We start from the raw sequence: 576,716 nt of genomic DNA, 5'->3' as shown, positions 1-576,716 counted from the left end.
ATCACCATTATCCTGGCTAATAACCACCTTGCAAAGCCACTGGGGAGCAAATGAGCTAATGTGAAAGCCCTTCGGAACCCCTGAGGCAGCCTGTTGACCTCGAAAGGCAGGGCCATCCTCTGCATTCTTGGAGCTCTTGTGGGTAAGAGGGATGCACAAGGGGCTGGGGTGGGGAGGAAGAGTCCAGAGGAAAGTCCTCCCAAGGCCCCTGCCCAGCAGCCCTTGTGTTCCCTGACCACCCTCTCCGAGCAAGCCTTCTCCTGTCTGTCTGTGCTGTAGACAGTCCCAGGCCATTCCCACTCACATCTGGTTCTCTGTCCAAGCTCTGTCCAAAGTCAGCATGGAAAAGCACAGCCCCAATTTCCTCAGTTTGCTTGTGCCTTAAGTGAGGGTAATTGGCACTCACATTGCAAGACGGTCCAGCCCTTCCTTCAGTGATGATTTACTGCGCATCCACTGTATGTCAACAAGGCACCAGGAAAAACTGAGGCAGCCGCTCTCCTCTTTCAGGCTGTAGTGGGGACAGACATCACACCAATATAGACAGAGAATTACCAACAGCATGAGAGTGTCTGTCTAACAGAGGCCCTGCTCCAACCCAGAATGGAGGCAAGGCCCACAGAGGGAGCTAGGAATAGGATCCCCTCACTGGTGGCCTGCAGTGTGGACAGAAGCGCTGGGGTAGGCAGGAGGACAGAGGCTTTGAAGCCTGGGCCGGGCTGTTCTGTTGTCACCTTAGGAAGTTGGGATCTTAATTTCCCAGAACCCCCTTCCCTGAGTTCTGGGTGAGAATCCCCCAAAAGAGGAACCACCATGAGATATGGGGGCCAGAAGTGAAGTAGCAGCCATTCATCTCTGAAGCATCCCTGATGGACAGGTGCTGCAGGGCCCACAGATTCCCAGTGCTTCCTCCCAACTGCTCATACTGCTGACCAGCAAGGCCTTGGTCCTGTCACCACACACAGGGAAGCCAAAGCTCCCCATCAGCCTCTACCAGCTGCATCTTGGCAGTCCCCTTCCCACTAGCCTTCACGACTTTCCACCTTGCTTCCTGCACTTCAGCCATGGCACTCCCCGTGCTGTCGTTGCTTGAACAAGTCAGCCTGCTCTGCCTCAGGATCTTTGCACTGGGTATTCCCTCTGCCTGCTATACTCTTCCCCCCAAATATTCACAAGGCTGACTGTGTTTACTGTTTATCATCAGCATCCCCCTGCCAGAAATATAAGTGCCATGAAAGCAAGTGTTGTTTGTATTACTCACATGCTCGATCTACTGAATACATGTCTGTACATCATAGGTGCCGAACATCCATTAGGTCCCTCCCCAAGCACGAAAAGGAGATTGAGGGGCAGATATGCCCCTGTGGGGCTAGAGGAATGCTATTCCCCAAGATTGGAGCTTCATGTTTGGAATCAGGCCAACCTGGGTTCTCACTGTAGTTTTGATGAGGAATCACCATTATCCTGGCTAATAACCACCTTGCAAAGCCACTGGGGAGCAAATGAGCTAATGTGAAAGCCCTTCGTAAAGTGAAGCCCACCATCCACCCTTCATGGGTCGTGTTTTAGGGAAACTGAAGGGTTGGAAGGGGTGGCAACTTACTCAGCACTTCCAGGGCAGGCACAGTTCCCGCCTTCTTGAACCTTCTCGGGAAGGATGGCCCAAGAGGTACGTAGTGGAGCTTGTCTCCACTTTAGGGCTCCAGTATCCCAGCCATTCCTGGGTTACTAGGGCCCACGAGGAGACACGCAAGATGCTTCAGATGCTCGGTGGCCCTCAACCCGTATCTCTCAACAGTGCTCAGTGACACCCAACATTGCCTGCTGACCCAGTCCATGGAGAGAGGGATCATGCCCCAGCAGCTGGAGCTGGTGAGGCCTCCAGGATGGGGTGTGGAGGGAGGATATCTGGGGGAATATCCCAAGTGGTCTGTCGGGGGTCCGGTCCCCAGTCCCTTGAGAGCCCTTTATCAGCACTCACTCACAGAGGGGCATTCCCTGGCTCTGACTTCTGAGTGCCCAGGCCTGTGCAACCTCTGCCGGGTGGGCCCTCTGCTGGGTGGGTCACATTCACTCACATGTGGGTTTATTGATTATGCTGAATCCATACCTTGTGCCACCAGGCCCTCTGCTGGGGCTGAGAATACAAAGTGAAAGAGGTTCCAGCCCTCACAGTCTGGTTAAGGGACGATGCAAACCAGTGACAACAAAGAGTGCCTGCTTTAGCTCAAACAGCTATGGGGTGGCTTTGGCAGCTGTGAGGACACCAACTACAGGGTTCAGGGGCATTTCCCAGGGGGTGACCCCTCCATGCAGTTCATGAATTCATGGATGAAAAGATGGGGGAGTGGGGGGCAGAACCCAGGCAAACAGCACAGGCAGAGGCTGGGAGCTACTAGGGAGTGTTGGAAACCAATGACTCCAGCCAGCGTGCGAAGAGCAGTGTTGGGGGTACACTATTTCGCCAAGCCTCAGCTGTAGTGGGAGATGGGGGAGCACTGGCCCCAGGCTCCCACCCTCAGGGTGGGTTCCACTGACGCAGGACCCGGGAGACCTGCCTGTTCATTCTGGGTGGTTCCTTGCAGGTGGCGAGCATCTTAGAGCCAAACTTTAATCAGATGGAGGAAACCACCTTTTCTCTCCCACTAGAAGTCCTCTCATCCCTGCAGAGTGAGGATGCAGCCCTCGCCCGGAGCCTGGTGGAGAGCTGTGGCCTGGAGCTGCAGGGGCCTAGCCAGCAACTCATGTGGGACCCTGACCTGGTGCCACAGCTGTCTGCACTCTATGGGTCGCTCGCAGGGCTGCAGATGCTGGCTGCACCCAGCCCTGTAGCCCTCTAAGCCAATGGCTGAGAAAGGTGCCACAGCCTCCCCTAGGGCTCCAGTCCTCCTGCCTCCAGGGACCTGCTGGCCCAGGCCGCCATGGGTGATTACGGGCTCCACCAGGACTGGCGCACACGCTTTCCTCCACCCCTTTCAGGACTGGTCTCCAGACATTAGTCACCCATCCAGCTGCGAGGGGGCGGGGGCACCCACTAGTGTAGGGTCTCGCCTTGGATCAGAATTCTCCCTGGAGGGGTAGTAGAAGCTGGTTCCAGGAGAGCCGGGGCTCCCTCCACCGCCCCACCGCCGACAGCCGTGTAGCTCTGTCTGTAGCAAGTTACTCCCCTCTCCTGCAACATTAACGCCCTATGAAATGGGGCTAAGAATCCCCAGCTCACAGGACCGCAGCGAAGACTTGAAAGTTGTACATAAAGTGCTCGGCTGTCAGCTATCACTGCGTGACGTGGCTATTACTGGTCGTCTGGCTACTCTGGAGGAAGCTGCAGGACCTTTCTCCAGCGGCGCAGAGGACCTGACGGTCTCCCCTTAACACCTGCCGCGCGCCGCTCAGCCTGGCCTGCTTTCCGGGCGCAGGATGAGGGAGATGGGGGGAAGTTCCACTTGGCCTGCGCGGGCCTGCGGGCCGGGACTCCTGGGCCCGGCCCTCCGCAGAGCCTTGTCTGGTGGTGGGAATTTGCCAGCGACGCGGCACAGCGCAAAACCGGAGTCCTTTCACGGTAGGAAGCACCTCCGGCAGAGCTCGCACGACCCGACAGGGCCGTGACGTGGAGGAGCTGTGAAGGAGTGCGCGTGCGCGTGCGCCCGTGCGCATGCGTCCGTGCGTGTGCGTGCCTTGCGCGCGCAGGGCGTGGGAAAGGAGGAGGCTGCGGACTCGTGTCGGTTGCAGGTCTTGCAGCTCCTGCTCGGTTCTCTTGACTTGGCGGAGCCCTCCGTAGCCGAAACAAAACCCCGGACAGAGCCCCTGCTTTTGCCCAGGCCCGGCAAAATGTTCGTTTCCACGGATAAAACTTAGCTAACAAACAATGGCCTTTGTAAAAAAAAATTTACAAAGGTCTCAGAAATGGGGGCGCCTGGGTGGCTCAGTCGGTTAGGCGACTGCCTTCGGCTCAGGTCATGATCCTGGAGTCCCGGGATCGAGTCCCGCGTCGGGCTCCCTGCTCGGCGGGGAGTCTGCTTCTCCCTCTGACCCTCCCCCCTCTCATGTGCTCTCTCTCATTCTCTCTCAAATAAATAAATAAAATCTTAAAAAAAAAAAAAAAAGTGCAGGGCCCCAGGGTGGCTCAGTTGGTTAAGCGACTGCCTTCGGCTCAGGTCGTGATCCTGGAGTCCCGGGATCGAGTCCCGCATCGGGCTCCCTGCTCGGCGGGGAGTCTGCTTCTCCCTCTGACCCTCCCCCCTCTCATGTGCTCTCTCTCATTCTCTCTCTCTCAAATAAATAAATAAAATCTTAAAAAAACAAAACAAAGGTCTCAGAAATGTATGAAGAACACTTGAATCTCCGTAACTCCACTACCCAGATACAAGCAGTATTGACATTTTGGTAACATTTGCCCATCAGTGTTATTCCCATGCATTCATACAAATCATCTTGCAGGTAGCTGTGTGAACTTAGGCTAAGTTTCTTAACCTTTCTGAACTTCTGTTTCCTCTCCTGTAAAGCAGGGGTAAAAATATCTCCATGTTAGAGAATATCATCAAAAAGACGAGACTGCCAATTGACCTGTGAGCTGGACCCAGGCACTCCCAGGCTCCTCACCCCCTACTCTGTCCTTGGAATGAGGGTTGCAAGTGCAACCTTGCCTTTCCTGCTCTGTCCTTGGAATGAGGGTTGGAAGTGCAACCTTGCCTTTCCTGCTCTGTCCTTGGAATGAGGGTTGCAAGTGCAACCTTGCCTTTCCTGCTCTGTCCTTGGAATGAGGGTTGCAAGTGCAACCTTGCCTTTCCTGCTCTGTCCTTGGAATGAGGGTTGCAAGTGCAACCTTGCCTTTCCTGCTCTGTCCTTGGAATGAGGGTTGCAAGTGCAACCTTGCCTTTCCTGCTCTGTCCTTGGAATGAGGGTTGCAAGTGCAACCTTGCCTTTCCTGCTCTGTCCTTGGAATGAGGGTTGCAAGTGCAACCTTGCCTTTCCTGCTCTCAGAGGCTGCCTCAAGGACATAGCCTTGAGGTGGTGATGTGATGTTGAAAACACCTACATGGTGTATAAATGAACATAGCGCCTCTTTATAAACTTTGAAGATTTGGAGGGCAGGTGCAGGGATCCATTCATCTTGTTGCCACCCAACACAAGACCTGTATGTAAGTTCCCTTCACTGATATTAAAACTAACCCCTTGGAGTGGCCTGCCGCTTTCTGAGGTCTCTCTCCCTGCCCTCTCACTACAGGGGTCAGTTTCAGATCATACCCAGGAAGCTGAAGCTCCCAAGAGGGTTGTGAACCAGCACTCCATGTGTTTGTACCCCTTCAATAACATGCTCACATACAGTGGCCGCTCAAAACTATTTTCCTCCCTTTGTAGGACCCTCTAGAGAGCCCACCCTAACAGTACTCACAGGAAGGCCCTTGTCTAAAATCCCCTTTCAGGGCGCCTGGGTGGCTCAGATGGTTAAGCGTCTGCCTTCGGCTCAGGTCATGATCCCAGGGTCCTGGGATCGAGTCCCACATCGGGCTCCCGGCTCAGCGGGGAGCCTGCTTCTCCCTCTGACCCTCTCCCCTATCATGCTGTTTCTCTCTCGCTCGCTCTCTAAAAAATAAATAAAATCTTTAAAAATAAAATAAAATAAAATCCCCTTTCAGCAGCTAAGTCAGAGTCTCCAGGCGCTGTGAGCTTGTGACCAGCAGAGGAGGCAGGATAGTTGAGCTGCCTTGTAGCCATGGGGGTCTGAAAGAAGAAGCATCTCTCTGCCCTTGACCATCCCTGTGCAGCTCTCCTCTTTCTTTGGACCTCCCAAAAGCACATAGGGCACAGCCTGGAGGCCAGTGTTGCCTGAGCAGCTTTTCCAGGTCTGAGGTGAGACCTTGGAAATAGGGAGAATGGGTCATAAAGCCACTGACAGGCAGAAGGGGGACCAGAACCCATACAGTGGTCTTTTCCCTACCCAAACCATTCTGGTGTCCACCTTCCATGCCCCTCCCATCTCTCAGCCTCTCGCCACCCAATGCTCCAAGAAATACTCCCGCACTGGGCCAATGGGGGCCGGAATCTCAGGGCAAAAGCCCTCAACTAGTGAAAAATGCTAGTGCTTACTGAGCCAGAGATAATCTCCCTGCTCCTGCAAAATATGCTCCACTCACCTCCTTCCCACTTCCTTCCCACCCCATACCTCCTTCCAGGTGTTCAAGCCCCAAACTTGGATCATTCTTGACTCCGATCTGCTGGGGACACCTGTGGCTCTCCCTCAAAATATATACTGGATCTCATTCCTTCTCACTACACCCAGTGCAATGATCTGCCTTTATTTTTTGCCTCGATTGATTAATTGCCTCTTGCAATTCCTTAATTGGTCTCCTTGCTTCTGTCTTGCCTCATCTCAGTCTGTTCTTGGCAGTCAGAGGGTTAGAGTTAAACCTTATCAAAGATATCAGTTTATATCAGTCCTTGCTCAGAGCCCTCTGATGACTCAGAGCAAAGGCCAAAGTCTTCTGGTTGGCTGCTATGGCCTTATGTGATGCGATGCCATTACCCCTCTGACCGCACCTCCCTCCCTGGCTCCCCCTGCTCCTCAGGCACTGTCTTGCTTTGAGGGATCTGCAGTTGCTCTCAGCTGTCTGCCCAGGACCCCTTTCCGCAGACACCCTCACTGCTAACTGCCTTCCCTCCTTCAGTCCCGGCTCACATGCTACCTTCCTTAAGACACCTACCCTTGTCCACCCTACTAAATTGCTAACTGGTCCTCTGCCCAGCACTCCCAGTCTACCTTAATTTTCCCATAGGCCTTAGTATCTTCAACTGTACTGTATAATGATTGAAATCGGTCCAGTAATTAATTACATCTAGACACTGGGAATACAGCAGTACAGGGAACAGACCTGGCCCTGCTCTAATGGAACCGACCATCTGGGGCGTGACACACAGGCACTAAACAAAAGTTCCACAATCACTTTGCTAATTCCTGCCATAATGATGATATGCAGGAGACTGCCGACCTGGTTAGGGGAATCTAGGGCCTCCTCAGAGCTGAACATGCCCTAGGATTCCACTTTGATCAAGCACACTGATCAACAGCATGACTTTCCCAGGTGTCACTGACAAATGTGCTACTTTGGGAGATATGTCTGAGGGCAGAGGGAGAAGGATAAAGAAGGGTGGCAAGAACAGCAGGGGTCAGGCCTCCTATTGTAACCTTAGACCAACCGCAGATGGGCGCTGGTGGATGAATACTACCCTCGTCTGCATCCAGAAGGACAGATCCAAGCGGCTTTCTACAAAGCTCCCCAGAAGGGCCAGGAGCACAGAGTCCCAACATGAGAACCCAGCCTTGTATTGACTTTCCCTCCTGGCCTGTTTCACTCTGCCCAGCCCCTGGTTCTGCTCACTGGGACCTCCTCCAAAAATTACCCACAGCACACAGCCCTTGCTCATGCTCTGCTTCCCATGGACACCCCAGGCTAGAACAGGTTCAGTGATAAGTGAAGCGGAGACAAAAACAGAGTAAGGGTAGTGCGGAGTGTCTGGGAGTTTGTCATTTTCAACAGCAGGGGTCAAGGTATGCCTCCCTGGTAGGTAACATCTGCACAAAGACAGAGGGCATGACCCACCCACAATCCCAGTAGGGGGACCTGCCACTGCAAAGGACTTGGGAGAGGGGAGTGACCACCCTGTGCTCAAGGAACAGCAAGCTTAGCCTGGCCAGGGGTGATGGATGCGAAGCGAAGGAGACACATGATACTTGCACACATGCACGAAGGCTCCTCCTCACACCACTGTTGACAATAGTCTGGAAAGAGCCGGAGTCCATCAAACAGAGGGATGGTTAAGTAAGTTATAGTACATCCATATAATGGAATACTACACAGCATTCAAGAAGAATGAAAACACTCTTTATATAAAAATATGGAACAATTTCCAATTCATATTAAATGAATAAAGCAAAATGTGGAATGGTGCATATAGGAAGTTGCATTTGGGTAAAGGCATGGAAGAATAAACATGAATGACATAAAATTTGAACCCAGTCTATTGCACTTACAAAAGCCATACAAATTATTTCTCCTACAACCACACATTATTGAGGAATTTCTCAAAAAAAAAAAAAAAATCTTGAATGCTCCTGGTGTTATGTGTAAACCCAATATTCAGACCACACCATGGAGAATATACACCCAATATTTGCTTTTACTGTGGCTTCTTCTATCCGAATACCCTCTCTGAACACCCAGAACATGCTGCCCTCCTCCATTCGGGCCCCGCCCGGAACCCATCATTAGAGTCCTAAGACACAGTCTAAGTGGGCTCTGGAGAGGTACTTACTAAATGTTGACGGACATAAAGATGTGCTTGTGAACACACTGACTGAAGCAATGTATCCGTACACTGGAGTTTGATGCTTAAAAATCATTGTGTTGCTAATTTTCATTTCAAAAGGCAGTTCATCGCCTCTCCATTTAGAAAACTGGAACAACCACACAGTGTTTATTAGTTATAGGATCTTTAAAGGGTTCATTAAAATTGAGCAGCTTTGCCTAGCACCTTCACTGAGGGAAGTAGAACTGGTACTGTTGACTACTCTAGAATAAATGGAAAATAATACACGTTAATGGACAGGACACTTGGAATAGACTGCGTTGTTGTTTTTAATACAGTTAAATGTCATGATGGACATAATGAGACTGACAGCGAGCACTTTTGATACGTACAGGACATTATGGGCATTATCTGGCATAATCCTCAGGGCCACTGTAGAGGGGTAGGTATCTCGAGTATTACCCATTTTGTAAATGAGGACGTGGACTCACCAAAGTCACACTGAGTTAAACTCCAGTCCACCAACTCCAAAGTCTGTGTTTTAACTGTTCACATTCCTACTGCCTTTTGCAGATAGTATATACAAGACATGTAGTATATGATGTGGAATCAAACATTAGAGATTTTGTTTCAATTCTCTCATTTTACCGATGAGGCAGAGTTCCAAAGAAGTGATGTGGCTTGGGTTTCCTGACTCTTCATGCACAGATCCTTCTATGCATTCTTCTATGCATCACACTGTACAGAGCCTGAAATATGCTCGGTAAGGGATTATTTCATAAGAATTTATGGGATGGAGTTGACTGCAATCTCAAATGGAACCAGAATGGCATTTTTAACTCAAAAGACCTAGATTTGAGTAAAAATGCTAACTATCTTTATGACAAGTCTAAAATATTTTGAGCAATCTTAAAATAGCCGAGTGCTTTTTAATCCCAATCTGTAAAGGGAAAATAGCTGATTGAAATGTTCTAGTCATCCATATTGAGGGCTGTAGAAATGGGGCAGTGGTGAAGAGAGTCATGATGCAATGGGTACTTTGTATCAGGAGGGAAGAGGCACAGGCACTGGACTGAGAGGAGCAGAGATACTGAGCAGAACCGTGTTTTAGAGGGGAGAGGGGGCTAGAGGAGGCCGGGTTTCGAGTGTCGTTAAGATTTACCGACGTGGAGCAGGGTCCCACCTCCCTCCAGTTCGCAGGGCAGACCCTGCCAACTCACCTTGGCCCTCTTTCTTGATGAGCCCATGGTCAGTCCCATTATCCTTCACTCTAGGACGGATGTTACGAATAAGAAATCAGACTTGGTAGGTGGGAAGTTGACGATTTGTTCTCTTTGGCCATCTGAACCGCAACTATTAGACCCGAAATTAAATCCGTGGCAGCAGGGATGGCTCCTTTTATCACACTGCAGCACTGCACTTCCCCCCAGTTCTCAAATAAACCTGCTCTTGTAACTAGCAGAGGGGTCAGCAAACTCTTTCTGTAAAGGGCCAGATAGTAAATATTTTAGCCTCTGAGGGCCATATGGCTTCTGTCACAAGAATTCCATTCTGCTGTTGTAGTGCAAAAATAGCCAAAAATAATATGTAAACAAGTGAGTGAGGCTGTGTTCCAATAAAATTTTATTTATGGACACTGGAATTTGAATTTCATATACTTTACATATGCCATGAAATATTCTTTTGATTTTTCTCAACCTTGTAAAAATGTAAAAAACTATTCTTAGTTCACAGGCTGTACAAAAATAGGAGGTGGGCAGATTGGCCCGCAGACCAGTTTGCTAGCCCTCAGTCTGTAGTAGATTTCTCTACTTCTCCAATATGCGGAGCGTGAGCTCTGCTGACTGCAAAGGCCAGTCTCTCTTCCAGCTGCCTCATTATTTTTTACTTGTGTTCATTCACCCCATTCGAGCATTCGCTTGGCCCCTACTCCAGTCTGGGTACTGCACAAGATCCTTGGGGCACTGAGGGAAAAATCAGACATGGCTCTTATCCGAGTTCTCACAGGGTCAGAAAAGGCACCCACAAGTGCAGTCAAGTATCAGAGGTGTTGGAACAAGACACCAGTGTTGGATTCCCAGGGCTGCCATAGCAAATTACTACAAATGTGGTAGAAATGTGTCCTCTCATGGTCCTGGAGACTGGAAGTCTGAAGTCAAGGTGGCGGCGGCAGGGTTGGTTCCTTCTGGAGACTCCCTTCTTCTGGAGTGAGAAATCTGTCCCATGACTCTCTTCCAGCTTCGGGTGATTGCCAGCCATTCTTGGTTCCGTGGCTTGTCGATATGCGCTGCTCCTATCTGCCTCTACCTTCCCATGGCCTTTTGCTCTGTCTGTTTCCCTTTCTTTTCTCTTACAAGGATTTGTCATTGGATTTAGGGCCTACTCTAATTCAGGATGGTCTCACCTCCAGATCCTTGATTTTACCTGCAAATACCCTTGTTCCAAGTAAGGTTGTATTTTCAGGTTCCAGGTAGACGTATCTTTTAAAGGGCCACTATTTAACCCATTACAATACTCTTAGAAGACTGGGGTAATGTTATCCTGAAGGCTTCATGGAGAAGGTCTTAAAAAATGAGAGCTGCTGGTCAACGGATAGACGTGAGGGAGGAAGGAAAGTGCAGGCTTGGGGACCAGCCAGAGTTGGTGTGGGGGGTGTGACGCCACACGCAACTTAGAAACTGCAGGCAGCTGAGCCTGGCTGAAGAAGAGCAGGGTATGCACCGGGAGCACATGAGACCAAGGCCAAGGAGGTCAGCAGGGAGTCCACGGTGGCGATGTGGGCATCATGATCCAGCACCATTAAGCCAGAAGGATTTGGTGGAAGCCTCTGGGACTCCTTCCACTTGAAATGCACCAGAGCTCAGACACTCAAGACACTCATCCAACCCCAGCACAGTGGGACTAGACAAGCTTTAAGCTGTTTCTCCCAATCAGGACATTTCGATCTCATGATTAAGGTTTTATGATCTTTAAATAACACACACGCGGGTTTTCTACGAGTGTCAAGGCTTATGGCTTCAAGCCCCTCTGACACACACGCTCCTCCCAATGCTGAGAGCTGCTCTTCCTGCCACCCTCTTCGCCTCCTGTGACCACCCTCTCACCCCTGGGGACTGTGAGTCAGGCAAGTGCAGTTTTCTTCCTATTACTACAACCATACAAGAGTCAATCAAGAGTAAGAGGCAGTTAATGACAAGATCAATGGTCTTACTGCATTTAGCAAGATTTTAAAAGCAATCAAAACTAAGACAATAATGAAAAATACTATTACAAAGAAGGGGAAATATTTGATGTGTGTACGCACTCCACTAAAATAACACGGGGAAGACTTTACAAGCTTAAAAACAAAACGCCAGTAAACCAAGCCACACTTAGAAAAATGAAAGCTGATTTTTATTTTATCATCAACAGCCATTCTTTAAACATGAACATGCATACGTAATATTCTACGCACACATCACAGTTTTTAACGTTAGTTAATAAAGGTTAAACACACAACATACATCCTTACAAAAAAAGTCAAATGCAAACTTAAAACTTTAAACAAAAGTCTTACTAATTTAAAAAAAGTTTGTGTTGGGTACCATTTGTACAACACAAGTTAATTTAAACATTTTCATTTTGGCTGCACATGAAAAAAGCGGCAGTAGAAAATAAAGTCATTGAGGGTTTTTAAATAGCAGAATAGGCAGTTTTGCCATGCAGGAGAAGCAATATTAAATATTAGTTTTCAAAAAAAATCCACATTTAAAAATATTTAGTTCAAGTCACAATTTTTCTCAGTAGAGACCCCAATGCAATGCATAATTAGCTGCCTTAGATGGCCCGTTTGAAAGGACAATATCCCTTCAGAGTATAACTTTACTGATTTTGGCACAGAAAAGAAGTCTTAAGAACGAGAACATGATTAAAAAAGAGGGAAGAGGAACAGAGGCAAGAAATAAAAAGCAAGAGTACATGAGATAGTAATTGTAATCACTAAAAACTGAGCATTCCCAGTCACTGCAGAATACTGTCTTCCATCCACAGCAGGTGCGCACTCCACGGCTGTTACTGCAGCATGGACTTGATTTGCTTGGAGGTAGTCTCATCATTCAAATGTTTTGTTGTGTACCTAAAAGTAAACAAACAAAAACAGCAATTTTAGGGAATTTAAAAAAAATCATTATCTGTACTCACTGGTTTCTAGTATTACAAGATGAGCAAATAGGCCAATCTTCCCTCACAGAATCATGCCCTTGATTTCCAGCTTCAACTGGATTCAGGTTGTCTTGCTTAGCCTCCCTACCAGCTTTTAAACAGAAGATCCAAGAACTTTGTAACTGCGTCACAACTGGTTAAAGTCTAAAGGAAACACTCAAGCTGCACCTCTCACTCAGATGAAAACAGTCCTTGCTCCATCTCAGGGATTGACAAATTACAGCCGGTGGCCCAATCTAACTCACTACCTATTTTTGTATGGGCTGTGAGTGAAGTACATTTTTATAATTTTAAATTAATGGGGAAAGAAATCAAAAGAATAATATTTCATGTTAACATGGAAATTATATGAATGCAAATTTCAGTGTTTTTATAAAAAGTTTGTTTTTTTTTAAGATTTTATTTATTTATTTGAGAGAGAGAGAGAGAGAGAATGAGAGACCGAGAGCATGAGAGGGGCGAGGGTCAGAGGGAGAAGCAGACTCCGTGCTCAGCAGGGAGCCTGATGCGGGACTCGATCCCGGGACTCCAGGATCATGACCTGAGCCGAAGGCAGTCGCTTAACCAACTGAGCCACCCAGGCGCCCCTATAAAAAGTTTTAATGGAAGACCGCCATACTGATTTACTTCAGTATTACCTATGGTTACCTTCTTGCTACAGTGGCAAAGTAGATGTGACAGAAACCATGTGGCCCCAAACCCTAAAATGTCTGTTTACCCTCTAGCCCTTTACAGAGAAATATGCTGAGCTCCGTTCTAGTCCCAAACTATCACATCCCAAAATGTCTCAATACTCTTAAGTGCCTTGTTTCCAGCTAGATGTGTTTTGCTATAGGCATGTAAACACAAGAACATAAAGAGTGATCACTGGTTTATGAGAAGATTCACCACAGGAGCCCTTTAATAGCCCAAACTCAGTGAGTAAGCCTACGTGTCCGACTCTGTTCCAGGAACTTACAATCTGGCAGGGCAGACAGATGGTAATATACTCATACCAGGGGCAAAGGAGGAAAATACCAAGTGGGGCCTTAGAGACAGGTTATTCCAAGTGCAGTGAAAGCAGTGGAGGATATTAGGTGGGATTTCATTTAGGTTCTGGAAGGACTGCTCTGGCTGCTGAGGAAGAAGTGTAGGGAGCAGAGGAACAGCACAGGGACCAAGCAGGGCGCTGTTCCAGGGGCCTCAGGGAGGGATGACCAAGGCCTGGACCAGATGAGAAGCAATGGATACAGATGTTCAGTGCTTGAATGTGGACAGTTCAGACAGAACTTAATGCTGTATCAGTTAATTTGGCTTCTAAGAATTTCACATATAATCTTTAAGGAATATATCTTTTTTTTTTTTTTTTTTTATTTGACAGAGAGAGAGAGAGAGAGAGAGGGAACACAAGCAGGGGGAGTAGGAGAGGGAGAAGCAGGCTTTCCGCTGAGCAGGGAGCCCGATGCGGGGCTTGATCCCAGGACGCTGGGATCATGACCTGAGCTGAAGGCAGACGCTTAACCGCCTGAGCCACCCAGGCGCCCCAGGAATATATCATTTTAAGCAAGTACACACAGATGGTCTTTGTGTCTTCAAGAAATTTAAACCCAATTCTTGTTAGTTTCATTTCAAATCAATTTAAAAATTGAAGAAAGCACCTGAATGCAAAGCCTTGGAGAGGTAAGGACACAAACATGTACTTATTAAGTACCTGATAAATTCTCAACAGTTTTACTTGTAAGTCATTTCCAAACTGTTCACATATTACTAAAGAGACACCAGAGCACCTGGCATGTGATAGGTGCTCAATTAATTGGTACTTGTGGAAGGAGACAAGAAAATATGCAGCCAGGCTGGAAAAACAATCCATAAAGGAATATTTACATTAAGTGGCAGGCGATGTAGCCAACACTAAAGCCTTGTTTTCTTTTCCAAGTGCAGATAAAGTATATTTAGCTGCACACAATCCTACTGATGTCAGGAAATAAAAATGTTTAACATCCTTCTCTTCATTTCTGTTTTTTCCCTTTTCCTTTATGCGCCTGAATAGGGGACAGGGCCACACAAGTGGCACACCAACATTTCTACACAGATTTAAGTTTTAAGTACCACTACTCAGCAATGTTCTGGGACATTCCAGGAGTTCTGAGTGCTTTCCTCTCTACCAGACACAAGTTCTTGCTGCTTCTGCGGGATGTGATCATGCACTTCCAGCAGTTCTCAGATCCTTGCCCTGAACGGTGCTGACTGGGAGGCAGGCCTATCACATCACCACATTCTTCTCAAGAAATGGCCAGGAATTAGGGCACCTGGATGGTTCAGTTGGTTAAGCGTCCAACTCTTTGATTTCAGCTCAGGTCATGATCTTGGGGCTGTGGGATCGAGCCCCGTGTTGGACTCTGTACTGGGCGTGGAGCCTGCTTGGAATTCTCCCTCTCCCTCTGCCCCTCCCTCTCTAAACAAACAAACAAAAACAAAACAAAACAAGAAAGAAAGGAGGGAAGGAAAGAAGGAAGGACAGAGGGAGGGAGAGAGGGAGGCAGGAAAGAAAGAAAGAAAGGGCAGAAAGGGCAGGAACACCTAACATGTATGAAAATAATATATGGACACGTATGGCATTATTTCACTTTGTGTATAACACCAAAGTTCCTCTGAGTGCTATGACTTTTCTACCGAAGAAAATCAACCATTATTTACCTTTACTCTGAAATTTAATAAAGAATGCAGTTATCTAGCACTGAATCTTAACTCCCAGCTCTAGGTTGCTCTCTCATGGTCAAGGCACTTGGTTCCATTTTTCCAACCTGTAAAATTTAGGCATGACTTGCTGCTTTTCTGTAATCACATACTATAAGTTGGAGGCACTATATATAATAGCTACGGAGAAGCATTCAAAATAAACAGCATATATATGTGTATGCAATTAAAATTGAAAATTTTTTTAGTTATTGGGGTGCCTGGGTGGCTCAGTCAATTAAGCGTCTGCCTTTGGCTCAGGTCATGATCCCAGAGTCCTGGGATCGAGACCCGCATCAGGCTCCCTGCTCAGCTGGAAGCCTGCTTCTCCTTCTTCCTCTGCCTGCCGCTCCCCCTGCCTGTGCGCGCAGTCTCTCTCTCTCTCTGTCAAACAAATAAAATCTTAAAAAAAATAAAAATAAAAATAAAATTTTTTAATTATTAACTGTCGGCTCTGAGGCAAATGATGGAGTGAGCATCTCTAGTAAAGCAGCTACTCAGAAAGTAATTCCACAAAAGTATCTCCCATTCTGTAGAGGTGTAAATAACAACAATTGCACAGCACTTTTGGGATTATGAAATGCTTTTTAAATAGTATCTCCTTTGCTCTTAGAGTGAAGAACATTAAGGGCTACAGTGATTTAGTTTGAGCAGTGTTTCTCAAAGTGCCAGCATTACATCAGCTAGGGTGTTTGCTTATAAAATGAGATGCCCGAGCCCCACCCCAGACCTGAGAGAGAGACTCTCTGGGGGATGGTGACCTGGGGATCTGCATTTTCACCTCCTTCCTAGTTATTCCAAAGCACTTCAGAGTTCAGTCATGTAGGAAACCTAAGGCTCAATGATATAGCATCAAGCACATGGGATTTTTATTTTTTTATTTTTTTATTTTTCATTCTTATGTTAATCCCCATACATTACATCATTAGTTCTAGATGAAGTGTTCCATGATTCATTGTCTAAGCACATGGGATTTTAAGAATGAAATCCTGACTGTGAAAACAGATTCCGACATTTATTAGCTATATGATCTGTGAGTCTCTCAGACATCCCCAGCACCTCCTATCCATCACCTACCTCACAGAGCTGTGGTGTGGATTAAATAAAGTCCTACATATGACATTGTTTGTGAACGTACAGTGATATAAAAATGTTACTAATTGTAACCACTACCATAAAGTATCAAGTGTACCAATGAACCTTACAAAACTTCCCAGGTGAAAAAGTAAGAACCTGACACATAACACGTAAAAGCAGTTCAAGAGTTATCTCTGCAACAAAACCTTCATTTTCTACTTTCCATTAGATACGTGGAACAAAAACTGAAAACTGACAGGTGGCTCTTGCCTCAATGGTGCTTTACTTCCCCTTTCCCTCAAACACAGACTGTTGCATGCGAGACTTCAATCCCACCTCTCAGCCCCGTTGCCTGCTGCCGCTCTAAACAAGAGGCCCAATTACCTTTAAATTCTGAAAAACAAAAGCAAACTCTGAGTTTTTAATGTGTGGGGCACTGTCCCTTCAAGGTAAAGAAATACAACACCAGGCCCAGGGCGCCTGGGTGGCTCAGTCAGTTAAATGACTGCCTTCGGCTCAGGTCATGATCTCAGGGTCCTGGGATCGAGCCCCACATCAGGGTCCCTGCTCAGCCAGGAGCCTGCTTCTCTCTCTCCCTCTGCCGTGCCCCCCCGCTTGTGCTCTAAGTATAAAACTCTTTTTAAAAAATTTAAAAAACATAAAAAATAAAAAGAAATAACACCAGGCCCTCCTAGACTTTGATTCCCTCTTCCTTTTCAAAGCAGGTTTCCTGTCACTGGCTGGCTTCACAGTGTCTCACCAGTAAGAAAGAAGGGTCTTGGGAGAAAACCCAGGCTGACTGGGACCCAGGGAGTCTTCAGAAAGGGATCAAGTGGTAAAGATTCACAATACCATGAAATGGATAAAACCAATGAGGTTTATGTTGTAAAAACCTCCAGAGTAAAAAATTCCCGAAAGTTATGGTTTCTGTAGGCTTATGGTTGAAATAGTTCGACATTATGAGGCTTTTTATTGTTATATTATGATCCTGAATCTTTCTTATATTTGTTTAGAATTGACCTCCTTTACTCATGTAGTCACTGCTTACAGAATACTTTTCATAATCCTAATAAAATCATTTGATGGTTCCATTCAACTGAGATGATACAGCATAGAATTCTGCTTTATGATGCACCAAGTGTGACTAAGCATTCAAGAGGAATAACAACCTATTTTGCTCATTAAAGGTGAGAAATTTAATACTGAACTGGCAATCATTTTTGTGTATCATGTGAACTACAGTGCACTACAGTGAAAAGCAAAGATGGCCCATGACCTCAAGAAGTCTCCATAGAAATATTCTGTGCCCGTGTAATTTTGTGTTTAAACACAAAATAATCAAGCAATGAGCAAATTATCTTTTATGTTAGGGAAGTTATACTATAAATTAAATCTCTGTGAGTCCAAGATGTTATAGTACGCTGAAATTTGCATTTAAAAATATTCCAGCAGGAGCGCCTGGGTGGCTCAGTCATTAGGCGTCTGCCTTCAGTTCAGGTCATAATCCCAGGGTCCTGGGATCGGGCCCTGCATCAGGCTCCCTGCTCTGCGGGACCCCTGCTTCTCCCTCTCCCACTCCCCCTGCTTGTGTTCTCTCTCTCGCTGTGTCTCTGTCAAATAAATAAATAAAATCTTATAAATAATAAATAAATAAATAAATTAATTAATTAATTAATTTAATTAAATTCCAGCCTTCAAGAGGTGCTGGCCGCTCAGTCAGCAGAACACGTGACTCTTGATCTCGGGGTCGTGAGTTCAAGCCCCGTGCTGTGCCTAGAGCTTACTTAAAAAAAATAAAAAGCCTGTCTTTAAAAAAAAAAAAAAAAATTCCAGCATTCTTAGGAGCTACAGTAACATCAAGTAGGTCTAAGCTGAGAAAAGACAGCAAATAACTGCTTTATTTTCATTATAAGAAATACTGTAAGAAATATACAAAAGTAATAAAGATATCTGTGAAACTAGAAATGTAATCACACTATATTAAGGGAAAAGAGCTAGTTTTCGTAGAAGTGTTTTTATGGTATTATATTTGTAAAAAGATAAGTATCACAGAACTGTGACTATCTACAAGTGTAAAGAAAAAGCTTTGCAAGACTATATATCAAAGTGTTAATAGTGGTTTATTTCAAAAATAGTGAGATCATGTGATTTCCTTATTTTGCTTTACATTTTCCTGTGTTTGCTGAATTTTATTTACTGTGAGCATGTTGTACATTCATTAAAAAAATTAAAAAGTAAACATCCCAAGACAATAAAAAAATGAAAGCCAAGATCTTTGGCAAAGAAATAAAGCTGCTATTTTCATGTGACTGCACCCCCCTGACACGCACGCTCTCTTTATTGTAAAAATACTGTAACCAGTATTTGAAAGCAAGATTGCCAGTAAGCAAAATGAGATCTTCCCATTTCTAATATGAAATATATATTTTCTTTGTACTATTCACATTTTGAAACATTTTCTTACAGATATTTTTTCTATACATATGCACATGTACATATACACACCTGAGAGCATTTAGAAGACCTTCTACACTATTTGGAGGTTGGTCCTTAAGAACTTTGATACAACCTTTCATCTAAGGAGAAAAGGAAACAGAAAAGGTAAAAATGTTTGTTTTCCCATATAACATTCATTATCTCAAAACAGTAGTACTTAAATTAGCACAACTATGGAACTCATGAGAAATTACATTCTTAAAATGTCAAAATCATTTTTCTTAAAAGAAGGAAAAAAATCTACCCAAATGTTATTTTCAGTTTCTCTGTGAAACAAAACTTTTTAAGAACCGATTCGGTCAAACAAAAGCACCATGCACACGAATGAGAAAACGAAGGGTCGGCTAAGGGACGACTTCCCGGAACAGGTGCGGAGCAGCTTTTGAGAAGACGGAATGGACACGCTGCCAAAGAACAGAGAAGCCTTTCCAGGTAGACAAACACCTTGACAAAAATAATAAAGCTCATCACACGCAGAGGACCGAATTTTGCAAGGCTGAAATGACTAGCATAGGGGAGTTTACAGAGGGCCTCACAAGCCAAGGAACACTCAGTTGTAACTAATGGGGTAGGGACTTGTTACAGGCTATAAAAAGGGAACAACTTAGCAAAGGTGGTATGTGAGGACGATGAGCCTGACGATCGTGAAAACGTAGAGTGTAGTAGAAACAGCACAGGCTTGGAGCGCCTGGGTGGCTCAGTCAGTTGAGTGTCCTCCTCTTGATTTTGGTTCAGGTCATGGTCTTGGGATCCTGGAATCAAGCCCTGCATTGGGCTCTGTGCTCAGTGTGGAGTCTGCTTGGGATTCTCTCTCCCTCTACCCAATCCCCTTCTAGAGCGCACGCTCTCTCTAAATAAATAAAATCAAAAGAAAGAAAGAAAAAAAAGTAGAAAAGGCGAGCACAGGCTTTGGAAGCCATGGAGATGTGGGTTCAAAATCCCGCTCCACAATTCACTAGAGATTATACTATGTAATTTCCCTAAATTTTAGATTCTCTCTTAGTACAGAGGAAATAACATCTACATCTTAGGAGTATTTTCAGAGGTAAGTGGGGAAACAAGCATAAAATTCCTGAGACACAGTAATCAATAAATGTTAACTCATTTCTCTTCACAGAGGATGGACATGAATAAAGAAAGGTAGGGAGGCTGGTTAGCAATCAGTAATCTAGACACGAAATGCTGACAGCCTGAGCTAGCTATGAAAAGGAAACTAACTGGAAGACAATTCTCACCAAATACTGGTTCTAATTCTGATGAACAGGGTCAGGAAAGAAATTACAAAACAGAGAAACCAGGAACCTGCTTTATTCCTAATATGAACTTCTATAGAGACAAGCAAAGTGGGAACCCAGACTAGAGCCACAAATTATTATGATTACGAAGGGGGAGAAAATCTGTATTATATAGTCTTTTTTTACTAGGAGCACCTCTACTGACTTTCTATATACATCTGGAAATAAATCTTTTGTTTGAACTGGCCTTTGGTCAAAGAACGAAAGGAAATTTCTTATGTCTAATCATTTATTTATATTGCCAAATATGCAGGACTGCTGAGGAGCAAGAGGGACAAGGAGGCATGCTAGAAGACTGAGGCTGTCCTCAGGTCATTCTACTCCACCGTGTATGGCTGTAAAAAACCCAACACAAGACAAAAGGCAACAGAAGCCCACCATTATCGGAAACTATAAAACTGAGGTCTGTGACAGAGTGCAACCTGCAGCTCTTTTAAATAAACGCCTACGAGGGGCGCCTGGGTGGCTCAGTCGGTTAAGCAGCTGCCTTCGGCTCATGTCATGATCCCAGGGTGCTGGGATCGAGCCCCATGTTGGGCCCCCTGCTCAGCGGGGAGCCTGCTTCTCCCTCTGCCTGCCACTCTGCCTACTTCTGCTCTCTCTCTGTCAAAATAATAATAATAATACTAATAAAAACCTTAAAAAAATAAACGCCTATGAGTTCCACTTATGGAAATGGTTTGGAATTAAATAAAGCAATATAACTTACATCAATCTTTGAAGTTTTGGCAAATGCTCCCACTGGATGTACGTGGTCATAGAGTATTATGACACCCACCATTACCCTCAAGCAGAATGACACCGTCTCTTCATTTGTAAATCTGCTTCTGTATTCCCTGGAGGGTAGAAAACATATGGATGGATGAGGCACATCACTACTTAATGAGCTGATTCAACATTCAGTTGATGCCGAAGGATGTATCCTATTGATCTCTAAAAGGAATGCTAACATTATGTACCCCCTTTCTCCATGGTGAGATTCCCAGAGAACTGAGGTGGGTGCAGCAGTTATTACGTACGTATTCTGATCTCTATATGCACCCTCCTTGGCGTATCACCCCTTCTGTTTGGCAGGGATGAGGCAAACTTAGAGAAATCAAGTAACCCCCAAAATAATGGTTTCAGGACAGGTGCTTTGTAAAGGTTGTTCCCACCAATATGATGAAAAAAGCCACTAGCTTAACAGAGCAATATGCTTGCTATTTAGAAGCTAACTTAATCTAAGCATTTACATTATTATATTACTGGATTCTAATTCTACTAAAATTCACTCATATTCTTCTCTCATTTGGGAAAAAGGGAAATAGAACTTTCATCTATATATAAGGCAGCATGGCATAGCAGAAAGCATCCAGAACCAGGATAGGGCATCCAGGACATGTGTGGCTGACTGGCCACTGGGCATTAAAGTCCCTTCACTTCCCAGGACCTCACTCCCCTAAATGACAACGATAATGAATAGTTGCCCTCCTACTTCGTAAGGTTTTCCAGTAAGATGATGTGTAAATACTGCTTTGGAAAATGAAAAGCTCCACAAAAACAAAAGTTATCTAATAAAACCATGTTATTTAGGAATCCAGGAGAGATTCTTTCTGCCTGCTGATAAGAAATCCAGCCAGACAATACTGTGGTATATATGATAAATGGCTTGAAAGTGAAGGGAAACCCAGCAGAGAATTCAGATTAGTGTTGGAAAAATTAACTAACTAAATAAGTAAATAAATGAATGAATAAAGACTGAACTAATACTGAGAGAAAGGGATAAGTAGAAGAGTAACTCTCGTCCTCTAGCAAAAAGGCAAGGTTCTTACTGGAAAGGAGAGAGAATGCTGATGAGAAGCATAACCAAAACAGCAAAGCTCTTCCCTATCTCCATAAGAGCACCACAAAATTCCGCATTCTGAAGAGTCTAATAAGGGAGTCTGACTGGCCTTAGGGACCTGAAAACCCACTGTACTTTCTACTTAACCAGAAGTTACATTAAGCTCCAGATTATTTTAATATTGTTCATATATGTAACATTGGATACTTCAGATATACTTATTTTCTGCCTTCCAAATAAGACCTGTTCATTTCTAGACAACTATTTCAAGAGGATTGTTAAAGTGAAAAAGAATCAGCTAATACTCACGGTGTTTCGAGCATGACTCTGCATACACTAGCCATGGTGCTTAGACAATCTGTGGTATTTTCTATTGGTAAATTTTTATTCTGTAAAAGTGTATGGAGGAAAAAAAGTGAAAGTAATAGTTATTACTTAAGTATAATTTAAAACTTAACAATGTGAAAACTGACAACTTTAAATGTTGGTTCCTACTCCTAATTTTGTAAAAAAATGGACTAGATTCTAGATATTGTTCTAAGCTCTAGGGATATGGCTATGAGCAAGAGAAGCAAGATCCTGCTCTCCTGAGAGTCATTTACACTGTAGCTGAGTAGAAACAACCATTACATGCAGACAGGGCCTCACAGGCCATGAGGTAGGGGGATTTTATCCTAAGGAGACTGGAAAGTCACTGGAAACATTTTAAACAGAGAAAGAAGGGCATGTGGTTTTTAAAAAGAAGATTACTTGGCTGCTCTTTGGAGAAAGGACTATAGCGGGGCAAGAGCAGAAGTAGTAAGACCAGTAGGAACACGAATGTCATAATCCAGGTATGAGGTGAGAGGGCGGTGGGCTGATCTGGAGAGGTAGAGCAAGAGAGGAGCTAAGTTTTCAGATTCAGGGTCTATTGTGGAGGGAGAGTCAATAATACTGTCTCACAGAGGAGATATAAGAAGTTAGATAAAGAAAGGAATTCAGGATGATAACCCCTAAGTTACTTGCCTTTACAGTGGTACTATTAAGACAGAAAAGACTGGAGAAAGGGCAGGGTTGGGAGAAAACACCCAAGACTTTGGTTCGGCCACGATACCATTGAGGTGTTGACTATACATCCAAAGGGAAGCGGCCGATAGGCAGGTGGATAGATGTGTGCCTGTGGGCCTTGGGGAAGGGACAGGACGCAGCGCGTATGCGCTCAGAGATGGCAACGTCACAGGGCCTGCGGAGGTCACCATGGCTGTAGATAGGAAGAATAACACGAAGAGTAACCAGCTATCTAGGCAACACTTACTCACCTCTGATACAAATTTTGTCGTGGCATCACTTAAGGTTTTCAGCATTGGGGTTGCCTCAGCATAAAACAAAGACATTCGATTTGCCAATTCATTATTTACTTCATTTTCTCCTTCTGCCTATGTGGAAAATAAGAGCATGAGATATCAGTTCATAAACTGTTAAATATGATAACATTTATAAAAGAAGGGCCTAGGCAGAGTGCCTGCTTCACTAATGCTTGTTACTCTATTAAATACTCTTAAATTATATTTTAGACCCTTAGGTACACATAATACTTAAATATTCTTTAAAAACAGGTTAAAAATGGTATTAAGCTATTTTTCAGAAAGATTAACCTCTTTTAAAATACGGTAAATAATATTAAGCAATTGAGTAAAACCTGAATGGGCTGCCTACTGTAACAAGGGATTGCTCTAAATGCTATGGAAGACAGGAAGATGACGAGGACGCTGCCTCAGCCTCCGTTTCAGGAACACACAGGTACCCACAACATGCTAAGAGGCGATGACCAAAAAAGGAGGTGAGAGGAAGACTACACTAGACTGGAAGAAACTAAAATGGACTCTGAAGACTTAGCCTTTGCAGGTGATAATGGGCAGGTACGCATGGCATTCCAACCAGTCAGGGGAGAAGAGCATGTTTTCAAGTGGCCTAGAGTGTAATCCAGTGTGTTCAGTGTAACAAGGGGCAACGGCCAGCGGACAGCAAGGTTGGGAAGGAAGGCTGGGGTCAAACTGCAGAGTGTCTTAGCTGCTAGCTTAAGTTCTTATTTTTCTTCTGCATGTGACAGGGGGCCCCTGAGCATGTTAGAAGAAAGGAACAACAATTAAGTCAATTTTCTAAAGCAAACTGACTGATGGTGTCAGGCAGAGTGTGCCAAAAAGGAAAGAGACCATAGGTCAAAAAATGAATTCTCCTACAGAATGCCTGCCAAAGAGAGTGAGAATGAGGCTCTCAACTGGAATAGAAGAACTGAGATGAAAAGGGGGGTGAGGAAGAGATGTGAAAGGTATTTCACTTGACAACAGTTGGATGTACCTGTGATTACTGAGGGTGAAAGATAGGGCAAAGGGGATTTTATGGTCTTTGGCCTTGAGTGGTAGCAGGATGGCTATACTGGAGGACTGACTGGGTGTTACATGTTTTGATTTGATTTGATTTGATTTTACATGGTGGGTATGAAAAAGACAAATGATAAGGTCAATCTCACAACAGGAACTGGTCTATGCAAAACCAAAGTAATGTAAAATAACAGATGCTTCATGGAAGAGAAATCCTTTTCCTACCAAGGCCTGTCTTACAACAGCCACTTCAGGAAATACTGATTCAATGAAAAAAGAAAAAAAAAAAGACCAGTCGCTCCTTTGGCATTTTCTTTAACCTCTTATGCCACTTACCACTCCTTACACATTTATGTAGTCTTTATTAAACTATCTAGTTGAGGCTATAAGGCTGATCCTAGAAATTTCCCCATTTTTCACACCAATTAGCACAATGTAGGTCCTCAAAATCCGTGAAGAAAAAGAGAGTATTTTCTTTCTATTTAAGGTTTTACTTATGGTATTGGACTCCCTGGAGGTAGAAAAGGGTAAAGACAAGGAGAAATCAAGGGAAATCAAGCCTAAGTAAACCAGAAGAGCAATTCTGTAGCCAAGGAACAGGCACAGGAGTGCTCACGGCCCATGACCTTGCTCTCCCCTCTTGCCAACATTAGTATCCTCTCATTCCAGGTCAACTTCTCTCCAGGATTCCTCCATTCTAAGACTATGGGGTCAAAAAACTCACAAGCATGAATTCACAAAGTTTTTGTGCAATTTAAATGAGAATACACATGGGGCACCTGACCAGCTTGGTCAGGAGAGCGTGCGACTCTTGATGTCAGGGTTGTGAAGATGAGCCCCATGTGGGGTGTACAAATTACTTAAAAATAAAATCTTTTAAAAAAATTTAAAAAATATGGGGCGCCTGGGTGGCTCAGTCGTTATGCGTCTGCCTTCAGCTCAGGTCATGGTCCCAGGGTCCTGGGATCGAGCCCCGCATCGGGCTCCCTGCTCGGCGGGAAGCCTGCTTCTCCCTCTCCCGCTCCCCCTGCTTGTGTTCCCTCTCTCACTATGTCTCTCTGTCATATAAATAAATAAAATCTTTAAAAAAAAAAAAAAATTTAAAAAATAAAACACACAGAAATTTTGTAAGTATCAATGTTGTATGGACAGATAGCAATTTTACTGAAGGAAGGAGTCATGGGGACTAAAGGGACTCAGTGGAAGGGCAGGCCAGCATTGCGTGTGGTCTGCAGCATCCCGCCGTTTCTTCTCACAGCTACAGCCCGCAGTGGGGTACCAACTTTATCATCAGCTTTAACTTCACTTGAATGGACGAGCACACGAACAAGCAAATTAACGGCCATCATTACTATACCCCTGATTCAAAGCTTTAACTTACTGGAACGTTATTAATCCTCATACGACTCAACGTTCTTCTGTAATAGCTGAAATCATTCTGTATGGCGGGATTTGTCATCTAAAGAAGACATTATAAAAGAAAAGTGTATTATGCACGTTAAATGATAGTGTAAAAATTAAGTGAAAAATCTCCTAAATACAGTTTTAACTAGTTAAGTGACACTCCCTAATTTGTAATACCAATATAAGAACTAAAACTGGCATCACCCAAGATAGCTTTTGTACCTAAATCACGTAACATTGTACTTAGTCCTTCTGAACATAGTAGATGAACCACGTAGACTGTTTCATAGAACTAAAACTGGCATCACCCAAGATAGCTTTTTGTACCTAAATCACATAACATTGTACTTAGTCCTTCTGAACATAGTAGATGAACCACGTAGACTGTTTCATAGTCATGATCCGTATACTTCCCTTCTTCTTTTCAATAATTTTAGGTTAATATACTAAAAGGTTGTTTCCCAAAAACCAGTATTACCAAATAAACAAAAACAAGAAATATGTAGGGACTTGTTTTGAATTATTACAATAAAAGTATGTGTATATGGTCAATAGGGCAATCCTCAGACTAAAATTTATATACAAATCCTTTCTGCTCAAAGTATTAATAAAAGAGAATAATTTCTGGGCGCCTGGGTGACTCGGTTGGTTAAGCAACTGCCTTCGGCTCAGGTCATGATCCTGGAGTCTCAGGATCGAGTTCCGCACTGGGCTCCCTGCTCAGTGGGGAGTCCGCTTCTCCCTCTGACCTTCTCCACTCTCATGCTCTCTCTCTCTTGCATTCTCTCTCTCAAATAAATAAAAATCTTAAAAAAAGAGAGAGAGAATAGTTTCCTATTATGCAATCATAAAAGGCTGTAATTAGGAATCCACCTCTTCCATTTATCAGATAAGGTCCCCAAGGTCTTGGAAAGTTGAAGGACCTGCCTCACACCTGGTTACTGTGACAGAGCCTCAAGTGGATCAGGTCTCCTCACATGAAAGTTACTACTTGTTTCTTTACACTCAGTCCTTCCAACAATGGGGCGGGGGGGGCAGATGCAGGGAAACAGGAAGATAGATAGACAGACAGAGAGATGAGGAAGAAGGCAGGCAGGCAGGAAGAAAGGAAGGAAATATCTTAACGTCTTTATATGAAGGGATGTTGAAAATTAGGGATGAGCAGAAAAGAAAAAATAATATTAGAAAAGGTCAATATTGGGCGCCTGGGTGGCTCAGTTGGTTGCGCGACTGCCTTCGGCTCAGGTCATGATCCTGGAGTCCCTGGATCGAGTCTCCCTCTGACCCTCCCCCCTCTCACGTGCTCTCATTCTGTCTCAAATAAATAAATAAAATCTTTTTTTTAAAAAAAAGGTCAATATTGTTCCAGAGATATTTTAAAAATGAAAGTAAATGAAGACTGAGTGTTGAGTAATTTGCTATCTGCTACACGTGTAATACATCAAAAGACCTGCCATAACTTTTAAATCTAGTTTTCCACGTTTCGCTAAGGACCAACAGATACCACGTAAACACACTGTGACAAAGTCTCCAGGGATTTCCTCCTGTGCTCACTGAAAGGCTCACAACATCCATGCACCTCAGGGCCAGCACAAAGTCCTACCTTGAGCTCATCGAATCGGAGTGTGAAATGAAGAATCTCTGCAAACTGTTTGGCAAGAGCCTGCTCTCGCTCTAGATGCTGCGTGGGAGAGTATGGGGTACTTGTCAAGGCTCCCAGAAGACCTCTTAGTGCTGCTTCTAAAGAAAGGAAGATTAAAATATTAAGCTGTAGTTCACTGATTTTTATTTAAAAATGAGCAATTTATGTTATGATTTTAGTTCCCATAAAAATAAGGTCTCTTCAAAAGCCAGATTATCTAAATATAATCACTAAAACTGAATAGTGTTTAACAGAATAAAAACCTTAAAGGGACCAATTCAGTTTTATAATTCCATAAACCCAAATTCAAAATAACGCCGAATATGAATCTGAATTAAACACTGATCATCAAACAGCAAATTTTATATTATTTTCACCATTCTACACAGTGTTGATTTTTATGAACCGGTAAGGGTTACCTACAGCTGAGTAACTTTTTCAGTGGCATCATGTCCACACAGTCAAATCTCTACATGGCTGGGAATAAATTACCAACTTCTCATACTTTGAATATGTTGCTTATTTATAAACACAAATTGCTTTCTTTCAGATACTAAAGGAAACAAAGTATTTGGTTTAATAATTAGCTTCCTGAGTGTCTTAGAGCTTGGCATCTTAGAATCACAGTATAAATACTCTAATTCATTACGTAAGTAAATGGTCCCTTCGAAATAAGTGCTCTCTTTGGAATGCTAGACTAATATATACTGTGTTTAAAAATGGGAATATTGATATTTCACTTCAAAAAAAAAATCAAAGAAATCAAACTAATTCATTCACAGATTTCAGAATCAGAAAAAAATGCCAGACTCTATTCAAAGAAAACAGGAGCTTATGGTAGTAGATGGTGATCTGACATTAATGAAAAAAATGTCAGATTATTAAGTAAATATTTATTAATAATAAATTTGTCAGATCAACCCTTAACTTAAAAAAATACCAGCTCTACTACTTATGAAGACCCTACTATGAACTAACATCCCTACTATGCACGTGACTTAGTCTCTTATTTAACTTTCACCATCAACTAGGACATGAGCATTGATGGGTACACACTGAGTTCCAAAGATTTTAGACCCCCAAGGGTACAGCTAGTAAATGCCAGATGTTTCTAACTCTATAGCCCTATTCTTTCCACCTTAATACATAATAAACTGCCTCTCAAATAAAGCAACATTCTACCTAGCTTTCTGTAACCTTATAAAAACATGAATCTATGGATTACTACATAGTAGGTACTTCTTACATGTCTAATATGTGCTGGTACTGAGCTAGACACTACACAGACGTTATTTGTCACCTACCAGTAACTCCACAAACGATAGTTCTTATCTTTTTTTTTTTATAGCAAGTCAGAAAATGTCTTGATTGTCTACCCTGTGCCAGGCACTGGGGTAACACAGATGAAAGCAGACATGCTCCCTATGCCCACATGGAGCATGATTATACAGAGAAGAAAGACAAATTATTAGTTGTGATATGTGTTAAGAAGTACATGATACAATGAAAAAACATAAAAATAGAACCTCACCTAGTTGAAGGCTCAGGAAAAGACCTCTCTGAGTAAGTGACATTTGGGCTGAGGCTGAAGTGTGCACTAAGGATGAGCAAGAGTTTGCAAGCAGGGCAGTGAGCCAGATCCTGAACTGAGAAGAGCATGACATAGCAGAGGAATGGCAAGAAGACCAACACAGGTAGAAAAGAGAGCACAAGGAAGAGAGTAACCCAAGACTAGAACAATACGCATATAATTTATGTGCCATATCCAGTATTCCTGTCTTGTCATCCTTAATGTCCCTGAAGAAACTACTTGAGCAGGGTAGTGATATCATTAGATTAACACTTATAAAAACTCCATGTTATCTGCTATGTGTAGGATGGATTGCAGGAGGGGCGCCTGGGTGGCTCAGTTGGTTAAGCGACTGCTTTCGGCTCAGGTCATGATCCTGGAGTCCCTGGATCCAGTCCCGCATCGGGCTCCCTGCTCGGCAGGGAGCCTGCTTCTTCTCCCTCTGACCCTCCCCCCTCTCATGTGCTCTCTCTGTCTCAAATAAATAAATAAAATCTTAAAAAAAAAAAAAAAAGAATGGATTGCAGGAGTATGGATAGCTTACAGAAGTGCAAGAGTGGATGTGAAGGTCAATTAAGAGGAAAAACACGTTTTAGCTCTTTTGCAAAATGGTTTACTCATCTCCCAAGATTCATTCCATCTGTCAGTATTAATATAAGTGGAAAGCAAAGTTTGAGAGACATGAGAACAGTAAAAACTGTTAAAACACACACACCAATACTGTTACAGGCTGCTAAAGAAAAAAAAGAAATCTGCATTTCCTAAATCAAGTCTCAGGGTAAATTTAACATTCAAGGTGCTCTACCATTTTGAGAGATGGCAGGCCCTCCCCACCCCCACCCCCACCCCTCGCCCCCGCCCAAGGAGTGCAGTCCAGTCACTTGGCTGAGTTGGGATGGCCAGTAACCATGTTGGAGAACTTCTGTTCTGGCTGAAGCCCTCAAGGGCAAATCTGTGAAAAAAGGGGATCTCAAGACAATGGCACTGCTTATCTGCCTTTGGGGCACCTAGACCAGCCTCTCATCTTGGGAGCCTCTGTGGATACAAAACAGTCCTACTAGTCTATAATGCCCTGTGTCAAGAAAGAAATCAGAGACAGAAGATCCCAGAAGATGGCTCAGGTCTCTGGCTGAGTTGGAAAGAAAGGGAGGTCAAGGACGAGATGATGTAGGGATTGGTCTTCCTGATGGAGCTCCTAAAACAAAACCATATGATTAGGATTCTTAGAAAAGGTGATAAGAAGAAATTAACAGTCTATTAAGCCCTAAATTCTAGAAGAAATTAGCTGGTAGATCAGTGCACAAGGTTACAAGGAAGAGACCAACTGGGAGAAATAATAAAGACAGATTAGTCCACAAAGTAGAACAATAAGGGGAAACCAGTGGATGCCTAGTTTAAGAGGAGGCCCCTGTGGAAAGTTCCCCTTTAGAGACAAGCATTTATCAACACTGCCATCCACACCTAAATCAAAGACTCATATCGGAACTTAAATCCTCAGAAGAAAACACAAAAGATGTGGACTGTGGGTGACTTAACATAGCCAAGAAACATGACCACACTCACTGTGGGCAATCTAGCCCACTGAAAACAAGCCAACATGATAGACAGACCTACCCATTATGACCCCAGGGGATGATCCCTATTAATAAGCCCCTGCAACAGGAAGAAGGCTGAGGAAAGACAAAGGAGTCTGTTTATGGTCTGATCATACAACCTTCACTGAGGTACCTCGACGAGGAAGGCCTTGGACTGAAACAAGCAAGTACAGGATATTTCCCAGGCCAACAACATTAACCTTGTCAACAAAGATCAGTATATCTTCCAAATTAGTCAAGTGATCCCTTCCCTGCATCTCTGTAAGTTTGCAAACTGGCAAGGGATCAGGGTCCCTCTTCTGGAGCACACACCACAGTGTATCCGTGGTGCTGAGGCCAAGCACCCTCTCCTTGGGATTGCAAGATTCTGAGGGACCACACGTATCTTAACAGTTAGGTGGTTCTTTGTGGGCTATTTGTAATGTTTATCCTCACCTGTAGCTCAAGTAGGAAGAAAAGAGACAAAAGGTTTAGCGGATATAAACCAGATGGCTCACCAGACTCCGAAGTCCAGATAGGTACTGAAACTCAGAGAATTTAAGTCATATGGTCAAGACCACACAACTAATACATGGTAAACATCAGATTTCAAATAGGAAGCTATGCCTCCAAAGCCTAAAATCCATTATTATTGCTTCTCCTAAATACCCAATACATATCTGATACATCAGATGTGTGTATTAATTTTTTTTAAAGATTTTATTTATTTGACAGAGAGAGGGAGAGAAAGAGAGAGAGAGATCACAAGCAGGGGGAGAAGCAGAGGGAGAGGGAGAAGCAGACTCCTTACTGAGCAGGGAGCCTGACATGGGGCTCAATCCCAGGACCCTGGGATCACGACCTGAGCTGAAGGCAGATGCTTAACCGGCTGAGCCACCCAGGCGACTCCAGATGTGTGTATTCATTAATTCATCCCTCATTCACTCAAGAAACAGTGAGTTCCTAGCATACATAAACAAGGATATGTTACTGTCAACATGGAAACTGGAAACATTACTAACCAGGTTACGGGCGAAGAGATGAGGAGTAAACTGTCCTATATTAAATTTGTACTTTGCTCATAACTTTACAGAAGTCCCCAGAGTAATCAAAGTTCCAGGCTCCCACATGACGGTATGAAAAACGATAGCTTCTTGCTATTACCTATGTTATACCACTCTGCTGAAATGGAACACACACCACTAGCCTGATTTAATTGATAGTTAAAACAGAAGAAAACATGTAAGCGTGACTGGTTTGGCCTATTTTATAATTATTCTTTTTTATTTAAGTGGCAAATGCGAAGAGACCAAGATGAGTCTGAGTAGGCCTGAGCACCAACTAAAGCAATGTAACTTCAAATGTCCAGCTAGGAACTAGCAGCACATGAAGGAATCAAGATAACCATGATTAAAAGACTTCAGTTCAATGAGGTTACAAAACTACAAACTACAGAGTACTTGATCAAAAGGTCAGCAGCGTGAAAGAACTTGACTGTCCCTATTGAGAAAGTAAGTTACAATTCTTATTTCTAGTAAGAAAAGGATAATTTATACCAACACTTCTATCTCAACAATCTGTACCTTTAACAGTCCTTCATCTAAGGAAAAACAGCAGTTCTCTTAGTTTTTAAAAAATTGAACTTCAGCTTTCAAGTAGGTTGCAGACCCAAGTGGCCTAGTAGCTAATATGAAGGTATGGAGAGCCAGATAGGAAAAACTAGGAAGTGACAGGGACCTACTGCAAACTGGAAAGCACAAGCCCTACACCAATGGACACAGAGATGCTTTGCAGAGATCACTCCAGCCAACTGAGATGTAGATTGACCAATCAACTACCTAAGCTATTGATTTTTCCCAAGGCATCTGGAGACTTAAAAACAACAAAACACAGAACCCAAATAATTACCAATTTTTAAAACCTGGCCAACTTATGTCTTTCAAATTACTCCAACAGCTAACTGCCTAAATCTTACCTGCTCTGCCTCCTCCTCCTTCAAAATAAAAGGAATTCCAATTTTGCTGACTCACTGTATGGAAGGTATAATTCTGATCTTTGAGTAATTATTCCCATGCCAGGAAAAAAGCTAATGGTTTTGAATGCTTTTTGTTTTAATAACTCCCTAGATAACTTTGGGCACATCATCAACTTGCTATTTTCTCATCTTGTACCACTTTAGATACATGAACTGATGATAATCAGCAATGATTTTTAAGAACACAAAAATCTAAATAACCCAAAGTCCTGACAATTAGTTCCCACATATGGGACAGGATTTGCTGTATAGCTGGAGAGAAGCTCTACCAAGTGTTTCTCATACTAGGACCCTTTAGGCTACCAAAAAAAAAAAAAAAAAATTCAGACATTTCCTTGTGGAAGTTATAATTTATTGGGGAAATGGTCTAAATAAATTAAAGACCTGGGTTGATAAGGATGATAATCTTACAGTCTAACAAGAGTGCTGTATCTATGTAGCATACAAATTTAGCAAGGTGAACATAAGATACTCTACATTAATTCCTTATCAATAAATGTCTTTTTCACTAGGGAAGTCATAATTACAAAACTTTCAACTTACCTAACCTCTGAGAAAATTCATAAAATGTCTTTAATTTGCCTACTAGTGGGACAACTGCACCCCAAGCCTTCTCTTGCAACTTCTCATCTGCTGGATGCTGGATTGCCTTCAAAATCCAAAGAATAAAAATAGTTAGAGTTTTAAAAATCAAAACAGTATTATTTTTACATTAAAATATAGGTTTCAGCAAACATAGGAAACCCTGGTATACTCAATAAAATATGACCAGTCTTTCAAACCATTAGGCAATCTTTTGTGAATATAGAGGGTCACTCCCAATGAAAGGTATTTTCTTGCTTTCATCTTTCTTTTGCTTCTCTTAATCTTTTATGGAACTTAATGCTTTTTTTTTCAACAATCTGGTTTGTTTTCTCTAACATCTTCAAACAAGCTAAACATGCTATCTGAAAGTTGAAACTCATAACCAAGATGGGGGAGTGTATGGGGGTTCTTCTTATAAACATTATCAGGAAGTATTGACATGTTTAGATTTTCCAAAGGCACTAGTACTCTGACTCCATCCACACTAAACTGAAAAACAAGAAAGCAAAATAAAACTGAAACCAGACAGATTTAGGGAATGCTCTGAATAAATAAGATACAAATTAAACAAATGGGCTATATATTATTTATACAATGTGCCTTATAAGCTTGCCACTACATGCAAATTTTCTTGATTTTTTAATATAAAACTTTTTTTTTAAAGATTGTATTCATTTATTTGCGAGAGAGAGACAAATAAGAGCATGAGCAGGGGGAGGGGCAGAGGGAGAAGGACAAGCAGTCACCCCACTCAGCAGGGAGCCCAACGGCAGGGCTCGATCCCAGGACCCCAAGACCACGACCTGAGCCTAAGTCAAAAGCTCATCCAACTGAGCCACCCAGGCGCCCCAAACGATATTCAAACACAGTAGGATCTGAAGTGAATCCCACTTAAGTGACTACCTCAAATTTTAATATTAAAGAAAATCTTACATTACATATAACAATCCTTCTTTCACATTAATACCAATACTTCAAAGGGACTGTGATACTATCCTGACAAATACGAAAAAGTTCTTTTAGTCTCAAGCCCCATCTCAGCAATGTTTTATATCAAGTGGTAAAAATCTGTTAATTATTCAGGAAATAAGCAAACAGATAAAAATTAAAATTTTCTCTTCTTTTCCTGAGAAGCATATCCAACTTTTCTTGCAAGATCTAAAAACTATTTTCCAAGTAAGAGCTCATTCCCATAGTATCAAAATGGTCTGGCAAACATTACCCACTTTCACAACTGAGTGAGTTAACTACTTCCCTGACCCTGCCCTGCCTGGATTTAGAACCGGGACACTGGCTGCTCTTTTATGACAACATGTTATGGTTCTCACTGTAATTCTGATTCCTTCTCCTTTCACATCAGTGTCACTGTGTTAGGCGACATTTTTGGTACAGCACCCAGACAGCCCAACACGCAAAGGACGCTTAGTACAGGTCAGCGGTGAGACTGTCATGGAGCAGACATGGCAACTGTCAGTTTCAGAAGTGTTACAACTGGTATAGATCTATCAAAACAGTAGTGGAGAGCTCTTACTTCCCTCACCAGTGGTTTATCCTAGAGAATAAGCTTTGTTTAAGAGATTCTGTATTAAATCAAATTTTATTCTATTTCAGTCACGTTTAATAAAATGCCATTTAAACAAAAATGTAAGTAATTCCACATCCTCAGCATAGGTTTTTACGTTTACCTTGCTCTTGAATGATACTCTGTAAGAGAGTATCTTCTAAAATGTAATCTGGTACAGAAGTACAAACAATTTTACAGATCTCATTTTACAACTGGCCAAACTGACCTCCAAAAATGGCAACCATTTTATATTAGCATTTGTATTAAAACTACCTGTTCCTTCATAAACCAATATTGAGCATTAACAATTTATCATATATAGTAAAACTGCTTGACAGTGATAAGCATTTATTAGTAAATCTGAACATTTTTTTTCTATTGTCGGTGCTTTTTCATAGGTAGAATGGTTGTTCTACCAAGTTTAAGTCTTCCTATTGACAGTTACCGTAGTTATATCTGTTCTCTATATATTTGTATGTAATCAGCTTTTATTTGTACCTTCCTTTCTTAAATTGTTTTCCTACTTTTCAGAAACATTTTGTGCTTATAGAGTTAAACCCAAACATCAATATGCGTTCCTCAGTGAAAATTTCTTCAAATGCTTGAATAGTTACACACTTACCTTAATCTACAGATTTAAATGCTGTTTTAAGTCTTCTAGCTTACATATTTTTTATCTATTTTATTTACCTATTTCTCTGTCCTTAATTCCTTTACCAAAGAATTAATGAAGGTACCTTTATAGTAAGTCTCAAAGCATGGTAAGGTGAATCTCTTACTATCTCATGTGATTCTCCCCTTTCCTTTTAGTGTAATTTTTCTATGCAAACTTTAACTTTGTGACATTTATTTACTGTAATGCCACGAGTGCACTGAATGTGCCCACAGCACTAAACTGGGTGACCACAGGGGTCCTACAGTGAACTCCAACCTTTGGTCACTGCATCTAAAGTTCCTGGTTTTGCAGGAACTTTTACAAGTCCTCTTTGAAATGGCTCCTAAGTAAGGTTTCTATCATTTTACTGTCTTTTAGAAGATGACAACTACATTCAATAAAGTCAATATAAAGACTGTAGTGAGCCTTCCCACAAAACAGAGAGAGTAACCCTTCACTTGGTTAAGTTTTTTTTTTAAATCCTAAGGGCAATAGGTAAAAGTTTATATCTCTATAGTTTTTTCTTTATTGTTTATGGGAGACAACTGTAACCAGCTGATCAGAATTCAGCTGTAAAACAAATTTTAAAGATTTTAATGATATAATACTGAACAATTAAAATAATTTGTAGCACTGATAATCAATATGAAGACACTAAAACATTTTAGAACAAATTGTGAATTGTTGTGACCTACAGGAAAAGAATTTGTCAATTAGTTAATTAAGATCCTGCTTAATCATTTAAATCTTCCATTTCCACAAATGTTTGATTTTTCAAAATTCGTTTAAATTTCACTGGAATCTTAAGGTTTCACTTAAGCTAATGATATTGGCAAGATTCATCTAAGCTCTTGTATTTATTTCTTCAACAGTTACTGCTTCCTAAGCACTGTTTTAGGTGCTGATGACACACAAATCAGTAAGAAACCAGGTTTACCCTCCTCCTCAAGCTGGAGGTGGTGGGGGAGTTATCAACATTAAATTTCAATAAAAGAAATGTGTGCAAAGCACTGGGGCAGCCGAGTAAGGGGGAAGTAATTACTGGGATGTGGAGGAAAGAAAAGTGTACATGTGCAAGACTTTCAAGGAACAAACAGTCCAGGCCAGGAGAGGTAAAAAATGGAATTCACCTTATCTCTAATTTCCCTAAGCTAATGATATCACCAATGGCTAATCTAAACCAGAAACCCCAGAATCATTTAACTCCCCTTCTCCCTTATATTAAACATCCAGTCAATCACCAAAACCTGTGCCCCTTAGTCCAAAACTAAAACATCTTGAATCATCTTCTGATGCCTACACTTAATTCTGCCTTCACTAATACTCCAAATGTCATTAGAGGAATGGAGCCGGATAAGGACCGTAAAACCAACAGACTGCCCCTTGACAACCTCTGCACTGTTAGTTACGAGAAGCAGAAGGGTAGGAAAAAAAATGAAGAAGCAGGGCAATGCCCTTAAGAAATGCAGTAATGAGAAAGAGATAGGTCCAGAGGCTAGGGTGTTTCTTTGGGTGGTAGAGGACACCTGAGTATGTGTATATTCTGAGGGGAAGAAGTCAACAAAAGAAAAAACATAGAAGATGTAATTAAGAGAAGGAATAATTAAAATAGTAAAGTTCCAGAGGAAGATGCAGAACAAAGGTAGAGACATTAGTCTTGGTAACAAGTAGAGACACAGTTTTTTCTGAAAAATAGAAGAAGTGGAATAAGAGATAGATAGAAACCTGGATGAGTTCAGAGGCTCGGGAGAAGAAAATCGAGGAGACCACACCAAAGACTGGCTCCATGGTGTAAAGTCATCGGACAGAGTTGGGGGAGTCTAGACCGCAAGGATGACAGCAGCCTTTTCCCATGAGGTATGGGAGGAATGGAAAAAATAAGACTAGCAGGACCAAAGGCCGCAGAAAGTTATGTTCTCTCCTCCTCTCCAAAAGTATAAATAAGTATAAAAAGTATAAGTAGTCCCACGCCATGGATACTGTAAATTTCAGGTGTGAGAGCAACCAAAAAATAAATAAAATTTTCTTTAACATACATAAATTACATATTCACAGAACACTGTTCTCCTTTTACCCTTGTATCACTACAACCACTTTTAAAATAATGCAAGTGATCGTTCTTTAAATATAATGCTTAATATGCAATAGAGAATTCAAAAGTATGTACAAAAGAGAGATTAAGAAGAGGAGGGACGTAGTAAATTTTAGTTTATTGGAAAATGTTTAAACGTGCTTTACCTCTCGTATTTCATGGCCAGCTCCTCTATATGATTGCAAATCCTCCAAGATACCTTCTGCATCTTTTAATACTACATTCACCTGATTATAAATTTCCTTCTCAGACTCTGTAGGCTGGGCATCTAAATAGCAGGAAAGCAAAAAAAAATTTACAGTCACATGATTTTTTTAGTACATGTATAACTCTAAGCAATGAACAATCTCAATTTCTAAAGATGGCTCACATTTTATTCAATGCTAACTTTGCACTTCTTAGAAAAGACTGATAATTTTTCCATACTTCTACATTTGAATAGCTAGGCCTCAAGTTTGTAAATACCACAAAGGAGCAAGGGACCATCAAACATTACTATTTATCTTAAGTTACAAACCATGACTTGGTATATTAAATGAACTTGAGAACTGTAATTCAAAATTTAAATTGGGATAGTGTTAATAATCACTTTTACTACTGTAGTAATCACTACCAGTAATGACTGTAAATGCATGAATCATGATTTATTTTAATGCAACAGAAATGGAAAGCCTACTAATATATCTTGTTCATCTATAGCTTAAGACTGAAACTACCTTATTTTCCTATAAAGTTCATTTTAATGACTTGAGTTTCATAAAAAATAAAAACTATTTTAAAAGAATAGTTGTTAGTTGTTTCCCTTTTCTAGGGACCACTTTAAATTCTGTGCCAATGAACTTCTCTGCTGATGAGCACAAGGTCAAAACTCCTGTGCAGAGGAGTTCAAATTATGACACCATTTCAGAATGGCTAGGCTGCTGAAAACCAGATACTTGCAGCTATGATACTGTCACTGAAGTTTTGAAATACTAAAGCAAAAACGGGCTCCCCACAAACTTGGGACTGAGTGAGAGAAAAATGAAGGGAGAATTTTAGTCATAAAAAGCACAATCAGGAACACAAACATATGGGCATTTCCACCACCTGTGGTGTTAGCCACAGAGCATATGCTAATAGATGACTAAATCTGGATTTCTCTCTCCTAAATTTGAGGTAGCAGAAACCCTGTTTTTAATAACTTGGTCATTTGTTTCTTTTTTGTTTAATACAATTTTTTTTGAGAAAAATGGGCAATCTGTGTGAAATGGAGTTTTTCATAAATCTTTCCAATTAGACCACATTTGATGCTACAGATAAGGCATAAAGCACTAAAAATGATAAACATTATGATCATCATCATGTTTTAGAGAGGAACTGTGTTGGCTGAATTCCTCCACACAAATATTTTTCTTACAGGGATAGGGGAGGCAGACCAAACTGATAGTATGAATTGAGAACATTTCTGATAAATCCCTTTGTCTACCCAATCATATAAAAACTAGTACTTAGACTTTTCTTCCCCCACTTCACCTTCCCACAAATATACACTATATTTATTTCTTTCCTTTGAAAATTTAAACTTAGTTCACACATGAAACTAGGAGTCCAGATGCCTAAGAACTGTAACTTTATTTCGCACATAGGGCAAGTCATAATTCAATTCCACCTATTAAAGCTGCAAACTAGTAAAAAATATACCAGTTTTTAAAAAATCAACAGAGTACCAAATTTTAACTTCAACATACTTAAACAGTACTGTGGAAACAACAGATAACATTCATGTGCAAAGCCAACTTAAGAATTTGTGTTCTTGTATCTGTTCCCTTATTTTCCAAATCTCCTTTCAGAAATCTATTTTTTTAATAAAAATACTCTAGACAAAATAATTACACAAGAGGAGCCAAATTAAAAATACTCTGTGTCCAAAGCCATAAAGGTATTACTAGAAGCAAATATTGATACTGAAGCTAAATGATTTTTTAAAAATCAGGGTTTGTCATTTAGCAGTAATAATTTCTCACATTTAGCCAGACCATATTCTCCAAACTAAAAGACACACACTAAAAAAAAGTACACCTCATAACTTTTATACTTACACCAGATGCAATAGAGAAAAGTACTTTTTTAACATGCAAAACAGCAGTTTTATACTTTTTCATATGGAATTGTGAAACTACAGACATAACATCAATAGTAGACACATATCATAGTTTTAATTTATGAAGTGGGAATTCATGACAAAGGACAATATTTTGACTGTTATTTATCAAAAGATACTTGTGAAGTTTGAAAATACTAAACTGTATTTTTGGTATGGTGACCTAGCTGTTAACAGAAAAATGTGACACTGAGACTTACATACAGAAGAAACATTATCAAGTAGCTTTAAGTAGACCTTGGAAGTGGTTAATAATTATTAAAAGTTTAGTAAGTACCAAGAAATTTAAAAATAAAGGAGAAGATTCCAGTTCCCCTAAGGGTGGAAAAAATACCCAGCACCACACTGATTAAACATTTTTAGACTGTCACAGGAAAGTCACATTTATAATTTTGAAAGCTGCTGAAGACTGCTGTAGAAATGAAGACAAACAGAAAGTAGCAGACAGGTAATAAGCACTACTTTACTGAGAGCAAGTCATGCAAAGGGGTGAAATACTAGGGAGGGAGAAAAGATTATAAAATAAAGCATTTTTTTTCAAAAAATGGTATCATATAATACAACCAAGACTTGTCACTGTGATTTTTCATGGCAAAGAATGAAAAATTTTATTACTTGGAGAAAAAACTATCACTTAACCAGGTGACAAAAGGACATTCATTTGAATGCAAAATAAAGTAACTACTACTTAGAACAAGTGTAGTGATTACTCATCAAGATTAGTTTTAATAGCTGTTCAAGGGAAATTAAGGCATGTTTCAGTTGCTCTTATTATTTGAAGGTAAAATTAAATAATTGCAATTTCATACTGGTTTTCTATTAAAGAGTCACTGAAAGTAATTGCTAAATTTCAATCTGAATTTCACACAATTTTATAAAAAATAGAAAAGGGGGCAAAGATCAGCTACAAAAAAAATAACAAAAAGAAAGTCACACAAAAACTGCAATTGTGATAAGGGGCCATTATGCTTTAGTCTTGCACTCACTCATTCGGTAAATATTTACTATCTATCTCCCTAAGTTTCATCAAGGCAGGGACCTCAGTGTATAGCACATACACTGTACAGGATATAAACTCGTCCCAAGTAGATTTTCTATAACAAGTGTTTGGTGAATGAATGAGAAGACAGAGATATAAATGCGCCTCCAGCATGAGTTAAAGGAAACTATTATGCATTTTTATCTCTGTATGACTATAATCCTCCATCATTTTAGAAAAATAAATACAAGAAAATGCCACCAGAATAAAGATATTTCAAAGTACAAGGCAAAAGCAACTGAAAATATGCAAGAAGTAAAATGGGAAAATAAAGTTAGACTAAAAGAGTGGATCTCAATAGTTTTACAAGATTGCGGGGGACAAGTCACACAAAAGACACAAGAATTAGAGGGAATGTATGACTAAATGGAAAGGCACTTTAACAAAGAATCAGAGAAAGTAAGACTCCATTCCTCATTTACAAACGACCACCTTTATTTACTCTCCTATTCTGGTCTACCTGGAGATAAGTTAACTAACAGATACTGAACTTCTATCATTTACAAAGCACTGCGCAGGTTGGAAATGGACATAAAAATAAATAGAAGTGCCTCTTCTCCTAAGAACCACAATTTAATGGACTAATAGATACAGTAGTTATTCAGGCTAAATATGTGCCATTAGAATGAGCTATAAATGTCATTATCAAATAAGAAATTCCAGAAAGTAGAGGAGGCTATACTGCCCCCAATTCAGTGCTTTTTATATGCTGCTATTAGCATAACTGCTGTCAAATTTTATGGGGCAATTCTGGGTTTATATCTTAGTTGAACCATTATTCTTAAAATAAAATCTTATCATATAGGTACAATTTAAGAAAAAGGCCCTTTTTCTAGTACACCTCAAGAGTAGATAACAGTATTTTCATTGAACATAGAATGTCATTTCATGCCTTAAGGGCTTTGTAGATGCTGTTCCTTCCTTCTAACAATGTCCTTCACTAACTTACCCTGAAACATTCTAACTCACCCTCCACAACCCAACTCCAAGGTTACCATCAGAAAGTCTTCCATGATATCCCATCTACTAACTGCTAGGTATAGTTAATCCCCTGTGATCCACACTTTGAATGGTAAAGGATGTGTTTGTGTTTCTATCTTACTATATTGAGAACTCCCAAAAGGAAGGTGTTGTATCTTCGTTATCTCTGAATCCTCAGCATCTACTGGTTGGCATACAGGAGGCAAGCCATAAATGTCTGTTGAACTGAACTGAAAAACCATGTATGTACAGGCATGTAAACTAAAGGAGTCATGATTTAAAGACATCTTCATTCTGTAAACTACAGGATTCCATTAGATCACGTTTTATATGCATAAAAATACTTAATACAAAATGCCAGTATATCTATCTGTATGAAATTATTTCTCTAGCTGCCCAATCATGGAGATACAATGAGCTAGATTTAACCACTAAGAATAATGAAATAGGAGAGCCTGAGTGGCTCAGTCATTAAACGGTTGCCTTTGGCTCAGGTCATGATCCCAGGGTCCTGGGATTGAGCCCCACACGTCGGGCTCCCTGCTCAGCGGGAGCCTGCTTCTCCCTCTCCTCCCTGCTTGTGTTCTCTCTCGTTATCTCTGTCACTATCTCGCTCTCTCAAATAAATAAATAAAAAATTTTCAAAAAAAAAAAAAGAGGAATGAAGGAATGGTAAAGCCAAATTACTCTGGTAACCATTTGAATATTATTCTTCAACCAGAAACAAACAATGTAGTATTAAATATGCTACTTAATAAAAGAATGTGGCTTTATTCTCAGTAATCACAAGGAACTGGCAAATCAACTATATTGACAATTCAGCTGTTGAAGACAGGACCCATGCTTGGGCTAAAGTCACTGAGGTAGTCTAATGATAAGATAAACTTTTACAAATGCATATTTCCAAAAAGAAGGAAATATGCAATAGATGAAACATAAAAACTGATTAAGAGAACTCTAATGTTGGAATCAAAAGAAAACATTTAAAAACCTAGGTAAGAAGTAACAACGGGCAAACTCTGGCCAGTGTCAAACTGAAAGTTCTACATTGGCTGATAAGGCCAACAAATATCACCTTTACTTTACATCGGCCTTCAATAAGTTAACACTTCATGTATAGTTCTTCATTATTGGTTGTTATTGGCAATTTTAACCTATTCCTGCCACTAAATTAGCTATTTAAATTTTAAGGATAATGGTTCAAACCCCCAAAGACTGGAAAGCCAAGACCAAAGAATATTTAAAATACTACAGTAAATTCATGCTTCTCACTTGACCACAACATAATGCTAGGTTTATAAAAAGATCAAGTGCCAAGTCTTGAACAAGATCTTGACTGTATCAAAGCCAAGATTCTGCAAATGTAAGGAATTTGAGACAGAATAAAAAGGAGACAGAATAGCAGAAAAATATACAAGACCAGTTTGAAACAGATGCAAATAAACTAAAATACAGCTCTAATGTAAGTTGCCTCATCTGAAAGAAGAATCTTCAAGTCAGCAATCTGCTTAACATCCCCAAGCTGATTAAAATTCATGCTGAACATGCACTTAAAATGGCACTGTTAAATTGTTGAGAAGGGTCAAGAAAACTAATATTCATTTAATAACATCTTCCCCTAAAAACCCAACAATTTAATATGGTCCTGATATTCACATTACTCTTCTTTGCTAGCCTGTACACAGGACCCAAACTGTAATAGACCATTTTAGGAATGTAATAAATTAAAAAAAAATCAGAGACCACAAATTATTCCATAAAATGGAGATAAGCTACAAACAGATTCATATGAACTGTCCTGGTTTAAAGAAAAAATATAGAAATTATTCATAAAATAGAATGAATTGTATAATATCACATAAACTGAAGTTGATGGAAAATGCAATGACTCACTGGGGATAGATTTTAAGGGATTTGTTTATTTTGTTTCTAAAACCAGAAAAGGTCTTAAATTTTAAGAATTTAAAAATCTGTTCAAATGTTTTAATCTCAGATAAAAATGCACGGGATCACACAACTTATAAACTTCTATCTCTTCACCCTTTCCTAACAATTTTCTAATAATGATCAGTTAAAATAGCAACATTCACAGTGAAACAACCAATTTAATATCATTGTTCTCAATTTGACAACCAGATAAGCTAAAGCAATACAGAGAGCCAAAAAGCAAAAGCTTTCCAACATGCACAGGGGTCAATGACACTTACCTGCCACTCTTAGACCATATTACAATAGGTCATGCAACATAAAACAAACAGAAGGCAAATTACTTAAAGGTCTGTGAACCCATTATTTTTCTTTTTATTTAGAGTTAGAAAAAAAAAAAGGATTCCTGAAATACATACATAATAATGAATTTAACTTTTCAAATTATCTGTAAAGATTAAATAATTAAGGTTCACACTTACCTTTTAATATTATGCCCAAATTACTGAGCTTTGAATGGCCTTCATGAACAGATTTGTATTTAAAATACTTCAAGATACAGAGTAACATCTAGTCAATTTTTCTCAACTGCAATAAATTTTCCCCCAAATATTGCTTCTATTAACAAATCCCAAAGTAGCATTTGTCTTTTCCACCAAAATTTTTTCATAAAAATGTTTTCACTAGAGTATCTCCAATTATAAAATAACGTCCAACTAGGAGATAAGACTCTCTTACAAAAATTCAAGTAAAAACATTTTATCACAATTTAATCTATAAAATCTTGACTTCCAGTTCTAGAAGGCACCAGAAATTTTACTCAAACAATTCATAGCTCAGTCATGCAAAGCAGTTAAAAAGATGGCAAAGTGGAAACATTCATTTAGTGCAAGACAAACGCAGTCTACTGCAGGCAAAGAGAAATAGATATAAAATCATCTTCTCACTTTCAAAATCAAGGAAAAAATTTGGCCCCTGCTCAAGGTCTGTGCATGTCAAAACTTTAAGAAGATTCCCCATGTTAAGGTACCTGTCAAGACAAGAATAAGAAAAGAGAAAATATCCCTTTATAAAAAAGAACATCTGAAATTTATTTTTTTAAAAAATAGTAACAGGGAAAATGTTCATTAGGCCATGAATTCGTCCTTCAGGTTACCCAGACTGTGCTCTGGCAGACAGCAAACCGGGTTCTCAAGGTGTTGGTATGTAGGACCTAGAGGTGAAATGTGGTTTTCCTGTACACAATGGCACAACTGTTGCTCTAATTCTTCTCAAAATTCTCCCAAGACAAGTTTCATTAATGGCCTTATAATGAAAAATTCTTTAAGTATTCCAATAGTGCTAGTATTCTGAAAAAGAAATTTCTTATCAAGAATTATTCACATGTCATCTTGCTTAATATTGCACTGAAACAAAAATTTATTTCAAAGCCAAATATTAAGAGTTTTGGCCACAGCTCACCTTTGCATTTCATCTTAACATAGCAGAATATTTAACTTACTTCCTGTATGCCATTCAATAAAGCATATATTTCTAACCAAATTTGGATTATTAATATATTTGTGGAAGTTGTTTAAAGTATTGATTCTGGATATGCAGCACCATACTGATTTTCTGTAAGATTATCATAGGATTGTGAGCAAACACATTGCTGGGCGCAGTCACCAAGGCATACTATTAGAATGTTCATCATAAGGCTGCTTGCTTCATGGACTAATGAAAGGACAGCACTGGCTACAGACTCAACATGATTTTAGCAAATGAAAAACTAAAGAATTATACATATGATGGTGATGTTTGCCTATGATTAAGAAAAAAATCATGCAAACTTTGTTTGATCCCCATATTTTATTAACAAATATTCGGGCCAGCCTTCACTGTGGTGTGACCATCTTTCACCTTTACCATTATGCACCAGCTGTGAAGGGCTAAAGAGACTTACTTTCAAAGTCCAAGAAAAAATGTGCTGCATTGTGGTCTATGTCCCTGGTTAGCACCTTAATGAGATTACCCATGCCAGCAAACCTAAAAATAAAAATGGCAACATCATTTAGTTCCAGTAAAAAAAATTTTAAGCAGAGGCCTGGGATTCGGCAAAGGCTGGCTTGCTCATAATTACCAACAGGTGCAGGTTTATATACTTCTGGCATTGAAAATTTGGAACAACAAAAGCACATTTGGCTCTGAGTTTAGAGCCCTTTCCCTCTTTTCCACATATCAAAAAAGTTAGATAAAGCAAGATTGAAAAAAAGATTATATTTTTACATATAACTTGCAATATTTACATTTGATTAATATCTATGCTAGTGTTACTCCTTTAAAATGTTTGAGGCATATATTCTCAACTTAAATTAACATCAAAAATAGATCTCTCAAATAAGTAAAAACTGAAACTATTATTTTTAAGTAATAGGGATATTTTCCTCCTTGCAGAATCAAACCCTATTGGGAACACTAGGAAGACAGTATTCAAACCACATTTAACCATTAAAGACTGAAGGGAATTATCAATTGATGACCCGTTTAAAAAGTTTTACCACACATAAACCAGTGTTTCTTACATCTTCTATACTCCTAAAATTAATCAGATTTTTCATTATTTAAGTCAAAGACTGATAAATTCAACAATATCAACTATATACAAACATACAAAATCTATAACTTGGAAGTTAACACAGCAAACAAGCAAAAGGGAGCCAGCAATCACCATAACTTAGTAAGTTTGCAGAGGAAAAACAGTAAAAATTAAGGCATTGGCATAAATCTTGCCCCCAAATTTGCCATGAATCAGTGAGGATGAAGGTGGAAGGAGGTGTCAGGAACATCCAGGAAACCAGGCTCAAACTGTGAAGTGGCAGTAACTATAGGGAAGGCAGACTATGAGAGCACAGGTACATCACACCTTCCCCTCTCCCAGTTTCAATTGTTTTCTCCAAATATGGAACTGATAAGCAAATATAAATGAAACAAAACATAAAAGTAAAAACATTTTTTATCAGTGAAAGAAGACACCTTATTACTCACCCCCATTACAGACAATCTGAAAAGAGTTAGGACTTCTGGCCATCTGTGCTGTCCATTCCCCTCCCTTCTTCCACCTACGCCCTGGACAGTGGCATACGTTATCTAACTTTGAGCTTCCCAAAGAGGAAGTAATAGTATATGCATAACAGTTATTTACTTTATAGGTCAAAGTGTGGCGGACTGACACACATACTTCTTAGAAAATGTTAAAATTTATTCACAAATGCTAAATTCACAAATGTTAAATTTATTCACAAATGATAGACACTGAAAACTCCTCTCTCTTTTAAAACAGTATTATTCCTCCAATGGGAGAGGTCAGAATCTATCTTATTTTTGGTATTAAAATCCTTATTACACAGAATTTCACTGGGAAGATTTTGTACAATGTCTTACACAGATGGATAAACAGAGTAAAACTAAGAGGGAAATACTTCATCTTAATTATCTTACACACTGTAAAAAGTTTAATTCTAGGCTTTTTTATACAGGGAAAATATAAGCATTTTCCCCAAATCATCACACCCAAATAAGACCTCAAATTGGTTACCAAATTTATTCAAGAGTTGTTTTTTCCCTTTGGAACCATTTGGAAATAGAGTATTTCACAGCTTTAATTTTTAAAAGCTTTCACATATACATGGAATATCTGTTTCCAAACATACATAAATTCCTTTACGAGCAAGAACTGAGACCAAATATACAAAGAATTACCTAATGGTATCAAAATTTCAACTACAGTTGGAAAATAAACACAAGAAAGGACTAAAATTGTCTTTAAGAGGAAAAAGGCAGCACATCATCTGGTGTTAAAGAGTGTACTTCTATGGAATCAAACCAGAATTCCACCTCTAGCTGACAAGCTGTTGGACCTTGAGGATGCTAGTTTACCTTTCTGGGACTCATTTTCTTCATCGGTAAAATATACATACCATAGAAACTATTTTAAAGGGTTATTAGGAGAGTTCGATGAGATTAAGCTCTAACTTATTAGCACAGTGTCTGGCACACAGAAAGCATGCAGTAAATGTTGGCTATTGTAACTACAACCCTAAAATTACAAAATCACTTTTAAAAAAACTGTAATAGCTCTACTTCTTTAATATAAACCAGTATCATAAATCAGAGTAAATGACAAAGCCAATGTTTCCCCATTTTTGTCAAGAATATTGCTGAAATGCTATCCTAAAATTAGTCCTATGATATCATCATCAGGTACAGGAGGAAGGGAGATTAGGTTTCCTTACCTTTTTACTTGTATGCATACAGTCGATCCTCAAGGAAAATGTTCAAAATTGGCCAAGTCTGTCTGCTCCATTTTCCTACACCCCCTCCGTAAACTTCTTCCACTATTTGGTCCTTCTTTCAAGGTACCCTAGCCTAATGTGACCTTAATCCCCTCAACAAGTACTCAAAAATTTAGAATTTATCTCTTCATCCCAAACCCAGACACTTAAATCGAAAGTGGCCCAGCTTATCTAGTACAGGTTTCTCAACCTCAGTACTATTAACATTTGGGGCGGGATAATTCTTTTGTGGAGAGAGGTCTGTCTCACACGGTAGGACCTTTAGCAACATCCTGGGCCTAATATGTACTAGAGGCCACCAGTAATCCAACACACAAGTTTTGACAACCAAAAATGACTCAAGATATTATCAAATGTACCCAGGGGGAATCATCCCTGGTTGAGAACCATTGAATGTAGTACAACTGGGGTCCAATGCAGAAACTTTCTTTACCATAGAGCACTCAAGAAAGATCTATGTAGGCAAACCACATTACGCGTGTCTCTTTGAACAAAAACTCACGGAATTCAGGGTGCTAGGGTGGCTCAGTTGGAGGAGCATTAGACTCTTGACCTCAGGGTTAGGAGTTGAAGCCCCACGTTGGGTGTACAGATTCCTTAAATAAATAAATAACTCACAGAATTTTTCAAAGATCTGAACACAGTTCAACAGTTTGTTATATCATCAGTTGTCGTATCTTTTTAATGAGGGTAAACAAATAAATCAAAACCATATCCCTCTCTTACATAGTTTAACTCTTTAGCCAAAACCAGAACAAACAAACAAGACCTCTCCATCCTCTGATTTCAAAGAATACGATATGGTAGCTGTCAGGTCCGGTAGGTACCAGACTGCCTGGGGTTCAAACCCCAGCTCTGTCACTAAACCCTGCAACTATAGTCAGGTTTCTTAATTTCCTTATGCCTCATCTGTAAATTGTTCATAACATTAATATCCACTGCAAAGGGTTCACAAAATCATTAAATGGGTTAACAGAAGCAAAACATTTAGTAACCATGCTTGGCAATCTATTTGCTGCTATTGCTATGGCTATGTTAGAGGATCTGTTCCCAGTAGCAGAACCCAAGGAACGGGAGGCTTCAGGATATGTGGCAGCCATATTTCCTGCCACAGAGGAAGCCAGCCTGTCACAAAAGGATAAAGCCAGCATGCTTTAGACCAAGTGTCCTAAAGTCACTAATTTCTAATTCCATTTGTTCCTGAATTCTAGCTGCCATTTCCCTCAGTTTAGTTGCTAGATTTTTCCCCGGCTTTAAGATAGCCTAGTTTAGGGGCGCCTGGGTGGCTCAGTCATTAAGTGTCTGCCTTCGGCTCAGGTCATGATCCCAGGGTCCTGGGATCGAGCCCCGCAACAGGCTCCCTGCTCGGCGGGAGGCCTGCTTCTCCCTCTCCCACTCCCCCTGCTTGTGTTCCCTCTCTCGCTGTGTCTCTATCAAATAAATAAATAAAATCTTTAAAAAATAAAAAAATAAGATAGCCTAGTTTATTTCAACCAATTTCCTTTTTACCTGTTTAGTTGAGGTGGGTTTCTGTCATTTACATCTAAAAAAGTTCTGACTAATAACATTTCTAAGTTTCAGATTAATGAATGTGATACAAAAGACACTAAGACATATAAAAGGGTTTTCAGATTATATAAAACTTGGGCTAGGGACGCCTGGGTGGCTCAGTTGGTTAAGCAACTGCCTTTGGCTCAGGTCATGATCCTGGAGTCCCGGGATCGAGTCCCCGCATCGGGCTCCCTGCTCGGCAGGGAGTCTGCTTCTCCTTCTGACCCTCCCCCCTCTCATGCTCTCTCTCTCTCTCATTCTCTCTCTCAAATAAATAAATAAAATCTTAAAAAAAAAAAAAAAAAAAAACTTGGGCTAAAATGCTTTTTATATTTTAGAGGCACTATTTCAAAGCAAGTAATAAATATTATAATTTAGAATAATAAACGGTCTTACAATCTGAATTTAGAAAGAAAAATCTAAAGATTCTCTTTCAAATTATTTTATTTTAACCTTTGGATTAAACTAAATATTATAAATATTTACTAAATAAGCTAAGAAGAAATGTGACACACAAAAACCAGATATAGGTCACTTCAAGTGTTCACAGTATTTCTGGTAAAATTTTGTGACTGTGAGCTCTTATGTTACATGTTTGTTTCAAAGTTGGTGAGTTATCTGGAAAGGTACTTGCTCTTCCTGGCCTGGAGTCTGTGGAATGTATTTTTGAGCTCACAAAAGGCACTTAATAAATACACTGGACCATTTTCCCAAAAGAAGCTTCTTTAATTAGAATAAAAGAAGCCAAGAGAAACACAACTATATGTTACAGTTAATATACTATTTACTCCCTTTTTAGAAAATTCCTAAGAAATGCTGCAATTTCATTTACCCTTTTGAGCTCTGCCTAGAATGCTAGTCCCCAAGATTTTCCCATGCCTGGCCTTTTTTCATTCTTCAGGCCCCACCTTAATGCCCCCTCTTCAGACAGGCTCTGTCTGCCAACCTTATCCATAGTCGTTATCCCTACCTCATTATCTTCGATCACATCATCCAACTTCCTCCTTCAGCATACTTAACATAATCTGAATTACTATTTGTTTGTCAGTTTGCTTCATATCCAGTTTATAAACTTAATATTTCTGGGTGGGGGATGAGAAAAAGGAAAAACTCAAATAAACCGATTAGCTTCCCTATAAATGAGGGTTTCTTAAACTTGGCATTACTAACATTTGACCCATATAATCTGTTGTGGGGACTGTCCTGGGCACTATAGGATGTTGAGCATTCCAGGCCTCTATCCACTAGATACCTGGTATCACCCCAGCACCCAGCTGTGACAACCAACAATGCCTCCAGATGTTGTCAAGTATCTCCTAGGGAGCAAAAGTGCCCCAGTTAAGAACCACTACTTCAAACATATGGCCGCTAACATGAAGTGCATCCTCAGTTCTGCCACACAATTCTACTATGCATCTCGAATCAGTCTACTCTCCTACTTCACCAGGTGACCATTTCACAAGGCTTTATTTACTTTTAATCTCCTCACACCTCTAACAATCTATCCTCCATCCTCACATGCAAGAAATGACCTCACTACATTGTTTACAAAATAAAGAAAGAAAGAAAGAGAGGAAGAAAGTCATCTATTGTTCTTTCTACCCTTTCTTCATCCGTAACCACTTAGTCTGCCCTCTGCACCTGTTCCTGAGACCTGGTTCTCCTACTCAAAGGCTTCATGTCTTCCGTACACCATCTGGCCTATCCTCTTTACAGCAAGAACTTGTCATCTAAGTTGCCTGTTTTATTTCTACTTTTTTTTTTAAGATTTTATTTATTTATTTGACAGAGAGAGACAGCGAGAGAGGGAACATAAACAGGGGGAGTGGGCGAGGGAGATGCAGGCTTCCCGTGGAGCAGGGAGCCCAATGCAGGGCTCAATCCCAGGACCCTTGGATCATGACCTGAGGGGAAGGCAGACACTTAACGACTGAGCCACCCAGGTGCCCCTATTTCTACTTTTTACCTCCCATTCTTTCAATTTGTTCCAATCTGGCTTTTATTCCCACCAATACGATGAAGCTGGTCCCTGTCAAGATCACCAAAACCTGCATCTGGCTAACTCCACAGGGCAATTTTCACACTTCAACTTACTGGATCTCTCTCTTTTTTTTTTTTTTTTAAGATTTTATTTATTTATTTGAGAGAGAGAGAAAGCATGAGGTGGGGAGGGTCAGAGGGAGAAGCAGACTCCTCGCTGAGCAAGGAGCCCGATGTGGGACTCGATCCCGGGACTCCAGGATCATGACCTGAGCCGAAGGCAGTCGCTTAACCAACTGAGCCACCCAGGCGCCCTTACTGGATCTCTTAATAGCCTTTGACCCAGTTTATCACTCACTCCTTCCTGAAATACTTTCTTCATCTTTTTTTTTTTTTTTAAAGATTTTATTCATTTATTTGACAGAGAGAGGAACACAAGGGGGGGGGGGCAGTAGGAGAGGGAGAAGCAGGTCTCCCGCTGAGCAAGGAGCCCGATGCGAGGCTTGATCCCAGGACCCTGGGATCATGACCCGAGCCGAAGGCAGACGCCCAACGACTGAGCCACCCAGGTGCCCCTCTTCATCTGACATTTAGAACAATCCATTCCGGAGTTTCTTTTCTACTTTATGTCTGTTCTTTTTCCATATCTTTCCCTTTGGCATCCACAGTTACTTCTTCCATCTTAAACAAAACAAAAACTTTCCCTGATTGTATTTCCCTCACCAGTTCCCACCCTATTGCCTGCTTCTCTTTGCAGCAAAATTCCTTACGAAGAGTTGCTTATACTCATTGTCTTTTATTCCTCTCCAACCAGGCTTTTTCCAACCCTACACCACAAAATTGTTCTGGCATGGTCATCAAATAACCTCCCCGTTGCTAACTCCAATGGTCAATTCTCAAGTCCTCACCTTACTTCCCCTTTCAGGAGCGTCTGACATAACTGACATTTTCTCCTCCTCCTCAATACACTTTTCTCATTAGCTTAAAAGACACCCCATCTCACTTCCTTCACTGCTACACCAGTCTTGTTCTTGCCACCATCATTTCTTTCCGGGATTACTTCGAAAGCCTCCTCTAACTGTTTCTACTTTTGCTTCCTATCATAATGTCTTTTTATTACAAGAAGCAAAGCAATCTCTTAAAAATAAAAATCAACCACATTCTTTATCTGCCCAAAAACATGCAATGGCTTACAGATGCACTCAAATAAAATCCAGGCTTCTTACCAGGTCCTACCTATAAAACCCTACATAATCGGTCTCTTACTCACTTTGGCCTCAATCTCCCACCACTCTACACAACAGCCTGTTGCAGTTTCTCTAACAAAGCAAGGTTTCTCTCTCCTTGGAGCGTCTGTACCTGCTTTTTCCCTAGCCCGGGATGCTGTGTCACAGACCTTCAAATGGCAAGCTACTGAGCTCACAGCTTCAATCAGACCACCTCAGAGAGGGCTTCCTTGACTAACCCACCTGTAAAATCTCGTCCTCTTTCCTCTTCTCAAACTGATGGTTATCACCATCTTAAACATATTTGTACCTTTATCTATTTGTGTCTGCCACTGCAAGGTAAACTTTTAAGAAGGCAGGGACTCTATTTCGTACAGCATTCTATCCCCAGCACCTGAAACAATGCTTGGGGATGTACCAGGTAGTCATAAATATTGACTCAATAAACAAATGATTGAAAATACAGAAAACAAAAATTTGTGAAGTTTTATAGAAGTGTTCCAAGAAGGGGGGGAGAGGAAAAATGAAAATAAATATTGACAATTGAAAACTGAATTAAAAAAAAAAAAAAAGGCCTGAGAACTTAGAAAGCGTCAATGAAGACTGTCTCTCTCACGCACTCAGTAAAAGCCAGTAGTCTTATGAGCAAAATTTACTCTTATGAGTAAAAATTGTTGAAATATTAAATAATTAGAGAAATAAAGTGACAGAAAATAGGAGTATCACGAAAGTCTACAGTATGCCCACCTAACCAAGCAAGAACAAAATATCCTTCTACAGCCATAAAAATGGCTCCAAAGTAAGAATGGAGACGAGCCTACATCATATTCTGACCTTTGTAAAACTGAACAGCATTCGTAACATTTAAAAAAAAAAGGCTTGGAAATGTGGGTTTATTTAGTTTCCTTTAGACCATAAGTCTTCCCCCAAAAGCCCTATTTGGGAATTCTTCAAATCTGAGAAAGAAGAATTAAAAACAGAGCGTTGATTCGGTGCTATCAAAATTTTATACGGAGAACTCCAATAACAAGCCAACATCTGTATCATCTTCAACCCGGGTAACAGAATAAAGAACTCAAAGAAATATGATGAAGTGTTAGAGAAAAGGAGATACTGAAAAACATACTTTGTTCTTTTTAAAAAAACTTCACAACAACAGATTTTAGAAGAATGCTTTACAAAGCCCTACCTTCCAATTTACAGTGACTAAAAATGTGTGTGTGAAAAAAACTTACCGAAACGGTGACTAAAAACTGCCAACCATTTTTATATTTTTTTGAAATTGGAATGTATGAGCCATGCTCTTTTTTTTTTTTTTTAAGATTCCATTTATTTATTTGACAGAGAGAGAGAGAGAGAACACAAGCAGGGGGGAGCAACAGAGGGAGAAGCAGGCTCCCCGCTGAACAAGGACCCCAACGTGGACTTGATCCTAGGATCCCAGGACCACGACCTGAGCCGAAGGCAGACACTCAACTGACTGAGCCACCCAGGCGCCCCCCCAACCATTTTTAGTGTTGAAGACAAAGAACTTCTTGACTTTATCCAAGCTCTAAATTCTAGGCAAAAAGGTCTTCCAGAAAACATATTACCATAAAATATTGCTGAATTACAGTCTGTTGTGCATAAAAACATTACTTAAAATTAAATGATATTTCTCTGCATTATCAAACATTTAGACCCGCAGAAGCAACGGGAAGCCTTTAAAATGGACAAGATGGTGGGTTAAAGCACACTTCTGCTTTACTTGTCTGCCAAGAAATTTCTGGTTCTCATACAACATGTATCATGAATCTGAAGAAATATTAACAGAATGGAAAGTCAGTAATGAAAAATATGATTCAATTTACAATGACAATGGAACACACATGATGAAGGCCAAGAGTAGCTGAGGAAATCACAAGCTTAAGCTTTGTTCACACTCTTCAGCTGTGTGTTCAGAAACTAATTATGACACAACGTAATATAACAAAATATATTTTGCATAAGCAAAGATATAGTGAATCACTTTCAGAACTCTCCAAAAACAAACCACTAGATATACCAGAGATTCTGGAACTGCTTTGTCATATACTCAATCAAGCAGCTAAGTACATGTTAAAAAATCTACTTTAATATTAAAAAAAATTAATATTGCACTCTGAATAACAATGCCAACAGAAACAAAATTACTAATAAGGAATGGTTCTTTCAAACAAGGTAGGTTCTTTCACCTACCAGAACCTGCTGAAAAAATAAGTTAGCAGGCTCTTAGAGAGTAATTACAAAAATACTATAGGACATATGCTAGAAAGATCCTTCTAATCAATCCACTATATAGCAAATGTTGCGATTAGGTGAATGCGAAGTTGAAAGGCAGGCAGAAATTCAGTTTTGCTATCCTGCAAGTCAGTTACAAAACTCTAATGCCATATTTCTAGATCTAAGGTTTATTAAGGATAAACATTTCTCAAGTGATTCCATAAAGCAGCAAGTATAAGCTAAAATAGAAGAAACTTCAAAAAAATTCAAATGGTATCAACAATCTCACTTAGCACATCTGCTTCTAAAAATATTCAGGCACCATCCCCTTCAAACACTGCACAAAGTCTTGTTTATAGAACTACTTCTATGAAACTACATCATCACCATTTGAAAGCAAATGCTGATTTAAGATTGCAAATAAACAGCAGAGTGACTCCAGGAGTCATCAAGCAGCTGACAATAGTACAAGAAACTATTTTCAGTAGGTCAAACTTTTAAAATCTGACTGTTCAAATTAATAACATTGTAATAATTACATTTCAATAAAGTTTCTGATTAATATATCCCAGAAGTGTATTCTATGATGATTTTTGGCTTTGGCTTTAGCTGAATATTGACTTAACTGGCCAAATATGTATTTGATGCACCTCTGATACAAGCACACAAAGTAACTCTTCAAAGTGGTACAAAGTAAATATCCAATAAATACCTACTGAATTCATTTAAGAACTGTAAATAGGTGAAATCCAGTGGCATTTCTTTTATTTGAAGAATCAGGTACACAATAATTTAAAGGAAAGGTATAATCACAATTCCTTCTTAGCTTCTGACATGGCTACAACTTACTTTAGAAACATAGCGGTTGATTGTACTAAACATACCAACTTTGTGCACGAAGTGGGAAACCTCCAATGGTTAGCTGAGTGCCATTTATAATGGAGAGAAATAACCAACTCAAGCTGGCCTACCAATAAAGCATCTATAATAATTATCCTGACACTGCACTATCTGCCCCATTGACTGCCGTACACAAGCACATCACACCCTAACCTTCTTGTACCTTCATCTTCCAATTCTTTCTTCCCCCTTCCTTCCCAACAAGAGAAGCTGCTCAACAGAATCTTTGTTCTAGCACAATGACGACGACTGGGCAACAGATATTTGTTCAATAAATGGCATAACCAAGATTTCCCTTTTCCTCTTGCCCCTCCTGTTTTCTGATCTTTATGTGGTAAACATGTTTAATCAGAATCTAAGCTCCCAGGACTTCAACTCTCTCCCCATTCCTGGTTCCATGGCATTTGGTCTGAAATTCTAAGACTATCTGAGCATGCACTATCCAAGTGCTAGAATTCTAAAAGGAAGCATGAAAATGGTGGCACTGTACTTAAAAAAGATAAATGAATACTGTGTGGTCAAAAAGGTAGACTGTGACAGTTATTTACCTACTAACGCTCACCACCAAGCCCACCGTTCTGTAATCTCCTTTTAATGCTAGGACTAAGACGCTGAAGAGTATATCTCCTAGACTACTTTGTCAGCTGGCTTCTCACTGGGCCCCACCAACTATAAGGAAATTGGAAGGTGGGAAGAAAGAAGGTCCCTCTTTGGGGGCTTCTGGCTGACTCAGTTGGAAGAGCATGTGACTCTTGATCTCAGGGTTGTAAGTTCAAGCCCCACGGTGAGTGTAGAGATTACTTAAATAAAACTTAGAAAAAAAAAAAAGGTCTCTGTTTTTCAAGTCCTGTCAGCATTTCCTGTCATCAAAAGCTAGCTATCTGGGGGCGCCTGGGGTTGCTCAGTCGATTGGGTGCCGGACTCTTAATTTCAGCTCAGGTCATGATCTCGGGGTCGTGGGACTGGGCCCTGCATTGGGCTCTGCGTTCAGCACAGAAGGTTGCTTGTCTCTCTCCCTCTGCTCCTCCCCCCCATTCGCACATGCTCTATCTCTAGGGAAAAAAAAGATTTTATTTATTCTACAGAGAGAGAGAGAAAAAGAGCACAAGCAGGGGGAGGGGCAGAGGGAGAGAAAGAAGCAGGCTCCCCACTGAGCAGGGAGCCCGATGTGGGGCTCGATTCCAGGATCCTGAGATCATGACCTGAGCTGAAGGCAGTCACTTAAGCAACTGAGCCACCCACGTGCCCCTAAAATCTGAGAAAACAAACAAAAGTTTGCTATGGCTCTAGGCTCCAGCTCCTGGGGAATGCCAAGCAGCACTGCAGTGCCTGCCCCTCCAGAGGTCTGAGCTTCCAGTCTTCTAGAGTTCTTCCTTCGAGCTCCTAAATTCTGCCTAACCTACCTTTTCCCTTCTTTCCCCCCAGCTCTAGAAGTGAAAGTTGCTTCCTGTGGTTACCATTAATATTTTAGTTACCTCATGTGATAGAACAGTGTATGTATTTGGTCTTTATCCCACCCCCACCCCCATGCCTAACCCAGAGCTCCTAAATCCTTTGGAATTTGCTGGGTGACAGGAGCATATTTTAATGAGTCCCCTAGATAGCTTCAAGATGAGGGCTGGTTGCCAGAAAGACCAAGGCACACTTAGATTTCAGCCCTACCTCCTGACCTCTGGCGAGGGGAGAGGGTCTGGAGATTGATCACCAATGGCCAATGATTTATAATCGGTCATGCCTATATAATGGGACCTCCATAAAAACCCCTAAATGATGGAGTCTGAGGAAATTCCAGATTGGTAAATGCATCCACCACATGCTGGGAAGGAAACACACCCCAACTCCATGGGGACAGAAGCCCCTATGCTCAGGACATTTTCGGACCTCACTCTATGTACCTCTTCATCTGGCTGTTCATTTGTACCCTTTATAAAATCCTTTATAATAAACTGGTACCAGTGTAAGTACGTGTTTCTCTGAGTTCTATGAGCCATTACAGCAGATTATCAAACCTGAGGAAGGAGTCATGGGAACAAGCCCCGCCCCTTCACAGCTGGATGGTCAGGAGTACAGGAGGCCTGGGACCTGTGAATGGCATCTGGAGTGGAGGGGAGTCTTGTGGGACTAAGCCCTTAACCTGTGAGGTCTGTGCACCAACTCTACATAGTTAGAGTCAGCATCAAAATGAATTGTAGGATACCCAGTTGGTGTCTGGAGAGTTGGGGAATTGATTGGTATGGGAAAAACAGCCCCACACATTTGGTACAGGTGTTGGAAAATAGTTCAGAATTAATGTCAGCAGTGTTGTGAGTAAAAACATGCACATTCAGCATCCTTTTTTTGCTCAGGCTTCCAACATTTGTGTAAATAAATCCACATGTTAAATCCCTTCTTAAAAATACCTAGCAAGGTTTCTGCTATCTTGGTTGAAATCTAACTGATACAGAAGAAGTTTCAGAGAGTAGCTTAATCCTTAACCTTATTACCCACAGTATCTGATCTATCATCATCAGATACTATTAATAAAGTGATCCTTTGATCTTCCTTCCTTTGCACAATGTAGAGGAGAAGCAGCAGGATTCAGGTACTACTGGGTGCCTAGGCATACCACCACCACAGAAGTATTAAAATCTCACCATAAATCCCTAGCAGATGCCAAGAGCAATATATTAGCCTAGTAATCACATGGAGATCAGTTACCGGTCTTAAAGAAATGTAACATAAACAAACAATAGAATGGAAATTGGGAGATTTGATTTCTAGTCTTGATTCTCCCACAAAATATGTGACTTTACCCAAGTCAGTACTTGTTAGACTGAATCTCTCATATTGCTTCTGGCCATGACTCTACATATGTTACACTGCATCTCTCCTAATGCTGACATCTAGTGGATACACTTAGATATAGTATGTTAAAATGAAAAACCTTATTTACACTATTTTAAATAAAAGACTCACTAGGATGCCTGGCCATGTACAATAAATACAATAAATTAGGAGACCAATACTACCCCTTAAATGGAAGTGAACCATCATAAATTAGTTATCACATCAGATTGTCATGGCATCTTTGAATCTGATTCAGAGATTACTAGTAATAGTACTCCTCCATGCCTCCAGCTATTAAAAATTAAACCACCAATGCAAATTACTGCCTAAGCTGCAAATTTAAAACAAGAAAGCAAAGACATGCTTCCTGCTATAATGCCTTACATCAGGTAAAGACATAAGTTATTAGAAGGGCTAATATAAAGTTCCAAGGCAAGTAGTTTAAGAATGTACAGAAAGGTGATGGGAATCTGAAAACAAAAACAAAAACAAAAACAAACACTGAACCCCCAATTACCTATTTTACAAGGATTAAGAAGGTTTTTCTTGAAAAAATACGATCTTTAAACAAGAAATAGTACTGTGAATTCACTTTCTTAAAACGTACCACTATTTTAGGGGCACCTGGGTGGCTCAGTTGGTTAGGCGGCTGCCTTCAGCTCGGGTCATGATCCTGGGGTCCTGGGATCAGGCCCCGCATCAGGCTCCCTGCTCAGCGGAGAATCTGCTTCTCTCTCTCCCACTGCCCCTCCCCCCCCCAGCTCATACTCTCTCTTTCTCAGATAAATAAAATCTTAAAAAAAAAAAAGTACCACTATTTTGAAATTCATAAAAAATTATACCTACACATGTATGGTAAAATATATAAATATGCAAGTGAATGATAAACACAAAATTTAAGATACTGGTTATCTCTGGAGAGAGACAGGGCCCTAGGATCAGGCAACTTCAAAGGTGTGGGTAACATTCCAGTTCCTCAGTTACTGGTGGATTGAGGGATTTTAGGCTTTCACGTTTACAAATAAAGGTATTCTTTTGTATGTATCAATAATTTTTAAAAAAATTAAATGTAGAGGGGCGCCTGGGTGGCTCAGTCTGTTAAGCGTCTGACTCTTGATTTCGGCTCGGGTCATGATCTCAGGGTCCTTGAGATGGCGCCCCATAAGACAGGGCCCCGAGTCTGGCTCTGCACTCAATAGGGAATCTGCTTGAGATTATCTTTCCCTCTCCCTCTGTCCTGCCCCCCACTCTTTCAATCTTAAAAACAAAATTTAGGGCGCCTGGGTGGCTCAGTTGGTTAAGCGACTGCCTTCGGCTCAGGTCATGATCCCAGGGTCCTGGGATCGAGTCCCGCATCGGGCTCCCGGCTCAGCGGGGAGCCTGCTTCTCCCTCTGACCCTCTCCTCTCTCATGCTGTTTCTCTCTCGCTCACTCTCTAATAAATAAATAAATAAAATCTTTAAAAAAAAAAAAAAAATTTAAATGTAAAGTCACTGATATTCAAAGAACACATATGACTCATTCAAAGATGCCCAACAAAAATGACTGGATTGGAATTCAGGTGTCTGAACACTTTGCAATACACATGCAACAATGCATGGATGAGCCACTAAATAAAAACCCTCACATACGTAAAACCTTGAGTATTTCCACAGCTAGCTGGTGTTTACAGTGCCTGGTGATAGTTGCTGCTGTTTAAAATCAAACCGCCTTTCCTTAGCTCCTGTCTGCCGATTACTGTGACAGACACTGAATATTTGGCACCGAGGAGTTCACAGACGAGTGGAAGAGACAAAATGGTGCAGCATGCTTCATACAGAAGCATACAAACAACACAATGAACATAGAGAAAAAGGAACACCTAACCAAAGGATTCCCAGAGGGGCTGATTCTTAAGTACTTCTTGCTGTCTATTTCTTTAAATTAGAAAATAATTTAAACATAAAAAAAATATATTCACATACTCTACCACCAGATCAAAGCAATGACATTTTGCCGTATGTTGCTTCAGAGGCCTCCCTATGTTTTTGTGCAGTTAACCTCCCAACCTTTGCCAACTAACTTTCCTCTCCTCCATCTCCTAAAGTAATCTTAAAAGTATACTTCCTTTCCAAACATATTTTAGAATTTTTACTGTGAAGGTCTGTATTCATAAACAACACAGCACTGTTCTGCTTTTCAATTTGCATGATTTATTGTCCACATTCCTTTAGAACTCACTTTTCTCACTTATTGGTGTTTTGAGAATTATCCATGTTCACTCAGTACAGTATTTTATGGTTCAAAGAAACCAGTTTATTTGCTTATTCACCTATTGAGGGACAATGCCTTTTCAATTTTTCTTTATTAACAAAGTATGCTGGATGCCTGGGTGGCTCAGTCGGTTGAGTGTCTGCCTTTGGCTCAGGTCATGATCCCAGGGCCCTGGGATCGAGCCCCACATTGGGCTCCCTGCTTGGCAGGGAGTCTGCTTCTCCCTCTGCCTCTCCCCTTGGCTTGTGCTCTCTCCCTCCAATAAATAAAATCTTAAAAAAAAAAAAAAAAACACAAAGTATACTTTATACATATCCTTTCACACACTACATATACTTGTGCCCCTGCAGAAGAGTTTCCTCTGGATGGCAATCTAGAAATTAAAGGGCAACTGTAACTCTACTACATTGTGCCCAACTACTCTCCACAGTACTGTTCCACTAGTAAAAGATCTCCTTCCTCCCATCCTCCAAAACCTCAAGCTTCAAATGTTTAGATTGTGAAATATCTCATTGATGCTTTAATTTACATTTTCTTGATTATCAGTAAAAATGTGCCTCTCCATGTTTATAGGCCATCTGTAAAACGTATATTCATATCCTCTGTAACTTGTGCCATTTATTTTTCTACGATCTTTCCCACACCTACCTTTCTATACGCTGTACTCCGTACTGCAGGGGCCCAGAATCGGTAAATGACATCCTTGCCAGCTGTTAGGTTATGTCAGTAAGAGGCACTGGAAGGTGAGCAGGCAGGGGAGAGAGAGAGAAGCTTTCCATCTCTGGCCAGGACAGACCAGTAGCTGCTCTAAGAGCAGTCAGATGAGGTGAGGCCAGTATGCACTGCCCCAGTCAGAGGCAGAAGCAAGTGCAGCCGTGGGCTGCAGTCTAGTGCAGGGAGCAGCTTATCTCTGGTAGCAGAGCCATCATCCCACCTTTTTTTTTTTTTCTGCCACTCTATGTCTCCTCTTCCTCTTTGCTCTTCTAGTCTAATACCTTCATAACCAATCCTCTATATTAAATTCCCTGTTTGAAATACCCAGGGTGGTATGTTTTCCTAACTCAACTCCAGCTGATATATCACTCTCCCATCCCCCACAGCTGGGCTTTAGGAATTCTAGATAGGACTTCTGGGTGCCAGTCTTTTGATGCTTATACACATGGCAAATATTTTCTCCTAATCTGTAATATTGCAGTATCCTAGTCTTAACTTTGTCTATGGTGCCATCTGTCACATGTAATCCACTTTTCTTTGTGGTCTATGTTTACTGTTTAAGTAATGATTCATCTGCAAAAGTGCCTTAGCTATTCTTGGTCCTTTGTTCACCCATGTAACTGTCAAGTTCTACAAAAATCTTAATGGGATTTTGACTTGATTTTGCATTAAATACACACACACACACACACACAAATACACATACCATTCTGAGGCAGGACTCCCACCTTTATAATAGCAATCATTTTTTCATTTAATCTATAAATATGAGATTATAAGATTACATGACTACATTTCCTACTGCTAAACCATCCTTGCATTTCTGGTATCAACTCTATATAGTCATTTAAAAATATGTATTTCTAGATTTGGTCTAGTATTTTACTTTAGATTATTTCATAAGTAAGACTGACATAATTTTTTTCTCTATTCTTGTCTGGTTTTGCTACCATGCCGATTTTATATATCAGCTGTTTCTAGTCTACATAAAAGTATAAAAGATAGAACATGAACGTCTGTGTCCCCTCAAAATACACACGTGAAATCCTAAAACCCAATGTGATTAAACCCTTTGAGAGGTGATCAGGTCATCAGTGTGGAGCCCTCATGAATGGAATTAATGCCCTTATAGAAGAGACCCCGAAAGCTAAGTTGCTCTTTCTACCATGTGAGGACACAGCGAGAAGACAGCTGCGTTATGAACTGGGAAGTGGGCCTCACCAGAACCCATCTATGCTGGCATGTTGATCTTGGGACTTCCAGCCTCCAGAACTGTGAGAAATAAATTTCTGCTATTTATAAGCCACCTAGTTTACTATATTTTCTTATAGCAGCCCAGACTAAATACAACATGTGCTAAAATGGAAGTCAAACTTGACCATCTAGCCTTTGTATGTATCTGTTCTACAACATCCATGCGAAGCAGCCAACTAGCCCCTGCTTAAATATTTCATTCTGCATGACTATGCCCAGGGGTGACTCATTCTATTCTCAAATGACTTAAATTTTAGACTTCAGGGGCGCCTGGGTGGCTCACTCAGTTGAGTGTCTGCCCTTGGCTCGGGTCATGATCTCGGAGTCCTGGGATCAAGCCCGGAGTCGGGCTCCCTGATCACTGGGGAGTTTGCTTCTCCTTCTCCCTCTGCCCCCACCCCCTTATCGTGCTCTCTCTCCAATAAATAAATAAAATCTTTATAAAAAATTTTAGACTTCAGTCAATTTTTAGAAACTTTTTTAGGAACTTCAGCTGATGATTAAATGATGCACAATTAATCCAACATGAATCCTACAAAGAATCACACAAAACTTATACTAAGCTGATATTTGCCCATTTGTTAACTTCTCCTCACTGGTCTCAGTTCTCACTGGCCTCTGAGAACTAAATAGTCCCTATGCCACTTGACAACCCATTAAATAATTGAAATATCTTAAAATATATTAAACTGAGGTCAAAAGAAATTTACCCATTAGACTATATACATATACTCACATATGCAAAAAATTACAGACAAGCTATCTCCTGTCTAGTAATTATGAGGATTTAGCTTCTGAAAGAGAATGAAGTTCAGAAAGGGATATTTAGGAATATTCATCATAAAGACCTTCTTAAACATTTCAGACTGAAAGAACTAAGGGGAACAGAACCATCTTGCCCTGAGTGTGACTATAACTTAACTTTCGTATCCCAAGCACCTTGCAGAGGTCCCTGAACGCTTTGAGGACTAAATGAAAGTAAAAATGAGCGACTGAGATCTTTCTGTGTGCCACACACAATGCCAAGTAATATATACACAGTATTATCTTATAAAATCCTCCACCATTTTGGAGGTTGCCTAGCACTACAATCCTCATTTTACTTCTGAACAACTTGAAGGTCAAAAGGATTAAGTAACTTTCTCAAGGTCAACAAATTAGTGAACAATGAGGCCAGAATTCTCACTCAGGCAAATATGGCTCCTAACAGTTCTCTTAGCCATTTTGCCCCATTTGCTTCTTAGTCATAAATGAAAATACACATAATTCGGCCAAAAAGAGTAAAGAAAACTAAAACTTTCAAGTCTTCCTGAAAGGAATTAATTCAATACTAGCACTAGAATTTCTAAATTAGGAATAAAATTCTCACAGAAAAAAAATTTTAAGAAAAACAACATTGACTAGAAAAAGATGACAGATGCTAACTAAGAAATGTCCTTAAATATTTCCCTACCATTTGTCAGGTCTTTCTGTTTGAGCCCAGCATGCTAAAGGGATTCAGTACAGTGACATTACAGTTCCTGAACTTCAATTAAAACCATTCTCTTAAATACAACTCCTCCAAACTTATCATAATCGAACAGAATACAAAATATAAATTTCCTCTTCCTGGTAATCACATAATCTTAAAAATATGTACTTGAATAATCTTCCTACATTTAAAAATCAGTATTGCTTATAAGGCTAAAAAGACTCCAGTAGAGCAAAATGCAGAATGTATACATCATAAAAACGTTTTGAACTAAGTATACTAATCTAATAATTACAGCTTTTAAAGTACTGTATAGCTTTTACTAGGGCAATATTTATATAAACCAAAGTTCAAATCACTTAACAACTTTGAGTATTTTTACCATATTTCAAACGTTGCTGGTAGGGAGAAAGAGAAAGGAAGTGAAGGGTCTCAGAAAAGGTAGAAAATCAGCCCAGAATACAGGGTTCATGAGAGGACCTGAAATCATGTAGCTCAGTTCTCTAATTTTATAGGAAGAAACTGAGAACTACAGAAACTTGGGGACTTGGCAAAAGCAGCAAATTAGTTTTTTAAAAGTGGTGCTTAATCTAATGACCCTGACTGACAGTGAAGCCTTTGAGAACATCTTTAAAATATGGCATCAGGGGCGCCTGGGTGGCTCAGATGGTTAAGCGTCTGCCTTCGGCTCAGGTCATGATCTCAGGGTCCTGGGATCGAGTCCCGCATCGGGCTCCCTGCTCCTTGGGGGCCTGCTTCTCCCTCTGCCTTTCTCACTCGCTCTGTCTCTCATGAATAAAAAAAAAAAAAAAAAAAAAAAACTTAAAAAAAAATAAAAATAAAAAAAAATAAAAAAATAAAATATGGCATCAGGGCAGATCACGTTGACAGAACAAATCAAGTGCCACAACCAAAAAATACCCCAAAGTCAGACGCCCCACCGTGTCCCCTTCAAAATAATGTTGTTTTTGCTATCAGCGAAGCTTCAACAGATCTTCCAGTCCCTTTATTGGTAGTTGGCGACAAGGTGCTGAATGACCGTTTGTCAAATTTAGTGACACCATTCTAGGCTCTTCCTAGCTTATGTTGGCTCATCATCATTGTACAGTTCATACTACTTAATTAACTGTAAAACATTTGATGACTTTTTACAAGTCTTGACCTTTTTTTGTGATTCCATAACACAAGCCTCAGACCTTACGATTTGCATCCTTCCTATGGAAATTATGACATTTTTCTCATTAAGCTTTCAACATCTCAAGCTGATATTTTATTTTTTACATGTTAATTTCATGTTCCTTGAAATAGAATGTGAATTCTCTGAAGGTGGGCACTCTCCAAGGCTTACCACTTATCTTCCGACTACTTTTCCACAGAATATGCCGGTTTCTCTGATTATTGACCAGCAAACCGAAGTTGGGATATTTCTTAAGAAATGACTGTGTAACTCCACTTTTTAAAGATTAGTTACACAGAACATAAGAAACTACACTTATTCAAGTATGATGGAGGAAGAAAGGTCTGACTTTTCATTAACAGAAGTTTTTAATCTGGGGTCCAGAGAAAGAATTCAGTGACCTGTGAACTTGGATGGGAACCTTTTCACTAACCTCTATGTGAAGTTTTGCAATTCCTTCAATCAAGATTATAGGCAACAAAGCACCGTAGTATCAGAAACACCTATGAACTTATCATCAATAGAAATCACAGGTATTTTCATATTATACTACAATTACTGCAAACTTATCACTTTAAAATTACAGTATTTAGCAGAATTGTTGCTAAAGCTTATTCTCTAATGTGAGAAGCATATATTACTCTATCAAAAATTTATATTTTTAATATTTGTTAGCTATATTTCAATATAACTAATTTCCTTGTTAATCTTATGTGTTTTACTTCATAAAATCATGAATCATTTTTAGAATCATTATTCTGGGAAGGGATTCACAGGCTTCACCAGATTACCAGAGGTCCATGGCACAAAAAAAAGGTTGAGAACTCCTGCACTGACATACACAGAGCAGGTGAGGTAATTACAATCCCAAAACCATCGTGATAACGGTCTTATCAGTTCTAGTAAAATGACAGGCAAGTTTTGAAATGTAAATATCTCTTTTTATAACTAGGAAGAGCACAGAAAGAGATTTTAAGCTGATCATTTTCACTTGAAGAACACAAAATATACCTACAGAAAAACTGCATTTTCAAATACCCATTAACTTGTTATAATTAAAACAACTACAGGATTATAAATGTTTAAGTACTCAGGACCCCTGTATCAGTAACTTTTGTGGTGGCTATTGTGTTCTTCTAAGACTTTTTCAAGAGGACCAAAATCAGTAACAGCTAGAATTCTTATTGAAGAAAGCATGTAAAAGTGTCTTCCTTTCTAGCAAATATATATTAAACAACTAGAATTATGGGTTAGACCTTTCCTGTTTAACTATACTGGTGATAACTAAAATGACTTAAAAAGGAATTCAAAGAAAAACACATACCTCTCCTACTGAAAGAAAGCTGTAAAAAAAAAAAGTTCTAATTAATTTACATTTTCCCCACTACTTCCTATTCTAAGAAACTAAACAGAATTGGATATTTCCTAAAGATATTTTTAGCAGTTCAATATTATATACAGAACATCTTCCTTAAATTATATTGAGCCAATGTAGTTTTTTAAATCATAACTTTTCATTTTTATCTGAATTATCATTTCCTCCAAAGACATATTTACCTTCAGCCAGTGCTGGTGATTCTGTTCTTGTCCTTCTATCTGTTTAAAGAAAGAAAAAAGGAAGAAAGTCTAAAACATTATTATACTTTAAAACATGTTTAATTTTATTAAAACTGACTTTAATAAAGTTTATGAATGCCATCACATATCACATACATATGCTATACACACTTGTGTGTGTATGTATATGAACAGACATATACCTCCTTGAATTAAATCAACAACTATTTATAAAGAACCTACTAAGAGTAAGCCATTACGTTAAGCCCTGGGAAATACCAATAGGCTTAGATAAGACACCCTAACTGCCACCCTCAAGACACTCAAAGACTACAATCTCTATCAAGAGAAGTACATAGTTCTCATCATATCATACAGCAGGAACAGCAAGGGAAGAAAATTTGTAACTCGTCTTTATTCTTGTAACAGGGGCCTAAAATTACCAAAAGAGATACACTTCTATACTATTATCATAGTTTACGTTCATTTCCTTTCAATGTATTAAAAGTACCAGTTTTGCTAAAGGTACTAAGATCCTTATATTCCATGACAATAACCTATTATTTGCCAGAGGTACATCTGGCAAAACTCAAGTGAACCACGAAGTCCTCTGTAGGACTGGTTTACTAATACTACTATGGTATTTGCAAATCCTAAAACATTTTAGGTAAAATTAAATCTTCAAAATGATTTTATTCTAACTTTACAACAGAAGCAACTACAGCCACTACAGCAAACTAGCTGAGCTGACATACAGTGGGGGGACAATGACGAATGTAACTACTCACCTTTACATAAAAATTTCTTTCCCTAATTGTTTATGACCAGAGTCCTGGACTTAGCAAACATACAATTTCTATGTGCTTAGTCACATTTAGAGGGGACGGGGCACTGCCTTCCAAGATGGTAAGTGATCTCTTATACTGTCTTCTAAAGGCTGAAATGTGGTGCTGTGTCTCTGACAGATAAAGGAGGGAGGGATGGAGGAAAAAGTCCTGGAACCAACACATGGAAATAGGATTGACAACCTTCAGGTTCATTGGATTAGAAATTCTGATAGTGGGGGAGGAGAAGAGTGGTTTCTGCCAGAAGACACAGAAGTATTCTGAAGCAACTATCACCTGGTTATCTTGGACTCCTTACTGGACCAGCATGCTAAGGAAAGGGTTACCATATTGTGGAGTCCTGTGAAGTGACCCTAACAACAACTTACGGCTGCTGCCACACAATGGGGACAGGAGGAAATCTATCCAGAACCTAGGGGATTCGACTGGGGCTGCCATGCTCAATAATAACTATAAATGAGCAGCTGCAACAATTACGACCCAACAATGATAAATCAACTACAGGCACTGATCCCTTGGAGAAGGTCTGTGTCACTGAACCAGGACAATGCCTTGACCTGTTCAAGTGCTGGCTGAAGGTAAGGCAAATCTAGAATGAGTGGTAGAGGACTGCAAAAATGAACATTATTCCACTAGCCCTGCTATTATAAGTCTACTGTAGTGGTTGTGGCCAGCCACCATCTTGAAAACTTTGCAGTAGAATGGACTAAATGGCAAGTGCTTAATGGAACATACAAGGCTGTATGGGATACCTCTAACACGCTGCCTCACAATTTCACTCCAGCTGAGGCACCTCCCCTTAGCTACACTACTGGGGCTCACTTTCTGCTCACGGGCTTTGCTCTAAGAGATGCTTACAGGAACTCCTCAGCCATCCTGGAATATACGAACCCCGACCTGGGAGTGTGAAGATATTAACATCAACAACCTATGAGTAACCCCTGACCACTGGGGAACAGGATCTGGTATATAAATACCCCCTCCTTCCCATCCAGAGGTATATACTTCATGTCTTCTCAGAGGACTTCCTCAGGATCAAGCCCCAGGTACTCAGAGATGTGACCAGGTCGATCACAGACCCTTGCACTGACTTTCCTTCCTCCCTGTTTCATGTGCTCCAGTTCTCCAACTTCTCTTTCTTTTTTTTTTTCCTTAAGATTTTATTGATTTATTGAGAGAGAGAGAGAGAAATATTGAGAGAGGGAGAGGGAGAAGCAGGCTCCCCACTGAGCAGGGAGCCTGATGCGAGGCTTGATCCCAGGACCCCGGGATCATGACCTGAGCCGAAGGCAGACGCTTAACCGTGTGAGCCACCCAGGCGCCCCGCCAACTTCTGTTTCTTGTTAACAGGTTCCCAAATAAATGATCTGCCTAAAAAATCCCTTTCTCAAGCTCTGCTTTTGGGATGAAACCAGGTCAGGACACTTGTCCTTTGGGACACCATACTCCCTTCCTTTTCATTCTAACTCACTGGATGCTCTTTCTTAATCTCTGTTGCTGAACTTCTCTCAGATCCCCAAATGCTGATGTGCCCAGAACACAGTCCTAGGTCCTCCACTCCCTTTGTGATTTCATTTCATGGCTTTATGTATCAACTACATATCTCAAATTTACTTACCCAGTCTAGACATTTGTCTCCATCTCCTAGCAACTGCCTACTCAGTATCTCCTCTTGGATGTTTTAATAGATACCTCAAACTTAACATGTCAAAACTAAACTACTCATCTTCCCTCTCCAAACCTATCTACCTAGTCTCCCTTAACTCAGTTGATGGCATCTCTATTCTTCCAGTTGCTCAGGTAAAAACCTTGGATTCCTCTGCAACTACCTTCTAACACATCCCAAATTCCACTACAGCTCTCTCTACCTAAAGTCTTCACACTTACCATTCTATCTTCTGTTAACTCAAAGTGGAGGGTTCAGCTGCATTAGCAGTCTTAGGTCTACTATTACTTCTTAATCCAACAGCCTCCAGGGGCTGCAAAGTTAAATGCATCTGGGTTGGGTGGAGCCGCATTAGAAGGGCTACCTAGAGCAAACAAATGTCTATGCTTAATCTAAGGGGTGCCATGGCTATTAACATGCCATGTTAAAAACGCAGGTGGATCCAGGGCTGGATATTCAGGTAAAACAATTTTTAGATGTTATCAACTAATTAAGCTTTAGAAATAATCAGTAGGCCAAAAGAAACAGTCTGAGGGTTAATTTTTGTTTGATGAAATGTCAGTTTGCAACTCTTGCTCTAGGATTTGTCTATAATTTATATATTATTAATCCTAATCTTTGCTTTTTTTCTATCAGGTAGGAGATGAATGGGAGCTATTTATGTTCAAAGCCTAACCATTCTGGTTTTCCTCAAAAGCTCCTCTTGGATCAATGTTACTACAAATGGAATGAATAAACACATTTTTGCTTTTTCTGCCAAAAACAAACTTTCTTCCCTAAGGCAGACCAAAGCCACCCAGAAATAAACAAAACAAGTGGCCTAGCTGGCCACTCTCATTAACCAGAGGAGCAAAACCGGTGCCACTTGCATAAATCCACAGGGAAAACTTCTATTCATTTTGCCTGATCCTTAAGAGATCAAGAAATAAGAAAACACTTGTAATTGATTTTACCCTGAGAAATCAAATGTCAGCTCAAAAGTAGTGAATATTAGATAGGACGTAAATTAGATAATCCAGGCATCTAAAATCCGCAAACCTAAAGATTTGCCTCCAGCAAAACATAAAACATAAAAGCTGTGACTTCAGAGCATTCTGTCAACCACATTTATAGCTTTGCAGCATTTAATATGATGACACATAAATCTAACTGGTTATGCAACCTACACTGCATTCCTCCTTCATTTGGGTATATGATAAAATCAAATTCAATTCCATTTGTTTAAGCTCCCCTTGACATACACAAAGCAATCTTAAAGCCATCGGAGAAACCAAAAGAGCACTTGAATTAAAGGGCCTACTGACCGCGTTCCCAGATCAGACAATATTATGAAACTGCATTATTATATAACTCCAGCAAATATCTAAGTTATGTTTATTTTTTAAAAAAGATTTTATTTACTTGAGAGAGGGAGCGTGCATGCAAGAGCTGTGGGGAGGGGCAAGAGTGAGGGAGAAGCAGGCTTCCCGCTGCGCGGGGAGCCTAGACAAGATGTGGGGCTCCATCCCAGGACCCTGGGATCACAACCCGAGCTGAAAGCAGCTGCTTAACTGACTGAGCCACCCAGATGCCCCCTTAGTAAGCTTTAAGAACTTGAAAAGGTTATTCTATATCCATTTGAGAAAAAAATAAACAGGCACGTCTATAAAAAATCTTTTTAAAAACAGAAGAAAAGAACCAGTCCTACATATTAATAATTAAAACTGAGTGGAATTCATACAGATATACAGAGCCAGGGGAAGAGACCAGAGAAATCACAATGGTCCAGTAATAGAAAAAAAAAAAAAACAAAAAACCTCACACCAAGTATTTACTGGAAAGTCTATTATGTATATAGTACCAAAATAAATACCTGAGGAGATGCTAGGATGAAAAAGATTGACTGCACTCTCTAGAAGCATCTACTCTTCCTGTAGCAATTAAAACATTCAAGGTAGGGCGCCTGGGTGGCTCAGTTGGTTAAGCGACTGCCTTCGGCTCAGGTCATGATCCTGGAGTCCCGGGATTGAGTCCCACATCGGGCTCCCTGCTCAGCAGGGAGTCTGCTTCTCCCTCTGACCCTCCTCCCTCTCATGCTCTGTCTCTCATTCTCTCTCTCGCAAATAAATAAAATCTTAAAAAAAACATTCAAGGTAAAAATGAAGTATCATGAGAAAAATCTACAGATAGACCTGTGGCAATTAAAAGAAGATATCTCAGCTAGGGGTAGAGCATGGAAATCGGGTATTGGAAAGATTTTATGAAGCCCCGGGAGCTGAGATAGATTTGAAGAATGAATAGGATTTGGACAAGCAGGAAAAGGAGTTAGAAGGCTCAAAAAGAATATTCCAGATGAGGAATGTATAAAGTAATCACTATAGAGGGCAATGAAGAAAACTTTAATCCTATGAAAAACTGAGATACAACCTTCTCACCCTATACATTCTAGGTGGATTACAATGTAGTTTCTTAAAACTAAATCTCAAAAAAAAAAAAAAAAAAATCTCAAAAATTATACCCTACTTATTTTTAGAGGAGTAATTTGAAGCATGGTAAGAAATTTAAAATGGAAAGATGGAGTCAAATCATATAAAATTTAAAAATAAAGGAAATCCAAAATATTTTAATGTTTAATTTTTGCATAATGTATTAAATGTATTAAAAATCACATCAAGAGAGGAAACATGATAATTCATAAGAGCAAGAAAACAGTAAACATATATAAAAACCTTTATATTCCCTAATAATAAAAAGGAAATAAATATAATATAAGCAAAGTGGTTTAGAGCACTGATTCTGAAATAAGATAAACCTGGGTTGAGTTTTCACTCATTTAATTATTAGGTTCTTTGAGCAGTTGTTTTATTTGTAAAATGAGATTTCCATTTATTTAAGTTATCTAAGCATCAGTTTTCCTTATCTGTAAAAAGCAAAAATAACCTCAAAGACTGTGAAGATTAACAGAAATGCCAGTTTTATTGAACAAGATCACTACTTCTCTTATTAACATTAAAATTACAAGAATATATAGCTATCTGGGGCGCCTGGGTGGCTCAGTCGTTAAGCATCTGCCTTCGGCTCAGGTCATGGTCCCAGGGTCCTGGGATCGAGCCCACATCGGGCTCCCTGCTCAGCGGGAAGGGAAGCCTGCTTCTCCTTCTCCCTCTCCCAGTCCCCCTGCTTGTGTTCCCTCTCTTGCTGTGTCTCTCTCTGTCAAATAAATAAATAAAATCTTTAAAAAAAAAAAAAAAGAAGAATATATAGCTATCTATTTTGACATTCCATCTCAAGCACAGTACATGTAAGAATATCCATGTCTGAGACACACTAGAACTCAAACACGTGAATACAAATCTCAGGCTTTTATGTCTTCTTACACCATGATTACTACTGTATGTGTAGCACTTAAAACAGTCCCTGACACACAATAAATACTCTGTAAATGTAATGCTGTTTCAATGATCATCATCATTACTATATATAAACCATACCCGTATACTTTTTCTAAAATGTCTAGTCTCTTTAAAATGTAATTAAAGATGAAAATACTGTAAATACAGAATGCTTAATAGTTTTATCATTTTCTCCCATCTTTTACATCATTATTAGTGACCAACCACATCATTTCTTTCAAGTCTATCAGTGATTGTTCACTGAACATCTGTTAGGTCATGCACAGACTGCAAAGTGTGTTGCTGTGTTATCCCCTTGTCTCCTGGTGACAAACCTGCATGACATTTTAGAAAAATGGATAACCAAATGAGGGAATTTGCCAACAAAGATAAAAATGCAGCAAAAAACCGGAAGTGGTAACCCTGAGCGTCAAACTCTAAGAGAACATAAATGAAGTCACGGAAGAAAGGGTTAACTGCACGAATGTGACACTGCTGCCATCAGAGACACTAAGCATGCCAGTCAGAGGAACTCTGGGAGGGTGAACTTCAGCACCATAAATGAAGTGGTTATGATGAAAAGGATGAAAGGACGAAGATGTCCCAGAGGAAGTAACACCAGCAAAAAAAAAAAAAAAAAATCATATTAAAGTAATTTTGGGGGGTGGCGCCTGACTGGCTCAGTTAGTGGAACATGTGACTCTTGATTTCGGGGTTGTGAGTCAGAGCCCCACACTGGGCACAGTGATTAAGGAGAACAGGAATTCTTGGATATATTTCAAGACATTGAGAATACAACGGATAAAACTTTGGAAGCAAATCCAAACTTAGAATTATGACAATGTGGCCAAGGCATAAAAATAATGTTCACTCCAAAATATAAGTTATACAACAAAGAAAAAGAAAGCAGGCGACTGCTCACTTTTAATTACATGCAACCTATGTAAAAATATATGCAAATATCAATATATCTAACCTACATAAACAAAAGGAAAACTGTCTTTTGGAAGCAAAGAATACAATGTCCATCCACTCAGGTCCTTTTCTACAATTGTGACACTTTGCAGAATACCTCTGAATTACACCTAATAGTAACAAAAACACAGACAAGTTCAAGGTTGGGAAATACCAAGTCCCAAAGCTAAGTTTTCACATCTTAATTTGCCACAGACATTTTTTTTCTATTGGGGAAATACGTAAACAAGTGTTCAGTAGCAATAACCTAAAGTGCTAAGACAGAGATAATGCTCTTACATGTTTTAAGTGCAACATATTCTCATTCTTTTTTTTTTTTTTTTTTAAATAGACAGTGCACGCACAAGCAGGGAGTGTGGGAAAGGGAGAGAGAAAATCTTAAGCATACTCCCCGCTGAGTGCGGAGCCCCACTGGTCTCGGATGGATCTCATGACTCTGAGATCATGACCTGAGCTGAAATGAGGAGTCGGATGCTTAACCAACTGAGCCATCCAGGTGCCCCAACATGTTCTCATTCTGTGTCTGAATTGCATACCACAAATTTCAAAAGACAGATGGTTGTATCTTGAGTCAACTATGCAATTTTTTTTAAAAGCCTATTCCAATACTAGAATGAAAAACCAACATATGCACAAAAAAACTAAGAACCACTAATAAAATCAAATACATCCCACTCTTAAAATTCTTTTTTTTTTTTTTTTAAAGATTTTATTTATTTACTTGACAGAGAGAGACACAGCGAGAGAGGGAACACAAGCAGGGGGAGTGGGAGAGGGAGAAGCGGGCTTCCCGCGGAGCAGGGAGCCCGATGCGGGGCTCGATCCCAGGACTCTGGGATCATGACCTGAGCCGAAGGCAGACACTTAACAACTGAGCCACCCAGGCGCCCCAAAATTTCTTAATTCTTAATGTATCATTAAAAATTAGAGAAGTAATTTGCAAAATCTGGCTGGTTTAAAGGCAATTTGGGTTGTTCACAAATAACATAAGCCAGTGTAGTGTTCAGTTCAGGATACTGCAGCATGATGTCAAGCAGGAGCAGCATTATGGACCTTCAGAGCAGCTCTGTGCCTGGGTTGTCATACACGGCTCTCCTAATTCCAGGGAGTTCTATGACCAAAACAAATATTTAATCACCTTCCTAGCAAAAATATGCATCCACACATAATGTATTTTGACAGAAAGAGTCCATCGGTGTTTAAACTCTAAGCAAGAATATTAAGTCTCTCAAAGCTTCAATTTCTCCATCTGTAGAAAGGAAGATAATACCTACTCCCCCCTAAGATTGAGAGACTCAGAGAATGAGAGGTACCAATTACACTGTCTGGCTCTTTTCCCAGGTCTTACCCATCCCATCAGGCCAACCTTACTCCCTCTGCACAGGTGCTGTTACTATCGTCCTTGTACTTCTAAGGGCCCAACATCAGAATATTAGAGTCTCTGTTTGTCAATTCCACAAGCATTATTAAAAATGTTTATATCTCCAGTAGTGCTTATGATACAAAGTAATAAGACAATCTTTATCCCTAAAGAGGTTAATGACATCCTATGGAAATAATACTTGAACATACAAAAAGTAACAAGTCCATAATAATTCTGTCCACACTATACTATCATTACGGACTACAATTATAATAGAAATTTGGAGAACAGGACAGTGTGAAAGAAGAATATATCCCAAGTATGGGTTAACTATCTTCAAATGGGCCCCATAACACATCATTTCACTCATCAAAATGTCTGGCTCTTTCCCAGGACTGAAAGCAGTTATCACAGCCTGTTCATTGTTATTATAGCCCTTGAACTAAGCACAATACTTGAAACACTGTAGTCTCCAGTGTGCATATGTGGAATGAGTGGATGAGTGATTTAGCAAACAACATGATAAAATATGTAAGCAGCCTGGCATAAATATAACTAGTTTAGAGTTACGGCCCCATTAAGACTGGCCACCCTGCTAACAGGATTTGTTTGGGAAAAATGAGTGATAAGGAATGATCGATATACAGGTAGCAAATAACTGACAAAAATTTAGAAAAAATGTGCGATTTTCCTATTAAAAATTAAAGTGATACAGACTTTAAATAAAATACACTAATGTGTCCACCATGGTTTTATAGATAATGATTTTTCCAGGCTGACAAAATAATGGCAACAAATGCAGATAACTGATCTCTGGAGATCTAGTATATTTGGGGAGATATTGTACATCTGATATGTGATATTACTGCACAGCTGTCTTGGTAGCAATCAAGTAATAGATTTTTAAAAGACTATTTAAAATGCTCTGCCACAATCTTAAATGTGAACTGCTTCCTTATGGCAATTCTATAAAGATCAAAAGACCTCCAACAAGCCAGACGTGTTATGCAATGCAGAGTGTAAAATGCTGAGTACAACAAGACCTACCCTCCAGAAGCTCCTAGTCTATTAAGAAGACATGTAAAAAATTATTACAATGGGGCACCTGGGTGGCTCAGTCAGTTAAACCTCCACCTCTTGATTTTGGCCAGGTCATGATCTCATGCATGGTGAGATGGAGCCCCGCTTAAGATTCTCTCTCCCTTTGCCCACCCCTCCCCGCCATGTGCATGCGTGCTCTCTCTCAATAAACAAACAAATATATAAATACCACAATGCAATAGGTAAAATACTGCAGAACTTGAGTTCTTTGGATTAACTGCAATGGGAAAACAGGGGAATAACTGAGCTATACCTAGAGGACAGTCTCAGAGAAAGCAACGATGTTTGAGTCTGCCTGGTATGTTTAAAAAAGTACCACCATCTTCAACTTTTTGAGGAACCTCAATACCGTTTTCCAGAGTGGCTGCACCAGCTTGCATTCCCACCAACAATGTAGGAGGGTTCCCCTTTCTCCTCATCCCCGCCAACATCTGTCCTTTCCTGACTTGTTAATTTTAGCCATTCTGACTGGTGTGAGGTGGTATCTCATTGAGGTTTTGATTTGGATTTCCCTGATGCAAAGTGATGTTGAGCACTTTTTCATGTGTCTGTTGGCCATCTGGATGTCTTCTTTGGAAAAATGTCTGTTCAGGTCTTCTGCCCATTTCTTGATTGGATCATTTGTTCTTTGGGTGTTGAGTTTGATAAGTTCTTTATAGATTTTGGATACTAGCCCTTTATCTGATATGTCATTTGCAAGTATCTTCTCCCATTCTGTCAGTTGTCTTTTGGTTTTGTTGACTGGCTGGGTGATAGACATTGGGGAGGGTATGTGCTATGGTGAGCACTGTGAATTGTGTAAGACTGTTGAATCACAGACCTGTACCTCTGGAACAAATAATACATTACATGTTTAAAAAAAAAAAAAAAAAAAAGAACATAGCAGGAAGGGAAAAATGAATGGGGGGAACTGGAGGGAGGAGGAGACAAACCATTAGAGACTATGGACTCTGAGAAACAAACTGAGGCTTCTAGAGGGGAGGGGGGTGGAGGGATGGGTTAGCCTGGTGATGGGTATTAAAGAGGGCACGCATTGAATGGAGCACTGGGTGTTATACGCAAACACTGAATCATGGAACACTACATCAAAAACTAACGATGTATGATGATTAACAGAACATAATAAAAAAAAAAATACCACCATCACTAACAACTTTCAAAGACATTTTTTAAATTCAGTAAGCTTTAAATTAAGTAAACTTTTTTTTAGGATAAATATGAGCATATCCACTAACCTGGAAAAGGGGAATATTCTCTTCTCCTAAAAGAGACATTTTAAGCACTGATTATTAACAAGGGGTTCATAATAGATTAACACTAAAGTCCTTAAGAAAAAGGCCTTGCTAAACCAAAACTGAGGCAATATCAAGAACTTCACAAACAATGGGTAAGATTTTTCAGTGTGACTAAACACAAACACACACACACCCAATTTTTTAACTACTATTCCATCTACCATGCATGTCTGAACCTTAATCTGTCTGCTCTTATTTTATTTCTACTTATTGAAGTTTAGATAATTCCAGATTTTGACTACTCAAGTCTGAATTTACAAACCAGATGACAGGAAAACATTTTCAAAAAAGGACATGTACTATTTTAACTCTTTAATGATCAAAGATTATCTATGTATGTGTTAAAGCTCTATCTTTAAAACAAATAGTTCAACATGCTACAGTTCCTGGAATGAAGGGGGGTGGGTATGGGGTGGAGGGGAGCGCTCTTCTCTTTTTAGAAACAACCTTACATGTCTTACAGGCTCTCCTAAGAATGAAATGTCCACTAGTAGCCACAGGTTACCGAATGGGTTTAACAGATAAAAACATCAATAACACACAACTACAAAAGCATCACATCATATAGGTTAACTTTATTTCTCAAAAGAGCTGGTAATCCTTTTTTTAAAAAAAGATTTTATTTATTTATTTGACACACACACACACACACACACACACAGCACAAGCAGAGGGAGCAGCAGAGGGAGAGGGAGAAGCAGCCCAACTTGGGGCTCGATCCCAGGACCCTGGGATCATGACCTGAGCCGAAGGCAGACGCTTTACCGACTGAGCCACACAGGCACCCCAAGGGCTGGTAATCCTTTAGTGGAACTGTTTCTCCTAACTTTTAGAGGTTGTGCAGAGATAATCAAGTGGAAAACATTCAGTATTTGCAGATTTTGGCATATTTGTGTATATATATTGCATCAGGTTGCCTTCTATGTAATAAGAACGGACTGTCATTTCCTGAAATCAGTGTGAACATGCATACATACTATTTTGTGCTACATGCTCAAACAGTGTATTTGAATGTTTTATTCTCGAAACAGCATAAACACAAGAAGAGAGAGCAAATCAACAAATTAAAACTTCTCCAAACTAGGAACTGTTCTGGCCATGTTAAATTTGCCAGGCCAAGGCCTCCAAATGAAGATCTGGAGGGTCAATGGAGCGCAAGTGTGGAGGTCAGGGAAGGTCAGCCCACAAATAATGCCCCTCTACTCCCATGACTTTCTATCTTGTGAGAATGGTCCAAAGACCCAGGATACTTGAGAATCGTTCACAGGGATAGCAACAAGACCAGTGTCACAGTGTCCTAACCAGACTGTTATTGTAACATAATCTGCTTCTTGCCCTCCTGTGGTTACTGCTCACTTTCTGAACCTGAGTTTCTAATCTCTCCACCACCAATTCTGTGAGCTACCTGCCATCATGCCAATAAATTCCCTTTCCATTCAAATTACCTTGTAAGTTTCTCCAACTTTTAACTGAAGACCCTTGAATGAATTATGAAGAATATTCTGGAGGCACACAGAAAGCTAACTATAACTCCCTCCCAAATTTAAAGCCATTCCTACAAATAAGCAAAACTATGTTATAAATGTAACTTGGGGTTCAAAGTATAAACAATAAAGATACTCTGAAATTAAAGATTACATAAATCAGTTTTTTGAGACTTTTAAGAGGTACCTATATTATTAAAATTTTAAGCTTCAAAGTATAAAATATGAACATTAAAAAAGTATAAGAGAACATTCAGAAAGAAGACAAAATACTAAGATCACTTTAAAATATATTAGTCTAATAAAGAACTTAAAAACTTCCCAGAAAAAGAACAATGAAACACATTTTGAGGAAAAAAGGGCACTAAAATGATACTGATTTTTACAAACGGTTTTCTCTGTAATAAGATGCCTTCCTTTTTGCTTTATATATTCTAAACTGCTTCAAGAACAGTAATGAAAAGATTCTCCACCTGGACCTACCTTTTCTTTAGACCCCTAGTTCATATGTTTCCTCACTAAAAAAACACATAAGTGAAATTACTTTTCATTCTTTCTGAGAATATTTCACATTTCAAATCAAAAGTGGAATTTTTAGCTATACTAAAAACCAGCATTTCTTACATTCTGGGTAGTATCCTGTAGTCATACTCAGTCCCCTAATCCATCTGGTATTTTTTAAGGAATATATTTAGAAGAAGCAAAGCACACATTAAGGAGAGTAAGAACATATTTAAAACCTTAGGAAGCATTTGCTATAAGGAGGGAAGAGAGTTATTAATATTTGTGAATACCTACTGTGTACCACGCATTTTGCTATAGACTGTATTTTTTTCATATAACACTGCCAAACAGATGATGTTACCCTTTCCATAAAAAGTAAATGAGGAAAATGAACCTCAGAAATTGGTTTACTTATCTCATGTCAGTGTTAATAAGGGCTGATCTGACTTAAGCACAGATCTGACTGGTCCCAAAGATGACGACATTTTATCCATAACAAAATGCCTCAATGAGCACATTCTTCTTGTAAAAATTCGTTTTCATTGATAGTTTTCTTATTAGAAAAACAATTGTAACCATTACCCTGAACAAGTAAAACCTGTGGGATGTAACCATAAAGCAGTGTTTTATCTACCACTGTCCTTTAAAGTTATTCTGTGTTGACAGTTTAATGTCCCTGAACTTTTATTTAGGCAAGCCTATGACTTTGGTCATTTTCAAGTTATAAAAACTGTCAGAATTTAGAAAGTGATAGACCCAGTTTAGTATAATTGTCAAAATTTGTCATCCAGGACTACAGCTTCTCCCCATGTCCCAGTTCTGCCTGCAGCCCGCGTGCCCTAGGCATGACAAGAGCACCGTGCTTTACCTGCTCTCCCTTCCCACCTTACGAACCCTGGGTGTAGCAGTTAAGTGTCATTAGAGGGCAGGAGCACTCTCAGCTCAAGAAGTTTTTAAAACTGACCTGTCAAGGAATGCTTTCTGGAGTTCCTTGGACGCTCTCACCCATTCCAGCACTGGGGATCTCTCACCACAATTTCTTGATGCAAGATAATGCATCTCCTGTGGGAATCCAGCCATTTCTTCCTCCCCCTCTGCCTCATACCACCCTGATCCTATGAGCTTCCTCTCACTAGTGGCCCTCATCCAGTCTGTGGGACACATGTACCCATTCAGAACTCAGGGAGGATGGGCAGTCCACCCACAGTAACCTTGCTTTGCTGCACTGTCACAGCGGATAGCTTCTCCTTCACTCAGGCACAGTGAGACAGACATCAACCCACTGTGTCCCCTAAACTACACAAGTTACATATTCAGCTCTCAAATCATTACCAGAAATCTCCTGTACTTGAGGGGGAGCACACCAAAAAGGGAGGGGGGAGGTTAGAAGAAACTCCTAGCACACTAACAACTTGGTTTAAAAACACTTTTCCAATTTCCAACAACTCAGTTCAAAAACTATTCTAATTTCCAGCTCCCTGATTCTTTATACCAACAGATGGGGTAGGTATTTAGAGGTCACAAATCCATTTTCTGGCTCTTTATTTTGCAATGCCTGCATGGTATGCTTATAACTCTCTTTAGAAATGTATACCTCTCAACTTAGGGCCAAACTCAGAATAAAAGAGTTCCATTTTAACATCTTATTACATGATATATTTAGCACTTTACTAAATTTTCCACAAAAAGTAGAAAGAAAAATCCATAATCCCACCACATAGTTAGCCACAGTTAACACTTTAGCATGCTGTTTTCCTTTCTATAAACAGTCCATTTTTCATCTGAAAATTTCTTATTTTAAGTTTTCTTTTTAAAATCTTGTACAAAAACACCTCATTTATATAATTTCATCGAGCAGTCCAGTTTCCCATAGAATTTCAGCATGCCTTTTTCAAACACCAAACTTCCATTACGCCAATGTAAAGGTGGCTTTCTGAAACTTGTCACACTGTCACTCCCCAAACTCAAAACCTTTAATGGCTCCCCACTGTCAGAGATTAAACTTCAATCTTTTAAATTCTCTATGGTCTCCTATACATATTACATCTCTAAATGTAACTTTAAGCCCTGTATTCATCCTATAAAAATCATACTACAAGAAGCATGTGAATGTCAAGGGAGTTTCCGACCATGGGATCTGACCTACACTCAAGATGAGAAAGTGTTTCAGGGTTTGGTCAGAGTTCCACAGTGATTACTGAAAGTATCACAGGATGGAGCTCTACCAGGATTACAGACAGGCTGAATCCACGAAATGCACCAGAGCATATTAACGTGGCAAAAACAAACTTGCAGCGGGGATCAGTCCTCATATGACTGCAAATAAAACTCTATCACCACACATACAGTATTTACTGGTTTCACACTCGTGATCACAACTGCCAAAAAGTTAAGCTAATGCTGAAGAGCAGATTTATGGAAACTTTAAATGTTTAAAACTGGATTTAGGGATTGATTTTGTCAATGTTCCACACATAATCTGCCATCCATTCACAGAGCACACATTAAAAAATTTGTTTTAAAGTCATCTTTCAGCAGATGAAGTGAGAAATAATTCCAATTAACATGCTAACCAAGAAAAAAAGCACTCAGTTCTTAGCCCAAATAATCTTTGCTCTTCTCAGAAGCGTATGGCAGTAAAAACTCACAGAATTACAGAAGTGCCTGAAGAAAGAAAAATAATCAGTTCTCTCTTAAAGTTGACAATAAATGTATTCACTCAAAAAGTACACAAGAACAATGAGCGTGGGGCAAATACTGACGTGTCTTTATGTATAACTGTGGAGGATGTGTGTGCATTCATACAACATGCATGTATGTGCGGAGATATCTGGAGAGATGTTCACCAGAACACTGACTACTTAGATGGTGATTTTTGCTTTCCTCTTTCACTTTTTTGTTTCATTTTTTAAAATAAATGAGCATATACTTTTACAAGAAAAGAATGCTATTTGCACTATTAAAATATGGCATAACAAGCTACAGTAATCAAGACATGTGGTACTGGCAGAAGGATAGACATGCAGACCAATAAAACAGAAAAGAAAGTCCAGAAATAAACCCATATATCCAGGGTCAACTGATTATCAACAAAGATACCAAGGCAATTCAAAGGGGTAAAAGGACAGTCTTTTCGACAGATGGCACTGAGAAACTGGCTATCTACATACAAAAAGATCAACTTAAGAAATTTACCTCATGCTATACATAAAAGTTAATTAGGGGTGCCTAGGTGGCTCAGTGAGTTAAGTGTCCGACTCTTGGTTTCGGCTAGAGTCATGATCTTGAGGTAATGGGATTGAGCCCTGTGACAGGCTCTGCGCTCGGCAGGGAGTCTGCTTGGGATTCTCTCTCCCTCTGCCCCTCCCACTGCTCACATGCTCTAAGTAAATAAAATCTTTAAAAAAAAAAAAAGTTAATTAAAAATGGATCACAGGGCGCCTGGGTGGTTCAGTTGGTTAAGCGACTGCCTTCGGCTCAGGTCATGATCCTGGAGTCCCGGGATCGAGTCCCACATCGGGCTCCCTGCTCGGCAGGGAGTCTGCTTCTCCCTCTGACCCTCCCCCCTCTCATGTGCTCTCTCTCATTCTCTCTCTCAAATAAATAAATAAAATCTTTAAAAAAAAAAAATGGATCACAGACCCAAACAAAAGAACTAAAACGATAAAAATATAAAACATTTAGAAGAAAACACAGGCATAAATCTCACGGCCCTGGGTTGGACTAAGACTTCACGGACACAGCACCAAAAGCAGGATTTTTTTTTTTTTTTAAAGATTTTATTTATTTATTTGAGAGAGAGAGAATGAGAGAGCACATGAGAGGGGGGAGGGTCAGAGGGAGAAGCAGGCTCCCCGCTGAGCAGGGAGCCCGATGCGGGACTCGATCCCGGGACTCCAGGATCATGACCTGAGCCGAAGGCAGTCGCTTAACCAACTGAGCCACCCAGGCGCCCTCTTTTTTTTTTTTTTTAATTTTATTTTATTGTGTTATGTTAATCACCATAAATTACATCATTAGTTTTCGATGTAGTGTTCCATGATTCACCGTTTGCGTATAACACCCAGTGCTCCATTCAATACGTGCCCTCTTTAATACCCATCACCAGGCTAACCCATTCCCCCACCCCTCTCCCCTCTAGAACCCTCAGTTTGTTTCTCAGAGTCCATAGTCTCTCATGGTTCGTCTCCTCCTCCCTCCAGGTCCCCCCCCTTCATTTTTCCCTTCCTGCTATGTTCTTCTTTTTTTTAACATGTAATGTATTATTTGTTTCAGAGGTACAGGTCTGTGACTCAACAGTCTTACACAATTCACAGCACTCACCATAGCCAAAAGCAGGATTCTTAAAAGAAAAGAAAAAGATAAACTAGACTCTATCAAAGTTCAAAACCCTTGCATCTCAAAAGGTACCATTAAGAAAATAACAAGACAAGGCACAGACTGGGAGAAAATACTTGCTAATCATGTGACTTATAACTGCCTGGGATAAACTGTCTCACAGCACCTGTTTAGCTCTACTTTACGATTTGAAGACAGTTTCCTGTAACACTGTAAACCAGCTATACTTTTTTTAAAAAAACTGCTCACTCATCTCTTACTTGTGAGACACAAATAAGACCCTAGAAAGGATCTGAGAGACCAGAGGCAGGGAAAGGACTTCACTAAAGTTTTGCCTGTATACCTCAACTAGGAAAATTTGAAATGTTTAAATATTTTTTAATTATTTAAAATCATAGGCTATCTACCTACCCAAACAAGGCAAAATGAGAATGGTTTAAAAAAATTAAATTTGATTTTTAATAAAATATGTGATTTTTAAAAGCTGCTAAGAACACTGAAAATCAGCTAAAGTTCTTAAATGCACTCTTAATATGCTAATAGACTACTAAGAAGGGGTCAGTAACACATACCAAAGACAGAACACTGGCCAGTTGTCACTATGACACATACTATAATGGAACTTTGGCACACCCATTTCAAAGAGTTGCCAATCCCAGGCTACATATTTTGACTATTGCTTCAACATACTGCTCTATAAATAAAAAGAAAAAGCTTTGGTTTAACTATATTCACATTTTAATATAGGAAGTCCCAATTATCAAAGTGTATTTCCAAAATGCTTTAGCCCTTGATTCTCAAACATTAAGCTTTTATCCACTAGTGACTTAGAAGAGGAGCCACCATAGCTAGATTTCTTTACATTTCCAGCTCTGTACATTCATGTACACTTTAATCCAAATGGACAGAATAAATGAAGCTGACTTTTCTGTACTTTAGAAAACAACTTGGTAAATAATATTTATGTAATACCAGAACATATCAAAGATTTAAGTCAAAACAAGCTTAAACGTAACAATTTTCAGCAAGTAAAGTTAAATTTCGAAATAACATTTCTTACGTTTGTTTTCAGAAACTAACTGGACAGGAGTTAGAAAATTATGATTGATAAAATGAAGCCCAACCCCCTTTAAAAAAATGAAAAATTCTAAGTTTAAACCTTCCTCCAACTATGCTAGCTCCTCCTTTTTTTTTTTTTTTAAAGATTTTATTTATTTGGGGTGCCTGGGTGCCTCAGATGATTAAGCATCTGCCTCTGGCTCAGGTCATGATCTCAGGGTCCTAGGACTGAGCCCCACATTGGACTCCTGGCTCAGTGGGAGCCAGGAGTCCAATGCAGTACTTGAACCCAGGACCCTGGGATCACGACCTGAGCTGAAAGCAGATGCTTAACCCACTGAGCCACCCAGAGGTCCCTATGGTAGCCCCTAAATATATACTGTCCCAAGATCTAAAGGAAAAAAAACCTCATTAAAAATGTGCTTATATTGTTTTGTTAGAATTTTCCAGAATTTTAAGTAGAGAATTGTTGTATGACATAAACAAAAGCAAAGCAATCTCATACCTTGCAACCCAAGGTGGTTTTCCCGTGCTTCACCTTAATGTAATGTCCCTGAAATTCCTAAAAAACCATGTGTGATTTTTTTCAAATCAAAAGACGTCTGGACATGTTAGTCATTACTTTTTGAGTAAATGTTATCAGATACCAACTTACCTTGGAGAAAATACATTTCAAATGCTGATACTCTAGCTACTGCTATTACTGAGAGTGATACTGTCCTTCATCTCTTACACAGGAGTCTCCTGTTTTCTACCAGCATCCATGAAAAGGTGGCATGGTAACTTACTAGCTTGCAACTAGGGTAAGATCTCAGACCATCATGGTTCTGGACAGTTTTGGCAGTAAGGATGGGATGCTGACAGAGCCACCCATGACTTTCTAGAAGACAGAGGATAAAGGCCCCCAAGGGCAGAGGTCTAGGAAATGGGAAGACACCCTGGGATCTGAGAGTGGTCCTGATGGTAGGTGGGGAGAAGATGAGAATATGGATCCCTACCACCCTACCGTTAATGAACAGGAGTTGGATTAATGTTTAGAAACTGAGCAGTAAAAAGTGGAATTGAAATCAACCACCCAAATGGTGACTTGGTGGTTGTTCACTCTCCTCTGGGCTGGCAGAGGAAGGGATATGCCAAGACAATGGGGCAACAGCCCTGTGTCTCCAGGTGAAAGGCATTGTGGCTGTGACTATTGAGCCTCAGAATCCCCAAAACTAAAATGGATTATGTAAGTAATGATGGCCTTGCTGCCAAAATGAAGTTTTAGTTGGACCAAAATTATTAGAAGTTTCTTTGATTGAACTATGAGGGAATAACCAAAAGGTTATAACCAGCTTTGATTGCTTTGATTGCTGGTATAGGTGCTCTCTCCCTCGTGCTCCCATCTCCTACCCTGTTCTACTTCTACCCCCAAAACTCTTCTGCTTTACAGAAAAAAATGGTAAGTATGGGGTTGAAGTCTCCCTGCCTCCCAAGAAGGACTGAAGGCCATAGAGCCAATAGGCTGCCCAGGGAACTTTAGAGAGGGACTCAAAGCTTTAAGGTTCTTTTAGATATAGGCACCCATGTCATCACCAGCCTACCCAGTCCTGTGAAGGGAGGGAACATCCAGATTCAATTAATAGGGTTTGGGCAGGATTTACAGTGGGGAAAAAACCGAATGTGACGAAAGGACAGGACTCTCTGGGCCAGTTCAATGTTCTGTTGCTGTCTCTACATCCCAATGTATAGTTAAGAGTTGATATGTTACATGGTTGTACTTCCCCACCTTCTAAGTGCCAGAGGGGATTCTCCCAATCAGGAAGGGTTGCATGTAGAAAAATCCTAGTACCTTTGGGGCCCCACAACCCTAATGACCGTTTTTTGGTTACAAGTCTCTGTGACTTACGATTTTATTGATTAGAGCTTCTGACAAAGGGAGGCAGGCAGTCGTCACCTGCAGGTGCCCCTGGGGGTTCTGCACTCTGCCTTCCGGACACAACTATCAGACATGCTCCTTCTCTAAAGCAATTGTTAGCATGCTACTGGCCTCTTGTGGAAACTGAATCCCTGACTCATGGAGACCTCTTGAGTCCACAGGCTGATATTCCTACTTTGGTTTTCTAACCTACTGTCCCCCTTGATTTACTATAAAGGGCAGTTTTTCAAGGGGGTCAAATGTGCCCCAGCTTCCAAACCTCCAGGCTTATCTTATAAAAACAGCATTTGTCATTCACTTTACCAACTCTCTCTGCCAAATAAAGGACCCAACAGTGTAAAGTGTCAACTGCCAATGTTAGGTGAGGCTCTTCTCTCCCTAAATCCAATTATTTGGAATCCTGAGCAATCGCTGCGAAAGAGGTAGGTAAGAGCTTAATCCAGAAGAACTGCAGCTGATAAAAGATTTTTCTTTCATTTCCAATCATAGATCCAGATGGGGGTTCTTAGAGCTGTTTCCCGCATTGTTTGTCTCCTCTGTCATCATCCACAGGACTCTTGAGAAGCTGTAGGAATATGCAGGTGCAGACTCAAGGCATGGTGGAAATGGACTGTACATCATGGGGCAGAACCCTATGCTCCCCTATGCCACCTGGACAGAGCCCAGGGATAGTGACCTCCCAGGAATATCCACGTTGGTCTGATATGCCCACTTTAGGATGGGTCAACTCCATAACTAACAATGTAGAGAGTCAACTGAAAATGCATATTCAAGAATACATCTGGCTTTGTCTTAGCCCCAACAGCATCTCAACTTTACATGAAAAAGTAGCAACAGGACCTTTGGGGAAAACCGGAAGCAAACTTACAGGCTCTACAGAGCCTAAATCCAGTAAATCATCAAATCTTATGGATTTAATACTATTCCTCCATTGTCAGTACTCAAATGATGATCACTATCAATTCTTTCCTGGACTTTAGTAACAATAGCCTCTTAACTTGCCTACTTGTATTGAATTTTACTTCATCTTCAATCCATTCTCCCAAAGCTGTCAGAACAAGCTAGTATTTCACTCTCCCCTCCCTTAAAATCCTAAAAAAAGAAAATCCTATAATGGTTTCCCTATAGCCTTCAGTCCAAACTGACCTGAACTTGTTAACACAACTCATGCAGCCAGGCTTACAGTCTACTTATTGTGTACCTCTTTCCCACACCTCCTTTATAGAACCAGTAGCCGTTTCTAAAATGTACCTGACCTCTCTTATCTCAAAGCTTTTGCCTCTCCCTCAATTTAGGCCCGTGCATTCTCCCCCCGCTTTTTTAAGATTTTATTCATTTATTTGAGAGAGAGAGAGAGACAGAGACAGAGATAGCAACAAAGAACAGGAGCTGGGAGGAGAGGGAGAAGTGGACTCCCTGGGAGCCCAATGTGGGGCTCGATCCCAGGACCCTGGGATCATGACCTGAGCTGACAGCAGACACCTAACCGACTGAGCCACCCAGGCGCCCCTCATCCTCCCTTTTGTCTGACTGACTACTGGTCCACTCCTCAGGTTTTAGTTTAAATGGCATGACAACATGGACTTTTACCCTGACTCATAAGATTAGGTACCTATGGAATACATAGCACTGAACTCACATTGTCTATTTTTCTCGCTCTTCTACTCTAAGGAAGGACTACTAGTAGTTTATTCACTGTTATTATAAGCGTCCTCATGTGTTCATTAACTATTTGGGGGATTCATAACAATCATATACCAAGTATTATGCTAGTTGTCAAAAAATACATTATCAAAAACAAGTTTTTTTTTTTTTTTAAGACTTATTTATTTGAAAGACACAGCAAGTGGGGGGGAGAGGGAGAGAAAGAATCTCAAGTCAGTGAGGAGTCTGCTTGAGATTCTCTCTCTCTCCCTCTCCCTGTGTCCCCCGCAAAAAAGAAATGTGTTAATTTAATAAAATTATATTTTGCCCTCCCTACCACACTGCATTGAAATTAATATAAATATTTCATAAGAATTGTGAGGCACACAGCAGAGACATTATTATTCCCATTTCATAGTTAATCTGAGAATCTTCACACTATCAGACAAAAGCAAATTAGGGCTTTAGTGCAACGGTTTGGTCCATACATACTAAAATTTTACAATGAGTAGAATCTCTCAATAAGAGCACAAATCAGCAAACTATAAAAGTCCACTTCAAGACCTACCTAGTAAATCATGGATTAAATTAGTGCCTTCAACTTTCTATTACTCTCATAAAGAACAGAGAAATGGCATAAATAATCCCCAAATAATAATATCTGGGAATATGTCATAACTTTTTTCATAGCACGTATGTCCTAAAATTGTTTGACCTAAATTAGTATTCAGTGTAACTTGAATTATCTGAGAACATGCCAATTTATGACTGGAAGAAATATTCTAAGCACAGTGAAGTGTCCGTATTAGTTTAGGTTTATAATACAATACCAGACATATTGTACCAACTCGAATATATCAAGTAGAAATTACTCCCATGGCAGACTATAACTGCACAGGATTGAAAACTTCACAGTGTTGCATAAAACAGTACCATTGAATGTCATCTTTTCAAAATAAATTAAATAGCTACAAAAATATATCTTTGCATAAGGTCTTCTACTTAAACAGAATCACCCAATATCTTTGAAAAAAAAGCCTTTCTCACCAGTGGTACCACTATCAGAACATAGGATGTGTCACAAGAAATGTGTGTTTTTAAAGAATCAACCTTCTAAGAATGATTTCCTTGTTTAAAAAGTTTTACAAATGGGCGCCTGGGTGGCTCAGATGGTTAAGCATCTGCCTTCAGCTCAGGTCATGATCCCAGAGTCCTGGGATCGAGTCCCGCATCTGGCTCCCTGCTCCTTGGGAACCTGCTTCTTCCTCTGCCTCTCTCTGTCTCTCATGAATAAATAAATAAAATCAATCAATCAATCAATAAATAAATAAATAAAAAGTTTTACAAATGTCACTCATTTGCATTCCAATATACTTATATGAGTGGGAAAAGGGTGAAGCTACAGCTAGTAAGCAGGAAATTATAATCCTGTATATGCTCACAAGAGAGTAGAGAAGTGAACATTCTCCATCCTGTGTGTCAGCTGAAAAAGTTTTTAGACTGGCTGTTTTAAGTATGCCTTCTAAATATATAATATAAAATACAGGACCTCAAATCAGTACTTTGAAATAGAATTTTAGTAAAGACTAGAAATCACAGAGGCTTGGGTTTATGCCAGCCTTCCTCACCCTACTTGGGAGCATACTTGGACAAGTTACGTAAGCTCTCTGAGCCTGCTATTCCTGTTAATTAGTAGTTAACTAGGAATTAACCTATACCAGGCAGGGTTGTCATAAAACTACCTTAATGTATATAAAGAACTTGGCATATAGTAGGTGTTCACTATCACAGCATAATAATTAAAGAGCCAAAACCAAGTTCTATCACTTAGTAGCTGTGTCACTTTAGTTATTACTTAACTTCAATTTCCTAGTCTGTGACATGGGAATACTAACACCTAACAAGGTTGTTGTAAAGAATTTCTTAGACTCAACCCGGCAAGTAGTAAACACTATGTGCTAGTTACTATTAGCATTATGACCACCACCACTGAAATATTAAATAAACACTGGGGTGCCTGGGTGGCTCAGTCAGTTAAGCATCTGCCTTCAGCTCAGGTCATGATCCCAGGGCCCTGGGATCGAGTCCCATGTTGGGCTCCCTGCTCTGCAGGGAGTCTGCTTCTCCCTCTGTTCCCCCCTCACTCGTTCTCTCAATCTCTCTCAAATAAATAAGATCATTAATGTATTACATAACCACTGTCACATTACTGATGATACATTCCATTTCTGCCACTTGAAAAAATATCTCTTGAAAAATTAACCTCATTTTGGTGAACTGATCATAATACAGGATGAGCTTACACATCTAAGAATTTTTATGGTGACTTTAAATGCACAAGACATAACCTGAATTGACTGTTGCTCATGAATACTGAGAAGATATCAAATATCCATTCTAAGTGAACAAATCTACTCAATGGACTAAAGCGTAACATAAAATGACATGCCTATTGTACTTTCTTTGTACTTTCTCCCCAAAGATCTCAAAGCACTTTAAAAAATCAAATAGAGCAATTCTCAAAATATATGAACTTGAGAAAACTGCAGCTGAGAGCAATCAACATTTTTCCCAAAACTTTTGCCACATAATTACAAAATGATGCTATAGTCAAAAACTCTTTGACCTTGCCATTCTTTCAATTATTCAAAACATTTGAGTATCCACTGTGCACCAGGCTAAATTCTGGTGCAGTAAAAGAAAAGGAGAGACCAAAAATAATAGCGGGAATGTCACTAACAATATAATTAAATATTTCCAAATATTATAATTTTGTATTCCTTAAACAGTGAAAGAGCAAATTATAGGTCCTACAGTTAAGTGCATCAATACTTAATAATTTAAGTAACCTCATATAAGCGACAGTCCAGTATTTTCCCCCAAAGAAACCAGCAGTAAAATGAAATAAGCATCCCTCCATACTCTTCAATCACTTACTATGGTAAATGATCATTCCAAATATGAATATAATAATCTCAAGAGTGACACTATGTAACACATTTTTTTTTTTAAGATTTTATTTATTTATTTGACAGAGAGAGACACAGCGAGAGAGGGAACACAAGCAGGGGGAGTGGGAGAGGGAGAAGCAGACTCCCCGCTGAGCAGGGAGCCCGATGCGGGGCTCGATCCCAGGACCCTGGGATCATGACCTGAGCCGAAGGCAGACGCTTAACAACTGAGCCACCCAGGCACCCCTGTAACACATTTTTTAACCCATTTTTGGGGAAAGTTCAGAGAAATGAAAAATTCTAAATCTGATTATGTAAAATATCACCTGTAATCTATCAGAAATAAACTAAATTCGCTTAATCTTAAAATATGAAATTATATTTTTGCTAGGGCAACTAGAATCAATTTACTAATCATGTCTCCCTTTGATGAACCAATTTCATAGGAGAGAAAAATCTAGCCCCAATTACCAAATGATCTAGAGTTCATACTATAGATCCAGCATCTTATGATCCAAGAACTTCCTCTGAAGTAGCTATGTAACTGTTAAAAGTTTTAAGAATTGAAAAATGTTATCTAACAAAATTGCTCTGCCAAAGAGAGGCAATCTTAACTATGAGTTAAGAAATCTTACTGCTAGAGTGGTTATCCAAAACCTAAAAGAGAACACACGGCCAAGTGCCTTTTTAATACTTAGCTCCCCAGAAGGGCTATTAGAAAATGCTGATATTAACGTTGATAGCAACTGTATCATACTGATATCCAGGTAGGTACACTACAGGACTAAAAACCTTCCTTTGACTTCATTATTACAGACAACCACAGTCACGTGAAAAAAAAGGGGGAGGCTTATCATATCATTTTATGAATGCTGATCAGGCAGTTTTAGCCAACTACAACACTTACCAAGGGGTTATCAAATAAGCCCCAATTATCAAAGTGCTCTAGACACAAAGCTTCTGTTTCTATTATTAAATACAATTAAAGAATTAAAAGGATCAGTGCGTTTTTCTTGAGGTCCATTTGTCTAAAATGATTTGCAATAAGTCCCCAAAGACCGAAGTGATTCAAATTCCTTCATCTACATAAAACCCTCCTCTGGAATGTCAGTCTGCCAAACTGCAAGACTATAAGAACACAAAATTGACTGATCCACATTTTCCACATAAAGATTACGGAGTAAAATGACGGCAAACGCAATAAATCTGCAGGAGGGGGAACCAAGTGTAAACAAATTCCAAAAATCTTTGTCTTATCCAGAATGGCACTTTGTGGTACTGCAAGAATTCAGGCATTTCATCAGTATTCCGCACACCAGGGGACACTCGATAACTGCTGTCGACAAATTAAGAGGAGAAAAAGTCTCACCAACAAACGGTAGTAACAGGTAATGTTGCAAATCCGTCATGGAACCAAGTGAGCGGGAAGGTGGAGGTGTAGAAAGGAGTAGCAATCTTCTGCCAAATTTTACAGTCTGAGAAAATTAACCCATCACAGACAGCCCTCCAGGAAAAAAAAAAAAAAAAGATATCTGGTGCAGCCTAGAATAGCCATGAGTTACACACACACACAGCAATTGCCACTTCCACTACAGTTTGACGGGAACAGATTTGGGTAATTTTAACACAAATTGTGTGTTTTGGAAACACCCTAAGACCACACCCTGTGACCGAGAATCTGGACTTTAAGTGCTGGGGATTTAAGTGGTCAACGCGGTGTATACTTGGACGACCTGGCCGCGCAGGTGGAAGGGCGGAGAGGGGCAATAAAGACACCAAGTGCCACGCGGGTGACCAGGGGGAGTGGCTGCCGCCGCGAGGCGTGGCGCAGTCCGAGGGAAAAGGGGGTGTGGATCTGCGGGTGAGTCCGGGGAGAAAGGGAGGGAGGAAAGGCGGCCCGGAGGAGTTAAGGGAGGTGGGCGCCGACGGTGGGGGGCGAGCGCCGACGCGGGAGGGGAAAAGCCGGGGAGCCGGATATCACGCGCGGCGGCCGGCTCTGGGGGTGGGAGGGCGCGGCGAGCACGCGCGTGGCGGTGCGGGTGGGAGGAAAGGGGGGGAAAAGGAGGTCCGAATGAATGAGTCGCTGGCGGGGCCGCGGAGGAAGGGGCCGGGGCGCCGCGGGCCGGCGGAAGGGGGGCGCCCGCAGAGGTGCAACCGCGGCGCCGGGGGTGGGCGCCGGGGCGGGCCCGCGGCGCCGGGGGCCGAGGAAGCCCCGCGCCGGCGCGGCCACCACCGCGCCCGCCTCGCCGCCAAAACGGGGTCTTGGGGCAGGAAAGTGAGGGGCGTGAGGGAAGGGGGAAAAGGGTAAAAACAAATCACTCACCCTCCGCTCGAGCCTCCGGGCGCTCTCAGCCCCGCTCCTCCGCCCTCCTCGGGCCGCGGCGGCGGCTCCTCAGCGGCGCTAGAGGGAGCCCCGGGCCCGGAGCGGGGCAGCGGCGGCGGCCGGACCGGGAGCCCCTCCGCACCTGCCCCTGTGGCGGAGCCGCGACGAGCCAAGCGGCGGCTGCAGCAGCGGCGGCGGCTCCGAGTGGGGAGGGCAAGTGACCCGGATGTACAGGGTAACGGCGAGGAGGGGGAGGGGGGAATGCCAGGAAGTGAGGGCGCAGCGGACCTGTCCGGCCGTGCGCATGCGTCGCGCGCCCGCCCCGCAAGGTAAATCCTCGGCCTTCCTTCCCCGCCCCTCTTCCCCGCCCCTCCTGGAGGGGGCGGGGCGAGACTTGAGACAGGTGGTCCGGCGAGGAAGGGAGGAGAGGAAGGGGGCGCGGCCACCGCCTCCGCGCCCCCGCGTTCCTTAAAGGGGCAGCACATCCGCGCGGAGATGGCATCTGGGTGGATCCGAGTCTTGCAGCCTTCTCATTTGACAGAAGGAAAACTGAGGTTCAGAGGTAGGGGGGAGCTGTCTCAGGTCAGCGAGCTCGGAAAAAGCAGGAACTGGAACTCGGAACTCGCAGATCAGGACTCTTTGTACTGAACTCCGCGAAACTGCCACCTCCCACCACTCTCCACGCCTGGAATGGCTGGGCTGGTGAACACGCCTTTCCCTCTCCGCCAGGTACTGAACCTCACTCACGCTCCCCGTTAAGGCAGAAGCGCTGGCAGGCTCCTCAGAGCTTAGAGGTGCACCGTTATCGCCTGTAATGGTATCCTGGAGACGCCCTGGGGAGGTGTTAAATGATCAATCTGAGGACAGAAATCAGGCGCCACTTGAGACTTGTACCTTGCCACGCACCGCTCTTTCAGATGAATGAGATTTTGTTCTCGGGTTCCGCTCTGGGCAAAAATGTCGGGGGGTGGGGCAGAGAACTTGGATGTGGCCCAGGGCACAGCATTTTATTTCCCTAATCCTCCTTCACTCTTGAACATAAATGCTCCCTCCTTACATACAAAACCAGAACATCTATCTAGCTGGTTCATCCTAATCCTGCTATGAAACTCTCATATTTTTTCATTAACACTAAAGCGTAAATGATTACAATGTTACCTTTCTCTGGAATATTTTCGGTTTGAGCAGATCATTACCATGGAAGTAAATGGTTCTGAATATTTTGGGGTCATGGGCCCTACTGAAAATCCCACAAAAGTAGGGGTTTTTCTCCCCCAGAAGAATACACACAAATTTACATACAATGTCAGGGGATTTATGGTCCCAGGAAGCTTACCTATGAAAAACCCTGATTATGAACTCCTGGTCAAATAGGTAAAATGCCAGGAACCATCCAGGCCTTACCAGATGTGGCCAAGAAATCACTCCTTGCCCCAAATACAGAAGAGCAACCCTTACCTTATTTAGCCTTTTGTCTTCCTCTTGAGTTACATGGAGACTACATGGTACGAGCCATACTATATAGAAATGTGTTAGAAGAGTCACAGAGAGACTGGATGGCTTTCTGAAGGCACACATTAAAGGCAAGAGTCCTAGGCCTCAGACTTTTGCCCTAATTATCATACTTTAGGATGATTTAGGGGATCTATATCTATTATAATCTTCATCAATTTCAATTAAACTGAGGGAGCCAATTTTTTGCCAACACTGATGCTGGCAGACGGTCTTCACAATCCAGGAACTGTGGTCCATGTTTCTGACACACTGATACGCATCCCTAAATAACCTTGGTCCGTAGAAACCCACTATCCTCAATTTGTACCAAGGAAGAGAGTTCATACACCTGCCCCGTCCCTTAAATATGTGCTCTGAGTAACCACACTCCTCCACCTCAGTATCCCAACAAAAGCAGAAATCTCTTCCATAGTATTCTCAACCCCATCCAGTTTAGCTCAAATATCTCCCATTATGGGGAACTCATTACTGCACTGGTCGGCCTCTTCTCATCGTGAGGAACGTCTTCTTTTACAATGAGCAAAAATCTGATACCCAACAATTTTCATCCACTGGTCCTAATTTTATCTATGGAGAGCAACACAGATATGATGCCAGCCTGAGGGAGCTTTCAGTCCAGCCAAGAAAAGCCCACTGATGAATGATAACCATAAAATAAGCCCCCTTTAGGGTCGCCTGGGTGGCTCAGTCATTAAGCATCTGCCTTCCGCTCAGATCATGCTCCCAGGGTCCTGGGATCCAGCCCTGCACGCACATCGGGCTCCCTGCTCTGGGGGAAGCCTGCTTCTCCCTCTCGCACTCCCCCTGCTTGTGTTCCCTCTGTTGCTGTGTCTCTCTCTGTCAAATAAATAAATAAAATCATTAAAAAAAAAAGATCAGCCCCCTTTGGAGACACCTTTCTCCTTGTCAGCCCTAGACCCATCCTGGCCTGCGTCACAACTCACACATAAGCTCAACCATTATCCCATGTGGGATATCCTGAAAATGAGAACAGAAAACAAGACCTTAAGAGAAGTGCTGAATTTATTCTTCCCCGATCCTTTCTTCGTTATCCTGCATGAATGTAATCCCATTTCAGCTGAGGTCAAAGCTTTCAAAGTTTTATGTTGAAAAAAGCAGGAGGATGCAAAAAAGAGGTTTACATAAGAGCACTCTGCTCTCGATGATTTAATCACTGTGGCTTGTTAGCATTTTTCTTTGTGAGTCCTTCCTATGTGCCAGGCACTGTACTAAGCACTTTACTTGCATTTCCTCTGTTGCTTTTAGAACCACCCTATATGGTACTATTACGATGTCCATCTTATAAATGAGGCAACCAAGGCTCAGTATGAGATCCAGGATTCAAACCCAATCTGTCAACTCCACAGTTTGTCCATTTACATAACTTGACTCTGCTTTTGTAAATTTCAGAAGTTCCTGATGCCTTCTTTAAATGCTGTTTCCTTTGAAAATTGCATTACTAAATCAACTTTAAAACATTACAAAGAATAAACTGTTTCACTTAATCATTGATGCATTCAATCAACACACAATTCCGCCCCTCTACTATGTCATAGGCACCATGCCGAGGGTTTAAAGTGGAGGTCAGTAGACAGGGCAGGTGCCTGTCCTGGAGGGGCTCAGGATTTAGTGAAAGAGCTGTGACCTCATAATTACAGCACAGCACGATTCATTGTAATCTAGGAGAGTGGAAGAACCAACAATCCCTGGACAGCTGTGAAGGCTTCAGAGAGGATGGGTTTGGTCTTGAAGAGATCAGGGAAGGGATGAGAAGAGAAGGCACATGGGCAGAGGAAGGGCAGTTTATGAAATGCTGGAGGGAAGACTGGGTGAGATGGTGAAGGATCTCCTCAACCACCATGCTATGGAGTTTGAACTTGCCTCCTGAAGGCAATAACAAGTAAACAGAAGCTTCTCAGCAAAGGAGAGACATAATTAGATGTGTTTTATATCAAGATCACTCTGACGACAGTGTCCAGTATGGACTACAGTGGGAATGAGAATGGGGACCCACAGACCACTGAAGTTGCTGTGCAGTCCAGGGGAGAGATAATGAGAACCTGCTTTAGGAAACTGGCAGTGGAGAGCAAGAATGGGCACCAGAATTAAGATACTGATGTTTAGGGGCACCTGGGTGGCTCAGTTGGTTAGGTGACTGCCTTCAGCTCAGGTCATGATCCCAGGGTCCTGGGATTGAGCCCCGCATCAGGCTCCTTGCTCAGGGTGGGGGGAGCCTGCTTCTCCCTCTCCCTCTGCCTGCTACTCTGCCTGCTGGTGCTCTCTCTTCCTCTGTCAAATAAAAAAAAATCTTTAAGTAAAAAAAATATATACTCATGTTGAATCTACAGGAGTTTGTGACTAGTTGAATCTGGGGGAAGAAGCAGCAGAAGCTGTGGGACGTGACCCTGACACTCCTAGCTTAGCAGAGCAACTGGAAGGTGATACCACTCAATCCCAATACCTTCACAGTTTTCATTCCTGTCCTCTTCCCACCTTTACCTATGTGAATGCACGTTGCTTCAACTACTATCAGATACGTGCAACTATTTCCCAATACCGTTTCATATTTCTACAGTCACATTTATCATTTTAATGGCTGCAGAACATTGCATCATGTTGAAATAGCTCCATTTCCTTCAGTTACTAAAGGTTCACACCCTGCATGCCTGGTTTACCCTAGACTCATTTGGTTCTGAGCATTTTGCAAGGGATGGGTTGAGCGAGGGAAGAGAGCCTTTAGGTGAAGGGTGTTGGAAAAGTGTGGCCACAAGGGCCAGCAAAGCTGCAACTCTCGTGGGAGACGACTGGGCAAATACACTGCACAGAGAACTGCAGAGCTGTGGAAAAGAACACATCAGCCTACCATTTACTCACTCATCCAGCAATTCATTCTCGTGAAGCCGAGGACAATACAGCAGAGCCCAAACCCCCTCAAAGCTCTGGATTCAGCCTAGCCAGGGTCTAAATCCTGTTCTACATCTTATAGAAGTTACTCAAACTCTCAGAGCCTGTCTCCCCCCAAGTTTGTTGTAAAGATGAACCTGGCAAAAATGTACAAAACACCTGGGATGGAACTAAGCATGTGTTAAGTTCAATAACGATTTTCGGTCTTGGTCCTTTCCCTATGCTTTCTTGACTCCCAACGTTTTCTTGAGTTTCTGAGCAAACCCTCCAGGCAACAATGCGTGTACTAGAGGTCAGAGCCTGAATCTGCCAGAGTGAACCAGGGCCACTCATGTGACCTCACTAACCTGTCACTTCCCATCTGGGAAACCAGCCTAAAAACCTCATTCACAGGAATGTTGCAAAGCTCTCATAAGTACTATATAGGAAAATATGTTCAAAGCCCCAAAGCACAATTTCATTAATGACTATTACTGCTGTTATAGACATTGCTGTATTCTAGATTTCTCCCCATTAAAAAAAAAAAATCTATCTATCTATCTATCTATCTATCTATCTATCTATCTATCTAGATATGTATCTATATATACACCCTCCACACGAGTTCCTTGGACCGAAGTTTCTGGGTTAAAGGATCTGACCACTGTTATGGTTCTTGATTTGCGTTGCTCAGATTGCTCTTAGAGAGGACTCTGGATGGTGCTACCATAATTAACTCAAAATCACCGTATAAGTCCTCAACCTAACATTCAGGGACTTCTATCAACTACTTCCTTCATCCTCTTGGTGGAAGGAATGAATACTTGAGGAAAGAAGCACCCTCCCCAACATTTCCAGGATGGCCAGGGGTCCAAAGGCTAAGGACTAAGACTCTAGTGTCCTGCCTTATGCCTGAGCACCAATGGACGAGAGTTTCACGAATCCAGAAGAAGACAGGGGAAGGAGGCCTGGGCATCCCCAGGGTAGCACTAAAGGCCTGTCCAGCATGAAAAATGGCATCAGAGCTCCTACCCAAAAGCAACAGAGTACAAAGCCAACAACTCAAACCCTAACACACTCCTGACACTCCTGTTATCTAGCAAAACATTAACCAGTCTCTCAGGAGTCATAAAGTTGTCCTTAGGGCCATATTTCCCCAGAGGCTCTGTCTATGAGCCTCTGTCACGTTCCCAAATGTAACATTTCTCACCAGTGGGCAGTTCCACAACATCCACTTTGGCCAGCCCTCTGGGCGACCTGCAGGAAGGTGGCAGGTTCTCACAGCTGGTCCTTCCCTGTGCTTCCAATATGCCTTCCAGCCTCTTCAAGGGACTGTTTCTTGGCCTTCTAGTTTAAGGGTCACCTCCTCAAAGTGGTCCTTGCCATCGCCCCACCCCCACCTCCTGTCACTCGTTCCTGCAGGTCACTGGCTTTTTTTCCCTCACAGTACTTATTACAACCTGTAAATATTTTTATTTTCTAGCTTAAAAATGTTTTTATTCTTTTTCTTTAAGATTTTATTTGAGAGAGAGAGTGAGAGAGAGCAAGAGCGGGAAGGAAGGGCAGAGGGAGAGGGACAAGCAAATTCCCCACTGAACAGGGAGCCAGACGCAGGGCTTGATCTCAGGACCCCCCTGGAGCATGACCTGAGCTGAAAGCAGACGCTTCACCGACTGAGCCACCCAGGCGACCCTTAAAAATGTTTTTAAAGAGCCTCCCACGAAAACACCACCTCTGTGAAGGCAGAGGCCGGGGCTATCTTGCCCACTCCAACACCTGTCACTGTGTGCATCCAGCTCCTCGGAGACCCTCAGTAAGTATGCAGAATGATTGGGTAAAAAAGGGAGGTTCCCAGCCCCCCAACACACACCTTCCTTTCACCCTAACTATACGAATAACACATGTTGACTGCAGAAAAAATTTGAAAACACAGATGAGCAAAAGGAAGAAAATATAAACACTTACGATCCAACCTCCCACCATGTGGACACCCTTCCAAATGTTTTTTTCTATATCTATATAAAGATAATGCATATATTTTTATAAAAATGGTGCATATTCTAAACTAATCTGCTGCGTTTCATCTCACGGTATATCTTAATCACCTTTCCTTAATAAAAGTACTTCAGCTGCCCTGTTGTGAAAGGCTCTATACCACTCAGGCGCTACACCATAAAGGATGTAACACATCTCCTCATGTTGAGCTAAAGGGGAGGTTTCTTTAATGCCAATAAAGGTAACATGTTTTAATACAGCACTTCCCTCTTGACAAGCTTCCCATTTTTGCCTCTGTGTTTGTATTGCTTTGGAGCTTGTATTTCTACAGAACCATACTCCCCACCGCCCATTCACCACCTGGAGTTATTAGAGTCCCCGTCAACTGCAGAAGCAAAATTGTTTGCAACGGGAAAAGCTGACGTCTGACGAAGCCAGGATGATGCCTCGGAGTTCAGTATTTAAAGTCAATAAATTTTTATTTAAGAAAAAAAAAAAAAAAGAATCTGCTGCTGATACAGGGGACAGAAATAAAGAGTGCAGTTTCTTGCCAAGATTTTAATGTAAAAAGAGGAAGAGACTTTCTGCAAGCCATGGCTTTGCCTCCCCAGCCCTGCCCTGAGGCAGTTTTTCCCTAGAGGGACAGGCTGGTGGCTCACAGGGTTTATTGATGTCCTAAGCAGTCCACAGCCCAAAGCCCATTGCCCCATTTGGAGACAAAGAGCTGGCTGCAGAAAAACCCAAGAGGGCATGCTCAGGATGCACTGCCTTTTCCCACCAGCAGCACTTTGAGCCCAGCCCCTGGTGGGGTTTCAGGAGCCACTTTGCATTTTCAGCTCTGACAGTCACTCCCCTCCAGGAGGAAAGGCCTCCCCAGGCCCACCTGGTGAAGCAGACCAGAAGAACAGACCCCATTCCAGCAGGAAGGCTCAGTGCCCAAGGGCACTCGCTGTCTTGCCCACCTGCCCGCCCCCACTGTGGCTGGGCCAACTTATCAAGATGCACAGGCCCAGGAGGGGGTCACCTGAAGGAGGGGGGCAAGATATCGTCAAATTAGAAATGGCACCAGACAATGGGAGGGAGAGGAACAGCTGGGTGGGCCATCTGTTCCTGGACCTCACCCTGCGGTGACCCAAACACCCAAACCGAGGTTCATCTCTGTTGCTCCACCCATCTTTATTTAGCACCCCATCCGGGTGAGAGGACAACTTTATCTGTAAAGAAAGAGACTCCCCAATGGTGTCAAGGGTCATCAAGTTATCCATGCCATTTTCAAAAGCTTCTTGGTGCATTTTACAGAAACACTGCGGTTGGAGAAAAGAGATGGGTTTGCTTTGAAACATCATGGCAGAAGGAGGTACCACCACCACGCCCTCGCATCGATTGCTTCGTTTCTGCCGGTTTTGAACAAAGTGATTTCCACCCATTTCATAAACTCAATCTTTATAATGACAGTTTTCAGATGAGAAATGAGGTACAAGGAATGTAAGTATTTCGTGGGCGGTCACAAAGCTACTAAGACATGGAACCAGGATTTGAGCCAGGTATTAGCAGCTGGTTACTTGGCCTCGGTCACGCTGTTCTCCTTGCCTCCCGTCCCCCCTTCCTCAGATCTCTCTGCAAACATTCATTATACCACTTAGTGTCCAAGCTCCAGCTAAAATGCTAGGCTACTCATGCATAAAACAGGCACAATACCACCTAATTCACCGTTATCGTGAGGATTAACTGAAATAACAGACGGAACATAAGAAACTGCTAACATTCACCCACGTTTTACCCTAAAAACAGCAATTGCATACAATTAAACCTAATATGTCAACGTTCTTGGAAAACTCTTAAGTGTCTAAATAAATGTGCATTACAGATTATCTTGCTTTTTGAAATCTGCAGCTTTTGTATCCAAACTTGGAAGGCTGTCCATCACGGTGACTAAGTACCCAGACCTGAGTCTGAATCCCTTCACTGTGTCATCTGTAAAAAATAGGGAAGTAACAGTACTCGCTGTCAGAATTAAGTTATTTCATGCAAAGCACTTAGCACAGTGCCTGGCAAATGTAAGTGCTTGATAAATATTAGCCTCTTCTATTATTTATTATTATTACTGTTATTATTAACTTGCTTTCATTGAGATGGTATTGGTGTAAAGCTGCCCACTATAGCATTATTTATAATAGAAACCAGAAACAAATTCAATTTCCCACAAGAGGGAAACAGCATAGCAGGGTTCTGAAAGACCTGTCTCTAGAATTAACAAAAATCAATTTAATTAAAATTTAAAAGCCCTTGCTTTGCCACTTAGGGGCGGTATAATTTTAAGCAAGTCATTTCTTTTCTCTGGACCTGTTTTTCCTCACCTCAAAAATGAAGGATTTGCTCTCAATGATTCATAAGTCCTCTCCAGACTTAAAGTTTATAGTTCTAAGGCTCTAAATGCTCTAAATAAAATACAATCCATCAACATCAAGGGTAATATACAACCCCTAAGTACACAGGAAGATGGTAGCAACATGAGAAAATATTTTATAAATACTCCCAACCTTCTTTAATCCTCCGGTTTCTTTCTGCAACAGTGGTCACCTCTTAAGAGAATTTGTATTATGCGTGTTCTCTCTCTCCATGAACCAGGCGGAAGCTTCAGGAAGAGCAGGGATTTATGTCTGGTTTGTTCACTGATGCATCTACCCTAGCCATTATAACGACGCCCAGCACATAGTAGGAGCTCAATTAACATTTGCTGGTTGAAAATTTGTGACTATTCTAGAAGAGCAAAGTACAAAACTGTATATATAATAAAATGCCATTAATATACAATATGTGTCCCCGTGGAGAAATTGCAGATAGGCTCAAAGAGGTTAAAAGGAGAGAGTAGGGATGAAATATTTTTTAAAATTTTCCTTCAATCTTTTGAACAATTTTCTTTAAAAAGATGGCCTTCAAAAAGGGAAGTGCGTAGCCAAAAGAAAGATAAAAGAGAAATAGAAGAAGTGGCCAAGGGGGTGGGGAGTAACTCTGAAGGAGGGCAGAAGGAAGGGCGGGTGGTGCCAAAGCAAACAGAAGGCTCTCTCAATGGAAACAGAATCACAGGGGTAGAAAGAAAACTAGGTAATAAGATGCAGAAAAGAAAAGCCGATTTATCTTGGACTTTTAATTACAAGCTATTATCTCTTAAACTATTCCCAAGTTGATAGGCTTCCCCCATTAATTGCCTCAATCGATGGAAGCTTTAGTGAATTTGAGCACAAAGGGGCACTTGGGACTGTTACCTGTTACTCTTCCCACAGGTTCTAAGCCTTCTTTTGATCTGCTGCTGTGGATGTAAGAAGGACGCGTCCCACATACTAAGGTTAACTGGTGAGCTATAGGCCTTTTCATTAACCACCTGATCAACAATTCCATACTCACTTTGGGGGTGCGGGGAGACACCGAGATAGGAAACAGCCTTCCCTTCCGGGGAATAAAAGACACAATGCCTTACTACAATACAGAGCAACACACAACTGCCAAAGAAATGATACAGACATATGGCCTGGAGATTTTAATGGAAAGAATAATTCCTTTGGCCTTGCGGAATTAGAAGGGAAGGGGCAAGAAGCTTTCCAAGGAAGGTCTGGTGTCCTGAACTTTATCAACTCACAGGAACCCTAGTGCTATTTGCAGACTTAATCTTGAACCCTTCACCTGTTCCCATCTTGCATTTGATCGTACATGACTCTTAATGCCTCCAGCTTCCCCAACTGCTTTCCTGAGCTCTTCATCATGTCCATGCAATTGAACTTTAAGCAAACTAGGTTGGATGCCCTGCTATGAGAGTGCTCAGGACCCTGTGCTTCTTGTTTATAGCCCATACATAATTATGATCACACAGTGATTTGTGTACTTCCTTCAACACTGGGAGCCCCACAAGGGCAGAGCCCATGCTGTTTTGTTACCACTGTATCCCCAGTGCTGGCACAGAGCTGGGCACCATCCTGGCATAAGGCATGCACTCAAACAGGTGCCGCTGGTCAAACCTGGTCAAGCTGGTCAAGCACTGGTCCAGCCTGAGTTATCCCAGTCCTAGGGCCATCACCCTACTCCAGACTCCCAACATGGACACAGCCCTAAAACCAGACAGATGAGCAACGCAAGGAGGTGAGATATAAACCCTCCCCACCCAAGTCGCCAAAATGATTAGGTGTCTAACCAACTAGCTGAAATTCAGAACAATGGGGATGTCTAAGACGAGCTTACAGTGTGAAAAAGTTTTAAGTTTTGAGGCTACAGAAGAAAAGATATTGCATATGATTTAAAAAAAAACACAAAACCAACAAAAAAAAAACCCCACCACCTTTCTAAGAGAGAACCAATAGGGTCCAAGTTAAGAAGCAGCTTAGCTGGTTTAGCTAGCTTGCTCTCTAAAATCCTGGTGTTGATTTCATGTTAGAGCACAGGTTTAATGAGAAAGCATCCCTCCTTCTATTTTAATGCACAAACCAAGGTAGAGAGGAGAATGCCACCTTGCCCAAGCTCTGGTCTGTCTGCAGTATCCATTTCAGTATTTACTTAGCATTTTTATTTAACAGGACACTTGCATTAATGAGTACCTGATGAATCACCTAATTTTAGACATGTAAGCGACCTTGGAAATCACCTTCAATCCAACGTTTTACACTGAAGAGAACTGAAGGCCCAAGAGGGGCTCAGAGGGGTCTCCTGGGAACACGATCCCCAAGGCCTGGACTCAGAGTGAGAGTCAGACACGGGCTGAGTTCATTTCCAATGGCTGGATCCAAAGGTTGAGGCATCAACAGAGTCCCGTAAAAAAAAAACCTCTACTGGGCAACCCCTTTGGGTCCCCTCCCTCCTTGGGAGCTTGTGCTATCACTTTGCTATCGTTCAGTAAACCTTGCTTCTCTGCCCACTGCTGTCTGGTCTCCCTCTTCATACTTCAAAGTGGCGTGACCAAGAACCGTGGGCAGGGATGGAGAAAAAAAATCCTGCAACACTATGATGCCCCGCATCAGGCTCCGTGCTCCTGCGGGAAGCCTGCTTCTCCCTCTCCCACTCCCCCTGCTTGTGTTCCTGCTCTGGCTATCTCTCTCTCTCTGTCAAATAAATAAATAAAATCTTAAAAAAAAAAAAAAACCTCTACTAATAAGCATTTGTACAACATTAGGTGTGGTGTCTGGTGTGATCTTTTATGGTAAATGAAGTGGATTAAAGCCTTATGCTTATTTGGTCCTTCATTACACACAAATCTCTCCCAAAGTGGGGGGAAAATGTTAGGAGACATGTACCAAATGATAAAGAAACAAGTGGAAATGCAGGTTGTATGGGACTTCTCAATCACCCACAAGAGCGGGGAATGACGTCTTTCTCGGTACTAATACTAAACTGATTATACAGCTCCTATAAATACTACTTCTTGCTATTGGGTCTTTACCTGTGCTATTCTCTGTGCTATGAACACCCTTCACAACACTACCACACCTCCCGGCCAAACTCCTGCCTACCCACCAAGACTCCAGCCAGGCATCCCTATGGATGTTGGGTAAGCGTTTCACTACCACTTAGCTCCTGTTATTACCTTACAGTAACACATGGCCCTACTGATGCCCAACAGTCCTTCTAGGATGTGTCAAGAAGACTAGCAATTGTATGACGTTCCTATAGCACCATGTATCCCATTGAGAAAAGCACTACAAACATACAAGGTAATGTTTTATTAATTTATTTAACCTGATTCCTTGAAACACTGAGTGATTTTGATGGATGAATCAACCAACCCAAGATTAATAGCTTGGTTTACTACACTCATTTCTCTTTCCAAGCCACAACCCAAAATAAACTCACTCTCAATTTATAACTTTGCAAAATGTGCTTTTGCATATCGACTCCTGAATCCACTGTGGTTATTAAAAGGATGGCTGCATCCATCAGGATGGGCCAGGTTATGCTGTGGTAACAAACAACCCCTGAGTCTCAACCCCAATGATGACCACAGCGGTCATTCTGGGGTCAATAAGATTAGCCCAACAACTCCATCCTTCTGGACTATACCTGACAATCTGGATTAAGCAGCTCTGTGGCTGACATCAGTTTAAAAGATATGACCCCCTTCTTTTCCTTCTCCAACCACCTACAGAGCTGTCTGGCAGGGCTGCAGTATGGATTAGATGCGACAATGTTTGGTATACACTCAGGAAACTGCCGGGCAGATACGAAGCAGTCAGTAAAGGATAATGATGGCTAGTATCATTGTCATTACCACTATCCCTACTCCTCTTCAGATAATAACAGGGATGTTATTATTACAATTTTCATAAGCCAGTGGTTCTTGAGCTTGTCTGCAAACTGGAATCACCCAGAGAGCTTAAAATCGATTAGTGCTGGGGCACCTGGGTGGCTCAGTTGTTAAGCGTCTGCCTTCGGCTCAGGTCATGATCCCAGAGTCCTGGGATCGAGCCCCACATCGGGCTCCCTCCTAGGGGGAAGCCTGCTTCTCCCTCTCCCACTCCCGCTGCTTGTGTTCCCGCTCTCGCTATCTCTGTCTCTGTCAAATAAATAAATAAATAAAATCTTAAAAAAAAAAAATCGATTAGTGCTTATGGCCCACCCCCAGAGTTGGTGAATTAATTCATCTATACTACGTCCTGGGCTTTGGAACTTTAAAAGATCCCCAAGTGATTCTAATATGCAGATGAGTTTGAGAACCACTGTGATACACAGGCACCAGATTCATATCTATACTTATATGTATTTGCACCTGCACGCATTCACAAGTGCATACACAAGCTGGCCAGATTCTAGGAATCCTGCCCCCTCTATGATAGTGGTGGTCACATCGGTCAGGATGAGTTAGGTTACGCTGTGGTAACAACAACAAAAAAACAAACCCTAAATACTAGTCCTAATGACAACCACGGTAGTCACCCTCTAGAGTCTACAAGATGAGCTCAGCAATCCCTCTTGACACCTAAGCCTAAGCATCTACCCGCAGGACTTTCCTGTTTCCTCTTCTGTACTTCACCCTTTTTCCAAGGTCCAATTTAATGAGTTTGCCAGGCCCAGAGTAAATCAGAACCAAAAAAACATACTGGTATGGACAGACTGGGAGAAGATCTGTCCAGAGGAGGACCACTGAAGACTATTAGTAATGGAGACTATGCTTTGTTCGGCTCTCTATCCCCAGGACCCAAAACATGGTAGACAATTTAATAGAAATTTGGATAGGTAAATTCATTATCATCAGTAATAACCTGAAAAAAATGGAAGGCAGACACAAGAACTCCAAAAACCAGTATCTAACTTGAAAGTCTTATGTGTCAACTTGTCACCAGCCACCATTTTTATTTCCCCATTTTTTGTTAATTTCTCCCAGGATGAAACCATGTCCAGCGGGGTGCAAGTAAATGAGGTCAGGATATCTATGAATAAACCAGTGCTCTTTCCCATGGGCAGCAAAGCTCAAGACATGCACGGTAGGTGCAGGGGGCAATAAGAACACAGACATTTCCCCACCAGCACACGCATGAGTTTTGGTAAATCATCTCCTGCTCTGTTGGATGTTATATCTCTGCAGAGTCTGGAGAAAACCAGAAAATCCGGCTTGCACGCCCTTGTTTTGGCAGTTTAATTTAGGAATCACACTGGCTTTACATAAACTCTTCACCAAAAAATGTATTCTGTATTTTGAACACATGAGTGAACTTGAGCCCAGGGGAAAGAAACATTGTATACAGTTACATAATAGTTACTCTATTACTTTAAAACCAAATGGAAGCCTCAGGCAGCAAAGTCAAAAGCAGAGAGAAACCATTTTTGTAAAATTATCTGAATGCAACCATCTCTTCTGATGCAATGTGAGTTGACAATGGTTCTGCTCTTCTCAGAAGCTCAATTATAGGTTGCTTATCTGGACCTGGGACAGGAGTTTTCCTCCCCTCTAGAGTTAGTTAAAGGAAAAAAAAAAAAAAAAAGCAGGCAGAATTCCACTAATAAAAGCCTGAAATGAAAAGGAGTAACTACTCCCAAGGCCCTGCTTGTTGTAGGGGTGTCATTAGATGAACCTTTGTAGGGTCTCTGGTAACCATCTACTTTCTCTACTTTCTCATCACAGAAAGGAGAGGAAGGAATGTGGGATGCACAGCCTCAAAACACCTTGCTCTCTTAGGCGTGTGGCTGCTGGTGACTTAGCCTCTCTCTGAACTTGTTTCTTCATCTGTGAAATGGAAATACCTACTTGACAGGGGTGTTATAAGAACTAAGGAAACACATAGAGTGCCTAGCGTTCAGTAAATGTAGTAAATGCCCTTCCTCTGATCACTGCCAAAGTCTCAGGAAGCTCACTAGAAGGCAAGCTTTTTAAGAGAAAGGCCTCCCCCCACCCCCGCCTTTTTTTTAAGAGAAGGGAGACCTTGCTCATTTTCCTACACCCACATCCTACACACTACCTACCCCCTTATGGACTGTAGCTGTGTCTTCAGCATCCATTCTATTCTTCCCACCAAGCAGCATCCTTCAGTCATTCGGTCCTCATTTGTCAGTTCCAGGGATGATGAGTCCTGACTGGTCTAAGCCAATCAGTGTTATCCCATTTCCTCTGCCACCATGATGGATTGAGATGGAGGCGTCCTGAGATGATCCCATCAGAGGGAAGCTCAGAAATTTTCTTCAGTGGCCCTGGGAGAGATGGTAGCTCTTCCTCCCCTGGATGTGATCCAACAAGCATGTGGTCTGAGAGGTACCAGCAGCCAGGTCACCACATTGGACAGCTCTCCTCTACACTCCTGGAACACACCTGTTCTCTTCCTGATGTCTGCTAGCGATGAACAAAGCTGCTAGCAGCCCTCTCACCACTATGAAGGGAGTCAACCTGAGAACAAAGCCAACAGACACAAGTGCGGAGCCCAGAGAATCACCAAGAAATGAAGCCGGAGCCCTGATCAAAGTGTGCCTGAAACCTATCCCCTATGTGAATCACTCAACTGCTCCTATCAGTTATCCAGTTTGAACTAGGTTTTCTGTCCCTTACAACTCAAAGCACCCTAACTGATACATCCACGTGCATGGCTCAATGAAGAACCGAGCAAGGGAGTATGCAGAGATATCATCACTCTTCTAATGATTTAACTCAGACTTCAAGTTCCCTGGGAGTAGGAGCCCTCATTGGTCTTGGCCAGCCAGTATCCCAGGCTTAGCAGAGTTTCTGGACAAGGCCCTCAATAAATACTTTTTTAAATAGGTGAATGGAATGAAACTGACATTTCATTCCATAGCCTTTTAAAGCCCTACTCCCCAGATGCATCTGGAACAGAGGAACATGAAGAAGGAGCTCACAGGACTGGGAGCCATCAGACAGGCCTGAGCTCAAATCACAGATCCAACTGAGCCTCAGAGTCCTCCCCTACAAAATGAGGATGTTAATACCTACCTTCCCAGGCAAGGAGAGCCATGCAAAAGTACCTAAGGTCGCATTCAAGAAATATGCATTTCCCTCCTTCTGTTTGGCTAACCCTGCTTCATATGGTGAGTCCTAGTCTGGGGTTCAAAAATAGGGTCATCATATGTATACAATATGGGCCAAACCCCAGATTACCCAGCAGAGCCAGGCCTGGAAGGGTGAGGACAGGTAATGCATACCCTGAGCCTCCCATCCCTCAACATCCACCCATTCCCTTCAGGAGAGGGATCCTAGGCAGAGGGCATATATCAACTAGGCCTCTGGCCGTGATGTTCCTCTTTGCTTTGCTGGTTGCTTCCCGACAAAGGCAGGGGACGGGAGGAATCAGCAGTCCTGCCACAGCCCTAGGGGCTGCTGATCTAACCATTTACAGATGAGGTGGAGCTCAGCGAGATAGTCAGCTCCAGAGGGGCAGGAGCCTTGCCTCATTCATCAGTACACCCCCGGCACCCAGTAAAAGATTTCCTGAGTACATGAATGAAAGAGTGAGTGGATGAACAGGGAGTGATGAAGTCAGGATTCTCAGAATAGAACGGTAGTAAAACCCTGTTAGAGCACACACTGCTGCTTATGTAGCAGGCAAACCCAAGCCCAGAAATGAGAGAGGACTTCTGAGGCTGGCACATGGGGGGACTGAATTCTGGCCCAAGGATTCCAGTGCCTCAGTCTGAGCCACAGGTTCTTTCTCTGACAAGGGCCGTTATCAAGATTAAGTAAGAATTTTTTTTAATGCAGCTACAAACAAGGAAAAAAGGTTGACAGAATATATGCCTAGGTAATAATAACAATTAGCCTTCGATGGTAAGATTACAGGAGGGCATTTATTTTTCTCTTTTATGTGCCCTTTTGGCTTTTCTATAATGAGCATAAGTGGACTGTCTAATACCAATAAAATGAAAATAAAAGCGGGGAAATGCTGATCCAAGTGTCTAGCCCAGCACCTAAGACATAAAGTGAGGACCCAGCAAAGGCTCCCTTTCTAGGAATGCCCTTCAGACGGTTGGAAACGGCTTTCACGTGTCTCCTATTTCTTGTTAAATATTTCAGCTAATTTAATGTCATCCTCACAGGACTTGATTTCAAGGCTCTCTTTTATCCTTCCTCGTGCAAAGGCTCCATCTGTTAAAACCCCATGCCAGGTATTGTATAACCAGCTCACACAATCAGCAGCACGCTCCTGTTTGCTCATTCATCTGTTAATTCATTCACTGAGTAAACACTGGTTAAAAACCGACCCTATTGGACATCATTGCTTTTGCTTTACCCAACCCTCCCTCCACGCACAGAGGGTTCCCAGGCTTTCCTGGGGGAATATCCACCTCCCCTCACCTCAGTCCTTGCCCTCTGGGAGGTGCAGACCCTACCCCAGCTCCTTCAGGGGGCGGGCATTTGATCCAGGATGGCCAATCAGACCATCGCGTTTGCCTAGGACAGGAATTGGTCTGGGGATGGGCATGTGACTCAGATAAGACCAATCAGAAACATGGAGACTCAATTCTGGGACTTTTCTTGAACTGTTGGAAAAGTGCCCTTTTTTTTCTTTTGCTAGAAGTGCTGATAGCCATCTTGCCACCAAAGCCCAAAAAGAAATGGTAGGTGATGCTGAGGGATGGAAAAAACTGTGTAAGCCTTCGCAACACCGTTTAAACCACGCCTGGATCTCCATCCCTGGACTTTCCAATGGCATAAATCCCCTTTCTGTGGAAGGCAGTTCAAGTTGGGGTTCTACTTGGAGGTCAAAAGAATCCTGGCTAATGAACTCTGAAGGGCCGTGACATATGCTGCCCACTGGCTATGCACAGAGGAAGCAGGATGATCCAGGCCATCGTTCCTGGCACTCAGCCTGATGTGGAGCCGGCTACAAACAGCTACAATTATTTAAAGCCAGTAAGATAACTGCCTTAATTAAATACTACACAGAACAAGAGGAGCATAGCATAGCGTGGGGGGAACCAGGAAACGCCTCATACAAGAAACAGCAGTGACACCAACTTTGCATCTGCACTCAGGCAGGGGAGATAGAATTACTATTTGGGGAGTTAGGAGAACACTGCTGATATATACATCCAGCTCCCAGTAAACTAAAACCACTACATTCCCCATCACACAAGGGCAGTGATACTTAAAGTACTTAAGGGCACTCTCTGAATGAGCCCACAACAGCGTCTCGAGACACAGCAAAGTGCCAATGTCAAACAGGCCTCACTAGCAAGAATTTCATCTGAATGTTACAGATGATGTCACACTCTCAAATAATACTCAGGTCCGTTTTTGTGATTTCGATATTATAAACTTTTCATTCCAGTCCTCTTGCCCATGTGGATTACAGCTGATCAAATCACAACACTGTAAGAACAGCCCTCTTGAGATGAATAACCTGTTTACAGCATTTGTTACCAAATGATAAGGAAGAGAGAAGAGAGCAAGCGTCTGGTTCCATGAAACGCTCGGTGATGGGTTAGAAATGTGGCTGGCTACAGGAAACAACAGGAAAAGTACCTCTGGGAACATCTTTTTTTGCTAAGAAAGGCCCTGACGGTGGCCTTTTTAAGGGAGCAAAGTTAGAGTCCTTTAGCCCTCCGATGCATACACAAGAGTTGGGAAGATAATAATGAGTCAGAAAAGGACACCACAGGACACAATCTCCTGGCCTTTGCTGTTTCTCAACACATCGGTGATTCATTTGGTCCACAAACAGCTCCAACTTTCCAGAGCAAAGAGTCCTACAAATGGAAAAATTAATACTGACAGAACACTTGCATGTGGTCTCAAGAGAGGTGCCAGGCACTAGAGGCAGGACAGGCTTGAGAGCCCTTCCAGATAACCTCGATTTCTGAGAAGCAGCTGGGTCACCTCTGCCCTGAAACACTTGAAAGATTGCTGTGACTCTCACCACCTCTGCTGCATACCACATGACCTTGCACAAAGACTTCTCCTCCCCTCTCCTGCAAATGGGACTTCCGTGGCTCACACGTGCACTGGGCAACTGCTAGGGTCCAGGCAGAGCCTACCAATGCACAGACCCACAGCGTACGGACATGAGAACACTGAGCCAGAAACGATGGGGTGGTGCCTGGCGCTCAGCATGTGCTCAATAAACACCGGGGATCAGCAACCACACGGAAATCTGCCATTCTCCTCTAAAAAGGAGAGGGGCTTTCACGTTGAAAACTCCCAAAGTGAAGTTTTTTGTAAACCAGTTTATTTTTAACAGAAAGGATACTATATGCGTATGTTTTAAAATTCAAAAACATAGGTGCCTGGGTGGCTCAGTTGGTTGAGCGACTGCCTTCGGCTCAGGTCATGATCCCGGAGTCCCAGGATCGAGTCCTGCATCGGGCTCCCTGCTCAGCAGGGAGTCTGCTTCTCCCTCTGACTCTCCTCCCTCTCATGCTCTCTCTCTATCATTCTCTCTCTCTCTCAATAAATAAAAATCTTTAAAAAAAATAAAAAATTCAAAAACATATGCAAGATATACAACATCTTCTATCCACTCTAGACCCCAATCCCTTAAGCATTCCCCCCAAGAGGTAAACAGTATTTTACAACCACCTTCTTTCTTGGTGTCTGCCAGCAACAGTCTCTGCATAATCAAGCACGTGATGTGTGTGGGTGGGTGTGTAGATACACTTTTACCTCCCACTTTTCCCACACATGGGAACATACCACATACACTTTTCTGCATGTTGTTGTTGTTGTTTTTAACTTAAGAATGTATCCTGGAGATCACCCCTTCTTAGTAAACATGACCTACTATTTTAAACAGTGGCCCAGTATCCCACTCTAAGAATATACCATAATTGATTCAATCAATCCCCCACCAGCAATACAATTCAGCTGCTTCCAGGGTCTTGCTGTTACAAACAATGGTGAAATGAATATACATTACATACATCTTCACATACACCATGTTTGACTATAAGAAAGATAGGATTTATAAGATAAAATCTTTGAAGAAGAATTCAGGGCCAAGCAGTTAGAAATAGCAGATAGTACCAAACTGCCCTTCAAAGATGCTGTACTCAGGGTTCAGTCGGCTGAATGTCCGACTCTTGATTTCAGCTCCGGTCACGATCTCAGGGTCATGGGATTGAGCCCCACATGGGGCTCCACGCTCGGCAGGGAGTCTGCTTGGGGATTCTCTCCCTCTCCCCCTGTTCGCACATGCTTTTTCTCTCTCTAAAATACATAAAATACATCTTTAAAAAAATCACAAAGATGCTGTACTCATTTTCACTGTCCCCCATAGTGTGATAAGTATGCCACTTTCCCCACCCATATTCACAACATGTTGTTTCATTTTTTTTTTTTTGAAGATTTTATTTATTTGAGAGAGAGAACGAGTGGGGAGAGGAACAGAGGGAGAGGAAAAAGCAGGCTCCCCACTGAGCAGGGAGCCTGACGTGGGGCTGATCCCAGGACCCCGGGATTGTGACCTGAGCCAAAGGCAGACACCTAACCCACTGAGCCACCCAGGTGCCCTGTTTCATTTTTTTTTAAATACAAGGGAAGAAAGGGGGCCAGAGCTCCACTCTTGTCCCATTGTCTCTCCCTTCCCACTGTGGTATCACACATAACAAGCACAAGCACACATGACAAGCACACATGACAAGAACTTTCTGTAAGTTCCTCCCTGGGATGCACAACCCAGAAATCACAGTTTAAAAACAGAATGCAGGGGCGCCTGGGTGGCTCAGTCAGTTAAAGCGTCTGCCTTCGGCTCAGGTCACGGTCCCAGAGTCCTGGGATCGAGTCCCACATCCTTGCTCAGTGGGGAGCCTGCTTCTCCCTCTGCCTGCCGCTCTGCCCTGCTTGTGCACGTGCGTGCTCTCTCCCTCCCTCTCTTCACATACACCATGTTTGACTATAATAAATAAATAAAATCTTAAAAAATAAAAATAAAAACAAAATACACATCAGAGCCACTGGTGTGCTGAACCTGGCTCACACCAACTAAAGAGAGCTTAGTGGGCATATTTCTTCCCAATTCTGGGTTCAGGGACATCAGGTGGGTAGCTTGAAACCGGTCATGGGAAATATTTATACCACAGAAATCAGCAAATGCTACAAAGCAAGGGTTCTTTTTCCCCCCAGAGAGACCTTTGTCAAACATATCAGCACATCAGTGTAAACTACAGTGTAAACTGAGCCCCTGCCATCATTCTTTGAATATTTCTGCCCTCAACAGGGCCACAAATTCTTGTGACTTGGTCACAAATTCTTGGAACTTAAGGACTGGAGGAGATCTGAAGGGACATCAAATCATTGTGACATCTTTTTTTTTTTTTTTCATTGTGTCTTCGAATACTGTCTCTCCCCGGCCCGTCTGTTTAGATATAAGCAACCGCCTCTCATTCTCTATTCTATATCGCTTTATCGATATTGTGTATTCCCATCTCTTTATTGTTTAGTGCTTATTTTTGAGGATAGTCTACAGTATAATAATGACACACCCAGACTCCAGACTACACGAGGCAGCCTGGGGTCAAATCCCAGCTCTATCCTTACCAGCTGACCTTGGGCAAGCGGCATATACACCAAGCCTTAGCTTCCTCGTCCATAAAATACACGTGATATTGATCGTGCCTTCCTTCTAACTGCGTTCTGAGGATTAAATGAGTTCATGGATGTACACACCATAGCACCTGCCACACAATAATGACTTAGCAAATGTAAACTATTACCACTGTCTTCCAGCTCACTAATTATTTCTTTGGCTGTATCTAATGTGTCAGTCAACCCTTTTGTTGGATTCTAATGGGTGACTGTTTTTCATTTGAATTTGGCTGCCTTACAAATCAACCTATTCTTCTTCATCTTCCTTTACGTTTCTCTTAATATCATCTTTAGTCATTAATTATTTTAAATACGCTATTTTATAGTCTCTTTTAGATGGTTCTATTACTTCCAACTTGAAGCAGTTCATTTCCTGGATAGCTCATATTTTTTAACTGTGAACTCATGCTCAGGAGGAGTTCTTTCTCTGGGAGTCCTGTTAGGTCTGGGTTTTGAATATCCTTATGGGGTGATTTTGTGTTTGCACTGGGAATTTAGATGGCACTAGACCAGCTTTTATGTTCATTTTTCAGCTGGAGGGGGTCTCATAATCTCAAACACAATAAAAATGAAGATTCCACAACTACGTATGGTTTTTAATTTCTTGTTGGTGACTTTTTCCACTCAAGGCAAACTTCCTCTCTATTTTGCCGGACAGTAGAGTTTTTCTAGTCCCTCTACGTGAAGAAGTGTGATGTTTATGGCTCCCAGTGCTCAATTCCACCTTGGGCCCAAATCTCATTTTAGACCCACTGTGGTATTAAAATCGGAATGCCCAGACTCTATGGCCTTTTCCTGGGTACAAAAGCCCCACAAGCTTCATGGCTTCAGCCCACATAACCATTTGGCTTAATATTCTCTCTTCATTTCTGACTCTTGTGGACTTCCCTTTCTGATGAGCTCCCCTAGATGCACATCTTCTATTTCAGCCCACTCTGTGTTCGTATCAGGAAAGACACACAAATCAGCATAGACCGCCATGTTGGCAGAGTGTTCTAGGTCTCCAAGTCTAACATAACAACCTACCGGTGCTTGAGTTCTGTCCACCTTACAATGACAGCTTACTCAAGGGTTAGCTTCCAAAGTCAGCACAGATATGAAAACTGAAAGGAGTCAAAATTCTCCTTGAAAATCCCACAATAAGATCTCACAATGGAGACTGACAAACCATCTCCCAACACAGGTCCAATACATGCAGTGTCCCTTCAGCACTGGATGTGGTTTCTTAGGTTGAGTACCAGAAGAAAGAGCTGGTTTGGATTTCAGAGCTGTGTTGTAGGATAATTAAAATCTATAAATGTAAGAAACACACTTGATGGCACAAGATGCTCACACTCTAAAAAGCCATTGGAACAAAGAGTGACAGAAGGAACAGCAGATCTGTCTCTCATTCACACTCACTCCAAGAGAGACGCCTGTTGGGTGGAATGACAGGCTCACCCACGCTATTTAATGTGTTATTTTTATCTGTACTTTGTTTTTGTTGAGTAAGTATATTCGGATCTAGATAAGTCTGAAGCAGGAATCTATGATAGGATGGATATAGGACTTCTGTAGGTCAGAATAGTGGTTAGCCCTGGGGCAGGACTAACTGTGAAGGGGCATGAGAGAATGTCCTGGAAAGATGGAAATACTGAATGCCCTGTCTGGGTGGGGACAAGGTGGGGTGGCATATTAAGAATTCATCAAGGGGCACCTGGCTGGCTCAGCTGGTAGAACATGTGACTCTTGATCTTGGGTTTGTAAATTTGAGCCCCATGTTGGGTGTAGAGACTACTTAAAAATAAAATCTTAAAAAAAAAGATTTGTGCATTTTACAGTATGTAAGTTATACCTCCATGAACATAAAAGTTACAAGCATGCATGAGAGACTGATGCACAGTATCCTGCCACCTGATCTCCATTCTACGGCTAAAGCTCTGCAGAAGCTAGCCAGCCAAACTCAGGGCAGTGAGCAGACCAGGAAGACGAGGGACCAAAGAGGCAGAAAAAGGAAGTGCCTGGCGGAGGTAGAGGGCACTGAGGCTCACCAAATTGGTTTTCCATGAGAGCCTCCCAGCAGTAAAGAGCCCTGACTCTCCATCCAGACTGCTTGGATGTGAATACTCGCTCTACCCCTGCCCTGCACTGTTTGTGTCCCTGCTAAATTCCTATGTTGAAACCTAAGCTCTAATGGGATGGTGTTAGGAGGTGGGGCTTTCAGGAGTGATTAGGTCCTGAGGATGGAGCCTCATGAATGCATCCCTGATGACAGAGACCCCAGAGAGCTCCCTCATCCTTTCTGCCATGTGAGGTGATAGCGGAAATAATGGCCATCTGTGAATGAGGAAGCAGGCACCACTAAACACTGAATCTGCCCACACCTTGATCTTGGACTTGTCAGCCTCCAGAACTGTAAGAATCAAGTTTCTACTGTTTAGTGCCCCCCAGTCTGTGGTATTCTGTTATAACAGCCCAGATGGACTAAGACAATCCCATGCATTTGGAGTGAATTTGGGCAAGTCACTTTTCTTCTTTGAACCTCAACTTTCTCTCGAAATTTAAACAAGATAATTCAGACAAAGCTCTTGGCACAGGGTCAGCTCTTCAACAGTGCTCAATAACTGTCAACTATTATTACTGTTACTGATCACAGGAAGCTGAGAGTGTCTCCTGCCCTCCAAGGATCTCATTTAAATTAATCATTTAACCTGATAACCTGGTAGGTTCTCTAAATATTCATGGAGTGAATGAAAGAAAGCACATCGATTCTAATTTCAACAGAAGCAGAAGGTTCTTCTTTCTACTGAACTGAAATCCATGTCCTGGCCTGATATTACCATCCACTTTAATTTTTCTTCATAGTGAAGTAGTGAAGAACACAGGCTCTGAGGCTGACGGCCATGGTCAAATCCGCCATTACTTACCAACTTGGTAACCTTGAACGAATAACTCAAACTCCAGGCCTCAGTTTCTTCTCCTGCAAAACAGAGGTGCAAAGGTTAAGCAAGTAACAACAGACCTGAGCACATGGTAAGCCCCCAGTAAATGCCTGCCACTATTAGTCTTCCCATACCAAAGAGTCTGGGAATAACAACTCCAAATTCCATTTCTTCAGACCATTAAAGTCTACAAGAGCATGTTTTGCAAACATCTTTCTCATTTAATGTTCAAAGTAGTTTTAGGTATTACAAATAAAGAAATGGAGATTCAAAAAAAAATGGAGATTTAGAGAAATTAAGTAACTTGCTGATGGTTTGCACAGCAGAGTAAAGAGCAAAGACTCAAACCGAAATCCTATAACTGAGGGACAGTGTGGCTGGACTGTGTGGTCCGGGGGACCAAGGTTGGAGCCAGGCTGTCCTTCCAAATTCAGAGTTCTCAGATAAAGGATGCTGGAACTCTGAGTTACAACAGCATATCCTGGTCCCAGCGAAATACTCAGCCCAACTTGAGTTTGATCTGGTCTGAATCATTCTATCCCTGAATCACTTCCTGTTTTAGGTTTCTTCTTGGCTGAGAAAGGAAAACAAACACGTACAGCACCCTGTCCTTGTCACCCTCAACATCTCCTGCAGCAGCAGAAGCTTATGAATCAAAGGGAGTTTTCATAAAACCATACTTAACCAACGTCCCACGGAGCTCCGTCACCAGCAGGAGCGTGAAGATGGCAGCAACGTCTGCGGCGTCTAGACATGATTGTGCGGAAGAGAACCAGAATGCCTTTTTCTGGCCTTTATTTTGATTACATCTTTAGCTGCCTTAGTGTGTTCTCTGTGCTTTTCATCGGGTGCTGAACCACAGGAAACCACTCCACCAGCCCCGCTTTATTCACAAAAGGTTTGGGGGCTGAGCCTGACTGTGGTAGGAGGACGCTGCGGGCTGATCAGGTCAACCCCTTGTGCCCCTCCTCCCATCTCTCCTCTGGTTTCCAAGCACAGATTTTCTTGTTGCTCTGGTTCCATGAGTAAGGTTTAAAATTCCCTTTATTTTTAAAATATTTTTTATATATATATTTTTAAGATTTTATTTATTTATTTGACAGAGAGAGAGGGAGAGCACAAGCAAGGGGAGCGGCAGACAGAGGGAGAGAGAAATGCAGGCTCCCCACTGAGCAGGGAGCCTGACGCGGGGCTCCATCCCAGGACCCTGGGATCATGACCTGAACTGAAGGCAGATGCTTAACTAACTGAGCCACCCAGGTGCCCCCCCAAAAAATTTTATTTTATTTTTTAATTTTTTAAGTCATCTCTACACCCAACGTGGGGCTCGAACTCGCGATCCTGAGATCAAGAGTCGCACGCTCTACCGACGGAGCCAGCCAGGCACCCCTAAAATTCCCTTTCAAATCATGATCACAGAACTGCTTGGTGTCCAAGAAAGATGGGAATTTAAGAACCATCTAAGCACACTTACAAGCTCTGTGCTTGAGTGCACGCCACACACACGTGCGCACGTGCGTGCACACGAGCACACCATACTACGGTTCTCCGAACTCCTCTCCCTATCTCTTCCAGTTACATTACATAAAGGATTATTTTCCTTTCTTCCAAATTTCTTGACCAGATTTACAAAATAGAGAATGGAAGCAAGTTGTTCTCTTGGGGAAATTTCAGGGCCTTGGGGATAAAAGACACAGAAATCAGAAAAAGGGCACTAACTCTCAGAAAACCCTTTTTTTTTTTTTAGTTTAAGAACACAAAGAGTAAGCTGCCACAGCATCACCTAGAGATAAACCCAGGAGACAGCAAGTAGCTCCCCGAGAAGGAAAGTGGCAAGGGGGACCTGTTTTCATTTCCATGATAGGGACTGTGGCTCTAGAAACCAGATCTGATCTTGTCTCCTCTTTAGACTCACACCATGAGCTCCAGCCCCTGCTCAGTCTCTCAGAGCTCGTGAATTAGTGGACCAATGAGAGGCAGACAAGCAATTACAACAGACCATGAAAAAGTGAGCACCAGTGGTGAGCATGGTGTTGGGCAATCACAGAAGGCAAGTGGGGGATATAAGAAAGGCTTCCTGGAGGAGGTGATATCTAAGCTGAAAACGAAAAGACAAGTCAGAATTTGCCTAGCCCAGGCAGGAGGGTATCCAAGCAGAATCAACAGCACATACAAAGGTCCACAGGCTAATTTGCTGGTTTACATGGTCAAGCACAAGCAGCGGGAAGAGAGATGTAGGATACCAGACCTGGATATTTAAACAGGTAGACTTGCCAGGGTAACTTGCCTGGACTAGGTGACCTCCTGAGGTCCCTCCGGCCCTAAGGGCTTGTTCTGTGGTCTTCCGAGAGCCCAGGTCCTCCTCCTGCTCACAGCCCTTTAAACAGCATGCAGAAGCCTCTGGGTCCCTTCCAGGACACCAGGGAAGTCCCAACCATCCCACGTGGGCCCTCCTCCTTCCTCTTTCTTTTCCCCTGAGGAGTGGCTGGGCAGAGTGACTCAAAGAGGGAGCTGTCTTCTCCTTGTCATTTGTTTCTTAAAAAAAACACCCAGAGCTCACACAGACAGTCTGCCTTTCCACGGACCCCCTTCTCCCACCCAGCCCCTGGCCTAGCTGAAGAAATGCTGGAATTCCCTGAGTCCCTCTCTGTCTCCTCCAGGACACTGGATGCTGTCTGAGGGCTAACACTGAGTTTGGTCATCCTGTTGTTCCCAACACCTGGGATTCTGCCTGACGCGTAAAAGGTCCTCAAAAATGCCTCCAGAACGGAAAGGATTTCCTCTCTCTGCAAACGAACACACACCCAGATGCCCCTTCTCTCCACACCCACACCCCCAGCAGCTCTGAGCCCAGGGTAGGAGACCTGAGACCCAGAGTGGCCACCTCAATGCTTCTCCCCATTACTCTACAGACGACCCCAGGGTCCCAGGGATGCCCCACCTGGACAATGACGATCCCCTCGTGACACCAGTGAAGAACCCCAGGCCCCAAGGAGTGACTGAGTTGCCCTAGTTCTCTCAGCAAATGCACCACAATGTTTTTAAAAGGACACAACATCCTTAAGCGGAAGGCTCTACCAGAAACCTGGTTTATTTTCAGGGAAAATGCTTAACGTTGACAGAACTAATGGAAGTTTTTGTTATTTCTACCAGTTACACCACACGACTCCTGGGTGTTTCTAGGCAGGACGAAAAGTTCCCACGGAAGCAAATCCGTCTGTGAAGATGACCATGAATCTTTTTAGGGACTGGATATGTTTTTGATTATGGATCATTTTTTAGGTTAACTCTCTATGATGTGATCTCAGGCTATAACCATTTTTAAAGAAAAGTTGAGCTCCCCAAACCACTTAATTCCTTTTTTTTTTTTTAATATTTTGATGTTAAACAACTTGACTATGACATCAAAAACTATGTTTAAAGAAGCCATTTCGACCTATAATCCCACCACCAGAAGAATACCTCTAATTCTCTGTGTCCTCTTAAACTCTTTTTATTCACAGATCCGTACTCTGTACATATGTATGTATTTCATTAAAAGGAATTACCTCTAGCGTAGAAGTTCCCTAGTCTTTTTTTTTTTACTTAAAAAAAAAAAAACCTTAGGCAAGTCACTGGCATGATAAACGCCACAGAGCACAACTCAGCAACGGATTAAGCACAGCTGGACATTCTGGGTCTGAGACATTTAGGGCAACATTTTCTGACCTGTCATTCAGCCGTTTTCCGACACTTCCCACATCCCAGTTCATAGGAAACAAAGGAAAACAGGTGTGTTTCTTATTCCACCTGGGGTAGCAAACGACTCCCAAAGTTTGCAATGATGGCTGACTGCCAAAGAGGTTTTTTTTCTTAAGATTTTATTTATTTTTTGACAGAGAGACAATGAGAAAGGGAATACAAACAGGAGGAGTGGGAGAGGGAGAATCAGGCTCCCCGCTGAGCCTGATGTGGGGCTCGATCCCAGGACCCTGGAATCATGACCTGAGCCAAAGGCAGACGCTTAACGACTGAGCCACCCAGGCGCCACTGATTGCCGAAGAGTTTAAGTCAATATTTCTCTGCGGGTGAAAAAACATCTCCAATAGTCCAACACAGAGGTTCTCATCCCCGTGGCCGGCTTAACCAGCGCTCGTGGGAGAGGGAGGAAAGTTGTTTTTATTTTTTTTATTTATTTATTTTTTATTTTTTTAAAGATTTTATTTATTTATTTGACAGAGAGAGAGACAGCGAGAGAGGGAACACAAGCAGGGGGAGTGGGAGAGGGAGAAGCAGGCCTCCCGCGGAGCAGGGAGCCCGATGTGGGACTCGATCCCAGGACCCTGGGATCATGACCCGAGCCGAAGGCAGATGCTTAACGACTGAGCCACCCAGGCGCCCAGGAAAGTTGTTTTTAAAAATCCTGTTGCCAGGGGCACCTGGGTGGCTCAGTTGTTAAGCATCTGCCTTCGGCTCAGGTTATGATCCCAGAGTCCTGGGATCGAACCCCGCATCGGGCTCCCTGCTCCGCGGGAGGCCTGCTTCTCCCTCTCCCACTCCCCCTGCTTGTGTTCCCTCTCTCGCTGTCTCTCTCTCTCTCAAATAAATAAATAAAATCTTCAAAAAAAAATTTTAAAAAAATCCTGTTGCTGGGTCCCGACCCTGTCCAATCAAACACTCTCTAAGGATGACACCCCAGCACCATCGTGGTTCTCCACCTCCCCAGGTGACTTACTGTACGAGCAGGACCAGCTAGAATAACTCATTAGTCGAAGGAAGCCCATGGGAAATCTTATCTGGAAGTAAAGAACTTCTCGTAATTAAATAAAATAGCAGATGTAAAAGTACCTAACAGTGCCTGTGACCCAAAGGACACTTAATAAATGTTAATTAAGCACACAAAAATAACTGAAAGAATTACTCTTTCTCCTCAGTGAATTCATCTTATAATTTGATTGGCTTGTTTATCACTTGTTTTTTTTTTTTTAAAGATTTTATTTATTTATTTGAGAGAGAGAGAATGAGAGACAGCACGAGAGGGAGAGGGCAGAGGGGGAAGCAGACCCCCCGCTGAGCAGGGAGCCCGATGCGGGACTCGATCCCGGGACTGCAGGATCATGACCTGAGCCGAAGGCAATCGCTTAACCAACTGAGCCACCCAGGCGCCCTACTTGTTGTTTTTTTCTTAGCCATGGTAATAAAATCATAAAATTATACCCATAATCCTGTTCAATTACAAGAGCTCACTACTATTTCCAACAAACCTTAATCATTTATCTAATAAAACTTTCCCTTGGAACAGTGGCCAATCTATCCCAAATGCTCCACGAATGTTAGCTATTTATAAGAATTATTATTATTATTCAGAAATCACGATAGATCTTCCAAAGCAGGCTGAAACTCCTTTTACGGCCTTTGGAGGGCTGAAAATAATGTAAAAAAAAATATTAGGGCAATATTTTACAAACTTGTGAAAACAGACTTTTAAGCAAATCAATGCTTTTTATCATTTTGTCAAGAAAAAAATGTGACCGCCACACAGGTAGCTGGCTTATCAACCCAGAGAAAGTAGCCCAGAGAAAGCTACGAGTTAACGCTCAGCAGTTTCCATAGTTACTTGGGTTTAGTTACAAATGGCCTCTCAATTCAACTTGCCTCCTGAGTGAGGAAGGTAAGATTCTTCCACATGTTCACATGAAACCACAGGTCTGTTAAAAAATAAACGTAGGAGAGGGAGAAGCAGGCTCCCCTCCGAGCAGGGAGCCCGATGTGGGGGCCCCATCCTGCTTGTTGTGCTCTCTTGCTCTGTCAAGTAAATGGATAAAATCTTAAAAAAAAAAATTTTTAATAAAAATAAAAAATAATAATAGAAAAATAAGTACAATTGCTTAATCCAAACAAGGAGCTTTTATTATGAAGATTTCCAAACCTCTGGCTTGCCCAGCTCAGCTGGGATGCCAGTCCTTGTCTTCCTCGCGTTGTACCAAGCACAGGAGAAATCAGCAGCTATGCCGAAGGATTTGCTGTACCCGGTCTGGGTTTCACACGGGTCAGGATTCCCTCCTATTGCCTGTACCTGAGTTCGCGCACTTGGCCCTCCCTGTGCCTTCCACCTCCAAACGTCTGCTATGTCAAGTTTTAAACCAGCAGGCCTTAAAACACATATTCAAAAAGAACAAAGATGGGTACTGCTTTATATGTATATGTCAATAACAAGTGCTATGGTCTGAATGTGGGTGTTCCCCCCAAATTCACACACTGGAATCCTAACACCCTGCATGACAGTAGTAGGAGGTGGGGCCTTGGGGCGCCTGGGTGGCTCAGTCAGTTAAGCGTCTGCCTTCAGCTCAGGTCATGATCCCGGGCTCCTGGGATTGAGCCCCGCATTGGGCTCCCCGCTCAGCGGGGAGTCTACTTCTCCCTCTCCCTCTGCCACTCCCCCTGGTTTGGGTGCTCTCTCTCTCTTTCGCTCGCTCTCTCAAATAAATAAAATCTTTAAAAAAAAAAAAAAAAGAAGAGGTAGGCCCTTTGGGAAGTGCTTACGTCGTGAAGAGGGAACCCTCATGGATGGGGCGAGTGGCCTTGTAAAAGAGGACCCGGAGACCTCCCTCACCCCTTCTACCACGTAAGGATACAGAGAGCAGTCTGTGACCCAGAAGAGGGCCCTCACCTGACTGTGGCAGTGCCCTAATCTCAGGCTTCCAGCCTCCAGGCAGTGAGGAATGAACCTGTTGTTTATAAGGCACCCAGTCTGTGGTTTTATGTTACAGCAACCGTGACTAAGACAAGGTCAGAAGTGATCATACACAGGCCTTTGGCCAGTAACGGCTTGGCTTTGCAGCAAGAATAGAGCGATGACCGTCCCAGGCCAGGCAGCTTCAAAGGGGCAAGAGAGATGGAGAGGATGACAGAGATGCCTTCCTCGAAGACCTCACGCTCAGGGGAGCGTGCACCCGGGTCCTGCCACACTGAGTGGTGAGGGCTCTGACAGGTGCAGCCACGGGGTGACGAAGAAACACAAGGATGGGTCACAGAAGCAGCCCCAGACACCTGGCCTGAACAAGAACCAGAAACAAGGAGGTAACAGTTGGGGACAAGGGTTAAGGTCAGCGCTGCCGTTCACATCGATCATTCCCTCAACTCTACCACCTGAACTTGAGACCCCGTCCTACGCCATTTGTATGACCACCCAATGTTTGGCTCTTTCAGGGAGATCGTAAGCACCTTGAAGGTGCTGGGCACCTTGTGTTGGTAGAAGAAGTGCTAATTTTAGTTTCTCTACTATTCCGTGCATGTAGTACTTCAGAGAGTTAGACATTCATATTACCCAAACATTAAAACTTCTGTAACTCACATTTTCAGTTCCTACTCTGCTTGGCCAAGCACTGAATTACTAGTGTGAGTTGGTGGCGGGAAGGCCTCATGCAAGTGATTCCAATTTATCTTGGCTGATTTGTTTTTGTTGTTGGAAAAACTGCAATGTCTGGAACCACCACCCCCACACCCCACACCCACCCCTGTCACAGAGGATCCCTAGCGAACACACTCCCGGACTCGCAATGCTGGGTGCCAACCTCCCACAAGACCGTTCCAGGACCCCTAAAGCATCAAAGATTCAGCCTGGAAATAAAAGCATTTGGAGGAGCCCTCCGCCATGCTGGAGTTTCTAAAGTGTTCCTTGATCCATTCAGAATACACCCTTTCCTATTAATCAGGTTTTCCCTGGCTCTGCCAATCCGTATCATTATCATCACTTGCAGTCCAGAAAGGCAGCTAACGTACTGGGGAGAAATGTCCCTTGAAAGAGTCTGGGTGCTTAATTTCCTAATGATAACTTGCGCTAACTGGCTATGGAAATCTTACATGACACAGGACCCACTATCTTCGGCAATATTGCTTTTATTTGCAAAACTGCACTGATGCCTCATCCCCAAGAATGTACTTCAACTATTAAAGGCTACGTGTGAAGGTTCTGCATGCATGCATGCACAGGTACACAAAGTTAAATATACACCAACTTCCTATAATCCTAATACCACGGAACATACAAAATACTTCTACCTTCCAATGCACGTTTCCTACCCAGACGTGAACCCCACCGTATTTTGGGATTCTCTTGAGAGAGCGTAACGGATTCTAGGATCCACCACAAGTTTATAAAAATTCTCTGGCTTGGGGCTGGTGCCTGGGTAATTCAGTCAGTTAAGCGTCCAACTCCTGATCTTGGTTCAGGTCTTAATCTCAGGGTCGTGAGTTCAAGCCCTGTGTTGGACTCCACGCTGGGTGTAGAGACTACTTAAAAAAAAAATTCTCTGGCTTGGGTTCCCCCCCCCCTCAAAAAAGTAGCTTCATTTCACATATTTAGCCATACTAGCATTTGGAGGAATAAAGGTTCCTAGAGCTTCTTTCACACTGTTCCCCTGAGGTTGTCACCTTCTTTGTTGAAGGACCGTGAGATGCCTCAGAAGCACACAATCCTCCCAGCCCCAGGCCTGGGATCTGGGGAGACATGCTATTACAGCGGGCAGTTCTCTGTCCAAGGTAACAGTCAGTGGCGGGGCCTATTAATTACCTTTTCCCTTTGCATCCCTTCTCCTAGAACTATGGACCATTTCCAGGATCACGTTCTGCAAACGGGAGAGAAGCCAAACATGGTTTCTACACTTTCCCTCATCACTCTCCCAGCTTAAGAGGGATCCATGTCTCACATTTTTCCATGATCTATCACTCATATATTTAACAATGTTCTTAATGAAGCTGTAGTACTTGCAACTCTATGTCTAAGTGATGAATTTGGACAAATCTTTAACCTTAAGAAATCTCCAATATTTTAGGGGAAGGGGAGAGACTACACAGGGTGCTCAACCCATTAGTAAATGTCCAAAATATTGTGGTGCCTTAACCAATCATCTCCTTAATAACCTTAATTATCACTGCATATTGTATCATAAGTGGTCATTGTTCTTTCTCAAGACGTGTCATTCAGCATGGCATTCATTTAAGAAACAGAGCGTGAAGGTGAGGAGGAGAGCAGGAGGAAGGAAAAGAACGTACCGAATGGCCACAGTGTGCCAGGCTTAATGGCATCTCAGTTAAACCTGAGCCCTGCAGGCTAGCTCTGGCCCTACCCTTATCAAAGTAGAGAAGAGGGGAGCTGCTCGCCAATAGAAGAGCAAGATAAAGGACGTGTGCCTAAAATACAGATTATCAAACACATTCTCTGTGTAAGGATGGGTCGCCTTTAAAGACGTATCACTATTTACTCGAAAACATGACACTGGGAGAGGTGCAGAATATCATTTCTGCATATCCGGTCTACCCCCCCCCCCCCCCCGATTCTAGACATGTGGGAATGTGAAGGCTGGAGGGAAAGGATCAGAGCAGAGCCACACTGACCACCAGGTTTTCCCACTGCTCACCACCCAGGACTGTCACTTAGCTTCCTCCCATTTCCCAACTCCTTCACCTGTTTAACTGCTTCCCAGGTGTCCGCTCTGAGTTTGGGTATACCCATTCAGAGAGCCCTCAATCCAGATGGGGGCCCCTGCTGGGTACACCTTACCCCTGGTTCCCCTTTTTCAGAGCACTCCTCTCACAATCCGAATGATGCCATTGCTTAGTCGGCTAGCTCACTCCTGAGCTTTCAGTGACTCTCTGCTAAACTCTGTGTGTCCTGGACCTGGGCACACCAGTGACATCTGCACGGAAACGGTGTCGTGAACAGAGGGACCAACCCATCCCAGTTTATCAGGGAATTTCCCAGTTTAGCAAGGAAAGTCCCAAGTCCCGGGAAACCCCTCCGTTCCAGGCAAAGCAGGCCGGCTGGTCCCTCTAGTAGTAGATACCAACAGGGTCAGAGAGCCTGCTCACAATTTCTCCCCCGTAACCACGCTCAGCTGTACAAGCTGGGCCAGGGGCCCTCACTGTGCCATGTAGCCGCTCACTACTGTCCAACAGAACTTTCTACAGAGATGCAGATGCTCTGTATGTATCTGCAATGTCCATTAAGGCAGCACCAGTCACATGCGTCTACCGAGTACCTGCACTCTGGCCAGTGCACCTGAGGAACTGAGTTTTTCAATGTTAATTAATTTTCATTAGTTTAAACTTAAAGAACCCCATGTGGCTAGTGGCTACTCTATCCAGCTCAGCTCCAGTCTTTTGTACATGGAACTGGGGTCCACTGCTGTGCAGAGGAATGAGCTTTGAAGTCAGACTGACCTTCGTCCCAATCCTGACTCCCTCATTTACAAATGTGCCACAACTTCTTGGGAAAATGTGTTTCTTCATCTGTAATCCTTACAAATTTACTAGGGGACAGTGTTCAGGAAGTGGCTGGCCCACTGAACTGCAAGAAATAGGATTTCTTTAGAAGCAGCTAAACCAAACCTAGGTAAAAATGCTAAAAAGAATTTGATTCTGAACCCCAAAAGTGAACAAAAGGGGAAATCATTTCAACCAGATCTTCAAAATACCTGTCGGGTTTAAATTCGGATTCTAAACTGCCACAGCTGTCCCATTGGGCTTGCCATGACTTCATTTTTGTCCCAGGCCTGTTGACAGCTGTCACTGGGTCCCATCAGAAGGTGCCTCGGGGCAGCGAGAACCGGGTAACTGGCAGACACTGGGCCGGGTCCCCTGAGCGTGGCCCTACACAGTGCAGGGTACAGGGATCCAGCCTGGTCACAGAACAGGGAGGAGGCAATGCAGAGGCAGCGGGCTCTCCCAGGCCTCTGTCCCCTCCCCGGGACAGAAAGGGGCAATGTGGAGCAGAGCGTGCAGGTGACCACCCTGGAGCTTGTCCTTCCCAGCACAGAGCCCCCTGCGCACCTGTCCCTGCTCCCTCCCACGGGGATCAGCTCTTGCTGCCTGGGGAGGGAGCCCACTGTGGCAGATCCTCTCTGGAACCTCTCCAGGGCAGGAACCGGCCGAGGGTCCCCAGAGGGGCAAGCTGTAAATCAGCATCACCCTGGGAGCTTTTCGAAAACAGTGCTCCCCAGGACTGGGAAGTGGTGTTTGCAGAAAGCTCTTAGGTGACCAGGCTGCACAGCTAGGGACCAGGTATTCTTCATCTGAATGCTTGGGGAGGGGATTCTCAGGAGCAGCCAAGATGAGAAGGACCAGCAGCAGAGGACAGAAGCACTATCTAAGGCTGTGGGAAGAAGCCTCCTTAAGGGTTTCTTCCCTCCACGAGGCTGGAGGGCTCTGAAGCCAGAGTTGGGGCACAAGCCACCCCCCTCCCTCCAACCTTCTGGTTCCCCAGGACCAACCCTTCCAAGGACAAACCTGTCCAATGTCTCACATGCAGCACTAGTGGGGGTGTGGTGGGGGGGTGTCCCCCTTGCCCACTAGCCCCTGAGCCCCCCCAGGGCAGAAGCCCACGTCCTTGTACCTCTCTGGTCCTGGTGTCCCAAGGCTGGCGCAGGCACTAAGGAAGCCCGCAATAAATGCTATTATTGTGGTTCTTACCCTCATTTCGCTGAAAAGGAAACCAGCTCCTAGAGATGGTATGACTCACCCCAGGCCCCATGACGCTGGGGGCAGGGCAGGGACAGGAACTCTGGGCTCCTGGGTTCTTTCTCTTCCTGATACCCCAGGTTGCTGCCCGTCGCTCCCCAACCCTCCCTGCACACACACCATTTTTGCTCCCTCTTTTGGCCAATATGCAGGCTCTGCCAGTCACGATAAATTCTCATTTAGTATTCTAGGGCTTTAAGTTATAGGACCCCACCTAGTCTCAAAACAGTCTGGGGGTTCTTTTAAGAACATCCTTTGGGCACTATATGCAGGGCCAGTTTGGGCATAGCTTTGGACTCTGACTCACCTGGGGTGCCACTTAGAAGCTGGGTGATCTTGGACAGGTTTCTTAACCTCTCTGGGCTCAGCTTCCTCAGCTATAAAATGGGAATGATTAGATTTACCACTAAAGATAGTGGTGAGGATTATTAGCTGAGATCAAAGGGACCAGATGGGCACCATGGCCAGCCAGCAGGAAGCACTAACAGGTGGCAGAAATGGATCAGATGGCAGGTGTATATGCCTCTCATCACCTGCCCTGTGCTCCAGATTCTGGCCCAGAAGAGCTTCCCCAGGGTGCACCCTCCTGCCCTATTTAACTCTTTCTGTTCCCACAGGCCACCATGGGCCAGCAGACCCACCCCACCGCCGCTCTCCTGACCCCTCCTCTTGGGTGCCTGGACCACCCTGGAGGACCAGATGACTGCTGAGATGGCTGACGGCACCAGAGTCATCCCCACCCCGCCCTGCCGGAGCCCCCAGAAATAAGCGAGAAGTAGCTTTTCTCTATTCCTCATTCCAGACTTCCTTAATTAAAATCAAATATTTGCACACTCTCCAAGGCCTATAAACCTGAATTGCTCACAGGGAAAAAAAAAAAAAAGGTGCAAAGAGAGTAGCATGGGCAGAGGTGGTCTAGTAGAACCTCAGAGGAAAGGGCAGCCGATCCTGAACAACCGCACAAGGCCAGTGCGAGCACGGGGTGCGAGGGGGGGGGCATTTCCAGAGCAATCACCCCTGCTTTTCTCAATCGACTGCCACAAAAATCAATGGCACACTCCCTCTGTGAAAGGCGCTGCTGAACATCCTCTGAGGGTGGGAGTGTGCTCGGGGGCTGGGGGAAGGATGGAGGTGAGGAACCTTCTACGCCAGCCCCACCCCGAAAGCTCTCCCCCTATTCACACCAGCATGGCAGTATCAGTGGTGAAATGGGAAATACTTGGAAGGGGGTGGGCAGTGGTTGCTGGGCAGAGCCCTTACCCTCAGGGCCCCTCTGCCCCCAGCGCCCCCAGACCTCCCCCAGGACCCGGCAAGGAAAGGGTGAACATCAGGCTCTGTAGAGGCTTCCAGAAGTTACTCTGGTGGGTTAAGCAGTCTGACCATCACCCCCGGACACAGGGGAAGGGCGTGAAGCATGCACACAAAATGCGGAGGTGATCAGGTGATTTGTGTGGCAGTGGTACTAAGGACGGGCCATGGACGGCCCCCCACCCCACCCCGTACCTCCTTCCCTCTAGGCCACTCACTCTCTCCAAGTTCAGGTCATCGCTTCAACAGAAGCCTCCCTAAGCAGGTAAAACAAAGTCGATGCTGAGCTCCCTGCAATGAGCAGCTGACATCTTTTGTCTGCCCAGCCTCCGTGCCCCTTCCGGTAACGGCACCCAGTTTTCCAATGAGGCATCTCCAGTCCTCCCCTCCACATGCTCCAGGGGCCACTGTGTTACCTAGGGGAGTGCAGTCAAAGCACAGCATCTTCTAGAACCCATGGTTGGCTGCAAAATGGGCATGTGACCCTGAATGGCCGTAAGAGTCCCCTTGAGGTTCAAGAATGGGCATGGGACCCTAAGTGGCTAGTAAGAGCCTTCTCTAGCAGTCAAGCTGCATTCACTGCAAAAGGATGCCTGTTTCCCCGATGGGGTGGTGAACATGAGAAGATATAAGCCTGAGTCCACGCTGCTGGCAGGCTCTTGCCATCTGGAGAGGAGAGACTGCCTAAGAAACAGGAGGAAGGAAAGCAGGGCCAAGAGACAGAGACAAAATCCCGCCCCTGGATCAGCCAGGCCTGTTTAGCTACTTGATAGAAGAAATTATCTTCTTTGAACCTAAGCTAGCTTGAGTTTGGTTTCTGTCACTTGCAACCCAGAGCACTGACGGACACAATCCTCAATGGGTTTATAAGAAGCTGCCGGCTGCTGCCAGGCCCTGCTTCCTGCCCTAGCTGCCATTTCAGGCCTGACCCAGTGGCTTGCTGATGGTGCAGGGGAGGCTGGCTCCAGGCCCTCCATGTGGCGCAGTGCACAAAGCATCCCTCTCTCACTGTGGACCCCAGACCCCAGACTCTCGCCGCGCCCCCCAGGCCCCCACACCTCCCAGGCTGCCTTTCTTAACATGCAAATCCTTCACAGGCTACAAATTAGGATGCAGATTCCTTTTGCACCCCTTACACCACCTGGCCAGAGGATCTGTGCTCTCCTCCACAGGAACCCCCTGTTCATCCAGGGGAGTTCACACCTGATAGCAAGTCTTCCCAACAGTAGGTGTTGCTACAACCCCAGCTGACACCATAAGCTCTTTGAGGACAAGGCTGACCCCTCATGCTCTGTAACCTACAGCCCCTCCGCTGGGCTCAAAGCCCCCACTTCCCATAGAGGGGGAGGAAGTGTTGGAAGAACCTCCTAAACACAGCCTCTATCCTTCTATGGGTTATCAGGCCCTCCCCAAAGCTTTCTAACACCCACCTAAGACTAAGACGCTCTGGGATAAATAAGCCTTTGTCATGTAAATTAAAGGGGTTTGTTTGTTTCCACTGAAACCTCAGCCAGCTGTGTAAATTTCCTCCACAGCCACAGGAAAAATCTCTGGCTAAACCCTCTCTTGACGCTAAACATCCACTGACAGCGTTTCTAAGTCCAACGTGCCGAGCTCACGTCAAAATAGATTTTAGAGATCTTCTGGCGCAACCTTCCCATTTTACAGAAGTGGAAACTGGAAATCCGAGAAGTGATGTGACTCCCCCCCGCCCCCCAGGGTCACACAGAAGGCAGAGGAACCAGGGCAAACCTGGGGCTCTCAGCTCCCACCACTCCCCCGCCCCACCCATCAACCAACATTACAGATAACTTTACCTCCATTTTATTGTATTATGACACTACTTAGTACATGCTCACTTTTTTTTTTTTTTAAGATTTTATTTATTTGACAGAGAGAGACACAGCGGGAGAGGGAACACAAGCCGGGGGAGTGGGAGAGGGAGAAGCAGGCTTCCCGCCGAGCAGAGAGCCCAAAACGGGGCTCGATCCCAGGACCCTGGAATCATGACCTGAGCCGAAGGCAGACGCTTAACGACTGAGCCACCCAGGCGCCCCAGTACATGCTCACTTAACGTTATCTAAGCCACGTGTATTTTCTGCTCTTTGCATCCTATCTCATCTGGAAAATGGGGTCTCTGTGTTTATTGGCCCAGCGGCTGGAGCCTTCCAGCCTTACTTAGACTTAGCGGGTTTCTCACCCTCTCCACCACCTCCAACACGAGCAACACAGACAGTAACAGTGGTGGTGGCTCTTTGTGAAAATGTCTACCCTCTCCTGGGCCCAGCAAGTTGTCATGAGGACGTTCATTCATGGCTCGGGGTTGTGTTGCGTGTCTCTCATTAATCTCTAAAGAAGAAGCATCTCGCAAGGTCACAGTGATTTCAGAAACAGCCCCGAAGGTGAATTTCTGGTTGTTCCTTTTGCTCGCTGTGTGGCCTTGGACAAGTCAGTTAGCCTCCCTGAGCCTCAGTTTCTTCATTTTCAAAAATGGCAGTTAATACTCCCGCTGAATGGGGTTTGAGTCCCTCGAGCTGCCCTAGGGCTCAGCCAATCTGCTGACCCAGGTCATCATCCTAGATTTTCTGAGTCTTTCCCCACCTGCCACCCATCAACCCCTCAGCTGCTCAGGCCAGCTGACACCATCCCATCCACACACCCCCCCTTGGGCGCAGCATCAAAGCCTAGGTGGCTGGCTTCCTGCCTGGGGGCCGACCACTCCTCAGCCCGGTCAGCTCCAGGGCCCAGCTCTACAGCCGGTCATCTAGGTATGGGTCTAGAAACCCGCGGCAGAGTTTCTCCTCAAACTGAAAACCTCTAATGGTCACCGTAAAATTACTCACTTTTTTTCCTCATGGAATCCAACGGAATTGACCCTTTTCTACATGTAGCAATAAAGAAACTAAGGAATACTTGCAAGGTTTCTGTCCAAAATTAAGCTTGTGCTCTGCTTACTGTTGCCACTGAGGAACAGAGAGGGGCCTCCCTACCCACCGAGCCAGACTGAGTAATCACACTTTATGTCTGGATCTCACCCCACATCACGCCCCCCATGGCAGGGCCAGGGCCTCTCACCACCACGCCCCTGGTAAGCAGTCATCTATCTATAGGCTGAAACTCTGGGTCTGCTACCCAATCCCCAACCCCACCCAGTGGAGTCTAGACTTGCTCAGACGAAGGGGAAAGCAGAACTTATAAGCAGAAGCTGGAACTGGCGGCGGGGGGGTATGTGCTAATGCCGTAGCAGACCAGCTTGGGGCAAAAAGAAAAGCATGGTGACTTCAGCCTTCCACCCATGGTGGGACTTTCTGTCTCACCGCTTATAGTAAAAGTACCAATATCAGGTCTCACCCAATGCCAAAGCCCCAGATTTTGGCAAAGGCTCAAGACAAACCCGGTGATAAGAAACTGTAGGAAGGATCAAAGATCACAGATCGAGAACCCCAACAGACTATTTACTTATTGAGCTGTAGGGCTTACACTGAGGGCAGGGAGGAAAAGAGATACAGAGAAGCTGCTGGAACTTCTTTCTTCAAAGCCCAGAGAAAAGAGCAGCTTTTCTTCTCTTCTTTACCTCCTGCTACAGTCAATCACAAGTAGCTGAAACAGTCCCTTGAAAATGTTCTGCGGGTGTGTGCCTACGAACACACGTGTGCCCATGCACGCATGGGCACACACACATGGGTGTGTGTGCTCAGCCCCTTTGGCAGCCCACCACCCTTTGAGAAGTAAAAGCCAGGTAGAGGGAGCCCTCCTAGATTGCTGGTGGGAACTAAAAATGGTGTAGCCGCTTTGGAAAACAGTGTGGCAGGCCCTCCAAAATTTCAACATAAATCTCCATACAACCCAGCAAATTCCACGCCTACGTATCTGCACAGGAGAAATGAAAACCTATGTTAACCTAAAGACTCGCATACGAATGCTTATAGCATTGTTATCCGTGAGTCCCAAACCAAAAACAACCCAAATGTCTATCCACCGTGGAGCAGAGAGACAAATCCACGTGGAGAGAGAGACCACGCGGTGTGTTTGCACAACGGATTATTATCCCACAGTAAAAAGGAACAGAGTACTCATGCACTCGACAATGCAGATGAATCTCAAAAACAAAACGCCAGACACAGAAACCACGTATTATATTATTTCACTTCTATGAAACACCCCAACGGCAAGTTTATAGACAAATTTAGAGAGAAAAAAGTAGATTCGTGGTTACGTGGAGCTGAGGACAGGGAGTAACTATAAATGGACATAAAGCATCTTATTGGGTAATGAAAATATCCTAAAACTGTATTATGGTTATGGTTGCACCAGTGGGTAAAGTGACTAAAAACCACTGAACTGTACATGGGAAATGGTAGATCTGATGATACATAAAATACACCTCGAATCAGTTTTCTGTCGTTGCTGTTACAGTACCACAAATGTAGCAGCTTAAAGGAACACAACTTTATTATCTTACAATTCTCCAGACAGCGCTTCACTGGGTTGAAATCAAGGTGTCAGCAGGTCCCCACTCCCTCCAGAGACTCTGGGGGAGAATATGTTCTCTGGTATCTGGTGGCTGCAGTGTCCCTTGGCCTGTACCCCTCCCCCATGTCCAATGCCAGCAGCAAAGCCTCCTCAGATCTCGGATCCGGACCCCGTTTCCATCACCGACCTCCCGCTGACTCTGACCCTCCCTCTTATGAGGCCCACCAGATAACCCAGGTTGAGTTCCCCATCTCAAGATTTTTAACATAGTCCCGTCTGCAGGTCCCTGTTGCGAGGTAAGGCGATGTATTCACAGGCTCTGGGGACTAGGGTGTGGATGTCATTGGGAGGCCATTATTCTGTCTACCATCTGCCTCAGTAAAATTGTTAGGAACACAAAAAAAGGAAGTGGCCAGCATGTAGGGCTCATGCAGGTGACCGGTCTCAAACCCCTGCTGCTGAAGAAGCCCCCGGGAGCCCTGTTCCAGGGCACCATGTGCAGCATAAAGGACCTGAAAGGGCCCTCACTTTGTCTTCAAAACACAGGAGGGAATAGGGCAAGAGAATGATAGATCCTGAGAAGAAGACCTGGACAAATGGTCAAGTTCTAGATGAGGGTATGAGGGGACGGGGAGAAACGCCTTTAGTTTTCACAGATGTGACTCTCCTTCCCCGCCCGCCCCACCCCACCCCCCACCCCACCCCACGGTCAAGTCTAAGAAAAAAGAGATGTCTGCGCAAATCAAAGTGTCTGCATGTTCTGAAATTTCCATTTCATTGATTATTTTAAAAGAACCCAAATTAAGTCAGTCCCCAGATGATCTCTGATTTTGCAAGCACCTGTGTCAATAGGGAAGGAGCCCCCCTCAACGAACAGCCCCCACAGCAGGGGCCACGCCAGACCATCCCCATCATGGGAACGGGAAAGCACAAGCAGGACCCGACTCTGCTCCACTCACAGGGAGCATTCAGAACCCCAGCACCCGCAGGCCTCATCCCCCTCGGCGCTCACACCTTACAGTAACCCTGCCCAGGGTCACCCCTCTGCCTTGTCCCCATCAGGTCGAGAGCGTTCCTGCCAGATGGAAATGGTGCCTTCCTCCCCACCTCTTCTAGTGGAGTGTCCTCCCTGGTGCCTAGGGCAGTGCGGGCACAGAGAAGCTACTCAGGAAACACCGGGACTGTATAAATGTATAGACTGTGTGTGTAGCTTTTCTATACATAACCATGCTGTTATTTGTAGTATACAATGAGTATTCGAAAAAATGCTTGTTTTCATATACATGTACGCATATAATATGTGCATGTTTTATACATACAGACAAGTTTATATGTATAAAAGCACATTTTATATAGAGAACACAGGTGTCCAATAAACGATGGTTTCGTATACACCATATGCCCATGTATGTATGTATGTGTGTGCATATATGTATATATGAAGGAAGAAAGAGGTAAAGAACAGACATGGTGTAAAGGCAAACAGGCTGAGAAGCTAAAACGAAAACTTTAGGAGGACAGACATGATGTCTCTTCCGTTCTCCACTGGATCCCTAAGTCTTATGTAGCACAGTGCCTGCCTGGTACTTAGTACGTGCTCAATAAATACTGGTTGACTGGATGAATGGCCAATGAATGGCCAGCCTTGTTTCATTCAATGAGCATTTACTGAGCAAGTACGTACCGATTGTCAGAGGCGGGGCAAGACTCCGGGGAGCCAAGGTGAACAAACAGACAGAAGTAGTGTCTACTTTTGGGGTGGTGGTGGGGAGACCTACTTAACAGGAATTAACAGGCACACAAGCCACACACCCCACACACACATCGACAGGAGAGATTTAAGGGGAAGGAACAGGGTCTTGAGATGAAAAGGAAGATCTACAAGACAGTCTGAAACCGAGGAAGGAGGCATCTGTCCTGCAAAGACCCAGGGACCCATTATCAGGCAGAGGGAACAGCATGAGTCAAGGGTGGAAGGAGCCCAGTTCTCCAGGGAACGAAAAGAAGCGGGTGGGTGACAGCAGGCGAGGAAGAGCAGAGCGCCAACAGGGAACTCAGGAAGGCAGGGGCTGGGGCCTCAGGACCTTGGGCTCTGGTTAGTGTTTCAGTGACAACAGAAAGCCACGGAGGGTTTTCAGCAGGGACAGTATGGTCTGATTTATGTTTTCAGTAGGAGCAACAGGAAGAATGAATTTGGGGGGGAATGTCCCCCCAGCATCATGACAACTTGTCAGAGAGTGAGAACCCCTGAACAACACTCAGAAAGCTAACACATGACTCTGCCATGATTAATTCACTTCATTTTTCCAGCCATTTAGTAAGCACCTAAGCACCTAGGATGTACCAGGCACTGTGATAAATGCTGGAGATACTGAGGTGAAGGAGACACGGGCCCCTTCCTCCAGGAACCTAAAATCTCTACTGTCCAAGATCAGCCAGCTTGGCACAGATGAGACTAATTTAACTCAGACCAATATTTATGAAAGGGGGTAGAAATTCAGCCTCTGGATCAACACAGTGTCCTGATTTCCTCCTTTCTTTATCGTTTATTTGTTTATACCCTGCCTCCTTCTGTAAGAGATTTGGGATAACTTGCAACACAAAAAGGATGGATGAAGAGAATAAACAGTAAGAGAAAATGACAGTGGGAACAAAGCAAATAGACTGAACTAAGGACCCATTATGGCTGCTGGTGATTAAGCACAAATTTGGCTCTGAGCACCCAGGCAGCCAAGGCAAAAAGGGATAGAGGGTAAGGGAGAACAACCTTTCCTCTGTGGTAGCACAGCTTTTCCTGGCTGTCCCTAAATTCTAAAAATCAAAGATGGGGTCTACTGGGGGTGGGCATGGAGGTGAAGCCAGGAGAGGTAACCCTGAGTAAAGTTACACCTGCTATTTCATCTTGTTCAGTGCGGAACTCCACATCTTCCCTTACACCTGGGCTCCCCATCTAGCTCTCCTAGTTACCAAGCTAGAGACTGGTGTTTCTTAATAACGTTGTCTTTCTCACTTCCTCCTTCCCATCACCAACTTCACACATGTTAGACCCAAGTTCTGTCAGTCCCATCCCAGTTTTCAAACACATTCTCTTCCTTCACTGTCCCGCATCATTCCCCTGCTACTGGTTCCCAGGCTCAGAAACAACCTCCTAACAGTGTCCCTGCCTTTAGCCTGGCTCTTTTCCACAATTTCACCAGAGACTTTTCTAGAAATTGTGCCTGGGTTGCATCACCCTTCTGCTTACGGTACTCTCATGAGTGGACCCAACCCACCCTTGCCCACTGGCAGCAGCCATGCGGCTTGGGCAGGGCTGACCATGTCCCCCTTATGGGGGGCCCTTGGCTGGACCCTTAACCTATCAGCACACAGCATTCTCCTGGCCACGGGGATTGGCTCCAGGCTGCACACATAACCTAAGAACTGGGGAAGAAAAGTAGATGTGAAGGCTGGAACTGCTGAAGCTATCTTAGCACCATGAGGCAGGCAGCCTGAGGATGAAGTTCATACGGGAGGGCAGAGCTGAGACAACAGAGGAATGAGCCAGGGCTCAGATCCAATACCACCTACAGCCTGTGTAACTGGATGTTTCAGTTACACGTCACATGCTCATTAACTTCCTTTCCTCGCTGAGCCACCTTGACTTGAGTTTACTCTTATCAGCAACCAGAAGCACCTCTATTCTCCATCATCTCAACAGAAAGTACAAACTCCATAGCATGGTATAGAGCAGAGGTCAGCAAACTACAGCTCATGGGCCAAGTCAGGCAAACCATCTGTTTTTGTCAATAAAGTTTTATTGGAATACAGCCATACCCAGTCATTTATGGATTATCTTTGACAGCTCAGGTGCTACCATGGCAGAGCAGATCAGCTGTGACCATATAACCCAAAAGGCCTAAAAATTTACCATCTGGTTCTTTACAGAAAATGTCTGCTGACCCTTGGCATACAGGTCACCCGCATTCAGGCTTCTGCCTTCCCTTCCAGACTGACCAGCCACCATTATCCTCTGCCTCCCCACCCACCGCAATAGCTGTCACCTCCCTGGTTTGGTTGTGCTGAGCCTTTCTGCAAAATTCCTCCCATCCATCCATGTGGTCTAGCTAACTCCCTGCATCCTCCCAAACTTAGCTCAGGCATCACCTCTTCTTTGCGGGTCCCCCGTGAGGGTTAGGAGTGCCCTTGTGCAAACGCAGCACCTTTGCTTGCCTCTATCCTCCCGCCTTGCTGAGCACAATTATCCAACGGTGCACCTGTCTCCACCTCTGGACTGCAAGCCCCTTACTGCCCAGATCACAGATTCTTTATCTCTCTATCCCTATGCTTATTCACACAGCACAACATGACACGCAGCAGGTGGCTCCATGTTTACTGACCTGAACTGCAAGAGTCTGAGTCTTCAAGGACTGTGAATGGGCTGGCTGGTGTCTCCACCACAAAAAGGGAGGTGGCAGGAGACAGGAGAACATCCAAAGCAAGTTCGCCCATCTCACCGTGTTTCTAAGGTCCGCCATGACGTAGGAGGGCCCCGCTGTGGCCTCGGCTGCGCAGCTCAGTCAGGGTTATTGATTACAGACAACAGAAGTCAGTGATGATTATTTTATGGAGAATGGGAATTTGATGAGAAAATAATGAAAAGCCCCAGAAGCAGCAAGCAGGCTGGAGAGCTAGGCTGGGTTAAAGGAGAGAGGGAGACTGAGCAGAGGGGAAATGTGACCGAGGCCACACCACAGGACATCGGCTTAGGACACTTGCCATTCTCAACTGGACTCCCGATTCCGAAGGACTGCTCGCTGCCCCTGTGTCATCGTGGCCCTCGGCCAGGACCAAAGCCACATGGCTGAGCAAAGGCAGGAAGAAAGAATGTCTGGTCTACCTCAGCCTCTGTATGGAGAGGCCGAGCTCTGCCCCCTTCCAAGACCTACACACTGGAGGTTCCCCCAAAGAGGAAGGCGGGCAGGATGCTGAGTACCCCAAAATACAGCAAGTGTCCATGAGACACACCAATGCAGCGAACTGTAGAAATTAAATAACTATAGAGCCATGGGCCCTTTCTGTCCATAACTGGTCCACTCTGAGTCCACCGAGTGGACTCAGGAACTCCCAGGGTGGCAGAAGTGAGGGAGAGGCCCCTGCCTGTGTCTACATAGTGCCAGGGCCAAGTGTGGACAAAGGAAGTGTTTCTTCATCTCTCACCACAGAGAGCAAGTGTCAAGCAGAATTTCAAGTATCTGCTATTGCAAAACATCTAAAGCAGTAGCAAAAGGTCATTTCCAGAAACATCCCTCTCCCTCTACCCCATAAAGACACGAGGCTGCAGATACATTCTGGACAACTTCATTGCCATTATCTGAAATTCATTCGTTCATTTGCTCCTTCATGCATGCATTCATTCACTCTGCAAACTTCCCGAGACCCAGATGTGTCAAGTCCTACACCGGGTATCTGGGTTACAAAGATGAATCTGCTGCCGTCCTTGACTTCCAGAAGTCCAATCAACTAGAGAAGACAGAAACAAAGTGACTTTTGCTTTGGGGACGGCAGCTGCAGTGGAGGGTTAGAGGTGATCCGAATATAAGCTGCAGACCCTTTTTTAGCATGTGCGGGCATCACTCCATGCCCACACACACACACACACACACACACACACACACACACACACACACAATGACCTACCCCCTTACTCAGCCACCAGCCCTAGGACCACAGTCCACAGGACCAGGGCTGCATGTCCAATCTAGATACTACTGCGTTGGTTAAAAATTTCAAGCCTTGGGCAGTCCGCTTCTCTGAGTGGGAGGACAAAAGGCGGAGGCGGACACCTGAGGTGTCCTAGAAAATACACCCTAGTTCTTGCCAATAGTTGGTCCTCAGAAAATGGGTAAAGTTAGTTTCAGGTGCCCCTGCTCTATCCTCCACAAGTCAGGATACCAACACCTGCCATTTGCATCATTTTCTGGTTTATTAAACCCTTTTGCACATTCCCTCATTCATCATTCACTAAACACCTGTTTATATGTGAAGCACTTTGCTTACAGCTAGGAATGTGAAGAGTCATAAAACACAGCCCCTACTCTTTTGGATGCCTCTTCCTCTAGAAAGCCCCCCTTGGTCTTTCAGGATGAGTTTGATGTCTCCCACCCCATCATGGGCTCACAGTTCCATGTATCATCAATGTCCTTCAATCAAAACTCCCTGGCTTAGTGGAAATAGGGATTCTTGTACCTCATGCATCACTGTATTCCCAGGGCCTACGCCCCTGTGGCACACAGTGGGGGTAGAATGAACCCCTGGGGGTGTGAGGTAAGAATCTGGCATCAGTCACCCCCCCACCCCCTCCGCACTTCGTTTCTAGATCAGGAAGTTTGTCTCCAAGAGCAGGGATGCTGTGCCTCTTATCCCACTCTTTTCATACCAAATCCCACACTGACTTGACACCCCGGCCAGATTCTGGCTCTCCCTCTCCCCAGGAACCACAGAATCCCATCTGCCCTCCTGTGATCAATTTATTGTTGGGGATTCTACACCCTCTGTCTGGGCATTTTTTAAGATACAAGGAGACAGAGCCTGTGATTCAAAGAAAAAAAATGGATGCCTAATGATGGAATGTCAGGCACTCATTTATTCATTAAGCAAATATTTACTAAGCACCCACGCCAGGCTCTATCCTAGGGGCAGAAAGGCAGAGACAATGCAGGCCAAAATCACTGGCTGCCCTTGAAGGTCTGACCATGAAATGGTGTGATGCCAAGCGGTGTCCCTCTGGCGAATGAATGAGTGAATGGACTGCAGGTGATGTCAAGTGATCATGGCAGATGACGTCAGGAAGTAACCTGAGCTGAATCGGGGCACACGGTCTGTTGTAGGGGGGCGAGCACGTAGTTCTTCAACCCCAGGTCCCTCTGTAACCATCAGGGTACCCCTGCCTCCATGTATTCTCCTGTCCACCTCCACAGTGCAAGAGACATGGATAGGATGAGCCCCTTCTGGCCGCTGCTGGCTTCCTAATCGAAGTCAAGGATTTGTGTTTACTCAGGGTCTATAAACACGCACCCAAAAAAGGGCTTAAGAGAAAGCAGATGAAATGTGGGGAAAGACAAGCTAATAAAACCAGGGGAAGATGCTGTGAGTTTTCAACCATGGCCGTAATTAAAGAAGCCTGGCAGGGAGGAAGCTTGGAGGGCCAAGGCCCGTGGATGCGCACAGTGCCTACGTGTCCAGGGAACATGTAAACCATCACTTCCTGCAGAATTAATTGGTCCCCGGTGGGAGCTGCGTGCTAGGTTCCCCTGGACCAGGCAGCAAACGTGGCTTTCCCGCCCCGCTCCTGCCACCAGGTGTCACACAGCCTGTCAAGACTGCATTTAAAAATCCGCGGACCGGCAGGTCAGTTGAGGACAACCTTCGGCAGGGGAACCTGTGTTCCTGATGAAGTGTGAGAAGCTGAGGCTGCCCTCTTCCAGAACATTCACTGTCACCTCGCCTCCCAAAGCATCTATCTCATGGGGTCGCTGCCCCAGACACCTAAGCAACATCTGTCCGCACACCATGTTCTTCCTCGGTCCAGGCAGGAACCTAGGGTGTGGAGAAGCACCTCTCTTCTCAAGTATGGACGAGAGTCTGGCCTGAATTTGAAAGCAAGGGGCCAAGATGGAGAGCAGCCCAGGAGCCCCAAGGATCCCCCCAGGAAGTGGAAGACTTCCCGGAGATCAAAGGGGGCAAATGATGGGTGATGCCCAGGGCTAGCCTTAAAGAAACCCTAAAGAACAAGTTTCCACAATTAAAGACAACAGAGGGGAGGGGATGAGTGAGGCCCAGAAAACAGTCGATGTCTTTGATTAAGCACTGATGAAACTCCCCATCACCGCTTTAATCTGGCTCCCCTCAGGGTTCCACTGGCTTCGCAATGTTTTCAAAGAAAACGATCTTGAATACACGTTATTCCCCAAGTCACCAGACAGAGACAGGGCCCTGCTGCCTCCCCCCGTCTTCAGAGCAGTTTCCCAGATGAGTCTTTAATGTCACATAATCACAGCCTTGGCTCTTCTCTGTCGAAGATGATCTTTCTCACCAGCTTTTACTCTCTCCAGGTCCAATTCCTTTATTAGAGTCTCAGTGTACCCGCAACTTCCTGCACTCGAAGCTGAAGCCAATCTCCTTGACCTGACACCAGCTCTCACAAAGCCAAGGCCCTGATAACACTGAAGCACTCTCGGAAAACTGACTTGGTTCTAATACCAGAGTGGACTCTATCGTGAGTCGACTCCAAGCATACCTGGATTCTGAGCCATTCTGAGTATGAATGATCGTGAGCACCACACACTGCAGGTCTGCTCCAAAGCTGAGCTGATCCACACATTCACACCTTGTAGTTCCTTGAATGCTGGCCTGCCTGCTTTTGCACATGCTGTTCCCTTTGTCTGAAATGCTATTCCTAGCACTGGACTTCAAAATTCAGTTCAAACTGTCGCCTTCTCTGTAAAGCTTTCCTCAGCCCCTCCAGCAGAGTTCACGTCAACGCATCCTGAGTGTGTGAGCATGGCCAGGCACGGGGCTTGGCCAGATGTACAGAGAGGAGAAATTTCTAAATGTGGCTAGAGACCCACTCAGGCTAGCGTCTCCAAATAACCTCTGGCTTGCAATTCTATTTTAAAAGTTTTACTGTGCAGTATTTAGGATGGACAAAAAATATATATATAAAGAATAATCAAACCATCTCTTGTACCCACCACCTAGCTTAAGGAATAAAATATAATGAATACAAAGTCCCCTGGGTACCCCACCGCAATCATAGTCATCTCCCCAATTCCCCAGAGGTAAGCACTATCCTGAATTGGGCATTTATTACTGCTATGCATTTCTTACCACATATGATTATACCCCCAAACAATGTGTATCATTGTTTTCCAAGTTTTAAATTTTTGACACCATTAACACTTTGCATATTAATACAATGATTTGTTTCTATGTCCATCCCCTCCCACGGTCCAGGACTCTGTGAGCGGTGCCTGCATCCTGCTAATCTCGGTCTCAGGGCACCTGCCCCAAATCCTGGCCCACAGTCATGCTGAATGCGTGCTTAGTGAAAGTGGGAGGGGAAGGAGAAGAAGAAGGAAAAGAAAATAGCAAGGACAGGGTTTTTGCTCACTGGACACCAAAAGGCTTCCCCATGGAGTCTATCTGCAGCACCACCTTCCGAAAAGCCTCCTGCCGTCTGTAGACTCCAAAGGCACAGGGACCCAAGTAAGACGGGTTTTGCTGTGAGGAGCAGAGCCCACAGTACTGTACCCAGCACACAGGAGGGGCTCTGGATGCGTTTGGTGAATGAGAGACCATGTCTACAGATAAGACAATGGAAAGCTTGGAACAAGACAGCATGGCTGATCTGGAGGAGATCCAACTTGGGGACCATCTAATAGAGAGGACAGTCCTCACTCATGGAGGACCCATGTCTTCCTTCGCTCAGCTCCACAGCAGAAGCCCCGGGCTACACACTAACTTGTCGCTCACTGCACAACAACCTCAGGTGGCTTCCAGGAACTTTGGAGGAAACCCAGAGGGGGTCATACAAATGAGAAGATGCTTAAACACACAAGGAGGGGGGGAGGGAACAGGGAGGGGAGGACAGGTTATGCGGCCACCATGAGAACAGGCTAATTTTGAGAGAATAAGCAATACAATCCTCCAGAATAAAGGAGAGATGAGGCCTTAGTAATGCTCTTTCCCTTAGTTATGCTGTGTCTCTGACTTTCCGAATTCCCTGTCGGCTTGAAGTGCATCTGTGAGGAGACCACTAAGTGGGGTTTAAGAGCAGCCGGGCTAAGAAATTAAGTTCCTACTCTGGTCCTGACCAGCTGTGCAGCCTTAGACAGATCACTCAACCTCTCTGGGCTCCAATTTTCTGAAAAAAGTATGTAATCATTCTGCCAACACTCTTGGAACAAGGCCTGCTGTGAGCCTGACCTGTGGACCTGAACCAGAAAAAGGCCCAACCTTAGGGCCTGGCGATGTTTAATGGAAAAGGCCACAGCATGAACACAAAGCACTGCACAGATGTGAACTGTTGTGATTAGACTTTATTTGCTGTCACGTAAGCCACTTTCTGACTTTTTCCTCTTCTTCTTTTTTTTCTTTTTTTTTAAGATTCAAGACATAGTGTTTGGTTAATGCTAAGTAGAACAGAGAGCCAGGAAGCTCATCTTTAATTCAGTGCTGACAATACTCAGCTCAGCTCAAACTTGGCAAAAATGCTTTCTTCCAGCACATCTATTCATAGACGTCTGTTCCTAGAGTTAGCTCTCAATTATTCAGTCTAACAGAGGAATTGTCCCATGCTCTGAGAAAGGCATGCAGGAGGGCAGGAGGGAGGGGTCGGGGGGACAGGGAAGGAAGGGGGAGAGGAGAGCAGGGCAGACCTAAAAAAGACCCCTCTGCCCCCCCCCCCCCCGAAAACAGCAGGCCCTCTGGAAGGGTGCAAGGTGACAGTGCCTTCAGGGTAGGGTCATTAGGACAGGGACGAGGGGAGGTGACAGGCATATTGCCCAACCCACTGAGTAAGGAGTGCTTCATAGGGCCGCTCCACAGGTGAAGAGTGGGCGGCTCGGAGGAGCGAAGGGACAGGCCAGAGACGGTGGCACAGCCGGGCTGTGTGCCCAGCAGCGGCCCCCTCAGGAGCCCCCAAAACCGAGACCCCAGGGAAGTGCAACCTTGGAGGGCCAGAGGCTTCACCTTTTTCCCAAGGACTCCACCTTGCACCGAACCTCCTATTTGCTGAGGTGAACGCCATCTCCCTACCAGGTGCTGACGGGGATTTGGGGGGAGGTTGCCGGGCACCCTGATGTCACCAGCTTTTCACTCTGTGCTCTGGTCCTTCGCTTTCTTCCCCCGACCCGGGACACTGCGGCGCGAGGACCGGGCGTGACTCAGCTCGGGACGCCCAGGGCCAGCCCAGCAAGCCGCGAGAGCTGCAGCTCTTCGCGCGCTCACCCCCAGCAGCACACCTGCCCCATCGCCACACCCCTTCCTCCAGCAGCGGCTAGGGGCGCAGCCCAGGTGCCCGGCAGGAGGACAGGGGGCGACGGGAATGGGGAAAACGAGGGATGTTCGGGACCCTCAACAAACGCCTGTGTGAGATGCTCAACCACGTCTCCCTTTGTATCTAAACCCACATACACACACATATAAAGATCACGAACCTTGGGGTTTTAAATGAACCTTTAAAAAAAAAAAAACACTCCCATTTCAATCTGCCGCCCAAGGCAGAAAATTAATTCGTACCCTTACTCATCAAATATCCATTTGACACCTGTGCACATCTTTGGATGCTCAGTGCCTTCCTTAAAAAAGATGGCTAAGGAGTTTTTAACTAGACCCTCTCCCCAACGCAGGCAGAGATGACAAGTGGGCTGCATGACAGACACAGAACTTGAGAGGAAACGGCATTTTAAACACCATAGAGACTGTCTGGAAATTGGCAATCCCATCAACGGGGAGAGCTCAGCCCCCCGCTGAGGCGCCTGGGGCTGCTCCTTCTGGGTTTCTCAGAAGGCTGCTTATCCTTGCCGAGCCCCCTATATGCTGCCAGAGCCCGGCAGCAGGTTCTGCAGAGCCACCCCGCTCCTCCCTGAGGTCAAGCAGAAGCCCCGGCGCTCTGGATGCGCAGGAGGAGGGGGCACCCACATGCCTGCACAGAAGCCTGCCTATGTTCCCCTGAGAAGGCGCTGGCCCACAGCTCCCGCATTCTGAACCACAAGCTCACTTCTGCCTTGGCCCTTCAGACACCGCGTCACCCAAACGGAAAACATCTTGCTATTCTTCATGGGCAACTGTCACTCACCTAACCTGTCCCTGAGAGTAACTTCCAGCGGACTGGACGAGAGGCGCTGGCCTTGTGGTGTCCCCAGATGCCCTTCACCCTCTCAGCTGCTAACCAGGACACGGGGTGCGGTGAGTCTTGAAAAGTCACAGGACTCTGACCCCGGGTTAGCTCCTTTATCAAAGGGTAACTGCGGCTCCTTCCTGACGGGTCTAGAAGGCTCTACTCAGGGCGGTCAGTGCCTTCAAGAACTACTCACGGTGTCTTTCTCCAACGGCCTTCCAGTCTATCATTAGGCCTGTTGGTATTTTAACCTCGGGCATGCCTGGGCCTCCGTTTTAGTGATTGTTCCGTTCTGTTGTACACTATTTATAAAGTGACCTAAGCATTGGTTTTTCTTTCTTTCCCTGCAAACAGTAGAGTTCTAGGCTTCTTAGAAGAAATAAGACAGGAACACAGAAGAGGGGAGGCAAGAAGGCTTCCTTCCAGCAAAAGTAGTATCATAACCACACTGCAGAAAATGCATAAAAGAGAGAAAGGAAATTTGTCCATATTCATATCCCCCTCTCACAGCCTCAGACGCCATCTTGGTGTGTATTTCCTTCCAACCTTTTTTCCTACAAATAACTGCTTTTCTCAGTTTCAATTTCCTCCCAGACTCTTGAGCCCTCATTTGAGTGGCCACAGGATAACTGATTCGAGTACTCGGTACATTTCAGACACTTAGGTTACTTCCCATTTATTGTGTTATTGTAAAAGGGGCTGAACGGACGATCTTTTTTTTTTTTAGATGTATTTATTTATTTGAGAGAGAGAAGGACAGAGAGGGTATGAGCAGGGGGAGGGCTGGGGGGGGGGTAGAGAGAATCACAAGCAAACTCCCTGCCGAGCACAGAGCCCGCCTGATGCAGGGCTTGATCCCAGGACCCCGAGATCGTGACCTGAGCTAAAACCAAGAGTCAGACACTCAACCGACTGAGCCACCCAGATGCTCCCTAAGCTGATGATCTTTATGCAACATTCTGTCCATATCTTTAATTGCTCCTTTAGGAAAGCTTCCAAGAAATAGGTTCACTGGGTCACAGGTTACAAATATCTTCATGGCTCTTGACATAAATTGCCATGGTTTCCCAGAAGGGTCTTTGAAGGACCCGGCTGGCCACCAGCAAAAAGATACAGGTGCCTTCACGGGGCAGTGACACTGTTCACAGGCACCACAGGGTGGGGATAGGGGCACCCGCTGGGTTTCCTCTGCAGAGAGCTCTTATGGAACATTCCGGTCTCTGCACATCAGCTCACGCACTCTCAGGGGCTTTTCAACTCCCCCTTGTTGAGAGGGAGCTCCGAAATACCCATAAGAATAAGCTCCAAAGTGGAATCTAATACTCCCTCCCTCCGGCCCCAACAGCTACTTAATATGATGGGGAACAGAAGATCAGGTTCCTTTTCTTTCAGTTTTAAGTGTCCAAGGTCTTGAGATAAAGATCAGTTTACCTGAGAGAGGCAATTTCCAACCACATTCCTGGTCATGAAGGGAATTGCTGGCGGAAGGGGGGTGGGGACACTCCAAAGGTCATACCTTGTTATTCCTCATTTACTTCTGCAAGGGGGAGGTCTAGGGTAAAGTCACAAGTATGCAAATGCTGTTTTTCTACACTTCCCCTGCATTTCACCACTGAAACTTTGAGAAACTGCTGCTTGGGAAAGAGAAGGTCCCACTGGGAGGCAGCGCCTCGGTGAGTGGGGTCATCTCCCAAGGCTGGGGTTCCTTAAGGGCCCAGGAGCCCTTTCGAGCAACTCCAGATTGGGGCATTCGATCACATCCTCAAGATGGACAGTCATAAAGGTCCTACTCTAGGGGCTGCTGTGACCAGAGACTTCGCTTTTATTAAAAAAAAAAAAGAAGAGAGAGTCAGGCCTCACTAGACTGCGAGAGGCCACCTCCGTCTGTCCACTGGGTCTGACACACAACACAGGACAGCTGGTCCTCCAAAAATTCTCTTCAAATTTAATCACACTCAAGCTGGAGAGACCCCTGGAATAATCACGCATACCTGCGTAATATACGTAGCCCCCCACCGGGTCAGGACCGCTGCACATTCTGAAGAGGTCCCCCACGCACCACAACATCAATGGAATCGTATCGCATCTTACTTTAACTCAGCCATATTCAACTCTACTCAAACGGCCAAACTTTTTTTTTTTTTTTTTTTTTAGAAGTTTAAATAAGGGGTACCTGGTGGTGCAGTGGGTTAAGCATCCAACTCTTGGATCCGGCTCAGATCGTGATCTCAGGGTCCTGAGATCGAGCCCCGCGTCGGGCTCCATGCTCAGCGGGGAGTCTGCTTGAGATTCTCTCTCTGCCTCTGCCCTTCCCCCCACTCACGCTCACACTCACTTTCTCTCTCTTTCTCTGTCTCTCTCAAATAAATGAATGAATCTTAAAAAATAATAAAAGCTTAAATAATGTGAAAGTGTATTTTGCCTGTTGTACTTAATTTGTATTTGTTTTATTTTTTGGATATTGTACTTGATTGTACATCATACACTACTGTTTATGCCATACATTTACTCCGACCTGTCCCTACACAGCATCACAGACATGAAATCACACGTACGCAAACTATCCCTCAGGGACAAATGGGGAGTCGGTCCGACCATTTTCACCCCACTGTGCCGACTTCTGAAAGTCATGATTAAGACGAGACTCTATGTAAGGTTTCCTCTCCTTCGGTGCTTTTAGGTCGTGAGGGATGTGTCGTCTTTTAGGTAGCAGCAGAGAATCAGTCTCAGATCACAACAGGAAACCAGGCCTCCCAGGCTGGCCAGCATGGGGTGGGGGGGTGGAGGGAGGGCCCCTGGCTTTATAACCTGCCTACCAAGGACAGGGGGTCTGGGCACAAAAACTTGCCCTCACATTGGGCCCCGAGCTGGCCGTGCAGCCCTCAGCTGGGCTTTCCCCTCCCTGGCCTGCTGCTCCCTCATTCTTTCAAAGAGTGTCCTGGATGATTTTCAAACCCCTGTGTGACTCTGGGCAACTCACATCACCTCTTTGGGCCTCCGCTGTCTGAACAGGTCCCACGCTGGAAGAGAATTAGCCCAAGTGGGATTCCCGGACAACACCCCCCTGTGTTGAGATGCTGACCTCCTCAGCACTGTGGGCAGGTGGCCCTGGGATCAGTCACCTCCAGCTAGGAGATGCATCCTCTTTTACTGCCCATCTCCCGACCCACGCCTTACAAATTCTCTTTCCTAGGTGAGCCATGGCCTGAAACAGCCTGGGAAGGATGGGACTAGGTGATCTTCAATGCCCTTTCCTTCTGAACACCAGCCACTCAGAGTTAGAAACAGACGGTACAGGGGTAAGAGATGACAGTACCTGGGGGTTCTCCAACTGGGTCTCTAACAGGGACCTCTGCACCAGAATCACCTGAGAGAGTTTGTTAACAATGTGGCTTCTTGGCCCTTCCACCCAGGAAGCTTAAGCACACCACATTACGTCAGATGAAAGGAGTACTGGGGAAGAGGGAACGCATGCGTAGAATGTTCTGGCAAGTTCACATATTGAAAATGGACGGGAGGGACCAGCAGAAGTATTAACACTATGTCACTTATTTTCTAGGCTACAACGATTAGGGTCCAAATACTGAGATTTTCCTTTCAAATTCAAACTCTGCCAAAGCATGAACCCACAGCACCTATCTCCCCCCCAAATCTTTCTCTTGTGGGGGTGTCCGCAGACCATGAGATATGCTGCAAATCCCAACACCAAATGCATCAAGGGGTATATTAATAGCGTGAGTCAGTTTCACACTGATTTTACCAAAAAACCTCACCACTCAAATTAGCCCAAGTCATACATCTACTTGTAGGAATACTCTATACGTTCTGACCTTCCTTGCCCGGCTGCTCGTAACAGGTGGTTTTGGTAACAGTGGTGGCCCAGATGCCTACCATGAAAACCACCCCATTCCAAAGCAGTATTGAGCAGCAAGAGAGGCTACTCTTTGTAGACAGCTCCCTTTGGAGATTTTTTGGAGTTATGGCTGAGGCTCACTTGAAAGAGGTAGTCAAAATAAGGGGTGGGCACTCAAGCTGGTGGGATACGTTTTCCTTCTAGCTCTGAGTTTTCTCAGCGTCCTCACCTGTGAGATGGGGATCACATGACATGCCTCACACACTTTCTGTGACCGTAAGAAATAAAACATGCAGATACACATTGTCCATGCTCGACAGGGAGACCAAAACAAAACAAAACAAAATTACCAAACCCACCACATGATGCTCTTGGGAGCCTTATGATCCAGGAGGCTTTTGCCTGGGCCATGAAAGCCTGCACAAAGGGTTGGCAATGACTCCCCCTGCTATCCTGTCCCCAAACACAGCCAGAGAGCTTCTCCGGTTCCTGGGTGACAAGAATGGGCCTGGGAGGATGGGGGGCTGGGCCTGGGTTAGCCTAAGGAAACAAAGGCTCCCTTCTCAAGCTGCACAGGCCCTTAGGGACTTGTGTGGGTGGCAGTGGGCACCACACTGTGTATCCCCCGACACAGACTCATCACAGGGCCTACACACAGTAGGTGCTCGCTTGATTATAGTCACCGAATAGCAGGATGCAGCCTGTTCCTCCATTACGAACTGGACACTGATCGTGAAGGCACGCTCAGAAAGGACTGGAAAACGTCCCTCAGCTTTCATTCACAAGCCCGTGTGATCTTGGGCACACAGCCTGGCCTCTGGTGCCTCCGAGGCTCAGAGCAGTACCCGAAACCAGAGTTCAGGGGAGTAGGAGCAGACATTTTAGGATGTTATTGACCGAGTTTCACTTCCACATTGTCTTCTGCATTCGACTTCAACTCTGGTTTTGAGCAAAGCAGGGGCTGTGCAGAGACTCGCAGGAAAAGCCTCCGTTAGCAGCAGGCTCCTCTCCCTGAGCTCAGGCCCCCGAGGCTGCATGGACAGCGGCCTTCTGCTCCAGAGCACCTCTCAGCCGGCAGGCCCTGAGCCAGGCCCACTGAGACCTGTTCTGATGCAAGAGCTACAACAAGCTGCAAAAACAGGCACTGTGATACCAAGGGGTGGTGCAGCCTGCCAGAGTGCACGGCGAGGGAGCCGGGGGTGGCCCGAGACGCGCCCCCCGCAGCGCCCAGTTCTGCACCCTGCCGGCATCCTGGGTCAAGGGAGACCCCCCGAGGGGCCAACCACAGCGTGTGGTTTTGCGTAAAGCCCCTGCAGCAGTGTGATGTTATCTTAAAGAAACATCCGCCTGCCATCAGATTCATACCTTGTATCTCTGCCAAGAGCATGTCCCGGGCCCTACACTTGCACTGGACAGATCAGTTCTCTGCTCACCTGGGATGAGGTCCTGGGGGAGGGGGACCTCTGGCGAGGGTTTCCACCAGGGGCTAGCTAGCAGCTCTCGTGCACACTGCCTCACTGAGTCCTTCCATCCAGCTTCAGCCCTGACAGCCCCGGCCCAGCAAGGTGAGGGACTGGCCCAAGGTCACACTGCCGCTGAGTGGCAGGGCTGGGGCTCCTGGAGCGCCACGGGGCGGCAGTGTCTGCTGAGTGGGCATTGGGCTTAGATTCCAAAAAGCTCCAAGTGGCCAGACTAAAGCCAGTCCCAGGAGGCTCTCTGAAGCAGATGAAGCCTCCTCCCGTCCTTGATTCCCCCACGTAGATACTCCCCACTGCACTCCCCACATCTGAGGATGCTGGGGCAGGGAGGGGCAAGCGGGCCAGCAGCCTCTGAGGGCAGTGAACTCCACGCTGTTGCTTTTCTTGCCTTGGGCTTTCTTTTTCACTGTGGCTTTAAGTGCTTAGTCCTCTGCTGAAGGAAGGTCACCAGCCCTGATACTGCTGAGCTGGGACAGGACACCCAGCCGGCCCCAGCACCGGGTTGGGGGCTGCCTGGCACTGAGGACCATCCCAAGACACTCAAAGGCAGGCACCGTGGAGCCATGAGGAGAGGCCCGGTTAAGCCCCACTTTCCAGGCCTGATTTGGCCTCTTGCGCAAGATGCTTCTCCTTCTGGGTCCCAGTTCCCCCATCTGTTAAATTAAGAGTACTGGACGCCTAAACCCTGACACTCTGAACATGAGCTTCCTGCTCAATCCTTCCAGCCCAAACCACGTGTGAAGACCTGCTCTACGCTGCTTCCCTCCCCACCTCAACTGTTCTGGGGGTACAGGCCTTGTGATAAAGGAAGTGTGACAGGCCTTAGATAAAGGAAGGCTCTCTTCTTGCCACCCCTTCGTGTTCTCACTGGACTCTGTTCTAGGCCTCCATCTTTTTAATCGCATGTATTATGGGCATGGCTGCCTCTTCCTCTAACTGAACTATCAACTGCCTTCAGACCCTTGGGTGTCATATTCAGACTCATACCCGTATCCATCCAGGTCCTGAATGATGAGGGGAGTGGGGGTCTTCATGCTCTCCCTACTCAAAGTGCGGTCCACGGACCAGAGCTTCCCATGGGAAAGCATAAGAAATGCAGAACCTCAGCACATCCCCAGCCTCTGACTCAGAATCTGCAAAGGAACCCCCAAGTGATTTGGGGGCACACTCCAGTTTGGGGAGCACTGTTCCAAGATGCTCCCCAGCTCTGACTTGCCCCCACCCCACATCCCTTGCTTTGACCACCTAGAAGCGTTCCAACTTATGGAACTTATGGGCCTTAGCAGGACTCACTAAAATGTAGCCCGTCATTAACCAAAAGAGATCTGTCTTAGGAACCTTCTAGAAGACTTCCACGGACTCCCACAAATAGGATCTGAAATGTACAGGCCCTAGGGTGATTCCTGGCATGTGTTACCCGCTGGCTCCCCACCCCCACCCCCCGAGTCTCAAAGAAGCTCAAGCAGCTCTCGAAAATGCTGAGGTCCCTTACCCTTGGCTCTGTGGATTTGGCTACTGTCACCCTCCTCACCTGTCAGAACCTATAAACGGATGACTGCCCAGATGCCAACGTCCCCCAACAGAGACAAGCAGATCGGCGGGCCACCTGCCCCTCACGGGCCCTGTGTTCATGCTCAGAATATGCTCCTCTCTCATTCTTTACCCTTGACATTTATTCAACTTGGAAAGAAAAGAAAGTTTTCCAAAACACGTTTCCCAGTTTTTTAATAAACCCTGCAATTCCTCTAATAGTTTCAGATAATCTTAAATATTTATTAAAATCACTCTCAGCCACACTTCTTTAAACAATTCTCCTCATTGACTTCGATTATTTATATATTTATGAACATGATGTCTCCTTCCCTCAGAGCAGATGGCAGCTAGTAAGTCTTTGGAAAGGAGAAAAAAAAATCAATGGGACGGAACGTAAACTCAGTGACTCCCTGATTTACTCTTCTTGACTAGCTCTGGTACAATTATCTTCCCATTCAGCGGAAGTGCCATATGATGGCCAGTCAACGACTAGTTTGGGGAAGCATGGAGCCTTGAACTGGAATCTTGGAAGAAGCTGTCAGCCCAGGACTCAGTTCCCAGGGGAATAGTAGCGGGACAGGACAATGGGGCAGGGGTGGGGATGGACAGAGCCCTGGGGAGGGGGAGAGAGGAACCCACACTGGCCGAGCACCTGCTATGCACCGTGCACCGTGCTGGAAGGCACTGCACGGGACCTCAGAGTTGATCTTCACAACCCTCACGTTCAAGCTGAAGAAGGCCCAGAGAGAGAGGACAAATCTTGCCCAAGGTCACAGAGCTAGTAAGCAGCAGAACCAGGATGTGTACCCAGGCAGTCTGGGCCCTAAGGCCAAGTGGACAAGGACGACAGGAAAATATAATTGCCCTTAACCTCATGCGTTCTTGGCTACAAAGTTACTATCTTTCTTTCAACCTGGTGAGGCCGGTCACTCCTTCTCAGACCGTCAAAAACTTCATTCCCAAGCAACGGGACCTTTGTCGATCTGAGAGTCTGAGGGACTCAGGTGTTGGTGTTAAAGCTGGAAGGCGTCCATGCAAAGGGGATGAGAACACAGGAAGTGAGTGCCATGAGCACCTCAAGAGTTAACTTTATGAGAGTGAAAAAAAAAAAAAAAAAGACCTTTGCCCTCAGAAATGGATGAAAAACACCATCTTAATGATGTTTTCTTCATCGGGCCTTTATCAAGTGTCCCAGATAGGGAAGGTGAAAAAGAATAAAATCAGCCAGCCCCCCTCTCGCCTCAATTTACTTCTCTGGAGAAGCTCCAAGTCAAGTTAAAACAGAGACATGGGGCTGGCCTTTGAGAAGCTCCAGTTGAGGAAACGGATGATGATCACCATTTAGCAGGGGTCTCGGCTACGGGCGTCATATTACTGCATGAGCAGAACAACCCCACGCTGCACGGTCCCATTTTACAAATGAGAACACTGAGGCTCTGACCCTTGGTGACAGGCCGATGGGGCAGTAAGAAGCAAAGGTGAACGTGTGGATTTGGGTCTTGCCCTCTCACTCAGCAACCTGTGAGGTGGACTGGCTGGAGCGGGGATGATTCTGCCTGCTCACCGATGAGGAAAAGGGGGTCCCAGGAGTGGAGCGACCTCCCTAAGGCTGCCTGACCGGCGTGTAGCTACGGTGGACCCATTTTAAATCTGATTTGTCACTAACTCAACACTGCCTCCACAGCACTTGCCGGAAGATGGATTCCCTGAAGACGGCCAAGTCCCAGGCTGCCGAAGCCACGGGATGGGGTCTCTTCAGACAAGGAGATGGCAGCAAAGCTCAGCACGAGGCCACGTGACACTGGCTTCCCTCTAGAGTCCCTCCTGTCACTGTCTCTGGATCCTGAAGTAGCGCTGTCAGAGAACGCGCTTCCAGAACAGGGAATCAAAATGCACTTGGGAAGAACTGCCAAAGAACAATCTCAAGGTCACTTACAGGCCAGTGCCCGGACCTTGAGGTGGAGACCAAATGTACCTCCGTAAAGAGCAAGGGGGAAACCATGTCTCTTTTGTTCGTCGGTCACAAAACGTGTACCGTGTAGACAAGCACATGCCAGACAGCCTGCCAGGTGCCCGGGGAAACACAAAGGCCATTCAGAAGGGAGCAGAGCCCACAGAAGAAAGGGAGAGCGCGCTGTGGATGGAAGACGGGCAAGGATGCTGAATCGGCCGCTTCCTGGCTGAGGGTCTGGGGCCAAGTCCTGCACCCTCGCCAAGTCTTGCAAAGTAAGAATCAAACCTCTCCTTCACCGGTAACCGTGACCAGTCCACGTCTTAAAAACGAATCTGCCCGTGTCCAAACGGCAGCATGCTGCAGCACACAGGGGCCTGTTATTGCCTCTCACAATACTAGGAGCACCCAGTCTCACCTCCTGCCCTCTGGATGTGAAAAAAGCCACAGCTCAGATCCTAAGAGAAGTGCACAGAAGCCTTTGGGAGCTGAGAAAGAAGGGCCAGCTGTAAAAGAAAGCGAAATTACTTGAAAATCTCCCAAAGTGAAGTGCAGAAACCCACACCGGGCCTTCACCTGAAGGCCACTTCCAAGTCCCCCTGTGCCTTAACCCACACTGGTCTCCTTCAGCACACGCACTGCTCCTCCCCATGCCAAAAGTCTGGCAAGGTCTGGAAAATGCAAATTCCAACGGGCCTCCCCAGGAAGAAAACTCGGGCCAGCTGACCTCTCCTGCATGCCCCACCAAGGAAGAAAACCACCTCTCCCCGGCTTCCTCCATGTTTACCAGGAACCCCCAAGTCTGGGAAAACAGCCCAGGTGTTAGCCCTGGCAACCCTCCTCGGACACTCATCTGGTGGTGGCAATCAAAATGATGCTTCCTTTTCCACAGAATGCAATCTTTCCAGAATAGGAGAGGCTCAAAGTCAGATTTTAAGCTCCTTTTCACAAGGAATCAATATTTTCACAAGATAATCCTCCTCGGGGGAGGGGATGGATTACACAGATCCCAGGTGGCAAAATGTGGCTCTCTGGGGATTGTGGAATGGATGTTACTGGGCACGGAAGCCAAAATGTAGACCCACCCCCACTCACTTCTCAAAATTCACGATCCAGCTCTTCATTTCACAAATATCTACCCAGAGCCTCCCATGTACCCAGGGACCCCTTCTAGGCAGTGGGGATGCAGAAATTAGAGGGGAGGCGACTGACAATGACACTTCCCATTACGGCGCCCCCTCCAGGCCAGGAAGTCAACGCTCACTTTCTCTAGGCCCTACTCAAAGCACCCATTTTACAGACAGCCGTCCAAGACTCAGAGAGGGTAAGCGATTTGTCCAGGGTCACACACTAGTAAGGTGGCAGGGCCAGGAATTAAACAGAGGTGCAAAGTCCACGTGATACTCCCCAGCGGGGCCTCCTTCCCGCTCAACCCCTCCCCCATCGGCTCCATTTCTTGCAGCAGGGTGGGGATCAAAGCCTCCCCCCCCTGCCCCCCCCCCCCGCCCCGGGCTCCGACCAGGGAAGTCCCCGGTTCCTCTTTCCTCCCACCCTCAACACGGGACACACAGGTTCGAGACCCACTGTGGGTGAACATCGCCCCAGGAAAGCCCTGCAGGCTGCAAGGGCATCCACCCGGTTGCACTGAACTTCCATTTAAAAAAAAAGATGAGGAAAAGATAAAGGGCAAAGAGGAAGTGCTCTTTAAACACAGGCGGGTGGTTACCCCAGGAGGAAGTCTTAAGGCCAATGGAGATTTTGTTCACCCCCTCTAGTTCCTCTATTCGAAGCGACTGGCTTTCCAGCCCCCCGTGCAAGTTGGCAGGGGGCTGCACAGAGCCGGGGCTAGACCCTGCGCCTCACCTGGCGCGCAGGACAGGTCTCGGGGTGCGGGTGCGGGGCAGCCATCCGAACGCCCCCTCCCTCCCGGCGCGGGGCCCCGCCGCGCGCTCCCCGCAGCTGGGTGGACCCGGGCGGCGGCCCCGCGGCGTGTGCGCCCCCCGCGCCGCGTCCTCCGGGGCCCCCCGCGCCGCCCCCGCCCCTGCGGCGCCCCCCCTCCCGCCGCCGCCCGCCCGGCCCGCACCCCCGTCCCCGCACCCGCGCCGGGCGCAGGCGGCTCCGGGGGCGCGCGGGTGAGCCGGGCGGCCGGGGCGGCGGCGCGGCGGGGCCCCGGGCACGTACCTGGCGGCCGGGCGAGCGGCGAGGGGAGCGCGGGCGCTGGAGCGCAGGAGCCTCGGAGCCTCGGAGCCTCGGAGCCTCGGAGCCTCGGAGCCTCGGAGCCTCGGGCACCGCCGCCGCCGCCGTTTCCGGGTTGGCCGGTCTCACGTCACCGCCACAGGTTCGCGAGCGGCCCCCGCCGCGGCGGCAGCAGCAGCAGCAGCGGCCCCGGCGAGTGCCAGGCGAGAAATAACTATAAAAGGAAGAGACGCCTCGGGGAGGAAGAGGAAACGCCGTTTACCTTCGAGAAGCCGAGCCGCCGCGCTCGCACAAAAGGAGGACGCTCGCCGACGCCGCCTCCCCCCGCGCCCCGTCCCCGCCGCCTCGCGGGCCCGGCGTCAGCGCGCGCGGCGCCCCGGGACCGCCCCGCGCCGGCCCCCACCCCAAAACCCGCGGCGGGGGCCGGGGGGCCAGGCAGGGGGGAGACGGCGGCGGGGTGACCTTGGGCGAGTCGCGGCAGGCGGCTGAGCCGGTGCGTGGGGCGCGCTGCGGGGGGGGGCGCTCGACGCCCCCTGGCCCAGGCCAGGAAACCCCAGCCGCGGGAGGCGCAGGGCTGGCCCAAGGTCACAGCCTGTCGGACGGGTCTCCGGCTTCAGCGCGAGCCTCCCGACCTTCAGGCCGTCAGGGTCCCGCCCTGGGCCGCTTCCCCCTCCCCCGTGCTCCGAATGCTGCCGCCCGGCCCACCTCGCAGCGGGGTCGGTGACAGCGTGGACATTCAAAACATTCGGAAGGCAACAGATTTATTGAGGGCCTACTAAGTGCCGGGACTGTTCTAGAGGGGGAGGGGTGTCTATTCAGCTTGGAAGGGAGGGCGCCCTAGAGAGGGCAGAAGATCATAAAACACAGCCAGGAACCCAAACCAAATTCCGGCCTGGGAGGCCGGGGAGGGGGGGCACGGGGGGGGGGGGGGACGGGGACAGTCAATAAGCAAATATCTGATGTGTCTGGTGGGACTAAGTGCTATGAAGAAAAATAAAGCAGGGCCAGGGGAGGGGGGCGTATGGGTGCCATCATGAATGGCTCTCCAAGGACTTTCAGTACAGAAATTCCCAGACAGAAGGCTCCTCTCTATAATAACAGTGTCGGGTATTATAGAGTCCCCATCTTTCCCCTTGTCCATAATGGCAAAGAATACATTTTTCTCCATGTAACAACACAACATGCCTAGGGAACTGATCTGATGTTCTTCCCTCTGCCTTGCTCCCCCAGCCCTCAAGCCCATCCTATCGTTGTCTTGAAATTCAGCCACATTTCTCAGGAATATAGACAATGTTCTTTAAAGTATCTTTCCACTGACCTCCAGCAGGGCGTCCAGAGTTACATCAAAAGCCTTCAGTGTCTTTCCACCCTCCACCTCCAGCTATCCTGGGTGAGTTGGGGGCTGGGATGTGCCCATATCATATCAAGTGCTGACTTACCTGATTATAACCCGTGGGTTTCTTTTACAAAGATATCTAAACCCTTTTCTCTTACCCAGGCCCAGTGCTAGGAGCTGGGGCCCCGGGAAGATCCGATTCCAACAAGACTTGTAAGGGGCTCCCGGCCCTGTATCTGCAGGAAAGCAGCCCAGATGACAGCTCACAGAGGAGACAGGGGGAGGGGTGTCTATTCAACTTGGAAGGGCGGGAGCCCTAGAGAGGGCAGAAGATCATAAAACTCTTCCTAGAAGTTCTGAGAGGCATTTCGGCAAAGTGAAAAAGAAGCATCTGGAAGCTTGCCTGAGCATCAGTGCCCTCATCTCTAAAGAGAGGAATGGAAGCCCACCTCACCAAGGTGGAGAGGAGGTGACCCAGCTGGGTCTTGAACTAGGAACTTGAGTAGCAAAAGCGTTGGAATCAGAGCTGAGCTGAGTCCGTTTCTTTCTTGGCCGCTTACAAAGTGGGCATTAATAATTCCGAACATTTCTGAAGTTCTAACCGATTGCCAAATGCTGTGCCCATCTAATTTAATTCTCAGAACAGCCCCACGAGGCAGGTTCATCATGCTCAGTGTTGTGCAAGATACCAAAGTGGAGAGAGAGAGATGGAATTTGCCCAAGGTCAGACTAATTAGCTAGCGGTAGAGCTGGGCATGAACCCAGATTGTCTGGCTCCAGAGCCCAGCTCTTCACTCGTGGCCTCAGTTTGCTCATTTATTAAATGGGATTGACAATAACTGCTTCATTAGGTTGTGTTGGGGATAGTAAATGAAACAACACATATGTAGAACCTAGCCCATTAGTAAGACCCAGGAGAGTGCTCTCAGCATTGTAATTATCATCATAATAATTATAAAAGGCATAGAGGTAAAGACCTTTCTGGCATGCTTGGGAACTGCAAACAGTTTGGAGTGAATGTTAACATAGAGTGTAAATGTAGGGGGGTGGGAAGCAGGGAAGAATAGGTGAAGCTGTGTGCAGGGGCTGGATCATGCTTACCCTGCACTCCACTGAATTCAGAGATATCTGAGATGAAGAGTCCAACTCGTGTGTATGAGTCTCCACTCACTGGATACGGTGAGGCTAAGAGGATGATTCTGGCCTCTGATCATGCTCATCCAATCAGGTCCTGATAGATGTGACAAATTCAAGCAAATGGAACCTGGGGATAGTGCCTGGGAACACCCAGGGCAGTTCACCCCTACAGTGGTCTGCTCTGTTCCCCACGCAGCGACAGACAGAAGCCGAGTGCCTCGGGCTGTTTGGGCTGCCACAACAGAACACCAGAGCCTGGGGGCCTACACAACAAACATTTGGTTCTTATGGTTCTGGAGGCGGGGAAGTCCAAGATCAAGGCCCCTGCAGAGCTGGTGGCTGTGAAGGAAGGCCCACCCTCTGGTTCAGAGCCTTCATTCAGTGTGTCCTCACATGACCCAAGAAGGGAGGGAATCCTCTGGGGTCTCTGTCACAAGGGTACTCCTCCCATTTCTGAGGCTCCATCCTCAGGACCTAATCACTCCCGAAGGCCCCACTCCCAACACCATCCCACTGGGATTTGGTTTCAACATATGAATGGCGGGGGCAGGAAACACAAACATTCAGTCCATAATATTTGGTGCCCTGAAAAGAGCATTGATTTTGGGGTCAGGACGTCTTGCCTGGAATTTCCAGCTGTGCAGCTTTGGGCAAGTCATTTAACTTCTGACTCCTTTCGTTTCCTCAGCTGTAAAATGGGCATAATACTGTTATCTTCTGTTGTTGAAAAGAGTATATGAGATGATGAATGTTTAATGCTTTCTAGGCTGTGAAATGTTCATGCACATTTTCCTTGCAATCTCAGAATCCTATTCTCCCACAGCACATGCTGTCCACACATATTTCAAGCAAAGTAGCTGGCTCTTTCCCTTGTATATGCAAAAGCCCTTCAACAACATGCCTTTCCCCGCTGAGCATTGGCTTTTTCACAATAGTGAACGTTCTTACAGTGTGGAAGGTAACAGAAGGTGGAGGTTAGGAGACATGGGAACTCTGTGTCCTGCTAGTTAGTATTTTGCAATTAAGTAAGTTCCACATCCCATGGGGTAAAAGCAAACTCGGTGACATTTTACTGACCCTGTTGTCAGGGTTCCTGCGCCCCCGGCCATTCAGAACCCAATGGACTTAAGGGAGGAGACTCCCCGCCCAAAGCCACAAGGGGCTCCTGTCCTGGAATTGTGTGAGGGCCCCGTGGAAGGGGGCTTGCAGGTGGCTCAGGCAGCCCCTTCAGCTTGGGGGATTCCACTCAGGAAGGTAGAAGGAGAGCTGGCTCCCAGGTTGGAGCCGGGATCTTAACCCGGACACCCAGAGCCCAGGCTTCAAAAGCTGGTGAGTGATGGTTTCCAGGGACTGGAACAACGGGCGGTAATTGCTTAATGGACACCAAGTTTCCTTTTGGGGTGATGAAAATTCTGGAACTCGATCGAGGTGGTGGTTGTCCAACATAGTGAATGTAGTAAATGCCACTAACTATTCACTTTAAAATGGTTAGCTATAGGTTATGAGATTTTCATTTGAATTAAAAAAAAGGAAGGAAGGAAAACTTGGGGGGGTTTGGGGGGGCTGGTGAGCAAGACCTTTAGCCTATTTTCTACATTTCACAACATCCATGATCGGGTTGCACCAATGAACTGAATGTCAGAATCATAGTAACTGGATGCTGGAATTCCTTCTGAGCAAGCCAGTTTATATAAGTGATTCTTTCACAATTGAAAGTAAAAGGAATTAGTATTGAATAATGTAGTTTTGATATTATTATTATTATTATAGCTTAATTTCTGTTTCTGCAAAAAAGAGCATGGCAGAGTGGAAAAGCTCCAGGTTGAGTCTGAGAGGCCTGAATTCAAATCCTCGCTCTGAGCAGCTGTAGGGCCCTGGGGAAAATGTTTAGCCTCTCTGTGCCTTGCGTTTCCTGCTTCCATAAAATGTGGTGACGATAGCATTTCCACATAGACCGTAGAGAGCATCGCTGTGCAGACCGAGTGGATAGTGTCGGGAGACTTTCCCCTGGAATGTGCAGGACAGGCGGCTGCTTGCTGTTGTCACTATATGGTGCACAAAATCTTCCGAAACAGGGGTCTGCGGGGGGAAACAAGCCAAAGACGTTCTTGGGGGAGCTCTAGAAACCACTACCTAGACTCTGGTGACTTGGAACCACACACACGAATTTCACACGTGCCTGGTACACAGTGTATGGTCGGCAGCGGTGGGGGGGGGACCGCAGCAGGCAGAGCCAGCCCCCCTCCCTCTCCACTCCTCCAGGTCTCCCCCGACAATGGGGAGGTGAGAGGAGAGGATGCATGGCGGCCTGTCCTTGTACCTTAGAAAGGGATAGTTACCACCAAGGGCAAGAGAGCAGAGTCAAAACACAGCAGATTCCCTGGGATCATTTAGTGCAGGAAGCAAGTAACCCTTCCCACTCTCCCAGAGCCTAAGTCCTTACAAAAAGCTGGGAAATGTTGTGGAGGCATCACTGAGAAGCAGTTATCTTCAGAGGAATTGCCATGCAAATGGGTCAACTTGGTGGGGAATCAAATGTCCCCCGTCTGATCACACTGGAATAAAACCATTCACTCAATTTAATATGAGTCATGTCTCTAAGCATAAACGTCTCTCCACCCTGGACCACAAGCACAGATATGCTGATGCTCATAGACACACACACATACACGCCCATGTGCAGACCCACACAGGGAGGGGAGGGTGTTTGTATGAGTTATTCTTTCTAATTATGAAAGTAATGATGCTAATTCTAGAAACATCGCAAGTGAAAGGAATAAGAAAGTAAGCAAAACCCATCCATAATGGCCCGTCCAGAAGGGCAACTGTTCTTTCTTAACAACTTCATGTATTACCTCTCTCTTTTTTAAAGATTTTATTTATTTATTTGAGAGAGAGAGCACGAGCAGGGGTGGGAGGAGCAGAGGGAGAGGGAGAAGTAGGTTCCCTGCTGAGTGTAGAGCCTGATGTGGGGCTTGATCCCAGGACCCTGGGTTCATGACCTGAGCCGAAGGCAGACGCTTCACCGACTGAGCCACCCAGGCGTCCCATCCTTACCTCTTTTTAAAATGCATTTTAATACAGTTGCAATCACACTCTATCCACCCTGTTGAATCTCACTTTTTTTATTCACTTATGTGCGAGAATGTCAATCCCACGGAGGTTTGAACAATAGACCTGGCACACACTGACAGCCTGAAACCCACACAGGAGAGAAGGGAAGGAGACAGAAACTACGGTTCCTCCCTCAGTGTCGTTTCCTCCAGGCCAGAGACTATGTCTTATGCAGCACTGTGGGCCCAGCCCTTAGCACAGTATCCGAAGCATAATAAGCGCTGAACAAAGGTGTGCTGAATAATGAATGGATGGACAAGTGGGGGAAAGATGTCATTCAGAAAAGGGCCACAAACCTTGCCTGAAAGGTCCACCACCGAGTGGAGCTTCTCTGCAGAGCCTCACCCTCAGGCAGAGAAACCCACCCAAGCAAGCGATAGGGAGCGATGGAGACTGGGGATGGGCACGGCACGGGCCCCGTCCTCAGGCATTCACGTTCCAAGCTCCCCTGAACATCAAACAGCAGGTGCCTGTCTGCAGGCTGCAAGTGTGCACCCACTCAGAGCGGTGTTCTCCAGGGATGGTCTTTGGATCCGCAGCATCAGCAGCACCCGGGGACAGATTAGAACAGTAAAGCCTCAGCCCTGCCCCAGACCGACTGACTCGGACTCAGAGGTGGGGCCCAGCACCGTGCGTTTAACAAACCCTCCAGGGGATTCCGCCGAAGCTAGCTGGAGAGCCATGGTCTTGGAGCAGGGCTTCTCAGCCCTGGTGCGTATTAGACGCACCTGGGGAACCTGTTTGTCCTCTGATCCGGGAGCCTCAGCCCAAGATTCTGATTTAATTGATTTTGGGTGGGGCTCAGACTTCAGAATGCTCTGAGCTCTTCAAGGGCTTTTAGTGTGCAGCCTGAGAAGCCTGCTCTCGACTACAGAGAGGCTGCACGTGGCCAGTTTATTCCTCCTGGACTCTCAGGCCTTCCCAGCCTGCATGCCGCATCGTTACTAAGTACAGCATTGTAATCAATCACACTGACTTTTTTATTATGAAATAGTTTATGCATACAGAGCAGTGCAGAGCCACTGTGTCCATGTACCCACCACCAGCTCTGTCACACCTTGTTATCTGACCATTATTTATGGGCTGAATTTTGTCCACACTGCCCCCCCTAAATTCAACATATATTGAAGTCTTAATCCCTAGTACCTGAGAATGTGATTGTATTCGGAGACAGGGTCTTTAAAAAGGCAATGATGTTAAAATGAGGTCGTAAGGATGGGCTCCAATCTACTGTGAATGGTGGCCATACAAGAGGAGATGAGGACACAGACATGGACAGAGTGCAGGCGTGTGTAGACATCTTCATCTAGGCGTCAGGGAGGGGGAGGCTGGAGGAAGAACCCACCCTACCGCCACCCTGATCTTGGACGTCCAGCCTCTGGGATTGGGAGAAAATAAATTACTGTTGTTTAAGCCACCGAGTCTTTGGTCCTTTGTTATGGCGGTCCCAGCAAATGGATACAGTCATATTCAGATTCTTAAAAAAAAAAAAAAAAAAAAAAAGCCCCAAACATCACAGAGTTAATGCTCTCTGTATACCCTTCTCTTCCTCTTCCGCCCCTCCTCCTCCAGGGGAACCGCAGTCCTAACGTTAGTCTCTGTCTCTGTCACAGAGAGCCGGTGAGATGGTTAATATCATGGATTCTGGAGCCATAGTGACTGGATGGAAAACTGCTTCTGCCACTGACTGGCTGTTTGACTTTGATCAATTCATTACCCTCTCTGAGGAACATGAATAGCATCCCATCTCATCATGTTTTCAGGGTTAAATGAACTGTTTTTAAAACACCTAGAATAGGGTCCATGGCTCAGTCAGTGAAGTGTCAGACTCTTGGTTTCGGCTCATGTCATGATCTCAGGGTCCTGGGATCGAGCCCCCGCATTGGACTCCGTGCTGAGTGTGGAGCCTGCTTAGGATTCTCTCCGTTTCCCTCTGCCCTTCCCCCACTACTCGCTCATGCTCTCGCTCTCTAAAAAAAAAAAAAGCACCTAGAATAGTGTCTGGTGCATTAAAAGTGCATAAAAGTGCTGGTTAAACATATCTATACTTTTACATCTACATACACATGCACTTATAAAATAGATGTGAAATATTGTTTTCCATGTTTTTAAACTTTACATTAGAGCTAACCTTATACAAATCCTCCTCTAATGTGGGATTTTTTTGTTTGAGTTCTAAGGGCATTTTTCGAGATGTCTCCGTGTGGATGCTAGGATTCTCATCACCCCTTTACTGCTGTGGTATGCACATGTCTTGGCTCCTCTGGTCTCTCCATTTTCCATGTGGTGTGAAAGTCTTCTGCTTCACCTGGAAACCTCCCTTCCTCGCCCTGGCCTCTTTGGACCCATGCCTAGAACATTCCCTGCCTCCCCAAGGATGCCCCCCTGGCCTGCACCAGGTCAAGACTCCCTCGCCTCCCGCTCTCCCTGAAGCCCTGGATGCATCTGGGATGCCTTTCACGTCTGCCCGCTTGCTGGCCAGCTCTACTTCCGTTTTCCATGGGACTGTATTTCAGAGGCTCAGCACTTCCTACATTTCAAAGGATTTCCATAGCCGTGGTCTCCTGTGATGTCACTTAGCAATCCTGAGATGAAGGTAAGGCATGTGCCCTTCACACATGAGGAAACTGAATCACAGAAAGGTTGAATGACTTGTAGAAGGTCAGACAGCAAGTTAGAGATGCAGTCTGGCCGAAAGCCCAGCTCTCCAGACTCTCAATCCTATGTTCCTAAAACTTTTTATTATAGGGCGCCTGGGTGGCTCGGTTGGTTGGGCCTCTGCCTGTGACTCAGATGTGGTGTCGGGATCCTGGGATCAAGCCCCTGGACAGGCTCTGTGCTTGGTGGGGAGCCTGCTTCTCCCTCTGCCTGTCGCTCCTCCTGCTTGTGCTCTCTGCCCCCCTCTCAAATAAATGAATAAATAAATCTTAAAAAATTTTTTTTATTATAGGGGCGCCTGGGTGGCTCAGTTGGTTAAGCGTCTGCCTTCAGCTGGGGTCATGATCTCGGGGTCCTGAGATCGGTCCCGCATCCGTGTCCCTGCTCAGCCGGGAGCCTGCTTCTCCCTCTCCTTCTGCCCCTCCCCACCCCTTGCTCTCTCTCTCTCAAATAAATAAGATCTTTAAAAATTTTTTTTTATTATAGGGGCTCCTGGGTGGCTCAGTTGTTAAGCGTCTGCCTTCGGCTCAGGTCATGATCCCAAGGTCCTGAGATCGAGTCCCGCATCGGGCTCCCTGCTCCAGGGGGAGCCTGTTTGTCCCTCTCCCACTCCCCCTGCTTGTGTTCCCTCTCTCGCTGTGTCTCTCTCTGTCAAATAAATAAAATCTTAAAAAAAATTTTTTATTATAAAATTAATTTCACATAATGCGCATGACACTGGAGTTTTATCGTTAATCCCATTCTAGAGATGACAAATTAAGTTTTCCTTAAAGCATGGTTGCAGAGCCCCTTGCATCAGGATCTTCCGGAGGAGTTGCTGGAAACAGATTTCCGGGCCTCACCCCCACATATTCTAGATCCGTAGGGCGGGCTGGGCCCCGGCACCTGCATGTTGGTGACGTTTGCTGCGTGGCTCAGTTTGAGAACCGCCCCCGCCCCGCCCCCCGGCTCCGCCACAAGCCCCGCCCTCCCTCCCTCTCACCCCGTGGGCAGGCCCTTCGCCGCGGCGGCGCCCAGGTGGGCACGTCCCCGGGGACGGCCGCTTGTTCGAATGGCTGATGCAAAGACCTTACGATTCCGTGGGGGCTTCAGAGCTTCCGGAGGGATTTCACACACGTTTTTCTTTCTTTCTTTTTTTAGTTTAGCAGACAAGGTATTAATTGAAGGGTATTATGGTGCTCACGGGATTTCCCCCAAAGCCGCAGACTTGGCGCTGGGGACTGCAGAGCTAGGCGCCCTGCCCGGAGCCCAGGTCTAGATGGACGGTTGGGCTGCGTGCAGAGCTCGTGGATGGAAACCGTTTCTCTCGGACTGTTGACGTCATGGCTCCACGGTCGTCCACTGCGCCCTTGTGGAGAATCTGCAGCTATTGTGATTCCCGGTCTTCTGCACACACGTTGCTTAACCCTCACACCCCCGACCACCAAGCTGAGGCAGGCACGAGGACTGCCATCTGACAGAAACCGGAGTGGAAGCCAGAGTCACAGGGCACCCCCGAAGCCATTGGTTTAGTACCAGAAGCTGGGCTTGAGCCTGGTCCCCAGGCCCTGAGCCTGTGGTCAACCCCACTGCTGTTACCAAAAGTCACTCCCGAAAATTCACCCTTGGATACCAAGCAACCAAGTCACTGGGGAACCACATGGACATGAGAGTGGGGATCACCAGTAGGAAGAGACTTCACAGGTAAAAACAGATTTGGGGGGGTTCTACCCAAATGGGGGACCAAGACTGCATTTATTCTCCCTCCTTGAAATATCTGGAAAAAAAATACAGGAAAAAATACTTTTGGGGGGCGCCTGGGTGGCTCAGTCGGTTAAGCGACCGCCTTCGGCTCAGGTCATGATCCTGGAGTCCCTGGATCGAGTCCCGCATCGGGCTCCCTGCTCGGCGGGGAGTCTGCTTCTCCCTCTGACCCTCCTCCCTCTCATGTGCTCTCTCTCTCATTCTCTCTCTCTCAAATAAATAAATAAAATCTTAAAAAAAAAAAATACTGTTTGGGGCGCCGAATGGCTCAATGGGTTAAGCCTCCTGGTTTCAGCTCAGGTCATGATCTTGTGGTTGTGGGATAGAGCCCCGCATCGTGCTCAGCAGGGAGCCTGCTTCCCCCTCTCCCCTTGCCCCTCCCCCTGCTTGTGCTCTCTCTCACGCTCGCTTTCTCTCTCTCAAATAAATAAATGGAGGATCATGGAACCATGACATCAACCAAAGGTATTTTGGAGGGACAGAGAGTAAAACGATTCTTCCCAATGACTACCAGTTGGGAAGATGACACTGTTTTACCCTGAATTCCTCTTTTTTAGTGAAAGCCTAAAACAGATTTTTATTTTTTGGATAGACAAAAGTTCACTTTAAACCTCATTGAAGGAAACAAGTCTCTAAAGGACCCTGGGATTACCAAGTGACACTAGTCACGATCAGATGATTTTGTTAGATGCTCTGCACGGCTCTTATCAGATACTACTTCACTAACGTCTTTCCTGTTTCTTCCCACTGAGTGTAAACTTCCAGAAACTGGGGATCTTGTTTATCTCACTCCTGAGCACGCAGAACAGGGCCCGGCACCTAGCAGGTGCACTGTTTCTCAGAAGAGCTCACAAAGCAGAAGACCCTCCTCAGCCCCGGACTGTGAGTCTGGGCAGCTTTTCACGAAAATCCCATATACTTTCTGAGCAACCTCTGACTGAAATTTCACAAAGAAGGGCAAACGAGGGTAGAAAACCAAGCAAAGTGGCCAAATAAAGTTGAGCATGATGCGGGGCAGGACAGAGGGGAGGCCATCCTGACCACCACTTACGTCCAGGAAAGAAAAACAGTTTGGGTGTTCATTTCTTTACAGCGGTGAAAGAGGTTCAGCATGAGGAGAGAAAAATCGCGTGTCTGTGATCTGTCAGCAGCTCCTTCCCCCAGAAATGCCCTTCCCTCTTCTTGCCACCAAACTGGGGCATGTCACACCCTTCCCTCCACGGCCAACCCTCCCATATGCTCTGTCATGTCTCCATGTTTTGCCATGTTTCCATCGGATCTCTCTCTTCCTTCCTTCCTTCTCTCCCTCCTTTCTTCTTTGCTTTGGGAGGAGGAGATGAGACAGGGAAACCCTGTGTCACCTGCTGAGCCATGGCCCCCTCCCCTCTGTGAGTTTGCCCTTACTCGTTGCGGATCTATGGACAATACATAGAATTTTGTAGATTTTTAAAATGACATATTCATGTTGTATGAATCCTTCTGTACCTTTCTTTCTTGCTGAGCACTATTCATGTGGCTACATGTAGCCCTGGTGTGTTCATGGAGTGATTCATAGTGGTTCATTACCACCACGTGAAAACCCAGGAGTCTCTGCCTCTCCAGCCCTCTGTTCTCCCCCCTGCTCCGTTGCCCTGCAAGCTCCAGGAGAACGGGTGTTTTCTAGGCATGAGAACAGCACCTAGAAAATCTGGTTAATTCGTTCCAAGAATTTATCAACGCTTCCTAAGTGTTCCACTGTATGCAGTGACCACAATTGTTTTGTCGATTCTTCTGCAGATGACATCTGCATCATTCCAATATTTTGCTCTTTTAAACAGGGCTTTTGCAGGGATAGTCTTTTCCCTATCTCCTCGTGCTCGGGTAAGGGAGAACTCATTTGTACCCAAGAGTGAAGCGACTGGGTCAGAGGTAGATATGCATAGCTTCAAATTTATTGAAACTACTACATGCTTTGCAAAGTGGTTATGCCAAGACTTGTCACCCCTAGCTTATTATATATTTTATATGTAATATATAGAATATAGATTTTTTTTAAGATTTTATTTTTTAGAGAGCGAGCGAGAGAGAAACAGCATGAGAGGGGAGAGGGTCAGAGGGAGAAGCAGGCTCCCCACTGAGCCGGGAGCCCGATACGGGGCTCGATCCCAGGACTCTGGGATCATGACCTGAGCCGAAGGCAGACGCTTAACCATCTGAGCCACCCAGGCGCCCTAGAATATAGATTTTTTATTTAAGTTAATTCTTTTTTTGTATTTTAAGTAACCTCTATACCCAGCGTAGGGCTCAAACTTACAACCTCGAGATCAAAAGTCACATGTTCTTCCGACGGAGCCAGCCAGGCACCCCTGTATTATACGTATAAAAAGCTACAGACTTACAGTTCTGACCTCGGAACCACGGCACTCAAATCCGTCCAGAATTTTTCCGTGCGTAAACCGCGTATGTACGGAGATCTTTCTCCTCTGACACATGGGACAATTTCCACCTGCTTTTGGACAGCTGTTACTGCTGTTGTCAGGATGCACCTTAACTTTGTGAATTAGTCTCCTGTGGGTGGGTGGCTGTTAGCTCAGGCTCTGAAAACATCATGTATTAAGCATGTTTGCATGTTCTGTAGTTTTTTTCGTGGGTATGTATTTTACTGGGTGGATGTACCGGAATTAACTAGTCACGTGTGTTTTTACAATCACAGAATGGTATAAATCTTGTGTTTTTCTTAGGGAAAATGTCCAAGAGTTGGAATTTTGGTCAGTGCATTAGTATATTTTGTGCCTCTCATGTATTGTGAACAGGATTATTATAACTGAGGCTGCCAGCCTCCTGGGAACGGCTTTATGTGGGTATCGCGGGCATTTGTTTTGTTGACTTGACCCTGAGTGTCCACAGGGGCATGATGGGTGGTGATTTTCCTCTGCGTCCCAGGGCCCTGGCACATGTAGGTGCACAGTAAAAGCTCACTGAGCCAGCAGGAAGAGACCTCGATGTCACTGCAGGAAGACAGGCATCCAGGCACTCGGAGAGGTTGCCTCATACTGGAAGGAGGTTAGAGACCTGGAGGCCTGGCACGCGAGGCTGGGATTCCCGGGGACCACCGTCCCTGTCCATTCGTGGCCGGGGAGTGCGAGTGGGGGGAAGGGCAGCTGCCAGGTGCCAAGGGCCAAGGGCAGAGCAAGGTGCGAGCCCTGCCCGCTTGCTGCGGTGGGAAAGCTGCTGGGTATGGGGACGGATCACAAACATGCACTGCCAGTGGCTTGAGGAAGCCAGCCCCCACCCCCACCACTGGACACGCACCCCCCAGACCTCTACGCTCCAGCTGTGCGACTTGGGGAAACCTGTTTGAGCTCTCGGTGACAGACTACAGCACCTCCCCCTGCCCCGCACCACCACCCCAAAGTTGTCCACGTCCTTATTCCTGGGACCTGTGAGTAGCTTACCTCACATGGCCAAAGGCACTGTGCAGATGTCATTAAGGTTTTTGAGATCAGGAGATGGTTCTGGATAATCGGGGCGGGCCCAATGTCATCACGAGGTAGTTACACAGGGCGGTGAGAGGGACGAAGCAAGAAAAGGGAGATGGAACATCGGAACATTCCACACACTTGGAAGAGGGAGGAGGGGCCCCCAGCCAAGGAAGGGCAGACAGCCTCTACAAACCGGAAAAGCCAAGGAGAGGGATCCTCCCCTGGTCTCCAGAAGGAACACAGCCCCACCAGCACCTTGGTTTTAGACTCCTGATGTCCAGAACGGTGGGGGATTAAGTTTGTGTCGTTGTAAACCATGAGTCTGTGGTAATTTGTTATGGCGGCAACAGGAAAATACGCCCACTCAGCCCCGGTGGCCTCATCTGTAGAGGGGACAATCATCTCATCTACCAGAACAGGGATTTAGCGTGCTCAAAGCTTAACTAACACACAAGCCCAAACGCATGCATCCACACACTCACACATGTGTGCGTGTGCGCACATACACACAAGAACTGTCTCAATCCGGGCTGCCATAACAAATTACCATGGACCTAGGAGTTTAAAACAGACATTTATTTCTCTTTATTTATTTCCCCCCAGAGGCTGGGAACTCCATGATCAAGGCACCGGCAGGTTTGGTGTCTGGTGGGGGTCTGCTTCGGAGGAGGGCTTTCTGCTTGCTGTGTCCTGGGGCGGGGGCCGGGGGGGATAGAGGTGAGGGAGTGAGGGGCACTGACCCCATTCAGGAAGGCTCCACCCTCATGACCTCATCACCTCCCAAAGGCCCCGCCTCCACATACCCTCACACTGGGGGGTAGGATCTCAGCATGTGAATTTTGGTTTTTTTTTTTTAAAGATTTTATTTATTTATTTGAGACAGAGAGAATGAGAGAGACAGAGAACACATGAGATGGGGGAGGGTCAGAGGGAGAAGCAGGCTCCCCGCCGAGCAGGGAGCCCGATGCGGGACTCGATCCCGGGACTCCAGGATCATGACCTGAGCCGAAGGCAGTCGCTTAACCAACTGAGCCACCCAGGTGCCCAGCATGTGAATTTTGAAGTGACACTCACTGTCATAGCAAGAACACACATGGGCACATATGCAAACACACATACACACATGCGCACGCTCCCAGTAGGGCCAGGACAGGCAAAGCTGTTACTCCCTGTTCTCCAGATGAAGCAGCTCTCGGTGAAGAAGCTAAACTATAGAAGGGAAAAGGCTTGCTCATGGTCCATCCCATGGGTTGGAGCCAAGCCAGGACGGAACCCAGGCTCCAGCTTCCTGGATTCGCAGTGCTGGGGGGGCGGTGGTGATCCAGGGGGTGCTTCCTATCCTCCCCCTGCCCCTGCTGCCCCCCCATTCCTTCTCCCCTTTGGATTGGACACGGGCTCGAGCAGAATTGCATTCATAATAGTGCCATTTGATTTCTTTTTTTTTTTAAAGATTTTATTTATTTGAGAGAGAGAGAATGAGAGAGAGCACATGAGAGGGGGGAGGGCCAGAGGGAGAAGCAGACTCCCTGCCGAGCAAGGAGCCCGATGCGGGACTCGATCCCGGGACTCCAGGATCATGACCCGAGCCGAAGGCAGACGCTTAACGACTGAGCCACCCAGGCGCCCCTGGATTTGATTTCGAGAGGAGTTGGGACTAAGTTGTTTTTGAATACCCTCTACCAGGCCAGAGGGAAAGACCACCACTTCATGTCATTCTTCTCTCAGCATAATTTTGGTAGGATGGGGTCAGGCTTCTTCCCCCTTTTTAAAGATGAGAATTTGAGGCCCTGTGAGGTGCTCACTGCGACGGGGAGCAAGAAGAGGGCAGATACAGCCGGTGCCTTGCAGGACCTTCCTGTCTGGGCAGCGGCCGAGCCCTGGAGCCTCTGGAGGCCCCCGGGTGCTGGGGAGTGGACCAGGGCGGGGCACCTCCTCGGCCGAAGCCCCGGTAGAGGCCAGGCCAGGCCCCAGGCCATTTCCATCCACACTTTCATAGTCACATGTTGCTTTGATTTACAAAAAAAAGCAAAAAACAAAAAAACTTCAGTGTTATTTTTCAAAGCACAGTCCATGACCCGCCACATCAGAATCACCTGGGGGGATCTGCCCCAAGTACAGAATCCGGGGCCCCACGAAAGGCCGAGGCTGAGGTGCAGGACTCGCGTTCCTGACGTGCCGGCATGGGACCCACAGGTGAGGGCGAGGGGAGCAGACACGCACACCCTGGGCAGGGAGGCAGGGGTGCGGCGGCAGGGGCGAGGGGAGCATTGTGGGACCTGCTCTCCACTCGGCTCCTCCAGGGCCTCCGGTGGCTGGGGCGCGCTGGCTGAGGGCGCGGGCAGGGTGGCAGAGCGCAGAGGCCAGGCCCGAGGCTCCCGGGTGGCGGGGGGCCCCCCTCTGTGGGGGAGACTGAGAAACCCTTACTGGGGCCGGAAGGCTTTCCTCGCGAGAGGAGAGCAAAAGAACACTTCCTTTTGTTTTCAGTTGTTGGTGTTCTTAGGGGCCCAAGAAGCTGGGAAACTCTCCTCTTTGCCTCTGATGTAGTAAGAAGACAAAGCAAAAGCAAGAATATTTAGCTCTTTCATCCTCCCCCGCCGCCCTATGAGGTCACGGGTTCAAGCTTCCTCTACTAAAAGCAGAAGGAACAATTAAGAATGATCTGGAAGTAGGGGCACCTGGGTGGCTCAGTCGGTTGGGCAGCTGCCTTCGGCTCGGGTCATGATCCCAGGGTTCTGGGATCGAGCCCCGCTTCAGGCTCTCTGCTCAGCGGGAAGCCTGCTTCTCCCTCTCCCACTCCCCCTACTTGTGTTCCCTCTCTCGCTGTCTGTCAAATAAATAAATAAAATCTAAAAAAAAAAGAATGATCTGGAGGTAGAGGGTGAAGGAGCTGTGCCAGGCTCTTCGGCATGAACAGCAGGGGGAGGGAGGGGAGTATCATTTATGGAGCCCCTAATTTATACCAGACCAGATGCAGCTCTTATGTTTTACCAAAAAGGTATCGATCAAAGTGAAATGTACACACACTTGAATTATTCAGGAGGGCCTATTGTGAAATGTCCCGAGTTGTCCGTTCTCTGTCCATTTTGTGAGGGCAGCGGTGGAGTCCACGCTTCATGGGCAAACGAAGGGCCGAGGGGCAGGCCCACTGGCCCACGTTCACTCAGCCAAGGGGGCGACGCGCAACCTCAAACCCAGGGCCGGAGAATCCACAGCCCACAGCTCTGCTTCCAGAGGCCACGGAAACGCTTCGTTTGGCCAGAACAACAGTCTTACCAGAGAAACACCAAAGGCCACCTCACGTTTTCAGGTTCTCGGGCCGGCTTTGAAGGCCTTAGTCTGTGATTCCCGAACGTCCCATCCTCTTGAAGACCCGTTCGTTTCTAAGAGTGGAAGGAAAAGACCACCCACAGAATGGGAGAAAATTTTTGCAAATTATTGATTTGAAAGGGACTTGTCTCTAGGATATATAAAGAACTGCTACAACTCAGTAAAAACAACAAAAAAATAATCCAATTCTAAAACGGGCAAAGGTTCTACGTGCCATTTCTATAGAAGAGTTAGCCGTGGTCAGTAAGCACATGAGATGTTCCATGGCGTTCGTCGTCAGGGAGACACAGGCCAACACCACCACGAGAGGCCACTCCGCACCCACGTGGCTACGGTACAAAAGGCAGACGCTAAACAGTGTTGTCGAGGACGTGGAGAAACCGGACCCCGCGTGCACGGCTGGCAGGGACGTGCAATGGCGCCGCCGCTGTGGAAAAGGCTGGCAGCTCCTCAGATGGGCAGCCAGCGTGTTGCCCAGGCCCCGGCAGCTCAGTTCCTGGGTGGGCGTACGAGAGACCGGAGGGCATAGGTCCACACAGACCCTGACACACAAATGTTCACAGCAGCCTGACTCCTAATAGTCACACCGGGGGCAACAGTCCAAATGCTCCTCACTGGATAAACAAAATGAAGTCTATTCCCAGGGTGCAGCATGACCTGGCACTAGAAAGAAAGAAAATACTGATGTGTCTGACAACATGGACGAACCTGGAAGACACTCCGCTAAATAAAAGAAGCCAGTCAGAGAGGACCATGTATCTTACGATTCCACTTACAGGAAACGTCTAAAAGAGACAAATCTGTATAGATGGGGAAGTAAATTAGTGATTGTCAAGAGGGGCTGGGAAATGAGGGGTGACTAATGGGTATGGGGTTTCTTTTTGGAGTGGAGGTTCTAGAGTTGAGTGTGGTGATGGTTGTACAACTCTGGGAATACGCTAAAAACCCCTGAAATGTGTACTTTAAATGGGTGAATTGTATGGTATATGAATTATATTGAAATAAAGCTGTTACATGTTTAAAAAAATAGTTGGGAAGTGGGAGGTAGGTGACCGGTATCACCGGCAGAGGGCCAAGAAGGCAGGTAGCTCATAAGGGGCTTGCCCCAATCAGTCCTTAGGCTCAGCTCTGCTTTCTAGGAGACTTTATTTTCTGTTTTACTATTTTTTAAAGATTTGTTTATTTATTTGAGAGGGAGAGCGTGCAGGGGGAGGGGCAGAGGCAGAAGGAGAGGGAGAATGTCGAGCAGATTCCCCACTGAGCGCAGAGCCCGACACGGGGCTCGATCCCACAACCCTGAGATCATGACCTGACCCGACATCAAGAGTCGACGCTTAACCAACTGAGCCACCCAGGGGCCCTGGACTTTTTTTTAAATAAATCTTTTGTTGAAGTATAACCAGCGGACCGCTGGAGTTGACTCAATCCAACTCGCAAGGACAGACTGTTTGCCTCTTTTCCCAGCGTGGCACTCAGTGACATCACATCAGTGGCTGGTAGTCAGCCGTGCCAGAAATATTTCCACCACGGGAATGGGGAATTGCTACAAAGAAGGGCTTTTAAAGATCTATTTTCTGAGGGCTGGCTACACCTTTATCAGCATGCCACTGAGAATAACACGTACAGGAAAGTGCACATATCAGAAGCCAACAGCTCACTGAACTGTCACCAACTGAAAAAACATGTATGAACAGCACCCAGAGAAAGGAATAGAATAGTATCTGCACCCCGAGGTCCGCCAGGTTCTTCAGGTTCCCCTTTGGGCCACGACGATTCTGACTTGTAACCCCCCCAGATGGTTTCTTTTTGTACGTTAGAGAGAATCAAAGGTGGCTCCTTTCAGCCCTCAACACGGGGACACTTGTCTGTTGTTGGTACCGTGATCATCCTCGTCCCATGGTGCGACGAATCCCCACTTAACACGCCCATTGTACTGTTGAGGGACACGTGGGCAGTTTCTAGGTCACTACTATTATAAGTAGTCCTGCTATGGACTATTCTTTCGGCCAGCACGTGCACCCATTTCTCCCGGGGCGTCTATGGGTCCCTGCGGCTGCACGTTCAGCTTTAGACGACAGATTCTCAGCCAACTTCACTTTCGCTCTGTTCCTATTTTCCTCCTCCTGCCCGACTCCCTTGTCCTCCCCTCTCCTTGCAAGCTGGCTCCCCACCCCAGCATCTTCCACTTGGGCACAGACCAGACGAGGCCTTGGCTTTAGGTGGGAAAGTGAACCCCGGGCCACGGGCTCCAGTCTGGAAGGGAAAGCAGGAAAGCCGTGGTGTGCTTGCTGCTCTGTCACCTCTAGAACTTGCTTTCTAGCCCCGTAAACCGAGATCCAGATAGGGCAGCCGTCGCCTGGTATCCGGAGGTGGAGCAGGCCAGGGGAGTCCTGGTGTCTGAGCTTGCTAAGTGGTTCCAGCTGAGCAGGAACTAAGCTTGCACATTCGGACAATGCATTCTTGTGAATCTTTGTTCTGCAGCTTAGTGCACCATAAAAAGAGGGCCATTGTCAAGCCGCCTGTTTACTGGGTGGGAGTCAGCAATATGCAGCGCAAGTGGGCAGAGCAAATGTGGATCAGAGGCTCCCTGGCCGTGGCCCTCGCTGGGGCGGGTACTCCCCATGCCTTTGAAAGCATGATGCTCCCGTGCTCACGTGACCCACCCCCTTCAATAGCAGGTGCTTTTGCCGGATTTCGGATTTCGTGTGTTCACTCATTCAAGGAACACTCAGCAGTCACCAACGGCATGTCAAGCGTGGCGTAAATCCGTGTTTCTGATTTCTCACTTGTCACTGTGGAAAGTGAGGTTTCTTTCTCTCTCTTTTTAAAAAGATTGTATTTATTTATTTGAGAGAGTGTGAGCCAGAGAGGGAGCATAAGCAGGGGGAGGAGCAGAGAGGGAGGGAGCAGATCTCTGCTGAGCAGGGAGCCAGACATGGAGCTCGATCCCAGGACCCCGAGATCATGACCTGAGCCGAAGGCAGACGCTTAACCAACTGAGCCGCCCAGGCGCCCCGAAAGTGGGGTTTCAAGTTGTTGTTTTTGGGAGGATGAGAGGGTCCTGTGTGCCCCCCGGCGGTGCATGGGAATCACCTGGGGATGCTGGCTAGCTGCAGACTCCTGGGCCCTCCTGAGACTCAGAACGACGAGGTCAGGGCTCTGGAGTCTGACTTTCATCCTGAGGATGATGCTAGCACAGGCCTGAAAACCTGGCCCTCGTGTGTTTCCAGGCCAGCGTGCAGATGGCCCATTTGCTATCTCTTGTTCTCCAATGTGCTTGGACCTATAAAGCAAAATCTAAAATTCGGTCCACGGAAGCGTGAAGCCCAGCAAGGCTTCTCCCAGGCGGTTTTGCAGAAGGTCAAAGTTTCGGCCTTCTGAGCCTCTGACTAGGGTTTGCTGTGTGGTAAGATTTTTGCAAAACAGCTGTGTTTATCTGAGCTTTAATTCCTGTTTTCAAGAGCTTAAGTGTTTCGGCGTTTGCACACGGGGCTGCTGTGCTCACACACACACGCAGGCTCACCGGTCACTCTGTACACGCACCAGGACCCCCGCGTGCCAGCCCGACCTCTGGCTCCATCTGCGGAGCGGCTCCGAGGCTCACTCCCGCCAGGGCCCTCCGAACGGCCAACTTCACTGCATCTCGCGGTTCACACCCTCCCTGACGGGCTGACCTGTCCACGGAAGGCTGGGGCGGCCTGACTTGGACCCAGGTTCCCTGCAGAAAGGGCAGCCAGCGAACACAGGAGCAACGTAGGGGCAGTGCAGGGTCGTGGCTGGTGGCCACATGGGCCCTGACCTCGGGTTCGAGTCTGGCCCCCGCCTCCGCCGGCCACGTGACCCGCCTGAGCCACAGCCTGCTCAGCTGTGAGGCGGGAAGAGACGAGACCAGCTTCCTAGTGCGGCGGAGCTGAGCACGGCCCTGCTGCCGGGGCCCCAGTGCGGGTGAGCCGTCACTGTGCAGGTGAGGGCACCCAGGACTGGGGGGGGCCCTGCTGCAGCTGCCCCTGGGTACGCTCCCCACCGGGGGGTGGGGGGGCAAAGGGGTCGGTGCTTCTTCATTCCCCTCTCCCCACAGGCTTCTCAGGGACAGAGTATGGGGCTCCTCTTTGCAACCACAGGCCTGGTATCCTCTTGATGCAAAGAGAACGTTTGGGGGGCACTTACACACTCAGATGTTTAAGGGTAAGGTAACCTCCCCTGCAGCCCAGGCTGGGGCCGGAGAGGCCAGGTTGCGTGTGCCCAGCTGTGGGAGGGGGCACAGGGTCAGCTGAGCTCACCTGCAGAGAGGTGAGCCCATCAGCTCGGAATTACGTACATCCTGCAGACCCGGGGAAGTAAGATTCCTTCCGGGAGGGATGAGAACGCATGGTGGGGCGGGGGGGTAGGAGAGGTCGACTTAGAATTACCATCTCTACCACCCACCCCTGCCACACATACACACACATTCTGGGAGAAGACGGGTGCTGGGTTAGAGGAGAAACAAGGTGGTGGGGCGGGGGAGGGAAGGCTCTTGCCGAGGCCACATGGATAGGGGCTCACAGAGCTACCATGAGTGACCTTGCGCAAGTCACCTCAGCTCTGTCGAGCGGATGTGCCTCAAGAGGATTTTCACCTCTCTGGGGGCTGAATGCACATACAGGAAACAGGCCATCAGCCGTCTCGCGTTTGACGGACCGAAGGCAGGGAGGAACCAAAGGTTCCTCTGGTTTCTAGCATCACCGGGGGAGGGCCGTCCGGGGCTCCCAGCATTCTGGAGGGGCTGCTTCCAAGGGGCGTAAGTTCGTTCATTTCAAACAGACACTGTCCCAGGTTTAATACAGAACCAATGTAACCACTGTAACACTGTGATTAGAGAGAAAGCTGGCTGCCCCTTTGCCTGAATTATCCAGGTTAATTCCATTAGCCTGTCCCAGAACTATCCTGACAGTCACTGGTTTCCATGCCAAAGCTCATTTTCCCTGGCAGCATGGTCTGTAATTTATCTGGTCTAGGTGTGTGAACAGGAACTAAAATGTACCAAAGCTCTCAAAAGGAAACAGAAGGAATGCCAAACACTCCAGAGTCTTCCATGCTGTAGCTTCCGGCTTCTACCTCTGTTCCTCTGGCTGGACCTCTGCAATGCAACTAGGAACTTTCCTGGCACAGCCTTGGGAGCCAGAACGACTCGTGTGGGCTCCTGATTTGGTCATACCAGCCCATGGCACCTCCTGCATGTCCGTGAACCCTTCTGAGCCTCATTTTTGGGCTCTGTAAAGCGGAGAGTTGCATGCATGCTTCTTGCTGGCTTGAGGGTGAGAGATCACGTAGGCCCGGCGCCTGGCCCTGGATCAGCTCCCTGGGTGGCGGCCCTGAGAGCAGCAGCTACAGGAGAGAAGGAAAGGCCCAGCAGCCTGAGGCCTGGGCGTCGCCCTCCCTCTTCACGTGGAGTGAGTGCATGGGGGTGGGAGTGAGAATGCGGGGAACCCCAAAATTCTAAGGTCTATTTTCTTTTTTAAAGATTTATTTATTTGACACAGAGAGACACAGCGAGAGAGGGAACACAAGCAGGGGGAATGGGAGAGGGAGAAGCAGGCTTCCCGCCGAGCAGGGAGCCCGATGCGGGGCTCGATCCCAGGACCCTGAGACCATGACCCGAGCCGAAGGCAGACGCTTAACGACTGAGCCGCCCAGGTGCCCTGAGGTCTATGTTTTGTAAGCTGAGGAAAGCGATGGACATTTGTATGTATCCAGAGCGAGCTTTGACACAGGAGCTGGACTGACCTGTGTTATCTGTCCCCCCAGAGCAAAGCCAAGTGGAGTCTTGATTCTCACCAAATGGAATATAGTGGACGACTCACAAAATGGCTTGATTTCAGATGTTTGGGATCAACTGAGAGTATGTTTATTTAAAAGCAATTTTAAATATTAAAAAAAGTAGAAATTAACACATACAGTACTGAAAACCGGTCACATTAAATACATGTGAAACGACAAGCATACTGATGTCTGGCGGTAACGTCCAGATGAGAGTTTGGAATTTGCCTGGTGGCACTATGGGATTCCTACACGACATGTAAAAGTTTAGGCAATAAAAAAATAAATAGCAATTGCTGTTCAACAGTAAAATAAGACACAGACTATTTGCAGAACGTAACTTTCCCCTCTGGGGGAAAAAAAGAACTAATTACTTTTTTTTTTAATAAGGTTCCATACCTTCAAAATACTATTATCATGTACAAAATTGCAGATCATGGCTCACTGAGTTTAAGAACAACATCAGATTCACACTCGACCAAGATCACCAAAGGCATTCATACCTAGCTTTCCTATGTCCCACACTAAGCTGGATTAGAGAGAACTCAAATTCCTCATGGAAAACAAAAACAAAGCCAGAAGGGGGGTGGAAAAGGTACTAAAAATATGTTTGTGTAAGTGGTTGCAAAGGAAGAAAAAGAACAGACAATGACTCCATGTAATTTTAGACATCTAGGTTTTGAGTTTTTTAGAAAACCAGTTTATTTTGAGATCAGCTGAAAATACTGTAGGCCACAGAAACGAAGAGTTCTTTAATGCAACTAAAAATGTGTACTTGAATGAACCAGGACTCCAGGTCACTTCGGACGGCGACTTCCTGTCCTGACACAAGTGCGGCCAGTGAGCAGGGGCTCTAGACACTCGCCTCCATGCGGGGCTCGCAGGGCACCCCCCTGCCCCCCGCAGCCCCGGCCCCGGGCAGCAACTGCTTAAACTCACTTTCCAGGAACAGCTGAGAAGTTGTGTTGCAGGTCTGTCATGCAAGGTTTACTTACTAGGTGGTTATTCAAAGTTTTCGTAGTACTCGCTTAAGCAGAACTAGATGAATATTCACTGAGCACGGAGACTCTACGAAAGAGGGTTTTTCCTAGGGGTTCGGTGGGGAGCTGTACTTCTGCGAAATGAACCTTCCTCTCTTATCGCCGAGGTTATGCGCTTGGCGATACCAGCTTTCTGTGTGGTTGCCCACAGAGCCGTTTGAGCAGGACCCGGGGGCCTCGGAATCCAGAGAGCAGCCCCGCTGATCGGGCAGGGCAGCTACCCGGACCGATGGGGCTGGCGTCCTAGCGGTCGGACGGACGGACAGGGCCCGGACAGGCGGACACGGAGGGAGGCTCAGAGCGCCACGCGTGGTGGAGGCCGAGCGCCTGGCTGTGACCTGGCCTGCCAGTACCGTGTCTACGAACAGAGCTTCAGACCAGCAAGCTCGCCTATGACGGGGGCAGAATCGAGAGCATGGATGAAGGAGAGACTGCCTTCAGCATCTGGATGCTGTGGTGGGGAAACAGGGTGAAGGGCCGACTTTTAAATTTTTTCATCTTCGTGAATCATCTTTTTACCCGTTTGAACTGATCAAGGGCCAAACTAAGAAAATAATTAAAATTGATGTGTTCGGGGCTTTAACACACGTGAAGGACGCTAATTCAGAAGAGGAGACGGAACTTCACACTTTGAGAAAGCCGAATGACTGACTAGAAACAGATATTGTTGCAACCTTATAATTTCTGCTTTAATGGCGATCAAGTTAAAAAATGTACAGTTCCACTTGTCCATACTATTCCTTTATAAAAGGCAGATTTCGGGTAAGCTTCTAAATGCATGCATAATGTAGAGGCTAATGTTTCCTGGCGGTCCTCGGTTCCTGGAAGTTGAGCTTCATCAGGTGTGTCTTAAGCTTTTGTCAAAATAGTCGTGAAGGATATGTTAGTTTTGCATAATGAGGTAATATCTCAGGGGCGGGCACTCCTCACCAGAAGACAGTATACACCCACCTGGCCTAACCTGCACGAGGCTGCAGGGACCGGAAGATGCCACAAAGGTGTTGGGTGGGTGACTATTTTGCTGAAGGAGTAACACTTACATTGAACCAAGCACTTCTCTGTAATAAATACCCAAGTCGGTTTTTGTAGCTGTAAACTGTGTACACAGATAAACTACAGGCTGGTCTGCCGTGGAGCTAAGTTTCACCTGGAAAACAGAACCCCCTCTTCGCTAATGTTGCATTTGCAGTAACACAATTGAGAATACTGTTTCGTTAGGGACACAGGGTGGATTCTCCGCCTTTCAACGGCTGCTGGAGACACTCTTACTGGCAAAGCCAGCAGTTCCTAGATTCCTGGTTTCGTCTGTCTGCTGGGACAACAGCACAGAGGCGGAAGTGCGAGATGCCGGGGACGGCCGTGGCAGACCAGGAAGGCGCGCCGGGTCCCAGGGCCCCCCCCAACACTGGCGAGGGCAGAAGCCCACAGGGTATTTACACACACCTTATCCCCTCCTGAGGTGGCCCCTCCGGGACTCTCCCGTTCTGTAGCAGCTATTTACAGACGTGTGCACGGGGTTACGTGGAGGCAGCAGTCCTGCGTGAGGATGTGGACGATCTGAAGGTTCTGCTTTTTGCTAGTCAGACAGGATGTGAACAAAGGACACTGGGAAGACCCCCTTCCTTTCAGGCTGTCCTTCGATATGCCCAATCTGTAGGGAGAAGAGAGAGTCGTCAGGCGGGAGGCCGGCAGCTGCCCACGGACAAGCCCCGTGGGTCACGGTCCCCGTGGACTCGGCCCACAGGCCCGGGGCTAAAGGCACGCTGACCCTCCCCCACTCTTTGGGGGACTACACGCAATCGTAACAGAACAACTAACGACAGAAGGTGCAGCCCGCTCCGCGCACACTCGGCCACCCTGTGAGGGAGCGCTTCCTGGGACGCTCAGCTTCTACCCCGAGGGTCCACTCCCCCCGACGCGTGGAAGAACCTGCCCGTGGCCTCACGCAGGCTGCAGACTCCAGAGTCCGTGCTCTTCACGGGGTGCACAACTGCCTTTCCTGCTGAGCGACCTCAGACAAACCTGGCTGGGCCTCTTGTCTGTAAAACGGGGCTAAAATACCCTTTCCTCTCAGGCCTGTGCTGAGATTACATAAAACGTCACACGGATGGGAAAGGCTGCTCTGGGAGAACTTGTTTCCTGGTTGCTGTGGGAGAAGGAGACGGTGAGGGCAACTCCACGGTCCGCTGCCCGAGCCCGTGACCACAGTGCCCGGCGAGAACTTCCCGATGACCTCCGTTAGACTGACACTCGTCGCGTTAAAGAGAATCCCATCGCGAGCCTTCGACAGAAAGAGCAGGACACGCGCCTGGCTTCAGATGACAAACGCAGAGAGAGGAGGGGGCTTTAGGAGCCGGGCCAGCTCTCCTCTCCATCTCCACCCGTAAAGCACCCGCGGCGTCCGCGGTGGCTGGAGCGGGGGTGCGGGCTCGCCCGGGCTGCTTCCCTGAACCGCCAGGCCTGTGACCTTGGGCCGCTTCTCTCATGCTGGGGTGGAACTGACTGCAGACCTGGCTTACCCGCCTCAGGGGGCCTTAGGCGGTTGGTGTCCTGCACGTGAGCAGGTTTGTGAATCGGAAATCATCGTTTTTAGGTCTGGCTCGGCAGACGTGCCGATGGCACACAGAATTTTCGCCGAGGACGATGGCAGAGGCGCCAGTGAAAACTTCCCACCTACCCCCTCTGGGTGTCTGCTGTCGTCACAGGTTTCTTAGCAAAGGATCTGGTCACTGCCTGTGTATCCCCAAGTGAGTTTTCGGGACATCCTTGGGAGGCGGGGTTACTCCTGTGCCATTTCTGAACAGGAATCAGGCTTATGGAAGGGACATGCCTTAGCCAAGGCCAGAGAACGACTCAGCGACTCACGCCAGGGTCTTCAGAGCCCATCTCCTTGTCATGATTCTAATGTGACTCTGGAGCAGGCTCCCCACCAGGAGCAGGCCCAACCCTAACAGAGGCAGGAGGGGCCACGGGGGCCACCCCCAGCTTGTCCCTCCCCGAAAGAGAGAAAAAGAGGCCTCATCACTTCCTTCGGGGCGTCTCAGCTTCAGCACCCCGCATATTCTGGGCCAGTGCTTCTGTTCTCCCAAGCATCCCTGGCTTCCATTGGCCAGAGCTCAGGGCACCCCCTTCCTGGGTCCTGACAATCAAAACTCTGACACTGCCGAGGGTCCCTGGAGGGCAAAACTGCCCCTGCCCGAGAGCCCTGCTTCGGTCCAAGCAGAATCCCCACGGCTGTGATCAAGAGTCTGGAGGCACTCTCCAGGCCCAAAGAAAGAAAAGCTAAAGGTGCATGCACACCTGTACGTATGTGTATGTGTGTGTACGTGCATGTGTGTTTCTGGGCCCGAGCAGGCTCTGCTGGCTCAACTGTGAACCACAGGTCCCTTTCTCAGCAGACAGGACGGGGTCCCTCTGGGCTGGTGGCACACAGCTGCCAAGGGAGCAGAATCCCCACGCTGATGCTGGGAAACACTCAGCCAGGAGAGACGTGAGGCCACCACCCACGACGCCCCTGGCCTGCCGGCTGTCCCAGGAGCCTCACTCCCGACGCAGCCGGAACATCACAGGCCCACTGGGCTGCCCTTCTTGTCACTGAGAATCTGCACACGGCCACCTCACCATCATTGTGAGGACAATGAGGCCTTTCCTTCCAGACACCTGGGCAGCAAGTTTTCACGTAAAAGGGATTGTTACAGACATTTTTCATCTACTCCTCTGAAGTCAAGTGAGGAAGGTATCATGCCCCACTCGACAAAGACAGACTGCAGCCTCGGTGAAGGAAGGCTGGAGCCTGAGGACGGCGTGCAATGGTGAGTAGAGGCCAGTTTTGAGGCTTTTGCAAACCCTCTATGCACCCTGCGCTTCAGGCTCTGGGCTCAGAGATGCTTCAGAATCTTGCCTGCCTGCCTCCCAGCTGTGTCACATGCTTAGCCTGCCCGAGCTTTGGCCTCACATCCAAAAAAACCTGCGGCTCACAGGTTGTGCGAGCACGAGGGGCAAGCCCAGGCACACGTTAATCCTCCCAACCCCGTTTCAAAGCTCTGCGGCTGCGTCTCTAGCATGACCGTGGTGAGGGAAGACAGCCAGCGAGAACGCTGGGGGTGCATGAAGCGGCCGGCAGGGTACGTACCCACCACTCCTGGTCCTCTTCCCCTGTGACGACGATCACCTCCCCCTCCATGAAGGTGAGCTCATCGTCATTGTCCGCCTGGCAGTCGTAGATGGTCTTCACTCGTCTCACCTTGTTTTTCCCCTTCAAGACAGAAACGGGGCTTCAGCGGGAATAAAGGACACACTGACCTTGGGAGCGTGATTTAACCTCACTGCGCCTCAATTTCTCCTCTGTCAAGGGGGAGGCCCATCTGCCAGGTGCCCAGGTGCTGGGTGCTCCCTCTCTCTTCCCCGAGCACTAGGACGGAGCCTGGCATTCGGGAGGGCACGCTGCCCATCATGTTCACGGGAGGGCAGACTATGGGTGGGGATCGAAATCCAGCCCCACCAAAACCCCTGAGGCACCCTGCCCTCCCCCACCCCCAACAGCAGCTTGCAGAGATGACACCAGAGTCTAAAAATGGTCTTGGGAAACATGATGTAAAGAAAAATGTGCAGCTTCTGCATACTGAATGCACAGCATAAACAAATTTCTCAGTCCCCTCACGCAAAGTACTAAGTCAGCACATGCTGGTTAAACAGGGCGGCGGCCTGGGGTGGGAGGATTCCAGGCAGTTCCCCAAAATGTTTTTTTGGTTTTTTTTTTAAGATTTTATTTATTTGAGAGAGACACAGCGAGAGAGGGAACACAAGCAGGGGGAGTGGGAGAGGGAGAAGCATGCTCCCTGCAGAGTAGGGAGCCCGATGTGGGACTCGATTCCAGGACCCTGAGCTCATGACCTGAGCCGAAGGCAGACGCTTAACCCACTGAGCCACCCAGGCGCCCCTCCCCAAAATGTTCTAATTCACGATCAGTTTTCACTTGCACTTTTATCTGTCGGACTTCTGGTTCTTTGCAAATAGGAAGATGGGAATAGAGAAATCCTCTTCTAAAGGAGGTTTCTGGTGCCTAGCTCATTCAATAATTAGTATTAAAAAAAAGCGAGCTGCGTTTCTCCACGTTTTGGGTCCAGTGAGTTCTCTCTGTGCCCCAGTGTCTCCCTCAGTCCCCCCGCTCCTTTCTGCGGCCCGTCCCAGGGCAGTGCTGGCCGGAGGAACCGCAGCAGTGCAAGCCTTAGTTGTCTTAGCTCCAAGGCCCGCAGGGGAACACTGATCATGGGGAGGATTAAATGAGGGCACAAAACCACTGTCAAGTGCAGAGCATGAGCCGGGATCCTGCACAAGGCCATCCTGGGGCGCCTGGGCTCCCGGGACAGTGCCCTCGTGACGAGCACCTGCCACACTGAATACGGTGCCCTCCAGCCTGTGGGAGAATGGGTGTTTTCCCGACCCCTCCTTTAGCATGCAGGTGCCACACTCTACGGCAATGCTATTTTTATAACGAGCGGGGGCAGAACTGTGGTGCGGAGCGGGGGCCCTTTCAGTTCCCTCATTAACCGGGCTCCCTCAGTCTGGGAAGCCAGTGCCCCCGCTGGGGTGCAGCCGTGGGCAGGACCAATGGCCACTGAATCCTCCGGGAGCACCTGTCCAAAAAAGGGTTTCTTGGGAAAAAAACTTTTTTTTTTTTTAAAGATTTTATTTATTTGAGAGAGAGAATGAGAGAGAGAGAGAGAGAGAGAGAGAGAGAGAGCACATGAGAGGGGGAAGGGTCAGAGGGAGAAGCAGACTCCCCGCCGAGCAGGGAGCCCGATGCGGGACTCGATCCCGGGACTCCAGGATCATGACCTGAGCCGAAGGCAGTCGCTCAACCGAGCCACCCAGGCGCCCAAAAAAACCATTTTTATATTAAAATAAAATCGATATATTTTAGAGCAGAAAGCATTTCATGAAAAGGAGGGAATGTGGGACTTCAACCGCATTCTGCCTGCACCAGTCTCTTGGGGCTTAGCCTCCAGTCCCTCCGGGAAGATGCAGTGAGAACTGAGTGGACGATTCTCAGACCCCCGAGAGGGAACCTGCCTTCCTGTGACTCTGAGAAAGGAAAAGTGTCATCCTCCCGGCTTTAAGACAAGGGTGACCCCTTGCTGAGCGTCTGTTCGGTGCCGTTCCTCGGTCACCGCACTTACTGCCTGTGAGCTCAGCTGCTGCTCCAGCTCCTTTCTGTGTCCAAGGGCACGGAGGCCCAGAGAAGTAACGGGCCCAGGTCATGCAGTGACAGCAGGTCGTGCAGCCCGCCTGCTGGAGTCCAGCGCCCGCGTCCCTACCCACTGGGCTCAGCTCTGCCCGCCGCCGGAACCACAGCCGGTGCAGGTGAACAAGCTTGCGATTTTTCTGTGTTGCGGGCGCACGTACCCTCCCGCTGGGTTTCGGGGCGCGGCAGGGGGTTTGCAAAAGCCTCAAAACTGGCCTCTACTCACCGTATTGATTTTCCTGGGCAGCGGTACAGGCGTCTCTGGCAGGGTGGGCGTGAGGTCATTGGAGTCTTCGGACGCTTGCTTTTGGATGGTGTCTCGGGACTGCACGTTTGGGGAGAGATCCGCTGGGTGCGACTTCTGGGTGACGTCGGGGGGCTGCTGGGCCTTGGGGGAGACCTCTCCGGTCTGGGACTTGGCCAACAGGTCTCCCAGCTGCGGTTTGGGAGGCAGGTCCTTCATCTGCGGCTTGGGAGGTAAGTCTGCCAGCTGGGGCTTGGGGGGCAGGTCGCCCAGCTGGGGCTTGGGGGGCAGTTCTCCTGGCTTCGGTGGCAAATCTCCGATCTGGGGTTTGGGAGCCAGTTCTGCGGGCTTCGGGGGCAGGTCTCCAGGTGGTGGCTTCTGTGGTAGCTCTGCCAACTGCGAGGACTTCTGGAAGATCTCGGGCGGGCTGCTGGCTTTGTCTAGGGAGAGGTGATGGCTGGTTTCTGTTTTCCTTAGTGCCACTGTGGGAAGCAAGCACAGGGACGGAGGTCACTGGAGGGGGCCCTGGGGTGGGGGAGCGCTGCCCCCTCCTTCAGTCACCGGGAGGACCAGTGGAGAGTGAGTGCCTGCTTTGGGGCCAGACCCAGGGGCACAGGTGGGCACTGCCTGTTCTTACAGGATAGAAGCTGGAGGCCTGGAAGGCGTCCACATGACCATATGTGATTTCATGCCTCAGTCATGTAAGAATGGGATGTCCACACTATCCCAGAATTAAAAACAAAACAACACAACATGACTGGAATACAAACAGGTTACAGAAAATCAGAAGTATAGAGTTAGGTTTCCCACAAGCCTATCCCCTAAATGTGCCATACTTCCTTCCGGACTCTTCCACATGCTTTCCATACATAAAACTTTGATCTGCTTTTATCTAAATACTGCTTTTGCAAGAGTATTTGCCAGGTCAATAAAATTCCTCTAGCGGCAGTACATAATTTTTTTCTTTAAAGATTTTATTTATTCATTTGAGAGAGAGAGAGAGAGCACGAGCGGGGGAGTGGGCAGAGGGCAGAGGGAGAAGCAGGCTTCCCACTGAGCAAGGGAGCCCAATGCGGAACTCGATCCCAGGACCTCAGGATCACGACCTGAGCTGAAGGCAGACGCTTAACCGACTGAGCCACCCAGGCGCCCAGCAGTACGTAATATTTAATGTTGCGTTCTGTCCCGTTCTGGAGCTCTATCAGAATTCATTATGAATTCCCCGTGTCCCTAGGATTCCTATACTATGTAAGAGGTCAAAGGTCTCTCCTCTGCCACCTCCCCCACCCCTCTGAGGGAACCTCTGCTACATTTTGGTGATACACCACATGTACTTAATCCCATACGTGGATTACAACACATACTTTGTCTGCAACTTCGTTTCTTGCCCACTTAATATGTTCGGGAGAATGTGCTAGGCAGGTCCTCCCTATTCTCTGTATGGCCATGGCTGTGTCAGTCTGCACCGTGTGGGGATGCTCGTCTGTGGAACCATCCCCACAGCTCTTTGCACAGCTCTTTCGGTGGGACCTAGGACACTAAGGACATGTCTCCAAGACCAGCTCCACCATGTACTTAACTTGCTGTGTGCTCTTGGGTAAATGATACAACCTCCCTGTGCCTCACCTTCTTTATCTCTAAAACGTGACTTAATACAGGTAAAGAATTTCCTAACAGGGCCTTGGCTCTAAGTATCTCATCAGAGTATTACCACTACTGCCGGGCAGGGTTCTTTGAGGCCAGGATTTGTACTTTTACTTATTCTTGGAACTATGGCTCCTGGTATAGAGGCCAAGCACGGAGTATGCATTCAGCAAGGAAACCGCTGACTAAGGCACACCAAGAATTTTATTCTAGAAGGACAATATATTCAGAAAGATAGTCTTACAGTCCATTAAAAACAAAAAAGAAAGAAAGACAAGATGAACCCCGATACAGCAAACTGACACAGCTGTACCGTGGCGGCTTCTGCTTGTGCCCTGCTTGGCCGCGTCCCAGCTCACAGGCTGGCCCCTGACCTTCAGCTGACGTGGCTCCGCTCACAGAGTCCTCTCCTACAAGTCACAAACTGGGAAAAGTGAAGTCTAAGGCAGGCAGTGAACGGGGAGCTGGGGGAACTCCCCGGGGCAGCGGGGCTGGCCAGCCTTGCTATGCGCCGCCGACGGGGGAACAGAAACTGCAAGTGCTGGGTGGACAGAACCCCGAAGCGCTCAAGTCCGGTTCAAGGAACTGATCCCTTAAGAAGGACCGGAGCCGGGCATGATGCTTGCGCCTCAAAGCTCAGCATGGCGCCGTTCACAGTGGAAAGGCTGCACCCCGTGTGGCTGCGCAATGACAGGGCCTCCGTCACACTTCACCGCACCAGACGGTGGAACACTACGCGGCCAGTAAAAGTCATCTGTGATGGAAAATGTTTCTGATGTATCATGTGAAAAAAGCACCCCAGCTTAAATCGAAACCTAAAGCAAAAAAAGTACAGTAGAAAGGATATACCAAATTGTGTACGTTGGGTGGTATGGGATGGCGGGTGGTTTGTGCTTTTCTTCTCTTTGATTATCTGTATTTTTAAAAATCTTCTAGAATGAATACATGTGCTTTTATAATAGGTAGAAACAAAATAAGAAAAGAGTGTCTCCTCTAGGGAAGCTTGCCCGGCCTTTGTCTATTTGATTTCCAAGCTGGTTTTGTGTTTTCCCCTCTCCAATTAAAAGTCCTTTCTAGGGTTGCCTGGGTGGCTCAGTCGGTTAAGCATCGGTCTTCAGCTCAGGTCACCATCCTGGGATTGTGTCCCACGTTGGGCTCCCCGCTCAGCAGGGGAGCCTGCTTCTCCCTCTCCCTCTGCCTCTCCCTCTGCCTGTGCTCTCCTGCTCTCTATCAAATAAATAAAATCTTAAAAAAAAAGAAAAAAAGCCCTTTCTGAACTGCCTTTTTAACTCTGAAGGGCTGACAAGCCAACTTTCCCCCAAAGCTGGAACACAGAGAGTACACCGCTGGAGCGAGGCCCATTAGGAACAAGAAAGGATCAGGAATTTCCAGCCCGACCCCCACTCCCTACAAAAACCTGGGAGATGGTGTAGCTGCGGTGCGCAGGCAGGACTGGGTGGAAGGCAAGGGGACACGCTCCTTTGAAAGGCACTACCACCCAGAGTACAGCCTACTAAAACGCTCTTCCCTTGGCCATCATCATTCCACTCCTGAGAACGGCTTCTAAGAACATAATTGAAGAAGAGGAGGCAGAGGGAGAAAAACTGTGCGAAAGTCTGGCCCCGATTCCCAACCAGAGGGGATGCTGGAGAGAGCGGTGTAACACAGGGCCGGACTTGAGCCCTGGCCAGTGGCCTCATGCAGTGGTTTTTTTTTTTTAAAGATTTTCTTTATTGTTCATTTGAGACACAGAGATAGAGAGACAGAGCACAAGCGGGCAGAGCAGTAGGCAGAGGGAGAGGGAGAAGCAGGCTTCCCGCTGAGCCAGGAGCCTGATGCGGGGCTCGATCTCAGGACCCTGGGATCATGACCTGAGCCGAAGGCAGACGCTTAGCCCACTGAGCCACCCAGGCGCCCCACCGTGCAGTGGTTCTAACAGAGGATGGGTGAATGGGTCTGGGCTTTGAGTGCAAACAGCTGCACACTTCACATAAAGAGACAATCAGTCAGCATCTACCTCTTGACAGAATACCACCACCACCCAGGAAGCAGTTCTGCCAAAGCTTGAGCTTGTATCTGATGGGGCCTCAGGATCCAACTTCTGACTGACATGTGGAGGACAGAGGAACATGTTTAACAACCGCATGGGGATGCAAAATCTAAACTGGAAAAATCTACTAGGACGAATAACCCAGTTCCTCCAACATTATGTGTTACCAGAAAGGGGGAGAGATGCACGGAGACCTTTAGCCTAAGAAACCTAAAAGGCTGAATGAACCAGACCTTATTACATTCAATCTTGATTTGAACAATTTGTTAAAGAGAAAAGGTGTTTATGAGACAATCAGAAACGTAAACTGGGTATTTTAAGGTATTAAGAAATTTTGGATTTTCAAAATATGATAAAGCATCTGAGATGTGGTAACAGTATGCAGTGTGTGTAAGTGGTACGAGGTCCACATCTGCTACAGACTGACTGGGGGCGGGAAACAGAACAAGCTCAGGTATGACCTGATCATTGTTGGAGATGGGTGATGAGCATCTGGGGGTGAGGTGGAGAAGTCTGTATTATACTATTCTGTGTTTTACAGTATTTTTGTCTGGGGCACCTGGGTGGCTCAGTTGTTAAGTGTCTGCCTTCGGCTCGGGTCATGATCCCAGGGTCCTGGGATCGAGCCCCGCATCGGGCTCCCTGCTCGGAGGGAAGCCTGCTTCTCCCTCTCCCACTCCCCCCCCGCTTGTGTTCCTGCTCTCGCTATTTCTGCCAAATAAATAAATAAAAATATTTTTGTCTATGTTTATTATGGGCAATTTCAAATCCACTAAAAAGAGACAGCAAGAGAAAAGAATGAGAGCAGTATAATGAGGTGGTGGTTGGAGGGAGACGGCCCGGCTGGGATGCTCACAGCACGCTGGCTTCTGGTGGAATGGCTCAGGGTGAACGGCACATGCCAGGGTGCCATCCCCGAGGCGGGGAGGGGCGGGGCTGGTGCAGAAGCATGGGGCCCACCTGAGGACATGGCAGGCCACTTCCTGGGCGCCACGTGCAGGCAGGCAGGGGCATGTGGTGGGCCGTGAGGGTGAGGTGCGGGGGCGGGGGCTCACATCCTGTTCACTGAGAACACAGAAGCGAAGTCGTTTCGAGAACAGAGAAGGTGTGAAGGAGACGGGGACTAGGGAGGGCAGGGGCAAGTCATGGATCCTGCAGATGGAGGGCTCCAGGCAGCCTCAGAGGACCACGTGAGCTCAGCAGACAGGAAGCAGAGCAGAGCCGCCGTCCTCACTCTGCTTCTCCATCATGTGCAGGTGTGTGGAGCCAGCCCAGCGCGGGTCAAGCGAGCAGAACCGGCACAGGAGCGGTGCGGAAGAGGAGGAAGAGCGTTAGGAGAGATGATGCTGGCTCAGGATCCTTGCTGAGGGACAGTGAGAAAGTGGCAATGGCCACAGGGGTGGGGGCGGTGGGGCTAAGAATCGCTGTGGTTTGGGAGCAAGAAGAAGGGAGCTGGACAGGCAGGTGGAAGGAACCAGAGGTAACGTGTGGTCGATGGGGGAAGAGCACAGGGCTGAATCGGGGCAGATCGTAGACAAGTGGGAACAGTGCTCCGGAAACACCTCAAACTTCTCTGGGACCAGGACAGCCCTTTGGGCAGAGGTTAAAAGAAGAAAACAATGACTTGAGATAAAGACTCAGTAAATCCGGGGGAAGCTTCCTCTGTGTTCCATGGAGAATGAACCGGCAGCTACCTTTTATTGTAGGACACAGAAGCCCAGTCAGTGCTCCTCCAAATATGCCACTTTCCTGAAGACCTCGGGAGAGGGGTGGATCCCAGCCTCCCACCACAAATCCCTAACTTTGACTTCTGGGGTCAAAGGTCTTGCCCTCAGTACTAACTGAAACCCATGGAGCGGCCACAAGTCCTCTGAACCCCATCTGCACCTAGCGTGGGCCCTGTGGCCTTGCGGACCTAAGTGAGGATGGACAGGATGAACCAAAGGCGGCTGTGGATGTTCTCAGCTCCCAAGCTGGAGCCGGCAACAAAGAAGAGGGAGCAGATAAGACAACGGACATGCTGGTCTTACGGATGAAAAGCTCGATCAGGATCCAGGAAGATTTGGTCAAAGAACCGAGTGTCTTTGCTTGGCAGGGAAACACTGCTTTCTTGTACTTCTCAGAGCATGAGGATCTCTACTTTGCATGATGGATGCTGTCCCAGGGAAGGATTTCTGTGCCACAGAAAGCGAGGGGCTTTCTGAAGCATGATCTCATTTCGCCCTCATAAAACCTCATGAAGCAGGTATTCCTGCCCACGTTTACAGGTGAGGAATCTGAGGCTTCGGGAAGCTTCCGAGTCCCCTGCCCAGGCCACTTGGCAAGTGAGTGGCAGAGGTGGTACTTGGACTGTGTTTGCAAGAAGAGAAAGAATGGTATCCCCAGACCCAGGGATGATAACATCTTCTAGAAAAGGACAGTGGTTTTTTGGGAGAAGTATGGTGTTTTGCTAATCACAAAAACTGAGTTTATAAATATCTTTCTTCGTTGAACAGATACTTATTGGGCACGTACTCCATGCTAGGTGCTGCTTTAGGCATCTGGGATCAAGCCAAGAACTAGAGAGACAGAGACAACTGTCCCCTTGGAGGGTACCATGACAGTCTAATTACATGAACACGAGAAAGAGAAATCTTACCTTTCTGAGGTAGTTTAGGAAGAACTCTTGGACCAAGGGCAGTCTTTGCAGAGCTGGTGCTAATTAATAAATAAGAATAATTAAGGATCTCAAAATGCTGTAATATCATTAAGTGATCTAATATTCAAAGAAATCACAAGAGTTATGCTGAGTTCTCTAAAAACCCTTTCAAAATTTCTTTAACAGATTACAGTCTGTTTTCCACTATTCAAAATCTGCCTGGCTGGGGAGGACCCAGGAAAGGGTGAACAGGCCAGCTCTGTGAATGATAAAGCCACCACCTCTTCCCCTCGAAACCTGTCCTCAGAGGTAAAATGTGTGAGCGCCCGGTGGAGCATGGCCCCGGGGGACCACATGGAAGCCGTCTCCTCGTGGGATTCTATCTCTCACCCTAACTCTTGCCACCCCCACTTCCAGGGGAGGACACTGAAGTCTGGGGCGTTTCAGCCCCAAGGCTGGCCAGGGAGGAGATGTAAATGGAGACCTCGCTCTGTTTGATGCCAGAGCTCCCGTGTCCCCCGCAGCACCAGAGCAGAAAGCTTGGGTCTCAGACCTCCAGGCTTTCCCTCCGCTTGGAGCACTTACCAAACGAGTAGGGAAACACACCCAAGTCTCGGGAATAGGAAGTCCATCCCACGGGGTCTGAATAACCCAGGGTTCCTCCCCGTTCCCCTGCCACCACTGACATGCCAGGGCCGCGGCTGCCGCGGTGCTCCTTTAGCAAGAGGCTGGAGCTATTCTCAGAGGACGCCAGGGCCTGCAGCCTCAAGGAGGAACAGCAGCCGAGCACCGGAGTCCTCCGTGCCAAGAGCCCCTCTGAATCTCTCGTTTGTCCTCTTGTGTCCTATGATGTCCCAAGAATTGGCTTTCCCCTCTTTCTCTCCTAACTGCGTTTAAAGGAACAGGGAAAGCCAAACCAAACGAACAAAACAGAGTCAAAGAAGATGAAATGCACGTGCTGTCACCTCCTAACCACTCTCTCCTCAGCTCTTGTGAAATCCTATTGCCCCCGGGCCATGGACATAATGTCCCTGCGAATCCAGAAGCGGTGAACCCCTCTGGAGCGTGTGTTTCTCACGTCCGGCCTCGGCATGTTCTCAGGGAAGCACACCTGCCGATTACTGACGTGAGCACGACGCTGGTTCCTGACCAAGGCCCAGGGTCAACACTGAACACCCATGGGCCTGGGCTGCTTCCTCTGCAAAGGAACACGAGGTCGCTGCTGTGTGCACGTGGCTTGATTCTGCTTAAAAAGCATTTTGTGGGCACTCTCCACCTATCAGACATTCTCCCCCTCTGGAAGAAGACGCCGGAACTGCAGTCTGAGCCCGGCCCCCCAACCCCCTGGGTGGAAGTTGGGACCCAAGGGGAGGGGACGACGGGACGTGGAGTCTGGAGGACAAGTAGGTTGAGTCCAGCTCCGACATCTGCCACCACTTCACCTCTCAAGTTCTCGGGGCCGCTCCCTCGTCTATACGATGGAGGAAATAGTAATCGGCCTATCTGACAAAGTTGTAAAGACTAAATAGGACAGTGGCATTAAAATAAATGAGAACTTTGTTTTGCTCTTTGATAAACTCTGGAAAGCACCCCCCACACACCAGCTGACTCCTTCTCCCTAAGGTTTTGGGACTGTAAGTGGCTCTTTGTGTCTTTATCTCAGATCGGGCCTCTAGAGAATATTCTTTGCGTTGGTACTGCATAAATGTTGCCCACAGAAGATCTTCCAAAGACCCATTTCTGTGAAAGGATGGAAGGAAGGGATGCTGCTTTTAGCCTAGCCTAAGAAAATCATACAAACGGGGCACTTGGAAAGAGTCCTATTTTTATGTCTGAAAATCTCTGGGCTGTCAGATTTCCTGAGAACTGCTTTCATTCTCAAGTCTGCAAAAAGGAGTCAAGAGTAACAAAACAAAGCTACTTAATTAAAAAATGAAAAATACAACCTCATTCTGGTAGACTCTGACATGAGGGAAGTGAGGCCAGTCCCCACTGGGAACTGGAATGGGGGAGAACCTGGCACTGGACAGCCCGGCCTGCCAACGTGCCGGGGGACAGTGGCTTGTCATGGGGGCCTGACGGACGGGTGCATACTGACAGTCCACGTTTCGTTTCTCCTCACGATCAGGGACGGGCCACACTTTGAGCAGACTGCCACCAACACTCCTTTCTAGAATTCCGGAGAGTGAACTATGATCCCAGCTGAGGGAGAAACATGAAGGCAGCTTACCTTGATTGCTGAGACAGTCCCTCAAACTTGTTTGTGGTCTTACTTGATGATGATGGACCCACATCGTTACCTACAGGGAAAATCAGATGTCAAGTTGCATCTTTAGGCAGGGGAATGGAATACGGGGACTCAGGACGTGGCAGACAGGCACCCCTCTGGTTCCAGAAAGGAACTGAAAAGTCTCGAACTAGAATGGTATGCATTTGTAACTTTGAAACAAAACTAGCACCATTTTGGGCTCTGACAGTATGTTTTGTTTTGTTTTTGGTGTTTTTTTTTTTTTGTATTCAAGGACGATGTCAAAAAGATGAACAGCCCACCCCCAGACAAAGCCTATAAGATCACAGGACTTTGGGGATGTCCCATTGGCTCAGGATCTTGTCCTTAGCTTGGGCGCAGGGAAAGAAGAGTAAAACCTCAAATTCACCCAGAGGTTGCAATGCCAGACTAGGCCTGGCAGCCAGACTCAGAATACACAACCCACAAACTGTGTCTGTATGGATGCTGTTCAGTAGGATGGTGATAACTGGCCATCTGCGGGGCGAGACTCTCAGTCACTCTTGCCATCACTCACTCAGACCTTAGCATTTACTAAGTACCAACTAGGTGCAAGGCGTGGATGGAGAGCAGAAGGCCCCAAAGCAAATCAAATGTCTCTGCTCTTGCCAGGTTTCTGATCTGGCCTGGGCAATGTACGTGTACAAACTAGACTGATAATGTGGAGTGAGGTCAACGGTGAACAGGGTTGTGTGCTATGGAAAGGAAACGCTGTCAAAACCTCACTGGTAAGAGGAGCAGGGAACGTCCTCACTGGGGGACGAGGCACCTGAACAGTGAAGAACTTTCTAATCGGGGGTGGCGGGGGGCCGCAAAACCACATACGTGCTCTTTGTCCGGGAGAAGGCAGAGAGACGGGTGAGAATAACTGCTGTGGGACCCATCCCACAGTGGGAGGAGCACAGAGCCCCGTGCTGCCAGGCGCCCAGGAGGAACCCCTGGACCCTGCAGGGGCACAGCTGTCTCTGGGGCTCCAGCTTATGTCCTGCCCACCCTTCCAAAGACTGCTGTGCAAAGTCCAGCCCCTTCCTCCCCTGCCTGGACACCCACAGGATCCCCCGGGTGCCTTGGGGAAGGGGCTGGCTGAGGAGAATCAGGAACAGGAGGGCAGGGGCAGAGGACAGGACTGGCCAAAGCACTGAACTCTGAGCCACAGCACCTACGGCCGCCCAAGCGCTTCTCAACTCCACACAACAGGAAGAGCTGGTGTCCTTATCCTCATTTTAAAGATGAAGAAACAAGGTTAAGTGCCTGCAGTTCACACGGCTACCTGGTCTACCCAGAAGTCCTGACCGGAAGTCCTGACCACGGGTCTACAGCCTTGTCACTACCCGTCCTGATGCCCCGATGGTAACGTCAATAACAGCGACCGCCGTTCATTGAGCATCTACTAGGAGTGAGGTAGGGGGTAAGTACGTCACTGGGATGAGGTCCATGACGTACGTAATCCAAGTACCCTCCATGTTGTATATGAAGAAACACACAAAGTGGTACAGCTAAGCCCAAGGTCAAGTAGCTGGTAGGGGTGCGTGCTGGGATACAGAGCCGAGCAGCCGGCCTCCAGGATCTGTACTAACCAGCCCCCCATCACCGCTCGTCCCACCGAACCTCCCGGATGGGGGAGGATGGCCGAGGGCTGACAGGGGTCCTCCTGGACAGAACTTTCTGTAACTCTAGGACACTGCTGCAGGAAGAAACGAGCTAAACTGGTGTTACCAGGGCCGATGATTTTCAAATATAGCTTTATTTTAGTAAGACACTCCTTCCAACCACCGGTACATTTCCATGAGCCATCACTGGTACTGAAGGATGCCTCCGGCAGCCTCTCAGGGAATCCTCCGAGCTGTGAATGCCGTTCAGGTAGGCGTTTCTTTTCAGCACAGTGTTTAGCGTGAGTCCTTAGGATTGGCTCTCAGATCTCACACTCTCAGACTTCATTGAGCCATAACAATCAAAATATCAAAGGAAGTTCTATGCTAGGGTAAACCACTGCATCTGTTAATTCCCTTTCCAGGTAGAAAACATTCCAAACCAGTGATTCTTAACCCTCTTGCGTGTGGGACCGACTATGAGACCATTTGGGCTGCAGAGAGGAGGACACTGGCCCCTCGCTCTGCTTCTGGCCACCCACTCTGCTGTCACACAGATGAGCCATCACCCCAGGGGCTGCGGCCTGACCCTGGAGCCCAAATGTCCGTGTCCTCCTTTAACCCTGCTCTCTGGCCACTCAAGGTGACTCTCCATCTCCAAACACAATGTCTTTCTCTGCCTCCATAACTTTGGCCCTCTGTCCCTTCTCTCTGCAACACCAAACCCCTCCCACTCGTGGTGAACGCCTATGCAACCTGCAAAGAGTCTCTCCAGTGTCAACTTCTGGGAATTCTTCCCTACCCAGACTTAACCACTCCCTCCTTCCTGTCAGCCTACCACCATTCATCATTGGGCAGTGGTTAAGGGTGCAGATTTTGGAGCCAGACAAGCCTGGGTTTGACCTTCAGCCCCACCATCGCCCAGTGGGTATGAGCTTGGGCTACAATGCTTTTTCTGCTAAGCCTCAGTCCCCATATCTATAAAATGGAAACAAAATAGCATCTACTCCACCAGATAGGTACGAGCATCACAAAAGATAAACTATGGAGTGCACAGTGTATGTGCTGGGCCACGAGCATGACACAAATGGAAACTATTATTCACAGCTCTCTGATGGAATGCAACAGAAATGATGATGACCTACTCACTGAGCGAGCACCTCAAAGGCAGGGCCTGTGCCTTGGACATCGTCGTCACCTCACCTGCTAGCCCAGCCTCTGGCACACAGTAGCCACTAGGCTCCTGAGGAATGACGTCAGGGCCCGCAGCACTGACTCATCTGCCTCTCTGCCCACGGCTTCATTTTCCCCACACCTAGGGGAAAGTCTCTGTGGTTGGCAGACAGGAACCCCAGCAATCTCATGGCTAGGCAAAGGCCACGTGCCATGCCTAGGAAGAAAAGCGTGACTTAGACACATTTCTGAAAAAAGGATAGCATTCAAGGGAGGAGTAGAAACACGGAAGCAGTTCAATTTCTTCTCTCTTTGTGCAACCTGGAAAAGGACTCGCGTGTACAAGAGATGTGTGTGAGACAGAGCCGGGGACAGATGCTGGGCCAGCAGGTGAAGGAGTTGTGGCCAAGACTCGGGGTCAGAAATGTCGGGCTAAGAGGCTGTGGACAGAGAGGAGGACACTGGCCCAGCAGTGAATGACACACAGGCTCCAGGAGTCTTCTGGAAGAGTGGATAAATAGAGGAGACTTGGAGTCTGAAGTGAGTTCATACACCAGCTCTGAAGTGACTGGATTTGTGATTCTATACAAGCATTTGACTGCTCTGTGCTTCAGTTTCCCCAGTGATAAAATTCAGACAGTGACCACCTCTATTGTACACAATGGCTGTGACGGCTGAATGATGGATGAACAAGCGCACGGCGCCTGGTACACGGGAAATACTCTACAAATGGTCGTAGCCGTTATTAATTTCTAGATAAGCATGCACAATGGAAGCAGGGGGTGGGGGGCAGGGAGCGGACATGAAAATGTACTGGGAAACTCAAGAAAAGGGAAGAACAAGGAATTTCTGTCTAGAGGCTCTTTTATAAACCAATACTGTTCCAATGAGCGGACGTGCATGCCTTGGATCAGACATTTCAAATGCTGAGTCTTTCACCTGAAGTTCTGGCCTTGAAATAGAAGGGAACCAATCTGTGGTATAGTTTTCCACTTATTATCTGTTCTACAGTTAAAAGAAAAAAAAAAAAGCTTATACAATTTTAAATCCCAGTGACCAAAGATAAGGAATGTGATTTCTAGAGGTCATGTAGCCTGGGACTGGTAGAACCCAGATCAGAACCTGGGCTTCCAGAATGTTCTTTTAATGCATGTTATGGTTGCCCGTGATGTGTGCTGTCGAGACTCCTCTGAATACCGCCAAAGGACGGAGGTCCTGCGGTGAGCTGCTCTTAGGTATTAATTATACGACTCTCAAGCGTGACAAGAGGGTTAATCTTATGGCCACCACAAACTGGATAATTAGTTGTATTTTTTCTTTGCTCTTGCCTGTAAAAACCTCAGTGTCAAATCTGTGGTCTATTTCCAGCCACTGTCTGTGATCTTATATTACACATTTTGCGAAGAGATCACACTCTTGGACTTTTACCTTGTTACCTTTATTCTCTCTTTGTCCTCATTTCTTAATTAATTTTACTTAAATTGTGTTAAAATATGTGTTGGCCTATTATAAAAGTAGGTTATAAACAAATTATGTATTTCCAGAGGTGAGGTTTAATGACATGCCCCTTGAAACATCAAAGTCCCCAAACAACCCAAATCTGCCCATAAGCCTACTTGTTTTCTCATCAAAAGCCTGCCTAGGCAGTCTCCTGAGACAGATGGCTGAATTCATCACAATAGCGGGACTTGGGTAATGTGATGCCCGGGCTATTTCGGGTGCCGTGGACACTGGTGCTGGCAGGGAGAAAGCCTGGAGCGGCCTTCCCTGCATACCAGGGCTCCATGCTGCAGATGGACGAGGTGGCACAGCCAGGCGGAGGGTACCTTCCTGCCCGGCTACCTCTTCCCGTCTTTGCTTCATGGGCAAAGAAACAGCTGCTGACATGGGGAATGGCCAAGGAATCACGGAGCGATCACATGTAGAACACAGCAGAACATGGAGAGGGGGAGGAGTGCAGGCTCTCCCAGCCACACAGGCTGGTGACAGATCTTGGCTCCCTGAGTACCAGCTGTGGGAACTTGGGCAAGTGATTGAATCTTCCTGCGTCTCAGTGTCCTGAAAGTTGAGGTCCCAGCATTTCCTACTTTGTGGAACTGTGGTTAAGAATTAGATTAAGTACCGGGGTGCCCGGCTGGCTCGGCCGGGGGGGGTGCGTGCGGCTCTTGATCTCGGGGGTTGTGAGTTCAAGCCCCACGTTGGGTGTAGAGGATTACTTAAATAAAACTTTAAAAAAATTAGGTAAGTACTATTAACTAGCCTAGCCCCATTTTACAGCTGGAGAAACTGAGGTATGGAACAATTCAAAAATAATCACTGAAAGCCACCAGGCTACCAAGTGGTAAGGATGGGTCAGAATCCGGCTATGGCACAGGGTCCACACTGTGCTCTGAGATGGAAACAGCACGTGCCCTTGTAAGGAGTTCAGAATGCCCTGGGAAACACAGGTGCACACAGAACCACCGTGGTAACCCTGTGCCAGAGGGGCCAGGCTGGGAGTGCGGGGGTGGCTAGACTGGGAAGGCCCCTTGAACGGGGCCCTGGAGAGCAGATCTCGAAGGAGGACTAAGCATTAACACAAATGAGTAGAATATTCCAGGCTGAGGCACATTGTAAGCAAAGGCTCAGATCTTAGAGCAAAGAATGTGGTTCGGGAACCTGGTGTATCTATATGGCAGGCATGTTGTGGGAAGGTGAGGCCTTGGGAGAGCCAGAGGCTTACACCTGTACCGTCCCCTCATGCTGGTATCCATTTCTTGGGCTCAGATCCTAATGATGGGTCCACAGAGGGAAGCTGTAGGCATCATAAATGCTGCCGAGGAGACTGATCCCCCCTTGTGTTTTATTAATAGTCTGGATCCCGCTTCTGGCTTCTGGAACACCATGTCAGCGGGAACTAGGCAGGGACAGACCAGGCCTTTAGGTAGCTCTCACATACGTGCGCCCACACTAACTCAGAAAGAATGGCCCTGACAGTCTCAGAATTACTATTTAGGGCTGTTTATGAGCGACCACCAAAGTCTGTGGCGTGGAGAATTGTCACTAGGCCACAGACAGATTCTGGTTTTCGTCCCTCATGGCTGGTGGTAGGTGGGAGGCTCTCGCTGCGGAGAGCCACCAGCAGATGGCTCGGGGCCCCTGTCTTCGAAAGGCTCCCTGTTGGGGGCACCAACTCTCACAGAGCGGTGACTCTGTTTCTTAATGAAAAATGCCCCTTGCCCACAAAAACAAAAAACAAACAAAAGACCAGCAGCTACGAGTCCTGCTACTGAGTGACGGGAAAGAAATCTAAGAAAGTGATTCCTAAGCCAGAAAACAGAAATTTCGTAAAATTAATTGTAGACCGACTGAGCCTGTAGGACGAATACAGGCACCATCAACTTTACACGGAAATAAAAACCGATGAACAACAGGATCAACGTTTAGTGAAATTGGGAAAAGGTGAGTTTATGATCTGTGGTATGAAAACCTGCACAGGTCTGACCTTCAGGAGAATGTTATTTGGGTTTGGAAAGTCCTCTTGGATGAAACCTGGGGACGTCTGGAAGGCGGGGATAGCAACCCATGGACACGTCAAGGACACATGTAACACGCCGCTGCGTGCGGGAGCCTCCGCTACTCTTCCCTGGCTTGTCTCACTGGGGAGCTGACCTGTCACCGCCCTCCACAAATGTCTCCTCTGCACAGCCTTCCCCTGCAGTCTGACACCGTTTCTCAGCATTTCCACAGTAGTCCGTTAACATGTCAGCCCCAACGGTCAAGAACACTCACTCCCTGGCTTGCCGGTCTGTCTCCCTCACGAGGCTGTGGGCTCCCTGAGCGGATGGGTCGAGAAGGCCCACACGACAGGCAGACACACATGCGCAGGGAATGGCCGACCACACAGACACATTCGCACGCTCGCTGTGGCGCCGCGGCCGGATGACAGATGGGTGCCAACCTGCATATGGGTGAGTATGGGTTTTTGCAAAAACTCCAAAGGATCACAACACCTTCGCATAGGCTTTTGAAGAAGCCCTCTAATGCATTCAGCTGAATTACCTATCAGTTACGATCAGAAACCCAAGGGAAAAGAAGCCACAGTGGAACTCATGGGCAGAAGGAGGTGCCCGTGGGAACGAGCATGCTCCTCTAACAAAGGTTCTCTTTCTCTCCATGCCTGTCAGGGGCCTGACCCCCCTGGGCGCCGGGGAGACTCTTGGTGCTTGATTGCAATTGCTGGTGGGCTAGCGAGGAGTTCTGGGGAACTAAAAAGGTAGGAAAGATGGAAATTATGTACCTCGTGGATATAAATTTGTCTGCAGTCAATGTCGCTAACTGACTCTGTGCACATTTATTCACCGTCAGGTGATTACGGAGGACCTACTACATGCGGGCTCGATGCTAGGCCCTGCAGACACAAAAGACAAGACAGACAGAGTCCCTGCTCTCGTGGAGCTTACATTCTAGAGAGACCAAGAAGCCAAACACAGAGTACTACTCCACAGTGACAGGTGGTCTGAAGGAAATGGCGGGGGAAGGAAGCTCCTTTACAGAGGGGGGTCGGGAGACAAGCGTTGAAGCCGGGAGGGACAAAAGGGAGCCAGGCTCGCGAAGCGCAGGACACAGCTGCAGGAGTGGAGTGGCCTCAGGAGGGAGAGCCCGGTGTGCTTGAGCAGTGAGGAGGCCGTGTGGCATGAGCGGAGGGTGGGTGCTGGACGGTCAGCCCTACACCCTGCAGGGCCCCCTAGGTCCTGGGCCAAGGAGCTGGCGTTCACCCTGAAGCACAGCAGGAACGCGTTAAAGGTGAGAAGTGACTGTGTTTGATTTACATGTTGAGAAAACCTTCTGACTTATATTCTGGCTGTTGTGAGAATGGATGACTTTGCTTTTCTGAGTCTCCGTTTCCTCATCTGTAAGTGAGGTTGACAATACCCACTGCACAGAGTTGCTACTGTGATTGAAAGAGATTTATGAGCATGGTATCTGGTGCCCAGGAAACGCTCAGCACTTTAGTACTGCTCTGGCTTTTAAATGATCCTAAATATCTTCTAGGATGTTGCTTGGCCTTGAGTACAGTCTCACGCATATGTATCCAAGCCCTCGCCCGGCGTGTGTGCAGGCTGGCCCGTTTGCTGAATGTGCAGGTGCCCGCTGCCCGCTGCACCCCACGCACTGCCTGGCCCGGGCAGCGCTGGCCCTGACTTTAGGATGACTTACCCCAAGGAACTGCGCCTTTGTTTGGGGGCCCGTGAGGTAGTGGGCTGGGAGGGTCGGACAGGGTTCTCTTGTGTCCGGGTGGTGGGGGAGGAGGCCTCTTCTTGGACAGGGTGGAGCTGCCACTAGAGGTCTGGGTGCTTAGAGGGAGTGTTGAAGGTGGGCCAGTTGGACCTAGAAAGGAATCGAACGGGGCAGGAAGGTTAATCCCAGTCTCAGAGACAGAACAACCATATGCAGTTACTTCCACACGCCACATGTGGTACGGAACACAGACAAAGCGCAAAGCTGGATATGGCCAATTCCATCGACTCAGCAGCTCACAAAGAGCAGTTTCAAAATTGCTGGTAAAATTAAAAAAAAAGAAAAATCACAAGAAAAGAAAGGGAAGTGTGTGCTTTTAAGGGAATGCCCACCCCACGGAATGCTAATGGGTTTAAGATCCTCATTTAGGTACCATGGGAAAAATAAAACATACATTTTAAATGAATAACTTGGTGGGACCATCACGACATCCATGGAGGAAGAAGGCACACAGCACTGCTAGCAAAATCAACAGGGAAAGAACAGAGTAGAGACTAACCCTTCAGGGGGCCACAGGGTGGGACATGGAAATGTTCACAGGATTTTTCTCTTCACTACAACTTTTTCCTTTGGTCTGTAATCTTTGCCTGAAGTTTTTTTTTTTAATAACTTTTATCAAGAATGAAGAATCCAATGTAAAGAATTCCTTCAAAAAAGAGAAATTCAAAAACTCTTTTTTTCCTTCAGTTCTGAGTTGTTCTAGAAATCATAAACCACCTATTGGAAGCCTGAGTAAGTTACACAGATTAGACATTGATGCCTGTAGATTTAAAAAAAGACTCCACTTTCTCCAGAGGGAAAGACGGGATGGCAGTAACGATGACTATTCCACACACACACACAACCACTATTGCAAAACCTGACTTTTCCAACCTAATGCTTTAAGAAAAAAATGGAGCTTGTTTTCAAGAGCGGTTACAGGATTAGTATTTATGGTATTAGTTTTGTTTATTCAAAGCGATGCTGAGTGGCCGGTGGGTGCCAAGCACTGGATACTGGGCACCGTGGCAAGCATCTCTTTATGGAGCATTCCCAGGTACACCGTTTAACTGTGTTCATGGGCAACTGTTTCTGCAAGCAGTTAACGAAAAAAAAAAAAGGGAAGGAGGGAGGAAAAAAAAAACAAAAAACACTGCCACAGCAAATTTTTAACACAGGATAGTAGATACCTGGTGATCCAGAAAGGCCCCAAAAGAGCTTTTTATATTCTGTGTATTAAAAGAAAAGCTTAATTACTGCTGGCTTCCTTCCTTGGTAAAATAAGCCTTGCATTTCCCATTACTGACTCCTGGTCAGCACCAGCACTGACTTACACCAGTGATTCTCAGAGACAGTCTTGTTTTGGAAATCAATACTGACAACCTCAGTAAGATCATCACGTTTTCGGATACAATGGCCTGAGCTCTACAGGTTACCCTCTCTGTCCTACTGATGTGATACCTCACGAAAGCCTTACTCTTACTCCAAATTCCAAATTAGCACCTGGTTATGGTACCAGTCCTGCAGTTTCACAAGTGATTTCATAACAATAAAGTGACTGTTACTATAGCCTTGCATTTGTATAATGATTTGTACTTTTCAAAATGTGTTTGTGGGTTTCCTGGGTGGCTCGTGTCGACTGAGCACCTGACTCCTGGTTTTGGCTCAGGTTGTGATCTTGGGATTGTGGGCTCGAGCCCTGCAATGGGCTCTGCACTCAGCATGGGGTCTGCTGTAGATTACCCCCCCACCCCGCTCTCCCCCCGCTCACGCACTTGCATGCACGCTCTAAAATAAATGAATAAAATCTTAAAAAAAAAATAACGTATTCATATTCCCCTTGATTTTTCATTATTGCCCCCTTCTGCAGTCAGAAAAGCAGGAATTTGGAGTGTGTAAGGTTTCCCTGCCATGGGGTGTGAAGCCGACAGTGCAGCTCTCTGGGAGCGGCGCGGTGCTCGCTCGCCTCACGCTGCTGTTCCTGAAAGCCAGGACTGGGCTCTGTGTGCTGGGCACAATAGGAAAACAACCCTGATGACAACAGCCAATGCTCAGTATTAGGAAGTGTAACTTTCCTCTTGGAAATACGCGGAGAACAGAGACTAGACAATGATGAAATTCTCCAGCACTTTCATCTTTATCGCCACCTAGGGATCTTCTGAGGCAGTGCATCTAAAAGTGACAAAAATGCCCAACGACAAGGCACTAACAGGCCTGTGTCTCTGAGCAAAGTAGAATGTGCACCTGATTTCAGGAGTGATCCGACCACAGAGTTGTCCTGTAACCACAAACTGAGCAAAATCCAGCCTCCCGAGCTAGCATTTCAGAAATGAAGGCATCAGTGTTCTTTGCAGGATTATGGCCCTTTCTTTCACTTTCTTCATCTGTAATCAGATATTGATTATTGTTTCCTTGTTTACTGCCTGTCTCCCCCACCAGACTGTAATTCTACCAGGGCCAGGATTTTTTCTAGTCTGGTGTATAGTAAGCTGCATTTAGTAATATAGTATTGGATAAATGGACGAATGAACTGTTACTTCTATCTTTTTAAGGAAAACAGAAGGGTTTCACTTAGGGTGACCAACCAAATACTAGAAATAGGGGAAAATAGTAGGGTCATGTTAAGTTTGAAAAGAAATATTCAATACTGTAATTTCACAGCCAGAAAACACACACACAGACCCACCTATTGTTTTGTAATAGCAGCTACAGAAAGGGAGGTATAAAATTTGGCTGGTAGGGCACGAGTTAAAAAAAGGCTGAAAAACACCATATAAGGTCCCAGAAAAGCAGACCTAAACTTTAAAGATCTCAGGGGTGCCTGGGTGGCTCAGTCGGTTAAGCGTCTGCCTTCGGCTCAGGTCATGATCCCGGGGTCCTGGGACTGAGCCCCACATCAGTTTCCTTGCTCAGTGGGGATCCTGCTTCTCCCTCTCCCTCTGCCATCCCCTCTGCTTGTGCTCTGTGTCAAATAAAAGATTTAAAGATCTCAGAAGACGTTTAAAATTAGTAACTAGTCTCAAATGCTAAAAGGAATGTTTTATGCACAATAATCTAAGTCCTGGCTTAGGAAGGAAGCAACTCTGACAGGACAAAGAAAGCTAAAACAAAACAAAAGAGAATAAACACAGCATCAAACAAACACAAGAACTGGTGGGAGGCAAGATTAACAGGGTGGAGAGGATTGGAGGTGAAGTGGACAGCCTGCAGGGGCCTGTGGAAGTAAGAGAAAATGCCCCACTCCTCATTTGCCACTAACACTGTTATGTCCAATTATCTTCTTTCTTAAAAATATGGCTCGAAAAAGCTTCCAGAGCTGCTATAAATAAGTCTGAGGTGAGTGAAATCATTAGAAGGTCTTCCCAGAGGAGACAGCCTCGGCTCTTCCCAAGACGGTGAGCCTCGTTCCACAATCCCATGAGCCCTCCCGATCACTCTGTTTGGATGTTCTCCTGTGTCTTCAGCTCCAGAGATGCCCACTGGACTCCTGGGGGCTTCCTTGCCATGAGTACCTCCGGGTCATCAGTTCGGGGAGGCCCTAACTGAGGTCTATACCTCAGACGTGTGCCCAGCACGTGGCCAGGGCTCAGGAAGCTCGCACGCGAGGTCACTGTCCATCTCAAAGCCACTATGCTCACCCTGGGCAGTTTGCAAGGCTCTTGTTCTACATCCCTGGGCCCAACCATTGGGACTCACAAAAGGCTGTGGCTATTTCCTGAGACCTGCGTTCCCTCTGTTCACTAAAACCCCCTTATGGGACTATAATAATATACTCACAGACTACAGAGGTGGTTTAAATGAAACCGCATCAGATAGGACTCGACTGTCAACAACAAAGAAATGAATCTACTTAGCCTGGAAAAACTGTCCTTCTGCAAAGCCATGCATGTACACTGAAATACATATTTTTAAAAAATCCATTCCTAAAATATGTATTTTTAAAAAATCCATTCCTAAAATCAGCATGCTTTTCAAATCTCCCTCTACATTCCCTAAGTTCTGTAGAGTCACCATTTACGGAGTATCGTGTGCCTGACCTAACACCGAGGAGAGGTTTATACACGTGATCCAGAACTGCCCTTGTAAAGCAGCACTGCCATCATGATCATCTGCTTGCAGGGTGGTGAGACGTAAGGCTCAGAGAGTTTAGGAGACTAGCCACTCACACACATGAATCCGGCTGTGTGATTCAAGGCTGGACGCTGATCCTTGATGGTACCCTGCTCTCCTCCTGGGAACGGCCCTACGTCCTCCCTGGCCCAACTGTGTTCCCTCCTCAGCTCTGCACCTCATCAGTGAAGGGTCAGCCCAATCAGAACCTCATCCAGAGTCTTCTCTAACCCATCCCCTTTGCCCTGGGGCAACTGCTGTTACCTGTGACCTTCCACAAGGCTAAATGGCACTCTATGTTCTCTATGTTGCATTCTAGCTGAATTTTCTCTTCTTTCCCAGACTGAAAGCTCCCTCGGGGTAAGATTCATGTCGTCTTCATGTCTCTCAGTTCCTGGCACATTCTGAACACAATACAAGTCTATGGAAATCATTCATGGCATAACTCAGGAGGATGCTTTTTCACTGTCCTTGTACATTTGGTTTTTAGTAAAACAGAACACCCAAAGGTCTGCCATGCTGGGAGGTCAAATAAAAGTACACCTTTGAAATTTTAAGTAAAAAAAACAAGACTCAGAGGATGGCTTTAAAAACTGTCTTGACAATTTTTGAAAACATTATTTGCAGAAACACAATGTACATATTCTAAACACGCCATGCCATCTATAATAAGTGATAATAGCAGAAATTCTATCTACACACAACCCTGGACAAGACAAATGCTTTTCATGGTGTAGAGCTGACAAGTCTGTTACTTGAGAAAGTTATAGATGGGACACCTGGCTGCTCAGTCAGTGGAGCTTGAGACTCTTGATCTTGGGGTTGAGTGTGAGCCCCGCGTTGGGTGTACAGATTACTTAAAAATAGATAAAATCTTAAAAAGGCAGACAAAGACACAGTGTACTTATGGTGAGAAGGGCCCTGCGTGTAGCAGGAAAGCACTACCATCACTGCTCTCGGGTGGGGAAACAGAGGCATGGCAGGGTGCGGGGAGCGCTGGGAGGGCGCGTGCTCAGCGCGGGGCTGGGCTCCAGCACGGCAGGTAACGCAGGACTGACACGTGCTGCACACCTGGGCATGGGCTACTCCCCAGCCTTCAGACTCCTTCCAGGACTCCAGTAAGTAACAGCACAGTGCCCGCATTCAAGGGCCTGAGGTGGTTCTTACACGGCTCCCCAGACGTCTCCGTACGCAAGAGGCACAACACGATTCCCTCTGCTTTCCACACCTGGCAGTCGGGTGGCTTGTTAGCAAGCCTGTGCCTGTGGCCACACCTGAGGGCAAAAATCCCAGACACACTTTCAGCCCGCAACGTGGCCACTGCAAGAGGACAGATGTGCCATGCTTTAAAAAGGATCAGGGGAGACTGATAAAAATAGGCAAAAAAAAAATCGACATGGGTCAGGGATGACAGCCCACGGGATGTTTCAATATAGAGCCACTCAAATGGCTATCCTCCTATGAGGTTAAGAAAACATCCAGGAAAACTGTAAAGTCTCCGGTATAGGAATAACACTGATACTAAGAAAATATTTCCTAGGCCAGCCGCCATCATTCCGCAATGCACATGAGGCGGCAGCCTCATGTCCTGAGGACACCTTCTCTCCCTTCCTGCCCCTCCCCACCCTCTCTAATGACTGCCATGGGCCTCGAATGAAAGCCACAGAAATGCTGTCTAACGTGCTCACACATCTCAGACTCTGTAGAAAGACTTCCGGCAAGTCAACAAGTCAACTATCACACCCCCAGGATATCTGGAGTAGTTTTAAGAGTGTCCCCTCCTGACTCTGGCCACACATTTCACAGACCCCGCTGTTGTTTATTCACTCAGCAAGCACGGACACAGTGCACTTGCTCCACACAGGGATGCAAGGCCAGCTCACTCTGTGGCACCCGGGGCCGCCCTGCATGGCACATCTTGCAGCTTTCTCTCCCTCCTTCACTGTATGCCCAGGGCCCAGCCCATTTGTTAAGCCGAATGCATGCAGTAGGATCAAACAAATTCCCATCCGTGGGATGCTCGCTATGTGCTAGTCACTACAGACATTATTCATGGTCTCTCAGCAGCGAGCCAGCAAGGTACGCACCCAATCCTGTTTTTCACACGAAGGCCCTGAAGCTCAACACCATCAGCTCAGTATTAAGAAGAGCCCAGGGCAGGGAGAGGATGAGCATGTTCGCAGGAGCCCCATCTCTCGGGGAGGGCCAGGGAAAGACGCTTCCTGAAGGAGGGGGAAGGGAGGCTGGCCCCACAGCGGCTCACGGCTGCCCAGGGCCCCGCAGCGTGGCTCACAGACGGATGTGCCTCAGACGGCGTGGTGCTCTCCCGCATTGCTCTGGGATTCTAACCTAAGTGGGGGCGGGGGGCACCTGGTTCGCACTCTCTGTGACATGAGCACCCACGAGCGAGCACTGCCCGGGGCCGTCGGCCGGCCAGCACCGTGCGGCCATTGTGTAGACCGCCTGCTGGTGGCTCAGACCAAGGTTTGCAGCCTGTCGGAGGCAGGAATCCACAACAGAGTCTGAAGCGCAGCCTCAAGCCACACGGGTATTCGCCCGATATTCACAGGTGCCGCTTCATGCCAGATTCTACGGTCCCGACTCCACCAAGAGACGGGAGGAAACTGTTACTGACATGGCAGCGGTTCGGGTCTCAAGGCTTGAGAAGTTAGTTCTTTTAGGTAAGTCAAGTAAGCTTCCTGAGGCCAGATTTATCCCTCGTTTCTCATTCGTTCACCTAACAAATGCTTTCCTTGAGCACACGATGCCTGCGTCACACCAGCTCACTTCAGAGCACCTGCTCATTTATGAGACTGGGGGGACATCACCGTGGCACCTTTTCTCCCCAAAGGAGCCGTTTTTAGAGCCGAGGAGCTACGGTGGGTGCAGTGTCAGCAGCAGGCCCTCCCGGGGCGCCGACTCTGTGCCAGGCGCTCGGCTAGATGCTCCCTTTATGCCGCATTCACCTGTATAACATCCCGTGTCAGGCCGGTCTGTGTCGCTGTTAAAGATGTGCAACCGTGGGTGCCTGGGTGGCTCAGTTGGTTAAGCGACTGCCTTCAGCTCAGGTCATGATCCTGGAGTCCCGGGATCGAGTCCCGCATCGGGCTCCCTGCTCGGCGGGGAGCTTGCTTCTCCCTCTGACCCTCCCCCCTCTCATGTGCTCTCTCATTCTCTCTCTCTCAAATAAATAAAATCTTAAAAAAAAAAAAGATGTGCAACCATACGAGAGGAGAAAACTGTAGCTCTCCAGCTTAACGTCACTTGCCAACAGTTAAATCAAACCAGCCAACCACAAGCACGCAGCGTCTGTCTCCAGCCCCTGCTCTGGGGGACGGGTCGCACGGCACCATGCTGCTGCCCGTGTTCCTCCGTGTTCTAGAGACATCTGTGGCCACAGCCCGACAGTCCCAAGGGTGCCTCTCCCAGGACTTCAGGGCTCTGCCTGTTACAAAATGCTTTCTCCACATACTGTCTTACTGGATTCTGAGGACAAGACCATGAGGAAGGCAAGACAGTGATCAAGCACCTTCCTCAACGTGGGAGAAGAATAAACCAGAAGGTTTGGTTTGGTGAGTCCTAAGGGCCATTTTTACTTTCCACCCTCTAACAGCCACTGTGTGGCCCGAGATCAGTTCCTCACCCTTTCCCAGGCTCAGTTTCCTCAGCTGTATAATGGGCAGCAGATCACCTTTCAGCATCCTTCCAGCTCTCTAAAATCCAGGTTCTGGGACATTAATTTTTCGCTCAAAGGTGAAAAACAAACCAGTTTTGGCAAGCTTGAAGAATTTCAAGTCTTAACAAACATATGTAAAGTGTGTGGCGGGGGGCAGGTGCTGATCATGAGGGAGAAACGTCTGCATACTTAAATTAATCTTACAGCTTTCACTGACTCTCACCGGACTTCACATCTGAAGAGGTTAGGCAGCAAAATGTGTCTAAGGCCCAAGGGTGGTGAGTTTGGGGTGCTGAACTGCCAAGTCTCCCCACTCCGACTGGAGCCCTGCTCAAGCACAAGGGGGCTTTGCTTGACGGCAACTTAGGTCAAACTTCCCTGCATTCTGATGAGGCAGCTGGAGATTCTTGAAAATATTCCTGTGCTGACTCAGTAATTCCTTCCTCTTTTCCCCTCTGTACTCCTCTTATTAGCGGGGACTTTATCCTGAGTGCCTGCTATCCTAGGATACCTCGCCGGAAGCTGCCATCCATCCAAGCCCTAAATTCACAGTGTGGAAATGACCACTGCTGCAAGCAGAGACCTGGACATCACTTCCACGGAAAATGAGCAAATCAAACGACAGATTCAAGACGTCCTTGTTCTCATGCAAATGGTTCTACCAGTTCAACAGAATGAAATGGAAAACACATAAGGGCCACAAAACAGAGGAGAATTATCTCTGCACACAGTGTCAGCTGATTTTCAACAATGTCTTCTAAGATCTCCATTCTAAGCATTGCCACTTTTCCAAATATAAGGGCACGCGAGCCAGGCTAGCTGCAGGGCACAGGACCCTCCTCAAGCCACTTAGAAAGTCAAGGGGAGCTTGTGCTGCCTCGTCTCTCTACATCTGATGTCCCCCTATGAGCAGCCTGGAAGAGCCCTTGGGTTCTAGTAGAGACGAATTTCTATTCTCAGTGTCAGGATTTTGGGGGGTAGGCCTCGGGGGAAGTAGCTTGTCCAGGGCTGATCACAGTTGCTGCTATGGGCCAGTCGCTGTGCACTTAGCAGCTGAATCACTTAATACATTCGGTCTTTGTTTTCTGGGCCTCTGGTAAAGCGCTAGTTGGAATTTATTCAAGGCAGGAGACAGATGCTTGGCATCAAGTCAGACAGAATATTTTATGGGTTTCTGTGGTCCCTTGAGATAAAATTACAGAAAGGGGTGGAGGGAGGTGAGGCAGCCTCTTGGTGCCCAGGACACTGGTGTCCTTCTCTCTTGTAGACCTTCTCCAAGATTCTCAATTACCTGGAGGTTCTCTGAACAGGTACAGGCCCACCCTGTCTAGACAGGTCATCACTATTATGTTGGTAACCACAATCACGGGATATGAACCCTTCCAGAGTTTTCTTCGATTATTTTATCTGGTCTAAAGATTCTTTGTGGTCCTCTCTGGGTACAGAAAGGGAAATCTCTGGTCTTATCCGATTGCTACCCTGATAGGGCAACAGGATTATGCAGAGGTGGGCAGCAAGGCAGTACTCCTACCGCGCTGCATGCATCTGCAACTTGAGCGGTTCGTGTTTGAGTAAGAATGTGAAACTTTATTTACGTACATTCTAGCATACTGTATGGAAGGGTAAGAGAAACACCGGCGGGTCAAACCACTGGCTCGCGTGTTGTCACTCTTCCGTTACGGTCGCTAGTTATCTTTGATGAGCGCTGTTTAGGCCAAAACCTTATTTTAACATTTCTCCACTATTTTATGATCTATGAGGCCATTTGGGGTCTCTCTAAGAACACAGCTCCCATTTATAACACTATTTCAATGGAGAATAAGCTCTGAAAAAACACTGTTCTGAATAAAGCTCACAATTCTCAGAAAATAGCCCCAGTGTGATTCAAATAGGCATGGCATTGTGTACGGAGGGGCCCTCGGAACCTGTGTGAGCACGGGCTGAGCACACAGGGAGAAGCCTGCACTTGCCTTCGCTGGCTGAGAGACCAAACCCCAAGCTTCCCCCTGGCTCGGGTGACTCCTGAATGTCGCCATTTCTGCGTCTCAACTCGTCCCTGTAGAGGCGGGAACAGGCGGACTTTCAGAGCGGGGCACTCTCTGTGGATGTGGGCTACGGGACAAGCACTTTGTTGCCACAGACCAGGGCGGTGGGCCATCAGCCCTTGGCCAGCCCAGCGGAGGCACTGGACAATGCACTACACAGTGCCCCTCTTCTGGCTAAGATTCTTCCCAGGTAATGTCTCATGGAAAAACAATCCTTATCAGAAAGGCCAGGGGAGTGGGCTCAGGTCATACAGGCCCTGGGTTAGAATCACAGAGATCCGAAAACGTGAGGCCAATCACTCAATTCCCTGAACCAGTACCCTTGTCTGCATGATGCCAGCAACTGCAGGACCCACCTCATTTTGTGAGCATAACATGAGAAGTGCTGGGCTTAGGGCCTGTCATGAATAACTACTATCTACTGCTATTACTACCAACATCTCCAGAAGACAGAAAGCTTAGTGTAGAAAAGAGTAACTTTTTGAAGAAGAACTGCAATTCCACACCACATCATACAAGAAACAACAGAGATTTGGCACCAGGTGGACCTTGGACTGAATCTCAGCTCTACCACTTATGGGCTGTGTGACCTTGGGCAAGTCACTCTACCTCCATAAGCCTTAGTTTCCTCATCTGTAAAATGGGCACCTCACAGAATTGTTTTGAGGTGAGCACAACACATGAGGAGTGTCCACAACAGCATCTTACTGTTGGTGTTTAGCAGATGGCAAGGCCCCTGTTTCAAGCTGTCCTCGACATCACATTCCATACTCTGCCACTCAGACACCCCTTGTGGTTTTTACCTCAAAGCTGCGTAGACCGCCAGCTTTGAGGACGGAGTTGCAGAGCCCTTCTCAAAGTCCATACCTTTCCCGGCGTTTCTAGGAGGCAGTGGAGGTGCCTCTGTGGTTGGTGACGTGGGCGAATCTGTGCTTGTGGAGACGAAGATCTGGTTGGTGAAGGCCCCATAAGAGAGCCGCTGTTTGTCCCTCGGAGTGCTGAATCCCGGCAGCGACAGCTTGTCTTGGGGCGAGATGCTGGAGGAGTGGCAGAAGCTCTGAGGCCTCGGGGAGCGCTCTTTCTTGATGGGGCTCGGCTGCGGGTGACATAACAGTGCAGTGGGTGAGGCATTCACCAAGGGCTACACTTCGGCTCCATCGGGAAGCGGGGTTCCTGTGGCTCTCTACGTGCTCTGAGGTCAGCCATGACCCAGCCCAAGAAGTGGCTGTGGGACTTGCCCTCCTGATCCTCGCTCGGTTCACCACTATCAGGGTCACATTAGGGAGGCGCTGGTTAGCAATGAGAAGTATTCAGAAGCCTAAGGGCACGGTCAACGGTAACTTTCAACTGAACAGATACCTGCCCTCTGCAGGACCCTTGTACTACCACTGAACTGTTTTCTACCCTCGTGTGATCTCTACAGTGTGTTCCTTCCCTGATCAACCCTCTCCCATCAGAGTTCTCAGTCCTCGCCACCCTTCTCATTTTACATCCCCTTAGAAAGTAGCCTCCACGTTGTGGCCCTGACGATCCATACCTGTGGGTCCAAACCTGACCTTTCAGATCCAAAACTGTCTTCAATGGCCTCTAAGGTGTCCCTCGTGTTTGCGCTCCTGGTGACAGCGGTGGCATCCATGTAACTCCCCAAGGTGGAAGCCTCAAGGTCACCCAGAGCCATCAGGCCCCGTGTGGATAGCTGGGATCTCCGCCTGGTGCAGGCACCCACCAGCCCCCATGGAAAGCCCTTGGTTGCAGCTGCTTTCAGCCCCAGCACGTTTCCCACACTGTGGCCAGAGCTGGTGGGGGAAACCTGCTCTGACAATTAATCTCTGTTGGCTTCTGCCTGCTTGGAGAAAGCCCAAAGGCCAAATTTGGCCCATAATGTGCTTCCCGATCTGGGCTGCCTGACTCTGCAGGGCAACCTCCTGCCTCTCCCACCCACCCATTTGCAGGCACCTCACACACTGTGCTTCTGACCATTCCTCAGACTTCCAGCTCTATCAGGAACCCTTGGCCTTTGCACATGCTGTTCTCCCTCCCTGGAGGGATGCGTTCCTCCCCACTTTTTGCCTGGCAAGCTCCTCCCTACCCTCAGAAACCCAACTCCAACGGTACTTCCTTGGTAAGGTCTTTACCATTTTCCAAAGCTGAGACAATTTTTCTGTCCTCTGAACATGTCTCAGGGATTCCCCTAAGCTCTTATTATAATGGTTATCCACTGTAATTTATCTCTTCTCAAAGTGGGGAATGTCTTTAGGACACCTTGTAGGACTATTCCTTACATGCTGCCAAGGAAAGAGGAAATGCTCAATAATATCCGATGTGGGGCGCCTCAGTGGGGAAGTCCGCTGGGTGTCCGACTACTCTTGGTTTTGGCTCAGGTTATGATCTCAAGGCCCTGGGATCCAGTCCTGCACTGGGCTCCGTGCTCAACGGGGAGTCTGCTTGAGATTCTCTCTTCCTCTCCTTCTGTCCCTCCCTACTGCCTCTCCAAAATAAATAAATCTTAAAAAAAAAAAAACCCCACACATATCTGATGAAAACTGCATGAATGAACTTTCAGAGTTCGTCATGAACTAGGAAAGTCAGACAAAACTAGGTTTAATCCCGAGACTGTCTTTACTAGCTCTGAGACTTCAGGTTGCAAAATCTGTATGTGTCAGTTTTCTCTTCTGTACAAAGGGCAATAACAACGCCACAGTGGGCTTTTGGTAAAGATAATCTGAGGTAACACAGGCAACTTGCTTCTAACTGCCTAGTCCATACTTAATTCTCAGTACCTCACAACTTTTTATTTACTAAGTAGCTATTCTGATGGCTAATTTTATGTGTTCACTTGGCTGGGCTATGGTGCCCAGGCGTGTGGTCAAATACCAGTCTAGATAGATGCTGTGAAGGGTTAACGTTTAAATTAGATTTTGAGTAAAAGGGATTACCCCCCATCATGTAGGCTTCATCCAATTAGTTGAAGGGCTTTTGCAAAGAGACTCAGCACCTCCAGACTCAAGACCACACCATCAATTCCTGCTGGAATCTCCAGCCTGCCGGCCTGCCCGGTACCCTGGGGACTCGCTGGCCCCCACAATCATGTGAGCCACTTCCTAAAAATACATTCCGATCTCTCTCCCTCTGTCTTCAACCACATCCTATGGGGTCTGGTTTTCCAGAGAACCCTAATATAGCTGTGGTCCCCAACAAGGATCAAAGACTGAGCAAGGAAACTGGCCCCAGGTGACAAGAGCAGACACAGTCTGATGAAGAATGATCTCGTCTACAGAGTGCAGGCAACCTGGCAGCAGCATCAGGAACTCGGAGGCGCTATTTGTACTCACTTTGTCATCCAGGTCGTCATCACTCTCATCCATCTCCTCCTGTCGCAGGTTCCATTCATATTCCACGTGGACGTGTGGGTTGAACTTCCCAGATTTAGCCTGGGAAAGCTGAAAGGAACAGCAGGTATAACCGCGTTCATCTAAGTGTTAAACATCCCACTATTACATAAGCACTGAGCAAATCCCACCTCAGTCCTGGTTTCAAATGAATCACCAGCAGCTGCTTGTAGGGCAGAACTCCGATTACACAGGGCTGGGCTGCTGTGGGACCGGCTTCAGAGGAGTTGCCCAGAATTACAGGCAAGAGCCTTTCTTATTTTGGGAACATGACTTCTCTCGCAAATTAAAAGCTTTCTTAAATATTATTAAAAATGAACCTCAAAAGTGCAAAGTTCTGGCTGGAAGGCAAAATCAGAGTCAGTGAAGCACGAGACGTAAGCTTTTCAAGCCAGACAGTCCCAGTTCGATCTGTGGCCCACTTTTCTTCCCACAAGATGGGGGCAGGGAGTACTATAGCTTCTTCACAGGATTCTCGTAAGAACAGAAACCTACAACTGCTGGCCTGCAGCCGGTGCTGGGCAGAAACTCAAGGGGATGGGACTTACCTTTCCTGTCTCATCCTTCCCCATGGGTGAAAGAACCATGCCAGGCTAAGGCTCAGAGTGATACTCAAGAACCAATGGGATCAAAAGGATGGGGCTGGCGGGGGAAGCCATGCATTTAATGTTTCGACAATCATTAAACTCTGAACTCTACTTGCCCAATTTTTGGAATTGGCTTCCAAATAATTCTTCTTCACTACTGAGCTGCAGAGAAAGCCTAAGGGTCTGGCATATAAGAAGCACGACCTTAATGCACAAGCCTGTCACATGCCTTTTAGCTCCTATGTCATAACTGTACCGAAAAGACACAGGAATGACAAATCTATCATTCTACCACTTTCTCAAACGTAGCCCTAGTGCTTGTCTGAATTTCTTTTGCCAATGTTCAGAAAGATGAATGTTTCCTTCACCCCAATTCCAGTTTCTGAGAATGACATTTTAAGGCGGTTGGTGCCAAATGGATGGCCCTCCTCCATTCTGCTTACCAAATCTTCACACTGGGTAGCTTTCAGTCTCTTTGCTATGTCCAGGGCAGTCTCCCCAGCCTGGTTCACTAAAACAGGGAAAAGAAATCTAAGGTATATCTTGAAAAGGCTACGGACAATAATCAAATTACAACGTAACATGCGAATCTTGGTTTTAGCCAACCGGATGCCGACTGCCGTTATTAAGACACTTGGTCACACTCTTACCGACACCCACGGTGGGTTTGCTCCTGAGAAGCAGCTTCAAACACTCGGGTTTACTGTACATACTGCAGTAGTGTAGGGCCGTGTTGCCCAGGGCCGTCTGCTTGTCCAGGTTCCCACTGAAAAATTAAAATACTATCAGAAAAAAGTACAACTTAAAATAGAACTTAATTAGGACGTAAATAATATAATTTAAAGCTACAGGTTAACCACTTATTTCTGTGCAAACAACGGAGTCAAACTTGAGACCTACTTATGAGCAGGGCAAACGAGGATGCGGCTAACATTACACCTACACTGATAAGTCACCTAATGATAGCAACAGCCAGCACTGCTTGAGTGCCTCCTAAGGGACACTCTCAGCTTCTACATACCTTGGTTCATTAAATCTTCACAACCACCCGATGGGGTAGGTTATGACCACCTCTGTTTTACAGATGAAAACACCGAGGCACAAAGAGGATGAAGTATGGGCTTTCAAGACTATCAAGCACGGAAGACGGAGCAGGGATTTGAAAAAAGGCAGTTTGTCCTGGAGCCAACGCTCTTAACTACTACGCTGTACTACCTCTAAGGAAGAGGTGTGGACCTTTATAAAACGTGGCTTGTGTCCAGGCACCATTCTTCATATGTGGGTTCAGATCCTCTTGCTATTTTGACCACTCGTCTTTGGATGAGCTCCAGTTCCTCCTAATAATCTGTGGCTTACAGAACTACCCACTGAAGAATATAGCAAGTTCAAACTTCCTGTGTTCAATATTGTACTATTAGTATGTTCCAAATTTGAATTAGCTATTGAGTCAGCCACACACACTGTAGTTTTTTTTTTTAAGATTTTATTTATTTGAGAGAGAGAGAGAGAGAGAGAGAGAGAGAGCATGAGTGGGCATGGGGAGGGGTAGAGGGAGAGGGAGAAGCAGACTGCCTGCTGAGCAGGGAGCCTGACACAGGGCTTGATCCCAGGACCCCGGGATCATGACCTGAACTGAAGGCAGATGCTTAACCGACTGAGCCACTTAGCGCCCTGACACGGCAGTTTTATAATGAACTTATGAACAATGAAAATTCACAGATCCTGTTGACTTGTGCTATTAAGTCTTCCCTCTTTCAATTTTTCCTAATTCAGCAGGTTTTGACAGAGACAGGATTTTACATTCTTTCTAGGCCAAGGGTTGGCAAACTATAGCCCATAGGCCATGTCTGGCCCTCCATTTGTTTTTATAAATAAAGCTTTATTGGAACATGGCCATGCTCACTCATTTACATATGGTCTATGGCTGCTTTCACACTACAATGGTAGAGTTGACTAGTCACGACAGAGACCTCATGGCCTGCAAAGCCTAAAATAGTACCTGGCTCTTTATAGAAAGCTTGTCGATTCCTGATCTGGGTCCCTGAGAAGACTGGTTCGTGTTAACTTATAAGGCGTATTTAGAGAAAATGAAAACCATACCAGTTTTGTACAAGGAAGTCAACCAAATGGAGAGATGTCTGGTCTGCAGTTCGGACTGCAAGATGGAGGGCTGTCTCCCCAAGCTCCTGAAAAGGACAGGATGAGTACAAGTAGGGTAATCGCATGTCCTACTTTGCCTAAAGCAGCTTTATTCACATCAGTTACCTGGAAGCAATTATTAATAGTACTCCTTTCACTCTCAAATTGTCCTGATTTAGACATGGTCACTCAATGTATTAGAATCTCATTATCTTTTAAACTCATTTTCCACATTCCTTTTTTATCCTATGATTTTAGTGGAGCCTTACCTGTCCAGATTCCAGCAGTGGTTCCATCAGCTCCACTCCCTCTGCATAGACTTGAATTAGTGCAAGTAAATCCCTGGATTTGATGGCCTCGAGCAATTCATTCAGTTTAGCTGATGAAGATGAACAGGCCTTCCTTGAAAACCTATGATCTACATACTTCGCAGTGATATATTCTTTCCGTACAGTCCTGAAACAGGACAAATCAATATAAGCAAAGACTTTTTTTTTCCTACAAGCTAAGAAAAATCTACAATTTCCTGAAGAACAGTTTTCTTTAAGTGAAGATATATTCTCCTAGACTCCTTTCAGGATGTAAACAAACCAGGTTTTAGACCAAGTTATCTCATCACAGACAGGACAAAGAAACTGATACATATTCACTAGTATATGTGTGTAAGCAGTACATGGTTACAAAATTAACGGGCACACAGACCACAGCAGATTTTTTTTTCCACCTTGAGCAATAACTTGAGAAATCTGCTATGTACTACTTCAAATTCAGATACTCGTAAATATACAAAGAAATTAAGAAATTTTAAAAGAACAATTCTAAAAGACCAATGAAGTTTCCAGAGCTTCATTGAAAAAATTTTAGTCATCTGGCACAACTCCCTATTTTAACAGGTAAGGGACCCGAGGCTCAAAAAGGCTGTGTCGCTCTCACAGGCCAAGCACTGAGCTCCAGAATAAAGGGAAGTTGTCTTTCCTGCAGGTTCAGTTGGGAGCAGGAGACTGTCATGGGTAATACTCCCACAGTCTGAGTGGGTGTGTGCATTTCTCTTCTTGAGGACTCACCCTTTCTCCACTTCCAGTTCTGTCCCAAGCTCCGGGACTGAGCCCACCTCCCAGCTGCAGGTGTGAGTATCTGACCTAAGTGGCCTGATGGTTACTTTCGCCACCTTTGGCAAAAGGCTGAGACAGAAGTCCGCTCAGAGGAAAGGAAAGAAGAGTTGGGTGAGTGAGCTAGGGTCCAGATGATACTGTCGGACATCTGGAGCCAGCCATACCTGAACTTATCCCATGATTTTCCCAGTTACATAAGCCACTTAAAAAAGGAGTAAATGGATTGGTTCAAATCCTAGTTCTTACAACACACCAGCTGCAGGGCCTTGGGCAAACTACTTCATTTTCATGAGCTTTAGCTTTTTCCTCTGAAAATGGGGAGAATAACTAACTCATTGGTGTATTTTGAATTAAAGAATGTATAGCACCTACAAGGTGCTTTCTTTCTGAGAAAGCTCTAACTCATAGGACATAAGCTTTCTCGCTCAGAAAAAGCTCTTCCATCTGTGCAGGCTGCTGCCGTCCACCACCCGCCCCCAATCCCACAGCCAGGCCTCACTGTTTAAAACTGAGCTGATGCCACTTCCTTTCATGCTGGGTCAGCAGTGAAGGGGGGAAGCTGGTTGATGGTAGCACACCGCCTTTGGTGACTCGCAGATTCTGCTCAGTGACGAAGACCTTACTTTCATGGGTGTCCTTTACACGTAGGTCAAAGTCCTTTTAAGATGGCCATGGCCGGATGAGCTGGAGGGCTTCCAGAAACCTGAGAAATTGGCCTAAGCCTGGCTTCTGGTCTCCACTGCATGTGACTTTATAAAGTCTGAAAGGCAGCTACTGTGTGATGGATGGAATATCAGATTTAAAAACGAAATGGCTTGATTCAATTCCAGTATCAAACGCTATCCATGTGACCCTGGGTAAAGCTATGCCTATCTCCTCATCTGTAAAATATTAGTAATCATACCAGTCTTACTGCCTTTCAGGGAAGCAAGAGTAGGTATGGAACAAAGAATGACACACGGCTATGGGTTCATACATAAGCTTCCTTTCTAGTATCATCCAGGATGGCAGAGCAAGGATCAACGGTGGGAAGCTACGGGAGGTAAATCTGAGACGACGGTCTCCATGGAGGCTTCCTGGCACTGGAGTGTGCAGATGCTGCATGATAATTGCAGAAACGCTGCTGAGGGCACTCAGCTATCACATGGGGAGATGCCCCAGGCCACTTGGAAGAGCACCTCCAACCTTGGGTCTCTACTTCTGTGGCTGTAGGATGTTCCTGAGCTCTCCACAGGCATGACGTTTCACTCTTTCTGGGCACTCAGCCACAGTCCCTGGCAGTAAAGGCTTCCTGACACAGGGTGACAGGGAGGGTGGGAAACAGACTTGTCTGAAAGTTGACACCAGAGCTCTACCAATGGCTCACCCTGTATCCCCGCCAAACCTGGTCCTTCCCACTCACCCTGGTGCAGGTAATGATACTGCCTATTTACCTAGACGCTCAGGCCCAAACCTTGGGCATCACCTTGACAATTTAGTTAAATGTCCTGTGTTTGAAGTGATTAGCAAATCCTGTTGGCTCTCCCTTCAGAACATCCTGAGAATTCAACTACTTTCCAGCACCTTCACTGCTACCATCTTAGTCCACACCATCTCTGTTTCTCAGTGGACCCGGTGTAAGTTTCTCCTCGGTCTCTGTTTCCACCCACTCCTCCCATCTGTCCTTCACCTACGAGCCACAGCTGGCTTCCTTAACCTCAGCCCTTGTGACACTGGCTGGATGATTCTTTGTCACGGTCACCGTCCTACACATTGCAGGGTGGTTAGCAGCATTCTGGTCACTCCCTCTGTTTAAAGCCTTCTACTCACACAGAGAATAAAATCCCCAAACATTCCATGACCTCTAAGGCTCTTGCTGAACTGGTCCCTGGTCCCATCTCCATTTTGGCCGGCCTCTGCTACCACTGTCCGAGCTCAGTCCTCTGCAGCTATACCTGCCTTCTTGTTACTGTGTGCACGTGCCCAGCCTGCCCCTGCCTCTGGCCATCTACAACCACCATTCCCCCTGCCAGGCCCCCTCCCCACACCCTCTACCCCACGCGTTTCCTTCGTATCCTTTAGAGCTTCATCATATATCAAATCCTCAGAGATACTCCCTGACCAACCCGAGGACAATGCCTTCTACACTTCACCCCCTTATCCTGTTAGATTTTCTTCAGAGAACCCACTACCATTCTCCGTGTCTTCCTCTGCACAGTCAGAACGTAGGACAGGAGCTACACTGTTCCCTACTGCGTCATCAGCACTTAATGAGTGCCAGGAACATAGAAGCTGCTTAATAAAGAGTGGGTGAGTGAACTGCGTGTCACAGGGAACCTGCTTTGTCCCTCAAGGCTCCTGGCCAAATAAGAGGATGGTGATGAAGACTGCGGTCGTGGTGGTGGGGACAGTAATGGTGAATCCTTACGTGGTGCTCACTGTAGGTTGGGTGCCGCTCGAAGCTCCTTTTACTTAACCCCTTCTGTCCTCACCATACCCTAGGAGGTTGGCACAGATAGGTGGGGTCACTTGCCCCAGATCACAGTTCAGAATTGGCAGAGCCAGGATCTAAGCTCCAGTACTCTGGAACCTTAATCACTCCATTAGAGATTCTGGAGAATCACAAGCATTTTGAAGGGAAGATCTGACAGAGGCCAGACGACCATCCGAGGTCAGAGAGCAGATGGGCAAGAGTGGGCCGCCTCCCATGTGAGCAACTGGAAATACAAATCCATACTGTTATGAAGTTTATCCTAAAGTGATGCCTCCGAGGTGTGGGCCACATAAATATTTAAAACTGCTGGTGGGGGCAAGACTGCACTGCGTATCTGAGGGCTTACTGCTACCTAGTCTGTGGCATAACTTCAGATCGTGTTTGTGTGTGGCTGTTTTGTGATCAAATTCGCTCCTAAAAAGCCTTACTTCTCAGTGTAATTTGTGCCCATGAGTGTGAAAAGAATCCAAGCTGTTTCTGTGCTCAAACGGAGCTTGAACACTGTTGTTAAGCCCGATGCCCCAAGATTAGGTTAGGATATTAAATATGCGCCAACCTCCCTGACTTTTCTTCGGTGACCCTTTCACAGCTATGAATAAGGAACGGACTGTCTAACCTCTTGGTTAACAGCCACCTTCCTCTCCAAACGGCAGGTATCATGAGGACAGGGTTTACATCTAGTTCATGTTTTGCCCTTTCCCCAGCACCTCATCTACTATGAAGCATGCAGTGAGCAGACAGCACACATGTGAATTCAAGAAAGACCACTGCCAAGAGGCCTGCTGGGAGATGGTATCTCATGATTTCAGAGTAAAAACACCACGTTTGTTGCATGTGCCCTGTAACAGTTTCAGTGCTCAGCAGATTTGGTGCCTGAGGAACCACCAAGAAGGGCTTAGCGGACATTCAGGTGGGCGTCTTTGTCCCAGAGGCTCCCCTGCTCAGTCAAGCTGGAATTAATAGGAGCTGCCATCCTATTCATGCACAGTACTTAAAAATTTTAAGTGTAAATTCAGTGTGAAAAAATTTTTGATAGGTTTAAGGATTCACATGACTCCAAAATAAAAATGATACCGAAAACTGTTTACTGAGGAGGTCTCATGCCCACAACCACCTCAGAGTAAGCACTTTTCTTAGATTCCTGTGTATCTGCCCGTGTTTCTTCACACAAACACAAATAAATATATACATTTATGTGTTCTTGACCACCCTTCCCCTAACCTGAAGGCAGGAGATTCGGTGCAGTGCTCCATACCTCGCTTTTTTACCTAGTGGTAATTCCTAATGGAGATTGTCCCAAGTCGGATGTAAGCAGCTTCCTTCTTCTTTTTACATCTGTGTAGCATTCTGCTGTGTGGCTGTACCCCATAAACTATTTAATCAGAGGCCTACAGACGCTTGTTTTGTTCCTCATCTTTTCCTTTTACAGATCAGGAGTCAATTTCCGAAAGTGGCTCAGCAAAGTCAGAAAGAACTACATCGAGGACCGTGATAGGTATTGCTACTCTGCTCCCCCCCGGCAAGGCACCATTGGCATGCCCCCCAGCAACGCCTGAGACACAGCGTTTCCCCACAGCCTCACTGGTAAGCGTTTGGACTTTTGCCCATCCAATCGGAGCGGGCCATCACTTTTGTCTGTGTCCTGCTTATCACAACATGCCATGATTTAGAGCTAACCACCCTTATGAAGACGTACCCTCCACGGAGCAGCGGCAACTACCTAGGGGACCGGGTCAGTGAACATAATTTGTGCACTCCAGAAATGCATTCCAAAAAACTTTTCTTTGCTCTGGGTTTTCCTCCTACTGGGGTCTCCTCTGGGGGAAAAATACTATAACCGTTAAGACATTGCTTGTGAGGGCAGAAAAACAATTATAGAATGATAAAGAATTCAGTATAAGTACTTACATATCACTTGAAGGGGTGGGTTTTGTCGAGGGGCTGGGTAAATTTGCTTCCATAATATCATTAAAACTATTGTTTCCTACATTCTTGGCCAGCTGTAACATAAACAAAACGCAATACAGCCACTCTTTACTATGAGTTTAAAGGTTTCCTATTATTTGCTTTTGAGATTTCTGAATACGTATCTTCCCCTCATTTGACTCAGGATACAAACCATCCGTCCATCCGGTCAACAAATATTTACTGAGCACCTACTATGTGCCAGGCACGTAACTTTAGGGTGCTGGATATAAACAGAGGAGTAAACCACATTCCTTCCTGTAGGAGCCAACAGACTAGCAGGGCGATTGATAAGAAAACCAATGATTTTTACAAATACAATGTGATAAATGCTAGAATAGAAGAGGATATGCCCTCCCCCAACCAACATATACTCTTGAGATTAGACAGCAGGTTAAGGTTACACACATGAACCCAGGTTAAATGCTTAATGGCAGCACCTGTTTTTCAATCTCTATCATACCTCGTTTTTAGACTGAGCAGATTTACTGGACAGAGAAGGAGGTGGGATTCCTTTATATTTGGATACATGTAAAAATGCTGCAGGAAGCATTCTGCTTCTGGGTTCAAGACCCTCTCAGGAAAATTTGTCCTGAAGGGCCTCTGGTCATTCAGATAATCTGGGGAGCAATGCAAGGCTTAAGAAGCATTCATGCTATCAGGTCTCTGGGGTAAAATCTTGGGTTTATTACCTGGCAAGTGTTTAGGATTTGGACTGTCCCTATTTCTAGTTGCCAACTGGGTTTCACTAGCTTAAGTCAAGGAGATGGAGTGACACCACTTCCACACTCAAGAAGAATGTGTTAGGTATAAGATCAGAGCCTTTTTTTCTCTAATCCTGGTGTGAATCAGGGAGGTAAGCATTAGTATGATACTTCCTGAATTTGCTACCTCCTAGATCAGGGGCTCATACAAACACAGACCATCGTTGCTTAGAAGAAGTTATGGGTTAAGGACTGATGGGCTTTATGGCCATTCTCGGTTCATGGGGGCTTCTACAAACTTACAAATGGGAAAAACAGAGACAGACTCTTAAGTCACTATTTTTAGTAACACAGACCATTAAGTAAAGTGATCATGTGAGTTTAACACCTAATTCCCTTTACTGTAGTGAGTGAATCATATAAAAACTAATTCTGAAAGGAAAAGGCAGCTTTGAAAAAGCCCATCCCAGAAGAAAAGAGCCAGTTTAGGTGAACTAATTATAGAAATGTACGATTCACCAGTTCTTTTGAAAGGAAATAGAGACAGTCAACTTTACATACCACAAAATTTACATTTTAAATATCCATGCAAATTCATGAAATTCAAGAACTGCAATTCTTTGTACTCAGCAGAAACAGGACACTCCAAAGCCACGTATTACATATATTTATGACAATATACATTTCTAAGTACAGGTCACTACTCACCAAGAGTTCAGAAGTTCCTAATTTGTCTAGTTCCAAAGACTGAATGCGAGAAATGTGAACCCCCATTTCCCTATGGATGCCGGAACATTCTATACAGGTCAAAATACCCAAGTTGGTTGAAAGCCAGGTGGGTTCTGTGTGGAAAAAACATTTTGAAGACAGTGAAACAAACACGACCTAATTTTCGTGTGCCAACTACAAAGGAAGCTAAAACAAGAGTAGTAAAACTTGTTAAGAATTAAAAGGGAAAGATTTAAATGGAAGACATGGAAGCTTGTGGTTTAGCCTAAGGGCTCATACGAAGCTTACCAGCTTCTGAGAGGGTGATATGGGTGCTAAAAGAAATTTAAAAGTTTTCTTTCAATATTGAATTGAAAACAAAATTAAGTGCTTTATTCTTGTGAAAATGTGAGAATGACTTTCCCTGGGAGGCCCCATGAAACGTCCTTGGGAGAGATGTCATCCTTGGCAGTGACTGACGTGTGGCTCAGGGGACTCGGTTCATAAGCTGTCATTAACCTCCCAGTTACAACTTGCACTGACCCACCATCCTGGTCACGGCTTTTCCACAAGCACCTCCTGGTAATAAGACAGCTGTAAATACTGAACGTCAAAGGCTTCTTTCACAGACCTAAGCTATTTCTACAACCCCCCAAGGGCTCCACAACAGAGGGAATGAGTATTCCCATGTTACCAAAACCTTCAGGGTTCACTCCCTGTGGCAAGCTTCTTTTGGAGTGGTCGGTACCTGAGGACTTCCGACCCCTCTGCCACATCCTCACTATGTGAGTGTGTGAGTCACTCATCCCACAGGGACATGAACACAGCAGAAACTGGGAGACGTGTCTCTGAGGTGCTCAAGGCATGGTGTATGGAGAAGTCCATTTTCACAAGGAAAACAATTAGAAGGTGTATCATGATGCTTAACAATCACAGGTTTGCATCGGTGTTCTGATCCCTACTAGATGGGTGACCTTGGGAGGTCACTTAACTTCTCAGAGTCCCCTAGTTTTCTCATCTGTAAAATGGCGAGGCTATTAGTATCTTGCTCACAGAGCATCTGTGAGGATTCAATAAGAGAACAGAAACTAAAACAACTACCAGAATCCTTATTAAAATGTAAGCACTGAATGCACATTACCTACTGTCAATACCTACTTAATACAGATGCTACTTGAAATCAGAGGTTTGGGGGAAGGTGACCATGTGACGTAGACACTGGGGCTAGTTCACCGAGCAGAAAGGAAGGAAAGTAATGTATAACACGTTGGGACGATTTCAGATATAGCATTTCATTAAGTCCTCATAACAACAGAGGTTTATTATCCCTGAAGATGAGACTAGTGTCGGCACTTGGCATGAGGTCATCCAGGCTGTGAGTGCCAGGCTGGTGGTTCAAAACCAGCATGAGGGGCTCTGCATCCAGGGCTCTCTCTGTATGTCCACAGTGCTCATTTAACTGGTAGCATTTGGGCAGGTGGCCATTTGGGGCATTTGAGGAGAGCAGGTGGGAGTTTTCCAGGCTGAACAAACAGCATGTGTTAAAACAGCCCAGAAGTGGGACCGTTCAAGATGGAAGTTTGTGGTGGGTGTGTGTCTGTGTCCCTAAGGAGGTAAGGATTTAAATAACTAGCTCATGTTTATTCTATGGGAGGAGAAAGGCTGTTTAAGAAGCCAGATCAAGTTTGGGGGCAAATACCTGACGAGCCACAATCGCAGCAGACGTCATTCCCAGGGAGCCGCTGGACGTCCTCAATGATGGCTTTTGTCAGGTCTTCCAGACTGTTCTCCCCTGTGCTCTGCTCTCCACGGAAGGCCATAGTGAGGGCCTCTTCTTTGCTATTTGTCAATACTGATATCCATCTGTTGTCGAAAACAAGAGGAAGGAGACGTAAGAGCAAGGCCACTGATTTCTCCTGCCACTGCAAAAAATCTGTTTTCGTCAAGAACTTCCAAAAGAGACATGCCCCCCACCCCAACAATAAAGTGAGGAAAAAAAATGAAAGAAATTAAATTCAAAGGAAAGAGAAAGTTAAAAGAATGTCAAGCAACATGTTGGAGAAAACGAGAGAGGGGAGAGGAACAGACAAGAGGTAAAGTCCACACCACTGAGGGCCTGCAGGTGTGACAAGGTGCGTTCCTGTCCATTTGGACAGAAGAAAGCAAATGTCAGAAAGGAGAGGACTCGGCGCAGGACCAACCCAATGCAAGGATGAGAAAGAACTGGTGACAAATGGACAGAAGGCAAGAAAGAGTTTAGCACAAGGCATCTGTTCTCTGGAAGTCCACTGTGGTATGGGGTGGGGGTGGGGGCTTGGAAGCGAAAACGGAGGGCTGTTTCACGAGCAGCTGTGAGAATTGATGCTTGTGGCAGGGGTATAGTTAACAGAAACATGCTGTTAATGATATGAAATAAAAAGTACAGACTACGAAATCTCGTATGCAGCATGATCACAGTATGAACCGAACAACACAACCGTCTGCTACTCGTCTGGGCATAAAACCACCTGAATCCACAACAAGGGCTCATTATTTTTTTTTTTTTGTTTGTTTGTTTTTTTTAATATTTTATTTATTTATTCATGAGAGTCAGAGAGAGAGAGAGATGCAGAGGCAGAGGGAGAAGCAGGCTCCCCGCCTAGCAGGGAGCCCGATGCGGGACTCGATCCCAGGATCCTGGGATCATGACCTGAGCCGAAGGCAGTCGCTTAACCAACTGAGCCACCCAGGCGCCCAACAAGGGCTCATTATTAAAGCACGAAATAACCACAGAGTGGAACAGTTAATCAGGTATTAAATTTAAATTTTCAACTCATTTTTCTAGATTGAGCTTTTAGAATTGAAGTACAGCTGACAAAGTTTTCAACTAAGTTTTGGATGACACTAGGGAAATGCTCACAATATGTTTTGTGAAATAAACAAGAAAAAACTGTTTATGTGCTATAATCCCAAATTTAAAGATATATAGGGTTTTAGGTACTTCTGTTTGGGGAAAAAAAGGCTAGGAGGAAATTCATCAAAACGTTAACACTAGCTTTTTCTGAGTAATTTTCTGTAGGAATAATGGATAGATGGATTGCTTGATTCTGCCTTTCTATAATTTCCCAAACCTATAATGGGCTTGTATTACTTTCATGAAGGAGAAAAAAACCTAAGTTAATTAAAAAAAAAGATTTTATTTATTTATTTGACAGAGAGAGAGGGAGCACAAGTAGGGAAGGGCGGCAGGCAGAGGGAGAAGCAGGCTCCCCACGGAGCAGAGCCCGATGGGGGCTCCATCCCAGGACCCTGGGATCATGACCTGAGCTGAAGGCAAACGCCTCACTGACTGACCCAGGCGCCCCAGTTAATTTTTTTAAAGAAGAAAATGAAAAACATTTCCAAACCATAGTTTGTTCTCATCCACTACTCAGACAGCTAATAACTGCCCCCAAGAGAGAGCACAGAGGTTCAGAACGGAGTCTCGGTTTTTTGGGTGTATTGCAGGATGACATACGACACACAGGGCTAGGGTTAAGGTTTAGAGTAAGTCAGGGTCACAGCAATGAGAATTACAAACCAAACCAAATCCAAATTACATGGCGCATGTGAACTGCAAGGCACACCTGTGACTGTAGGGGGCGCAAAGCTTCCGTGTGTTGTAACAAATACATTTGCACAGCTCAGCGGTTCCCGTGCTCCCCAAAACTCAACACCTCAAAACCTAGGAATGCGGCAGGTGTGTGTGTGTATGTGTGTGATTCAATACCTTCTAAATTAAAGAATATTTTTTCTATCATTTAGTCTCATGTTAAAAACCAGAAATGGTTTCTTAAAAACAATTCAAAACACTGGGCTCAACAGTGTATTTAATCAGTGGCATTGTGTTACTGGAGTTTTCACTTTGTCTGCAGAGTCTCTGCTTTGTTTTCCTTAAGCGTTACGATATTCTGGCAATCCAACATAGCACGATCTACTGCATGCCAAGGACTTATAATTTTTTTTTTTTAGAGCGAGTGCATGAGCGGTGTGGGGTGGGGCAGAGGGAGAGGGAGAGAGAATCCCAAGCTGGCTCCACGCCCAGCACGGAACCCAACGGGGGGCTCAATCTCACAACCCTGAGACCACGACCTGAGCTGAAATCAAGAGTTGGATGCTTAATCGACTGCGCCGCCCAGGTGCCCCCCTTATAATTTTGGGGATGTAATCCTCCAGCAAGCCTCTGAGTTGGGGCTGACAGTCCTTACAGATGAGGCAGCACAAGCCTAGAGAGGTTTATGACTCCAGTAGGATGGGTGTCACACTGGACGGAAACATGCTGCTGACACCCCCTCCCCCGGTCCCTTTCTGGGGTCCCTTCATTATGCCACATCCACCTCCTCACTCAAGAGATCAGGACAAATAAATAAATAAAGGAGTTGGTACTGATAATTAGAAAATACATATTTTAAGGACAATTAACTTTCTGGAGGGATAATTCAGATTTGGTGCAATGGACTGGCTACATTTCAAAGGGTCAAGAATCAAAGCACCTACTTCTGACAACCAAAAAATAAACTTTTAAGTTATTTTTTTTAATTTTTTTTTTAAAGAATCTGCTACAATTTTTTTTTAAGATTTTATTTATTTATTTGAGAGAGAGAGAATGAGAGAGAGCATGAGACGGAAGAGGGTCAGAGGGAGAAGCAGACCCCCCGCCAAGCAGGGAGCCCGATGCGGGACTTGATCCCGGGACTCCAGGATCATGACCTGAGCCGAAGGCAGTCGCTTAACCAACGGGGCCACCCAGGTGCCCCGAAACTTTTAAGTTATTTTAAAGTAACAGGCATACCAAGCAGTATAAGAAAGAAAATAACGCATCGTTGTATTTTAAGACTCTAAAGTTGCTTTGAGTTTACAGGATTAACAACCTTGGCACTGTACTAGGAACTTTATACATTTTATCTTCAGTCCCAAAGCCCTGCAGGCAAGGTCTGTAACCTCCTTCTTACTGACAAAACACACAGCTACCCTTTGTTAGAATGTCTTCTACATTTAATTCCACTGGACACCTTCACATGAGAAAGAAACTTAGCGATGCTGTAAAACTGTCTCTATGTAGCTTGGAAGTAAATGAGGAACTGAAGCCTCCCCTGGGGCGGGGGTGGTGTGTGTGGGTGTGTGCGCACACCCGTGCTTCCTCTGCAGAATGCATTCCTTCCAACATCACTCAAAACGAAGCCCCCCGTTGCCACCACCAGCCCCACAGAAAGCCAAGTGCAGATGTGTCGCAGCTGCTGGATGGGCCAAGCAAGGCTTCTACTAAAGGATGTTAAGTCCCACGGGCAAGAAACCTATATACCTCTTTGACCAAACTGGGACTGAGTTCTCTGTAAGTCAGAGTAAATACAATACTAACGGCTTGGGTTTGAGATGCGAACAAAGAAGAAGCGGATGCATTCCCTGCCTCAGCACAGATCTCATACCTGTTCTCCCACGTAGGGGCTTAGGGGAGAGGAAAGAAAAAGAGGAGGAAAGAGTGAAATATGAGAAGGGAAAGCAATATTCCAAGGTGATTCTGGAATTCTGTCCAGGAAATTTTTTTTTAAAATAAAATATTTATTTATTTGACAGAGAGAGAGACAGAGAGAGACAGAGAGCACAAGCAAGGGGAGGGACAGAGTGAGAAGCAGACTCCCCACCGAGCAGGGAGCCCGATGCGGGGTTCGATCACAGGACCCCAGGATCATGACCTGAGCTGAGGACAGACGCTTAACTGACTGAGCCACCCAGGCGCCCTGAGTCCAGGAAATTTTTACGGGACACATGTCTGGAGCGCCCACACACATGACTACCTGCTGCACCCTCTCCAGCAGGACCCAGTAAGCCCCATCACCACCAGGCATGCTCATCTGCTTGATGATAACGCATCGTTGTATTTTAAGACTCTAAAGTTGCTTTGAGTTTACAGGATTAACAACCTTGGCACTGTACTAGGAACTCATCTCTGTCTAACTTAGCCTTGTATTCTCCATGCTTTGCACAGTTCTCAGCCCGGAATCGGCGTTCACTAAACCTTCAGATGAATGAATGGGTCAAAGACTTTTCTCCTCCTTTTCCTTCACCTCTCTTATCTTCTCTCTCAGCACCCCCCCACCCTTTTTGCTTTGTGTCTCCCAACTGTGCATCTTTTCGACCCATTCTTTATTCTCTTTTTGATCCTTTAGGGGAAAGAGTGGAATTCTCCAGAGGAGGAGGAGAGAGGGGAAAGAAGAGGGAGAGAGAAAAGGGGTGAGTATAAGGTGAAAGGGGGGTGAACAGAATTCGGTGGCTCTCCAGAAATCAGTAAGGAAGGAAAATAACATTTATTGTGTGTCACTGACGGGACAGGGGTTTGAAAATGCGAATGCTACAAAAAGGTTTAACTACCAGCTTTAACACTAACATCCTCCCTCCCAAGCAGCTGAGGATGTAATGGTCCCACACTGCCTGGCAGGCTACAGGAAGGAAGAAGCAATGAAGACGGCCCAGGACCAGGAATAACATGAAGAAAGGGGGTGGGGAGCCATCTAAGGTCATATACCTGGTCAGGTGAGGTAGGCGCGTCCCACCCAGGAGTGTGGGACACCAAAGCCAGTTCTCCCCGCTACTCTGAGCTCCTGAGCCACGCTCACCCACAGGAGGCACCTGCCCATACTGTTCTTCAGGGCCAGGCTCTCCTCTCCCCTTGCAGTTAACAGCCAAGCATCCAGGCAGACAGGCTCGACACCGGGTAAGCCCCTCCTCAGTGCAGGGGATGCGATTAAAGGTGAGTAAGGCACAGTCCTTGCCCTCAAGAGCTCTCAGTCTTTAGAGGGCTCAGACCGAACTAGAGGATCATTGAGGAGTGTGAGGAGGCCCGGGGGTGACAGAAAGGAGCAGAGCCCCTGGATGGTGAGGCTTGAGCTGAATCTTGAAGGAGGTATCAGGGTTTACCGAGCAACCGGACAGAGAGGGGAGCAACATGTGAGGTCCAGAGGTGAGGCAGAAGCACGTGGAACCTGCAGGAGAGGTTCTCAGTAACAAAAAGGAAATTTTAAGGTCTGTTGTACAGGAGAGAATGCCTTTTTAGTTCCAGACATTGTGCCATCAAAAACAACTTACGCTACATAATCCTGCTCATCTTCTGCCTGAAAGTGATACGTCCTGTTATCTGAAATACAAAGAAGAAAACAAGGGAAACTTTAGAAAGCAGAATACCTTCAGCTATAAAGTAAATTATGAAAGTTTCTGGGAAAAAAAAAAACAACACAGCAAAAGTTTAGATTTTTAATATTATCTTATTTTTACACCATTTTGATTTAGCAGTTATACAATTCACTTTGTCAACATTATTTTTCTAAAGTGCAAGAGAAATACAATAACATACAGGCAAATACCAAACATCTGGCACTTCTTTTGAAAAAAAGATGGAAAGGGGGATAGAGCCTATGGGATCAAAGTGGATGTCTCCACCAACTGGAGACTACCAGCTGGCAGTTCGGTATGTTATTTTTTCATTTTCAATGTGCCTTTTATTGTGTTACCTTTAAAAAAAATCACTTTTCTGAAATGATTTGTAGCTCACAGCGCAGCTCTGCCAAGTAGGCATACGCTGCCCCAGGCTGCTCATTGGTTGAATCAGGCTTCAGGGAAGAAGGGCTTCGAACATGCTCAAGGTTCACCTTCAAGCTGCCCCCAGGTCAGGAGGAACAGCCTAACGTGGAGAGTTTGGGCAGCTGTACATAATAAGGCAGGCTCTTTCTTAAAATTCAGGATTTGCGAGAATGTTTCAACATATTCAGGTCAAACTAACCAGTCAATCACTACATGATTACTCCAGGTCAGGTACTCACACCCCTCATCTCCTTGAGAGAGAAAAAGAATGTTTGTCCAAGAACAGGCCATGCATAGTAGAGCCCAAGAGCCTTGGCTGAATCCAGTCCTTGGTTTACTGCTGTGTGACCTTGGGTAAGTCACTGAAATGTCTCTGAGCCTCAGTTTTCTCTTCCATAAAATAGGAAACTGATAGGGCTTTTGTGAGGAGTGGCCATAATGTATATAAAGCACCTAGTACATATTAGTTGCTCAATGAGTGATGACAGTTATTAATAACCTACGGGCTCTCACTTCTTGGAGTTTTAGCTTTTCGGAGTCACAACTCCCAACTTTTTGTACTTCTTTCTCATCAATAACCTAGGAAATTTCTTGGTCATAAAAATCATGGGGACTCTGAACTTTAACAGATGCTGTGTAATCCAGGTTGGACTCCACCTAAAGGGTCTCATGACAGATTCAGTCCTTTGGGTTGAAACTGTTTTGGGGCTTCCATTCACACAACTACATCAGACGGACTGCAAGGGGCAGGAGAGTACTTCTATGATCTGCACAGAGATCATGCACTTAAGCTGTTGGACAGCCCCATGGGGCTCTAGAGAGAAGGACGAATACTGAAGGTTAACGTGTAGGATTTCAGAATATAGGTGAGTCATTTTATTGGCATTACCATCCTCATCCTTTATAAAGAGGTGTCCCTTCAGCTATCGGGGTCCGTAAGTGCCCCCTTGGGACCAGTGTAAGCACAGAAGTCAGTCTAGAGAACAGTCTTTCCCCACTCTCCGAAGACCATGAGGATACAGGCCATAGGTTGGGGGATGGGAGGGTCATTATGTGTCCTCATCACAAGAGAAAAGCACACGAGGACCCATGGATAAGAGAGTGATGGGATGCAGTTCTTCCCTTCATGAAGCAAGATGATTTTTAAGGCCCTGTTTTGCAAGGACGAAACTCAGGGCATGGTTATAACTCCTGTATGCTTACATGGCCCAGCTGCATTCTCAAGTCCATGCCAGAGATTCTTAACCACAGGTACACATCAGAATCACCTGGGGCTTCTTAAAAAATACTTATCTGGGCTTCACAGCAAAGACTGTGATTCAGCAGATCTAAGAGAGAAATAGGGATGTATGTACAAAAATCTCTCCAAGGGGATAAAGCTGTGGGCTCATGGTCAAAAATTGGTCTAGTTTAATGTATGCATCTCAATTCGATTCTACTGCCGGTGGGATCTGACCCTGTCCTGCCTTCCCCCTGTGGGTGGGGCTCACTGTAAATGAAGAGGTCTGCTGCTTCCACGCCCAGAGATGGAGATGCACAGGGTCAGAAGCCACAGCAACTGACTGGGAGAGGAAGAGGACTCACGTGATATCAGGTCAAAAGACTTCTTGTCCTCGGCATTGGGTTTCACCTGGCAGGTGAGAAGGTTCAACTTAGCGGGTTGCCTGTTAGACTAAAAGAGAAAATGAGGGAGTTTATAAGTTGCACTGTCCCCTCACTCGCAGGGTCAACGCCCCGTGGGTCTGGCGCGCAGTTTCATGAGGTACCTGTGATGGAGTCTCATCTACCCCAGTAGAATTCTGCAGCTCGTTAAACAAGGACAAAAATCTTACACATGCTTTTTAACTGTACATAAACATCCCGGTGATTAATCAGAATAGAACCAAGATAATCCACCTCACTGGCACTGAAGAGTGGGCACGCTTGATGGAAACACACCTCTCTCAGCTTCCACACACCCAAGCATGAACAGTTGGTGCTCTCCATTCTGCATCTTACGGTGAAATGTAGCTGACTTAAAATGACCCCAGTAATCAATCGACCCAAACGTGATGTCTCAGCGATCCACAGATTTTAGTTGTAATGCAAAATTTAGTTCTTCTCTCAAATGTGCAAAGACAATTGACCTGTGAGACACTGCTTAATGAGACACTGCTTAATGAGCCCCAAAATCTGGAGAGAGGGAAAATATAATAAGGATTTCATATCATTTATCATCAGCAAATCTCTTGGTCACACATAGAATTCATTCAGGCCCTGCAGAATTTAGATAGGCATGCTAATTTAGGCTTTGCCCACATGGAGTCTTGCCACAGAATCACTCTGGTCAAAACTCTTTCTTGTCTCCTGCCTGTATTTGTCCAAGGTCCCATGTTGGCTGGTGGCTGATGCCAGCATGCCTGCTTCGTGCAGGAACTGGCCAAGGCGTGAAATGTCTGTGTGCCCAGGCTGGGCTTCACTTGAACACAAGCCTGCTGAAGGAAGCAACGGAACGCTCCAGTCCTGTATTCTTGCCTCAACCGATAGGTGATTCTGAAAATCCCCACGCCAGGACCATTTACACCCAAGGAACTTATGTTTTAGGGGAAAACAAGAGGGGGAGAGGGTTGGAAAAGGTCACACGTCAATGACCCAATCTCAAACCCCGAACAACAGGGATGGCATGTGACCAAGACAATTTCAATGACACGTTGCTCCTCTTACTCTCCATAACGGACACTAGGCAATTAAATTACCTTCCTGTGCTTGCTAAACCGTTTTTGAGATCCTCCTCCCTCTGTGATTTCAATGAGATTAGACCCAGAAAACAATGCCTCTTGTCCTGAATCTGTTCCAAAGCAAGCTGTCTGGGGGAGGAAGTGAGAGACCCCAAGGGACTTCATGTTTACGGCATGGACGTTTGACTCAGGCATGGACACCTGCCTTGAAGTCTCTTGCAGGACAGTTCTGCCTAAGAGGAACAAGCCCCTGGGAGAGGAGTCCTACACTACAGAACTGGCTGCCAAGCCCAGAAGGGGGAGGCGGAAGTTTGTAGGCCTTGCAAGTTGTTCTCAGAATGGACCTGGAGTTTAGTTTGCTACGGGCCTCAGGCTCCAAAACCCACAGTTGCGGCCACAACTAGGACCCCCCCCCCCCACACTGGAAAGGAAACTGTCTTACAACTTATCCTTCTGGATGCTGGTTAAGCTGGCTGCATTACCATACGAAAGACAATCACCTCGGACAGCCTGAACAGGTAGCAATCCCAGATCCCAGTTCACCGTGAGACTCTTCACAGAATACTGTATTCCAGTTTGGCATCCACATTTAAAGAAGAATGGAGAAAAGCTTAGGAGAGATCAGGAGATGATTAAAGGAGTGGAAAATGGGCACTTTGAAGACCGGCTGAAGGCACTATTTAGTTCCGAGGAAAGAAGACTAGGGAGTGATTTAATAACCATCCTTGAGAACATGAAAGGTGGTTATGGGGGAAAGCGGGACAGCTGTTTTCCATCTGCACAGATGAAGAAGAAATGCGCTCAAATCGTAGAAGATCTGAGCCAGACAGAAGGAAGAACTTCCCGCTCTTCAGATGATTACACATAATAAGAGGTTTCAGGTTTCTTACCCTAAGTCCAGGAATCTCTTGGAAAAACTTAAGAATTCTTTTTTAAAATTTATTTATATGACACAGAGAGAGCGCAAGCAGGGGGAGCAGCAGAGGGAGAGGGAGAGGGAGAAGCAGGCTCTCCGCTGAGCTGGGAGCCAGATGCGGGGGCTCGATCCCAGGACCCTGGGATCATGACCTGAGCCGAAGGCAGATGCTTAACTGACTGAGCCACCCAGGCACCCCAAAACTTAAGAATTTTTTAGACACTGTTCACGTTTGAATGTAGCAGAAGATTAACTAGATGATTTTTTCTCTCCCCAAATCCACGTTACTCCAGCGTTTCTGAATAACCTCACCAACAGATACAATCAAGGAACAGATACAACATTTTCAGAAAGAAAAAAAATACTTAGTATTAACTGTATTCAGAAAAGTTAAACAGCACCATTCACCTCTCATTTCTAAGCATGGACTACCTCAGAGTATACATTACCAGAAAGCTTCTGATGATAAGGGTCCTAAACAGTTGGCCCACAACTCCAATCATGATGACATAGGATACTTATTCCCTTGGTATTTTGTCAAGCCTACTGGTCTGACATTTGCCACATCAACACGCACTGCATTTGATACAGGTGCATCTTGCCTACATACAGTGTTCTTCCCCCAAATGCCAGTGAGACACCTGGCAAATGACCTATCACGCCAAGTGTGAATCTGAGGAGCAAAGAACTCAATTTCTGACTGCTGAAGCAGCCAACGTGGCCAGTACCGAGCCCACAAATGCCAGAACATAGAGCGGTATGTCAACCAAAGTCCTCAGACCAAGGCCCCAGAAGGCTCAGGAATCACTGGAGTAATACTAGAAACCCAGATTTGTATAACTTACCAAAATTTCAAAGCACTTTCTCAATATTTCATACTAATTTATAGGTATATTGATTAAAAAAGGTATAAGCTTCCTGGCATTTTGGCAGACTAAAATCAAAGTAAGACTGAGTGTCTTGCCCTGGGTTACATCTCTGTGTACAGTTGAGGAAATGCTTTCATATTGTTTAAGTAAAGGAAAGAAAAAAAGCAATGAAAGCATGTATTTACTGAGTCCTTACTGTTGATGATTCCTACCGGGCTCAGGATAAAAACCCCAGTCTGTACGAAGACTCCAAGAACTGCTTCCAGGCTCCTCCGGACCAGCTCCTGCCACTGGACCTGCAGCTCCCCCTGCTGGGCGGTGACGAGCCCAGGCCTCCCTCCCTCCCGCGGTTCACACCCCGCCGCCCTTCCTACAGCTGCAGGCTCTCTCCCTCCCTCTCTTCAGGTCTCTCAAAATCAGCACCTCCTCAGAGATGGCCTGACCAGCGACTTTCCATCCCTTTTACACCGGCTCTGTTGGTCTTCCTGGATCTTATTACTCTTATTTCCTTCACCTCTTTCTTCCCGCTAAGGGCACACACTTTTCTGTTCACTAAAATGGGCCTGGCATCATACAGCAGGCGCTCAATAAATGTTTTATGAAATGAATGAAAGCATTCCAGTTGCCTTACATACACCATCTGATGTACTAGCAACTGTGAGGGAAGTCATTTTAGTTTCTTATCCTAAGTGAGATGAAGAGGCAGAGGCGCAGAGAGGCTAACTAATGTCCCTAAAATCTCCCAGTAAGGAGATGGCAGAGCCTGGAGCAGAACCCAGGTCTGAGCGGACCAAAGTCCCACTCCTCCTCCTGCTTCCACCATGTGGCACGGTCTCAGGAAGCAGCCAGAAGCCCTAGCACACGGAAGAACATCTCCTTCTGAGAGGAGTAAGGGTTAGAAACAGAGAGCCAGGATGTCCAAGATTCACTTCTACTTTCATGTCTTCTCAGGGCATTTGATTTTCTCCCAGTTACTTTTGTAACTGACGAGAAATTTTAGAAGCCTATTTGAAATACCTGTTTACTTATTTATTTAGCTAAATAGTAAAGCCTCTGCAACATTCCAAGCACATACGGAAAGCACTCTGTGCCATCAAGCAGCTACGGGAAGTAGACGGAGGCCCGGACCTAGAATGTGTGCTGCCTGACCGGGGCGTGGCCCACAGAGGAGGGGGAGTATGAACAGGCAGGGGGCTGGGGACAGTGAGGAGGAGCAGGTGAATGCACCTGGGGGTAAGAGGAGACCAGCGCAGCAGTGATGCCCAGGGGGAGGAGGGGAGTGGGGGAGAACCGCCTGTCCGGCTAAGGGGCTCACATTCCCACCCCAGTGGCTCTGGCAATCTAGTGAAGGGTCCGTCTGAGGAGTGAGCACATACATGTGCATTCAGGGGGGTGCTTGGGGGAGACGGCGGAGACTGCAAGATTGATGAGCAATGATGGGGGCCTGAATCAAAGCTACAGTCATGGCACTGCGGGCTGGGGACTCAAGATACTGCCAAAAAAGTGAGACTTTTAACCAGTGATTCCGAAAGTGACCTCTATATAGGATGTGCATCACTCAGTCCAGGCACCTGGGATGGTGAGTGGAGGGAAGGCTGCGCTGGGCCTGTGGGGTCTGCTCTGAAGCAGCATCTTTCAACAGCTACTGGGGCTTCTTTCCAAAAACAGGTCTGACGGGTTTCAAACTGAACGTTTTACGGCTCTGTTCCCTGAAACTCTGAGACTTGTCCTCTTACAGATTTCACTTTTCATTACAAGAACAATATTGACTGAAGAAACACTAGGGGACACAGACAGTGCGAAGAAGAAACTGAACACTACCTGGTAATTTCACTTTTATACCCAGACACTGTTGTTAATACACTGACTTCAACAAGATGTGTGTGTGTATGTTTGTGTGTGTGAGAGAGAGGGAGGGAGGGAGATGTCTGTTTTAAAAAATCACGGGTCAGTTCAAGTTGCATATATTGTTTTGCAAACTGTTTTTTTTCGATTAACAATATACACAGATGTGTTCATTTTACACACACACACAGAGACACACACACACGGCAAGACCACCCTCGAGTTTTTCATTTTTGAAAATGTTCCAACTAGGGAAGCTCCGAACACGTTCCATGAGCAGAAGTGATGAAGATATTATCCCTCTGACATAATGCTCTGCCACTCAAAACAGAAAATGCTGTTCAGCTAGGAAAATCATCAGACGTGTAAGTAGAAATGCATGTAGAAACGGAATGAGTCAACTCTGATTAACGTTTCTGCGTCTCCGGGAAGAAAACAAACACCACGCATTTGTCCTCAAACAGTTCAGTGTGCACCACGGTGAAATGTTTTTGCTGGAAGTGTGAAGTTGTTAATGCAGGCTTATTTCTCTGTTAGCAGGAAACAGCTTCTAATGGAATTAGTATCCAGGAATCAAATTATTTCCTCCATCATCCTACTGAATGGCTCTGCTTCACAAACAAGAAGTGAACATCATTTTTACTTGGGTGATAAGCCTGACCCCGCCAGGCTGAGGCCGTTTTGTGGAAAGAGGTAAAAATAATAAAGCTCCCTTCACTTTCTCTGCTAATAGTTGGTAATAAGGCTGTTCTGATCATTATGGTCATTTCAAACTTTTTGTTCTCTATTTATTTAGACACCTACTCTGCCCTAGAGGGACACATATATTTGGCATGCAGTCAATAACCACAATCACCCTCCAGCAAGATATTAGGTACATACTGAATACCTACCACCTTGCAGAGAGATCTTATCTCTAATATTTTAGTACATTAAAACTACTGCTTTTTATAAAGTATTTCAGTTTATTTGGGGGCAAGGTAACAGTATTCATTTACTGGGCACCTAATAAACTGCTAGGTATTTTTGTAAATTTTATTATGCAATTCTTGCAATAACCCCAATAGCTGGGTACTGCTATGTACCCATTTCACAGATGAGGAAACCGAGGGTCAGGAAGGCGAAAGTAAACTGACCAATATTTTATAGAAAGTAAAAAAGCAAAGCTGAGATCTGAACAAATTCCTTCCCAGAGCCTTTCCCATTTATCAAGCTGTTCCCTTGTCAAGGCAAGCCCTTGGGACATTTACATAGTAAGTGAAAACACCTTTCCTGCTTTGTTCTTCCTATCCTGGAATGGCCAGTTCTCTTACTTCCCTCCAAATCACTTAATACTTCTGTTGAGAAATCCTGCCCATTCTGGACATATTCCACGTTCCAAAATTACTATCTTGTGGCTATAATGAAAGCTCTCCTCCCCTTTAGTTGTCCTTCATATAGCTTAGGGGAGGAGGTGATCATCTAACTAGTAATTACTGAAGTACTTCATTCTAGAGTGTGCATGACTTAACCATCCCAACCATTTACACCACAGTACTCATTTCCGGTTGGCAGAATATATGTGTGAGAAAGATATATTTGAATATGCAGATATTCTTTTTTTCCACCAAGATTTTATTTATTTATTTGAGAGAAAGAGAGAGAGAATGAGCAGGGAGATGGACCAAGGGAGAGGGAGAAGCAGACTCCCCACTGAGCAGGGAGCCCAACATGGGACTCAATCCCAGGACCCTGGGATCATGACCTGAGCTGAAGGCAGACTCTTAACTGCTTAACCGACTGAGCCACCCAGGCCCCCTGTGAATATGCAGATATTCTTGAAAATCTCTTACTGCGGCAGGAACTCTTCATTTTACTTTTGAGAGCATGTGCTATAATGTAAATTAAAAAAAGTTTAGGGGCATCTGGTGGCTCAGTCGTTAAGCGTCTGCCTTAGGCTCAGGTCATGATCCCAGGGTCCTGGGATCGAGCCCCGCATTGGGCTCCCTGCTCGGCAGGAAGCCTGCTTCTCCCTCTCCTGCTCCCCCTGCTTGTGTTCCCTCTCTTGCTGTGTCTCTCTCTGTCAAATAAATAAATAAAATCTTAAAAAAAAAAAAAAGTTTATCACGGCTTCTGATAAGGGGGGGCTGATGTTATTGTTACTGCAATTGACGAACATGCTGGACATTAGTCCATTTACTAATTTCTACAAGGGTCTCCTACTTGCCAGATATAGAATTTGGGCCAGCAAAAACCTTAAATTTTTAAATTTTTATTAGTTTTTAAAGATTTTATTTATTTTAGAGAGAGAGCGAGCGAGTGGGAGAAGGGGCAGAGGGAGAGGGAGAACCTCAAGCACACTCCCCACTAAGCATGGAGCCTGACTCGGGACTCCGTCTCACAACCCTGAGATCACGACCTGAGCTGAAATCAAGTCAGATGCTCAACCGACTGAGCCACCCAGGCGCCCCATGGGCCAGCACAAGAACTTTTCAACTCTCTGATTTCCCATGTAACCATAGTAACCACTGTAATCCATCGCTTGTTAACCAACCTGAACTTGTAAACCAAAAACCTTTTAAAATAATTCTACAAAATGCAGTAATTTGATGATAAAACATCTGAGCCATAGGCTATATTTTTTAAAAAGTATTCTCATTACATTTTATAAAAAAAAATGGGCAGTGAAGAGCTGAGGCAAACATTTAGAACAGATTTCTATTGCCCTACATATAAACGGCTGGTAATTAAAATGAGGGCAGTATCGGCGTCTTGACAATTACACAGAACTCGTACCAGATACTGTTCTAAGTGTTTTCACATATATTTACATGTTTAATCTGCACAACCACCCTAAAATAAGTACCACTTATTATCACCCCCACTTCACAGATGGTGAAACCAAAGGCACAAAAGGGTGAAGTAACTTTGCCTTAAGGTCATGGCTAGCAGAATGTTAGGTGAAAGTAAAATGTTTATAAGGACTCCCTTATTTCTTATCCTGGGGAGGGTGGGGTGGGGAGTAACATGTAAACCAACTAATTTCAGACCATAGGTGTTTTGTTTTATACCTTCAAATTTGTAAGACCAGAACTTTCTTTAGTCCTTTTACCTTTTAAGAACCAGTCACATTCACTGCAACCAAACGGGCACACTTGCTGAATCTGTGGGCTCTAAACCAATGAGATTTTACTCCACTCACTTTTCTGCTGAAATACCAGTCATACTGGAAGCACAGAGAATGACCCCCGAATACTGTGTAGGCTCAGCCCTCACAAGCTGCAAGACTGGTGCTTCTGATCTGTAACCTCTTTTACATTTGAATTCAATTTCACCCCCTCTTCTTCATCTAAGACACCAGTTCTTCGGAGGAGCTCCCTCCAAGCTCCTCACACGAAGCAGATTTATTTGGCAGTTCCTCAAATCCTAGACAGCACCAGCACCGCGAGGCCCTTGTGCCTCTGGAAGATTTGCCAGGAGGAACTGAGGGTCCGATGCTTGCTGGTTTTTGAAGTCATGATGAGAGACTGCCCCAAACACCTGGTTTTCAGGGGTGCCCGGGCGGCTCAGCTGGTTAAGCGTCTATTGATTTTGGCTCAGGGTGTGATCTCAGGATCGTGAGATCGAGCCCCATCTTGGGCTCCGCACTGGGTGTAGAGCCTGCTTGGGATTCTCTCTCCTGCTACACTCCTCCACCCCCCACTCCCTGCTCCTGTGAACGCTCTCTAAAAAAAAAATACCTGGCTTTCACGGAGCCACACTTTGGGGAACTGAGGCTCCTGCCCATTTGTCTGGAGTAATGCAATATTTTGTTAATTTACAAAGGCAATTTATTCATACTATGAGGTACATGGTAGAATGGAGGAACAATCCATAATTTTGGAGACAATCTGACCTGGCTTTGGGTCTAGGCCCAGCCATCCACTAACAGCCATGAGCAAGTAGCTTCGCCCTCCTGAGTTCAAGTCTTCTCATCACAGAAAAGGAAAACGATGCCGCTTTGCTGTGATAATGAACCAAGGCAATGTCTGGTGCCCCTCTTCCAAGTGGCAGGTAGTACAAGCTCTGGAATTCAACTTCTTGGGTTCGAATCTGGCTCTAGCACCTGGTGGTTAAGGGACTTCGACTTTTGTCCCTTTAAATGGAGGTAACAGCAACTACCTTGGAAGGGTGTCATAAAAATTAAGTGGGAAAACCTACATAAAGCACCTAGCATGTAGTGTGTGCTCAATGTTAGTTACTATTTTTAGGCTTACTAATGATTTCCGAGATATTTCTTCTAATGGTGTCCACATAGCTGATATATAAACCTCTATGTTGCCAACTTCTCTCTAGAGTAAAGCAGTATTCCTTGTTAAAATGGAAGCACTTCTTGGAGAGCTACCCATTAAAATCACTCAGGTTCAAGTAGAACAGCAAATCTTGTCTGACAGGAGGGTCACGCAGGGTGAACTGGGGGCTGTGGGCCCTGGTTAGGGTGGGGTGGGGATGCGGGAATAGAGAGAGCCCAGGGAAATGTGAAGACACAGAGCATGCAAACGGAATGGGGGTGAGGGGACTCCAGGAAGACACAGAGCAACCCGAGGAGGGGGTCAGAGCTGTTTCCAGAAATGCTTGGGACTCAGGCTATGGAGACCTGCCCTCTGTTGATTTTACTGCTTCGTTCCTGAACAGGACCCTCGGCTAGGATAAAGAAGCATGTGGTGAGAATCAGACTTCACAATGGCTGAGTTATAAATGAGGTCTACAAGCCAGCTCACACATTTTGCAAAAGTCCTTGCGATTTGCTGCAGACATCTACAGACCTCTATGTAAGAACCCACCCCCTGGTCCCTCTGAATTGTAACACCGGCTAATGAGGCATGGGCTCAGTGGCTCTTCACACAGGAAGCAATCCTTGGGCTTCACCTCTAGGCCAATGAAATTAGAGCCTTTGGGGGTAGAACCTGATGGTTCTTCTGTGCTATCAGGGCTGAGAATCACTGGGTTCATTTAGCCAATTGCAGCTTCTTCCAAGTTCATTTAGATGCAAGCCACAGGAATTTGCATCTGAGATAAACTCTATACTGTTGCTGCTAATATATCATCTTGGGATTCAAATACAATAAAAATTCCTGTTCAGTGTATTGGCATTATAAATAACCTGTTAAGACATAACCCGATATGGGCGCCTGGGTGGCACAGTCAGTTAAGTGTCTGCCTTCGGCTCAGGTCATGATCCCAGGGTCCTGGGACTGAGTCCCGCATCGGGCTTCCTGCTCAGCGGGAGTCTGCTTCTCCCTCTCACTCTGTGTTCTTCCTCTCTCTCAAATAAATAAATAAAAATCTTAAAAAAAAAAAGTAACCAGATATATTTCTAAACATACATTTCATGGAACTTGGATTTGGGAAGTCCTCTAATAAACATCGATGTCTTTGGTTCTGCATTTGCAATGTGGCAGAGGTCCAGAGAGATATTCCACAGCGACCCCCTGAGTTTTGGAAACAGTGGTGCTTATTTTATATGTCCATATAACATCACCTGCACTGGAACAACGGGGTTTCTTCTGCGAGTGACCATGACAATTAGGACTCAACACCAGCGCTGGGTGGGACCTGAGGCTGCATTTTGAACTTAATTTATAGAAGTCAGCTCTGATCTGTAAAGAAAAGGGAATGGGATGAGGGTGCCCTCTCACAAGGACAGGAGGGTGAGGAGCTGGCTAATCAGGTGAAGAAAAATGGCACCATCTAAAGCTGATGGAAGAGACATAAAACAGAATTATCAGCCAAGCAGGGGAGAGAGCAATTCAAATAGAGAATTACAATAATAGTGGTTCAGGATATCATTATGTCTTTTTTTTTTTTTTTAATGGTTCTTGCTTAATTGGAACTTCTGCTGTATCAACCATAAAACAGTTTTTAAGTTCCTCCTTGAATGCTCTTTTTTAAGCACCCAGAATAGATAGATAACAATAGCTTTCAAAGAATGTGTTATTTACGCCTCCAAACGACTCTTCAAACACAGTAAGGAAAGTGATACCATTTCCACCCACACTGGCTTCTCTTGGGTTCCCTGAACGTGCTTTCTGGGCTCAGGAGTGGGGACCCTCCTCTGTCCTCTACCAGCACTGCCCCTCCCCAGCTTTACCGCTGTCTGCTCACCAAAGCCTTCCCTGGCCACACAGAGGTAGCTAGCTGCCCCTTCATTTTCTACCCCAGCATCCTGCTCACTTCTCTTCGAGCACTTAGCCCTGGGTCACTCCAAGCTCCAAGAGCCTGGGGCCGTTGATTCATCCCTGCTTCTCTAGCACGCGGCCCAGGGGCTGCTTGGAATCAATGACATGTTTAATGAGTGAATTATACCCATTTTACACTGGATAAAATGGAGGTTCCAAAGGCTTAGGTAATTCATCAAAAGTCCTACAGCTTGTTCAGGGGTTTGGGCTCAGGACTCATGGGCTCCCAGGTTTGTCCTTTGACAATTCAGTGTTGATTCTAATCTCTTGGAGAAAGGAAAATACTCTCTTGCAGTGACAATGGGGACAAAGACGTGGAACTGGGTGGAATCCCAGCATAGCCTCAGAACACCATAAAGGCTGATCACCGAAACCTGTTGTTAAACCTACGGCAAGGAAGGGGGCGCTCCCCTGTGTGCGTTGCCTTGTACATCTGCAGCAATTTGAAAATTTAGTATTTTAAAAAATCAGTCTTCAGATCCAAAGACAAATTCACGGACACTTGTGATACCTTTATGATCAGGGCTCCCTGTTCCCCCTTCCGGGAAACCGTTTCAGACTTCTTTACTCTAAGACCTTATGGTGATTCAATGATAAGATAAGGGGTTTCTTTCTCCAAAGAACTATTATTCAAGAAACTTTCAAAGATCTAACAACAAGTTGGCATCGGAGGAAAGGCCTATTCATGTACTAGAAAGAGTAGAGGCTTCAGGGTTTGAAAACCGGTCCAGCTGTTTACGAATTGCAGAACCCTAGGCATGGGATTTAATCTCCCTGGCCCTTTTTCTTCTATACAAAGCAGGTTTACTCAAAAGTATTCATTGAACACTAACTGTATGTCAGGCAGTGTGCTAGGTACTAGGAGATCAAAGATAAACAGTTTCCACCTCCTCGGAACTTGCAGACTAGTGCAAAGTAAAGACAGGGACACCTGTCTTGTAGGGTTAGCTTGGCACACGGAGTGCTGGGCATGCTCTAAGTGACCCATGAACAGTGGTCATCTTTCTCTTTTCAACCTGTTATATGGACTATAACGTGACACTGAGGTTAATAAATTCAGCAAGTAAGGGTTTTTGAAAAACAAAACTTCTATTTTTGACATTAATTTTTCAGGATTATTACAAGTAATACTCCAACTATAATTCTTATATATTCTTTGATAATTTATTATTTTCATTGTATACTACAATGCTGAAGGTAAAAAGGGCAAACAAACAATTCTATAGAAATTTATTTATGATAGTTTAGGGGCTTGAATAAACTACCTTTTTTTTTTTTTTAAAGATTTTATTTATTTATTTGACAGAGAGGGAGAGAGAGAGCACAAGCAGGGGGAGCAGCAGACAGAGGGAGAGGGAGAAGCAGGCTTCCCGCTGAGCCGGAAGCCTGATGCGGGGCTCGATCCCAGGACCGGTCCTGGGATCATGACCTGAGCCGAAGGCAGACGCTTAACTGACTGAGCCACCCAGGCGCCCTGATATAAACTACTTTGTCCTGAAGCTTTGAGGCTGGTTGAAATGTTTGCCAGAGCTTTCTTAGAATTGGTATTTTGAAACTAAAGCATTTTATACCTTGCTCAGAACACACTAGATGGCCCATAAATGGAAGCCACTACCCTAATAGCGAATTCAGAGATTCTCACTGAATCTGATCTCCATAGTGATGTATTACTTTGAATAGTAAATAAAAAAAATATAGGTCTTTCAACAGACACATGTAAAGCAATGAATTTGCAGATGAACTCTTGTAGGGCTGGCTGCCTACCTTGCAGGCGTGCAGAGAAATGCATTTCTTCCTAGAACAGTAAGCTGGGGAGATGACTGGCCCCCGGAGCAGATCAGTCATGAATGGTCAATCCAACAGACCATGCCTCATCAATCTAAATGCATGCTCAACCCTCTCCTGAGTCACTTTGATAGGTGACACCAACTAGGGCCCTTCAAGTGGGACAAATTCCCATGTGTTAAGGGGTCCCAAACAAAGGCCCTAAGTTTTTTGAAAACAAAGGTTCTTTTACTCACTTTTCCAAAGATGATTCAATCCCATGTTTTCCAGTGGAAACTGCTGGCCTTGATTTTCAACTGGATTCTGAGTAATCAATAGTGTTTGCAAAGTCAGGAAAAGTGGCTATCGAGACCTTTCTGTGGGAGCAGGGGTGGGACTATAGGTGATGTAACTGGCAGCAAAAAAGTGTGGCCCAAAGCCAGTGACAAGTGGGGAAAAGAATAACACAAATCAGTGGGAGAGAATCCTAAGTTAGGTGGAGAAACCCATTTACTCTTGGGGCTGCTCCAGGTGCAGGAGAAGTGGACCCACAATTTCCAATGTTTGTAGCAAGAGAGCCTGCCTGTTGAGATTTCAGTCTTGCCAGGATAGCCAATGAGGTCATGCTAACAGCCATGACTCCTTTTAACTGGATGCCCACACCCAGCCCATTATCTCATTTAATCCTCACTATCATTTTTATGAGTTAAATACTTTTCTCAAGGTCACACAGTAAATGACAAAGGCAGGATTCAGGCTCAGATCTGACAGATGCCACAGTCCTTTCTCAAGCCACTAAGCAAGGTAGCTGATGTGATCTTTGTTGTTGATTCGAGCCTTAATAAAGCACTGACACAGTTGGCTAGGCCACAGCTATGTGTATGGCAGGAAGGAAAAAGGGAGGGTGGAAGAGAATTTATTTTTTATTTTTAGCAATGACCACCACTGACTCAACTCCTTGATTTCCTCACACTGCACTGCCTTCCACCACAGGTTCTTAAGAAAGGCAAGTAGATGGGACATGATAAGGTCAAAACTTGTCGAGATGCTTATCGAGGATGGTCAGAGCCAGACAAATCTAAGGGAAGAAGAGAGTAAAGAGAGGGAACATGTAGCAAATCTTTGACTGAAAACTCCTAATCTACATAAAGTCAAATGGTCAGAAATTTTCACTGTAGTGTATTTAACCTGAAAAATATTCCCTGGGGGTGGAGGAGCTTCCCCGGGTCTTTTCTGGTTTTTGTCTCTGCTCACATACTGGATCCAACTCAGAGTTACACCACGTAGACCTGACTCAGTTAATGAAGTCAGACAACAATCCGACACGACTCTGGCTCAGGAAAGCTGAGTGAAGACAGGCACAGTCACAGCCAGGCAACCAGTGAACTCGTGCTCTGTAACACGTGGAGCTGCAGCAGGCTTCACGGCCTGAAGACCACCCTGGAGAAGTCTGGAACTTGCCCAGAGACAGGGCAACCCTGCAGCCCCCCTCAAGAGTCAGGACACTGACTCAGGAGAGGCCACACTGGTTTTTATCTCAAAAGAGGGGGGCTGTCTGTGCTGTATTGTCCTTATGAATGAATCACCTCTCAGGATTCACACCCTAGTTCGGGCCATCAAGGAATTCTAGCCTGCATGTACAGGTACGTGCTTCTCCCACACATGGGTTCCTCAGCACTCCTGGTTTAGGGCTATGTCTGTGATGGCCCAAGCTGGGATCCCATGCTGGGGAGGAACTGGGGTTGCAGGTGAGGGGGACTTAATGTTCTGGAGTGTGTGGGAGTGTGTAAAAGCAGAGTTCTTACCTATACCAGCTTCCCAGCTGTGCCATTTATTAGCTGTGTAACCCGTAAGTGAACTTCTCTGAGCCCCAGGTCCCTCATTTGAAAAGTGGAGGTGACGTCGCCTATAACTTAACTTGCCGTGAGGATTAAATGTTACAATGCATTAAGGTGCTGGTGAATGCCTGTCACATGGTGACCATTCAGCAGCGTTAGCCACCATGATGGTGATGGCGGTGGTGAGTACAGTGGTAGTGATGGTGGTGTTGATAGTGGTGGTGGTGGTGACAGTGGTAGTGCTGGTGACGGTGATGGTGGTGGTGATGGTAGGTGATGGTAGTCATGGTGGTGATGATGGTGGTGGTGGTGGTGGTGGTGGTGATGGTGGTGATAGTGGTGGTGGTGGTGATGATGGTGATGGTAGTGGTGGTGATGGTGGCAGTGGTGGTGGTGATGATGGTGATGGTACTGGTGGTGGTGGTGGTGGTGATGGTGGTGATGGTAGTGGTGGTGATGGTAGTGGTGGTGGTGATGGTGGTGATGGTAGTGGTGGTGGTGATGGTGATGGTGGTGATAGTGGTGGTAGTGGTGATGGTGGTGGTGGTGATGATGGTGATGGTGATGGTACCAGTGGTGATGGTGATGGTGGTGGTGATGGTAGTCGTGGTGGTGATGATGGTGATGGTAGTGGTGGTGATGATGATGGTGGTGGTGATGGTGGTGATGGTAGTGATGGTGGTGATGGTAGTCGTGGTGGTGATGGTGGTGATGATGGTGATGGTGGTGGTGGTGATGATGGTGATGGTGGTGGTGGTGGTGATGGTAGTGGTGGTGAAGGTGGTGGTGATGGTGATGGTAGTGTTGGTGATGGTGATGGTGGTGATGGTAGTCGTGGTGGTGATGGTGATGGTGGTGGTGATGGTAGTCGTGGTGGTGATGGTGGTGATGATGGTAGTCGTGGTGGTGATGGTGGTGATGGTAGTCGTGGTGGTGATGGTAGTGGTGGTGATGGTGATGGTGGTGGTGATGGTAGTGGTGGTGATGGTAGTCGTGGTGATGGTGGTGGTGATGGTAGTCGTGGTGGTGATGGTGGTGGTGGTGGTGGTGGTGGTGGTGGTGATGGTGATGGTGGTGGTGATGGTAGTCGTGGTGGTGATGGTGGTGATGGTGATGGTACTGGTGGTGATGGTGGTGGTGATGGTGATGGTAGTGTTGGTGATGGTGATGGTGGTGGTGGTGGTGATGGTAGTCGTGGTGGTGATGGTAGTGGTGGTGATGGTGATGGTGGTGATGATAGTCGTGGTGGTGATGGTGGTGATGGTAGTGGTGGTGGTGATGGTGGTAATGGTAGTCGTGGTGGTGATAATGGTGATGGTAATGGTGGTGATGGTAGTGGTGATGGTAGTCGTGGTGGTGATGGTGGTGATGATGGTGATGGTAGTGGTGGTGATGGTGATGGTACTGGTGGTGATGGTGATGGTAGTGGTGGTGATGGTGGTGGTGGTGATGGTAGTGGTGGTGATGGTGGTGGTGGTGATGGTGGTGGTGGTAGTGATGGTAGTCGTGGTGGTGATGGTGGTGATGGTAGTCGTGGTGGTGATGGTGGTGATGATGGTGATGGTAGTGGTGGTGGTGATGGTGGTGATGATGGTGATGGTAGTGGTGGTGATGGTGGTGGTGGCGGTGATGGTGATGGTGATGGTGATGGTGGTGATGGTGATGGTGGTAGTGATGATGGTGAGAATGCCTTTGAAAAATCAGATGGTGGGACTCTTCACTCACACAGAGAGAAACACAGGCTTAGAAATGGAGACTGTTCCATTGTCTATCAAGTAGGAGCAACAGAAGCTACATAAAATGGGTTGTGGTAATGTGCTCAGAACCATGAATGGCCCACTCATGGAGAATGCCCAATAAATACTAACTATTCCCATCAGAGTTTCTGATCTTGGATCATGTAATTGGAATTCTTCTGATACAGCTCCCCAAGTATTTTAATCACCAACATAAGGAGCAGAGTAGGTCCTGCTTGGCAAGCAAACACTGATCATTAAGCACTCATGGACTCTTTAAGACTGAAATCCCAGCATTCACCAGGTGTGACGTGGGCACATCACGTCTCTCAGTAACAGCATCTATCTGGTGGGTTGTGGCAACAATTACATATGGTAACACACGGAAAGCACAGTAAGAGCTCACTTGGTGGTAACTAACATTCTTGCGATTGTCAGAACGGTTTCATAAGGTAACTGTGCATGGAATTAAATATGAGCAGGTAAAAGTTATCTCATTTTCCACGTATCTGGGATGCCTAGTCCAGCACCTGGAGTGGAAGCTTCATGAAACGTTGCTAAATAAATGAGTAATTGTTAGACAGCCTCAGAGATAATTACTAACTGATCTAAGTCCGCCTGCAGGATTTCCAGTATCAAATGGGTGGCTTGTCACAACTGGCATGAGAGTTACAAAAATCTCAGTTGGGCTGAGGGAAGCTGAGGACCTCTGAGGAATCACCCCAAGGGTTTTGCAGGGGACAAGGGACAGAGATAATGTAATTGCTCAAGTTCCATAAAGGCCAGTAATTGTTAAGATGCATAGAATCTTCCAGCAGGAAGGTCTTGGCCACAGGTGTGTACCGACTACCATCCGTGCGTCAAGGTCTGTGGCGGGGGGTGGGACACAAAGAAAGAAAGACGAACAGGATCTGGTAAATGCCCCTGGAGAGCATCTGGTCTAGTGGGATGATGGGGTTCTGCAGGAAGAGAGGCAGAATGGAAGGGGCCTATGGAGTAAGGTCAAGCCCAAGTTTGAATTTCCAACTGAGCCACCCAGGCGCCCCCAAGTTTGAATTTCCAGCTCTGCCTGCTACTAGCCAAGTCATTGTGCTTCTCTGTACTTTAGTTTCTTCATCTGCAAAACGAAGGTCAGATTACCACATGGGTTATAGAGGGATTAAGTGAAATAAATTTTATGAAGTGTCTGGCAGGAAAAAGTGCTTATTAAGTGGTACTTCTTGCTCAACAGAGAGAAATCTAATCTCAACTGTGAATCATGAAAACCTGCCAATGTAATAAATGCTCATCCTTCATTTTTACCATCCTGTTAGTAATTAACTGCTTATCATGAGCTCAAAGACATCACTTGGCACAGGATACTGAAATTTACCCGAGCTTCTCTCCACGTGGGGATTGCTGGGTTTAACTGCATGCTCCTTTGTAGAGACTCTTGGTACACTAAGCTGTTTCCAGTCCCGCCTGATAATTTTCCATTCTAATCTTTGCATCTTTAAGAATAAAAAGTAATTTCTTGCTAGTGTTAAAAGGGCAAAATAGTAATTACTTATTTTATGGTGCATTCCTTGACTACCACCAAGACTGAACCTTTTCTGACAGTATATGAATTCTGCCAATACACGACTTCTAGTTGAAAATGGGTGATACAAAACATAAAAATTCTAGCTAGACTGTCAGTAGCAACTCTGAGTATGCAAGATATGTATGCATATATACTGACAATAACCTGAAGAGAAAACAGAATATAAGTGTTAGTAACTTATTTTCCACTTTCTACTGAATTGCCTTTATTCCTAAAGAAAGGGGAGTCATAACGGAGGCAATTTTATTATCTCACTGTTTTACTTATATACATTTTCATTTTTTAACATCATGATGGATTTTCTGAGTAATTTAAATAGTAACAAACAAAAAACACGGACATACTGTACACATGTTATTTCCTAATTATTATTTCATGCAAAGAACATCCTCTGTCATCTTTATAATCAGAAAACTAGGTTTTTCAGAACCACTGATAGTTTTTCCAAAGAGACGAGATTATGAGATAAAAGAATTCCTGATTTGGTCTAAGAGAACAAACACGAGACGTTCTGGAGGGCAACAGAATGAGACGGACACCACAGGACAAGAGGAGACCAACTCCTCTGTAAACGAAGGTCCCACACTTTCTGACCCAAATCCACACAGTACGCATACCTGGGGGAAACTTCAGTGCTGGTTACATCACGTTTTTGCTTTCTAGTCCACGGGGCCAAAAGGCCTAACAGGCGCACCGTGGTAAACGAGCAGACACACTCACCGTGGCATGTGAGATGGTCAGAATCCCGTTCTTGACCGCACACTTCCTCCTCTGCCACACCTTCCGGAGCCTGAAGAGCAAATCAAACACAACCTGATGCAGTAGCTGGTTCACTCTGTGACATGCAATCCTATCGTGTTTTGTACGACAATCATTATAAAACAGTAACAACAAAACGACCCCAAACCAAAAAAACCCACCAAACCCAGAACATTTTATTTTATTACCCCAGGTGGAAGGTAGTTCAGACTAGTATGCATATACAAGGATGCTCATTATAGCACTGTTCTTGACAGTGAAGTGGGAAACAGAAATCTAAAAGCAGGAGAATGAATACATGCATCATAGTTACATTCATACTACAGAGTATTCTGAAGGTTAAAAATCAAGTAACTATGTATGTGCTGACATACCCTTCTAAAGCATACTGCTGATTGAAAAAAGCAAGCTGTTTTAAAATAATTCAGGTAAGATCTAGTAATGTTAAAAAATACTCAAAGTATATCACGTATAAAATGGCGCTCTAAGTTTTCTATGGGGATATAAATACATGTACAAACACACAGAAGAAGGTCTGGAAAGAAGCATGGTACACTCACAAAAGTACTCTGCTCTGGGAAGGAGGCCCAGACCTGTGGCAGGGTGGTGCTAAAGAGTTTTTAACCATACCTGTGAATCTTCTACAAGAAGGCTGTATTAATCTATTGCTTCTGTAATTAAAATTAAACCTAAAGAAATTAAGAAAGTAACTCAAGATGTCTGCCAGGCAAGGAGGGGTGAGGGTACGGCTGCCTCAGGATACACAGAAGGGAGCTCAGGGTCACGGATCAACACGTCTGGTGACTTGTACACCTCTCCTTTGGGAAGGCTGACACTTCTCGGAAAAAGCCAAAGAGAACTCATTTCAACTTGGGAGTTTTTTGGTGATGCTCGAGGCACAGGTGAGCCTGTGTGTGGTGGATTCGCACTTGTGTGGGCAGGTATAAATGTACTAGTCAAGAGCATTTTGATGGAGAAACAGACACGTACAGGGAACAGTGATTCTCTGGCTAGGAGAAGGCTTCTCGGGGCCCTCAGGTGTCATGGAAACAGACAACATCAGAGGAGGGGGCTCTGGCTTCTCCTGGGCATTTAAAATAATATCATCGTGTGTTTCCTTTCCCCTCTCAATGAGTCCTGTAAGAAACCTGCCACAATACGAATTTAAAACCAACTCTGAGCACAGATAATGTTGTCTCCTTGTGTATGTAACTCCTAGGTCACAGTGGGAAATCAGAATCTGATAACATCTGAGCAGAAGTCAATTGAACACGCCACGCTCAAAACGCTAGTATCTTCAGGACATAACGCAGAACTACCGACTGATAAACCGCCCTCAAATTACAACTACATCACTGACTGGGAAATGGCTGACAAGAGAGGACACCTGTCCCATGATCATACCTGCATGTGGCTAATGTAACCAATGCTGTAGGAGTTTTGCAGCCCATCTTAGCCTCGTAAAAGCCTGCTGAGATAGGCGAGGCACCCCCTGTACCCATTAAAGCCCAAACCAGTGTCATCTTTCTCTATCAACATGTTTCAAAATAGCCACCAACCAACCTAACAAATTAGTCAACCTTCAGGATATCGTCCCGACTCAGTTTATTCATTTTATTTAGTAAAATCGTTAGTCATCAGTTGGGGTTTTTTTTGGTCATTAGTTTTTTTCATGTGCGTATTAAGGAAACACAAAACCAAACACAAAACTGTATTCTTTTGTATTAGTAATAAAGACAAGGAAAGTAACACAAAAGCATTAAGCTTTTGGCGAACAGAAATTGCTCATGTGGTGCCCCCAGGTGACCAGACAAAAGGGAGCAAAATCAAGTCAATCCCAAGTACAGCCCTATCTCTGTGAACACTCTGAGAGCTTTTATTCCCGAGATTTCTATGAAACGGCCTGGACGCCTGTGCTTTCCCCTCTCTGTACTGAGAGCTTTAAGGATGCTTGCCTGAAAAGCTCCTGAATGGACATAGCAAGGACTTTCACCACCTGCTCAGACAGTGCCAGAGAGAACACCACTTACACGGTGCCCGGACCTCAGAATTCCAGAAAAGGAACTATGAGAAGGCAGCCTGATGTAACTAAACAAGTACCAGCTCTGATGCCTGATTCCTTGGGCTTTAATCCCGACACCAGCGCCCACTAGCCACGGGACTTTGTTCATGGTACCGACCTCTCAGAAGCTTGCTTGCCTAATCTGCATCATGAAGAGAATGATGCCCATCCTCTAGGACTATTTTGAGAAAATACATGTAAAACAATTACTCCTTTGCCTCTCGATGAATGCCTTTGGGTCATAAAGCTTTTAAATTACTTACAAAAAATCTGAAGTGTTTTCCAAATTGTGGACATAAATTATTAATCCTGTAGTTTTAACACTTGTCCTTTACGTGACAAAGAGTATTCCAGAACTAGGGTCAGAAACTACTAAAGCAACTGATCCTTAGGAGAAAATCATATGACACATCAGTAGTCATGATTAGCAAGTGAGGCTGTCTTCACGTATAAGCATTTCAATTCTTTCCTCTTCCACAGACAGCACTGACAGGCCCCTCTGGGTTATCATTATTCACCCTCTGCAGCCCGTGCGATTATGGGAGGCTAGCCCACTGGACTTCCAGCCTCCTTTGCAACAGTGCTTTCCTTATCTCTTCCCAACAGACTGTAGGCAAGGTGAGGGTGAGGCCCACCTCTCACGGACCTTTTACCTTCCAGCATCCAGCAGACTGCCTGAAACACTAATAATAAATAAATAAGTGTGTGTGGAATGAGTGCACGAATGAAGAACAGACCAGAAGAACGGAGTCAAGTGTGTGAATGTATGCCAGCCGATGCCTTGTATCCTCCAAGGGCAACCAACAGCAGCGATGCCCCTTTGGAACATAAAGGGGAGACACCCCGGCATTAAGTCATAAGACCCAGGTTAGAATTTGGGCTTTCTTACTTACTCGCTGTAGGATCTTAGTTGAATCACTTAATCTCTCTGGATGAGTTGCCTCATCTACCGAAGGTGTCAAATGAGAAGAATGAGAGGTACCTGCCAGCGTCTGGCAGGCACACAGCATGTGCTCACAAGGTGATGCTTTCCCTGAACATTTTAGGGTTTGAACCAAATAATACCTACCCAAAGACTCAGCTGACTTTTCTTGAACAGTTAGGTATTAACCACTTCACTTAGAAACAGTCAATTCTAATGTCAAGAAAATCCTTGTACCTTTACGTGAGTAGTGTTAAAACTACAGGATTAATAATTTATGTCCACTAGATACCACGCCATTGGGGCTACAATCTGGTCACTGTGTCTGTTAAGAAGAGCCCAGTTTAAAACTGTGATTTGGGTAACTGGTGTGTCTTTTCTTCTTTTACTTTTTGCAAGACTTAATGGTCAACATTCACTGACTTTAAGAGCCAGGTGCTGTGCTCTGTGCTGGGATGCTTTTCTTTGCTTACGCCCATATCTGCAAATCCTGGTGGCCCTACCGGCACTATCTTGACTCTGACCCGTTCTTCCCCCTCTGCAGCCGTTCCCTTGATCCCTGTTCACCTCTGACCTGGCCTCCCACTTCTAGTCGTACATGCTACACAGCCATTCTGAGCCCAGCAGCCAGAGAGCCTTTCAAATGAGTCCAACTACGGCATTCCTCTGCTTAAAACCCTCCAATGACGCCCATCTCCACTCAGGGGCTTCCAAAGCCCTCCTGGCTTGGTGTTCTGCCCCCTCTCACCTTGTCTCCTATGACCCCCAGCTCCTCACTCAGTCCCAGCTATGCCTAACTCCTGTGTGTATCACAAAGGGAAGCAGGTTCCTGGCCATCTCTGCAGATCTCTGTAGATGATCTCCTCACTTCCTGCAAGTCTTTGCTCAAACATCTCCTCACTAAAGTCTTCCCTGACCGCCCTGCATGACTGCAAGGACCACTCCTACAGGCCCCGAGGCCCCTGCCTTGCTCTATCTTCCTCCATAGCACTTGTTACCATCTGATCTCCCACATAGTCCCTTCTTTACTGTCTGTCTCCCGACTCAGAATGTAAGCCCTATGAGGCTAAGGACTTCCTTATCTTTCTTGTTCAATGTTATGTACCCAAGTGTCTCTAACAGTGCTTGACCTACACTAGAACTCCCAAAAGACACCTGTTGGATGCATGAGTAGAATAAGCAAAACTGACAGTGATCAGAAATTTAGGACTATAATTTATAGAAGCTGCAATTTTATTATTTTATTTTTTTTAAGATTTTTTAAATTTATTTGACAGAGAGAGACAGCGAGAAAGGGAACACAAGCAGGGGGAGTGGGAGAGGGAGAAGCAGGCTTCCCACGGAGCAGGGAGCCCGATGCAGGGCTTGATCCCAGGACGCTGGGATCATGACCTGAGCCGAAGGCAGACGCTTAACAACTGAGCTACCCAGGCACCCCTGGAAGTTGCAATTTTAACAAAGAAATAAAAAAATGTCTATGTCTTAGATAAAGTAAAGGAGTGCATATCCACAAGCCATCAGAAAATAAGAAGCTTTCTTTCAAAAAGAAGGACAGTTAGTAAAGCAAGTAATTAAGATTCTCCTTATGTGGGGCGCCTGGGTGGCTCAGTCGTTCAGCGTCTGCCTTCGGCTCAGGTCACGATCCCAGAGTCCTGGGATCGAGCCCCGCATTGGACTCCCTGCTCAGCGGGAAGCCTGCTTCTTCCTCTCCCACTCCCCCTGCTTGTATTCCCTCTCTTGCTGTCAAATAAATAAATAAAATTAAAAAAAAAAAAAAAAGATTCTCCTTATGTATGTAAAGCAGAATCCCTGGTGGAGCAATGGAAAGAAGCCGGTGTGGCGGGGCCAGGGGAGGACGAGCCTGGAGAAGAAGCAGGGCTGAGACCCTGTGTGCACTTCAAGCATGGGAATGACCTGGCGTGCTTTACGTTTCTTCAAGGCTACTCTGGGCGCTGTGTGGAGATGCAACAGAGGAGAGGGACAGAGAGAGGCTACTCAGATATTCCGAGGAGCAGTGGCTCCTCCCAGGGCAGGGCAGCAGAAAGGTCAAGAAAGGCATCATGTCCTGTTAGAAATGAAGAGCTTGTCGTGACAGTGGCTGTGATATAAGAGGAAGGAGAGGACTCAAGGTTGACTCCCAAAGCTGGGTTTGGGCGGCCAGGTGGGCACCCCAGCAGAGAAAAGGGCGGATGAATCAAAGCAGAGAGGTGGGTGAGCCTCAAGTCCGCAAGCCACCTGCTTGCTTCACGTTCCGCTCAGCACCTGCCTTCCTAAAATGGCAGGCTGCAAGTCCTCGGTGCCATTTAGGGACCACGGGACGGTGACTGCTTCTTGGAAAGACAGCAGGTTAAAGCAGCTGAGGGAAACCAGTGCGCTCACGGTCGGAAGCTAGCACATTAGAAAATCCTGAAGTGTGGGAAAAGTTCCGAGGCTGCTAACACCAGGAAGTGCTAAGCACGCAGGGACAGCGGGCTGGCCTTACGCATACCCATCGCTCTTCTTCAGCAGGTAGCCCTTCTTCTCACTGCCGTACTCCTTATTGCCCTGCAGCTGGTGCATGCTGTACCCTCCTTGCCGGCTCTGGGAATCCTAGAAAGGAGAAGCCACAGATCAGACCGATGCTGGACATACTTCTCGAGTCTTTGCCTCTATTCTGCCATTGAGCCTCTGTCCACGGGTCTGGGGCAAAGAGAATTATGGAACTTTAAGAGCCCTCAGGTCCTTGCCTGTATCAGAGGAAACTGGGCAGGGAAACAACCACCAGAGTCACAGGCAGGTCCAAGAACTCCTGTTTCTAGTTTGGAACCCCAGCTCCGCTTCCAACAACACACTGGTGACAGAGCATCGTGGGACTGAACCAGGTTGCACGGGCGGTACAGGAAGGCAGGAAAACCCAAGTGGCTCACAAACAAAGTGCATGCAACCCGAATGAGCTCTTCCCTTAGGTCCACCTTTTCTCCCTCCACATATTTTGCTAAAATATTCACAATACAAAGTGTACCTTCTGAGCGAGGTACTGGGAACTGTTAGAAATTCTTGGTTTGTAACCAACAGGGGCTCCGTAAAATAAGCTGTTAAACATGCTTTTAATTAAAAGCGATGATTCTCTGGTGGTGAGAAGTGTGTTATAATGTGGTAAAAGGGTGACCAGGACCCACAGAACAAGACAGATGCAAACCAGCTGGAGGCACTCTGCTGATACTTCCCCATCGTTTCTAGAGACTGCATGATCAGATTCAGCCATTACACTTTGAAAATGTACGAAACAGACCAACAACACTGAACTGTAGAATGAGAACATGGGGTTTAGACACAGAAGTAGGACAATACATTCTCACAGAAAGTGTTGACTTACTCTCCTAGACTTCGATCAGGAAGGGCAAAAGCAACAGAGAAAAAAGGCAGAACATTTGAAAACATAGTTAATTTCATTGATAGTCATCACGCATGATTTAAAAGCACTTTTTATAACACAGAGAAAACACCACTGTAAAGATAATTAAAGCCAGAACACATGCCACCTTCGGAATCACATAAACTTCAGGGGATGGGACAATAAAACATCTTTATATTTGTCAAGTTTTACTCAGGTTATTTAAATGAAACCAGAAGAAAAACCTGCATGAGGTACACATTTCATCAAGATAAAAATGGGTGACAAACTTCAAAGTGTGTGTTTAGGGAATCAACACCTCAGTGAAACCCAAATTATTTTAGAAAATCTAAAAAGAACCAAAAATTGTAGGATTATTTTTTAGTTTTCCAAGCAGAGAGAACATAACAAAAATATCCAGTTCAGAAGCAACACCTGCAATGTGATGAAGAAGAACCAGAAGTGAACTTAGCCCCTAATTATGTACTGATGGCCTATGTATGAGATCCCTTTAAGGTCAGGGTGGCCTCTCTGTGGCATTCGGGATCCTTCTGGACCAGACAATAGCAAATGAATATTAATAACAGCCGAAGGAAGAGCTCTAGGATGGCACACCTTTGTGAGGTTATTCCACGAATGTGATGAGTTCTGCATTCAAAACGATGTCCTGAACACCCAAATGGTAGGTACCGGGAAGACAGTGAGGACACAGCGGGGCATGGCCCCCGTCCCTGAGGTGGGTGCTCATACACTGACCACGCATCCTTCTGCTCCCTGGTGAAGGTAACAGAGTGCTGAATGCTTGCTCTACCAGGCAAGGAGGCTCACCCTGAGGAGCTTAGACTAGTCATTTCCTTAATCTGAGTCATTTGTCTATAACTGGCCAGACTCCCTCCAGCTGGAACAGCTAATGGCACCATTTCAATCACCTGGGGAGGGGCAGGAGTGCGCTGGGGTTTAGGCATCTCTTTAGAAATACTTCTATGGATTTACTTTTAATCAGGGCCCATAGCCTTGCTCATAGTAACTTGAATCCCAAGTCCTCCCTCATGGATGCTTTCAGGCTTTCTGGACAGAGCTATGACCGCAGGACCGTACTACAGATCAGATGGGCAAGGAGGGCAGCCCTCCACCACCCGCGCTGCCATGAGACCCCCAACAACAGCAGTGACACACAGGGTTTTCTTGAAGGAGGTGGCAATGTGTCCATAATACTAATACAGAACAATCAGGATGGAAAATTAGGTCGGGTGGTGGAGAGCTGAGGCATGGGATGGAACAAGGGGCCGGGATAAATGAAATCCACGGAGCTTTCTGCATCCACCCGATGACATCACACGAAAACCACTCAACTCTGGATATGGAGTCAGGGATTGCTGTCATTTCTATACCTCCCCAGAACATTAAAAACAAAATCTGCAATCTCCCTGGATAAAAATTCTTATTAAAAGCATAACTCTGTTCCTTGGAATGCCTTCCATTGAACGAAACTGCTCTTTGTCTGCCCATGTAATTTCTAGGTTGGTCTGAATGCTTTAGAACTATGCATTAGCCTGTTTGCTAATCCTTCAAATAAAACCCAAGTTTTAAAAATAAGAGTACTTTTATCTTTTGTAATGCAAGGATTTTGATGTTAATAACTTATGAAAAATATTACATTCTGCAACTATGCCTCTGAGACACTCTTTTCATATATTTATTACTAGCCCACATAAACTTTAAATTCTGAATAACAACCTGAGTGGACCTTGTTTTCCATCAGGCAAATATGCTTTTAAAGGTGAATGAAGTGGCTGATCTCCAGGCTCTGACCTCAGAAGCCTACTCCATTAAGCTGAGCAGGAAGGAAGCAGCACGTTTCAGAAATATAGTATTGACAACCCTACATTAATTACCGATGAGTTCTATGGCGTTAAAGTAGTCCTACAAATAATTATTTCTGCACTTTGAGAAATGATGGCCATTCAGCTTGCTTTGCAGGGAACTCTAGACAAACGAAAAGAGGGTTTTCTTTTTTGAGAAAATAAATCATGGAGAATTAACACTCATGATTATTAACAAAACACGATGGAAGGAATGAAACAGGTTCTGAATCCTTTGATAGCATAATAAAAATTAAACATGTTTTCAGGAAAGAGAAATGCAAGTTGAGAAATTCATTCAGGCAAAAAATGTAAAAGTAAACTTACACAATGAACTTAAAATAAAACCTTGGAGAAATTCCATAATGTGAGCCAAGAATGTAAACTACAGAATGAAACTATGGTGTCATTTTTTTAGTTCAGTTCCTTATTCTCTATTAGCAGTATGGACAAATTACCTTCTTTCTTCTTAGAAAACTCTATTAACATATAAAATGCATTATTAAGGAGTAAAATCTTAAATCTTTTTAAACTGCACGCAAACACTCACTGATTTACAGGATTATAAGTACTTGTGGTATCCAACCTAAAACTAACCTCTACGACATAAGCTTCAAATCTCTCATGTAAGGGATACATGGTGTGGGCAAAGGATTTCTTCTTTTTTATCTAACTAAATATTTATTGAGTAGCTTTTGGGTGCCAGACAGTGTGTCAGATACTGCAGAGAGAGAGATGAGCAAACACAGAATCTGTCAAACACCTTGCAAACCACACTATGATGGGAAATTGAGAGAGACTCAAACAAAACGCTGGAATTTGGGGACAGATTTATGGGCATCATTATTTAAAATATTTTCAACCCTAAATATAGTTATGTAGCAAACAGTTCTCTTGGGACGTTAGGCTATTATAAAAGCTTAAGATAATTAATTTCGTAGAACATCTGCCAGAAGTCAAGGAAGAATTTTGACAAGAAAAAACAAGTCCATCAAAAATCTGGGGATCCTACTGACAGCTCAAATTCTTGGAGCTTCCTTTAAAAGAGTCAAGTTAGAACCTGGTGGGGGTGAAGAGGTTAAATAATTTGCTGGGTGCTTTTAATTTCTCAGGTCATTTATCAGGTTAGTTTACACTCTTCTCGAATAGTAGTGCTATGGTAAGAACTCTATGGTGGACAGTCTCCTTTCTTATTTGAGTCATTAGAAATCATTACCTACTAACCTTATTTTGCAATGAGAGATGATAAACAGCATGGGAATGGGATAAGCGTGCTGTGAAAGATCAGTTTTACTTGTAAAATACTCTGGACATGGTGCTAATGAACATGCATCGTTTATTAATTTGGGGTGGCTTTAAATCAAATCATGCGCATTTTATCGCGTATGTACTCTTTTGGCTTATAAATGCAACTTTGTTCTTTAGCTCCTGGGAGCAGATTACATCAGTCTTTATGCAAAACAGAAAGGGACTGCAACAGTCTCCCCCCACCCCCCCAAGAAAGCTTCCATATACAGGAAGGAGGTGTTACTGTACGACAAAGCAAAGGTAGGAAGTGGTTAAGTACATTTCGGTAAGTACAAAACCTCGCAATTTTCTGCCTAAACAGCAATCTACTTCTTACCCTCCATTTGAGTCTTTCTATTGCTCTTACACAGAGAAATCATTCAAGGGGACCACCTCTCCTAGGATTTGTATGCCAGTAATAAGCACCTTCAAAAGAGGCCTCCAAACACACAGGTGCCTACTTCCCGTCCACAGGTGCCCAGGGTAAAAGGGCTGTAGACTTCTCCCACTCGATGAAAACCCAGAGGGCTATCTTCACTCAGTGAAGAGAACCTTCTGGGTTGCTTTAAAGGGTGAGGGTTGCTGGTGCAGGGCTTCCACGTTTGAGGAGGGTTGCCTTGTTTTTGTTTTGGACTCATGAACCCCTTCAGAAATTGTAGGAATGTACAGTTTGCCATTGTGAGGTGATATCATGAGGAAATGACAATATAAAAAAAGGCTCTATTTTATGTGGTTATTATTAAATACTGCATTGAGATACTGCACTTAAATTCAATGCATGATAACTTCCTAATATAAACAGGCAAATTTTAACCCTCCCCTACTAACAAACAGAGCTCACTGTTTAGTTTACCCTTGGCATGAAGTCCATACCCTGTTGTGTGTATTCAAGGTCCTCTATCACTAGGCCTGAGTTTCCACCTCAGAAACCCTATCTCTCAATCTTCTGCCCTTTTTGCCCCCAAAGTGCGGGGGGCAACTGCTGACTATTTCAGACAGCTTCCATCTCAGAGTCCTCTCAGCGTCCCCCCTCTGCAGGCACGCCCCTTCCCAGCAGATCTCTTATGGCACCAATACCGCTTAGGGTATGACTGCTGGTTTGTATGGCTGGCCTGCTCTCTACTAGATGATGATTCTAGAGGATTCTAGAGGATCAACCCCCCTCTGGCTGCCCAGAAAGACAGAGATGACCTAAAGAGGACATGGGTGTGCACTCTACCCTGAGAGGACGCAGCACTTTGGAAGTACAGGTCTTCGAAGCCGGAATGGCAAACCTAGGGTCCTGGAATTGTAGCTCTGGTGTTAAGAACATCTTTTGTACAAGGATGGCAAGGGAAATAAAGGACAGTCGCTACATGGGGCGATGCAATAGGTATACACTTGTATCTTCTATCTCGTTTGTCCCCACAACCACGGTGGCAGGAAGCTGGTGACACGCCTATTCTGCAGACCAGGAAACACAAAGGCCCTCCCAGGCTGCCTCACTTCTGCTGGAAACATACAGATCACCTACTTCTTTCTGATCAAGTTGAAGAGAGGATTTTATTAAGTCTCGGAGCGCGGTTAGCTGTTTCTTTTCTTCATCCTGGGTCTGTTTTATCTGTGACGGAAAAACAGGACTTTCATCACGTATCTTTTATACATGAGCAGAGTTTAATTCACCCAAATATACCAGTCATCAAACAATTCAATTATATAGTTGATTTCTTTATTAAAGTCTTTTACATGGTCTCATTTTCTTACATGAAAGGCAGAATTTTCTCATCTTATGAAAGTACCAGTGAGTTTTGAAATTAGTGTCTTAATGCAACAGGACTTCTTATTAAATAATACATCTAGGCAAGACAATTAGCTCTGAAGTACCATTTTAAACACAGTTTAGAAATAACACTGGGTCACTTGCTTCTGGTTTTTCAAAGGGCAGTAATAGGAATCCCATAATGTGGTTAAATGGGCCAGAAGAAAGCGTGAAAAAGGACCAGAACCCAATGGGCTAAGGTATATATGAATGTTTACACGGTGGCACCCGAGGGTTTGGCACTGGTGCTGCTTTTTTTAATCAGCTGAAACTTATTACAACCTGAATCATGTTAACTATTAAAAGACGACGGCGGTGGCAGGGGGCGGTCACCTGGGTGGCTCAGTCAGATGAGTGTCTGCCTTCAGCTCAGGTCATGATCCCAGGGTCCTGGGATCGAGCCCTGCATCAGGCTCCCTGTTCAGCAGGGAGCCTGCTTCTCCCTCTGCCTCTGCCCCCCACCCGTCCCCACTAGCGCACTCTTTCCCTCTCTCAAATAAGTAAAATCTTAAAAAAAAAAAAAAGACAATCGGAAAAAATATACAGCTATGTGTTTTTAAAGATATATACGCAAAATCCAGATATCTGACAAAACCAAAAAAAAAAGAAATCATAAACCTGCCTACCCCAAGACAATCAAGTTTTGTCCTTCAGGGTCAAACATTCTTTCTACAAGTGCCAGACTGCAAGGCACTCACAGGTGATGCTACTGGACCCCAATGGACAGCCATCTAGAATCGATGGTTACATACCCTCATTCCTCCTATGTCCCAAAAATGTACTCTAGGATATCTGACCATCAAGGTCTTCTGAGTTAAACTGAAAGCTTACCTGCACAGGTTTATACTGACAGATCACGTACCCCTGCTTTTCTTTAAAGCTCTTCTAATCCAGATTTCAAATTTACTGATATTTATCTATAAAAGCAACTTAAAACGCATGCATTTTATAAAATACTTACATTATATAAATCAGCAGCCAGTTTTTCGATGTACTGTTTCAATTTATCAGCCGTTTTCAAGCCATCTTGAAAAAAACTATGATGGAGAACATCAGAGATTTACCAGAAGCATAAAAAAGAAATGAACACTAGTCACCTATAAAATCTGAAAATACTAATATATTTACTCTCTGCCCACATAGCTACACAAAACACTTAAAAACGAATTCCAGTATTTTATAAAGATGCACCAACAAACAGATTACGGGCACCATCTGACACGTGTTAGCAGCTCTCACGTAGACAGTGCAAATTACAGCTGTGGTCCCAACACAGCGATTTCATGTGCATACCCATCTATTCATAGAAACAGTCCTCCTGGTTGTGCCGTATTTGAATTTGAGAGAGAGAGACACACAGCTTAACTGGTGTAGTATCATGAGGATGAATTAGACGCTTTAAGGAGAGGGGAGACTTTTCTAGAAACAAAGGCTGCAGGACAGTTAGCCACCTTTCAGTTCCCCAAAGACCCCTGGGGAACATGCTTGAAACACAGAAGTCAGATCGATGCTATCCTGCCGTGTGCACAGCCAGATCGCGCCATTTCACCCTAAGAATCAGTACTGACAAGAGCCGAGCATGCACAACAAGCTAAGCGTGCTTGCATTTCATGTGAGTTATTTCATTCACCCCCAACAACAACCCGAATGAGTTCCCAAGCACTTCAATCTCATCTCCTTTTCAGAGGATAAACTGAGGCACAGGGTGAGCACATCACTTGCTCACATGACTAGTAAGTGGCAAAACTGGGATTCAGGGCCAGGCTTTGATTCGGACACCCCTGCTTGTGATGACCAAGCAAAGAGATTTCCTGTCTGACCCCTCCACCCAGGAGTTTCACTTGTTTCAGTGTTTGTAATGTTCTCTCTCCTCTTGGAGGCTTCTCTAGCCCTGCCCCACATCTACTGCTCTTTCCCCACAAAAGAATGAGATCCTTGAGGATAAGGACGGTCTCATCTCAGGATCGCAGTGGGTCCAGCACCAGGCAGATGTCAGTGAATGATAAGGATGCAGCACTATCAAGAAGTTTTAGGGCACATCTTAGGATTCATATCTACATATATAATTAAGCTTAACGTGGACAATCAATGTGGACAAACTGGCCCTCCAACAGTGAATACTGAAATCCCCCACATGTTCGAGAATTTTTTAAGGTTGACATCTTCAGCTGAGAACCCTTACTAAAATCAGAAAGTCTTTCACCAGAGGAATGGGAGAAAGGAGGGCTTTTTGGTTAACCATTTAACTTGAGAGCTACATTTAAACTCTTCTAACATTCAGCTGTTCACCACTGCCCATCGGAATGAAGGTTAAACTTCTCAGTTTGGAACTGAATACAATTTATGTTCCGGACCCTGAATAGCTTTCTGGTTTTATCTCCTACCATCTTCTTTGAAAAAATGTGGGTTCCGGCCATGCTACATTTTTTTTTCCAGTTCTCCCTGGCCTTTGCTTCTGCTGTTCCCTCTTGCTGAAATGCCTTTCCCCACTACGCTTCTACTGTAACTCCGTTCGTTGCTGCCTCCCACAGCAGCTTGCCCTGGCCTGCCAATCCAGGGGATGGCATTTTCTAGCACGGGCTTGTGCCCAGGCCTAATGCCAGCCCTCGAGCAGCGGGCCGCGCTGTCCAGAGTAGGCCATTCATGAACATCAACCTGAACCAGCCTCATCTACATGAGGGAAAATGTCTGTGGAAGAGGCAGAGGTATGGCTACAAAGTCAATCACAGCAAAACCACTTCTGATCTCTGATACTCAAGTAATTTCTGGAGAAAGGGTCTGAAGGTAGAACACATCAGTGTAAGGTAAATGCTATCAGGACTCCTTACAACAGAAAAAGGGCTTTAGGGTCAGAGGCTTCTGGCTTAGAATCTGTGCTGGAGGATTTCTAACAGTGGTTCTCTGGTGAGTCACTTCTCGTGATAACTGTATTCCGTGGGGCGGGTAACACGGCTAACACGTATGAACTCGCTCCGCAAGGTGCTGAGTCGTTAGGACATGCTCAGCACATGTTAGCTCCCTTCCTGGACTGCTGAATTTATCACAGAAGGAGTCATGTCCTTCCCCGAGGGATAAGAGATTCGCTGCAGATAAGTTTGTGTTTCAGCTTCACTTTCAACATGAAGGAAATTTAATCTTTTTTTTTTTTTTTAAAGGTGAGCTTAAATGACAATGCTTTAGATTTGTGTTTTCCAAGGGGGTAGCCACCAGCAGCTAATTTAATTAAAATTAATGTAAAAAATTCAGTTCCTAAAGTCTCACTAGCCAGAGCAACTACATGTGGCCAGTGGGTACCGTGTTAGACAGTAGAGAATACCACCGTTTCCATCATGGCAGGAAGTTCTACTGGGCAAACTGAATAAGCGAACTCAAGAGTTGAATAGCACACAGGAATGGTATAAAACACACACATTTTAAGGAGAAGGAAGGCACTGATAAAAATGACAAGTTATTTATCAGGAGGTGAAAGCAAGCTGGAAGGGGGACAAATTCCTACCGATTGAAAGGCTGAAGAAAGACCCCAACAAGTCTGTTTTCCTACATCTGAATTCTCCAGAACATTACACAGACTAAGAAAAATTAATAGAATGAGAAATCATTTTAATCTACAATATGACTCAATTGTTACAAACAAATCATATACATAAATCCAGTAATCTTCTGAGTGCGATTATAGGTTTTCTTTTGTTAACTTCATTTTCTAAAACACATCATATATTCAGACATTAGGCAAAACAAAATTATAGAAAAGAACCAACATTTCGTCTAGAAGGAGAAGGTTGAGCTGAGGCCCTCTCAGAAAGTTACGCTAGGGCTCACTTCTGGGTTTTGGTGAGAAACAGGAATAGGAGGCAGAGGGGACCGGATGCAGGGAGAACAAAACCGTCTTGACATTAGTAACACAGTCATCAGTAAGCAAAGGCCGACGTGCTGTTGACCGCACCGTCGGTCTGGTGACCCCTCCCCTCTGTGCCCGACTGTCCCCTCCTTGAGGGGTCAGTCTCAGCCACGAGCTGGGTGGGACTCAGAGTCACGGTCACACATCACCTGCCACAACATTTCACTGAGGGTGGCGGGCTTGCCTCTCTGTTCCCTGTCTCCTCCCTCCAGTTCACTGGCTCTGGTTCACTGGAAATGCATGAACTTCGGAGTCAAAAGCATATGACATTTTGGCTCTCAATCTCACCATACATACAACCTTGGGCAGGCTACTGACCCTGTCTGAAAATGAGCATGATCATCCCCAAAGGTGGATGTTTTCTGGCTTCCAGGAGAGGCAGATGAATTACTACAGATAAAAGTGTTCTGTAATTGGAAAGGGAAGCACAAATGTCAGTTGTGATTACCTGCCACTCAACCTGAACGTGGGAGCCTTCCCCGCGGAAGGCAACATTATGTCTCTGACACCCACTTGTCCCTTGGCCGCCTTCTCTGTACATTACTGAAATATAATGAGATCCTTGGAAAATAGATGATGATTAACAGTAATAATAAGGACAACTGGCACGTAACTATTTATTCTGTGCCAGTCACTCACTATTATGCACAATTAAGTATTCCTTTCCTTAAGTCTCCATTAGAAGCCAACAAAATAGATAGTTATTATTAACCTGTACCAGACAAGGTAACTGAGGGCCAGTGAGGTCCAGTCGTTTACTGGGGGTCATCAGTCATTCAGTGCAGAGCTGGGATTTGAGTGTAAGCATTCCCAGCTCTGGAGCACAGGTAGTTAAACACATCAGGCTGATCTGGGTCCAAATCCTGGCTCTCCCGCTGAGTAAGAGCATAATCTCCGAATCCCTGCGCCTCCGTGTCCTTATGCAGGAAACGGAGATGATCCCATGTACTGTGGGGAGTTCTTGTGAGCACTTCGAGAATGTTCTTAAATGCCACGCACAGAGAAGCAGTTCAATACACAATGGCCACAGGCCAGCAAAATGAGCCTCATTATTTCTAACCTTAGAGACACAGCTGCATTGACTTCGCTTCCTAAAAAAGCAGCTTGAAAGAAAAACGACCATATTTTAATGACCCAGAGTGCCAGAAAAATGTAAGCTGCCAACTGATAGGCAGAAGGCCCTCCATGTTTATCCTGACAGCCTGTGACACACCCACAGCTGCCGAGTGCAGGCTCGTGAGTGTGAGCACAGTCACCCGTCCACCAGGGAGAACACACACACCCTCCTTGGAGGGAGGCACAGTCTTCTCTAACCTGAGAAAGTTGCTATGCACTTCCCCCTTACTCCGTCCAAACAATGATGGGAAAGGGATACTATGTTCTCTCTGCTTTCAATTTAATTTCAAAGAAAGAGACAGCAGGATCTCCCTGCTACCCCAATCACGTATTCTGCTTGGCTTAGAAAGAGGGGCTATTTGGCCAAAGGCTGAAATGCTCTGGGGGCATAGTATTATCTTCAAAAGTTAGGCTGCCCTTGCAGTATCAGAGAGAGTATGGTTCTTTAAAACAAATCAAAGTATAAAACAAATTAAGAAAAATGAAGTGATTTCTTAACACATCAACCACCAACCCCTCTTGAAAGCTTACTTCCAAGCTTCAGGTGCTGATTTCCAGCTAACCAGGGGTGACATCTTCTCCTAGAAAATTTTCTCTACGTGTGTCCTGTGGTAGTTAAGAAACTTAAAGGGACAGGGGTTAATTAGTGTAAGTATTAATTAACCGCAAATCCATTTCAACAGTTCAGGTCAAAGAGCCAGCTGAGAGTGATATAGAGAGTCTTGAAAACAGGGATGTCCAGGCCCAAGTCCAGGCTCAACCAAATTCAGATTTCTGACATATTAAGAGCATGCACTCTGGAGTTACAGAGACCTGCGTGCAAGACTTAGTTCTGTCACCTTCTACATATAAATTTTATGAGGCCATAGATCTTTGTTTTTGTTTTGTTGCTGTTTTCAGCATGAAAAAAAAATGAGATAAAATTCATGTAATGTGGAGGCGCCTGGGTGGCTCAGACGGTTAAGTGTCTGCCTTCAGCTCAGGTCATGATCCCAGGGTCCTGGGATTGAGCCCTGCATCAGGCTTCCTGCTGAGCAGGGAGCTTGCCTCTCCCTCTCCCTCTCCCTGCTGCTCCCCGTTTGTACTCTCTCTGTGTCAAATAAAAAATCTTAAAAAAAATTCATGCAATGTGAAATTCACCATTTCAAAGTGTACAATTCAGTGGTGTTTAGTATACCCACTATCTAATTCCAGAACATGGCTGTCACCCCAAGAAGAAAGCCTGCACCTGTTAGCAATGGTTCCCAGTTCCCCCCTTGCCCTAGCAAACAATGCTTTCTGTCTCAGTGGACTTGCCTTTCGGGGCATTTCATTTAAACGGAATCATACAATATGGGGCCTTCCATGTCGGGCTTCTTTCACTTAGAATAATGTTTTAGATGTTGATCCCGTTGCAGCATGTATAAGGATTTGTAACCCTCCTGGGAGCTTCCTGGGTGTGATCTGAAACTGGCCGCTGTAAACAGAGGGCAGGAAAAGACCTGAGAAAGTGGCGGGCCCCTCCAGGTGGGCAGGTGGCAGTTTTCATAACAGCAAAGGGAGCTGACACTGAGTGTTGTCTTGGGCGGCAGCTATATGACTGGATCCCTGCACCTGCCCTCCAAATCTCTGAAGTTTATAGAGAAGCCCCAACTGTGCTTGGTCATGTATACACCTGCAGGTGTTCTCAACGCCACATCACCATCTCAAGGCCACGTCCTTGGAGCAGGCTCTGGGAGTGGGAAAGGAAAGCAGAACCACATTCCAAGGACAGGGGAGGGAGTAAGGAGCCTCTGAGCGACATGGTCCGGCTCGTGGGGCAATCAGCAGTCCTACAGCCCAACATTATTCCACTGCACTGCGCTGCCATATTTTGTTCATCACATGATGGATATCTGGGTGTTTCTGCACTCTGGCTCTTATGAATAATGAGGCTATAAATATGTATGAACACATTTTTGCTTAAATACCTGTTTTCAATCCTCAGTCCTCTTGGGTATATACCTAGGAGTGGGACTGCAAGGCCATGTAATTCTAGGCTTAACTTTTTCAGGTACTGCCAAGAGGTCTTCCAAAATAGTTGCACCAACTTATATTTCTCTCAGCAATGTGTTGCAGGCTCCAATTTCCCCACATTCTCGCCAAGAATTAGTTTCCATTTTGTTGTTGCTGTTGTTTTTTTAAATTCCGCCATCCTAGTGGGGGCAAAGTGGTATCTCATTGTGGTTTTGGTTTGTATTTTCCTCAATGACTAACGACGTTGAGTCTTGTTTCTTGTGTTTTCGGCCATTGTGTTATCTTTTCCGGAGAAATGGCTATTCAAATTCTTTGCTCACTTTTAAACTGGATTATCTTTTTGTTGTTGAGGTGTAGGAGTTCTTTACATATTCTGGATACCAGACCCTTATCAGATAAATGATTTGCAAATATTTCCCTCCCATTCTGTGGGTTGTCTTTTCGTTTTCTTAATAACGTCCTTTCACTCACAAAACCTTTTTGAAATTTGAAGTCCAACTTACCTATTTTTCTCCTTTGGTTCCTTTTGCTTTGTTCATTTGACATGTTTATCGAGCATCTACTGAATGAGTGAATGTGCCTTTGGGCAGGTTAGTCATCCTTCCGGAGCTACAATTTCCTGATTGCTCTTGATAAATGTTAGCTATTATTATTTTAAAATTAAGGATAACATAGTAACGTCTGTAAGTGCTCGTGATCCTGCAGATCATAATGACATTTGCTAGGTGGAAAAGGAATGGGTGAGCAGTAGGATATTATATGTTATGAAAGCAGCATGTTCCCCACAATGTTCAAGTCTGAAAGTGACAAGCATTTGGTGTGGGTGAGTTGGAAAGGGTAACAGAAAGTCAAAAGCTCTTCTTTTCTGCTCCCTGTATTGTTCCATTGTAGTAGCTGTATCCCTGCTGAGATGCTGGGACTATACATGGTATTACTGGAGCAAACGGACTCTTGGGCGCCCCCTGACTTTGTACTGAAAATCATTTGGAGAACTGGAGTAAGTACTTAGGACATGAGATCTCTCTCTCTTTTTTAGAAGATTTTATTTATTTATTTGACAGAGAGAGAGCACGAGTGCACAAGCAGAGGAAGCGGCAGGCAGTGGGAAGGGGAGAAGCAGGTTACCCGCTGAGCAGGGTGCCCGACACGGGACTCCATCCCAAGACCCTGGGATCATGACCTGAGCTGAAGGCAGGCACTTAACCGACTGAGCCACCCAGGCGCCCCCTTCTCTTTCTGAATTAGGTACAGAGACTCTACAAGTTTAGTAAGGGTTTTTGAGGGATTGCCTGAAGTAAGAAATGAGTCTCCCTGAAAGAATACCACCCCGGCTTCTTGCTAGGTGGGAATTCTTGAGGTTCAACCAGGGGCAGAACCCTATTATAACCATGTTTGTGAATACCTCTCCCCACAAGGAGGTTTTTACTGTGTGGGGTTTCCTTCTGCTGCTCTCTGCTCCCTGGAGAGACTCTTCTACCAGATTCCAATGGCCAGATGCTAGCCATCCCCCAAGTCTAATGCCGACTGCCACCACCTCTGTCAAGGAGCCCTCCTCAGTCTGCCTGGATGAAAGTCTCTCCTTCTCCTGATGCCCATATTAGCAATTACTTCCTAGGCCCACTGTGATGACTAATGACCCAACTTACTTCCAGTACCAGAGAATTAGCTCCTGAGGGCAGAGTCTTGTTTCATCTTCCTACCCCAGAGCTACTGGCCTTTGTCAGGAGATTAATATTTTTGGAAAGTGAAAAAGCAGAGAATGAAAGAATGGAGGATGCATTAGCTATCCAGGTCAGAGTTGCACTTCTTTTCACCTTTAGGAGCAAAGGTTAAGATCTGTATAGTTTATAAGACATCAGACATTTTGGAAAACTAATGTTTGTGGAAGTTAAAACCTTCTTTGTAGGCTAGGGGAATGTGAGATCAGAATATTTCTAGGGGTGCCTGGCTGGCTCAGTTGGTGGAGCATTCAACTCCTCTTGGTCTCAGGGTTGTGAGTTTGAGCCCCACACTGGGCGTAGAGCTTACTCAAAAGGTGGGGGGGGGAGGGGAGAGATTTCTAAAATCAGGTAAAATCAGATTTGCTGCCAAAGTTTTGTAATGGAGAAGACTGAAAAGTTTCACTTATTTCTGTAGAGGTTTCAAAGCAATGATGTTTTTGGGAAAACTGAAATTGATGAAAGATGAAAAATTCCACCCGAAACTAAAATTAGGGACTACCAGGACACATTTCAAAGTTTCCTATGTACCCCACTAAGCTATGAAGCCAAAGGCTAGACCAGGTCTTCAGTATGAGGCTTTCACAGGCAAACTTTATCTTATAAATGTCCAACTGTTTCCACTTCAATGTATTATTTTTTGTATGTGAAACATATTTATACAAGGCGGAATTTACTTGGAAAAGAAGGAAAAAGTTAACAAATCAGATCTATGTAAATAACAATTTGATCATTATAAGCTTCTCCTGGAACAATTCTGTACAATACATGTATGAATGAATGATTTCAAGTGCCACTTGGAATCCTCAGAGCTGCAAATACAACATAGCCGGCATGGGGCTAGGCTCCATATGCATTATCTCATTTAATTCTCACATCTACTAACCTTAACCCCACTTGACAGATGAGGGTACTGAGGTTTAAAGAGGAACCTGATGAAGATCACATAGTCACCTGGCTGCACAGCAAAGGTCTGAACCCCTCTTTCTGTCTGACTCGTGCCTTCTGTGTGTCCCACAATATTAATGCTGACTTCCTCAAATGTCTCAATTACAAAGATCTTCTTAGATAGAACATTAAATATTTTAATAATGGGTACGTTTTCACATAAAAACTCTACCAGAAAACCCATGAAAGCTAATCCAGTAATTAAGCAAGAAGTAAATAAGCAAATGTAATGCCACAGAATCTCAAGCATAATAAAAATGCAAAGTTAATAAGCAAAAATGGTGCTGGTATAAATAGTGGACGTACCACCAGTTACATAGAAATCGAAGTATAAAGTCAAAGTATTCTTAGTGCCCCAAGTACATAATTTCACCTAATTTAGGTGACAAAGAAAAACAACTCCAAGTAGGTATACATGGAACAAATGACCTGATAATAGGTAAATGCTAAGTAAGGGAGGAGGGCGTGAGAGTCACTTGGGAAGGCCTCTGTGGTGACAGGGTTGCATTATTTGTAACGAGAGCTTCACAGACTGTCAAGGCCACCTTTAGGATTCATAAGTAAGACAGCATTTTTGAGTAGCCACATACTTGCACTGATTTGAGTTACTTATTTACAGAAAACAACAAAGATGGAAGATAATACCATTTCTTATCATGTGGCTTTGGAAGGTTCTAGTATCACACTATATAGAGTGACCAAATGAAAACCAGAAAGAAAGAATTAAGAAAACCAAAGAAGTGAAGGGGGTCTTCCTTGGGCTAATAATCAGGATCACGATATTCTACTTACTTGCACTGTGCGTGATAATACTTTATAAGATTCTGCAGCAGATCCACACCCTTTTTGGTCTTGATTTCATTAACTTTAATGAGATACTGTGGAAATAAAACAAAATCGTATGTTGCTCAGTACAGACAGGGTTTTCCAGTCATGGGTTTGGGGGGGTAGAACACCAATCATGAATCTGCACAAGTTACTGAACCTTGGTTGCCTTCAGACAGTGTGAGTTTAATTCAGGAAATGCTGATTTGGCAGTCACAAGTGTACAAACGAAATGATTAGAGTGTTAGCGTTTTATAAATGCTCAAGATTAGTTTACGAGACAAACAGAAATCAAACATAGCAAAACATTCTAGAATAACTGATTATTTCCCCCTGGTGCAGTGGATCTCAAACTTAAGAGTTCACATGGTCAAAACCTGAAAGACGGTTGACTGTTCTTTGCAGAAAACAAGTAAAATAGCATTCTCTTGAGGCATATGCCATCAGATAGCAAAACTTTTAGAAAGAATTTTTGGTACTCAAGAATGAAAGGATTAAAAAAACCACGAAAGAATAAAAATTAAAATAACCCATTATTAATTTATGCAGCTAACTAACACTACCAGGTCTGGTTTTTACTAGTGGTCAAGATTTTCTGTTGATACTGTTTGCTTCCTTTTCACTTGTTTTATTATGAAGAAGTGTTTATGAGCAGATAGGTTTGAGAAGAAGCTAAAAGTATGAGGAGGGGGAAAAAAGAACATTTAAAAAAGAAAAAATTTAAAATTAAGAAAATTCTATCCGCTTTAATATTTTTGGAGAACTGTAAAAGGAACTCTATGACACAATTAGCATCAGAATGAGCAGAAGGCCAGGTCAGGGAGTGCCAGTGCTCACTGGGAACCCAGTTTGAGAACCACTGCTTTAAGTCCAAGGGAGCATGCTTTCACTACATTTCTTTCATGAACTCAGGCTTTCTTAATGACTACTTTATTTAAGCTTTCGTTCAAATTGGACACGTGGTTAAAAAAACAAAAAACATGCTCTAAACCTGTACCAGGAAGACTTCATATTCACCAGTGTTACTTCCTCATCAAACATTTTTTTTCACACTCACTCACAAGCAACATTAAAGTTCTCACCAAAGAATCCTGTTTTGGCATAAAGAGCCCCACAGGACCAAGGCTCAAAATATGAGACAACAGTGAAATGGCGGATCCCAAAAGGCTTGGAGAAAAATGGAGATGAGAACCCTTAAGCAACAGTCCCCTCCTCTAATAATCAAACAGCCTGCATTTAAGCATAAAAACTCCTGACTAGCAGGAAAGATCACAGTTAAGGAAACTCTGGGCAAATGCTTGTAAAAGCTGTTCTTACTTCGCACATTTGCAGCTGAAAGAGGCGCCGTTCCTTCTCCATCTCCTCTGCGATCTCAGCTCCTGTGATCTCTGTGCGGATCATCCCGTGCTGCTTTGCATGCTCTCTTTTCTCCTTCTCAATTTTTGTACTGTAATTAAAGCAGATGCCATCATTAAAAAAAAAATACTCACGTCTTTCCTTTAATGAGAGCCACTGATTGTTTCTTAATTACGAGAGTAGTAAGAGGCAGGAACTCTTACATAAGTTGGTAATATTGACCAAAGTAAGAATCAAAGAGAACACACTGTACAGATTTTCACCTAGGAAATCTCTCACATTTTAACTCTGATCTTACACATGGATGAATTCTTTAAAGATTTATTTATTTATTTTAGAGAGGAGAGAGAGAGAAAGAGAGAGTGAGTGCATGAAGAGGGGAGAGAGAGTCCTAAGTAATCTCTGCGCTGAGCGCGGAGCCTGACACAAAGCTCGATCTCATGACCTTGAGATCACAACCTGAGGTGAAACCAAGAGTAAGACACTTAACCTAACCAACTGTGCCACCCAGGTGCCCCCACATGGATAAATTCTTACAAATTCTCTCACATTCTGTTTGGCATGAAGAAATCTTGACAGTTGACTTTTTCTTGGGTCAAGTACTTTAGGATGAAAAAGAATCAGAAAGTTGGAGACCGGAGGCATATCTTGATTACCAACAGCTGATGAGTCTGAGAATTATTTCAAGACAATCAAAGTGCACAATGGACATGCACAAAAAGTAGTCAAAGGTAATTTCCAATATTCCTCTAAACCTGGGCGATTTCCATATCCCCCTAACACATTTTAATCATTCAACCATCTGGTATTGGATTGTACAAAATAAGGATGGGAGAAGTCCCAATCTATAATCTGGAATCCTATGAAATGTTCTTCAGTGAGGAGGGGGCCAAGAAGGAAGCAGGCAATTATAAAGGAGGGCCCATATTAAACCAATGCAACCTGAGGCTAATGCTTGGCTATGATAGATGGTACTCTGGCAGTAACACCAATGGTTACCACCCTCTTTCCGAAAGTCCATCTAACTTGAAAACAGACTTCCAATTTCAAAAAGAGTATTTTAGTTGTGAATGCAAAGATGAACTGACTTAGCCTTCAAGTCTTCTTTTAAATTGTAGTGGTGGGGAATCAAACCCCAAAGAAAGCCAATATCCTTATCTATATACAAACACGGTAGAAAATCAACCCATTGGGAAATCTATAAATGTGGTTGGGATTCCTCTAACACCATAATGCCATATCTTATCATGCCACGTTGGCCATCAAGTAGGTGTGAAAACAGAGAGTAAGCCTCAGCTCTCTCCACTGGTGTGGGTGGGAGAGAAGCAGAAAGCTGAAGACATCTGAGAAGAAATGTGAGGAGCAGGCATAACTTCACAGCAGTAGACTCCTGGGTTAATGTGGTGACTTGACCACATGTCTTCATTTCTTCTTCCTTCCATAATCCCACTAATATGATACAAAAATCATAAACAATATAATCTCCCAAAGACAAGAACTGAAAACAAAAACGGATGAGAGAATTCAGCAAATATTTGGACCAGCAGGTCTACACAGAGAAAAAGAGAAAGCACGTACCCCGAACAATAGGGCTCCCTGCCTCCCTGGCCTTTACATAGGATCACCAGATGCCATTACATACGATCACCAGACGGGGGCTCAGGGGGCTGAATGGTGCCGGAAGACACACCTCTGGATACTGACATTTAGAATGCTCCTGATAAAAAAGCTGTCTTGGGGCACCTGGGCATCTCAGTTGGTTGGGCATCTGACTTGATTTTGGCTCAGGTTGTGATCACAGGGTCCTGGGATCGAGCCCCCGGTCAGGCTCTGAACTCAGCAGGGAGGCAAGGAGTCTGCTTGGGATTCTCTCTCCCTCTGCCCCTCCCTATACTCTTTCTCTCTCAAAAAAAAAGGGAAGAAGAAGAAGAAAAGCTGTCTCAACATCGTAAAACCTAAAAAGGCAGCTCACTGCATTCTTGACAGGCCCTGCTGACATGTATGAGCTTTTCAACAACTTTTGGGTGCTTTGCTCTCAAATATGAATGGGCAGTGAAGGATGATAAGATAATTTAGGAAAGCCTCCAAAATGAAAGCAAGAGATCAAAATAACAAGTTGGGCGTGGTGGTGAGGTAACCAAAGGCAGTAAGAAAAAAAATATTTTATAAAATATAATCAAATCCTCAGAGAGCTAAAATACTGTGGAATAAACTGTATTTATAATATAATATATTATATATTATATATAATAATATAATATAATAAATCTATGAAACAACAAGAAACTATAAAAAGACCACCTAAACCTCCCAACTAATTGAGAAAAAGGGCTTTGGAGATTGAAAATATGACAGCCAAATAAAAAAGTCAACTGAAATAGTGGGAATAAAAGGTTGAAAATAACCTAAAACGTAACAGACAAATAGGACAAAAAAGAGAGGAAAATTGTTAAGAACAACCTGGGGAGTCCAACACTATATAGTGAGGCATTTTAGGAAAAAAAAAAAACAAACAGACGGGAGGAATGACAAGAAACATTTCCAGAACCGAAGAACTAAAAATTGCAAAGAGAAGGTCAATGCACGCACCATGGCACTTGAAGAAACTTCGTAGAAACTTTGGGAAAAAAAAAAAAAGACTAACATCTTCTTTTCTGTTTAAAGATTTATTTATTTGAGAGAGAGAGAGAGAAAGAGAGAGGGAGCGAGCAGGGGAAGGGGCAGAGGGAGAGGGAGAATCTTCAAGCAGACACCCTGCTGACCATGGAGCCTGACATGGGCTTGATCCCACGACCCTGAGATCATGACCTGAGCCGAAATCAAGAGTCGGATGCTTAGACTGAGCCACCCAGGTGCCCCAAAAGACTAACATTTTCTAACTGAAAATAAATGAACTTCCTTCCCCAAGCCCCACATGCCCCACACAGAGATATGGGAATCAAAGACGCATCGAATTTTTTTCATTAGCAAACAATGGAAATAAGAAAACAGTGGAGAAATGCCGTCAATAGTTCAAGTGAATATGGTTATAAAATTAGTATTTTACATTTAGCCAAACTCTCATTCTGTGTGATGGCAGAATGAAGATATTTCTGGACATGTCAAAATCTGAAAAATCTCCCTCCTTTAAAGCTGTTCCCTGCAAACGACTGGAGGTAGCGTGCCAGTCAAATATGGGACTATGCCAGGGAAGAGGAGGCAGGAGAGCCCCCATGGAGGGGCAGCCCAGGACGACAGCTGCGGATCTAAAGAGCTCTGCAAGAGTCCTCCAGGAAGAAAAGAAGGGACTGCCAGAGAACCTAATGATAATCCATATATAGTCATTGTTACAACGTGTAGAGTGTATTTTCTAAACAGAAACGTTATTAATAGGTGTTGCACATCAGTTGGAACAGATAACAAAAGTTCACAAAATTTTCAAATAGAACCAACAAATGAAGAAATGAGGCAATTATTTCATTAAGGAAAAGCAAAAAATGGTGCCGTAAGAACGGAAATCCATTATAACAAACCATTCAGCGGGCACCGAACATCTGCACTCACAGAAGTTCCAACACTGTCAACTGGTTTACCCAAAAATTGTTGCATGAACCACACTGGATGAACAGGGTGGGGGTGGGGACGTGATGGGGGTGGTTGTGCATGAGAGCTGAGCCCTCATCTGCTGCAGGAGCACATCCGGTGAAGCAGGAAGGAGCAGCAAGAGAACACGGCGGAACAGAGACAGACAAGCCGGGGAGCAGTAGCAGGGGGAACAGGACAGGAGGCAGCGGGACAGGAGGGCTGGGCCGGGGACCACTGTGGCCTTCCAGGAGAAGCACGCCCACTGCCTCCTTAAGACTCCCTCTCCCGGTGCTCAGCAGCAGCGCAGACGTCTGTACAGCGTGTAAGGTTGATGGGTGTGCTGGGTGCCCGGTTTGCCCTGGAAGCTGTACGTTCTCTTGATAAACCCTTGTCGAAGCCACGGTTATCGGGGCTTCTATTCTACGCAGTGAGAATAAGTCTCAACCGATGCAAGGACTATTTAATGTTTGATGTATGGGTATCGTTTTGACCAAGTATTATTTTATCGTTAAAAACTTGCTGGAAACTATGATTGAGGGCCAACTGTATGCCAGACAGCAGTGGTAACTACTTTAACATATTACGTTATCTTGTCCTCACAGAAGCCTTGAGAAGTAGGTAATTTTTCTACTCTTTTATATGTGAGGACCATCAAAATTAAGTACCTTGGCTCAAAGTCCTAAAACTGGTAAGTGGCACCACCCAGATCCTCCCACGGTCTCTGATTCCCCAGTCTGTGGTCTTAACAATGATGGCTCACTGCCTCCTGGGGTCTAAAGAAAGACCCCAGACCAGCCCCCTCGGTTCTCACAGCAAATAAATTAACTTCTTCTTCTTTTTTTCGGGGGGGAGGTATATTGTTTTGTTTTCTGTAATTCATAATCAAATGAGTCCTGTCACATCAAATAATCAAATACTTGTTTTCTTTTTTACTTCCTATACCATTATACAGAGTGAGGAAGAAACCTATCTTAGGAAAATAATTTTTTTTTAAGATTTTTTATTTATTTATTTGACAGAGAGAGACACAGCGAGAGAGGGAACACAAGCAGGGGGGAGTGGGAGAGGGAGAAGCAGGCTTCCCGTCGGGCAGGGAGCCCGATGCGGGGCTCGATCCCAGGATCCTGGGATCATAACCTGAGCCGAAGGCAGACGCTTAACAGACTGAGCCACCCAGGTGCCCCTGGAAAATAATCTGTTGCCAGGAATTTATTAAAAAAGAAAAATACAAACCTTTCCAGTGAAATCCTAAAATCAGGACCCACTGAACTCATGATTTCTGGTATACATTTCCAGATGTGGATAATTCTTTCATTCTTTCAGTAACTATTCCCTATGCACTAGCTATGTACCCAAGGCTCTGTGAGGCCCTGGGAGATTAGCACCAAACACAAGGACGATGTGGTCACTGTGCTCACTGAGGTCAGATGCTGGAGGACAATACAGACTAGTGAACATCCAGACACGTTCAAATACAGCTGAGGAAAGTACCACGAAGGGCGCCTGGATCATCTGAGAACGGTTTATGTTCCATGATATTCATAATACTGACCAGCAGGTACTTCAAGCTCTTCCACTAACACAAAGATTTAAAAAATACGGCTATACCACCCAATACTGGTGGTATATTAGTTGACAGAGCACATATTGTGTCTTGTTTTGTTATTTCCATGTCCTACAAAAGAGATCTACTCCACAAGCCTAGAGCAAAGGTTTTATTCTCCCTTTTGTGGACTCCTGCCCCTTTGGTATGTACTTAGTTCTATCCCCAGCCTAGTGCATGCAGCTGCCTCTGGGCAGGGCTGGATTTAGCTCACAAGTACGAGCATTCATACAGAAAGACAGGATGACAGGATGGCCCACAGTATTCATTTACGTCACTGACCATTTTAAGAAACTTTTTTGTTCTCAGCTGCATTTATAACTGTCAATGCATAAAAGTATTCCTAAGGCAGCAAGTCTCCAGCAATGCACTGCTCACATAAACATTTACAGAAGTAGTTTGGCAAAAAAAATTTAATCCTGAATTTGTTTTTTTGTTTGTGTTTTCATTCTGCTCTTATTGCTGTCGACAGAAATGGCTTTTATAAATCTCTTATGTTTATCGCTATCCAAGTTCACAGCCAAGATATTTATTAGGTGCTTTAAAATCTATTTCTCCTCCCACTCCACCTCCCGTAGTACAGATGTCTCCAAGTAGTAATAACGAAGGAAGGGAGGGGCGCCTGTGTGGCTCAGTTAGGCAGCTGCCTTGGGCTTAGGTCATGATCTCAGGGTCCTGGGACAGAGCCCTGTAGAGGGCTCCCTGCTCAGTGGGGAGTCTGCTTCTCCCTCTCCCTCTGCCCCTCCTGCTCGTGCTCTCTCTCTCTCAAATAATTAAAATCTTAAAAAAAAAACAAACCAAAAAAACAAAGGAAGGTGGTATGATCCATACAGATGAAGACAAGCCAGGTCTGTACCACACATCTCACGTGCATCATCTCCATAATTCCCGCAATAACCCCAGCAGGCCGACCTGCCAACGCCTACCTAGCTTTCTGAACTTCTGCAATCTCCTCAGCCTCTCCGGGCTTCAGTCCCCTGAACCAGACACAGACAGTGAGGCCACCATGAGGGGGTTACGCACACAGGAACGCTGCATGCAGGCCCTGCCATTATTTCCTAATTATAGGTGGGAATGCCAATAGTCTATAGTTACGGGCTAACTATAATTAAAGGTTGCAACAGTCAGATCTACAGCCTGGTAGCTAGTAGCAGGAGCCATGAGCGCTGGAACACTCGGTGGTGACCGCACACCTCACTCCAGACGCCGAGGCAGGAGATGAGTCGCCCCTTCTCAGTCAGCACAGCCAAACCCTGAGCCCTTACAAGGATGTACCACACAAGCTGGTGTCCAGAAGAGAGGAGTCTTCCAGTTAACGGTTTCTAAAGAAATTCAAGACTATAAAAAACAAAAAGCTACTTACAACTTTGTCTCATAATCTTTCCAAGCTTTGTCAAATGGCTTCTTGAGATCCTTAGGAAAGAGAAAATGAAACTGAGATTGAATTTATTTTTGCTTAAAGGCAAATAAATAATTCTGAAAGAACATCTCAGCAGAAGTGCTTTCCTTTACAGGACGCGTGAAGCCTGACACAGACACTCTGACGCACCGCAGAGCACGCATCACCTGCAAGAAGCCTGCGCAGACCCGAAGGGCGAGCTTCCCGGGGACACCCGTGAAGCAGGACCTGGTGCCCAGGAGAGGCTGGGCCCGGGGGTCACCACTGATGTGGCCAAGACTCAGCGCAGACTGCCTGCACCCATGGAGACCCTCACCGATACTCAGGAAAGTGCCTCATCTTACTCTTCAGTCAATAACACGATGTGAAGTGGCACATCTTTTCCAATGATCATTTTCCAAGTACTTTTTTTATGCTAAAAATATTCAGAGTGCCTTTCAAATACAAGTACCACTATGATCTTAAAAAAAGAAATCAATCCTTTCCAGTTAAAGTGAAAATCAAATTTCTGAACACTTACTCCTTTGACTCCTTTCAGGTCTCCTTTTAACAAGGAGTCCAAGGTGAAGATCACATTGTGGCTCAGACCCTGGAGCTGGAAAGCAAAGCAAAGAGGGGAGACAGTTAAAAGAGAAGTGCATATAGAATAATAAAATCAGCTACTGTTGACTGAGCATCTTGCACACACCAGGCTCTGTGTAAGGGCTTTCGTGCACCAGCTCACGGACCCCGAGGGCCACGCCGAGGTTGGGTGGCAAGACGAGCGTCCCCTCCAGCACGCAGGCAGAGAGCTGGGGACCCACGCACTGAATGACCACGTGACAGCATGCGTGCTCCTAGGTGAACAATTCCTCAAATCATCTGTAGACCTGTCACCGCTCTCCTACTGACATGGTTGACCTTAACTGGACTTTTTTTCAACTGCTTCTCTGAGAGGAAGGAGGGAGCTACCCAACTGGCTTGTACCACTCCTTTCCATATGCTTCTATGGCCTCTCACTATCTGAAATTACCTGGTTTGTTTATATGTATACTCTCTGTCCCCCACCAGAACATACTCTCAATGAAGGCAGGGGCCTCGACTGTCCTACTCACTGTATCCTCTCTGTGCCCAGATCCATTAAGAAGACAAGATATTCAGGAAGCACAATCTAGAGCAAGGGTGCAGGGTTTTCACTGTTCCAAGGCAGTGGCCTGCATCTCCTTGATTTTAAGATGGTACGAAAGATGGTCATAAAGAGTCAAGGAGACTCCTAGCACTTTGGGGGAAATCAGGGTTAGCTGTGTGGAACCGAGACGGCAGGGACCTGCAGAACCAGGTTACAGCTGGAGAGGTCGGTGGGCTCCCCCATTCAGGAAATAATGTGACTCCTGTGTAAGAGTGTAGTCATTTGTCACTCCAGCCAGCCACCCACCAGTCCATCGGTCATTTGCCAAGTACCTGTTCTATGACACCACACCAGCGGCTGGCTAGGTGAAGGTGAGTAAAACACTTCCTGCCTTGAGAGAGGAGACCACGGCACGCAACGGACACTACCACACCGTGACACCCCAAGTGCCGTCAGAGGCGGAAGGAGAAAGTGGGGAGGACCCGAGCTGACACCTGAGGCTTTGAGGAGGACCCTCTGAGCCACATCTCTAACTTGAGGATACGATCACCCACTGTAGACGGCGCTGTGAAGGAGTTAATACATCTGACAAGTGCTAGCGGGTTTCTGGACACCTAGGAAGTGCTGAATACATGTTTATTTTTAAAGTCCAGGGGGATGTTAAATAAGAAATAAGAACAAGGCCAAGTGGAGCGGAAGGGACACCTTCTGCCAACTCCTGTCTACTGCTCTCATCTGGGGCTTCCGGAAGCTTGCCATCCTAGCTCTGCCCTCCTCGGCCACCAATTAACACACGTCCAGGGCACACACCACCAGAGGGCCTGGATCACAACCAACCAACTCTCTCTTTCTTCTTTCAAAGACAAAAGATTCTGAATACCAAAACAATTTTGTCTATGCAATTTCACCAACCCCACACAGGGAAACTGCCTGGCTGGCAGGTGCCAAAAGCGAGAGAGCCACAGATTCAAAGTCTGCATTCTGTGAGGTCAAGGGCCTTGGTTCCTGGGAAGCGGGGTGAAAAACATCTTAGATATTATAATGGCTGTGGCTCTCCAAAGGGCCACAGCACATAAACTTGATATACAGAGTACATCTATTCTATTAAAACCTCAAGGGGGAAGTGTTCAGTTAAAAAAAAAGGTCTTTGGGGCGCCTGGGTGGCTCAATCGTTAAGCGTCTGCCTTCGGCTCAGGTCATGATCCCGGGGTCCTGGGATTGAGTCCCGCATCGGGCTCCCTGCTCCGCGGGAGGCCTGCTTCTCCCTCTTCCACTCCCCCTGCTTGTGTTCCCTCTCTCGCTATCTCTCTGTCAAATAAATAAATAAAATTTTTTAAAAAAAATGTATTTTAAAAAGGCTCCTTGGGATGGGGTGGGGGGCATTTTGCAGGTAATAATAAAGAAAAAGTTGAAAAACACTGGCCTTGGGTATGAGATGGAAAAAATAAAGACTAACAGGACTCACACTCTCTGCCACAGACGAATAGCTGCCGTAATATTTTGCTCTGAGTCCTCGGCAAGTTCATTCCTGAAATACAAGCCTCCTGTAAGCTCATTCCTGAAATACAAGCCTCCTGCATCCCGCTATCCTGTGGATCTCAGGAGTTTGTGTGGATGTTGGTAGGTGAGGCAGGGGCCCACCTGCCCTCCACTAGTCTGGCCAGTCTTTACCTTTCCTCGGTTCATAGACATCCTTACATTATTCTCTTCAAAACATTTACCATCCCTCCCCATTTACATATGTACTTGTTTCCTCATGTGTTCGCTGCTCCTCAATTTGAATGCAAGTTCTCCGCGAGTAGGCTCTGTATGTTCACTGCTGTGTTTCCAGAAGTTAGAACACTGCCTAGCACAGAGTAGGTGCTCAGTAAGTATTTGTAGAGTGAAGGAAATACAGAATCATGTGAGTACAAGGTTCTTCTCTGTAGAACTGTTTATTTTTTTAAATTCTTTTTAAAGATTCATTTATTTTAGAGAGCGAGAGCGGGGGGAGAAGCAGAGGAAGAGAGAGAGAGAATCTCAAGCAGACGCCCCACTGAGCACGGAGCTCGATGTGGGGCTGGATCCCACAACCCTGAGAGCACAACCTGAGCCAAAATCAAGAGTCGGACACTTAACCGACTGAACCACCCAGGCTCCCCTAGGACTGTTATACTGAGGCAAAGCTTAGTGCTTGTCAACAGGGAAATAGTTAAATAAATTATGGAAGTTCTAAACGATAGCCACAAAAATGAGAAAGTTCTTTACGTCGAACTTCGGAAGTATCTCAAGATAAATTATTATGTGATAAAAGCTAAGTGTAACAGTATTCATAGCACACAAAGTTTCATATAAAAAGAACAGGGACATCTGGCTGGCTCAGTGGGTGGAGCATATGACTCTTGATCCCGGAGCTGTCCGTACAAGCTCCAGGCTGGGTGCTGAGATTATTTAAATAAAGTAAATAAAACTTAAAAAAAGGGCGCCTGGGTGGCTCAGTTGGTTAAGCGACTGCCTTCGGCTCAGGTCATGATCCTGGAGTCCCGGGATCGAGTCCCGCATCGGGCTCCCTGCTCAGCGGGGGGTCTGCTTCTCCCTCTGACCCTCTTCCCTCTCGTGCTGTCTCTCACTCTCTCTCTCAAATAAATAAATAAAATCTTTAAAAAAAAAAAAACTTAAAAAACCCCACAAAAACAAGAAAATGGGTTTATGTTTAAATTATTGCTAAAAGCATATAAGCATATAAGCTAGTACTGCTTCCCAGCAGGGACAGCAAGGGGGGAGGGTGGGGTAAGAGCCTTTTACTATGGACCCTTGTGCATAAAAAATCTTTTTTTGGTACCATGTACTGTATTGTTTATTAAAAAAAAAAAGAGCAAAAATCCTAAAACACAAAACGAGATGACAGTGATTATCAACCATTTTTAACTTAGTCCTACATCAGGGTTTCCACCAATGCCTCAAATCCATTGTGAAATGGAGCAGGGAAAAAAAAATACATTAATGTCATTGCCACCTTGGTCTGAAGGCTGTATTACAACACAACAATGAAAGAATTATGAAACTGTGGTTAGTACTGAATGTGGGAGCTGCTCGGAAGGAAAAGTCCCTCAAAAGCCAAGTACTAACCACACAACAGACGTGTGCTGTAAGCTTTCAGTGCCGCCACTGTGGGCAGGCACGGGGGCAGCGGGAGGTGGGCTGGAGCTGCACTGGTGGAAAACCCCAAGAATTAAGAATTTCTTTGTGGTTATCCACACATTTACTCTTGGGAGCTGATAAGAAACCAAGAAGGCCAGATATCGTGTATTATGAATTCAGAATCTTCCCAGTGATGAGCCTAAGAAAAGGCCCCAGGAAAAAAACTTTGAAACTTAAACTTTCCCCACCTTACTTCCCAGGAAAAAGCAGGTTCAGTTGCAAAAACTGGCAAAGGAGACTTTTTTTTTTTAAGATTTTATTTATTTATTAGAGAGAGAGCGAGAGAGCACGAGCAGGGGGTGAGGGGCAGAGAGAGAATCTCAAGTAGACTCCCCACTGAGCATGGGGCTCAATGTTGGGCTCAATCCTATAACCCTGAGATCACGACCTGAGCCAAAATCAAGAGTAGGATGCTTAACCAACTGAGCCACCCAGGCTGGTTTAAGTACAAAGTGAATAGTAACCACCAGTCATGAAGATATAGAGGAAAGTCAAAGAGAAGACAGACTAATCTCAAGAAAAGGAAACATTTAAGAAATATTTATTGAGGGGCCAAACAAAATTTCCTTCCCTGGAGATCTCAATGAAGAGAAGACCTATTTTCTCTGATATTTGAAGGTATTGCTGAGAGACAGCGACGGATTACGTGACTTGACAGTTGTGGGATTCTGTGATCCTCCTGCTTTTTTATTTTCCAGTTCTTTCAGGAATCCCTCCCATGGCCTGAGCAAGGCTTGCAACCTGATGTGTAACAAAAGCATCTTCAGGGCAGCCGCGAGGAGGCCAGCATAACACAGTAATAGAACGAGTGGACAGCCTTCCTGTATCACCTTCATTATCCTCAATGGATTTTTTAAAAGGCTTTCAAATCTATTATATCATTATTTCCCATTAATTTTACTAAAATTCTATTGATTATTCCATTCCCATTTACTCAAGTTCCAATCTATTTCCTTTCCTTTAATGATAAAGTTGAATTAATGTAAGTTCTTCACATAAGTCAAGATAACATGAGGACGAAGGATAGGTTTCTATCCTCTTTTTCCACTTTATTAAGCAAACACATGAACAGCCTTTCAGGAATGATGTTTGGGTGTGGTAAATATATCTGCTTTCCAAACAAACTGTTTCCTTCCTCGCAAAGAGGAAACATCCCCTGCAAATATATACATCAAGCCCAATGAGAAATTTGGAATAAAGACAGGAGGCGGCTGAGGTCTGTCCTTTCATTATGCAAAAGTGGCTTGTTTAAGCAAACAAACTATAATTAATATTGGTTTTGATCAAAATAACCACTTATTCCTTACAACTGTGTAGACACTACCAGATGTTATACACACAGAACCTGTAATCCCAGACGTGAGAGAGGATTTCATGATCAGCTTTCCTCTATGTATCTGCTCTGATTTTTTTTAACCCCTTTATAGAGTGTTTACCACAAAATGAAATGATCTTATTTCTTGCTGATGTCACCTGTCTTTCCTCTCTAGAAGGTATGCTTTTTTATTTTATTATTTTTTTAAAGATTTTATTTATTTATTTGACAGAGAGAGACACAGCGAGAGAGGGAACACAAGCAGAGGGAGTGGGAGACAGAGAAGCAAGCTTCCCGCTGAGCAGAGAGCCCGATGCGGGGCTCGATCCCAGGACGCTGGGATCATGACTTGAGCTGAAGGCAGATGCTTAACGACTAAGCCACCCAGGCACCCCTAGAAGGTATGCTTCTTAATTAGGGGGAGGCATGTCATCTGTGTTGTCCCCTAACTGACCAGGTCCCAGAACAGGAGCCAGGAAGCAGCTGAAGGTCACCACGGGGCCCTTGGCTTCTGGCTGGCCCAGGGGGCTCCCCACCGCCCCCCAGGAGCACAGGCAGAGGGGACATGACTCAGGAGCGCCTAGTCCCCGTCCCCGTGTGAGGGCAACACAGCTCTACACATGGTGCCCCCACGACGCCCACATGCACATGGCACTTTATCAATTAATGAGGACAGAATTTGCTTGCTTTGCCATCCCACATTAATTCTGACATTCCTTCTCTGCTGCCCACTGGTTCTCTCTCCTTCCTCTCTACAGACAGAAACAGTTTCACTGAAAGTAAGGCTAATGCAAATCTGCTGACTTGCTCAACACATTGGAAAATCCAATTAAAATAATGAGCCAGCTCCCAGCAGTTAAGTCGAGGATTCCCGGGAATAAATGAGCTGTCTAGTGTGTTAACTCCTTCATGGCCTACTCGTGCACCTTCATGGTGTCCTGTTGTCAGGCCGTTTCCAGGGAGTCATGATACATAGGAAAGAGTTCTCAGCAGGAGCTGAGAAGCTCAGAGGCATGTGCCCACTCATTACTCCTGGGTGACTCTGGACAAACCGTTAACCCTACTGACTCGGTTTTCTGATTTTAAAGTGGGTGTCCCAGCACCTTCCTCAACTAGCCCCAGCTGGTGCGACAGGATCAGGAAGAACAGATACCATGAAGCTCCCACTTTGCAGCAGGCCACAGGGTTGCCTGCCTCCACCCCCACTGCTCCATCGGCTGCTCCTGATAACCCTCAAAGTGTTGTTAAGTCACGTGCTCAAACACACTCAGAGTTAAGTGGAGGGGTCAAACCACAACCCAGGGCTAACTCCAAAGTCGTAAACGGTCTATAGCACATCTTCTTGTGGATTATCAGAACATTTTGAAGACTATGATACACTACACACATGAATGGACAATTGTTATCAGCTACGACTGACCTACTGAACAACTACTGAACTAAGCTTTATTGTATTTGGTTGAGTATGCATTAAGGGGAAACAAAGAATACTGCTCACAGGTTGAGGGCACTTACAAATGCAACACAGATGAGAGTTTATGTTCCTACACCTTACCCACTGCTCACACACTGGTAACTAAGTTTATGCTTCACAGCTGCTGGGGTGCCCAGGGCTCACATGGTCAAGTAGGTGACACATACTTAGCGAGGTGTGTCCTTGGACAAGTCATTCAGCCTCTTAGAGACTCGGTCTCCTTGCTTGTAGTGGGAATGATAAGCCACCTGCTAAGGGTGTTGCAGAAGATACTGGGTGCTATGCATGCGAAATGCCTCACAACACACTCTTAATAAAATGTAAGTAGGTTTACTTTCTCACACTTGAAAAGCTCAGTGGTAGTGGTGGACAAAATACAACGATAGCATTTCGGATACTAGAATAGGTCTTTTGAGGCTGGGGTGGAGGGTGGGAGGACTCCCAAATGTCCTTCATATGGCACCACATTCTCTCCAATGGTAGGTTTTATGGTTGTTTCCCTGCCTCATTCTGCAAGAGGGTCTCTACAAACTGTAGGATAATGCATCCTATTATACATCATGCTCTAATCCAGGCAGAGCAGCCTGAATTAGATTTATTAACATGACAGATGGTACTGTGTTTAACATATGTTATCTAAAGTTAATGCTCACAACAACTCAGTAAGATGATTGTTGATCTCACCCAATTAATGAGGAAACAGGCTCAGAGAGGTTAAGTAACTGGCTCAAGGTCAAACAGTGAGTAAGCAGATGGATAGGTTTTTAATTAACGTTTTTACTGACTCCATTCTCATTTCCTGAGTCCTACTATTCGAGTGATCTTTTAAAGTGACTATCAGATCATATCACTCTCCTGCTCAAAACCCATCAATGGCTTCCCATGGACCTGGATTCAAATCCAACCTCCCAGTTTAAGTCTGGCCCAAGCAACCTGTCTGAAGCCCCTCCACCCGTTCCCACTGTCCATCAACCATGCCAGCCCTTCCTCCGGTTCTCAATCCATCAAGCTCCCCCGCACCCCCCATGCACATGCTTTACCTTGAGCCTGGACCACTCTTCCTTTGGCTACTGGCAAAGAACCTCCTATTCTAGTCTCCATGCCTTCTCCACAGTGAGGTCTTGAGCCCACTCTACATAGGTCTCTCCTGCCTGATTTCCCTTTAATCTTAACGAGGCAGAAGAGGCTCACTGTCAGAGCACAGTGCATTTTACCAGCACTTGATTGTTTCTTTACTGTCTAGAGCAAAGCTTCTTGAAGGCAGGAGCTATGGCTGTTTTCCCACCACTGTGTTACATCAAACCCCTAGGACAGCATAGACCTGTCATATAAAACACCTACTGATGGAATAAATGGCTGAACAATGAATTCCTCTCCATGCCCAGGAAAGCTGTTCTGAGGCTCAGAAGTGTTACAGAATCTGAGCCAGTTTTGGTCTTCCTGGAGCACTCTGCACTTCCAGATTAGAAGGCAGGGAGGTGGGGGCGGATTTAGGAGAAGGAGAGGAGATTAGAACTGCTCCCAGGATATGGCTGGGGGTGGCAGACCAAGGGTCTGTCTGCCAGACTTTGACAACTGGGGAAGAAGAGTGTTCTAGATGTGAACCTGCCTCCACCTGGCAGTGTGGATATAGGCTGGTCACTTCTCACTGAAAAAACAAGGTCTCTAATATACCTTCCAGGTACAGTACTCTTATAGCTTAAAATGAGCTACTGAGATACGACTGAATGCACCAGGAAAAAGTCCAGATCAACTGGGTGAGAAGAACGCAAGGGAGATGTTCACACTGTCCCACAAGCAGGATGGGGCCCTGCCCCCCCAACTCCAACAAAGTAACAAAAACATAACTAAACAATTCTGTAATGATGCTGAAGAGTTAGAAGGGTCAGTTCATAGTTCCTATCAAAAAACTTGATTGTTTTATATTGTCTGTATTGTCTATTATCTATAAAACTTCTGCCACAATATAAACAGAACCTTTTGAAAAAGTCTGAAGTATCTCAAGAAAGTGAGCTTCTTAATTTGACCAGAGCAAGAACAGACGGGACTACCAGGGTCTTGGGCTCCAAGCAGTTTCTCTCCATTTTCTAACTGACTCAAACAATAGTGAAGGAAGGGGAAATAAAAATATGTAAACTGAATTCACACAGTAATGAGGGCCAACATCGAAATAATCTATTGTCAGGGCACATGCAAAATTTCAAATGATGCCCTCGACTCTTGTTCTCAAAGGAGAGAACATGGCAACAACGGAAATGTTCAACACAGGAGACTTGGTAAATAAATCCCGGTGCGAATAAACGATGGGCATTCTATACAGCTGTCAGAAATGAAGTCATGGACACTGCCAAGGGGTTCTGCAGACCCTGCTGTGGGGGACAGTTGCTGACTGCGGGGGAGGCTTGAGGCTCCTCACTCCATCTCCACCACAGTAGCTCTGCGTTAAGAGGCCGTATGCTTTCAGTTAAGCAAAGGTCTGAAGCTACAGCACTTTACAAAACCAGAAAACGTTTTCAAAATACATGTGAAAAATCAGGTTATCAAATAGCATTATAGTATGAAACCAATGTGGCTAAAAAGTTATGGCAATAAATACACCTACGATAAAAAGATTTATAAACAGAAGAAAAGATTAGAAGATACAGATCTATCTCAACCCACAAACAGCAGACTGTAAGGCTACTGGTGGTTTTTATTTCAGTGTTTATCCCCTATGTTTTCTAAGTTTTCAACAATGAACTGCTATTATTTTTGTATTCAGAATATTAAAAAGAAGTAAGACACAGAAACACAAGAGGGCGATATAATCACCAGCAGCCTATTTCTCATTCAGCTTGTTATCTGACTTACTAAAACAACACAGAAACCAGAGAGCAGGTATAAAAGTAAAAATAATGAATTAGGGAGTGAATTTGGCAGGAAACATTACAACTTCTCCGTAACACTAGGGAATTCTGTATCTCTGTCCAGAATGACCATCCTTCCCTTACCAAGTATGGTCCTTGGACCATTCATATTTGCATCACCCAGAACTTGTTAGAAATGAAATCTCAGTCCTAATTAATCAGGCACTCTGAGGGGCACCCAACCACCCACGCCAAAACAAGCTCTCTAGGTGTGATGGCACCACATTACACGAAGGGCTGTCCAAAGTAGAAGGAAAACCAAAGTTCCTTTAGAGAAGGGAAAGCCTACAGTCAGAATGCAGAAGGCACTTGTCTAAGGTCTAGGGCATAATCACCATGAGAAAAGCACAGGAGTGACTGTTCTGGGTGATGTGGGGAAGACATGAGGTAAAGGGTGACCCAAATCACACCATTATGCTACAGGAATCAGGAAATGACAAGAATGAATTTAAGCAGAAAATACAGTTCTCCTGGAAGTTTCACAGAGAAAAACGGATAGGTGTATCAGAGAATATGAGAATTCCTTAATGTAAAATAATGCAATTATATTTTGTCTAATTCAATTTAAGCAAATGAGGGGTTAGATTTACACCATCTCCTACATTGAGAGTGAAAATGAAAGCACTATTATCTCTTGCATTATGTGCCGTATCTGATTTCAATTGAGGATAATTGTAAGAAAAGGGGGGGTAGCTACGACTCACAAGCCCGGAAAGCAAAAGGAAGAAAAGCTGAGGCAGCTGGGCCTTTGTTTAAAAAAAGACATCTCGACCCTAAGGATTTCTCTACTGTGCTTGAAAGGATCGATCGACTGGTTCACGATCGACTTTAAGACCCTTAATTTCATTTCCATGCATGTCATCTACAATTTGCTATGTTTATATTAGAACAAAACCATACTGGAGGTGACATCAAATTCCATTTTCCTTGCCTTCACTGAATATCTTTATCGCCCACTGTACGTTTGACAATGAAAAACTTTTACTTAGCTCCTTCCTAACAAATTAAAAAATGCAATAAAATAAATGTGGGCAAGCACCTGGGGCTCACCGTGTACCCTAACAGGAGGACACAGCAACGCCTCCTTGTAGACACTGTCTTCATTTAACTGGGAGGAAAGCAGGGGAGAGAGAAGTGCTGCCCTAGACCTTAGACAAGTGTCTTCCGCATTCTGACTGTAGGCTTTCCCTTCTCTAAAGGAACTTTGGTTTTCCTTCTACTTTGGACAGCCCTTTGCTTGGAATGCCCTACTCTGTCTGCTTGGTCCATATCTTGTGCTTCTCCTCACTTGATCCTCACGGAAAATGCTCAAATTAGCAATAACTGGACCTCGGATAAACCTCATTGGCTACGATACTGCTGTGTGTAAAGCTTGACCTTCACTGAAAATGTCAGAATCCAAATAATTTACCTAAATGGTGGCTGTAATATTCACCACCACTTGATATATTTCTAAGTTAGCCTTGCAGAAAAAGAATCTTCTTGGATATTATGCTTGTGACGCCAACTGCTGCCAGGAAACCAAAAAAAAAAAAAAAAAAAAAAAGTTTTCTCTATTCGCAGGCAGCAAAAAACCAGGAAGTCTAAAATACCTGGTCCCATCCCCATGTCCATCTTTTCCTATAAAATGAAGTAGTGCTTTAGTGTTAACTATTAAAATAGTCTGCATAAGCAGTCTCTTAAACAGAAAGTGATAGCCAAGCTCAGCAAAGAGCCCAGAACAGAGTGAATATTTAGTAAATGCTGGCTAAGTCAAGACCACAACTTCGAAAGTCTTTACTTAAGAAAAAACAAAAACAAAACAAATAAACAAAAAAACAGGGGCACCTGGGTGGCTCACTTGGTTGAGTGTCTGACTATTTTGGCTCAGGTCATGATCTCAGAGTCATGAGATCGAGCCCCATGTCGGGCTCCCCACTACTGGAGTCTGCTTGAGATTCTCTTCCTCTTCCCCCTCTGCCCCTTCCCTGACTCACACACGCTAAATAAATAAATAAGTAGATAGAATCTTTTAAAACAAACAAAACCAAAAAATAAAAACCTTGAAATACAGATTTTCACCTCTCTCTCTAAATATCAAGTGTACCAGGGGCACCTGGGTGGCTCAGTCAGTTGGGCATCTGCCTTCGGCTCAGGTCATGATCCCAGGGTCCTGGATTCAAGCCCCACGTCTGGCCCTCTGCTCAGTGGGGAGTCTGCTTCTCCCTCTGCCCTTCCCTCCCACTCAAGCCCTCTCACTTACTCTCTCTCTAAATAAATAAAATCTTTTAAAATAAGTAAGTAAATAAATATCAAGTGTGCTAACCAACGCTTAATGCTGTTTAATGCTTCTAGTTCAGGAAAAGTGCATCTACAAACCCAAGAGAACAGTTTTATAAATATCTATTGATTATTTATGGCCTAGTTCAAGGTGTCTCTTCTGATAAGCCTTTCTTGATACGCTTGCCTTCTGGGTGAATGAATGAGTGAGTAACTGAGTAAATGATTCTGCCTCTGGTGACCCAGCTTGAGAACTGCTGGAACAGAAACGTGAACTCAGTTTTATCTGACTTTAGAGTCGTCCCTTCTACCAGCTCTCTGAACTTTGAATTGCTTAACATGGCTGGGCAGCAGCCAGTCAACAAAATGGCCTATTCGCATTTAGTAGAAGATGTAGGCTACTAGTTCAAGGCTGGGTCAGCAGCCTCTTTCTTCATGGTTAAACCTTGATGTACCAAAAGGCACCAAAGGGCATAATCTGAAAGAGGCAAAGTGTAAAGAAGCAACCAGCTTAAGGCTGAGTGTGGCAGCATTCTCTGGACAAAGGAAAATATCTGCATTTGCTTTTCACAATGGCCTCCAGATTTGGGCCTGGAAAAGGAGGTCTGGAGGCTTCCGGGACCAAGATCATGTGGACAGAGGCTCTTAGCTATATCTCAGAACAGTGTTTGCCTTCCTCCTGCCACATCTGTGCCACTGTAACCTGCCCTTTAAATCAAATCAATCCTTTTTCCTTAAATAAATTAAAAGTAAACTGTATATGAGGCCCATAAAAGGATGCCCACATCCTTGAGAGGCAGTCCAGTGTACTTCTTAAAAGCATGCGCCCTGGAGCAAACCACCTAGGTCTGAATGCTGGCTCTGATACCTACCTGAGTGCTCTGTGCCTCAGTTTACTCTACTGTTCGATAAGGATAATTATGGCTACTACCTGGTAGGGCTGGTGTCAGAAGCGATGAGGCAGAAACAGTAATGTTCACCAAATATTCTACTTGCTCCCTTCTATTTCCTGTCCCCTGCCAGCGGGGCCAAGAACGCAGTTTAAGGTGGCGAACTAATACATCAGGGGAAGCGGTGATGAGCCTTCACATGATTCTGGAGCCTCTTCTCCTCTGCCATGGCGCACCCCCATGGGGATGGGGCGGCCTCCATCCACCTTGGCCTCTGAATGACTTAGCGTGTGCAGCAGACCCCCTCTGTAGACGTGGGACGTGAGGAGGCAAGAACCCCTTCCTATGTGAAGCCATGGAGATCTGGGGGTGAATCTATTACTGCGGCACATGCTAGCTCCTTCTAGCGAGTACAACACGTAAAGTGCTTCACACAGTGCTTGGGCTATAGGAAGCACACTCTAAATACACACTACTGTTATCATTGTTATTTACATAAGTAAAACTTAACCATAGGAATAATGAAAACTTTACCTGCCTGAAGGTCTCTGAGGGCGAGATCAGCTCAATCTTGAAGAGAGATACTGATAAGCAAACGTTAGGGACATCCCAAGCGTTCCAGCACCAACCTGAGACTTTCTCCCCCACATTCAGTCCTCTCTTATGGCTAATGAAACCTTCTCCTCCAACAAAGGGCCAGTTTCTCTCTCCTTCCTCTCTCATAGAACTGCAGCTCTAAAACCTAAGTCTCTGCTAGCATGGAGATGCTGTGTTTGAGTCTGTTTCAAGTGAAGTAACACCGGACAACCACAAACACATTTTAAATGAAGAGTGCGCTTCACTGCATGCAAAAGTCACAAGAAGATTCAATCCTGCTTAAGAGGCATTATTTGAACTTCCTATTTACAATGTTTTTAATGTTAGTCCTTAAAAGGAAAAAAAAAAAGCCAAAAGAAAAATAAACCATTTTTAAGTTCAGCCCAGGGATACCACAGGATTTCCGTATATTGGATGTATTTAAGACAAGGTACCCCCGTATTGATGAACGTAAAATTCAAATTCTATATAGGGAATCGATTATGGCTTAGTTACACCATGAAATATATGAGGTAGCCTGTTAAAGTGATTCTGCAATTTTATTTGTATAGTCCTAGAGAGCTAACAGGCTTTAAATAAAGTTTGCAAAGCGTATGTATAATACAAGTTTTATTTATTTAAAAACATTTTTTTAAAGATTTATTTATTTTAGAGAGAGAGCATTATGCATGAGTGGGGAGAGGGAAAGAGAATCTCAAGCAGTCTCCCCGCTGAGCGCGGAGCTCCCAGTGCAGGGGCTCGATCTCACGACCCCAAGATCATGACCTGAGTGGAAACCAAAAGTTGGAAGCTTAACTGACTGAGCCACCCAGGTGCCCCAAGTTTGTTTTTTCTAAAACTCATTTAGCAGCAAAACCCGATCTAACCTGATTCATGTGGCGGTAAGCTTTGACCTGAATTGAGGTGGGACTCTTTGGAGTCTTCATCTCACTTCAGGTAATATTCACAAGTCTCACTGCAAAAAACAGATTGTGTCTAATTATGAGGACCTGCCTGAAAAGTCACGGGGGGTCAGAGAAGGGATGTTATATAATATATGCCATATGCACCCTGCCACCACTCTGGAATCTGTAAAAATCTTTATTTTATCAGCTTCTCTTTATATAAATCTATAAAAGTGTCTCAAAGGACATAGCATATTATTAGTATTAATGGAAGCTGGGATTATATACTGATCTTTATTTCATTTAAAATTTTCTGTATTTCTCAAATTTTTACAGTAAACATGTACAACTTTTATAAGAGAAGAGGAAAAGAAAACCTCCCTCTTACCCACGTGGATAGATCTCATTTCATGAAAGGTCTCACAATATCAACTGCCAGTGAAGCATGCCCAGACATGAGGGGACGTCTGGCAGATCAAATGCTAAACCCTTCCAATTATGGATTACCATTGTGCAAAAAGATAAGGTTGTTAAGACGTATTCTATAATCCAGGGGCTACCAACTGACTGTTGAGCATACTCATGCTCTCTACATTTTGCAGCATTTCAAAGAAGAACTTGAGAAATAATTTGTCAGCTATAAATGGAGATCCAACCTGCATGCTTCTTGGCTATTCTCTTTTAAGGGGGAAGAAAAGAAGAAAAATTAAAAATAAATCCTTAACTGGACCACATACCTTGCAGTCAGAGACTGCACACAGGAAATGCTATGCAGCTGGAGAAATTTTTCCTTTGCTTCAACAGCTCTGAAGCAGTAACTGTCCTCTAACTGTTACAGGGGACTGAAGCTGTTATGCAAGCTACAGAACTGTCTAAAGGCTCAGGGAAGAGAAGGTGTGGACAGTCCCGGCTGAACCAGAATCCTTCTTGGCACCTCCTTTGAAAAGAGTTTTTACATGTATTTTCTAAAATTGATCCTACGCTGGGGGTCTTGGGGGTATGGTTCAAAGAGTTTTCCTTACCCAGTGAGAACCTATTTCAATCCATCAGTTACTCCTTTCCTGTCCCATTTTGTGGTTTGGTGATTAAGTAGTGGATGCAATGCTCTGTTGACTCCTTCATTTCTCTCCCTGGATCACAGGCAATGATGGGATGCTAGCAGGAGAGCAGACCTAACAGTGTTTAGCAAGCCACAACTTCACTGCTTTCTTTGCAATGACTTAAAATAAAAAAAGACTGAACATAATTTTGGTTCCATATATTTAACCAAATGAATAACAAAAATACTTCGAAACACTAAAACTCTAAAAGATCATCCTTTCTTTTCCTTCTTCTTTTTTCCTTTAACAAGGAAGCTGCATTGTAAAGAAAGCCTTTATCATTAATGTTAACTACTAAATGATAATAAAAATAGAAGGAACGGAAGGTACAAAGGCACAGAAGCAAGAAACAGTCTATAATCCAGAAACAAGTAATTTTTTTTTAAATTAAGATTTTTAAAATTTATTTGACAGAGAGAGGGGGGTGAGGGACAGAGGGGAAAGCAGACTCCCCGCTGAGGGGCTCGATCCAGGACTCTGGGATTGTGACCTGAGCCGAAGGCAAACGCTTAACTGAGCCACCCAGGCACCCCTCAACAAGTAATTTGTTACATCTGGAGCTGGTTTTGATTATGAAGGCATCTTTCACTAGAGGAAGGACGAATTCATAGAGACTGGTAAATCAAGTAAAGAAACATTTCTAATAATTTTAAAAAACGCTATTATCTACAAAATATATGCTGTGAACCAAACGCTATGAGAGGTACTTCGCATAAAAGCCTGTGCACTTAAAACCTGGCCATACACATACTAAAGACATCTACAAAATAGATCATGTCCACATTTCTCTGGCTTCTCGCCACTAAGAGGCAGCATTCCCTAGCCATAGGCCCACGTGACAAAGAGACTGGCTTCTGAGGGGAAAGAGCTCATCACTTCACGTTTAGGGAACAGCGGCCACAAAAAGGACTTTAGAGGGAGCAACTGAAAACATGGATAAAGACTGGTTTAGAAAACCTATCAAAGTGCAGAGGAAGTGGGATTACAAATCTGATGGCACAGCAGAAAAGTGAGGGCTTGCGTTTTGCTGGGCACATTTGTTTTACACTGAAATTTTCATATAACAATAGCTATATCATTCAAGATTTTCCACCACTCTCCCTCCCTGACCAGAATTTGATGATTTATACTTTTATGTAAACTTTCTATTTTGGAAAAATTACACACTCACAAACAGTTGCAAAAATGGTACAGAGAGGTCCCTTGTGTCCTCAACCAGCTTCCCCCAAGAGTAACACCTTACAAAGTTAACAGCTTACACAGGACATTATCAAAACCTGGAAGCCACACTGGCCCAAGATGATCAGCTAAGCTATAGATCTTATTTGAATTTCACCAGTTTTGCATGCACTCATTTTTTGGTATGTCTGCGTATGGTTAGGTGATATTTTACCACACGTATGGATCATACAACCACACCACAATCAAGTTAGAGAACTGTTCTATCAACACAAAGAAACTCCCTCAGGCGCCCCTGACCCCTTCTCCAATCTCTGGTAACTACTGATCCATTCTCTATCTCTGTAATTTTGGATGACTTGGACTTTAATCAGAAAAATGTACAAATGGCAATGTTATCTTGATGAAAGTCACCCATTTATGGAACTTACTGTTTTCACTTGAAGGTGTCAAAAGCACATAGAAAGTAAAAGACAGAAGACCTTCTTGTATGTACGTGGGTAGTCCCACTGGACAGTAAGTCCCGGGTCCTCCTCCTGCCTGAGTACCTGGGCTGCCATCAAGTGGATGTCCCCAGCATGGGCTCTCACCACAGGGGTGGGACGAGGCTGCCATGGGGACAAGGGCTGAACTGCCAAGGATGATGAATCCACCACAGGGCATTCTTTAGAAAGTCACATCCTCTCAAGCTTCTGAATCTGTAATTTGTCCCAACTAGGGGAAGGGCAAATGCTCTAATGCCAACACTAAATGAAATCTAGTGAAATACAAAGTTGCTTAGAACATATGATTTCATCTACTTGGGGGGAGAAAAGGTGCAGAAAAGAGGACTAGAAAGATAAACCCCAAATATCAATGACGGTTATTTCTGGGAAGGGAGAATATAAAAGAGAAACTGCAATTTTCTCTTTGGATTCTAAATTTTCCCCATCAGGCATGTGTTCTTTTTATAATAAGAAAAAAAAAATACATAAAGTCTCCTGCAGTGGCTATTAATGCCACAGCAGTATTAATATTAATGGAGTCTATTAATACGGTAACAGCCTGCTGCGTGTGACTCAAGGACTCTGCAGCTTACAAAGTTTCTCACATGTGTGCTATGACGATCCTCACAAAACCATAGGGCACGGAAGGTATTCGTCCTCATTCTCCCCGTGAGGACATCCGTGCTTCTAAGTCAGGCCATGTTATCAACCCACTCAGGGCTGGGGCCGGAATCACAGCCAGTGATTTCTTACGCCAGTGGGCCTCAAGGTGTGGTCCACAGGCCCCTAGAGGTCCCGAGGTCAAAAGTACTTTCATAATAATACTGAGATTTTATCTGACTTTTCCACCGTTTACACATTAGCACGAACAGTACAAAAGTAATGGAGGTAAAGCCACTGGGGTCCTGCTCAACACCAACCTAGGTCACTGTATTCTTCATGGTCATGCTCGTGAGGGGGGGTGGGGGGGGAGGGTATTTTCATATAAAAATGCCCATGATGAAACAGTAAAAATTACTGATTTGTTTACATATCAACCCGAGTACATCTTAGCCGCTCTCAAGGCACACCAAAATATGACAGTTATCTTGAGAAAAAGCACTTACGCAGTATTTTGAGTTGCAAGCTAAAATAGCTGATTTCGTCTGTCAGCTTCCCTCCAGTTTTCTTTTTTTTTTTTAGAGAGAGAGAGTGTGTATGTGCAAGTGGGGGGGGGGATGGAAGAGGGAGAGAGAGAATCCCAAGCAGGCTCCATGCTCAGTGTGGAGCCCAACGCAGGGCTTGATCTTATGACCCTGAGATCATACCCTGAGCTGAAACCAAGAGTAGGATGCTTAACTGACTGAGCCACCCAGCTGCCCCTTGTCCATCAGCTTTTTAATGGGACACCGTTTTTTTCCCTTGAAAGACAACTGTGGTAGTGAGATGTGGGTATTTGGCAAACATTTTCTCAAAAATGAATAAAGTGAGCCTGTCACACATATGGTTTCAGATTCACACGGCTATTAACTACAAAGAAACTAACACTTGTCAAGTTTTGATATAGCATCAAAGAATACTGAGAATCACCTTAATTCTTCAAGTGCTCCTCTTCCGTTCCAATATAGAGATCTGCATGAGGCTGTACTTTTTGTCCAACCAAACAGCATATTGCAACAAAATGAATTAAGAGACTTTAAAATTTCTCAAGTTTAAATTATAACACAGTAAGTAGGAATAGAAATGTTCCACATTAACAAGCACAAGAACTCTTCAGTGTCCTTGATCATTTTTAAGATTGGGGTCCTAAGACCACAAGTTTGTGAGCTATTAGCTAACACGCTCTCTTTTTCTGATTTATTATAACTCACTGATGAGGGAAATGAAAGAGAAAAAGTAGACAAGAGAGAGTTTTCAAAGCTAAACACAAATAGGGGTTGATGGCGACCCGTTTAGGTTCTAGCCAAGCCAGGTGGGCCGTAAGCACCCACGATCTGTAAAGGCAATGAATGCTGTTACTTTGTAACTGTTGGGGGGCAGTGTCGCTGAAACGGTGCATGGGGAACCTGGAATCAAGCCCCCAATCCACTATTTCCCAGGCACATTATTTTTTGGAGGTTTGGTGCACTTATCCGTAAAATGGAACAGGACTATTCATACCTGCCTCTACCCAGGGAGTAGCCATAAAGATCAAATGAGAAGATGTAATAATAATTACAAATTAAATATAATTATAAGTAAGAGAATCAAAACTTGTATTTGTTAAGCAAATTCCACATGTCAAATACTGTGCTTAGTGATTCAATCCTGTGATCTCAATCAAGTCCCACGCTACCAGGTGACAGATAAGGAGACTAGCGCTGAAGAAGTCCAACCATTCGTAGTGAGGCTACTCTGCGGGGAGCTGGCCTTCCGGGTGTGACAGATACCCGGCTTCCAACCCCCAGCCTTCCCAGCCTCCCTCATCCTCCATTAGGAGGTCAAACAACTTTCTCCAAAAACTGTTTTCTAGTATGTGGAGGGCAAGAGCAGGAAGAAAGGTGAGTTACTTTAAACCTGACTTGGTCCATCAACTCTGGTACAGGCTCACAGCGTGAATGGTTACAACTGCTACCCTCCCTGCAGTCCCCAGACATTGGCCAGTTAGCAGCCGTAAGCTGGGCGAGGACAGCCAGCCCCAGCCCTGCCTGATGTTAGTGCCAACATCTGTGCAGTTCCTCCCAGCTGATCATCCAACCCTCCACAATCACTGACCGCTGGGAAATGAAAACAAACATCTACGTAGCGATGAGACAGTTACCATCACTTAGTAGGTCATATTTCTATTTCTCTTTTAGAAATACCTCAACACGATACACTCATAATACGGATGACTTATAGGTAACACGATGAAAGTTCCTCTCTTTCTAGAGTTAGTCAAAAGCAGAAAGCTAGATCTGACCCCCAAATCCACCCTTTCCTCTATTTTAAGTAAGATTTCCATTATATGTACTATCTTAATTAGAAAATGACATTTTTCAGTATGTGCCACTGCAGACATTTGGTATTTGCTGGCTGGATTGAGGATACAATTTGGAAAAGCTAAAAATGCCAAAGTATCTTCTTTTATCTTACTCCCTAAATTCCACCTGTAACCATTATTGCTTAATGTTTCCAGACTCCACTAGCTTAAGAGAATAGGGTTTTTGGGGTTCTCCTGAGAAATACTCAAAGCTTCAACAAGCTCCTTATCTGGGGACTAGAGGTGCTGCGAGCTGGCCCAGAACCTTCTCCCTCCTGGGGGCGGGCCTTCCTCTGAGCTCTCGGCTCCAAGGCCTGGCCCCATCCGCCTGTCGGGTCTGCTCTATCCTTTCCTGGCAGAACATAAAAAGGGAAGCAGCAAGCTGTTGAAACTGTTGTCAGGTTGTATAAACTCCTGGGACTGGCTTTTTACTCAATCAGGAGAGTGTTTCCTTAGTAACCAACTAGAGTACAAACAGATGCGTCTACCTGCTCGCTCATCAGAACGCCACCACTCTCTTCAAAGGGAAGCATGTTTGTTTTTGTTTTAATTAAATGAATTGGGCCTTCTGGCAATTTCTATTAGATCTTTCTTAGACTTCTAACCCTTAAAGGAGAGTAGACAGGGAAGAAGAGGGCCTGCAGCTTGGAGTAAATTTAGGGGACCAGTGAGATCAGCATTTCTCGCTGGGGAAACACAACCATCAAGGTGTGTTTCCTAACACCTAGGTCTAACCCCACTATCAGCTTGAACACTGAACCACCAAGGCAGATGACAGAGGCAGTATTACAGAGTAGGGTGGTAGAGACAGTGGACTCAGTCACATGTCTACTTACTAACAATGTACCTGGACGAGTTAAATAATGTGCCTCAACATTCTCATCTGGATTGAAGGTATAATAACCACAGGATTGTTGTAAGATGCTGAATAAGAAATCTACACATGCACATTGCCAGGTTCATCAAAGTGTTCAATAAGTATCAGTGGTTTCTGTAGGGCGGTCAGCAAATGTATTACTGGGTAAGCAAATACAGACGATGAATGATGCCCGAGTGACCGCTGCCTTGTGGGGCCGACATGCACTGTGCACAGGGACCCACAGTGGAGGGGAGTGTAGGAATGGATTGGTCCAGGAAACGTGCAAGTGATGAATCTCAACTAAAGCCAAATACATCTGGCGTCCCGGAAACTAAAGGTTAGCAAGATATCCCTGTGAAAACACCTAGCTCAGGGGAAAACAGAACTTCCTCCCTGTGCAAGTCTGTTACCAGTTATTACCCAAGTGAATAGTCGGAGTCCTGTTTCACTTCCTTTCTTCCCACCACATAGCCTTTGAGCAATGCCATCAGCAGAAAGACAGGCAGTACCCAGAGGAAGGAGAAATGAGGGCCCTCTTCTGAATATAAGAGATTTAACGACTCCCAAGATTTATGGAGATACCATGGATTTGTCAAATAAACCCCAAAGTGTAGGAATATGTTGGTCCTAAGTTCAAAATTCTGAAGTTTTTGAAAATAAGACATATTTCCATTCTCAACCTTTGTTTTACGATTAGCTGTCACTGTGTGAGACTAATTCGATGGCATTAAACCACAAATTAGAATTAAGCTGTGAGGAAGACAGACACATGCATGTATTTATCTAGTACGACAGGAAAAAAAAAAAGAGGATATTCTGACTGGTCAAATATCCAGGTTAATACACTACAGAAAGACCATCTTCATTTTTCCAATACTGTGTACCCATCTGTAAGGTAAGCATCTGTATCAAACAGATCTGTGACAAGATTCTCCTATAAGGGGGCGCCTGGGTGGCTCAGTCGTTAAGCATCTGCCTTCGGCTCAGGTCATGATCCCAGGGTCCTGGGATCGAGCCCCACATCGGGCTCCCTGCTCTGCGGGAAGCCTGCTTCTCCCTCTGCCACTCCCCCTGCTTGTGTTCCCTCTCTTGCTGTGTCTCTCTCTTCAAATAAATAAATAAAATCTTAAAAAAAAAAAGATTCTCCTATAAGGCCAGAGAAGCCTATCTAACAGAAACTGACCCAGGTCAAGACATCTTGAGCTTGAGTTCTTAAAGGAGGCAAAGGTGTCATCCTGAGAGCCTGGGGGAGAGGAAGAACCAGCTCCTGTTCCTCAGGAAAGAGACGAGGAAAAGTATGATATAGTTTTCCTCTGGCACCATTCAACCTCCCTGTACCTCTATCTCTTGGGACTTTGGAGAAGAGAGACTTGCTTAATTCAATGCATAAGAAAGTGTGGGTGGTAGCGCTACCCAGAATGAACCTTCTCAGTGCCAACAGGGTGTGAGGGCGGGAATCCAGACACCAGTGCCCACTGCAGAGACTGCCCCACCCTCAACTCTGTGTCTGCCTCCTAGGGTCAGCACCTCTCCTGTCCCAGATTTTTAGGGATTCTTCTTGTCATCACCTTCTGTAACCATGGATTCCCCCGATCTCAAAATCTTTTTCTCGGTAGGGGGTTAAAAGGATATGAGGAACTGGGAAGGTTCGTTATCTGTAAAGCAGGGACCAAGACGCGTGCTCGTCTTCATACAAGTGAAGTGTAACACTTGCAGTGTATACTTCCAGAGTATGTTCGACACAGAAATCATCATCACTCTTTCAACTAATTAAAAAGCAACAGTTGCTAAAAGCTATCTGAAACAAAACCCAAACTGAAGTAGCGGCAGAATGTGCAAGAGAATTCAGGTTAACCAGTTTCTCTGATTCAAGAAATCTAACCCCTGCTATGAGCTGGATCTAGGAATTTTACAATGGTATTTTTTATTTTTAATATATATATGTGACTCCATACCTGAGACTTTTAAATTTTTTTTTAAAATTTTTTCACCCCCAGGCCCGGGGGTTGGGGAGATTATTAGATTGTTCTCTTTATCTTCTTATTGCACTTCGGTCAGGCTGTAAATTAAAAAAAAAAAAAAAAATCCCTTATGCCATGGCTTACCAGATTTTTCAGCAGCGTGGACAGTTCCTTTGTAAGAGTAGAAAACTTGACAAAAGCAGTGCCAAGATCTGGGTTGTCTCGACTTAAAAAATTACTTCCAAACTTGTCAAGAACTTGTGCATAGTTTTCTTCATTTTGTACGTGATCTAAAAAAGAGAGAGGAGTCTGAGCTATCATTTGCCACAATGACGAGTTATTTTGAACCCTGACTGATCACTAGAAACTCTTAAAAGGAAAGCAAAGAGAAACTGCATCAATTATTCATTGAACATGTCCAGAGGTGGTCAACGGGGCACTGAATGTCTTCACCCACTCTATTAAAGGAGATTTCCCGTTCTTCTATAGTGTTCAGTTCACCTACATCCCAGTTAATCCATGGACCCCACAGGTGAGGGGTCAAATTATCATCACATTTTAAAGCACACTGTGTTTCCATTAAGAAACTATGATGATCAGGGAACAAGGAGAAAATTCTCTTTAGAAAATCAACCTTGGGGCGCCTGGGTGGCTCATTCGGTTAAGTGTCTGCCTTCGGCTCAGGTCATGATCTCAGGGTCCTGGGATCAAGCCCCGAGCTGGGCTCCCTGCTCAGTGGGGAGCCTGCTTCTCCTTCTCCCTCCACCCCTCTCCCTCACTCACACACGCATTCTCTCTCTCAAATAAATAAATAAAATCTTAAAAATAAAAAATCTATCTTGAAATGCAAAAGAAGAATCCATGGGTTCTAACATGTTTCTTTCTCTGCAACTCAACTTAATTTCCTTTAATTCTAAGCCTCAGGTCTGAGGAACAGCGTTTTTTTTTATTTTTATTTTTTCACATACACTCTCTCGGTGCAAATTGTGCAGGCATGGATCAGACGGATTTATGTTTGAAGTTTGAAGTTCACCACCTATAAGCTTGCTAACTTACCAGTTTTTTAACTTTTATGGCCCATCAGAGGCATTAATAAATTTCCTCACTCTGAGCTTTGGTTTTCCAATCTGTAAAATGAGACTAATACTATCTGACATGACTGGGGTGCTGATGAGCTGATATAAAGTATCCAAAGTTTCTCAAAAGAGTGAGTATTCCATAAATAACAGCTCCCACCTCCCTGAAACACTTTCTCTACTTGACTTCCAGGATACCATACTCTCTTGACTGTCCTATCTCATGTCTGCTCCTTTCCAATGTCTTTGCTGGATCTCCATCTCCCTGACCTCCTCATGTTGGAGAGCCCAGGGCCTTTCTTCTCTATGAATGCTCACTCTCTGCATCTCACTTAGTCTGTGGTTTTGGATAGCTTCTATCAGCTGACAACTCCCAAAATGATAGCCCCAGCCCAGACCCCCCCTGAAATACAGACTTCTATATCAACTGCTATTCAATATCTCCACTGGGATGCCCAATAACTCTCATCTCAACATGCTAAAAGCAAACCCTTAATGTTCTGCCCCCAACCCTCTTTTTCTGCAGACCCTTGTATCTTGGTCAGCTAATGGCAAATACATTCTTGTAGTCATTCAGGCTGAAACCCATCAAAGTCATACTGATTTTTCTTTCTCATATCCCAGATGCAGCCCATTGGCAAATCCTATTTATTGCCTTTACCTTGAAAATGCAACTAAAATCTGACAAGTTCTCACTACCCCCACGGGGATCAACCCTATCTAACATGATTTCTTACCTTGACCACTGCAAAAGCTTCCTACAAAAGTCTCTTTATTGCAGTTCTTGCTCACCTACAGTCTACTGTCAAGACAGCATCTAGTGTGATTCTTTTAAATTGTGCATCAGATCTGTGACTCTTCTATCAGATGTTAGCACTTATAACAGAAACCCAGGTGCCCCATCCTTGCAGGCTCTGGGAGGCAGCACCGCACATCTCTACACCCTTAAGGGAAGCAGGCATGGAACGTGATACACACGAGCAAGGAAGTATGATTGGAGCCAAGGTACACCACTTCCTCAGGGAGGCATTTCAGATACCCGGACTCCCCACTTCTCTCTTCCTTTGTGGTGGAGGACAGGGAGGCACGGATATGTATGCAGGCCCGCAGGAGAGGCATAATATTTACTGAACGAATAAATGAACGGTAAATACCTAACAATATCATGTCTAGCAAAATCATCTCTCTAAAGGCTTCCTTCAATACCTCTTTAGAAAGCCTTCCCTTAGTTGGCAATTATCCTTCCTTGCCTATAATTCTCTGCACCTATTTTGCAGTATTTTCCATCACATCACATCATATTTGTTTAAGTTCAGATCTTTCCTTGCCACCAGACCACGAGAGGCAGGGATTACCTCTAGCTCATCTCCGTGTCCCTACCCAACTAATACCACTGTGTTTGTTGTTTTTCCATGAGCGGCGCTTAAGGAGTGAGGGCTCCATAAATATCTGTTGACTTCGATTTGTTGATTTCCTTTTCAGGAATTTCAGAAGCATTCCCTTCTTAAACCTCCTAGATTGATGAATAATTGAGAGAAAAATCTAAAGTACTGCATTCTCAAATACACTCTCAATGACTGCCCGGCAGCCAGGGGCCCTCACGGAACCAACCGTGAGTCCGCACGGGGGCGCAGCCCAAGAAGGAAGTCAATGCACCGAAGGAAACGTGTCACAGCGCTCCAGAGAAATGAAGTGAGGCCCAGCAGCCTTCCAATCATCACCGCATCAAAAATTCATGATGCCTACAGTGGATGTCAGCATTTTAGCCTGAGATATTAAAAAAGATAAAATGTAGCTCTGGTTAGTGCCCAAGTAACGGAGGGAAGCGGCTCAGAAACACACAAAAGAAAGGCCACATCAGCTCGACAGACAGGATGCACGTGTCTGGTCTCCTCATAAACTGGAGTTACCCCTGATACCTTTTGTCTGAGGCCAAACAGCCTCACCTCACCCCAGAGAATCCCATCAGACCCGACACCCTCTTCTGCTTTTGGAGGCCAGCAAAAAGGCAATTCAACTGCCTGTTCAACTGCGTTCAAAGAAGTGTCTCTAGTAAAACACAAGCATAGAGGATTTTTGTTTGTCTGCTCAGAATTAGAAAATATTTCAGAAGACATATATCATAATCTTCAGATTAACAGAACACTCATGTACCCACCAACCAGTTTAAGAAATAAAGTGCCACAGAATGCTTCCTCTCTCCCCCAATTCCGATCTCTTCCTTCCCTCCCTAGACAAAACCACTCTCCTGAGTTTGGACTGGCATGCAGAGTTTAGAAAGAATTACGAGAAGCTCTTAGTCTATCAGAGATGACGGACTCCTCAAAAAACAAGACAGACTTGGCTCAGGCAGAGACAAGCCTCAGGAAGGGAGAACTGGCATTTGTCAAGAACCTTCTTGGGCCCAAATGCTTTTTACAGTATCACATTTAACCCTCACCAGAACCCTGCAAGGAAGAATGAGGCTTAACGGGAAGGTGGAACATCAAATGTGACGTGAGAGAGGTGGAAGGGGAGACTGATAAGGAAGTACAGGTAAGGTCATGGGTCCTGTATGTTCTGCTAATTCCATAAAAGAACAACCGTACGGCCAACACATAAATTTATGTGCATACGTATGTGTGTGTATGCTAATCGAACATATGTATGTATGTGTGAAATTTCCTAGTACAGATACATCTTAAAAATCATAGTCTAGTGAGGTATACCCGGGGACAGTACTAATAATCCTGCTGAGGGCAGAAATTATGGGGATTAACTGTAAGGTGCTTTTAGAACAGTACCTGGCACGTAGCACCTGCCTCCAAAAAGATCAGTCACTATTACCGCTAGAGCCGGGATTGTTATAAATCAGGGAGACGTATTTAAAATCAAACAGCACAGGAACGTATGTCTCATGTTTTAAGTTTTTTTTTTTTTTAACATATATAACAAACCTAACAGTGACAATTCACTAGCGAAATTCTGTAAACGCATGCATCCCTTTGTATGGAGTGAAGGGCTTACCAAGCCAGTTTTCGGCAGGTGCAGAGGGAGAGGGCAGAGACAGGGTTCTGGTGGAGGACAGAACAAGGGCAGAGGCTGAGGGAGGAGTGCAGCAAGCAGATAAACAAAAGGTAAATTCAGGGGTTTAGGGAAGAAGAGAGAAATACAGGGCTTTGGTGGGGAACACTGTCACAGATACAGGTGTAACTGAATAGGAGGGCCGATGAGGCAGAAAATAGCCTGATCAGGACCTTTCAGAGAACAGAATAAGCTCTGTTTTAGGATCCTCGGTCTACCTAAGTGCTGGCAGACTTTTGGGAAGTTGGTAAAGTGGGCGCTGGGGAAAGCAGCTGAGGATGGAGACTGGATAAAAGAAAAGAACAAGGGAAGAGAGAAATCTGATCCAGCCATTATGGAGATTCATGCTTTTTGAATATCTGTAGGGAATTTCTGGCATTCATGGTATTGTTGCAGAATGTAAGACAATTCCAAGAGCTAGGTAATTCCTTTCAGTTCTGAAAAAAGGACAAAATAATGTAGTTTTACCAGCCGAACCAGAAAGGGCCATTTAGGATTTCAACGGCTGGCATTTCTTTGGGGTGATGACTAACGTATACTAATCACCTAAGATGTTCCACGCAGCTTGAAAGGGCCTTTATATACATTTCAACATTTAAGCCCCACAGCAATACCAAAGCAGTGATTTACTATTTCAATAATGATAGTGATAACAGCTGGCTTGTCGAGTACCCAGGGTACACCAGTCACTGCACTAAGCACTTCACGTCCATTGCTTCATTCACTCTTATTAACAGGACTGGAATGTAAGTACTGTTATCATCCTCATTATTTAATTTTTTTTAAAGATTATTTATTTATTTATTTGACAGAGAGAGAGACAGCGAGAGAGGGAACGCAAGCAGGGGGAGTGGGAGAGGGAGAAGCAGGCTTCCCGCTGAGTAGGGAGCCCAATGTGGGCTCGATCCCAGGACCCTGGGACCATGACCTGAGCCAAAGGCAGACGCTAACGACTAAGTCACCCACGCGCCCCTCATCCTCATTATTTAGATGCAAAAATGTGTCTGAGGTCACACCACTCCTAAATAAGGGATTTTACTCTTAGGCTTTTTTAAGATCTCAGAGCTGGGGACTCTCTCCCACATCCCAAAGTCAGAAAGATCTGGGATCAAATCCCAGGCCTATCACTAAACCTGTGTGGTGTTTTGGTCAAGTAACTTACCTTCCTAAGCCTCATCTTCCCCAGCTGTAAAATGGACATAACAATGGTATTTACCTCACAGAGGTATTATGGAGATTAATTTACTGCATGCCAAGTGCATGGTGCACGATAAGCTGAGTAAATGTTTATGACGAGGACAACAGCGATGACAGCAGCAGGCTGCCCATCAGAGGCCACTGCGGTGGAGTCAGCCTGGCATCCTCACGCCAGGGGCAGAGGCTTCCAGCAATACTCCGAAGTCAGGGACAGCCCTAAGAGTATACGTTCCGAGGGGCTGCAGTAACATGTGCCCTGAGAATACATTAAAATTCAATATATATATATTTTAAATAATATTCTTTAAAAATGGGGCACTTGGGTGGCTCAGTCAGTAAAGCGTTTACCTTCGGCTCAGGTCACGATCCCAAGGTCCTGGGATCGAGTCCACATCGGGCTCCCTGCTCCGCGAGGAGTCTGCTTCTCTCTCTCCTTTTACCCCTCCTCGCCCCTGCTCGTGCTCTCTCTCTCTCAAATAAAAATCTTACAACAAAACAATGTTCTTTAAAAATGTCTTGCATATTCCTCCAATGAGGCCCTACTCAGAATTTTCAGAACCGCAGCAAATAGTAAACAGGCCTTTCTCTGACGGATGTTTGCCCAATTCTCACCCTGTGCTAGGCCTTATCAAACTGGGAAACTTTCACAAAACTTCCCAACTGGCCTGTGAACCCAACCGTTGATTTTCTGTCGCTGTAATCACGGCTGCTCCTTATTTGGCACCGACTGTGTAGTGGGATACATCACACTGAATGTCCTAAAAGTCCTTCAGGGCAATGTTTAATAGATAAGAAGTGAAAATCGCTGGTGAATCTGCACTGGAACCCAGCCTCATGTGATTCCAAACCCATCCTTTTCCATGGACAGACCCAGCAAACACTGTAAAGGATGCCATGACACATGCCACAAACACCCATTTGGGGTTTACTATATGATAAACACTAAGAAACAAAGCGGACTAAGGCAGACCTCCTGTTCCCAATAATGACAATGACATAATAATTATAACAGTGGTAATAAATTGTTAATAACTAATTATAAGAACAATTAATTGCAGTTACATTTTTGATTACTTAATGGGCCGGGAACTGTGCTTTTGCCCTGCACTACTTCATTTGATGCTCAGGACGGTGTGCTATTCTTCTCCCCATTTTCCAGATGCAGGGACTGGTATTTAGGGGGTGGAGCTAGGTCACCTAGCTAAGTGCTGACGACAGGCACTGTACAGCCCGTGTTCTTCACCCTTACGCTTGGTTAAGTGCGGGAACCCCTAGAAGTCTGCTATTTTTAAGCCAGACGGCAAGTGATCGAGGGACCTGAAAATCTAGGTCTTAGCTCTAGCCTCTATCATGTGTCTCTGGTCAGGTGACTAAGGCTCTCAGGGGCCTAAATTCATCTATAAAACAGGTCTAATAATACCTACACCCAGCCTACTCCTTGAGGTTGAATGCTAAGAGGTAAAGATGTCATAATTAATATGAAAGCTCTTTTGGGAAAACAGTAGCTGCAGGAGCAGAGAACATTATAAAACCATGAAGGATTATTTCTATTTAATGAGGAAAAGCCTTGAAAGCATTAATAATAAATCCATCCTCAAGAGCTCCCCAACCCTGACCAAGCACCACCTAATGTTTACTGAGGCATCATATGATGAAGGGACATGGGCCTAAGTGGCACGGAGACCTGGGTTTGAAACTCCCTCTGGTCCACACTGGCCATCTGTGACCTTGGAAAAGGCACTTTTCTGGGTCTTTCTTTCTTTTTTTTTAAAGATTTTATTTGTCAGAGAGAGAGAGAGAGAGAGCGCACAAGCAGGGGGAGCGGCGGGCAAAGGGAGAAGCAGGCTGCCCGCTGAGCAAGGAGCCCAATGTGGGACTTAATCCCAGGATCCCAGGATCATGATCTGAGCTGAAGGCAGATGCTTAACCGACTGAGCCACCAGGTGTCCCTGGTCTCGGTTTTCGTATGTGAAATGTGACAGATGTATAATCTATAAAGTACATGGTAAGCCTCTAAAAAGATCTTTATTACTTTCATTCACCCTGAGATGGAGAGCTGAAGTTCTGATGTTAATGGACATTCAGGTATAATCTAAACATCATGGTATTTCTTGGAGGGTTCTAGGATACATACGACTGTGGATCAAATCCCAGGTCTTCCATTTACCAGCTGTGGATCTAAGACAAACCGTATCATCATCTCAGACTCTGCTTTCCTAACTGCAGTAATGCTTCTTGATAGGGTTACTATGTGAACAGGATGGGAAAAGCCTATAGTGCGCTTCCTCCAGCGTTGGGCCTACGGTGGGTGTTTATGATAGGGGAGGAACCATCCCTCACCCCGCAGTGAGTCTCACTTCCTTAACTTCCCATACTTTCCTTCCTGAGAGCCTAGCTTCTCTCTCTGTGTCTTTATGTAAGTTATCTTCTGTGTCAAGAGTCCCGCGCAACTGTGTTTATCATTTTAGCCTCCCCAGCTCAGAGGGCTCTCCTGGAGCACAGCCTGGGTACAAGGATCGCTGCGCAAGGGCCACACAACCCACCTCAGGTCCTCCAGTCTGCCTGGCTCCGTCACAATTCCAGGCCTCAACCTGCCTCTTTCAAGATCAAAGGTAAGTGTAACCTCCCAGGCAAGGTTGTCATTCACTCCGTCCACAGCCTCCTGCAATGTCCAAGTTCCCAGCGTTACCTAATCTGTTGTTGTTCACCTGGTCCCCAGCACTGGCCCTGGCACACAGTGCAAAGCCAAATGCTCAACGCATGTAGTAAAGTCTCCTGGAACAAGTCCTTTTTCCTTCCTTCGGAAAATACTGAGTATCGGCCACGTGCCAGCCATATAAAATACAATGAGCTATAACGTAGCAATAAAGCCATGTAATATGTGTCATAAATTATAGTGCTGGCATAGAGGGCAAAGGGATAAATTCTTTTATACTATCCTATACATACTCTGAAGCACTAATCACCCTTTACAATTTTTAATTCCATTTGTTTTTAAAATTACAAAAATAATTCATAAAAATGATAGTTTCCTTTCCCTTTCTCCAATACCCTCCTTGAAATAAGCGAAGTTAATGATGTGGGGCGTTAATAATCTCAGCAAAGCTTTCTCTATGCTTAAAAAATACATACATACATACAATAAGGGGTCTTCTCCCCTTTTCTCACTTTTAAAAAACCAAATGGGATTTTTTTAAGGATTTTATTTATTTGAGAGAGAGAGAGAGCGCGCGCGCGTGCGAGTGTGCGTGGGGGGGCGCAATGGGGGGAGGGGAAGAGGGAGAGGGAGAAGCAGGCTCCCCAGAGCAGAGAGCCCGATGCGGGGTTTGATCTCAGGACCCCAGAGATCATGACTGAGCTGAAGGCAGACGATTAACTGAGCCACCCAGATGCCCCACAAATGCGATATTAAATACAAGACTCTGTGGCTTGCTTTTTCCTTACTGAATAGGGATCAAGAAACTGAATGTAATTAACTCTAATTCATTATTTTAACTGTGATTATATTCCATAGTAAACTCCACCATGATTTGGAGAACTATCTCCCTGAGAGACTCCCACAGTGTTTGCTACCAAAAAACAATGCTGCAATAAGTATTTCTATCCATAAGTTCTTATATGCTGTCACTTTATCTCTGAAAAGATATATTCACAAAAGTAGAATTGTTGGGGGGTAGGGTGCATACTTCAAATTTTAATTACTACTGCTATGTTTCCAAAGAGGCTGGTGGTAGCAATGCACAGACCCAACAGCAGTACAAACAGAAGACTATATTTCCCTAAAGCCTCGCTAGCACATAGATGTTACTGTTCTTCTTAATTCTCGCCACAGGGACGTGAAAAACTGGACTGTATAGTAAGCCCGAGTTATCTTGCTGTATTTTATTGTCCATTCACATTTCCTTTCCTGCCTGTTGTTTTCCATCCTTGTCTTCTCCCTGTCAATCTGTAGGGAGACTTTCTGCAGAAGGGACAACAATCTGTTGTAATACATGCTGCAAACATTTTCTCCCATTTGTCTCCTCACTTAGTTTATGGTGTTCTTTGCCACACAGAATTTTTTACATTTCATGTCGTCAAATATACCAATCTTTACCCAAAAGACTTTTGGGATTCCTACCTTGCTTAGGTTCCCAAATCTTCTAGTATTTAGTATTTTTTTTTTAAAAAAACACAGAAAGCTTTAATTCAACCTAATATATCTCTTTATATAGCATGAGGAAGGGTTCTAATGTTAAAGAAAGTTCCTGAGCCTTCTATTTGGTTTAGTTTTATTCTCTTTTGAGTATTTAAATACTTTATCCATCAGCAATGCATTTTATTTTCTTTCTTCTGCATGAAAATATATTGCTTATTTAATACAGGGTCTTGTAGGCACCCACGTAGTATCTGGTAAGTAAAGGAATACACAGACAAAACTTGGATGCAGCCAAGAGAGGTGACCTGAGCAACACCCTGAAGAATGAAGAGTTGGGGCACCTGGGGGGCTCAGTCGGTTAGCATCTGCCTTTGGCTCAGGTCATGATCTCAGGGTCCTGGGATCCAGCCACATTGGCTCCCTGCTCAGTGGGGAGTCTGCTTGTCCCTCGGTTATGAGCTAGTTATTTCACTTCCCTGGGCCTCTGTTTCCTCATCTGTTCCCACCACCACTCAGTACAAACTTGTTAAAGATTAAAAGAACATCCTTAAAGGCAGAAAGGCTCGTGCACATTTTTTTTAAACTGCCTTTCTCCATGCCACTCGGGATGACTCATTCCTCTGATTTTTCAAGGTCATTTTGAATTTGGATTTGTTCTTTCAAAATTCTAGCCAAGCCTCTGCAAGAATCTGCTCCAGCCCCAAGGGGGTTATCTGGAAACTCAGCATGCAGACTCCCATTTCCGCAACAACTGACAAATCCATTAACTAGCAGAACCCCAAGACAAGATGCCCGCAGAGTTCCACAAGGCTATTACTCAGCATTTAAAAAGCCCTCTCTTCTGGCTCCCTCAGGCAGGCCTCCTAACTGCCAGATAAAATCCACATCACACTTGGGTTTGCTCACAGCTCTCTGGGTAATGTTCATGCTTTGAGATCTGCCCCCAAAGAAAAGCTAGGAAGGAGACAACCATTCCTCTTCTATTCCAGCCTTCTACAGTTGACTGCCCACCATCCGAAGGGGCTGAGCTTTTTTGTAAATAGGTGTAATTTAAAAATATGGCCCCACATTTCATGATTAATTCACAAACTTTCATTAAGCACCTACCCTGGTATAGAAAGGTTAGGTAGGTCATTAGGTATGCAACCTTAGTCCTTCCAAGCTTCAGGTTCTTGGTTTAAAAATTACGTGTTAAATAGGGCACCTGCGTGGCTCAGTTGTTAAGTGTCTGCCTTCAGCTCAGGTCGTGGTTATGTGTTAAATAATTCGAGATTAACTGAAAGTTCACTGGGTTCTTGTCCTGGTAAATGAGGTAGGCTAGGCTAGGACCGGACCGTGTAGGTATCTCTAGACTAGTGCTCTCCAGACTATTTTTGATCAACTATACCTGTTGGTAAAACATTTTAGAGCATACATTTCCAATATTTATTTTTTTAACCATTTATTTATGTATTACTACTATATGTTATATGCATATTCTACATATAATGTACTATTTGTATCAATCAATGGTTCTGACCTCAATTTCAGAGCTTCTAAAAACTCCTAAAATTACCTGAAAAATTCTGCCCTGCAAGTTTTTTATTAATTTGGAGAAGGTCTGTTGTTCTCCAATTACAAAGGGATCGACGACCGCAGAATGTTAAGGATCAGAGAGAAATGTCAGCTGAAACTAAAGACAAAGCTTCTTGCCCTCGATAGGTGCAGAGTCCAGTGAGTCTGAGGGAGGGCAACAGCCTATGTGTGGAAAAGAGATCAAAACGTGCAAGCAGGCCTCTCTGGGTTTGGTGGCTGGAGAAATACCTTTTTTTTTTTTTTTTTTTTAAAGACTCATTTATTTGAGAGAGAGAGGGAGTGTGAGCAGGGGAAGCAGCAGAGGGAGAAGGATAAGCTGACTCCGCACTGAGCGTGGAGCCCGATGTGGGGCTCCATCTCAAGACTCTGAGATCATGACCTGAGCCAAAATCAAGAGTCGGATGCTCAACCAACTGAGCCACCCAGATGCCCCTGAGAAAGGCATTCTTTGTTGGACCCTATGAGGCCCACCTTGGGGCATACATCATGCCTTGCAGACTGCAAAAGAATCTTGGTCTCATTTCATAACCACTATTTCATCAATAGATAAGGTAGGGATCATCTTCTCTTTTTCACAGAGAAGAAAACTGAGGTCTCGAGAAATGAAAGGACTTGCTAAGGAACACTCAGCTACTGGGAGCCAGAGCCGAGATCACATCCCAGTGCTCTTTCAGAAGGCCTCCCCCGCTCCTCACTGTGCAGGCAGCACAGACCACCCCCAAACAGTAGAGCAATACAGGCGTCTCCACCCCAGGGCTCCTGGAAAAGGCATCGCCCTGAGTGCAGACAAGTAAGAGAACAAGGACGGCAGAGCACACAAAGGTGCCTGGTGCCCCCTAAAGTGTGCCGTGTGTGATTCAGAATCCACACGATGAAAAAGAGTTTAAGAACGAAATGTGGCTGATTAGCATTTTCTTCTTTTATCTGAATTTTCTAGTGCAAACATGTTAATATAAATTATACTTTTACAGTGAGAAAAACAAATAGAAAATGCCATTAAAAGAAAAAAAAAAAAAACCAGCCCCAGGTGTTCCAGAGTGCAAGCCCCCTGCACTTCTCTATAAAGAAAAAGTAGAAGTTTGACAGGTTATCAGAGACATGGAAGATCCGAGAATATCCTGTTGTCTGTGTGGGCAGGTGACAAACTGGCCACGCATAGTCATCCTCCATCAACCCCCAATCACTCTGTCTTACATCATTGATGATTCATGAAAAACACTTCAGAATCAATAACAACTTGTGTGATTTCCATACATAAGCAGGGCGTCAGAAAAATCAGTAAGTAGTTATCTTCCTGGCTAAAGAGTCAGCTGGAGGGTACTTCCAGTCCTAGAGATAGACACTTTAAAATTCATGTCCTCATCCAAACCGCAAATGGAATTCAACACATGCATGACCGCTTTGTAGAGGTTATCCCAGAGCATGGTTGCCTTAAGACGGGGCCTTCTTTGAAAAGAGCTGTGGTGGGTCTGCCTCACAGGGGACACTCCACATGGTCAGGGGAGCATGTGTGAGAGAGGGAGAATTTAAGCAAACCTAGGGAGAATACCATACACAGAAATAAAACTGGAGACCCTGGCATTCCTCCAGACTTTTCGCTATAGTTTAACTGCCATGTCATTATACAGGAAAACACAACCCTAGTCTGATGAGACATAAACCATCCAAGAACATGGTCAAAATGTGACGTGGACTAAGAGGCAGAAAGATAGAGGCTGGCCGCAGAACCTTGGCTGTAATTGTCAAGGAGGGTATCACACATCTGTGCTTTTAATTTGTGAGACTCTAGTAAATTTGGAAGAACAAGGGAAAGAGAGAGCAAAAACAATGTAAATAGCCCTGGGCCCTCCCATCACTCAATAATGAGTATGTGTCTGGGAGCAGGAGGGATGGTACCATCTGCCCTTTCCTCACCTGTTCACAGGGGAAGCTTCTCCCTGAGCTAAGGGTGACTGCCTGAAAGACTGTGTATGTGTATGTATGTGTGTATGTGTTTTAAATACCATGGCTCCTAAAGGAATGCCAATACTTTAAAAAATACCAAATGAGTTATAATTTCAAGTGGCTTTATTAGCCATACAAGGATTTTCAATGGTTATTTTGACTCCATGGGTTACTTCCCATATGTGGAGACTTCATTTTTTATTTTTTTAAAGATTTATTTATTTATTTTAGAGAGCAAGCACTTGAGCACGTGTATGGGGGGGGAAGGGTAGAGGGAGAAAGAGAATCTCAAGCAGACTCCCCGCTGAGCTGAGAGCCCAAAGGTTTCTGGGTTTTTTTTAAAGGAGGCTCCATGCCCAGCATGAAGCTTGAACTCACAACCTGGAGGTCAAGACCTGAGCTGAGATCAAGAGTTGGGATGCTTAACCAACTGAGCCACTCAGGCACCCCTCCCAAACATGCAGACTTTAAAACTTAATTTCAAAGTATGACTGTAAGGTAAATACACTTAGTTTACAATAAACCATAAGTTCAAGAACGCAAAGGACTGCTTATCCTATCATTTAATTACCCATGCACCTCTCCTGTACTTTGTAAATAGTTTTGACTGAACAAAGTGCCTATTTTCTGTATTCAGGTATTTGTGATCCAAAACCTGAGCTGAAGACATATCTCTCTTTAAGTCACTTTAATATACTGTCATAAAGTCCAACTATGCTAAAATACCTGTGAGTCAAGAGTGTTTTGTCAATCCCTTATATCTTAATAAACGAATTACTCATATATAATTTTTATAATTAAGGATCTGCAGCTGGTAATTTGACAGAGTAACTTACACCATACTAATGTTCCTGTTTATAACGAATACGAATGACGGACAAAACATAAAAAACAACCACTTGAAGCCAGTGGAGAGCAAACAAAAGCAGGCAGAAACAGGAGGGGATATCGCTGTTTAAGGAAGAGAACCATACCAGAGAAGACCATATTTAACTGGCTTTTCTCCTAAGGGCAGACTTCAGTCCATGCTGGGCAAGGAGAACAGAACACAATCAGAAAGTGGCATTTTACTCAGCTGAGGTATCAGAGGTCAGAGTTTAGGATTGCTTCAGCAGCTGGAAATTGAGGGGGAAAATCCTAGAAAGGACGAAGTCACAGAAAAGGACACACCCTCAATTCCAGTCCTTGGCTGACCTGAGCAGCATGTACTTCAAGAAGCCCAGCAGAAAACAACATCTAAAGAGCTAAGCAGATTCCAGCAACTTCCCAACGCTGAGGAGAGTTTGGAATTCAAATCCCACAGAGTTAGCAGGGCTTGATAAATACTCTGGGCTGAAAGCCCAGGCAGATCGAGCCATACGAGTATGGATGATGTTGCAGGACTAAGGGCTATATCCTGGGACTATGAGCAAAACTAAAATAAACTTACCCTAACATCAAGGTGATGGTCATCACCAGAAATTTGACCACATACTAGAATAAAACACCACACACTTCATAGGAAGATAAAGGAATCCAGAGTCTCTATGTCATACAATTCAAATGTCTACATGCAAACAGAAATTATTAGACATACAAAGAAACAGAAAAATGTAGTCAAAAATCAAGAGAGAAGAACCCAGTCAAAAGAAACAGAACCAGAGACAACCTAGATGCTGGACATCAAAATAAATATTATAAATAAGTTCAAGAATTTATAGGAAAAGATGGATAAAATGGGTGAAGAGATGAAGAACTTCAGGAAAGACAGAAGTTTTAAAAAAGGACCAAATGGAAATTCAAGAACTAAAAACATACAGTATCCGAAATAAAAATTAATTGGATGAGACTAACAGCAGACTGGATACTGAAGAAGAAATGAGCAGTAAATCTGAAACCTGAAGGTAGAAATTATCCAAACTGAAGCACAAGGAGTTTAAAGATTAAAAATAAAATCTCAATGGCCTATGGGAGAATTTCAAGCAGTCTAACACAAATGTAACTTGAGTCCAAGAAACAAAAAGAAGAAACAATGTAAGAATAAATAATTTGAAGACATACTGGCTAAAATTTTTCCAGTGTTGATTAAATTTTTGCAACTAGGTGTAATTATAATAACTACCACTGATGATCGCTATATCCCAGTATCATATTAAATATTTTAAGTATGTTCTTTCCAACTTTCACAACATGGGGGGGGGGGTAAAGCGAAGCAATTTAAACACACACAATTAAGTTTGTTCCGAATTTCCCTCTGCTATTGCAGAAAGCCTCAAGTCAAGGAGGATGAAGTAATCATCACTGACACTATAGCTGGGTACCTACATGACCTGTGTTATGCTTCACCACGGTCCAGTGAGGTGGAAACTATTTTTCCATTTTCAGAAATGAAGCAACAACTGCTCAAAGTATTCTCTGACAAAGTGCTCCCAGCCACCAATCAGAGGCTAAGTCAGTATTTGATCCCAAATCTGTGTAACCTCTTCCATGATGCTACTAAGGCTGTGAGGGAAGCATTTTAGTCTCTGTCAGAGAATACACTGGTTTACGGGCTTCATTGTTCATTCATAAATTATGCCAATGACAGAGCACCTGGTAACAGGAGTGAGGGTGGAGAAATACTGTGTGGCTAGTCAGTGTCAGTTCTAGTTTGTATGCATGTATATATTATTTATAAGATTTTATTTATTTATTTGAGAGGGAGAGAGAGAGAGTACAAGCTGGGGGGGGAGGAGCAGAGGGAGAGGGACAAGCAGACTCCTCACTGAGCTGAGAGCCCGATGCAGGGCTGGATCCCAGGATCCGGGGACCGTGACCTGAGTCAAAGGCAGACATGCTTAACCAACTAAGCCATCCAGGTGCCTGCCCCATCTGGTTTGTTTAAATAAAGTGAGAAAGCTGCTCCTCTTTCTGAGAGACCAACCTAGCACCTTCATGCTGTAGGACTGCTGCTTGTTTTACTTGTCCTTCTCCCTGCACAGGTGAGTCACCCCAGGGCACTGGGCCCACAGGCCCTGCACTCCTCTGAGTTCTCAGTGCCCCATCCTGGGCTGGCAGTCACTCTCACCTGACAGTTACTGATCTGACAATTCTGCCTCAGCAGCCTTGGGATCACAAAGACCTAACTTTCAAATCTCATCACTGCTTACCAGCTGTGTAAATAAACCAGTTTAAATTTAAACTTAATAGCTGTATAAGTGATTTAAACTAGGTTACTTCACTCCTAAAGTGGGGATAATAGTGTCTTGCATACAGGACTGCTGAGATAACTAACATGGTAAATGTATGTAAGACACCGGGTAGATAGGCGCTCAACAAAGGTCAGCTGTAATTTATTATTTCTAAAAAATTAAAAAAAAAATTTTTTTTTATTTATTTGACAAAAAGAGAGAGAAAAGAGAGCAGGAGGAGTGTCAGGCAGAGGGAGAGGGAGAAGCAGACTCCCCTCTGAGCAGACAGCCTGCCATGGGGCTCGATCCCAGGACCCTGAGATCATAACCTGAGCTGAAGGCAGATGCTTCACCGACTGAGCCACCCAGGCGCCCATGTAATTTGTTATTTCTACAAAATTTGGACTATTAAGGTCGAGGACGTGTTTTTATATTTACCTTTAACCGAGTATTTCTGTTCTTCATCTTGAGGCTTTAAAAAAAACCCAAGGTACTGGTTGTGGAATGAGCACTCCCAATTTTATTTAAAATGACTTAATTTCTTGGGACACCTGGGTGGCTCAGTCGGTTATGTCTGCCTTCTGCTCAGGTCATGATCCCAGGACCCTGGGATCAAGCCCCACATCAGGCATCAGGCTCCTTGCTCAGCGGGGAGCCTGCTTCTCCCTCTGCCTGCCACTCCCTCCCCACCCCCCACTCGTGCTCTCTGAGAAATAAAATATTTAAAAAAAAATAAAATGACTTAATTTCTCATAAAGAATGCTCCCATGAGTGCATACATCATAAAAAATTAACTCATTTTAAAGTTGAGAGCCCTCATTCCAGGCCAGCAGATGAAGTGTGTGCACCTCCCCTCACACACCCAGATAGCCTCTAATTTTAAGTAACAGTATTTCAGCCAATGGCTTGAATATGAAAATTGGAACTTCTTAAACAGCCTAGGAGTTATAAGATTACTCTAGAAAGAGACTTCGATTTTCTAAATGCAGTTGTAAAAATTCCTCCTATTTTATCCCTTCACAATTTGAGGAGTAATACTCTCCTGGATAAGTATACTTCCTTTTAGAAAAAGCTTCCTTCCTTGACCATCTTGAAGGAACTCATTATTTCAACTTGTTTTCACCTCCTAAGGAGTAATGATGGACCCACAAATGCAAAATGCCTTGCAAGCCCCAGTAATTTGTTTAGACTTTGCTTAAATCACTACCACCACCAAAAGGTATTTACAATTTCAATCTAAAGCCTTCTACTTCTGAGGGCTTAAAATTATTTCTTTAGGGGCACCTGGGTGGCTCAGTCCTTAAGCGTCTGCCTTCGGCTCAGGTCATGGTCCCAGGGTCCTGGGATCGAGCCCCGCATCAGGCTCCCTGCTCAGCGGGAAGCCTGCTTCTCTCTCTCCCACTCCCCCTGCTTGTGTTCCCTCTCTTACTGTGTCTCTCTGTCAAATAAATAAATAAAATCTTTAAAATTATTTCTTTACTAACAAGTTTACTTTAATTCAAAAAATTTTCAAAAATCAGATGATAATCTGCAAACTTAGAAAAGAGCAAAAAATATATAAAATTTCCTAAACAGAGCAGGTGCTCTTTGTATACCTTTTGACGTTTTATGCTTCCACATCTTTCTATTAAAATTCTAATCTATTTTATCTCTTAACTATTTCAGTTAGGAAACTTTTTCTCCCCACTGAATACTACAGGATTTAAAAATACCATTACATGATACAACGGTAAGACACCAAACTTAATTTATCAATTTTGGTTACAATTCACTTCCTACTATACCTTTAAATTTGACAAAATGTTAACTAAAAGAGCTAAAATGAACTTACTTAGATACAAAACCATTCACTTTCCTATCCACTGATGAATTTAGCACCTTACCTTTAAAATCTTAGATTTCGTCACACACTGTGAGCTACTTCTTAAAATAGATAAAATTAACAAAATGAAAATCTGGGGCGAACATCACACATTAATTTTGATTTAGAAAACACAAATGTTCTTATAAAACTACTCACTCCATAATTCTAAACCAAAAGGGGGAAGGCAAAGGGAAACTGCTTTTTTCCCTAATGTGAAAAGGTTATTGAACTATTTATGACAATCGTGCTCTATTTTGGAAATAAGGCTTCCATATCATATGCTTACAATCAAATTACATACCACTGTCATTTTTTTATTCACTAAAATTAAAGGATTTAAAGAGTCCCAACTTTCAGACTAACAATGTTATGTGTTTCTAGGGGGCACCATGTGTTACTAATAAGCTAAAATGTATTCCAAATAGATCTTGGCATGAATTTTAAGGAAGCCACTATTTAATAATAAAATCCACATTTGGATTTGTGAAAAAAAATTATCACAGAAAAAGACCTAGTAGCAGGAATATTCTTGGTCTTCACTCCCAAGGAAAAGTGTACATGGATGTAATAATACATCTGTTCAAAAAGATTAACAAATGCAACCCAACTAGATCATTGACAACAACAAATTTGGTGCATCCATGCTTTCTACGAAATACATGCCTCTTTCATTTTATAAAAGTACGGTATGTTTCACTTTGTGTTTTTAACAGCACTGACAAGCAGCGAGCTCCTCTTTCTCAAGAGACACACACTGACTTTTGCTGAGCCTGGGATTTGCGTGCACACGCCCGTGTCTGCAAGGGCAGAAATCTTATGAATGCCAGTCCCTCGTCTACTGCTCTGAGCCAGGGTCTCGTACAAAGCTTGAGGCGGCATGTCAGCAGGGCTGCAGGCAACTGAAGGCATGACTGGGGCTGGCAGTCGCTACGGTGGTGGTTCATGGTTTCCTCGCAAAGAGGGTGGCTGGCTTCCTCCAGAACAAATGATGGAGGAGTGGAGAGACCCAGGTGGAAGTGATCTCTTTTATGAACTGGACTTGGAAATCTCATGATATCACTTCCATCACATTCTGTTCATTAGAGGAGGGTAGTAAGTCTGGCACACATTCCAGGAGAAGAGAATTAGGCTCTGCCTTTGGAAAGAAAAATGTCAAAGACTGCAACATATTTTAAAGTCTCTAGTGTTCAAGAAACTACTAGCTATTTTAAATACATTAGGGGAACAGAGAAGTGGGGGAGGGGAGGAAGGAGGGAGGGAGGGACACACGTACCAAGGCAGACTTTCTAAATGACAATATACTTCACAGATTATTAACATCAACACTTCAAAACTTAGAAACAAGATGGGAAGGCTGAATAGCTTGGAAAATTTTCTCTTGATCAAGCAGTTCACAGAACTCAGTTTTTTGTTTTTGAATGTCCTCATACACAACGGGACGGGACGTAAGAGAAAGAGACAAAGTCCCCAAGCCATTTTCAAACTAAAGGGCTTCTGGGGAGATAACTTGTCTTTCCAATAAAATTTGTTGTTATTATACTGTGTTCCAATTCATACTGATAAAGCTTATGTGTAATCATAATAAATACATTGTAAAAGTAAGACCCTTCACCATTCTCAACCATCTTTCAAATCATCTGGGGAGGAGCGCCTGGGTGGCTCAGTGGTTTAAGCGTCTGCTGTCGGCTCAGGTCATGATCCTGGGGCTCCCTGCTCCTAGGGCTCCCTGCTCAGTGGGAGCCTGCTTCTCCCTCTCCCTCTGCCTGCCACTCCCCCTGCTTGTGCGCTCTGTCAAATAAATGCAAACCATGTTCAAATCATCTGGTGGGGTAGGTGGTGGTGGTGGTGGGCTGGCTGGTCATCTCAAACCAGAAATAAAGAAATCCTTCTTAGAACTTTAAAGAACATCACATGGGTTTTGTGTCACTTAAGCACTGTGAGAAAACAAGAAAATTATGAAAACACTGGGAAACAGATACCAGGGTTCAGCCTCTGTGGCTTCTCTGGATTAGGCCAAAAGCCCTTGGACAGGAATAACCCAGATTCCACTGAGCATGTATCATGGAAAGATCGGCAACCCCACTGTTTTACTCATCTAGCTATTTTTTAAGAATTAAATGTCACAGTGCTGCTCACACAAGCTACACCCGTTCGTAACGGCGGAAACCCTATCAGGTCCCAGCGGTCTGTGAGGTCGAGTTTCTCCCTGCACTTCCAAGCCATGGACATGGTAACTAGTGTGGCCCCTCTCTCCAGGAACTTGTAAAGTCATCCGGGATTACACTCCTGGGAAGTTACACTGAAGCGACTCACTCACGTCCTGATTAAACATGATTAAACACTGAACAGCCATTCACGGAGAGCTTCTCGGGGACCTCTCTAGCCACCATGGAGCAATTCACTGCATATCTGTTGAACCCCTACTAAATGGCAGGAAGAAGACAGGTGGAGAGTAGCTGTTAACAGCAAGGCTGGAGCCAAGTTCCATTACTGTTAGGCGTGGCACCTTGCTGAAGTTTGCCTGGCTCTTGAAGCTTCAGCCCCACCATCTATAAAATGGGGGTGACGCTGGCCCTACCTCAGAGGCTTGCTCAGCGTAGCTTAGTACAATCAACACCCAGTGAACACCACATCCTCCGAGAGGTGTTCCACTGAGCACCCTGTCAGACTGGATCAGATCCCTCTTGGGAAGCTTTCCAGTGTCTAAATGATAAAATCCTTTCTGGTTTGGGGATCTAACATCCATCTCTCCCACTGAACTGTAAAATTCATGAAGGCAGAGATTCTGATTTGTGTATTATCCTCAACCCCCAGAACAGTGTCGTATAACAGTTGCTCAATAAACATTTGTTGAATTAATAAACTATGGTGACAAATACATAATATATAAAGACAAAAGACAGAGTAACAGCCCTCATCACGTGGGTCATGGGCTGGTGCAGCAGCTCTGTTTTACCTGCATAATACCTGTGGGGTCATTTATTAGAATCCCAATACCTGGGCCTCACTCTAGAACAACTCTTGGCAGGTGGGCCCGAGGGACCCCCTGTGTTTAAGTGTTTTTAGGTGATTCTCATGAAAAGTCAGGGTTGACACTTGCCGGCCTAATGCCAGAGAGACCAGTCGACAGTTACAATACAATGGGACATACGCTCTCGAGCAGCAAAGTGATTTCCTGGGATGATGGGGATGCCCTGGGTCTGTGCCGCCCAATACTGTAGCGGCTAGTCCCATGTGGCTACTGAGCACTCAAAATGTGAATATGGGACTGGGGGACCTGAATTTTAAATCTTACTGTATTTTAATTAATTTAAATTTAAAAAGCCGTAGATAGTAGAGACCTACCGCAAAGTACACAGGAGAACCCCTAATCCATCCAGGGTGGGAGTGATCAACGCTCAGCCAGCTGTGGCCCCCATCCACCAGGCGAGAACAATCTCATGGAGGAAAAGGCAACCAAACCGCACACTGATGCAGGAAAGACATTATTAGGGTTCGAAGCCGACGGCCAAGAGAGAATTCTTGAGACGTCTTTGGTGCAAAAAGGTGATTTTATTAAAGCGAGGGGACAGGACCCGTGGGCAGAAAGAGCTGCTGTACCGGGGGGTTGTGGGCGGTGACTGATGATATACTATGGGGTTGGGGGAGGTAAGGAAAAGGGAGGTTTCAAAAGAACTCTCCTATGCTAAAGAGGACCTAAAGATACCAGAGGCCTTGCCATTGTCAAGGTGAGGTTGTTTACCCCTCTATCAAGGCATTAAGATAGTTGGGAGATTCTTGGAAGAATGTCACACATGTCCCACCCAGGAATGGGGGGTGGAGGGAGACTGCAGGATGTCAGCTTATGCTTTGTCTTCAGCCAGCCTTCTGCTGCTCCCTCATCACACACATTCCTTGAACTCACTCACTACCTTACGCACATGCAGGGACAACCTCTCCCTTCTGCCATGGCCAAGACAGCTGTGACCAAGGAAAGCCCTTTAAAGAACAAGATGAAGCACATCCCTACCAAGTAAAAGAGCCTTTGTGTGAGGAGCTGAATGTGATTGTGGTCACTGCAGGACACGGAGGGGATGCGTCTTGAGCAAGGGAACTGGGGAGGGGAAGGAGTTACGTGGAGCCCCCAGCAGAGTAAATATGGCAGCAGCATTCTGATGCAAATCAGAGGTCTCTCTTCTGTGACTCGTAAACTGAGAGCCTCAAGCATACACTGTAACATTATGGAGAACTGACACTTATTCCTGAGGCAGATTATGGCTCATTAAGCTCTTTAGAAAATTGGGCTGGTCCAGTGCTATCTGCAGGAGACTGAATTAATATAGAGAAGGAACCATGCCGCTGATCTAGCTGTCATTTTTCCCACGTGTGAAGCATCTATGATGTGGCAGGAAGTTTGTTAGGTGGATTTAAATATTACTTCATTTATCCATTTGATACTCTGCAAATCAGATACTATTTTCTCATTTTATGGTGAGGCAATTTAAGATTCATAAAAGTTAAGTCATTTACTTTAACAAGTACTGATAAAGTTAGTGATCTACATTAAGTTTCTTTTTCATAAAAACTACTTTATTCTATTAAATAGATATTAAAAAATCCCCATTTGTTTTTTGTTTTTCCAGAACAGATCTGGATGGTCACAATCAATGCTTCAATAAACCTATTTGCATATAAATCTTATGTATACTTTCATTGATGCATAATATACCTGCATCCATATAAAAAAGTACATCAATCTTAAGTGTAGCATTTGATGAATTATCAAAAAATGGACTTAACTATGTAATCATCCCCAAATCAAGAAACAGAACAATATCAGCACCTCAGAAGCTTCCCCTCATGCTACCTCCTAGTTATATGCCCCACCCACCTCTCCACAAATTGCAAATATCTAGAAAGGGACTACCATACTTTGGGAGTAAATCAGAATGAAGCTATGGTAGAAGTTATATAAATTAGGCCAAGACTTAAAACATTTGAAATATTTAAACATTTAAAACATCACTACATAACTAGGCAATCATCTAATTACCTATATCTTAATTAGAAGTTAGTGTGTTCTTAGATATAAAGAAATTAGAGAAAGGGGTATCAAGAAACCAGGATACAGAATGGGTTACCAATTAGGCCCAAGGGCTTTGAAGAAGACAAGAGACAACTGGGTTTCCAGCTTATTGAGACTGATTCCCACCTCTGATAAGAAGGGGAGTTCCATAAAGTATCTGAAGGTCGAGTTTTTCCTTTTTCAACATTCCTTTCAACTCCAAAATTTTATGACAATTATGAGTATGAATATAAATAAAATATAAAATTTATATAAAATATGAAGGTATGGCATTTACTGAACTGCCCTGAGGCGATAGGCTCTTTATAGATATGAGCTCCTTAACTCCCTTCAACAACACTGTAATACCACAATCTGTGCTTTACAGAAAAGACGGAGGTTCAGAAAAGTGAAGTAACCAGCTTAAGGTTACATTGCTAGTAAGGGGCAGGGTGGGGGTACAAACCCACACTGGTCCAACTTCAAAGCCTGTGCCCTTTCCATTGGACTCGCTGCCATCCCCTCGGGGGTTTGTTATGCTACAGACAACGGATTCCTCAGACCTTCTCTCTGGGTAGGTGAGCTAGTACCACAGTAATCCTAACAAAAGACGTGAGTCAGAGACCTTGAAACTCACTTGGCATTTCCAAGCCTCCCCTCTCCTTCCCTGGGGCGATGGAACCTACCCTTTCTTGTGGTTAGCCATTGTTTATCTTAACTAGGTTTACTTCTTCTGATCCCCTGAAAACAGACTTTTGTTGCCAAGTCAGCAGACCCAGCTGACACATTCAGTGATACAGGTTACCGGACACGCCCTCAGCCACAAGAATAGACTCTGGTTGGCAGGTCCCTCCGGGTTTCAGTTCAACCTCCCCCCTTCTCTCACCCCACGCCCAGCACCAATATTGATTTCCAAATGTGTACGGCAGAAGGAAAGATCCTTGTGTCCCTCACTGAGGCCACTGAGCTACAGACTGACCAACTACACGAGAGATGATCAATAGCTCCTACGTCACATGTCCCATTTTGTGACAAAATTCCCCGTAGCCCTGCCAAGTTTTTAAATGTATACTAAAACCCACTGCAACTCAGGTTCTTTAATCGTTTAACTTTGGAAACAGTAACCGGTGTAGGCTGAGAAGAAACCGAGAAAAAAGAGAAAAGCTGAATTTCTTTGACCTACTTATTTTTCCTTTGGTATCAAGTCTCCTATAAACATAGCATCTTACAGATAACAGAGAAAACTGTAGACATTATATATAATTCATGCTGTCTGCTTTGGTAAGTACTTACCTTGACCGGAATTATATATTGCTTTTACAGATTTCTTCACTTTCTGCAAGGCTGTTCTATCTTGGTCTAGAGCCTAAAAGAGAAAAACGGGGGGGAAAAGATGTTGGAAAACTTGGCAGATCATTCGTAATGGCATTTGTTTTGCTGAGTTACCACAGACATATTTATGCGGACATATTTATGAACAATAGACCAGTTCAGAGACTGGAAGTGCCCAGGATCTGAGGAGTCATGTTTGGGGGGTAAATGCAGAGTCGTCCCACAAAGCTCAGTGCTGGGTGAAGCTGACAACATGGTGGTCAGTCAGTTATCACCCCAAGCTCCGCATGGGAAAGAAAATACAAGACACTTAAGATAGAGGAAGACTTACTTCTCTCACTGGGAGAGGGTGGTACCGGGGAAGGGACGCAGGCAAGCCTAAGACGTGAATGACGTGTAACTACGGGAACCGTTCCAACACTTATCACCTGATGGTAATTTCAGCCAGGAAGAAAACATTTAAAAGGGTGTAATAAGAGTGACCTGAAGATTCCTTTTAGCATACAAAAAAATGACATAGGCCAGCTGTATTTTAAAATTCTGTTTACTGAAAAAGGACAGCAAGGAAAAGGCTACCATGATGCTGGTAATGCTTTCAGATGATTTCTTAGATGGAGTTAAATAAACACATCTAGATCAATCTACTTGTGCTACAAGCTGGGGGAGGATCTAGGGGACTGTCACTGTTGATTCTTCATTCAGGGGCTGGATATACAATTGTGCTGTTCGTGAAGACTGGGCACTTAGGATACGTGCTCTTTTCAGAAGGGGTATTTCAATTCGAAATCAAATTTCAAAAGGGTTGTATTCAAAATAGATATACATATGGCACACTGACCTAACTTCTTAAAATAACTTTAAACCCCCTCTCTGCTTCCCCGAGGGTCAACGATCCAGAGACTGGGGACCCCTGGATGGGGTGTCAAGATTTGGAAGGCATGAGCAGTAACAGCAGTAATAATGAACTTATCTACATAAAATTTAAGACCATTCAATGTACACTCACATCCATGACATCATCGACACCTCAAAACTTCAGAGGAGAAAACTGAAGGCCAGCAACGGTAAGTCCTACCCCTGAAGGTCGCACGAAAAGAGACGAAAGGGTAAATGCGTTGCCAGCAGGCAACGGTCACTCCCTTGTCCTGCAAGATGGTCTTTCCCGCCACTCTCAACCTGTGGCTCAACTGGCCACTTGCCCTTTCCAGTTGTGGACCCCGTTGGCTGGCAGGGTGGGCACCTGACCCACACTGGGCTCAGGCTCCTCACAGGTCTTCTGGCCTTGGGAACAGGGACCGCAAGGTGCATATCCTTTCTGGGGAGGAGGGCCTGGGGCCCACCAGGGGTTCTGTCTCCATCTGTGTGGAACAATCTGGCCAGACAGCATGATAACCTACACACAGCACAGACCCGAGCAGTGGTGTCGGAGTCCTGCCTTCCAGCGGCACCCAAGGTCACTGCTAACCTTCCTGCAGACTGAGTACACCAGACAGTACGTTCCTCTTGCCCCGAGCTGGTTGAAGCGGGGATTCTATCACTTGCAACACAAGTCCCGAATAACACGAGAGCGAAAGCTTCCGGAGCACCTGCTACACCAGGCCTAAGCTTCCCAGAGCAGACGTATACCAAGTAGGTGAGATATATATGCTTTCAATGACTTCTCACTTTGCATGGCTTCTTTATGAAAACCCCATAAAGCAGCATCTACGTTTTTAAGATAAGGAAATGTGACAGACCATCATAAATATTTGTAGAGAGGGAGGGAGGGAGGGAGGGAGGGAGGGAGGGAGGGAGGGAGGGAGGGAAAGATTAATTAAGGTGTCCGAAGTCAGAGAGCCAGAAGAGGCTAAAGTCACATCTCACACAAATGTCTATCGGATCTCAAATCTAACGGGATGCTGAGGTGAAATCTGGGTTTTCGGACTGCAAGTGTGACGTGGTCTCCACCATGCCCCTTGCTTATCTTCCACCTCCACACATCTGTCACAGCCACGTCCCACCTGCACTTCTGTTTAGTATTTTCCTTTAAGCCCATTCACAGCTTTTAAATTGTCCAGAACTGTTCCAAGCGGAAGACTAGGATCCTTACCATTAACAGAAGATACCCTAAAAATCACTGTGTATCTCTCACTATATATAAAATGCTCATCTGGTTAGTGTCCGCGACCGTCTCAGAACACCGTGACACTGCACGCCACACTCAAGTGTTTCATGAGGCAGTTTCATGGGAGACAAGGTTTGAGTTATTTCAAGGAGTTGAGATTTGTACTTTAGAGAAAAGAGGGAGGAGAACAACATTTTAATAAATGTTAGCAGGGCATAAAGGGTGCTGAGGTTTACACAGACCGCCTCATGTAATTCTCACAAAAACCCTGTGACAGAAGTACTCTTATTAAATTCATTTTATAGATGAGGCAAACAGAGGCTCAGAAGGTTCAACTTGGCCAGGACCACAGAGCAGGACTCTGAACGCAGGTCCTGGCAACTTGACCTCCTCACTGCTACCCAGTTCTGCATTATTCTGAGATGTCTGTGATGAACTGGATCTAAAAATAGAGCCTCATCTTAACGCGGGTAGGGACCATCCACCTGTTTTCAAAGACAAATCTGAGTTGAGAAATTAAAAGCCATTTAGGGTATTAGGAGCATTCAAGAGAAAGAAAGTAATGCAAATAAAGTGCAAATAAGCATTCTTTTAAGAGACAATCTAATGGGTTTCTCTTTTGATGAACTGCTTTTGTCGGAAGGACATTTAAAAAACAATCCCAATAATAGCTACCATTTATCTTTTTATATCCATATTCTTGCCTTTTTTTTTTTTTTTTTTCTGACGGAAAACCCCGGGCTTTTGAGAAGTAAAACAGCTTGCTTGCCAAGTGATACACATCCAGGAAGAGAAGAGCTGACCACGGTAGCAGGAGTATGTGCCCGTGATCCCCCTGGATCTTACCACTGCTTCATTATTTTTGAGGAAGGAAAAAAAAAGATCTGCTTCTGGAAGAAAATAACCTATCCATCCAGCTTTGGGGAATGATGACCACATAAAGATGGATCTATTCAAAGAGAAATTAATGAGTGGGCTTTAATGTCCTTGCACAGAGAGTTAATGAGTCCAAATGAGCAAAGGTTTGTGGAAGATTCCAGCCGTAACATTTTATGAGACCGGCTATCTGCTTCCCCTTTTTTTCTACCCCCCCCCCCCCCCCCCCGCTCGGGAAAAGTCTCAGAATTTATGTTGAGTTTTTACCAACTCGTCTATAAACGAATAGGGTGTAAAGTTCACGTGCGTACTTTGAAAGGTTATTAATAACATCCGCATTTAACAGCTACAGTCACAGTTAGGTCTGGGTAACACCTCTTTCTCCACTCTAGAGTCTGGCCACTGGCACAAAGGAGCCAAGTGAAATGCCCTTCTGCAGGCCCCATGTGTAAGAGAAGCAGGGGACGCTGTCGCTCAGTGAGATGGGGCTCCCCTCCAGAATAACCCATGTCTAAATGTGCCGCAAACTGCCAGGCAAGCACACCTGCAGTGACATCCCATGTCCTATGCATAAAATTACATAAAGGCTAAGAGAAAAGGGGCAGGCAATACGGGCTATGAAAGTATTGTATTTCCCAATGTTAATATATGGACCTGCATTTCTAAGTATGCATCTGCAGTTGAACTCAACTCAAAAGGGTACATGGGTGGCGGGGGGTGGAGAGGGAGGATGAACTAACAAATAAAGGCATCCAGGAGAACATGCTGATCTCTAATAATGGAACAGCACTTTCCCTAACCCCAATCCTGCAAGACAGCAGCTTCGCACTCTCTACATTACTAACGAGCAGGGGCTTTAATGTAGAGAAGCACTTGCGACCTGGAGATGGACACTCTTCACTGTTATTTCACAGTCCTAACAAGTCTGGTCATCTCAACGGGGAGAGAAGGCACAGGCCGTTGCCAAGCTGAGACAGACTGAGAGAAGCCATGCCAACAGAGGCCTTATATGAGAACTGGCCACCAGAGGGATTCAGAAACATTATACAAACCGGACGTAAGGACGCAAAATTCCTGAAGAGTCTGAGGCCACTCAGGGTAGGACACGGAACCTTTCGTACACCTCCAGGACAAGTGGCATCCCTTGGTCACAGGAAGAGTGCAACAACACATATTCTCAGAGATGCACCTGGATCCAGCCCCGCTTCCTGACAGCTCAGGGTATCTGCACTAGCTGACTCTTCCCATGGGTGGCTTTCTTCTTACACAGGCCTCAGATTAAATGCCCCTTCCTCCAAGTGCCCTTCCACGGTCAACCTGTAATAGCGCACGGCCTCAGCCCGCCTGGTTACTCTCTACGGCACGCCATGCTGGCTTTTCCACAGCACCACCGCATCCCGAAATGGTCCCGTTTAGGACTCGTTTATTTTTATTGTATTTATCTCCCTGCACAAAAGCTCTAGGAAGGTAGGGGCCTGTGTAACCTGTTCATGGCTAAATTCCCATTCCTAGTGCCTAGCAGATGGCAGATGCTCAAAAATGCTTATGAAATCACAAATGCCTGAATAAATGAATTCCTCAGTACTCTCAGGTCCACAAAACAGGAAAGTATGCAACATGAGACTTGCCTTGAAACTGGCTGAACAAAATAAAGTTTTGGACTCGGAGAATGTGGCCCTCTGTAATCCTTCCCCTAATGGTCCTGAAGAGCCAAAGTTTAGATGGCTGCGTATATGACATGTCTGAACAGCCAGACAGGTGTAAGAGATAAGACCACAGGGTACTGAAAGTAATGGTTTAACAGGGGAGACAGAACTTACACATTCCAGCGTAATTTTGTACCTTAAAATAGTTATTCTGGCAACTTTCTTAAAAAAACATTTTATTGAAATACGATATACTTAATGTTAAATGAGCAACAACAGGGGCACCTGGGTGGCTCAGTCGTTAAGCGTCTGCCTTCGGCTCAGGTCATGATCCCAGATCCCGGGATCGAGCCCCGCATCGGGCTCCCTGCTCAGCGGAGAGCCTGCTTCTCCCTCTCCCACTCCCACTGCTTGTGTTCCCTCTCTCGCTGGGTCTCACTGTCAAATAAATAAATAAAATCTTAAAAAAAAAAAAAATGAGCACCAACAGCCCTATTGTTATTATTCAGTAAGATATTCTATTTCAGAATTACTTCCTAAGTCTATGGCACCTTCTTTTCAATATACTCAGGTGGGAAAAACTATTCTTATTTTGGATAAATGTGATTTTTGAAAATAAGCATTAGCCTTTGGAGCTGTATCTTACGCATATACTTAGAGAGAAAGGAAACAGTGGCTCTCAATAAAACAGCACAGAATTTCTTAGAGATATGCAGCGGTAGAGAGCCATCACACCCACCTTCTAGGGATGCTGAGCACTGAATGTATTAATGTGTACCTGGAAGCACAAGGCCTTGCACTGAGCAGGTGCTCAAAAACTGCTATGATTACCCTCACCTCTGAGGTACTTCTAAGAGAAATTCCCGAAACATTTGGAGTGACAGCAAAACATCTTTGAAACAAGTATTCCTACTAGCAGAGTGATTTCTTCAATGAAAAAAACTTTTATTTACTTGGGGAAAAAATGTGTGGGGGTGTGTGTTTCCATTTTATCACTTTTCAGTTGCATTCAGAGAGGTAATTTGTCCCCTAATCACCAAGAAGCAAATGTTCTTCTTTCGTGTAATTCCTACGGAATTGTTGCTACGGAATAATTCCTATGGAATAATTCCTGTGGAATAATTACTACGGAAAGCAAGGGATGGCTACTTTGGTCTAATTTTGGATCATACCTGACTGCTTCAGTCTTCAACTTACCGAGCGATCATGCTACTTTGCAGGGAGGAGGGAGCACCGGGGAACAAAATGCTCGGGCTACCGGAGAGGCAGGATGCCTAATTAATATTGGTATAAGGCCTCTGAGGATGAAACAGAGATAGAAGTTCTCGTACAGGCTCACCGCCAAATCAATGCATTCATTATTTATCTGTTGTAAGGCCCCACACACTAGAATGCATAAGTGTATAATTATGTGAGTCAGGAGTAAGCCCAGAAAGTAATCCAGTGCGATAATGCAGACCACTGTGAATAAAGGTGCCAGAAGAGAATGACAATGGAAAATATCCATTAGCTCCAAAAAGAGGAGGGATCGGGAAAACCATGCAAGTAAGTATTTGCTCTGAGGATCATCCAACCTGGGTTTTTACAGCATCATTTACTTGCTCATCTACTAACTGTGCCTGGCCCATACTGAACAGTACTCTGAGCCACGCACCTGTCAAGTGTGCCCACCAAATACTGCATCTGCCTCTACTTCCCTGGCTGCATGCCATGCAAAACGACAATGACCGAGCCCTGTGCTGGAGTACATGGGGAGCCCAGCACTGCTTTGAATAAGACTGATGAAGGCAATTATTCAAAAACTATCAATCCTTGCTACCCTGGTTATCCACACCTTGTATCATTTCACTCTTTACCTTGGATTTTAGGTGTTTAGGTACCTGTGTCTCTTCCCCTACTCAACCAACTAAAAGCACTGTAAGGATAATACTTTTATGTTTGTTTCTTTCTATACATAAGAGATGCTCAATTAGAATTTGCTAAATTGAATGAAAGACACACACACACACACACACACACACACGAGGAACGATGAATGAAGTCCCTGTTCTTATAATAAAATCCAGGTCCCTGCAAGGCCCTATGTGATCCAGCCCCGCGGCCCTCAGACTTCTGTTCCCACACTCTCTACTACTCATGTGTAGGCCACACCTGTGATCCTTCTGAACCCACCAAGCTTGTTCCCACATCAGAGCTTTGGCAACTACTAAAATTCTGTTCTCCAAGCTCTTCCCCAGATCTGAAGGGGCCTGGGCTGCTCCTTCTCTCTCTCTCTTTTTCCTTTCAGTGTTCAGCTCAAATGCCAGAAGCACAGCCCCAATTAACTTGAGGGGTGGGTGTGCAGGGTACCGAGCTCCCCCCCCACCCCGTGTGACAGCTTACGCCACACCAGCAGTTGCGATGAGGCTCACTGAGGAAGCAAAAGCACAGAGCATCTGCAAACGGGGGCAGGGGGATGGTGGTAGCAGCATATATGAAAGGAAGCGGTAAAGATGTTATCCTTTGTTAGTTTCAAGATTAATATGAGTTGAATGAGGCTGCTACACAAGGGGAAATGATCAACTTAAAATAAAATTTGATTTGCATAACTTAGCCAAAAAATGGAAAGTTGGGGGCGCCTGGGTGGCTCAGTTGTTAAGCATCTGCCTTCGGCTCAGGTCATGATCCCAGGGTCCTGGGATCGAGCCCCACATCGGGCTCCCTGCTCACCGGGAAGCCTGCTTCTCCCTCTCCCACCCGCCCTGCTTGTGTTCCTGCTCTCGTTATTTCTGTCTCTGTCAAATAAATAAATAAAATCTTAAAAAAAAAAAAAAGAAAATAATTTGGGGGCGCCTGGGTGGCTCAGTCGTTAAGCATCTGCCTTCAGCTCAGGTCATGATCCCAGAGTCCTGGGATCGAGCCCTGCATCGGGCTCCCTGCTCTGCGGGAAGCCTGCTTCTCCCTCTCCCACTCCCCCTGCTTGTGTTCCCTCTCTCGCTATGTCTCTCTCTGTCAAATAAATAAATAAAATCTTTAAAAAAAAAAAAAAGGAAAGCTGACCTGTCATCCACGTTTGAACCTGTTCATCTCTACTGTTTTAGACTATAAAAGGTGTCCTTAAGATTCAGATATTCATACAGATTTCAATCAGAAACATTAACATCCTCTACTGTACCTATGGCTGAAAGGTGGTGCGGGGTGGGCTTTGACCCCTAGATGCTAAAGATCCCTATGCTATAAACGACTGAGGATTTGGCCCCACTTGATAAGTTACTTCACAGTTCAGGTCTGTAGCAAACACTCAATATATCACCTTTGGCAGTATTTACTGACCGATTCTAAGGATCTATTCCCTGCATGGAAACACCATCAACCTATCAACTTTCCAATCCAAAGAGAAGGTATCTCATAAAACTGTAACTCACAAAAGTCCGCTTTCCTGGGTATGCATACATTACCTGTTAGGTGCGTAAACACCTTTAGGGCAGGGACTATGCCAGGCCCAGTAGAGGAGCTCAATAAATATCAAATGAATCTGCCTCTATATTAAAAGCATCTAGAATTAAAAGTGTATAGAAAAGACCAATACTCACAAAATGCTACTATTTATTTCTCATGAGCTTTTATTTTAAAAACCTAAATGTTTATTCCAATCACTTGAAGGAAGTACCATCTTAACTAATGTAAATACAACGGCACTTAGTTTTTGCTCGGGTGATGCATATAGAAATATTCATTTTCTAATCTCCCCAGGGTGCATCCTGTTTCGCAAAAGTCAGTCACATCTATGAAGTATCGATGAAATCGTTTTATTTTCTTTGTGAAGGCCAAGGACCTTGATGAAAACCACTGAGTCTGCACCTTACAGAAATCCAACACGCAATGTAGGCAAAGGTAGCTGAGGAGGCTGATGGGCCTGCCTCCCCCGCCCCCGCCCTGGCCCCTCCTCCTACAGATGCCACAAGCCACCCCACTGATGGGAACAACTACCCTCCAAGCCAAGGGAGGGCCTGGTCATTTTCATACTCAGTACTCTTTTTCAGTAAACCACTCTGCCTCCTGCACTGATGTCAGGATCCAGCAATGTGAACAAAGAAAGTGGCACAGATCTCCTTCGATACCCTTCAGGTCAGACCGGGGGTCATAAAGAAGCACAGCCATTGTATCCATTCTGTGATGAGACCCTAACCCACCTCTAAGGAGAAGCCAAGTCTTGCTTTTCTTGGTGAAGCTCCTTCTCTGCCCCTAACACCGAGAGTCCTTGCTGGTCCCACGCCATCTGGCACTGGTCATCACCAGGTAACCAGCATTTAACTACCACTTGTCAAAAGGTCCAGGTGTTTATCGGAGGTCGCGGAGCCAGGCGCCATCCCATGAAGTACAACACGATGGCTACGAGCCCAGGCGCGGAGGCCAGGGAGACCCCGAGTCACTTCCTGGCTGTGTGACCGTGGTCGGGTTAGTCATCCTGCCCGACACTCATGCCTTCCTCACATGACACCTGGCACACACAGGTGTTTCCTTCTTCTCTTCCTTTCCCTCCCTGTCCTCAGATTCTTGTATTCGCTCACTCCCGCCTCGGCTGTCCCCCATACTGATGATAATGATGATAAAAATATCACGACCATGTTTTATACACAATATCTTTTTTTTTTAAGATTTTAAATTTTTATTTATTCATGAGAGGCAGAGAGAGAGAGAGAGGCAGAGGGAGAAGCAGGCTCCCAAGGAGCAGGGAGCCCGATGTGGGACTCGATCCCAGGACCCCGGGATCATGACCTGAGCCGAAGGCTGACGCTTAACCATCTGAGCCACCCTGGCGCCCTTTACACAATATCTTATTTAATCCTCACAGGAACCTTCAAGGAGGCTTCTGTTACCCATACTTTACAGATAAGGACACTGAGGCTGAGAATGGTCCTAGATCATGCAGCTGGCCAGAGACAGAGCCAAGATCCAAAATTGGGTCTTCCGGACCCTAAAGCCTGGACTCGTTAAGTGTCATGTGCTCCAACCTTCCAATGTGACACAGTGGGGTCCACAGGATGGAGGGACTTTAAAAAAGTCAGTTGGCTCAGTCGGTGGACCATGTGACTCTTGGATCTTGGGGGTGTGGATTAAAGCCCCACCTTAGGTGTAGAGATTACTTAAAAATAATTTAAAAATCTTTAAAAAAATAAATCAGCCAGGGAGTCAGTAATCAAGCCACCAGGCAACTTCAAAACCCTTTTCCTTCCCATTCCAGGAGTTCTCTGCGAAGGAGCCAAAGAGGAACTGACTAGAGCGCTTTGCTGAAAAACCCAAGTAGCTCTTTAAGGAGGGGACAGGAAAAAAAGCAGAGTGGGCAGAAGTCAACCTGCAGCTAGCGGGGGCTGTGCCGCCTGAGCAGGTCAGGCTTGAACTGCCTGTCAGCCACTTCATGTCGGTCCCCCTGCTAAGTGGGGTGCTTGGCATTGTGGGTGTTAGTCAAAACCACACAGTGGCTTTCCACCGAGCCTCAGGGGTAGCCCGGAAACAGCAGCCTCTACGGCCTTCATTAACTAGGATCTACACACTTGACGCCAGGCATCGTTTTCACGAAAACTGACTGTTGGGAGTGTGTGCCGCACACAGGATTCATGTTAATAACTAATCCCAACAACACATGGAGACGCAGGGGCTGTGAAAGCTTCTAGGTGCACTTAAAAATATCAGTGACTTATTGAAAGATACCAGTGAGAGTGATAAGTAGAAAAATCCTTTGAAAAGAAAAAGTTGGTTGACTTATCTATCCTTGGGGTCAGCAAAGAAAACAAGAATCTGAGGGACAGCTTCCCCACCTGGTATTTCTAATCCAGCTCTGGCCCACAGAAAGGTCACTTGGGTACATAGGCCATGCTGAGGAATGTGAGGGGGATGAACAGGAACCCCTACAGACTGGGTCCATCCATCCACAACCATCTGCATGTCAAGGACCATCTAGATGCAGGGATACCTGGCAAAAATGAGACTGTTCTCTTCTTTAAGGTGGATGACAGAAAACTGAGTACACAGCAACATTTCTGAGGAGGTAGGCTTGGTGTTTAGAAGCACCAGTGAGACCAGGTGGTCAAAGCCCCACAGAGGATAAGGAGATGGACAGGGGCCAGATCATGCAGGAAGGAAAAGCTAAGGCATAGAGTTTGGTTTTTATTCTGAGAGCAATGGTTAAAGACAGAGAGCCACTGGGGTTTTAAAACAACGAAGTGACTAGTCCTGACCTTCAGAAAAATGACTCTGGCTCTTGTATTGGGAAGGGAAGGTAAAGAAGGAAGGTTGGAAAGGGAAGAGCCAATAGATTGAGTATTTCACTAATGTAAATTCTTGTAAGTTCTTCTGTTGTGGCTCAATCCACTTCCTCCTCTAGGACCACACCCCAAACTTAAGGCTTCCTCCAGAAATACTCAACTCCTCCCTGTTTCACACCTGCTCAGTACCTCAAAATGCTAGACTCCAGGTCACATCCCCCTTGCCTAATCCTCTACATCCAGCAAGCCATGGAATCCCACCAGTTCCATCTCTGCAGCAGTTCCTGAACCCATCCCAAAGGCTCCTTCCTTACAGTTGGATGTGGTCATGCCCCAGCCAGATCCCTGAATGGTTTCTGAATGACCCCCACCCTCACCCACCAGGATGCCAGAGCAGCCTTTCTAAAACAGAAATCTGATGGTGTCACTCTCGCCTTGGAACCTAGAATAAAGCACAGACCTGCGCACAATGCCCTTCCCCACCTTATACCACGCTACTGCCGCAGCCTCCGTTTGTCTTCTGACCGCTCGCTTTATAATTCCTAGCACTCCAAATTAACGGCGCTCGAATTCTGGGTGTCTATTCCAAGTCCAGTGGCTACAATTCTCTCCTTTCTCAAGAATACTTCTGTCTTGGGCGCCTGGGTGGCTCAGTTTGTTAAGCAACTGCCTTCGGCTCAGGTCATGATCCTGGAGTCCCGGGATCGAGTCCCGCATCGGGCTCCCTGCTCGGCAGGGAGTCTGCTTCTCCCTCTGACCCTCCCCCCTCTCATGTGCTCTCTCTCTCTCATTCTCTCTCTCTCTCAAATAAATAAATAAAATCTTTAAAAAAAAAAAAAAAGAATACTTCTGTCTTTTGTCATCTTAACAATCTTGCAAACTCACACTCAACCTTAAGATTGGGTTTTACTGGGGTGCCTGGGTGGCTCAGTCATTAAGCGCCTGCCTTTGGCTCAGGTCATGATCCCCGCGTCCTGGGATCCAGCCCCGCACCAGGCTCCTTGCTCCGCGGGAAGCCTGCTTCTCCCTCCCCCACTCCCCCTGCTTGTGTTCCCTCTCTTGCTGTGTCTCTCTGTGTCAAATAAATAAATAAATAAAATCTTAAAAAAAAAAAAAAGATTGGGTTTTACCATCTCTTCTGTGAGCCACTATCCCCTTCCTGCTGAGAATCTGTCTTCAGCCCCTAGTGCTACGAAAGCACTTATCATAAGGACTTTTCTCTTACATTTCTATCTCCAACAAATGGTAGCTGTTAATCTTTTAAGATACTACACATGTATTCACTTTCATTTCCCCACTGGAGGCCAGCTTCCTGACCCCATCCTTGGGCTGCATGTCCCTAGGAGACCTAAGATGTTCACAGTGGGGAGAGAGAACCCGGCGCAGGACCCTGGACACCAGACATCTAAATCAGACTCTGCCCCTCAGACCTCTCAGGTTCCCAACTTCCTGATGAGTAAAAAACCAGTCCACACACATCTCTTCTGGCTCTGATTCTCTGAAACTCAAACATTTTCAAGTCCCATTACTATTCAACTCTCTTAGCTTGTTAGATTTTAAGTGAAAGATGTTTTAATTTTTTAAAAGTAACATAACTGGCATCAACAGTGAATGGTTTCAGGGAAAGACCATATAGTTAAGATTTCGATGTAATTAAAAGATAAACCACAGCTTTGGTATCAGATTCTTATTCCAGCCATTTCTGTGTCCTTTTTTGTGTATCCCCTGTCCTCCAAGAAATGTTTTGAAAAGTACATCTTGAATTTGGTATTCAAAGACTCTTATCAATTACATAAAACAAGCATTACTAATGCCTTTTATAGATTTAAGTCAGAACAAGTGTCCAGGGCCAAAAATCTAGTAAATGGCAAAAAACCAGGCTTTTCACTCTGTACAGTCTAACTCTAAATTTGATCTATGTTCTTTCTGCTACATCTGTCTAGTTCAAAGACATTTGATTCCACCTGCTATCATGCCCAGGTATGCCACATGCTAAGTTTTCTATAGACCCATGTGCCCAGCTTCTGAGGACAGAAGTTTCAAGGGAATATAAGCCATAAGCCACCTCTTGTGTATTCTCCCAGACAAGCCTCAGAGCTGCGGGCTGCAGATCTGATCATTGTTGAGTAATGTGTTTTACAAAGACAGACAGACCTAATTTGATAGAGGAGATCAAGAAACGCCAGTAACACATTTGCATGAATATGATTACTAAAAATGAATGTTTTTCATGAAAAAATTGATCAGGTTAAAAACAAAGTAAATTAAAGTGGCATTTCCCACACTGTGATCTGTAGAAAACTGTTTGTAGAGAGATAGTAGAAAGTATTCTTGGGAAAAAAGAAGTCGTGACAAATTTGGAAAATACTCTGTGCTAACTATATACCTCTTTTTTGGAGATAACCAATGCACAACAGAATATCAAAGACTGGGGTATTTTAAAGAAACTTGCTTATTAGCTTTACAACCCAGCAATTCTCAATTAAAATAATTTAATAATTAAAATCAGAATATCTTTTTTTTTTTTTTGGACACCTACAGAACAATGTTTATTGGGACATCAATATAGGAAACTCTATTAAAAAAAAATCTAACAAAGTTTGGGGCGCCTGGGTGGCTCAGTCGGTTAAGTGTCTGACTCTTGATTTCAGCTCAAGTCATGATCTCAGGGTCACGAGATCGAGCCCCATGTTGGGCTCTACACTGGGCCTGGAGCCTGATTAAGATTTTCTCTCTTCCTCTGCCCCACGGCTCGAATATGCACGCTCTAGCTCTCAAAAAAAATCTAACAAAATTAAATCTCAAAAAATATACTATGTGTATCAGTTAAAGAGGCCTGATGGTTTTCCAACGTAGACAACAGATACTATCAGGAAGAAGACAAATAACTACAATCAATTTTTAACAAAACCAAGATGAACTAAGAGGGAAAAATAATACAACAAAGAAGGGAACAAAGCTGACATCTGTAACATATAATTAGTATGTGGAATTCTTATTTTGCTGCTGTAGAGAGCTAGAAGAATAGGAGGACAAAAGAGGACACAAGAAATTGAAAATAGTAAATATATGCAAATAATTTCAAAAACACTAATGATTTTTAAATTGCAAGTAAAACAATACTGAAGTGTCCCTTTATCCTTACAGAGCTATAACAAGTAGGAAAAGTGATAAAAATAATGAAGAAGCTTCAGAAAAATAGTCACAATTGATCTAAAGGAGAAACTACTGCAAGTCACAAAGCTGCTCTTATATTTGACAAGTAATCCCACTCTTGATCCTTCCTATCCAAACTACCACTACTCCCTCAATAATAAACAAAAAGGAGACCCCACAGAACATGTCACCAGGTTTCACAGTACAAAAGGCTAGAAATAACCTGTATCTGACAACAGGGAAATGACAAAGTAAGATATGAAACAAATTGGAGGGTTTATTGTATGGCCACTAAAACATAAAATTAGCAACAATTAGGATAAAGAAAGGACTGCCAGTTATTAAGCACCTATTATGTGCTATGCGGTACCACTATTCAGAATGTAAAATGACGTGTATTACGAAGATATGAATTTTCTAGAAATGTAAAGTTTAGAGGGGTACCCAGGGGTGTTTAAAAGCTGTGGCTACCTAGGACTGTTACACTTAGGAATTTTTTTTCTTTTCCTTATACAGTATTACAGGATTGACTTAGTACTTAAATTTTTTTAAGTCTTTTAACAGTGTCTTGTAATATATTAAATGCCTGTTTTTTCCTAAGCAATTGCAAAAGACCCAGTAAGATGTTAACTTTCATAGAAAATGAGGGAGAAACATTACATACTCTCAGTAATTTCCGTGTTGCCTTGCAACTGTACATTTAAAAAATTAGTAGAATATTGTGCTTCCAGAGCTCCTGTCTGGGGCCAAAAAGAAAACTATAATCACAGCAATTACCTTGTGAACCTCTAATTTCTGTTGTAGTTCTGAAGTTCGGAGTAGCGCACCCACCCACAAGCACCATGCTTTCATCTTGAAGCAATTTCAGCTCCATTCTTGGGAAAATAATAATTATAGGTACAACAAGGTATTTAAAGACCAAAAAATAGTCATGCAAACACCATTTCCATGTTATAACATAATAAGAGTTCCTTAAAAGAATTAAAACCTAGACCAGAAAGGCATTTCCTGAGTCACATCTTCTCAGGATCCTTAGAATTTATCAGGATCCTACCTCGGAACAGAATAGAAGTCTTTGTTGGCAAACAGATTATAGGAACCACGGAGCTCGTGAGAGCCTTTTAACCTCCTACCAGTTCTGAAATTCTACAGTGCCCTACTCAACTGTATGTCTGGGTCCTAACCCGGTGATTCAAAACTCGCTGCTGATGGCTTCGAGTCATTTAGGCCGAGTCACACAATTTTATCTAAAATGGAGAGTCACGTAAAAGCTGACTAGATGCTGGAATTTAAACATGGTGGTTAAGAGCAAAGAATGGGTGCCAGACTGCCTGGGGTCACATCCCAGCCCCACCACTAACTATGCAACCTGGGCCCGTTCCTTAACCCCGCTGTGCCTCAGTTTCTTCACCAGTAACCCATCTGACAGAGTTAAGTGGATTAAGTAAGGTGATCTATGTAAATGAAGTGCTCAGAGTGGTGCTTAGCGGAGAGGAAGCCCTCAACAAATGTTAGCTAGAATTTGCAGAGACAGTACTCAGATTTATTTTTTCTCAGGCTCCCACGAGACATATAATTAGCAAGGACAATTTTTACGTGGCTGGTGGCACTACTATAGAAGGAAAAGAACAGGGAGATTGCAGATATAAAACCTTCCACTCAGATGAGCTCTTTAGATCAGTGATCTCCCAAGAAGGCACACAAGATTTTTCACCGTGATGCGGGAAGAATAATACTGGAACTCGTATTTGTATTGTTTTAGGTCAGATACAATTATACATTATTAGCACGGAAGAGTATGTATAACGTATGTGTGTAGATGTATGAGCACACGGAATGCATGCACGAAAAGGTTTTGCAACGGAGGTGCCCAAAGTTTAGAAACCACGGCTCTGTTAATGAACGGAACGCTAGATTTTACTTCTCGTAAGTAAGAACTGTGTTGTGGGAAATGTGGAGTAAGACTTGCCCAGAATGCAGCTCGGGGGCGGTTTGCTGTCTGCATACAGAGAAGGCGATTCCACTGTCCAATGTGTAAAAGGACACTGCCAAGATGTCAACGGATTTTCCTTAAGTAGCAGCAACCGATCTAATGATGCTCGCTTAGAACAGATGGCATCAAGGGCATTCACGCTGTTCTAAAATAGAGCAATACCTTATATTTTCCTGTCATTTTTACTATTTTGCATCTGCTTTCCCCCAACTGCCCAAATATTATCACAATCTTTCCTTTCTGAGGAAATGAAGACTCCGAGAGACTAGGTGACTCTTCCTAAGCCCACCCGGGTAATAAATGCTGTTTTAAAACTCAAGTCTCCCAAATCAAAATTTAATTTTAAAAAAGGATTCTGTTCACAGATGTTCCATGACCTTAAAGATATTATATTGCTAAAAGCCAATAAAAACAGATATTTCTCCCAAGTCTGCTGTTTCCTACCGCAAGGCACATAGGATACACACTTTACCGGCAAAAAACAAAATATTTCAGAAAATTTTGGTTTTGTCATTGAAGATAACACTGAACAAATCAGAAATAAACATTATACATTTCACTTGACTCCACAACTCTGAAACACTATTTTCTTTTTTCTTGACTTCCCAACCTTGTTCATGGATAACTCAGTTCATGTTTACTGTATGTAAACACACTGTTTTACATGCAGTTTGTATTCTGCTTTTTTCACTTCACATTATGCTGCAAACATGTTCGCTTATTTTTTCTGCACGGGCATACAGCATTACGGTGTATGCACTACTACGGTGGCTGCACGCCTTCGATCGCCCTGATACGTATGTCCTTTGTCTCCCATACGATTCTGATGGCTGAAAGTGAATAGCCAGTTTTTTTTACTTTCATAAATAAAGGTATTTATTTTTAAGACCTACTTGTCAGCATGGTTGTCAAATAATGAAGTTTCTTTTAATAAGAGTAACTTTCAGTTGTGTGTTTTTAAACATGATTATGAAGTACCAGCAGGCACTAATGATAATCTCTTACTGTATTAATAAATTCACACACCAGTAAGTCACAACACTGACAAAAGGTCTTAAGTCTTTGACTCCTAAAAAGCTGTCACATACCAGAAACGTCACAAAGATCTAACTAAGAATCCTCTTGCAAATTACCACTGAGTGCAATTTAGCATAGTGGTTAACTCGATGTGTAGGCATCTTAAAAGGGAGCGATGGCTAACACAGACCACCTCCCCCCACCATAACACCCCCACACCCACACACAATAGCTGGTCCTTAACGCGCACCCTTTCAAATAAAGCTTCCTCAGGAAGCCCATTCAGACAGAATGTCATTAGCAGAGGAATGCTCAGAGACCCGGGACCTATTGATTAAATATTACTTGAGGAAAACAGGCATGAGGCTCACGTGAGAGTTTGCTCTGAAGCACAGATGAATATTATGCTCTACTGGGTATTGTTTCCATAAAGGTAAATCTTCCTGTTGACAAGAACCGAAGTAGTTTTCTATAAATCAAGCCTTTGAAATTAAATCTTATTTCCTCCAAGATGCACATTAACATTTCAGAGAGTCTTTCTTCAATTGGTATCAAGTTGTGTTGTTATTTTATCACAACGAGTCCTTTTGTAATGTAAATGATCACCAGCATGCATTCAGACTTTGGTATACCAAACTTAATTGAAATGGGGATGCATCTACTGAATATTTGGGAAAAAAAAAAAAAAAAAAACAAAAACCCTCAATCTACACTCTGAATTCACTGATCTGACAAATATCCAGTGGGAACAATGTCCCAGAGTCAGGAAATACAGAGATGATTCCTGACCTCAGGGATCGTGATGAATTATCTCAATCACATTTATTAGGTAGCTGGACAGTGTTTTTAAGCATGACTGCTTCCCTGTAATATGGTATTTGGCAATAAGTTCACCAAGGCAAAAATGTATTCACCTAGAAGTGAAGCATGCTGAAAATTTCAGAAAATATTAAAAATACATATATAACTTGAAAGTAAGAATGATAAAGAAAATTCAGTCTTCTTGGTAAATACATCTAAAAGCTTTTATTCAATGACATTTTGTGGACTGAGCTATGCTGTAAAGGAAGGGGCAAATTTCCCGTGAATGATTTGTTGAAAAGTGGTTTCCGTGTCAAATACCAAAATTAAAAACGGAGCTGCAGCATTAAGGGCTCTGAGAAAGCATCCCAGCTTACGATCGATGGTCTTATAAGCTCTCAGCTGCTTCCCAAACGTCCATGCTGACTCTTCAGTACAGTCACATGCTTAGTGGACACTTCTTGGTAACTACAATGGACACCCTCAAGGGAAGCTCTCCCTGCCCTTAAATACTTTCTAGCTGCTGTGGTGCCACCTAGCACAGTGTCCAGTGACAGTCTGCGATCTAGATACCCCAGAGACTCCCAATGACTCCACTTCTCAAAAGTGAACAAACAGCTCTCCCATCCTCCAATGACAAGGCCCACTATGAAGGGACGAGTGGTTCAAACCCAGTTTTGGGCGAACCCCGTAGAGTGTGGCTAACAGTTCACATGGCACAACTCTGGAGGACTTGGTGATGTGGCTAAAAGCTAAAAGCTTTTATTTATTTATTTATTTTTTAAGATTTTATTTATTTATTTGAGAGAGCACATGAGAGGGGGGAGGGTCAGAAGGAGAAGCAGACTCCCTGCCGAGCAGGGAGCCCGATGCAGGACTCGATCCCGGGACTCCAGGATCATGACCTGAGCCGAAGGCAGTCGCTTAACCAACTGAGCCACCCAGGCGCCCCAAAGCTAAAAGCTTTTAGATGTATTTACCAAGAAGACTTTGAATTTTCTTTATCATTCTTACTTTCAAGTTATATATATATTTTTAATATTTTCTGAAATTTTCAGCATGCTTCCCTTCTAGGTGAATGCATTTTTGCCTTGGTGAACTTATCGCCAAATACCATATTACAGGGAAGCATTCATGCTTAAAAACATTGTCCAGCTACCTAATAAATGTGATTGAGATAATTCATCACGATCCCTGAGGTCAGGAATCATCTCTGTATTTCCTTCCGGGAGCTTTCATCTGACAGAAGAACGGTCAAGCACAGGGTGGTTCTAGGGCTTCTGCATATTTAGAATATCCTTAAATCTGAGGACTCATCACTTAGAATTTCCTGAAATCTGAGCACAATTAGCCTAATTAATGCTATGAGACAAAAAGTATCTGTGGTCAGTAACTTTGGGAAATGCTCCCCACTATCCACCCTTTGAAAATTCACAGAGAATTTAATACATTAAAATACCATGAGATTCCTGTTTAAAAAAAAATTTTTTTTTTTTAAATTTAAACTTTGTTTAACAAAGTATTTCCCAAACTTATTTGGCCTCAAAAGCATACTTCCCACCTCCATCCTTTTTTAGAAGTGCCTACTAACGTCTCAGAACCAAGTTCTCCACACAATACACTTTGGGTAACACAGACTTGGATCATAATATTCCAGAAAATCTGGTGTAATTTAGATCAGAGAAACCAAATGGGTGGCTCACAGTCTAAATTCAACTTGCCTGAATTTATTTTACATGGCTTGCATAATTATCTTTTGTAAATTCTGAATTAGCTTCCAAACATTTAAAACAAAAATTCAGAAGTCCAACTTTCCCTATAAAATGCCTTGGTTGAGCAGAGCTCATTTTTTCCCAGGAACGATAATGATCAGGACCTAAGGAGGAGGTGCCAGTCACTCTTGCCTGGCCAAGGACTCCTACAGATCGTACCTGTGTTCTGGGCACTGGCTCTGGGATGGAAGTTGTTAGGGCATGTTTAGGATGCTTGCAGAGAAAGTCATTGTCACTCCACCCAACCCCCTCAGTCCTTCTCCTCTATGAACTGCGCAGCCCAGATGGTGTACCGAGGACAATCCCCGTTTACACGCATGGCCCTGGCGTAATAGAGCTGCCCCTACTCCTGCCCCATCTGGATAAGCTATATAGTCACTGGAGCTGTAAAGCCTTCCCAGGCCCCCCTGATGCTCACTCCCATCCTCCACCCTCAAGTCTCATGGACATATTTCAGCACTTGAGGATGCCCTTACCACTTTCCTACTGTTTCATATGAGTGTTGCAGACACGACAGACATCAGAGCCCAGATGATGTAGGTCTGATGTCGGGCTCTGCTTCTGAATTGCTCTGCGAGTACAGCAAGTCCCCAGATCCCTCTCAGGTTTGGGACCTGCATCCCACTGTTTTACAGGGCTAACGGGAAGGGTCAGAAATGCAGCAAGTGCCTGGTACAGAGCAGGTGTTCAATAAATAGTACTTTTGGTTCTGAGAATGGAACTCCATGCAACTATGGCTGTCTCATAATTCTTATATTCCAAATGCAATAGCTTTGGGTTCTCATGGAAGATATATAATATATGATTAGGACTGATTTGCTGATTTCTTCCTTTAAAAAAACCCCAGGAAATGTCCTTGTGTCAATTATGTTTCTTTTTTATTTTTTTCAATTTTGGGGTAAGTGGCACAGGAACATTTTCCCTAGCTGTCCCATCAATTTCAAAAATAAATTCCAGAAGGGAATCTGTCCACTTATTTATGGAATTTTTAATGTTTTAAAAGCTAGGGGTAAGAAGGAAAAAGAAATTCTCCCCACAGAGTATGGTTCACAAAATTCATGACCTGCATGATTTAAGAAATAACAATCTGCCTGTTATTCAGAGGAATAAAATGATGACTCACTCACTGACATGGACTGATCTTTTTTTCCTCCATGCCTTGGGATTACTAAATAGCAGAGCACTCTCCCTTGGGATTTTCCCCGAAGTCTTTATTTGTTCCCAACAAGCTTCAAACATCCTATTTTCCACTTCTTTTAAATGTGTCCCCTTTCATTTCAGCTAATAACCGAAGTAATTTCTCACGAGTTACTATGGAAAGAGACCTCAAAGTGGATGCTCAGATGCTTCAAATTCACTTTAAACCCTTGCCAGACCTCCTTTGTGAGGCTACACTGAGTGGCCCTGGACGCAGGGCCTCTCCTGCTGTCTGACTTTCCTCTCAAGTCTAAAGCTGATATTGAAGGAACAGACGGACAAAGCAAATCAAAAGACAGCGGGGCTCTGATCCATCAAGGGCCTTTTATGGCTTGGGTTATGACTACAAATTTTCAAGTGAAATCAGCATAAATTAGGAATGCTGTTCTTAAAATCAAACTTAATGAGGCATCATTATGTTGTCATGCTCACTAACTGGCTGTGCCCCATCACCACACATGACCGCCACACATTTCAGTTTCTTATCCTGGACGGGAAAGTGGAAGGGGAGGTGGGAAGAACTTGCAATTCTGCAATGTCTTCACTTGAGAAAGAGATTACAGAAGGCTGGACTGGAAACGAACCTCACACTTACAGAGCAAGAGTTCCAAGACAAGCAAACTGTACAGATCTGGCTACTTCTTGTGTGAGGATTGAGAAACAGTAAGGCTTTCCAATTAATTGCATTTATCTGTTAGGTCCTTGCTGTCCGAAAGATGATGAAAAAATACCTCGTGCTTCCTCTGTCTTCAAAACATTTTTGGGATGATGGATAAAGGATAATGTTACAATTCTTTTTTTTTTTTCTTTTGGAAGGAAGAAAAAAGGTCAACCAACACTGTTTTATTTATGTATTGTCCAGTTAGTGGGGGGAAAAAAAAAGAATTCATTATTTTCTTTCCATTCAGTGGGCATTCCTAATGTTTCTTGTTATTTCTGTGACAATGTAAGGTCTTTACAACAAGGCAAGTGTAATGATGACTGGGTTAAATAAGTTGGATACAGTGTACCCATATCCCGTGCTGCCACAGTCTGTTCCTGCCAAATTACTGACCATTTCTGATTATTCTAAAGGGTCATTGGTCTTGCTGGGCTCCTAGAGGTATTGGGTCTTCTACATCTCTATGCTAACAATGCTTCTGCCACTTTTCTCTATTTCTAACGGCCCCAAGTTCATATTTCACTTGACTGCAGAGCTGGGAAGACTTTAGAGATTTCATATTCTAACTGCTATATTATATGTTAAAACAAAAGTAAAAACTGGTATCATGAGAGGTTAAATGACTTGCCCAAGTTCACACAGGACAGTTTAACAACCAGGACTAAACCCAGGTCTGTCTCCTATTCTCACGATTTTCTCTTTATCAAGAGGCAACTGGAGTTCCAGAATGGCCCTGGGACGGCACTTATGGTCCTCAGCTTGGAAACTCAGTGATATGGAAGATGCTGGGATATCCTCATGTGTGTAGGAAACACAGGCCAATTAGGCCTCTAAGGGGACCCGCTGGGTCTCTCTCTATGCTGAACCACCCGCTTCCACCAACCAGTAGACCACATTATGGACAGAGGTATGCCAGGGGCACAGAGGCCACAGGATGAACATGGGGCTTCTTTCCAAGGCACTGAAGATTTGTGGGGGGAAAGAGTTTCACATTAAAGCAAATATAAACTATACTGTGGTACATCAAGCCAAATTTGCTTTTACCCCCTCAAAATAAAACACGATACTTTCAGGAAAATTCAAGGCCTCTTAGGGTCTCCCTCTCCTCAAGGAGTGATGCAGAAATGTAACCCACACTGATTCAATTACATGTACTTAGAAAAAAGTGTGGGACTGGGAGAGGAATTACTAGTTAAAAGTGTACTTCTACCCACATAAACCCCACTGGGAGGAGGCCATACCACTGACTGTGGGATCAGACCCCTTACTTCCTGCGGCCTTGTGTATTCCAAGGATCTCACCAGCCTGGAAGTGAGTCTAGTGTTTAAACATGTGTATGTTTGCATATGTGCACTTAGGATATCATAGCCCCTAAATGCAAGGCAACCACTTTGGTGCTCAAATGAACAAATAATGCACTGAGGGAAAACATATGACAGTCGATGTGCTAAGAAGAACATGGGTCTTTCTAAAGCAATTTTCAAGGGTATTCTCCTGCCTTTATGCCACTTTCCCTTAACATGATGACTTAACCACCCCATAAAATTCAACCCTTCCCCCAGGAGTAAGTTTGAGGAGGATCAAGAAGAGAGGTGCCGAGTGGCGGGATGCTTGAGAAATACTGGGAAGGGCGGTGGGGGGAGGCTGTAAGCCTGGAGGTCAGGGAAGATGTGGGGGAACCTGATTGTGAGAAACGACCGCCATTAAGACTTGGTACATGGGATGTCTATCCCACTCCGGTCTAAGTTAAAGGCTGACAGCCCCTCAGGTGGAAGTACCCTGAGGCAACCACAGGGTTGACCCAGAGGAAGAATCTCTGACACCTCAAGTGATCATGCAAATGGCATGTGTGGAGGAGGCCAGGACTTGGGGTGGGGAGATTCTGGAGCTGGAGGTTTACAGTCAAGGATCTCCCTCCCTCAACTTTTGTTCTTTTCTGGCTCTGGGACTACTGGCAGCCAACCCCCAGCACCAAGCACCTGACATCCTGTATGTACACAAGAAACACTTGGCAGAGTGAATACATGAATACAGTTAACAGGTATAAAAGGAAAAAAAAAAAACAATGGATTTTACAATTACCGCAAAAATTAAAAGACTATAGGCTCCAAAAATAAAAGCAGCCACAAGATATGGACGATATATACTAATCCATACTTTTCTCATTAACTAACAACCAGCATATGAGAAAAACATGTAGTTTCCAGATTGTCTAGTTTTACTTCAGGGGGAAAAAAGAGTACATGTGGGATTTCAGATAGGTTACAGAAGGTTTATTCACTGTCCTTTTCAAAAACACTTGGGATGGAAAATGATTCTTTATTCAGTATGAAGAAAGCAGTCTTTGAATATTGGTTGGAATTCCTAGTTTCTCAAATGCCTTTAACTAATATTTAGACTGTAAGAACCCCTCCTGTTCCATGATCCATGTTGGAATAAAGGCTATCACAAAATTTTGAAAATGTTTATAAAATAGGCTCCATTGAAAATTCCCCAAAAAAGTTCTAGAACAGACCTCAAATACAAGTTTATCTTTGGAGGTATTATTAAATGCTTCGAATATTTTACTTCTGCAGCAGGATAAACAGAGAGGCCTGTTTCATGACCCAAAAGCCAGGATTTCCTTGAATGACATGCTAATGAAAAATGCAAACCAGTGGAAGTCTTGACTCATTGTACACGAGTTTGTTACATTCCAACCAAAGGTCTGCCTTGCATCAAGAGAGAAGAAATAGCTTCTGAAACCAAAAGTTATCCTTAACCCTTTGCCTTAAGAATATTTCCACTTGTGTATAACATGGAAACACGGAAAAAGATCCCCCCCTCAATATTTAACACATTTATCAATATGAGTAGCTCCCATTTACTTGGCATAAAGTGTCTGATTATGTGTGGTGATTATAACACCTCTCCTCAAAAAGCGCCTACTCAAAGATCAGGCAAGAGACTGCCAGGTTTTGCAGCAAAGGACTACATTTTTTCTCCAGCACTGCTAACTGGATCATGGAAGGTAGCCCGACCCAAGGACTTCCTAGCAATCCATGATGTGGTTGGGGAAAAGAATGATAAGCTGCGCCAATCAGGTCAGACCCTCCAAGGAATTTGAACTAGAAAAGAGAAAAGAAAAGGTGACAGAGGAGAAGCCATGATGGGCTGGGTACACAAGCCCAAACCAGGAAAAGATACACAAAGCACAGGCAAGTCCTGGCCAGGCAAGAGTGTGAGGAGAAGGAAACACATATATGCGAAACAGGAGACATCAATGCGAGAGATCATGAAGTGGTCTGGTGCTAACTCCCACCATCACCACTTTTGAGTAAATTTAATTGAGCCTCTGCTCACTAGGGCCTGAGTGAAAGGGTGCTCTTTGCTATTTTACTTATGTCTCAGAACAAGCCCATGAAGTATTATTAACCTCTGCAGGCCACAGAGATATTAAGTAGTATGATCAGAGAACCAAGTTCGGCAGTGCCTTACTCCACAGCCTAGGGCTTATTTACTGAGCTCCATGCATTACATGTGAATAATAACCATCAATTTTGAGTGCCTTCTATGAACCAGGCACATACAGACACTTGACACAGATCATCAATCTTCTTTTTTTTTTTTTTTAACAGCCCTGCAAGGTAGGCATTATTCATGATTTCATATGTAAGGAAACAGGTTCAGAGAACCTAAAGCAGCTTGTTTAGGGCTGCACGGGTAAAACATGGCAGTCCTAGGATTTTCATACCTGCTCTTATTGCTGCATACCTCTGTGTTGTAGATGCTGACATCTGTGAAACTCCAGCCCCCGTTAAAACCAGAGGGAAGAGAAAACCCCGCAACTACTGGAAAAGGCAGAGGATTCCTGTGACCGGGACATGACATGGTGTAAACAGAGAGACACATACATCATTTCTTGAGTGCGCCTCCAGATACGGGGAGAGAAGACAGTGAGACTTGAGAACACCGGGGTTAGGCTTAACCCACAGGCAAATCAAATCAGGAATGTTAGCCAGACGGCAAGATTAAACAACCGGGTCTCTTTAACTTGTGGGAGAAAACTGCTGAGGCTTCATGTCCCTGGCCCCTGCCACATTTCCCCTGTGGGAAGAAGCTGCAGGGCCTACCACAATTCCACGAGCACCAGCACCCTGCCCAGCAGACACGGCTCCGAGGCCCGTCCAGTCCCCTCAGTCAGCAAAGCAGTGCTGCTCCTAGCGCTGACCTGACCCTCTCCTTGCATCCCTAGTGGGAGACCAGTCAGCGCTTGGAGAACTGGGCCAAGTACCACCCCTGGCCCACCAGCCTCGGCAGTTCCACCCTTCTCAATATTGGAAAACAATGGTTATCTAAACCACTTTTTTTTTTTTTTACTGTAATAATCGTAATTCTTGAATTGTTATTTAGCTATTCCTGCACACAAATACTGCATTTCATTCAGGAATGTATCAGTTGCTTAGTATATGTTAAGCCATGCGCTTGTCCCTCCCTGTGAGTACCAACATGAAAAAACATAAAATCCTTTCCTTCCAGAAATATGCCAGGTGGTGATGGTACCAGTCCAGCGCAAGCGAACTGTATGTCGGCCTAAGATAATAACTATACACAAAGAGCTCGAGAAGCCCTGCTTGGGAGGTCAGTGAGACAGTCTCAGAGGAGGTGGTTCCCACCTGGCTTTGGAGAGTAAACGTTCTCCAAGCATCAAAGGAAAGGAAGGACATTTTAAGAAAGAGGGGCAAGCACAGGCAAGGAGAAGCTACATGGATTAGAATCCCTGGCGTGCAAGGGGAAGGGTTAAAAAAAAAGGGAGGGAGGGCTCTTTCAGAGAACATCGTGAACCCGCCAAGGATCTGGTCCTTTTCTCAAAGCAAAGGCAAGCCACTGGTGGCTTTATATAAGAATTGTGACAGGGGTCAAGTCTTGTTTCCTCCACGGCTCCCCAGAGCACCTAGCACAGGAAGAACAACAGGAGATGTTCATAAATGTTTCTAGATGTGAACAATCAAATAAGCAATCAGGATTTGGATGGGAGTCCCCTCCACTTTCCCCAACAGAAAATAGAAAAGGAAAGGAGGACTTCTCACAGTACAGCTTCTGGATCAAGTATGATTAACATCCACAGTGAACTTGCAAGAAAGGAGGAAATGAAGACAGAGGAAAGATCGGAGCAGTAAGATGTCGTGAGCCAATTTTGCCATGGGCCTGGGAGGCTTCTCCATTTCTTGGTAACCTAGGTGGAGCTTAGGTTTCAGCACCTATGTAGAGACAAGAAGAGGTAACTCACAGGTAGGGAGCTGTATTCCCTCTCAAAGCCAGGCTCCTTGAGAAGCTCTAATTTCAATGAAAGTATAAACTGGGGAAAAGAAAAGTGTACCCACTGGCACAGGGAGGTGAAAGAAGGCTGGTCTGTCCGTGTCTAGGCCCTGGTGGGAGAGAAGTCTTACCCGAGGTTACGTAAGCACTGGTGAGTGAGTCCACCTGCATGTTACGGGGGCTCTCAAGCTGAGAAATGATTCAGGGGTGATGTGTTTCATGTCGAAAATTTAATCTCAGATGGTGGTGGTGGGGAGCTCTGTGAACTGTGCCTGCTACTCTCAGTAAGTCTGAGGTCTTAAAAAATGCTTTAGAATTAAATAAAACAAAAATGGTCTGGAGCTTAAGCACCCAACGTAAAACCACTCTCAAAGGTAAGGACTCCAGTCAGGCCATACTAACTGCCCACCGAGAAAGCCTTCCTTATAAGAACATTATCTTTCCCAAATAAGAAAACATAAAAGAAAGCAATCCACCATGAGTGAGAATCAACAAGATGTGGAAAAATGGAAACAAAACAAATTTCCCTAAGAATTAATGTATATAATTATTGAGTAGATTACACAATTTGTAAAAAGAAAAGATCGAAAATAAGAATAAAAATGAGAAAAGAACAAGATATTATGAACAATAGACACTTGTGAAAAATACTAAACAGATCTTCCAAAAAAAATTTTTTTTTAAAGTATCAAAGGAATGGTTAACACTATCCATAGTTGATAAGAGAATTAGTGAAGTGGAAGGTATACCTGATCAAATTATTCCAAGAATACAGCACAGAATAAGTGGGATAATCAGAGACAATGAAGATAGAAGGTGAGGGTCCAATGCTAGTCCTCAAGGAGAGACTAGAGGGAAGGAGTGGAGGGGTAAGCAATGGAACAGAAAAAGCTAACCACCACAGTTCTCTGACCTTCCAGAATATATGGCTTATCAACCAATCGCAAGTAGCTCCGATAGGCTCCAGGACGAAGGCAGCCACTGTCCAGACACAAATAAGTACAGCCAGCCCCTTCCATACACTCTGGTTTGGGGAAGCCCGTATAAAACCAGTAGAGAGCACAGAGTCCACTATTAAACCAAAGCCCACCATTAACCCCCATACCAGCTCCCGGGGCCCCTGGAATTTAAGGAAAAAGAGTTCATAATAGCTATAGTACTCAAGTAATTCTTGGACTCTGGAGAGCAGGGAAGAAATGACGTGCAATGATATAATACTGACAGCAAACACTTAGTAGTCTACGCAAGACCCCGTGCAAAGCACTTTAGACAGAGGATCAGATCAAATCCTCCCACTAACCTAATGTGATGGGGATGATTAGATCAGGACATCAATGTTACAGATGAGAAAGGCTGAGTGCCTTGCCCACAGACATCCTCCACGTCATTCGGAGCTGAAATCAAACCTAGACAGTCTGACTCTACAGCCGGGCCCTTACCCATTCTGGTATCTAGGCAGAAGCCTCTCTCCCTCGATAAAAGTCTTTATTCCTTGATAAAATCTTTATCCCTTGATAAAAATCTAATTTGACATTAATAAATGAATTGCATATTGAAGGAATTCCTTTACCCCATCCTTACAGAAACAATGAGGTCGGGGGGGGGGTGGGGCCGGGGCCAGACCTCTTATGCCCTTTGGGTAGGATACACTTCCCTCACAAGAGCAGTGAACTCAGACTAATTTTCTTCTTGGGGAGAACTGCATCCTAAGAAGTCTGTTAAAGGTGAGGCCCTCTCTCTAGAGAGATGCAGTAAGCCACTAGCTGGGAGCCCGCCAGAACAGCTGTTAAGAGTAGTCTCTCTAGGGCGCCTGGGTGGCTCAGTTGGTTAAGCGACTGCCTTCAGCTCAGGTCGTGATCCTGGAGTCCCAGGATCAAGTCCCACATCAGGCTCCCCACTCAGTGGGGAGTTTGCTTCTCCCTCTGACCCTCTCCCCTCTCATGCTCTCTCTCACTCTCTCTCTCCCAAATAAATAAATAATTAAAAAAAAAAAAAAAAAAGAGTCGTCTCTCCAAAAACCATGGCCCTTCTTTGGGGCTACTGGGGCTACACAACATTTGACACAGCAATATGGCAGCTCAAGTTCCAAAAGATGGCGCTCCATCCCCTGTGCCCAAGAATCTCCCTCTGGGAAAGCATCCCAGGGAGATCACTCAATAGGGGACAACTGGCTAATGACCCAAAGAAGTGGATTACTGCACTCACGGTGTCAGCCAAAATGCAGGCAATCTCTGGAGACTGATAACATTGAAATGGCTTTAGTAAATTAAGAAACATCTATGTGATGATGCTATTATATGGTCCTTAAAATAACAAACACAAAAACTATAGAGCAATATTTGTGCTATTTGATAAAATGAAAAAGAAAAATTTGGAGTGGCAACTGTTTAAAAAAATGTATGCGAGCAACAAAGACTGAAAAGTAATAATAAACATAGTTTGGTTAGGGCAATGGGATCATGGCTGATCTTGACTCTCCAAATACTTTTAAAAATTCATTATTGTTGCATGGTATACTAAATTTGGGAGGAGGAGGGAAGCATTTCAGGCTTCTTGATAAGAAGGCTTCAGATAACTGAATTCTGCAGTTCAAGAATCATTTGCAGTGTCCACAAAATTCTACTACTGTTTGTTAAACTCAATGCTCTCCCCCAAAGCATTCCCCAACAATTTTGCCAATGTTAGCTGACATTACGCAGGACAAGAGCAATATCGAGTTACTTAGCATGATTCAAGAAACCTGAGGCGGGGGGAGGAGGAGAAGGAACAGTCAAAGGCACTTAAACTGCTAACAAAAGAAGTACTGTGGCTTGTACATAAAACCATTATTGGCCTCCGTGAGGCATTATCAGTCCAATAATACATTTCTGTTTTAGACTTTTAAAAAAGTGTTCTTGAAACCAGCACAGGCCTTGAATTTCAAACACACAGAACTAAAGGAATGCCGCAGAGGGAGAATTAAGGTCAACTGAAATTGGCCTTTTGTCTGGGATGCATTCTTCAGACTTAGGAAAAAGGCAGAGCTTGGTGTAGCTGTGGATGAATTTGAAAGTAAAATCCAAGGTTTTCAGAATTACCCACACAGCCAGAGACAGAATGCCAATGCGCATTTCTGTGATAGGGTTTCCAAATAAAACAGCCACTGTGTGACCTGGACTGTACCTCTAGCTGCAACGAAGTGGACAAAAAATTGCTAACAGGATGTCATCCTGGGAATACAGGTAGTGACCATTCAAATGGCTATTTACATATGCTCGGAGGGGCAACAGCAGGAGAGAAACAAGGCTGGCAAACATGTGTGCCCAGTGCAAAACTGCAGCTCAGGTAATGCATGCCACCTGCGGGAGTTTCACCTAGACGTGGTGATCATCTCAGCCTTGAGGGGTTCTGGTAAAAGCATGGAGCTGGCTCGCTCTTTGGGCACTAGAGGTATCTGCTTCCTAACTACAGACAGGCCTCTACCCAGAAGGTGGGTGGTAGCCTCACGGTCACTATCAGCTGTGTCCCTGTCTTGGGTGAGTAGGGCTGCTGGTGAGAAGAGCAGGCCTCTGCAGCCATTTCAGGATAGGGTGGGTTATTTTTAATTGCTGTATCATTTGTTCTCTGGATCAGATGAGGACAAATGTGGGCTCCTAGAACCCAAGACTCCGTATTTTGAGGCATTACCTCAAAGTATAAGTAATCAAACATCCAAGACAAAAGGTCTAAATGAAGTCACTCCCTTATTTGGACCTAGGCTTTCCCCTCCTGTAAGATCGAACTATTTTTCAGTAAAAAGCACTAAATTCATTTCATGACCCACTAATAATGCATTATAATCTGCAGTCTGACTAGTGTATTTCTTAAGTCCCTTATACTCTGGATGCTGCCTGATTCTGACATTCAAGTCTTTGTGATCTTTAACACAGAAACAGCTCTGTGTGTAGAAGTATAAGGAAATAACTTCCCTTGTTAAAAAGGTTAATTGGATAACTAGTTTTGCAGACAAGTTTCTTATACAAGTCAAAAAGCTTTTCATTTTGCTATCTTGCTTTATGTGAATAAAGATATTCTTTCAACTCAAAAATGCATAAAAATGAAATGGCCTAGGCCAGATCTTCACCCTGTATATTTCTTTGGGAGAAGGCAATTTGGTCTTCACATCTGAGTTTAAAAAACAAAAGAAACACACAAAGCCCCTCCAAAACACAGTTACCTTAGGAAGGTAATTTCTGTCCAGCAGGTAGAAGCTGCTGGGAGAAACAACAATGTTAATTATTTTTTAAAAATCTGTATTTAAATTCAATTTAATTAACATATACTGTATCATTAGTTTCAGAGGTAGAATTCAGTGATTTCATCAGCTGCATAGAACACCCAGTGCTCATTCCATCAAGTGCCCTCCTTCATGCCCATCACCCAGTTACCCTCTCCCCGCCCCCAGCTACCCTCTCCCCACCCCCAGCTACCCTCAGTTTGTTTCCTTGAGTTAAGAGTCAGAGAAAGACAAATAACATATGATTTCACTCTTATGTGGAATTTAAGAAACAAAGCAGATGTACATAGGGGAAGGGAAGGAAAAATAAGAGGAAAACAGAGGGAGGCAAACAATAACAATGCTTAATTCAACAAGAGCTACAGATTTTATTCTGGTGTCTCTCTCTACCTTTAAAAGCCTTTTCTCTGGTCTGCTCAAGTTAGTATTTCCTAGTGACTGACATTCATCTTCCTAATTTGAAAGAGAAGTCTTTCCTATAACCAACACCCAAGGAGTCCATCTCACGGCTTCAGATGATTCACCAACACAGAAACAAAATGCTCAACAAGCTGCTTGGCCAAACAAATCACAGTCTCTTCCACTGGCTCCCAGGCCACCTGACAGCAGTTTGAGGACCACACTGTCCACCGGCAAGAACCGCTTTTCTGCGCCCCCAGCAACACCCTCGCTGACTCGCAGAGCCAGCTGCCAGGCTGTTTGAACTTGTCTCACCTGCTCTGTGAGCAGCAAACCTCCTCACTCCCCAGTCCTCATTCTTCCAACTGGAGTGAGGCTGCTCTTAAGACCCAGCAGGACTAAGGAGCTACCTACTAACACGTGCCCCAGACCCAGACAAAAAGGGATCCTTCAGCACATGTGTTAAAGTGGCAGTTTTCCCCCTACGTATCCTCAGCCTCACTCTGCTCTTAAAAAAAAGGTAATGATATGCTATGAAGACACTGCATTGCTGGTATGCCACATAATTCCAAAGTATTTGTTCTTCTCTACCCAGAAGTTATACCTTACAGAGTTCTGGTAAAAAGAATATTTACAATCTCAAGGTGAAACGAGTGAAAGGAACAAAATCAGTAGCATTTCTGCCATTTCTACATGCAGAGCTCAGATGCTCAGGCTACTACTCATCTAACTTTGAAATTGAGTTTCCAACACCTACCAACCCACATCACCATATTTCTTGGTCTTCTATTTTTGCATCCTTCAGAAACATGATAGAAGCCATGAGATTTTTTTAAATGGAACTAAGCAAACTATTGGGTTGATCATCCACTGAGTTAAACTTGCTTTCACTATTGGGATTTCATATTAAAAAATGGTCCTCATTGAAACTACCTATTTTTTACATGATTATCTCCACTCCTGGATTACTAAATTTAGTTTACCATTCTCCTGTCTCCTACTTACAACAACCGTGTGCCACTTTGTCCGGTTTTCATTTTTTTTTCCACTTTCTTGTTTTTATAATGCAGAAAATCTCTGTGGGAATAAAAACTGCCTATCTTTATTCTGGAAGAAAAAAAAAAGCAAGAATTACTAAGTTACCAATAGGTTGAATGAACTGATCCTTAGTAAATCCTTAGCATTTATTTCAGGCCTAACTTTACATTCTTTATTTAGTTGTCCATCGCTTGCGTTGGTTGGTTGGAGGAAGGTGCATGCTAGAGTGTTTCGGGATAGCCTCCTTCCCATCTGAATGTATGTTATACAACCAGTTGACATATTTCAGAAGAGCAATGACAAAAACAAGGACAATTCCGCTCAAGGCACAAATTCAGACCTTTGGTCACAGAGTGGTCTGTGTTAGAAAGCCTTAGAGTTGTTTCCAGATGGTGACTCATATTCAACCAAGATTTGTTAAGCTCATCTTGCTCTTCCTACCTTCAGTCTTATGAGCCAAGCGCTTTACATGAATATTCTCAATCCCTAAATAGTCCTCCTGATGAAGTAATGATGCTAGATTTGTTTTACAGTGAAGAAACAGAGTTAGAAAAATTAAGTAACTTGCTAAAAGTCATCTGAAAATTCAAATATCACTTTTCCATTTGTTTTCCAGGCCTGTTCATCTTTCCTTCAGTCCTCAACGTTCAGAAAATCCAACTAAATCATAATGTGCACTGTATCCTATGATAAATCTGTTTGTTTTTCAGTATTGCATAGATTTTAGAACAGATATCACAAACCTTTATATAATACCAGAGCAATGTAAAGAGAAAACTGAATGAATGGTTATAGATCACAATAACATTTAGGTCGTTTATGGTGACAGGGTTGGGAAAAGGAGGAACCTCTCCCAAGTCCACAGCTCTAAAACTTGCACGAGCACATCTCTGATCTTACTAGCTTACACAAAATTAATGATATGAAGACAAAATACAGTCAGCAAGCAGAAGACAGGTGCACAAACACTAAGGGAATCCCCATATCTACGAGGATAAATTTGAAGAGGGGCTATAAGCAGTATTTTTCTTAAAAATGTGAAATTTTCAAATTACAAGTTTCAGAAGGTGTCAGACGGAAATGCATTTTGCAGTTGTGCATTCCTGAGGAGGTTTTTTGTCCTTCATTTAAATTGTTTTCTTTATCTGTGGAATATCATTACATAGAGCAAGAGCACACCCATTTTGTTTGCTTTGTAATAAGCACAAAACAAAATCCTAGAGCCAGAAAGAAAAAAACGAGTATAAACTTAGAAGGGAGAAATATTGTCACTTTCCTTTTTGAGAATATTGCTAGTAACTGCTAGTACATTTTTTCTAATATCACTGCTTTGTTGGATCCCTGCATATTTGAGAGGAAAGTGGGACACTTTTTCTGGTATGTCGAAGTCACTGCTGACTGCCAGGCGATAGTTGGGTTTCTAGTGATGCTGCACAGGGTAACTTCACAAATGAAGCTCAAAAAAGGATGGGCTAATGGAGAAAGATATGATCCCACTGCTTATTGCCCAACAGCTCAATATATAGTTTCTTAAAAAAAAAAAGAAGATTTTAGTGTTGCAATCAGCACTCATCGTTTTAAAATTAATATGGAGAAAGCCTATATTCTAAATCTCTTTCCCTTACAAAGGAGAAAAGCCATTCAATCTAAAACCCTGAAGTTCAGAGGCCCTTGCCAAAGCAGGGTCCTGCCTGCTTTCCTCCACTCCAGATGTGGCAATGCAGAAGGGAAAGGAGCAGAAGCAGAGTGGTGGGAGGGGTCCGTAGGGGCCTGTCAGGGTGGACTAGAAGAAAAACAAACCAAGTCCAGAACACTGTTTTGCATCAGAATCACCAGGTGAACTTGCTATAAATGCGGAAGCGGGGCTCCTGACACCAGAAGATCATACTGAGTAGAAAAAGACAGGACCCTGGATCTGTTTCTTAACTGGCACCCCTGGGGATCCTGATGGCACCTGGAGAAAACCTTGCAATGTCACACTAAGATGACAGACCATCTTCGGTGAGATAGATCACACTTGCAGGAGGACCCGAAGTGGTTTCAACTGGCCTGTGGTGGGGCCCAGGCAGGTTTTTAAAGCTCCCCAGGTGACTGTGACGTGCAACCAGGGTTGTGCTCACTGCCCTGGATGGGTGCAGGCGGCACAGAGTATCTGACAGCTCTGATCACAAAGCTCATTATCCTGACCCCTAAGCCTTGTTCAAAATCCCGTTGGCCCCAGCACCCTCTGTGGGATGAAGAAGGTGGGGCAGGTACACATCTTGGCCTTTGAGCGACAAGGCCTCGGTTCCGGTCCTGCCTCAGCCACTAACTGGCTTTGCTGTCCTGGCGGGCGTCTATCTGGGTTGGTCCTGAGTTTCTCCCTCTGAGAAGGGGAAACGTTGCAGGAAATTCCTCTGGTGTATAAAATGCCATAACACGGAGCACCTTACGCGCCATCATCGTTTCATTCTCCTCATGCTGATGTGCACATCCCTGCTTGCACTGCCTCCCCTTGAAAAGCACCGCATCAGAAAGGCAGGCCTTGAGACTCGGACAGGGAAGCAGATTGCTGTGACTGCGGGGGGACGGAGTGACCGGCCTGTCACCGAGGCATGGAACATGGGCCCTGCAGCATATCTTGACTTCCTTTCAGAGAGGCCACATCTTCACAGTGTACATGGCAGCCTGTTTTATGGGGTGACAGTGCAGAAATGGGGAGGCTGGGTTTTCTTTGGTAGAGAGAAGACAATATCTAGTTGACAGAGAACCAGGCTGAAGCATCGGGAAGCTATGGTTTCTGGTCTAGACCCTTGCACTGGATCACTCAATCTATCTTGAACCATCATTTACCTTTTGGTATGCCCAAGTTTCTTAAATGGAGAACAGTAAAAGGGATGCTTAAACTCCTCCTTGTGCCGAAGAATATCAATGTGATATGGCAACTTCTCTCTTCCCCCTACCTCCCAAAGCATTCATTATAAGGGATGTACCCTGGGAATTAACACCTGATGATATACTATTTCATTCAAATCTGATCAACAAGAGTCCATTTCCTTGGGAGCAAGATGAGCAAATGGCAATGTACTCCTTTTCCTCATTAGCTCAGTACCAGGCACAGAGTAGATGTGTGTCAAAGTGAACCAAAGGAGTCAAACGCAGCTCTTAAAGTCCTCCTCAATGGCCTCCTGTAGTTCTCATTTCCCCCGCACTTGTAGGTGGAAATGGACAGCGAACCTCTCTTTTCCCCCCGTAGGGACCCCTTGCTGAGGCATACGGGCAGACTCTTCACACTATCGCTCCATGTTAAGATACTGTGTACTTTGTCTCTGGGTGAGCTTAGGCTTTTTTTTTAAACTTAGACTCTGTGGCCTCATCTGTAAAACAGGAGGGTATAAATCATAACCACATCTAGAGCTTTAGAGAGAATGAAATCAGAGAGTATACAAAGCTCCTAGCACTAAGAAGACAGTCAACAAATGACAACTCCTCTCCTCTTCCAAGTGCTTTGAAACCCACAGCGGGGAGATTTCCGCACATGGAATTAGATTTCTGGCCCCAACAGAAGAAAATAAATGGGTGAACAAATGAAGCCTTATGAGGCTTTCTCCAGGTCATCAAGAGCTACAGAAAGCCCACTAATTCATTTATTAAAGATTCCTGGAAGGCTGCAGTAACGGCTTTGGGCCGCTACTCACTTAGGCACATTCAGACTGATGACCACAAGGTCAATACCCCTCTCTCAATTACCAGTCCCCCTGAGACATCCTGGCTTGCTTGTATGCAAAAGCTCTCCTCATGGCCAGCACGGGAGCCAGAAAGCACTTTGGAAACATGGGAATGCACAGAGCTAAGTGCTCACTCTGAGAAATAAAATGGTGACTAAAAGAACCATATTAGAGACTAGATAGATCTACCATTTGCTTCTTTGTTCTAATTTTACAATAGAAAAGGCATGTGGAAAACTATTCCATAAATAGTATATAGTATTTATATTCCATATATTATCTAGAACAACTGGAAAGGGACATGGGTACTTACAATCAAGCTAAAGGTAATTCTAGCTACATTTTTACAGAAGTCAATGTCCTGGTAATGTCTGGACTTCATCAGAGACTCCAGAAACAGATTCTAAGGTAGAGTGATCAAGGGAAGAGTTAAGTTCCAAAACACAAGCAAGCCTCTCTGAAGAAAAGAAAAAGATTCAGGGGTGCCTGGGTGGCTCAGTCGTCAAGCGTCTGCCTTCGGCTCAGGTCATGATTCCAGGGTCCTGGGATTGAACCCCGCATCGGGCTCCCTGCTCAGCAGGAAGCCTGCTTCTCCCTCTCCCACTCCCCCTGCTTGTGTTCCCTCTCTCGCTGTCTTTCTCTGTCAAATAAATTAAAAAATTAAAAAAAAAAAAAGAAAAAGATTCAGACTCAGGACCTTCTATGAATGAATGGATGCTCTGCACTGATAAAAGATATAAAAACACCCCTGAGGGCCTGGCTTCTAGGTCTGGCATTGCTATTAACAAGGTATGGTGTCCTAGGCATTGCACACCCCCATAGCCCAGTTCCTCATCTGTTAAAAAAAAACAAGGGTGGGGGGTGGGGGAGGGATCAAAGGGCATAAACTCCCAGTTGTAAGATGACTAAGTTCTGGGGATATAAGGTACAGCGTGGTGTCGGTAGTTAATAATACTGAATTGTCTATTTGAAAGTGGCTAAGAGTAGATTTTAAAAGTTCTCAACACGCACACACACATAAAATTGTAACTATGTGAGGTGATGGATGTGTTAACTAACCTTACTGTGGCAATCATGATATACATAAATAAAATCACTGTGTTGTACACCTTCAACTTACCCAGTGCTATGTGTCAATTACACCTCAATAAAGCGGGGGTGGGGGTGGGGGAAGTCCTCAGGAAACAAGGGTGGGTTTCTGTACTACCACGGCTGTTAATAACAATCTCCTCTATTTCTGTGACAATTTATAAAACAACTTCACATACATCCCACATTATTACTGTGAGAAAAGCTGTATTAGCCCCCATTTTATAAAGGAAGCAGCAGAACCCAGAAAGGCTGAATGACTTGCCCCAGATCATCCTAACAAGTGTACGAGCTAGGACTGGAACTTTTAACTCTTAATTCAAAATGTGGGGTCTTGTCTACTACACCCCACCATGAAATACAAAGGGTGAACTGGCTAAGACACTGATGGTCCATGTTACTGACAGGCACCCTGAAAATGAAAAAAAGCCAGCATGAGAGTCCTGGACAGATCCACCCCAGGGCCTCCTGTGTCAGCAGCCCAGCACAGCTGTGAACATTTGGGGTGAGCACCTGACCTAAATTCTTACCAAGCAGAGATAAGTGTGACTTGCAGGCCCAACCCAATCTGAGAAAAAGAACATGGCACTTGTGTATGTGAGCCAAAAGTGGAAAGGCGCACGCTCGGGAAAAAGCTCTGTTGGCAGCACGAGTGACCTTCCACCATGAGGCAGGAACGGAGTCAAGAGAAGGCAAGCTGCAGAAGCAGAGGCATGGGTAGCTCATGGATGGTGCCGGAAGGGCAGTGGCAGAGAGGGAACTAAATGAGCCAGTAGCAGAGGGTGGACCGACTGACTGGGCCTGCTGCTGAGGGAGGCCCGTCCCGAGGCTGGAAGGAATGCGTCTCAACTCCTCACCCGTGTTTCGTCTTTGGGAGGCCCCATTGGTTAATGGGGCCTGGCCAACGGGGCACCAGCCACATCAGACTCGCCTGTGAGAGCTCTTCCATGCAGACACCGGGACCCCACACCAGCCCGCCCAGATCAGAACCTCCAGGAGGGAGGAGTTACAATACATGTTCTGGCTGAGGACCGCAGGCCTCGGGAACCCGAATCAGACTGAGGAGAAAGCCGCAGCCCCACAGGATCAGGGCGCAAGAGGAACTGAACTGTCTCTGTCTCATGCTGCTGGGCCATTCACCTCCCAGGTGATGACCCCTCTGCAGCAAGGATAGAAGGAGACCGCCAGGGCATGTCCACAGGCAACAAGGGAAACACACCAATGACCTTAAGCCATGCTAGCCCTTCATGTCCAGTGAATTTAAGACAACAAGAAAGATAAAGCAAAGTTGAGTCCAGGTGAAAGAACCAGAAAATTGAATTAATACAACAAAAACAAATTCAGAGTATCAATTCCATTTCTGCCACATGGAAAAATGTTTATAGATAATCCCGTCTTTAAAAATATAAGCAAAACCGGGGCGCCTGGGTGGCTCAGTTGTTAAGCGTCTGCCTTCGGCTCAGGTCATGGTCCCAGGGTCCTGGGATCGAGCCCCGCATCGGGCTCCCTGCTCGGCGGGAAGCCTGCTTCTCCCTCTCCCACTCCCCCTGCTTGTGTTCCCTCTCCGCTGTGTCCCTCTCTGTCAAATAAATAAATAAAATCTTAAAAAATATATATAAGCAAACCCAAAAAATTTTAAAGCCAGAAAGGCACACACAAAGTAAGCAACGGGATACTTAAGTGTTCTCACGACAGAAATCCAAAATTGGTGTCACAGTACTCAAAATCTGACAACATGTCACCAGAAAGGAGAGTCTGATGGGTGGGAATAAAGGAAGTACAGATACAGAAATGGTTTTCAAATGCTTTAGAAAACATCACAAAAGGCAGCCCCTATTAGCTCACATTTGGAAATGATTTCTGTGAGATTTCTCACAGGAGTTTCCAAATTTGTCCCCAGATTACATAAATGTCGTCTTCGGCTTCAGAACGTGTCTGCTGACTGAGCGCAGCGCGGCAGGCGTCTGTGCGCCCATCTCGCTGAAATCGGCAGGACAGCTCTCTAGTGACAAACGGCATCCACAGAGACGTCAGGAGTGCAGGAAGCCTGCCCCATCTGGGTGGAGCTCAGCTGGGCAAAAAAACGGACTCTCAGCAAGGAAAGGAAGAAATCCTGAGTGCACTGGTTCTCAGTGAGGTTGAACATTTATTCTCCCTGTGCTGAAGAAAATCCAAGGGCCACGTTCATAACAACATATGTAAATTAGCACTAACAACCTAAAACTATGGGCTCCTCAATTCCATACGATATTAAGTAGATAGTAAGAAGGGAACAAGCACAGTAAATGATTATTAGGCAGTGTTACACGCCGTTTGTCACTAGTTACATAAGCATTTCCAAAAGAACTTTTTTTTTTAAAGATTTTATTTATTTGACAGAGAGAGACACGGCGAGAGAGGGAACACAAGCGGGGGCAGAGGGAGAGGGAGAAGCAGCCCTCCCACAGAGCAGGGAGCCCGATGCGGGGCTCGATCCCAGGAATCATGACCTGAGCTGAAGGCAGCCGCTCAACGACTGAGCCACCCAAGCCCCCCCCCCCGCCCAAAGAACTTTCTGAGTCCAGATCCTCAGACTGGATCTAACCGACCACAGAAAGCTGTAGTCACATTCCATATTCTAGACATATTTTGTTATTTTAGAGGGGTGTGGCAGGTAGGATCCACCATTCCTATGCTAAATGGAAAAAGAAAACATGACCCTCTCCAAAAAACAAACCCACATTCTTTGCTGACATCAACAACGTCAGAGTGGAAACAAAGAAATAAACCAGGGACCCATTGGCTTCTGTTTCATTAGAAACACATGAAGACAATATCTGCCAATGAGAAAACAATCTTCTTTCTCTGCAAATGTCTTCCATGCAAATCAACGTTTCTTTTGTCTTTTCTTTCTTTTCAATACATACCACCAGGTTCTGTAGCTGGGGAATACACATATTCGAGATAAAGGACAAAAATACCCAAAATAATTCCTCAAGTACTTAATCCACATGCATGAGATATCTTTGGTAAATCTAAATCTAATGCAGGGGTGGACTACAAGAGAAACCACTGTTGCTTCTGGACCACCCAGCATCCGTTGACCCTACCCAGGAACCATGCTCAGGGCAGAACCAGAACTCAAGGAGACAAACAAGGCAGGAGGCTTCAGACACATTTCACAGATGAGAAAGCCGAAGTGAGGGGAGTTCTAGAAGTTCACACACCTAGTAAGGACAACAGATCCTGGTTTCTGACTTCGTCTACCTGCTTGTCAGGTAAAAGGAAACCCCCAAACCTCACTCTCCAGCACTCTCATTCTCAATGAGATTGCGAGAGAGAAAAAATTAACAGAAGTACACAAATCCTACACTTTCCTCTGAACTTTGTGGTTGCTTTACCCCAGAAATACATGGGGGAGGCAAAGGAAATTACTCTTTTCTCATGAAGGTCTGAATAATACACCCAGTGTTAGGGGTTCTGAAATTACCCACATCTTCTGCCATAATCTGCTTCTCTGCAAGATGGATCAAGCTGTCTCATGTGGAGCCCTGAACATGAAAACCAGGAAATAGGAGGACCTGGCTCACGCCACACTTCTAGGGGCGCCTGGGTGGCTCAGTTGGTTAAGCGACTGCCTTCGGCTCAGGTCATGATCCTGGAGTCCCGGGATCGAGTCCCGCATCGGGCTCCCTGCTCAGCGGGGGGTCTGCTTCCCCCTCTGCCCTCTTCCCTCTCGTGCTCTCACTCTCTCTCAAATAAATAAATAAAATCTTTAAAAAAAAAAAAAAGACCCACTTCTGCAGAGATATGTAACCATATTTTTAAATGGGGGAGGGGGAGCCCCATTCCACGGGAACAAAATTTTAAAAGCAGCATGATGTGGGGAAAACAGATTTGCTTTCGAAACTGAGCATACGGGGTTCACCAGCTTGGCTGCTTACTAGCTGCGGGCTCTTGAGCAATACGCTAACCTCTTGGCCTTCGTTCCCTCATCTAAAAAATAAACAGATTTGACTAGATGATTTCTAGGTCTCTCAGCTGTAAAAATATTCGCTAATTTCTAGAAGAGAGATCAGAAAGAGTAAAAGATAAAGTCGTAGAGAAAGAGAGAGAAGTGAAAGCAGGGAGGAAGGGCATATGGTGCTAAGTGTGGGGAGCTGGTCCACTGAGTAGTTTGGGGCATCCATGGCCAAGAATGACCCTACTCTGTGTGGAACCCACCGCCCCCCTTGAACTAATAACCACTATCAAACCTGAGGCTAAAAAGAGATGGGATCTAACTCTGGGTGAACATCGACTATGAACCAGACTAGAAACCTGAGTCTGGGTCTCAGTTCAGTACCTTTCTGCTGTTACAGAATTTCTCAAACTGCCACGCGAACATGCATTTTATGTGATCATCAACAAGAGACAGGCAGGGCTGATGTTCTTGCCTTCATGTTGCCGATAAGGAAACCATGGTTCAGAGGGATCAAGGGCCCTAAAAGAAGGTCACAACACCAGTGAGTAGTGCAGTTGGACTTGAACGAGGATTATTTTACCAGTGCTCTTTTTAATATTCCTTGTCCCTTTTCAAAACCTTCTTTATTCCTCACCTATGGATATCAGAAAAATCCATCCTCATAAAACTGGTGACTGACCTCTGGCCTAGAGTACAAATTTAGAAAACTAGTGTGCTATGTATTCATTGTGATTATACTTCCCTGAAACCCTGAGCAGGTTAAGGGGATAGAGTCTAATTGTGATAATGATTATGGCATTTTTGACAACTAAGTCTTCTCAAATCAGCACTAGCGCTCGAAGGAGTTCTCGACAGTCTCTCCTGTGACTGACAGAAGCCAATCATGTCAACACCATGAGTATATCGGGACTAGACTGTTCTTAAAGCATGACTCATGCAATATAATTTAGTCACTACAATGAACTCTTCCAGCTTCAAGCCGTAGTTATTTATCCAAGGCAATAAAAGGCAATAGGAAAGTGGAAGAGAGGTACATAAACACTCATCAGACATTCTGTTTAAAAATGAAAAGTTGTAATGAAATCATAAAAATTATCCAGTTACTTAAAATTCAGAACAATTATTTATCAGGAGCTGGGAAGAGTATCAAAAGGGAATTTAGTTTTCGACATTAGAATTCAACCACATTTCAATTTTTACTGAAATTTACAAACAACAAGGCGATGTAAATGTTGGTCTACTGTTCTTAGGCATTAACAGCATCATTCCACTTAAAGTAACCCAGAACACATGTAGTGTTAACAGTCACTGGTTTGTCTAAGAATGGCTGAATGAATGTGTGTGTTTATAGAATCACTTTTTCCAAATAACATATAAGAAACATGTTATTTTTCCAAATAACAAGTAGGTTCTGACTATGTGTATGTGTATCCAACCAAAAAAGCATCGTATTTGGTGTGGCACTGTTGGACAGAAGAACAGAGGTTTGGGGTCAGACAACCTGAGGCGCTCAAGACATTGGACAGGTTATTTCATCTCAATGACTCAATTACCTGGTTGTAGAACTGGGCATTCCCAGAGGGCTGCTGGAAGGAATAAATAAGCCTGGCACTCAATAAAAGGTAGCTAGCAGGATTAGAGCCCTGCAGACCCACAGAAGCAATGATTCCCTACCATTTATGGCTTGTCCTCCTACTTTTAAGTTTTTACAAATCTCTTTACAGTCAATGCCGTCATGACTGCTGGATTTTGTCCATAGAAAGATTGATGTATACTTATTAACTGAACTTGAAACTTGACTTTTGGGGGAGGGGAGACCTTCTTTGGTTCTTGATTTCTTAACTATGCCAGAGCTTTCTGAGAACAGAGGCTTTATCTCAAAGTCTGGGGACTATGATGCAACAACTTAATGCACTGGTTCAGTTTTTCAGCCTGGAATATTTATCAAAAGTTAAAAAAATTTTTTTTCAAAAAGCAATTGCATTCATCCTGTTCTGAGACTCATCTATACGATGGTATGTGGGCGGCCCAGGAATCAAGATCACAGCCAATGGCACACATTAGCTCATTTTCCTCTAAGAGACTCTGCATCTTATACACGTTCTGTATTTGGCGGTATAAATGAATTATAATCCAAGTTGCTTTCATCACACTATCAACACAGAGGTATCTAAGACTCTGCAATTATATAGTGTTCCAGGAATTCAATAATCTATCTGGCAAATAATCATTTCTCTCCTTATTGTACCAAATGAGGAAAAGAGAAGAAACAAACAAAATGATACTGCGAGTCCGTATTTTAGATGCCTTAGTCAAAACTATAAATTTCATTTGTATTTGTATATTTATCCTTCCTTTTTGAAAAACGGCTTAATTACTATCAGTCTACTTGCAAAAACAATTGAATCAAAACATTTTAAAAATCTCATCTGAAACTGCTTAAGGTCTACCAACTGCAATAAAACCGAGACCGTCTGTGCTCCGCATGGATATCCATTATCCATCCTGACTCGTGATGTAATTATGAACACTTAGTAAGATCTCCTTTGGCAATTTGAAAGGCTAAATATTTTAAGTGCCTTTCCCCTTTCTATAATACAAATGGCTACCCAAAGAGAAAAAAAACCTTATTCCCAAATAGGACCACAAGAGAATTTAACTAGAAAGAGTCAAAAAAAAAAAAAAAATCTACACATAAGCTGGGGGAAAAATGAAACACATTCACATTTACTTCCTTTATCAGACACTTCCTGAGTGCCTGCCTTGTTTTAGGTGCCAAGAGTACAAAAGTAAGTAAACACATTCTCTGACCTCAGTAAGTTCGTAGACAGGAAAGCGAAGGTATAATATCCATCACATGAGTGCAGAGGGGTATGCCGTGTAGGAGGGCAAGTTTATGAGGGCGGTCAGAGCCTCAGCTTTGGATTCAAACCACTTGTTAGGAAACTTCTCATGTAACTTCTTGCCTCAGTTTCTCTCTCTGCTGAACAGGATTAAGAGCTGCCACCTCAACAAGGCTATTACAATGATCAAATGAAATAATGTATGCACCAGCGCTTAACAGGAGAACAGGAAGTGCTCAAATGCTACGGGGATGCAAAAGGGACATATCTAAAATGAACCAGAGAACTTCCTGGAGAAGCTGATGCTGGAACAGAGACTTAAAGACAAAAAAGAAGTCTCCCTCTAGGTCTCCAGTAGTATCCCTTCCAGTCAGGAATCACCCTCCATGGCTCTGTGCTCTGGCCTACTACCCCCAGAGACGCAGAGGTATGTGGCCTGGAATCTGCTCATGATGGTATTAAGGTGCAAAGGTTTTCAAATGCTGCTAATACCAGGTAGGGTATATTAAATAAGGGGAAAAAAAGAAAGTTCTGTCATGTTCACAACAACTGTGGCATTCAAGCTAAAATATCAAAACTAATGATCAATTTGGTAGAAGAGGTACCCATCAGAGTATGGATACTCTTGGGTGGAAATTAAAAAAAAAAAAAAAAAAAGCTGCCATCCCTATTCTCACAAAAATCACACAAATAATTTGAAAATAGAAAGAGGGTAGTGGTAGAGGATGATGCAGACTGGAAACCAAGGGGTCACAAATGCAGATGCTTCCTGGAGCCAGGAAGATAATGTTAATAAGAGATATTATCAGAGTTTAATAAGGTCTGTTACAGGGAGAGGCTATGACTGAGGCAACGTGGGAACAGCGTTCACCATTTATGAAAAGTAGCTACTAGGTTAAGAGAGTCGTGTTATTATCAGATTGTCTGATTTTTCAAAACAAACTGGACACCACTATCTCTGTGAAGTTTCTTGACACTTGAATGACAGCAACCGGGTCAAATGTGGTTGAACACACAGAACGTCTATGGGCTGGACGTGGCTGGGGGCACTCATTTGTGAGCTCTGCAGTGACTACCGTAGGAAGGAGGGGAACTCTGTCCATGCAGCTTGGAGCAGTCAGGACCACTCTACAGGGAACACAGGATCTGGGAGCAGCTCTCACGGATGGCTGGGAGTGGGCGGCTGGAGAAGAATGGAGAGGCCAAGTGTCCAGGAGGTGAGGACAGTGTTTGGGAGCAGAGACAGTAGACAGCTGGTAAGAACAGCAAGTCACAGGTGTGTCTGGATACAGAAGGAAGGGCCGGATAGTAGAGGCCTGAAAATCAGTCAGAAGAATTCAGATCTGCTTTGATTACAGAATCCTGTCAGAAGCTGCCTAAATAGAAAAGCCAGGATAAACTCTCAAGGACTGAGGGCTTTAAAAATGTGCCACGTATGAAAGGAAGTCCATATCTGGATGGAAGGCAAAGTCCATCCCTATTCTCACAAAAATTTCTGTACTCAAAACTAAGAAACTCAGTAATCATAATCCCAGATCTCAAACACTGGGGGCACAATGGGAATAGGAAAATGAATACTGGGCAAACAGGCATTCTAAAAATAGCCAGACCCAATAAATTGGATATATCACTGGATTTGAGTGATTACGTCCAGTGTGATTCAGCCCACAGGGTGTGAGGCTCAACTGAAGGCCAGAGAGGTAAGAACAGGAGCCAAACTGTGGTAACTACACTTATCCTGCAAAAGTGATGAGGGAGCCCAAGAAAGATTTTAAGCAGGGCAAGCTGTGTTTTATGAAGAGCAAGCACTAAGGGGGCTGAGCTGAGAATAAAAGGGAATGAGCCAGGGTACAGCTGGGAATTGTGAAGACAAGTGTCGCCACTCAACGAGACAATGGCTTCCTCTAGTTATGTCTGGGAATCACTGATAATCAACCACGGTGACCACACGTGGACTGTGATGGTTAAGATGCAGCTGGTGGGGGTGAGGGGGTAATTTAGCAATGCTGTTCCAAGTATCTCAGCGGCCACAGACGGGGCAGGTCAGCTCTGCAAAGAAAACATCTTTCCTGACATCTCCTCCATCTATAAAGAAACTGTGATCTCCCCAGGAGGTAATGAAACTGCTCGTTCCTTTCTCCTCCCTCTTCCCACTCATCCTAAGTGGGTGGCTGCCCAAAACGCGTGGGCCTAATGCCAGTGAGAGAGGAATGGAAACCTCCCTGCCCCACACTCAACTCTCGGCCTTTGAAAGTCAAGACCTGTGGCTAACAATGATGATCCCGGTGGTTCTTTAACACCCGGGTCTTCCTTGAGTACAAATTTGGAGTGAATTACTTCAGGAAACACCAGACCAGTGAGAAAAGGAAGGGGGCGCCTGGGTGGCTCAGATGGTTGAGCGTCTGCCTTCAGCTCAGGTCATGATCCCAGGGTCCTGGGATCAAGCCCCGCATTGGGCTCCCTGTTCAGCGGGGGTCCTGCTGCTCCCTCTCCCTCTGCCCCTCCCCCTGTGTGTGCTCTCTTGCTCTGTGAAATAAATACTGATCTTTAAAAAAAAAAAAAAAAAAACGAGAAAAGGAAGGCTTGGCAACCCACACTCACCTTCTCGCAGGAAGCATGAAGAGAAAGGATTAGCAAAAAAAAAAAAAAAAAGTAGGACTACTAGTAACGACTTTAAATAGTCTACCTTCCTTATGGAATTTCCAGAAACACACACTAATAAAACTGTAATACTCAAGGAGGTTTTAACCATTAAGTTAAAAAAAAAAAAGGAAAAAGAAAAAGGCTCAGAGCCAACCTGTGAGCACCAGTGAACACGGAATCTCATGAATGAAGAGAATTTTATGTATGTCGGCCAAAACAAAATGATCTTATCGTTAGAATCATTTTTGGTGGTCTAAATAAAACCAAGGAAAAATGTAATTATAATCATATTTATCTATTCAAGAGCAAGCTTGAAAAAAAATTTTGTTTTAATTACTGAAATGGAAAGAGTCCTTGTATGCGCAGCAGCTAAAATATCCAGCCAGTGGTAACCCCGGTATCTTTGGAAAATGAAACAAACACAACAGGTTGGTTTTGTTTTTCTGAAAGCTCTGCAAAGACACCCATGATCAGTGTCAATCTGGCGTTCAAATTCGGTTGGAAAAGAAGGTGGTATCAGTTTTCGTGTTCTACAGGCAACAGCCAGATTTTCCTCAAAAACATGAAAAAATTTTTTTTAAAGATTTTATTTATTTGAGAGAGAGAGTGAGAGAGAGAGAGAGCACAAGAGGGGGGAGCAGGAGAGGGAGAAGCAGACTCCCTGCTGAGCAGGTAGCCTGATGCGGGACTCGATCCCGGGACTCCAGGATCGTGACCTGAGCCGAAGGCAGTCGCTTAACTGACTGAGCCACCCAGGCGCCCCGAAATATTTTTTTTTTTTTATTCATATCACAGTGGAAGGTTTGCTGCCTCTGGTTTCTGCTGTAACTGTATTATGTTTTAACCCCGCTGAGAAGAACCCCCATAGAGCTCCACGTATGGATTAAAAATAAACAAAAATTAAGTAGCCAAGGCCTTAGTGGCAGATGATAATACTTCGGCGCCTGTCCTCCATTAGAAAATCAGCGCCAAGTAACGACAGATTTCTGAAATACCTGTTCTTTTTAGCCCTCAGTTACAGAGAACCCGGTAGTGCCAGGTATAGGGCTGGGAGAGAACACGTGTTGCCTCCCTCAAGCCTCACAAGAGACTTGCCAGGAAGAATGACCAGCTCTATTTCCCAGATGAGGAAAACGAGGCTCGGAGAAGTATAGTGATTTGCTGCACATCTCAGAGCGAGTTTCGGGAACCAGCACGGCGTGCCCTACAGCATACCACCTCCTGTCCAACGCTAACGATGGGCTTTGGTGGAAATGGGGCCACGACAGAAAGCTGCTGTAAACGAAATGACAAAATTACTCTCAATCAATTAAAAACAAAGTTGGCATTCGTTTTGCTGATGTGTATCTCACCATTTTTATGAGATTCTATTTCCACTCACAGTGTAAGCCCATCACTTAGTTCGATTAAAAAAAAAAAAATACCGGGCGCCTGGGTGGCTCAGTCGGTAAGCGTCCGCCTTCGGCTCAGGTCATGGTCCAAGGGTCCTGGGATCGAACCCCACATTGGGCTCCCTGCTCAGCGGGAAGCCTGCTCCTCCCTCTCCCACTCCCTCTGTTTGTGTTCCCTTTCTTGCTGTGTCTCTCTCTGTCAAATAAATAAAATCTTTAAAAAATAATAAAAAATAAATAATAAAAAAAATACCATTCACAAAACTGAGAGTCCTGGCAGGTGGGAGATGGCCTTCATGTACCGAAGGTGCTGTGGTTACAGACGGCGTCTGGGGGCCAGAACCCCTGAGGCTTTCAACCCGCTCGAGCAAGAGCCTTACCGCTGTGCGCTTCAGCTTCCTCGGTAAACTGAGGGCCGCTGCAAGGGCTTACAGGAGTTTGGGCAAGAAAAGCACTCAGCGCCTGCCTGACACCCAGTTAGCAGCCAGGAGGCTGCCACCACCACCTGCATGCTTCTAGTTACACCGGGACTCAGGTGGCCGTTCAAGGTGCAGAGCATCCAACACATGTACTGAACTCAACAGAGTTTCGCTGTCTCCTCGAATGCACAAGGGTGCAGATGCCCTTACTGTCTGTGCGCCCATGATTAGGAAATGATAGGGAAGCATATGTCCTGGCCCTCGGGAAACATTAACCCAGGCATCGGTTCATGAACAAGGTAAGACAGACTGACACTGGAGGACATGCTCAGGAGGGCGCAGCCCTTCACGACAAAGGGAAGAAGGGTTGAGCCAGGTAGAAAGGGGAGTGAGCACCACTTGGGGGAGGATTCCCTGAGGGCGAGCCTGTGGGGGAACCTGAAGGAGCTCCTCCCAGCAGGGCAGGGAGTGCCCCCTGCCCAGTAATGAAGCCCAGGAACAAAGAAGAGGAACAAGGAGGAGTGTGGTATGAGAAGGGAACCAGAGCCTGTGAAGGATACTTATTTGATTCTAATCAAACAAGTGACTGCATCCACACCTCCAGGTGAGGGGCTGAGACTCACAGGTGTTCGCACATTCCTGCCCAAGGCCTGTGCCTGGACAAATACCAGATAGAAGCATGGAAGTACAGAGGGGTGGAAGGACCATTTGAAGGACGGTGGGAAATAATAAGGGTGGAGACAGGGTAGGTGAGGTCACTGCAGATCAGGGAGACCTTGACCCAGTGGAACTAGCACCAACATAGAGGTGGCAAGCAACACACCATTCAGCCAGACCCTCCTGGGATACCGCGGAACATCCTGTTTAGTCAATCCGTCCATCTCATCTCTCTACCTATCTACCCATCTATCCGTGAGGAGGGCAGTAAGATGATATGCAGGGCAGGCCTAGTTAGGCTACTTTTCCTAGCCCGAGGGAAACACAGTGTGATGAAGCTATAAACTCTGAGGGCCAGGGACTAAAACCCAGCACTGGCGGCAAATCACCCAAACCGTATGCACTTGAGTTTCTCATCTGCAAACTAGGCATGAGGCCAATCTCACATGGTTGGTGTGCAAACTAGCAGAGCTAGATTATGTTAGGGACCATAACAGTGTCGCAGTTTACAGAGCACTATTACTGGGCCCTTTAATACAGGAAACTCCCATGGGGCCATCCAGGCCTGGGTTTTGTCAACTCTGTATCCCCAGCCTTTCGCACTCAGCCAAGCACACAGGAGGGGCCCAGGAAAGGTTTGATAAATTGACCTGACATCTCTGTAAAATTTCACATGTGCACTCCGTTGCCCATCGGGTCCCTGCAGTGAGCCTCCTCTGGCCCAGGCCCCTCTCCCCTGGAATGCTCCACACGCAGTCAATCAAGCAGCAAGCAGCAGAGAGGCATCCGAAAGCCCTGCCTTCAAGCTCTGCTCCAGTCCTCCTGCAGGAAAGCGCCATGGAACTGACTCCCTTTGCTGAGCCACAGCCGTAGAGATCCCTCAATCAGCATTAAATGACTCTCCTTCTAATTAATGCAAATGTGGAAAGCTTATCTCTTCAACCAAGCTGGAAACTGCTTGAGACTTTTCATCTGAAACTTTTTTTTAAAATAAAACTGGGACTTTTAATGTATTTTTAACCTTTTGGTTCTAGTATCTGACTTCAAAGGCATCATTCCTCAATTCACTTCCCCAAAATTTACTCAGTGGAATAATTCCATTGTTTTGCAACAGCCGCTACAGAAAAACATCCCGTTAAAACAACTGTTAATAAAATTATATTTTAGAGCGTATACAGAGCCTCTCTGACAGGTAGGACCTCTGCTAATGCTTACCAGGATATGGTTCATCTGGGGCTGAAGTGTCCCACCTGTTGTGCCTTTACAGAACTCGGTCAGCAATTACACATTCGCTCTGAGACTAAGCGGGGAAAGGGCATTCAGGAGGCTAGTCTGCATGTCAATTCAACGAACAGGTATTAACCTTCACCTAGAGAGCCAGATTCCCCAGATTTAACCATCAGGTTTCATGGCACAGCTGAGGAAGCCTTCTTTAGGTGCACACTGGGGCACCTGGGTGGCAGAGTCAGTTGAGCTTCCAACTCTTGATTCCGGCTCAGGTCATGATCTCAGGATCCTGGGACTGAGGCCTGAGTCAGGCTCCGTGCTCAGTGGAGAGTCCGCTTCAAGATTCTCTCTCTCCCTCTGCCCCTCCCCCCAGCTCTCTCTCTCTAAAATAGATAAATAAATCTTAAAAAAAAAAATTAGGTCCATACCTGAACCAGGGTTTTATGATGTCCTAGTCTAGCCTAGTCCACTTGGGGATCTGTGCCTGACTTCATAAAGAACCGCTTAAGTCCTTCTGGCTACCCCTCATTCCAGTGGTGGTCATTCCTCCCAGGCTGTGGTCACGTCTACGAGGCCCTTCAAAATGTCAAATCCCTTCCACCAATCCCAAACCTTGCTGATCTTTACCTCAGGACCATTTGCTGGCAGGTGCTCTGAACCACCACAAAACCCTGCATTCTAATACATAGGACGTTACTTCTCCTTCCTTTTCCTGATGCCAGGAGGGCACAACCGATTTTAATACCCTGTCCTATACACCGTCCCACCTTGCTCTGGCATGCTTTCAAGCCGATGACATGTACCTTGGGTTAAAGAGAGTAAGGATTATAAGGGCTCTTGATGCAGTTAATGCAGCATTTTAACAAAGACCTTTACAAGTACGAGCTACTTATCTTCTAAAACTAAAGAACGTTTTGCAGGCTCAGACACAGAAAAGAGGAGTTGCCAAGTTACCATTTCAGGAATTCAGTTATCTTGACTTTTCCCCTGGGGCTTGCCTCTGCCACAGCTAACACTGAACCTCAGATTCTTGTATGTATTCACATCCCCCTCCAGCCAGACAAACGAGGGAAACTAGCATGTACTTGGAAACTTTACAGGGCACTCTCAGAATGTGAATGTCAAATTCTCCTCTTGAAAAAACTCAGAGATGAAACCAAGACTGACACCCAAAGAAAAATGCTGGAGCCAGAAATAGACAGTTGCTAGAGTATATACTCCAAGTGAATTAGTTCCAGAAAAAAAAAATTAGGTAAGACCTAGGCCAAACAGTTTCTCGTTCACCTGCCCTCTCACCTACGCCTCCACCTGTAATCTAGGACTTACTGTCCAAATTAAGGAAAAGGTCCGCAGAAACACTTTGCTGTGAATTAGTGAAGTGAACAAATGAATAGGTTTCATTCACACCCTGAAAAAAGTAGCCGAAGCCCCCATTTACTTAGCAGGTGGTAAGATTCCCTCCCACCTAACATTTCCAGACCTAAACGAATCATTAGATACCAAGCCACCATATGTTTAAGTTCTCCAAACTGTGGGAAAGCCTGGTCACTCTTGGGCTACCTAGAATGTCACCTGTTACATTCCTCTGGTTACAAGGGAACATTGAGGAAAGATAACGTGCAAGCATTCCACATAAACTGTAGCCATGGTCCATGCTTGTTTATTCACTGTAACGGACCAGACCACTCTCCCAAGCCCCAAGTGGGACTCCCTTTCCTTAAAACGCTTTCCCAAAAGCTACTGAAGAAGAGCCAAACTAAAAATTTTATCTGCCATCCTTACACTTCCTGCCCCCCCTTTCAGATTCTATTAAAAAATCCATAAAGAGCAGACGATGGGGATAGGGGGAGAAAGGCAAAAAGAGTCAGGATCATGCATGAATGTATTCATACACTTAACATGTATGTGGGGCCAAAACAAGCCAGGTTCTGGGGCTACAACAGTGAACAGGACTCTTTCTAGGTCCCCAGGGAGCTTACAGGCTGGCTGGGTAGGTGAGTAGTAAGTCAGGTAGTTAAGATGTAGTGATCAGCTTTGTAACAGGAGCATGAGTAAAAATAACACTAATGGGGCAAACAACTATCTGTCCCCTCCCCCCACTGGAGGTGTTGCAGAACAGGGTCCTCTGAGCTGGGGTACAAGGGAAATGGTTTGCTGTTCCAGGCTCTAAATCAGCAACAGCCACAAAACCTTCCAAAAGTCGATTACTGCAGAATTCCATTCCTGGTCCAGATTCTTCACCTAAAACTGTCCCATGTGCCCTGTGTGCACCAACCCAAAAGCAATGAATGGCACTGATAGATTTCTGGTATCTCAGTATGGAAACATTAGATGATTAAAAACAAAAACAGAAACAAAGCAAGCTCTGAATCTGGAGTTTTAAGACTCGGGTTCAAAGAGTGCGGACAGCATTTCACTGTGTGACTCCAGGCATGTGACATCATCTCTCCGTGCTTCACTTTTATTACCTATCAAGCAGAGATGAGACGCTCTCACAAGGACCACTGTGGGATCAGAGGAGAGGATGTACACAGCGATGGTTTTTAACTCTGATGTGCTACTGCTTTCGTCAGCAATCACGCCGCCTTCATGCAGTTAGCAGCTCGGTCTGGAATTCTGCTGCTCACAATACTTGGCATGAGTTAGAAAGTGAGGAAAAGTCACCCTAACGGGCAGCACTGCTCAACAACTGACGACGAATACAGTATCCTCGTTCCTGGGCTCAGCATCTACAGAACAGCCTTTCCTTCTCCAAAGTTTGCTTCCCACACTGTACCCAAACACCTGGGATCTTGTTAAAATCCAGATCTGATCCAGTAGGTCTAGCTATTTCTAAGAGGAAACAGCTAGATGTATAGAGACCAGCATTTCTAAGAGCTCCCAGGTGATGTGGATGCCACCGGTCCTCAGGCCCCACAGTGAGTACAAGAGACTGAGGGATTCACCCAGACCATTTCAAACCATGAGCGGCTGCCCCACCAGGCAAGAGTGTTTTCAGTCAGCTCAGGCAGCACTTGAATTTCTAGCTCTTTCCTAACTTCCAATATCCATCCCCTGCGCCCCAGGAAACCACCATTTCTTGAAACCAAACGGCCTCACCACATACATTACATCATCCTTCAGTCAAAGAGCAGCGACAAGATATTCTCAGGTCCAACCGGGTTAGAATGACAGCAAAGTCAGGAGCAGTATGGACATCCCCAGCCCTGGCATAATGAATTACGTAAAGGATTTCAAAATCAGCTTTATGCTCCATAACCTCAGAGGTGACCACCTGACCACCACTCATCGCTTTCCTCGGATTAATTTGGTAAATGATCGTATCTCACAAGACTATAAATGCCTTTGGTGTGTTAAGTGCCTACGGCCTCCTTTGTCTGACACAACGCTAGGTGCTCAAATATCTGTGTAGTAAGTGACGGTGTAAAATAAAGTAACTCACCAACACTGACTGAACGTGCACCATGGATGTGCCCTGCGATGGCCCAGGTGTCGAGGGAAGTGATGATGAGCTGCACAAGGCCACATACCCACAAACGCAACGGGAGCCCCTCCATGAGTGCCGGGCTCTGCTAATACCTGGGTCAGGATCTCACTTCTCCATCCCATAACACGGATTGACAGCCACATGTTGCAGATGAGGAAATGGGACAACACCAGCAACACCGTGTGAGGAAATGTCGGTTGCTGTTAGAAGTAACTTTTCTCTCAATCAACCACAGAGGGTTTTTCCACCCAAACACAGAAACAAACTGCCTTTGTCCACTGTAAAGAGTTCTGGGAGTTGGATCTCTTAGGATTTTCATAGTATGAGTGTGCAGCACCCGGTGACAGGTCCTGAACGAGAGTGAAAACAGGGAGCACAGAGGCAGCTGTTCCCCTGGTGCCCTAGTCATGTCCCCTGCATCCCGTGAAGCCCACCTTCTTTAGCCACCCTAGCTTTCCCCATGATATGTCATTACTGGAGCAGGGCAGAGCCAGGTTTGAAACCCAAACCCACCATGGGTCAGGTGTGCCTCCACCTTGGGGACAGCGACAATGCCTTCCTGAGCCTGCTGGAGAGAGTCCACGAGACAATGCGTTCAAACTGACTGAAGTGTCCAGCACACGGTGGCCTTCCCACAGACCCAGGCTCTCTGCTCTCGTACCAGGGGGCCACTGCTTTGCTCCTGTGTGGGGTGGGGGGTAGAGGAGGGTCAAGAGTCATGTGTCCCCACCTGGCCCATGAGAACAGAGAACCACTTTAACACAAGTCAAGACAGTAGAAGGCCAACTCTAGCAGCCACTGAAAGTCACAGTCCAACTACTGAGGCAAATGACAAGTGATGCTTTGGTTTAACTTGGAAGAGAACAGAAGCCATTAAAAAGATGATGAGATGCCTTCTTTTTAAAATTAGCGTATCTGAAAGTCAAGAAGATGAACAAAGCCAATCTACGGGAATGTGGATAGGGCCTAGCATAGAGCAGAGAAGGAAATAATAAAGATGTCCTAAATTTTCTCCCAGAAGGATTTTAAAGCCCTGACGCGAACTCATTTTTCAACTGTACTAGAGTGATGACCCAGCAACTACTGGGCAAAAGCAGTGGTTCCTGACTCACAGAGAGCTGGATTCCCTAAGTTCTAACACTTACTGGCGGTGGGTCCCTAGGCAAGCTCCAAAAAAATCCTTAGTAGCCACACTGTCCTCACCTATAAAAAACAGGAATAAAAATGCTTACCCTAGAGCTACCATGAGGTTTAAATGAAATAATGTATACAGAACACCAGAAAGTAAGCACATAATGAATGCAGTTGTTAATTACGTGTGCCTGGTCCCTGGAAGGCCTGAGCTGAGAGCAGGAAGGTTTTTGTAATAAGCTGCAAACTGGCTGATGGGCATGAGGTGGGGTTGACCCTGGGCTATAATTTAGGCTGCCACTGGTTTCCAGAACGGTTCCTAAAAATATCATGAAGCTGTGGCACATGAAGATTTGTAATCATCAGTCCTTAACAAGGTTTCACAGAGGTTTCAGGAACCTTTTTTGGACCAGGTCCTGGCTCTACATTGCAAAATGAAATATATTAAGTTTAGGGGCTGGGCTATATTAAACAGAAAAAAATTTTTTTTTCTTTTATCAGCCCCATCTTTGCTCCCCAAGCCCTTCCTTTTAGTTCCCAAACTACAACCCATCAAAGAGACTGCTGGTTTCTCCTGTAATGAACCAAAGGGTCACCTTGCTCACCTCTGAAACCCCAGCCCAGGGCTTTCCCAGGAGCTGGTCAGACTTTAATGTCTCAGCTCATCTCTTCCTAGAAGAAACCTCAGACCTATCGAAACCCAGCCTTCTTTTCTGTATGCAGTCTTGCTCAGGGTACTGACTTCTCAAAGGATAAGACTTCCCACTCTGAGGATGGCACTTCCCACAAGCAGAGATTTATCTGATTGAATACCAGATAAAGGTGATGTTTGCATCTGGATGCCTCTTTGTAATAAAACAGTTCTCTGTTCACGAGATTTGCCTTCAGCTCCATGAAACCTTCCTCAACAGCCATGTCGTGCTCACCCCAGGGCAGAGTTCTTAAGGGGATGGGTAAGCAGGCTCGTCTGCATTATTTAAATTGTTCTTTCACCACCTTCACTTTCCTCTTTCCTTTTCCTAAACCCATGTTGTTACCCTGCTGAGCAGAAGCTGGAAGATGACAGCTCGTTGTTTCCCTGTTCAAATATTAACCTCCTGCCACTCTCCAAACCTGCATCTAGGAAGGGTGGCTTTGTACCACTTTGCCCTTTCTTTGTAATCATTCCCGAGTTTCTTTTGAGCACAAGGGGTACTACACAAAAAGTTCCAAATAAAAAAAAATTCAGCTAGCTTCCAAAGCAGGGAACACTTGTCCCGAATGCTGAAGACTCTGTTTCCAGAGTCTGGTAGCTTTCAAGGTTAACTGACATGGTTCAGGGAGGGTAAGAGAGACAAGAATTTATAATCCCTCACTCAGAACGGTAGAAACAAAGATCCCATACTCCTGAAATCTTATCAAGGAATTGACACAGGACAACTGGTGGTCAGTAGGTATGTGGTGGTTAAATCTATGGTTTGGCAAACTGTAATAAAGGGACAGAGAACAATAATCTAGTATAAACACAGTCACCATTTATTGAGCATCAGCTAAGTGCCAGGCACTGTACTGCATTTCTTAATACTTATCTTTTTAAAAAAGATTTTATTTATTTGAGAGCGAGCGAGCGAGTGAGCATGAGTGCAGGGACAAGTAGACTCCCCAGAGGGCAGGGAGCCTGACATGGGGTTTGATCCCAGGTCCCGAGATCATAACCTGAGCCGAAGTCAGATGTTTAATCGACTGAGCCACCCAGCCGCCCCCACATATATTATCTTTTTAAATCTGTAGTTGGACTGCCCCTACTTCACTGATGAGAAACTTGCCCAGTGGGCAAGTAGCAGAGCTGGGACTCACACACAGTCTGATTCCCAAGCTCAGGCTACTGGCTGCCAAGTTGCAAAGAACAGAAATGCAGCAAGACCACCTCTCACCAGAATAAAGCCCAAAAGAAGCCCCCAGAGTCCTTCTGATCCCTGCCACCCACCAAGTGGCTCAAGAAAGGGGAATCTAGGATCTGAGTTCATTGCAGTCAGAGACGAAGAAAACAAGTAGTCAAAAAAATGACAGGACAGGCCAAGCTAGGAGAGAACACACTATCCCTTCAAAAGCCCAGGGCCTTAAAAGAAGGGCACACCCAAGACCAGCCTTGATTTGTTTACCTGCCACACATTTTCAGAGTGGTCCATTATAGCTGAGAAGGAGTGGGGGACACAGAACAGAGTAACACACTCGTGAGTTCAAACAGTCCGAGAAGCCGTTTGGCCTCAAGAAGCAAACTGGGAACTGAAACATCTGGTTCCAGTCCTAATTCGGAGAGGGTTTGAGCAAGTCATTTCCCTTCTCTAGTCCACCAAGTAGTCACTGCTAAAACATGGAGGACTGGCTAGGATGAACCTTAAGGAATCATTCTGCTCTAACTTTCTGAACTCTAGGGTTCTACAGAGATGACAGAGCTAACTGATGATTGTGGACACTGCACAAGTAATCCCATGCTTTAGCCCAAGGATCTGGAAGGGATAGGAAATCTGGAAGGGATAGGAAACCTGGAAGTGGCTATATCCATGAAGAGGTCTTGATTAGTAGGAAGCTAACGTGCATCTTCTTCTCAGTGTGATGTGGGACATAGATGGAGACCCGAGGTAACAGGCAAGCAGGAGAAGCCCTCACGTTCAGGGGTCAAGCATCGACTCTGTCCCCAGAGAGCAGTGCTGGGTTCAATATTACTCGGGTCCTTTCTCCGGCCTTCTCCTGTCATTTCCCCTTCCCGGACCAGGCCCCCAACAGCTCTCACTGGGTCATCTTTAATAGTCTACAAACACCGGGCACCTTCATTTATTCTTTTTTTTTTTTAAGATTTTATTTATTTATTTGAGAGAGAGAGAACGAGAGACAGAGAGCATGAGAGGGAGGAGGGTCAGAGGGAGAAGCAGACTCCCCGCCGAGCAGGGAGCCCGATGCGGAACTCGATCCCGGGACTCCAGGATCATGACCTGAGCTGAAGGCAGTCGCTTAACCAACTGAGCCACCCAGGCGCCCACCTTCATTTATTCTTGCCCTGTACAGTCCATTCTCCACACTGCAGTTGGAGAGGTCTTTCCTAAAGGCAAATCATGCCACTCTCTGGCTGCAAACCCTAAAAGCTTTCTGCTGCCCTCAGGATAAAGCCCTGCTGTTTTTCTCAGCCTCAATTCCATCCTCTCTCCTCAACATGCTCCAGCTGTGGTTTCTCAAAAAGTGGTAGGTTCTCCCCCACCTCTATTCTTCGGGTCCCAGCTGAGGTGTCACTTCCTCTGGAAATCCTTCTGTGGCCCAGCAGCTTAGGTGCTCCCGCCCTGGTCGCCCACCCCTCTCCCCATGCACGTCACCATAAATTCCTGTTTACTTGTGTCCCCCACCAGACTATAGGTGTTAAGGAGACAGAAACCACATGTCATATACTCTATTGCACCTCAGCACCTAGCAGAGTGCCTGGCACATGCTATGACCTTTAGAAACAAACAAAAATCTTTATTGATGAAACAAATCGCCTCATAACTGAGAGGGCTGTCGAAGGTGGGGACAAAGGGTAAGCTAAAGGAAAGAGTAAAGGACAGACTGAGAAGGGGCTGGGGTGGGCTGGGTGCCCACCAGGGTGTGTTTGTGCCCCTGCTCCGTGGCAACATGAGAGGCTGTGAACCGTTCAAGGGCAAGCTGCGCACTGTGCTGTGTGCAGATGAGCCTGCACTCCACACCGTGGAGCCCAGGGACACTGGGACACCGGCTGGCTGTCTCCCCAACATTTGGAGGCTCTGGCAGGGACAACGCTGCCTTAGCGCAGCATGTATGCATGGGGACTGATGATGCAAAAGTAGGTCACCAATAAACTCAGCAGAGCTAGTAACCTCACTCCCAAGTCAAGTCTGCCGGCCGCTGTGCCATGGGCCCGCTCGTTGTGCCGTACCCCCCCCCCCGCCCTTGAAGGATGCAGATCCAGACAGGACGTTTGCGGGAACACAATGATATATGGGCTCGGGTGCTATACTATTGAAGTGCACACTGCTGTCACTCCCCATAAATCGCGACAAGATAGAAAGGTGGACCAAGCGTTTGCACTTCAACGGTGGGGGGGGGTGGAAACAAAGGGACTGAGGGCTTAAGGAGATGGTGACCCAGAAGATGGAAACACAGCAGGACCTTTCGAGAACAGAGTTAAGTTCAAAACCAGAAGGAACAACAGCAGCAGCAGCAGGATTTCAGAGAACAAATTCCTATTAAAAAACACATTTAAAAATGCTGCATTTCAAGATCAGAAATCACGTGCTTCAGAGAAACAAACAGTATAAACAGACCAGGTAGGTATTTTTTCATCTGAACCTCTGCAGTGGAAAAGAAAGCCACTGACGGGTAAGGCGGAGTGTGAAACGAGCCACACGTGCAGGAGATGGAAGTTAATTAAATGAGGAGTCAGGCAGTTCCATGAAAAACAACTCAGCCAAAACAAGGAATGAGAAATAAACAAGCTAGAACACATACAGTTTTGTGGCCAACTAAGAAGAAAAAGAACAATTCACACACACACACACACACACACACAATAAAGTCAATCAGAAGAGTTAGAAGTTCCCAGAATTTCCCACTGATCAGGCCATGAAACACCACATGCGGCTTTCAGCCTTAATTAAATGCGGGAGTTTAAAATCAAACCAAGTTAGGGTATCTACACGAACTCACCCTGTTATGTTTCTCCTTTTAAGGAAAGGATAGAATTTTTACGTTACCCCCATTTCCTGATTTTCAGAAGGTGAATGCCTTGTATGGCTGGCACAACCATACTGCAGAAGTTCTCAGTGTGGGCAGCACGGCAGGATCACCCGAGGCCACCCAGGCCCTCCCCTAAGTTCTGATTTAATTGGTCTGGGGTGTGGCCTGGGATTTTTAACAGTTCCCAGCGTGGTTCTAACGTGCACACAGGTAGAGAATCACAGTCACCCCATTTCTCAGACTAGTGTGGCAAGTTCTCAATTTCTAGAACACGTACTGAAGTTGAGGCACCTTGAACTTGACCGTTCCATCAGAAACCTATGATTTCTATAAAGAAGACATCTTTTCTTGCTTTACTTATCCCCTTTTTAAACAACTGGATTCTTAAAATAAAAGCCCACCACTCAGCTGGCCCCCTTGGCCAAGACGGGGAAGAAGAGACACCGTTCGGCCCTTCACCTCCGGTTCGGGCCATGTTTCAGCAGAACAGCATCTGTCAGAGAGTGATGGCTCAGCTCTAAGAAGGGGGCTGCGTGCAATTAAGGACTGACAGGGACCCTCCCCCCTTGCCATGCTGTGCCTGGAGAGCGCACAGTGTTTCCGCTAAATCAAAACCCTGCCTGACAAAGCTATAATGGGGGTTCTTAATAGAGAAATTCATTCCCTATGATGCATTTGAGGAGGTGATGCCAAAAAGCCCATTAGTTCGGATGAGTGTGTGGGGAACCTGCATAAACACAGGACATGACAAGAAATAGTACCTTATATTTTATCCAGGCTATCCTAATGATAAGTGGCTTGCATAACTAATTAGGCTACCTTCCTCCACCTCCTAACCATGAAATGACATGTACCAATGCTTACTCTCTGAGAAAACCTCATTCTTTCAATATGTATAATGAACATGGTGGCTTCCTTTATTACACCCACAAACAGAACTGTTCTGCAAAACAATGAAATTCCTTTGTGACTCTAATCCATGTACATGAGGCTCCTTTCCTGTTATCTGGTAGCATTTTATACACATTTCCATAATTAAAAAGAGATGAACAGAAATTGTGTTCTAGAATGACAGCCGAAGGAGGCAAGGACTTTGTCTATTCTGTCCACAGCTGTAGCCTGAGCTCCTAGAACGGTGCCCAGCAAGTAGCTGGCACTCAACAGCTGCTGAACAACATGAATGACGAATATCTGCTACACTGGACCGTCACTGCTATTTATGTGGGTCTGTCCAGGGCAGGAGCACAGGTACAATGGTTTCGTCTCACTCTGTTTCTGTGTTTATTCAATTAAATCTATATCACACGTTCACTATGAAAAAAATGAGGATAATGTTTGCAGAAGCAGAATGACCCAGTCACACATGTAACGACAAGATGGCAACCTCCATGAAGGCAGAGGTTCCCCAACACCCAGGGCCTGCTAGTAGGTAGGTACTCCAGTATTCCTTGTGATCTCTGTGCTCCAGGAGTAGGCAATCCTAAGGAGCAAAAGGAACGTAAACGGAGAATCCGGCCATGGCTGCTGTCTCCCACTATACATAACAAGTGCACGCACGCACAGACTGATGCTCACGTGTTTGTACAGAGACTTGAAAAACCACATATAGCTTTTCACCTTAACCAATATGAAGGCACTGTACCAACCTTATATTTAAGAAATTTCTCTAAAGATCAAATAAACACAATGGAAGCCAGCCTGGGTTGCTAAAAAACAAACGAACAAATATTTTATGGGATGTGTGTTTGTGTAGCATGGTGGGGGCGGGACGGGGTGGCTGGAGGACGGTCATTTTTCCCAGATCCAGAAGATGGGCCACTATGAACAGCTATCCCCACGGCTGAAAGACATGAGAGAGAAATGCTAAAAATGAATAGGCAAAAATCCCAAACAAATAAAAATGCTGGCTTTTAAACCAATACTGCCAGGTGTTCTTCACAGCAAACAGGAAGAACAGATCGAGAGGGCAGGCCTCTGATGGGCACTGAAAAAGAACAACCAACTTCTTTATCCAGATCAGCTGCCATGTGCCAGGGAATTGGATTCACAGCCATGGGAGGACGGCCAGAGATGGCAGCCGAGCCCTGAGACGGACACCAACCGGGGTGCAGGGGGGGCAGGGATGCCTCAAGTTTCATCACTTCATTAGGTAAATGGCTCTCTCGAGCAAACAGCATTTTGGTTCTGGGACTAAGAAGCGCTGGGTCATCAGAGGACATGTATCCCCATATCTTCAGCATCTGGGGCAGCCACATCGAAGGGGAGAAGGCAATGAAGAAAGAAGGAACGGGAAGACAACTAGATTGAAAGTTCCCTGAGGACCATGGCTTCTTCGTCTTGGTTGCTTAAGCGACACAGAGTCACCTAGCGTGTACTCAAAGAACTTCCACTGAATTGAACTGAGACGATTATAAGACACTTATGTCACCAAGGGGGGGGGGGGCGGGGAAGAAAAAAGGAAGATCGTTGTGGTTAAAAACAAAAGCAAAAGAATCCATAAATAATGCAGAAGGAAAGACCAAAGTAACACCAAGGCGGGGGGTGGTGGTGTGAGTGCCACACTTGGGTGCAGAGACAGAAGCTGCAGGTCTGAATCTTGGCTTCGGCCATTTACTGGCAGAACGACCGGAGGCATGTTATGAACATCTCTTAGCCTATTTCTTCATCCACAAAATGGAACTTACGTCGCTGGGATTGCTGTAAGGCTGAGGTTCTCAAACTACACTGCAGCACAGCAAAACAAAGTGTGTGATCAAAATACTCTGTCTTATCCAATTTAGGATGTATTTTCAACAGCACTTCTCCACCTCTGTACTACTGACATTCTGAGTTGGGTTATCTTTGCTGTGGGGGTGTCCTGTGGAGGATGCTCAGCAGCATCCCTGGCTTCTTCCAAGGAGGTAACAATCAAAACCATCTCCAGAGAAGCAACCAAGACGTCCTTCATCAGGAGAATGGATCGACACCCTGTTGTCCATCCAATGAACTATTATTCAGTGCTAAAAAGACATAAGCTAGCAAGCTAGAAAAAGACATGAAGGAACCTTACATGCATATTGCTAAGTGATAGAAGCCAGTCTGAAAAGGCCACATACTGTGCAATCTGAAGCACAGGGCATTCTGAGACAGGCAAAACTACCGAAACAGGAAAAAGATCAGCGGTTCCCAGGGGTTGAGAAGGAGGGAAGGATCAATGGGTGGAGCACAAGGGGATTTTCAGGGCAATAAAACTCTTGTATATAATACAGTAATACTGGATACATATCATGTATTTGTCAAAACCCAGAGAATGTGCAATACACAGAGTGAACTCTAATGTAAACTATGGACTTTGGTTAATAATAATGTACTAATGTTGGCTCATTAACTGGAATAAATAGCATGACACTAATGCAAGATGTTAATGATAGGGTGAAACTGGGGGAGAGGGATGGTGGTACCTTCAGCTCCATTTTTCTGTAAATCTAAAGTTACTCTTAAAAAAAATCTATTAATTAAAAAAAAAAGTTTATGGACAAAGGGGAAAAAAACCACCTTCAGACATTGCTGAATGTCCCTGGGTGAGGGGCAGGGGCAAAATCACCTTCACACCCATTAAGAACCACTGATTTAGGGACGCCTGGGTGGCTCAGTCGTTAAGCGTCTGCCTTCGGATCAAGTCATGGTCCGAGGGTCCTGGGATCGAGCTCAGCACCAGGCTCCCTGCTCCGCGGGAAGCCTGCTTCTCCCTCTCCCACTCCCCCTGCTTGTGTTCCCTCTTTTGCTGTCTCTGTGTCAAAAAAATAAATAATCTTAAAAAAAAAAAAAAAGAACCACTGATTTAGGATATGGTCCCCCTTTTGCTAGACAATGATTCTTAGGACTTATGATAAAACTAAATATACTTTCATCTTTTATGGTGTTCAGGAAAAAAAATACCTTGCATTATTATTTCTCTGTTCCAGTTCTAAGTAGAAACAAACATCTAATCTCCAGAGGAAAAGTCGTATTTGAAAATCCGACTCCTTCACCCTAAAAAGGACTATCACTCCCCTCTTCTCTATTTCTTCTCTATATCTGCTCTTAGACTAATATTACTACTACTTATAATGCTAATAGATGAGATGAATAAAGATAAAAACAATTTTGATCAATGAATCTGATCATGGCCAACAATCTCATGTAATGATAGGGCAGGGCCAAAGCAACTTTCACAATTCAGCCCTTCTGAAGCACCATGTGCAATTTATAGTCAGACAACCAATGGTCTTGTAAGGACCTGCCCACCCTAGTGGTTGTAACCGACTGTCTTTGTTTTTTTCTCCATCTTGTTCAAATGTCTGCATATGTTTTCAGTTCAATAAAGGAGGTATATGATCAACTGGATGACAACTTCACCTGAACTACTCCTACAGTCTCCTAACCCAGCTCCCTCTCCCACCCTGTACTCACAGACTATCTCCCGTAGTAGCCAGAAGGACCCTTGTTAAAGGAAAGTCAATTCAGGTTGTCTTGTTCTACTCAAAATTCTCCGAAGGCTCCCTATTCATTCAGAGTAAAAGCCAAAGTTCTTATCATGGCCATAGGGCCCCCTTTCCAACCTCTGCTTCCATTTTTTTTCCTGGGCCACATGACCTCCTCATTGCTTCTGGAACACACCAGGCATGCTGCTGATTACCTTTGCACTGCCCTGCCTTCTTATCTACCAGCTAACTCAGTGTCTTGCTCTTGAAGCCTACCCTCAGGCTCCTGTACCTCTCTTCGTTCTTTCTTCATAGCACTGATCATCACCTAACAAACTGGGTATCTGCTTCTCTCCTGACTGTCTGCCCCTCTTAGGAAATAAGCTTGATGAATGCACTCCTTGATCTGTTTTTCACTGCCTTATACATAGTGCTTAAAAAATTCCTGCTGCATTGTAGGCACTTGGTAATGATAGATTATTTCATCATTCTTGTAATCAATCACCCCCATTTTATTAGTGAAGAAACTAAAGACCAGGCTGGTTACACTAGCCTCAAGTCACAATTAGCAAGAGATCTGCAGCTTAAGCAACTCCCAAACTCCAACTATTCCAATGGACTTCTCTAGGAGAATTGCACTGGACCCCATAACAGGCTAGGAGAAGTATCATAAGGATCTGTACCAAGAGGTTCACATCCAGTAGCCTCTCTGTAGCTATCCCAATGTACTTCATTAGCTATTTGGGTTCTTCGTATTCACAAAGGTCTCCTGCATCGTATTCATCACTTTTCTCCAGACAACATTCCCACAATGTCCTTTGCTTACAATTCTGACATCACCAGGGGAAGAAGCTATGACTTGTCATGACTAAGTGGACTCTGAGATTAGAAAGACGTGGTTCTAAGTTCCATTCAGCCACTGACTGGTTGACTATGAAACCTTCCACAGGTTTAATACAACTTCCTAAAGCCTTAGGTTTTTCACCTGAAGAAAAGCCCTCTGGGGCTCTTGGGAGGAATCAGGAGTTAGGTACTGAAGGCCTCAGTACTGCAGGGAATCCAGCAGAGAGCAAGCACTTCCTACGCGTTAGCAAGTCATTCACTCATTCACTTCATTGTTTATGCAAGTCACTGTAAGTGTACATCCTAAGTAACTCCTTCCAGCAGCCATTTGGATAATGGCTTCTTTTTTAATGCCCTTCTCCCCACACTGACAATCCCTTCAGCCTTTGATAAATGTCCTTTTTTTTTTTAAGCCACAAAATCAATTCAGAAACAAAGAGAAAACCGTATCCATTGTCATTAGTACAAAGCCCCCTGAGGGTTCACATGATCAACTGGTCAAAGGTCCTAGCGGGAGCTGGTCCTTCATCTCCTCTTAAACTTTTTACAAGAGAGACTCAGGGATAGAGGCCAATAACCTTAGGAGGAACAAACCCAGCTCTTAGCACAAGATTAGATTAGCAGATGTAAAGATGAAAGAGATAGAACTGGAAAGCTATCTCATACATATATTTAGGGTATACTGGTGAAGTAAATTCCAACGAACCACATAAATGTTAGTATTTATTTATACATTTATACATTAAACATTTATATTTATTTATATTCTTAACATTGATATTCTCCGTCTCGATGCTTTATCTCTATGGTGCTTTTTTCCCTCCAATTAAACATGGAAGCCTTTCAGGGCAGGGACCCCAGAGTGAGACAAAACTAGAAACCTGGAGTTCACTATGCCCAGCCACCCTAGTTCAGAGCCTCTGACTAGATGCCCCCTTAGCCTAGGGCTCTGGTGGCCGGTACTTAAAACTACCTGATGCATAGTAAGTGCTTCAGTACATGTTTGCTGAAGGATGAAGTACTAAAAATGTGATTATCTGCATGTAGGTTGCATGGTGTGGGTTAAAATTTCAAGCTCCAACTGGCTCCTTTCCTTTGACTACCTGTGACTGTTCCCTCGTGCATACCTCACTCCCTGTTGGCTGATATGTACTGAGGGAGTTGAAATTAATTTTTGTCAAAAACATAGTATACATGTTGAGAAAACTAAATATATTGCCAAAAAGACCACAAAAATGACCTCTGAATTATCCGTATTTGGGATTTTCTTTCTCCCTTTCTTCCCTGATGCTAATGTAAATAAATTTGACTCCATCATATTGCTTTATCAAAAGATCTTGCACTTGCTGAATTTTTGCTTATGATCCATAATAATTTTTAAAAGAACATGTGTACCTCACTCTGAAGGGGTTGAGTTATTTTTGCATGCAGACGCATAGAGTCATAAATGTCCTGGGGCACCTGGGTTGCTCAGTCAGATGAGTGTCTGACTCTTGATTTCAGGTCAGGTCATGATCTCAGGGTCGTGGGATTGAGCCCTTTGTCAGGCTCTGCACTGGGCATGGAGTCTGCTTGGGATTCTCTCTCCTCTCCCTCTGCCCATTTCCCCCCTCCCTGCTTAGGCACACTCTTTCTCTCTCAAAAAAAATGTACTACTTGATTTTATTCTTTTTAATTTACACTTTTATTTATCACTGCATCCCTCAAGTCTGCCTATACTCAGACTTCTCATTTTGATCATAACATGGGGTTGGTCATTTGAGTTTGGAGTCGAGAATCTATTTTTATAATCCAATCAGAGGTGCACCTGGTGTGGCTTAGACCTAAATATACTGGCCCGTTATCACTTGTACCTGCCATCTAGGTCAGCAGCCCCCATTTTGGATTCTCTTTCTCTCTCTTTTTTTTACAGGATCATATTCAAATTTGGGACCTTTGGAGAAATGTCATTTCTTAAACACTCAATATACCCATTTATTCAAGAAATATTAAACTGAGCATTTACTATCTGATAGTAAAATGGTCTAAGTGCCAAAGAGTACAGCAGTGGAAAAATACAGACAAAATCCCTGTCTTCTCAGAGCGCATTTTAGGGGGAGACAAACAATTAGGGGGAGACAAACAAAAGGAGAGATAAGTTCTGATAGTGATAACTGCTATGAAATAAACAAATAGGATAACTCTGATAGAACCAAGGATGGGAGGGTTTGGGAAGGATTGTGCAGAGATACCTCTGAGGAGATAACCTTCAGCAAACATGAACTGAAGCACCTACTATGCATCAAGGAGTTAAAAGTAGTGGAATTATCCATTCTTGGAGTGCCTACTATTTAAAAAACAGGGCTTGCTTTTGGAGAGACCCTACTTTAAAAAAAAATTCAATCTTGTGGGGGTGGGGTTGAATGAGTTTTAAACATAGGTGTCCAAGTTGCTATGAAGTGACAGAGGAAAGAGCTAACCTAGCCAGTCTGATGGCTAAAAGTCTTGATAAGGGCAGACTTCGGGTGACAGGATTCTCGGACTGCCCCTCACAGTGAGGAGAACGAATCAGGTGAACATGCAAATAGCTGGGCTGAAGTACATAAACACATCCGGGATGCACTCCTGGGAACAAGGGGAAATAAGCAGACAGGTGTGGGGAGGGATAGGCGCTTGGCAAGGAGAGGCGTACGGGCTGTGCCGGGGGTGAGACTCTCATCACACTCTCTCTACAGTAGAGTGGCATGGTCCGGAAGACCTACACTTGGATGCATTTGGAAACTGTAGGTATCTCACTCACAACTGGGAGAAAGTGCAAAAACCCTATGCATATAAAGACTGCCTCTTAAGGAAACAAGAACAGATTCTGCTTCCTCCGAAAGCTTCAACCCTAGTCAATCTGACGCTGTACTACCACATGAACTCATGGCCATGGCCACAAAAATGGAAGATGTGACCAAGCCAACTTCCTACGCTGGGCTGAAAATCTCAAAGTCCAGTACTCCACAGGCACCTCCTGACATACTTTCAACATGTTAACAGTAGGGCCATCCCAAGGCCAACAGATGATGGAACAGAAGCTTTTTTTAAACTGTAATATCCCACTGTCCAGTTTCTACAGTGGGAGTGTCCCAGTTCTGCCATCTACCAGCCATAATGACTCAGCATACTCCCCCTGCCATTTCTTTGCCTCCATTTCCCCACCTGCAAAATCCAAGGATGATAACATCTGCCATAGTGGCGCTTTTTGGGACAGGAATGTGGGAATGACTAAATGATAGAATAAGTATGAAAGAACTTTATAAACTCTAATTCTCTACAAGTAATAGAAATAATTTACTATAGGCTCAACCGATAGTATTATGGAACAGAAAATTATCAGGAGGAAGTAGATTAAATGCACTAATCAAAATTTCAAAGACTGTTTTAATGAAACAAGACGGACTAGCCTATGCAAACAACCACTTATTTTTAATAGCATAAAACCACCTCTTAACCTCTCCTTGACCCCAAGAGTCATCAAGCAAATACTAGGACAGAGGCGGATGAACAGTGTACAACTTCACGGTGATGGATGTGTCATGAAGTGAATTAAACCACAAAGGCAATTAAGTCATAAAAGCAGCAGTGATACAACCAGACACAAGGTTCAGAGGATCATCTGTGAAAGATTTCATTAGCTAAACCACAAAGTCCTACTGAAAAGCACACCAGCAATCTAGTTAAAAATGGGTCACTTTATTTATAGGTTCCATCACCAAATCACATATTCCTTGGTTAAAAAAAACATGTCTCTGAAAACTTTCTTTGAACAGGCAGGTTCAACAAGGCTGCTTCATGCCTGTTGAAGGAAATAAAGAAATAATCTGTTTAAATTCTGCCCACACTCAACAGAAAATTTTCTTCGTGGGTTCAATGCAGAAAGTGTCCCAGATTCACTATACATTTGAGCTTTACTATAAATAAACAAACTTCACACAATGCCAACACAGTGCGTAGATTACACTTTACTAGAAAACACACTGTACTAGTTTGGCGCTAAAGACCAACTGTAGGGGGGGCAGAGTTTCCTCCAGAAGGTTCCTGTTTGGGCTCATGGTGAAGTCAGCTTATTTGCTAGACACTCAGCGGGGGCTGCTACTAAAGGGGAGGAGAGTCATTCTGTGAAAAGACAGACTTGGGCCGACGGTCAGAAACCTGGGCAAAGGTGGCAAATTGCAGGTCCGGAGAATGAAGCACAGCGGCTAGTCAGACTACAAGGGACAAGTTCAAAACAGCAAAAGCCAGCTGGGGTGATCTGAGTGCTGGGGGGTTTTTAAATTCTCTTCCCTATATTTTACTCTATTTTCAACTCTTTCCCATTGGTCGTATTTTGTAAAATTAAGAAAAATATCTATTTAGGTGGCAATTTTACAAAGTACGGACAATCTAAGCCTCAAATACCAATGGCCAATTCTGTCCTAGAGACAAAATCTATGGACCCTGGATTCTATCTCTTCCAAGTCTTTTTTTAATGCACGTGCATTTTTTTTTTCATTTGTTAAACCATTATTTTAAAAGGGCAAAATAAGCAGTATCTGTTATAGGTTACCTACAGTTACAGAAAGCAATGCAATCACAAGCCAAGTTAGACTGATTAAAATTCTATTTTTGGGGGGTGCCTGGGTGGCACTGTCAGTTAAGTGCCTGACTCTTGGCCTTAGCTCAGGTCGTGACCTCAGGGTTGTGAGACTGAGCCCCGTGTCGGGCTCCACACTCAGTGCAGACTCTGCTTGAGATTCTGTCTCCCTCTCCTTCTGCCCCTCCTGCTCATGCTCTCTCTCTCTAAAATAAATCTTTAAAAAGAAAAAATTCTATCTTCAAACTAAAAAACAACTCCAGGTAACAATGGGAATTTTTTAAAACGATAGTAATTTAAATTTGGCCCCAAAGGATTTGCTGTTAGTTATACTACCTCTAAATGAAGTGATCGGAACTGAGCCTGGAATATCTATGTGCAAGTACATCCTTGCTTATTCACCTGCTGACACTCTAAAGGGAACACCATCCACTGTAAAGTTGGAAGTGATGTGTCTAAGGGAGTTGGCCACCCTTATTGTGGGTCCCTGTAGCAGAGCCCCTCTCCTGGGACACTGACGGTGTCTTTGAAGTGGAGCTTGAACACGACCAAGACCAGAATGAAGCCTCATCTTACACGCTTAAACAGAATACAACATCGTGAAAAGGAGGAAGAAAAAGAAAACATTTGGAATTCTGGTTTAAAAACCAATACTGCAAGCTACACCAGCTGCCAGAGGAGCTGGTGAACATCCTCTGGGTAGGCACCTTTCTAGTCCTGAGGATACACAAGCTGTCCTAGGTGATCACAGGACATGGTGCTTCAGTCCAGAAGGGCCCGTGTATACATGGTCAGAGATTTAAGGGCAGATGAAAGGGGCCTTGTAAAAGACTGGCGGCAGTTCTCACCAGTCCCTTTAAAATACAGGCACTAACGTTTCCAAGAGCCCAGTACATATAAAACACCTGGCATGGGCCCTGGCACCTCGCAGTGCCATCAGTAAGTGGAAATGGGTACCAAGTGCATGTCTGCACCTGTACCTGAATGTCCCAGCCTCCCCAAAAAGCATGGGTTGCTCATCTATGAGGACGATACCACCGATCAGCTCAGGCCTTCTCTTCCGACTACTACTTCTTAGCCATGGTGCTGAGGCTTTTCCTTAGCACTGTGCTATTCCAACCACCTTCCTGGAGCCACCTGGCATCAGATTTAAAGAGCATAATGACACGAGCATATCATACGGGGTCAGGATGGAATAAAGTGACATGACTTCCTCCGTCCGCACCGCTGTATTGTCCTCAGGCATCGGCTTCACCTCGCTAAGCCTCAGTTCCCTCGTCTACAAAGTGGAGGTAATGGTGTCACCTATTTACTTGCTTTGGACAAGACAATTAGATGAGAACATGCAAGTCCAGAACGCTCAGCGCAGTGGCTGGAACGAAGAAAGTGCCCAATAAAAGGTAGACGCTCCTCCAGTGCAAGGCAGCCTCATGAACACTGTGCTCCCCAGGGGCTGAAAATCGCCATGCTAGGAAAATACAGGTCTGCGAACAGGATGCAAAGCAGGCAACCAAGTGACACCCCTGCAAGAGACTGGTTGCCACATCTTCCCACACGAGCGCTGCCGGGGGTCCTGCTTCTTTCCGACTCTGGCCAGATGTCCCTCTCCTTGCAAGAGCACCCCCCTGTTGGGGCACCCTGCCTTTCTCCGGCTCCCACACTTACTAGATCCTAGGGGAGACACAGACACTGGCAAGAGGGGAGGAGACCTGCGCACTGCAGAGCCCAGCCACTTCCCTGCACCTCCCTCTTGGAGTGAGTGCTCACTTCCTGCCTAGCAGGGGACTCTTCCAGTGCTGGCCCACAGACAGGAGCCAGGCTGACCAGTACAGAAGGGACCGGGATCGAAGGTGATCTAGCCGACTTCCACTAGCCTCATTCCTTGGTCTTATTTCAACGAAGCAGCCCAGAACTTATGCAAGGGAGAACTTACTTAGTGGGCCTCCTCTAGTTCCAACCAATGCGTCATCCCTTCCTCATGGTTTGCGAGATTATTTCGCACACTCTTACTGAAAAATCACAATAAAAACAAATGTTCTAGCTTACAGCCATTTTTGTAGTTTTTATTTTTTACCTCTAAACGGAGTATCTGTTACAAGGAACCCTGGAGCCAAAGACAAGAGAATTAACAAGGGGTGGCGCAAGCTACACACACTCAGCTTCCCAAACACTGTTACCTTCTTTCTTGGTTGGTGTGTATGTATGTGTGAATTAGACGGAGTTCCAGAATGTTGGCGCAGGAAAAAGTCAGTCCAGTCTCCTAACTCTGTGCCTGAAAAAACTACTTCAGAGAGGTTAAACAATGTATTGGAGGTCACAGAGCTGGGCCAGGACAGAAAAGTTTAAACAACAATCAGCCCAATCCACTAGTTTTGCACGTGTAGAGAAAGGCCCAGCAAAGTAGACAAACTTCTTTTTCTATGCTTGGGGGGGGGGGGGGGGCGGGGGGTGCTGTAAAAGGTGGTTTCTGTCTTAAATGTTCTGGGATGCTAACACCACCTGAGTGCACTGGCCAAAATGTCTTAGTCTTACCCTTCAAAGGGCATGGGTCAAGTTCAGATGGCTTAAGGACACTGACCTCTGCTGCTAGACCTCTGGGGCTCTAGGTGCCAGGACCTTTTCAGTCTCTGTGGAGAAGGAGATGGTCTTCTCCTTGGTAAGAATAAATAAGTGTTAATTACTAGAGACACCTTCTGGGCCAATCCAGTTTTGCCACTGTATAGCATGGCGCCTTAATTCAATGTGTGATCTGGAGGAAGTCCCTTCTTCTCTCAGGGCCTCAGGGACTGGGTTAGCTGATCATTAAAGCTCCTTCCTGAAATTTTTAAGATTTTATATATTTATTTGACAGAGACACAGCAAGAGAGGGAACACAAGCAGGGGTAGTGGGAGAGGGAGAAGCAGGCCTCCCGTGAAGCAGGGAGCCCTATGCGGGGCTCGATCCCAGGACCCTAGGATCATGACCTGAGCTGAAGGCAGACGCTTAACGACTGAGCCACCCAGGCGCCCAACAATATTTTATTATCCTGGGAAAGCAATGGTATTCACTCTAGTACAGTGTGATGTCTATACATCAACATCTAAGTCAAATTCTACATGGAAATAGGCCTTGGTCTTCTGCCTTTGGTTTAGATTGAACTGGTTTGTTTTCATGTTCATTTCAGAGAATATAAGGATATTAACTTGGTTGGTACTGGACAGCCACATAATTGAATGAATACTGTACTGCCTAAACTGTGTGCACGCGTGTGCACACGTCATTAGTCAGTAACTCCGTCTGTAGGTTGCTCGGTCCTGCCATATCCCTGTCGACCCCAAAGCCCTATTCTGGGCATACGTGCCATGGCAATAGTTGGCAGTTCTGGAACAATGGACCCGAAATAAACTGGGAGCCACTCCAAGAAAGTAGCTATTACAGGTATGGAATACTAATATGAATCAAAAGTAAGAATAAAGCCTTCGTTAATTAAAGAGAAGAGCACTGACAGCACAACTACTAACACGGTGGGTAAGAACAGAACTCACGGAAAGTTAAATTATCAGATGACGCCTCTCACACTTCCCTGGATTTTGTTCCTCCCGAAAGTGGCTAACCCAAAAGATACATTTGATTAAAAAACTGGCTTCTTCCACACCTGAACTGACCGGTCAGTCTTAGCATCTGAGAGAGAAAGGGAGGGAAAGAGAAGGAACACACCAGGCACCATAAGCCTCTGGATGCAAGTAAACACACCACTCAGCTGTCATCCGGAAAGGGGTGCTTCTGCCCCACCCTCCCCACCCTCCAACAAAGACAATCAAACTTGAAGCTGATTCCAAATCAGACCTCCTCATCTGTTTCCAGGAAATCTACAAGCAGTGGAACCCATTAAACATCACAGGGATGCAATCAGCAAAATCCCAGCAAAGAATATGGGAAACGCTATAGGACAAATGAACAGCTGCTTTAACAAATAAATTAAGGAGAAGAAGGTGGGGTGTGGGGGACGCGCAAAGGACACATCAATCTCAACGGGCTATATGGGTCTTATCTGAATGCTGATTTAAACAAACCAACGTCTGAGACCAATGAAGAAATGTAAACACTAAATGAATAATTAATGATACTTAAGGAATTTTTAAACATGATAATAATATTGTGGTTATTTATTTAGAAGAGGCTTTGTCTTTTAGAGATACATCCTGAGCTACAGCATCAGTGAAATAAATGATTTGTCTGGGACCTAAGGAATAATCCGGTGGGGCACAGCCCACGCAAGAGGGCCACAGCCCACCCAGGAAACTGGTGGGACAGAAATGAAGTGAGAGCAGCTGTAAACTGGTTGCTGCTGAATCCGGTGCTGAATACAGGGGGGCTCGTCATCCCCTCCTGCCTTTTCTATATTTTTACATATTCCAGAATAGAAAGTTTTTTCAAAAAAAAATTACAGACGTAGGTTCAGATATACGAGTTCTGCCAAAATCACAAGGGGAGTGAAAACCAAGAAACTCACAGGCCATTAATACACACAGATGGACAGATCCCCAAAATGAGGATAAAGATCAGAGAAATGTGGCCTCGCCCACAGAATTCCTATTATATCTCCTTCTTCCTTCCTTGCTTCCTTGCTTCCTTGCTTCCTTCCTCCCTCCCCTTTTATTTTTTTAAACATTCAGCTCTTTGCTGTTTCTAGGCTTCAAGAGTCAGTCCTCCCAAATGGTCTGGTGAGCCTAAGGAAGTGCTGGCTTCACAGGTGGAATAAGCTCTCGGACCTCTGCTTTGCTTATTCCAGCGGCCCTCCGAGTGTGGTGCCCACAACCAGCAGCGGGAGCATCACCTGGGTACTTGTTAGAAATGCTGGTTCTCAGGCCCCATCCCAGACCTCCTGAGTCAGAAACTCTGGGAGTGGGGGCCAGCAGGGTGTTCTAACAGGCCTTCCAGGTGGTTCTGACACACACCAAAGTTTGGGAACCATGGACATGTTCCATCTGTTTGAAAAGGGCCTTTCTTTAAAGTTAAAATTGGATGGACCTGGAAAGAGAAGCTCACTTACAAACTAGTGAACTGGGGTAGGGAGGCAGGGCTGGTACCACATACGTGCCAAGCGAATGGCTGAGGAGGCCTCCAGATCATTTTTAAGTAAATTTGGTGGCCCCCCAAAATAAAATCAAGCCTCCATACCCATCCATTGCCACCATCAACAAAAATAAGATAAAATAACCTTAAAATAAAAAATTTTAAAGGCCCATGACTCTCCTCACCTTTGCTGCCCCCTCTCTCTCAGGGAGGTCACATACACACTAACCCTCCTTCCAAATCTCTCGCCTTAGAAAGGAAACTGCTACTCTGCTCTACCACCCGGGCTGGAGACACAATGGTTTCAAAGGAACACCTTCATGCAAACTTACGTAGGTTATCTGCAGAGTACACTGGCCTGTGGTCTTCTCAAATCACACCTCTACTGCCCACAGCGGGAGACTCCGTGAGGCAGCAGAACACAGGGGGTCCCCACGGAACACCAGAGGTTTCAGTTAAAGCAAAAAAACTAACATCACTGCCTGAAACCATCAGCCCCAGAATACTCAAGGCTTATGCATGTTTATCTCAAACACTGTCTACATCTGGAGTAAACTAAACAACTCAAGACTTGTCCTCATCCCTGCAGGGGGGGGGGGGGGGGGCTGGAATCGTCCACATGAAGGCGGCCACCTCACTCACCAGCTGTAATGTGCCTGTGCTCTCCCCGCCCCCGCCTCAGTGCAGCCCTGCAGACCACCGGCTTCCTTCCTTTGCACACACCTTCTGCAGTCCACCCCTACACTGGCAGGCAGCCCACCAACCACTAACTCAGTGTGACAGGAAGTCAATCTGGAAATAAAAGTACTGCACATAAATGAGCATTATCAATGAAGGGCTAGAGGGAGTCACCCTCAGTGGCATCTCAAATTGGTCAGAAAAGGCCACTGTTCAGAAAAGAGTCATTTACACAGCTGTGGTTCTGGGTCAAACAGGTAAGCTTGCTCCCCCCACACAAACTGCACACACGAAGTGTACTGAGTGTGCAAGGCATTCAGATTGTGACATCCTTGACTTGATTTTTAAGCCTCCACATCACTTTTTATGAGGCTCTCCAAAACACTTTGAAAAGATGAAGAGGAAGAGAAAGAGAAAGGGGAAGAAGATGGAGCCTTTGCTAATAAGCTCCAGCTATATTAATAGCTAGGCATGGTGCTGACCTCTAATTCCTTTAATCACTGCAACATCGTGCAGTGGGTATCATTATCCCCATTTTATAGAGCAGAGGCCCATTTTAAAGGCCCATGACTCTCCTCACCTTTGCTGCCCCCCCCCCCCCAGGGAGGTTTTAAAAACCAAACTCTGAGGTTTGCAGAGGTAACAAATGGTCCAAGAACTACATGTTCCTACCACAACTGTACAATGGCAAGGCAGAGGCCCAGAAAAATCCAGTGGTGTGCCCAAGGTAATACCCAAACTAGGAACCACACCCACCCCAGCCTGCACACTCTCAATGCCGGGGCCAACTTTCTTCTCTACTACAGCATGCTACACCCGCAGGGACGCCCTGTGAGGCTGGGACCTGCACAAACCTGCTTGATCCAACCAGAAAGGAATTGCATATAGCAAAACAGTCAAAACACTCCAACTGGTGCCAACAGAAGGGAACTGAGCCGCAGATGATACCAAACATTAACAATCAAAGGCTGGTTTAGATGTGGTCGGATATGCAGACAACTGTTTCAGCCACAGCAGATCAACTAGATTTTGTTCGGGCCAAGAGTTAACATTCATTTGCTTACTCCGAACTTCTACTCTTGACAGAGGGAGACAGACAACCTGGGTTCAAACCCAGGTCTTCCACAAACTGGCTGGGTGACCTCTGAGACTAGGCTTCTGATTGGAAATAAGTAACGTCTGCCTCCAACACCATTTTATTATGAGGATCAGAGAAGCAAATGCGTGAAGAGTATCTATAAACCATAAAACACTAGACAAATGAAAAGAATATTATATATCAGCCGGATAGGTGGAGAGTTTTATAAGGAAGCACTGGGAAGCCCCTAATCATGCCAGTGGCACAGGTAAGCCCTACCAGGGTTTTAAAAAAAGTGAAGGAACAAAACCAAAAAATGCTTGTGAATACTCCACAAAACGGCTACTCCCTTTGCATAAAAGCAAGAGAGATCATGTAAAATAATTATCACGCCCTGTCCAGGATCCAAGCTGAGATCTAGATACAGAAGAGTGAAACTGGGTCGCATGAGGTAAGAGCCAGGAAACTGAGGTCTAAGGCCGGGTGGCAAGTCTCAAAACCAAACTATAATGAAGAGAGAGGAGAACAAGTGGGAAGAGAAATCTGCAAGGTGAGCTGAGTACAAAGAACAGGCTCTCTTCCTTTCCTTTCTCCGTGGAGGAGAGGTCACACTCAACGTGAAGTTGAGCTAAGAAACAGGTCACCCTGTGCTCCCCAGTCCTGTGTTCCCATGGTGTCCATTAGCAGGGCTCCCACCTCCCACGTTCAGCGGGACAGACGGCCATGCTTCCTGCCAGCAGCCGGCCTTCCAGAATGGAGCTTTCAATGGAGTCTCCTCCTTTGAGGTTCATGCAACCACCTCCCCTTCCTGGGCTCTCTAGGTCACTAATCCTTCAATGACTCCACCATCTGACCCCAACATCACTCTCAGCAACTTCAGCATCCACATGGGTGACCTTCAACCCTGACTTCCCCTACCTCTCTGCTGCACTGATTTTTGTCTCCTCTCTACCTCAGGCCCCTCTGATGCGGCCCCGGGACACACACTGCTGACTGTCTACATACATTGTCCTCGTCTCCAGAGTACCACAGTCTCAGTTTTTGGCAGGACGTTTTGCCCCCGGAAACAAAAGAATCCATTTCCCAGTCTCTCTTGCAGCCAGATTAGTCAGTACGTTGTAGCATTATACGGGTTCTGGAAGAGAACGGATTCACTTGAGAGGGCTCAATTTTGCCTTTCTTTTTTAATATGTGCAGCTCAGAAGTCATAGCTGGAGCTCCAGCATCTATTTTGGGCCAAGATGTGACCTTGTGGGCAGAAACCATGTGCTGAGAAAGGTGTGAGAGAAAAAGAAGCCTGAATCCCTGATGGCATCATACCACAGATCTGGCGTTCCAGGCCCATGTCCATGCTCATTTTAGGTGACAGAGAAATAAATGATCATTATTTATGCCTCCTTTTGTTTTGAGGGTTTTTTTTTTTTTTTAAGATTTTATTTATTTATTTGACAGAGAGATAGAGAGAACAAGTAGGCAGAGAGACAAGCAGAGGGAGCAGGGAGCCCGATGTGGGGCTTGATCCCAGGACCCTGGGATCATGACCTGAGCTGAAGGCAGCCGCTTAACTGACTGAGCCACCCAGGTGCCCCGAGGGTTTTTTTTTCCTGTAATATGCAGCTCAACCTTATTCCAACTATTATAGGCCCATGATCAAACAATGGCAAGCAGTGAAATGGACAGGTGTACAAGTCTGTAACATGGCAATTCATTACCGGGGTCCAGAGAGATCAAAGGCCAATGTTTCCTCACCTTATGTCAGTATGGCACACCCTCCTGAATATTCCAGGCCCTAATATCATTTGGTCCATCACATACCTTCAGACTTATTCCTACTTTCCCTTTAATTTCACATCTCTCACTTTTTCTTTTAAATCTCTGTAGTTGTCTATACTATAACCTTTTAGGAAAGGACCATAAATATGTTAAAGAGAAAAAAATCTGAGAAAAATGTGCAGAGACTGTTTCTTCTCTTATAAAATTCAGAAGAATGGTACCCAAGCAAGTATTTCTCACTCACCCACCCCTACACATCATTACACACATCATCACACGCTAACATCATACAGCCTAAAATGGGCTTGTCAGCCAAAATCTGGCAAGAGGGAATAGTCATTGCAGGGGAAAGACATCCCTGTGATAAACCAGAATACACTGTCAGGGTTTCAGTTACTGTAGGAAGAGGGCTGAACTCTAGGATTCACCGAGCTGCCCCTGAGTTTCGAGGATTCTGCCGTGGAGTAATTCAAAGTAAGGAGTGAAGGAGTTGGACCTTCTGTGTGAATCAGGATGAGCCCACATCCTGCCTGAAGGCTTTTTATATCCTCTGCCCCCAAATGGAACAGTCAAGCCCATCATTTATGCCTCCACCAGCCCATACAGCTACTATCATAACACCTCCCACAGTTGATGGCACTTAACCAAGAAGATGGTTAACTTCATCGCGAGCTTTTGAGGCCCAGGGCTGTGCTGCTACCCTGTTTATGTTACTTGTGCTAAGGGTGAACACAGAAGTTCAGGAAATGGTCGCTAAGTAAATGGATAAAGTATGAATAAATCAGCGAGCCAGCCAGGGAGCTGTACACCTCTCCTGGGACCTTACCCACCATCCTTCATCTATCACCTCTCGGTCTACCAGTGACAACTGCTAACCTAGGAACACCGGCTGAAGAGATGAACATGAGACAGGAGGCCCTTCCCTCAAAGGACTGATGGGCTGCCCACTGACACAGAAGCAAGAATGACGCGCTAATGCTGGGGAATGGGGGTGGGGGGAGCTGAGGAAGGACCGGTGAAGCAAGGGTTGCTGCACTACCAGTTACTTTTACAGAAATGGCTAAAATAAGGAACAGGAAACTGTTTGCAAATGGGTGTGCAGAAAGCACCCACTGATAATGGCCTATGACAAGGCAAAAAGGGAAAGCACTGACAGTCTGATGGGGCTCCATGGAGCGGACGGTGCTTTCCTGAGCAGGAGGACCTGCCTGCAGAGGGGTGAGGGGGGCCCAGAGCAGCAGGTGTGAGGAGAAGGGCTACGTGCCAGGCACTCCCTTCAGCCTCCTCCAAACACGAGGAGCAAGCGGCAGGCCGTGCACCCTAACCGAGGGCGATGACGCCGGGGTGAAATCCAGCACTTTGCACTTCTGACAGACCACCCCCGCTGCCCCCCCCGCTGCCCTCCCACAGCCCGGAGAGGGGGCGCTGCCCCTCCCGCATGCCGGCAAGCAAACGTCAGGTCCCTCTCCCGAGGTCTTAAAACAGATGGATGAGAGAGCTGGGGTTCGGCCCACGTTTGTCTAAGTTCAAACGAGGACCAAATACTTGAAGAAACCTTTTTTTCCTCTGCCTTGGAAATAGGATGCTGAGTCAAACCAAAAGGAGAGAAGAAGGGGTCAACGGAAAGCAGGGTGGGCATGTGGGAGCAGGGGGGCCTCTCCCCCGCAGCCCTGGCCGGCCTCGGGCACCCTGGGAGGGAAGACGCCGGACCACTCCAACACCCGAGAAAATAAAAGCCTCTGTTACATCTGAATGGAAATTACAAGAAAATGAACACAATTTATTAGAACTTAAGAGCAGTCACTCCTACAATCAGCTCGGCTGTCAGTCTTCTGAAGCGTTTCTACAATTTCACTTCCTGTGTAGCAACCGCGCTGGTTACTTGGAGAAGAAGCTGCACGGGAGCTGAGCACCTTGGTGAAGAATGCAAAGAAGATGGCAAGGAAGCTGGCAACGCCAGAAATAGAATGGCTCCCTCATTTAAGTTACTGTCGTGTTGGATCACGTAGCCAGAAGCAACCCCAGCTGCCACTCGTTTTAAGAGAGCCATTTCTGTCCTTAGAAAAAAAGGAAGGAAGGAAGGAAGGAAGAAAGGAAGGAAGGGGGAAAAGTATGCTGAGAAAAATCCTTGGCATTTCCAGACAGATTATGCTATTAGTGAAGGAAAATTGAATAGTAAATAGGGACGGAAGAGACTACTCTCAGGGGGATGAGGACTTGCCCCCGGGGCCCTGAATAGCAGTATGCTGGGTAAGGAGACACCCAGGCAGTCCAGAATGGAGCACATATGTGCACCCTAAGAATGGGGAGCTAAGACCTCCCTGGCACGAGGACACGCCTGCACCCCACTGGTGGGAACATCAACTGATGTAACCTTTCTGGGAAGCACTTGGCAATGTGCCACAAAAGCCTTCACCAGAGCAACTGAAATCCCTTCCTGAAGGAGTTGTCAGAATGATAAGCAGAGCAAGGTGTGTATTAAAATAGTAAAAGAACGGAAAAACCAACATCAGTGAGAGGAATAGGAACAATAAAGTAGGTAAATCCACAAAATGGAGTATCATGCAGCCACTGAAACAGAGGGTAACATTCCTAATGAGGAAAAAACTTTGTAAGTGAAAAAAAAGCAGAACCTAAGGCCGTATTTACAACATGGCACAACAGCTACTTTATACAATAATTATTTACATGTGCTATACATAATCTCAACTATTACTATATAATACGTAGAAAAGTAAACTTTATTTCTGTCTAGTTACTACTACTAGAATTCTCAAAATTGTGGTATGCGATTTAAAAATATTTTTCTGTATTTTCCATATATTTATATAAGGACACATTACTTTTATAATCAGAAAAGTCAACATATTTTAATGAAGAAACCAAATTTATCATGCCTACCAAGCAGTCTGGTTTCACTGCCAAAATGGAATACCCACGAGCGTATGTCACCTGCTTTTAGGATCTGTGATCACAAGCAATAGAGAAGAAGTCAGTCCTCATACCTCGATTAGAATTTAGACACTGAGAAGACCAAAGCTAAGAGGCAGGAAGAGTTCAAAAGAAAATTATAATCAACCTAGTGCCAAGCTTTCCATATTCCCAGGGACAAGTATCTTTCCTTTCAGGGTCAGCTAATAAAACAGTGGAGAAAACGCATAGCTTCTCCTAGTTTCTAGTAGGCCACTCTGAAGGTGGAATTTATCTGTGGAGAAGAGTAAAATTATCTACCCAGAGACACCGATCGGGCCCATAGACATCAACACCACCGCCCTCGTTCACTTCCCCAGCAAGAGCGATACACCTAACATGCATTTAGGTAAAGGCAGCAAAATGATAAAACAAGTAAACAACTAATAGGCTAGCCACCTGTCTAGCTCTAAATAGAGAAAACCAGAAATTTAAGGAAACCTTCTTGTCCCATTCCATATTAAAACCAAGATGTTGGCCTACAAGACTTCTGAAGAGCTTCTCAATTCTTAAATTCTGAGATTCTAAGACATAAGTTTGATCTTGGGCATGTTAAGCCATTCTGTCTCAGAAGAGCAGCTAATTCCAGAAGGCAGTCCATTTCCTGCAAAAATGGGTAGAATATAGTGGAGTACAGTGTAGTCCCAGTGGCTACAGAGACAAGGGACTGCAAAGAGGCAGGCCTGGCCTTTACAACCCTCTCCACAGCCTCACTTCACCACCTCTGCGAGCACTACTTCCAAGTTCGGAGCATACAACCATCTGAGCCTCCACGGGCATCTGGTCCAGTGCCAAAGCTTCTGAAGGGCAAGGAGAAACAGGCAACATGGCAACCAATGAACTGGGAGTTCAAGTCCCACCTCAGCCAACGGGGATATGTCTCTAAGAAGAGAGATGGACCCACTCGATCGGGGCCTCTCTCCAACTCTTCCACAAAGTACCCCTCTCAGAAGTCAGATGGTGCATCCTCAAGCACTCAAAGTACACGATCCTCATAAAATCTGTTTTAGCACCAATACTCATGTATATTTTACTTTCTCCTCTGTTATTTCCTCCATCTTTTTATATACTTCTAATTATGATTGTTTAAATATATGCTGATTGCTGATCATTTAACTTGCCTAAGTTCATCCATCACCCACCTCCCATCTCTGAGTAACACTGAGGTGCCTGGCAGACACACCACGCCTGTCCTGTCCCCGTGCACCACACGAACCCCCAGAGACCTCATTCCCTAGTAGGAGATGCCAGGTTCGTAACGATCAGGAAGATTTTCTCCCTGCTGGAATTTTCCATGATAAAGTAAAACAATGTAGGTCCAAGTGCCTGGCTCCTAAGAGATGGTCAGAAGAGAGAAGCTAACTCTGAATCTTACAGACTTATTTTCTTTATCGTACTTAACTTGCTTTGAAAACGTGCAGCAAAGAGTTCTGGGCTGGGACAGCAAATCATAAATATTGTACTGAGGATGCTATGGCCGACACAGTTCCTTATCTCCGGAATTTCTTGTTGAGAAGAATGAGATGTGGGGAAGACAAGAGAGACAGTGAGCAAAACACACACAAGAAAAAAAAAATTCATTGCAACAATGCAGGAAGGAAGGCTGACCAGGCAAGTATGCTCTGTGACAGACTGCATGAGGACCTGAGAGAGAGAAATCCATACCCTAGTTCCAAAGAGAAGTCTCTCTGCAGATGAATTTCATGCCATCTGTGGTAAAAAAACGAAAATGCTGTAACTAACCATGATTCCTTCTCTTAGATGCAAATAAATGATGGGAGTTACTATAATCTGCTGAATTCATTCTGAGTCCCTGCAGTTCCCTACAGAAGTGTTATATTGATCTTATCCCAAGCTGCCTCATTTCACCTTGTATCCTCATCTCTAGGCTTCCATATTCTTCAGGATGCAGATGGGACACATATTTTAAATAACTCACTAAATAAAGAACCGAGGGCAAGGAATTGGATAAAGGAAAGTAAATATTACTGACCTTTCTAAAAACAATTTCTGTTGTACTCTGATGAGGACTCAGCACAAAATAAATAATGCTATCTGGATGGAGTTCAACAAATATTTACTGAGTGATTATGGCAAATCCTCATGCTAGGGATTGTGAAGAATGTATAGAACACATAGTCCTTGCCAAGGTGAGTTTACAATCTGGTAGGAGAGACAAGACGAACACATAAATAACTAATGAGGGGTAGGATGTGATAAGGACAAAAGAGATACAAAGACCTGTGTTGCAGAGAAGTGGGGAAAGGTCATTTTCAGGCCAGGGAGACAGAAAGCTTCCTAAAGAAGGCAGCACAGGGTAGGGCTTCCTGAAGGCATCTGCACAGGACTGCCTCCTCCCAGGCTTCGTGACACCATCCGCATTTGTGGACGCAAACTGGATGAGAAAGACCAAGAGGCAAATGGCAACGCAGTTATCGATGCATCTGTGCAAAGGCGAGAGTCCCCATTACTAATGACAATGATACCCAGAGATGGAAGAGAAGCCGAGGCCCTTCCAGCACCGAGAACCAGCTACTCTTCCTGAGGGGGAGGTAGTTCCCAGAGTGCTGAGGCTCATCACCATGTGCTGGAGACCACGCCTCCCAATGCTGAAGCAAAGAGAAGCATCAAGAGGACACTATGGATACTTATTTAGGGATGTGTGTTGAGAAAGAGGAGTAGAAACTCTTGGTGTTTTTAAACACTGGCATAGAGAAGCGAGAGAGAGCATATTTTTCTCAGTCCGCTTTCCTACAAACAAGCAAGCCTTCAGAAGCTATAACCAACACCGAGAGACATGGGCAGAGGCAGTATTAAATTGTCCTGGCTCCTCCAGACAAATACATGTCTTCCAAGGCACCGGTTTCTACTCGTTAGTCCCTGTACGGCTGGGTGAGAAAGTGAACAAACACCACTCCAGTTCCATTTACGGCAGAGATGAGATCCCCACATCATTTAAAAAGCCATGTTCCACCCCTCTTTCTTCCCTTTGCTCTCCACGTGCCCCTATTCCCCATCTCCAGCCAGAATGCTTCCCTCCTCCTCTATACTCCCATGACCTTTTGCAGACAGCACTGTGGACCACTCACCACACTGTATTAGAGTTAGGCAGACGTGTGTACGTGAAGCACCTCGAGCAATGCTAGGCGCTTCACAGACGTCAGCAGGAGCTAGCTCCCCTCTAGCCTGTGAGGTCCTTGAGTGCATGCTCCCATCTTTATATCCCAAGCTTCACAGAGTAACAGGCACAAAACAACTTATCTGAATAAAGACCCAGAAACACAGAGGAGTGGATACAGGAGAACTTCTCCCTTCTCGCCCACGGCTCCCAGAGCTGCCCATAATTTCCTCACAATTCCACACTCGTCATTCCTCCAGGGGCCATCCCCCTCCTGCCCTGCCCACTCTGTTAGATGCCAACTAACTAAACCCTCAGGGTCAATCCACAAATCAGCAGAATCCAACTTTCTGTAAAGGGCTGGGAGCGTCTATCAGGAAGATCTGGCCAGTTTGGGCGGGGCCTCCTGGTCCAGCAAGGATCCTCACTCAGCCCCACTTCTGAGGCTGTTAACTTTTCCCGTGCTTACAGAAATACTAGGCTGGCTTCTCTTTTTCCAGAATGAGATGAGAAAGTAAGCACCAAGGATCAAACAAACAGTGGATCTGGGACTGGCTGTGAGATATAGGTCTGTCCTGGGAGCAGGTACGGGTTAAAAGGTTGAATCACATACCCAATTGGAGGCAGAAAAAAAATTCTTTAAAAGCTCCAGTGAAGGGGCGCCTGGGTGGCTCAGTCGGTTAAGTGTCTGCCTTGGCTCAGGTCATGATCCAGGGACCTGGGATGGAGCCCCACATCAGGCTCTCTGCTCAGTGGGGAGCCTGCTTCTCCCTCTCCCTCTGCTCCTCCCCCTGCTTATGGTCTCTCTCTCTCTGTGTCAAATAAATAAATAAAATCTTAAAAAAAAAAAAAAAATCTCTAGCGAAAAGGCTTCTGTTCTACAGAAGAAGAAATGGAGGCACAGGAAGATGAACTGACTTGGGGAATTGCTTGGATGGGTCAAGGCCATCAGCTAACCAGGAGCTGACTGCGCAGCCCTGGATGACTCAGATGGATTCAAGGAGAACTAACTGTGTTCTATTTAATTCTACATCCATTTAGGAAGCATAATTCATAACATCAGTTAAAATATAGGCCTCTGATTTTATGGATAGATGGGCAGGGCTATGAAATTTTCAGCGGAACTTACAACTTCACCTGCTGTATCCAGCTGCTTAAGATTCTTGTAACAAACATTCGTAGGGCCCACAAGCTAACCACTCTGTTGCTAAAGCACTGCTTTGAAAAGCAAACAGCCCTGGGCTAGTGGCAACTTGCTTCTTCATTAGTTAGGGGTAGCAGAACATGGGCATCCAGTGCAGGAAGCCGGAGAGGTGTCTAGACAGCCGGCTCTGCAAAGTGAAGGGGAGGGAACCCATCAAACACAGGCTGATGCTGAGACCACAAACCTCCAACAGCCCAGCCCAGCCGCCACCTCCGGCAGCCCCACAAACAGCCCTGCCAGAGGTGAGTGTGTCTTTCCCTAACCTGGGCCTTCTCATTAACCCAGGGCCCAGAATTCTACTGGATGTTGGGGAGGGCAGGAAGATGCGGGTGAACATCTAGCAGCAGTAGAAATTAACGTGTGGGCTTTCAACCCTACCTTTTCTGAAAACCCAGACAAGTTTACATGTAGTGCTTTCTTGGGACCAAATTTTAACTGGGAGGAGAAACTGACGTATCGGAGAACTCTTTTCTTTCAAAGTATTCCAAAAGCAAATAGAATGTCTACACATTGGCTCGGCTAATACAGATTTCCAGCAGTGAGGCCAACTTCATGCAGTGCACAGTAAGTATGCTGCTATGCCCGTATCTTGTGTGAATGCAGGTAACCACACCTCAAGCATCCTTACTCTTAAGGATCTGTACCACTGACCACATCTTGCTCTCCCTGTGAGCAAGCTAAGAGATACCTGCTCCTAAACTATGTGCTCTGTAAGATCACACACACTGGTCTGAACGACCAGTGGGTGATGAGCTGCCGTGCAGAGCAAGGCATTCTGGGCAAAGACGGAAAGCATGGTCCCTGCTTACAGCTTCTCTGAGGGGACTGACACATAAATAACTACACGGTTACAGGACATAAGGCAGAATGAAGTGCCATAACCACCGGCAGGCCACGGGCCCTACACCAGTTGGGAGCGACACTAATTCTTTTCCGGCAGTGTCTCACCCACTCTTTACAAAACTGCCGTTGAGACAGGTATTTCTGTCCTCATACGGCACGTGACAAAACGGAGGCTCAGGGAGATTAAGTGCCTCCAATCACAGAGTCAGCAGCAGTGGCCACGTCCGTTCACGAGCATCGCCTAGGCCGGAAGCCGTGCCACGCTGCACAGCCAACAGGGGATCTTCTCACTCCAGCTTCACGACACCGCTTTCAGGGAAGGACTACCATTATCCCCAACTCATGAATCGTGAAATGGACGCTACTCAAGTAACCTGCATGGCAAGGCTGGGACGAGAACCTAGATCTTGACTCCACAGCATGTACCCTTAATCACCACTGCTATTTCTACGTGGTGGAGCACTGTGGGAAATCAGAGGAGGCTTCCGGAGGCGGGGGCAGGTGACACTGATGCAGAACCTCACTGCCGACCAACCAGAGCACATCCTTTGCTACTGGGGGCTGAGGAAAGAGAAAAGCATGACAGAATATGCAATTAAGTTTCCTTTGAAGGCCTACTATCAGGATGACTGCTTGCAAAGCCTGAGAATTCAGTTGCCTGCAAGGTCCATACTTTTCTTCTACATTCTTTAATTTTATGAAACAGTCAACACTGCACTAGGATCCCTAATTTAAGTACAAAGAAGCTAAAAGGCCTCAAGCAACTTTCTGCCCCCCAAAAAATACAGGTTTCAATACAAACCAGGAACAGACTGATGTATGTGAGAGGTAGTCAGTGCAACATCGCTGAGCTCCTCCTGCAAGAACTTTCATTTCCGTCTCCCCCAAAAGAGGATTGAACAGCCTACTCACCGCTAATCAAACTGAATTAACACTTGAAGGCCAGGAAAGAGTAAATGCCCAAAATAACAAATGAATGTAAATGTTCTAAACCTGAACGCATTAGGATAGCCAGACGGCAAATGTGCTGAAACAGATTCTCTCTCCTATGATAATCCCGACATTTAAAACCAAAGCATGAACTTCATGCATCTCTCCACAGCACGTTCTGTAGCCCTGGGCCTTCAAAACGATTCCACAGAAGAGATTCAGAGATGAAGAGTGGCCTATTTCTTCAAGATCTCTTCATTTCCCAAGTCATCTGAACTTCAGCCTGTCAGTGGCGGGCACATCAGACCACGGTGCCTACCGCCCCACCTTAGCCTTTGCATCCAGTAACACGATTCCGAAGGGGACAAGTGGGTGGATGGATGCCCCCAGAAGCAGGTGTTGAGTGGCTCGCTCTCTGCACAGATGTAATGAATAATTCTCCCAGCACTCTGGTTCCACCGGGATTTGTCCTTGGGCTGGAGACTATTTAAGAGTTGGTAACACCTATGGCTCAAGAAGTCCCGTTTCCTCTCTCTCCCCTCGCAGACTGCTGCTCCCGTCCCCTGAACAGCCACGGCGGGCCCTCAGTGCAGTGTGGCGGCGGGGCTCGGGCCTGGTCTCCCTCGGTGCCTCCAGGAGCATTTCACAGCACCGGCCAGCAGCTCTCAACAGTTCAGAGTTCACGCTACTTCACTGGAAGGCTGTGACTCCCATGTGACTCTCCTGGCGTGGTAAAAGGGGCCCCAAAGGAACATTCCCTGTAACAATGGAAGTAACTGAGAAGTCCAACAGCAACGGAATGGCTGCTAAATTAAGGTACATCCACATCATACAATACTATGCAGCCAGGAAAAGGAGTCTGGAAATGTCCAGAATAAGCAAATCCATAGAGATAAAAAGTAGCCTAGAAGAGAGTCTGGGGGTGTGGGAAAAAATGGGAAGTGATGCTCATGGGTACAGGGCTTTTGGGGGGTGATAAAAAAATTCTAAAATTATACAACTCTGTGAGTATACTTTAAACCATTGCTCTGTACACTTTAAATGGATGAAGTATGGTCTGTGAGTTACATGGTGCTAAAGTTGTGATAAAAATGATGGTTTGGGAGAAGAATGGTGTAGAGAAATGCTCCATGTAATGTTATGGGGAAACGGCAGGTGGTAAGACAGATTATTTAATAGGCTCCCACTTTGCAAAACCCTCTCTTGGTTCACTACCTACTACTGCTTCAACTTCCAGTTCTACCACCATTGCTGTGGCTGGTGAACATTCACCGAGCGCTCACAGCACGTGCATTTCTCATCCACCGCCACGATGTTTCTCAGAGACTGTACCACTGTAGAGAAGGAGCTCACCACGCCACCACAGGGTAACAGAAGGGACCCTGAGTCCACGCAAGTGCACGTGTGGTCCAGCAGACATTCAAGACCAGGGCTAGCAGACCCAAGCCTGTGCTCTTAACCACAGCGCCAGCCAACATGGTGGCCCCCAGTTTCCAAAGCAGTGAAAGCACAGGGGTGTCTTAACCTATCTTAGTTTTGTTGCAACACATCTGAGTTAATTCTCTTGAGTCAGTAAGGAGAAAGAACTATCTGTAATTTAGCCAAGTAAAAGTAAAAAGTTCCAAGCATCTGCCTTCTGTGGTAGGCCCTGGGCACAAACCACACCCTGACCACACAACGCTGCACCAAGCTATTTCTGAGAGGGAAATGAGCAGTGAGACAAAACGCTGCAAAAACCAAATTAATCAGTTATGACTCAGTATAGATTCTTACAGTTGGAAGAGGCAAAGCCTCCTAGACCAGCGGGAAATCCGAGCCAATACTTTCCTTGACCGGATCTGTCATAGTTGGAATATGGCACCTGCTTAATCATCCCCTGGAGGCCTTGCTGCTGAGACACCTCATTTCAGTCCATACCCAGATGGTGGGTGCCTCTTCCTCACACTGAACTCAGTCGTGGGGCATGTGAACTGCCCGACTGTCCGGAGGCTGACATGGTCCGACTCCCACCGTCACTGCTGCTTCTCTGGGGGGTAACAAGAGCTCCCGAGGCCACGTCTACAGAACAGTGTCCTGCTCTGTGAGGATGCTCGTCTCTGTCACTCCCCCTCCCCACTGCAGCCAGCTATGGGTCAGACGTGGCTGGGAACCTGCTCTGTGGAGGACACTTACGGAGCTGCGCAGTTTGGACTCGGCCCCTCTCACTTAGGACTGTGCAAACGCACATGGCTGCCGCACCACCGGGTGCAGAGCGAGGCTCCAGGACCTGGACTGTTCCACACCACTTCCAGGCGCCACCGTGTAAGAGGCTCTCTGAGGTCAGCGGGTCTAAATCTGTCATCTTCCTCCTCTTACAGATGTAGAAAGTGGCCGGGTGGGTGGCCACACACTGGTTCTAGCTCCACGGTGACACGGATCTGCTGCCTGCAGATCTGCCCAGCAAATAGGTTACTGGCTCACACTGAACGTGTCGCTAACCAGACTCCAGGTGCTTCCAAACTTTAAAAAGTTGAGTCCTTTCCATTTCAGAAAAAAGAGAAGCTCTGAAACAGGGACCAAATACAGTCACACGGGTGTGTTAATTCTTTCAATCCTTCTCCACTAGGGCGGTTTCAGACCACGCCATCCTCAAGTTCTCCTTGGAGGAAACCCCCATGGCTTAGTGAGGAGTCATATTTATTAATCAACTGGAGCAACACAGCCCTATTTTTTCAAATAATTTCCAAGTCAACACACCCAGCAGCCCTAAATCACCGCTTCCCTTCTGTCCTGCCCCCCAAGGGAGGGATGTCTGATGTTACAGTGAGTGCCCTAGCTTTCAGGGAGAGACGGCTGTAATCTAATTCCACAATTTGTCAAATAGGACATTTTCATTGCAGCTGGACCCAGCTGGAAATGAATCTCTCCTACACACATCCCAACAAAACATAAAACATAAAAGGCATCTAACAGAGAAAGACAGAGAGAGACAGAGAGAGAGACTGACTGCTTCATCAAATCAGACTGAACAGGCATGAAACAAAGCCAGCACCACTGCAAAGGGGATGCTGACCCCTACCGCCCCTCTAATAATGGAAGTCTCCGTTCCACCATGTACTTTCCCACCTCGGGCCTTGGCTCAGAGGTACCCTCCATCTGGAATGTTCTTCTTCTCTCTCCGTCATGGTGTAGGTCAAAGAGAGCATTCCAACATCCCTCCGGGAGAAACTTGGCTGTGGCTTCACTTGTAGTCCCAGCGCAATCACACCATCACAGCACTGAGCACAGTCGACGCTGTATTACTGTTCACTAGGCATCCTCCCCCGTCCTCATTCACCTGTGAACACCCATTGAGCAGACGTCACGGCGAATTCCTTCTGTCACCTTCTCCTCAGCATCGAACACAGACCAGGCACACAGGAGGTGCTCAAACGATGTCAGAATCAGACTAAAATGAACTTAGTCTGATGTGAGGCCTTCCTCAGCATTTAAGATTTATACTGCCAAAAGGAATCTGTCCTGTGGGGTAAGCTTTATGATGGATCACTGTTTTCATTCCCACATTAAATGTGTATATATATATATATCTGCTAAGAGGAGAGGGGGAGAGTATAGGGCTCTATCAAATAAATCCATGGTTTATTTTTTGTCATGTTCTGGGAATTCTGCCTGTCTTTATATACATCCATTTTGAACCTAAAAAAGTACCCCAAACTGAAAATGAGACATGAAGCCATGAAGAACATGTTGAATCCAATATTCTGCAGTCCTATGGGGGTGGCTCCTGAAGGTGCAAACAAACCTACTTCCACTTTGACCTTCACTTTTCCCCTCAGCGGTAGCTTCGTAGATGTGCCAAAAATGAGCTTCGGCATCAGAAAGATTGGGGTTCTGTTTCTGCCATTTTTTTTTTTTCCAGCTGTGACCTTGGCCAGACAAGTCTTGCCAATGCCCACTTTCCCTGGCTGCAAAATCAGATGTGGATCTTTGTAAAGAACAGACAGAAATACAAAGGGCCTAGAACCTAGAAGGCACACATTCACTGGCATTTAATCGCAATTTAAGTGTGGTGAGTTCCAGTGTTAAGGAGGATGTTTTAGTTAAGGAAGAGATGAAGGCTGTGCCTAATCTGAGAGGAAAGGGCAAAGAAGGCCCCTATCACCCCCTGAACCACATCCTAGAAGGTCAGCTGACACTGCAATGTCATCTTGCTCTCAGACCCATCCCTCTGAGCCGAGACGGGAAGTGCCAAACCCAGAGCCAAGGATTCCAGGGAGGCAGCTTGTGGAGAGGAAAGAACACTGGCTCTGAGCATCCCTGGGTCCATGTGGTCGGTTTACTTCACCTCCCTGGGCACCAGCCGAGGAAAATGAGCCCAGATGATAAGCAAAACAGAGTCACACAGTTAGTTAGCATTCAAAGCCCACCAATGACTCCCAATACTCAACTTGCCAGGAACCCCTTGACAACAACTTACATTGAGGTGTCAGGGAATCAGGCTTGCAAACACAGCAGGTAAGCCCACAGGCTGTAGCTCTGGCAGACAGGAGATCCATCCAACCTTACTTCCTGCCTTTATTAGTGGGAACAGTCACTAATTTCTGAGCTTCAGTTTGTAAAAACTGAACTTGTAAAAACATAATAGTGTGCTCACTCATATCAGATATTATGAGGAAAGTACGAGATAAACATACAATATAGTTTATCAGAGTGACTGGTACCTCGTCAAGAGATACCAAACTCTCAAGATGGTGCATCTGTCATTATTATTAATAACACTAAGTACAAGCAAAGCATTTTAAAAACATACACTCCCACAATCCAATACATGATGTATCTAAGCACACGCACGCGTGCACACACACAATTATGCACATCAAGGGGAAGAATCATCAGAATCCACAAAAGAGAAAGAGAGAAGACTGAGGCTGGGAGGGGAAGAACCACAGAGTGGGTCCCTGGAGATTTCTGTGGCCCTGAGGTCTAGGTTAGTTTTCTCAGGAACACTAATTCCAGACAGTGTGATAGGATACAATGAACACAGGGTTTACACAGAGACCAGAAGATATTGCTATGCCTACTATTTCAAATCCAAGAGTAAAAGCCGCTCTTTGAGGCTTCTCTGTTTATTTCATTTGGGTCACAGAGTAAAAATTTCAGAATCAAAATCTAGAAATTTTTGTTCAACTCTGATAAAACAATCTGATTTGTCAGAGCTTTGTATGACCTGTCCTGTTTCTGCTCTACATGGTTATGGTACTTCAACTGAAGACACTGTAAGCTTGCACCCTGCAGGTCTGTCTACACCCCCATTACCACTGGCAGCTGGCCTAAGGAAACGCTCTAGCTCTCTTGTCCTCTGATGAGAAAGGAAACCCAAGTTTGTCCGTAAATCCATCCACACCACCTGCACTTTTTGAATATTCAATCCCATTTCAAATTAACCACCCACTTTTATGCTAGTTTCTGTGACTATGGGATGGTAATTTAGTTTATGGTATTGTTATTTGTACACTGTCACATAAAAAACAACACAAAGAACAAGTAATTTTGCTCCAACACTTGAAAAACTTTGTAATTCCCAAGCCAAAATGGAATTCAACATCAATAACAATGTGTTTGGAAGTATTCCAGAATGCAAAAAGAACTTTTTCTTATTAAAAAACTGTTCTTTTTTTCCTTCTGAATGGCTGAAAGTACAATAAAGAGCCTGTTTCCCTAGTTAATCCCACCCTAATTTACTTTCTTTCAAGTGAAAGGGTGATCTTTGTTAATCTCCCCACCTGGAATGAGAGGCGCATGAACGTGCCAACGACCATCCATAACTCGATGGCACACACAGCATGGCAGGCAGAGTTTTCATTTCATTTTTATAACAAATACTTTAGAAAATACTTTCATAAAAAGATCTAAGAAATCTGTAGTGGTTAAAGAGAAATGTTTTTTTAAAAAGGGAAAATAATAAAGTGATGAATTATCCAAAAAAAACGTATTCACATCATAGAAAGAACCACTTTCTTTCTGCAATAACAACATTCACAAAGATTCTGGTACAAAATGGTTCAATCTTTCATGCTAAACTTTTGGTTGGAGGACAAGCCATGTCATGCTCTGTTTGGCCAAGTGGCTCTCAAACCTCAAGGGAAGATGAAATGACACTTGCGCATCTACTTCAGACTATCCTCCTGCCCATCCCCACCTCCTAAGTACTCTCCCCAATCCAACCCAGCTGGATTACCTAAAAGGTAATTCTCCAAAGAGTTATACACCAAAATAGTCACTTTGATCATATTTAGATGATGTGATTATAGGTGGTTTTCTTTATCTGTCACAAATAGCATGGCTATAAAAAAGAGAAAAAGCTATAGCAGGGCATTTTCCATCCTGAAGCAGAAAAGTTTCTATCCAATGGTTCCAATACCAAAAGATTACCATTTTCAGTGTTCATATTGATAAAATGAAACTATCACAGACTACTGGATGTGTTTATTCATTTGGCAGTATTTCTGGAGGGACCATTTCGTAATGGGCATGGTGCTGCCCCAAAAAAGCTATGACTATAGGAACTGCACAGCCACAAGCAGGCCTGTGAGGCCGCACAGGTTGGGGTCTCGTGTGCACAGGGCGGGGAAAAGAGAACAACAGTTAGGAAAGGTCTCTTCTAGACGGTGACAACTGAGCTCAGTCCAGAGAGAGGAGCAGGTGTTCCTCTGGTAGGGAGAAACCAAGGAGACGTGAAACAGCAAGAAGCTTTCAAGTTGCTTTGGCTCCTTCGGGGCAGCAGAAAAGGAGGGCAGAGGGACATTATCCCACGAAGGCCGAAAGCTACTGAGGCCTACATGAAAAGAATTACACCTTCATTTCCGGGTAACAGAAAGTGGGTGTATCAAGCACACTTCTTGGGTAATTGAAAAAGTCGCACATGTGATGAAATGCTATCACAGAGCTCCAGCTCTTCATTTATTTATAAACCCCCGCCTCCCCAAGGCTCTGCCTGCACTCTACTCAGGTTCAGCAAGGGCTCAGGAAACAACTTACGTGGTCTGTTTCACTTTTAAACTGGAGCGCAAGTCACCAAATTTGAATAGAACTTCATGCCATACAGCAAACCACTCTGATGGCATAAAAATTACTTCTAGCTGTGGCATGTGACCAAAATAACTTTTATTTAACAATTCAGAGCAAACAAAACAGAATGAATGAAAGATCTATTACACTTCATGTGTGTAGTGACTGCCCATTCCTTTCACAATCTTGGGCAGCCCCATACCACATCACAGAGTACTTTTCATACTACAGATTAACAAAAATCCCTTTTCAGACTCTGGAAAAACTGGGCATCTCTCTCTAATACTAACAGCTCTCCATTTACTGATATAAAACAGCAACATGATTAGGAACAATCACCTTACTGACAAAGTACCTCTGTCAGTAATAAATCTTCCCTTCGCATTATCCCAGCATATATCAGATGTTCACACTTCCCTTTCAAAACATCAGGCCTCTCTCCCTTCCTTCATTACCTTCCTGTGCTCACTCTCATTCCCAAAATTCTCTTTGTCATTGCTCTATCACAGACACAGGAAGCATAGAGACGGCTGATTGATCCTCTCCTCCTCTCAGAGTGAACTGGGGTCCAGAGCGCTAAAGCATACTTCCGCCCACTGCTTCCTCCCCTACTGTGAGCATTATCTGTCCCACATGGGGATCTCAGGCTGCTTCCCTTCCTTTTCATTTGGAGAAAGTGACCATCCTCATCACCACCAGAAGAACCATTAATCAGACACCTGTCATGAAGCCGATCGTCCACCAGGCATTCACAGAATTAATTCATTTCATCCTATCTCATCCATTCTATCACACAACAGGGTCCATGTAGGAGCCCTATTTTACAGATAGAGAACCTAAGGCCCAAAGAAACGAAGGCACAGAGAGGTGTAGCAAACTGACAAATACTCAGCCACACAGTCAGGACCCAAACCCAGGTCCGTCAGGTTCAAACCATGGCTGGCCACACTTACTTCTACTCACAACTGGCAAAGCAAACGACAGGAATTGTCCTATCCGTGTATAGTGCATATGGAGATATTGTGATCCAAAGCTGGAAGCCGAAGCGTCTGGAGAGTATACACCACCCAAGTGGAAAAGGATACAGAAAGGGCTGGGAAGTGGATTCTGGGCCCGACTGGGCCTCTGGTGGTGATGGGGATGGAGCAGTCCCTGCAGCTGGGGATGTGTTCTCCATCCCACCCCACTGGTGACTCCTGGGGCTTGCTGGCCAGGTAGAGACAGCAGAGGTCAGCTAGGAACCCCAGCTCATGAGAAAGCCCTGTGAACACACCAGGAGTAACTACTGGCAAGTACGAGCCCAAACAAGAGGTTAGTAAAACTGTGAGGGAAACCTAATTCTTTTACGGAGCTAGCCAGCCGGTCTCAGCCATGACTTGCAATAAGTTTTCAGGATGTTAAAATAAGTGTGAACTCCAGCCACTTTAATGATGATGAAGCATGACCACTGGAAAATGAGATTTCCAACAGAGATACGGGAACTGGAGACCCAGAATGGGGACAAGACACATGCACTGGAAACTGCCAGGCTCCACATGCCATCCAATCACTGCCACCAGACACAGACGCCTGCGATCAAAATGCCACAAAAAGCCTCAGAAGCAGCCCTCTGAAAACAATCATGCCTCCCACTCACATGACCCAAGATAAATGTGTGCTCAAAGAACAGAATGATCAAGCAATCCAAGGCAGTGATTCTTGCCTCATACTTCACAACCGCAGGGGCCTGCATGTGTGTCTGTGTATGTCAGCGTGCAAGCACACATGTAAGGATCGACAGTTCCCATCCTTGCTACTCACAGCGTGGTCCACTGTGGACAAGCAGCAGCACTTGATGGCCTGTTAGGAATGCAGAATATTGGGCCCTACCCTAAACCTACTAAATGAGAAGAAGCATTCGAACAAACTCCCCAGGTGACTTGTGTGCATGTTAAAGTCTGAGAAACACTGGCCTATGTCTTGGAGACACACTCAAAGCAGGCTAAATAAAAACAAGACAAACTAAAGGGACCAATCTGTGATGAATGTCTCCTGTGCACTAGATTTGGTATTTACGAGAAATAACAAAGAGTGAGGCAGGATGAATGAGGTCAGCATCTGTTGTGTGATGCAACAGAAGGATTCAGGAATCTGCAATCCTCTTGTGATCTGGGCAGAACATGGTAAAGACAACCAAGGGGGAACAACTTTCTGACAGTCTTCATTGTGATATTAGTTATCAAACCAAAAAGTACCTATTTGCAGGGCACCCGGGTGGCTCAGTTGTAACTTGATTTCAGCTCAGGTCATGATCTCTGGGTCGTGAGACTGAGCCCTGTGTCAGACTTCATGATGCTTAAGAAGACACGGAGTCTGCTTAAGATTTTCTCTCTCTCCCTCTCCCTCTGCCCCTTCCCCTGCTCGCTCGCTCTCTTTCTCTCTCTCTAAATAAATAAAAGTCTTTTAGAAAAACAAATACCAAAAAGTACCTATTTGCATCCTCAGTAAAAGATGCTGGAGAGCCAGGAAGGGAAATTTTACTCTACACCCAAACCAGACGTTACTCAGCTGGAATGATGTTAAACCCCAAATGAAACCACCAGAGAACATTTAAGAGGAACTATTTCTCCATCAAACAGCTCCAGTTAGAGGCAAAAATCTCCCCACGTCTCACCATAAGAAAGCAGCTGGAGGACTTCAGCAAAGACTGAACTTAAACCAGACACTTAGAGGCAGTTGCTGAGCTTGCATATAACAGCGATGGTTTTGGCCTGGCAACCGGGACAAAAGGATCTCTTCCCAGGCAGGCTGCTTACTTCTGTTGGCCAAACCAGCTTTCAATAAAACATCAATAATTAAATAGCACTCAACTAAAATTACTAATGCAATAAATGGACTGCGATGAGGGAGCTTCCCTTACTGCAAGGGGCTTGACAAATGCCCTGTGGGAAGCTTGAAAAACATTATCAGAGATGACGGGTTTTTTTTTTTTAAGTCAATGCAAACACAAAATGCACACCATATCTGTTCATCAAAGTCCACAATTTGGCACCAGAACAAGAAAAGTCCATAATGCTTCTAATATGAAATCACTTGCCCTTACAGAACATATAAACAAAAAGTTACATTCTTCCAGAAAAATCAGCCACATAGAAGCCACCAGCAACTAAACACAAGGCAGCAAACTTAACTCACAAGGCCCGCTTTTAGGGAAATGACTCAGTGGTCAGAGCACTCCCCATACACGAGAAGACGCTCCCTGCACCGGGAGGAGGGCACCACAGTGGTCTGCTCTCCCTCCTGGCTTTCAGTCCTGGGTAATGGAAAGAGAACAAAGCTCAGGGTCAGGAGAAGAAGAGTTTAAGGTCCAGCTCTACGACTTACACTGAAGCTATCTGAGTCTGCACAGGTCCTAGAATTTACTCATCAGTTAACAATGACAACAACTACACACAGTGCAGCCAGGATCAGAAGGGAAGGAGTAATAAAAGGAAGGAGACAGAGAAAGACAGAGAGCCTGAACTAACCCTCATAAATGGGAAAGAACTACATTAACGCAAAAATATCCTTCTGTACCCTTCCTACTTGAATCATCCAGAAACAAGAGCAAACATAACCTCTCTTTATGTTCCAGCTCTTCTCTTCAGGGTCAAGGTCTCTCGGAAGTGCCCAATCAGGTCAACTTTCTAGCATTAATGTGCTAATAAGAAAAAGCTGAATGCTGGAAGCAGGCCAATGCTCTCAGGCAACATACATGCACATTCATTCATTCTGGATCTGTGTTGTGGTCTATTTGTCTGTATGACCCGTGCTGGGCTGGAAGACCCTGCGGTAAGGAACTCAGGTGAACAGAAACAAAGATACACATTGCAATGGGCACCCTGCTCAAACTGCTTGGAGCTAACCCAAAACAGGTGTATGCCAACCAGACCAGTGTTCAGGGAACACAACACATGTAAATGGAGCACTAAAATTCACTTGTACAGTAACTAGATGGAGAAAAATATATCCTGGTATTCTCCTTGAGAGGAGTTCTAAATGTAACTGGGAGGAATATACCAATCATTTCTCAGGGTAAAATGATCAGAGCTCCATGGGGCACATCAGATTAACAACAGATATCACTGAACTGCCTTTTCCAGTAAGGGTGAGCTCACCACCCGCAGGGCCCTTGTTTGGCTGAGTAAAGCATGCAAGTTTGGGGCCACGGCAGAACTGCTTGGAACAAGAGCGGGGAGGTAGAGTCCTGGTACCAGCAGTCTATCTCTCTGAGGCCCCAGGTGCTAAATAAATATCTCACTCTGAGGGGGCTCCTGTGGCCTCAGGCTGACCCCACATGGAGAAAGAGGCCACTGAATGACTGAGCTATTCATTCAACAAATATTGAACGAGCCACACTTGGTCTTTAAAAAGGCACTGAGTGGGGCACCTGGGTGGTACAGTCAGTTAAGCAACCAACTCTTGGTTTCTGCTCAGGTACTGATCTTGGGCTTATGGGATTAAGGCCTGCGTCAGGCTCCGAGCTCAGCGTGGAGTCTGCTTAAGATTCCCTCTCCCTCCGCCCCTCCCCACTCATGTGCACGCTCTCTCTAATAAATCTTTAAAAAAAAAAAAAAAAAAAAAGCTGCACTGAGTAATGTAGTAAAAACAAAAAATCAGCAAGACATGGTTATTCTGTAGACTTTTATCTAGTTATTGTCTAGACAAAGACGGGCCTATGATTTAGCAACAAAATGGAGGTGTTGTGTGCCTCGATGGTTGCCTAGGGGACAGGGTTGAGTATCCAAGGCTTCACCAAGAAAGATCATAAGCTGTCGCAGACGGCAGGCGCTTTGCAGAGATCCCGAACCATTCTTTCTTCTTATCGGATACTTAGCACTGCTCTGTGGTCTCCATCTCTAATGTGTCAGAAGGAAGAATTTCACACCAGAAAAAAACAGGGAGGAGGGATGATCTCACAGCAAACCACCGAGAGGAAGGAGGAAAAAAAGGGAAGAGGGTCTGGAAGGGCAGTTGGTACCACTGAATTTCTACCATGCAGACCACGACAGAGTCACACAATGGAAGATTTGTCAAGTTCTATAATGAAAATCACCAGGAAAACTGCCATATCCAACGTTTCATCTCATGGATGTATCACTGAATTTCTGAAGAAAATCGCTAACTCCACAACTGCTAATTTATTTTCATTCTGAAAACAACCCTTGCAAAACTGCTGCTAGAAGGATCCAGCTCCACTACAACCTCGTCCTTTTGTTTTCAAATTCTTTATGTGTTAATTGAAATTACATGTATCACAAAAAAAGATGCTGTGCCTCAAGAAGACAAGCTGAAACACCTGCATCTACAGAAATAAAAGGCCCCCTGGCATAAAGGAAAGAAAACAGGCTTGGTGGTCTATACAGGACATGCAAGTCAGGTGTCCCCCTGCTGGGAGAAACAGCCTCAATGCTCTAGGCCCAGGGAGGGCACCAGAGACCAGGGCAGATGCCTGATTCGTGGGAGGCGCCGGTGAACCATGAGGTGGCCTGCCCAACAGAGAAATGGTTCTCAAACTTTTGGGTCTTGGACCCCTTGACATTCTTAAAAAAATAAAAGACCCCAAAGATGTTTGGTTCTCTTTTAAAGTAGGTTGTATCTATTGATATTGGCTGCAGTAGAAATTAGAACAGAAAATATTCCAAACTCAAAAACACACATTTAACTAGCTGTCAGAGGATGACACTGTCACACATCACATGGCCTTTAGAAAATTCTACATTTCTGACAGAGTAAAAGTGAAAAAGGCAAATAAATAATGCTTTAGTATTGTTATGAAAATAGTTTTGATGCCACTGAGTCACTGAAAAGGTCCTGAGGCCACCACAGATCCCAAGACCACACTTGGAGAACCTTTATAATAGGGGCAGTGACAAATAGCTCAGCAGTCAAACTCACTCCGGAACTTGTATCAGCAAATAAGGAAAGGCCTGGCCAGTCAATAGGAGATAATGGCATGGGCCAGTAAAAGGACAAAAAGGATTCCTAAATATTTCACAAGATGTTCATTTGTTTTCCAAGCTGAATTACATTTTTAAAGTTTGATCTGGCATCTCATTATATGACAATGATCCTATTAACTCCAAATGAATGGTGCATGCTGCAAACAGATTATACAAATATCAATGGGGGGGGGAGGTGGTGCCTGGGTGGCTCAGTCAGTTCAGCGTCGAACTCTTGATCTCAGCTCAGGTCTTGATCTCAGGGTCGTGAGTTCAAGCCCCGTGCTGGGCTCCACACTGGGCATGGAGCCTACTTAAATAAAAAAAAATTAAATTAAATAAATAAAAAAGAAATACCCATTGGTATAACTCCTATATTAACTGGCAGTTGGAGTCATTTCCTGTACCACCAACCACCTGCCTCTGATCCCCCTCAGTGATAATGCAACATGCCACTTTTTGAGAAATAAAGTCTCCACTGTGTAACAAAAATGAATACACTTCAAAGAGAAACTCTGTTATAAATTCTGAATGCGAATTAAGCATGCTGGTCCTCCCCACATAATCAAATCCTAACATGTCCATGATAATTAACAGAACCCCCCCAAAATGTTATTGCAATGGAGTTTGCATCCCACCCTCACCCCGTCCCCCTGCCCTAAATTCATATGTTGAAACCCTAATCTCCTACTGTGGTGGTGTTAGGAGGTGAGGCGTCTGGGAAGTAATATGTCATGAGGATGGAGCCCTCATGAATGGGATTAGTGCCACATAACAGGGACCTCACAGAAACTCCCTGTCCCTTGCACCATGTGAGGCTACAGCAAAGCCAGAAGAGGGCCCACACAAGAGACCGTACTGGCATCCTGACCTGGGACTTCCAGCTTCCAGAACGAAGAGAAACAAATTTCTGTTGTTTGTAAGCCGCCTGTCCGAAGTATTTTCAGCAGCTTGAACTAAGACAGAACTAGAGTCCTATCAGGAAATAAAAGCTAGGGGTGCCTGGCTGGCTCAGTTGGTAGAGCGTGTGACTCTTGATCTCCAGGTATTACGTTAAATGGGGGTGTTGGGGGGGTAAGAGATAAAAGCTGGGTGTGTATAGAGTTGGTAGGTGGGAAGTTTCTTTCCATTCCATGAAAATTAAAGTACTAAAGGCTGGCAGAACCTTACCCACAGCTTCTCAAGGAGCTTCTGTTAACACCTCTTTTCTTGTATTAACTGTTTTTTATAATAACTTTTTACCTATTCTCTGCTCCCAACCTGAAAACTCCCCTTTCACCAAAACATTCTCTCCTAAGTTAGAACAGTGGCCAGCCTGGCTAACAGGACCCCCTTGAGCCTATAACTTAATCTACACCTAAAAGGGTGAGGACGGCTTCCCCATGGGATGGCCTGAGTTTACAGCTACCACTTACACTGAGCAGTTACCACTTGCTGGTGTAGCCCATACGGTGCCCAGCGACCTGATCTCGGTCCAGCCTCCCACCATCCTTGCAATACCTAGTATTCCCATCTGACAGATGGAGAAACAGGTGCAGAGGGGTGAAGTGGCTTGTCCTGGGTCATGCGCCGAGGCACTAGGGGATCAGGCCATCCAGGAGCTCACGATCCATCACTGGCATCTGCTCCCCCCACCCCCCAAGAGCAGCCCCACACAATAGGACAGCATCCACACTATAGCTGAGAAGAAAGCACACTCACAGCTGATGCAGACAACAGGCGCCTCGGGCACAGAGACGTTAAGTAACCTGCCCAGAACAGCACAGTAAGTGGCAGTAGCAGACATGGAACGTACCTACCTCTTATGGTGGCTGTGAGGTTTAAACAAGCGCATGCAGTTAACTTAGAATAGTATGTGACAGCAAGCACTTAATAAAAATGAGCCGCTCAATTAAAGCACTCTGCGTACTGGGGAGGTCCAACAGAGTAGCCAGCAGCAGCAACCGAAGATGTGCATCCAACAAAAAAAGAGGGGGACCCTCCTCCAAGAACATTATCCCAATGACTCCCAAATAGCTTTGGTGCCCACAGCCGTGCCCCCCCCGTGCCCCCAGCAAACATTCTGCACCACCTCCAGTGACTCCAGTTGGTCATGCCCACGCGTGTGGAACTGTTCCAGCCCACAGCTCCAACAGACCACAGACCAGGTCATCTGCTGCTGGGCTCCTACTGCGGGGTGCCTGGTCCAGAATTGGGGCTGCTGGCCTGACAATCGAACTCCCAGGGTAGGGGCAGGGAACAAAACAGCCAAGTACTAAGGGGCACTGATTCCCCCACCTGAGGACAGAGTGGGAAATGAATCCTCAAGTTCAAGGAGTTCTACGTAAGCTTAACAAATACAGAGTAACTCTACATCGGGAAGGCTTTTAAAGGAAAAATACGGTCTTTGTCAAGGAAAAAGCCAGAAGCACTCGAGTCACCTCACCAGGAGCCATTATTTAACCAGCACTCACCCTCTGTGAGCTTTTAAGCAAGTTACCTTCTCTGAGCTACTGTTTCTTCGCTGGTACCCCACAAAGTAAGATAACACACACACAAATTCTTTGTAAACTGTTAGGTGCTGTACACACGTAAGATGCTGGGAATCTGTTCAGCTGTTAAAGGACTGTGCTGTGGAAAAGATGTGGACAGATAATTTAGGTCTTTGTGAAGAGCAAGTTCTTAGAGCCAGCAAATTTACACGTGATCTTGAGTAGAGCCAGGGAGCCAGAGGAGACATAACTCCCAAGAATGGGAAGGGGGGAGGGGGGAGGGGCAGCCCTGGGAAGCGGAGCTATCTCAAGGCTCAGCGCGGGGCAATTCTCTCCCACTGGTAAACAGTGTTGTATTCGATTAATTTCTAGAACTTTAAAAATTGTTTTTCCTTCCTGACAAAACCTTCTCAGGTTCAAACACGAAACTAAATCAATTGCTCAAAACAAAACGCAACATGATGATCAGTAAGTGTTTAAATCAATAAAAGCACTAATTTAAAGAGACCTGTCTGGTTCTGTGCCCTGAAGTGGGTAGCGGCTACAACTTCAGGCTGACAAGAAATCTCAATGACTGGAAAAATGAGGTGGCTGAATACCATGATTTCTAAGGCTACTACTTCTGGCTCTAAAATGCCCAGATTACATGATTTCCCCTGAACTCCTCCTACAAGTCTTGAAATTCCTCCCAGCTCCCTTTCCTGGTCAGTCCTACAGATAATACTTCTCCCAGACTCTCCTATCCTCAATTCTTACAGACACAGAACTACGTTCACCTTGCCCTAGAATCTTCAAGGCCCTCCAACACACGTGTGTGTGTGGGTGTGCATTCATTCAAATGGGGTTCATTCTATTGATTCCCAGGGTCTGGAAATCCACAAATGGATAAAACAAAGTCCTGTCCTCAGCAGTAATTCCACAGGCTTGGAACCAACAACTCAACTCAGTGGGCTCTACATGAAGAAAAGGCCGGAGATGGGAGCGACCCCAAACAACGGACTGTTTTCCAATCATCACGTAGTGCTGGGGAAAGAAAAGAGTGGTTGCAAAGCAAAGGGGGAACTTTCTAGGAAATGAAAAGCCACCCCGTCTTCCCTGAGAGGCAGAAGACAGACTAACGGAGCAACTCAACCTACAAGAGAGTCAGGTGAGGTTAGGCCCTCAGGGAGAGACCACTACCGCTGCAGAAATAAACACAAATTAACTCACCCTGGGTAACAATTTATGCTGGGTGTAGAGCAAATCTCCCTCTCTCTCCCTTCATTCTATAATGTTTCCAGGGGAAAGGGCACAAGCAGATATTAAGTATGTGACAACTGCTATTTTTGGTATTCACACTCTTGTACTCAATGCATAAAATGTATATATATTTTTGAACAATGAACTTAAAATGTTTCCAATTTCAGGTCCACATTCCTTTGAACAAGCTGTGGGTCCAACAGGCCTGGTTTGAAAATGAGCTCTCCCACATACCACAGCTGGGGTCGGGGCATTCACAGATCTTATCTCAGCATCTCTTCTCTCCCTATAAAATGGAGAAACTCGTACAAGCTGTTTTAAGGATTAGAAATATTGGGCGCCTGGGTGGCTCAGTTGGTTAAGCGACTGCCTTCGGCTCAGGTCATGATCCTGGAGTCCCTGGATCGAGTCCCGCATCGGGCTCCCTGCTTGGCAGGGAGTCTGCTTCTCCCTCTGACCCTCCCCCCTCTCATGTGCTTGCTCTCTCATTCTCTCTCTCTCAAATAAATAAATAAAATCTTAAAAAAAAAAAAAAGGATTAGAAATATTTACCTACAGAATTTAGCACAGTACTAGGCTCCAAAGAGAAGCTTAATAAACTGTGGCTACTATAATATTATAATGGCTCCTGAATGCTTAACACAGCTCAATCACCACAATGGATGCTGAAACTTTCCAGAAGGCTTTACATAAAATACTAGGTTTGGTTTTTTTGGAAGGGGGCTGTTACGGAGTGGGTTTTTGTTTTGTTTGTTTTTGCTTTTGGAGTTTTTAAAAAACTGGTATTTAGTATAATTTAGTAATGCCACATGGTTGTGGGGGGGTTGCTAACAGATCAAGCTAAGTCACTAAGTCAAGTGATTTAGTGACATGATGTGTTAGGGCAGGAAGTGAAATTAACACTAAGCTCTCAACTGACAGCTCCAGAAGAAAGCACGCCCACCACCCACAGCATGCCTGGGTAGGCGCAGGGCACCAGGAAGGCCACCCTGCTCCCCAAAATGGATATATGATTCAAGTGTCACAATGTCAGGCTCCCGACCATTACTCAGCTTGCAAGAGTAAGCCTGGGCGAAGCGCCTACAGTTTCCAGCACCAGAAGTGGACTGACCAAGCAGCAGTGTGAGATCCTAGATAAGAAGTGCAAGCAGAGCAATCAGGAACTTGGCACCTCTCCGAGTCTCTGTTTCCACGATCTGTGTAACGGGGACCTGAGAATCCACCTCCTAAGGCAGAGGCAAAGATTAAATTATGCAGTGTCTTTAACTTGGCACTGTTTCTAATGGTTCACTGGTCTGACATATGTGGAGAGACAGCCGGCGACACTGTAAGGTGTGAGGGGATGCCCATGCTCAACACCTAAAACTACCTCCCAGTCGCCTCCCCACAATGCCTGAAAGCCCACCATTCTGTTGCTACAGGGTATCACGCACTGTTAGAAGTACATAAAGCTCTGGGAGGAGGGAGCTGCTATCGTGCCTTATCACATCAATGCCTTTAGGTGAATCATCAGTGACATTTTCTTCCAGGGGAGTTACCCAAAAGCAGATTTTGGTAAGGAAGATATATCATGGTGGGGTGGGGCAATCACAGTGGGGTGGGGAGGAGAATATCCTGGGACCCTAAGAGGAAGGAAGAAGTCTTAAAGGGGCAGGAGGATGAAGTAGGGTACCAAATGGGCAGGGATGGTACCAATCATGGAAAGACCCTGAGCCTCAGAAACACAAACTCCAGCTTCCCCACTGACTACACACCCGGGTCAAGTCACTCTCTCTCTCGACTCAATTTTCTCATCTGAAAAAGTGAAGTTAATACTGTTTACTTTCCCAATGCTCTGAGGATTTTATAAGATATCACATGTAAAGTACTTAGCAGGGAACCCAGCACATTCTACCAGAGTAGATCCTGATTTAAAGAAGTCCACTCTATGCTGAAATCCCTCTGAGAAAAATAATCCAGAAAGATGCTTCTTGGACTTGCCAGGGAAGCAGAGACCTGACACGTTCAGAGGCAATTTCAGACTTAAGAATGGGCCTCTCTGAAACCTCCGGAACTGAAAAAGCACCACCCCAGAAAGACGGTCATGACTGGACTCTCCAGGTTAGCCCAGGAAAACCTCCTTACAAACCTATAATGTACCAAAGTCACATGACAAAGTGATGGGGCTCCCTCGCAAAGGGCCATCTCAAGGAGAAATGAGAAATACAACTGGCTTCTAAAAATTCATGTCCTACTCTCAGAAAAGACAAGTTAAAGTTGCTTTTGGCACCTTCTCCTCCAGAGCCTCCTTCCCTCAGGCTGCTCCCAAAGCATGGACCCCAGAGCCCCCGCAGGCTCACCTCACTTCTGGAGGAGCGCCCTCCCCAAACATCCCCCTCCATACTTCTCAGCCAACCGTTAGGTAGGAAACAATCCAACTAACTCATAACCATGTATGAATGATGTGGCAGTATTTGGGTCTGCAAAAGATACTTATTAACCCAAAAAAGTTTCTCCACTGGAGAAAAGGTCCCCGGAGTTCATCAAGAAGAGTAAAACTGGGGAAGCAGCCAGGGAGAAAGCAGAGGAGCCTTCTGTGGCTAGGTAACAGCCTGGTTGGGAGCCGGACTCCATGTCTGGTCTTTTACTCGTGGCCCCTTTCCGCAGTGAGTGCTATTCGTGTGTTTCTGAACCCACAAACTTACTTCCCTGGGAAGCGGGAACTTCGGCAGAGAGGCTGTACGGGGCCAAGAAGTCACTACGAAGGGGCTGGCAGGCTGGTAAGGCGGAGCTGCCCACCTCCCCCGACACTGAGATGACCATGGCTCACAGCTGTCCACTCCGCTAAGCAGACAGCTTGAGAACAGCCACGCTCGCTATTTCTCTTCATTCGACTCACGATGACTTTAGCACATGACACAAAAGTGAGGGCAAGAGCACACCCAAAGCCCACGGTTTCCTTCGGAGAAACTTTTAGGTCAAGGCCTCACTCAAAGCTGTCCGTGTGTGGAGAAAAGCGCTTCCACAGACTGCGCAGGGCTAGAGGTGACACAGACCACCTTCCACAGGGGGTTGTGGCAACATGACAAGTGTTTCAGAAATTTATGAACAGACCTGGCTTTTGATCCGGTAATTCTACTTCTAGAACTCTATCAACACCTGTGCAGATAATGACAGATACAAATATCCACTGCTTTCTCTTCAACAGTGGGTCCTCCTTTGGGGCAACTGCTGAGCCAACTGTTTAAAACACACAAACTCCTCAGTGGGGGCAACTTGAGGGAAGGAGGGAAATACCCTTAGTACAATGACATGCCTTATAAAATGTTACTGAAGACTTTTTAATGATATGGGCAAATGCTCATGATGTGTTAAATGAAAATAAGCCAGATACAGTTATCTGGAAGAAGTAGCTGAAGTGATGGAAGTAGTTATCTCTGGCTGGTGGGATTATGGACTTTTAATTTCCTTTTTTATGCTTTCCCCTAGTTTTCTTTTTTTTTTTAAAGATTTTATTTATTTATTTATTTGACAGATAGATAGAGAGCACAAGTAGGCAGAGAGGCAGGCAGAGGGAGAGGGAGCAGCAGACTCCCCACTGAGCAGGGAGCCTGACGCAGGGCTCGATCCCAGGACCCTGGGATCATGACCTGAGCGGAAGGCAGCCGCTTAACCGCTGAGCCACCCAGGCGCCCCACCCCTAGTTTTCTACAAAGGGAATGCATTCCTTTTATTCTTTACTATGAAAAAGCTACGAGGAAGGAACAAAAGTATGTCAAGAATAGGCTGCAGCACATGCTAAATGACACCAGAGAGATGCAATCACCATTATCCAACTCTACAGGACAAACAACCCAGTTCTTCAACAAAACATTGCAAGAGGGGAAAAAGAAAGGGTACCCACAGATTAAAAGAAATGTTAAATATGCACCAGCCAATTTCCTATGGATTTCATTTAGCTCCTGATTTGACCAAACCATTTAAAGGGGGGGAAAATCTCTTAGAACACTGAATATGTAATGATCTTGAGAAAACTATCTTTTCTGCAGAAGTAATAATGGTAATGTGGTTCCTCCCTGCCCCTCCCCAAGTCCTTATCTTTTAGGATACTTAGAATGAAATAAAACATTATCTAGGATTGATTTTAAAAATCCGGGGTAAAGGTAAGGATGAAAACACTGACCAAGAGCAGATCACAGTGAAGCTGGCTGATAGCTATGTGGAGGCTCACACCAGCCTCTCTGCTTTTGCATAGGTGTAAAAGTTAAAAAACCAACAAACGAAAACAGAAACAAAGCAAAAATCCACTTGAAGGACTGAGCTATGAAGGAAAAAAAAAAAAAGAAAAAGGATCACAAAAGATCTACGTGTATGTACGTACCCAGAGGGGAATCTAATAATACGAACAGTAAAATCTAAGTTTTTTTTTATTCAAAAGGTATTCTTTCAGTTAGAAATTACTTGACAAAACATTTCTCACCATGTAAGCCCGTCTCTTTCAGAAAGAGGAGGCTGGTAACAGAGCTCAGTCTCAGCATGCTTTTTCAGTCCTGTGACCAATGACAAATCATTTTAACTTTCTGAGCCTCTGTTTTCTCGTCTCACAAATGAGGAAAAGGTGGGGCGCCTGGGTGGCTCAGTCGTTAAACGTCTGCCTTAGGCTCAGGTCATGATCCCAGGGTCCTGGGATCGAGCCCCGCATGGGGCTCCCTGCTCGGCGGGAAGCCTCTTTCTCCCTCTCCCACTCCCCCTGCTTGTGTTCCCTCTCTGGCTATCTCTCTGTCAAATAAAAAAAAAAAATCTTTAAAAAAAACAAAAAACAAAAAAACCAAAAACAAATGAGGAAAAGGTGCCTCTGTTGCCTAGCTAAAAGTGTTGTGCGCCTGAAATGAGACAACACATAAGTACATGGAAAGCGGTTCAGAGTACAAAAATGCTGGAGAGTAAACGCAGAGCACAATTGCTCATTAAATCATATGATTCACTACTTGCCACTCAAAGAAGAATGAGAGGTCAACTCTTTCTGAAAATACCAATTCTCTCATTAATCCCTCTGATACCACATCATGAATTGGCTGCCCCCGATTAGGGATGTACATTATCTAAATTTAAATGCCTCCCACTCAAAGGAAACAAATGAGGGGAAAATGCTTTCCTTTTCCACTGGCAGAAGCGTGTCTTGTTTGTGTGTGTATATGTGTATTTGTTTCCACTAAGAAAGTAAATGCTAGCCTGACTCGCTGCCATTCCCCTGCACTTTGCAGCTAAATCACCACCAAGTGAGGCTGCACGGTAGAGGGAAGGTGAGGGCTATGGAGCCCTACAGACTTAAGTCTGATTCCTGGCTCCAGCATGCACTAGCTGGGCAATGTGAAGGTGAGAAATAACGTATGTAAGGTACCCAGTACAGAGCTGCGAACTCAGAAAGTGAGAGCAATCACTGTTACTGAACTCACTGACCCCAAAAAGCCTGCAGGTTGCAGACACCAAAAGGACAGACCAAGAATCTGACTCAGCATCCAGGTCTGCCATAAATCTGTGGCACAACCTTTGGGAAATTTGGTAATGGAGGGTTTTTCCAATTGCTCTATGCAATCAGTAGCCACATAACTAAAGTACAGAGGTAGATAGCAGTATCTGGAAAAACTTTACCAGATCTGCCTCAACAATTATAAATCAAATAGCTTTCCTATAATCTTATTTTTGTCAAATTTCTGAGTGCCAACTAGGTAAAAAGAAAGGGAGGGGGATCCCTGGCCGCAAGGTACTTACAGTCTACTAAAAGTGAAGACATGTATGAACGTAGTACATAATTTAATTCATTAGCCAATCAACGACAAAATTATCCTAAAATCAGAGGGAAATATGCTATTTCCATGGCTATCCAGTTGGTATTTTACCCTATCAGGAAGTTCTTATTCAACTCTAACCTAAGTATCTCATGCTTCAGCTGAAGCCTATTTCCTGACTGTTCTATTTCATTAGTATTCCATTCAGAATATAAAGCATTTTTTCTCGAGAACAAGTTGGAGGTAGAGAGAGCCTGGTTTGGGCTGAATCCTTTCTAAGCCTAGCCTGTCATCTGTGAAATGGGGAAAACAGCACCCATCCCCACGGAGCTGCTGGAAGGACTGAGGGAGATGATATATGGAGGACATCCATCACAGCACCGAGCACAGGGTGAGTGCTTGCTTCATTTTAGTGTTCGCAGATCCTGAATTTGTTCAAACTCTTAAACACAAAATGAGGATGCCTTGGGATGGTGACGGCATTATTTTGACTTGGCACCATTTTATTTACTGGGAGGCAGTGCATTCACTTGCATTGCTTTGAAAAATATTACCATTATTCAAGCAGCACCTGCTGCTGGCCCAGCAATGAATGCTTATTTTGATTTGCACTTTGTGGAAATAAGGAGTATCTAATTTTATGTGAGTGCTATTAACATGAATAAACATTACAAAGAAAAGGAAATGGACTTCATAAAAAAATGATTAATGAAACATAAAGGAAGACTCCGTTTCAAAACAATGAAGTCCAGTCAGCTAGTGCTCGAATTTTATTTTGTGTGTAACTGGTCAGTGAAGAAGCCACTTACTGGAAGGAAAGCTGTCAGCCCTCATCAGACCTCCATTGCAGTTCTGTTATTTAACACTGGGAGCAGGCCAAGCAAACCAGAAAGTTTCCCAAACAGAGCCTAGCTGCTCTGCAGAGTCTTCCATCCATCCTGGGTATCTAGGGAGGATTATTTTTGAGCACCATGTCATCACCATGGATTTAAACGGCAATGGGGTGTTTCTTCTCTACCCACACCCTATGTGGAATGTTGGTCTTTCTTGACCACATCAGGAAAGCTACAACTAGGCAGCACAGTGCTCTGACCACAGCCCTTCAAAATGTCCCGAATGAATACACTGCAGAAGGGTCAAGAGGAGGTGAGATTTGCAGAGGGAATGGCAGAGAAGTAAACATCTTCCCAGTTTCGCTGGATGCCAGGCATGTAGCTGTCTTACTTTCCCCACTGGTTCTCTTGATAACCCTGTGAGGTGCTGTGGTCTCCATTTTGCTCTCACGCCAATGAAGGATGAAGACAGTGGGGCTAGAAGATCCAGATCCTAGTCCCAGTTTTGCAGTGTGATCTGGGTGTACAAAAAGGGAGCTTCCCTATCCTCTTAACTCTTCTCTGAGGATCACTATCATACCCAGTCCTTGACGAAGGCTCAGACTCACCCATCACGTAACCCCAGAAACCTAGCCAAAGCTGATTGGACTAGTGGTGGTATCCTGACCCAAGCTGGACCAGTCCAATCCTTCCAGATATGTGAATCAGCTACAGAGACTCAGCTAGCGGGGGTGGGCACTGGAGCGAGGGGGCAGGTAGGGCCTGGGCTGCCATCTTCCCAGAAAAGAATCTCCACATTTCCTACTATTCTTGCCCCTCATGTTCCAGGAAACAGCCCCATGAGTCCTTAAAGCAAGTCCTCATTATGCTTGAACTAGCTGTATTTTGTTTTGTTGGGGGGGGAGGTGAAATCTGTTACTTACAATGCAGAGCCTAACTTCATCATCCCTAGAAAAGAGGAGTTGAACCAGATGGTCTCTAAAGGCCTTTTCCAGCTCTGTGCAATTTATTTTATAATACAGTCATCAGGTCAGGTGCTATGCTGGGCATGGGGACATGGCTGTCCTTGCTCTCGCCCCTGAGCATAATGCTACAGAAATACAAGGTATCCAAGCTGTATTAATAACAAAAGGGCTTGGAAAAGCTTCTGTTCTCCATCCAAAGCACATGGGGCAGTTAAAGGGATGATCTAGATTGACTTAGCCAACTCTGCTTTCTTTAGCAGTTGGTACCAAAATGCAGTTGCTGGTGCATGAGGTCTGGTTTTGTTTTTCTAGCTTCTGGGAGGCTGAATTGGGTGCTGTCTTATCAGAGGGACATATATTCCAGTTCTCTGGGGAAAATTACACCATAGCCGCAGCATTAAAATTCAGTTCTTACGTAAGTGACCACAAACAGCACCATGACACAGGGCCGCTCTGCACGGGCTCTGGGCTGGAAGAACCTACTGCGACCTCTCAGATTCCGCTAAGACCAAGTGGGGTGAAGTGCCTCCAGATCTGACCAAACCCCTGCCTCACAAATAATTAGAACTCATCTTACTGACACTGAAAAGAAGCTAGGAGACACACTGAAATGTAAATCCAAGGATAAGTCGTTTTCACTTTAAGGTGCCTGCCTCCAAACCAAAATAGAATTCCTTGTGGTCTCGGAGCTTCAAGCTGTAATCAGGAAAGCATACAACACGGCTGCCACGCTCTGTCCCACTCAGAGCCAAGGCATAAATGCTTCCCCCCGCACCTCCCCACAAATGACCGGAATCAAATACCTGCATTTATTATGTAACAGAGAAAGTGGCTCCTTACCCCAAAGCCCCAGCAAAAATCAAATGGGACAGCACTGTCGTGGCTTTGACACACCAATGGAGGCAAAGGGGGCGGGGGGCGGGGCAGAAACAATCGGCAGGCGCAAAGGAAGCACACACAGTGGGGCTGCACCAGAGTACAGCCCATCAGGCTGGTCTGGGTCAGCGGAGGCAGCGCCGGTCAGCGGTTCCCTGACTCCAGAGGAGCCCCACCAAGAGCTGCGTACAGAGTAAAACTGAGCTGTCAGTCTGCTCCAGATGAAATTGGCTTTGACCATGCGCCCCAATGATGCAAGTGTTAGTGTTCCCCCAGTCCTCCCTCCAGTCCCATCTGCACTTCCACCATCCAGTTCCTCGAAGGCACACAGCGGGCTCCGTCATCTGACCTCTTCATCACCCACCGTCCTGAAAAGAGTCGACCAAGTCTTGTCCTCTCAGCTACACATTCAAGGGTCTACTCCAATAATAACGAACAGCAACAGCACGAGGATAGTAAGAATAATTATTTCTAGAGCACTTACCATGGCAGGCATTATCCTAAGAGGGAGGTATGATCCCCATGAGGGAACTGAGACACAGTAAGGTTCGGAAACTTGCCTGACAAAGACTCCAAGATAACAGGGCTGCAATTAACCCAGGTAAGGGAACCCAAGTGTTGCTACTGGCTCACAGGGGAGAGAACTCTGCCCATCTCCCTATCAAGGAATGCCTCTCACCTCTTTCCTCCCCACCCCACAAAAGGAAGGCTGACTCATCTGACTGGTCAGACGCTGACATTCATCAGGCCACATTTTACCAGTAATGAAGTCATGTGATTAGTGCCTCGAGTGTCCTATCTCCTTTAACACTCAAATCAATGCCATTTTTTTTTTATCAAATGAGGAAACAGAGGCTCAGATGCAAAGTGGTCTCTAGCCTATCACTTACTTATGCTTAACTACTACATGTGGGAATGGCTCAGGCCAATGTCTGGCTCTAGCCCCCAAATGACTAGGTTACATAAATGGAAACCACCTCTCTTGAGGCTCCCTTGACCTGCAGACATAAAGGCAAAATTCTGGGTAGTGTTTGAACATCCAGGACCACGATGCTTCTGATGAAAGCCTCCTAACTTAGCATCAAGGAAGGCTGCTGTGGCCTCACAGCGTACCTCCTGAGACCAAAATTTACACCGGCAGACTGGCTAGCAAGACCAGGTTCCTAAATTCAGGTTTACTCTCCTCTCCTCTGACCCGGAAGCAAGTTTTAGAGAGAAATCCACCACCGTGCACAAATAGCCTCCAAAGTCATTTTGGAAAGCACAGTGCAGAGAGCATGGGCTGGAAGTTGAGAGAGACCTGAATTCAAATCTCTGCCCAATTTTGTTCCCACCCTAGGCTTCAGTCTCCACAACAGGATGAAACTAGGTCTATGTGGGTCCTCATCTCTCCTGAGCTCTCTCCCATGGGGATACAAAACTCGAAGGTTCTTCTAGCAAACCAATCACAGGAATGAGATATTTGATTTTCCAACTACAGCAATCTCTAACAGGCAATCCGAGGACCTGATCAGCAGAAGATAATCAGTGCTACACCACTGAGCTGATATATTTTGACCAAAACCAAAGACAGTTGGCATGAGAGGTATGCCGAACCACGTTATTAAGGCATCTATTAATTTTTATGAAATACTGCAAGTGATTATTAGACTCCCATCACCACTTTCATGGGCCCCTCAGAGATCAGGCTCTTAGGCTGGGAAGCACCTGACTAGACTTTCTCCAAGCTCCATTAGACTCCGATGGCTAGTGATTCCCAGCACCCAGCACAAAGGCAGGGCTATGGACAACCAGGAGGCCAGAGGCAGATAGCCAGAGTCCTGCAGCAACCCCAACCAAGAGCAGTGGTTCTTTGGCCAGGGCTGTGGGCAGCTCGCAGGCAAAGACAGGCTGGTCAACAGTCCCAGACTAAGTATGCCAGGGGAGAGCGGGAAGCCATTGGGCCTTTTCCACTTCTGCTGAGCCCCGGGAGGACTGCTGGCAGCACCGTTTCTAACTACAAACAGCAGAAATTCCGAGAGCCATCTAACAAGAGGTCTTTGAAGAACAGAGAAAAGGAGCTGTCTTTGTCTTTCCCTTTCTTCTCTACCCCAAACTCTTTACCTCTGGCACTAGAAATCAAGTATGAATAAGAAAAATCAGTAGATATCATTTTTATGGGCCCTGAAAGAAAAAAACAAAATAAAACAAAAAACGAGCGGACAGGAAGCACAAAAGATGGTGAAATACAGAAGAAACAAAGGATTTTAGATCCAGAGATCCTGCGTTATGCTGGTCAAGTAATTTACCTCTCTGAGCCTTAATTTATTCACATGTAAAAGAATGATAAGGACGCTACCACAAAGGCATTTTATTAGATAGCACATATAGAAAATGTCTTTTAAACCCTAAATATGTATATAAAAGGCAAACAGCATTAGCTTGGAATACCCAGCTAACCGTTGGAGCCTGTTTTAGAAAAAACATGAGTTCTGGTACATAAAAGAAATTTCCTTCTCTCGTTGCTTCTGTAGGCAAATAAACATATTCTTCATTCACTGACCTTTGCTGCTTATGTCCAGAGAAAACTCACTCTCAATACCTCTGAACTGGATCAAAGGCTGGACCACAGAGCACGAATTCTGTGTAAGATAGCAGCATCAGGGGAGACTTACCTTCTGTTGTTTTATCTTCAAGAGGTTAGGGACAAAGAAAACATATTATTTTGACCTCAAACAATGCATAAAACTAACCCTGCTTTTATCGAAACTCTGATTTACTTTTATTTAAGACCATAACCAACTTTAGCATCTGCTACATAAACTAGCACTTGCTGCTTAGTTTATCGGCTTTCAAAATTTAAGAGAAGTAATGCGATTGCATTCTAGAACACTTGGAGCTGATGAATGAGATCAGACTTTAAGCCCTGGCCACAGAGGCCCTATGTATGAGATTCCACAGGTAACACTGGAGAACCTAAAAACATTTATCAAAGATTAATGACCTCTTGTCATCAGCATAGAAGATGATGCCCAAATGAACATGAGTAAAAATTAGAACTTACTTGGAGAGTGAAGAAACACATAAAGATGAAGTCTAACTAGCATGCACAGGGATGTTACAGAAATGGGATTCATGCCCAAATCTACTACTTACTATGTGTGTGCCCTTGGGCGAAAGATTCAACTGTGGGAAGATGGGTCAAACATAATAATAGGGCACATGTAAACATTAAATAATAGTAGGCACGGGGCTTGCACATTGTAGGAACACCAATAACTGGTAACTATAAGTTACTACGAAAGAGGAATGGATCTGCATTCCACACCTTCATTCGTTTCTTCATTCTTCAAACATTTCTATGGCCTCAGGAAGGACTAAGCACGTCATGTGTATATGTTAAAACAAGTGAACTTCTAATGCAAGACCCACACTTCAATGAGAGCTCCCTTGAGAAAAATTTTACACGGTGCACTTCTTACTGGCCGGGTTGATCACCTTAGTATCCTCAGGGCCTAACACACTGCTGGGCACTGGACAATTTGTATACTGATTGGATGGTAATTTGAGTGATTCACCTTGCATTATTGGGGTGAATGTCCTAATATCATTTCTCCCACCCGCAAACTGCCCCTTTCTACCCTTTTAAGAATGACAGCCCTATTTACCTCTTTCTCAAACACCGTCACTTCCTCCATAACACAATCTAGACAACAACTCCAATACCTCAGCTACACTTAGCAAAATGACTTGTACCTAGCAGGTGCTCCCCAAAAATGCTATGAGTGAATGCTATTCCTAGATTATGCCCAAATAAGTTCCCACACCTGAATCTGAAAAACCATATCCAAAGTCTCTGAAAGCACAGGAAAAAAAATAAGAAATGTATTTAAGTATTACTATTAAGAACTCCCTGGAATGTGAACACGAAGAAAAAATAAGCCACTTAGGAACTTAGGCATCTCTGTTTCATGAGATCAAAATCAGAAGGTACCATGAAAAGTGAAGCCTCTTACATTCTCTATAAAGCCACTGAAATACATCTTTGTAGACATTTAGAACATCTGTTTTATGTCTTAATTGCTTAAGGATTTCCTAACTCCACTGACTTACTAGCCATGCGACCTTGGGGACCAATCACTTCATCTCTCTAGGCCTCAATTTTTTTCTCTGTAAAATGGAGATAACTGTCCCTTCTCCATAAAGCTCACATGAGGCTTAAATGTGATCATGCGTGCCATGTGCCTACAACAGGCCTGGCACAGAGCAGTCGTTCAATAAATGGGCAAGGTATGCCTCCTCCATCATCACAAAAAGATAAAGTGCTGACCCAATATTAAATAACCAAGCACACCTTCATTTATCATGTTGACTCTCCCTTTCACCAAGTACAAAGTATTGACCAGTCTAAGCCTTTAAGTGGAAAGTCTCTCCTACAGTCTCCCTGCACAGAGGTCCTGGAATGCCTGCTTCCCTTCCTTTCTCAGCAAAACTCTGTCTTCTCCCAGTCTCCTAGTCATTTCCTCAGAATTTCCAAATGGTCACGAGTAAAATGGCACACGTCAGTGTGCTCTGCTGAATAAGCAAAACACTGCCTTTTTGCATGGAAAACACTCAGACATCAGGATGAAACCTGGACAGCTAATCCATTCCTGCCTCCCAAAGGCAGCCACTCATTATGTGCCAGCCTAACCGTAACTCCCACAGTCCTGTGGGACCCTCTGCCCCCAAAGGTGAAGCCCAGAAGCAAACTCTTTTGCCTCTTTTTCGACACATTTCTGACCCATTTCCTACAGTGCGCATCACAGAGAGATTTAAACAAAAGCACCAACATCTGCAAAGCAGTCTTTGCCAACGGGACATACCAAAAGGGGGAGTGTGGGTTAACTTAGGGTTCCAAGGTTGGAGAGCTACAGCTTTTTAGTTGAGACTTCTATAGGTTGATTAGGAACCCAAAGGCGGGGGGGGGGGGGGAGTTTGTAAGTAAACAGGAAGGCATTTAATAACTGGCACTAGAAAACGATTTTTTTTGTTTTTTTTTGTTTTTTAGAAAACGATTTTTTAAAAAGAATTCCAAGCTGCCCAAATGAATTCCTATTCCTGAGTTTCCAAATCACCAAAAAAGTACCCAAAAGTCCTATTCCTAAGGATAACCACAAAGCAACACAAACGGCCCTCTTAAAGTTTCCAAGTATCTCACTTGTGAAGCATATGCCAACAAGATTTTGTGGTTTGCCCCAAAACTTTTTCTTACATTTTGAGGGTAATAACCTTAAAGCCCCATATTTTTTTAAGAACTGAATTCTGATCCACTTAAGATATTTATAACAATGTGCCCCTTCCATATATGCAAACTTAGGGGGAAAAAATAAAAATTAAACTTGGTGGTTACCTATCAATAAGAAACGAACACGTATATTTCACATTTATGCAAGAGGCCATCATTCCTGAGTCCAACTTCATGGCCTATGATTCAAGAGTTAAAGATGCAGATTAGGGCAATGACTCCTTGACCAGTACTACACTGAAGTTCAGAAAAACACAAAATTATTGTGTCATTCTGACTGAAACATTTACTGTAATGTTTTTGAGAGCATAAATATTATCAACATACTCTAACATGACACTTTTGCACTGCTAGCCTGATTCTGATTCCTCCTCAAATTCTTAAGTGACCACATTTGTACTATGATTGGATCTATTTTTCAACCTAACCCTGCAGAATAGTATTCCTTATTTAAAAAAAAATATATATATATATCTGTTGCATTCACGTTTAAATTTAGTTACCTCAACCTAAGATTAAGAGCAGCTGCACATAATTAACATTAACCCTATCCTCTCCTGTTGCTGCAAAATATGGGCATAAAACCCTACAAACAGCATTATCAGCTACTACCCTTATCATACCCCACACAAACAGAATATAGTAACACTATCTAAATGGGCAGAAAGGGAAAGTTAAAATAACTGACAGCTCTATTAGCAGGCACTGAAGAACTTATCTAGAAGGAAAATAACCACTCAGTCTAATCAGTGTCACATCCTTCAGGAGGCATATACAATTCGTACACAAAAAGGGTGCAAAATGCTCCTTTATCAGCATGTTCCAATTTATCACTATTAAGTGAAGGACAGACCCATCGTAAGGTTGAATGCCTGGCAACTCCGAGTATTCCCAGACACTGAATGTCAGGCTAAAGCAACAGAATGACAGGTCACAAAGACAACCCCCCCGCCCTGCAAAAATCCATTTACCTCTGGCTTTCAAACAAACTTAGCTGATATTTCTCCAAATGAATTTCAAAATTCAGTTCAATAACCCAACATTAACTTCATAGAGAACTCTAGAAGCATCCTCAACTGCATAAAATGTTCAGACTAATTCACTGCACCAGGCGGGCAAGATAGGACCCAGCGTGAAAAGAAATTTCTCCCCTCCTAAAATTTAGGACCTTAGGCTTCAGAGTACCAATTCTGCCTGTAACCGGGCCTGAACAGTGAGGAGCAAAGCTTGTACCAAGAGCAGTTTCCCACAAAAGCCCAAGCTTCTCAGTATTACAGAGAGCTGGCTGTGGTGAGCTTATATCAGAAAGAGCTCCCCAAACCTCAAATAAACCAACCACAGGATAATCCACTCCAAGAAAACGATCTGCCTTCCTAAGTTCCCCCAATGCTGTCTTTTTCAGTTGAAATAGGCTTGGCTTGTTTGGAGGGGAGTGGTGCTTTACGGCACTTACAGATGGTGCAGAGTTCCAAGGCAAATGTCCTATTTTTATTGAGGTTCAGAGGCTTTTGCCTCTTGGGCTTGTGGGTTCCTCCTTACCTACCCACTCTGCCCTATCACTAATTCACTTAAATTGTAAAGGAAATCGCTCTGCCCTTGGCCCTGCCCAGGACACCCACAATGCCTCTCTGGAGGGTCTAGATAAGGGGAGCTGTTCTTCTGCAGTCTCAGGCCCCCCTTTCTCCCGTTCTGGCCAGCTCTTCCCAGCAGCCTCAGGTCTCCCGTCACAGCTTAGGAGTGCCCTGCGGGCAAGTCCTGCTGGCGCAGCAGCCTCAGCAGAACCAAACCCTCGGGTGCAGGGAGCCAGGTGGGGACCTGTCTGCACAGATCTCTCTTTCCACTCGGGGTTTAGGCACTGGAGACTGGATGCGGAAGAATCCTGGGGTGGAAGCAATCCCAGGCTGAGTCTCCTCTCATCCCTTCGGGGTTTTATCTGGGGGCCCTTGCCTACGCAACTAAGCCTGCCTGGCACAGCCAGGCTAGGAAGAGCGCCAGTCACTGACCATCTCCCAGTCCCTTGCTGGTGACCTTGGCCACGTTGCTTCGCCTCCCTCACCCTCTGGGGCCTGACACCACTTACTTTGCGGGTTACGGCCGGGTCAGAAGGATGTGGAAAGAGCCCAGCAGACTGTACTGCACCCACGAAGGGTCCAAGATAGGGAGAGGACTTCCCTCTTCTTTTTCCTAGCGGTGTCAGGAGCTCGCTCAATCCTCTCCCCACCTCCAGGCCCGGGGAGTCGGCGCCCTGGCAAATGGGGCAAGGGGCTGCACATCTTAAGTCCCCTCTTCACCTGGGAGCGGGAAGGGGGGGATCCCCAAGGGGGTGTGGCCGCCCCAGCCCCTGACATCCTTTTCCTCCCCGCTCAGAAATGCAGACCATTCAACTGCGAGGCAGAGGCTGCGAGCGAGGGCATCGAGGCGTCCCGGCGAACGGGCCGGGGTCCCCGGTGGGGCGCGCCGGCCCCGACCTACCTCCTCCAGCAGCGTGACGGTGTTCCTGCAGTTGTGCAGCCGCGTGGTGAAGCTGGACGTGGTGGGCGAGTTGTAGTCCTCGGTGGTCTCGGTGATGAACTCGGAGACGGAGATCTGGTCCGGCATCCTGCCGGGGGGGCGAGACACAAGCGGGGGCGGGGAGTGAGTCACGGCGCAGGCTCCCGGGGCCGCGGGCCGCCCGGTGGCTCATGAACGCCCCGCGCAGCCTGCCACCCGGCGCCCGGGCTGGCGCGGCTCCCGTCCCCGGCGGCGGCGGGAGAGAGCGCGGGCGGAGTGGGCGGCGGCAGCGGCGCTCGGCGCGGGGCCCTTCAAACTCCGAGCCGCGCGCGGGGCAGAGGGCTCTCGGGGACCCGCCTCCCTGTGCTCATGCCGGCGGCGGGGGAGGGGGCTCGGCGCTATGCGGCGGCTCGGGTCGGCCGGCACTGCCTCCTGAGAACGCTCTGACAGGCGGCGGCGAGGACACCGGCAGACTGAGCGCACACTCCCGCGGGCGAGCAGGCTGGCGGCGGGCAGGCGGCGCTCCCGCTACAGTCACGGGGACAAACAAGGAAGTGCTCTGCGCACGCGCCGGCGCCCGCCCCGCCCCGCCCCCGCCGCCGGCGCCCCGCCCCCGGCGCCCGCCCCCGCCCCGCCCCGCCGGCGCCCCGCCTCCCGGGCCGCGTTCCGACGGGGCGTCCGGGTGGGGGCCGCAAGGCTTGCGGGGCTCCGGAAGCTCGCGTCCCGGCGCCGCCCCCGGAGCGGTTACTTCAGCGAGCTCGTTACGCCTGCTTTCTGCGAGAAGAGGGACCAAAAAAGTTATGCGCGTTCTTTTTTAGTCCCGAGTGGGTGCAGGAAGCGAGGCCTGGAGAGCCGCCTCCTGCTGCGAGGGCCGCGGGCAGAGCGAAGGGGGCGCGGGCGCAGGGGCGGCCTGGCCCCCCTCCCCCTCCCTCCCCCCGCTTGCAGCCGCGCGCTCGCTTGGCTCCCGCCCTCGGCCCCGGTGCAGGGCGCTCACCGTCCTTGGAAGGTGCAGTTTGCTTAGGTTGCTAAAATGCTAAGACAAATGAAAGGATTTTTGCTTTTTTTTTTTTTTTTTTTACAATTTTCTAATCTTCCATTTGCACTGTGAGTTTTTTTTAACCCGCAGGACACACGAGGGTCAGGAGTGCAAAAGGCATTTCCGGGGGTTCAAATGGTGTACAGTGCTCAGCAGATGCCAAATTTCAGCGGAGAAAGTACCAACAGATTGCTCATTCCTTGGTCCTAGCAGATGGCTATTTTAACTAGCTCACTCGACTTAGTCCAAAGAATCCATGTAATTTCTCACCACTGATTAGGGATAAAATTGCTTTTAAAAAGAAAAGAAGAAGAAAGCTAGGCCCTTGGGAAGCTTCCCAGGATCGCTGTCATTGAAGCCAATAGGAGCAGTCTTACAAACTCCTCTCCAAATGCACCGCATTAGGGCGGAAGGCTGGCCCTGTGGCCTCCCCCTAGAATTGAGTTCCTGCCATCTGGTGTGGTTAAGTGTCCATTCCCTAGTCCTTACCCACAACCACAATGGAGTGCCCCAAGGCAGGGACAAGGCCCCAAGGCACAGAGAAGTAGCAAGTGCTGGTCAAATGAAAATGCATCACCCCACTGTCAGCAAATATTTACTAAGGGCCTACTACATGCCCTGGAGATTCAGTAATGACAATGTCCCAGCTCTCAGGAGCTTCCCTTCTAGTGGGGAATCGGACAACCAACAAATCATGTGATATAACGTGGAGTACATATAAAGTAAGAAAGTGATGGAGGGGGACACCTGGGTGGCTCAGGCGGTTGAATGGCTGCCTTCAGCTCAGGTCATGATCCCATAGTCCTAGGATCAAGCCGGACATCGGGCTCTCTGCTCAGTGGGGAGCTGCTTCTCCCTCTGCCTCTCTCACCTGCTCGTGCTCTCTCGCTCTCAAATAATTAAAATCTTAAAAAAAAGTGATAGAGGTGCCACAGTATGAGGAATGTTCAGAGAAGCCCTCTCCGACAGGTGACATCTTGAGCAGAAAAGACAACAAGAGATTGAGTCCCAGAGACATCCTGTCGGCTATGGGATCTTGGCCTTCAGTTGCCTCACATAAGATGAACCAACCCCATGAGTTGTTAAATAATAATGGATGAGAAAGTACTTTGTGCACAGGAAAGCCATTATGAAATGAGTTCAAGGAGTTTTGTCTACCTGCGCTGGCCCTACGAAACCTGAACTGTGCCTCCAGCAAAGCGCTCATCAATGTCGGGTAGGCAAGGGTTTCAGCTAACTATAGGAAGAAATTCGTAAGGCAGCGTATGTGAATAAAGATTTTTCTCTGGCAAAGTAAAGGGTTGAGAAATGAATCTTGAGAGGCATTCTAAAAAATAAGTAAATAAACAGGCACTCGCTTTCTCCTCATGAGCACTTTAAAAGTTTGGTTTGCGGGGGGCACAGGGATGGCTTAGTTGGTTAAGCACCTGACTCTTGGTTTGGGCTCAGGTCATGATCTCATGGGTTGTGAGATCGAGCCCTTCTTTGGGCTCCACACTCAGTGGGGAGATTGAAGCTTGAAGATTCTCTCCTCCTGCCCCGCCCCCAATCCTCTCTAAAATAAATAAATAAACCTGAAAAAAGCCAAGTTTGGTTTGGGACACACCAAAGTTGAGGTTCTGGGGAGTTAGCCAGATGGCAACAGCAGGCAGCTGAAGACCAGCACCTGGAGGTCACTTGCTTGTGTGCAGTGGTTGACAGAAAATGAGCTTTTGGAGTATGAACCACTCAGAAGAAAATCTTACCTCTTTTTCCACATACTAACCAAGTCATCCTGCATCTGACAAGTTCTGTGACTTGGAGCATTATGGCTCTTACTAGCTTGGGCTAATTAAGCTCTGTGACCTCAGTAACCCTGTGCTTCCCTGCGGAGCAGTTGAGCATAACACCCAGTACTAAGACTTCCATCCACTCCAAGAAGGACACCCTCTAGGCTGGAAATCAGTTTTGACTTTGATTTTGTACTTATTCTATTCTCCTCTGTATTGCAAGTCATCTAATGCCTGTCACCTCCACTGGGGTGGTCGTACCTTCCATCCTGTATGTATGCCATATATAAACACTTGATAAATAGGAGCTATTATTAAAAGCCTAGAGTCAGTGAATAATTGCCTCAGTTCCCGGAGCCCTGGATTCCCGAGCTTTCTCTCCTAATAACTGACGTTCTCACCTTGGGCCTTAGTGCCATCACTTGTAAAATAAAGGGGTGGGTGTGCCAAAATGACCACACAGATCCCTCCCAGCTGAAGCCAAGTCTGTGCATACCCCCAACTCTACAAGGCAAGAAATAAAGTTTATTACGAGAAGCTAAGCTAGCTGCAATGGTAAACAGCCGGGGATTTCTTTCATGACGGAATTCACCGGAGAGCTCAAACTGCTGCCATCAATTGTTGCAGTTTCTCTGAGAGATTATGTTATATTGCTCCTCCTCCCCATCTTCTCTGGCCAGGAGAGGAATATGTGAACAATGAGATATTGTACCCCGGTAAGTACATACCTCCTCCGGCTGTCTGCAATTAGAATTTCAAAGGTTCACACTTCTACCCACCATTTCTGGGGTTCATGGGCCATAATCCTCTTTAAATTTGAAACCATGTCCCAGTGCAAGCCATGTGCACCTCTCATTTTCTCAAATAGCCTGAAAACCATTCCTGGATATCTCAAAGTGAATAGAGTCTAACGTAGGCAAAACTTAAAACACTGGATTTCTTTGTGCGGAGCTGCTCGGAAATCTACATCATCCTTTGCAGAGCCAGAAAACACACACCCATACGTATACTTGTATGTGCCCAGCTTTGAACAAAGTATGCATCATCTTTGTTGTTATCATCATCCCCATCAAGGCAGTTGAGCACCCTCACACTCCTCATGCAGTTTCTTACTCTGAGCGCTGCTGACTGGGGTAAGACAGGAATCCTTGTAGCATGCTTTAAATAAGAAGAGTTGTGGCTTATTCTCATGAACAGCGAGGGCACTACTGACCCCATTGTCATCAGGGAATTGGCAGACTTCTATTTCCAAGTTTAGGCTTCACTCCAGCCCACCTACCTAACAACCAAGGGGTTGCATTTGCAAGATGGTCAACAATGTAACCAGGGAAAGGAGAGAGGGGTGGGGAGTTTGGGGTGCTCTATGGGAGCGAGATCAACAGCACCAGCCAGCATCCCAACCTGATGGGATGAAACTTACAGCATTCTTCAAAAGCTCCCAGTGCCTTCATGAGACAGGGGCAATAAGGTGGGAAGAGAATATGCTTTATGTTATGTGAACTGGGGTTGGAATCTCTATTCTTTTATTATCACCCTTGTCTTCTCATCTGCAAAGTTAGTGCAATAATAAAACTACAATGCAGGTTGTTAGGGGAAATAAACCAAGGGGATGTGGATAAAGAGGTTGACGCATAGTGAATACTCAACCAATGTTAGTTCCCTTTGAACTTGCTTTTTATGTGAAGCATGGCTATAAATATACCTCTTTTCATTCCAGGACTCAGATATATCTCTAAATTAGTCACCTGGAGGAGGAAACAAGAGTGGGGGGCGGTGCATGGCAATTCCCACAGTATGAGATCTCAGATTTTGGAATCTTCTTCAGACACCTAGGTTATTCTTGTAAGGATCCTTTGTAAGGTCAAATCCATGAGTGATGGTTTTGGACTTTGGAAGTAAATAACCAGTATCTAGAGTCCAATAGAATGACTACTAATCAGGATCAGAAATGAGTTAAGGTCATAAAATAAAAGCCTCATTTTCACGGAACACAGTTCCTATAAAGATGGACATTCAGGGCGCCTGGGTGGCTCAGTTGGTTAAGCGACTGCCTTCGGCTCAGGTCATGATCCTGGAGTCCCGGGATCGAGTCCCGCATCGGGCTCCCTGCTCGGCAGGGAGTCTGCTTCTCCCTCTGACCCTCCTCCCTCTCATGCTCTCTGTCTCTCATTCTATCTGTCTCAAATAAATAAATAAAATCTTAAAAAAAAAAAAAAAGATGGACATTCAAAGCAAGGCAGCTTCTAGAGGATAGAACAGTGCATTTATTTTGCAGGAGCATGAGTTATAAGCTGCATGAATTTCATTTGAGTTTACTTAGTTTTCAGGAATTTATTTATTTTACAGGAGCATGAGTTCTAGCTAAGAAAGACTTGGGCTCACGTCTCTGCCGCGTAGCAGCTATAAGACCTTGTTGAAGTAATTCACTTTTCTGGGTCTCAGTTTTCACATCTGAAAAATGGGAGCAATGATAGTAACTGTGTTAGTGCTCTGAGGATTCAATGAACTAGATCACATAAAGTGCTTATCAAGATCTGAGATAGCACAGTAGACAATACTTTTCAGATAATATGGGAATATTGAAAACCTTATCTGGAGATATAAATTCTGATATTCCTTCCAAAGAAAAAAGAAAGAAAAGAAAAGAAAAGAAAAGAAACAGAGACCTGCTATGTACCAGATACTTTGCTAAGTGAATAGAATTAGAATTTTGGACACACATACCCCTCTTTTTTTAATTAATTAATTAATTAATTAATTTATTTATTTATTTATTTATTTAAGAGATAGAGCTGAGTGGAGGGAGGGGCAAAGGGAGAGAGAGAATTTTAAGCAGACTCCCCGCTGAGAGCAGAGGCCAGATGCTGGACAGACATGGGGCTCCATCCCAGGACCCTGAGATCACAACCTGAGCCAAAATCAGGAGTCAGATGTTTAACCTACTGAGCCACCCAGGCACGCCTCCCACCCCACATATCCTTCTTGAAACTTCATGACAGCTTTATAAAGTAAGTATAATTATCCCAGATTAACCGGACAGAGACCTGAGGCTACGGAGGTACAGAATACCACTGACTGAGCTCCTATCCTGGGCCAGGCACTACACTAGTGGTTAGGGATGCAGCCTCTGAATTCATTCATACAACAGTCCTGATGTGGGAGTAAATAATGGAAACTGAGACACGAGGAAATCTCACTGCAAGTTAAGATCCCTGAGCCTGGCAGACTACATCCAAGGCTTCTGCCACCGCCTGCAAAATCGGTCTCTTGACTCTACCTTGCACAGTGCTACTCTGTTCGATATTTCTCCCAACCCAGGCAACCAAAGAAAGTATTCTTATTTCCTTATTTTACCTGATAACTTATGAATTCGTTTTCTATCATTTTAATGAAGTGCTAGAAGAGAGGAAAGTACTGCGGGGGGGCGGGGGGCAGGAGGAGGGAGGGATGCATTTGATTGCCTGTGTTTTACTGCTAGGCTCCTGTTGCCATATTCTCCCTAAGCTAAATAAATACTGCTTTTGTCATGTGCCTTGTATGAGTGCTTCCCAAGTACACTCATGTAATTTCATGCAACGAAAAAATAAATAAATAAAAAGCCTATTCTAGTCCCAAATGTACTTAATTTAAATACTCCAAGTAAACCGCTCGAGTGCTCCTCAGGAAGTAAAGAGGAGAACATGGTTTATTTGGAGACCAAAAAACTACTCCCTCTTCCACCTCCCTGCTCCCTGACTGATGGAGAGAAGAAAAGAGTCAGGTAGAGTGCTGAAACCTGAAGACTCACAGTATACCTATCAACTGAATGAACTCAGGCATAGATTTCTGTCTGTCCTGTGAAATTAGATCAACTAATGATTGCTGTGCTTCTTATATGCCCGGCGCTCTTCTGCGTCACTGCTGGCGTGACCTCACTAAATACTCGCAGCAACCCTATAAAGCAGGCACTGGTATTCTCCCCATTTTATACAAGGGGGAAACCTGAAGCCTAGAGGTCACCTTGGCAAGTAGTGGAGCAAGACTGACCAGTCTGATGTCACAGTCCATGTAATTACCCACCTTGCACCCCAAGCTCATCCAAGACAGTGGGTCTGTAGCCCCAGGATAATTTTCTTTCACACAGAGTCTATGGGTTATCTTTTTTCCTGCGGACCTCATTACAAACCCAACTCAAATGCAAGCTTAACTGGTCTGGAGAGCACCCCCCTTGCCCATCTCTCCAGCTGAGACTAATCTTCCCGTGGATGCTTGCAAGATGGTTTTTCTCACTCTGCATAAGCAATGGAGGATGCTGGCACCACGCGAAGGGACTTCAGACTCGCTACACGCGGAGAGACAGAACCTTCCCAGTGACAAACGGCTCGGTGGGTGGCAGGGCTCAGCTCAGAACTCAGATCTGCCTACTGATTTTCCTGCACTATAAAATTCCCAGACTGTCAATCCCTGAGGGCACTGGGGGACTGAATCTATCTTTCTCGGTATCACCTACATCCCCGAGGTTCCTGGAGGCCCAGGCTTGGTATTTTCGAAGCACCATATCCTGAAATCTCCTAAGGAGCCTCGTGCAATACCATACTTTCTGCTGAGAGAACTCAGAGACACGCACAAGCCGCTCAAGGTCGACGGTTAATCAGTGGAGAACTACTGTTCACAGCCAGTCTGAATGTGAACCCTGCAGCCTTCTCCCCACAGAAGGTACTGCCTAGTACAGGCCCCCTGGGGGCCCCCAATAAATGTGCTTTGGATTGAACCAGCTCCCTTTTATGAACTACATCATTTCTACTACGAATAAAACAACCTCCAGTGAAGAAAAATCATGGTGTTATATGGGATTCCTAAAAACTTGCCATCTACAGGAGCGAGCGATTTTAAATTAGTTTATTTCTGAAAAAGAAACATTAGCCTGAAAAATGAGAAGAACTTATAGAACATCTAGGTTTCCTTTCTTTTCTTTTGACAAATGTGTTTTGTTTTCCATTTAGACTTCATCATACTCATGCCCAATTCTGTGCTATCTCAAGACTGAGAACATGCCTCTTTTATGACCCTTTTCCATGGCACCATTTTTCAAATATTTCTGTTCCTCCAACAAGACTGTGAGCTCCTTGAGAGCAGGGGCTTTTCCATTCACTATGACAATCCCAGAGCCCTAGATGCTTGAGAGATGTTCACTGAATAAGTGAAGAGAAGAATGAATGAATGGGCATTCACAGGGACGGGGTGTGGGAGGAATCCTGGTTATCGGAGTCGCTTTCACCATTCATCACTGACTATAGAGCCAGTTCCCTGGAAGGGAGTTCCCCCACATTCCCTGTGGGGGACCAGGGCCAGATCCCAGGTATCCTGGTTCCCAAGGGTCTCCCTGCTCCTCCACCTTTTCCGGTTACATTTCAAAGAAGGGATTAAAGACCGAGTCTTTAATACCTGAAACCCCCGTGTAAGAAGAGACTCTGCTCACCCTTGCATCACAGTATCAAGGAATGCTTAGAGACATCTGCCTACTGTTTAAAAACTGTAATATATAAAATCTAGCACAAGGTCAGTAAACTGACACCCCTAATTTTGAGCAAGAAGATTGTGAGTACACCGCCGAACCCAAGTGGTACTCCTCCTTCGGATTTTATTCTCTTGTCTCTTTTCTTTCCTTCTCTCCAAAGCCAGGTAAACTGGGGAGCTGAAGGGCAATCAATGTTAGCAGATGGGCCTTCTACCTCCTCCCATCCTATCCTCCCTTCCTTAAGAGCCCCTTTGTAAGAGTTAAGAAGTCATACATGCATGATCTAGATTCGGATGACCCGAGTTCAAGTCCCCGCTCTGCCACTTCACAGGCAATGTTAACCTTAGGCAAAGTATTTAATGTCAATTTCTTCACTTTTAAAAGGAGGATAATGAGGGCGCCTGGGTGGCTCAGATGGTTAGGCGTCTGCCTTCGGCTCAGGTCATGATCCCAGGGGTCCTGGGATCGAGTCCCATATCGGGCTCCCGGCTCAGCGGGGAGCCTGCTTCTCCCTCTGACCCTCTCCCCTCTCATGCTGTTTCTCTCTCGCTCGCTCTCTAAAAAATAAATAAAATCTTTAAAAAATAAAAAATAAATAAATAAATAAAAGGAGGATAATGAGAAGACCTTTCCCTCATAAGGTTGTTGAGGTATAACCAAGATAATCCTTGCAAGGAGCTTAGCACAGTGTCTGGTGTATAGAAAATTATCAATAAATGTTAGCTACAAATATCACCATTTGTATTCTAAAAAGGTCCTATGCTAGACGCCTTGGGAGTCAAGAAGATACACAAGACAGCCCCTGTCCTCCTAAGTGGGCATAGACACAAGTTTTCAGCACAACTGATGAAATGTTCAAAGAATTCAAACAAAAATAAATATGGATTTCAAATATGTGACCTATGAATATAAAGTCCAAAAAAAAGAAAAGAAAAAAGGAAAGTCGTTTCATGTATGGCTAGCTCTCTGATTTGTCCAAAGCCCAGTTGGACCTATTTTTACGAGCACTTTTCAAAGCTGCTGATCATCTGAAACACCACTCAAGAAGAAAACTTTGATAAATGACAGCTCTTTATGACTTTGGCATTGAGAAGGAACATGGAATGCCAGGGAGGCCGGCTCCTTTTCCAGAGCCAAATCATTTTCACCTCCTTTGGCCTCCTTTTCCCTGTAGTTAAAACCAGGAGCCTGGGGCAGAAGCTCTCGGATCCTAGGACAATAACATCCTATAATTTGATGAATTCTTTTTTGACATCAGTGTTACAACCAACCCCAAACACCACAAGGCCGCCCGCCCTGTCTTCAGAGCCACCTGAAGCCAAGAACATTCTAGAGGTCATCAATTCTGGGTTGGGGGTCCCCTGTTAGAGGCACCCTATATTATGTGAATCTATCACAGTATCCAGTTGTTGCTTTTCAAAAGTATGATTCACCTGCAAGGTATTTAAACCCATATAACAATGAGCTGTATTATAACAGAATTTTTTCCTAATTATGTCAAATGTAGGGCATCGCTCTATTTGAAAAAGGAAAATTGCCCACCCACTGCAGAGCTTTCTTCTGAGCATATGCTCTTTGGTTAGCATCTTTCTCAAATGTGAACATTCCACATCACACTAGGGGTTCTAATTAAAAAAAAAAACAAAAACAACACAACAACAACCCTCTACAGTTGCTAGCAAACCTTCTGACAGACACATCTAGCTTCTCTTTCCTGCTTTTTATTTTACTTTTTGTTTTTGAAAAATTAGTCATACTGCTCTGGCTGTAGAGATTTAGAGGTTATTATACAAACTACTTTATAAAATTGCTCTGTTTAAGTGGACTGCTGATTGGATCTGGAGATGATTACTTTCAGTATCTGCCATCTTTATTTTACAAGCAAACTGATTTTTTTCCTAGTGTCTGTCTTTGGGAATTAACTTTTATTTACCCCCAACTAATTTCAGCATCCTGAATTTAGCAGTTCAGACAGACCTTGCAGGACATTGGCTATATTTTCTGTCTGCCCTACATATCCCCTTCTTTTAGGAACTACCCCCTTCCTGACTCCACGTGATTCTCCAGAGATTGTCAATCACATGTCTCCGCGTGCCCAACCAGAGGGCTGGGCCCTGGCTCTCTACCCAGAGTATCCCAGACTCCTGAAAGCAGCACCGACGGGTATTCCCAACAATAGGCAATGAACTCCAGCAAGGCCAATCGGGGAGATTTACGGAGGGCTGATACGGGTGCTGGGAGGTAAAGAGCGATATGCTCTAGCTCAAAGTACTTAGTAAGCCTTCAGCTACTGGTGACCATCTCTGCTACACATGACAGAACATGCTTAAGAATGATGCAAACCGAAAGACAGCAAGAACTGCAGGGAGGGCAGGAGAGAGGGACAGAGAGAGTCCTGGTGACGTCACTGGAATCACTGGCTCTGCATAATCTATACCATGCCCGATGCCAGTCCAGCCCTGGAAGTTCCCAGGTATGTAAGCAACTATACTTCTTTTTTAGCAGAAGCTGGTCTGAGATGGGTTGGTACCAATAAAACTAGAAGAGCTCTGGCTAATCTTTTCCTGGGTTCTGGTACCATCTTCAGTGTTAGCAGATGTGTTCTCTTGGACAAGCAATTCACTGCCTCAGAGCCTCAGCTTCCTCTCTGTAAAATGGGGATAACAGTATCCACCTCAAAGGATTGTCATAAAGAGTAAATCAGAGGGGTGCCTGGATGGCTCAGCTGGTTAAGCAGCTGACTCTGGATTTCGGCTCAGGTCATGATCCTGGGGTCCTGGGATCGAGCCCCAAGTCAAGCCCCATGTCGGGCTCCACACTCAGAGGGGAGTCTGCTTGAGGATTCTCTACCCCTTGGCCCCTCCCCCCACTCTCTAAAATAAATAAATAATTCTTTTTTTTTTAAAGAGTAAATTAGATAATACACATAACAGAATGGGAGAAAATATTTGCAAATCATATAATCTGATAAGGGTCTAGTATCCAAAATACATTACCTCTTACAATTCAACAATAAAAAGATAAATAACGGGTGCCTCGGTGGCTCAGATGGTTAAGCGTCTGCCTTCGGCTCAGGTCATGATCCCAGGGTCCTGGGATCGAGTCCCACATCGGGCTCCCTGCTCAGTGGGGAGCCTGCTTCTCCCTCTGTCTCTGTCTCTGTCTCTCTCTCTCTCTCTGTCTCTTATGAATAAATAAATAAAATCTTAAAAAAAAGATAAATAACTAATTTTTAAAATAGGCAAAGGACTTGAATAGACATTTCTCCAAAGAAGATATAAGCACATGAAGAGATGTTCCATATTATTAATCATGTAGGGAAATGCAAAGCAAAACCACAACGAGACACCACTCACACCCACTAGAATGGCTACAATGAAAAAGATGTAAAATAACAAGTGTTGGAGAGGATGTGGAGAAAGTGGAACCTCACACATTGCTGGTGGGAATGTAAAATGATGTAGCAGCTTCGGAAAACAATCCAGTAGTTCCTCAAAAGGTTAAACATTGGGTTACCATATGACCCAGCAATTCCACTCTTGGGTATTTACCCAAGTGAAATGAAAACACACATCCATGCAAAGACTTGTACATGAATGCTCATAGCAGCAAGACTCATAGTAGTCAAGTAGTGGGAACAATCCAAATGTCCCTGAATGGATAAACAAAATGTGGTACAGCCATATAATGGAATATTATTCAGTCATCAAAAAGGAATAAAGTCCTGCTATGTGCTACAACAGAGATGAAACTTGAAAACACATGATGCTAGTGAAAGACACAAAAGCCCCAAATGATACGATTCTATTTATATGAAACATCCAGAATAAGCAGATGCACAGACACCAAAAGCAGACAGAAAGGTGGTGGCTGGCAGGGGGTGGTGGAAGGGAGGAAGGAGGAGTGATTGCCAATTGATACAGGGTTGCTTTTAGGGAGTGATGAAATGTTTTAGAATTCATGGTGATAGTTACAGAACTTTGTGAACACGACTGAACTGTACACCTTAAAAGAGCAAATTTGACATTATGTGAATTCTACCTCAATTTTAAAAACCATCACTATGCAGATGTAGGTAGAAGGTACATCTTACTCTCTGTTAATAATAATACCTATACTGTGTGGTGGCGGATGGTGGCTGCACTTGTGAGCATAGCACAGTGTGCGGAGAAGTTGGGTCACTGTGTTGTACACCTGAAACCAATGTAGCCCTGGGTGTCAACTATATTCAGGTTTTTAAAAACTGAAGAAAAAGAATAACAACTATAATGGCTATCATTCAGTATCTCCTATGTACATGGCACTTCACATACTGATTTTGTTTAAACCTGAAAGCAACTCTACAAAGTAGCGGTTACTCTCCTCCTGTTCAATGGAAGTGGTCCCACACACTGGTGAGGGGAGGAGCTAAGATCAAATACAAGTCCATCTGATTTCCAAGTATAAGCACTTTCCACTCTACTACACTCTTTGTACAAATAGTAATTGGAATGGCTGGCATGTGGCAGGGACTACTGGTTATGTATGTCTCCTCTATCTGGTCTTCCCTTCTTCAGTAACCATTTGATTCAGGGCAGCAATGTGTTCAGCCAAAAGACTCATCTTCCAGCCTCAACTACAGCTGGTACGGCTGTGTACCTAAGTCTAGCCACTGAGATGTAACCTGAAGTGCTATGTAGGATTTTTGAGAAAGTACCTTAAAAAGAGCTAATTTGGCTAGAGGAGGAATCCTGTTGCCCTTCCCCTCTTCCTCCATCCTGCTGCCTGTAGTGAGGATGTGATGGCTGACACTCCAGCAACCATTTTGGAACATGAGGTAATATGAAGGATGGCACAACCAGAGATGGAAAACAGCTTGGGACTCTGATAACCACAGAGGCACCATTTGGCTTTGGGCTAGCTCTAGACCTCTTTAGTCTGACAGAGAGAAGGAAAAAACCCTAATTGCTAATGTTATTTGGATTTTTGTTTATATGCAGTTGAAATATAATCTTAAACACGAGCCCATGAAAATGCTGAACCAATTAAGAATGTATAAAAATAGCTCATCTCAGAAGTGATCAAATTAGAAGTATTCTACCAGAGTCATTTTCCCCACCTTGGCCTCTTTTAGATTCTATATTCAGAGGCGTAGAGACTCTATTGAATTATTCCAAAGACAATCAGTATGGCCTACTTTATGGAGTTATAGAATCATTAAAAAGACTGGTCTCAATTTACAGAGTACAGGCATTACATATTATAAGACCTTATATTTCATCTCAGGAATTGCTTCAGAAATACAGCCACAGAGGAGCCAACAGGCTCCCACAAAGTGGATTTCTGAAGAAGCAAATTTATTTACACAACCTTTGCACAATTTGGTTAAGAGAGAAGAGACGGGAGAGATTCCCAATAGGAAATAAGATGATAAAGCTCAAAGACTTCTTTGCTTTAAAATCAATGTTCTGCCCAATCTTTCCAGAGTAACCATTTAAAATTCCAGAATTATTTTCCCTGCCTGAAAGACAAATGGTGGTGGGTCTTTCACAGTTGAAATAGGATCACAGTTTTGTTGCTTATTTGTTTCCATAAGACAGATTTGATATTTACTAGTGGATGTAATATCTATAACCCAACAGCGAGCTGGTATCGTATTGTTGGGTCAAAAATGGGTTTTCTTTGGTTATCCTTCTTTCTCATTAAGGTTCTTAAGAATTCCAGCTACAATGACTTAAGTGAGGAGATACATTTGGAGGAAGGAAACATTTTTCCACACTGTTTTTTTTTCTGCAGCTTAATATACCTGATTCTGTACACACTATGGATAGAGCTGTAACCCAAATATTCCTTATGAGGGCAAAAAATTCTACTTTTATTTTGTTATTTTGTGTTATAGGCAGTGTATCTGTGTATATCTGAAAGTAAGTGAGAGGAGAGAGAATTCAGATAAAACTTATTAGTTCTTTCTCCAGACCTGGATGGCATTTTTACCCTACTTTTTCCGTTTCTAGAGGAAAAGGTGTATGCATGTGGATGGACACACACACACTCACACTCACACAGAGACACACACCCCCTATCTGATTTCCTCTAGAACACAGGAATCAGGGAGGAAACCACACAGATCCCCAGGGACCCAAATTCATTTCTACAAAGTCCATGTACCAAAACTCATGCATTCTGATCACAGGAGCGCCCCCTCATTTTCCCTTACTATATACCCAATTCTAACACATTTGGTGAGCTGGTCTTTAGGTCTTCAGCAAACTGAGCAGAGCAGTGATGCTGGGAATAGTGAGAAGGGGCAACAAAAAAGGGGGAAAAATACCAAAATCTGTGGAAATTTGCTAACACCCCCACTAAAAAGAAATTCTACATCGTGTGCCTGCTAATGAGGGCAAACCGTTCTGTTCAATGGATATCAGCCTCAATAAAAAGTGATATTCCAAATGATGAACCTTTGTCATCAAGAGGAGTTTTGAGGGCACTGGGTGGCTCAGTTGGTTAAGCGACTGCCTTCGGCTCAGGTCATGATCCTGGAGTCCCTGGATCGAGTCCCGCATCAGGCTCCCTGCTCGGCAGGGAGTCTGCTTCTCCCTCTGACCCTCCCAACCCTCCCCCCTCTCATGCTCTCTCTCTGTCTCTCTCTCAAATAAATAAATAAAATCTTTAAAAAAAAAAAAGAGGAGTTTTGAGACATGATGCTATATTCTAGGCACCATGCCAGATGCAGGCCTTTTAGAAGGGCTTTCAATCAGACCAGGAAAAGTAACAAAAATAAAAAATATTTGGCGCGCAAAGGCTTTACAGAAAATGCAAATTTGTTGAGGAAAGCAGCAGTGGCTCAGCTGACAACAGATTAGGAGTCAAAAGACCCGGAATCAAATCCTGACGCTGGCATTTACAAGCTGTATGGTACTGGGGAAAAGACTCAACTTTCCTCACCTCTACAATGGGACTAATGACAGCAGCTTCAGAGTTTGTTGTGAATATTAAATAAGCTAATATACGTGAGACTACAATGCCTGTGTCCCATAAATGTCCATTCAATCCAAAGGGCTGACATTTTACTGTGTGTGAAATTTTGTTGTTTTCCAAGAAACTTATTATTATTTTCTCTGATGATGTCAATTAAAATCAAAGAATAAGATGAGCCAGCAATTTCATTCCTAGGTATATACCAACAGAAATGCATACATACATTCATCAAAAGACACATATAATAACATTCATAGAAGGATGGCATATATGGGGTGCCTGGCTGGCTCAGTCGGAAGAGCATGTGACTCTCGATCTCTGCGTCGTGAGTTTGAGCCCCATGTTGGGTGTAGAAATTAATTAAAAATAAAAAAATCTTGGGGCACCTGGGTGGCTCAGTCATTGAGCGTCTACCTTCAGCTCACGTCATGATCCCAGGTTCCTGGGATCGAGCCCCACATCGGGCTCCCTGCTCGGTGGGAAGTCTGCTTCTCCCTCTCCCACTCCCCCTGCTTGTGTTCCCTCTCTCGCTGTCTCTGTCAAAAAATAAAATAAAATCTTTTAAAAAAAAATCTTAAAGAAAAAAAGAAGTATGGCATACATAATAATACAGGTATAAAAGCTCAGAAAGAAATGTGCAGTTTCAAAGTAACAACTCTCTAAGATCCTATAGTATATACACAGCTATACTTCTATTCCCAGTCTTCATAGTCCAGCCTACCTATGGTCCTGAACTGTATGCATTTTATGCATATATCTTTCCACTGGTTCATATATTTTATAATATAATTTGCCCTATTCTCTGAGGAATATGATGGAATATAAACACGTACATAAACACATACTTGTGTGCATGCACATGTGCACACGGATCTGGCTCAGGCTGTCTTTCACATTCTCTGATTCTAAAAGGGGCCATGTCTCTGGTCAGAAAATGGTCCCATGATCAGGAGGCCTATGGTATCTCTGTCCCTTGGGCTTTCAGATCTTTGCCAAGGTGGATTCCAACACATGCATATTCGTAACAGGACTAACATCAACCAACTTGAGCAGGGAGAAGCTGAACAGTTTAAGTAGGAAGGAAATGAATGTGTTTACACTTATAATGTAGCAGGCAAGGGACCTGGTGCTTTCAAGTATTTCTCATTTCATCCTCAACACAACACTGTAAGGAGAGCCTAACTGTATGGAGGTTTTGAAATCTACCCACCACCAGGGAGCTCCGAAGCGTTTGCCTCTGCATTTGGATCCAGTTCTGACTCCAGGATCACTTCTCTTTCAACCACACCACGGTTGGAAACCACCAGTCAGAAGAGACACAGATGCGCCATGGATCCAGGATGGATTTGGTCCGAGCAGTAGTTTGTGTCCTTGTGTTTAAACCCCAGATCCTCCTATTACCACCCCAGAGACTTTGCAAAGTTTGGGAATCAAGCTCCCATGTAACGCAGTCTGCTCTTCAGAATGCAAAAGGCATTGAGTTCAGATCAAGCTTCTGGTTCACTGTAGCTATGTTATTTTAGCATAATAGATTTTTAACAATCCTCTGTATCTGCTGACTTTAATAAATGGCAGGTTTTACCCAACTCAACGAATCGGCTTCATCATTGCCTGGTTCTTGCTGGGGAAGCACAGCAGATGTTAAAGTAGAGCTGACCTGAGTTTGCGTCCTCATCTCTGCCATGGTGTCTGCCTTCCATGGGAGGTACCCAACCCCCCAGCCCTGGAAAGCAGCAGAAGTCAAAGGCATCTTGGCTTCTTTTCATACAAAGAGGATAACACAGCCACAGTGATTTACCCTTTAACTGTTCACAGAGCCCCCATCTGCAAGGCATCTGGGACTACCTTCAAGGCAAAATATAAAAGAGGCCTCTACTACAAAGAATCATCTGGGGTCTGTCCCTAAGCAGAGTCAGCTTTGGGATCTTCGCCTTCCTGAACCCAAGACTGGCTGCCTTACCTCCCCTGCTTGCATTTTTACTGCCCTTGTTTCCTAATGGCTCCATTTTGCTGGTCTCAGCTACAGACCTTCCCTGGTAGGCACTTGGGGATCAATAGGTACAAAGAACCTAGGCCAATGTCAAGGATGGTTTATGGTTATTGACTAGTGGTTAGCCTCAGGGTTCTAAACGCTTGGATGCTATGGTCCTCAGGCCATAATGCACCCTCCCTGGTTAGCATGCTGGTGGCCACTGTAGGATGGACAATGGCTGGGGCACTGGAGAAGCTGGGAAGAGAGGCCCCAGTGGGCTCTGGTTATGGCTGGGAGTAGGAGAGGGGGAGAAGAGGAGGAGGAAGACAAGTAATGCAAGCAAAAAAGACAGAAAGAAATTTGGTTTTACTGGAGAGGATTTCACAAAGTGTAACAGAAAGAGTGGGCTAGTAGAGTTCTACCAGCAAAAAATAGAGGGAAAAGGATAGGAAGACCCATTATTGCCAACCCACCATTACTCAGAGCTTTGCCTTCATTATACGTCCTTGAATTCTTACCCAACCCTGTGATGTCAGATGACCTCCATTTTACAAATGAGGAAACTGAGACACAAAGAAGTTAAATACTTGGCCCCTGCCCTAACAAGCAGGTCTGTAGGACTTCAAAGCCAGCACTGGTTTTCAACATCAGATGTCTACAGCTTCACCCCTGCAGATGTGTCTGAGAAAGAAATAGGAAGACAGAAATTTCTTCTTGATCCGATGTCCCTGCAGAGAAGGGATCATGCACCCCTTCCTTTCCTCTTCAGAGACACAAACACATTCACACCACACACAAAGTGGGGAAAAAAAAAAAAGAATTATCATCAGTTTGGATTTATAGCTTTCCTTTTGGGTCCTTGCACCCAGCACTGTGGGCTTCCAGGGGCACCTCCTATAGTAACTCAGTAACTTCTTTTTCTCTCCTCCCTCTGGCTAGGTGCTCTTCTTCAGATGATTCAATCTGGAAGAATGGAGAAGGCCTCCTGATCATGAGGCATGGAAATGCGGCCACCAGGCTGGGCCGGGTGTTCTGTCCTGGGTGCCCATGCCTCCCATGGGTCCACACAGCCGGTCTCAGTGCACCCAGCACGAGGCCTGCTCTTGCTGCCCTCACTTCAGGAATCCAGGCAAAGGCTGAGCGCCCAGACCCAGTGATCTCAGTGGCTGTGGCTGTGTGCAGCTTGTGTGAGGTCAGCACGGCCTTTATTGGCTTCTTATATTTAAAAAAAAAAGCCTTGTTTTCCACTTTTATATCCAAGTTCAAATGGGGCAAAGCGGTGTGAAGAGTTTCCTGAAAGCCACTGAAAAGAATCAGATGTCTCGGAGTTGGGAGGACTTTGCCATTCTCTTCCCCACCACCAACCTCAGAGAGAACACAGACAGGCATGCACACATACTCACTCAGAAATAACACGGACATGGGTGCCCGGGTGGCTCAGTCGGTCAAGTGTCCGACTCTTGATTTCGGCTCAGGTCATGATCTCAGGGTCGTGAGATGGAGTCCTGCATCAGGCTCCACGCTCAGCGTGGAGTCTGCTTGAGATTCTCTCTCCCTCTGCCCTTCCCCATATGTGCACATGCTCTCTTTCTCTAAAAATAAGTAAGTATTAAAAAAAAAAAAAAAAAAAGGAAGTAACACAGACACACACACATACTCTTGGAAACAACATGAACAGACACACACACACATACACACTCAGAAACAACACAAACACACACCTACACACTCAGAATCCTGGGACCACATGTGATTGAGAAGCAGACATTTCGGAAACAGCCTTTTTTACTAAAGATCAGTCGCTCGTTATTTTTTTTTAAGATTTTATTTATTTATTTGTCAGAGAGAGAGCACAAGCAGGGGGAGTGGCAGGCAGAGGGAGAAGCAGGCTCCCTGTTGAGCAGGGAGCCCAACGCGGGACTCGATCTCAGGAACCCGGGATCATGACCCAAGCCAAAGGCAGATGCCTAACCAACTGAGCCACCCAAGCACCCCCAGTTGCTCATTATTTACACATGCCAAGCACTTAGCCTGCTGGCTTCTGTGCAAGGTGTCATCGGCATACGTAGGATCAAGGCCAAGCCAGCCCTCGGGGAGCCTACAGTCACTCAGAGTGTGCTGGAGGCCCACCAGGCCCACTCGCTACCCTTCCCTGTCCTCCTCTGGCCTCCACGGGCCCGATATGCTCTGAACGCATGACAGGGCTCCTTGGCCCTCTGGCCTCCAGTTGGGTTCAGCCAATGGGATGCCTGGAAGGCAACTGGAGGAAGAACATGCAGGGAGGCCGGTGTTCCTCCCCCTCTCCCGGCTTCCACCCTCTCAGATGCCGGCTGAGGGGCCTCTGCACAGAGTCTCTGGCTCCCGCTTCCCAGAGGCAGCTCCTCCCTCACCCTTAATAGGAGCCTGGAGTGCCCCACCATCCCTTGCAGTTTCTCTAGCCCCCGCCCACACTTCTCAAATGAGTCCCTTATTAAACTCTGCCCAAATTATCCTATTTTGAGTGCGCCATCTGCTTCCTGCTGGGACCCGGACTGCTCCAGGGAGGCAGAGTAAACAGACAATTGTAGTGTAACGTAGAACAATAAAAGACAATATTGTTTCCCAGTGAAGCACAAAAGCCCTGGGGTCTGACTGCTTGGTCTGTGCATCCTGGTCCCACTACTCACTATCTCTGTTACCCTCTTTAATCTTCACTTCCACTTATTTTTTTTTTTTTTTTTTTTTTATTTTATTGAGAGAGACAGAGAGAGAGCATGAGAGGGAGGAGGGTCAGAGAGAGAAGCAGACCCCCTGCTGAGCAGGGAGCCCAATGCGGGACTCGATCCCGGGACTCCAGGATCATGACCTGAGCCGAAGGCAGTCGCTTAACCAACTGAGCCACCCAGGCGCCCCTTCACTTCCACTTCTGAACAATAGGGTTAATACTAGGGCCTACCTCATAGAGCAGCCATGAGGACTAAATGAGATGATATAAGTAGGGTGCTTAGCATTGCATCTGGCACTTCATCAATGCTGACTGATACCAAGCAGGGATCCTTAGAATTAACCATGCAGTCCTTTCAACTTAGTCGAGCGCCCAATATGTATCTGTTAAATGGCTGACATGCTAGGAGAGATGGGTACAGGGGACACGGAAAAGCAACAGGGCAATGGTAAAGAGAAAATCAGGAAGGACTGCCTGGAGGAGGTGGTGCTGAGCTGCCTCTTGGAGGAGGAGACAGCTAGGAGGACAGCTGACAAAGGGTGGTCCAGTAGAGGGAAGAGCGGGTACGAGTGTGCGAAGGCCTGATGGGCACAGCAGATGTGGGGTGGTGCAAATAGCTCAGTGGTCATGGGAGCGAAGGATGTCTGTGGGCAGTATCAGAGCTAAGGCCAGTGGGGCAGGCAGGGCGACCAGGGAAAGCCTTGGATGTCAGGCTAAGGAGCTGGTCTTTGCCCTAAAAGCCAGGGAGAGCTGGCTGGGTTTGATTGTGAGAGAGTGTGACCAGGCTACAATGTTGGCGTTGCCCCGGGCCCAATGAGAGCACGCGGTCGGTGCCGTGCATGCTTGCTGAAGAATGGATGCACACCAGCAGTTCTATACGGCAAGACCCGTCACCTTCCTCGCTCCCTCCCTCCTTCCTAAACGCACACCAACTGATACCACGCCATGATCCAGGCAACTTGCCAGCCACGAATCTCCACACATTTCCTCACCTGATCTCATTAATACTGTGGCTCACAGTGGTATAATGAAAATACATCTGGTCTTGGTCCCTGGTTCCTGGCACAGAGTTCCTAACACCTTTGGAACCCACAGAGCGCTGACAGTGTCTTTGGTAGCTACAGAGATGACGTGCGGGTAGGGGGCTAAATAGTTAATAGCTAAATAGGATGATCCCCAGAAAGATCCCAGGCAGGGATGAGGGAGGGGCTGGAGACTGTTCAGTCACCAGTGGCCAATGATCTCATCAATCATGCCTGTGTAATGAAACCTCCACAAAAACCCCTACACGATGGGGACTGGGGAACACATCAATGCACCAGGAGGGCAGGGAGCCCCAAGAAGGCATGGAAGCCCTGTGCACCCCCAACCCCAATACCTTGCCCTATGCACACCTTTTCCGTTCGGCTATCGCTAAGTTGTATCCTTTATAATAAACTGCAAATAGTAAGTTCAAGTGAGCCATTCTAGCAAATTATAGAACATGAGGAGGGGGTCATGGAAACTTCCAAATGTATAGCCCTTCAGTCAGAAGTCGCCCTGGGACTTGCTCCTGGCATCTGAAGTGGGAGCAGTCTCGTGGGACTGAGTCCTTAATTTGTGGGGTCTATGCTAATAAATCCAGGCAGACAGTATCAGAACTGAATTGAGGTGTTGGGCACCCAGTTGGTGTCGGAAAATTGGGAAGTGGCCTCGGGTCAGGAGTGGTAGAAAAAAAGAAGTCACTCTCATAAACACTCTACTTGGTGACATGCACTGGACACTCCCCTCCACCTTCCAGCTGTGAGGCAGTCCCAGGCCCCACTGCCAGACGGGCGAAGGAAGACAGCACTCCCTGGGCAGCTCTGTCCTCCCTGACTCAGCTGCTGATTCAGTTGTCCCTCTGGTTGTGGCAGCTGGAGGCACCTGGAACCAGCCTGACACCACGCCCCAGGCCTGGCAAGTGGCCTTGCTCCTTGTCCTCTGGCTCAGAAGTCCGGTGGCTGCAGAAGACTGGCCAGGAAGCCCATCCCCCTGCCACCCACACCCCACACCCTACGGCCAGAACCAGTGATGTGTTGGAGAGATGATTCCTCTCCTTCTCTTGAGCACCTGATGTGTTGGGTATCCCACATCTCAGGCTGGATTCCCCCACAATCAGAGCCTGAGACAAAGATTTAAAGAAATGGCCCCAGGTAGATGAATGGGGAGATAAGATGGAGAAGGGAAGGAATCCAATATGGGTGCCTTAAAGGGCAGGTTATCCCCAAGGGCAACAGGGTCCAATCTCCTGGGGACCTCTGGGAAAGGTTACAGAACACACTTCAGAGCTATGCACCGGCAGGGCACGGAACTGGAACATTTACTCCCCAGCTCCTGTCCTTCATGGGCTGAGGGCTGCTCCGCGAGCGTTAACTCCTAGCACCTTTGGCATGCAAAGGGGACCTCGGGAGGCACAGCCCTGGGTGCTCAGCACAGGGGAACCAGCGCGTGCCAAGGAGATCCAGGTGGGGCACCCAGGCTGCTCCTGAGGACTCCCCGCCAGGAAAAGAACCACCAACCAGATACAGTCAGGCCTCATGGAGGGAAGCAGACAAGCAGGAGGTAATTGTAACCCAGGCAGGTAAAAGCAATGGCTGAAAGTGCTTCGAGGGCACTGCTGTTCAACAGAAATACAACGCAACACGGGCTATGCATATAATTTTAGATATTCTATCGCCACATTAGGAGTCAAAAGGGGGGCACCTGGGTGGTCTGCCTTCGGCTCAGGTCACGATCCCGGCGTCCTGGGATCAAGCCCCACCTCAGGCTCCCTGTTCCGCGGGGAGCCTGCTTCTCCCTTTCCCTCTGCTGCTGCCCCCCTGCTTATGCTCTCTCTCTCTCTCAAATAAATGAATAAAATCTTAAAAAAAAAAAAGACTCAAAAGGTGAAATTCATTAAAAACAAAACATTATTTAACCCAACATATCCAAAATATTATTTTAACATGTAATCAACAGAAAAATTATCAGTTGACATCAGTGACACAGTTGACATCCTTTTTTCTCATTCCAAGTCTTCGAGAGCTGGTCTGTTTTACACTTCTGGGACATCTCCGGGGCTTGGTAGCCACACATGGTGAGTGGCCGCAGTACTGAAGCCCGGTGTTCAGCACCAGTGAGGGTCATGGACCCAGGGCCAGATAAGGAACTGCAATGATGCCTTCCCACGGCACTCAGACTAAAATCCAAGCCCCTTACGTGGTTTCAAGGCCTTACCGGACCCAGCCCCTGCCCATCTCCCCGACCTGACCTTCCACACCTTCATCCTCTCTTCCCACACCACAGCCTTGCTTCTAGTTGTCACTCCTGGAACGTGCCTCTGTAGGGTCTCGCACATGCTGTCCCCTCACTGGGATTTTCCAGCACCCAGACCTCCTCCACCTGTTTGCTTCTTGCCCTCCTTCATGCTGCACTCCACAGGGCCCCTCCTCCCCTCCTCCCACCCTGCTCCCCATCGCTGTTCATTTTCTCAGATTATACACCATCAGAAATTCACTGCTTCATTAATATTATTTATTGACTTTATTGTCTCTCCTGCTATCTGCTGAATCCCCAGCAATGTCTGGAAAAAGAGAAGGTGCTTAATTTAAATATTCGTGGAATCAGCGAACAAATGGCTCTCAGGTAGAGGAGACACAGCATAGAGGAAGGACCGAAGTAATTCAGACATTGGCACTGTGATTCGTGGTATTTTGTATTCCCAAGACACGGTGCTGCCACCCCACAGAGCTTGCTCCAAAATGGAAAAGCAAGGATGGGGGGAAGGGGCTGGGGGTGGGCAGTGGTGGGGGCTACAGAAGAGCAGGGGCTTGGGGGCTGAATGGGAGTGTGCAGGGTGGGCACGGCATCCCCAGCAGAGGGAACAGCATGTGCAAAGTCACAGAGGCATGGAAGAGCCAATACACATTTACTCTCACCTTCTCTACCGGTATCCCCCTTTACTAAGCAAGGGTTTGCAGGGCGCCAGTGAGGCTCAGTCGGTTGAGCGTCAGACTCTCGATTTTAGCTCAAGTCATGATCTCAGGGTCTTGGGACAGAGCCTCGAGTCAGGCTCTGCACTCAGCGGGGAGTCTGCTTGAGTCTCTCTCTCTCCCTCTGCCCCTCCCCCCTGCTCACGTACTCTCTCTCTCTCAAATAAATAAATCTTTAAAAAGCAAAAACAAACAAAATGAAAAAAAAAACACAAGGGTTTGTAAGGTTCTTCATTCAGTCTTCCCCTGGAAATAGCATCCCACCCTCACTCTGGTGCTCACTCCATCCTTGCCCAACCTGGCAGGTGGGCTGCTTGCTTCTCCAACCTCTCCCCAGAGGGGCTCCCTGATCTCCTGCCACCAGGAGGAGCCCTTGCTGGCTGGTAGCATGGGCCTGCTACCAGTGAGCCTGAGACCCATTATCCACACCACTGACTGCCTTTTGGGAAAGAGAAACTCTCTTTACAGTAAACAAGAAGCCAGGAGGCTTTGAGCCCCAAATCACTAGGGTCCAGCAAGAAGAAAGCCTGCCTGTGAATGAAACCAGCAGAGAGGAGGGCAGAGCCAAGAGGACCTACGATGTGCTGGGCACTGTGCTAACTGCTTTCATGGACTGGCTCATTTAATCCTCACTGCAGGAGGAAACTGAGGCTCACAGGGTTTAGCGGCTTGCCTAAGGTCACATAGCAAGGACTCCCCAATTATACAGGAGAGTCTCTTAGCGTTTACACATGATTCCATGCCTCTGAAGGATGAAGGGAGCAAGTTCAGACAACCCCAAAGGCATCCCTGGATCCAGGAGTGCCTGAAGCCAGCCCTAGCTGTGGGCTTTTCTTTCTGTTCCACTGCTTTCCACTGAAAGATGCCTAACTGACACAGACACTATTTCTCTCAGAGAGATGGAAGGACTTACCCAGATCTCCCCATCATCTGGGGAGCAGAGAAGGACCCAGTCTCCTGACTCCTCTCCAGGATGGCCACCTGCTCTTCTGACAGCTCCCGGTGAAGACCACCCTTTGTGCATTGGTCAAACTCATCTGAACTTTCATTTGAACCCCTGGGAAGGGGGAGCCAGAGTCCTCTAAGATTACATGTGCTCCCTCCAGGTTCCATCAGCAGCTTTATCCCCAAATAAGATCATGGCAATCCAAGAACCATCAAAGGCTCAAACCAGATGGGACACTCGGAGGTGAAATGGAATGACCTCAAGTTACCGGCAGGGAAGGTCTTCTCGGATTAAAACAAACACACACGCATACGATCTGTTAGGAGGAAGGAGAATCACAACTCTTCAGGGCAACATCCAAGCTGCCCATGTTGCTATGTAATTTACAACCTGGTCTGCAGGTAAGCCTTCATTCTGCGTTATAATCGTCACCTTCTCTCTCCTGCTACTCAGAGAGCCCCACTGCTGGGCAGAGAGGGGCAAAGCGGGACACGGGGAGTCAGAAGGTGTGGGCTTCCAAGAGGGTGGAGCCTGTTATTATCTGGGGAACTTGGGCAAGTCATCTTCTCACATGTCACATCCCTCAGTGGCTCCCCAGTGCCCGGTCATTCATTCACTCAACAAACATTCACTAAGTGCCTACTATGGGCTAGGCACTGTTCTAGAAGCTATGGATGGTGGCAAGTAAAACTATAATGGTCCCCACCTTCGTGGCCGTTATAATCTAGTGAGAAAGACTGAAATGAATAAAAGCAAGATGGTCACACGCATGCAAACACGCACAAACACACAGAATGTGGTGAGTTGCAGAGGGTTCCAGAGATGCACTGTGATGAAGCCAGCCAAGGTGGGAGGAGGTGTCAGGCAAGGCTTCCCCAGGGAAGCCCCTGGGACTTGGATGAGCAGGAGTTAACTAGGAAGAGGGGGAAGAACGGAGGGGAGCACTGGGAGTGTCCCCACCAAGGGCAGCATCTGGGAAGGCCCCAGGAATGTAGAGAATAAAGGTCCTTAGGGAACCAACAGAACCCGAGTCTGGCTGGAGTACAGACAAGGAAAGGTGAGCAGAGAGATGGGGTGAAGCAGTGGCAGGCCGTGCTGGGGGGGGGGGGGGGGCAAAGTGTGACACTTATCTGAGGACAAGGAAGCCACAAGCAGGGGTCTCTGAAGTGTCACAGCCCTGGCCCAGGAAGTCCTCATTGCTCCCAGACCTGCTCCTGCTTCTGCCCGTCTCCTGACCTTTGGATCCAACTCTCCACCCATCAAACTCCTGCCTGCCAGGTGCAGGATGCTCTCATGGGGGCTGCTGTGCCAGGCACCAGGGGCAGAGGCCCAGACTCACATTTCAGACGAGGCTGGAGGTCAAGGGCAGGGCTCAAGGTCCACATGGGATGAGCTGTACAGAGGAGCTAAGAGTAAAGGATGAGGAGCATGAGACTGACTCTCACCACACACAAATAATGGCCTGGAGTGATTCCAGATGTTGTCGTGCTTGAGGTTCATTTAAAAGAGCCAAAGCAGAACACAGACTCTTAGACACCCTCTAAGGAAGGTGACTAGAACTTGCTGGCTCTCCCCACCTCCACTTACTTGGTTAGTGATGCGGGCATTTGTGTGTTTGCCTCCCTGGTATCCTGGTATTTTGTTTTTTTAGAGGGGGAGGGAGGGGCAGAGGGAGAGAGAGAATCTCAAGCAGCCTCCAAGCCCAGCATAGAGCCTGACGTAGGGCTCGATCCCACGACCCCTTCTTCTGGTGACTGTACTCCACGTTCCCCTTGGGGAAGCCACCCCTTCCCAGTTCCCATGGTGCTGACCTTACACCCCCTCCCCCAGCTCTAGATGGTCAGGTGAGGTGGATCTGTCCAGTCAGAACATCATCACCCTGTCCAAGGTAATTGGGACACGTAACCCAAGTTGGACCAATGGGAATGGAGTCAGAGATTCTGCTAGAACTTCTAGGAAGAAAAGCTCTACCTAATGGGGTTGTTAGACCAGCAACTGTAGGACAGCTCCTGGAAGCTGCAAGATGCAGAACTCGAGAAGGAAGCCAGCACAGGGGAACGCACTGCTGAGAGGTGAGGGAGGGAGAGATTCAGTGGTGATGCAGAGGGAAAAAGAGAAACCAAACCTGCCCGGGGCCAGGTTTTAGCCCTTAAACCCTCTCTCACGTGAGCAAATAAATCCTTTTATGGTGTAAGCCGGTCTGAGTTGGGTTCCCATCACCCAAAATCAAGATGGTCCCGGTACACACAGGGCACATATCCCCTCATGACCTAACGCACAGCCTGCCCACCACCCCATAGCTGGGCCTGGGGAGGATGGAGCGGCCATGAGGGTCTGAGTCCAGAGCCCGGCACACCAAAGACACACAACCACAGGCCATGACTTGCAGAATTACTGGCGAAAATTCATCCTCAATCTCGTCTCTGACCAAACTCCCCATTTGGAAACTTTTTTTTTTTTTTAAAGATTTTATTTATTTGAGAGAGAGATATTAGAGCACAAGGAGGGGGAGCAGCAGAGGGAGAGAGAGAAGCAGGTTCCCCGCTGAGCAGGGAGCCCGATGTGGGGCTCGATCCCAGGACCCTGGGATCATGACCTGAGCCGATGGCAGATGCTTCACCAACTGAGCCACCCAGGCGCCCACCGTTTGGAAACTTCTGACAACTAGACCCTACCCCAGAGAAGCAGCTAGAAGTGGACTCACCTGGGCCATGGTCTGTGGCTTGGGCAACTAGGGGTCCATCATCTTGAGGCTGATGAAAAGGCAGTGGCCATGAAGAGTGTGGCAGGGTTCACGGTCACTGCAGCCAGCTGTGTTACTAACCTGTTTGCACTGACTTGCAAGCCTCCACCTGCAGCTCCGCAGCCGAGCCAAAAACACTCGTTCCACATTGCAGCTTGGCAGGCGCGTTTCCGCTTTGCACACTACAGTGTTCTTGCCATGCTTATCGGTTTTCAGGAAAACCTGTGCTGTTTTTGAGTACCAAACCCTAAATATTTGCAGAGAACCCCTTTCAGGAGCTTCTGGCACTCCAGTAACCCACACAAAGTGTTCCACCTCTCATTCTTTTTTAACAGAGAAAATTGTTCTCTATTCATTATCCGTAAAATGCATTAGCTCAGAGCTTCCATTTTAAACCAAAACCAAATCACCTGGGTATCCCAGGCTGCTGCTTTCCCTAAGATTACCTTTGTAAGTTCTAACATTATGGATGACCCAGCAAAGAGAAATGTGAAAATAGGGACCAAGGTCCTTAAAAAAGCCCAGGTCTCATCCAATTTGCAATCACTTGTATACACAGGAGGACCACCTCCGCTGTGAAAGGGTTCTTCCAGTAATAAGCCTAGAATTGGCCTTGTATTTTTTTTTTTAAGATTTATTTATTCATTTGAGAGAGCGAGAATGAGAGAGAGTACATGAGAGGGGGGAGGGTCAGAGGGAGAAGCAGACTCCTCGCTGAGCAAGGAGCCCGATGTGGGACTCGATCCCGGGACTCCAGGATCATGACCTGAGCTGAAGGCAGTTGCTTAACCAACTGAGCCACCCAGGCGCCCTGGCCTTGTATGTTGATGATCGACTTAGGAGCCATTGATTTGATTTCAACAATGTTTTGGTTTTTCGGTTTTTGTTTTTTTTTTAGAGGGGGAGGGAGGGGCAGAGGGAGAGAGAGAATCTCAAGCAACCTCCAAGCCCAGCATGGAGCCTGACGTAGGGCTCAATCCCACGACCCTGAGATCATGACCTAAACTGAAATCAAGAGTGGGACACTTAACCGGCTAAGCTACCCAAGTGCCCCAACAACCATCTGTATTTATTATCTACCATGTGCCAGGCTCTATGCCAGGCACTGAGATAACATTAGTGTTAGACTAGACCATCAGCATTGTCTGCTGGGAGCTGGTGGTCTTGGGGGGGAGGTGGCAGACACATACATGTAAACCAGTAATTCTGGATTGTTACAGTGCTAGGAAGAAAACATATGGGGTGCAGCCAGAGAGAATGTGGTGGTGAGGAAAGATGTGTCTGAGGAAACAGCATTTAAAAGCTGAGACTCTAGGACAAGACTTGTCACTCTTATGAAGAGCAGGAAGGTTGGGAGTCAGGGGGGTGCAGGGAGAGGGGCCCTGTAGGCAGAGAAACGGCATGAGGCAGAGTCCTGAGACCAGCCAGTGCTCAGAAGCCTGTTGAGGAAATGGGGCCTTTGTAAGAAATCTGGATTTCCTTTTCAGTAAAATGGACAGGGGGCATCGGGGTCCCGGATGGGTGTGAAGCAGGGGCAAAGCATGATCTCGTGCAGGAGCCGTGGAAATAATCCACGTTGGACATAGTAATCTTGAGGTGTCTGCTAGACTTCCAAATGGAGATATAATCAGGCATTTGGGAAAATCAAGTCTGGAACTCAGAGGCCAGGGTCAGCTGGAGAGAGAGTTTGGAAGAATAGAATTAGTCAGCATATAGAGGGTCTCCAAAAGCCCTGTGAGGTTGGTTAGAGCCAGGGGAGCCCTACTGAGAGACTGAAAAACAGGGCAGAGTCCCAGGAAGGAATCCAAGCGGGTTCGGTGCCACAGGAGCCCAAAGAAAATAGAGTTTTCAGAGGGAGGGAGTGGCCAGCTGGGATTGCAAATGCCTCCTGGAAGCTGAGCTGACTTGCAGAATAATTCTGAAGCTTTGAGATCTGAGGCAGGCCTTCATCCTAAAAGGCTTTCTTGGGGCCTCGGGATGATATAGTGATGGAGTGCATGGAAGTAGAAATTCCAGGCTCCGGGGCCAGACTCCCTACAACCGATGGGTACCTCTCTCATTTTGCAGCAACACGGCCTTCACCAACTTCCCAAAGCTCCATGAGCGTCACCTTGTCTTCACAACGGAAATCACAGTATCTGCGTCACTGGGTTGTTACAAGGATTAAATGAGTTAGTAAGTAGCAAGTGCGTAAGAGAGTAGATTGCCTGGCTCAGGTTCAATGCTCAGTGTTAGCTATTCTTCCTGCTGTCGCTGCTGTTGCTATAAGAATGAGCGCTAAGTACCAAGTGCTGGGCTTTGCATGCACAGTTGATCCTTGAACAACATGGGTTTGAACTGTGTGGGTTCTTTCCCCCGACAAATACGGTAAGTGTAGTCTCTCTTCCTTATGATTTTCTTACCAACATTTTCTTTTCTCTAGCTTACTTTATTGTAAGAATACAGTATGCACTACATAGGACTTATAAAATATGTGCTAATCCACTGTTTATGTTATCGGTAGGCTTCTGGTCAACAGTAGGCTAGTAGTAGTTAAGTTTTGGGAGGAATCTAAAGTTATATGCAGATTTTTGACAGCATGAGGAGTCAGCGCCCCTGACCCCTGCACTGTTCAAGGGTCAACTGTATTATCTCATGTGGCAGATATTGTTGTACCCGTTTGCAGATGGGGAAACTGGCCTAGCACCGCCCAGCAAGTTCCAAGGGTAGCGCTGGCATTCATATCCAGGTCAGACTCAATGCTCTTAATCACTGCTCTACAATTCCTCATGTGATGCCAGGATGGGAGGTTGATGTCCAGTGCAAGGAAGAACATGGCCCACTAATGTATTACTGGTGTGCTATGGGCTGAATGTCTGCATCTCCCCAAAATTCATATGCTGAGATCCTAACCTCCATGCGATGGAATTAGCCCTGGGACATTTGGGAGGAGATTAGGTCATAAGGGTGGAGCCCTCATGAACAGGATTAGTGTCCTTATCAAAAGACCCCAGACAGCTCCCTTGTCCCTTCCGCCACGTGAGGACACCGTGGAAAGACAGCCACCTGTGAACCAGGGAGGGGGCTCCCACTGGGCTTGGAATCTGCCCGCACCTTGATCTTGGACTTCCCAGCCCCCATAAGTGTGAGAAATAAATGTTTGTTGTTGAAACCCCTTAGTCTGTGTGGTACTTTGTTATAGTAGCCTGAACGATGACATTGTGCTTCTGCTTCAACTGGTGTTTCCAGAGGGAACTATTGGTTTTAGATTGGTTCTGCCATGCATATGGTTATTGGAAAACCAAATCTCACTCTGCATTTCACAGCGTTTCAGATTAATGACATGACAAGGCTGTGGCTAGATGAGGTGATCTGAACTGCACTCTAAGAGGCTTCCTCCGGGGACGCCTGGGTGGCTCAGTCAGTTAAGCACCTGCCTTCAGCTCAGGTCCTGATCCCAGGGTCCTAAGATCAAGCCCTACAACGGGCTCCATGCTCAGCGGGGAGCCTGCTTCTCCCTCTGCCTGTGTACTCTCTCTCTGACAAACAAACAAACAAACAAATAAATAAATAAATAAAAATCTGGAAAAAAAAAAAAGCAGCAGCAGCTTCCTCTAGGGAGGGTAGAGCATGGTCCCCCCACTCCCCCCATGCATGGAGCTCCAGCTCCCACCCCTGCCTAAGCCCGACCAGCTCTGCTCCCATGTGGTTTATAGACTGAGCCCTCTCTTAAGCTTTCACACACAGAAGAACATATTCTGAGGATACAAAAGTCTGAAAACCGCAACACTTGGCAGTTCTCAAATGGCACCTGCATCAGAATCGCCTGTGGTGGTTGTTAAAACACAGAATTCTTGGTCTCACGACCAACTTAAAGGAATCATTAACACTGGAGGGAATTTGCTCTTTAACCAGATCCTCAGGTAACTCACGTGTATATTCCAGTTTGAGAACCGCCTAAGAATCTCTATTACTGTCCTGTCCAACACACAAACCATTAGCCACTTATGGCTAATTTCAATTTAAGTGTAACTTCATTAAGATACAGTAAACTTTAAAAATTCCATCTCTCAGTTGCACTAAAGCACATTTTAAGTGCTCAGCAGCCACATGAGGCTAGTGGACTCCACAGGCACAGAATCTCCATCATTACAGAAAGTTCTTCCGGACAACCCAAACCCCTAGACCTCTAAGTCTGCTTGAATAATGTACCTCATGTGTTTGACAGCAAGGCACTACATTCAGCCATCATTTCCTACCATTTTAACTGTATCCTACCTAAGGATACATTATTACACCTCCCATACTGGACAGAAATTACCTGCCATGTATCTATTTCCCCTGACACACTCCAAGAGCCTCGAAGGCAAGAATCATGCATGTATTATTTAGGTCTGTACACTCAGTGCCTAGAGCTTAAATAAATGCTTGGGAATTGCTTAATTGGCCCATATAACATAAACGAAATATGAAGCTGACAGTGATTTGTCCTTGCTAAAAGCATTCACCAGCACATCCATTAGGATGGCTACTATTACAAAACCAGAAAATGACAAGTGTTGGCAAAGATGCAGAGAAATAGGAATCCTTGTGTACCGTGAGTGGGAATGTAAAATCCTGTTGTTGTGGGAAATAGTATGGCAGTTCCTCAAAAAAAGAAACCTAAAGTTACCATAGGATCCACCAATATTTGGGTATAATATACCCAAAAGATTTGAAAGCAGGGTCCTGAAGAGATATTTGTACACCCGTGTTCACAGCAGCATGATTCACAAGAGTCAAAAGATGGGAGCAACCTAAGTGTCCCTCGATGGGTGAATGGATAAGCAAACTGTGGTTTGGTACATCCATAACAATGGAATATCAGCCAACCTTAAAAAAGAAGGAAGTCTGACATATGTTATGACATGGATGAATCTTGAAGACACTGTGCTATGATAAGCCAGTCACAAAAGACCAATACCATATGACTCCACTTTTAAGGGGTACCTCGAGTAGTCCAATTCATGAAGACAGAAAATAGAATAGTGGCTGCCAGAGGCTGGGGGAAGGGAGATGTGGGGAATTTTTGTTTAATGGGAGCAGAGTTTCAGTTGTGCAAGATGAAAAGAGTTCCGGAGATGGATGGTGGTGATGGTTGCCCCCAAACATGAATATATTTAACACCACTTAAAAATCATTAAGATGGGGGTACCTGGGTGGCTCAGTTGGTTAAGTGGCCCACTCTTGATTTCGGCTCAGGTCACGATCTCAGGGTCCTGGGATCAAGTCCCACGTTGGGCTCCACGATCAGTGCAGTTTGCTTGGGATTCTCTCTCTCCCTCTCTCTGTGCCTCTTCCCTGGCTCACACTTGCTCTCTCTCTCTCAATAAATAAATAAAATCTTTAAAAAATTATTAAGATGCTAAATTTAATGTTAAGTGCATTTCAGCTCAACTAAAAATATTTTACATAAATTATATATAATATATATGTAGTATGTATTTTAAAACATTCACCAGTACCAACCAGAGGAAACACATCAGCCTCAGGGCTTAGAGGAAAGGGCTTTGCAAGACCCCTGGTTCACAGTCTGTGCACTGTACCTCAGGTGAGTGCCGGCTGGCGGCAGGGGGAGGGAATGCAAAGGTGAGACACAGAGGGAGGCGGGGTCAAAAGCCTGACGTAGAATCACACCTTCTCACAGGGGGCTTCTGTGACAATCCCTGAAGGGACTGTCATCCCTGTAGGGCTGAAAGGGACCCTCTGGGTTCTCTTGAATTGTTCTACCACTCAGAGTCCTCACCAACAGCTCTGCACCTAGCTGGCCATCAGAACTTTCTGCAAAGACTTCACCTTGGGAGGTTCTGATTCCATACACCTGGGGGGCTCTATTTTTACAGGGTTCTGCAGGGGAGCCAGAGCTGGGAAGCCCTACTCTGCAGAACTTCTATTAGCCTGACATTATGCCTTATCTTTTGATGCGCCTGCTGTTCCCATCTTCACATCTGGTTTGCCAACTTCTCCAGGGGGGTCACTGTGCCTGATCTCAATCCTGATTATCAAAATCACTTGTGGAACTTTTTTTTAAGACTGCAAATGCCTGGGATCTACCACACATCTCTTAAGTCAGCATCTCCAAGCATCTAGCCCTCACAAGGGATTCTGAGCACACTCCAAGACCGAGACCTACTGCTCTGTGGGCTAAGAGTGCTTGATCTAGGTGCGGCTCCACACGGGCTGAGTGACGGACAGAATGCAGCCCCTCCGAATAAGTATCTAGAAGGGAAAATGTGTGTGTTTCATCTGTGTTATTGATTCTAAATATTTTACTAAGAGTATTTTGCACATGATTCAAACCAGACGATAAATAAAAATAAAAACAATTAGCAGTTGGCGGGCACCTAATACATGCCAGGTGCTCATCATGTGCTTCCTATATAAGATCCCACTGAATTCTCAATCCTATGTCTGAAGAAGGTACTATGAATGGTCTCCAATTCACAGATGAGAAAACCCAAGCAGGGAGAAATTAAGTCACTGCCTCAAAAATTAATTTTTTTTTATATGACACTTAGATTACACGCAATCTCCTAACTTTAGAAAAGTGATCATAATCTTTTTAAGGGCTACATTGTTTTTCAGAGTTTTACCCTAATTTTTTTTTTATCATTTTGCCCTAATATGTTAACTCATTTCTCATGGTAGGGCAGGTTTTTATCTTTTTTGCAACTGTTTACCATTTTAAATGTACATCTTTGTGCAAGGGGGTACTTTCCTTGTTTCCAAAAGCATTTCCTTAGGAAAGATTACAGGTGAATGGCATTAAATACTGAACAAAAGTCTCCACTGAGATGTGCTGAATGAGCTGGGCAAGCCCTCTCTCAGGGAGGTGCTATATGTCTCAGCACAGTCCCCACCTAGTGCACCAAACATCTACTATGAGCCAGGTGCTCTTATGAACACTTACAAATCGATCCCATCTGGTCCTCACAAGACCCCCAGGGTGAGGTACAGGTGGGCCGCCTGTAGGCAGAGAAAGGTGAAGAAATGTTCCCAGGCTCACAAAACCAGCAAGAGCAGAGCCAGGATAGGAACTCACAGTTCTCACCACCACGCCAGGCCTTCGGGTCAAGGCAGGTGTCCCCATGATTCCTTCATCAGCCACCCCAAGAAGCAAAAACAAATGAGAGTGGCAGGAAGGAGCACTGCCCATCACCTGCGACCACACAAGAATCCCCCTGTAAATGCACAATAAAAAGGTCTGCTTCACGTCCCTGGCACAAAATCCAGAATCGCTCACTCAGAGCAACACAGACTTGCTGACCCCAAGGTGCATACCCTCTAGATGCAGAGAGAAAGTGAAAAAGGGAAAGATAATGACACTGACTCCAGGTCCCCCTGTAGGTGCTCTGCATCATTATATATATTCATTATAAAGTTGAACTGTGTACCTCTCCCACCCAACGCTGACATCCTGGAGTCAGGTACCCATGAATGTGAGTTTCTTTGGGTCTTTGCAGATACAATTAAGATGTAAATTAAGATGAGGTCACACTGGAGTAGGGCAGGCCCTTATTCTAATATGACTGGTGTCCTCATAAGACGGAAGAGAGACACACAGGGAGAAGGCTACGTGGCAACAGAAGCGAAGACCAGAGGCTGTGGCTGTAACAAGCCAAGGGACAGCAAGCAAATTCCAGGAGCTGAGAAGAGGCGAGGGAAGATGCTCCGTACAGGGGTCTGAGACAGCGCCGCCCTGCCGACACCTTGATCTCAGACCTCTAGCCTCCAGAACGGTGAGACAATACATTTCTATGGTTTTAATCACCAGGTTTGGAGTACTTTGTTACGGCAGCCCTAGAGAGGAATACAACATTGTCTAGCCTTTAGGCTCCAGCCAGACAGAAGCTATGTTTTGTTCATCCTGGTATTCCAGCAACTGGAGCAGTCCCTGGCACACAGTAGGTGCTCAGAATGTGTCTGTTGAGTGAGCAAGTGAAAAAATTAAGAAAGTATAAACTCAGGAGAAGGGACTATGTCTTTTATTTCTACTACGAGACCAGAGCAAATTAGGTGTTCAATAAACTTTACAGAACGAATGAACTTTTTTAAATGAACGAATGATAAGCTCAGGAAGGCTTTGCAATGGGTCTTATTCATGTATGTCCCCAGGGCTCAGCCTATGGCCTGGCACACAGTAGCTGCTTAATAAATTCTGAAGGAGGGAAGGAAAAAAAAAAAAGTGAAGAGAAGGAGGGCGAGCTTCAAGATCAGAAACACAGTATCCCACTCCTCATCCAGGTGACACCTTCCTCCCTTTAGGCATCTAACAAGGAATGGCCAAGGCCATGAAGTCACCCGGAGATTTTCAAGCAGCCTCAATGATACTGATGGGACTTTCACAGGGGAACTCGGATGCTGTTTTTCTAAAATGCATTTCTTTTTCTTTTACATCTAGAAATCATAAGGCTTTCCAACCCTTCCAACAATGTTAGAAATGCAGCACAGAGTTGAGAGGTCAGCGCCTCTGCGTTCAGCCCTAGGGACACATTTCCCGTCCATGCACAGCCTTCATTCCTGACCTCTGCCCTGTGGCCAAAAAGGGACATCAGCTGGGCTCAGGGAAATTCAATTTGGTCTGACAGCTGGGAGCATGATAATAACAGGGCATCTGCCTTGACCCTTTGGAAAGCAAAGGCAGGGGTAGGAAGGGTGGGGGTGTCATAGAAGTTTCTCCGGGGCTTGGTTTAGGAGGGTCTAAAGTTTCCGTGGGTTAGTTTCTACATATGAACAAAAACCCTGGAAATAAGGCCAGCTGATTTCTACTGCTGGCTCAGAATTCAATCCCACTTCCAGGCACTGTCCTGGTGGCATTTGGGGTGAAAGAAAAGAAACACATTGTTCTTTATTCCCCTGAACTTGAGCTTTCCCAGGGGCAGTAACTGCCCTGTGGTGAGGTGTGATTTTAGTCATTCTTTTGCACATACATTCGCGTTAATAACCTGACAAAACAAGCAGGAGGTCCCTGGACTGGTCTCAATACACGGAGAAAGTCTCTGCTCCTGTGGGTTCCCCTTCGTGTCTACTGAACTCCAAGCTCCAACTCTTATCTGCTCCATGAAAAAGAAGGGCTGACCCCTTCTCAGTTCCTGGTAGCCGGGAACAGAGGGAAGTCTTTCTGTTTTCAGATGGAGCCCTCATGTGATCAGCGAACCCAGGGATGCTGGAACTTTTCTCCCTATCAAAGGGATCTGTTGAGATGGACAGCTCCATTATGTTGGCAGAAACACACCTGCGTGGATTAGTTGATGCGCCCCTCCTGCGGCCCCAGGCGGTCCCACGCTCAGCCTAACCCTGTGGCTGTCGATCTGAATGGGATTTGCCCCTTTCCTTTTCTTCTGAGCACAAAGCCCCATGATGACCGGGTCATGCCTGCTGCTTGCACCTTTGTATCCCAAGCCCCCTGGCCCAGGTCTCGGCACGAAGTCATAAGCAGTTGATCCACATGTTATATGAAAGAGCCAACCAGGGCGCCTGGGCGGCTCAGATGGTTAAGCGTCTGCCTTCGGCTCAGGTCATGATCCCAGGGTCCTGGGATCGAGTCCCGCATCGGGCTCCCTGCTCCTTGGGAGCCTGCTTCTCTCTCTGCCTCTCTCTCTCATGAATAAATAAATAAAATTAAAAAAAGAAAGAGCCAACCAACCAACCAACCAACAAACCAATAAACAGGAACAAAGGTGGTGGGCCTCATGTTATAGTGAACAGCGTACAATAGGCTTTGATGTGTTCTTACTGAAATAGAGCATACATAGTAAAATTATTGGTGTCATAGGTGTGCCATTGAAGGAATTTTTACACCTGTGTCACCAGCACCCAGCTCGGGGGACAGAACATTTGCAGAAGCCCAGCAGGGGCCTCGTGTTCCCTTCCTGTCACGGCCCCATCCACCGGCCGGGAAGCCGCTATCCCACCAGCTGCATGACACCTGGCAGTTACCTAGCCTCGCTGACTCTTACCTTCACCTTGGGAAAAGAATACTTACCTTCCATGCTGTGAGGATTCCATTTTTAAAATGTGTGTGCAGTGCCAGGCCAAGGCCAGTGGTAAGGCAGTAACAGCCATGGTCCTAGAAGTTCCAGTAGCCACAGTACCAGCACCAAGAACAGCCCAGAAGCAACAGGAGAAGTAGTCAGGACAGGCAGTAGTAACTGCAGCTGCGGTCAGGTGGTTAACAGAAATGGTAGTGTTGCTAGTAGAAGCAATAGGAGCAGTAAGAGCTAATACTTAGCACTTATTGTGTTCCAGGCACTGTTCCAAGAGCTCTACCTTAACTCACCTAATGCTCAAGGCAACCCTTATAAGGATGTACAAAATGGGATTTTACTGAGGCACACAAAGGTTAAGTAGCTTTCCCGAGGCCACGCACCTACCGAGCCACGGGTCCGGGAGTCAAACACCAGCGGTCCAGCCACAGAGCCCCTCCTCTTAAAAGCAATCCTTCAAGAACTCTTTGCTTGGCAAAGCAAGCTGTCCTCTAATATCTGCTCTCTTCCTTTTCTATAAGAACAACTCTCAATTTTGGTAAGCACATGGTCTTGTAGAATAAAGACCACATTTCTCAGCCTTCTGGCGGCTGTGCAGAGACTAAATTCTGGCCGATAGAAGTAGAAGCAGTGGGTGCAATATTCAGAAACATCCTTAAAGGGAGGGAGCCTGCCTTTCTTCTCTCTTGCCTTCTTCTTGCTGGTAGATGTGATGGCTGGAGCAGCAGCAGCTACACTGGACCATGAGGTGACTTGGGATTGGAGGCCCACATGGCAGACAAACAAGAGCAAGTGCCTGGGTCTCTCAGAGATTGCTGTGGCAGCCCTGCATAACTTGTGTCTGAACTTTCAGGTTAAGAGAGAAATATACCTCTCTCTTCTTTAAGCCAACATTTATTTAGATTTCACATCATTCATAGCAAAACGTGATCCTAAATAATGCACTGGATTTTGCAATTATAATTAATGTCACCCGAAAAGACACCCGCAAAACTATCACTTTTGTGTTGGACTCTTGACTTAAAAAACAACAACAACAAAATAAAACATGACTTCGGGTATTCCTCTAACAGACAAACTAGGAAAATAATCATACAAAGTTTCATTTACCCCAAAGGTAGTAACGATTCCTTGTCAGTTCATGTTGGGGTCACATCAAAGCCTCTCAGGTTGGCCTCCTTTCCTCCAGCCTCTCTCATATTCATTCAGGGCAATTCTGCTTGTCTAATGCTACTTAAAAACGATTTCTATCCTAAAACTTGAAATAATTACAATGCTCTATATGTGCTTCCTTTACACAAGACACTTTGTCTAGTTTTTCTAGCCCGCACACAAAAATATAAAACATAAATATTGGGATTTCCCTTTCAGAGAGGTGAAAATGGAAGAAATGGAGAGGGTCAGTGACTTGCCTGAGGTCACACAGCAAGTTGGTGCCAAAGCCAGAGTTCTACCACTCCCTCCAGCACCCATGCTCTTCCCACTACCAAAGCTGATTTCTGGGAAACGCCAGTCACAGCAGACTGACCCTAGGTCAAGTTACCCTGGCAACTTTAAGATTCACGGACTCTGACGTTTCTCTCATCTTCTTGTCCAGTCTAATTTTTTATCATCCTCTAACACAAACCTCCACCCACTGAGGTCAGACTCCGTAGACTCTTACCACGTGCCCCTACCCCAGGCCTCAGTATTCCCAGCTGCAAAATGGGGCAAATTATACCTCCAAGAGGGAACATGGCATAGAGGAAAAAGGCAGGAGACCTGGAATCAGGAAAAACAGACTTCCAATCCAGCTGGGCATGTTCTTTACCTGTAGAATGAATGTAGTAATTCCTCCCTCGCATGGACTTAATGAGAACCTGTTTCTAAGAGTCGTTCAAGTAAAACAGCACCTACTGTGGATGGTGTCATCTTTGTTGCTATTCCTGACTTCATTCTGGAACTGTCACCCTGTCACCTTGCCTTCTGTCCAAAGGACACAGGTGAGGTGACAACAGGAAGCACTTTGAGAAGTCTACAGCCCTACAAATGCCACACATCCGTTTGCCACTAATATTCACACCCACGGTGCCTTTATCAGATGCTAGTCTGCAGTTTGATCAAATTTTGAATTTCAAACCCCTCCCCCGCAAGGAATCCCTCCGCATTTCCCAGGCTGGGCTCTCTAGACAGGATGGGCTGAGGCCACTCACCGATTCCATAGTGAATCTCTCGACGAAAAACTGGAGAGCCTGGAGGCTGAAGATCTCATGTCTCAGCCGTCACATCAGAGAATTATCTGGATGGGGGCAGGAGAAAAGGTGACAAGCATCATCCAGTGGGACTGGGCAGAAGACATGGTCTCAAAGCAACATGGGGTTTCATGTGGAGGCTGGAGGAATGTTCTGACACCACCGAGCGGCTGTCCAGGAGTGGGAGGGAAAACAGCCAGCAAACCACTGTTTCAGCGATCCACCTTGGGGCTGGTGTCTCTATCCTCGGATCTGTGCGAGTGCTCAGGGATCCTTCGTGAGTTCTATTTCTAGCTCTACAGTCGAGAGCAATTTACAAGTCATTAACTTCTCTAAACATGAAATCAAAGTGTGCTCACAGGTGCAACAGACAGACGGACCCATGCAGCCCTGTGCCCATGGGAAAGTGGAGGTGTCCCCCGCTCCCCCACTGGCCAAGGGGACCAGCCCAGGAAGGAGGTAGAGCTCTATGAATATACATATTTCAGGACAGCCCCTCTGAACCTGAGAGAGGATTGTAATTAATTCATGCATACCAAAGCTTAATTGCTGAGTGCACAGAGCACAGGAAGTCTGGGATAAAAGGTGTTACATAAGGGAACGGCTTCAATATTTGCAGAATGGAGTGGAAACAGAGGTGAGGAGTGGAAACAAGATGAGCCAGGGGACCTGCTGGATCCTTCTCCAGTGATCGCTAGCTCAGTGTGGCACACCTCTATCTGGGGCCAGAACCCAGGGACACTCTTGACCCACCGTCTTCCTATCCCCATATCCAATCTATCCCAAGTCCTGTCTCATTTACTCCCTAAAGATCTCTCGACCTCTCTCTTTTTCTCCATCCCCCCGACACAGCCCTGGACCAAGCCTCCACCCTTCCCACCTGGGCTTCCTTCCTGGTCTCCTTTCATCACCATTTCTCCCTCTGAAATCCGGTCCCCCACACTAAAGCCAGAATCATTGCTTGCTTTTTTTTTTTTTTTAATCTTTTATCGTAGAGAATCTTGTAGACACAAAAATAGAGAAGAGTATCCTGAACCCCATATATCCACTGCCCAGCCCCGATCACCATCAACTTAAAATCAATCTTCCCTCTCCCCACATCACTGTTTCAAAGCAAATAATCTTACCATTTCGGTCATAAGTAGAACAGCATGTACCTGTAAGACCAGGTCTTTTACAAAAATAGAATTGCAATAGCATTCCCACACCTAAAGAGATTGTAGAATTCCCTGACATCACCAAAGATCCAACCCAGGTTGTCTGACTGAAAAAGTTCAAGCCAGGCTTCTCTTCCACAGAAGCGTCTGGTAGATGCTCAAAGCATCTACCTCACGATCCCCTGGTCCACCATCCTACCTCCACTCTCGTCCCGTTTCCTTCAGTGGGTCTTCAGGAGAGGCTGCTGGGGCGGAGTGGAACCCCCACCGGGCTTTAAGCCCAGCGTCCCCGAGTTCTGATCCAGCTCTGCCCCTGAGCAGAGCCTCGTCCTCGTCAGTGAGCCTCTGTGGCTCTCGGGTCCCTTGTTTGTAAAACAAGGCCACTAATCCTAGCCTAGCCTATGTTACTGGACCGGTGTGAACCTCCAGAGAGAGGGCGTGTGCAAGAGCTGTGTGAGGTGTGACACACCAGAGTCAGCTCACACCCTGCTGCCTGGACTCGGAAGCCACTCACACCAACTTAGCATCTACATATGTGGCAGTCTCTCACCCCCGCTGCTTTGGTATCCATTTATGCTCTGAGACTGTTTGGCCCCCGCCCTGCCCCCGCCAAAAGAGATTCTTTTTTTTCCAGTTATGAAGGTAATCTGGGTCCATTATGAAAAATACTAAGGCATAAAACTAAAATCTGTTATTATCCTAACACCTAGAGATAAATACTATTGGGATTTTAAGGCTATCTCCTTCCTGGGATTGGCTTTTGTAAGGAGGAAACAAATAATGCTTTTCAATTAACAGGATTTCTTTAGAACCAGGGTACTACCAGTAATTTTAAAAATACCACTTTGCATGCATTCATTCAATCACTCATTCAGTGATTTGTTCTGTGCCTACCATGTGCTAGAGACTGTTCTCACTGCCTGAAGTTGGAGCCGAGAGCAAGAGAGAGTTCATGATCTCGAGCAATAAGCGTTCATTCATTATTTTAGAATTCAACAAGCAGAGTGAGCCTACTATATATTGGGCACTTGCTAATAAAAATAATAACAGCAGCTTCTTTGCTAGACGCTGTACTCTAACAGCCTTGCTTATTATTAAAAGTTGGCCCTTAAAACAAATGCATCTGAGTTAGAGCTCAGAATATGGCTCTTGGATGAGTTATTTATCTCATACTACAGTTTCCTTTTTAAACTGGGATAATTGAAGTCCTACGTCATACAGTCACGATGAGAATCAGTGAGAAATGCAGTTACACCACTGAGCAAAATGCTTGGTTCCCAGCATCCAAGGCATGAATGGGAACTAGTAGTGGGGGCAAGTGATATTATGGTCTCTTTGATCCTCGCAGCCATCCTACAAGAAGGCGAAACTCAGAGGTTAAGGAACTTGTCCAAGGTTATGCAGGTTCCCACTTAGGCGCATGGAGCTCAGTTCCATTAGGGACCCTCTGAGGGACGTGGGGAACACACCGCAGGACTGCCATGCTGGGGTAGGGAAGCTGGGGCATTTCTGCACCAACTCCCATGCCTCGCTAGCCCAGCAAAGCTGGGGGGGGGGTGGCTGAGGCAGACATACAGGAAGCCCTCCATGGGAACAGACACTTGCCTGCAGTGCCTTCCAGAGTGGGCTCAAAGATCCGGGCAGGAAACACACAGCACCTATAAATAGGTGTTCAATAAATACATGTCAGAGTAAGTGAACATTGCTATCAACCCCTGTGCTCTTCTTTACAACCTCTCATTTCCCGCTGCCACCAGTGATGGGAGATTGAAAGGAGCAACCTGCTCGAGTGAACCAGAATTCATTACCATGGAGCATCACAGCTTTTACCACCCGTGTTTCTGCTGCTTCTACTGAAATTCTATCCTGTGACTTACAGGATGTCTGTCAGGACAGCAATTCCTGCATGCCACGCAGGAATAAGGGCCATAATTCACTTGGTACATAAACCCCTCTTGACTGCCAATCCCCAAATAGGTGGTGAATTTTATTCAACAGAAGTGACGGCACAGATGTTGGGATGTGTATCCTTTTATGGAGGATGTTATGAACTCCTGAGTCATCTGCAGCTACAGCTTGGACAATGTCTTTTTTTTCCCATAACATCACAGCAAACACTTGGCCTATTTACTGATGAGATTCTTTCCTGGTCTGTGGAAGCTGTACTTGGAAAATCAAGGAGCTAGAGAAGACAGCCTGAATTCATATGATTTCTGCCAATCCTCATCTTATCTATTAGAAGCCCAATTTGTCCAGTCCCACTTGAAATTCCCTCTCCTCCTAGAGGTGCTCTCCAACAATCTAGCCATGCTGAATGAACTCTCAGGGCCCTTAACGGCAGCAACAGTGACCCCTACTGGGCACTGTCTTCGAGCCAGACCCATCCCGGGCACGTTGGCCACCCCATTCAATCTTCACCCTAATCCTGCAAGGAACTGTGATTGCCTGGATTTTGCAGATAAGAAAACTGAGGCTCACAGAACTTAGGTAGCACATGGTCACACAGGTACCTGGGGGTGGCAGATTCAGGATTCAAACTAGGAAGAGCTTGACTTCCGAGCTCAGGGCTTTGCTGACTACGCTACATAAAATAGTATAAATTAACAGTGAATATACCCCATTACTATTTCCTGATTGTTTCAACAGTGAATGCTGGGGCCGCCTTGAGCCGGTCATGGGGATTCCGTACTAATAGCTACATCTCTCAGTTTCCATATACACTAGCAAGCAACAAGTCCTGCCTCCCTAGCTGCCCCAAGGAGCCCTGAGTTAGGCACCTGTGGCCTCTCTAGCCAGGTAACTCTGGACTCTTGCTGTTTCTCCTCATCCATCCTCCTGCTGCCTGCCAGCAGGTTTTGGGATGAGATGCTTCTATTGACTCTGCCCAGGACTACTCATTCAAGTATGATATAGAAGGAAGCAGATGAGGGGTGCTTTGGTGGCTCAGTCGGTTAAGCATCTGCCTTCAGCTCAGATCATGATCCCAGGGTTCTGATAATCAACTCCCACATCAGGCTTTCTGCTCAGTGGGGAATCTGCTTCTCCCTCCCCCTGCCCTTCCCCTGCTCCGTACCCCTCCCCCTCTCATGCTCTCTCTCTCTCTCTCTCACATAAATAAAATCTTTAAAAAAAAAAAAAAAAAAAAAAAGAAGGAAGCAGACAAGACTCTGTGGAAGTCAACGCCAAGAAAGATCAAGGTGCTCTGCCTAACAATTCTGACGCCTCTAGACCTTACCCTGGCCCCATCCCCCTGCCTCACTTGCTGGTTAAAACAACAATCAAAGATGGTTTGGGTCTCTCCTCTCCAAAGAAGAGGTCAGGAAAGGCTGTACTCACTACGCTTCATGATCCAAAGGTCTTTTTAGATTATAAATTTACAATGACTGTGACCATGTAACTTACATCCTATGCCCTGAGTGCCCGACACAGGACAGTAAGGAGGGGAAGTTAGGGTAGACTGAGCTCAAGGTCCAGAGGTGGTGCATGGGTCAGGGACAGAAACAACAGACAGGATGAACGCTCGTAAGCGGTCTCATCTGGGTGTGAACACAGTTGCACAGGACCTGCCTCACAAACATTTACTAAGTGCCAACTGCATGCTATTTTCCATTGGTCAGAGCTTCCTGTAAGGAGACTCATCTGTTGGGAAAATGCGTCCATCCATCCATCCACCAATTCATTTATTGAAAAAATATTTGTTAAGCTAAATGTCAAGGAGATAATGATGGTTAGCGAAACAGCCATGGTCTCTGCTTAGAGCCCATGTTCAGAGAATGAGACCTTAATCAAATAACCCCACGGGTGATGAGAGAAAGAAGTACTGCGTACCAGAGGAATCTACATACTACAAGTGAATCACGATCCTCCACATTCTATAAAGCTGCATCCTGAAAATTTTGTGCATCTTAAAATAAGTGAATGCCAGACAGACAGCCTCAGGGAGCCAGGGAGGGAACAACAAGGTAACCTTGGAAGCCACGAGCAGGGAGGCCAGCGAGGCTCACTCCTTAGCACGACCCACTCCTCGCACCAGCGAAAGCAGGCAGAGCTCAGCCTGTGCCTCCACAAAATGACACATTTCCTTCTGGGTCCCCTGGGAAGAACAGCAAGTGCAGAGTGCGTGGGTGCCTGGGGTTTGTTGTGCCACCAACTGTTTTAATAGTGCAACTGAGGTCCTTTCAAACAATTTGGTGTTTACGCTCAGTGAGCACGCGGGGTGCAGAGTCATCTGGGGGGCTGCTCCCCTGTTCACTGTGCAGTAGAAGGGTGCAGCGGGGGGGGGGGAGGAATCTCAAGCAGTGGAAAGAGGACAGCCTCTGGAGCAGGAAGACTTACATTCCAACACTGGCTCTCCCCCCTAATTGCTGTGGGACTTTGGACAATAAACTTCACTTCTGCCGGCTTGTGTCTTCTGGAAAATGGGGGTGGCGGCTGGCTGTAACGTGCCCACACACGTGACCTTGACACTCACAAGCCCGTTAATGGACAAGCGCATCCTACCGTAAGCAACATCTGCTTCTGCCCAAGAGCTTGTTCTCTGCCACCCAGGGGCAGGCTGGAAGTCAGGAGACTGGCACTCCCAGGTGCGGCCTCCAGACAAGGATGTAAGAAGTGCTGGCACTGAGTGGACGTGTGACGGAAGAGTGCACGACCATGACAACCTACAACTGGATGGGACGCCCACAGCCCAGAGTCCCGACCTGGCAGCTCCTCAGCAAAGCCAACACCACGGACATGGTTCCTGCAGGTGGTCATCATGCTGTTGTCCCCCATCTACAGTCAAGGCCCAGAAGTCACCTTCCAGGAGTGGCACCTCAGGGTCCCAGCCTTGCCTGCCCAAGGGAAGAGGCACCAGGGTGGAAAGGACTTTGCATGGAAAGGTGTTCCCCAGCGCCCCCCTGCCAGCAGGAAGCCCCACTGTGGGCCCCAGGGACTCTGCCACCTTCAGTTATGCTGACTCTTCCCCCGGGCCTGAGTCGTGAGAAGCACAGCTGTCACTGGGATCCCTGTCCTACAGTGCAAGGAACAGGTTACACAGTCACCGAAAAGATAATCTAGCTAATCTGTATCGATTGGTGCTTCCCACGTGTATCAGACACTACACAGGCAAGAACTTCTTTAATCTTTGCAACAACCCCAGGAGACAGGTATTATTATTGTTCCATTTTACAGGGAAGGAAACTGAGGCTAATACGGGATGAGCATCTTGCTAGAGTTTTCCCAGCTTGTAAGTGGATTCTAGATCTGTCTGATTCCAGAAGCCTCTTCTTTCCTTTAAATCCCACTAGCCCTTCAGAGCAGTGGCAGCCTCAGGAGAGAGGTCTCTGCTGTTTGGATTTCTCCCCCAGTGCTGGGACTAAAAAAAGACCTCTAACAAGCTGGCAAGACCAGCCTTGCCATGCAAGCGCACTCCTGACTCCCCTGAGGAGGTATGATCAGCATCAACCACACAGCAACCCAATTTAACAACACTCTTTGTGATCACCTTATTCCTTCCCTTCTGTGACAGCCATATTTGCCCATTTTCCTATTTCTGAAACACAATGTGTCTTAACTATCAAATTTAATGTGGCAGAGCTTCTGTTTTCTCCTCCAACCCTGTGATGATGTCAAGAACGCATGTTACAACTCAAGGCAGCTCAGAATCAAAGGAAAGAAAGTACATCTAAGACGTGTTCCGATCCCATCTCATCAAAGCCCAGAACAGTCCTCAGGAGGCTGTACATCTGAGAAATGAGCAGCCTAGTCTCCTTCAGACCACGCACAGAATCCACCAAAGTGCACCTGCCCCTGCATGGGGTCCCACCCCACAGCCTCCCATCTACCTGCGGCTCAAATTCCATCCATACTTGAACTTCTACTAAGAAAGAGAAGTGAATTCCTCCCTTGTCAGTCCACAGGTACAAGATCCAATGAATGCTCAGGATATTGTAAAACTGAAATAAGTATTTGACGCTATCTTCCATTTTGCCATTCATTCATTCATTCATTCCTACAACAGTTCAACAGACGCCAGCAGATGCCCGTCCAAGCTGGGCACCTTGCTCCCATGGAAGGCAGAAAGGCGAAGTAACAGTCACTAGGCACCTGTGAAAACGGACACGGATGCCATGCCCAGAAACAAGGCAGATGATCAGATACAGAGTGGTTTCACCGGGGGAGGTGGTAGCAGCAGTGGGTTTTGAGGGATGGACGGGGGGGGCGGGACACCAGACAGGAAAAACAGGAAGAGGGACTTCTAAGCACACGGAGCAGCAAGTTCGATGCCACGGCCTGAGACACAACTTCTGCTGGACACCTGTTTGCTGACCCCTCTGCCACGTGGAAGACACAGCGCTGATACCTGTCACAGTGTGTGCCTGAGTTGAGCCGCGCTCCCAGGCACTCTGTGCCAGCATGCCAAGCCAGGCCCCGCCCGGTGCGTCTGAGTTACGGGAACGCCAGCCAGGCAGCCTCCCGCTCTAGGTTCTCGGCCTGCCTGCCCCTAAATATGGTGTGCATCCTGCGGATCTAGACAACTCTCAGAACTTACAATATGCCTGCTCTGAAAGACTGGATACATATATTTTTAAAATATTTCATTGTGGTTTAAAAAAAACCACACACCATGGAATTTACCATCTTAACCATTTTTAACCGTACAGTTCAGTAGTGTTAAGTATAACCACTTAATCATTGCTGTACAACAGATCCCCAGAACTTTTTCAACTTGCAAAACCGAAACTCTGCACCCATTAGACAACAATCCCCATGTCCCCTTCCCCCAGCCCCTGGCCACCCCGTTCTACTTTCTGTCTCTGGGGGTTTAACCACTTTAGATACCTCATGTAAGTGGAATCCTGCAGTATTTGTCCTTTTGTGACTGGCTTATCTCACTTAGCACAACGTCCCCCAGGTTCTTCCATACTGTAGCATGTGTCAGAGCTTCCTTCCTTTTTAAGGCTGGGTAATATTCTATTGTGTGTATGCCACACTTGGGGTATCTCCCCATCTGCTGATGAACACTTTGGGGTGCTCCCACCCCTTGGCTATTATGAATAATGAACCCGGGTGCCTAAATATCTCTTTGAGATCCTGCTTTTAATTCATTTGGATATACACTTAGAACTGGAATTGGTGGATCATACAGTCGTTCCATTTTTAATTTCCAAAGAACGAGCATACTGTTTTCCACAGAGGTTGTACCCTTTCACATCCCACCAAGAGCACACAAGGGTTCCAATTTCTAGGACTGGATACATAGTTGAAGAATAAATGAATGATAGATCTGCTGGATGAATAATGGACATAGCACAGTAACACAATAAATGCTTTCTGATGGGCACTTTCCCTCTGCTGACTTACAAGCTCCATAAGTTTACCGAAGAATAGGAAATAAGAGCAAAATGCCCCACTAACAGAACTGTGGGAACATACTGAAAACCTCCATGTACAAAGGCTAACTTTGCTCCTATCACCACATTCAGTTACCAGAAATTCCCCCAGGGCAGGGACCATGACTTATTTTCCTCTAAATCTTTGACCTTGACTCGTAAGGCCCACCTGGCTAAGGGGCTGAAGAGCAACAGACATGCAGCACTATTTGCTGAACGGTTACAGGAAGGCAGAGTCAATCAAGGAAGGCTTACTGGAAGAAGATGACCCTGAAAGAGGGAGAGGACAGTCCATCAGAGAAAAGGAAGCACAGTTGTGCCTACAGAGGGGGGCCTGACTCATGAGTTTCATCTCCTTCCTGAAGGCAGAGGCAGTTTGTGGATAAGCCCGAACACAATAATCAGAGGCACCTGACATGATGATGTAACACGCTTTACAGGTGCTCAGTAAACACCTGTTGACTGAACATATGTTCAGAGTCAGATAAAAACAAGGCAACACGAGAACGACTTCTGTATGAGTTGTCAAAATGGGAAATGAGGGGGTTCCTTTTCCACTCTAGGGAAAGAGTCATGTGACCTAACCTCAGCTTTCCCACCCCACCACCTCCAGTCCACAGGAAGCCCTAGAAGAAACCACCTGTCAGCCCCGCCCCGACGAAGCCTTGTGACCAAGTGACGCCACTGTTGGGGAATCCCAATCCTCAAACTTCTTTCTGTAATTCCATCTTGCTTCTCAGGAATTTTACTCCCTGGAAACCTAGAAGGATCAGCCAGTGTCTATAAAACTTCTTTTCAAATTACGTTTCCCCAGAGTCAAGGTTCTTTCCTTCCAATGAGGACTTAAGTCTCTTCTATTTCACAGCTGTGTGTCCCAGGTGCAGGGGGCAACACCGAGGCTGGGGGCAGCAGACCCGCTGTAGGCTTGCGGCCTCTCCCCTCGTCCCTCAGTGCTGCCGGAGACATCGAATTCAGGATGCCCGGTAGACTGGAAGGCCCCTGGAAAATCACCCAGGCAGGCACGACCGAGCTGTAAGCAAAGCCACCCCACACCCTGTCCCTATCCTTCCGGAGAAGATGCTGGGGAAACCGGAAGACCCTGCGGCTAGCAGAGCGTCTGGCTCAGAAAATGTTTGTTGAATGAATTCATTAATAGCTGCCTAAACAAACACCCTCGCACCAAGACTTTCCAGGCACACATTCATTTCTCATCCAAGCCCAGTGGCCAACCCGTCAATACCGGCTCAACAGGGCCCCGGGTTCCCTCAAGTCCCTTGCTTGGCAGCAGCCTCAAACGTAGGTTATCCTGAGCATCGTCTTCTGGGGCCTGGTGTGAACCCAACTTCTCTCAGAAATCAAGGCTTCCCACCTGCCCCAACCCAATTCTCTCCGAATGAGAAAGAACCGCAAGGAACTATGAGGCAGGAGATTTGGCCTCAGCTACCTGCCCTGGAGACAGATCCCTCTGTGCTGTGACTCCTCAAAGCTTCTGGTGCCACAGTGACAGAACAAGAGTCATGATGCCCAGGTCCCACAGCTGCTCGCCCTGTTCCCTGGGAGCCAGGGAGATAAAGCAGAAAGAGCAGAGACTTGCCACCCTGGCATCCTGGCAACCTGCGCTGACATGGCGACCCCTTCCCCCTTGTTACAAACACGGTACAGTCTTGAGTAAGTATGACTCAAAGGGTTTACACTATATAGCCCAAAATGGAAAGGGAAAAAGAGGGGCCCCCACGTCAGAACAAAGGCCTCAGCTCCCAGCACACATCTGAGTCTGGTGGCATGCACACACACCCAGGCGGGCCGACCTGCCACAGGAGCCACATGGGCCCCTCCCCGTAGGCACAGGGAAAGGCCGCTGGGTGGTCCCCAGAGGCCCATCCTGAGGCCCTCACAAAGGACTTTGTGTGCTAGGTCGGGACATTCTAGCGTCAGCCTGTTTCCTCTGTGGAAGCGGTTTCCTTGGCTCACTCTGATAGAAGAGATATGAGCGGAAAGACCAGTCCCGGCTCACGGCCCCGGGACTGTTGTGGGAAGGAGTCACGTGAATCATATGAGCCTGGAGGACCCGCATTTGCAGAAGCCACAGCTAGACTTATTCGTGAGACAGAAAACCCAACAAATGCTGGCTTGAGGAGAAAAGCAGGGGGAATTTATGGGCTGACAAAACGGAAAAGTCCAGGGTCAGATGTAACTTGGGTGTGGCTGGAGTCAGGGGCTCCGAGGATGTGGTCAGGGAGGGATTCTCGGCATCTGCTGGCTCTGCATTCCTAGAGGGAGTTGGGGGTGGTATCTCAGGCAGGCTTGCCCTCGGGGGTCACTGGCCTTCAGGCTGCCACAGCTCAGCAATCCCCGGGGAGGAAAGCACCCCCCCTCCACTTCTAATGACAGTCTCAGGGTTGCGACTGACGGGGAGCATCCTTGAACCGACCTCCATGGCCAGTGGCTGGAACATTCCACTGGCTGGCTTATGTGCCCAGAGGGTTCGGGGGCTGGGTCAGGTCCACAGGATGCACACAGACTAAGTGAAGGAATGCACTTATCCAGAGGAAAGTATGAGGGAGAAAGAAGGAGCAGGAGAGAAAGAGGGAGATGCAGGGTGGGGAGAGAGAAAGGGAAGGAGGAAGGGAGGGGAGGATGAAAGGAGGAAGGGGGTAGGCAGTGGGGAAAAAACCTGGTGTATGCTACAGATAATTTTTATCATTAGGGAATAAAGTAGCAAAGGACTCCAATTTTAAATAAAAGAGAAAAAGGCAGACTGAGCTCTTTATGTCTTTTTCCCCCTGTAACAGCTTTATCAAGATGTAATTCGTATACCACACATTTCGCCCATTTAAAGTACACAATTCGATGGTTTTACTGCAATTCACAGAGTGGTACAACCATCACCACAATCAATTTTAGAGCATTTTCATTGCCCAAACAAAGAAACCCCATATCCATTAGCAGTTACTGCCCATGCCACCCTCGGCTCACTCCCAGCAGAACAGTGTAACTTTCTGTCTCTATAGATTTTATTCTGGATATTTCACATAAGAGGAATCATACAATAGGTGGGTTTTAAAAATTCTGTGTTTTGTGGCAAAATCTGCAAAAAGACTCCATTCCCTGAACTTCTGGTTGAACTCAGGCCTCACTCCCTGGAATGGTTATTAGGGCGGTGGGCCACAGGAGGGAGGGCAGGGGTTGGGTCCCACGGGGACCTGAGCTGGCTCGCTGCCTAACATCAGCCCCTGCAGCAGGGAGGGCAAAAAATGTCTCCAGGAGGCCTTGGCCTGCACTTCTGGTCTCACCTCTGGCCTGGGACCAGGCAGAGTGGACAAAGTGAGGGCTTCAGTTAGACCTGTGTCAAGGAATTCCCCAGGAAGGGCTCTGTGGGTTTCTACCGAGCACCCTTCCCCCTTCCTGAACTCATTTGGGATTCCCCTTCTCCCCAGAAGCACATGTTCCTGCCCGTGTGGGCCCCAGTGGTTCAAAACCATCCCAGCAACTTGCTAGTTATTAGTTTAGAGGGGGAATGTGACCCAGTTGGGGTCAAGGAGACTTGAAGCTGGAGGTTTCTGGGAAAGCTCTTTCTTGGTCTTCTGGAAGAGGTCTTGGAAATGGAGTTCTGTCTCCTCCTCTGGATGTTACAATACAGATGGGAAGCTCAAAACAGCTGCGGCCAGTCTCACGACCAGCCTCAGGCAGAAACCCACACACGGAGCACAGAACCACAGGAAATGGGAGCCAGGGCTCCTGGAAGAGAAGGGAATTCTGGGTCCCAGTACACCACATGCCCCTCACGTTCCACTCTCCCCCACTCCAGGCCCCAAATTGACTTCTAGGGACTAATGCAAGGGCTCCCTACCCCTCTGGCTTGCAGGATGGTTTTAGCCAACAGGGAGCCCCAGCTGGAGATCTGAGCAGGAGAGAGTAACGCTGGAGTACCGATCCCTCCCACTCCACTGCCCCTCTGGTGGTCACTACGAACTGGCTGCCACCCTCAGCCCAAGTCTCAGCTCTGGTCAGGGCCCCTCCCCACAGCCCTCACTGTCTCCAGGTTCCAGTGACCATCCCCTCCCCATCTCTCAAGCCAGGCATGCCACAGGAGTCCCAGAGCCACCTGCCCTGGGCACTACACAATCCCTGCAGCCTCCCTACCTTCTCACACCTTCTTTTATTTTATTTTTTTAAGTTTTACTTATATTTTTTTAAAGATCTATCCATCCGTTTGAGAGAGAGAGAAGAGAGTGCACGAGTGGGGGTTGAGCTGAGCGCAGAGCCCAACGCAGGGCCCGATCCCAGGACTTCAAGATCATGATCTGAACCGAAACCAAGTCGGACACTTAACCGACTGAGCCACCCAGGTGTCCCCCCAACCCCGCCCCTCATGCCTTCTTAAAGATCCCTTTATGTGGCTCACGAGCATGGAAAAAATGCTCAAAAGCATTAGTCATTAGGGAAATGCAAACTGAAACCACAATGATATACCACTCATACCCACTAGCTCAGCCATAATAAAAAAAAAAAATTAAAGAAAAAAAACATAAAATAACAAGTCTTGGTGAAGAGGTAGAGAAATCAGAACCCTCATACATTGCTGAGAGGGATGTAAAATGATTCAGCCCCTTTGGAAAAGTTTGGCAGATCCTCAAAAAGTTAAATATAGAGTTAACAGATGACTCATCAATTCCATCCCTAGATATATACCCCAAAGAATTGAAAACAGGTTTTTTTTTTTTTCAAAGTTTTTATTTATCCATTTGAGAGAGAAAAAGAGAGCGAGAGAACAAGATGGGGGAGGCAGAGGGAGAGGGAAAAGCAGGCTCCCTGCTCAGTGGGGCTCGATCCCAGGACCCCAGGATCCCAACCTGAGCCGAAGGCAGACGCTTAACCGAATGAGCCACCCAGGCGCCCCTAAAAACAGGTTTTCAAACGAATACTTGAACATGAATGTTCACAGCAACACTATTCACAGTAGCCAGAAGGTGGGAACACCCCAAATGTCTACCAATGGATGAATGGATAAACAACATATGGTCTATCCATACAGTGAAATATTATTCTGCCATAAAAAGGAATGAAGTACTGATATATGCTACAACAGGAATGAACTTCAAAAACATCATGCTAAGTGTAGGAAGCTAGACACAAAAGGACACACACTGTGTTATTCCACTTACGTGAAACATCTAAAATAGCTAACTTCACAGAGACAGAAACAATGGTTGCCACGGGTTTGGAGGTGGGGGGTGGTTGGTGGGGAGTGACTAATGGGTACGGGACTCCTTTTAGATGATGAGGTGATGGCTGAACAACATTGTGAACGTACTAAGTGCGACTGAATTGTATTCTTTAAAATGGTTAATAGTTAATTTTATGTCAATTTTACCTCAATGAAAAAAATCCTTTATGAAATTCTCTTTTAATCATCTTAATTCAAGGGTGCTGTGTGTGTCTTATGGGGAGACTGACCCCCCGCCCCCACCTCATGGACTCAGAGTTACATGAAGTCAGTGTACTTTCTCGTTGCTTCGATTAAGCCAGTCTTGTTCTATGCATCAGGAAGCTTCCTAATGGACATACCACTCAACCACTTTTCAGCTGGGTGGCCGCAGGCATGCGTCTCAGCTTCTCTGAGTCCTAGTTTCCTCATCTATAAAATAGAACTAATAATACCAACCTCATTGGGTTGGTATTTATGATTACTGTGACATTAATGTAAGAAAATGTATAAAAGGTATCTAGAACATTAGGTGGAGCTCAAAGCGTGATTTCATTCATTCCTTTTAACACCAAATTATGACACTCCCTCAGTGGCAATTAGGTCTACCTGGTGGAGATGTTACCGAGCTCAAATGAGGACCCTACAGCCGTTCCCCAAAACTCTGTTCCCACTTCTTCCTGGGCACATGGTGAGACTACATTTCCCAGACTCTCTTGTGGTTAGTTGTAGCCCTATGTCAGAGTTCCGGTGAACAAACAAGAGTAGAAATATTTGCCATTTCTCAGGCCAAGACTTTTAAGAAGTTTGTGTGCCTCTTCTGTGTTTTTTTTTTTTTTAAGTTGGCTCCATGGCCAGTGCAGAGCCCAATGCAGGGCTTGAACTCACGGCCCTGAGATCAAGACCTGAGCTGAGACCAACAGTCAAGTCGGACGCTCAACTGACTGAGCCACCCAGGCACCCCTCTTCTGTGTTTTTTATCCCTTCTGCCGGTGGAGGCAGCAATGACAAAGCTATGGGGACGGCAGGGCCACAACGGTGGGAGAAGCCCAGGTCTGTGTGTCACCCCATCATGGAAAGCCACCACTGAACTAGAAATACCCATTTTGGACTTTCACATGAGTAAAGAACAAATCAAAACATCTTTTGTATTTAAGCGGCTAAATGAATATTCGTTACTGCTGCTATTAACCCTATTACTAATACACCATTCTAGTCTTCTGAGCGTGAACTGTCTACTGGATTGTACAAGGTTTCATTAATTTACCCAAAAAAATCTTCAGCTGAACACGATCTGTGTGCCAGGCCCTATGCTAGATCCTGCAGGTTCCAAATAAAGAACAGTATAACAGTATCTGCCCTCAGGAAGCCACAAAGTAATAAGGGAGACAGAGGTGTAAACAAAACCAGTCATTAAAATGCTTCAGATGCCTCGAGAAAAGCCTGTATAGGTAGAGAGAGGACACAGACAAAGAGATGCTCCATTCTACTTCGAATCAGGCGGGTCAGGAATGGCCTCCTGGGAGGGGAGACACTCATGTTCAGGTGAAGGGGCTCCTGAAGCAGACGAATGTCACAGGCATTCAAGGCAGATGGATCCACCTGAGCAAAGGTGTGGGGGCCTGAAAGGGAGGAAGTGTGAGGGGGATGGAAACATTTCCCATGGAAGCTGCAGGGTGGAGGAGAGGGAGGAAGGGGAGGAAAGAAGAGGAAGAAGGAGGGGGAAGGAGATGAGGGGGATGAAGAAGGGGAGGAGGGAGAGGTCATAGTGGGAGGAGGAGGAGGAGGAAGGGGACGAGGAGAGGGAGGAAGGAGAGAGGGCAGCCTTGTAGGAGTTCAGGAGCAGATAACTGTATGACTTTGTAGAGAAATTAATATGACCTGCACTAGCATCTCCAGATGAGGCCTGGCTTTCCAACTCCTTGATACAAAGGTAGATCCTGAGGATTCGATCATGCAGTATTTCCTGGCCCCTGCGCTCTGGCCTGTGCTCTGCCTTCCATAGAGTGTCTTCCTGCCTTCTCACTTACCTTGGGCTTCTCTGCTCCTTCCCCTGAGTTCCCTCTCCTAAGCCTCATTCCATTGTCCTTAGAAATCCAGATACTTCCCTGGTAATCTTCCTCCTTCTTCCTTCCCTGTGTCCCCAAAACTCTCTCCCACAGATCAACCCCTTTGAGGGGACTCAGCACACTGAAGTAAGCCCCATGCCCAACAGTGATCATGGCAGATCTAGGTTTACTGCCCATAAAGGCACTTGAGCCAGGGAAAGAGCCACAGATTTGGAGGCACAGGTCCTAGGTTCAAATCCAGCTGTCACCTGCTTATTCTGGTACCTCGGGCAGGTCATCAGGCAGGCTGAAGGCCCGGTTTCTTCACAGCTGATTCTTTCCATTATTCTTAATAGGCATAATAAAGACAGAGCTGGAAACGACCTCAATACCCATCAGCTTCACCTCCCACACTTTCTGCTGAGACAATCTAGGCCCTCAACGTTGAGCAAGCAGCTTGAGGTCACAATTGAGGGCAACATCAAGTCTATGTAAAAGTGCAATATTAAATAAAACTAAATCGCCAACTGGCCTAGATCAATTTGCAACAGTTTTTATAGCCCATATTTATGCCACTTTCTATTTGATTTATGACATTCTGATTAAAGAAACATTGCATAATACCTAAAATTTAATGATAATAAATAGGAGGACCAAGAGTTCTACAATTATCACACTATCAAAGAATTCCTTTTTCTTTACTTTGATCTCATTAGCCAACCCTCTCATTATATAGACAAAAAAACTGAGGTTTCCCAGAGAGGGAAAGTGACATTCCCAAAGATACAAACCCTGTTTGAGTGAATATTGGAATGCAACCCATGTTCTTGATTCTCAAAAACTGTTTTTCTCTTTAATATACCAACAAATAAGCATTGGTTATCACCAAGTGAGTCAGAACACCTCTGGGACAAATATATATTAGGATAAGGTATTGAAGTGGTGGCTGGGGTGCTCGCTTTGGCGGCACATACACTAAAACTGGAATGAAGTGGTGCTTGGCAACTTTAATATATAAAGAACTGTTATAAGTAAACAAAAAAAAAATGTGTACCAAATATAAGCATGAGCAAAAGATGCACACAGACAACTCCTAAACCAAGGCCTACGAAATGAAAATATCTTCCACTTCAGTATTAAATTTAAAAATGCAAATAAAGGGGCGCCTGGGTGGCTCACTTGGTTAAGTGTCTGATTCCTGATTTCAGCTCCAGTCATGATCTCAGGGTGTGAGATCAAGCCCCTCATTGGGCTCCGCGCTCAGTGGGGAATCTACTGGAGATTTCCCCTCTCCTTCTGCCCCTCCCCCTGCTCAGGCTCTCGCTTGATCTAAAATAAAGAAATAGATCTTTAGAAAAATAAAAATGCAAATAAAAACAACATTCATGGGGTGACCGGGTGGCTCAGTCGGTTAAGCGTCTGCCTTCAGCTCAGGTCATGATCCCAGGACCCTGGGATTGAGCCCTGCATTGGGCTCCCTGCTTGGTGGGGGGGGCCTGCTTCTCCCTCTCCCCAGTCATGCTCTCTCTCTCCCAAATAAATAAAATCTTTAAAAAAAAAACAACCCAACATTCTTGTTTAATCTATCAGCTGTGCAAAGACTAATACAATTGATGGTGTTCATGTCTAACATGGGTTTCAAGAAATATGCAATCTCGGGGCACCTGGGTGGCTCAGTTGGTTAAGCGACTGCCTTCGGCTCAGGTCATGATCCCGGAGTCCCTGGATCGAGTCCCGCATCGGGCTCCCTGCTCGGCAGGGGGCCTGCTTCTCCCTCTGACCTTCCCCCATCTCGTGCTCTCTCTCTCTGTCTCATTCTCTCTCAAATAAATAAAATCTTTAAAAAAAAAAAAAAGAAATATGCACTCTCAAGGAACTGCTCTGGGAAATAGAGATTGGTAAAGTTTTCTGAAACACAGTCTGGCAATACATATGATACTTTAAGACAGCAATTCCAGCTCTAAGAATTTCTCATAAGTAAATATATGGACAAGTATATAAATGCAAAAATCAGAAGCAACCTAAATGTCTACCAATAAGGAATCAATGAAGTAAATTATGGTATGCCCACAGCCATCAAAAATGATAATGGAAAAATTTATTCACGGGGAGACTCCCAATATATTAACTGGAAAAAAATCAGATTACTAAAGTACTTGTATAAGATTTTTGTCACCGTCTGCAGAAACCAGGTAGCTGAGAGTCTATCTGCATAGTAGTCATCTCTCAGTGGCTGGAGATCACCATCTTCCACTCTACTTTTTCCTGTTCTTTCTGGATTTTGTTATGAGCTCGTATTATGTTTAGATCCAGCAGGGGTGGGGGTATAGGAATGTGCATAGTTAGTGGCTGCCTATGGCTGGGGGTGAAGAGTTGGGGGAAATGAGGAGTGACAGCTACTGGGGAGTATGGATTGGATGATGAAAATGTTCTAAAGTTGAGTGTACTGAGGGGTGCACAACCCCAGGACTCTACTAAGAACCACCGCCTTCTGCACTTGGAATGGATGAATTACGTGGTATATGAACTATACCTCAATAAAGACGCTATAGAAATATAATTTAAAAATTAATTGAAAAAGTATAAAGGGCCTGGAGGATAAAAAACAAAAAATAACCCGGAGCTGAGCTGGGAAATGGGGAGCAGTGCACGACGCTCTCACACGGGACCGTGGCCATCCACTCTCTGGTCTATACAGGCAGAATCCAGCCAACACGAATTTGTGGATACACCGTCCCAGTCAGTCTGGGTCTCCCAGCCCAGGAGAGTGCTGGCTCATTGGCCACCAGGCTCCCCAGGCTCCTGCTGAAGTCACCCGCAACCTCCCCAGTGTAGACAAGCCCTGGAGACCACCCCCCTGGCCAAGGGCCCGTGGGCACACCAACTCCAACGGCAAGCCTCTCCACCTCTCTGTCCCCGTCTTTCCCTTCAGAAGACCCGGAGCCACCTTGCAGGCTCCAGGCTTTTGAACAATTTAATCCTCCCGGAGACACGCTGGGATCAGAACCCACACTGGCTGTCACACTCAGCTCTCTGCAGGTGTGAGAGGGACTCACAAGAGCCCTTCCAGAGCACCTGCCACGTGGCAGGCACTCGCTTGTGCAACACTCTCACTGGAGTGGACAAAACGCACTGGCCTCCTGGGGCTCAGAGACCAGCAGAGGTAAGGAACTAGGACAGATCAGTGTGATGGATGTCTGGATAAGGGTAAGCACAGAGGACTACTGGGGGCACCAGAGACGGCTCTAAACCCTATCTTAGGCATCAGGGAATGACAGGTCCATTACCTATACAACAAACATGAAAAGTGGCTACGGTTTATGTCAGGCACTGGGCTAGGTGCCAGGGACACCTGAGAAAGGGGGTGCATCACTGTCCTTAAGGAGCTCAATCTGTTAGTGGACTTGGTGTATAGTACCTACGAAGTTCTCCCATTCTCCCAGGGATGGCTGAAGTAGAACCAACACGGCTTGGGGATGGTTCAGATGAGCTGAGGGGTGGGGATCCCTAAATCCACCCCTCTTCCACTGCTTCCATCTGGTCCAGACCACCTTCGCCTTCTGCCTACATTGTTCCAACAGGCTCCTAACCATCTCTCTTCTACTCTTGCCCCCTCCAACCCATTCTCTAGAACAGCAGACAGCAGGATCCTGGTTAAAAAAAAAAAAAGTAAGCCAAGATCATATCACTTCTCCTCTGCTTAAAACCCTTGAAGAGCTTCCTTCTTTGCTTAGTATAAAAGCAAAATCCCTAAAATGCCCAACAAGGTCATGCCCCCCATCCATGCCACCACCTCTTTCCCTGATCAAAAACTGCCCCATCACTCACTCTATGCCACATTGGCCCCCTTGAGGTTCCTTGAACATGGTCCCACATGCAGCTACCCCAGGGCCTTTGCACTGGCTATCCCCACTGTCTAGGGCACATTTTACCCCAGACTGCCACAAGCTCACTCACTCCCTCAGCTCTTTTTTGATCATTGCTCAAATGTCACCTTTTCAGGGAGAGTTTCCTTGAACACTCCATTTGACAGAGCACATCCCCTCAGCACTCCCTAGTCTCCTTTCCAGTGAATTTTTCCCCAAAAGCACTTTTCACCATCTCATATCCATACATTTGATTTCTGTTTGCTGTCCGTCTCTCCAGTTGGAACATTAGCTCCATGAGGACAGGGATTTTCCCCTGTTGTGTTCACTGCTGTTGCCCAGCCCCTAGAGTAATGCTGGTGTGCAGTGGAAACTCAAATAAGTGTGGAATAAATACCAAGGTTTGTAGCCAGAGTGGCTGGGAGGAGGATGCCTGAGAGTCATCGTTGGGCAGGGGGGCAGAGGAGGGGTGGGCGGGGAAGGGGCACTTTAGCAGAAGGGGTCATGGGGCAAATAGCTTGGCCACTCTGCATCCAGGGACTATTTTTAAGTCATCCAAAGCTGAGAAGTCTTTACCTGCTTTTCTGTAATATTCTTTTTTTTTTTTTTAAGATTTTTATTTATTTATTTATTTATTTGAGAGAGAGAGTGAGAGAGAGAGCGCAAGAGGGGGTAGGGTTAGAGGGAGAAGCAGACTCCCCGCCAAGCAGGGAGCCCGACGCGGGACTCGATCCCGGGACTCCGGGATCATGACCTGAGCCGAAGGCAGTCGCTTAACCGACTGAGCCACCCAGGCGCCCTGCAATATTCTAAGTAATAGGAGAGCAATGAGGACATGAGTGTTATTCCTGCCAATAAGCATTATTAAGGCCTTCTGGGAGCCCCCGCATCTCACCCCTTTCTCCTAGGGACCCCCAACCCCCACCTTTCTGACAGTGACTTTGCTCCCATGAAATTCAGGCCTTTCCAGATGCCACCTCAAGAAAGGACCCACCTATGATTATTATTGGGTTTTATAAGCAGCACAAGGCCCTTTTCCAGAGTTCCAGGGTTAAGTGGAGAAGAAACCAACTTTTATTATTCAGGGCCTCCCAGGTGCCACACACTTGTCCTAGATGAGCTCATTTTAATCCCTGCTCCGCACAGAAAGGTGGGTCCCAAAGCAAGGGCAGAGCGATCATTCTCACCCAGGACTCTGACCCAGGACTCTCATGCCCACGGCGTCACCCTTTCTACCACAACACTGTCTCTACGACCCAGCACAGCTCCGACTGTTACTCTGCCCCTGCTTTAAGCTTGGGTTTGTTCCCTCCCATCTGAACTTCCTGTCCGTGCACACCACACCGGGAGGCTGGCGCACAGGTCGGAGATGAAGCAGGCACAGCTGAGCCCCACTCGAGGGGTGCTTCTAAAGCACAGAACCACACATCTTGCTGTCCTGGACACAGCATTAGGGCCAACCTCCTCCCCAATCTTGTCCCTGCTCACTTTTCCAGACTCTGGGTGCTTCTGCTCCCTGAGTCCCCGGGGAGCACCCTTTCCCCATCCCACACACGGAACCGTCCTCCCATCCCTGGCACACCCTGGCCGTGGCTGCTGTCCTGTGCCAGTCCCTGCCTTTGGCCCCAAAGCCCCCCTCACCCCTGGTCTGCTCCATGGATGCCCTTCTCAATACAGTCACACGGCAGATGGACAGTCACTTCATCTCCTGACGAGCTGCCCCTTAGTGTCCCTCTCAGCATCTAGGCTGGAAGCACAGACTTCTAACCTCCTGCTCCCAGAGTGACATCGGGGAAGTTCTCGACAAGTGCCACTTGGAGGCACGACGAGAACAGACAAGCGGAGGCCAGATTCAGGCCAGCACTAGCTGAATGAATGCCACAGGCCCATCTCCAGACACATGCACCTCCTTCGGGTCGGTCTGAGATTTCTGGGGCTGCCACCGCAGAGCACCAAGGGCAAGGTGCCTTAAAACAACAGAAATTCACTCTCTCGGGGCGCCTGGGTGGCTCAGTCGTTAAGCGTCTGCCTTCGGCTCAGGTCATGATCCCGGGGTCCTGGGATCAAGCCCCGCATCGGGCTCCCTGCTCGGCGGGAAGCCTGCTTCTTCCTCTCCCACTCCCCCTGCTTGTGTTCCCTCTCTCGCTGTGTCTCTGTCAAATAAATAAATAAAATCTTAAAAAAAAAAAAAAATTCACTCTCTCACAGCTCTGGACACCAGAAGTCTGAAATCAAGGTGTCAGCAGGCCACCCCGGCCTCTGAGGCCGCCAGGGAGAATCCTTCCCTGCCTCTCCCTCATGGGTGGGGGTTGGCGGCAGCCCCTGAGGCTCCCTGGCTTACGGATGCATCGTTCCAGTCACACGGCGGCCTCTCCCTGGGTCTATGGTTCAGCTTCTCTCTGTGCGCACCTGCCTGTCACTGCATCCCAAGTTCCCCCCCTTTTTTTTAAGATTTTTTTTTATTTATTTATCTGAGAGAGAGAATAGGAGACAGAGAGCATGAGAGGCGAAGGGTCAGAGGGAGAAGCAGACCCCCCACTGAGCAGGGAGCCCGATGTGGGACTCGATCCCGGGACTCCAGAATCATGACCTGAGCCGAAGGCAGTTGCTTAACCAACTGAGCCACCCAGGCGCCCCCAAGTTCCCCTTTTTATAAGGACACAGGTCACACTGGATTAGGACTCACCCTAATGACCTCATTTTAACTTGATGACCTCTATAGAGACCTTATTATCACATGAGGTCATGTTCTGAAGTCCTGGGGGCTGGGACTCCACATACCTTTTCTGGAGAGTACAACTCAACCTCTAGCCTGCATCATCATCAGGTCAGGGCATATCTGCACTTGTAGTTGGCATGCACAGGCCATTCTCACTGTTCTCCATGTGTACCGCACAGAGGTCGGGCCCCCCATGACCCCAGGAGATGGAAGTCCCATTCTTACCATTTGACAAGTAGCAAGACTGAGGCTCAGGGAGGCTCGGGACCTGCCCGAGGTGGGCAAGTTCCAAGGTCAGCCAGTAAAAGGCTGAGTCAGGACTCATCCTAAGTCCAGGATCCAAACGCATACCAACTGTCTACACCACAGAACCTCTGTTTCTGACGAGGTGATTACCCTCCGCAGCCTTTCTGTTTCCGCTCCAACACGATTCCCCTCTGCAAATGCTCAGCACCGTGGCTGCCTTCATACCAGGAGCTTAAAATGTCATCACTGAACTCAATTTACCCCAGCCAACTCCCAGCTTCTTCCAGGATGGGAACACCCCACACATACACACGTTACGTCCATTGACACTCTTTCCGAAAAGCACGCACATACGTCACTAATTCACAGGGCCCTGCTTACGCAAACTCGTGTGTTTGCTATTGTCTGTAAGAACTGCAGGGACGGCCTCGCCCTTTTTCGGGATGGCACGGTCCTGAACCCTGGCAACCCACCCCAGGAGGAGGCTCCTGGAAGTCACAGAGCGGCCAATGGAGACTCCGACTCAGGGCGTGGAGTCAGGAAGGCTGCACCCAAGTCCACTTCCGCTTCCTCCTCCACATGAACCCCCCCCCCCCCGCCCCGCCAAGTGTTGGGACCCCACTCCCTCTGGCCCTTACAGGACTTGAGAGAGTTTCTCAAACTTATTGAAAGAGAGGTTGTCAAAGCCTGAGCTGAAAGAGAATGAAGGAGTAATTCATTAGACAAACACGCGTGAAGAGCACCTGGTCCACTGTGCGGTGGGTACTAAGGACTCCCCGAGGTGAGTAAGACCATAGGGAAGAGAGAAATTCAGTGCGTGTGCGTGTGCACGTGTTCATGCAGGCCCTGTAATATGTCTTCTCCCTCACCCATCACTCAATAAGGCAGCTCGCGCCCATTTCACAGGTGGAGAGATACAGGCTCAGCAGGGGTGAGTGGCTCATCCAAGGGCACTCGGCGAGTAAGAGAGCCAGGGCTGACCCCAGGTCTGAGCAGCTGAAAAGCTGGGGCTGCTTTCTTCCTTCTGACCACCCAGGCACTGGGAGGGGGGACTGAAGCTTGTCAAGCCACCGGGTGACCCCGATCTGGTTTTAAGGAGCTCCCCCTGGCATCAGCATGGAGGACACGAACGGGACGGCAGTGAGCCAGGAACCGGCTAGACGATTCAGGAGAGATGGCACAGAAGCCTGGCCTGAGGCAGGAACGGTGGGCATGCACAGAACGGGCTACACCAGAGGCGCTGGGATAGGTTTATTCAGAATTGGGTTGGTTTGGGGGATGAGCAAGAAAGAAAGGTGATGAGCCACAGGACCTAAGAAAGTCTTTCCTCTTCTCAAGGCTCAGACCTCGGAAGCAGGGACACCAGGAAAACCACATCACAGCTCCTCTTCCTGATACCCTTAAACAGGAACCGAAGAGCCAAAGTCGTGGGAGGAGAAGATAAGGAAGAGGGCGCAGCCTCACTTCTTCCTCCTCCGTCTTCCACTGCAGCCCGAACCCAGCATGCCAGGGGATGCACAGACTGGTAGGACTGGGAGCTGGAGGAGGTTGCAGTCTTGTGACACAGACGTGACTCAGCCTCGCAAACAAGCCAGAAAGCTCAGTGTCATTAATGGCAGCCCCTCCTCGCCGGGCTCCTCACCCATCAGTCCCCAGGCCAGCCCATCCGACTGCCTATGCACCTTCCCCTCCATCTCCTGGGCTCGCTCCCAGACTCCTACAGAAGCATCCAAAATGGTCTCCCTGCTTCTAGTCCTTGCCCTACACACCTAGTCCACTCGATGCAACACAGCCAGAATCCTCATTCTAAAGGACAGTGTCACAAGACTCCCCTGCCTCAAACCTTTCAAGTTTCCTCCATGGTCTCAGGATAAAGTCAAAGCTTCTGGATGTCGCTCCTCCTGCCTTCTCCTCCAGCCCCAATGCATCCCACCTCAAACGTTAGGTTCCAGCCACATGGGGTTACTTAGCTCCTAGCACAACCTGGGCTGTCTCTACCATCCATGTCCTTGCTTCGGTGGGTCCCTACACCCAGAATTTCCTTCCTTTCTTTTTGCTCTGTCCTAGCTAATCATGCATTATTTAATATTCAACTCAAGGATTACACCCTGTAACAAGGCCTCTCTGCCCCTCCCTGCAAGGTGCCTCTTTAGAAGCACCTGGTAATACCTTGTGATCCCGCATGACCACATGAAACACACTGGCTCACAAGTTTCTGTGCATGCCTGTCCCCATTCATGAAAGATGATGCTAGGGTACAACACTGCAGCTGGCTACTCAGTAGGCACTTAATAAAGAACGAGGGGGGGGCGCCTGGGTGGCTCAGTCGTTAAGCATCTGCCTTCGGCTCAGGTCATGGTCCCACGGTCCTGGGATCGAGCCCCGCATCGGGCTCCCTGCTCAGCGGGGAGCCTGCTTCTCCCTCTCCCACTCCCCCTGCTTGTGTTCCCTCTCTCGCTCTCTCTCTGCCAAATAAATAAATAAAATCTTTAAAAAAATAAAAATAAAAAAAAATAAAGAACGAGGGGGGAGAGGGAGAGAGGGAGGGACTACAAATGTTATAGGTACCCAAAGAATAAGATAAGCAATTACAACAGGAAGGACTGGGAAAGGCTTCTCAGAGAAGGTGCATTTGAACCATACTTTTTTTAAAAGTTTTTAAAATGTGAGTAGGTGGAGAAGTTAGGGAAAGGGCAGTTCAGGTGGAAAAATATAGCAAGACTGTGAAGGTATAAAAGTATATGATTTGGTGTATTTCACACAAGGGGTAAGTGTGTGTCGCGGGGGTGGTATAATGGACCAAAAATCATCTAGATTTTACATAAGCTGGCCATCCCAATGTGTACTGATACAAATAATTTTGGGGCTACGAGTAACAGAAAACTCAACTCAAAAATAGTCTGAAGTTAGGGTTTTCAGTGTCTTGTTCCTTCCATCCTTCTGTTCTGAACAGGCTCAACAAGGTCTCCCTAAGCAAGGCCCCTCATGGTCCCAAGACGGCTGCCACCGTTCTAGGTATCACATGCCAACCCCACTATGTCCCACAGCAGGAGAGGCTCTGTCTTCCTAAATGTCTCCTTTTAAGATGGAGAAAAATCTTTCTCCATCCCCCCAACCCCAGAAATTTCTCTTCTTATTTCATAGCCAGATCTGTGTCACATGCCCATGCCTAGGCAAATCACCGGCAAAGGGGTCAGGACCACAGTGATTCACCCCTGGGGCTGGGACTGACCTCCCTACAGCCCCTAGAAGGTAAACTTCTGAAGATTAATGTTCTGGGAGCACCGAGGGGGAAAGGGTGTTGGATAAGCAACCAAGTGTCTGCTACACCTTCTCACCCACTCACCTCCAAGTGTACCATTAAAATAGAGTGTAATCTGCAAATACCCATCTCCACCCTTCTACAATTCTATTTTAGGTCGGAGGAAGTAACTGTCCTAGGGAGAGGAAACTTGCAAAAGGCTATTAAGGGAAGGTCTATAAACAACACTGCAGTTGGCTTTTCTAGATCAAGAGTTCTGTGACAGTAGGGGGGATAGAGAATATCAGGGATGATTGCAGTCCATAGAGAAACCCCAAAAAGCTGCTTTACTTTAACTGAGCTTTACCTTTCTCCTTGAACAAACATTTTCCTCAGCCCTCCAAAAAAATAACCAGCACATTCTTACAACAAAGACTTCAGTCCGGCTAGTCTCCGCCTTGAATACCCTTCCCGACTCTCCATTAACTGAAATCCTGCCCATCCTGAAGAGTGAGCTCAGATGGCACCTTTCCCCAGAGCTTTATCTGACCCCCCACCAGCCCCCCACTGGGATGACTGTCTTTCCTCTGCATACTTGGGGCGATTCCTTTGTAACTTTCCTATGGTGTGGACAGACATGGTCCAAAATGATAAATACTTAGCTTTCTCTCCCAATCAACTAGGAGAAATTATAGCACGTGAACTTAGATTTTTCATCTTTGTGTCCTAAATGCTCCAGCACAGGGCAGGATATGCAGGGAAAGTTGTGCACCAAAGATAAGACTCTAAATTGAATTAGTTCGTTCATGTGCCCTCCCTCTATTGATCATGTAAACAAAAATTCTTATCCCGTTTAGAACTTACTCACTTTTGGGGCACCTGGGTGGCTCAGTCGGTTAAGTGTCTGCCTTCAGCTCGGGTCATGATCTCAGGGTCCTGGGATCGAGCCCCGTGTGTCGGGCTCCCTGCTCAGTGGGGAGCCTGCTTCTCCCTCTCCCTCTGCCTGCCACTCCCCGTTTGTGTTCTCTCTCTCTGTGTCAAATAAATAAATAATCTTTAAAAAAAATCTCTCTCACTTTGTTTAGTATCCATGATATGCCAAGCACAAAGCCACTTTCTATACATATTGTTTTATTTAACACCATTTTTTAAAACCTGCAAACTCTTCAAAATGTACAGAAGAGGAACCTAAAAGCTCTGAAAGGCTAAGGGCAGACTCTCCCAAAGCCACATGAGGAATTGGGGCATGAAATTCAAACTCAAGTCTTCAGAGGCAATATTGCATCATGGTCAAGAGTGTGGGCAATGAACACAGATCCCTTTGCTTAAAATCCTGTTCCCCATGAGCTATAGGACCTTGGAGAAGTTAGTGTCTGTGTATCTGTCTCCTCATGTATAAAATGCGGATTAAAAACAGTGCCCCCCCCAACAAAAAACAGTGCCTATTTTATTGGGTTATTATGAGGATTAAATGAGCTTATACGGTTAAACGGCTTAGAACAGCACTTGAAATGTGTTAATGCACAAGAAATATTAGCTACCCTTATTGATTCTAAGCCCAGTGGTTTTCACATTGCATCATGACAAATGCCCCTATCCTCCACCCACCAAATCACCTCAGGCACGAAAGAGGGACCTGGTCAAAGGACAGACCCTGGGGAGATCATGAGTTCCACCATCCAGAGGAGCAGCCTCAGAGAACAGGGAGTCAAAGGTTATGAAGGCAGTGCAATGCACAAATCCATCCTGCATCTCTTAGGGGCACCTCGGCCCTCATTCGTAGGGTCCCAGGGGGAGCTTCTAAGGGAAAGAATATCGTACGAGACACATGCCAGCCCAACACCCAAATGCCCAACCACTGACCATACATCAAAGACCCCTTAGTTTGAACAAGCTTTGAGGATTTGAAATGCTTGCTGCCCTTCTCCGGAAAACCCAGTGTCCCTAGTGGTCGTGAGGCAAGGCAGAGGGAGCCTTCAAAGCAAGGTGCCCTTGGAGGACACACTGCCCCATGGGCCTCGAAGACAAGAAAAATGCTTCACCCTCTGAAGCTCCCACACCTCCCCACTCTTGCTCTCACTGTAACTGGGCCAGGAGCTACCACCTTTACGCAGATGAGAAAGTGTGATTCCAAGCGGGGAGTAACTGCTCATCAAGGTCCCGTAACTAGTCAATATGAGTTCCTGGACTAGAACTCGGAATTCTGAGTCACCATTCAGTGCTACCTTTCACGACTGTATTCTGTCTTCTGCATTAGTATCTGTCTTCTTCAACCACATTAATTTCCTTTCTTGCTTACTTCCATTTTTCCTAAACATTTGTGGTCTGCTCTGTGCTGGGGATTACAACGATGAACAGGCATTTTAAGACCCAGCCCCAACGTGCCCCCACCCCATTCTGCAGGGCAAACAGAGGTGCTCAGTAAGTGCTTGCTGACCGGAATTAAATCTTTTCGTTGCTACTGTTCTGATATGGGGATTCTGGTTTTCTTTCCTCAAAATGGCAATTTTTACCTTCTTGTAAATGTTCTTCCTCTTCCTAGTCTGAAAAAGAAGACTGAATATGTGAGGCTGGCTGATCTCTGCTTGGCATCTACAGGAGTACAGGAGAGCTGAGACCCCTCTACAAAGCTAGGACCCCACAGGGACCCCAGCCTCTTCTGAAAGAGGGCCTGAACTCTTCCTCCTCCCTCCTTTCAGTGCAGAGAAATGGCAAGAACGCCTGTGTCTGCCTCAGGGTCGGGGTGGGGGAGAAGGCTTCTGTGCAAACGTTAAAGCCCTAGTTGTGGGCACAGAGCCCAAACCTACACCTCCAGCCTGGTGTTAAACATTGCAGGCCCTAAAGCTACCACTAGTCCGGGATCCAGGAAACCCTTGGAGCCCTTACTAAAACATAAAACCACTCTGCAGAGACACTTCTCCTACCCAGGAGAGGTGAGACTCAGGAGTATGAGCTACCTTGGCAGGAAGTTTGCAGGAAATGCGAACCGGCTCCTTTAGAATGAGCATAATGGGGCAACTCGAAAGAGAATGTCAGTACCTTTATTTTTTTTTTTTAAGATTTTATTTATTTATTTGAGAGAGAGAGAATGATAGAGAGAGAGCATGAGAGGGAGGAGGGTCAGAGGGAGAAGCAGGCTCCCTGCTGAGCAGGGAGCCCGATGAGGGACTCGATCCCGGGACTCCAGGATCATGACCTGAGCTGAAGGCAGTCGCTTAACCAACTGAGCCACCCAGGCGCCCCAAGAATGTCAGTACCTTTAAAACAAAGGTATGAAGTAAGGAAGAGGAACCCTAAAGAAAGAGCAAGACAAAAGGCCAGTATGATCTGAAAGAGAACCAACCAACAAGAATTTCTAGAAGGAAAATGCAGTCATTGAAAATAAAAGCTCAGTGATGAGAAAATTCAACGAACATGGCAACACTGCTGAACAATAAAGCCGAGGCACTTGGCTGAGACTCCCTGGACAGCGCCGGGCCATGCGCTCGGGCCGGGCGCAGGGGGTGGAGGTGCTCAGTCTGAGGGAGAGGCAACCACGTGAACAAACACGCTTCCACACAAGATGGCTGTCGTAAAGCTCCCGTTCACGGAATCCCTTGCAAGGGGGCGCTTTTCTGACATTCTCCCGGTCAGGTGCACAAAGTGCAAGAGCAGAAGGAAAGGCAGGGTCAGTAGTAGGCCTCCGAATCTTCTGGTTTCCTGTCCACTGACCCTGTTCTGCAGCCACCCTGTATCTGTCAAGGTCACAATTACAAAGGCATCGTTGAGCATTCTTCCCCCCCCACCATCTGCAAAAGCCTTTTTGCTTGGAAATAGTTTCAAGAATGAGAAATAGTAAATGCAATTCATTCTTCTGTCAAATACTCTTTTGTAGCGTATGATTAGAACAATTAGAACAGCTGATTATTAAATTTCACTGTCTTAGGCTTAACACCAAAACATGTGACAGACAAATGTCTAAAAATGAATAAAAGAGCAAGGATATAAAAAAGGATGCAGAATAAAAAAATAAAAAAATAAAAAAAAGAATGAGAGGGCGCCTGGGTGGCTCAGTTGGTTAAGTGACTGCCTTCGGCTCAGGTCATGATCCTGGAGTCCCTGGATCGAGTCCCGCATCGGGCTCCCTGCTCGTCAGGGAGCCTGCTTCTCCCTCTGACCCTCCCCCCTCTCATGTGCTCTCTCTCTCTCTCATTCTCTCTGGCTCAAATAAATAAATAAAATCTTAAAAAAAAAAAAATTAAAAAAAAAAAAAAAAGAATGAGAAATAGTGTCAAGAGCCCCTGTAAGCCCTCTGCCTGAGCTCACCTAGAGTGAACATTTCATTCCGTGGGCTTTTTCCTTCTCTTTCCTCTCACTCGCGCTAAATTTTTACAGTATCGGTCATTATTTTTCTGAACCATTTGAGGGCAAGTTGCATAGATCACGGAGTTTTACTTGAGCCCTCTTCCTCCGTTTCCACTTGCAAAGATAATTATTTCGGTACAAAACTACAACCAAACGCACACACAGCAGGTGTTGCACATAGGCGGAGTCCTGTGAAGGCAGCAGGCCTGCCGCGAAACTCACAATTAGCCTTGAAGAGGGAAATGCAAGCCATTCCCCAGGAGCCACAGCAGGCGTTGTCTTGACTTCCTCCTTCCTACTCTGCCCACGGAGGAGGATCTGCACCCGGCGTGGTCCTCCAGAGCCCCCGCCACATCTGGGGGAAGCGCGGACCGCACGCACTCTTCTTTGTCCCAAGTGTAACCAGACTCCAGAGGAGGGATCCTGAGACACAGCTTGCTCGCTCTTCTGTTTTTCTGACTCTGTGCCTTTCGCATTTCCTGACTGAAAGCCGTAAAGGAAGAGGAAATGCCAAAAATATTACAAGATGAGTTAGTCTGTGGCATTTCCAAGGATGGGGCCGGACAAAGCTGGCAGGGAAAGCTCAGGCAGGAAGAGACCTCTGCCTCAGTGCAACCCCGCATGCCAGTGGCCAACGGAGTTCGTGCGGCTCTCCAAAACGCTGACGGTCTGAGGGAAGCCGGCTGTTTCTGGGGAGTATCCGGGGCAGGACCCATTTTCTCCAAATAACCCAGAGGATGTTAGAAATCTGGCCTTAATTACGCCCTCACTGCGATGTGGCTTCACAACACATCACGGTGTGTTTCCCTGACTCTCAGAAGATGGGGCCACCTGCCGCACACCGCCAGGCCAGGCCCTCTAGTTACTTTTTCCCCTAGTGGTTTAGATGGGTTTGTCCTGACGGAACCACATGCTCTCTCCTGAGCGTGCTTGTGGCCTGCTTTGGGAACAGGGCTGGCAGAGGCTGGGGACACTAGCTGTGGCTCTGGAACCGAGGGTTCAGCTGCATGAAAGGCACGCACAGCGCTGGGATTCACTGTGTCTGGAAATCAGCCACGGCGGACTCAAAGGGAGTACCAACCCTTCATGCTCCTCAGCCCTTTCTTTCTTTTTTCTAAAAGATTTTATTTATTTACTTGAGAGACAGAAAGAGTGACAGAGAGCATGAACAGGGAGAGAGGGAAAGGGAGAAGCAGGCTTCCCGCTGAGCAGGGAGCCCGATGCAGGCTCGATCCCAGGACCCTGGGATCATGACCCGAGCCGAAGGCAGACGCTTAACGACTGAGCCACCCAGGTCCCCTCCCAGCCCTTTCTGGGAGTGGATACAAAGTAGGTGGGTGAGGAGAGGGCTTTTGGGGGTTGGATTTTTTTTTTTTTTTTTTAGAGAAAGAGAGAATGAGAGTGTGAACGGAGGGAGGGGCAGAGGAAGAGGGAGAAAGAGACTTTTTTTTTTTTTTTAAGATTTTTTATTTATTTATTTGACAGAGAGAGAGCACAAGTAGGCAGAGTGGTAGACAGAGGGAGAAGGAGAAGCAGGCTCCCCACTGAGCAGGGAGCCCGATGCGGGGCTCGATCCCAGCACCCTGGGATCATGACCCGAGCCGAAGGCAGACGCTTAATGACTGAGCCACCCAGGCGCCCGAGAAAGAGACTCTTAAGCAGGCTCCACACCCAGCACGGAGCCCAAAATGGGGCTCAGTCTCACAACCCGGAGATCATGACCTCCGAAATCAAGAGTTGGGCACTTGACCAACTGAGCCACCCAGGCACCCCCCCTGGGGGCTGGACTTAAATTATCCTTGAGGCAGGGAGAGAAAAATTAGTGTCCCTGTGTTGAAGTGAACAGTTTGGCCTGCAGCCCAAAGAAAGCACAGTGACATGAATCCTCAACCAGGTATTCTCATATAAAGCTGGGCAAGGAGGAAAGCTTGCATGAAGGATGAATATTCGAGAGGACAGTGAAGATACGAGTGGAGCCTGACCCCAGGACTCCCATAATACCTTCCCATACCAGCCCCCAAAGATGTCCACATCCTAATCCCCAGGATGTGCGAATGTGCCAGCTTACATGGGGTATGTGGCAATAGGGAATTAAGGGGGAAGATGGGATTAAAGTTGCTAATCACTGGACCTTAAAATAGGGAGAACATTCTAGATTATACAGGTGGCCTGATATACTCAAAAGCTTCCTTAATAGTGGAACAGGGAGCCAGGAGGGGGAACGAGAGAGATGGTAGCATGAGAAGGACTCAGACCAACATTGCTGGCTTTGAAGATGGAGGAAGGAGACCATGGGCCAACATATGTAGGAAGCCTCTAGAAGCTGGAACAGGCAAGGAAACAGATTATTCCCTAGGGCCTTCTATTCTGAGTCTTCCCTGTTCCTTCTGGAGAGAAGCTTCCCTAGAGGTTCCAGAAAGAACAGAGCCCTGCCAACACGGTGATTTTGGCCCAATGAGACTCATTTTGGACTTCTGACCTCCAGCACTGTAAGAGAATAAATCTGTGTTGTTTAGTCCACTAAGTTTATGGTCATGAGAGCAGGAAGAGGAGACTAATACATCATTTATCATTATACTGTCCAATATAATTTTTATTTCTATGCCTCTCCATCACTCCCATCAATAATAATAATAATAATAGTAGCTAGCGTTTGTTGAGCACTTACTATGTGACAGAGCCTGCAACAAGTTTTTCATAAACATAAGATACTATAAAAAGATAACTTCAATTGAATACTACCATGAAAGTAGACACAGGGATCTGGGGGTCGGGGGGAGCTGGAGGCGTCCTCAAGGAGATAAAGACACGGGTATGTTTTCAAAGATGAGTAGGAGTTAGCCTGAGAGAGAGGAAGAGCATCCCAGGCAGGAGGAAGAGCGTCAGCAGACCCTCGGAGAAATGAAACAGTAGGGCATGTGCTGGCCAGCACTTTGGTGGCTCAGCTACAGCCTGATCATTTCCACATTAGTGTCTCTAGTCCACAGGGACCCTCTGAGGTCCGAGGTCACGAGCCCTCACGTCTGCCCGAGATCTCCACCTGGATGTCTCCCTAGACATGTCCAACTTAGCACGGCCAATATGGAACCTGATCCTCTCCAGAACGTGTTCCACCTTTATTCTTCCCTGTCTTCCCAAATGACAGCCAGCGGTTCATGCCAGAACCCAGGGGTCATCCTCGAGTGCCTCCCTGCCCTCACCCCCATTTCATCCATGACCAAATCTCACCAGTTCCATCTCCAGGTTCTAACCAGGTCACACCCACTTCCCTCCACCCCCACTGGTCTAAGCCGCCACCAACTTTTCTGGATTCAGAAAACTGGTCTCCCTGCTTCCACTCTGCTGTGATCAACTCTTCATAAAGCAGTAAAAATAACCTCTGAAAAATGTCAATCAGATCCCACTCCGGAGCCCAAACTCAGCCCTACTTTCCCTCTGTACTTCGGGGAGAGGGTGGGGGTACTTCAGGGAGAGGGTGAGGGTACCTCCCCAGCATGGCTTAGAACCTGCCTCCCTCTGAAACCTCACCTTCTGCCATTCTCCCCATCTCTCCCTTACACTCTGCCCAGCCCAACCCCCTTACCCACCCACCCCCCAACTTCCCTGACTCCCAGGAATACATCCAGCCCTTTCACGCACAGGAGGCTGCACATTCTGATCCCTCTGCCTGGAATGCCCTCCCCTACAACCTCTCTGCCTAGCCAGTTTCTTCTCAAGTCCTCAGTCTCAGAGAGGCCTTTCCCTAGCGAAACTAGGACCACCCCCATTTCCACCCCCACCCCACTTCGCTTTGGTCATGATTTCGGCTAACAAAAATCACCATCTTTTCGGTGCTTCTCTGCTTGGCCTAGCCCCTCCACGGGAATGCAAGCTCCCTGAGGGTGGGGCTGGGCCTGTCTTGCTCAGCACTGTATCCTGAGGACCTTACCCAGTGCTAGCACGGAGCAGGTGCTCACTATGGGCTTGTTGAACTGACTAACCAAAAGAGCAAGTGTGACGCTGACACGAAAGGATGAGGCCTTGAACACAGGGTCCTAGTCATCTTTGCAGGACTGGCACCTCCCACGGGGGAGCCACTTAGCAAACGTGTACTGAATGAATGGAAGAATGAGTCAATTCCAGATGAATCTGAAAAGTGGCATCCTTCCTGGGCAAGGCTCCCAAAGGAGTTCCCTCTCCTCCTCGGGACTTCTTAGGAGGTGACATGCCTAGGACATATAGCAAGTGCTCAGTAAATGTTAGCTGTCCGTGACACTACTGCTCATGTGGGGATCATCTGTGCATCCTACAGGAAAGACTTCTTTTCGAGCCCATGCCAGATACAGCGACTGGAAGAGAGGTGTGAGGAAACAAGAGAGGGAAAAATGAGGATGGGTGGCAGGACCCAGTCAAACACAGCTGAGAACCTACAGGGAAAATGCAGGAACCACACTGTTCCAGGTAACACGGGTTCCCTTTTGCCTTTAGACGTCAGCCCCGTGGGTTGCCGTGTGGAGATGCCAGCTGGGAGGTGGGTCCTCGCGCTGGGCGAGGGAGGGCCCCATTTGGATGCACACATTCATTTTTGGGCCTGCAAGGCTCTGACTGATGTCAAAAATCTGGCTCACTGTGGCTGGTGAGAGGTGGAGAGAATTTCAATTTCCTTCACCAAATGGCAAGCCTGCGAACAAGTCCTTTCTCTCCGACATTATCAAATACTAAAAATGAAAAACCAGCCATTCGGAGCTCTCATCAGGAGAAAAATAGACGGGCTGCTTAGCTCACAAGATATAGGAGGGCTGAAAATCAAGTCCAGAGAACACCATAGGGTACATTTTGTGCTAAGACACCACCCTTTTTCTATTTTCATGGAAGTTTCTATTTTGCACAAAAGAATGGGATACAGAAAAGTAATTCCCTATGTAATAAGCCACCCATTTTAGGTTTCAGATCCATTTGGTGGCTGAACAGTAGGGGTTAGGGAATTTTTTTTTAACTCAGTCTCTCAAAATACCAAGTTTGAGATAACCACTTATCTCAAAAATAGCAGCAGTAATAGATAAGACAGAACAAGGGAAGACAGGAAAACAACAAAGGTTATAATGCAAATAAGACCTATTTCCAAATGTCTCATGCTGCCAGAACAGAAACTGCCATAATGAAAGGAGCACTGGGCTGGGAGTCTTAGGACTGGCCATGCCACTTGGGTAAGCTAGCTCCCAGCCTCGTATGCCTAACAACAAGGGGTTGAAACAGTGGTGATGGAAGATCGTTTTTCTTTCTGAACTGTTGAGATCTGCTGTTTTCCAAAATACCTGCATCTTTTTGTGATGCAGTGGACCACCAACTGCAAAACAGAAAGGCCTTGGGGTGAAGGGTTCAACAGAGATAAAACTGGCCTCAAGTACTCAGCAACTCTGGCCCCGCTGTCATCCCGGAATCAAGTATCTTGCCAAGACAACCTGATAGAGTCTACGGGAAGAGCAGAAGAAAGTTCTTGTTCTTTCCGATCAGCGCAGGTAAACCTGAGCTCCCGCTGAGGACGGGATGGTCCGAAGTCGGCTATCCATCCCCCTGCACCAGTGGAAGAATCAATTATTAAAGGAAACCGCTCTAGGGATGCCTGAGAACTCTCGGGTCGTATGAAAACCGCAGGATACCGGACGCCAGCGAGTTTCTTTTTTCTTTTAAACTTCTCGTCGCTCTCAGAAAATGCAGCAAGTCCCAATATGGCACAAGCGGGAAAAACACAAGCTACTTCCCAGTCTTCCCGGGAGCAAACCCCAAGCCCCGGCTGGGAATCTCCCCCCCCGCCCCCCCCCCCACCTTTCGTTTCGTCCCACTTGCTTAAAGCAAGTGGCCTGGGGCCTGCCTGGCAGCGCCGTGTCCAAGCCAGGGCGGGGGGCCGCGGCCAGGCCGCCCTTCCAGGAACGGCGGGGAACTTTCCTCCGCCGCCCAGAGAGACAATGCCGGGAGGGCGCCCCCCCCGCGGGCCCGGCGCCCCCCCGCCCCCCCGCCCGCCGCGTGTCGGTGCCCCCCAGAGCGGCCCCCGGGAGCCGGCGGCCCGCGCCCTCCCGCGCCCGGGGCGCCCCGCCGGGAGGCGCAGCCCGCAGTCCGCCCAGAGGCGCGGGGCGCCGGGCGGGGGGGCGCGGACGGCGCAGGGCGCCCCGCAACTCACCGGGACCGGGCGGGCCGTGGGCATTATTCCATGGCGCGCGCGCGCCGCAGCCCTCGGCCGGGCGCGGGCGGCCCCGGGGACGGAGGGCGGGCGGCGGCCGGGAGCGGCGGCGGCGGCGAGGCGCGGGAGCCGAGCGCGGCGCAGGAAGGGGCGGGCGACCGTGCGCCGAGGGGAGGAGGCCGCGGCGGCGCGGGCGGCTCGGACGCTCCCGCTCGGCGGCGGCGGCGGCGGGCGCGGGCTGCAGGAAATCCCAGCACTTCGACAGGAAATCGGAATCCTGACTAAGCACTCCCGGCCGGCGGCCGCTCCGCGCCGGGGGCTCCCGCCTCGCTTAACCCTTGGCCCGCCGGCACTAGGCGGGGGGCGCGGCGGACTCGGGCGGCGGCGCGCCGGGCCGGCTCGGCCGCACGCCCCGCGCCCCCGCCGGCCCCTGCCTGCTCGGTGCCCAGAGGTGGAAGGAAGGGCCAGGATGTGCCCAGATAAAACCTGGGCCTTGGCAGGGGCCTTTCGCAGCCCCCACCCACCCCACCCCTCCCAACACCAGGAGAGGGACTTGCCCTCTCCGGTTCTGCGGAGGATGAACTTGCCATCTCCTGGCCCTGTCCCCTGTTTTCAGTAAGAGAAGTGACTTTACCTGGCTGCCCCCTTTCACTGCTTCCCCGCTGCTAATTTCCTCATTTTTGTCCAATGGCAGGGGCGGGAATTTTCTCCGTCCAGGAGAGTAAGGACAGTAATAGTCTGGATTCCAGACTCTGATGCCGGCTGGAATCCGGACTTCGCCTTGTTTTTTCTTGCTGTGTTATCTTGGGTAAGTCACAGAACTTCTCTGAGCCTTCATTTCCTCAAATGTGAAATGAGGTGGTAATGCTACCCTTACAGGTTTGATTTGGAAACCAAATGTTTAGACAGGGACTGACACATTGTAAATGCTCAAATAGATGATGGCCATGATTGCTCTTAGTACCATGAGAGACGTCTGAGAAAGGAAGGTTTTAACTCACGGGGTGTGTGCTGTGCCTATCTGTGCCTGCTTACAAAGCCTTAGACTTTCATTTTCTTCCTAATCACCAAGTGATTATTTTTCTTTGCAGCATTTCAGAAACTGCTCTCTGCAGAGGAAAAGGTTAGTGGCTATGGCAGACCCCCTTCTGGTGACATCTGAAACCCACAGACCTCACAGAACTTGGGATTTTGCTCTTAATCCAAAAGTCAGGACATTGTGGGGGTTTCTTTAAAAGTCTGGAGAGGCTTCACGAAGTTTGAGAAAAGCAAAGTAAATCTCTGTCCAGTCAGGCCAGGACTGGGCAGCCAGTGGGAATGATTCACTGTGGTTTCCCACAAACATGCCACATTTAGGGGTTTCTACCTGGAGGATGCAGCTTGGTGGCTTTGCTCTAAGTCTTTCAAATTCCTTTGAAACCCAGTCAGACTTTGAAGAGGGAACAACATGCCCAATGAGTGAAAACGAAAGCTTGAAATGAACCTGCTGTGGACGGAAAATTGGGTATCAGCCCCTCTACTCCACATCAGGACCAGACATCAGTTTTAGACCCAAGTTTGTCTCTTTTCTGCAGCTCTTTTTCAGTGGTGAGAAGCAGTGAGACAAACTCTAGGCTTGGCACCAGGAGTCCAGAGTCCTGCCCCAGGCCCTTTGCAGCTGCTGTTCCCTCTTCCTGGAAGAATCTCCACTTGGCTGTTCTTGGCACTCAGCTCACAGCTCAGAAGTCAGCTCCTCAAAGGGGGTTTTCCCCAGCCATTTGATCTACTTGTCTTTGGCACCTACTTCCACCCCTACCTCTCTCCCACATCACATGCCCTGTTTCACTGCTTCAGAGGCCCTACCGCTACTTAATTTATCCTGTTTGGCTGCTTATTTATCATCTGTCTTCCCCTGCGTGGGTAAACTGCATCAGAGCAGACTGCTGCTTGTCTCCATCACTCCCGGATGCCAGGGCCAAGAAGAGGCTGGCCCATAGCTCACAGCTCAGAAGTCAGCTCCTCAAAGGAGGTTTTCCCCAGCCATTTGATCTACTTGTCTTTGGCACCTACTTCCACCCCTACCTCTCTCCCACATCACATGCCCTGTTTCACTGCTTCAGAGGCCCTACCGCTACTTAATTTATCCTGTTTGGCTGCTTATTTATCATCTGTCTTCCCCTGCGTGGGTAAACTGCATCAGAGCAGACTGCTGCTTGTCTCCATCACTCCCGGATGCCAGGGCCAAGAAGAGGCTGGCCCATAGGAGAACCTCAACAAAAACATGTCAGATGCATGAAAGGGACAAACAAGATTACAGTGACCGGATCACTCTGTCCCTTAGCTCCCTGTATCTTCCGCTTTGGTGGAGAGGCGCTCAAATGAGAAAGCCCAGGATAATGGAAGAAGCACTAGATGGCTCTATTAATGGTGCTGGAAAGTTAAAGCTATAAGTAATTAAGACTGCCAGATGATGTAACTGCAGTCTCATTGGGACAGTCCCAGTTAATTGCTCCCTCCTTTGTGCTCCCCCAGCACTTCTGTTCATTTCAAGAACATATTTATCACATTATATGCTTGCTCGTTGAGTGCTCTCCCAAGTCAGATGGCAAACTCTTTGACTTGAAGGGAAAGGAAAGGAGCCTACATTTATTGACCACTTACTCTGAGTGGGGCCCTGAGCAAGGTGAACTGGAATTCATTAAAAGGCATTCGGTAAGTGCCTGTAATGTGCTCAAAAATCTTCTGGGCATTAGATCTGCAGAGATGAACTATTCTTGCCCTCCAAGAAAGACAGATCAGGAAGTTCTATTTAGAAAGCAGGGAGAGGATGACTCTCACAGAGGTACGCCCAGGGTGTCTTGGGGCTGTAGAGAGCATGAGGAAGTTTCCTAAATCAGCATGGGGTGGTGGTGGTGGGGGGGATGGTGGTGTCTTAGTCAGTTTGGATTGCTATAACAGAATACCATAGACAAGGTGACTTATAAACAACACAGGTTCATTTCTCACAGTTTTGGAGGCTGGGAAGTCTGAGATACGTCCAAACAGATTTGGTGTCTGGTGAGAGCCCACTTCCTAGTTCATAGATCATGTTAACGTGCTTTCAGCATAGTTCCTCAGGGGATCCCCAGTGGAATCGGGTCCACTTGCCCCCATTAGTAATCCTCCTGTTAATTCACTCTTTATGCTGTTTGTCTCCTTCCTCTCTCTCCCATTCATTCATTCTCCCTGGGATCAATCACCTCCCAAATAAACTAGCTGCACCCAATTCCTTATCTCAAGGTTTATTTCTGGGGGAACCCAATGCAGGACTGCATTCACTCATTTATTCACAGATTTATTCACCAGGCACCCCCTATGTGCCTGAGCAAAGATGAAACGTGAGTATGGGCACATAATATAACACTACAAGGTTCAGCATGGTCTGAGGAAACGGTGCATGTTCAGACATGGAAAGCAATGAGACTGAAAAGCTTTGTACCATGTTACAGTTGAGGAAACTGAGGCACAGGAGTGTTCCGTAACTGGCCCAAGGCCAGACGGTGCCCAGAGGAGCTTTGGAGTTCAGACTCTTAACCACCGCCCTATACTGCAGCTCCTGGTGGTTAAAGCTATGAGTGCAAGCTGTGGGTGAGTTCACTCGAGCGGAATGTGTGGACTGAGAAGATCTGGGATGAGGATTGATCTCGGAGGGACACCGTAGGCAGAGGAAGAGGGACTTATGAAGAAGACTGAGAGGGAGGAGCCTAGAAGAGAAGTGGATGGAAAACCAAGGGTAAGGGAAGAAATTTCTTCTAAAAGTCAGGAATGGCCAATACTCAAATGCCCCCAGAGTTCAGTCAGATAAGGATTGGAATGCAGATATGCATTTTATTTGACAATTAGAAGACTGATAATTTTTGCCAGAGCTGTTTCAATGGAGTGGAGGGATTGGAAGCCAGATTGCAGTGGGTTGAAGAGCGAGTGGGAGATAACAAGTGTAGACTACTCTTTTCAGAAACAAGGCTGTCTAGCTAGTGGGAGGTGAGGGGAGGATTCTGTAAAGACGGGTGGGCGAGTGAGCATCTGTGGTTGATGGGAAGGTCCCAGGAGAGTGGGAGAGGGCGAAGAGGGAGGGCGGGCACACTGATGGAACAGGTGCTGAGGATGAGGAGGGATGGGTGGGGGATGGGACGAGGCCTGGACCAGAGGGGAGCCACCTTGTCCACCAGAGCAGAGGGCCTGGGGACAAAGACAGACTCAAGTTCCTTGGTGAGCTGATCCCGGAATCCTTGACTAGGAGTTAGGTGGGCTCTTAAGGCCCCGTGGTTTAATTCCTCATGACATTCATGCTCTGGGTAAAAACAATTAATTCCAATGTGGATGAATACAAAGTGGTATCAGTCTCATAACTGGGGAAAGAAATGGCATGAGACACTATTTTGACCCAAAGTAGGTTAGTCAAGTCGCAAAGGAGAGGATGAGCAGGATGGACTTTGGGAGCCAGAAGAGACACAGTTTGATGACTGATGGGTGAAGATAGGGTGGGGGGCGGTGGTGAGCACACGCAGGGGGACAATGGCACTCACCTGTGAGAAGGAGGAGGAGGAGGGTGGTATTTTTAACCATGATAAAGAGCATGGGATGGGAACGTTTTGAGATAGAAGATAATGAGTTCCTGTTTGTGCTTTGTGCTGGGAAGGCAGTGTGGGTGGTGGGTAAGAGTTTGCAGCTTTGCTTGGGGTGGGGGAGGCAGTGGGCTTGAGGGTGGTAGGAAGAGGGGAGGCAGAGGGACCTACCCAGTTGGTGAGAAAGCACCTAAACAGCTAACACCCTTTACTAGCTTCTCACAGTCTTGCTTTGTACTGACTTCTCGAATGCAGAATTTCTCATCCTTGGTGTTAGCATATTGGACCTGGTAATTCTTTGTTGCGGGGGCTTCTTGTGCTTTGCAAGATGTTAGCATCCCTGGGCTCTCCCCACTGGATGCCAGTAGCAACACCCCAGTTGTGACAACAGAAATGTCACCAGACATTGCAGAATGTTCTCTAGTTAAGAACAACTGCCCTATCATCTTTCCCTCATGTCAGGATATCGCTTAAAAGGTGCAACTTTGGGGCGCCTGGGTGGCTCAGTTGGTTAAGCGACTGCCTTCGGCTCAGGTCGTGATCCTGGAGTCCCGGGATCGAGTCCCGCATCGGGCTCCCTGCTCGGCAGGGAGTCTGCTTCTCCCTCTGACCCTCCTCCCTCTCATGCTCTCTGTCTCTCATTCTCTCTCTCTCAGGTAAATAAATAAAATCTTAAAAAAAAAAAAAAAGGTGCAACTTTGGACAATCTTCTTCAGCAGAAACCCCTGTTCCCAATGCTTAGGTCACATTGATAGGGTTCTGATCCAGGTTCCGCCACTCCCCTAGTTCGTGACCTTGGGCAACTTTCTTCACTTCCCTTGGCTTCTATTTTGTTGTGTTGTTTTGGGTTTTCTTGTTTTGCTTTTCCTCTGTAAAATGAAGTTTTTGAGAGGATGACATCAAGTGATCCATGTGAAGTGCTTGGCTCCATGTGGAGTAACTAGTTAGCCTTCATTCTGTTGTTGTTTGTACTGGTAATATTCATAGAGGTATGTAGATGCAGGTGAGACATCCACTAAGCATCTGGAAATTTGGGCCTCAAGATCTGGGTGTCACAGATGAATCACAGACAAGAGGAAACACTTGAAGCTGGGGTTATCTATGACATGGCCTGGAAAGAGTGTAGATAGAGAGAAGAGAGATTTGAACAAGAACCCCATAGGACACCAAAATTTACTAAGCAGCAGAGAAGGAGGAGTCTATAACTGAGATTTGAGTGGTCAGAAACACAGATGGGGATCTAGGTGTGAATTTTTCATCTAGCAGCAACCTTGACCTTCAGGTGGTGGGAGGCATGTCAGCAGAATGCCGTCTTGTGGAATGATGCTGATGTTGGTGCGGACTTTGAGTGCTCCCCTGGAGTCAGGTGCCATGTAGATATTAATACTCATTTAATGCCCACAACAAGGTTATGGCTTAGGAACTATTTATTATCCCCATTTTATGGATGAAGAAACTGACATTCAGAGGAGGAGGTGAGGGAGGTTGAGTTCGTCAGCAAAGAGGGTGGAAGAACAAAGGACTTTCATGCAGAGAACCAAGGAGCAGACGTAGCGCCCCAACACCCATGGGCATCCATTGGTGTTAGTGGAACAGAGAGTGTGAAGCAGGTGTGAAGAGCTGGGGGAAAGCCTGGGAGGGCCCCCAAAAAGGGGGAATGTCCAGCCGTGCAGTGTCAGGCCATACTGAATCCCAAGGTGAAAGGAAAATTCAGTCATATTGACCCTGTCTTTAAAAGTGTGATATTTTATTCATCCTGGAATGTTTGCATTAATTTTCCTTTTACAAAATATTGCATTAAAATATTTTTTTTATCTTGATTACCGAATTTGTTGGCAAACGCTCAGCTGGACTGAACCAAAGTCTAACCTCTTCCAGTCTTCTTGACCTTGCTGCTTATGATTCAGATTCCAGTCTGCTTCACTCCCCTGTCCCTTAGCCAGGAAAAGGCAAGGCTCCTGATTTCAGCCCCACATGACAAGAGCCAGTGGGGAAGAGGTAACTCTACAGGAAACCACATGCTTTTAGGAAGAGGAAATGGATACTGGGCACCAAAACCTAATAACTGTCCACTACACTTGGGCCACCTGGAGATCTTTGGTGCAAAGAAGAAAACATTCTGGGGAGTGGGGAGAGCAGGGAAGGAAAGAATGGAAGGTGGGTTCAGCACACATAAACACCCAAAGCCAGATGCTTAAGAACCTGCATTGTAGTCCATAGCCTGGGTTTCTTTTTTTCTCTTTTCTTCTTTTTTTTTTTTTTAAGGCTTATTTATTTATTAGAGAGCAAGTACAAGTGGGAGGGGCAGAGGGAGAAGGAGAGAGAATCTCAAGCAGACTCCACACTGAGCATGGAGCCCGATGCAGGGGCTCAATCCCAGGAACCTGAGATCATGACCTGAGCCAAAATCAAGAGTCGGATGCTCAACTGACTGAGCCACCCAGGCACCCCCGTAGCCTGGGTTTCAGTTCTCACTCACCCACCAGCCCTGTGATTTTGCCTAGCAAGTTCAAATGTTAAGCGTCAGTGTCCTACAAAATGGGGATAATGAAAGTACACATATCATAAAGTGTTAGGATGAAATGAATTAAGCCACATAAAAGTGCTTGAACATAATAAATATTCAGGGTTTTATTTCTATAGTGTGGTATTGACATTTTAAAATTTATTTTTCAAGCTACTGAGTCATGAAGGAAAGAAATGGAATAGTAACATGAAGCTTAAGGGGAGTCCAGGGGGGATTTTTGTTTTTCCAGTTGGAGGAACAAGAGAAGTAGCCAGGGGAGAAGGGCAGATAGAAGGATGTGGCAAGCGGTGATTGCCCCCCCTCAGTTGGGAATACCTGTCGTACCTTCCCAGGTTACACTCACCAATTCACAGAGAAGTTGTAATGGAGCAGGGCCACACATGCCTGGCCAGAATGGTCAGGGACAGAATCCAGATTTCAATGCCCACAGAGGTGTTTCTCCCTGAAAACCCGGTCACCGTACTGTATCTAGTCATTGTCAATCCCGGAGTCACTGCTTGAGCCCAGGTCACAAAAATGTGAGAGGCAATGAGGTCTTTATTATCACACTGTTAAAACAAACAAACAACAAAAAACCCCACCCTCTTTGCAAAAGCTAAACTTGAAAGGGTCCTGTAAGATGAACATCCAATGGCATTTCCTCCAAAGATGCTAAGCATCAGGGAAAATGCTTTCCACCGTTAGGTCATTAATTTTAAAGGTCCATTTCCAGCTATAATGGAGCTTTGTGATAAAAGGGTCAGACAAATGGGTCATTGCGACAATCTCTTATGGAAGTAAGGTTCTCTTCTGTTTTGTGTGAAATTAATAAGGACTTCACCCTCTACTCCTCTTGGGAACCCCAGGTGACCCAGAGCAAGCCTTCCCTAAACTTTTGGGGTGGGTCGGCTTCTCATCTGTGTTCCCATAACATCCAGGGATCAATGCTGGTGGAGTCTTCGCTGCCATGCACTTCATCTCTCTCCTGCAGGCCAACGGCAGGGACTCTCTTATTTACCTCTGTACAGCTAGAACCTATCAGAGCAGGAGCATACAGTGTGCACTTAACCCACATCTCATGAATGAATGCCTGCACTCTTGATGAAACAGCACCCCTCTTTAGCTGTGTGAGAAAACCTGCTCACTTCCTGAGTAAGCAAAGTTGGGCAAGGAGGATTTCAGGGCAGACTTCTCAAGCTGGGACACTGTGCCGAGTGGAAGCAACTATGTGTATTAGGAACAGTATCAATGATAATAAGCAGTAGCTAAAATGTGTTGAGTGCTTTCCCTATGCCTGGCACTGGCATAGAGTTCTAATGATTCTAATGGCACTTTACAATGATCATCTCATGTAATCTCAAAATAAACTTATGAGATCAGACTATTTATACTGTACATTTTACAGATGAAGAAACTGAGCCTCAGAAAAGTTACACACAGAGGATCTGTCTTTGAGCGATTCAACTGTTCACTTCATGCTATTGTTGCAAACTGAGCTCTGGGGATCCAAGTAGGTCATGGAGTTTGCAGACTACATATATAAGGAGTTTATGGTGTATCCGAGCCATAGATTTATACTGTAAAATAGCAGGTCCCTTTGGTCCGTGCCTACTGTTCCAGAAAAAGTGGAAAATCCTCCCCCGGTGCTTTTGTAAATAGTCCTTAATTGAACTCAGCCTTGGTATCATTACCACCAAGTTCTGCAATTAACCAGCCTGGAGCTTATTTGCTAGGGCACAGCACCGAAGATATTTACACATCCGACTTTTAACTCTAAGCAAGATTTTCAGCCTGTAAATTGCTTATCCAGCCGCAATCATAGCTGCTAGGAAACTGCCTGGGGCTGTTTGAGGGGAATGAGAAAGAAAGAGGATTCCCCCAAAGCCAGCTGTTGCACCCCCAGAATAATAACACTAACAATTAAGAACTAACAATTGTACAGTCCTTTAAAAATTACAAAGCACATTCTCATGCAGTTAATTCCCCTGAGAGTGGGAGGAGAGGACTGGTGTATTTTAAAGAAGAACCCCAAAGGCTTGTTTCTTCCAGGGCTGTAACATAATCTTTTGTTCAACCAATGCTCGGTGAGCACCTACTATGTGCTGGGGACTGTACTAGGTGCTAGAATGTACTGGTGAGCAAAACAGATGCTGTTCCTGGACTCATGAAGCTTCTAGTCTAGCCTTGGAGAAAGAAAGACTATAATTCAATAATATACACAGAGAAATATAAGATTACAACTACTGCAGTAGAGGCATATAAAATGCAATGCGAACCTAAAGTGGAGGGATTTAAGCTAATCCAGATCAGAGAAAACTCTTCTGAGCAATGATGAATAAGAGTTAACTAGGCAGGGGTGCCTGGGAGGCTCAGTTGGTTAAGTGTCTGCCTTTGGCTCAGGTCATGATCCCGGGGTCCTGGGACCAAGTCCCGCAATGGGGCTCCTTGCTCTGCGGGGAGCCTGCCGCTCCCCCTGCTTGTGCTCTCTCTGACAAATAAATAAATAAAATCTTTTAAAAAAAAAAGTTAACTAGGCAAAGAGGGGAGTGTTTTAAGCAAAGAGAACAGAATATGTAAAGGCCCTAGGGCCAAAGGGAGTATATTAGTTAGTTTTTGCTGCATAACAGAGCACACCAAAACTTAATGGCTTAAACATTGATCAGACCATTTGGCTCTTAATTCTGTAGATTGGCAATTTGGCTAAAATCAGCGGGGCAGTTTCCCTCTGATCTTGGCTGGGTTCACTCATGTACTTGTGGTCATCTCCCAGGTCAGCCAAAATAGCTTATCTCTGTTTTGTGTAGTTACACCTCGTCCAGCAGGTTGGTCCAGGTTTGTCGACATAGCAGCAAGGTTCTGGGATGAGCAAGAGAGGAAGCTTGCAATGCCTTTTACAACCGAGGCTCAGAACTCACACAACCTCCTTTCTGCCACATTCTACTGATCAAAGCATCTTTAATCAATGGGGGGTGGGAGGCGCCGGGGTGGTGCAGTCAGTTAAGCGTCTGCCTTCAGCTCAGGTCATGATCTCGGGGTCCTGGAATTGAGTCCTGAATTGGGCTTGCTGCTCAGTGGGGAGCCTGCTTCTCCCTCTCCCTCTGCCCCTCCCCACCGCTCATGCTCTCTCTCTCTCAAATAAATAAATAATATATAAATTATATATATATATCAGCTGGGAAAACAGCAGCACCAGATCCAAGATGGTGGCCAGCAGGAGGCTGATGAAGGAGCTTGAAGAAATCTGCAAATGTGGAATGAAAAACTTCCAGGTTGATGAAGGTAATGTATTGACTTGGTAAGGGCTTGTTCCTGAGAACCCTCCATATAAGGGGGCCTTCAGAATTGAAATCAACTTTCCAGCAGAGTACCCATTCAAACCACTGAAGATCTCATTTAAAACAAAGATCTATCACCCGAACATGGATAAAAAGGGGCAGATCTGTCTGCCGGTAATTAGTGCTGAAAACTGGAAGCCAGCAAGCCAAACCAACTAAGTAATCCAGTCCCTCATAGCATGAACGACCCCCCGCCCGAGCACACACGTTGGGCCGACCTAGCTGAAGAACACTCTAAGGACCATAAAAAATTCTGTGAGAACGCTGAAGAGTTTGCAAAGAAATCCAGGGAGAAGCAACCTGTGGACTAAACTCTGCCATGACTGATTCCAGCGAGTGTGAACAGAGACCTGGAGCAGTGCATTTGGACACCCCGCAAAGCAGGACTCTGGAAAATTGACATGTGCCGCGGCCTGGCATCTGCTTGTGGCAGTTACTAACTTTCTACAGTTTTCTTAGTCAAAAGTGGTCTAGGTAACCTGTAAAGAAAGGATTAAAAATTTAAGATGTTCTTAAATGTATACATATAAATTTAAGAATACATATATTTTTATATATATAGATATATAGATAAATAGTAAGATATAGAATCTTAGAAGCGGAGGGGATTTTCAGTCTAGTCCAGGTAACAAATAGTAACAAAGAGTAGGTACATACCAAGTAGGTGTATTTGAAAGAATGGAAGGATGCACACATCATAAAGGCCCAGCTTCAGCATCTCTATTCCATGGAATATTGTACGATGGTCTGGAACTAGTTTCTCTACCTTGGGTTCTTTTGACTCCTTGTCCTTGCCCCCTCCACAGTGAGGTCAGAGAGATTTATCTAAAATGCAAACCAAAAAAACAGGAACAAAAACAAAAACACGCAAGTAAAAGGGGTACCTGGGTGGCTCAGTCAAACATCTGACTCTTGGTTCCGGCTCAGATCATGATCTCAGGGTCGTGGGGTTGAGCCTCACGTCAGGCTCCACACTGAAAGTAGAGCCTGCTTAAGATTCTCTCTCTCCTTCTGTGCACCCTCCCCTCCCCCCAGCCTCAGGCACACTCTCTCTTAAAAAAAAAAAAAAAAAAAAAGGGCAAACCTAACCTTATAACCTTTAATGCTTCCCCGATGCTTGCCGTGCCTATTGACACATCAAAATCACCAAGAGGGGCTGTTTAAAATACAAACTCCTGCCCTCCACCCTAGATTCACCAAATGAGAGTTTCTGGGCTTGGGAACTGGGATCAATATTATTTAAAAGCTGTCCCAAAGAGTTAGCTGCGACTGATCCAGCTTTTTGGGAGCTGCCGTCTGTAAGTTGTCCAGACACAAGCTTTTCAAGAAAGGTTCTCTAGCATTATTGATCTCATCAGCTCAGACATGGCCTCTTTCAGAAATAATCTCTCCTCTCCCTTTGTACCACCCCCAGAACTCATGTCTCCTTTTACTGTGTACCCACTGTATCCTACACAGGCTTTTTATAATGCTATTATTCAAAGGGTATTATTAAAATCAGCTTACATATCTGCCATGTTCTCACTCCCCTGCCCCAGCCCTTTCTCCCTCGCCCGAGGCAACCGTGTGATCAGTTATCATATTGACTTCAGTCCATACCCGAGGGCCTGCTATAAAATTGACCCAATCCAATTCATCCGAGTGTCCATTGATGGATGAATGGATAAACAAAATGTGGTATATACATACATTATTCAAAAGGAGGGAAATTCTGCCATGTGTTGCAACATGGATGAACCTTATGGATGTTATGCTGAATGAAACGAGCCAGCCACCGAGAGACAAATACTGTATGATTCCACTTATGTGAGGTACTCTGAACAGTCAAATTCACTGAGACACAAAGTAAAATGGTAGTGGCCAGAGGCTGGGGGGAGGGGGAATGGGGGTTAGTGTTTCACGGCGACAGAGTTTCAATTTTTCAAGAGGAGAAAAGTTCTAGAGATGGATGGTGGGGATGGCTGTCTGACAATGGGAATGTTCTTAATACCACTGAAATGTCAACTAAAAAATGGTGCAGTGTAAGAAAATTGAAGATGGTACATTTTATGTCACGTGTATTTTACCACGATTAAAATTTAAGAACCAAATTGAACCCATGAAAGTATGGATGGTCACCAAGCATTTGTTGAACACCTCTAGGATCAGAATATTTCCTGACAGGCTGGCTTTGCCAGAGACCGACTCTATTATAACGTGGACTCTTTAAGATGATGGCTCTGCACATATTCCATTGAGCCGCCGATGGGTGACCGCCAGCTGAGCTTTGGCCAATACTGCTCGCTCTCCGTCTATCTGTCTGGCTCCTGAGGCTTGGCTCCTCTCCTGTCTTCTCCATTCGTGTCTGTGGTCTCAGCACTATTATCCCTGGCAGATTTGGTGGCTCTGTCCCAGCCTCCCACAGCTAATGGACCCTGCCTCACACAAGCCCAAGGACTCAGCTCCCAGCTCAGGCCAGCCTCTTTGGAAGAAGCAATCAGATAGAAAGTTCTTTCTTAAATAGAGCCAAGACCTCTGTCCTGTAACTTTCCTTTCTATGGTTCAAATTCTACCTTCTGGAACATTACAGGGCAAGCTCAGCCTCTTTTCCCATCCAGCAGCTCTTCTGACACTCAAACACGACTCTCTGATGATCCTTCCCAAATATTTCCATAACTTTAATTTCTCAGATAACAGATTTCTGGATCCTTCCCTCCACCCAGTTGCCCTCGCCTGACTTCACAGCAATTTGTTCATGTCTTCCTAAAACGTGGCTCTTAGAGATAAATTCTTCACGTGGCATCTGACCAGTGCAGAGAAGAGCTGGATTATTATTTCCACGATGTAGACCCAAATTTGCTGAATCCTGAAATAAATCCAGATATCCATTACATCTTTCAACTTAACTATAAACCCAAAGTTGGCTTGTTTAACCAGCACACTTCCTGTGTCAGCGTGGGGTGAAATCGAATGTACTTCAGACTTCAGACTATCTGAAGTATCTGTATGCACTACACACTGAATGGACATGGTACTGTTACATTTTTAAAATAGCTTTTCATTAAATTGTTTTAAAAGTTAATTAATCTGTATCTGGAACTTCTCTACTTCTCACCCCCTGTGTGGTCAAGTCTCAGATGTCGCAGGCTGGTTGTCCTCACTTACCCAGACAGGATCTCCCTTCCTTCCCCATAGAATCTGACCCAGTTATTTCTGGGATCCCCCAAGGGGGTCTCATGTGAGCTCTAAACAGGCTCGTTTACTCAAGGCCCCTTGTGGCCGTCCTCTGCCCTTAAAGCTCTCCCATCAGGTGCCTGGTCCTGCCACTGCTCCCAGCACCAGTTACCAAAACACAGAGCCCCTGCCTGTTCTGATGTGTCCCAGAGACCCCCAGAGCCACAGACTCCAGATACAGTTCCTTTTTATTGTGACGGGTAGCACCAGGCTTATGTATAAAGGGGCTCAGAGCCACACGTCAGGTGAAATTTTTGAATAGGGCTTGTGTGAAGCCGTCTCTTCTTCTCCCGCCTCCTCCTCCTCCTCCTCCTCTTCTTCTTCTTCTTCTCCATTCATGTCTGTGGTCTCAGCACTATTATCCCTGGCAGATTTGGTGGCTCTGTCCCAGCCTCCCACAGCTAATGGACCCTGCCTCACACAAGCCCAAGGACTCAGCTCCCAGCTCAGGCCAGCCTCTTTGGAAGAAGCAATCAGATAGAAAGTTCTTTCTTAAATAGAGCCAAGACCTCTGTCCTGTAACTTTCCTTTCTATGGTTCAAATTCCCGCGGGGGCGGGGGTGATGAGGGGAGAGAAGCAGGGAGCCTGATGCAGGGCTCGATCCCAGGAGCAGAAGGCAGAGGCTTAACCGACCGAGCCTCCCTGGTGCCCCTTCAGATACAGTTCTGATGGTTCCTTTGTCTCTCCGAGCCCCTTCAGCCACAAGGGATGCCTTCAAGGGGCTCCTTTGCCTCACTCGTCATTACTCACCCCAAGCCAAACACAGGATGTAAAATGTGAATGGAAGCATCTTTAGAATTCTTTGCCATTTTGCGTCTCCACCACACAAACTAGGCAAAACAGAATGATTGCCCAGCAAGCATAGCTCTAAAAGAGATCATCTAACCCATTTCCCATCCCCGCCCCCACCCTTGCCTATTCTGTCCAAATGATAAAGCTGAGGCCCAACAGAGAAAGTTATTTAAGCAGAGTGATTTTGTGAGACTGTTAAAGCCAGGAATAAATCAGTCTCCTGAGACCCCCAGGAAATCAGATTTAAAAACATGCCTAATAAAGGCGGGCACCTTCATGATACTATCTGGAAATTTCAAGATTTTTTTTAACTCATTAAGAAAATATGTTTTGTGTTAAACCTCAACCGTTCACCCAGTCCTTGACTCTCCCTCACCCCAATCTTTTACCCTTCCTGTCTATTAGATACTAACTAGGTTTCAGTTAAGAAAAGATGGATGAAATTCAGCAGCAACATTGCTAGAAACATGAAGTCTTTTTTTTAAAACTATAAGTTGAACATGTTTTTCTCTGAGGGCAAATGCTAAAAAAAAAAAGATATGCAGAGAATCTCGTATTTTCCCGAGATCAAGAGCTGGTGTTCCTTCCCTACTGGATTTGCTACTTGCTCTGAATGTGGTCTCTGAGCCAGTCTTCTCCTTGAGCGGTGCAAAAGTCATCACTCCTCTCTGTGCCTCACTTTACTCACGAGTAGAATAGGCTTCAATAGTGTCTCTAAATGTCTCTGACTGGAAAGTGGTACCCGGTAAGCCAGGTGACAGAATCATTTTAGCCAGCCATCCCTTCGGTGATTCCTGTACTCATCGAGGGTTTATCGAGCTTCACCTAGGTTCACTCATTCAACAAGTATTTACTGAGCACCAACACTGTTCTTGGTGCTTAGAGTATCTCAGTGAACAAAAACATGAAACAAGAATCCCCGTCCTTGTGGAGCTTACATGCTAGTGGCGAAAAATGTGCATAGAAAATTAGTAAATGACATAATGTATCAGAGGTGATAAGGTCCCGAGGGCAGAAAAAACAGCAGAACAGGGTAAGGGAGCATCCGGAGGACTGGGATGGAGTAGAGCCAAGACTGCCATTTTTCTTTTTATTGTGGTAAAATAGACATGACAAAATTTACCATTGTAACCATTTTTAAGTGTACAATTCAGTGGCATTAAGTACATCCATTACCACCATGAATCTCCAGAACTTTCTCATCATCACAAACTAGAATTCTGTCCCCATTACACACTAACTCCCCCCTCTGCCCTGCCCCCAGCCCCTGGCAACCACCATTCTACTTTCTGTCTCTATTACTGACTCCTCTAAGTGCTTCACAGAAGTAGAATCGTAATAGTAATTGTACTTCTGTGGCTGGCTTCTTTCACTGAACATGATGTCCTCAAAATTCATCCATATTATGGCAGGTGTCGGAATTTCATTCCTTTTTAAGGCTGAGCAATATTCCATTGTATGCATAGACCACATTTTGTTTATCCATTCATCAGCCAGTGGACATTTGGGTTGAATAGTTTTTGGCTGTTGTGAATAGTGCTGCTATGAACATGGGTGTGCAAATAAATACCTATTTGAGTTCCTGCTTTCAATTCTTTGGGGTCTATACCCAGAAGTAGATTGGGATCATATGGTAATTCTACATTGGAGCTTTGAGGAACTGCCATACTGTTTTCCACAGCTAACGCATCATGTCACATTCCATCAATCATCACAAGATTCCAATTGCTCCTCGTCCTCACCAATACTTGTTTTCTGGTTTGTTTGTTTTTTATAGTAGCCGATTTAAAGGGTGTGAAGTGGTATCTCATTGTGGTTTTGATTTGCATTTTTCTAGTGACTCCTGCTGTTGAGTGTCTTTTCGTATGCATAGTGTAGATCTTCCTTGGAGAAATAGCTATGTAAGTCCTTTGCCCATTTTTAAATTGGGCTTTTCGTTGTTGAGTTTTAGGAGTTCTTTGTGTATTCTGGATATTAATCCAGATACGTATGTAATTTGCAAACACGTATGTAATTTGCAAACATTTTTTTCTCCTGTTCTGTGGGAGGCTGTCATTTTAAATGGGCTTCATAGAGAATGTGTCATTTGGGCAAAGAGCTGAATAGGTGTCATTCCAAGGAGAGGAAATAGTAGAATCTGAGAATGTGTAGATTGGGGGAATGAATGTGAGAATGTGTAGATTGGGGGGATGAAAAGAACTGTAAACAAGCCCTTAAGGTCATTCTTTTTTTTTAAAAAAAAAGATTTTACTTATTTATTTGACACAGAGAGAGAGACAGCAAGAGAGGGAACACAAGCAGGGGGAGTGGGAGAGGGAGAAGCAGGCTTCCCGCGGAGCAGGGAGCCCGATGCGGGGCTCGATCCCAGGACCCTGGGATCATGACCTGAGCCGAAGACAGATGCTTAACAACTGAGCCACCCAGGCGCCCCTCTTAAGGTCATTCTTAAATGATTATAGGGTCTGCCACTGCCTTGGGGATTCAGAATCAGGCAAGTATGGGGGCTGGAGGGGGGAGTGTGGTTGCAAGAATGAATTTCCTCCCCTTGCTTCATTTGTTCACAGAGGGCCCTCCTTGGGAGCAACACTGCAGGTTCTTGCTCATGTGACCAGTGGTGATGACCTTTGGGTGGAGCATGGCCCAAACCCTTCCTAGGCTGGACTGTCCCAGTCTAGAGGTCTAGAGGGGCAAAGAGTATTAGCAGATCCTTTTGGCCAGAAGTAGAAAGCCATGACCTGCCATCAGTTTCATTGGTCGTACAGATGACATTCTGCTATCCATCTCTGTGTCCCACATCTCTCCACTGGTTCTATAGTCAGGAGGAGAAGAAAGGGGTTACTATTTATTGACCCCTCAAAGAGCTCGGTGGCTGTTCTCAGTCATGAATAGGAAATAGGCAAAGCATCTTGCTGTTCCTTCCCTGCGCTGACCACCTCGCTTTTGATGTTTCTCATCTGCTTCACCCAACAGATGGTTAAGCAAACCGGAATCCAGCTCTATTGTCTGTGGATCACAGGGAAATGGAAGACAACTAAACTTTGTCTGCTTGCCTGAGACAGGCCAGGCATTGTGCCCAGTGGTTTGCATGACCTTATTTTGATCCTCATAATAAGTACATTTCATTATCCCCAGATGAGGAAGCTGAAGCTCAGAGGTAAAGCTAGTTGCTCAATGCCACACATCTGCCTGATTCCAAAACATAATGGAAAGGAGTTCCCAGAGCCCGGAGATGGTGCCTTAGGAACCACAGTGGGGAAGGAAGGGGGAGGCTGACTTTTCAGGGTTCCCAGCCCACCTCACCACTTCCATCTGAGCCAAGACCTTTTTATCTGTTTTATCAGACTTGTCTCAACTGTAGAAAATGTATTAATGTCCCCTCATTTGAAGAATTTCCATGCCATCAAAAGAAGTTGCCATCCAATTCTTTATTCCTGACCAAGAGTATTAAATCAGTGGTAGGTTTTAGGGGACCCTGGGTGGCTCAGTTGGTTAAGTGACTGCCTTTGGCTCAGGTCATGATCCTGGAGTCCCGGGATCGAGTCCCACATGGGGATCCCTGCTCAGCAGGGAGTCTGCTTCTCCCTCTGACCCTCCCCCCTCTCATGTTCTCTCTCTCTCTCATTCTCTCTCTCAAATAAATAAATAAATAAAAATCTTTAAAAAAAATAAATCAGTGGTAGATTTTATATTCGGTGGCATCTTAGGGTCAGGAATAGGTTATTAGCATTACACATAAGAATTCATTTGCAAGAATGTTTTTATGTTTAAATGAAACACAACATAGAAGTGTGAACAGAGGGCAAGACACTATGCCGCTGTCTCAGCCCTCACCATGCCCCAGACCTTTCCTTCTTACCTCCCCTCATTGAAGCTCCTTGGCTTGTGGCCCAGCCCCTCAGAGCCCTGACCTTGTGCTCTGGGCTCCTGTCCCGGAAGCACAGGTAAGGGGCAGTCTCACTGACTGAGTATGACGTCATAGAGTCATGGTTACCAGAGCATTTTGTTCATTTCCCCCACCTTGTTTGGAAAGAAAATCCCAAGATGGGAGTCTTTGTGGAAGGCAGCGACCCCCACCCCCCATCCTATGGAAGCGGACAAGGACAGCGTTCTCTGCCCCAGGGCTGCTGAGATGAGGGCAGGAGATCTGGGCAGGAATGATCAAATACCCCCAGGATTTTACAGGTACGAGGAATGATGCAAAGGCAAAGCGACAGGAGATAATATTCACACGGGTTGCAGGAGACTCAGAAGTCCATCGGTGAATATCTACACCGTGAAGCCTATACCTACCTGATGGCCCAGCAGTTCCACTGGAATTGCTGTATCTGGGAAGATTAGTGCACATGTCCACCAAAAGGCAGGTGCGAGCTATCATGGCAGCATTATTCATCATAATCAGAAACTAGAAATAATCCAAGTGCCCATAAAAAGTAGAACGAATGAACTGTTTTGGTACAATCACACAAGAGAGTGTTATACTGCACTGAAAACAAACTATGAACTATTATTACTAGCAACCACATGGGTGCATCTCATAGGTATAATGAGAGAAAGAGAGAGAGAGAGACATTGGCAGTCCCAGTGGCTGCACTTGAACTAGACAATTATGATAGGCTCTTGGCTGTGTTCTCAGCTGCCCAGACTCCCCGGGTCCCATTGTTTGAGCCAGGTTCCCCAGCCTGCCTGTTGATCCTAGAACCACCAGCTACCTTTTACAGTCATGTTAGCCTTAGTCTCTTGCTTTGTTGGTGACCTAAGCCCTTTTCTAGCATGCAACCTAGGTCTGGAAAGCAGGAGCCAATAAAACAATAAAGGTGATTGCATTTTGTCAATTGTAAAGAACCAAGATACATGAAAGGCATTATTATTAATTTTAAAAAGGCAAAAGAAATGGGTGTATGAAATGCTCAGTTGGTTTGAAACATTAAAATCATTTAAAACCATGCTTTACAAGGCTGCCTAATTGCAAAAGCTATAAACTCTCTTGGGAAAACAACCATTAAAAAAAAAGCATGACATTTCAGAATGTGATACAAGTCAGGACCAACTAGCTTATGATGGTTATTGTAGCAGAATTGTTATTTTGGTTTAATGGGACACTTTAAAAATACAATTAGATCTTTAGACTCTGGCAGAATAAAAGCACATAATGAAACGAAAATAGCAGGTATATTGGAAGATAATGTTACATAAGGAAATTATTTTTGTGAACTTTATTTGAATCAGGATGATTCATAATTGTATAATTAGATACTTCAATTTAAACATGAAATGCAGTAAATTACTCAAGCAGCAAACAAAGCATCTCTCTCTCTGGTATTTCTCAATGAAATATATTAACGATTAGGGTTTTTGCGAGTTGTGAAAGTTGATAGCCTGATGTCTGCAAACATTTCCTGTTAGTTTGGAAAGTGAACATATAGGGCAGCAGTTCTATTTTATAGTAGATTGAGGTCTGGGTCTCCTCATGTCACATGATGGCCTGGGCACCCCCGAGGTTCCTGATTGGCCACATCAACAGTGCATTGTGGGAGCTGCTCACAGAGTTGCTGGGATAGATGGAAGGCCCTTTGTCTGTCTGTAGGGCAGACTGGCTTCCATGTCAGAATCTCAGACTGATGCTGTTTCGCTGGCATCAGAATGGCTCTTCTGTTCCTCCCTCCTGCCATGTTTGTTTAGCTGTTCCAGTTAGGATCTATCTCGGCAGCAGGGGCTAACTCATTCATTGGAGACGAAACATTCAGGGGCAGTTTTACCAATTGCACGTAGACTGCCTCATCTGAGACTCCCAACTACCCTCATGCTAGATATTGGTTATTCAACCCCTTTTTTTTGCAAATGAGAAAACCACAGGGGGGTGGTCATGTGTTCAAGACCTAGAGGCTAGTGGCAAGAACAGGATCAAACTCAGGTTCAGGATCAATTAGATGATTTGTGGGGCTTAGTGCAAAATGAAGATATGGAACCCCTGCTTAAAAATTTTTAAGATATTCGGGACACCTGGGTGGCCGGTTAAGCATCCGACTCTTGATTTTGGCTTGGGTCATTATCTCAGGGTCTTGAGACCAAGCCCCGCTTTGCAATCAGCTGGAGGTCTGTTGGAGATTCTCTCTCTCTCCCTCTGCCTCTGCCCCTCACCCTCACCCCTCACCCCCGCTCACCTGTGCACTCTTTCTCAAATAAATAACAAAATCTTAAAAAAATTATTAAGAAATTCAAGATGGTGACAGCATAGCTAGTGTAGGTCACATATCTATGCAGCCCGCCCTGCTCAGGTTAGTTGGATTCCAAACCGCAACTCTTTCAAGAATGGCATTGGGGTTTCAGCGGGGCCTCTCTCTTCCTCTCCTGGATTCTAAGCCAATGGAGAGAACCAGAATTGTCAATCCAATGGTGATAAATATACCAGCTTTATTTTGGATAAAGGTGAGCCTGGGGATTGCGGCATAGATATGCAGCCAAAGTGGGCTGCCTACTTCTGAACCTGGAATGAGGGAGCTGTCCCCGGTGGTGCTAGGAAAGGGAAGATCTCTCTCAGGAGGGACAGAACCTCTACTGCTCGGGTTCTGTGCTGGTTCAGAGCTCGTTCTCCAGAGACAGCTGGATCACAAGGAGGAAGAGAGGAGGAGGGGCTGACCCACACATCCCAGTTCCTTCTCCCCAAACTTAGTAGTCAGGGATGTACTTCTCCCTTCTTGGGAAGGAGTAACTGAGGTGGCAGCAAGAGCCCAGCCTGGTAGGGCTTTATCCCTGAGTGTAGTAGGCAGCTTCTAAAAGGACTCTCAAAGATCCCGGCCACCCCTGTTTAACCCTTCACCTGGAGTGGGGGCTGGACCTACTGACTGGCTTCTAACAGAAGTGATTAGATGACATTTCCATGGTTAGGCTACAAACAATTGTGACTTCTGTCTTGCTCTCTCTCCCCCCCCACTTGATCATTCCATGAAGCCAGCTGCCATGTTATGAGCTGTTTATGGAGAAGCCAATGTACCAAGGAACTGAAGATGGCCTCAGCCAATGGCCCTCAGCCAACAGCCAGCAGGGAGCTAAGACCCTCATCCCAAAAGCCTCCAGGGACTGGAATCCTGTCAACAGCCACGTGAGTGAGCTTGGAAGCAGATCCACCCAGGGTGAGACTTGAAATGGCAGGCTTATTGTCTCCTTGTCCTCCTCCCCCTCCTCCTTTCTCCCTTCCTCCCTCCTCTTCCTTCTTATTTATGGTCTCATTGTGTTTCATGTAGATCAGTGGTTTGCAATTTTTATTTTATTTTATTCTATTTTTTTTAAGTGGGCTCCACTTTGGGCTTGAGTGTAGGGCTTGAACTCATGACCCTAAGATCAAGAGTCAGACCACTTAACTGACTGAGCTACCCAGGTGCCCCATGCAACTTTTGTTTTTAAACTAAGGTGTCCTATTTGCAAATACAGTAATTCATGGGCCTAGCTGCTCTTTGAAACTCAGGTCCCCTCTTCTCTTTCTCACAATGCCTCCTGGGCCTCAGGTGACCCCTGAGGTACATCCATGGAGCTTATAGACTCTAGAACCCAATTTGTAAAACAGTGACCAGGACTTGGTCAACGGTCTCATTATTGGTCTTTCTGATTAGACTATTGCCCCCCAATTCCATCTTTCCCCTGTGTGGTATGTTCCTGAAAAAAAAAATTAGCCCTTCTTAGAAACTTCCAAAATGGCAATTACACCATCTCATCCTTGGCCTGATTCATTAGGGAGCAGGGGGATGATACAGTTTCATGCATAATTGTAGGACTCTCTTCCCTCTGTTACCTCATAGCCTTCCTTCTCACTCAAGAGGCCATAAATTTCACTCAGCATGAGGTCATCTGGATGGAGTGAAGTCCCCAAAGGTCTTGCTGAAAATCTGATGCTAAATACTCGATGACACGATTGCTGGCGAGGGGTCCGTGATACAAGAGCTTGTTCCTTCCAGCTTTCCAGCGTGAGACACACACTGAGCTCGATGCAGGGGCCAGGCACGGAGCTCCAAGGCATTGTAGAAGGGATCCTTCATGGCGGCACTAGCCCAGGGCTGGAAGTTTCTCTGAGAATCCATCATCTGCTTGGGCCATCTCACTCCACGACAGCCGCATTGCCCCCCGCCCCCCCCCCCCCGCCCCGAAGAGAGAGACATGGCCACCTATCCCAATCAGTTGGGGGGGAAAAAGAAGACCCTCTAGGTCCCAAGACTGATGCGTGTCCCCTAGATGAGTCATCTGAATTCAGTCTCTTACAAATCAATTCAAACAAATCGAATTCAGTGCCTATGAGGTGCTGGATACAGTGCTGGCATTGGAGTATAAAAATGACTTAGACAGACTTTGCCCTTGAGGATCTCACTGTCTAGTGGGTGAAACACACACACACACACACACACACATATACATAATGATGATGCACCCTGACAAGGGTTATAAAAGAGGTAGACAAAAAGTGCAGTGGGAAAACCAAAAAATAATTGTGTCCTTGGATGCATGTGTGCGTGTGTGTGTGTGTTGTGGGGTGTGTCTGTAAGTTAAAGCTACAAATGTTTCCAAGACACCATTGATTATAAGTGCTTCTCTGATTTACTAACAGCTTTTGGGTAAACAGAAGAGCTGCTACTTTAAATGGTTACATTGATTAGAAGATGCTACAGAAATGTTAGCACTGTGGCAATCACCCTGCCGGAACTCCTTGTCTGCTCAAGCCCGCATTCCTGCACCTGGGTGGGGACTCCAGAAGTCTGTTCTCAGCATGGGGTGACAAACTAGTTGGGGGGGAGGCTTTTGGAGCTTAGGGAGATGCAAAGGCAGGAGGGGATCCACTAGTCAGGCACTGAGACATAACCAGCCAATGCCGGAGAGGAACGAAGATGGAGGAAATACTTATCCCAGCACCTGTTGCAAGAATACAGTGCATGGTTGTAAGAAGTATTTTGACAAGATGCATATGTGGGTGATCTCCAAAAAGCTGCTCAGGAGGCCTTGACTGGGTCAGTGGTGGGGCTCTGGTTTTGCAAGGTGGGAGCTAAACTGCCTTGATAAGTGGGGGACAGCCTGGACCAGCCACCAGCCGGCCTTTTTGCCATCCCACGCCTTTTCTTTAAATCGCTGCTAATTGAATCCTTAAAGAACATCCATTTAAAGGACGTGAGCTGATATGCCTGCCTGGAGGCCCTACCCTCTCCATCCAGCTTGGGAGGAAAGGCAGAGTTGCAAAGCAAATGCTGAAGCAGGCAGCTGGATGAAGAATCAACCCAGAGGCTGGGCTCTGGGTGGAAACTGGGGAGAAGCTGTGAAACGCACAGCAGGTCAGTTGAGAATGGAAGGGGAGGGGCCAGGAGGGGCACCAGCATGTCCCTGGGGTGAGAAGGAGGAGCTGGTCAGGGTGCTGAGGCTATTTAGACCACATCCAACTTCCGGTATGTGGGCTTTGTGGCTTCTTAATCACCAGCTGGCTTATCACCTTTTCTTCTACCATCAACTACCCATCTAAGTTACTACCCTTACCAGGTATGCGTGTGTGTGTGTGTGTGTGTGTTTGTGTGTGTGTAGGAATGGGAGTAAGGGGTAGAGAAGGGAGCAAAATATAGACCAGAAAGCTCACCCTGGTTCACAGCAGCCTGGAGACCACTCTGAGTGGCGCTGGGGATCCTGGCTGATGGAGAATACTTGACCGTTGTAGTCACACAGACCTCAGTCTGCACCTTCACACCGGCACTGACCTTATGAGACCTTGGACAAGTTAGTTAATCTCTCTGCAGTTTCAGTCTCCTCATATTAATATCTATCTTGCAAGATTGTTGAAAAAATTAAACGAGGTCATGCATTGTAGAGGGTCTAGCATTGTGCCTGGTGCGCTGTAAATGCTTAGTGAATAATAGCTATCATTGGTGTATTATTATAATAATTACATTAATATATTCACATTATGATTCATTGGTGGTCTTTCAGCTCAAACCAAATCCTAAAATAACTACACTGAGAAGTTAATGGGCCCAAGACCCCATGCATTTCCAAGCAAGACAATTTCTTTATTGAAACCTAAGGTAAAGGGAAAAGGCTCAGGATCCCCTATTTCCTCGCTGAGAGATCTTGGGTAATTCTCTTGACTTCTCTGGGTTCAGTTTCCTCTCTAACAAATGGGGATGGAGGCTCTCAGCACTAGGATTTTTGCTTAGAACAGAATAACTCATGTCCCAGAGAGTTGGGAATATGCACTATGACCCTCTTCTCAGGAAAAGGAATAATTTGATGAGTGTACCTTATCACATAGGATTTCCACCTTGCTCCTGTCAACGTCTGTTCTCTCGTGCCTATAACTGGTTTATAGTAAGGTATTCTACAGATATGTGTTGAGTAGATCCATGAGATTAACCTATGCATCCATGTCCCCATCCATTCAATAGACACATGTGGCCCAGACAACATTTCTCAGCATGTGGATGCTTCCTGCCCCTGGCACGCTGCATGGCCCCCAGGCCACTGCTCACATTGAGTCCTTTCCCCTCCTTTGGAGGGAAGATTTTGCCAGTCTGGTTCCTCTAGACTTGGGGAAGGGTACAAACATGGAGGAATGGGTAGACCGAGGCAGAATACCAAAGATATGGGAAGAAAAGAAGGAAGGACTCTCACTTAAAGTGGAAAGGAAACAAAAAGCAGGCAGAAAAGCTAAGCTGATCTATGTAATGAAGGCTGGGGAGGGACAGTGGTGTGGGGGAAGGGAGGGGATGCCAAGAGGGAGAACCAGCTGTGTGTGTGCAGTGGGGAGGGAAGGAGAGTGGGGGCGGCAGTTAGAGGCTCCAGAGCAATCCCAGAGTATAAAAGAATTAGTGGGGGAAGAGGAAAGGAGCTTAGGAAGTGTCCTTATGAATTACATATTTCATCCCCTTCCATGTTCTTCAAGATAATGGCGGAAAGGGGGTTCCCTGGGTGGCTCTGTCGGTTAAGCGTCTGCCTTCTGCTTGGGGTACAATCTCAGGGTCCTGGGGCTGAGCCCCGCATCGGGCTCCCTGTTCAGCGGGGAGCCTGCTTCTGCCTCTCTCTCTGCCATTGCCCCTGCTTGTGCTCTCTGGCTCTCTCTATCTCTCTGCAAATAAATAAACAAATAAAATCTTAAAAAAAAAAGATAATGGGGCAAAGAGTGCAATTCCATCTTCCTTATATTGGTTGTTGGACTATGGTCCTTTCAATTTAGCTGCTCCCAGAAATAAGCCATATGGGCTTCAGGATTTCTTAGCCTCATACAAATAATGAGCATTTGCTACATGTCAGGAATTGGGTGAGGAGTCTGGGATATGGAACAAAAAAATCACAAAATAGTCATGCCCTTGAGGAGCTCCCAACCTAAAGGGAGCATCAGATTTTACACACACACACACACACACACACAGGTTCAAATGCTATGGTGGAGAATTGTACAAAGTGCTATAGTGGGGGACATCTAGGAAGGCTTCACAGATGAAGTACCATTTCAGCTCAGCCCTTGATGGAGAAATTTACCACAAGGAGAAAGGGTCCAAGTTTTTATGGAATTCACAGCCTAAGAAGAGATATAAACATGTATCTGTGTATATAAATGTTAATAATCATATATAAAACAGAATATGCTCCAATGAGCACATGAATAAAGCATATTGGGAACCTTATACCTTATATAGTATATGGGAAGATATACCATATAAGAGGTGGGTCTGAATCTGCCTCTGGGAGACTTCACAGAGGGGAATGATCTTTCATAAGGGGAGATGATCCTTAATCTGGGTTTTGAAGGATTCATAGGAATTCACCAGGTGAAGCGTGGGAGAAAAAGCATCAGAGACTAAGCAGAAGGAACATCGTGTGCAAAGACCTGGAGGGCTCAGTCCCTCGGTCCTGTGGATGGGCTTGGTGGCGCTCCTGAAGATCATCCTGGCCTAGCCACGTTTAGGCATTTGGTTCGCTGGTCTTCCAAGGGTAATTGAGAGCAGCTCTGAGTTTATGGTCATGATGAGCAGTGTTCTTTGGTGGGGGCTACATCTAATTCCTCGCTGGTAATGAACAGTGTCAAATAGACCAGTTCCCTTTCCAAGAAACTAATACCACCCGAATTTGGCTGTGCGCATCCACCCCGATAAAATCTCGATTATCTTTCAAAGAAAAGAGGCACTGAGGATGCAGCTCTGAGATCCTAAAGCCTCCTTCAGTTGGTGAGGGAGGGGGGACTGTGGAAAAGAGCCATAGCTCTGGCCTAGACCCGGTGATAGCACTTACAAGCATTACCTAGCACATTTTTATGTTTCTCTGCTTTCAGATGCCTATCTCCCGAGTGTTCTGACAACGGCCATTATAAGGATCCGTAGGAGCCAGAGGTAGCTGGGCTGGGTCAGGGAAGGTCTCTTAGGTAGGAGGTCATTTGAGCTGGGCCCTGCAGCACCGGGAGCATTGGGATTCAAGGGTCAGGGAGGGGCAAGTGACTTACCTTGACTCGGCCTTGCTTTGACCAGCTGTGAAATGGGCCTTATCATGTGACCACATGAGGTTTTCCGAGAATTAAATGAGACCGGATGCTCCTACTTTAGGCCTGGAGGTGGACAGTACTGGCCTGATTTTATAGTTGAGCAGGCTGAGGCCTGCCACATAGTAGGTGCTCAGCAAACAGCATAGTAGGTGCTCAGCAAACAGCAGGAGACATAGTTGTCTTCACCACTGTCACCATCACCATCATCCCCGGCACGCGGATAAGATAAAGAGCACAGACACAGGAGGTTTCTGACGATTTTGTTGACTGTTTTCCCCAGTCCCTAGAATACCACCTGCACGGGGAAGGCATGCGGTAGAGATCTGCTCAGTTAATGAGATCCCAGCCCCTCCACTCTCCGTTCTGTGACTTTGAGCATGCGGCTATGCCTTTCCGGGTTCCTCATCTGCATAATGGGGATGATAAGACCCCTGTCTTGAAATTGTTGAGAATAATAGAGTACTACCTAAATGCTCAATAAATGCTCCCCCTGTTTTTATTACCCTTTGGCAGTGGTAGAGAGTATCTGATTGGCAATTCTTACATCTGCTCTGTTACATGTTTATGGATGGGGGTGAGGGGGTGGAGGGGTTTCCATCCACTTGTTTTTAGAGCATCCTTCCCTGTGAAGACTGTGGCCTGAGAGTGGTTACACTGATCTCTTACCAGGAAAAGAGGGATCCAGACTTGGGAAGCCTGGTGGCCTGGGCGGAGCTTGGGCAGCATGTGTAATGGTTAGGGAACTGGTTATGGATGCTGTGAAAGCCGACTGTGTTGGTTGCTGTGTGACCTTCGACAAGGTACTTGACTCCTCTGAGCCTCAGTCCTGCAGCTGCAAAACTGGGATTACTAATGCATTCATCTTATAACTTATGACACACAGTGCTCATGAAATAGTAGTGAAAGAAAGAATGCCCGGATGGAGGGCAGCAAAGGAGAGGTCCTGGGCCGCACTTACTTATAAATGAATGGCTTTCCCTCTGCAAGGGCCCCAGAGGCCGGCAGTCCCTGACACAGGTGATCTAATTTACTGGGGGCAGGGAAAAGGGTAGGGACCTGCAGTTACCCTTACTCTAGTTTCTGGAGACACAGGTGAGAGATTGCTAGAAGAGCCCCCTTTTGGATTCTTGCCTCACCTCCCTCCACGTCACTTTCCAGCTGGATTTGTTTTCTGCCCAGATTTTTTTTCCAAGCAGCACCTCCATAGAAAAGAGGCCGACAAGATCTCCCAACAAGAAACAAGTTATCCTGCTTGCAAACCACACAGGGATATATTCAGGCCTTGGGTGTGTGACAGGGATCCTGTTGGCTTTGGCAGAGGAGGCCCCGACTGGGAGCAGGTGAGGCGAAATCACGACCCGCTGAGTTTGGCAGCTCACTTCAGCCTTCAGCCAGCAGTCATCAGGCATCCCCTCCGTGTGCTAAGTACCGGGGACGTGCGGACCGACTGAGACACATTCCCTGCTCCTCAAGGAGCTCACAGTCTCACGGGGGAGAGGTACAGATAACGGTGCAAAGCCCCGCGGAACACAGCACGTGAAGGACATTGAGCAGCAGTTCCCTGAATGACCAGCAAGATCAAGGAGGCAGGGCCTCTACCTCTGGTAGGGAAGGATGTTTTCACCTTTTCCCCATAGTCTGTCAGAGCTCCAGAGAGCTCCCAGCTTTACTTCATGGATCCGTGCCTTTCTTGTTTCCAGACTTTCAGATTCGTCCTTACTCCAGCTTGGTTTCAACAAATGCTACCCATGCCTATGAATGGTGACTTAGATTTGGGTCTTTAAAGATATGGGCTCATCCGTTCAGTGAACATTTATTAGGCCCTTGATTTGGCAGGCACGTGGCAGATGGACCAGGAGGACAGAAAGATGGAGGAGAATGTGCACTCATCTAAGGGGAACAGGTGAGGACCCGAACCCAGATGATGGTGCTGCTGATGGCTATGAGGAAGGGGTTCAAGAGATCCCACGGGGCAGAATCAACAGGACCTGCTGAGACTGTGCTCGGGCTGTGGTTGATATTCAGCGCCATTTAGTCCATGAGAATGGCTTCCCGGGGCAGGGGGGGCAGGGTTCCCACAGGCCTGCCTGGGTACTGCCTGTGACACTTGCCTTCAGAATACCTGTGCTGGTTTTGGGTGCTGCGCTAAACTGGAATTAACTGACCTTAAAACACAGAGAGAGAGAGTTTCAGTTTGGCGTTAGTTAGGTGTAACACCCCTCTGACTCATCCTGGTCTTCTTGAACAAAGAATGAAGAAGGTATCAGGCAAAAAGCCCTGAGGAATTCAATAACAATGTTTTTTTTCCCCTCACTGTAGTCCTGTTGTTTTGTTGTTGTTACTTTTTACCTATGGCGTACACTTTCCATTTTCTATAGTAAGTGCCCTTTGTTAATAAATTTATTTAAATTTGAAAAGTGAGTCAATACAAAGAAACAAAAACATTAGGCAGATATGGCAAAATTTGTACAGGTGTTATTTGGATCAGAAGTGGAAGAAATGGGGGCGCCTGGGTGGCTCAGTTGTTAAGCGTCTGCCTTCGGCTCAGGTCATGATCCCAGGGTCCTGGGATTGAGCCCCGCATCGGGCTCCCTGCTCTGCGGAGAGCCTGCTTCTCCCTCTCCCACTCCCCCTGCTTGGGTTCCCTCTCTCGTGGTGTCTCTGTCAAATAAATAAAATCTTTGAGGAAAAAAAAAAAAAGAAGTGGAAGAAATGCATCCTCAGTGCTCCCCACCCCTGTAGACTGTGGTAGAGCGTCACTAGGACAGGAAGCAGGGAGCATAGAATTAATAATACCACCACTAGGCACCAAAGGCAGATTATCCCAACCTTAACCCAATGGGTTAGATGAATAATTATTCCTAGATTGGCCTGATTTAGAAATGATCATTTTATTCTTCATTCAAATAAGCTAATATTTCCATGTTCTCGGATTTATTGGAGAGAGCAACTTATTCACATCAATTTCCAAATAAAGGAGAGAAGGAGAGCAGAAGTAGGGGACAGGAATGAGGAACTCATGATGTATCATGACATGGAGATAATATTTGTATAATGTTTTTCCTCCTTACAAGCAATTTCACATATGATACTGTATCGTCTGAGTCTCTCAGCAATTGTGTTTATTACTGAGGAGAAAAGTAGAAATGACTGATATTTGGTAGATGACTTATCGTCCATAACAGCGGAGGCACCATGGGTCAAGCATGGTGAGCACCACACACTGTATTGATATCTCATTCCAGAAGCATCCCTTTGAGGTGAGGACTATTGCTATTACCATCATCATCACCTCTAATTTAGGGATGAGGAAATGATTTCATGTAATTTGGTCAAGTTCAAGGTCAGGGTCGAACATCTAGCCAGTGAAGATCCAGGATTTGAACCCAGGCAGTCTGGTGAAAGGCCCATGCACTGAACAACTCTACCATCCTGGGCGGCCGTCGGGACTTTGATTCGTGTCCTATATTCTGTGGGCTACAAACATTTATCGAGCATCTATTGGGTGCCAGGACTGTGCTAAGAATGAGGACTACAAAGATAACCAAGACTCAGTCCCTGCCACGGGGACCTCAGAATCTGGTGGGGAGGCAGATGGACAGATAGCTCACATGATAAAGGCAAGAACAACATCTAGCAAAGGCACAAAGGAGAGACTGATCACTCTGGGAAGGCCTTACTGAGCAGGGGTGGTTGGAGTTGACCTTACGTTTGAAGTTGCCTGGTGGATGGACGTGGGAAGGGGTGGTATGTGGAGACCATCCCTAGGCAGTAAAAGCCACAAGTGCAAATGGCTATAATGTAAGATGACCTGTTTAGAACCTTGTGATGGGGTCTGGCAGGAGCATGCCCGTGGGACTCAGGGGAGAGCAAGAAATGAGGGAAGTGGGTGCCAGAGGGGGTTGTGTTTACATCAGGGAAATAAAACATTCCCCAAATCCATCCCTGGCTGGGTAACAACTGGTAAGATCTCCCTATATACACCAAGAAAGCATAATGGAACACTCCAGCAAAATGTAGACCAGCTCTTGCAGCCTGAAGGCTGTGGGTGGAAACCCACGAGACAGGAAACAAAGTCACAGCCCTTGAAACCTTAGACTCAAGTGGAAATCAGCAGCAAAACGAGCACCCCCCTGCATTGCTTCCCTAGAGAGACCTGCGACATTTGTCATTTTTCCATTCCCCTAATAAGATTGTTGCATTTCATTTTTACTTTCTCTGCACTCACTCTCCTTTGAAGAGAGTTGGTGCCAAACAACCCAGATGCAGCCATCCAATTATGCTGAATGTGGGGAGAAAATTACCATCAGAGCAACCTGCCAGTGAAGCCCCATATTTACTCAATTCTATGGCCCTGCAATATTCATCTTTGGAAATCATATTCACATACATTCCTAGTCATTTTGAACAGAGCAATGAGCAGGGTGCTTGGTATGCGGAGACATGGAATTCCAGATTATTCTGAGTTGTCCGTGACGACAGTCGACAGCACTCACTCAGCACTGATGAACGCTGGTGGAGCACCGACAGGGTATGGACGCCCTTCGTGAAGGGCTGGGAGGAGGCGGGAGTATGGAGATGAATTAGGCATGCAGCCAGATCAAGGAGCCTAAGGACTGGTAGGGGAAAGAAAAACTATAAATAATCACAGCACAGACAGACGGTGCCGAGGACCTTAAGCGAGGCAGAGAACACGGCTTTGCCATTTAGAGGAGGGAGATTATTTCCAGCTCAGGGAATCAGCGAAGTCTCTGTGAATGATGCCACCTAAATTGAGCTGCTCAGTCATTTACTCAGCAAATATATCCTTGCTGTGGGGACATGGAGGCTGCCAGGGTGCCAGAGACACACAGGTAATGCAGAATAAGGTGGACAAGGCTGCCCTCATGGAGTTTATGTTTACTAAGTGGAAGGGTCAGATAACAATATAAGTGAACTGGTAATGAACAGGAATACTGGGACAAAATAAGTACTACAAAGAAAGTCAAACATGTTGATACAATCAATAATGCCTAGGGCAGGATGCCTAGGGCAAATGGGTCTTCTTCAAACTGTGTAATCAGGACAGGCCTGAAGGTTAAGAGAGAATCAATTTTGCAAGGATTTGGAGGAACAGGCTTGGAGACAGAGGGAATTGCACGCGCAAAGGCCCTGAGGCAGGGATGGGTGTTGGGTGTGTGGTGGGCATGCAGAGAAGGGAGGGTGGAAGAATCTGAGGCTGGAGAGGTGCGTGGACTAGGGAAGGTATGTGGATATTCCTGCAAGGGCAGTAGGAAACTGTGGGAGGGTTTAGCCAGGAGAGGGGAGAGTTAGTCATGTGGAGATGAGAGGGGGCTCATTATAGGCAGAGGGGCAGCATGATGGTATTTGGGAACCTGTGAAGAGCCTCCTGTAGAGAAACATATTGGGAGCCATACCAGGCCCAGATCAGGAGACCCTTGAAAAACTGCAGTTTGGCCTTTGCCCCTGAGAACCATAACCATAAATGAATCTGTTCTTTAGATTCTGGAGATATCCGATGCAAACGGCCACCTGCAAGCTACTCCACCTCTGTAAGCATGCCCTCTACAGAAATGTTCAACATTCCCAGAGCCTTTAGTTTCCCCCCAAACAATAAGAGATGCAGCGAATTTATACTAGCAGCCCTGAGACCACAGGGCAGGGAGAGCCTCCCCGTCCTTCCCCTGTGAACCCTGGGCATGCACTTCTTGCCTTCTTCACCTCCCCCACCCCCCCAAAGCACACACTCACAAACATGTTAAAAAAATGTACAAATCTGTGTTGAATGTTCTAGGGGCCCTAAATATTCCCACCAGTCCTGGGAAGAGTCAAGAATACATGTATGGCAAATTCAGGATGAACATATCCTCCTTCTTGCTTTGAAGCTCTGTCAGTTTCCTCGTTGGGAAGTGAGGGGATCCTGATTCTCTGCTGCTAATCACGTTGTTTTCCTCCATTCTTTTGAGACAGAGGCTCTTTATTCTTCCTTCCCACACCCAGTCTCGTGGAGCCGAGGCTGTGTTTTCTCTGTGATAGAATGTCAGGTTGGCTTCTGCAGCAGAAACCAAAATATTAATGGCTTAACAAGAGATGTGCTCCTCTCTGGTGCAGGCTGTTCAAGGCTGATGTGGTGCAGGGAGGTAGGCTCCGTCTCTCTCATGGCTCCGTCAACCCTAGGGTACTGCTCGTCCACATGATCCATCTGGGCTTGCGGCCATGATCACACTCAGCAGTGGAATGGAGGAAGAGATGGAAGAAGAAGGGCCATGACCCTCCCTGTAAAGTCCTAACAAGGAGGTGGCACACATCGCTTCCTGTACCATTGGCCATTCTGCTTTCTATTGGCCAGAGCTCGGTCACATGGCCACACCTTGCTGCCAGGAGGCTGGGAAATGTAGTCTTACTGTGGAAGGAGGGGAGAATGGTACTGGGGGATAGTTGGCAATGGTGCCAGGCTTGGTCAGTGCTGGATCCAAAGCCCCTAGGACAGACAATGTCTGACACATCATAAGTATTCAGTATTTGTTTATGGAATGAATAGTTAAATACCTTATAATAAATAGTTCTCTGTCCTTCCCACTGACTGTGAACAACTGGAGGGCAAGTATCTCTGCCACCCCAATGCCTAATCCAGTACTTAGTACATAGTAGGTGCTCAGTAAATGCATATTGAATAAATGAATAAATGAATGCACAAGATTCAGTATTTTATTCCCTCTCCACATCTCTTTTTTTAACACATCTCTTGATCTCTGTCCTACAAACAACGAACACTTCATTGACTTGTACCATCCCTGGCCCCTCATCCTTGTGACCCGCTTCTCTCTACTTCCGGCTTCAGCTCAATCAGCCCAGATGGAGCCCCTTTCTGTGAAGAGTGCGGGGTTAAGCATCAGATTTACAAACACGAGTGAGGGATTGGCCTTGGTTTCATTTCAGCTCTTGGGGGCTTGGGCGATCCCTCCACCCCATCCTCAGGGATTTCTGCATCCAAAGTGATGTGGCAGGATCTCAGGCTCTGGAGTGGTTGTTTACCCTCTGTATCAGGCTGTATCATGGATAAAGCTTGGACCTGGGATTTTGGTGCCAATAACATGCAGTGATTAAGGGCATAGCTTTGGAGTTAGATAGATCTGAGTGCAAACCCCAGCTCTGGTGAAGAAAATACTCCAAAATTAATTGTGGTGATGGTTGCATAACTGTGAATATATTTAAAAACCATTAAATTGGGGCGCCCAGGGGCGCCTGGGTGGCTCAGTCGTTAAGTGTCTGCCTTCAGCTCGGGTCATGATCCCAGGGTCCTGGGATCGAGCCCCGCATCGGGCTCCCTGCTCAGCGGGGAGTCTGCTTCTCCCTCTCCCTTTCCCCCTGCTTGTGTTCCCTCTTTCACTGTGTCTCTCTCTGTCAAATAAATAAATAAAAATCTTAAAAAAATAAAATAAAATAAATTGGGGCGCCTGGGTGGCTCAGTTGTTAAGCGTCTGCCTTTGGCTCAGGTCATGATCCCGGGGTCCTGGGTTCGAGCCCCGCATCGGGCTTCCTGCTCAGCAGGAAGCCTGCTTCTCCCTCTCACCCTCCCCCTGCTTGTGTTCCCTCTTTCCCTGTCTCTATGTCAAATAAATAAATAAAATCTTAAAAAAAATAAAAACCATTAAATTATAAATTTATGTAGATGAATTATATGGTGTTTGAGTTATATCTCAATAAAGCTGTTACCAAAAAGATCAGTTCTGCTTTTTTTAGTTGTGACCTTGCAATGTCCCTCTGTATTTTGGTTTTGGCCTCTCTAAAAGCGGGGAGCTAATAGTTACCTTATGGGATGGCTATTAGGGTTAAAATGGATGATGCATGTGGAGCTTTCAGCACAGTGCCTGACTCATGGTAATAAAGTTCCTCTATTATTAATGTAAGTTTTTAATTCTGGTACCGATTCTGCTGCTTGCTAGCTTTTTGGATTTTGGGGAAGTTTCCTCATAGTCCCTGGGCCTCAATTTTCCCACTTGTAAAATGAGACAGCATTATGTTCTCCACCTGTGTGTTGCAGGATTGTTCTTTAGGCTCAGGTAATAAGACAGATGTGTAAACTCTTCCTGAACTGTGATATATAAGGAAGTGAGAGTCAGGCTCCGAGAGGCTCTGTACGTGCTCGGGAAAGCAGACTCTGCAGCAAGAGCGCCCAGATGGCTTGCTTGCTGGCTGTGACCCCTTGGGCAAGTTCTTAAAAGTTCCGTGTGCCTCCGTTTCCCCATCCAAGAAATGGGGGCAATACTGTAGTGGTCTTGTAGGATTGTTACGAGGATTCCATGGGTTAATATGTGCAAAGCACTAAAAACATTAATTAGAACAGAGTAAGCACTAACTAAATGTTCGCTATTTTTTAAAGATTTTATTTATTAGAGAGAGAGAGAGAGAGATAGAACATGAGTGGGGGGAGGGGCAGAAGGAGAGGGGGGAGAGAGAATTCCAAGCAGACTCCCTGCTGAGCACGGAGCTGGATGTGGGGCTCAATCCCAGGACCCTGAGATCATGACCCAAACTAAAATCAAGAACGGGATGCCCAACTGACTGAGCCACCCAGGCACCCCTGTTTGCTATTATTATAAGAAACAGGCAAATTTTGATGGTGACAGCAGTGAGCGGAAGTCTCACTTTTTCTTTTTTTCTTCCTTTTTTAAAAAAGATTTTATTTATTTATTTGAGAGAGAGAGAGAATAAGACGGGGCAGGGGGGCAGAGGGAAAGGGAGAAGTAGACTCCCCACTGAGCAGGGAGTCCAACACGGGGCTCGATCCCAGGACCCTGAGATCATGACCCGAGCCAAAGGCTTAACCCACTGAGCCACCAGGTGGCCCAGAAGTCTCACTTTTTCATGAGGCACACCAGAAATCTGCTAGCATCATGGAAAGAACACAAAAAAGGCAATTCTGCCCTAGCCACCAGTAGATGAAAGTGTTTGCTCAATTCACAGGACTGTGCCCTCGACAAACCGTGTAGGCTGCATCTCACCACCCTTCCCAGGGGAACGATTTCTCCAGGGGCTTCTGCCTTAGTGTGGCCAACGTTTCGTCTCATGAGGCATTAAATCCCCTGCACCTCAGAGTTGTGCATGCATGAACATGAACCCCAAGTGAGTGGACCCTCAGAGCTCAGAGAACCAGATGGGCGGCGCGCGGCAGGTGGCTTGGGTAGGAGGGAACTGCAGCTGGAAAATGTCTTCAGGGAAAGACATTGGACCCTGGATGTTGGCTCCTCAAACACTGACTACCGTCGTAGTCCTGAGCTCCCATGCTTTTGTTTCGTAAGTGCCACGACACTGGTGGAAACTCTCATCATCTGCATTTTACGTGGTCTTTCAGCTCCCCAGGGCTGAAAAATGGGCAGCTGCCTCTGGGGGGGAAGCAATACAGAATATCAGGCTTACCACAGGCTATTTCCTTCTCTCCAGCATGGTGACCTCTCAAATCCTGGGTGTCTTGGTGCTTCTCCTCTGCCAGTATAATTCAGAGTGGTCTTGAGAGAACATTGGCATCGTCTGTGAACTTGTTAGAAAAGCAAATTCATGAACCTGAACCGGACCTACTGAGTCTGAATCTCTGGCGATGAAGCGCAGGAAATTGACTTTACATGTTCCGTTACATATGTTCATTGGAGAGCTGTTGTACTGTGCTCTCATACAATTCTGTTTTGGTATTTTTATCCAGATTTCATATCTGTCTCTGAAGGAGTGTTGGTGTGACACAAGCTATTCTAGCATAGTTAGTGATGGATGTTTAAGGTACTTTTCAGGGGTCACCTCTATTAGGTCTCACAAATTCAAGACCATTTTGCTCCAGCAGCATTTTTTACCTCCAGCATCTGAAATAGTGCTTGGCACTTGAGGAAGTGCTCAGGAGACATTGGTGGGATCCGTAAAACTCCAGGGTGTCGGTTTCATTGTTCCCACTTTACAGATGAGTAAATGGAAACTCAGATGATTACAGGACTTGCCTAACATCCCCCACATAGTCAGTGACAGATCTGGTGTTTGTACCAAAGATTCCAATACCCACGCTGTCCCCATGGTAACACAGGTGCCCCGGGCACGTGAGCGGCTAGGCACTAAGGGAGGGCCCAGCAGGGCAGAAAGGAGGAGCAAGAAGAGCATCCAACAGGACGACATGGCCAACTTGGGGACTGGCCTGAGTGTTGGAGACACCATCACAGGCGTGGGTCCCGCCTGGTCCGGGTGGGTGTGTGGCACTGGTCTGAGCTGCACCAAGAGAAGAGACGATCCTTTCCAGGCCTTTGTGAGGTTTTGTCCTCTGGGGCTTGAGGGCTTGGCTCCCACAGCAGAGAATATGGAAAATTCCTCCTGTATCAAAAGAACAAGCAGGTACCTGCAGGAGAGGAGGGATCTGCAGCTGACCAGACGAAAGCTGCCTGGGTGTAGCAGGGTGACACTGGGGTTGGATTGGCTCCATGGGGCATCAGAAGGGCTGCCTGGCCCCATTTCCTTTCCCCAGAATGGCCCGGAGGCCTCTGGGATGGGAAATCCTTTTGGTTTCTGTGGATCTAGGAAACTGCGTCACTGGAGTGTGGGTTCCCTGGGGAGGGGAGGAGCCTTTTCCTGCAGGAAGGCTTTTCAATACACTCTTGCTTTGTCCCTTGTCTCCATGGAGACCTATCTCCATGGAGGTCCAAACAAGAAGTTCCTTCCTTGGGGAAGGGAGGGCTGCCCCATGGCAGAGAGCCTCCTACCCTCAGAGTCTCGGCTCTGAGCTACAGCATCTCCACAAGGTGCCATGTTACTGGGTGAGGGTGGTCACTAGGAGAATGAGCTGTGACCTTGCTGAGCCCCAGGCAGGTCAACAGGGACGGTCTAAGAACAAGACTCAGAAGGTCTGGGTTGGAAGAGGTTTCAGAGACCATCTGGGACCCAGGGGTGATGTGGCCACACAGTAAGCTTGGTAGACTAGAACCCAAATCCCATCTGATGTTGCTCCTTCTTGCTCCAGAATGAGCCTTGTTCAAGGTCACATAGCTGCTAAGTAGCCAAGCTGGTACCGAAACCTAGGACATCAGACAGTAGACCCCGGACCCAAACTCCATTCTTTTCCTTCACATTTCTGGATCTGCTATTCCCTCTGGTGCCCCCTCTCACAGCCCTCCTGTCCGAGCCCGGGGTGGCTCCTGATCTATGTGCCAAGTATCTGTCGGCTTCTGATGCTTACATGCACATCGGGAGCTGTCTTGTTGAACTGACAGCAAGGAAGAAGCTTTAGGCCTTTCTTGAAAAAGCTGTCTAGATTAATAAAATAATTCTTTTCTGATTGCCAAAATAATATCACTGTTCTTTGCAGAACACCGAGAAACTATGAATAAATAAAAAGAAAGCAGAAAAAATAAACTTGTATGTTTCTCGGCTTTTTCTCCTGGAAACTGTTCATGTCCTTGTCCATTTATCCATTGATGACCTTAATGATTGCATTATCATCTGCTCAAGGATAGCGTCCTTTACATTCTTAATTGTGGTAGACATCTTTTTTTCCCATCTCCCCATTTATTGTTTGTTATTACATTTTGAAACATGTTTTTGGAGGTTAGAAGAGGCTGCCTAGATTTTAAGGGGCTGGTCCTTTGCCCTGCAGAAACCGTCTCTCAGTTTTCTGGCTGGGCACACAGACAGGCCTTGGCCATGACCGCAGGAGTGTTTGCCCACAGCTCTTCTCGACCAGTTTGTCCTGGAAAAAAAGCAGTTCTGCCCTCAAAAGCCCCAGCACGCCAGTCAGAAATGCCAATACCATTTATTTTCCTTTCCTGGGAAGAGCAGGGCTCCGCTTTGGGGGCTGAGAGCTAGGACTGCTGAACCAGGGAGGTTCATTCCGGTCCTCTGTGCGTGTTGGGTAACCCCTGACAGCATCTCTGTCCAGGCACATGACCCCATTCAGGTTCCATTGGCTGGAGAGCTGAAGTCATCATTGCAAGTACAGTTCGTGTGGCCGGAGGACCAACAGCTGCTGAAATTCGTCCTGGTGGCATTGCTGTTTACCTCCCAGCTGAGGAGGTAGGAAGAACAGGTGAGTATTAGCTGACTTTGCAGATGAGAAATGTGAGGCTCAGGAGGACAGGGGCAGGGCTGGGACTAGAATCTTACTTTTGGTGAACTTTGAGATGAGGACAAGATCCTGGGGGACAGGGGAGCCACCATCAGGAGGCGGGGTGCATCAGAGAGCCCAGGGGATGAGGAGAGAGGAGGACACATCTCTGAGGGTACCCAGGCTGGAGCCACAGACCCCACCTGCCTGCCTCATTTTCTGGGTCAGGTCTTCTCTCCCTCTGTTTTCTAGAGCCACACTTCTCCCAATCCCAGCAGTGGAAACAACGGGGCACACACAGGGCAATGTGGGGGATTGGGAAAACACACACCTCCCCCCACACACACACGTGTGCTTAACTGTGAAACCCAGAAAGCAGTCTCCTTTAAACTTAGGAACATGACATGCCCGTGATGTTTATCACTACTAGACAATGGTCACAAGGCACAGCTGATGCGATTAGAAAAAAGAAGAAGTAAACAATAATGAGGTATATTTATAGATATGAACTTATACTCACAACATCCAGGTTATTCAATTAGAAAACATTGCCAACCGGGGGCGCCTGGGTGGCTCAGTTGGTTAAGCATCCGATTCTTGACTTTGGCTCAGGTCATGATCTCAGGGTCGTGAGATCGAGTCCTGCGTCAGGCTCTGTACTCAGTGCAGAGTCTGTCTGAGCTTCTCTCTCCCTCTCCCTCTGCCCCAACCCTCCTACTCATGCTGGCTCGCTCGCTCTCTCTCAAAAATAAAAAGTAAATAAAAAAGAAAACATTGCCAACAATAGAACGCAGTTAGGTGTTTGGGTAACAAAGTACCTTTCAATGTAATAAGCAGAAAAATATAATGAAAGGAAAAAGTCCATTTATAATAGCAACAAACAGATCCCATGCATCATACTTACCAAGTTATGTGTACAGTATGTATGAGCAAAATTTAAAGATGTTACTAAGGAATACACACAAATAGGTGAATAAATGAAAAGACATAATCATAAGAGAGGAAGACCCATATGCCAACTGTCTCTAAATTAATATCTAAATGTAACATAATTTCAATTAAAAAATAGGGATTTTTCTGGAATTAAACATGCTGAAATTCTATGGGAAAAGAAACAGATGAGAACAGTCAAATTCTGAAAAATAAAAGGTGGTCTAGGTAGAAGATATTAACTATATTATAAAGCTAAAATAAACTAAGCAGTTTGGTAATGGTGTGTGAGTAGATAGACCAATGAAACAGGGTGAAACAACTGGAAATATACCCAAATAGACATAGAAATTTAGTTTGTGATTAAGAGGACATTTCAGATCAGTGGTAGAAAAAGAGATTATTTAATAAGTGGTGTTATGTTTAGACAAATGGTAGCTATCTAAAACAAAGTTTAGATCCCTTCTTAGATCCTTCTACCAGAATAAATTCCAGATGGAGCCAAGATCTGCATTTAAAAAAAGCCCACCATAAAAGTATTAAAAGAAGCCATGGGAGATTTTACTTAAATAATACCCAAACGGGGAAGGATTTTGTCTTTTTAAACATGACACAAAAATCCAGACTCTACATAAGAAAAAAAGATGGATACACATGATATAAAATTAAAAATTTCTGCCTTGCAAAAATTATTATAAAGATGAAAGATAAGCAACAGACGTGGCTGGGGAAAAAAAGTGCTTCCCACATGTGAGTCGCGGACAAAGAGCTAATTTCCTCAATGCCTATATAAACTCCTCCAGATGAATACGGGAGAAGACTAGCAACCCAAAAGAAAAGAGAAGGGCACGCACAGGGAGTTTTGAATTCACAGAAGTATGAGTAACTGCGGCCTTTAAATGCATGAAGGGTGCTCACTCTCACCGAACAAAACAGCAGTGCAAATTACAACACTGCGAGAGATCATATTCACCTGTTACACTGGTGAAAATGAAGACATCTGTTCACCTGTTGCTAAGAATGGACAACCAGCACGCTCCATCATTGCTGCGGAACCATTCAGTGAGGTCTTTCAAAAAACAAAAAATGCACTAACCCCTGACCTAGTGATACCACTTCTCAGAATTTATTCTACTTATACATTCATGCCTTTGCTCAGGGGCATTGGCATAAGGATATTATGCCTAGTAAAAGATTGGAAATAATTTACATACATATCAACAGAGGACAAGTTAAATGAAGTCCCATGAACTCTTTTTATTTTAATTATTTTTTTAGGGGCGCCTGGGTGGCTCGGTCGTTAAGCGTCTGCCTTCGGCTCAGGTCATGATCCCAGAGTCCTGGGATTGAGCCCCCGCATCCGGTTCTCTGCTCCACAGGAAGCCTGCTTCTCCCTCTCCCACTCCCCCTGCTTGTGTTCCCTCTCTCGCTGTCTCTCTCTCTGTCCAATAAATAAATAAAAAATCTTAAAAAAAATAAAATTATGTTTTTATTTTTATTTTTTAATTTTATTTAAATTCAATTAATTAACATATAGTATATTATTAGTTTCAGAGGTAGTTTAGTGACTCATCAGTTGGCATCAGGGAAATACAAATCAAAACCACAATGAGTACTATGCACTCTTACAGTGAAAGACTCTGCAGCCGTTTGTTTTTTTTTTCAAGATTTTATTTATTTATTTGTCAGAAAGAGAGAGAGACAGAGAGAGCGAGCACACAAGCAGGGGGAGAGGCAGGCAGAGGGAAAGGCAGACTCTCTGCTGAGCAGGGAGCCCGATGCGGGGCTTGACCCCAGGATGCTGGGATGATGACCTGAGCTGAAGGCAGACACTTCACTGACTGAGCCACCCAGGTGTCCCACTTTGCGGCCTTTCAAAGCAATGGGACAGCTCTATAATGACATGGAACAAACTCTCAAATATACTACATGGCATCCTCTATAGCTGGCGTTTCCAAACTGGGGGACAGAGGCTGAGGGGGAGGAGCAAGAATTTGAATTTACTATACCTACTTTTGGAGTATTTAATTTCTTAAAACCATGGACGGGGCGCCTGGGTGGCTCAGTTGGTTAAGCGACTGCCTTCGGCTCAGGTCATGATCCTGGAGTCCCGGGATCGAGTCCCACGTCAGGCTCCCTGCTCAGCAGGGAGTCTGCCTCTCTCTCTGACCCTCCCCCCTCTCATGCTATCTCATTCTCTCTCTCTCAAATAAATAAATAAAAATCTTTAAAAACAATACCTTTTAAAACCATGGACATACATTACTTTTTAAAATGTATTTAAAACATTGTAAAGAAAAGAGAGAAAGCCCGAGAGCAGAGTTGGGCTCAAGTTATACTATCTGTGTGGTGGTGGGTAAGTTGCTTAACGTCTCTGGGCTCTGTTCCTTTATCTGTAATATAATCATGGTCTATTTGAATCCCTAGGCCCTGGCCTCTTCGATATTCCAAGTACCAGGCTGGAAATCGGGGTACAGTGAGGGGAACGATGAGGAGCCGTGTCAGGCATCAGGGATGCTCTCTCCACCTACAGCGTGCCTGTGAATCACCTGGGAATTGTGCTGGAATGCACACTGTGATTAGTAGGTCTGGGCTGTGACCTGAGATTCTGCTCCCAGGGAAGTTCCTGGACCACAGGTCACACCTGGAGTATGGAGGGGTTAGGTGCCACAGAATATACATGGCAGCACGCTGATTAGAACCCTGGTGGGTCAGGCTGCATTCATTCCTCCACTTATATTCATTCCTTTGTTCATTCAATCAATTCCTGTTTGCTGCTTTTTCTGTTGTGTATTTACTTAACAAACACAATGGAAGTGTTTGCTATGTGCCACGCATGGTTCTAGATGCTTTACAAATACTGACTCATTTAATCCTCACTACAATCCCATAGAACAGTTACTTTTATCATCCTCACTTTACAGCCAGGGAAACCGAGGCACAGAGAGGTGAAGTCACTTGCCCACCGTCCCACGTCTGGTGGATGGTTCAGTGAACGCCATCATTGTGAGGCAGGCTGCAGGTGCCTGAGCGCTTTCTACCTCACCACATGGAGTGGGGGGGCATGGGGTCCCCAGGTCAGTGCGGAGGTACTCACGGCCAGGAGGGGTTGTGAGGTGATAAGCCTCGAATCTTCTTCCCCTCTGGGACAGCTGCTCATGGAGCAGCCTGGCTCATCCAGCCCCTCCACCTACTTGAGTGGGGTTGGGGAACAGAGCAGAGAAGCCCTTCTGGTGCCAAGAAAACAAGCCAGGAGGATCCCCAGAAGTAGCGGAGCTTGAGCTGTTTGCAGGTACCAGGGAATCCCAGAAACAAGAGGTCATGGCGGGACTGTGAAGGGCCAGGGGTTAAGGTGAAGCCGGCCTCCCCAAGGCGAGAACCATGCTGTGGCGAGGCCTCCCACTCATGGAGGTAACTGTGGGCAGTTGTATGTTTAGGACAGGAGCTCCGGGGGAATGATCTGGGTTCCTGGTATCTACTGGGGAGAAGTGGGCATCAAGATGGCGACCAAGGCCATGGGAGCAGCTGGGCCTACCAGGGAGAGCCTGTGGTGGGGTGGCAAGAGGTTAGGGCTGGCGTCCCCAGGGGCATTGCCATCTGAAAAACAGGCAGCTGAAGAAGGTTCAAAAGAAGATTTGAAAAGGATGGTCAGAAGGATGGGAAGAGAATGGGGAGCGTGTGTGACACTTTTTCAGGATGACTGCAAACGGAAGCTCTGAAAACGTCCTCTTCAGAGGGGGACAGTTTATTTTCCGAGGTTCACCGGAGGAAGAATTACTTGAACAATAGAGCAGTTTTCAGTGGGCTCTTCCCTTGTTTTACATTCTTATGTAGAATGCACAGTTTCCCATACGCTGTTTTGGCAGGGATCTCTGCATAAACACGTATACACACACATATACACATATATTTGCAGGCATACATATTTAGATCAATTCAGCTAATATTTATTTGAGTCTTGATTACGTACAAAGCACAGCACGCCCCAAGGGGTGGCCAGAATATGAATGCAGTGTGCTAAAGTCTGAGATCCAGCAGTGAGCCCAAACTGATGGTCCCCAAGCAGATGTGTCTCCTTAATGGAGGACTTCAGAGAAGAGTTTATCAAGCTGTGCATCAGACTTAGTTGGCTGATCTCCTGGGCCAAATCCTGGAGCAGAGAAACTCACCTTCCCTGAAAACCTCCTGCCAAGGGAGAAATCAGCTCTTGTCTTGTTTAAGCCACTGTTATTTGGCTTCTGTGAGGGTGTTAGTCTCCTAATGCGCGCTTGCAGATATATGGCCCAGAAATCATGCACAGACAGGGCAGCAGCCTGTGAAGGATGTCCGTCCTTAGGTTGCATGGGATGGAAGCTCAATTTTGTAACTCTGTTCACTAAATTTGCTTAAACACAAGTTCGTGTTCTGCGTGGGACCCTCTCCCTGCCTTTGCACCTGCTCTTCTTCTTGGCCTGATCATGGGACAGGGTGTTCCAGACACACAGACCACATATGCAAGAGGCAAGAGAGAGGGCAGTACTGCCTGCGAAGGTCGAAGGTCGAAGGTCGAAGTGGTTCAGCCCCTGGGAGTCCAGAGCTGGGGGGTGGGGCTGGGCGGGGGGGCGGGGGAGAGTAGGGAGGAGTTGAAGCTGCAGGTCAAGATTTTTTTTGACTGAGTTAGAAATAATCCTGAGGAAAAAGACAATCATTTTGGAAAGAGAGAGTAATGATTCTCCTTTCGAGACTGATTTAGCAGGTTAAAATAAAAGGACGTCTACCTTTAAGTTTTATTTTGCTTTTACAAGACTGGAAAGAAGTTGGCAAGCTGGGGAGAAGAGGTGTCACTCAAATGCTGTCCTCTTGCTGTCGGTTGGGACAAGGGATATTATGATAGTGCATCCCTAGGGGACCCACGTGGCCTGGCAACATTATGCCTAAAATATCTTTCATTTGGGAGCAGGTTAGTTTTGCTTAATTTATTTTTTAATGTTATAATGATGGGGGATATTTTAACATACGCAAAAGAAGACAGAATGGTCTCCTGAAGCCAGCATGAACTCCGGCTAATCCTGTCTTATTCCCACTGCTATCCATTTCCCCTCCCATATTTTAAAGCAAATGCCAGGCATCGTATTACATGACCCATAAATATGGCATTTTAGTATGTATCTCTTAAATATAATAAACATAACCACAAGGCCATTATCACGTTAAAAAATGATTTCCTTAATATCTTCAATTATACAGGCAGTGTTCAAAATTTTAATTATTTAGTAAATGTGTTTTAATTTATTTACTTTTTTTTAAAGATTTCATTTATTTATTTGAGAGAGAGAGAGAGCGCACAAGCAGGCAGAGGAGCAGAGGGAGAGAGAGAAGCAGGCTCCCTGCTGAGCAGGGAGCCGACGTGGGGCTCGATCCCAGGACCCTGGGATCATGACCTGAGCCGAAGGCAGACCCCCAACCCACTGAGCCCCCCAGGCGCCCCAGTAAATATGTTTTTATTTGTAATTTTTCTGTCTGAGTCTGATCTAGGCAAGACCACTGTGATTGGTTAATATGTCATTTAAGTATCCTTTACTGTATAGATTTCCCCTCTGCTTTTCTCTTTTTTAACCCTTGCGATGTATGTGTAGAAGAAACCAGTTTTCATCTGGGTCCTGCAGAATTTCTCCTGTCTGGACTTGACTGGTTGCGTGCTCATGGTACATTTTGTTCCGTCCATATGTCCTGTAAATTGGTAGTTTTCACCTAGAGCGGCACTGCCCAATGTGCCACTAGCAAAACACAGATTAAATAAAATTTTAGCTGTTCACTAGCCACATGAGGTTCTGCTCCCGTATCACACAGCTCAGATTAGAGAACACGTCCGCATTGGCGAAAACTTCTACTGGACATTTAATGGTTGAGAAGCTTAACCAAACTTAAATTTAATATTTTTTGGAAGACCGTTTCAGAGGTGCTGTTATGAATGCCCGGGAGAGGCTCGTAGTACCTGGTCGTCTCTCCTACGGTCTTAGCAGCCTCTGATGCTAGTACTGTTTGTTCATCGGGAGAAAAAAATGTGTCTTCGAGTCAAGTGATCCCAACATCGGCCCCTCTGGTGCTCCCTCTCTCCATCTCTCCAGTTCTATAAATCTGGCATCTCAGACTCCTCCTTGAGACTTTCTTCTCCTTCCGGTTTGTCTTACTGGTTTTATCCCCTAACCACCTCTGGAATCAGGCCCCTTGTCTCCGTGTTTGGAGCTAACACCCTGCTCCAAGTCGCCTTCATTTGTGAGAAACCAAAATGGCTGCTGCTGGGTCTTCCATGGTCACATCGGCCTGAACCTAGCGCTCTGCTCAAAGCATGGCAACATTCCCATGCTTCTGGATCAGGACCAGGCTCCCCATGCGGCCCAGCAAGCCCTGGCCCCTGCAGGGTCTCCTCTCTGCACCCTTCCTGCTTACTAATACCTCCAGAGATTAAACCCTGGAACCCGGTTAGGTTAGGCAAGGTTAACACTTTTGCTGCTGGATCCTGGGGAGGCCCTGGGGCTCTGGAGGAGGAGGAGCCAGATAACTGGGGGAGTACTCACGGGGCTGAGGCGGTGGCTACATTTATCAAATGGCACAAAAGTATTTCAGTATTTTAATGACTGGCTCAGCTTAAACAGTGTACTTGGTGAATTTTTGCCTGCATACCCCCACCCCTTATTCTGCCACACTGGTTTTCATCTAGTTGCTGGAACTTTCTAAGCTCCCTCCAATCCAAGGATATTCTCTCCCCCAACTCCTAGTCATCCTTCAGGTTCCCACTGAAGGTTCGCCTCCTCAGGGAGGGCCTTCCTGACCCCCTCCTGGGCTATGAGTTTCTTCTTTCACCCTCCAAAGAAAATGCGCTTCCTCCTTGCTTCGTTTCTGATTTTACATGTGTTTTTGGCTTTGCTCAACATTCTATTCCCACCTCGTGGCAGTACCTAGTAGGTGTGCACCATCATTTTTGTTGAAGGAGTAAAGTGAGAACTGAATGAATAGATTGAACTTTTAAAATTCGATGTCGTTGCTCTGCTGGGGTTTTCTTTTTTCATTTTGTATCACTTGGCATCATTAATTTACAAATAATGGTTTATCTTTGCGGACAAACTGTGTCTGTGTCTAATTTGTTAGACACTGGGGGATCTGGTCATTCCCATCCCACAGAGGCCATTTTGCTCATTTGTAGTTCCTCAGACACCTGGCGCTCCATGGCACCTGGGGCCAGCAAGGAAGGAGGGTACAATGTTGCCAGTGTGGACAAGAATCACACCAGTGCAGTAAACAATGGTGCAGAGGAAGGCACAGAGTGCTGAGACCAGTGGAGTAAAATTGAGGAAACCACAGGGTTTCGTTTATGGAGTCCTTCTCTAGTTTCTGGGGTGTGGGAGTGA

At 45.6% G+C, this 576,716-nt stretch overlaps 2 protein-coding genes, 2 long non-coding RNA genes, 1 other non-coding gene and 1 pseudogene across 33 annotated transcripts; 3 read left to right on the top strand and 3 right to left on the bottom strand.

Annotated features, from left to right (window-relative positions):
* Positions 1-11,670: 11,670 nt before the first annotated feature.
* CYRIB (CYFIP related Rac1 interactor B) lies at positions 11,671-160,213 on the bottom strand. 20 transcript variants are annotated; one of them, XM_045895877.3, is made up of 14 exons: positions 159,715-159,731; positions 118,095-118,147; positions 66,958-66,996; positions 66,725-66,743; positions 44,424-44,506; positions 37,537-37,658; positions 33,038-33,143; positions 27,277-27,413; positions 25,651-25,728; positions 23,208-23,324; positions 22,219-22,298; positions 20,797-20,923; positions 18,802-18,872; positions 11,671-12,418 (listed from the first exon to the last, which is right to left on the bottom strand). In XM_045895877.3, the coding sequence occupies exons 5-14, from the start codon at positions 44,494-44,496 to the stop codon at positions 12,355-12,357; spliced, it is 975 nt and encodes a 324-aa protein (XP_045751833.1). In that variant the 5' UTR covers positions 44,497-44,506; positions 66,725-66,743; positions 66,958-66,996; positions 118,095-118,147; positions 159,715-159,731; the 3' UTR covers positions 11,671-12,354. The 20 variants fall into 20 exon arrangements, with proteins under 20 accessions (XP_045751833.1, XP_064443941.1, XP_064443944.1 ...); XM_064587871.1 differs by lacking the exons at positions 44,424-44,506; positions 159,715-159,731 and adding an exon at positions 160,066-160,213 and having other exon boundaries at positions 66,958-67,026; XM_064587874.1 differs by lacking the exons at positions 44,424-44,506; positions 159,715-159,731 and adding an exon at positions 160,066-160,213.
* LOC123860683 (small nucleolar RNA SNORA73 family) lies at positions 87,386-87,574 on the bottom strand. The gene has a single exon (XR_006794801.1). It is a non-coding gene; the product is annotated as a small nucleolar RNA SNORA73 family (small nucleolar RNA).
* Positions 158,597-160,066, top strand: LOC135364060 (uncharacterized). Its single transcript, XR_010410506.1, has 3 exons — positions 158,597-158,768; positions 159,506-159,665; positions 159,774-160,066. It is a non-coding gene; the product is annotated as an uncharacterized LOC135364060 (long non-coding RNA).
* Positions 160,214-160,717: 504 nt separating the features above from the next.
* On the top strand, positions 160,718-167,144 carry LOC135364061 (uncharacterized). Its single transcript, XR_010410507.1, has 3 exons — positions 160,718-162,077; positions 166,043-166,458; positions 167,007-167,144. It is a non-coding gene; the product is annotated as an uncharacterized LOC135364061 (long non-coding RNA).
* Positions 167,145-180,912: 13,768 nt separating this feature from the next.
* Positions 180,913-529,553, bottom strand: ASAP1 (ArfGAP with SH3 domain, ankyrin repeat and PH domain 1). Of its 10 annotated transcripts, none has more exons than XM_064587864.1 (32): positions 529,400-529,536; positions 495,805-495,857; positions 493,004-493,089; positions 490,811-490,982; positions 453,171-453,297; positions 332,986-333,058; positions 308,787-308,932; positions 285,986-286,060; positions 285,430-285,479; positions 278,861-278,990; positions 277,511-277,596; positions 268,005-268,080; positions 266,759-266,845; positions 261,212-261,312; positions 255,701-255,770; positions 237,101-237,188; positions 235,025-235,073; positions 229,623-229,786; positions 227,924-228,057; positions 226,455-226,546; positions 221,231-221,417; positions 220,923-221,008; positions 219,473-219,588; positions 219,266-219,333; positions 218,179-218,286; positions 215,714-215,942; positions 204,956-205,126; positions 196,938-197,007; positions 194,708-194,766; positions 188,358-188,857; positions 186,020-186,142; positions 180,913-183,538 (listed from the first exon to the last, which is right to left on the bottom strand). In XM_064587864.1, exons 4-32 carry the CDS (start codon positions 490,888-490,890, stop codon positions 183,464-183,466), a joined length of 3,420 nt encoding a protein of 1,139 aa, XP_064443934.1. In that variant the 5' UTR covers positions 490,891-490,982; positions 493,004-493,089; positions 495,805-495,857; positions 529,400-529,536; the 3' UTR covers positions 180,913-183,463. The 10 variants fall into 10 exon arrangements, with proteins under 10 accessions (XP_064443934.1, XP_064443937.1, XP_045751825.1 ...); XM_064587865.1 differs by lacking the exon at positions 180,913-183,538 and adding an exon at positions 183,564-184,199 and having other exon boundaries at positions 529,400-529,537; XM_064587867.1 differs by lacking the exon at positions 204,956-205,126 and having other exon boundaries at positions 529,400-529,538.
* Positions 529,554-529,689: 136 nt separating this feature from the next.
* LOC123841458 (ubiquitin-conjugating enzyme E2 L3-like) lies at positions 529,690-540,419 on the top strand (annotated as a pseudogene).
* The last annotated feature ends 36,297 nt before the right edge of the window (positions 540,420-576,716 follow it).

The sequence above is a fragment of the Mirounga angustirostris genome, unplaced genomic scaffold, assembly GCF_029215605.1.
Source record: "Mirounga angustirostris isolate CCGP_5_RB_7025 unplaced genomic scaffold, mMirAng1.0.hap1 SCAF_4, whole genome shotgun sequence".
Lineage (NCBI taxonomy): Eukaryota > Metazoa > Chordata > Mammalia > Carnivora > Phocidae > Mirounga > Mirounga angustirostris.
Note: the sequence above shows the minus strand (reverse complement) of the source record. Positions and strands in the feature narration are given on the sequence as shown.

Excerpts from the sequence above, each read along its gene's own strand:
- CYRIB (XM_064587873.1), bottom strand. The coding sequence starts at position 159,011 with ATGTCCACGCTGTCACCGACCCCGCTGCGAG. Across the intron at positions 158,509-158,980 it reads GTCACCGACCCCGCTGCGAG|GCGTCTCTTCCTTTTATAGT; the intron begins GTGGGCCGGGCG and ends TTCCTCCCCGAG. Across the intron at positions 18,873-20,796 it reads CCAAAACTTCAAAGATTGAT|ATGAAAGGTTGTATCAAAGT; the intron begins GTAAGTTATATT and ends TTTTCTCCTTAG.
- ASAP1 (XM_064587864.1), bottom strand. The coding sequence starts at position 490,890 with ATGGCTGTTACTGCCTTACCACTGGCCTTGGCCTGGCACTGCACACAC. Across the intron at positions 226,547-227,923 it reads TAGGAACTTCTGAACTCTTG|CTGGCCAAGAATGTAGGAAA; the intron begins GTGAGTAGTGAC and ends TTTATGTTACAG. Across the intron at positions 197,008-204,955 it reads CAAAGGCGCAGTTCCTTGGG|GTAACGATGTGGGTCCATCA; the intron begins GTAAGTCATCCT and ends TTTTCCCTGTAG.